Genomic DNA, 544,839 nt, shown 5'->3' with positions numbered 1-544,839 from the left:
CGTGACGTGTAAGTCTTGGAGAACAGCCACAATTCTGCGGATGATTAGGAAGTGCCTTCCTGTCACACTCACTGCTCCACACTGGAGAAGCTCATCACTGCACACCCCGCCTCACAGGGCAGTCTGGAGATTGCTGCTGTTGCGATTCATGGCCCTTGGGTTCCCCAGAAGCTCACTAGAGCCTGGACATCCCAGAGGAAGGCCTCAAGCTCCAGACAGGGTCTGAATTCCAGGAGACGAGGCAGAGAGAGCCCCTCATTTCTCTCCTTTAGCCCCCAGTGACTCCGTCCCATACTCACAGGGGAGCCCAGTTCTGCCCAAAAAGTCCCATTTCAATTCGAATGAATTCAACTCAATCTCAACGATACTAGCATTGTGCAAGCCAGAGCTGGGGAGCTGGGCACACAGACACATGAAATAGGCTGTTATCAAGGTACAGGGTAAGAAGTGTTCTTAGGGAATTACAGTGACCCCTACCCCAGCAAACACCAATTTCTCGTGCTTTCATCTCCTATGCCACTTTCTGTCCATAGGGTTCATTATGGAAGAGACTATGTACTGTTCACTATCACAAGTTCATTGTTCATGGGGGTGAGTGTGCATGTGTGTTTCTGTGTGTGTTTTCATGTATGCATACGTGTGTGTGTGTGTGTGTATGTGTGTGTGTGTTTAGGATTTAAGTTCCTGGAGGGCAAAGATCATATGGTGAGTTTCCCTGACTCTTCCACAGATCTTACACAAGGCTAGGCATAAAGCTGCTCTTCAATAAACACATCAATTAATGAACGAATGAACACTGAACCCTAAACTCCCCCGTTCAGGCTGAGATCTGGGAAGAGGGTGAGCCTGGGCGTCAGGGGTGGTGCATTTGAAATGTGGTGGGTCCTAGGGGACATGAGAAGGTCTTGCTCTCTCTCTCTCTGGTCCTCAGTGTCAATCACTGTGCAGCAAAGGAGTCGAATTAGATGATCTCTAGGGTTCGCTCAGGCTCTGGAAACACTCTGTCTCCCTCCCGAAACTTGGTCTGTTCCCAATTGCCCTCCCTACTCAGCCCCTCCAGATGCAGTGCTCATGAGACTCACAAAGGCCCCCAATCTAGCTGGGGGAGGACCTTTTGTTCCCCTGCCTCATGGGGCTCAGGGCTATTTTGTCAAAATTCTCCAGGAAAAGAGAAAAAGAGCCGAGGCTTTCGTTAAAGCCCAGTGGGCAGGTCTCTCTGAGGACAGGGATTAAGTTTGTCTCTGTTGATCTCCCCTCCAGTCAACGCTGCTGTCTGGGAACCAGCTTCGGATTTTCTAGGGTTTATCCTCCCTCATATGTTTCCATTACCTTTGCATTACCCTTGCACCATTTTTAGCATTCCCTTTGGAGTACCTTTGCAAAGTAGAATAGATCTCAAAAGAACAAAGCAAATTTTGGTCCAGGCTCGTTCTAAATGAATTCCTTCTTCCTTCAACAATCCCATCTTAGGAAAGAATAGAGACCCTCCTGACTCCCAGGCCTGGGCATTTCTGCCAGACCCTCCCACCAGACCTAAAAGACCATCGCTACTGGAGAGGAAGGGGGGACAGTCTTGAAGGGCCCCAGCTTCCCTTCATCACAGCCCAGGACAATTTCAGGCTCTGATGGAGCTGATGGTGATGGGTTTGTGGATTGACCTTTTAGAGGATTATCTGGATTTGGAAGGGTCACTTAAGGGTCAGTAAGTCTGGGAGGACCAAGCCTAATTCCAAAGACAAGAGGTGGGCAGAAGGGTCTCTGTCTCCCAGTGACCCTTTCTTTCTTGGAACTGTTTGTCTACCCAGGGAAAGAGGTCTATGCCTCAGAAGGTTCTTACTCCGCACCTCAAGCAATCTGCTTTGGGCTATGAGTTTTCATTTCTACTGGGAATATGAGGTTTTTGTAGACAGTAGATGATGCTTTTGAGTAATCTGTGTGGTTTTTAAAATGCAGGTTAAAATCCTAATGTTCTGAAATGGGAGAAACACTGATAAGTTAAAAATAACTCTTTGGAGGCCGGGCGCAGTGGCTCACACCTGTAATCCCAGCACTTCGGGACGCCAGGGCGGGCAGATCACGAGGTCAGGAGATCGAGAACATCCTGGCTAACACAGTGAAACCCCATCTCTACTAAAAATACAAAAACTTAGCTGGGCATGGTGGCGGGCACCTGTAGTCCCAGCTACTTGGGAGGCTGAGGCAGGAGAATGGCGTAAACCCGGGAGGTGGAGGTTGCGATGAGCTGAGATTGCTCCACTGTGCCCCAGCCTGGGCGACAGCGAGACTCCATCTCAAAAATAAATAAATAAAAATAAAAATAACTCTTTGGGGTTCATAACCAGTTAGAGATTTTAGGTTGTTGATTGATTAGGGGAATGTTGATAACAAGATTGGCCTATTGTATGAATCTCTTACAGTATTTGGCTGTATCTGCTTCTAACAGGGCAGAGTGTAGGATCAGAGATGATATTCCTAGATATTTGCATAAGTCTGTTACAACTCATAAGGAGAGAGCTGATGAATTCCCAAAGGTGTTGATTTTACTGTCACCAAGATTGAGGGCAGGACTTTGGACCCAGGAAATTCAAGTGCTTTAGAAAGTTGGCTAACTTTAACTTGAGAATTCTATTTATCCTTTCTGTTTTGTCTGAAGATGGGGAGGCGGTATAGACAGAGGAAATTTTGAGTAAACATGAATATCTTGCAGAGCTCTTTAATGACCATCTCAGTAAAATAAAGATACTTATCCCTGGATCAGTAGATTGGGACTTCCCTAGTAGGAAATACAAAGTTTAATGGCTTTGTTTTTTATGCTCTTCAACAAAGAAAGGCTTCAACACATTTGAAAATAAACAGGCAAACAAAAACAGAAACTAGAGAACATGTTCATATTTCATCACAGAGGATAATTGTATAAAATTCATTTGGAGGTTCCCAAATGGGCCTTGAGGTCTTGATTCTCATCCATGCCCCACCTTTACTGTTTTGCCAAAATTTTGTTGCTTGTAGGTGAGGTGCCCTAGACAGGGCTCAGAAAACTATAGGCCACAGGCCAATTCTGAGCCGTAGTGTTTTTCTGTAAATAAAGTTTTGTTGGAACGCAGCCATGCCCATCTGTTTATGTACCGTCTATTGCTGCTTTTACACCATAACGGCAGAGTTCAATAGTTTGCTACAGAGATCATATGCCGCCAAACGCCTAAAGTGTTGACTAAACTCGCCCTTTACAGAAAAGGTTTATCAACCTCGGGTATAAGATATCTCTAAGATGGACAATTTTGGTCATATTACAAGTTCCTTAATGTGGCCACTGTGATTCCCGACTGTTCTCAGGGGAGTTGTGCTGTTTTGTAGGATATGCTCGAGAATTTGTGTTACAATGAGACTCGTTCAATGTGGGCATCCAGACTGTGGAGGGGTGGACTTGGACTGAGATGACCCCATGCAAGTTGGTAACAGCCAAGTGTGTTTCTTCTGTACCTCCTGTCTTGGGCTCCCAACAAGAGAGGTTGGCTACCTTCACCTGCTGTTCTCAGCAAAATGAGTTTTTGGAGATTCTGTCTCCCAAATTAACTCTCAGGAAAACAAAGTCAGGATGAAGGGAAAATAGAGTTTGTAACATTTTCAGATGGTGACCCAAGGTAAAGCTCATCTTCTGAAGGCCACCAGCCTAGCAAGACCTGAAACTTGTCATCCTTGGGGCTGGTTTGGGCCATGGACTTATTGATACTCATCTGTTGACAATTCTGTGATAATTTCCCCCTGTAGACAAATGAAGTTCATGATAAAACAGAAGATATAAGTGAGGTTAGATGAATAACATGTAAATTGTGGAAAGCCCTTGCTCAAAGAAAGTTGTTAGGATAAAAGTGAAACTGACTTTTACTTATCTACTATAGCAAGGGAGAACACTAAACCGACGATTCTTCAATAGTATCTTCTTAGGAGAAATGAGTGCATTTCATTTTATTTCTATGTGTTGGGTTCAGAAGTTTTTAGGACAGGATATCAGAAGCAGGAAAAGAACTTAGACTGCTTAATTTCTCAAGGCAAGGGTCAATGTATGAGGGGCAAGTTTCTAAGCAAAAAAAGGAAGTTTTATGTGAGTCACTACATGCTGCTGTAATGCAAAACTGATAAGGCACTTGTTCTGGTTCTCACTCCCCAATCCTTCTACAGTAATAATACCTGTCATTTATTGGGCCATGCACTGTAGATGATTTATCTCTGTGTACCTCTGTCCCAGACAGTGTTCCCACCCCATATTTAAATCCCACAATGACCCTGTAAGTTGGCATTATTTTTTTTTTCCATTTGACAGAGGTGGAAATTGAGGCATTTTCCCAAAATGTGGCAGCTAATAAGTGCCAGAGCCAAAGACAGGTCTTCCCTCTCATCAGTATCTCATTGGCTCTCCTGCAGTGGGACCCATAACACTGCCACCCTCATTCCCAGGCATTGTCTGCTTCTGTGTGGTTTTCAAGTAGCAGAGGTGTGCCCTCCAAACGTACCTAGTGGTCACACATTTTCATTTTCAGAAGGCCTCTTCTCATTTCTCTCCTTCTGCATGGGTCAATATTAAGAGAGAAAGCCATGTAAATGACCAATGATCATTAAATAATCAGTAAATGGTGCTCAGTTTCGTTAGTAACACAAATGAAAACCAAACCATAATGAAATACCATTACATACCCACTGGATAGAATAGACAAAATTAAAAACACTGATAATATCAAGTGTTGGCAAGAATTTGGAACAACTGGGACTCTTACATATTGGTGGGAGTGTAAACTAATAGAACCACTTTGGAAACTGCTTGCCAGTTTCTACTAAAACTAAATATACACCTTCCCTGTTACCCAGTATTTCACTCCCAAATATATATCCAACAAAATGATGTCCATGTTTATAACGCTTATGGTAGCACTATTTATAATAGCTAAAAACTGAAAATTTTCCAAAATGCCCATCAACAGTAAAATGGATAAATAAATTACTGTATATTCACAAAATGGAATACTATTGATGAGAATGAATGAACCACAACTCACACAACAACATGGATGAATATCACAAACATAATTTTGTTTTTTGTGTGTTTGTTTGTTTTTGAGACTGGGTCTCACACTGTCACCCAGGCTGGAGTGCAGTGGTGGGATCTCGGCTCACTGCAACCTCTGCATCCCAGATTCAAGCGATTCTCCTGCCTCAGCCTCCTGAGTAACTGGGACTACAGGCAAGTGCCACCATGCCCAGCTAATTTTCATATTTTTAATAGAGACAGGATTTCACCATGTTGGCCAGGCTGGTCTCGAACTCCTGACCTCAAGTGATCTGCATACCTTGGCCTCTCAAAGTGCTGGGATTATAGGCGTAAGCCACCACGCCCAGCCCATAATTCTGAACAAAGAATTCACACACAAGAATATATGCTGTATGGTTCCGTTTATATAAAGTACCAAAACAGCCAAAATTGTTTTAATCAGGACAAGGGTTACCCCCAGCTAGGGGGATAGAAGGACTAGAAGGAGTCAAGAAAGGGGCTTCTAGGGTACTGGTAATGCTCTGTTTTTCAAGCTAGGTGCTGAACACAAGTGTGTTCCTATTATGAAAGTTAATTGAGCTGTACTCTTACAATTTGTGTACTATTTCTAAATGCATATTATACTTTATTAATACAAGTTTTACAAAGATAAAGGCAGATAGTCTCTCCTTTCCATCCTATTTCATCCCTACCCAATAGAGTCCATTTTCAAGACAAAGGAGTTACAAATCCAGAGGGCCTGTGTCTGAAACGCCAAGCTCAGCGGTCCCTACGATGGAGGTTCCTAGCGTCTGAACTGCCCTATCCAGCCCCGTATATGCTCTGCAGTGCACCCCTTTGTCCTGCACTGATTATTTGGGCTCTGGCTGGGTTGAATTTTAGCCTCTTGTTTTTGGGGTTTGTCAAGGGTTATTATTATTCTAGGTTAATAATAAGGTCAGAGGTGGTGGAGGAGAGGGGTTGTGGATTTTTACCATAGGAAGCTTCTGAAGGGAAATGATTGTGTTTGTCTATTGATTAGTTACTATGTCCTTCAAGCATGGATTAATTAACACCTTAGGGTAGTTATGTTAGGCTGGAATGTTAAATGTAGACCCGTATATGCTCTGCAGTGCACCCCTTTGTCCTGCACCATGAAGGTAATAGAAAGGAAGTAGCAGGGTTTTAGAGTCAGACAGAGCTCAGCTCTGCCACTGACCTACTGTAGGACATTGAGCAGACCACTCAGTCTCTCCAAGCTCCTATTCCCTGTCCTCAAACAAAATGATGGCATATGCTGTTTGTTGCCTACCCAAATACCCTTCCTTCCCTGCTCTTCACTTCCCACCAGGGCTGAGCACACCAGCTGTGTGACTTCCCAGCCTCCCCTGTCGCTACAGCATGTGCATGTGACCCTTCAAAACAATGGAGATGGGAGCGCAAAAGCATGGGAGGGCACTTGAGGTCTTGGTGACATTTTTTTGCTAGGCCTGGACCCCGACCTCTGGACAAGTACAGTTGGGGAGAGGCCTTGGGTGGCTTCTCTTAGGGGTCTTAGGGGTTTGGCTTCTCAATTCCTCCCACCAGGATAGAGAAGAGCTCTTTCCAAGCTGCAAGCCAAGTCCTGGGGCAAGATAAGGAATCAGGCATACTGGATCCAACTATTAGTGGTTCAGAAGTACCTTCTTATGTCAGTTTCAACAAGTATTTGTTCAGTGCCTATGAGTGCCAGCTACCATGCTATGTGTTGGGAACACAGTGTTAGACAAGGCAAATAGGATCCTTGCCTATCTGTTAATAACAGTCACAGCAGTTAAAGCAAACTTGAACATTGCCAGCTTTTCAAATCACTGCAAGCATATTCTCAAGTATGTATTTTGAAACCCATCAAATTCCAAGGACACTTCCAGAGCTCTTGGCTTGAGGTTGCCAGAGAAGAATTATTTTGAGTGAAAAGGTATTTATTGAGCCTCTACATGTAAGATGTGAGTATAGAAACAGAGGGGGTGGGTTTTCACCCTTCAAAAAACTTAAATCCTGAAGTGGTTGCTATATGACAAATAGTTGATCGGAGTAGCATAAGGTATGTTCCAGAAACCACAGGGAGGTCTAGGGCAGTAGAGTCATCTTTGGGGAGGAGGTGACCCTAAACGTGGTAGGATTCTGTCAGACAGGAAGGACAGGAGATGGCCCCTGAAACCAAGTGAAGGCACTGCCTAAGTGGGGCAGAACACAAGCTGAGGATGGGGCTACGAGGTGAATCAGGCCAGAGAGGTGGTTTGCAGCCTGATCCGGAAGAACCTTAAATACCAGGCCAAGGAAGCAGGACCACATCCTACGAGCAAAGGGAGATTTCAGGTAAAGAAGCAATATGACAGAGTGGGTGCTGTGGGAAGATTAGTCTGACATCTGTGAAAGAGATGATTTAGAGAAGAAGACGCTGGAGGCAGCAGCTAGAAGCCTGAGCAGCTTCGGAGCTTTCAGAGAGGGGATATTACCCTCTACTTTTCCTCCTGGCTCGGTTGCCCTGCTGAGTGTCTGTAGAAGTGCTGTGTGGAAGAACACTGACTGTCCCCCAATACGCATTTAACCCTCTCTTCTTTCTCACAAAATCCTGAATTTGTTTGGGGCAGCAAGCTTCTCTGTTAAAAATATTCACCTTTCAAGTTGAATTATGCAATTTAAAAAAATATTCACAGCCCCCAAATCTAGCTAGGATGCCATGTAACACATTTCTGGCCAATGAGGTGTATAAAGAATTTTACAGTGGGGCTTCTGGAAAGGTCTTGTTTTCTGTATAAAAAGACAGAACGGGCCGGCCCAGACTTCTTTCCTCACCTTCTTCCTCCAGCCTGGAACTCAGATATGATGCCTGAAAGTGATGCAGCCATTTGTAACCATGAGAACAAAAGCTATAAGTCAAGAATGGCAGAACAGGGAGATAGCAAGAGTCTTGATTTTTTTTTTTTTTAATTGAGATGGAGTTTCACTCTTGTTGCCCAGGCTGGAGTACAATGCTGCAATCTCGGCCCACAGCAACCTCCGCCTCCTAGGTTCCAGCGGCCCTCATGCCTCAGCCTCCCGAGTAGCTGGGATTGCAGGCACACGCCACCACACCCAGCTAATTTTGTACTTTTAGTAGAGACAGGGTTTCACCATGTTGGTCAGGCTGGTCTCGAACTCCCGACCTCAGGTGATCCACCTGCCTCGGCCTCCCAAAGTACTGGGATTACAGGCATGAGCCACTGCGCCTGGCTGAGTCTTGATTCTTAATGAGCATCTGCACCCAATTGGACTGCCTATACCCAGGCTTCCAACTATGGGACAAAAATAACCCCTTACTTGTTTAAGGTTTCTCTTAAGTAGCCAAATGTAACTCCTAACTGATTTACATGGAAACCTTGAACCCCTCAGTTTTCTTCTTCTTTCCATGAGCCCACAGCTGGTGCAGGAACAGGTTATGCACCTGCTATGTGCTTTTCAGAAGTTGCCCACAAGAACAGTGGAAGAGGCCCTCGGTTTGTTGTTCCCACCTTGGTCCCAACTCCCTCAGCCTTGCAGGGCCTCCCTGGCTTGTCTGGATCCTCCTGGGACCAGGGGACAATGCTAGCTGAGATAACCTAGCATATAAGATCCCAGGCTGTGAATCTAAGAGAAGGGTGCTGGGCCAGCAGTCAGGAATCCTGGGATCCCAACCCATCTCTGCCGTGAATCAGGGCATGACCTCAATCCAGTCATTCTCCATCCCCCTAGGTTTCAGTCACCCCGTCTTTGAAAAGAGGAGATTTAGCTAGGTCTGCAATTTTCAAACTATATAAATTAGTTTGCATTCGGCTAAAAATAGCAAAATCAAGCGGGCAGACAAAAATAAACAGCCAAAACCATAAAAGGACACACAGAGAGAAACAAAAACCAAAAATAGCATAATAGTTTAAACAACAAAGAAATGTGTCATTGGGGGTAACAAGAAGTCCAGAGACACTTCGGAAATGGTTTGGTAGCTGCTTCCCAAGGTCATCAGGCACTCTGCAGTTCTCCATGGATTCTAGCTTCCTTCATGGGCACAGGCTGGCTTCCACAGTGCCAGGCACAATAGCAGTCAAGGAAGAAGAGAATCCATCTTTCTTGTGTTCCTTTTTTCAGAAACAGGGTCTCACACCATTGCCCAAGCCAGAGTGGTATGAACACAGCTCACTGCAGCCTCAACCTCCTGGGCTCAAGTGATTCTCTCACCTCAGCTGCCTGAGTAGGTGGGACCACAGCTCCTCAGGGCTGAACCACCACACCTGGCTAATTTTTAAGATTTCTGTAGAGACAAGGTCTCACCATGTTGCCTAGGCTGGTCTTGAACTCCTGGGCTCAAGCCATCCTCCCACCTTGGCCTCCCAAAGTGCTGGGATTACAAGTGTAAGCCACCAAGCCTGGCCTGTGTGCCATTTTTAAGAGCAAGAAACCTTTCCCATGAGCCCCCAGCAGACTTCTCCTTACCTATACTGGCCAGAAGTGCCTATTCCTAAACCAATCACTGACCAGGAAAGTGAGATCACTGCCTGGTGTGAACATATGTTGGAGAGCCAACCAGGACCAGGACAGCAAAGGAGGCTTCCTTTCTAAAGAAATACCACACGCCCCCATGACAGAGAGCAGAGAAAAGCAGAGCCCTTTGGACTGAAGATGGGGAGGAGACTGGAGCCCACCCCTGGATTCCTCAAGGTCCCAGTCACAGAAGTTCCAAAACTGCTGGGCTTGATCTCTGAGACACCTCCCTGCTCTACTACCCTATGCTTCTAAGATTAGTGGCTCTGGCAGAATAGGGTCAATATGAAAAGGAAAACTAACCACATCTACTGAGGTTGCCCTGAAGATGGGGCCAATCAATAGGCCTGCTATAGGTAAGGGAACTGCATGGATTGTCTGTACTCTGCTCTTAATAATAACAACACGCACACGCACATATGTTTTCTGCTTTCCAGGATCTTGGACACATACAATCTCATCCAGTCTAAGAAGAAGTCCTATAAATAGTGTGAGGCCCATATGTCTTTATTTTAGAGATGGGGAAACCAAGGCACAAGACAAGGAGGTATTTGCTCCAGAAAACTAGGGCCTGGTAGAGCCTAGCCTGGACTATCAGCTGCCAATTTGGCCTAAGGACAAGTGACACTCCTGGGAAACTGGGGGTACCTTTATCCTAGGCATGATGGGGAAGCCCCTGGTCAGGGTTTATTGAGCCACGGGTTGCTGGCTGGGTGACTTGAGCTTCTCAATTTCTCTGAGCCTCACTCCCCTCCTCTGTAGTGAGGTTACTCAGAGGACATCCCTCTTGGGGCCAATGGGAGGACCGGGGAACACTTTGAAGGCCCCTGGGTTGTTTAAAAGACTTTGAGGTCATCTTGGCTGAGGTTCCAGACAGCTTAGGGAAGGCAAACTCTGTTCCTTTACCTCCAGACTGTACCCGAAGGAAGACTGAAACCAAAACACGGGCTGCTACCCCATGCCTGGCCACCGCCTCCTCCCTGGGGCAGCCGAGACTGTAGCCTGGCCAGGCACCTCCCCCACTCCCTCGAGGCAGGCGGCTGCTAATGGCTCTCCCCGCAAGCTGGTTCATTAAAGATTTGTTCTGTGGAGTTGCAATCAAAATAAACAGACAGGCCTGAAAGCCAGGGAACTAAAAACCAATTAAGAGGGAATGGAGATGGAAGGAGGGAGTGGTGGGGGCAGGAGGAGAAAAGAGGCCAGGGCTTTCCAAAGACTCAGTTCCCATGGCAGCCAGCTTCCAAAATAGTCTGGGAATGAAAAATAATGAAAACCACCTCGGAGAGAAAAGCGATCCTGGCAGGAGAGTCCCGACATTGGGATTGCCTAAATCCCCTTGCTCACAGCAACCAGAGGGCACCTGGGTGGGTCAGGGCACTGGTGACCTGCCCTCCACCCCCCAATCATTTCCTGGCCACATTCAAGGTAGTGAACGGGTAGCCCTTCTGCAGAACCTCTGCTCGGGCTTTGAGCCACATTCCAGCCCCGCCCCACAGGCACAGGAAGACCAGGGAAATGTAATGGGGGTGAGGGCAAGGGACTAAGGGATGCGGTGGGGACAAGGCTGAAAGGGAATGTTCAGGACACCCAGAGGTTTACATGGGGCCCAAGGTAGGATCCCTAGTCCAGTTGCAGAGGTCTTCCTGGAGGAAGTGACATTCAAACTGAGATCTGAAGAATGAGTAGGAGCTGGTCAGGAAATGAACAGAAGCAATGGGGCTTCAGGACGAGAGCACAGGCATTGCAAAGGCCCAGGGAGAAGGAGAGCAGGAGAGAGAGAAGCCAGAAGTTCAGCAGGGCTGGCAGTTATTGAGCTGGACATACTCTGTGCCAAGCTCAGTGCTCTCGTAGGTACTGAATCCTGAGAGGCAGAAACCCCTGGCAGGCTAAGGATCAAAGATCTCAAGGTCGGGGAGCCAGGATCCCAGCATGAATCTGTGGACCCTGCACCCACCTTCTTTCCCCTCTGCCTAGAGCTGGACTTTCCAGGGCACCCCAGTTCCCTGCCCCTTCCCTTGTCCTGGTGACCCAGAAGCCCAGCACGGCCGAGTTTCTAGCAGTCATTTCTGGTGCTATCTCGGAGGAGACCCTGCTGCCCACCAGGAGGCATCGCCGGTTAAACATCTCCAGACCCCCTTGTGGTCTGGTTTCTGTTTCATCGGTGAGGCAACAGGAAAACTGAGAGCCTATTAAGTTGACTTGCAGATGCCAAAATGGAATCACAGCCAAAATTACATTAACCCTTTCACACCCCGTCCTCCACCCGCCGTCCGGGGCCACAGAAATCAGAGCGTTGAACCACATGACCGCTTGGGAGAAGCGACCACCTTGGCCCCAGGGGATGGCCTCCTAGATCCAGAGCGGCACCTGGCCTACCCAGGCAGGGCTGATGGGTCAGGCGTCCATCCTGCGCAGGTGCAAGCCATGGTGCTGGTGACGGAGGAGCACCCACCCAGCAGCCCTGCTGAACGCAAGGACTCGTAGCTGGGAAAAAGGACTGTGCAAACCGGAGCCAGCTCTTCCAAACAGGGAAGAGGTCATGTGAAAGCCGTGGGGCTGAGCTGCACAGTGGGGGGTTCTCAGGGCACTGATCTTTCACTCTCATTCCAGGAAGTCAAGCCATAGCCAAGTGGGAGCGCACTGGAAATGGGGTGGCCCCGAGAAGGCAAAAGCACAGCCATCGTCTCTTAACTTAGTGTCCCCTGAAGGCTCCGCACAGAAAAGGGTAATATGGGTCAAGAAAAGAGCACTGGACTGGGAGTCCATCCAGAATGGAGCAGGGCATTTGTCCTGTCCTCGTGGTGGGGCAGAATGAGCACAGGCTTTGTAGTTAGATTCCATTGAGTATCAACCTTATTTCCCCATCTGGGAGCTGTGTGACCCTGGGTCAATTACTCCTCCCTGAGCCTCAGTTGCCTCAGCAATAAATGGATATAATATAGACTACCTCATAGGGTCTTATCAGGATGAAATAAGGTGCCACAGTGCCCAAAGCAAGCTGGGCATGTAAAGGGAACTCCCTTGCCTCCAGGCCGCAGCTTCAACTGTAAAATGGGCTGACAACCATCCTGGGTTAAGTGTGTCCAGCACTTGAGACACTACAGAGGGCTGCAGATACATTCAAGGGGTCTCTGGCTGGGGAAGACGCTGAGATGTTATTCCCTTTCCAGCCTCCTTTGCCCTTGGCCTTCTTCTCACCTACCATCAGACAGAGGCCTCCCTCACGCTGCACAGCCTCCTCCTGGGTGATTGTGAGGGCTCCGTGGCCACAGAGATGAAAGAACATTTCTTGTGCACCTACTCAAGGCAATTATCAGAAACTGGAATTATTATACCCCCTGCCCAACCAGCTTATAGTTGAAGGAAATGCGGTTCAGGCACAGAAGGTGACTCACCTGGAGTCACATGGTTTCTAAGCCCTTGCTTGGGTTTGGAATCCTAGGCCTGACTGACTCCAAGGCCCATGTTCCTGCCCCTGCCCCACTCCAAGCCCCCAGTTCACCAGCAGCATAATAGCCCGGGGAACCTGAGACCTGAACTGCCCAAATGCTGGGACTATCCTGGGGTGGCCTCCCCTCCTGTGGGTGCTGAGACAGTGGTCACCACTCCACCATCGGGAGAGACGGACACTCCAAACTACCACCAACTCCCTCGCTGGCCAAGGACCACCAGGAATGAGTGGATGGGATGGGAAACAGGCAGGAAGAGGTGATGCTCAGGCCTAAGTGTGAGTCTGGGCTCAGCCGTGTTGACTTGCCCAAGTTTCCTCACCCCCCTGGCTCTCCGTGACCTCATCTGTAGATCCTGGACAGGAAGAACACTGTCCTATCTCGCAGGCTGTCGGGAGATTTAAATGAGATGACTGATGGGTGTTGAAATGATCAAGGCTTGTTGTCACTGGTAATTAGCACACTCGTTATTTGTTTGTGTTTCTAAGCAGCAGATTCGCTAAGTGGGTTAAACCGCTTCTCAGTCCCAGCTGCTCAAGTGTCCTGTTGACACTGGTCCTGCTTTGTTCACAGACAGCAAAGGTGAATCCATGCCCTGCACAGTTGGAACAGCCCATACCCCAGGGGAGCCCCCATGGGGCGCAGACTGTTCAGCTTTTGTGCTGGTTTTCTTGGCCCTCAGGCCAACCAAGCGACGGGAGGCAAGCGTAGCAGGCATTCTTCCTCCCCTGGGTTCTCAGAAATGGATAAACCAACACATGAGACCCACAGCCACCCTGGCGTATTTGCAGGGAGTGCTTACTATGTGCCAGACAGTTTGCTCCTCTACAGATAAAACCCTGGGAGCTTCTCCCTGCAGCCCTGCGACAGGGGTGGCTTTCTAACTCCCACCCCTCCACTCCCTTCCTTCCTTCCCTTTCTGCTTCCTTCCTTCCTTCTCCCAGCTTTCCACCTTTGATTCCAAAAGTCAGTCCCAGGGCAGTGGCAGGGGGCAGCAGGATTGCTGGCCCTCAGGGTACCTGTCTAGGGCAGGAGGGAAGGGCCCTGGGAAGTTAGGATCATGGCCCGGCTGTCTAGGAGGACCCAGGGGACCTGACTCAGGCAGAGCAGCAAAGGGAACAAGGCAAGTGCAGAGATACTGGACCCAGGGAAGGGCATTGACTCATGTGGGGCACTGGCCTGAGCAGGGAAGCCCTTCTGGCTGGGATTCCAAGAAGGAATATTTCTCAGCCAGTCCCCAGTTTGACACCTCCAAAAATTAATGCCAGAGGCCCCCTCAGCAAAGCCTGGGGCACGATAGGCGCACCATCAAGGAGCATCAAATCAAACTGACCAGGAACTCGAGGAACGTCGCTTCCTCCAACACCTGAGAAAACAGGAGGCAAAGCCGGGCCAGGTCTTATGGAAAGACTGGGAGAACCAGGGAGCCCAGAACATCTGAAAGAAGGACTTCAGGACCTAGCCCTGAAGGAGCTAGGTTCAGGTGCTGAAAAGAAGCCGCCAGTGCTGGGAGGTGGGGCTCTACTGGAGTAATATCTCCTGAGCTGCAAGTAGCTGCACTCCCATGTTCCTGTGTGTCCACAGAGCCACTAGGCTCAGGCGGATACTCTGCTTCTCACAGGTCAGCCATTCAACCCTCCTGGCCACCATGAGGCAGGAATCAGCACCCCCAGGTAAATCTAAAGAACCTTAAGGGTTTGTTGTTGTTGTTGTTGTTGTTTTTAATAGAGACAGGGTCTCCCTCTGTCACCCAGGCTGGAGTGCAGTGATACAATCAGAGCTTATTGCAGCCTCAAACTCCTGGACTCAAGTGATCCTCCTGCCTCAGCCTCCTGAGTAGCTGGGACTACAGGCAGTTCCCATCACACCCAGCTAATTCTTTTTTTTTTTTTTTTCCTTAGTATTTATTTATTTTTGAGATGGAGTTTTGGGCCAGGCTGGAGTGCAGTGGCACGATCTCGGCTCACCGCAAACTCCGCCTCCCACGTTCAAGCATTTCTCCTGCTTCAGTGTCCCAAGTAGCAGGGATTACAGGCATGAGCCACCACACCCAGCTAATTTTGTATTTTTAGTAGAGACAGGGTTTCTCCATGTTGGTCAGGCTGGTCTCAAACTCCCGACTGCAGGTGATCCACCTGCCTCAGCTTCCCAAAGTGCTGGGATTACAGGCGTGAGCCAACGCGCCCAGCCCACACCCAGCTGATGTTGTTGTTGTTGTTGTTGTTGTTGTTGTTGTTTTTGAGATGGAATCTCGCACTTTCACCCAGGCTGGAGTGCAGTGGCGTGATCTCGGCTCACTGCAAGCTCCGCCTCCCAGGTTCACGCCATTCTCCTGCCTCAGCCTCCCAAGTAGCTGAGGCTACAGGCGCCCGCCACCACACCTGGCTAATTTTTTGTATTTTTAGTAGAGACGGGGTTTCACCGTGTTAACCAGGATGGTCTTGCTCTCCTGACCTCGTGATCTGTCCACCTCGGCCTCCCAAAGTGCTGGGATTACAGGCATGAGCCACCGTGCCCAGCCCGCACCCAGCTGATTTTTTTAAACAATTTTGGTAGAGATGGGTTCTCACTATGTTGTCCAGGCTTAGGAACCTGAAGTTTAGAGATGAGTACCAAACCCATCTCATGGTACTCAACTCCAGACTTGCTCAAAAATACTTGAGGAATAACCAGCTCTGGGTCACATAGTGTCCTTGACAGGGCCATAAGGCTACAAAGAACTTAAGTGCTTATTGTTTAACAGGACAAAAATTGTTAACCAGAGATTGCCCCAAGCCTTTCTCTCCTTTCCTGCTAAGGGAGCTCTGACTGGCCCACATCTTCCCTTCACTCCTCACCCTTGAAGAGGGCCTGTCTTGCAAAGTGGTTCTTTGGAACAGAAACACAAACTTGGAAGCAAAAGGGAAAGGGGAGGAAGATCAGAGAGGTGCTGGGCTAGTGCTGGGGGTAGCTCTGAGGTTGGAGGAGAAAGAATTGTGCCCAGGGAGGCACAGAGGCTGATAGAGAAATGGGGGGTGGGCTAAGAGGTCTCCATGTGGTCCGCTATCCCCCTTTGGGACTGCAAAATACAAGGAAAGAACTGAAGTTATAATGACCTAAGATTTGGTTTCTCAGCTCTGTTCTTTTGAAGCAACACCACTGAGAGAAGGGACCCTGTGAGTCACAGCTTTCTAGGCATTCCGTTTGTAAGGATGTGTGTGGCGAGGAATGGAAACTGGAACTGAGGCAAAGCAGAGACCAGCCTCTTCCTCACAGCATCTTTGCCTTGCTTTGTGTGCTTGATCTTGGATTTCCAGCCTCCAGAACTGTGAGAAGTACATGTCTGTTGTTTCTAAGCCACTGCGTCTATGGTATTCTGTTCCAGCAGTCCAAACTAAGACAGGAGCCCCAGTCTTGCCCAGAGTGAGAGAGGTACTCTCCCCTTCCTTCTGCCAACTCTCAGATCACACAGGGGTGAACTGAAATTCCTGCTCAGGTCATGCAAGGGTGGACTGGAAATTCCATCCTCCTATTTTGTAAGTACCTTCAAACTATAAAAAGCATTTTGCAAGCACCTTCAAAAGGTTTTTAAAACTTTCCAAAAAGAAATGTAAATGTGGGCGAATGTTTTTTTGATCCAGGAAACATGCATAATGGGACTTTTAAGAAAGGGTCACTTGGTGTCCCCTCCTTTGATTTTAAGGAAGAGAAAGGGCTCTTTCCCCCCTGCCCATTGGATGGGAAGACAAGGCTTTCCTCTGTATGAGAGCTGCACACTCCCCCAAACACCACCAACTCTTAGCTCTCTCCAGTCTTCTTATATTGACCAGGAAGGTGGGACTTCCATCCACAGGCCCCAGCAACAGTGAGCAGTGCCACGTGTACCCAAGGTGAACATGTTGCATGCAGGGGATGGTGCCTGAGTCAGGGCTGCCAACTGAGTGTGCAGGGCAGATGTATCTGTCCAAGGAGGTATGCACTGAACTCTGCTGTCATTTTAAGCTGGTAGGCCAATGGTTTCTTCCCGTCTGGACAGAATGTGCCTTCATGAGGGGCTGTGGATAACTGTGATCACATGAAACTGTTGGACGAGCTGATCTGGACAACCTAGGGGCAGATGAGAGTGAATTATTGTGCTTTACAGTACTTTTGAAGAAAGGCAGTTTTACGACTTTCAAATAGATATGGTAAATGGGAACCATGTGTGACCAGCAGAGGCCCTTGGGGAACTGCTTCAAGGACCAGCTAAGAATCAGCTATAACCAGCAAAGCACTTGTTTATATGTGAATGAGCGAGCTTCACATGTGTTTTAAAATGTCTTGTTTGAATGTCTCTCCTGACACCATTTTCTTACTACCTTTTTTGTACTTCCACGAAGAAAGGGTTGGTTCAACAAAGGCTAACATCCCCCCAGCCATATCCAAATTATTACAAACCTCAAATGCCCACTTCCCCACAATCAAAGATGTTTGCCTGAGTTGGCAGCTCATGAGGAAGCTTGCATTTCACAGCAGGAAGAAGGGTTTAGCCAAAATTTCCACATGGAGACAACCTTGATCCCAACCCAAACCCATCTCATGATACTCATCTCCAGACTTGCTCAAAAATATTTGAGGAACTTAGCTGAGTTTAAATACTCAAGGGAGAAAGATGGAAAGTTGAAGCCTCCCTGGTGAACTTCGACCTGGTACAGGTTTTTAAACAGTGATACTTATCCAGTGACTACTGTGTATGTGCCCCCATGGGGGATGCTCTAATGAACATGTCCTCCAGGAAAATTGAATCTTGTGGATTTCAGTTGGTGAGAGGGGACATGCATACAAACCATGGCACAAGGCAAAGTGAAGGTAATGCAACGGAATAGAAATAAACAGCACTCCACAGTGGGGCAAGAGAATATTACTTCCAGCCAGAGAACCACAAGAGACTCTATGAGGGAGATCACCTGTGGTTGTAGATGTGCATTCTACCATCCAGCAGTTACACTTCTATATGGTAGAAACTTTTGCAGGTGAACTCAAGGAAATATGCACAAAGACAGTGCAGCTTTCTAGGTAGTGTCAAAAAATTAGAAATAATCCAAATATCCACTAATAGATGAAAGGATGAATAAATTGAGATATTTTCATACAATGAAACATTATACCTAGGTTGAAGTGAACGTACTAGAGCTCGATGTATCTACATGGAAAAACCTAGATAACCATTTTGGTCAACAATTAAAAAAATGCAGAAGAATATTTACAAAGATGGCATTATGTAAATTTTAAACTCATGAATTGACATACTCCTTATGTGGAAAATGCATCCGTACATAGGGGAAAAAGATACCCACTCATTTCAGAATATTGATCACCTTTGGAGACAGAAGGAGGGGTATGAGATAAGGAAGGGGCATAAAGGGGACCTCAGATATACCATTACTTCCTTTCAATTTTTTAAATTAAATGTGATTAAATGTAAACATTCTTAAAGCTAAGAAGTAGGCAGATGGGCTTTTGTTACATGATTCTTTATTTCTCTGTATGTTTGAAATAAATTCATTCATTAAGAAAATGAGGTCTTTCATTCTTCTAGAAATACTGAGTAAAATATTACATCTTTTTAAATGCGAAGCTGAGCTTTCAAGAAAGTAAACAGAATTAATCTGGAGGAAAAAACAAAGAAGTAACTAAAAATCAAAATTTTAACTGTGGTGAGTGATGTTGTAGAGACTGGTGGGGGCAGGGAGTTACTGGCCCTGATAACCAGAGAGCAAATGGCTAAAGTTAAGATATTCACATAAAGGCAGGACTATACTCCAGGTGGACGGCAGAGTCGGGGCCTGGGGGGACCTACCTCTGGTACACGGACAACCTGTAAGCTTACTGGTCTTATAGTCCAGGTACCGAGGAAAAAAATCCTATCCTCAGGGTATTTGTAGAAAACAATAAGCAGCAACTATTTAGCATCACAGATGCCTGAGATAGTGACAACAGATGGGGCAAACAAGAGACTGGTGAAAAACTTATAAGGATGATGGTGCAGGAAGTAAGATATCCCCAGGGAAACCCTTGGCAAAGAGTGGAAGACTTGGCTGGGTGCGGTGGCTCACACCCGTAATCCTAGCACTTTGGGAGGCTGAGGTGGGCAGATCACTTGAGCCCAGAAGCTCGAGACCAGCCAGGGCAACATGGCGAAACCCCATCTCTATGAAAAATAGAAAAACTAGCCAGGCATGGTGACATGCACCTATAGTCCCAGCTACTCAGGAAGCTGAGGTGGGAGGATCACTTAAGCCTGGGAGGTGGATGTTGCAGCGAGCTGATGTTTTGCCATTGCACTACCGTTTGGGCAACAGAATAAGACCCTGTATCAAAGAGAGAGAGAGAGAGGAAGACTTACTGGTTCAAAACATTTAAGAAATGAGAAAATATTTAGAACTGAGCAATAATGAAAATAGCAACATTTCTAAATTTCTTGATGCAGTTCCAGAGATGTTAGAGGGAAAATTGCAGTCTTCATTTATGACACATGTAAGAAAACGAGTAGAGGGTTAAGTGTCCAGCTCAAGAATTTAGGGAGGAGGGAGCAACAAAGCAAACCTAAATAAAGTTGGATAAAAGAAATAATAAAGACAAGGACAGAGATCAATGAAATAGAAAATGGGCTTAGCGAGTACCAACAAAACCAAAACATGGCTCTTGAAAAGACTGATAAAATAGACAAATTGCTGGCAGTGCTGATTGATCTAGAAAGAGTAAAGGTACAAATGAGCATTCTGTGGAGCTGAGTTACTGCACCAGCCCGAATCCTACTACCTCTAGAACTGTCATGTGGGAAAGGAATAGCCTTCTCTCTTGTTTAAGTCACTGTCAAACTTCTTGCAGTCAAACCTAATCCTAACCCACATAGAGGGCTAAGCCAGGCCTGGGCTGGATCCAGGCACCCTAACTAGGCCAAGCAGGATGGAGGAGGGTGTCTGTACCATGGGTGATCAGGCAAAGTGTGGCTTGAGAAGCAGAGGTGACAGATCAGGCCACAATCAGGCTGGCAGAGCAGGCAGTTGTCCACAGACATGCCCTGATCAGCAGCAGCCATCAGGACAAGTGGTGACTGTTGCACCTGCTTTCAACAGTCTCCCGACTTCCCAGGTGAGTGCACTCCAGGGCTACCTCTTGTGGGCCAGACCTACTGGGCAGGTGTGGTTCCTCCAGGACAGGGGCTACAGTCTCTGATTCGTGTGTGGGTCTTTGACTTGCAAGTTTCAAAAGCCCAACTCAACCCAGCTCAAACAATCAAAGCAATGTATTCACTCATCTAGTTTAACTCAGTCCACCTGCCAAAACTATGTTTCCAAAGATTCATGATGTTGGCTTCACGTGGTCCCATGCTACCCCTCCCTGCAACAGCCCAGATGCTTCACCAGTGAAAGAAAAATGGCTTCAGCAGCTCCAAACCTACCATCCTCACATCACACCATCCAGGAAGATGTAGTTCCTTTTCCAACGTCTCCCTTACAGGACTTGTGATTTGTTCTCCCTCACTGGCCAAAATTAGGCCATCTGCCTGTCTCTAAGCCAATCAACATGCTGATTGACTTCAGCCAGTCAGGACCTAGCCCAGAAACTGCTGCTAAATTGAGTGACTCATGAATGACTAAGCTTCACTCTCCTGGTGTATTAGAGCAGGTTTTCATAATACCTAACTGGTAATGTTTTCAGGCAGTATAAATAAAATCAGCACTTAGTCACTTAGCAGAATGCCTGATACACTCTGCATTTGATCAATGGTAACCAGTAATAGCTATTAGCATGAACACTAAAAACTGGGGCCCTGCGCAGGCGTGGTGGCTCACGCCTATAATCCCAGTACTTTGGGAGGCCGAGGTAGGTGGATCACTTGAGGCCAGGAGTTCAAAACCAGCCTGGCCAACATGGTGAAACCCCGTCTCTACTAAAAATAAAAAAATTAGCCAGGCGTGGTGTTGCACGCCTGTAGTCCCAGCTACTCAGGAGGCGGAGGCTGGAGAATCTCTTGAACCCGGGAGGTGGAGGCTGCAGTGAGCCAGGATCGCAGTGAGTTGAGATTGTGCCACCGCACTCCAGCCTGGGTGACGGAGTGAGACTCTGTCTCCAAAAATAATTTAAAATAAATAAATAAATAAATAAATAAAACTGGGGCTCTATTCTTACCCTTGGGTTGAGAAAGTCAGGCTAGTGCACCAATGGTTTGAAATGAGTGTCAGTCTGGGGCTAGCTCCTGAGAAAGTGGTATCAACATTAAACTTGATCCCCAGCCCTAGGGGGTAAACTGAGGCAAGTGTCCATGATACAACGGAAAGCAGAGGGTCCCAGGGAAGTCTGCAGTTCCCTCTAATCACCCAGCAACCCCAAGAATAAAGAGGCAGAGGTGACTGCCGAAACACGACTTCCCTAGGGGATCCCCTCCACGCTTTGTGGTCTCTCCAGGGATCATGCCCAGGCTGCTGGCACAGGGCTGTCCCATTAAAAGGACACATTCAAAGTAAGAGGAACAGAAAGGCTGCAGAGCCCCCTCGGCTCAGCTCATGGCGGGTGATAGGGTCATATGCCCTGACAGGCCTTTACACAGGGAGAAAAATCTTTCTAATAGCCCAGAAGAATGCCCTAATCTGACATCTCGTTTAGCAGATGATTGGATCTGGCTTTGATCTCTATTGGGCATAATGAGTGCACCTCTTGGGCCAATCAGCAGTCATTAATTAGTAGCACGGCCAGCAGGTGGGCCTGCCCAGGAATGGGGCCCTTTGCTTGCGAATTGGGAGTTGAGAGTGGAGATGTTTATGAGCAAGTCAGACCCAGAGTGAAACTATGGGATACATCAGGGTCACCAGGACCAGCCCTGGGGTCTGTCTGGGAAAGTGCTCTAAGCTAGGCCTTCACATGACACATGTGACACACAATGCCACCCAGGGACTGGGCCGTGAAAGAAGGTTCCCCACTCCCTGCAACACATAACCCAAAGTGAGAATACAGCACCAACTCAGTACACAGCAAACAGTGTGGGACACCATGAATCACAGCACCGCGATGTGACGACACAGTTCTGTAACTGGCAATTGGCTCTTGGCTTCCATTTACCCTTCTTCTTGGGGTCCTGCATCCCTCCCTCCCCCATGTGGCCCTCTGGGTTCCTGGGAGCTGATGAGTGAGAGAGGGGTTATTGGGATCTATGGTTTCATCATCCCTAAGAGCAATGGAACACAGCCTCGTGGTCCTGCATTAGGTTTCAACAGGGATGCAGTCAGGGAGACAGATGAGCATAAACCACACTGGTGTCCCTGAGTCAGAAGGGCCAGGGGCAGTGTGGGAGGGGACACATCCTGTAGACTTAGCATAGGAAGAGCTGAATTCATACACCATCCTCTGCCACTCACTAAATAGCCATGTGGCTAGGCGTGTGGGCTCAACACCTGTAATCCTAGCACTTTGGGAAGCTGAGATGCAAGAATCACTTGAGCCCAGGAGTTTTAGACCAGCCTAGGCAACATAATGAGACCCCATCTCTAAAAATAAATAAATAAATAATAAAAATAGCCATGTGATCTTGGGGTAAATCCCCTTAACTTCTCTAAGCATAGCTTTGTCCTCTGTGTAAGGAGGGGGTTATGTTTTACATAGCCCTTGCAACATGGGCTGTACTTAGTTTTTGTATAACATCCAAACAGAATTAATACAGGTATTCTCTTTTTTTAATTTTGTAACCAGCAGCTTCTAAACCAGAATAGGCTCTGAGAGGCTCCTTGTATTTTAAGTGTTCAGAATTATTAATACATCTTTAAATCAGTGAAACTAAATATTTTAACTTCAAAAATTAATGAACCCATTATAAAACATTATGTAAAATATACATTCATAGAACTATAAATATTAAACATAATATCATATCAGAACAAATCATTAAAGGACAAAATTTTAAAAAATAAATCATCATTCAAAAGATAAGAATGTGTAATTAACTGTGAAATTAAAAAATTAAATGTCACTTCATCTTTTTTAGTACAATCCTAAAAAAAAGAAAAACAATTAAAGGTGTCATCATTAAATGAAGCACATTTTGTATGCAAATTTGCCCCACTGCCATAACAGCGGTCTCAGAACAGCAAGGAGAAAGTTACAAACTAACAACAGATACTAACACCATGATTGTGGAGGGGGGGACCTATCTTGTTTAATAACTTTGAGAAAATATTTTTTATTTTTTTTCTGGCAGGAGTGGGTAGAGACAGATATTTTTCCGATAGTAAGTGTGTATTTGGGGTTTTGTTTTTGTTTTAAGCCTTCTTTACTCTCATCGGGTATAGAGGTATAGAGGGAGATGTCCACACCATCAGTCTTATGTTCTTTGAACTAGAACTAGAGCTTCAGGAACTGTTTTGCTATTTTGCTATTCTGATTAGCATTTTTTTCTCCTCTTGAGAATTACGGAAATGTAAAAAATAAAAATTATTTTTAAAGCTATCTAAATGGTATATCTTTGGCGTTTTAATGTAGCATATAGCAACACTCTTGGTGGTTTTAAGACAAATTACTCTGATTTTAGGTTTATAAAAATACAAACTAATAGTATTGCAACTGGTATGTGATAATTTAAAATACACATAGAGAGACTAATGAAAACTGGTTTTATAATGTCTTATTCTAGATCAGTAGTTTCCAAATCTTTTCTTTCATAGGGAACTTCTTTTGTTTTTGTTTCTGTTTTTAGACAGGGTTTCGCTCTGTCACCCATGCTGGAGTGCAGTGGTGCAATCATGGCTCACTGCAGCCTCAACCTCCTGAGTTCAAGTGATCCTCCCACCTCAGCCTCCCTAGTAGCTGGTACCGCAGGCACATGTCACCACACCCAATTTTTTTTTTTTTTTTTTTTTTTTTACATTTTGTAGAGACAGGGTCTCATTATGTTGCCCAGGCTGGTCTCAAACTCCAGGGCTCAAGCAATCCTTGGCCTCCCAAAGTGCTAGGACTACAGGCGAGAGCCACCGAGACTGGCCTCTATTGTCTGCATCTTCTATTGAGGGAACCAAAATGTCAAAACACAGCAAAAGCAGGGGGACTTTGAACCAAGTAAGTGACAGGGCTCAGAGCCCTGTTTCCCTCCTTCCTTAACCCCCTCCCTGCAAATACTTACACACAGTTTGCACACATGAATGTGTGGGAACGTAGTGATGCCTGTGTTTATTTATTCAATTCATTTTGGGGGAGTGAAGGTTAACTAAGCACTACTCTGTGCCAGCCCCTGAGCTAGATTCTGGGGAGACGATGGAGTTCACAGTCTAGCAGGGGTGAAGGACATTCAGGAAATAATCACTGATAGAGATACTTGATGACAGTGGTGGTAAGAGCACCTCTCCTCTCTCTGTGGCCCTCCTGCCCTCACCAGAGACACACACATAAAGAGATCTAAGGGCCTGCAGGAGACCAGCTCACCCAGCCCCTACCTTCAGGAAGTTCTGACAGTCCACGGGAGCCTTGCAAAGGAGCCCAGTGGTTCCAGCAGGTCCTCCTGGGTCACTCAGAGGCCCCAGGGAACACAAGGACAGCAGGCAAGTCCCCTGGGCCACTCCCTAGCTCTGCCTCCCTGATGCAGGGCACCCTTGGGTGAGTCTCAAGGCACATTCATCTCCCTCACCCATCCCCACAGACAAATGTCAGCAGCACCAAGGTGGATCCAAGTTTTATAAAGCCTGGAACTTATACAACTTAGGGGATTCTCTTTAGGAAACAGAACACAAAATTATTAATACAAAACTAGGTTAAAAGTGAATATTCGGCCAGGCGCGTTGGCTCACGCCTGTAATCCCAGCACTTTGGGAGGCCGAGGTAGGCAGATCACCTGAGATCAGGAATTCGAGACCAGCCTGGCCAACACGGTGAAACCCTATCTCTACTAAAAACTACAAAAATTAGCCAGGCATGGTGGCGGGTGCCTGTAATCCCAGCTACTTGGGAGGCTGAGGCAGGAAAATCGTTTGAACCTGGGAGGCAGAGGTTGCAGTGAGCCAAGATCACGCCACCTTTAAAATGCCTCTCATTCTTTCCTAGAAGTCACATCAACCAATACATTTTTCAAAGCTGAGATATACACAAAAACCAGAAATATAATATTTTAATAAATCAACTTGCCAACACACCTTTATAATACTCTTTTCTCTATATTTTTGGCTTTGTGTTCTCTTTGATTGCCTCACCATATGTCAATGATTTCATAGTATATTTTTCTATAGAGAGATAGAATGGTGCTTCCTCTAACATCCTTATTCAAAATATATACTTTGTTACTGAGAGTTTAGAAAAGTTTATTTCAGCTTCACAACGAATGTGTGAATTTTCAGGATAGGTGTTGAATTAGTCAATACTCTCCAGAGAAACAAAACCAATACAATATATAGATCAGTCTGAGCCTGAAGGCCTGAGAATGAGGGTGGAGGAATGATGTTTAAGGGCAGAGGATACATGCCTCAGTTCAAACAGAGATATCAGAGGCATTTGAACCAGAGCAACTCCATCTTGAATAAGGGCTGGGTAAAATGAGGCTGAGACCTACTGGGCTGCATTCCCAGACGGTTAGGCATTCTAAGTCACAGGATAAGATAGGAGGTCGGCACAAGATACAGGTCACAAAGACTTTGCTGATAAAACAGGCTGCAGTAAAGAAGCTGACCAAATCCCACCAAAACCAAGATGGCAACGAGAGTGACCTCTGGTCGTCCTCACTGCTACACTCCCCCCAGCACCATGACATTTTATAAATGCCAGGCAACTTCAGGAAGTTACCCTATATAGTCTTAAAAGGGGAGGCATGAATAGTCCACCCCTCGTTTAGCATATAACCAAGAAATAACCATAAATATGGGCAACCAGCAGCCCTCGGGGCTGCTCTGTCTCTGGAGTAGCCATTCTTTATTCCTTTACTTTCCTAATAAACTTGCTTTCACTTGACGGGCTTGTCCTGAATTCTTTCTTGTGAGAGATCGAAGAACCCTCTCTTGGGGTCTGTATCTGGACCTCTTTCCAGTAACAGAGAGAGTGAATTCACACTTCCTTCACCTTTTCCTTTTTTTTTTGAGATGGAGTCTCGCTCTGTCGCCCAGACCGGAGTGCAGTGGCACGATCTCGGCTCACTGCAAGCTCCGCCTCCCGGGCTCATGCCATTCTCCTGCCTCAGCCTCCCGAGTAGCTGAAACTACAGGCACCCGTCACCACACCCAGCTAATTTTTTTGTATTTTTAGTAGAGATGGGGTTTCACCGTGTTCACCAGGATGGTCTCGATCTCCTGACCTCGTGATCCGCCTGCCTCGGCCTCCCAAAGTGCTGGAATTACAGGCGTGAGCCACCGCACCCAGCCTCACCTTTTCCTTCTATTCCACCCTCAACCAACTGGATGGTCCCTACCCCAGTGAAGGGGGATCTTCTTTACTCAGCCTACCCATTCAAATGCTAATCTCTTTTGGAAACATGCCTGGAAATAATCTTTTACCAGCCATCTGGGCATCCTTTAGCTCTGTCATATTGACACATAAAATTAACTATCCCAAGTCCACTCCTTGGCAACTTGGCACCCATACACATCTTCTTATACCACAGTTTATCACCAAATAAAGACAATAATGTAACCGCCGAAGGGGTTCACCTTGCCCACTTGCCTAGGCGGAGTCAATTCATCAAGGCAGGGAAATTGCAATAGAGAAAGAGTAATTCACACAGAGCTGGTTATGCAGCAGACCAGAGTTTCATTATTCCTCAAATCAGTCTCCCCAAGCATTCAAGCATTCAGGGAGCAGAGTTTTTAAGGACAACTGGGTGGGTGGGGGGAAGCCAGTGAGCCAGGAGGCTGATTGGTCAAAGATGAAATCGTAAGGAGTCGAAGCTGTCTTCTTGTGCTGAGTCAGTTCCTGGGTGGGGACCACAATATCAAATGAGCCAGTTTATTGATCTGGGTGATGCCAGCTGATTTATCAAGTGCAGGGTCTGCAAAATACCTCAAGCACTGATCTTAGGAGCAGCTTAGGGAGGGTCAGAATCTTGTAGAATCCAGCTGCACGACACCTAAACCATAATTTCTAATCTTGTGGCTAAGAGTAGCCCTACAAAGGCAATCTAGTCCCCAGGCAAGAAGGAGGTCTGCTTTGGGAAAGAGCTGTTATGGTCTTTTGTTTTAGACTATACACTATAAACTGAGTTTCTCCTACAGTTAGTTCAGCCTACGCCCAGGAATGAACAACGACAACTTGGAGGTTAGAAGCAAGATGGAGTCGGTTAAGTTCAACCTCTTTCACCATCTCAGTCATAATTTTGCAAAGGCAGTTTCAATAACAAGGTTATAATAAAGCTGCCTTTGCAAAAAATTATAACTATAAGAAAATTATGACAGTGGCAGAGAGCTGATCTAACCACCCCCCATTTTGCCTTTAACCTCCACACTGCCCTCAGGCATTCCTGGGTTTGGGCCAAGATAACTTTGGGAGAAATTCAGTTTATAGTTTAAATGATAGCAGCTCTTTAATCTGTGTTTGTAAAGCTAATGAAAGACCACCAGGTTAGGAGGATGAGGAGCCTGAATACGTGCTAAAGTGTAGACATAAATGATTACCAGCCATTACTCTGGAGGTTACAAGATTTGCAACTTCCCCAATTACTCCTGCAGATAACATCAGTATTTTAAAGCCTATGATTGGCCTTTTGAGACATCTTTTCTGATTTTTGCATTTCTGACAAATGATGGCTCCACCCAGCCCCATACCCCTACCCAGAAGCGGACTCAGCACATTTTCTCAGGACCATTTCTCACACCCCTGTGTTGGCATCTGCAACCAATCAGCAGCACTCATTCCCTGGCCTGACAAGCTATCCTTGAAAAACCCCAGCCTCCGAATTTTCAGAGAGATTGAATTGAGTAATAACTCTGTCTTTCATGTGGTATGGCTAGCTTCACATCAATTAAACTCTTTATTGCAATGCCATGGTCTCAGTGAATTGGTTTTGTCTTGAAGTGGGCAGGAAGAACCTATCGGGTGATTATAATAATTCTGCCTAATATGATACAACTATCCCCCATACAACTGAAAATGCAAGAATTCCTTTCCTAGAAGAGGAGGTAAAGTCCTTAAGTGATATCTACTCTTCTGATATCCCACAACTTAAATACTATGATATAAAATTAACAGCACTCAAATACTAATAAGGTATTAATAAGGCCAATACCTTATTAATGGCATGTCAATGACATAAGGGCAATACCCCATGTTACATGATAAGAGAGAAAAGAAAACAAAGATATTTGCTTAATATATGTATACGTACACACAAACATATTCATAACAAAATAAGCGTAAAATACTCATGACAATTTTACTTTTCATTTCTGTAACTGATCACATTGTCAGAGGCACTGGAACCAGAGCAACTCCATTGTGAATTAGGGGTTGGGTAAAATAAGGCTGAGACCTACTAAAATAATGCTGCATTCCCAGGAGGTTAGGCATTCTTAGTCACAGGATGAGATAGGAGGTCAACACAAGATACAGGTCACAAAGATTCCACTGATAAAACAGGATGCCCTAAAGAAGCCAGCCAAAATCTGCTGAATTCAAAATGGTGATGCAAGTGACCTCTGGTCCTTCTCATTGCTCATTTTACACTAATTATAATGCAATTAACATGCTAAAAGACACTTCTACCAGTGCCATGACAGTTTACAAATACCATGGCAACATCTGGAAGTTAACCTATTTGGTCTAAAAAAAAAGAGGAATCCTCAGTTCCAGGAATTCTTCGCCTCTTTCCCAGAAAACTCATGAATAATCCACCCCTTGTTTAGCATATGATCAAGAAATAACCATAAAAATAGCCAACCAGCAGCTCTCAGGGCTGCTCTGTCTACAGAGTAGCCATTCTTTTGTTTCTGTACCTCGTTAATAAACTTGTTTTCACTTTACTCTGTGGCCTTGCCCCAGATTCTTTCTTGTGGGAAAAGACTCTCTTGGGGTCTGGATCGGGACCCCTTCCCGGTAACAATGTGGTCATAACTGTTATTTGTAACTACCTCCTCTACTACCCATTATTCCATTATTCCAAGGCTGAGCAGGCACCTCAACTTCAGATGGCTGTGGTTCTTTACTTGGCTGGGTAACCCAAACCTTCATTCCTGAAGTGTCTGGGCCGTTAGTATTCATGCCCAGATTGGGTGTTATTGTTTTCCACTAATCTTTCTTTTTTTTTTTTTTTAGGGAGTCTAGCTCACTGCAACCTCCACCTCCTGGGTTCAAAGCAATTTTTCTGCCTCAGCCTCCCAAGCAGCTGGGATAACAGGCACCCACCACCTTGCCCAGCTAATTTTTATATTTTTAGTAGAGACGGTGTTTCACCATATTAGCCAGGCTGTTCTTGAACTCCTGGACTCAGGTGATCCTCCCACCTCAGCCTCCCAAAGATTACAGGCATGATTACACTGCGCCTGGCCATTTTCCATTGATCTTAGTCACTGGGCATGGTAATACTAAGAGACACCCTAAAGGATCTCCTGTATCCTAGATATACTCTTCTTACCTCTATTGCAGAGTAGTAGTCCAATTTCCCCAATGGCAGTCAGGTAAATCACCCGAGCCTATAGAGTAACTCCCTTTTTGCCTGTTGACTCAGCGTCATGAGGCACCCAAAGTGGCTGAGTGGTAGTTTTAACCTCCGGTTCAATGGAATCGTTGTTGTGTCTCCTCGTGGAAGCATTTCTTTCTCTGGAACTAAGACCTCTAGACCAGTAGAGCATAAAACTGTGGGAAAAGGAAGCAAAAGTTTTGCTAGTAGATGAGTAGGGGTAATGATGAGTGGTTCTGCTCCCATTTTCACCCCTTGATTCCTGAACCCGTGAATCCCGGCTCTGGAAGAAACAGCACCATATACAAGATGCTAATTCAGAACATATACAGCCTTCTGGAGAACCCTGTCTCAGCCTTGCAAAGTATTTCCACCACACTGGTGTTGTGAGTCTTTGAAAGGCCATTTTACTGTTCTATCAAGCCAACTTCTTCAGGATGGTGGAGTACATGGTAAGACCAGTGAATTCCACGAATATGGGCCACTTCTTTTGTTATGAAGTGACTGTGTGGAATATCATTATGTTGAATAAGGCATTCTGTAAATCACCATGTGGTAGTTTTGGCAGAAGTATCATGTGCAAAGAAGGTAACCATATCCAGGGTATCTATTCCAGTAAGGGCAAAACACTGCCCCTTCCACAGTGGAAGTGGTCCAGTCTAATCAACCTGCCACTAAGCAGCTGGCTGATCACCTTGGGGAATGGTGTCATATCAGGGGCTCAGCGTTGGTCTCCACTTTTTGCAGATTGGGCGCTCCATGGAGGCTGTAGCCAGGTCAGCCTTGGTGAAGGGAAATCCATGTTCCTGAGCCCCAGCATAACCTCCATCTCTGCCACCATGGCCACTTTGTTCATGAGCCCATTGATCAATGACAGGAGTGGCTAGGGAAAGAGCTTGACTGGCTGGTATCCAAAGAATGAGTCACCCTCAGCACTTGACGATTATTATTATTATTTTTTTAAGACAGAGTTTCACTCTTGTCGCCCAGGCTGGGGTGCAATTGCATGATCTCGGCTCACTGCAACCTCCACCTCCCGGGTTCAAATGAGTCTCCTGCCTTAGTCTCCTGAGTAGCTGGGATTACAGGCACCTGCCACCACGCCCAGCTAAATTTTTATTTTTAGTAGAGACAGGGTTTCACCACATTGGCCAGGCTGGTCTTGAACTCCTGACCTCAGGTGATCCGCCCACCTCGGCCTCCCAAAGTGCTGGGATTACAGGCATGAGCCACCGCGCCGGGCCACCACTTGACTATTACAATTGTCTTCTGCTGAGGTCATTCTTTGATGAACAATCACATGGGGCACAAATATCTTCACATTTTTTTACCCATTCGAAAAGGTCTATCAACATATTTCTTCCCCACATTTCTCTGTCATCAATTTTCCAATTGTGTTCCTTCCAAGTCCCTGACCATCCAGCCAAACCATAGGCTACAGCCCATGAGTCAGGATATAATTTTGTATCTGAGCATTTCTCCTTCTAAGCAAAGTACACAGGTGCACTACCCAAAGTTCTGCCCACTGGGAAGATTTCCCTTCACCACTGTCCTTCAGGGATGTCTCAGGGAGAGGCTGTAGTGCCCCAGCTGTCCAATTTCAGGTGATGCCTGGATATCATGCAGAACCATCTATAAACCAGGCTCAAGTCTTCTCTTCCTCTGTCAACTGATAGTAGGGGGCTCCCCATTAAGCCATAGGTGCAGCCTGAGGGAGAGAAAGTACTGTAGCAAGAGTCAAGACCATGGGTATTTGGGCCACTTCTTCATGTAACTTACTTGTGCCTTCAGGGCTCACTCAGGCCTGATCACATATATACCACTTCCATTGATAATGCAGTGTTACTGAACACTTTCAACTTTATGGCTAGATGGGTCAGATAACACCCAGTTCATGATGGGCAGCTCAGGTCTCGTGGTAAGTTGGTGGTCCATGGTCAAGTGTTTAGTTTCTACTGAGGCCCAGTAACAGTCCAAGAGTTGTCTCTCAAAAGGAGAGTAATTATCTGAAGATTATGTCAGGGCCTTCTTCCAAAATCCTAAAGCCTTGCCCTGCGATTCACCAATAGGGGCCTGCCACTGGCTCCAAGCAGCATCCTATCTGCCACTGCCACTTTAAGCACCATTGGATCTGCTGTATCACATGGCCCCAGTGGCAGGGCAGCTTGCACAGCAACCTGGACCTATTGCAGAGCCTTCTCCTGTTCGGAACCCCACTCAAAACTAGCAGCTTTTCAGGTCTCTCAGTAAATGAGCCAGAGTAGCATACCCAAAGGAGGAATGTGTTACTTCCAAAATCTAAAGAGATGTACTAGGCATGAGCCTCTTTCTGGGTTGTAGGACAGGCCAGATGCAACAATTCATCCTTCACCTTATAACAGATATCTCAACATGCCCCATACAACTGGACCTCTAGAAATTTCACTGAGGTCCCTGAATTTTTGTCAGATTTATTTCCCACCCTCTGACACACAAACGTCTTATCAATAAGTCTAGAGTAGTTGCTATTTCTTGCTCAGTAGGTCCAATCAGCATAATGTCATCAATGAAATGAATGAATGAGGTATCTTGTGAAAGCAAAGGTGATCAAGAGCTCTGCAAACTAAATTATGACATAGGCTGTAGAGTTGGGTTTTTTTCTTTTCTTTCTTTCTTTTTTTCTTTTTTAGACAGGGTCTCACTCTATCACCCAGGCTGGAGTGCAGTCGTGCAATCATGGCTCACTGCAGCCTTGGCCTCCTGGGCTCAGGTGATCCTCCCACCTCAGCCTCCCAAGTAGCTGGGACTACAGGTGCATACCACCATGGCCAGCTAATTTTTTGTATTTTTCGTAGAGACAGCGTTTCACCACGTTGCCCAGGCTTATCTTGAACTCCCGGGCTCGAGGAATTCTTGCCTTGGCCTCCCAAAATGCCGGGATTACAGGCATGAGCCATGGTGCCCAGCCAGGCTAAAGAGTTAATATGCCCTTACAGTAGGACAGTGAAGATACACTGCTGGTCTTGACAGCTGAAGGCAAGCTGCTTCTGGTGGGCCTTATGGACAGAGGTAGAGAAAAAGGCATTTGCCAGATCGATAGCTGCATACCAGGTACCAGGGCACATGTTAATTTGTGCAAGCAATGAAACCACATCTGGAGTCACCACCTGGTTAAGCTTACAATAATTCACTGTCATTTTCCAAGATTCACCTGTCTTCTGCCCAGGTCATATAGGACAACTGAATGGGGATGTAGTGGGAATCACCACCCCTGCATCTTCCAAGTCCTTAATGGTGGCACTAATCTCTGTAATCTCTCCAGGAATGCAGTATTGCTTTTGATTTGCTATTTTCCTGGGTAGAGGCAGCTCCACTGGCTCCCACTTGGCCTTTCCCACCATTAATAGCCCTCATTCCATAGGTGGCGATTCTTCCAGCTGCTAAGTATGTCAATTCCAAGAACACATTCCGGAATGGGAGGAATAACCCTGAGTGGGTTTGGGAACCCACAAGACCCATAGTGAGATGGACCTGAGCTAAAACTCCATTGATCACCTGACCTTTATAAGCTCCTGCTCTGACTAGAGGGCCACAGTGACATTCTGGTTCTCCTGGAATTAGTGTCAGTTCAGCCCCAGTGTCCAGTAGTCCCTGAAAATTTGATTATTTCCTCCTCCCTAATCCATAGTTACCCTGGTGAAGGCTGAAGGTCCCTTTGAAGAAGGCTGGGAGAAAGACTAATAGCATACATTTTGGATGTTGTAGGGGAGTCCTTCCTTGAAGAGACTCGGCCTCCCCTCCATTCAAGGGATTCTGGGTTTATAAATTGGTCAAGTCTGAAAACTGATCGAGGAGCTGTGACTCTGTTTTGGTGATTTGGGTTACACTTTTGTTCTCTTGACTTAAAACTTTTCTGCTTAGAAAAATCAACAAAGAACTTAGTAAGCTTCTTCTCTATTTCACTCCTAGGAACACCATGATTAACTAGCCAATGCCATACTAGTCTGCATGAGCCGGATTATTCTGATTGGTGCTTTGCCTCTGCTGTGCATTAAGGTAACTACACCCACCTTGCATTTGATGGCTGGGTGCCGCCACTTGGCCCTGTCACCTTGGAATCCAATTACCCCCTGTTGCATGTAGATTTCCAGTTGAGTGGCTATGGTTTCCAATGTGAAGTCTGGCCTATAGAAAAGAGTGACCACAGAGCTCTCCAGGGATGCTGGGGCTCCCCTCACAAATTTATTCCTCAAAATACTGGTAAAGGGTATGTCTTCTGGACCTTCTCAGTGTGGGTGAAGGGGTCTTAAATGACAGATTCACTTGGACATTCCAATCTCCTAAGTCTTTGAACCCCCTCCTCTGCGTTAAACCAAGGGAGCTCGGGCATTTCCAATTCACTCTTGGTGGCCTACCTTTTGATCCATATTTCAGCCAAACAAACTGTTAGAATCCTTTGTAACTCCCCCACCTGCAAAATTGAATGCAGAATTTCTGCTTAGTGGGTCTATAGCAATAAATTCAGCCTGATTCACCTTTATGTTCCTTCCACCATTACCCCACACTCTCAATATCCACTCCCATGCATGTTCCCCAGATTTCTGCTTGTATAAAGGAATTATTTTGGGGGCAGTACACCTCCTCATGGGTCACACTATGTACCTTACCTTTAGGGGGCTTCTGGGACTCGAGTCTAGATATAGGTCTACAAGCAAAGAATGCTGATGAGGTGGGTCCAGGGGTGAATCTGCCCTGTCTTATATAGCAACTGCTTCAGGGGTGGCCATTACTGTTTCATCAGGCAATGAAGATTTATCCCCACTACTGTGGGTGAGGAAGCCACTTTTGCTAAGGGTGGGTAGGCAACTTCACTGGGGGTAGGGATGCCACTTCCACTGGGCGTAGGCCAGTCTCTTCCATGGTAAAGAAGACTTATGAGAACTTAGAGGCTCAAGGTCTCCAGCTTCATCAAGGTCTTCCCATAGGTCACCCACCCAACTCACAGGATATCATTCTTTCCCAGTCAATGCCCTCACTGTAACAGTAGAGACCATGTGAGGCTGGGAAGTTGTCATTCAGTCAGTCACAGGATTTGTTTTGCATGTGATTTTCAGCAATTTCAGTCCTGAAATAAGGTTGCCCTTCAGGGCACAACTAGAAGATCTTTTATGCACTGTTTGAGCTAGGAATTTGAATCCATGATCTCATCCTTTTCTTTTACAAATCTGTCCAATGACATTAGAAACAAGTAACCAAGTAACCAATGTCATTATATTCCTCAATTTTCCAAAAATGTTTGAAATATCTTAAATGAAGTCACGTAGCTCCTTGCTTCTTATAAGTGGTTGATTAGAAGTATCCAATGCAGATATTTTGCATATCTCTATAAACAGCCAACACCATGAACAATCAGATTAGAGGGCCAGTCTCATAAACCTCAGAACCAATTCAGGAAACTCAACCTTAAAATTCTGTTCTCCTAGAACCACTATTGATACTAAAATCTGCATTAGTCAGAGTTCTCCTGAAAAAGAGAACCAATGGGATACACACACACACACACACACACACACACACACACACACACACACACATTGATTATAGGAGTTGGCTTATGTGATTACAGAGGCTCAGAGCTCCCTCAATCTGCCATCTGCAAGCTAGAGAACCAGGAAAGCTGGTGGTGTAATTCAGTCCAAGTCCAAAGCCCAACAACCAGGAGCACTACTGTCTAAGGGCAGGAGAAGATGGGTGTCTCAGCTCAAACAGAGACAGAGAACAAGTTTGTCTTCCTCTGCCTTTTTGTTTTATTTGGGCCCTCAACAGATTGGATAATCCCCACCCACATTGGTGAGGGCAGTCTTCTTAATCTACTAATTCAAATATAAATCTCTTCTGGAAACACTCTCACAGACACATCCCAAAATAATGGTTTATCAACTATCTGGGCATCGCTTAACCTAGTCCAGTTGACACACAGAATTAATCACCACAGTTGTCAATTAGGAGTAAACCTCTAACATGAGCTGTAAGACTACAGGGACTTTTCCACAGACCAGCTTCTGGCTGTGTGCATTTCAATCTTGTTTCATTTCCACTTCCTACATGCTTCCTGTACTAAGAGCCATAGGACACATTCATGCTGCATCACCCCAGGTGAGTCAACACCATGGGTGGTAGGAGTATTCCTGGAAACCAATCCTCCCCAATAATTGTCATGATACATGGAAGTGACTGAGAGTCACACTCATGAAATATTATATACATATATTGCATCCCACATAAATACATCCCATTTGTCCACATTAAATGCATCCCTCAATTCAAGCTTCCCTAAGCTGGATCCCCAAAATGCCACAGTTATTCCGATATCCCTTGACAGAAGGGAAATGTGACAGAGGGGAAGTCAGGGTGAAAAGAAACAGCAGCCTTGAATGATTGTGGTTGATACAATATACTTTTGCAAATTTTACAAAAATGTGAAAGCATTGCCAGGGCCCCTCCCGGGGCCTTGGAAGGAGCAAGTGGGGGCCCAGCAAAGCTCTGCATGAAGGCACAGCCCTTAGAGATGAAACAGATCAAGAGAAGGGTAATTACTGAGGCAGGGCCTCAGGGCTGCATCCTCTGGCACAATTATGTTAACAAGGTAAATTAGCCCCAGATAAACCTGTACCTAATAAACTTGGGCAGCTTGTGCCTGGAGCCCTCACTAGGAAGGACTTCAAAGTCCATAGCCCAGTCTTCAGAGTTAGTTGTCTCCTGCTGTGGACTCCAGGCCTGTCCATGGGCTGCAGGCCAAGGAAGGGCCTGAATATCGCCTCCCAGGACAACGTGGGTCACATATGAGCAGCCACACTGTCTCACATACACAGACACACCTTCCACCACTCCAAAGCTCATCCATAGCCAGTGCCTCGTCTTACAGAAAACACCACACACACATACATACACACACACACACACACACACACACACACCAACAGCAATTCCTAAACACAGAACCAGGCTCTCCAACAGGCCTGAACATGGGAGGATTCCTCTTTGTAGGGAGAGATGGGGCTGCTAAGGAATTGGAGAAAATTGTTTCCTCTTATTCCCCACCAACAGGATGGGAGTCACAAGGAGCAGGCACCGCTAGCCTCTTTCTAGCTCACACTGGTGCTGGGCTCCGTGGCTCTGCAGACCTGGGCTGCTCACTCACTCTCCCTCCACTTTCACGCAATATCTCTCTTCCATCCAAGTTGCAGGGAAAACCCTGGACCAGACAGTGGGGAAAGATGTTGCATTCACATCGAAAGACTCTGTGCTTCAGAGCAGCTATGGATGGAGCTCAGACTGTGCCAAGCCCACAGAATATCGGCTGGAAAGCTGGGATGATGTCGGCCACTGACCGTCCGTACCCTGCCTCCATCCCAGGACAATAGGAAACAATGTGGGGACAGGGATGGGGAGGTATAAGGACTCTCAATCTCCAGCAGCTGTAGGGTTGGCCAAAGTCCTTGTCCCACAGCCCTGACTTTTCAGTTCCAAACCGGCACAAACTCCAGGTTTGGCCGAGGATCAGCAAAGCGTATTCCAAGAATACCAAGCTGGGAGTCAAGGTCCTGGGTTCAAGACAGTCTGGGGAGAGCAAGGGGAGATAATGGCCACGAGTGTCCTTGGAAGGCCGGGTGGGTGGGTGAGGGGCCCATTGCCCTGAGGAACAAGAGCCCTGAGCGGGCTGACCGGTAGAGCTCTCTGGGCCCGGGCCAGGTCTTTGAGGCTCTTCCGCTCAGGAAAACCCGTTCTCTTTCCTGAGCCAGAGGGAGCAGGAAAACAGGAAACACATGTTCTTCGGGGGAGGCTGAGCACCCAGCCTTGAGAAGCCCCCAGGAGGACCTGCTCCCTGCATGAGAGTGTCCTGCCCCACCTGGGGACCTGCCCGGACCAGCCTTGAGGGAGAAACATGCTTATCAAGCTCATACAAAGAGCCCAGAACTGGTAGGCCAGATGTCTGCATTCCTACTTGCAACATTCCTGTGCAACCTTGGGCAGGGAGCTCCGCCTTTCTGGCCTCTGTCTCTTCCCCCGTCCAGTGGAGGTGACTGGCCCTGCCTTCCTGTCTGCCCTGCCTGCCTCACCAGCTTTGCAACCATAATGTCCCACGCACAGGGAAACACTGCTGGGAATCCTGAGGAGATTCTTTCCCTTCCCATCCTTTAAAACTCAGCCTCCAGGAAGCCTTCTCCGATTGTCCCAAAATGAAGATGGACTCACTTATGAGTGCCCCTCTGGCATTCACCACTTCCCCTCTTTGAGAGGCATGACACATTCTCTGCATCAGACAGAAGTCCTTGATGTCTGGCCATCTTGTCCACAAAATCATGAGCAACCTGAGGTTCAGTGGGTCTGGTTTTTCTTTGCGCCCCTCCCCAGCTGCCAGCAGGTGTGGAAGAAGCACTGGTTAAAAGCACCGCGCCTGTGTTGGATAATAAGTGAGACCTGCCCTCGACCCCACACACACCTCTCCCCTTTGATCCAGTCCTGGCCAGTAAGGACTTGGGATTTTGCCAGTGCAATAACCAGGGCACACCGGGAAAGTGGCTCAGCAGACCAAGAGGTCCCCCTGAGATCTCTCTAAGCTGTCTGTGGCCAGGACAGGGGAGCTCTAGGAAGACTTTGCTGGTCCCGCCTCCACCTGCCTGCATCCTCCTCAGAACAGCACTGCAGGCCTGGCTTGGCTCACTGAGCTCAATATCTCTCAAGGCCAGTGCCTGGGTATGGTTTGAGGGCTCTGAGAAGGAGGCCTTTGGAACCACTCAAGGATGCCTGAAGTGCTGAGACTATGGTGTGTGTGCTGTCTCTTTGAGTGTGCTTGTTGTGTCATTATTCCCTTAGAAGTGTTCATGATTTTTTCCCTCTATTTCCTTTCAGAAGCCTGGCCTGGGCATGGTGACTGGCAAATGCCTTAGGGAAGTTAGGGGGACTGGTGGGGAGGGAGGCCAGGCTGCTAGGTTGGCTCTCCCTACAGAGTGGGAGCTGGCAGAGATGCCCGCCAGAAACGAGTCTCTCTATTCTATCGTGTAGAGCCGGCAATTCCCAGCCACTCTTGGATCTAGGTGGGCCCATGAGACTAGTTGTCACAGATTGAACATAAAGTTAATGATACATGTTACATTCAGGCCAAGGTGGTTAGAAGAGGTTGTGTCTTCTCCACCCACTCTTTCCTGTCTGCTCTCTAGATGCAGAGGACTCAGGCCTAAGGGAGGGTAGAGTCATTTGGTACAAAGAGCTTGGATCCCTGACTCACCACGTGGAAGCCCTCCTACCGACCAGGAGCACCCATAGTGGACTGTTATGTGAGTGACAAGTAGCCTCTATTATGTTCAGCCACTGAAATTTTGGGATTCATTTGTTTCATCAACCCGCATTACCCTAATGCAGTTGCCTTACAGGGACAAGACTGCAAAGAGGAAATGGGTCCAACACTCCAGATCTGCCTACTTAGGCCCAATGTAGGACTTGGAATGTGATTGGGCCCACTTCCTCAGCCTTGGCCATTGGTTTGGCCCCAGTGAGGGGATGCTCTGAGTTCAGGTGACTAAGAGCAGAACTGTCTATTTCTCACTCATTTTCTGGCTTCCCAGAATCAATCCTAGCCCCACTCCAGACCCTCCTACCCTGGGCCTTCCAGCTTGACATTGTGACTGGGAACCTTTCCGAATCCTAACTTTTGACATTACATTTTACCTAGGATGGTCTTTCCAATCTGTCTTGGAGCCTCTCTGGGATCATGGTTCCCTCCCTTCCTCAGAGTCTGCTGAGCCCTGTGAAAGTCCAGGGGCCAGATCAGGCCCATGGCTGCCTACAGCAGAATGACTCCAGGCCAAGGGTGTTCTGTGCCTCATCTCATTCAATCCTCACAATAAGCCCATGAAGTAGAAACCTGGGTCACCATCCTGATTCTGTCCTTTGGATGTCATAATTCCCACGTTGCAGATGAGAAGACCAAGGCATGAAGAAGGCAAACTTGTTCAAGGACATATAGCTCATTTGGTAGGGCCAGGTCTAGAATCCAAGTCATGTGGTCTCTGGAGCCTGCACTCTGAAATCACTAAGTCATACTCCCTTGCAAATATAGGTGTTCAATAAACAGGTGTTAAATTAATTTTTTTTTAATTTTAAAAGGCAAGGCAGACAGATTACCATTGGCCAAATAAAAGCCTCTAGGTTGGTAGTATTAGGTGGCCACGGGATCTTCTGAGGAATGTTCCTAGAGAGTGTGACACTTGGGGTTAAGTCACATGATCTCACTGTGCCTGGTTTTCTTTCCAAGATCCTGTCAGTAGCTCAGGAGCATATGTTTGTATGGTGTGTGTGTGTGTGTGTGTATGTAAATACAACAAAGAGAGGCTTTAAGCAGAGCTATCCAACAGAAATAAGATGCCAGCCATAGGCCGGGTGCCGTGACTTACACCTGTAATCCCAGCTCTTTGGGAGGCCAAGGTGGGCAGATCACTTGAGGTCAGGAGTTCAAGACCAGCCTGGGCAACATGGCGAAACCCCATCTCTACAAAAAATACAAAAATTAGCCGAGTGTTGTGGTGCATGCCTGTAGTCCCAGCTACTCAGGAAGCTGAGGTGGGAGGATCCCTTGAGCCCAGGAGGTGGAGGTTGCAGTGAGCCGTGATCATGCCACTGCACTCCGGCCTAGGTGACAGAGCCAGATCCTGTCTCAAAAAAAGAAAAAAAAAATGCAAGTCATATATATAATTTTACATTTTCTAGTAGCTGCATTTAAAAAAGGAAAAAGAAACATGTAACACTAACTTTAGTAATGGATTTTACTTCATTATGTAAGAAATATTATTTCAACATGCAATGAATGTGAAAAATTAATGAAAGCTGGGTGCAGTGGCTCTCGCCTGTAATCCCAACACTCTGGGAGGCCAAGGTGGGTGGATCACCTGAGGTCAGGAGTTCAAGACCAGCCTGGCCAACATGGTCAAACCCTGTCTCTACTAAAAAAAAATACAAAAATATTAGCCAGGCATGGTGGTGCACACATGTAGTCTCAGCTACTCGGGAGGCTGAGGCAGGAGAATCACTTAAACCCAAGGAGGCAGAGGTTGCAGGGAGCCGAGATCACACCACTGCACTCCAGCCTGGACGACAGAGTGAGACTCTATCCCTGCCCCCCTCCCCTCCAAAAATTAATGAGATCCTTTACATTTCTTTTTTTGTACTAAGCCTTCAAAGTTCAGTATGTACTCTACATGAACAACATGTCTCAACTCGGACTAGCCACATTTCAAGTGCTCAAGAGACATAAGTGGCAAGTGGCCACACTGCATTGCACAGCACAGCTCTGGAGAGGCTCTGGCCTTGTGCGGTCAGGCTGACCCTGGAAATGAGGCTTTACAACTCTCCATATGGTGTGCCTCCCAGACGCTGGAGAGCCCAAATACTAAGGCCTCGCCTAGCAGAGAACTATGAAAGTCCCTAAGTAGCATGCAAGCTAATAAATGCTGCATAAACACAAACTGTTATGTGTTACGATCCAGGGAGCGCAGGAGATGGTTTTAATCTGCGGCAAAATCGGCATGTGTTTGTACTTTCCTATTTACAGTAGGCCTACGAGGAGGCTTGTAAAGAGCTTGAAGAGCGCCAAGTAGACCAGCACTCAATGCAGCTGTTCTGTGTTCCCAATTACTCCAGACCCCCGGGTTACAAGCAAGCGCAGATGAAACCCAGAATGTTTTCACAACCGGGAAGCACTGTCTCTAAACCATGAGGAGAAATCAAGTGAAGAACCAGGTTGGGAAATTGTTGCCAGTTGTGGTATATGGGAGCCAAGGATGGGGCTGGGACCCCAGAAGGAAGTCCTGAGTCCTGCCCTGAATCCTCTGGGGTCTGTGTCTAGGCCTGGAGGTGCCCCATGAGAGAGAAGCTGCAGAAACTCAGGCCTGGCCAGCAGAATAAGAGTGGTCCACTGGAGGCTGGGCCAGCTTCCTGGCATGCGACCTGGGCAGTCACACAAGGCCACTCACTTAAAAGGGGCTATGCTCAGAAGGATCCTGCACTTGAGTTGATGCCCTGGTGTCGCCGTCTTGAAACTCTTAATACTTTTTGAACCATGGGCTCACATTTTCATTTTGACTGGGCCCCACAAATTATGGAGCAGGACCTGAGTGGAGGTCACTGTAAGCAACAACAAGCCCTTTCTGTCTCAGGCCTTCTCCTGAGCTTTCTCCCGTGAGAGAAGCTGAGCAGCCCAAGGTTGGCCTTCCAGGGACCAGTACAGTCCTCTGTCCCCTTCAGTGGTGCAAGGAGAGACCATCCGGAGGAAAGACCGGAGCTGGCCCAACACGGAACTCAGGAGCTGGCCCTGGAGAACGGCACCAGGATGTTGTGTGTTTTCCGAAGTTTCAATCACAATGGTCTCTTTTCATTTAAAGGAAAATACTGCAACCATTTCCTAGCAAAGGTTAAGTCCTTACACTTATTTAAAAAAAAAAAAAAAGTTTTTTATCCTGCCAAGGAATGTGCTTTTTCGAGCTGGCTTCCAGTCCTTCCTGCGGCCAAAGTTCCCTCCCTCCGCTCACAGGGAGAGCCCTGAGGTCCTAGGAGAGTAGCGAGCGGCCCAGCAGCCACTGCTCACAAAGCGGCGCCGGGAGGAGGAGGGAGCTGGCACCTGGTGGCTGTCCCCTGATCTACCCCTAACCAGGCAACCAGGACAGGGGCTCCCTGATGGCAGAAATCCACAGAACCCCCCCGCCCCCCGGCAAAGCCCATTTCAGGCAAGGACCTCCACCTCCTCCCCAGCCATGCGTGCTTTGCCCAAAGGCCACAGACCTGGCCATGAGCTCCCACCTGACGGTTCCCGTCTACCTTTCAGGAAGCAGAGAATCCATTTAATCCCTGGCCTAGACTGGGAATGAGAGTATGCACACAGCACCCGGTGCTCATGGGAGAAGGCCTGAGCAACTAGAAAAGGAGGTGCCTATGCAAGCCCCCACTCCACGCCTCCCCTCCTGTCTGCTCTGCCCAGCACCTGGGGGCCCTGTCTCTAAGACCTGCCCTCCACTCTTGCACTACAGCCTAGGCCTTCATTCCTCATGAATATCACTCCAGCAGTTCTTGCCTCTCCCTTTGGCATCAGTTCTCCCCTCTTTATTGGATTATTCTCGTCGGCAACAAGCATATCCTCCCATCCTTAAAAAAAGTAATAATTGAAAAAAAATGCTCCTGATCATTCCCCCCTCCCTTCCCCCTGAGAGCACACTTTCCAGAAAGAGTTGTCTATATTTGCTGTTTTCAGTCATCCTTCTGTTAGTTCTCTCTTTTTTTTCAATGTACTCTTAATGAATTTCACAAAGTGGCTGCGCCATGTGACCAACACTCAGCTGAAGAAATGAAGCATGAGCAGTATCAGAACCCCTTGGATGCCCCTTTGCTGTCACCACCCCTTCCTCCTTCCCAGATGTAACCTCCACCCTGATCTTTAACACTATATTAGTTTTGTCTGTTTTTGAACATTATATAAATGGAATCATATAGTATGTACTTTTTGGGTTTAGTTTCTTCTCTCAATATTGTTTGTGAGTTTCATCCATGTTATTTGGTGTGTCATATTTATTAATTATCATTGCTGAATAGTAGACTATAGTATTGTCAGAGGCATTTGAACCAGAGCAACTCCATCTTGAATAGCTGGGTAAAATGAGGCTGAGACCTACTGGGCTGCAATCCCAAATGGTTAGGTGTTCTAAGTCATGGGATGAAACAGGAGGTCTGCACAAGATACAGGTCATAAAGACCTTGTTGATAAAATAGGTTGCAGTAAAGAAGCTGGAACCCACCAAAATGAAGATAGACACAAGAGTGACCGCTGGTCATCCATCCTCACTGCTACACGCCCACCAGTGCCATGACAGGTTACAAATGCCATGGCAACTTCAGGAAGTTACCCTATATGGCCTAAAAAGGGGAGGCATGAATAATCCACCCCTTGTTTAGCATATAATCAAGAAAGAATTATAAAATTGGGCAATCAGCAGCCTTCGGGGCTGCTCTGTCTATGGAGTAGCCATTGTTTTATTCCTTTACTTTCCTAATAAACTTGCTCTCACTTTACTCTGTGGACTCGCCCTGAATTCTTTCTTGCATGAGATCGAAGAACCCTCTCTTGGGGTCTGGATTGAGACCCCTTTCGGGTAACAGTAGGAGTAAACCAATATTTGTTTATCCAGCCTAGCAGTGATGGACATTGGGTTGTTTCTGGTTTGAGTAACTATATAATACTCCTAAGAACATTCTCATACATGACTTTTGGCATCAAATAAATGCATTTTAGGGGGTATATACCTGGAAGTAGAATTTCTGGGTCATAGGATGTGCATGTGTTCAAATAGTTTTCAACTTACACCATCAATATATAAGAGTCCTAACAGTTACATCACATCCTTACCAATTCTTAGCATTATCAATCACACACATCAGCTTTTCCCGGGGACCCCAGTCTGCCACCCTACCCTGCAGATCTGGGACTTGCCATCCTCCACAATCACATGAGCCAACATACATACAAACATACATAAATATTATTCATACACACATATATACATACTGGCCATCCATTCTGGTTCTATTTATCTGGAGAACCCTAACATAATTCTCTTTATCAGATTAAGAAAATCCTTTTCTATTCCCATTTTATTAAAAGTTTTTTCAAACTGTATGTTAAATTCAAAAACATACATTTTTCTAAATAAATTTTATCAAATAATGGTTTCTATACCAATTAGGATGGTCTTATGCTTTTTTCCTTTATTCCATAAAAGTGATGAACTAAACTGAGAGGGATTTTTTGTTTTTTTTTTTTATAGGACAACATGAACATTGTTGAGTCACTGAAGCTAAACCAAACTTGCTTTTCTGTAATAAACCCAATTTGGTCATGATTTAATATTTTTTGGATCGCTCTGGATTTGGTTTGCTAATATTTTATTCATCCAAGAAATATTCATTAGAGAAATTGGCATGGGATTTTTTTTCATTGTAATGTCCTTGTCAGGTATCAAGGCTTTTTCAGCCTGATAAAGCATATTAAGAAATGCTTCCTCTTTTCCTATTCTCTGGAAAAGATTGTGTAATATTGCTGTTACTACTTCCTGTAATGTTTGGTGAAATTCACAATTGAAGACATCTGGGCCTAGCGTGTTCTTTGTAGGAAGAATATTAAGAAAGGATTCCATTTCTTTAAAAGTTACGAGCACAGTTGGCCTTCCAGATCTATGGATCCCACATGAGTTCCAGATTCAACCAATTGTGTATTAAAAATATTTGGGAAAAAAAGCCACAAGAAATAATACAACTATACAAAATAATATAATTTTTAAAATACAATATAACAACGATTTACACAGAATGTACATTATGTTAGGTATTATAAGTAACTGAGAGGTTATTTAAAGTATGTGAGAGGGTATGGATAGGTTATATGCAAATACTTTGCCATTTTATATCAGGAACTTGAGCAATTATAAATTTTGGTATTGGGGGAGTGGTTCTGGAACCGATTCCCCCACAGATACTGAAGGACAACTGCATTCAGATTTTCTACCTGTGTCAAATTTAAGTTGTGGTTCTTCAAGGAATTTTTCCGTTTCATTTAAGTTTTCAAACATATCAGCATCTAAGTTTTCAAACATATTGCCATACAACTGTTCATAATATCCTTTCATTATCTTTTTAATGTTTGCAGAATCTGTATTAAAGTCTCCCTTTTTATTGCTGATATTGATTATGTCTGCCTTCCCTTTCTCTCTCTCTCTCTGTCTCTCTCTCTCTCTCTCTCTCTCTCTGCTTTTTCCTGGTTACTTTCACCAAGTCTTGTTAATTTTACTCTTTTCATAGGACCAGATTTGTGGACCTTTTCTATTGTTTTCTGTTTCATTAATTTATGCTCACAGCTTCATTGTATCTATCATCATCTATCATTCTACTTTCATTTGCTATTATTTTTCTAACTCTTTGAGTTGTGTGTGTGTGTGTGTGTATATATATATATATATATATATATATATTTTTTTTTTTTTTTTTTTTTTTTTTTTTTTTTCAGAGTCTCACTCTCACCCAGGCTGGAGTGCAGTGGCGTGATCTTGGCTCACTGCAACCTTTGCCTCTTAGGTGCAAGTGATTTTCTTGCCTCAGCCTCCTGAGTAGCTGGGATTACAGGCAAGTGACACCACACCCAACTAATTTTTGTGTTTTTAGTAGAGACAGGTTTTGCCATGTTGGCCAGGCTGGTCTTGAACTCCTGACCTCAAGTGATCTGCCCACCTCGGCCTCCAAAAGTGCTGGGATTATAGGCGTGAGCCACTGTGCCTGGCCTAAATTATTGATTGTTAAGCCTTTTCTCATTTCTAATATAAGCATTTAAGTCCATGAATTTCCTTTTGAGTCTGGTTTTAACTGCATCCTACATATTTCGCAATGTAGTATTTTTATTATCGGTTTAAAATATTTTCTAATTTCCATTGTGATTTCTTCTTTGACCATAAGTTATTTAGAAAAATATTGCTTAATTTCCAAACATTTGGGGATCTTTGATTGTCTTTTTATTGCTGATTTGAAGTTTAGTTTCAATGTAGTTAGTGATTATGTTATATTGGATTTCAGTCCTTTGAAACGTGTTGAGATTTTATTTATGTCCTCACATAGGACCAGTTTTTATGTTTCATTTGCACTTGCAAAGAATGTATGTTGGAAGTTGTTGAAAGCTGCGTTCGGTATATATCCATTAATTCAAAACTATTAGCCATGTTGTTCAAATCTCTTGTATTAGGCCAGATGCAGTGGCTCACGCCTATAATCCCAGCACTTTGGGAGGCCAAGGCGTAAGGATGACTGGAGCTCAGGAGTTCGAGACCAGCCGGGCAACTTAGTGAGACCCTATCTCTACTAAAAATTTAAAACGTTGGCCAGGCATGGTGGTGCACACCTATAGTCCCAGCTACGCAGGAGGCTGAGGTGGGAGGAGTGCTTGAGCCCAGGAGGATGAGGCTACACTGAGCCATGATCGCACCACTGCACTCCAGCCTGAGCAACAGAGCAAGACCCTGTGTCTATAAAAAAAATTAGAAACCTATATCCTTACTGGATCTATCAGTACTAATAAAAAAACCTCTATCCTTACTTGATCTATCAGTAATTGAGAGATGTATATAAAAATCCTTACTGGGTCTATCAGCAATAATAAAAAACCTACATCCTGACTTGAGCTATCAGTAATTGAGAGAGGTATATAAAAAAATCTCCCTTATATAGGATTATGGATTTTCCATTTCTCCTTTTAGTTCTGTCATTTTTGCTTCGTTTGTTTGTTTATTTATTTGTTTGTTTTTGAGACAGGGTCGCATTCTGTCACCCAGGCTGGCATAAAGTGGCATGATCTCGGCTCACTGCAACCTCCACCTCCTGGGTCCAAGCGATCCCCCCATCCCAGCCTCTCAAGTAGCTGGGACTACAGGCATGTGCCACCACACCCAGCAAATTTTTGTATTTTTTGTAGAGACAGGGTTTCGCCATGTTGCCCAGGCTTGCCTTATTTATTTTAAGGCAATATTATTAGGTTCTTACAACTTTAGAATTGTTTTATCTTCCTGATAAATTGAACTTGGTATCATTATGAAGGATCACCTACTCTAGTAATGGGTTTTTGCCCTAAAATCTATTTCATTTTTTAGAAATATAGCTATGCCAACTTTCTTCTCACAATATCTTTTATCATTTTTCTTCCAATCTTTCTGTTTACTTATATTTAAGTCATATGTCTTGTAAGCAGGATATAGTTGGGTTTGGTTTTGTTATTTGATCTGAAAATTATATATTTTAAGTAGAATGATAACCTGTCCTTCCCTTCCTTTCCCTCCCTCCCTTCCTTCCTTCCTTCCCTCCCTCCCTCCCTCCCTCCCTTCTTTCTTCCTTCCTTCCTTCCTTCCTTCCTTCTACAGGGTCTCACACTGTCACCCAGACTAGAGTGCAGTGGCATGACCATGGCTTGTTGCAGCTTCAACCTCCTGGGCTCAAGCAATCCTCTCACCTCAGCCTCCTGAATAGCTGGTACTACAGGTGCACACCGCCAGGCCTGGCTAATTTTTTCTATTTTTTGTAGAGACAGGATGTCACTATGTTGTCCAGGCTGGTCTCAAACTCCTGGGCTCAAGCAATCCTCCTGCTTTGGCCTCCCAAATTGCTGGGATTACAGGCATAAGCTACCACACTCAGCCAGCCCTTCGATATTTATTATAATTACTGTTATGTTGGGTTGTAATCCACCATCTTATTTGCTTTATTCTTGTTCTGCCTGTACTATTATCCTTTCTTGCCCCCTTTTGGATTGATTCAATGTTTTTACAGTGCCATTTTGACCCACTCTTTTTAAAGTAATACTCTGGTGTTTTTACTATTTTTTTAGTGGTTGCAACATATATCAACATATATCTTTGACTTATCAAGTCTGATACAAATAAGTGGTACTTCTACCACTTCCTGGATAATGCAAGAACCTTAGGCTGCTTTAATTCTATTTACCACCATCCTCTCCCATATGCTATTATTGTCAGATATTTTAATTCTCTACACATATTAAACCATACAAGATATTATCTTTGTTGTATATGCAATGAATTTAAATTTAAATTTACACACAAATTTATCCTTTCTATTGCTCTTCATTTCTTTCTGTGTCTTTCAGATTACATTTGAGTTCATTTTCCTTCTGCCTGAAGCATACCCTTTAGTATTTCCTTTGCTACAGGTCAGTTGGTGTGAGATTTATCACATTTTTTTTCTAGAAGTGTCTGTATTTTCCTTTTATTTTTCTTTCCACAGAATTCTAGTTGGCAGTTATTCTTTCAGAACTTTGAAGATATCATTTAACTGTCTTCTGGAGTCCATAGTTTCACTTGAGAAGTCAGTTGTCAGTCTGTTGTGTCTTTCTCTCTGCCTGCTTTTAAGATTCAACCTTCGTGTTTGCTTTTCAGCATGTAGTCAGTCTCCCTGGAAGCAGTGAGAAAAAATATGGGAGATGGGTAGGTAGGTATCGTCTATGACCTCAGATCCAAAGGTCTCTCCTTTATCAAGGCCAAGGAAGCCCTGAGAGATGGTCACTATATACCTGGGAGCCCTAGAGTGATGGCCACCAGAACTTGGGATCTTTCTTAAGAAGAGTCTTGGATCTGACCACTGAGAAACATGATAATAACTCCAGGGTTGTGTAAAGGAAAACAGAAAGAAGGAGGGAGTGAAGGGAAGATCCTACCTGAGCCATTTGCAACCAAGCACAATGATGAGGCTAGGATCTTGAAACCTAAATGAGGTTTCATAGTCAAACAAATGGAGCCACAACATAGCGCTGGGAATTCAGCCCCATGAGGACAGTAACTTTTGTCTGTTTTCTTCACCGTGGTATCCCCAGCCCCTAGAAGAGTGCTCGGCATGTAGCAAGTACTCAAAAAATATGTATCTAATTAATTGAATGAATGAATGAATCCAATATGTATCTAATTAATTGAATGAATGAATCCTGGGTTCTGCCTCAGTGGGTTTCTCCCTGTACCCAACCAGGTAATTGATGTGTTTGCCAGCCAGCCACTCTTCTCCCTCTCCTAATGATATGGTTTGGATATTCATTCCCTCCAAATCTGATGTTGAAATGTAATCCCCAGTGTTGGAGGCAGGCCCTGTGGATTGGACCATGGCCGTGGTCCCTCGGGAATGGTTTAGCACCATCCTCTTGGTGATAAGTGAGCTCTCACTAAGTGAGTTCACATGAGATCTGGTTTAAAAGTCTAGGATGTACCCTCACTAGCTGTCTTGCTCCCTCTCTGGCCATGTGATACATCAGCTTCCCCCTTCACCTTCTGCCATGATCGAAAGTTCCCTGAGACCTCACCAGAAGCTGAGCAGATGCTGGTGCCATGCTTGTACGGCCTGCAGAACCATGAGCCAAGGAAACCTCTTTTCTTTATAAATTACTCAGCCTTGGACAGCAACACAAAAACAGCCCAATACACCTAATGAATTCCCAGCCCTCCATGAAGATTCTCTAACTACAAGATCAGCTTTCCTGGATCCTCCCTGGTGGCCCTCTACCCAGCCCTTATAACACAGACTAAGAGAGGCGTCTGCAGCCTCCAGTTTTATCTCACACCTGGTCTTTGCATGAGCATGTTTCAGTAACACATGTGGGCACACACACAGGTAGTGAGTAGCCACGCAGTAGTTAGTTCAGAAAACGGTCTTATTGTAGAGGGAAATAGAGGGAAAATTCTTTGATATAATAATATTCATCTCAGAAGTTATGGCTCTCCTATCAAAATCCAAAGCTGCCAGCACAACTGAACCTACCACAGCGGTGGCAGAAAGAAGGCTCTTGGCACTGTAGACCTATTTGGCAGAATGTACACTGGCTGAAAGCCCCACCCTCTGTGTTTCAGTCTTCAGACAAGCCTGCGGTGTAGCAAAAGGCAAAGAAATAGAGCTGTGAAAACATGCCTGTGAACCCTGTATTCAAGTTTCACCTTGGGAAATTGCAACATAATAACCAAGAGTTCCTGGGCCAAGTGCCCTAAGAAGAAAGGGCGCAGATGGCAGGGAACCACACGGGACCCAAACGGTTTGGAACAAGAGGAGGCTCGGAAGAAAGGCAGAACCTGGCCACTGCCAGAGACCTAGGCTAGCACATGGACTGGAGCATCGCTTCCTCAGTCCCCTGGGGAGGAGGGATTATGACCACCAGACTCATATCAGACACTGACTGAGATTGCTGTGGATATGTTTGTGCCTGTTTAGGAAACTGTATACAGTCTGTTCTGTGATATAGGTTAGGTTCCTCTCAAGGAATCCTTTTTGCCACTGTTGTTAAATTCTGAGTATAAAGACGCCCCTCTCAGATACTGTTGAGGAGGCACGGATAAACAGTGAGCCCCCTGACCATCTCAAGTGAAGATCCTGAGTCCAGAGTGGAACCAGAACCCTCCTACTCCCATCCAGGGTCTCTCTGGTGTGCCACACAACAGACGCACTGTGGGTTTTGTTTCTTCTCTGAAACTGGTCTGTCTCTGTTCCTAGACAAAGATAAAAACGCCCTGAAAATTTATCTGCAGATCATTAGAAGGGAAAAAACAGACTCACAGGATTCTGAACTCCATTTTACAAATGGCCAGAAAAGTGTCAGTGGAAATGAATAATTATTTCTGGCGAAGAGGACAGGATGGATTTCTCTGGGCATGTCCAGAGCGATTCCCTGGTGTTCTTGAGCGATGATGGCCTGGCCTGACAGAGCAGGGCTCCTCTCCTCCCTGCCCCATCTCTGGAGGAAGATCGGGGTCCCACACCTCAGAGGATTACCACCGTGGCCTCTGCTCTTTGTGGCCAGCTGAACGGATGACAAACATCATCCAGGCCTCCCCTGGCAGCCCTTGCAGGGCAGCGAGGACTCTGGACGGCCCCACCTGAACCCAGGCCTCCAGCAACATCCTCCCCTCCTGGCCCCGGAGAGCAGAGAGGGCGCCAAGGGGAAGCAGAAGCAGGCTTTGGTTTTTCTGCAATAGCTTTGCCTTTTTGTTTCTCAAGAAGAAAATATTCAGCCCTGCTCCCATGGGGGAAAACAGGGAGGACAGGACTGAAGGCTATTTTTGAGATGCTGCCTCCCCCAAAGGAAGGGTGGGAATGGTGTGAAGAGAGTCCTGCCCTCATTTCCTGGAATAGAGCATGTGGGTCAATAGTTTGCAGTTTGCAACTATTTTTCAATCACATTATCTCACTTTTGGTCCCCACAATAACCCGGTTAGATAAGGGTAGAAAGGGGTTTGTCTTAGTCAGTTCTGGCTGCTATAACAAAAATACCATAGCCTGGGTGGCTTCAACAACAAACATTAATTTCTCCTGGTGCTGGAGGCCAGAAGTCCAGGATCAGGGTGCCAGCATGATGGTTCTGGTAAGAGCTCTCTTCCGGGTTGCAGGCCGCTGCCTTCTCCTTGTATCCTCCTGTGGCGGGAACTCTCTTGTGTCTGTGTCTTTTTATATGGCACTAATGTCATTCACGAGGGCTCCACCCTCAGCATGTGATTACCTCCTAAGGACCACACTTCCTAATATCATCACATTGGGTGTTAGAATTTCAACCTAGGAATTTGGGGCAGACACAAACTTTCAGCCCATAGGAGGATTATTATCCCGATTTTACTAATGAGGAAACTGAGGTTCAGTGGCAATAACCAATAAGGAGAAGGTGCTAAGGAGAGTGTCCTAAGGCAGGCCCTCTAATTCCATGTCTCCTGCCCTGTCCGCCACCTCCTAGGCCTTCTCTAGGCTTTGCCCTCTCTGCATGCCCCTGCCTAGGCTGAGTGTCCAATGTCTGTTCCAGCTCTGCCAACAGCTGGCTGCATGGCCTTAGCTACATCCCACGTTCTCTCTGGGCCTCAGTTTCTTCATTTGCAAATGGTGATATTAGGTTGATGCAAAAGTAATTGTGGTTTTTGCCCATTAAAGTAGGGGCAAAAACCGCAATTACTTTTGCATCAACCTATATATCTATATAGGTGCCTCTATCAACTGATGGAAGAATCAAATGGCTTTGCAGATTCTGACATGCTCTACCAATTCTGGGGCTGCCCAGTATTACCTTCACAATTGGAGAGAGCAGAAAGACTTCTTGCTTCAATTTATCTCCCTCTCCTCCCTGCCATTGTCAATTCAGCTTCTCGTGAGTCTTTATCTTCACTAAAGGGCAGACCCTGTTGGGCGATGTGGCTCATGCTTGTAATCCCAGCACTTTGCAAGTGGAGGCAGAAGGATTGCTTGAGGCCAGGAATTTGAGACCGGCCTGGACAACATGGGGAGATCCCCATCTCTACAGATAATTTTTAAATTAGCTGAGCATGGTGGTGTGCACCTGTGATTCCAGCTACTTGGGAGGCTGAGGCGGGAGGATGGCCTGAGCCTGAGAGGTCGAGGCTGCAGTGAACCAAGATTGTGCCACTGCTCTCCAGCTTGGGCAACAGAGCAAGACCTATCTCAAAAAAATAACAATAAATAAATAAATAAATAAATAGAGGGCAGAGCCCCCTGGGCTAGGACACATGTCTAAACATTATCAGTTATGAGCGCCTCTTAGTAAATGAGTTTATCAGCCCCCCAGGGCTCAGGAACGGGTGGGGGAAAGTTACAGCAGAAGGTGTCCAAGAGCCCGCCCCAATGTATCACACAAGACATGATCAAAATTGGTGTCTCCAGGCTCTGCGAGCTTTCCTTTCAGTTCTGCACTCTGAGGGTTCTGAGAATGGGGCAGACAGAAATGAAAAGAGCTGGGACTCATTAACCCCTAGGTCTTCATGGCTTTAATATGGGACCTTCCTGGGAGGAGCCTGGACACATCTTCAAGACTCAAAAGTCATAGAGTCCTCATGGTGGAATTTTAGACACCTTGAAAGGAGGGTGGCGTGACATTGTGGGGCTGAAGTGATAAGAAAAAAGGTCTTCCCAGTCCCCTTTGATGGCCACCTGTACCCGCTGTAAAATTGGCCCAGTCCCATAGCCCCAGGACCAGGGAACTCTGAAAGCAGGATAGCCTGTAAAGTAACAAAACGTAGAGGGGTGAGAATGTGCTTGCAGGGCTGGGGGAAGGTGCGCCCAGTTCCTTTAGATGTGGGAGCAAGGGCCAGGCACCTGGGCAGATGGCCCCCCCTTGATGAACCCACTGAGGCCCTAACCAAGCCCGACCCACCTGAATGGGGAAGAAATAAACGGTGACAAGTGTGAAAAAACCATTTTATGGTTCTTTAATAACTGTTTTTGCTAGGTTCTGTTTATTCCTTTCAAAGTATGTTATTTAAAATGTTCTGCAATTAAAAAAAAAAGAAACAGGATGGTCTTTTTAAAAACAGGTTTGAGATAAGGAAAAAATTGATTCTATCAGCTTGGCAAAAACACCTCCTGCAGCACAAAAACTCCACGAACGTCTGTGTGTGCCTTCACTGGGAACGAGGAGAGGGAGTCAGAGGGCAGCGAGGCCGGGCAGCGAGGGAGGCAGAGCCCCTCTGTTGGTGTGGGGTGGAGGCAGCCTTTTATCCTGCGCCTCCGGTGCTGTGGCTGGGAAGGCAAGGTACTCATGCCACCCTCCAAGGTGAAGAGAAGACCCACCTGCTTTTCTCTGCCATCACCAGATCCTCCCAGGCACTCTCCCCACAGTCGGTCCAGCCAGGCACACTCGGCCTGATCTAGTGATTCAAGCTGTCTTTCCAGGACTTGGCCTCTGCAGGTAAGTCCTTAGTCTTCTGGCCCCTACCCCACTTCTCGAGGTGTCTGGGGACTCAAGGAGAGCAAAGGGGGCTGATATGAGCCCACATTGGAGGAGGGCAGCCTAGCCCTGCGGTAGGTTCCATTCTTATTCTCACCGACTCTCTCGCCCTTCCTGAAAGTGGGTCATGCATCCCCACTCTAGCCATGCGACCTCCAATGACATCCGTGGAAGGCGCATCCTTCCCCACACGACTGAACTGGCCACATGCCCAGCCTCGGCCAATGGCAGGTGAGAGCATAGGACATAGGCCGTGTCCCAGCAGATGCACTAAAACACAAGGCTGGCCTCTGCCCACTCTCCTACTCTTTTCCCCTGCCCTGGGAAGGGCAGGACCCAGATGGGAACTGCTCCTTCAGTCATGGGGAGCAGAGCCCCCTCCCACTACAGCCACCAACATGTAAGATGAGTGAGAAATAAACTGCTATGTTTTAGGACATAGCAATACAGGGCCATTTGTGACTGCAGCCTCACCTAGCAAAAGCTGCATGACATGGGACCTTGTTCTCCTCCTAATCCTCCATCTCCAAAGCAGTGTCTCTTGTCTACTTGCCTGTGGTCCACAGCCAGAGAACCCCATCCTGCTTTCTCTGTCTTGGGCAGAGGCCTCACGTCACCTACAGGGGCCCTCAGGTCTGGCTGTGCCTCGCTTGTGATGCTCAGTGTAGGTAGGTGGTCAGTCCCGGGATGCTTAGGTATGGGTCCTGTGACCCTGCTGCTCCAGCCCCGAGAGGAAAGCTTCTCAGCCCAACTCGCAGCCAATTCCCAGCCTCCCGGGGGCTCACATGGACATTCCAGAGCCCATCCACATGCAGACACCCAGGGCAGCTGGAGAACGCGAACCTCAGGGCCCGCCTCGGCCCAACCCCACTGAGCTGCTGCCTACAATCTGAGTTGGCCACCGACAGTGGGTGCTGGAGGGCTGACCTCAGGGTGGCTTTCTCCAGGCCCCCCGTGAGATAGAACAAGTCCCCCCTGCCCTCAGTGGCCCCTCAACCAGACCAACACACCTCCTTCCTACCTGGGTTGTGGTGAACTCTGTTCTCTAAATGACCAGGCCTGGCCCTCAAGATGTTACAGGAAGATTTCTGTTAGCAAATCCCCTGCTCTTTCCACAAAGCCTGAGTTTCCCCACCAGTATCTCAATAGTGAGGTCAAGGAAGTCAGCTCTGAGCCTAAAGATGGCTACCTTCCTTTCCTTTCCTGTGGCAGTCAGTCTCATGGCTCAGCCTCTGAGGTGGAAGGCTGCAAGGAAACAGGATTTAGGAAACAGTAAAAAGAAATCCATTCAAATGGTTTAGATAAGCCAGGCGCAGTGGCTCATGACTGTAATCCCAGCACTTTGGGAGGCTGAGGAGGGAGGATTACTTGAGCCCGAGTTCAAGACCAGCCTAGGCAACATAGCGAGACCTCATCTGTACAAAAAAAAAAAAAAAGAACACAAAAATTAGCTGAGTGTGGTGACGCATGCCTGTAGTACCAGCTACTCGGGAGGCTGAGGTGGGAGGATCACCTGAACCTGGGAGGTGGAGGCTGCAGTGAGCCATGATCACACCATTGCACTCCAGCCTGGGTGACAGAACAAGACTCTGTCTCAAAAAAAAAAAAAAAAAAAGGTTAAAATGATACATGTTACTGATGCTAAGTGTTACTGTGTGTTTTTTCACCACAAGGGGTTTTGGGGGGTTTTTTTGGGCAGCGGGGGGTGGGGGAGATGGGGTATGAGAAAGAGCTTGTTCAAGTAATTAAATATAAGGATGAGGCTAGGCAGGGTGGGGGGTGGGGACACGACCCACAGAAAGCACAAGTCCCTTGGGACCCTCCTCCTCTGCCCGCATTTCAGAGGCTACAGCCAAATCTGGAACCAGGTCCCAGCGACCACTAGCTCCTGTGGGGAGGAGTGGGTACAGGTTTCTCCAGGGCCCTGGACCCAGGGACATAGAGGAGTTCTCGAACCCACAGCCCTACCTGCCCTGTCTGCAGACAGGCACCAACCAGGGCTGGGGCCAATCAAGAGAAATCTAGAGGAAAACACAAAGGAAAACTAAAAAAGACACAGCAGAATAGAACAAGGCATCTCACTAACACTGCCAGAGAGAGGAGAGTTCGAGGGCACAGATGAAGAAGACAGGGGCAGCCCTGCAGGGACATCCCAGGAGGCCAAGGGTAGGAGGCTGGACAGGGTAGACCCTCCAAGCCCAGGTCCAGAAGGGTATTCCCTGCCTCCCCAACCGAGGACTCCAGGCACCCATCCCTGGATCCTGCAAGGCCAAGGCAGGGTCCAGGTGCATGCTGCCAACCATAAGTTTTTAAAAATATTTTAATTTAAATTTTTTAGATTTTAAATTTTAATTTTTTAGTCAAATTTGTTGAAAAAAATAGAAAATTCAAATCCACATGTGTTGCCAATTAATTTTCCCCTTACTTCACCTTCTACAGAAGGGCTATGAAGTAGGGTGGGCTGGCACCACTCAGTGCCTACAACCCACTTCTCCTAATTTTGCTCCTTGTGATATTTCTGTTTTCTCCTTCTTCGGGATTCTTAGATCAGTTGCCGTCCTCGTCCTCCTAAGGAAGGAAGGATGTTTCACCACCACCCAACCTGCTGGAATGGGGCTTAAGAGTAGCCCCATCCTTCTCATGTGACCTTCTCGCCCCAGACCCCAATACAATCCTCTCACTTTCTTCCTGCCATAGGTACACAGAACTCAAGAGCCTTGATATATGCACGATATGTTCAATGGCATTCAGGAATTGGAATGACTGCATAGAACAGGAAACCCAGATCACAGAGGCATAAACAAAAGAGGAACTCATTTTTCTGTCACATGATGAAAAGGTCAAAGGCTGGAAATTCAGGGCAGCCCAGCATCTCCACGATGTTGTCCAGATCCTGGGCTCATCCTGGCCTTCTCTTCTGCTACTATAGGGTATGACTTTTGAACTCATGCTCACAAAATGGTTGCTGAAGTTACCACCATCACATCCATAGTCCAGGCAAGAGGAAAGGTTAATGGTGCTGGTGTGTGCACTAGCTGAATGTCCACCTTTTAAGGAACTTTGCTAGAAGCTCAACCCAACCACTCATGCTTCACCTCATTATCCAGAACTGAATTATGTGGCTATCCTTAGCTTCAAGATGAGACTAGAAAATGAAGTATTTTAGCTGGGCCAATTGCCAACCCTAACGAGTTGAGATTCTATATAGCAGAGGAGAGTTGAGAGTTGGTCAGGAATTGGCAGCCCTGTCACATATGCCTAATTCCAGTGCTGTTATTGGAAGTACCAAGGCTGGCAGCTTCCACACTGGGTCTTCAGTCGCTCATGTCTTCTGTGTCTGCCTTCATTCCTCTACTCAGATGGCAAACCTCTTTGTAAACAGAGAAAACATGTTCATCATTTTCATTACTCCCTCTTCCCAACCCCAACCTTCCAATCCTACTGTACCAGCTCAATAAATGCTTACTTTAGAAAGAAAAAGCAGTAACACTCACTATTAACCATATATGCCTTGGGACAAACTTTCCATTTCTTATTTGAATCACTGTTTTTATCGTGTATTGCATTGTCATTTTCCATTTCGTGAGCTTAAGTAGCAACTCCTCAAGTCAGCTATAAATTCCTAACAGTCTAGAAGTGCCCAATCCAGTGACTTTCACACGGTGAATGCTTTCATGACTTGTAGAGTTTATTTGGCCTGAGTTCTAGTCATTATCAGTAACCACAACAATAGTAATTTCATACCTTTATGATGCTTCGAAGTTTACACAACTTCCTTTATACACATTCTCTCACTTGGTCTTTTAAGTAACTCTTTTAAGTAAGGCTGCTGTAATTATCCCTTTTTCACAGACAATGAAATGGAGGCTAAGAGAAGGTATATTGCTTGCCCAGAGGCATGAAGTCAGTGTTTGAACTGGAACTTAAATACAGGTCTTTGACTTCAAATCCAGCAGTTTTCCATCAAACTTGAGGCCTCGATTCTCTCACTTTCAAAAATGAAGAAATTAATTTAGATTATTTCAATGCAGCACTGTCCATTAGAAATAGAATATGAGACACATATAATTTAAACTTTTCTAGTAGTCACATTTAAAAAGGAAAAAGAGACAGGCGAAATGAATTTTAATAAACTTTTATTTAACTCAACTCAAAATATTTCAACATGCAATCTTCATATTAATAAGACTTTTTTTGCTTTTGAAAGCTAATTTTTTTATTTATGTCTTTAAGTCATAGGAACTTCTAAAGAATGAAAGCCAATGTGTTTATGACACTTTCAGCACATCACAATTTAACCACTTTTCAGGTGCTCAAAAGCCACACATGGCTAGTGGTCACCATATTGGAAAGCTCAGCTGTAATGTTTGAAGGGTAAATTTAACTTTAAAACAAGCTCCTATATCTAAGATTTCGTGATCAAATTATTTTAGAAATTATCTAAAAGAGTTATTTTCTGTACATTCTTGCAATAAAGGAGAACTGCCTGTTCAACAACTATCCCCCTGTAGAAAACTGGCTTTGCCTAGATCCATCACAAAGCACCACTGCCATCTGGTGGTAGACTCTTGAATTGCCAGCAAATTCCCCAAGAGGAAATAATCAGGCTCTCGGAATGAGTTTATCAAAGCAGTAGAAACTGACTCCACATAATCCAGGAGAATTTGTTGAAGAATGCACAATGCTGGGCCCTGCTGAATCAAAATCTCCAGGACAAATCCCAAACACCCAGATTTTCAGTAAATGTCCCCAGTGGTCATTCACACTGAAACTTGAGAATGGTTGATCTAAAGGACATGCCTATATAATACAACCATAGAAAATTCAGTGACAGTAAATGTCAGAAGAGGACTCATTCTTTCCTGATACTGTTCTGATATTTGTCAGACTGCTAATTTCTTAGTTTCTACATAGAAAAAAAAACCCCACCCCCAATATATACACACACACACACACAGTTGGAAAGAATCCATAATCCCATCACTTTTTTCAAAACTTAAAGGAAGAAAGAAGTCTATGTGGCCACTCCATCTCCGACCCCCCCACCCCCAACACACACACACACCCCTAAGACACAACTCTGTAACAGTTACATATAGCTCAGGCCCTCACAGCCGTGTCCCCACTCCCAGCCTCTGCTCTCACCCTGCTCCCTCCACACCCAAGTTCCAGCCAGGCCAGTGCCTTCACAGCTCTCCCCCTTCACCTCACTCCCCTTCTGAGACTTTGCAGAGCTGTCCCCTCCATCTGGAACAGCAGTCACCATCCTACCCTCCAGCCCCCATGACTTGTCCCTCATAATGCAGCTCAGGCATCAGCTACTCAGGAAGCCCCTTGGGGAGCCCTCTAGACTGTGCTGGGTCCCCCTCCTTCCCCCCGAAGTGCCCCATATGGTAGCTGTATTGTCTGACTTCTCCACACAACTGTAAGCTCCTTATGGGGCAGGGCTGCGTCTCTTGTCTCTGTATCTCTGCCACCTAGAAAAAACTCTGCCACAAAGCAGGCATTGTTAAGAATTTGCTGAGTGAATAAATGTTTTCTTTTCCTTTCTTTTCTTTTCTTCTTTTTTGAGACAGGGTCTTGCTCGGTCTCTCAGGCTGGAGTGCAGTGGCACGATCATGGCTCACTGCAGCCCTGAACTCCTGGGCTCAAGCGATCCTCCCACCTCAGCCTCCTGATTAGCTGGGATTAGCATGCATCACCACACTCGGCTATTTCTTTTTTATTTTTCTTTATTACTTTTGTTTTATTTTATAGAGATGGGGCTCTCTGTGTTGTCCAGGCTGGTCTCGAACGTGTGGGCTCAAGCCATCTTCCTGCCTCCGCCTCCCAAACTGCTGGGATTGCAGGTGTGAGCCACCACGCCCAGCCATAAATAAATGTTTTCAAAAGCATCAAGTAGTCCCTCTGATTTTTAAATGATAATGCTAGTTCTGATGAGTTGACGACACTAAGCAGTGTGGACCTTTACTGGAGTCTCAGTAATGTCAGCTTCCAGCTCTGAGGACGGAGCTGCAGACGTTATGACGGCTGACCAGAAGCGTTTGTGTCGGGGACTAGGGAGGGCAGTGATTTGGGCACCATGAACACAGTGAGACACGGACGGGTGCAGGAAGAGGGCAGTAACAGAGTAACCCGGGAATGCCGTCCCCACCTCCCAGGAAGGGATCCATTTCCCCAGAGGACAGAGGCCTGCTGCATCTCGCCCAGCTAATCTGACAGAAGCCAGCTGCAGCACTAGGCCTGCCCCCGGGAAGGCATGCTGAGGCCGGGAACCACATGCCACTGTTTGCCCCTGGGGGACAGGGGCACAGGGAGAGGGTAATTGACTTGTCTCCCAAGTTTATTTATTAATTCCTAGCTGCACCATTTGATGTGGTTTCCAGGAGGCACGCCGTTGAAATGTGCCGCCCTTCCCCATCCTGGCTGCAGTGGCCCCAGGGAGATGGGTGAAGCTCAGAGCCAGCCCACAAGTCAGACCAGGTGCAGGCAGGGGACTAGGAAGGGTGCCCACCATGCAGGGAGGCTTGCCGGCCCCAGCGCAGGCAGCAGGCCATGGCATGGGGTAGGGTGCAAGGCAACAGTGGACGGTGTGCTGGGGAGCCTGAGACGATGCGCCTCGGGACAAGTGGCCGCAGCTCTCTGCTTCAGCTTCCCCAGCTGTGAAAAGGAAAAATGAGTGGCGGCAGCTGCCACTTCGTAGAGCTGAGTGAGAATACCAACGTGCTGAGGGTAGGAAGTGCTGTTACAAGTCAGGGGCACCCCGCAACTGTCGAATGTTCCAGACGGGCAAGTGTGTATCTCTAAGTGCCGGGTCTAGGCCTAACTTTGCTCCTCATTTTATGTTTTCCGAATTTCCCGTGCTTCCTACAATTAGCATGAATAAGCTGTATAACCAGGGAAACATTAGACTAAAGAGAATGGGAAGCGTGTGGCCCAGAGATGGAGCCACGTCTCAACAAGCAGGGTGGTTACAGGGTGGAGGGAGAAAGGGGGTGATCCCTCCAACCCAGGCTTGAGCGAGGAAGGACACCTCAGATGCAGGGAGAGGGTGGAGCCTGAAGGGTAAAGGGAGGGGGCGATGACTTGAATGAAGGTAGCCATAGACCCCAAACAGAGGAAATGGGAGCCAGGCCCCAAGATTCTCTATCCAAGGCAGTGGCTCTCCTGGCTTTCAGCCTTTGAAGGGTCAGCACAAGTCACCTTCATTTAGCTGGTGTGCTCCCCACTGTGTGGCTCCAATCCCCTGGACTCTCTCCAGAGACTCTATCCGCTTCCTAGGACGGATGATTGAGCAGGGCGTGACCGCCCAGGAGGTGGGAGGTGAGTGCAGAGGTCAGGGGTTCTCCATGCTCCGCCATACCCACCGTCCACGGGCCCCACAACTCTGTATGTGTGTGCAGACCCTGGTCCCAAGGAAGTGGCCATGGCTTCTTCCAAGAGGCACATGCCCGTCCAGGCCCCAGGCCAGCGTCCCCCTCCCCTCACCCCTCACCCTGTGGCTCCCCTGCTCACTCCCATCGACACTCTAGAGAAGAAGCTACTGACAAAAAAATGTTTAAAGATGTCACAAAGTTAGCAGCAAATCAAAGTCCTCGGAGCCCTGAAACTGACATGGTAGAGATGTAGGCCACCTGCCCTTTGAGATTCTGGGAGAATTGGCCGCACTCCGATCGCTTACACACTTTTCCGATATGTCTTTGCCTCGGAGCACCAGTTCCTACTGCATTTGTTCAGTGGGCAGAGAGTGTCCCGGCCCCACATTCACGGGCTAGAATAATCCACCCCTTTCCTTCACTCCTTTGCCACGAGACCACTCACACAAGGCCTGTGTGTGGCCAGGCCAGAGGGCTTTGCCACAGGCCTAACCAGTGTCTACCCACTGAGGAAGGCCAGGCAGCCCTCCCCAGTGGATGCGGGCCTTTGTGAGGACAGTTTCCGTGGGCCGGGCCACCAATCTGGAGGGCCCCGAGCTGTGTCCACATTCACATTTCTTCACTCAGGCCAGGCTGTGTGCGCACACACACCACACTGTCACACACCCAGGCTGGACAGGGTCCCCCACTCTCTTGCAAGAACTGGACAGAACTCACACTTGTGTTCACACCCAGCTGGGCCACACAGGCATTCACACGCTCACCTGGACTGGCTAAGTTCCTATTCAAGGGGTTTCTGCCTCTGCCCACCAGGATAATCCCCACACCAGGGAGAGATGCCACTTTTTGTGTCAGGGAATAAGATACCCCGAAGCCCACTGGAGAGGCCAGGGCCACTCTGGGTAGGGTGTGAATGGGGGCTGGGACCCAGGCTAGCATAGGGCCTGGCTTCTGTCCCCCAGGTCCATCTGGGCCAGTTGGCCTGTGGGCAGGGAGCTGTCTTAGGCTGACACGGTGCTCTTAGGTCAGGGGAACCCAAACACAGAAAGGAGGCCTCAAGAATGTCCCAAATGTGAAATGGATTCAGTTCTGCCTGCTTTACTCCCCAGGCCTCAGCCATTTCCCCACTCAAACCTTCTCCCCCGCGCCAAACACCCCTCCTCCAGCCTCTTCCACTCTCATGACCTCCGTCCCAGCTGCCATGATCCCACCAGATTATGTGGCCAGCCTCTCATCCTAAAACGCCTACTTCATCAGGTAACTCCCCTTTCAAGAACCTTCAAGAGCTCCCCTGCCCCCCACCCCACCACCCCCATTGTGTAAGGAGGACCTCTGGCTGGCACTCAAACCCCTCAGGATGAACCGGAGCTGACTTTCCTGCCTTAGCCGCCTCTTTTCCCCTCCTCTGGACCCGGGTCCACACTGTCATTCCATAGAGGCGTTGCTCTTTTCCAGCTCTGCATCTTTAGCAGAACCTCCTGTCCTCTTCCTTCTCCCGGAATGTCCTCTTTTCCTTCAGATCCTCCCCACCCTGTAGGGCCCAGCTAAACCTCCACCTCTTCCAAGAAGCCTTCCCTGATGACACAGCCCCCAGGGAACGCTCCTCGCTGCCTCCTCTCTGTACTCTGTGCTTTGCCTCCCATGGCACCTCATCTCCTGCCGGGGACTTTGCTCTCCACTGCCAGGACCGTCTCCTCTTCCCTGCTTGTCCTCCCCTGAGCACAGAGCTGGACACACAGGCCCCGGCTCCTGGAGGAAGGTGTTATGGGCCTCCCTCGCCCCTAGCCTACTCCAGCCACCCAGTTTGTGTGATTGTCTCTCCCTGGATGCTGTAGGTCCCCAGCTGGCCCAGCTCCCACCCCCACGCCGACCCGGTGCAGACGCAGCTGCTGCCCCAGGAGTGCTGAGGCTCCCAGTCAGGCTGGGGCCTGCTCCGCTGGGCGGGAACCTCGCACATTCCTTCAGAATTAAACAAGGGCCCGCTGGCTCCAGGCTCCCCAGGATGAGGATCATCCGGTTTGCTTTCTCCCTCTCCAGGCAGCAAGGCCCACTTGGTTCCAAAGGAAAGTTCTCTGGGCAATGACCTCAACAGCCGCAGGGAAGGGTGAAGGGTCACATCTGTGGCCATTTGGAAACCCGGGTCAAGGCCTGAGACTCTGCCCTGGGCCCCCTCATGCCTGGTGTTCATTCTACCATCCATCTCCCATACTCACACACATGTGCACAGGCACAACACACACACACGCAGACACATGTAAACACACATGCACAAATGTAAGCGTGTACCCCCACACATAAATGTGTGTATACACACAACATACACATGTAAACACACAAAGACATGCACACAAGTGTAAATACAGACACACGCAGACACACATGCAAAGCACACACATACATACACAAGCACACACTTGCAAACACACGCATGCACACACATACCCCACTGCTGCCCTTGACTGACCCTGAGGTGGGCTGGGTGGCCTGGCCACAATGACAGGGCTGAGTCTCTGGCAAAAAGCCCACCCCTCCTTTCCCCAGAGCAGTTCGGGAAGAGGGCAGAGCTGTGATTTGAAGCACGGCAGGTCATTTTTCACAGTTCACCTTCAAACAACCTCGGCCCAAGAGACAGAGTACTTTTTAGCAAAGACAAAAAAAAAAAGATTTCCCATCACACTGCCCCCAGCCCACGGCTGCACGTAGTGAGAGAAACGGCCAAGTGGAGTGGGAGGGAGGGTGCAAGGTCAGGCTGAGCTGCCACACACCCCTCGGCTTCTGGAATAGGCCATAGTTGCCATGTCTGCTGGGTGGAAGGCAATGTGGAAGGGCTTCAAAATGTATCCCCCAAAAATGTGCTCAGTGCTTGGCTCCAGTGGTACGCCCTAAACCTCTCCTTGCTCTGTGGATCCCTCTCACTCTGCCTCCACTTATCCTAACCTCCCTCGCACTAGCTGGCCCATGAGTTTGAGGATATCAGGGACCCAGGTGGTCCCGCGCACAGAGCAATGAGGAAAGCAACGAGATAGCGCTCTCCAGCAGACATAGATGGGGCCTCATGGGACAGTCTCAGGCAGTCACGCCATCTCTAGAGGTCCACAGAGTCCCCAGTTCCTGGGTGGTGGGAACAGAGATGGTTTAAGACCACTCCCATATTTCCTCCAGAGACTGGGCAGCCTTTGAGAGTAGATTCTAGCAATGTTTGAAGAAACAACAGAAGCCATAGTCCCATGCTCCAGCCCAGTCTACGAGGTTGTTGCAGTCACCTTCCTAAGACTTGGTCCATGAAACTAAGTCACATGATCCTGCTCAGATTCAGTGAGCGTGGCCAAATGTATCACATGGCCTACTCCACGCCAGCCTAAGCCCTGGACAGTCATGTGGCCTGGCCACTGCCAGTCCAATAACATGGCGCAGAAAAAGAGGTTGCCTTTCCAAGGTACTTGATTTCCATTGGTCGGAAAGTTAGAATATACTGACAGTGTTAGAATAAGTACTTCACTGCCACCTGCAGAAAATATGACATAAGAGATACAGAAACTGCCCACCTTTGGAGGCAATGAAATTATATAAAAAAATGAAGATTTCCAAATAATAAAGCGTCCATGATCCAAGCAGCGCCCCCTCGCCGTGCCCTTGTGCTCTCTGCGGCAGCCTTTCATGAGGCCTCCGTCGCCCCTGCTCTGGGCTGAACCGTGTCCCCTAAGAGCCATATTATTGAAGTCCTAATCCCAGCACATCAGAATGAAACTGTATTTGGAAATAGGGCCATTAAAAAGGTATTAAGTTAAAATGGGGCTGTTAGGGGCTGGGCGCGGTGACTCACACCTGTAATCCCAGCACTCTGGGAGGCCAAAGTAGGAGGATCACTTGAGCCCAGGAGTTCAAGACCAGCCTGGGCAACCTAGCAAGACCCCTGTCTCTACAAAAATAAATAAGTAGCCGGCTGTGGTGACACACACCTGTGGTCCCAGCTACTCGGGAAACTAACATGAATGGATCGCTCTAACCCAGGAGTTCAAAGCTGCAGTGAGCCATGCTTGTGCCACTGCACTCCAGCCTGGGCAACAGAATGAGACCCTGTCTCAAAAAAAAAAAGTGAGGGGGGGCTTGTTAGGGTGGACACTAATCCAGTCTGCTTGGTGTCCTTGTAAGGAGAGCAGCTCAGGACACACAGAGAGACAACAGGGACATGCCTGCACAAGCTGTGAAGAGGCAGTGAGAGGGTGGCTATCCGCAAGCCAAGGAGAGATGCCTCTGAGAAGACAGACCCCGCTGGCACCTTGATCTTGGAAGTCCAGACTCCAGGACTGTGAGAAAATAAATGTGTGTTGCACAAGCCTTTCAGTCTGCAGTACTCGCTCTGGCAGACCAAGCTGGCTAACACAGCCCTTCCCCAGCCAGCTACTGTCCTGGTCTAATGCCCCCATAGCCAGGACAGGCCTTGCCTCCCTCAAAATAAAACTCAGTGTCAGCTGGGCAGGGTGGCTCATTCCTGTAATCCCAGCACTTGGGGAGGGTGAGGCAGGTGGACAACCTGAGGTCAGGAGTTTGAGACCAGCCTGGCCAACATGGTGAAACTCTGTCTCTACTAAAAATACAAAAAAAATTAGCCGGGTGTGGTGGCATGTGCCTATAGTCCTAGCTACTCAGGAGGCTGAGGAAGGAGAATCGCTTGAACTTGGGAGGTGGAAGTTGCAGTGAGCCGAGATCACACCAGTGCACTCCAGCCTGGGTGACAGAGTGAGACTCCATCTAAAAAAAAACCCCAAAAACAGAAACAAAACAAAACTCCGTGCAATGGGGACTGTCAGATGGCCTTGAAAATGCAGACCAATGGTTCCTGCCCTGTACACACAAATGTCACCTCTTCAATTCCGGTGAGCACTAGGGCAGGGTTCAGCACCCCCAGGCCACAGTCCCCCAACACCCCTGACCCAGATCCCTCCTGGGCAATGCTGCACCCCCCACCCAACACCAGACAAAGCCCCATGAAGGAGCTATTCAGCTTGCAGATGGGCCGTGTGGAGAAATGCCAGCTGCCCTCTGCCTCCGCCAGGCAGGCCATGCACACCAAGCCCTCTGCATGAACCATCCAAGCCCCCCCAACAGGTAAGAGAGCCCTGGAGAGGCTGGGGCTAAGGGAAGCCATGTCCTCCCTCCCCTCCATTCAAACAGGGAAGACATCTCAGAGCAGAGAGGGGTCAGAGTTTCCATAAAGGGAGGGTGTTAGGGGCTCGGCAGGCACTGTCAGGGCTGACTTCTCCACTGGCCTAGCAGGTACAGCACCCAAGTCCATGAGTCTTTCAGGGGCCCATGACAATATTTTCATTTCTTTTAAAATCAGAAGAAAAAAAGAATATTACAATAATAAGGAATATATAATAAAGAATCCAGCCTGGCTTATACTCACCTTTATGCCAACACAGTCATGAAGTATAATTTTTCATGTTTTTCATGGATAGGGGGACAGGGGCAGAAGCGCTTGGGGCCAGGAAAGTCACAGTGTGCCCTGGGAGCTATGGGTGTTATGGGTATCAAGGGCTGGGCTGCCCTGGTATGGGAGCTCACTGCCTCTCTCCTTCTCAGGCTTCTAAAACCGAAGCCCCTCAAGATTGCCCCCAGCAACTCCCAGAACCTCACTCTTCCCTTCTCAAAGCTGCTACAACAACCACCTTACATCCATGTGGCAAACTCATCCTGGAGGCCACTGGATGAGCAACGGGCTCAGAGCAGAGAGTAAGGGGGACCCCTTGAGCCCGGATCAGTGCAGGGGCTGGGCCAGGGGCTGGAGCTGGGCAGAGTGTCCCCGCTTTGTGCTAGAGATGGGCTGAGCAGTGCCTCTTCCTCAGAGACCTGTGTCCATTCCCAGCTCACAAAGCCTTCCACCCAGGCCAGGTTCAAATTAGCCTGCCTGTCCTCACTCAGCTGGGTGCAATTGCAGTCCCTTGTGCTAAGGATTCACTTTCAATTTTGATTTATGGGAAACACAAGGTTGCCTGAAATCCACCTGAATTCCTCCTCAGTGAAGCAACGGTCCTGGGAGGGTGGGAAGGGCCCTGGCATCCCAAAGGGGATGAGGGAGGAGGACCGGGGCTCATCCACACAACTGGAGCTGTCTCCGCAGAAGGGAATGCGCCCAGTGACCTGAGCCACTCTCTGGTGGGCCACGAGGAGCTCTCCTTGGAGAAAGGTTATGTTCATGCGGTGGAATTCTACGCAACGTTGAAAATAAGTGAGCCAGACTTACACACGTCAACACACATGGATCTCACCAACATGTCGAAAGAAAAAAAAAGCTAATTGCAGAAGAATACATACTAGAACGCCACTATTTATACAGTTTCAAAGCATAGAAAACAGCCCTGTAAATACTTCAAGAAAACTTGCATATGTGGTTAAAAAAATTAAAGAAATTCATAAGAAATCCCAAATATAGGATAGTGGTTCCTTCTTTGGAGTGCAGGGTGCACAGTGGAAGGGAGGTGTATTAGGGAGCTGCACCCAGGGGTTCCACCTGGATTTGTTGGTTTTGTTTCTGAAACTAATTTGTGGTTTCATGGGTGTTCATTAGATCACTACATGTTTTGCTGTGCCTGCTTTTTATTTATTTTGTTTTTAATTATTTTGGCTTTGTCTTGTTTGGTTGGTTGTTTTTTGATTTTTGTTTTGTCGCATGTTAATCAGGGGCAGAGCTGGAACTGTCCTTCCATGCCACTGGGAGCCCCAGTGACCCTGGGACCTACGTGACCTGGGCCTGGTGATCACTGCCAGGCTGGCCTTGCAGAGCCAGACTGAGCCTTAGAACACCTTCTGGGGCACAGCTAGGGGAGCAGGCCCTGCACCCCCCTCCACCTGGAAGCTAGACATTGGAGAGAAGCTGAAGCCACAGTCGCAATGCCGAGTCTCAGGCCAAAGGCTGCGCTTCCCCCTCCACCCAACCTGGGAAAATGATGCAAAACTGGGGACTTCAAGATCATCCCCCACCAAACCCAATGACTTTCCAGTATTCCCTCTCACTGGGAGAGGCACCCCAGCCCTCCACTGGTTCATACCAGAACCCCTGAAGCCACCCTTGACACTCCCTCTCCTTCATCCACACATTCAATCCCATCACCCGCCTGAGAGAAGGCATCCAGGCTGGGCTGCCCACTGCCTCCCTTCCCTGCCCCTACATCCCAGAGGCCAAGCTCACAAGGGCCTTGATAGGACACGCCCAGTGAAAACACTGGGGTCTGTGTCCCTCCCTGGAGAAAAAGCAGGACAGTTGAGGCTAGACATCTGGTTCCTTAGGAAATGAAAACATTTTTCAACCTTTCACCATAGGGTGTGAGTCCTCACAGCACCTGACACGTGGATTCCAAAGTCAGTTCAGGGCTGAGGGCGCCGGAGGTCATAATACACATCTCCAAATATCAAGTATAACAGCTCGACCAGCAGTGGTGGCTCACGCCTATAATCCCAACGCTTTGGGAGGCCAAGGCAGGAGGATCGCTTGAGCCCAGGAGTTAGAGACCAGCCTGTGCAACATGGTGAAACCCTATCTCTACAAAAAATAAAATAATTAGCCAGATGTGGTGGTATGCGCCTGAAGTCCCAGCTACTCAAGGAGGCTGAGTGGGGAGGATCACATGAGCCCAGGAGGTTAAGCCTATAATCGCATCACTGCACTCTAGGCTGGGTGACAGAGCAGGACCCTCTCTCAAAAAAAAAAAAGAAAAAAAAGGGGAAAGAATGACAGCTATATCACCACTCCCAGCAGCAGAGGGACAAGCTAGCCACAGCTAGCCAACAGACATGTTTTGCTTGGCCCATGCCATGCTTGAAATTGGAATTTGCTGCCAACATGTAACATTAGGAGGGTTCACATAATTTGAAAACAGACAAACTGACTTCACCAGCTGGCATTCTCCCACTGCACCTCCCTTCCAGCGATGAAGGGAGACCCTCCCCAGGACTCCCTGCCCTGGGACTCAGTGCCATTTGGTGTCTTTCCTCAGTCCTGCCTCTCTTACTAAACTGCCACCCTGGTCCCTGTAGGCACTGAAGTTTGTGAGTCTTCATTTTATTTATTTATTTATTTATTTAGGGACAGGGTCTCAGTCTGTCCGCCAGGCTGGAGTACAGTGGTGCAATCACAGCTCACTGCAGCTTTGAACTCCCAGGCTCAAATGATCCTCCTGCCTCAGTCTCCCAAATAGTTGAGACTATAAGCTCATACCACCATGCCCAGCTAAATTTTTTACTTTTGTAGAGACAGGCTCTCGCCACATTGCCCAGGCTAGTCTCAAACTCCTGGACTCAAGCTATCTTCCTGCTTCGGCCTCCCAAAGTGATGGGATTATAGGTGTGAGCCACTATGCCTGGCCTGAATCCTCATTTTGGAACCTGAGGAACAGTTTTGCTAGTGGAAAATACGGTTCCATGCTCTGTATGTTCAGCAGCACCACCCTTTCCCAGCCTACAGTAGACGAGGTGGGAGGTGAGGGCCCAAGAATTAGGAAAGAGGGCTTGAGTGTGGCAGCAAACCAAGGCTGTGGCAGGAGCAGATGGCCACGTGCTGGGACTTACTGTCAGGTAGGCAGGAGAGGCCGGGTCAGCAGAATCACCCGAAAGCTGCGCTGATGAAGATGTGGAGGTGATAGCTGAGCCCGGTGAGGGTTGTGTGGGATTCAGTCCTTGCAGTGTGAGGGCTCAACTTGTTTCTCTTTAGATTCTAAAGTAAGCTGTTTCTCAGAGCACATGGTCACCCCCCATCAGTCCTTCTTCCCCCACCCACAGACACTGAGCTTTCTAAATGTCTGGGCCTCCCAACCCGCACCAGGGCCTGAGCCTGTCCCAAAGATTTCCAAGACAGAAGCGGCTGCGAGGCTCACTCACTGCAGGGAAGGCCACCGGCCTGAGGACAACTTCAATTGCAAGGAAGAGTTTAAAATCCCAGGGTGCCAGGAAAGAAGGAAGAAACTGGAAGCAGAAGGAAGGGAGGGTTCTGGAGGTGGGGGCCAAGGAAACACACACCCCTGGGGCCCTGAAGGCAGGGGCAGTGAGGCCTGTCTTACGGACCAGGCATTGATGGTTAGATCAAGAGGACAAATCCTGACTTTTCAGAGGCCTCCCGCCACTGCCCAGCTTGAATGTCCGTATCTGGAAACCAGAGCACAGAACTGATTGACATCCTTCAGCTCCCCCGGCCCCAAATACACACACCCAAGCCAGCAAATCAACAGTCCCCTAAGTCCAATTCACTCGGTCACAGGGAGACAGGAAGTTAACCATGAATGTCACCTGGTCAGAGAAACCAAGAGCCAGATGGATGGCCCTCCTCAGCCTCTCAGCCTCATAGCCAGGCTATGGATGTCTGACAAAATCACTGTTGCAACAGCCCAGGTCCATGAAAAAAACCTTTCGGATAAAACACAATTGTCTGTTTCTATATGTGTACACAAATATCGACATACTTATCATTTGGCAGCCACCAAAGATTTAATGAAATCTTACTGGAGAAAAACTCAAGATTGAGTAAGCTTAATATTTTCCTGCAAACTGGGACAAGGCAGCCATGATTTGGTCTGGGCTGTGAGATGACGCCACGTCTCAGTGAATAAGTGCCAAGTTCCCTCAGGCATGTGGCTGGGAACCACTGTCCTAAGATGCCATTACTCCTGCTGGGCCATTTAGGTGTGACAAGAAAGACATCTGCCTTGGGAGGCTGAGGTGGGTGGATCATGAGGTCAGGAGATCGAGACCATCCTGGCTAACATGGTGAAATCCCGTCTCTACTAAAAATACAAAAAAATTAGCTGGGCGTGGAGGTGGGCGCCTGTAGTCCCAGCTACTCGGGAGGCTGAGGCAGGAGAATGGTGTGAACCTGGGAGGCGGAGCTTGCAGTGAGCCGAGATCATGCCACTGCACTCCATCCTGGGCGAAAGAGCGAGACTCCCTGTCTCAAAAAAAAGAAAGAAAGAAAGAAAGACATCTGCCATCGGGGCTGGCGCCTCCACATCAGTTGGACTCGGGCATGCAGGAGCTGCTGTTCCCACAGTGGGAGGGGTCTGCATGGAGCCCGTGACCCTCCTGCCCAGCCCAGGTTGGGTCAGTGACTGGCCAGGGTCACAGTGACAATCTATGGGATGAGGTGGAGGCCCTTCCCCAGCTTAAGTGGGTGCCTTCTTTTCCTTCTGGCTGACCCCAAGCACCCAGCCTGACTCCTGATCCCCCCGACATTGCTGCCATCTCCCCACCTCACCCCACTTCTTGGTTCCTTTTCCCTGAAACCCGGGTCTGCAGGGGAAGATGACTTCTCAGGCTGCCTCCTTTCTCACTGCCCAAACAAGCCACAGTCCATCCTGTGCACAACAAAGATCCACTGCCAATGCTGGAAAAGGAAAACGAGTGAGAAGGAGAAAATTCACCAATGTGGGGAGGGCCTGGGATGTAGACAATCTGCCTCCAGTTTTATAGTTCTCATCCTTGGCCACCAGAGCTGATGCTCCTTTGGCCCTGAAGTCAAGCATCCTTCCTTTTCACCTTTACGCTCGCCCTCCTCCTCCCTGGATCCCTCTTCCAGACCCTTTCCTGCTGACAACCCCCTCTCCCAACTTTGATTTATCTCAACCAGAGGGACTGCAAAGTTAGATCTAGCCCCGCTTTCAACAACCTCTTAAAATATGAGCCACACACACCCCGGTGGATTCTTACATTCAGAGGCAAACACTCAAAGCCACACGGGCTAGGAAAGACTGATGGACACCCAAAGACACACATCCACACACTCAGAGACAACAGCAGACACGCTGCCAGACACCCCCTCAACACACGCTCTCACACTCCGAACAAAGGGACCCATGCCAGAAGCACAGGCAGGCACACATCCCAAAAGCCTGCCCTGTTCCGTGAGCTGTTTGGAGCTTCTTTTGAGGAAAAACACCCTGCCCCAAAGAGAAGGCCCCTGACAGGGCTGGTTTTTTTTTTTGTTTGTTTTGTTTTGTTTTTCAGCGCACTGGATAAATTGCTTTTGTGCAAAAATAAACACAAGTGAACTGCATTAGCTGAGCGAGTGACACATTAGTTACAGATGCAGGGCCTGTCAGAACATTGAGGAAACAGCTTTTATTGGGGAAGGGCTGAGAGACTCATAAATAACCGGTTGGCAATCTCACATAAACATTTGTGCATTCACATAAACACCGCCTACCACAAATGCTGGCCTGGCCGCCAGCATGGACTAGAAGAGCCCTTCCCGCCTGTCCTCAGAGAATAACAAGGCAGGCCAGGGTCACAAGCCCCTTTTCTCCCAGAGCTCCCAACTCCTTGGACTCACGCTCTGTGCTCGGTGGGGTGAAGGGAGAGATCCAAGTTCTAAATCCTAAACATCTGCCAGAGAAAGAGAGTCGATGCTAAGCCCCGATGGGACAACTGGTCCGTTTCTCCCCCACTACAGAGAACTCACATTCACCCGGCCCAGAGAGAAAGAAGAGGAAATGTCACTGCACTGGGGGCTGGGCTGTCAAATAAAGTCAAGAAAAGTTTTGCAAAGAACTTGGAAATGCCTCTTTGATGCAGCCCAGGGGTTCCCATCAGAATCATAGGAAAGTGGGGTGAGCACAGCATCACCCTCAGCACCCAGGACAAAAGCCATGAAAGGTGGTTCCAGCCCTGTCCACCCATTCAGGCACGAGGGGGCCTGGGCTTCCCATCAGCTCCTGAAGATGCCTTTGCCCTGAGTCCTGGAGTTCTCTCCTCTGAGTTGAACACTTCAGAGCCACATCCAGCTGATCTCTCAAAGAAGGGCAAAGCAGGCCGGGTGCGGTGGCTCACTCCTATAATCCCAGCACTTTCAGAGGCCGAGGTGGGAGGATCGCTTGAGCCCAGGAGGTGGAGGCTGCAGTGAGCCATGCACTGCACTCCAGCCTGGGTGACACTGCACAGCCTGGGTGACACTGAGAGCACTGCACTCCAGCCTGGGTGACAGCGAGACCCTATCTCAAAAAAAAAGTGGGGCATGCCCACAATTGTGTCCTTGCTACATTTTTTTCCTGGGGTGCCCGCCAACCCAACAAGTGCCCTGGCACCCTCACACTCCACCTCTCCCAAGCAAAGCCCACCCTTCAGAAAAGTTCCGATGTACTTGTTTGCCCTGAGGTCTGAGTAATAGAGAAACGGCCACACGTGTTTCATTCTCCCATGCCCTCCTCTATCACAAATGCATAATCCTAAAGGACAAGGTATGACATGGTAGGATTTAAAGCAAATGGCTAACACTCAAGAGTTCTGTGGGATTTTTGAACCAATCTTTTTAGGGAAGAGAGTGTAGAAAGGGGAATGTTCCCTGGCCCCAAGATCCCACTACAATGATTAGCTCCTGAACCAGCTCTGTCCACTTTCAGCTCAGTAACTGTCAGCTGATCCTCCCCTTTCCCCCATGAAAGACCCAAATCCCTAGACTGAATGGCTCTTTCTTTTACCCATTACATTCCCCAGCCCATCCCACCCATCCTCCAGCCTGATTTCCCTCACTGCTCCTCATGTACCTGAGGGTGCAGGAATTCCATGAATTCCATCCTCACCCATGTGTTACAATTTCATGCTTTCCCTTAATCAATCCCTTTTCTGAGAAGGCCTTTTCTTCCTCCAGGTCCAGATCCAAGCCACCCTTCCAAGTTCCATTCAAAAGCCACTTTCTCCAGCAAGACTCATCCTCCCTCTTTTGAACTTGGGGAGAACTTTTCAGTACCTAACTGATGACTTTCCTTCTTGTTCTAAGTTATCTGTATTTATTTGTTTATCTGGCCTATACCCCCCTTGAGATTCTAAACCCTCAGGTCTGTGGTCCTGTGACTCTTTCAGGTTTCCCTTCCTCCCAAACGCTTCTTCACGGCCTGGGCAATGGTAGGTACGTGGAATCAGCAGAGGATGTTGGTGGTGGTGTCTGGATCCATGCCTGTGGTCGTGGTGGGATGTGGCGGTGGGGTTGAACTGCAAGAAGGAAGATGGTGGTAGTAATGGAAACTGGCCAACAAATCTTCCCCTAGACAATCTCCCCCTGGCTACACTTTGCAGTTGAACAACTCTGCTTTGGAAAAGACATTAAGATGCCAGGCATGGACAGCCAGCCAAGCACCACAGCTCTACTGGATCAACCTCAGCCGTCTAGGCCCTTTCTTCCCATCCACAAATGGAATGCTTTCTGAGGAAACACACAACACAGTGCTAGATAGAAATATTGAAGGCTTGGGTGGGGGGAGCGGGGAGGGATAGCATTAGGAGATATACCTAATGTAAACGATGAGTTAATGGGTGCAGCACACCAACATGGCACATGTATACATATGTAACAAACCTACACGTTGTACACATGTACCCTAAAACTTAAAGTATAATTTAAAAAAAAAAGAGGAAAAAAAAAGAAAAAAGAAATATTGAAGGCTCTTTTGCCAGGGCGTCCCTCCGGAGAGAACACAGTGTAGCCATAATTTATTGCGTTCACTATGTTCACTTCCAATCTTACTTTTATGGACATTATTTCATGGGCTGCAGCTTAAACACAGATGGAAAAGATTCTGGCTTTGTAACAAGAGATGGTTTCTGGTGGGCCAGCCCACGGCTGTTTGTGTGAGCAAACACACATGATCATGTCCTTAGGTGGGGCTGGGAGATGCCTTTATTATGTGCTGGGACTTTGATCCAACAATTCTGGCTTCATCTTTTCCCAAGGCTGGGGCCCCAGATACTCCCAGGGGAGGAAGTGACAAACGCCATAGTGGGCGAGGAGGAGGAACAGGCCAGCCTTTGAAATGTATTTCTGCTTTGGGCTGGATCTGCCATCCTTGAGTCTTCAGAGGGCTTTGACCCAGGGACTTGGGCCTAGACCCCAAAGGGCAAAATTGAAAGGAAGAGGACACTATTATACATGTGAGATATATATATATATATATATATATATATATATATATTTTATGAATCTGTGTTGTATGATTTACATTGTCTTTTTTTGGGGAGCAGGGGCAAGAGCTAGTTAGAAAACTGAGCTCGCCCTGTCTCTAATGTCTGGTGAGCTGCTCTCCTCTCTCTACAATATATCACGGGTAGTTTCATGTCAACAAACATTCTTAAAAACATGATTGAGGCCAGGTGCGGTGGCTCACATCTATAATCCTAGCACTTTGGGAGGCCGAGGTATGAGGATCACTTGAGGCCAGGAGTTCAAGACCCCCATTGCTACAAAAAAATAAGAAATTAGCCAGGCATGGTGGTGTGTGCCTGTAGTCCCAGCTACTTAGGAGGTCAAGGCTGGAGGATTGCTTGAGCCAGCAAGTTCAAGGCTGCAGTGAGCTATGATCACACCACTGCACTCCAGCCTGGGTGACAGAGCAAGAACCTATCTTGAAAAAAAAAAAAAAAGGGAACATGATCAGACTTATGGTGTTCAGAGTCTGGTGTGTCAAGGTTTGTCTAACGGACCTCATTTAGGCTGGGGAGAAAGAGAGCACAGGAGGGAGAGAAGGGGAAAGACACATGGAGGGAAAGGGAGAGAGGGAGAGACAGAGGAGGTTGAGCCTCATAGGAAAGGCCCCAGCCCACCAGGTATATCATGGCCCCAGGTGTGACCCATACACATCTCTAGGCTCCAAGGACACTGGGTCAAGGCCAGCCTCATGCTGACAGACAGCAAGGCCTCCAGGACCTGCAGCCAGCAGCCTTCCCAGCCCCTCCTCTCTTTTCTCCCAGGGTTGGTTTCCAGCTGACTCTAAGAAGCCTTGGGAGGGTAGATTGGGAAACACGGGAGGACTCTGGGCTGCAAGGGGCAGCGGCCATCTTCAGCTAGGAGGGTCCGTGGAAAGTGAGTGGGGGGAGGGGAGCACCCAGGAGGGGACTCTGGGGGGCCTTGCGGAGGGTAATCTGTCCTGCATGCCCAGCTTCCAGGGATTCCACATGGAGGAGCTGCTGTGTGAAGTGAAATGTCTATGAGAGGCTGGACTCGGGGGTCTCCACCACTGTGAGCCTGGCAGCAGAGCTCCATGGGAGAAAGATGACACTCCCAGTTGCTTGGCAGAGATGGTTTCTTTGGTTTTTATTGTACAGGCATTTTTACTTTGCACTATTGCAGTGGTAATATTCCAGGGGAGCCATCCCTAGGGGGGTCCTTGAGGGTTTAAATAGACCCAAGGAAATGGTCTTCTATGCCCAGAAAGCCTTCTGTCCTCACCAGGCTTTACTGGTGAGATGTCACACTCAACGCTGGGGGCGCAGAGAGGGTTTGAGAGCTTTGAAACATGAGTGGGGGCCGGGGGGAATGGCTCCAGGCTGCAGATGCTTCAGGAAGATCGTGCCCAGCACCTGAGCTGCTTGAGAAATCTGGCACAGGCACCCGGCACAATAGACTCAAGAACTACATTTCAGAAAAGGTGATAACCAGGTCTGGAGGACACATTCTTGTCTGGCTGTCCCCGGTCCATGAGGGAACCACACACATCCCCACTGCCCCCCACTGCAGGAGTCCTGGTGGGGCCATCTGTTAATCCCAGGGCTCCCCAGCTCCCACCCCTGAAAACAAGTTTGAGCCCTGGATCTCCGCCCTAGGACTTCTCAGCAGTGGAAGCCAATATAGTCCTTTCTGCTCAAGCCTGTTTGATTTGGTCTTCTGTCACTTGCAACTGAAAATGTCCCATCTAACATACCAGACTAATAACTAACTATGAAATAGGCTCCAAACCAAAGAACAGAGTCAGAGTGAAAATGTGTTTTCCAAGGGTCAGAATCCCATAGTTCTCTGGAAGAGAAACATAAAAGACCTCTGCCAGATCTGGACAGGCCAGCTAGAAGCAGTACTGCCCTTAGACATAGGCAAGAGAGGCCCCTGCACACACACACACACACACACACACACACATTAAAGAATACATGGATATCTCTGCCCTTGTCCCTCGAGATCCAGCACTCAGCACTAGTACAGTGTGATCTCTAACCCCAAAACATCCACTCTCATGAGCAACACCATTCAGGCCCCAGGGAAACGCCTCACATCCTTTGTGTTATGTCCTTGAATCAAAAAAGACTGTGTCTACATACTGTGAAAATTTCTGGGCTATGCTGCTGTTCACACCAGAGACAGACACTGCCCTGGCTCTGGAGTGTAGCGAGGAGTGGATGGTGTGCACACTAAGGTAAGAGAAAAGGCATTGATCAAATCCTTCCTCTCACATAGCAAGAATGCAAGAGAAGTGGCAGATCCCAGCGGTGGCAAGATGCACTTTCTTGCTTTTCTTTGTGGTTGCAGAGGTACTCACACATTAGCACAATATTTGCTATAGTTGCACATGGCAGCTGAGGAGCATTTTCCAATATGAATAATTCATAATTTGCCTACATTTGCACACATGTAGGTCAAGATATAACATGCATGAAGCATGACACTGATGCTTTACATTGGCAACTAGACAGACATGGAACAATGCTACAATTGTAAATGAGTTTATTTTTGTAAAAATGTTTAGTAAGACTTCATTACATTTTCAAGACTTATATTTAAAATTTAGCTTCACTTAAACATCTTATTTAAATGTTGAATGTATTAGATAAAGTTGATCGGTTATACTATTAGTTATGTTTGCCTTTTAATTTTAATAGATAATTTTGAAGATTTTAAGAAAAAATAATTTTTAAAACTTACAAGAGAAGTAACTTTAAGCTTTGATCTTTTACAATTTACTTTAATTTACATTTTTATTAAAATAGGTGCAATTTTGTGCTGTTTTGGTTATCTCTGCTGCATAACAAACCCCAAAACTTAGTGCTTTAAAATCAATTGGCCAGGCATGGTGGCTCACTCCTATAATCCCAGCACTTTGGGAGGCCGAGGCAGGAGGATCACTTGAGGCCAAGAGTTCAAGACCAGCCTGGGCAACATAGAGAGACCCCCATCTCCACACAAAAGAAGCTTTTAATTAAAAACAATTATTTTTAATAAAAACAAAATATTTTTAGCTCTCAGGGTTACCTGGACTTAGTGGTCGCTTATGGGGACAGGTCTCTCATGTAGTCGCAGTCAAATGGCAGCAGGACCTAGAGCAAGCTTGTCCAACCTGCAGCCTATGGGCTGCATGAGACCCTGGATGGCTTTGAATGCAGGCCAACACAAATTCGTAAACTTTCTTTTTTTTTTTTTTTTTTTTTTTTTTGAGATGGAGCTTCGCTCTTGTTGCCCAGGCTGGAATGCAATGGCGTGATCTCGGCTTGCTGCAACCTCTGCCTCCCAGGTTCAAGTGATTCTCCTGTCTAAGCCTCCCAAGTAGCTGGGATTACAGGCACCCACCACCATGCCCAGCTAATTTTTGTATTTGTAGTAGAGACTGGGTTTCACCATGTTGGCCAGGTTGGTCTTGAACTCCTGACCTCAGGTGATCCACCCGCCTCAGCCTCCCACAGTGCTGGAGTTACAGGCATGAGCCACCATGCCCAGCCCATAAACTTTCTAAAAAATTATGAGTATTTTTTGTGTGCGTGATTTTTGTTTTTAGCTCATCAGCTATTGTTAGTGTATTTTATGTGTGGCCCAAGACAGTCCTTCTTCTTCCAATGTGGCCACAGAAGCCAAAAGATTGGACACCCTTGGTCTAGAGTCAAACGTTGGCTCAACTGGACTGCACATCCAAGATGGCAGCATCTTCTTTCACCTATCTTCTTTCATCCTCAGCTGGGATGGCTGGAACAAGTGGAATCTGGCTGAATCTATTGCTTTCTCCATGTGGCCTTTCCATGTGGCTATCTTGGCTTCCTTATAGTATGATGGCCTCAGAGGAATCAAATTTCTAAGATGATAGCTGACTTACCCCAGAGCAAGCTTTCTAACAGACCCAGCTGAAAGGCAAAAGGCTTCCCATGGCCTATCCTCAGAAGTCATGCAGCCTCACCATCACTGCTTTCTGTTGGTCAAAAGCGAGTCACGGAGACAACCCAGAGTTAAGAGAGGGGAATACACAAGGTTGGGCATACTAGGGGTGTGAACACGGGGGTGCTATCTTGGAAGACTAGCTGCCACAATGTCTGCCCTCTGCCTCCCATGAATCACATACCTCCCACGTGCAAAATACAGTCGCCTTCCAAGACCATTAAGGTATCAGCCATGAAGCCTTTAGGTTCAGGCTCCAAATCCAGGACCTCAACCTCTAACTCAGGTCCAGGTGCAAATAAGGCCCCTCAGGTGTGGTTCTTTAGAGAGGGTTTGTTTTGCCCTGAAGATCTGTGAGCTAAAGAGACAAGTTGTCTTCCCCCATGGCCAACGTACAGCAACAAAGTGGACACAGGATAATGGCAACAGACACTCTCATTCAAAAAGGAGAAGAAACTAGCACAGTGCAATTCCGAAAGCAAGCCAGGCACATGTCACCAGTGTCTTCATTAGACCTGGTCCTGCTCTCAGGGAGGGGCTGTCCCTAGCTGTTGGCTTCACACTCAATTATCCATCCTTCTCCATAAGAAATGACCAGGGCAGCTGGGCACAGTGGCTCACGCCTGTAATCCCAGCACTTTGGGAGGCCGAGGTGGGTGGATCACATGAGGTTGGGAGTTCGAGACCAGCCTGGCCAACATGGTGAAACCCCATCTCTACTAAAAATACAAAAATTAGCCAGGTGTGGTTGCATACATATGTAATCCCAGCTACTCAGGAGGCTGAGGCAAGAGAATCACTTGAATCCGGGGGATGGAGGTTGCAGTGAGCCAAAATTGTGCCACTGCACTCCAGCCTGGGCAACAGAGTGAGACTCCATCTCAAAAAAAAAAAGAAAGAAAGAAACTAATGACCAGGGTCTGCTGCATTTTGAACTGTCTCCGTCCCTTCCCACCCAACTTGATACAATTCTTTCAAAAACTTGTGGGTTTCTTAAATATCAAATGATAATTTACTACTTAAGACAATAGCCATACCCCCATTTCTCCCCTAGTAGGCCTTCTTCTACTTTAAGCCACTTGTGAGGTTGCTGTGGGATTCTTAGAAGTCCTATTGTCTAGCAGAGAGGATCTAAGATGTATACTCTGAAGATTCTTTACTGGGCGTGGCAGTGTGTGCTTGTGGTCCCAGCTGCTCAAGAGGGCTCTTTGTACCTAAGAGTTGGAGGCCAGCCTGGACAACATAGCAAGACCCTGTCTCAAGGGGGAAAAAAATATTCTCGGAAGCCCTTTTGTCTATCCAAAAGGTCTACAAAAATAATGCCCTTAAATTTTTCTGAGGTTTTAATAAAGGGTTTTACAGCCACATTCTTGATTTCACATTTACCCAAGGCCACAATTTACGGGCAGTGCCCTAAATTTTATCTTTGCTCTAAGACCATTTCTTATTTTGAAAGCCTTTTACTGGCTGGAACAACAGTCCTGGGCTCCTTGTATTTCCAAAATTCTGCTCAAAACCTAAATAGTTCCTTCTTTAGTTCATCTCTATCTCTTCCTATTTTATTTATTTTTTATTTATTTTTGAGATGGAGCCTCCTTCTGTCACCCAGGCTGGAGTGCAGTGGTGTGATCTCAGCTCACTGCAACCTCCGCCTCCTGGGTTCATGTGATTTTCCTGCCTCAGCCTCCTGAGTAGCTGGGATTACAGGCGTGTACCACCACACCCAGCTAATTTTTTATATTTTTGCTAGGGACGGGGTTTCACCATGTTGGCCAGGCTGGTCTCCAACTCCTGACCTCGAGTGATCCGCCCACCTCGGCCTCCCAGAGTGCTGGGATTACAGGCGTGAGCCACCACGCCCAGACTCTTCCTGTTTTATCAGAGTCGGGTGGAAGAAGCTAATTATTAAATATCACTTTCAAAAGATCCGCCTTGAAATCGCCCTAGCCAGATCCCCAAGTTCACTGGGTGCCCTTTTCTATGTCCACATCATTGCAGGTGAGGAACTCACTTAACTCTTCTGCCAGTGCCTCTCCCAGGCCTTTTGTTCTCCAGCCTCCAATACGTTTCCTCACTCTGTCTCAAGATTTCAGTACACCACAGGTTTTAGGTTTTTCTTACAACACACCACTTCTAGCACTGTGGTCCCAGCCTTCCAAAGAAAGCCCCAGTGAACAAGACCTCCTGGTATTTATACCTTGTGTGGTCCTCCCACGAAGAATCTGGGCTGGCCTGTGACTCATCTAACAAATACAATGCAGTGGAAGCAGTTGCATAACTTTTGGATGGACCCTTCAGGAGGACTGGCAGCTTCCTCTTCCTCCCTTTTAAATTACTCATTTCTGTGAGTCCTGAGCACCAGCCATGTAAGAAGTCCAGCTACCCCCTTGGAGTGACCAGCAACTCTATTGGAGAGAGAAGGCCAGAGATGACACACAGAGGGAGAAAGGAGCAGATGTCCCTGCCTCCCAGCTGAGCCTCCTAATGATCCCGGCCTCATCCACCACTCAACCACAGCCACATGAGAATTCCCAAGCACCAGCAGCAGCAAAGCTGCTCAGCTAAACCCAGCCAAGCCACAGAAACACGCAATAATCAAATGGTGGTGGTTCTCAGCCCCTAAGTTTTGGGACAGTTTGTTACGTAGCACAGATGACTGAAACAACTCTGACACAAGCTCCTTTTCTCTTTCATCCTGTAGATCAGCACTGTCATCGGAACACAAATGATGAGTTTGCTATTATAAAAACATGATTACTAATTTTGCTGAAGTTAAGGCAAAGAAGTGAATTCTAGAAAGTAAATATACACTAACTTATGAAATGTAATAAATGTCTTTATTCCTTGCCCAAACATCACTGGCTTATCCACAGAATTTAAGAGAGGGGACCACACATGGTTGGGCATACTAGAGGTGTGAACACGGGAGGCCTATCTTGAAAGACTAGCTGCCACAATGTCTGCCCTCTGCCTCCCATGAATCACATACCTCCCACGTGCAAAATACACTCACCTTCCAAGACCCTTAAGGTATCAGCCATGAAGCCTTCGGGCTCAGGCTCCAAATCCAGGACCTCAACCTCTAACTCAGGTCCAGGTGCAAATAAGGCCCCTCAGGTGTGGTTCTTTAGAGAGGGTTCGTTTTGCCCTGAAGATCTGTGAGCTAAAGAGACAAGTTATCTTCCCCCATAGCCAACGTACAGCAACAAAGTGGACACAGGATAATGGCAACAGACACTCTCATTCTATTGGGAATCCCCTGAGGGGCTTCATCATAACTAAATTCAGTTGTCTTCAATATTGTGCAGACTTGCAGTCATATAAAAATTATAATTCGGCCAGGCGCATTGGCTCACACCCATAATCCCAACACTTTGGGAGGCTGAGGTGGGCAGATCACGAGGTCAAGAGGTCAAGACCATCCTGGTCAACATGGTGAAACCCCATCTCTACTAAAAATACAAAAATTAGCTGGGCGTGGTGGTGCACGCCTGTAATCCCCAGCTACTCAGCAGGCTGAGGCAGGAGAATTGCTTGAACCTGGGAGGTGGAGGTTGCAGTGAGCCGAGATTGCACCACTGCACTCCAGCCTGAGCAACAGAGCGAGACCGCATCTCAAAAAAACAAACAAACCAACAAACAAAAAAATTGTAACTCATGTTCATGTGCATTTTCAATATTCTCATTTTGAAGGTGAATTTGTCGAGGTTGAAGGATACAACATATTTTATTTAAGTTTGTCAGCTTGATTTATAACTTTAACTCTCCATATATACAGCCTGTGGGCCTCCACTTAGACTCCTCTTTAGGGGTGGATGTCAGTAGAACTAATAAATGAGTGTCTGACCAAGACAAGGGCTGGAAGAACTGCAGCAGCCAGAAGAGAAGATGGGGACTTATCAGGGCCAGAAGGAACACCTGGGCAAGCACATGGGCGAAGCGCAGAGGAGCAGGGCTGGGGCAGGGTGCTGAGAGGCCCACCCATCATCTGCGGAGCAGCTACTCTAGCTTCTCCCTGTGCTCCCCTAAGCCTGGCCTCAGGTCAAAGCCCACATGCAGCCCAGTGTCCACTCACCCAGAGGCCATCGTAAGCCATCAAGGTGACCGCCCCCCCGGGCTGCAAGCTTTGGCTGCACCTCCTTGCCCTCCCCTTTGTGCACAGACCTGTCCCCCAGGCCCCAGGAAGCCCGGAGGACTTCCCAGGTGGGCCCAGCTCAAAGCCTCCAGCTAGGGACACCTGGCCCTGGGATTAAGGTGAGGAACAACAACTAGAATTGGAAACGCGCAAAGAAGTTAAGATGAACCATCCACAGGCACTGGGCACAGTGGCTCACACCAGTAACCCCAATACTTTAGGGAGCCGAGATAAGGGGATTACTTGAGCCTGAGAGTTCAAGACCAGCCTGGGCAACATAGTGAGACCCCCCGTCTCTATTTAAAAAAAAACAATTTTTTTTTTGAGAGAGTCTCACTCTGTCACCCAGGCTGGAGTGCAGTGGCACAATCTCCGCTCCCTGCAACCTCCGCCTCCACGTTCAAGCGATTCTCCTGCCTCAGCCTCCTAAATAGCTGGTATTACAGGCATGCACAATCACACCTGGCTAATTTTTGTATTTTTAGTAGAGTGGGGGTTTCACCATGTTGGTCAGGCTAGTCTCGAACTCCTGACTTTGTGATCCGCCCACCTCAGCCTCCCAAAGTGCTGGGATTACAGGCGTGAGCCACCATGCCCCACCAAAAAAAATTTTTTAAGCCTGTTGAGGTGGTGCGCATCTGTGGTTCCAGCTACTCGAGAGGTTGAGGCAGGAAGATGGCTTGAGCCCAGAAGATCCAGGCTGCAGTGACCAGTGATTATGCCACTGTAGTCCAGCCTGGGCGACAGAGCAAGACCTTTTCTCAAAATAATAATAATAAAAATAATAATAATAATTAAAATTTTAAAAATCCACCCACAGGCAATATCCAGCACTCACAGAAGACAAGCAGGTGGGGAAACGACCAGGGATCCTGAAACCCTCAGACAAGGCCAAAACTTGATTTAGCCACTAGAGGTAAAGACAGAACTGGCCTCCTCCCCAAGTCCCTCAAAAAAGTGGGGGCTATAAACCTAACACCTGGACAGGTGCAGAATCAGAGCTGTTTGGAAGCCCACTCACCAAGAAAATACACTATCACATTTGACCAGTTAATCTGAATGCTAGGAGTTTCTGCAAGGCTCAGACAGAGCCTCTGGCTCCGCACGTGTGTGCAAGGATCCCACGTCAGTTTTGTGACCATGGAAGTGCATCTACTTGTAGGTGGGAGATTTCTTTTTGCCTGGGTGAAGGTCTATGACTGAGACTGTGTGGAAGACAGTGGGTGTCTGTGAGCAGAATTGCCACTGGTTACATGTGCAGGCTCTGAGGCCGGACTACCTGGCCTTGAATCCCAAGTCTACCAATTACTGGCTTTGTGAGCTTGAGTTGACCTCTATGTGACTCAATTGACCTCTATGTGGGAGTAAATAACTATACCTGTCTCATGCAGTTGTTGCAAGGATGAAATTACATAATCCTTTCTATAGTGTTAGAACAATGCCTATGATATAGTAAATTACCAATAGGTGTTAGTTATAATTATGATGTGTGACTGTGTATATCCGCATCTGCAAATGTAAATTCAAGTGTATCTAGTAAAGGTATAGGGGTGTCTTTATGTCTTTGTTTATGAAGATATACTCATCTAAGTGTCTGTGTCTATGTTTCTGTGTGTCCAATGATAAGAACAACTGGCATCTATTGAGTGCCTTCTGTGTCAGGCATTAAGTTCTACAGGTATTCACATGGAAACATACACATACGTGGATGTAAATGGCAAGTACACATCCAGCCTGATTTACGATATCATAGGCATTGTTCTAACACTATAAATAGGATTAAGTTTGGGAGGCCGAGGTGGACATGTTTCTGGGGGGTCCTTGCTCCCAGAGCTCCCAAGATGGTGGCAGGTGGCTTCCAAAATGGCAGCCGGCTGCTTCCAAGATGGTGGCAAGCCTAATGTTCTCTGACCTGGGGTTCTTGGCCTCACGGATCCCAAGGAATGGAATCTTGGGCCATGAGGTGAGTGTTAAAGCTCTATTAGAAGCCATGGGTTATGGAAGAGAACCGTGGAAACCAGTGACTAGTGTTCAGCTCGATCAGGATGAACCCGGGCACTTAGCCATGAAGGAACAATGGCAAGCCTTTAGCCCCATCGGGAGTGGCAATGGGTGCCTCGCTGGATCAGGAGCACAGCGGACACCCTGTGTCTGGAGGGATGGAAGTCAGCGGCGGGTCTGCCATGGCGGCAAACAGCAGTGGTGGACGGCGAGCGAAAGCTCAGCTCCAGCCGTAACAAACACAGACCAGAAGAGAGTGCTGTTGCAAGATTTAATAGAGTGAAAACAGAGCTCCCATACAAAGGGAGGGGACCCAAAGAGGGTAGATGTTGACGGCTCGCATGCCTGGGTTTACATCCCGATCACTGTCCCTCCTGCTGTGCTCTCAGGAGACAGATGATTGGCTATTTCTTTACCTCTTGTTTTTGCCTAATTAGCTTTTTAGTGAGTTATCTTTACTACCTGATTGGTCAGTGTGAGCTAAGTTGCAAGCCCCGCGTTTAAAAGTGGACGCGGTCACCTTCCCAGCTAGGCTTAGGGAGTCTTAGTCGGCCTAGGAAATCCAGCTAGTCCTGTCTCTCAGACGGATCACTTGAGGTCAGGAGTTCGAGACCAGCCTGGCCAACACGGCGAAACCCTGTCTCTACTAAAAATACAAAAATTAGCCGGGCATGGTGGCAGGCATCTATAATCCTCGCTACTTGGGAAGCTAAGGCAGGAGAATTGCTTGAACCAGGGAGGCGGAGGTTGCAGTGAGCTGAGATCGTGCCACTGCACTCCAGCCTGGGTGACAGAGCCTGACTTCGTCTCAAAAAGAAAGGATTAAGTAATTTCATCCTTGCAACAACTACATGAGGTAGCTATGGTTATTTACCCCACCCCACCCCCACATCCAGCCACATGTGCCAGTGAGTACCTGTAAGTGTGGCCATCTGCCTCAGCCCTGCCCAGTAAGACCCCCTTCCTGAGGGAGTCACGTGAGGGAAAGCAGTGAATGAAACCCACCACCAGCCCCTTCCCCAGGTTCCCTATTGGCTTGAATTGCCCATGTCACATTTCCTCCAGTAGGAAAGGACAAATGAGGAGCCTGGACAAGAGCCCACCAATCACAGCCTTCCTTTCATCCTATGAATTGGTCTTGCCTTGGCCCCAGGCTAAGAGCCTCCTTTTGAGAGTCCTTGAGCTCTGCAGGGGTTCCAACTGGGCCACGCCATCTTTACATAGGGGTGTGATTTTTTTTTTCTTTTTTCTTTTTTTTTTGCTGAGTGGCATCTACTTCTGACTCATGGCGTATCCTCCCTGGAAGGACAGATCCTAACACCAGCAAGATAGTGAATTCTCCTTGTGGATAAACCCCCCATGTTTTATGTGTTATGTCTCCTCTGGTTGCATTCGCCAATGTTGGTAACATTTGAAGCTTAAAAGGATGATATTTGAAAAATTTTGGGCCAGGCACAATGGCTCACGCCTGTAATCCCCATACTTTGGGAAGCTGAGGCAAGGGGATTGCTTGAGCTCAGGAGTTCAAGACCAGCCTGGGCAGCACAGCAAGACCCCATCTATTGAAAAAAAAATAGAAAAATTAGCCAGGTGTGGTGGCACACACCCCTAGTCCCAGCTACCTAGAGGCTGAGGTAGGAGGAGCACTTGAGTCCACGTGTTCAAGATTACAGTGAGCTATGATCGCACGACTGTACTCCAGCCTGAGCAATAGAATGATATCCTATCTCTTAAAAAATAATAATAATAATTCTGTTGCCCGGGTTGGAGTGCAGTGCTTTTCTCTTTTGCCTTGATGGGTACATGATCTTCATCTTCATTGGCCTGAGGCATGCATCTCTGCTTAAAGAGAGACCAGGATTAATGTTTGATATAGACAGAATGCACAGAAGAAAAAATGTGGTAATGTTTGGTATTTGACATGCAAAATAGGATTATGCTGCAGATCAAAAGTCTTCTAAAGCAGGCTATTCTTTTGAGAGCATGTTTCCTGGATTCCCTCATCCCTCTCCTTGGGTGTGGCCCTGGAATTTTATGTAATGGATGACTGAGCAAGAAGAGGAAGAGTGTTGGTCCCCTCCTTCCTGCCCAGGGGATGGTACGAAGGGGATTAGAAGGATAACAAGCAGAGCCAAGCACTGGCCCACTCACCCCTCCCTGAGAGAAAGAAGCCCTTGTCCCCAACTCACATTGGAACTCTGGGAAGAAGTGGCATCCCAGGCAGCTGCAAACCAACTCGGCCTCTGCCTCCAGCACCAGGGCTCCCCGGTAAGGGAGAGGCACCACTAAAGTTCAGCTTTCAAAGCCAACTTCCATTCCTGTGAGCCAGCAGCCCTACTGGGGCCATGGTGGCACAGCTAGGAGACTTGGTGGGGAGGAGGGGCCCAGGTGCAGGAGGGCTGGCCAGCCAGGGGCGCCACATGGGCTCTAGTCAGATCAGGAGGGACTGGACCATGAGTTTCATAAACTCAGCTTCTAGTATGATCAGTGGCCAGGAGGGACAGGGGACCTTGCTGGGTCTAGAGGACACCACACCCCAGGATCCCAACTCATGCCTCCTACCAGATGCCACACAAGCTGCCCTTGACTGTCTACAAAACCCCAACAGCACCACAGTGGGAGAAGCTGGGCAAAGCAGTCTGAGAACTAAGCATTTTATCCAAGAGAAATTAATAAGATCACTTAACAAGACCGGCTAAACTCTCTGGCCCCAGGATGTTCAAATCAAGTTGAAAATTTCATTGTTTTTCTCGCTTATCATCAGGCAGGGGTTGGAAGAAAGGCCAGATTCATTATAGACTCATAAATAAGGAAATTACCTTTTTTTTGCACAAATAAATTATAGAGTGAATTAAGTTTTCAACTCTGTTGCACACACAAAAATAGAGGAATTCCTGCTGCCCCACTGCAATGCTGGCTGACTTTTCCAACCAAAGACAAGGACCCAAGCCTTCTGGATCCCCAGTTCCCTCCTCCAGGTGGTGGGGGACACCGTTGTGGCAGAGAGAGGTAAGGTCCCCCTTCAGCCTAAGTGGTCACATTAGCCCTCTTGGGCTCATGCACCAGATCCTGCTCTCCTGGCTTATCTGTGTTTCTTTGAGGGGAGGAATGAGATTTTCATTTTCTTTCCAGGCCCTTCCCATTCAGGGCATTTCAGATCCCTCCTTCCCATGACCCCTGAAATGAATTGGGTGAAGAATGGTCCCCTGCCCTACACGCTGCATGTCTGGGAGAGGCCAGAGGTGGAGCCGGCACATGCAAAGGCAATGCTGCCACCTGCTGGCGCCACGAAGAGACACAGCAAAGGTGGGCAACCAAACCCCATTAGCCCTGGGGGAACTGCACAAGGATGTCTTGCAGCTGAATGGTACCTTTTTCCAATGCAGCTTCTTACCTGTTCCCTCATTTAGTCATCCAGTATGCCGGCTGGAACAAGAACATCATCCCATTTTATGGACGAGACAACTGACACCCATGAAAGGGCAGAATGCTGACTGAGGTCACATGTGTGGGGATGGCTTGAAGGCAATGCTCAGTCTCCTGCTTCCCAGCCAAGAGTTGTGTCCCCTCGTCAGTGCTCAGATGAGGTGTCTCAGAAAACGAGGGACCCCTATGAACAAGGTTTACGGGGCCATCCTCAACATCCAGGGAGGAAGAGTGAGGGCGGAGGGCACCAAGCAGTAATGCCCACCCTGCAGCTGGCTCAGGGCCTGATACACGTGTACAGCAACTCTGTTTCCCAAGGGTTCACACACCTTCCACACAGATTTTGTGGGTTTTTTTGTAGAGAAGGGGGTTTGTCCTGTTGCCCAGGCTGGTCTCGAACCCCTGGGCACAAGTGTGATGTTACTTTTCGATAAAGATCTGGAAGAGCTGACTCCTGCCCTAGGCCCGTGAGTCCTAATCTAAAAAACAGACGGTGAAAGAGGCAAGAGTCATCTTCCCAAATGGCAGCTGCAGGCGAAGTAGGTGGGGGGAACTCGCAGACGATGTTGTGTGGTCAGCAGGTGTGAGATGACCGGGCTGCATCCTCTCCCGCTGGGTGCTCAGCACTCGACTCTCCTCTTTGTTCCTGGCTCTTCCAGCCCAGGTCTTCATTTGGCGGAAACAGCCTGGAGGACAGAAAAAGTGCCTCTTCTCTGCCCGAGACCCTTCCCACGCGCACACGCCATGGGGAAGCAGCTCTTCCCTTTTCCCGACGTGGGAGATGACTGGGCCGGTGGGAAATCCCATGATTCCCCGGCAGCGGTCCATGTCCCTCCTGACAGCGGTCAGCGGTCAGCCTCACTTCCAGGACTCTGCATTGTCCCAAGCCTCCTCCTCTCCAGACCTTCTTCGCACCTCTCCCCGCGATTCTTGTCCTGGTAGGGTCCAGGAAACGCTGAAAGCTACGGATAGGCCCCCACGTTGCCCCGCAGGGTGCGGATGAAATCGCTGTCGGAGGCTGGTCCTGTGGCCGGCCCTGCCTGTCTCCTGGACCGAGAGGAGCCTTCTATGGCAGAGCCGCAGCGCCACCGTGTGGTAGAAGTCCGTCTGCACGGCCAGAAACGGCGGCTCAGAGCGGGCCCACAGAAATCCTTGTAATAGTCCACTGTCAAGGCCGGTGCTAGCGACACGGGAGTGGCAAATGCACCCTCTTGCCGTTCCCGGTGTTTGGGCCTTGCCTGTGACGGTGGGAAAAGAAAATGGCCTTGCTGTGCTACAACCGGGGCTGCGGTCAGCGCTTCGATCCTGAGATCAATTCCGATGATGCTTGCATATGCCACCCAGGTGTTCCAGTCTTTCACGATGCATTAAGGATTGGTCTTGATATAAGAGAAGAACAATTGATTTTTCTGATTTCTTAAGCATTGTAGGCTGTACAAAAGGTAGACATAATAGTGAGAAGCCACATGAGCCAGTCAAACCTGAAGTAAAGACTACTGAGAAGAAAGAACTATCTGAATTGAAACCCAAATTTCAGGAACACATCATTCAAGCCCCGAAGCCAGTAGAAGCAATCAAAAGGCCAAGCCCAGATGCACCAATGACAAATTTGGAATTAAAAATATCTGCCTCACCTGATAAACTTAAACTGTCATCAGGGAATGAAGAAGATAAGAAAGAAGAAGAGGCCAAGCGTGGTGGCTCACGCCTGTAATCCCATCACTTTGGGAGGCCGAGGCGGGCGGATCACAAGGTCAGAAGATCAAGACCATCCTGGCCAACATGGTGAAACCCCGTCTCTATTAAAAATACAAAATATTAGCCGGGCGTGGTGGTGCACACCTGTAGTCCCAGCTACTTGGGAGGCTGAGGCATGGGAATTGCTTGAACCTGGGAGGCAGAGGTTGCAGTGAGCCAAGATTGCACCACTGCACTCCAGCCTGGCAACAGAGCAAGACTCCACCAGAAAAAAAAAAAAAAAACAAAAAGAGAGCAACAAGACTGATGAAATTAAGATTGGGACCTCATGTAAGAATGGAGGGTGTTCAAAGACATATCGGGGTCTAGAGAGTCTAGAAGAAGTCTGTGTGTATCATTCTGGAGTACCTATTTTCCATGAGGGGATGAAATACTGGAGCTGTTGTAGAAGAAAAACTTCTGATTTTAATACATTCTTAGCCCAAGAGGGCTGTTCAACAGGGAAACACATATGGGCTAAAAAGGATGCTGGGGAAAATGTTCCACGTAGAGAGGACTGGCATCAGACTGAAGGTGAAGTTACCATTTCAGTATATGCTAAAAATTCACTTCCAGAACTTAGCCGAGTAGAAGTAAATAGCACGTTGTTAAATGTGCACATTGGATTTGAAGGAGAGAAGGGATTTCATCAAAATGTGAAATTATGGGGTGTGACTGATGTAAAGTGAAGTTATGTAACTATGACTGCAACAAAGATTGAGATCACTATGAGAAAAGCTGAACCGATGCAGTGGGCAAGCCTTGAACTGCCTGCAGCCAAAAAGCAGGAAAAACAAAAAGACAACACAACAGATTGAGCGGGACATGGGAGGAAGGCTATTACGTATTTCAGAATTCTTAATACTGTGTGAAGTGGTGACTTGCTGCTGTCATCTTTTGTTTTGTTGTTGTGTTACTCAATCGGGCATTTCAGGGTTAACATTAGGTTCTTAAAAGCCAAAGTCAGTTTGTCTTTTTGTGCCTCTCACCTTTCTTTTGTGTTATGTAAGATTGATTATTCGTTTCTCCTTACTGGTAGGAACCATAGTTGTGTCCTGTACTTGAAGAAGCTAGAAAATCTCCCATAACCATAATTGCAGTATTTCTTCGTATTTCTCTGTTAAGCAGAGAAATATTAAGAACATGATATTTACTTCTTTCTATTATTCCATAATTAGTAAAGGAAGATGAAGTGTCCATTTTTAATCAGTTTTTACATGGATTTATGTTCTTACATTATTTGAAAATATTTAAGAAAGAGATGAAGCTCTGCAGTTTTTTCTATGTGGGATGATTACTTTTTTAAGGAAGATTAATTCTGAGGTAGTGTAGTAAGTAAAGAGGAATATATAAATTGTTTAACAAATTAGAATTTGTTTACAACTAATTGAATTTTTAAATTACGTCAAAACTTACATTACTTGCCAAGCAGTATGATGTAAGAGTATAGGAAACATAAAATAAGAATACAGAGGTATCAATTTGGTTAAAATTCACCATTTTAGGCTGGGCACGGTGGCTCACGCCTGTAATCCCAGCACTTTGGGAGGTCGAGGTGGGAGGATCACAAGGTCAGGAGTTCGAGACCAGCCTGGCCAATATGGTGAACCCTCGTCTCTACTAAAAATACAAAAAAATTAGCTGGGCATGGTGGCACATGCCTGTAATCCCAGCTACTTGGAAGGCTGAGGCAGGAGAATTGCTTGAATCTGGGAGGCAGAGGTTGCAGTGAGCCGAGATCACGCCACTGAACTCCAGCCTGGGTGACAGAGCAAGATTCTGTCTAAAAAAAAAAAAAAAAAATTCACCATTTTATAAGACTAAGCAATAATCTTAAAAATCTCTTTCCTGAATATTTAAATGTGTTTCTATGGTGTTATGACTAAACTGTTAATTATTTAGAGATTAAACCCTCTTAAAAACCTTTAATTAGTTACATATAGAAAGAAATTATAGGCCGGGCGCAGTGGCTCATGCCTGTAATCCCAGCACTTTGGGAGGCCAAGGAGGGCAGATCATGAGGTCAGGAGTTTGAGACCATCCTGACCAACATGGTGAAACGCCGTCTCTACTAAAAATATAAAAATTAGCCAGGCGTGGTGGCATGTGCCTGTAATTCCAGCTACTCGAGAGGCTGAGGCAGGAGAATTGCTTGAATCTGGGAGGAAGAGGTTGCAGTGAGCCGAGATCACGCCACTGCACTCCAGCCAGGGTGACAGATCGAGAATCCATCTCAAAAAAAAAAAAAAAAAAAGAAAGAAAGAAATTACATATATCTTGCCTCCCTGATGGAAAACTATATAAAATTGTAGACTTAAAAGGTTTGTGGAAATACATTAGGATATCAGAAAACTAAATATATGGACTTGTTTTATGACTATGACATGTTAAATAAAATAGTTTAATTCTTTTTTTAAAAAAATTAGTTCACTGTCTAGTCACTGGGGTGTTCCCTAGATCCCAGGAGAGAGCCCCATCCCCCTGGACTGAGGGACATCTGTCAAGATAAGGTCCCAGCCACATCTCTGCCCCCCGCCCCCAGCCTTAGCAAAACACCTAGAAAGGGCCAGGTTTCTGAGTCAGGTGGATTTTGTTGCTCCCATCTCCTCCGTTTTGCAGATGTCTGAGCTTGGGCAATTACAGAACCATTATCAAGCCTCAGTGTCTTGTCTCTAAAATGGGAGTCATGAAAGGCTTCTGAGGAATAAATTAGATAATAAAAAATGTAGAGTAGCAGACAGCTCATTGCAGGTGTCTAAGAAACAACGGTTTCCTTCCCCTTCTGTCTGGGCTTAGAGCCTGAGAAACCCAGACTGGCTCAAAGGCAAGGCCAGGAAGACAGCCAAAAACAAATGCCTAGGATGAGAAACGTTCCCCCTCAGCTCCTGCAGGAAACTATTCTTCACTACTTCATCAGCTACTCCTTGCCTCTCTGAACACCTTCCATTAGGGCAACAAACCAACCTGGTTTGCCAGGCATTGAGGAATGTTCTGAAAGTTGAGGCCTTCAGGACTAAAACTGGACAAAATGGTCACCCAGTCCTTGTGTTGCCTCAGTCTAGCTGCAGGACTTCATCAGTAGAGTTGATAGAATCTCTGGGGCCGTAGCCCAGGAACGTGCTTTGTAACAAGCTCCCCAGATGATTCTTATAAACATCAATGTCTGCGAGCCACGGCTCCAACACTCTCAGGCTGTGGTTTCTCATTGGCATGTAGTACGAGCGTTACTATTCAGCCAGTCAGGAGGCCACCTGAGGCAGGGCACGCACGTGCTTAGGGATGAGACCTTGGAAAGACTGAAAAGAACTCTCTAAACACCAGGCTTCAGCCCTGAATCTGCAAAGCACACCCGAAGCACCTGGACATATGCCCTCTTCTCTGCTTTAGAGTTTGTGCCCATGTGCTGCTTCTCCACCTTCTGCCATTCACTCATTAAATATTTGTTGAGTACCTACTAGCTTGGCACAGTAGGAACTGATATCCTAGTGATGCAAGATAAGCAATTAATGCTTGTATAAAAGTGTAATAAATTTAGATCATAGTAAATATAATAAGAAAGAGACAAACAGAATAATTTGATGGGGAGAGACTATGTTCAAAGGCATCTCTGAGAAGGTGATATTTGACTGAGTCCTGATGGTTGAGCAGCTAGCCATCCTAAGATGTGGGGGAAGCTGTTCCTGGGGAAGGAATGGCCATTGCAGAAGCCCCAAGGCAGAAACAAGAATTAGGAAGACAAGAGCAGGTGGAGCATAGCAAGCTGGGACAGAGCGACGGGAGCTGAGGCTGACAAGGTGGGCAGCAGCCAATGTGGACACGTGGGGGCCTTCTGGACCACTGTAGGCCTTTGCATTTTATTCTGCATGAAGTGGAAAACCATAGATGGTATTAAGCAAGGAAATGGCAGAGTCTGACTTGTGTCATTAAAGGTTAATTTGGGCTTCTGTATGGAGAAAGGATTGAAGAGGGACAAGAAGTGGAAGTTAGAAGCCAGTTAAGAGGCTCCTGCAATCGTCTAAGTGGGACATAACAGAAACTGCAGATGGGGAGAAGGGCAAGGATTCAGGAAACAGATTGGAGGAAGACACAGAGCTTGCTAATGGATTAGATGTAGGAGGAGTTAGAAGCGTACAACCAAAGCTGTCTGCCAAGTTTTTCAGGTAGAATCAGGTGAATGGATGAAAGGATCATTTTGTGGAATGGGAAGGACTAGGGGAAGAGCAGGTTTGGGAGAAGAAAAAAGCAAAAGTTGTGTTTTTGAATATGTTAACTTTGAGCTGCCTATGAGTCCTCCAAGTGGATATGGCAGGTGTGCTCATGGAGGGGCCAGGCTTTCTACAAAACCACAGGGAAGGACACCCTGACTTTATCCCTAGGCCAGTTTAACAGATTGAAAGATTACAATAATTTTTGGTTTAGCTTCTTCCTTCTAAAGAAAATTCTTATTAAGACATTTGAAAATTACCACAAAAAAATAAGAAGCAAGAAGCTAAATCATATCACCAGAGAAAATCACTTCACTAGAGGAAGATATGAATGAAAGAAAGAAGGAAGAGAAGACCACAAAACAACCAGAAAACAAATAACAAAATGGCAGAAAAAATTACCACAAAAAATAAAAAGCAAGAAACTAAACCACATCACCAGAGAAAATCACTTCACTAGAGGAGTATATGAATGAAAGAAAGAAGAAAGAGAAGACCACAAAACAACAAGAAAACAAATAACAAAATGGCAGAGGCAGGTCCTTATTTATCAAGAATAACATTGAATGTAAATAAACAAACTCTCCAGTCAAAAGACACAGACTGGCTGAATGGGTTAAAAAAAAAAAAAAACAAGACCCATTGATCTGTTGCCTACAAGAAACACGCTTCACCTGTAAAGACACATGTAGAATGAAAATAAAGGGATGGAAAAAGGTATTTACGCCAATGGAAACAAAAAAAGAGCAAGAGTCACTATAGTTATATCAGACAAAATAGATGTCAAGGCAAAAACTATAAGAAGAGGCAAAGAAGGTCATTATATAATGACAAAGGAGTCAATTCAGCAAAAAGATATAACAATTTTAAATATATAATGTATCCAACACTGGGGCACCCAGATATATACAGGAAATATTATTAGAGCTAAAAAGAGAGATAGGCCCCAATACAATAATAGCTGGAGACTTCAATACACAACTTTCAGCATTAAACAGATCTTCCATACAAAAACTCAACAAAGAAACATCAACTTTATCTGCACTATAGACCTAATGGCTCTAATAGATATTTACAGCACATTTCATCCAAGAGCCGCGGAATACACATTATCTTCCTTGGCACATGGATCATTATCAAGGATAGACTATATGCTAAGTCACAAAACAAGTCTTAAAACATTAAAAATATTGAAATAACATCAAGCATCTTCTCTGACCACAATGGAATAAAACTAGAAATTAATAACAAGAGGAATTTTGGAAACTATACAAATACATGGAAATTAAACAATATGCTCCTGAATGACCAGTGGGTCAATGAAGAAATTAAGAAGAAAATTGAAAAACTTCTTGAAACAAATGATAATGGAAACAGTATATCAAAGCCTATGGGATACAGCAAAAGTAGTACTAGCAGGGAAGTTTATAGCTGTAAGTGCCCACATCAAAAAAAAGGAAAAAATTCAAATAAACAATCTAACAATGCATCTTAAAGAACCAGGAAAGCAAGAGTAAACAAACCAAAAATTAATACATAGAAAGAAATAAGATCAGAGCAGAAATAAAATTGAAATTTTAAAAATACAAAAGATCAATGAAACAGAAAGTTTGTTTTTTGAAAAGTTAAACAAAATTGACAAACCTTTAGCCAGACTAAGTAAGAAAAAAAAGAGAGCAAGTTCAAATAAATAAAATCAGAAATTAAAAAGAGACATTACAATTGATATCACAAAAATTCAAAGGGTCATTAGCGGCTACTACGAGCAACTATATGCCAATAAATTGGAAAATCTAGAAGAAATAGACAAATTCCTAGATACATACAACCTACAAAGAGTGAACCAGGAAGAAATCTGAGACCTGAACAGACCAATAACAACCAACAAGATTGAAGCCATAATAAAAAGTCTCCCAGAAAAGAAAAACACAGGACTTGATGGCTTCACTGCTGAATTCTAACAAATATTTAAAAGACTAATACCAATCCTACCCAAAATATTCCAAAAAACAGAGGAGGAGGGAATACTTCCAAACTCATTCTATGAGGCAAGTATTACCCTGATACCAAACCCAGACAAAGACACATCAAAAAGAGAAAACTACAGGCCAGTATCTCTGATGAATATTGATGCAAAAATCCTCAACAAAATACTAGCAGACCGAATTCAACAATACATTAGAAAGATAATTCATGGCGACCAGTGGGATTTATCCCTGGGAAGCAAGGATGGTTCAACATACAAAAATCAATCAATGTGATACATCATATCAACAGAAGGAAAGATAAAAACCATATGATTATTTCAACTGATGCTGAGAAAGCATTTGATAAAATTCAACATCCTTTCATAATAAAAACCCTCAAAAAACTGGGGATAGAATGAACACACCTCAACATAATAAAAGCCATGTATGACAGACACATGGCTAGTATCACACTGAATGGGGGAAACCTGAAAGTCTTTTCTCTAAGATCTGGAACACAGCAAGGATGCCCACTATCACCACCGTTATTCAACTTATTACTGGAAGTCCTAGCTAGAGCAATCAGGCAAAAGAAAGAAATAAAGGGCATCCAAAATGGAAAGGAAGAAGTCAAATTATCCTTGTTTGCAGATGATATGATCTTACATTTAGGAAAACCTAAAGACTCCACAAGAAAACTATTAGAACTGATTAAAAAAATTCAGTAAAGTTGCAGAATACAAAATCAACATACAAAATTCAGTAGCATTTCTGTATGCCAACAGTGAACAATGTGAAAAAGAAATTTTTAAAGTAATCCCATTTACAATAGCCACACATAAAATTAAATACCTAGGAATTAACCAAAGGAGTGAAAGCTCTCTATAATGAAAACTATAAAAAACTAATGAAAGAAATTGAAGAGGACACTAAAAAATGGAAAAATATTCCACGTTCCTGGATTGGAAGGATTAATATTGTTAAATGTCCATACTACCCAAAGCAACCTCCCAGCCAATGCAAGACTCTCTTCTCCAATATCCCAGCTTCTGCTCCATCACTTTTTTCTTGATAGAGACGGGGTCTCACTATGTTGCCCAGGCTGGTCTTGAGCTCCTGGGCTGAAGTGATCCTTCAACTTCAGCCTCCCAAAGTGCTGGTACCACAGGCATCAGCCTCAGTCACTCAGCCTCAATCACTTTTAAATCTGGGAAATGCATTCCATCAGTCAACCCATCCCATTTCTCAACAGTGCTAATCACTTTAAAAATAAGTTTGCCTCCTTGTGGTCATCACCCACAGGCTCTAGTTCTAAGCTCATGTTCTTTTCTCTAGGGCAACACTGTCTACGACCATTTCTTCTTTCACAAATATTTGAAAGCAGCTCAGAAATCCATCCTCAGTCCTTTCTTCTCCAGGATCCATGTTCCTTGGAGTTTCAACCACAGTCACCATGGATGACCTATTGTTAGAAGAAATGGAGAGGCATCTAGTCCCCTAGATCACTAAGGTCAGAAGCTGTCGTGCCAAAGACTTTGTGGGGAAAGACTGAGAACCAAAATAAGGAAGCAAAGCTCCTTACCCCACCAGGCTTTCCCAGAGCTTAGCCTCTACACCAACTGCCGGCCTGTACCCCCAGGGTGGGGCACTCAACCAGCAGGGAGAATACAGGCAATTAAAGGTAATTCAGTTTTACAGTTCAAGTTAAAAGGAAGAAGAAAATAGATAAGATAAGATAAGATAAAAATAAATGTAGAGAAAAAATGAAGATTAAAAGGAAATGAGTGAAAAGACCTTAGTCTTAGACAGAGGGAAGGGCAGAATGAAACTTTCAAAGGGAAAGAATATACGCATTAACAAAAGAGTTTTTATCAGCACCATAGGAAAGGTAAAACTAAAATCTCAAAAAAATAAAAATAAATTGTAAAAAGAGGTTTTTGTTATTGTTTTGTTTTGAGAGTCTCACTCTGTCACCCACACTGGAGTGCAGTGGTGCACCTCCCAAGTGGCTGGGATTACAGGCGCCCACCACCATGCTCAGCTAATTTTTTTGTATTTTTAGTAGAGATGGGGTTTCACCATGTTGGCCAGGCTGGTCTCAAACTTCTGACCTCAAATGATCCACCCCCATCAGCCTCCCAAAGGGGCATAAGCCACCACACCCAGCCAAAAGCTAATTCTTTGAGAAGATAAATGAAAGTAAAAAACCCCTAACCAAACTGATTTTTTTAAAAAGAGAGAGTGAGAGAGAAAAGACACAAATTACCCATATCAGGAATTAGAGAAGGAACATCACTACAGATCTTACAGATAATTTAGAAAGATAAGGAGGGACTATTGTGAAAATTTTATGCCAATAAATTTAACAAATCAAATGAAATAGATTTTTGGAAAGACACAAAGTACTGAAGTATACTCAAGAATAAATAGATAACCTCAATAACTTTACACATTTTAAACACTTGAACTTATAGGATTTTAAAAACATAAAACCTTCTCACAAGGAAAACTGCAGGCCCACAGAGCTTCACTGTGAATTCACAAAATATTTAATAAAGAAATAGGGCCAGGCACAGTGGCTCACACCTGTAATCCCAGCACTTTGGGAGGCCAAGGAGGGAGGATCATTTGAGCCCAGGAGTTCAAGAACAGCCTGGGCAACATGGCAAAACCCTACCTCTGCAAAAATTACAAAAAAATAACCAGGCGTGGTGGCACGTGCCTGTAGTCCCAGCTACTTGGAAGGCTGACACGGGAGGATCACTTGAGCTCAGGAGGTTGAGGCTGCAGTGAACCATAATTGCACCACTGCACTACAGCCTGGACAACAGAGTGAGACCCTGTCTCAAAAAAAAAAAAAAAACTACAAAACATTGCTTAAAGAAATTGAAGGCCTAAATAAATTGAGAGGTATGCTGTGTTTATGGAATCAGAAGACACACTTTTAAGAAGGTAATTCTCAAATTGTTGAATGTATTGACCAATACATTGAACACATACATTTACATTTTTTGAGACCCTGTCTCAAAAAAAAAAAAAAACTATGAAACATTGCTTAAAGAAATGGAAGGCCTAAATAAATGGAGAGATATACTATGTTTATGGAATCAGAAGACTTTTTTTTTTTTTTTTTTTGGAGACACAGTCTCACTCTATCTCCCAGGCTGGAGTGCAGTGGTGTGATTTCAGCTCACTGCAACCTCTGCTGCCTCCCTGGTTCAAGCGATTCTCATGCTTCAGCCTTCCAAGTAGCTGGGATTATAAGCATCCACCACCACACTCAGCTAATGTTTGTATTTTTAGTAGAGATGGGGTTTCACCATGTTGCCAGGCTGGTCTCGAACTCCTGACCTCAGGTGATCTGCAGAAGACATATTTTGAAGAAGATAATTCTCCTCAAATTGTTGAACGTCTTGATCAATACATTTAACAGAATTTCTATCAAAATCCAAGCAGAACTTTTCATAGAAATTGGTAAACTGAACCTAAAATTTATATGAAAATGTAAAGGACCTGCAATGGCCAAAAGCATTTTGAAAGAGAAGAACAAAATTGGAGAACTTATAATACCTGGTTTCCAAACTTACTCTAAATCTACAGTAATCACCACAGTGTAGTGTTGGCATAACACCATACTGACAGGTCAATAGAATAGAACGATAGTACAGCAATAGAGCAACACATTTATGGACAGCTTGTTTTTGATAAGATGCCAAGGCAATTTGATCAGGAAAGAATAAGCTTTTCAACAAATGGTGCCATAATTTAGATACTCACATACCCCAACCCCCCTCAAAATGAGACCTTTACCTCACACCATACACAAAAATTAAGTCAACTCAAAATGGAGCATAAACCTAAATATAAGAACTAAATCATGGACTAAAATCTTGGTGACCTTGAGTTAAACAAAGGTTATTTAGATATAGCACCAAAAGTACAATCAATAATGGGTAAAGAAATCAATGAATTGAACTTCATCAAAATGTTAAGATTTTGCTCGTTAACAGATATTAGAAAATGAAAACCCAAGCCACAAACTGGAAGTAATTACAAATTATATATCCACAGGCCAAACACAGTGGTGCATGCCTGAAATCCCAGCACTTTGGGTGGCCGAGGTGGATGGATCACCTGAGGTCAGGAGTTCAAGACCAGTCTGGCCAACATGGTGAACCTTGTCTCTACTAAAAATACAAAAATTAGCTGGCCATGATGGTGTGCACCTGTAGTCCCAGCTACTTGGGGGGCTGAGGCAGGAGAATCGGTTTAACCTGGGAGGCGGAGATTGCAGTGAGCTGAGATTGCACCACTGCACTCCAGCCTGGGTGACAGAGCAAGACTCTGTCTCAAAAAATATACGTATTATATATCCAACAAGGGAACTACATCTAGATTATACAGAAAATCTCTACAACCCAATAATGAAAAGAGAAACAACTCAATAAAAAGCAGACAGAAGACCGGAGTGGTGGCTTGCACCTGTGGTCCCAGCTACTGGGGAGGCTGAGGCAGGAGGATTGCTTGAATCCAGGAGTTTGAGGCTGTGATATCATGCCACTGCACTCTAGGCTGGGGGGCAAAACAAGACCCCATCTCAAAAACAAAAAACAAAAAAATACTTCACCAAAGAGGATATATTAATGTCTAATAAGCATATGAAAAGCTACTCAACATTATTAATGCAATTCATTGTACATAAACTATAACTCAGAAAAGCTTTAAAATTTAAAACTTATTGGTTATCTTTAGAAATTATTAGGGAATCAAAGATTGGTGGAAAAAGAGAAAGAATCAAGAAATTATCCAGTCTTTCTTATGTGAATTGTGCTTCCATAGTCATAAATACAGAAGGAATAATAGAATTAGAAAAGCACCATTGGGGAATCCTCAATAAAAATAATAGATTTAGACCAAGATAATCAACGGCTGCTAAAACATTAGGTTAGAGGCTGGTGAAGGACTTTATAATGGATGGATTCAGCCAACCACGCTGATGAAGGATTAGAGGCTGATGAAGGATTTTATAATGGATGGATTCTGCTGACCATGCTGAAATCATCAATCAAAAGCCATATTTCTAAATGTGGGACAGCCAGACATTATGTACTTTCTTTTGTGGTGCAATAGCACACAGTACCATCTAGAATATATTTTGGGGGAAAAATAATCTGAATATTATAAAGCTTCTAGATATAATTGCCATGAGGGATTGAAGAACATGGGGCTGAAGAAAACCTTGAGCATGCAATTAGCCAAAATCTGTGGGAAATTCTAAAGGTCAACAAAGAAATGTCATAAAAGGGGGTGAAAAGAGAGGAAATTCGAATAGATTAAAAGAGATTTATCCTTTAAATATCTTAAAGGATACACCAATCAAATGCCAAGGACAGCCCATATTTGGATCTTGATTCAAACAAACCAATCTTCTGTAAAAATATTTTTCAGAGATATGGGTAGCAATTTGAAAGCAGATGAGGTATGAGATGAAGCTAAGTAATTATTATTACTCTTGTTGGGTGTAATAATGATACCATGGTTATGCTTTTTTAAAAAAGTGATTACCTGTTGGGTATATATGCTGAAGTTTTGACAGGTTAAATTAAACCATATCTAGGATTTCCTCTAAAATATTCCAGAGGTAAGGGGTGAATGTTGTGGGAAGGATATAGATAAAACAATGTTGACAATTCTTTAAAAGTGGAAACATGGGGGTTAACTATACTGTTCTCTCTACTTTTGTGTATGTTTGAAATTTTCCATAATAAAGAATTGGGCTTTGGTTTCGTTTTGTTGAATTTTAAATGAGCTTGTTTCTACAGATCACAGCCCTCTGGCTGTGTTCTGACCTACTGAGAGTTCAACAGGATTCCCTCCCTTTACCCATATGGAGGCCACACACTCAATATCTGTAGGGTACAAATGACTGAAATGAGCCTGGGATAAAGAAAACAGCAAAGCAAGCCAGTGAATCAAGGCAGCTGGCACCTACCTCTGTGTTGGAGAATAATGGAGAGTGACAGGGACCGTGGCAAACCGAAAGCCACATACACATCCAAGATGGGCAGTCAGTCTTGCCATATAGGAATAAGGGCCCCAGATGGCCCGGCTTTTTTTTTTTTAGACAAGGTCTCACTCTGTCTCCCAGGCTGGAATACAGTGGTGTGATCTTGGCTCACTGCAACCTCCGCCTCTCAGGTTCAAGAGATTCTCCTGCCTCAGCCCCCCGAGTAGCTGGGACTACAGGCATGGCGAATTTTTGTATTTTTAGTAGAGGTGGGATTTCGCCATGTTGGCCAGGCTGGTCTTGAACTCCTGACCTCAGGTGATCCACCCGCCTCAGCCTCCCAAAGTGCTGGGATTACAGGCGTGAGGCACCACACCCAGTCCTGACTTTTCATTAGAAACTGAAAATCTCGGCATTTCTGTGAAATCTCCCAATATGGAGGCAAATGATTTTTTTTTTTTAATGTCAGCACTTTGCAAGTTAGTGCTGGAAGGCCAAACAAAATCTGTCTGCAGGCTAGATTTGTTCCATAGATGGCTGGTTTGTGATCCCTGACACCACAGCATCTAATGCATTATATAGTAATGCATTAATAATCAGTTGACATTCTTAGCAGTTGGGTCACACTGCTGGCACAACCGAGGTTGCACACATCTGAAATCCCCAGATCTTTTACATGCAAACAGCTGTCAAGCCAGGCATCCTCACACATGGAACTTTGAACTGAACATAGACTTACAATTATCTCTATGAAAATTGCATCTTATCATTTGTCAGAAACATTTGCCTCCAGATTGGCTCCACTCTTCTTCTAAATTCTACTGAATCTGCACTCCTTTCAGGCTGTGTCACCCCTAGCTCTGATGAGCCCTTCTTCATCCAAGCATTCTACAAAGCCAAGGTCAGCCTGGGTTACATCAGGTTTCTCTCCTGCTGGGGCCTGGGGTTGTTCAGTTGTCACTTCAAGCTTCCTTCGCAGTTTGGTCACTTCATACTTACCCACTTCCTTCTTGAAGCCACTACACAGTATAGTCAGGCCTAAGCCAGTGGTCTGATGCTAATAAAAATGTCATAATACTTTGTGGTTTTTAAAGCATTTTCCCATATTCTGACTTGATTTTTTTTTTTTTAATTGAGACAGAGTCACTCAGGCTGGAGTGCAGTGGTGCAATCTCAGCTCACTGCTGCCTCGACCTCTTGGGCTCAGGTGAGCCTCCCACCTCAGCCTCCCAAGTAGCTGAGACTACAGGCGTGCCTCATCACACTGGGTTAATTTTTGTATTTTTTGTAGAGACAGGGTTTCACCATGTTGCCCAGGCTGGTCTGGAACTCCTGGGCTCAAACAATCCTTCTGCCTCAGCCTCCCAAAGTGTTGGAATTACGGTGTGAGCCACCATGCCCTGCCTCACTTGATTTTTATCACCCACCACAACCTTAAAAAATTCTATCAACATCACTTTAAGACACTGGGCCACAAATAGGCTCAGAGTATGTTTGTTGTTTATGGCCTAATCAATAATTTCGTAGCTGAAGATTTCTAAATTAAGGAAAGAAGAACTAGTTTAGCTTCCTTCCAACCCTACCATCTTATCAGGAAAACAGTTCCTAAAGCCACTGCCATTCCAGCAGTAACCAGTAGGGACAGAAACAATATTGAAGAATGTTCTAACCATAAGAGTTGTTGGAAAATGGAATAAGTTGCCTTGAGAGGAACTGAAATTCTGATGCTAGCAGTTTTCAAATAGGAGCTAGGGTTTTGTGGAAAGGATTTCTCTGTGGATAGGAGGTTGACAGAATGATCTCTCATTCATTTATTGTTGTCTGTTTGGGATCTTGCTTTGAGCTCAGCTCTCAGAAGTACCTAAGAGACTCCTGGTGGTCAGTGAGTTACCTGTGAAGATTAGAAACCTGCACTTTCTGAGTCTGATCACTTTTCTGTTTGTGCATTTTAAAATTAATCACCTCTTACAAAGCAGTTTTTGGCAAATTTCCTTTTGAAAATGCCAACCCTTTCTCCATTATTCAAAAATGGAAAGAATCCATACAATGGACTGTCATACAGTCATAAAAAGAAATGAAGCACTGATATATGGTACAATATGGATGAATATTGAAAACATTATAAAGTGAAAAAGCCAATTACAAAAGACCACATGCTGTATAATTCCATTCGTAGGAAAGTCCAGACTAGGGAAATCTACAGAGACAAAAAGTGGATTTGTGGTTGCTTAGGGCTGGTGGGGGAACAGGATGGGAAGATGAGAGGGTGAGAACTAGTCTTGAGGTGATGAAAATGTTTGAAAATTTACTGTGGTGATGATTGTACTTATCTGTGAATATACTAAAATCCATTGTACACTGTAAAATGGGCGAGTTGTATGGTATAGGAATTATATCCCATTAAAGCTGTTGGGTTTTTTGTTTTTTTTTTTATAGAAAGTAAGCATACTTTTTTTTTTTTTTTTTTTTTTTTTTTGAGACGGAGTCTCGCTGTGTCGCCCAGGCTGGAGTGCAGTGGCGCGATCTCGGCTCACTGCAATTTCCGCCTCCCAGGTTCAAGCAATTCTCCTGCCTCAGCCTCCCGAGTAGCTGGGATTACAGGCGCACGCCACCACAGCCGGCTAATTTTTTGTATTTTTAGTAGAGGCGGGGTTTCACAGTGCTAGCCAGGATGGTCTCCTGACCTCGTGATCCGCCCGCCTTGGCCTCCCAAAGTGCTGGGATTACAGGCGTGAGCCACCACGCTCAGCCGCAAGTTTTTTTTGTTTTGTTTTGTTTTGTTTTGTTTTTTTAGACAGGTCTGGCCCAGGCTGGAGCAGTGGTGCCATCTCAGCTCACTACAACCTCGGCCTCTCGAATCCAAGAGATCCTCTCACCTCAGCCTCCCGAGTAGCTGGGATTACAGGTATGCGCCACCACACCCGGCTAATTTTTGTATTTTTAGTAGATACGGGGTTTCGCCCTGATGGCCAGGCTGGTCTTAAACTCCTGGGTGATTAAAAAAAAAAAAAAATCCGCCGACCTTAGCCTCCCAAGCCGGGATTACAGGCGTGAGCCACCGCGCCTATTTTTTTATTATTATTATTATTCTTTTTTAATGGATAGAGATTTTATTTGTTTCTAAGCCTGGGCTGCATTTCTACAGGGGACCTATCCCATGCCTCTGAGGATGTCTGTGAGCCAGAGGCGACCTCCCCGGGGCTGGCGAGGAACCCGGCACCAGGACGAGGGGAAGTGGGCGGCCCTTCCCACATTCCAGTTGGCATAGGGTTCCTGTTCTGCATCGAGGGGCTGGATGGGTGAGAGCAACCGAAGCCTGGGCTAGCGCAGGAGATAGACAAGAGCTCCGCCCTCCATCCATTTCTCTGAACGTTCTAGGTCTTGATTTTCACCACTCGCGGGGTAATATTTCCACCCAAAATCTAGCAACGATCCCGTCCATGAAAACAGCTGAAAATCTCCCCTTTGAAAGAACACGTCCAGGAGGCTTTCCATCCCTTAACTAAGCTTGTGCCCGCTTTGCCTACCCCCCCTGGCGATGTGGGGCAGGGCGCATCCGCCGGCGACCACTTGGCCTGATTTCCCGGCCCCCGGGAGGACTTCTGAACCAGGATTTGTGACGTGCCGCTAGGAGAAGGGGCACATGATGGGGAGGGGAACTCTCCGAGCACATTCCCCAAACTGCAAATCTGCCCAGGGACGGCTGGGCGCCTGGGTTGAGGAGAAGGGCCCGCAGTCTTATTGGTCTCTGCAGACAGAAGCGAGGGGGAAGAACTCATCACGAGTTACAAGGGCGGAAAACAGCCGCCCCAGGTCTCCCCACAGCTCCCCGGACGCCCCGCGCTAGGCCTCGGGCCCCAACGCCTGGGAATGGTCGGCGGTGCTTGGGCCCCGCCCGGGGGCGAGGGGCAGCGGCCCGGCCCCAGGCCTCATCTCCGCACCGGGAGCTCGGGCTCACACTGTAGAATGAAGTGCCCTGTAGAATATTCGATCCCCACGGCCAGCTAGGGACCCCGCCACAGTGGAGCGCCTCGCCACCTCCATCCGCCCTCCTGTGGTCCGGGACTAGGTGCAGTTACAGGACCCGCCTAAGAAGAGCACTAGAAGGACGCAGTGGGTGGATGTCCGAGTTCGAGCGGCTGGATGTCGCGCGGTGGCAACAAGTAGCTCGGAAAAGGGGTATTGAGAGTCCACTGCGAGCTGCTTCCTGCTTGCGGCCAATGGGGACGTGCGGCAGAGCAGTTAGAAACAAGAAGGGAGAAGACTAAAGAGAGACTCCTTACTTCTGGCAACGAGATACACAAAAGGGGTTGCGAACATCCAAAAGGGTCTTGCTCCAGGTGAGGCTCGAACTCACAACCTCGGCATTGCTCTGCATGTACTGCTGTATAAGTACCGCGCGCTAACCGATTGCGCCACTGGAGCTCTGCTGAATGGGCCTCGTGATGGCTCTATCAGGGTGCGCTGGCGCCCGCGGCGGGCCTCGGCAGAGCATGCGCGTTCGCGGCGCGAGCCCAGGCCCGAGCCTTCTGCGACTTCGCGCCGAGCTCCCGGCTGTTCCGCAGCCGATCGAGCCGGGGAAGCCTGCGAGTGTCGCCCTCGGGGATGGAGGGGCCGCCTAGCCTGGCCGTGACGGGAGGGCCACGGGGGCCCTGCAAAGAGCGCAGCGCGCAGCCCCGGGCCTCGCCGTAGGAGGAGCGGCCCCAGCGCCTGCGGCCGGAAAACCCCCTCTATGGGCTTCGCGTCCCGGAGCCGGCCCGCGAGGGGCAGGGCCCAGGCCGGGGAAGCGGCAGGCGGGCCTCGCCGCGGTGGTGACGCGGTCCGGGGGTGGGGCTGGGGCTGGGGCTGGGGCTGAGCCGGGCGGCCTTGCTCCCGCGCCCCGGGGAGGCCCGATCCGACTGCCCGCGGGGCCCCCCGGAAGGAGAGCGTCCGGAGCCCCCCAGTGGCGGCTGGCGGGGGCGCCCCGGCCGGGCGAGGCCAGGGGCCGGTGGCGGCGCGCGGCTGTGGCTTGGCGCCTGGTCCGGCTCGCGAGGTTCCGGCAGCTCTTGGGCCCTCCAGGCAGGAGGCGGGGCCCCGAAACCCGGCCAGGCCACCCCAAGCGGAGGACGCGGAGATAGCCCCGGCTTTGGAGGAGTTGCAGCCCAAACCCTGCGTGTTTTGTTGGGCCACAAAATGTTTGATGTTAAAACTAATTTCCATTACTTAAAATCAGGCGATCTCATACAAATATCTAGATATCCATTTAAAAACAAAACAAAATCTAAACACTGCACCCAGGGCTGAATTATGACTGTTCTTGGCCGTAGGCACTTTTGTCTTCGTGAGCTCCTGTCCTCCATTTAAAAAAAAAAAGAAAAAGTTTTGGAAAATTATATTTTACCACTGTGATGATATAAAAATGAATGTATTTCAAGCTGAATTTATTGCTATATTCATATTACTATTTTTCATTTAATACTATATTCGTTTTCTTCTCATTTCAAAAGAAATTAACATTTAAATTTTTTCTGGTCTATGCACTGTGCCTGTTGTACCTAATTGATAAGCCTGCCAGGAAGCTGGTCCTCCAGGGAAGGTAGCAGCCACCTCCAGAGTGCCAGCCACCTCCCGAGTGCCCACCACCCCCGTCTCTTCCTTCAGGCTTGTCTCACACATCTTGATGGTCTCTGAGCACCTGTTGGCATGTTGGTCACCTGTTTGATGACGTCTGCTCTCCTGGGAGAGCCAGCCGAGCAAACAACAGAATGATTATGGCAATAATGGGGGAAACTGCATGAGCAAGCGATGGACAGAATGAAGGTCATTTGTGTAGTCACCTTGAGGGTGACTTGGCCACAGTAACAGATTGTGTTAGGGTGACAAATGTCAAGCAGTGGGATGGTCCTGGACTGTAGAAGGCCTTGAAACTCGAGCAGAAGAGTTAAAGTGATCAGGTAGACCATGAGGAGGTAGCAAAAGATTCTATGTAACGCAGGGGGCCTCCCGAAGGAGTTTTTAGGAAAGTCTCCTTAGAAAGAAGCCCGGGGAGGCTGTTTCCAGATGGTTTTGTAAGCTGAGAGACACATCTGGAGACTCAGGAACTCACAACAGGGATGGTCAACACCTCGCAAGATCCCACCCCGCACCAGGCAGGTGGTGGGATACAGGGCTCTTTACAGCATGCCAGGATTAGGGCTCCTTGGAGCACTTGTGGATGAGGCCAGGGTAAATCAAGGGCAACAGAGAGTGATCCGTTAAATAAGTTCTTCCCGGAAGCTGGAACAGGATGTAAAGGTAAATGCATGGTTTGTGCAGGGTGGGGATGATTTTTCCCCCCTAAATTGAAAGGGGTTAATTCCTGGTAACAAATAAATTGTGGACTCATGCACAGCGTCTTCTCAAATCCCGTAGCATTTGCAGAATCTGCCCTTCCTCTGGAGTCTCTCAGGCAGAGCCCACCTGGTGAACCACAAGCAGCAGAGTTGGCCCTCGGTGGTCCAGCGTCCCCTCCCACTAGCCCCATTCATGGATCTACTCCTTTATTGGTTCCACAGATACTGACTGATCCCCGACTGCATGTAAGGGGAAGTCAGCCCCTCATAAAGTGAACCTAAATTGCTTAGCCCCCAAGAATATTTGTTCTCTAATGAGCCTAGTGTGGGTAAGGCTGCACCTGGTGAAGGGGGCAGGGTCAGAAACTCCGCTGCTGGAGATCTTTTCCAGCAAGGAAAAGTCTCCTGGGACCTGAAAGGCACTTAACCTCACCCAGACTGCCGCTAAAGAACAATGAACTTAGGAGTCTTCGCTGTGGTCCTCTTAAGTTTGTAAGAGACTGTAATAAGTCTCTTACTCTCTCCGGGCCTCAGTTTCCTCATCTATAAATTGAAGAATCTAGACCAGATAAGAGGTCTCCAGCCTGGCTTGACTAGTGGAGGACCCCTTTTACCATGTATACTCTTGCCAACACCTTGGAAGTATTTTATCATGCAATAATTTGTGTATGATGTGTAATAGAGAAGGGATTGTTAAATAAAACTTATTTTAGATCCATGTATAACTTTAAAACAGTAATACCGGCTGGGCACTTTGGCTCACACCTGTAATCCCAGCACTTTGGGAGGCCAAGGCAGGTGAATCACTTGAGGCCAGGAGTTTGAGACCAGCCTGACCAACATGGCGAAACCTCCTGTGGGTTGCAGTGAGCTGAGATCACACTACTGCACTTCAGCCTGGGCGACAGAGAGAGACCCTGTCTCAGTAAATACATAAATACAGCAGTAATATCTATATTATTAAAAGACTAGTTTCAACCTTTTCACATTTTCCAAGTAATGCAAAATGTTTAATTATGTAAGGGGAAAGCATGCTTTGTTAACAAATATCTTTTAAAATAACATATATCTGGTATTGGGACAAATGTATATTAAAATGTATGAAACTTAATGACTCATTGTAGCATCAAAAATAGACAAAAACTGCTTTCCTAAATGAATGTTTGGAATTCATGCCTTTTGCATTTTTTTTAAAAAACTGGTTTATTTTTATTACTTTCATTTTTTGTGTCTAAATGATGAGATAAAACAGAAGGGTTCAGACTGCTGTATGCAAGTGACATTCTGCAAATAGCATGATGTGGGTATGGCTGGTCTTCATTTCTAATAATGAGAGGCCAAATCAGATCTAATGGTCACTATATTTTCTCTATGACTTTGGTTTCAGATATACAAGAGACACCGTGATGAGCCATATAAACAGTTTGATGGGCTGAATGCAATTTGTAGGTCTAGTGAATGAAAATCGTCTTGGTTCAAAATTGTAGAATTCTCATTTTATGGTCCTCATTTACTTTATTCCAGCAAATGTTTTATATTTTCTATTTTTAGCCAGCATTTCATTATGGGTATATATTAAGCAGCATATGACTTTTAAAAATATTGCTGTAGAGTAGGCAAAGCCCACATGAGAAGCCACCCAAGCAGCTGTCACATGAACGCATATCTGGTGTTCAAGGAATGAATGCTTCATGTACCGGTGAGCACGCATTCAGAGGCTTCCAAAGTGATTCCATTTTAATGGGTAGCGGGGGATCTTAAAGGATTATTTTAATTGTTATTTTTCCAAATGGAAATGTAAAAGATGCCACTGCCACGTGCAACACTGTGGACCTTCCTGAATGCCTTTCAGAACCCCCTCCATTTGTCAGTGTCTGAGGTCCCCTCCTGTCCTGATAGTCCATGATGCTCACCAGCATCCCCGGGGAAAATGACCCCTTATTTTCCCTTAGGAGGAGAAAGAGGTGTAGGTCTCAAGGCCCATGCTCTAGGGAGGTGTGCTGCAGATTTGAACCAATTACACAGAGAGTGGAACATATGATAATTTGAGGGATCCCATCAAATTGCCTGGATTGACACCGAAATGAAGAAGTGGTGAGAGCCTGTCAGATGAGAAAAATTTTAAAGATTGGTAATGTCCAGTGTTGATGAGAGTGTGGGGAAATGGATAGTCTTTAGTTGGTTTTGTTTTTAAGATAGTTTATCAGAATCTGTCAGTGTTTTAAATGCATGTATCTTTTGATCCAGCAGTTTCTATAAGATTCTCTCTTACAGATATACCCATACTTGTGGACAAATATACCATATTTCATCAAATCTAAAACACTCTAAATTGTAAAATGTGCTATTATTTTATGTACCATTAAGAAAACAAAACCTACCGTTTTAACTATGACACAGTCCTTTCATATCACTTAGAATTGCGTCTTATACTCATTAAGATCACTCCTAGCTGGGCGTGGTGAGTCACACCTGTAATTCCAGCACTTTGGGAGGCCGAGGTGGGCAGATCACGAGGTCAGGAGATCGAGACCATCCTGCCTAACATGGTGAAACCCCGTCTCTACTAAAAATACAAAAAATTAGCCAGGCGTGGTGGTGGGTGCCTATAATCCCAGCTACTTGGGAGGCTGAGGCAGGAGAATGGTGTGAACCCGGGAGGCGGAGGTTGCAGTGAGCCGAGATCACGCCACTGCACTCCAGCCTGGGCGACAGAGCGAGACTCCATCTCAAAAAAAAAAAAAAAAAAAAAAAAAAAAAAAAAAAAAAAAAAAAAACGATCCTATGGATGACTCGATGTATTTTTAATCATATGTTCCTCTGGAGAGCCATTGCTTTCTGCTCACCTTTTCAGCCTCATAGTTTCTGTCACTGACAAACACTTCAAGGAGGACAGCAGCTCAGGGTGCTGAGCCCCCCTGAATGCACTTCTCTTCTCCATGAAATTTTGGCCCCTTAGCCCTTAGGCTGCCTTGGTGGCTCATTGTTGCATTCAGACAGATTGGGGGTAGGGTGGGGTATTTACAGAATTTCTAGCTACTAGCAGTGGGAAGGTTAGTTTCATGGAAGCTGATGCATCTGTAGATAATGTGACCACATAATTTATCCTCCAAACAGGGACATTTCTGAGAGTCAAAAGGAGCACTGTTAATAATACTGGACCAACAAGCATGAATTGTGCCGTCCCGGACAATTTGGAACATATGGTCACCCTAATCCTAGCTCCCTTTTGTGTTACCATAAATATATAAACCATAATTAGGGAAAACTCCTTGTTAAACGTCTCTATAAGAACATGGATGGGGTGTGTACCAGTCCATTTCGTACTGCTCTACTCCAAATTCGCCCTTCTTGGCCCTGCTTTGTGATCTTGGAGCTGGACCCTGAAAGTATTTGTCTTGTCAGCTGGTGCCACTGTTAGGTCTTGTCAGTAGAAAGTGCTAGAAGAACACTAGAAGGGACTTCTCTTCCTAGCTCAGTGCTTTTCTTCTGGCTCCTACAGCACAGCTGCCAGTGGGCGGCTTCCCGGTGAGATTTTGCCAGCACCCGACAGAGTTTCCTGCTTGCCATCCTCAGCCTGCAGCACCTCAGCAAACTCCTCCACCATCCGCAGGCCCCGGAGCCACCCTCACCAGTGAACTCTGAATCTCAGCCTTGGAGGGGAGGGAGAGTTTGTTGCTTCCTTGGGTTCCCTATGTCAGCCCTAGAGGTAGTGGCTGCTCCCTTTGTTATTCCTGAATTATCTAGAGTTCCATTTACCCTTCTTCGTAATGAATCCTCCTTTACTAGTTAATAATTTTTTACATTAAATTTTCCCTATTCAAACTACTGGTGTGTCTGAATCCTGACTGATAGGATGCATTAATTATTTCTTTTCACTTGTTGGAGAACAACAGCCTTCAAAGAACATGGAGAACATGGTGGTTGGTGGGTAAAAATAATACACTTACATAGTACTTATCATGTGCTACGCACCAACTCCAAGAACTTGACACCCTATGAAGCAATTTCATCCTCACAGCAACCCCATGAAGCAAGTAGCATTCTCATTTCCTTTCACCAATGAGGAACGTGCAGCACAGTGAGGTCGTGCAGTTTACCAAAACAAGTGGTAAAGCTAAGATTCAAATACAGATTGTGCAACTGAAGATCCATGCCCTCAAACTGTATGGAGTAGATGGCTCATTTTGCAACTTGGAGAACAGTGAGCATGCCTGGCCTTGACAACTCTGTGCCTCTCAGGGTCACCCCCAAGAGAGGCTCTTGTCAGGCTCACAGAAGCCTGTGTATTGGTGGCCAAAGCATTCCAACTTGAAACATGGGAAAGAAAGACCAGTTAGAATTCTGACCCCTAGAGAGGTGAAAACCATGACCCAGGCATGCTGGGCGCCTCTGTGCCTAGATTCCCCTCTGCTGAGGAATGGGGAGGGTTCCTCTGTCAATCCTGGCAAGGGATGGACCCAAACCTATGGGACCAGATAGAGGTCTCGGAGGCCACAGCACAGATGATGACTTTCCTGTGAGAGGACAAAGGAAGAGTTTCAACAGAGCCCGCCAGGGAGCTCTAGGGTTTCAGTAACACTCAAGGTGTTCCTTAGGTCAAAATTTTTGGGTGAGTGGGAAAGCCCACCTTGTGGGGAAGAAGAAAGACAAGAAACTGGAGTAAAACAATCTACATCCATGTTTCTGCTCAACCAACTGGTTGAGTGACTTCAATAGTTGTCCATTGATCATATATACCACAGTTGGCTGAGCCATTCTCCTATTGATGGACATCCTAGGCTCTTTCCTATGTGGGGCTTTTACAAGCTTCTAGGAGCATATGTGTACAAGTATTTTTATTTTTATTTCTCTTGGATAAATACAGAAATGGAATTGCTGGGTTGTAAGGTATGTTTCTGTATAGTTTCTTTGTTTTTAGCATTTTTATTGTGGCAAATTACACATAACATAAAATTTACCATTTTAACTGTTTTTAAATTGTACAATCCAGTGGCATTTAGTACATTATGACGCCCGGCTAATTTTTTTATATCTCCTGACCTCAAGTGATTTGCCCGCTTCAGCCTCCTAAAGTGCTGGGATTACAGGCGTGAGCCACCACACCTGGCTATTTTTTTCTTTTTATAGTGGTAAAATATACAGAACATAAAATTTACCATTTTAACCCTTTTTAAGTGTGTGATTCAGTGGCATTAAATACATTTACGTTGTTGTACAACCATCTCCACTATTCATCTCCGCAACTTTTTTCTCATCTCAACTGAAACCCCATACCCATTAAACAATAACTCTCCATTACCTCCTCCCCCGAGCCCAGTAACCACTATTTTACCTTCTATCTCTACAAATTTGACTATTCTGAGTATTCATAAAAGTGGAATCATACAATATTTGTCCTTTGTGCATGGTTTGTTTCACTTAGCGTAATATTTTTAAGGCTTATTTATGTTGTAACATCTATCAAAACTTCATTTCTTCTTAAGGCTGAATAATATTTCATTATATGTGATACTACGTTTGGTTTATACATTCATCTGTCAATAGACGCTGGGTTGTTTTCATCTTTTAGTTATTGTGACTAATGTTACTACTAACATCGGTGTACAAATATCTGTTTGAGTCCCTGCTTTCAGTTCTCTTGGGTGTATCTCTAAAAGTGGAATTCCTGGAAGATACAGTTAATTCTATGTTCAATTTTTTTGATAAGCCACCATACAGTTTTCCACAGCAGCTGTGCCATTTTTACATTCTCACTAAAAATACACAAGAGTTCCACATCTTCACCAACACTTGCCATTTTATGTTTTGGTTTGTTGTGGTTGCTGTTGTTTTTATAATAGCCATCCTAATGAAATGAAGCACTATCTCACTGTAGTTTTGATTTGCGCATCCCTAATCATTAGTGATGTGAGCATCTTTTTATGGGTTTATCAGCCATTTATATATCTCCTTTGGAGGAATGTCTGTCAAGTCCTTTGCCTATTTTTTAAATTCTGTTGCTTGTTTTTTTTGTTGTTGAGTTTGGGGAGTTGTTTTATATTCTGGCTATTAACCCGTTATCAGATACATGGTTTGCAAATATTTTCTCCCATTTTGTAGCTTGCCTTTTCACTCTCTTGATAGTGTCCTTTGATGCACAAAAGTTTTTAATTTTGATAAAGGTCCTATGTTTGGTGGTTGTTTGGGGCTTTGTTTTTGAGACAGGGTCTATCTCTGTTGCCCAGATTGGAGTGCAATGATGCCATCATAGCCCACTGCAACCTCAGACTCCCGGGCTCATGCAATCCTCCTGCCTGAGCCTCCCCAGTAGATGGGACTATAGGCACACGCCACCACTGTCTGCGAACTTTTTTTTTTAAATTAGAAATGAGGTCTTGCCATGTTTCCCAGGCTTGTCGTGAACTACTGGCCTCAAGGGATTTTCCCACCTCAGCCTCCCAAAACACTGGGATTACGGACATGAGCCCCAGAACCCGACCCCTATGTTTAGTTTTATAAGAAACTATGGAACTCTTTTTTTTCAAATTAGTTGTGCCACCTTATACTCCCACCAGTAATGTTGAGAGTTCCAGTTGCTTGACATCCTCACCAATGCTTCATATTGTCAGTCTTTAATTTTAGCCATTCTACCGGGTGTGTAATAGTATCTCATTGTATATTTAATTTGCATGTTAATTTGCATTTATACAATGCAAATTAATTTGCATATATTTAATTTGAGCATGTCATTAATTGCTCAACTAATGATGTTAAGCAATATTTTGTGTGTGCTTATTGGTCATCTGTGTATCTTTATAAAATGGTTGCTCAAACCTTTTGCCCATTGTTTTGTTGTTTTTTGTTTGTCTTCTTTTTTGTTTTTGGGTTTTGGTCTTTTTTTTTAATTAAGTTGTAGGAGTGGCTAAATGCCTCGGGTAAGTCATTGATTTTCTGTTTCTTTATCTGTAGGTAGCAAGTATGAATTCCTCCATGACATCTGGGCTACAAGAAATGCCAAGCTTGGCCACTGCTCACAGTACCCGGGACTCATAAGAATCCATGCATGCCTTCTCCCATCTAAGACATGCGGGATCCATGCCAGGAAGAATGAGGCACATGCCAGAGGATATGGGGGCTGGGAGGAGGGCACTAACCCAGAGTGATTTGAAATGAGGTAGCATTCAATGGCCCCTGGCAAAAAAGAGAAAGAAGACGAGGGAGCTGAAAAATGTCTTCATGGAGAAAGGAGGGAGGGAAGACAGGGAGGGAGGGGTGGTCCAACTGGCCCTGGAGCAGGGGAAAATGGAAATGTAGCAGATATATAAGCTAAACTGAAATCTCAGCACAGAGCTGGCCTATGAATTTCTCCCAGAGGGACCTTCTGCCTGTGGGGTAAAAGGGAGCATAAACTTCCAGTTCTGTTTGCAGAGAGCCCTGAGGAACTGACACTGACCACAGCCAGATGAGAGGCCTTCTCCTCAGCTGCCAAATTCTGCTCTGCACTGCCCAACAGTGTCTTAGCTAGGGTAGCTGGCTCCATCCCAGGGCCAACAGCCAATTTCGATTACATTAAGGAGGCAGTGTATTGGGGGACCAACAAGTTTTATTGTTTGATACCCTGATCTTAGAACCTAACCCTCCCAGAGGTGCAAATCACAACCATAAACAAATGTATCGTAATAGAGAATTAAGCTTATAAAGATACATCAGTCAGGGGACAGAAACTATACCAATTATTTAACAGAGACAATGTAATACAGAGAACTGTTAACTAGGTTTATGGTTATTAACTAGATAACTGAAAAGTCAAAAAAACAAATCTGCAGTATCACTTAAGTTAGTAACTGCAAGAAGCAGCTACCCACTCGGGCTGAGAGAACAAAGGAAGAAGTTGAACCACTAAAGCTTAGAAGTTGGAGGAAGAGCCCTCTGCATAATTGAAACTCAGACTTCTGAGGAAAGGCTCCAGCATCTGCACTGGCATCTCTGCTGTGGTCACTTTAAAGCTGGTTCTGCAGGTATTGGGAAAACCACAGGGTGGGTTTGGAAACTGCTAAGGGAGCCAGGGCTTAGTGGCTCACGCCTGTAATCCCAACACTTTGAGAAGCCAAGGTGGGAAGATCGCTTGAGCCAAGGACTTTGAGAGCAGCTTGGGCAGCATATCGAGGACCTATCTCTACAAAAAATTTAAAAATGAATCCAGTGTGGTGATGCGCACCTGTAGTCCCAGCTGCTTGGGAGGCTGAGGCAGGAGGATCACTTGAGCTCAGGAGTTCAGGGTTGCAGTGAGCTGTCATCACACCACTGCACTCCAGCCTGGAGCAACAGAGTGAGACAGCTCCAGAGTGAGACCCCCGTCCCTACCACTACTACTGCTAATAATAATAATAGTGCCAAGCTTGTGAAACCGGGTCCAAATGGAAAGTGATAAGTACTCAACTATCTCCCTCAGTGGGTGTGAATAAGGACACTTCCAGCCTCATCCCTTGGCCACTCAAGGAACCAGCCTCGGGATGAAGCTAATGCTATGGGTAGCAGATGGGAGGGATGGAAAGAACCAGGGTCCATGATGGCGATGCTGAGTCACGGGCTCACTCTCCTCTGGGTATCCAGTTGTGTAAGCCTTCTGTCTTTCTGTTGATTACAGCATTGTTTAACTAAGGCCTCTGCTACTTTGCAGCCACAAGCATCTTGATAGATTAGGAAAGCAAAAAAGAGGATAAAAAAGAAACCAGGAAAAGGGATGTGTGGTAGATGAAATAATCCTTCTTGGTTCTTTTCAAAAATCTCCTGTCCTGATCCCCGGAATCTGAGTATGTCACCTTACAAAACAAAAGGGGATGTTGCAGATGTGATTAAGTAGTTCGATGAAGAGATTATCCTGGATTATCTGGGTAGGCCCAATGTAATCACAAGGATTAGTTACAGAGGAAATGTGACAACAAAAAAAGAGAATGAAATGATGTGTTTTAATGAAGAAGGAAGGCACCCTGTGAGCCAAGGAATGCAGGTGGCTTCTAGAAGGTGGAAAAGGCAAGAGAACAGATTTTCTTCTAGAGTTCTCAGAAATAATGCAGCTCTGACAATACCTTGATTTAGCCTATAAGACCCATTCAGACTTCTGACCTTCAAAACTATAAGACAATACATTTGTGTTGTTTTAAGGCACTAAGTTTGTGATTTTTTTCAATTTATTTTATTTTATTTTTTCGTAAAGACAGCATCTGGCTATATAGCCCAGGCTGGTCTCAAATTCCAGGCCTCAAGCCATCCTTCCTCCCTGGCCTCCCGAAGTGCTGGGATTATAGGTTTGAGCCACCATGCTGGGCCTGTGGTAATTTATTATAGCAGCTATAGGAAACTCACACAACATGGTAGTTACAAAACCAAAAGAAGATGCTACGAATAAGTACAAATGTAGCAATAATTAAATAGATATGAAAGAGTTGAATCCAATGACTACTAAACACGTAACTAACAGATTGGATTTTTTTTAAACTCCAGGTAGGTGCCCTTCATGAAAGATATATCTAAAACAAAATGATGCAGGGAAACCATATACCTGTTGTCTCAGTTATCTACTGCAGTATAACAAACCACCCTCAAAACTTAATGACTTAGTGCCGGGCACGTGGCTCATGCCTATAATCCCAGCACTTTGGGAGGCCGAGGCGGGTGGATCTCTTGAGGTCAGGCGTTCGAGACCAGCCTGGCCAACATGGTGACATCCTGTCTCTACTAAAAATACAAAGTTAGCCGGGCATGGTGTCACGCGCCTGTAATCCCAGTTACTTGGGAGGCTGAGGCAGTAGAATCATTTGAACCCGGGAGGTGGTGGTTGCAGTGAGCCAAGATTGTGCCACTGCACTTCAGCCTGGGCGACAGAGTGAGACTGTCTCAAAAAACAAAACCAAACCAAACCTTAATGACTTAGGAAGGTGGCTTTAGTGGCCGCATGAAGCACACCCTGATTGCCGAGGAACAAGAGTGCAAAGCTAAGAAACTGAGGCATTTTGAAGAGTTTGAAGACACTTGGCTTCCTTATCTGACCCCCAAAGATGAATTCTATCAGCCGTGGCAGCTGAAATATCCTAAATTAATTCTCCAAGAAGCCAGCAGTGTATCTGGGGAGCTCCATAAAGAGGCTCAAGAGGCCGGGCGCAGTGGCTCACGCCTGTAATCCCAGCACTTTGGGAGGCCGAGGCAGGAGGATCACGAGGTCAGGAGATCGAGACCATCCTGGCTAACACGGTGAAACCACATCTCTACTAAAAATATTTTTAAAAATTAGCCGGGCGTAGTGGTGGATGCCTGTAGTCCCAGCTACTCGGGAGGCTGAGGCAGGAGAATGGCGTGAACCTGGGAGGCAGAGCTTGCAGTGAGCTAAGATCGAGCCACTGCACTCTAGCCTGGGAGACAAAGTGAGACTCCGTCTCAAAAAAAAAAAAAAAAAAAAAAAGAGGCTCAAGAAGCTTTTCTCACACTGCACAAGCATGGCTGCTTATTTTGAGCCCTGGTTAGGATCCAAGGCAAAGATTTGCTCACTTCAGTATCTCCCATCCTCATTGGTAATCCAGGTTGCACCTACAAGTCCCTGAACACTAGGTTCTTTATGGTACCATGGCCAGTGAAAGGGTCTAATATAAAATACACCGAGGGTCAGGTGCAGTGACTCACGCCCTGTAATCCAGCAATTTGGGAGGCCGAGGTGGGCAGATCACTTGAGGCCAGGAGTTCCAGACCAGCCTGGCCAAAATGGTGAAACCCTGTCTCCACTAAAAAAAATACAAAAATTAGCATGATGGCATGGACGGACCTGCAATCCCAGCTACTCGGGAGGCTGAGGCAGGAGGATCGCTCAAACCCAGGAGGCAGAGGCTGCAGTGAGCCAAGATCGTGCCACTGCACTCCAGCCTGGGAAACAGAGTGAGACTCTGTCTCAAAAAATAAAATAAAATACACCAAGGCTGAAATAGCTGCTGCTTGTCAGACCTTCCTCAAGGTCAATGACTACCTGCAGATAGAAATAATCTAGGCTTTGGAAGAACTTGCTGCCAAAGAGAAAGCTAATGAGGATGCTGTGCCAGTGTGTTTGGCTGCAGATTTCCCCAGTGCTGGCATGGGGTCATCCGGTGATGGACAAGAAGATGAACTGGACATAAAGAGTAGAGCAGCATACAACGTAACTTTGCTGAATTCATGGATCCTCCGAAAATCCCACACCTGAAAGAGAAACCTTATTTTGGCATGCGGAAAATGGCAGTGCGCTGGCATCATGCTGAAAATCTGGTGGACAGGCCCCAAAGAGGAAAGTGAGGACGACTCTCATCTTGAAGGCAGAGATCTTGATACTTGGCATGTTGGTGTTAAGATCTCATGGGATGTAAAGACACCTGGTTTGGCAACACCCCAAGGAGACTGCTATTTCATGCTTGGTAATCTTTGGAGAACCAAAATTATATTGCTACTCTAGCATCTAAATTTAGATTATTGGGTATATATTTTGAATATGTCTTATAAAGTAAACTTCTGGAGCATTTGATATTAATAGTGAAACTTCTTTACAAGAACATGTAACTAGGTTTTTCTTTTTTGAGATACTACTAAATTTTAAAAAGTTGCTTTTCTTTTTATTCTAAGTAGTTGTGGAGTTCCTCAAATATGCTAAACAATTTTCAGAATTATTCATGAAAGCTATTAAAGCATCCAAGTCAACTTATTAGTATAACTTGAAAAAATGCTTCCCTGTCTATATGCGTTTTTAGTAGTGAGAGAGTTTTGTCTAGTTTTGAATTTAGTTCTTCTCAGGAACAGCTGACCTGACAATGGGGCCTTTCTCTCAACTTGTCATTTAGTTCTTTCGGAAGAAATATCTCAGCTGTGGTTAGGCTAACTTAAGCTGTAGAGTTTGTGGGGCTTTTTTTTTTTTTCTTCCTGCTGTAAGTTTTTATTTTGTTTTTGGACTTTCTACTTGTTTTCCAATACGCAATGTGCAAACAGTATCCTTTTTTACTCAAAGCTTCTCGGGGCTTATTCTTTACTTGGCTCTAGTTCCTGATTCTTGGGGGTTTACCTCACTCTTGTCTACCTGGAGAAATCTACTCATATGTTAGTTTTGGAGCCCGGAAGAACCAGGGCTGACACTCAGTGTTTATAATAAGAGTTAATTCCCAATTTGGTATTTGTAGAGAGTCCACTGTGTTCCAAGTACTGTGTAAGGTTCCGGAGGAGATATCGGAGGTGGATAAATATTGGTCCTTGCCTTTGGGGAATTCAGAGTACCGAATAGCTCTTTAGGCCATTCTCTCATTAAGTATTTTCCAAATTTCAGCTCTTTGCACATCAGCTTCAAGGTTTTCGTCATATCCATGTACTACTTGTATAATTATTTACATACTATTTCTGCCTAGATAAACTAACCTTTTTTATCTTAGAAAAAACTGAATGGCTTAAAGTAACAAGTAAGACAGCTGGGCAAGTCTCTGCATGTCTCCCCTGGGTTCACTCATGCAGCTACAGTCATCTCAGATGGTCTTACACAGCTGGTGCAGGCTGTTGGCCAGCCTCACCCTCCACATTGTCTCTCATCCTCCAGGACACTAACCCAGGCTTCTACACATGGTGGGAGCAGCGTTCCAGGTGATGAGATCAGCAGCTGGGAGACCTGGTGAGGACTAGACTCAGATGTCCCATAGCATTAGTTCTGCTGCCTTCTGTATTCACAAGTCACAATGCCAAACATGATTCAACGAATAAGGAAATGGACTTCACCTCTTATTAGAACAGAGGCAAAGTCACAAGGCGTATGGATTCAGGAAGGGAAGGAGTTATTGTGTCATCTTTTTGATCAACTTACCATATCTGGAAAACACTAGCACAAAGTGGGTGTAGGAATATTAATATCAAAGTTGAAGTCAAGGTGAAAAGAAACTAAGAGGAAATATTTCTTAGAGATAAAAGAAACACTACAAGAAGAAGATAAAATAGTCATGAGCATGTTTTCGTCTAATGACATACATTCAGAATATGTAAAGCAAAAGCTGTTAAAGAATAAGGAGAGGCTGGGCACACTGGCTCGCAGCTGTAATCCCAGCACTTTGTGATTACAGCACTTTGTGAGCCCAGGAGTTCAAGACCAGCCTGGACAACATGGGGAAACCCCATCTCTACAAAAAAAATACAAAAAGCCAGGCGTGGTGGTGTGAGCCTGTAGTCCCAGCTACAGTGAGGACAGGCAGGAGGATCACATGAGCCCGGAGAGATTGAGGCTAAGATCGCACCACTGCACTCCAGCCTAGGCACAGAGTGAGAACCGGTCTCAAAAAAAAAAAAAAAAAAAAAAAGGAAAAATTGACCCCAAAAATCACAGTGTTAGATTTTAACATATCTCTCTTGGAAAATAAAATATTAAGCACTTTAAAAAATAAAGATCAAGACTATTTGACTAACACAATAGCATGACCTAATAGAAATATTCTGAACTACGTTCTAAGCAGAGTATACACATTCACAAAAATTGACCATAAGCTAAACTGCAAAGGAAATCTTAACACATCTCCCCACCCAAAAATAATACAACACGGACCATCTTCTCTCACCACAATGCAATACAATTAGAAATGAAAAACAAAACGATAGCCAAACAAAAAACAAACCAGTGTATGTCTAGAAACTTTTAAACAGACTTGTAAATAACTCAAGTTAAAGGGGTAGCAGGACCAGAACCTAGACTTCCAAATAACCAGTGTAGTTCATGATCTAGTCCTTTTGTTCATATAAAGCTATTTGTTTTAAAATAGTTGCTGAATTACATGAAAGGGTGAGAAAGTGGGAGAGACAGAAAGGCAGAGACAAAACAAGGTGGGCTGGGAAAGGGATTCACTGGAGCAACGAGTTCAGTGTATGGAAGAATTGAAGGGTCAGATAGTTATTACCAGCCAGGTTCAGCAAAGCCTAGAAGGATCTGCTGGTCTCAGTGACCTGGGCAGGCAAACACCACCCAGCGGAGGCCAGGGGAAGACACCAGCAAGCAGGCCAGATCCTTTGAGCTTGGATCGTGGGGTAGATTCTATTTGCTTCTAATCCTTTAGTGCAGATGAGCTCCTGTGTGCAGAGGAGAGAGGTGGCTCCTAGAAGCGGGTAAATTCCAGAAACTACAAGGGGCCCAACAGTCAGTATCCAGAAGGATTCCAGATGGTTCCAACTCAACAATGCCAGAATACTCACAACATAGCAACTGTCCGTTTTCTGAACATTGGAGTCCAGTGGTGCCTGAGCCAGGAGGCTTGCCAATTCAGTAGACCAGACGTGGTATTTGCTCTACACAGCACAAATCAGAGGGCATATTTGATAGTGATAACATAGCAGTCATTTAGCTTGTGTAGAGGGTTACTCGGGATATTTCAGACCCCCAAAATTCTACTTGTGGCCTTAATTATTCACATTATTTGATCACATCAGTTAAAATACAGAGTACCTATCATTCTTTCCTTTGCACTATGGTAACGGAACATCTGTTGGGCTGAAATCAATTTTTTCTCCTTTTTGTGTGAATTCATTGATGCCTTCATCCACCCACTCACCCATCCCTCCATTTAACTAACACTCAAAGCAAACTTAACACATCTCAGATCCTCAGTGCTTCATGTGTCATTGTTTACGTCTCCTCTGATTACTTGTAGATGAGAAAAATAAAGAAGGTGGTGTGAGTTACTTGGGTGCAAAACGATATTCTAGTTTTGCACTAGAAGTGCTCAGCTAAAACTGTGCTAGATAAATAACTAAAAAAAAGGAGAGAGAAAAATGAAAAAAAAAAAAAGAGCGTCAGAGAGGAAACGGGAGGGTCTCAGTGGGGAATTCGGCTTCCTGTCGTCTGGGTTTTGATTTTGAGTTGTACTAGAGGAGTCTTTATGTCTGGAATGCTGAGAAAACCAGCCCAGGCCAGGCGGGCTGTGAGGGCAGGATTTAGAGGCGTTTAGTTTCTTAAACTCTATAGTCTGGATTCCGGTGTCAGGGGCCTGAGCCATTTTCCTCCTCCCCTACCCGTCAGCTCCCACTCCCTCCAAACTTCCTAAGAAAGTTCTGAGTCCTGCAGAAAGACAGGCTTCTCCATCTTCCACACCCGCGCAGATTTCTCTTTCCTCACACATGCACGCCCAGGCCCAGCGCCCCAGCCCCTCACCCCCAGGATAACTGTTAGAGTCTCTCACACGGGGCTGTCATCATTAACACCCCGAGATTCCCGAGGGCTAGGACACTGAGGCCGGTGTCCACATCTGCCAAATTCCTCCCATAGCTGCGTGCGAACTGAGTATGTTCCTAAGACGCCTAAGGAGTTCAGCACGGGGCTCGGGGTCCACTGCGACACTGCGCGGACAGCGGCCGCTCGGCTGGGCCTCAGGTGGGGAGGGCTCGCGGTCCTGCCCTGAGCCCGGGCTCCGCAGCTCGGCGCCTGCACCGCTCCCCTCGCCGAGCCCGCGGCGGAGTCTGCCGGCCGCACGCAGCAGGTCTGGGGCTCACCTTGAATCGGGACCTGCGGGGACCGCCGTGCGGCTTCCCGCTGGGTGAGCGCCGCAGCCCTGAGTGGCGGGGCAGTCATTCCCCTTTTCCAGATGGGAAAGCCAAATCTTGAGCCCAGCGCCAGCACCGTGTTCTCAGGTGCTGGGACTTCCAACCCGCGATCTCCTCACTGTAGTATTTCTGGGAACCTTCCCTGGGATTCCCCTCGGGGCGTAGAGGGAAGGAACGTCTGGGGACAAGCGTCCAGGAAGGGTCTGGATTCTTTGTCCTCCGCCGGGAGCAGGCCCCACCGCAGGCGCCAGTGTGTGGGGCGCCCCGGAGACGGTGGCGGGGACCGAGCCCCTGCCCCGCGGAGAAGCAGAGGGCGCGGGACGCCGTTCCCCAGCGCTGCCGCCGCCGCGCTCGCCAGGGCCTGGAGTGGCGCGGAGGGCGGCGGGCTCAGACCAAAGTCCACCAGGGGGCAAAGTCCGCGGGCCCCAAGCCCCCACCACGGGGTCGCGGGGGTTTGCTCCGCCTCGTGAGCTTGGGATTCTGGTTAAAAAGGCGGCTGGGCGGAGCTGCGGGCCTCCGACGGCGGGAGGACAGCGCTGCGAGGAGGCGCCCGGGACAGTCATGGAGCGCCGCCTGGGAGTGAGGGCCTGGGTGAAGGAGAACCGGGGCTCCTTCCAGCCCCCGGTCTGCAACAAGCTCATGTGAGTCCAGCACCCCCATGGCCGCCCCCTGCCCTCGCCTCCTCCCCCTCCTCCATCTGCGCCCTCACCTTCCAGCTCCGAGTTCCTGGACCCAGAAGCTTGCAGAAGGACCGCTTTAATCTCTTGGTTCTTGGGGGAAGATGGAGACAGGCTGTTCCGGTTCCACCACATCGGTCTGTTCCTCTTTCTTGTGACTGTGGCCTTGACTTCTGAAGAAGGCTGAGCTGGTTCTCAGGCTGTAGGAGATGACATGACAGGGTGCACCTCTCCTTCCAGGGCTGAGAAACAATTCTCCAACCCCAAGTGACACTGTGCATTTTGGGAAAACTCAAAAGTGTGGGGAGGGTGGTTTTCAAGGCAGAAATGCACTAGAATGTAGGCCTGGGGGCAGCCAAATCATACACCCCAACCCTGTCCCAGAAGCCACAGGCAAAGGGGGAGGCAGAGAATCCGCTCCTTTGGGAAGATCTTGATGTCTTGCTTTTTTCAGGGCCCCTCTATGCAGGTGTGCACGAACACACACACACACACACCACACCAGACCCTCCCTAGGCCACCTCTGCCAGTAGCCTCTGCCTGCAGCACCCAACAGGGTTGGCCATCCAGCTGCCATCTTTCTCAGGCAGACCTCTCAGGCCCTCCCCTGTGGTATGGTCACCTCCCTCATCCCCCCAGTTCCATGGCGGGGCCCCACATGCCAGCTAGATCAAGGTTTACATTCCCCATTTTTGCTGTGTCCACAGGACATGGTCAGTAGGGTGGCACCTCAAGGCAAACAGCAGGCCCAGGACTATGCCAAGTGTTTTTACATCATCTCATCTCATTCTCACAGTAGCACCGTGAGGGGGGATTTTCATAAGTAACTTTTCTAGTGTCACGGAGCGCCTGTGCGATAGGCTCCAGACTCAACCCACGGAGCAGTTCGACTCCAGAGTCCACGCACACTCTTGGTTACCATGCAATACCACATGGCCAACAGTCAATATCTCCCCAAAGATCTCTTCTATCACTGTTGTTGCCCACCCCCAATTAAAGATGTAGCATCATCTTTGCCTCCTTCCAACACTTCATCCCCATCTGCAGTCGCTCCTTCTCAGTCCTCCCTTCGCTCCCCCTGAGGTCTCGCGTCCATCTGCCCGGGCCTCTCCCTAGCATTTGGTGGTTTGCTGGCATCATTGGTATTCTTGCTTCTGCTGTACCACGCCCACCTCCACCTTCGTCTTCACAAGGCAGTCTCCTTGTGTGTGTGTCTGTGTCCAAATTTCCCTCTTTTAAAAGAACACCAGACATATTGGATCAGGGGCTCACCCTACTCCAGGATGACCTCATCCTAACCTAACTACATCTCAAGGACCCTATTCCAAATAAGGTCACATTCTGCAGTACTGGGCGTTAGGACTTCAACATATAAATTTTACAGGAGGGGTTACTATTCAGCAAGGTGAGAAGCTGCTGAAGCAAGCAAGGTGAGAAGCTGCTGAAGAGTTCTGGGCAGAGGAGGGGCAGGTCTGGTTTATGCATTCTGACTGATGGGTTGAAAGAATTCTTGAGTGGAGTTGTTTAAGAATTGTCTGTATGTACCTAAATTACATCTCAGTGAAGTTGATTTTAAAAAACAACTTTCAAGCCGGGCGCAGTGGCTCATGCCTGTAATCCCAGCACTTTGGGAGGCTGAGGTGGGTGGATCATTTGGGGTCAGGAGTTCAAGACCAGACTGGCCAACATGGTGAAACCCCGTCTCTGCTAAAAATACAAAAATTACCTGGGCGTGGTGGCACGCGCCTGTAGTCCCAGCTACTCAGGAGGCCGAGGCAGGAGAATTGCTTGAACCCGGGAGGTGGAGGCTGCACTGAGCCGAAGTTGTGCCACTGCATTCCAGCCTGGGTGGCAAGCAAGACTCTATCTGAAAAAAAAAAAAAAAAAACAAACTTTCCAGGTTCCCCAGCACCCCTTAGGCCAAGACCAGACTCCATGGCTGGTCCACCCTCCTGGACCAGCCTTCTCAATCGTTCCCCAAGCTCACCCCCAGTGCTTCTAATCTCAGAGCCTCTGCACCCAGCTCTCCTGTGCACACTCTTCCCCAGTCAAGTTCCTTGCGGCTTCCCTCCCCTCCTTGAAGCTCTATGCAGCTTTAAGTTCTTTAAGCATGGACTGTTCATGACAGCCTTCTCCTGCCCTGCAACCTCATCCACCTTTCCAAACATCAGGTCCACACGTGTGTTTCCGGTTTATTGGGCCCAGCCTCCCAAAAGGGAAGGAAAAGGAAAGAGACTGGCTCTTCCGTCTTGCCTCCATGCCTCCCAGCTGGGCTGGAAAGCAGCCCACAGGACAGGACACTCAGAAAGGACCTGCCAGTCTAGTTTGGGGGCTCAGACCTCCCCCATAGCCCCTCCCCTGCCATCCACACCATCGTCATCCATGCAGGCAGCCTCTAGGCTGCTGTGCCCTGTGTGTACAAATGGTCCCAGACCCAGCGCCTCCCCTTCCCAGAGGAAAGCCCTTGCCCCTGCCCTCTGTGGCAGGGCCACCTGAGAACACCCTGAAGCCCTACACAGACACATTCTGCTGCTTATTCACCCCAGTGTCTGCACCCTGAAAGGGGACCCTGCTGTGGGGATGGGGCAGGCTGTTCTCAGGAGGTGCTGAGGTATTTTTTGCATAAAAAGGTAACACCACACCAACAGCAGAAAGACTGAGGAGTTTGGGAACCCTTTTGTTCCAAACAGCTGACTAGATGCCCCACAGACCCAACGCCAGCGTGGGAGTCAAGGAGCCTGAGACCTGGCTCAGGTTCAGTCATTCCCTGGCTTTGTGACCCTCTCTTGGCTGGCTAAATCGGCTGTAAAATGAGAGGGTTGTATTGAGTTTATTTATTTATTTATTTATTTAAGACAGAGTCTCCCCCTGTTACCCAGGCTGGAGTGCAGTAGCGCAATCTCAGCTCACTGCAACCTCACCTCTCAGGTTCAAGCGATTCTCGTGCTTCAGCCTCCCAGGTAGCTGGGATTACAGGTGCCCACCACCAGGCCTGGCTAATTTTTGTATTTTTAGTAGAGACAGGGTTTCACCATGTTGGCCAGGCTAGTGGCCTCAAGCAATACATCCGCCTCTGCCTCTCAAAGTGCTGGGATTACAGGCATGAGCCACCACGCCCGGCCGGGTTTATTTATTTTATCAAATACTTAAATAGTGCTTACTATATGCTAGGCACCATTCTGAGAGCTTCCAAATATTAATTCATGTATTCTGTTTAAACTCTGTGAGGTAAGAACTGTTCCTCTATTTTACAGATAAGGTTAGTAACATGCCCCAGGGCCTGTGCTTATAAACACATGCCACACTGACTTGACACCGCCTGAGGCCCCTGCTAGATGTCACGGTCTCCTGCATCCACTGAGCCATGCCTCCAGCCAGGGGAGAGTGCAGGGTCCTATAGTCAGACAGCATGGGTGAGTGGCAGGTCAAGGTCGTTTTGCCCCTACACTGCCCCATCCTGGGAAGGGGTCTTCAATTTGCTACTCTCCTGTAATTCGAGATCTTGATCCTGTGATCCTGGTTGATGAAGCCATAGATTCACCACCACATCATTTCCCTTGTTGGGTCAGACGATGTGGGGGGACACACAAACAATGACAGACAGACACACAGACACGATCCCAGACACATAGACACTTAGATGCACGCAGGCATGAACCGGGGATGAGAGTTGGGGAACAGGGACAGTGAGGCCAAAACAGCCCTGCTCCTCTCCCAGGGGCCCTCAGGCTCCCTCCTGGCCCCCACGGGACCCGTGCTCTCTTCACTCCTAGGAGATGGTTTAGAACGTCTCCCCCACTTTGCGCATTGCAGGCACCAGGAGCAGCTCAAAGTCATGTTCATCGGAGGCCCCAACACCAGGAAGGACTATCACATCGAAGAGGGTGAAGAGGTAGGTTTGACTGGTCTCCCTGGATCTAGGCCTGCGGGCAAGGAGCCTGGCCCTAGCGGGAGGGGGCGCTTCCCACTCGAGGCCCAGAGATGATGGACTGGAGAGGGGTGGACATGTGGCTGATGAGTGGAGGGGGCACAGCTGAAATCACAGGGCACGACTGCTGCCTCCAAGCTGGTGGTCAGGCAGTGACGCCTCCACAGCTAGCACCTCTGCTGGGGGAGCCCCAGGAAACAACCCATGCCCTGCGGGTGAGAGGTTTTAGCCATGGGGCATCCTCCCCCTGGATATAGGGGCTGGCCATGTGAAGGGGGACGTCCTGGTCCCCTCCCCACAAACTTGACAGATTCAATTGGTCTCCAAAATGAGATCCTCCCCCGCAGACGGGGGCAAAGTGCAAAAACACCGTGGGTGAGGGCTGGGCTGAGTGGGTGGCAGAGGGAGTTCGAGGGGCTGAGGGAGGAGGAGCTAGTGGCTGAGGGGTAGGCATGGTAGGGAGGTGCCTGGAGCTGAAGGAGGAGTTGGGGCAGGGTGGCCCTTCCTTAACTAGAGGCTGCAAAACCCATTCGTGGCTTGTGGCTGGGGCAGGTGGGAGGGGGAATTTGCCTTGAATCACCTTTTGCACCTTGAAGTTTGGACTGTGCTTCTCTACTACCTACCCCAAAATAAATAAACAAAAGCAAAATTTAAAGAGAAAGGTGTGTCCCCTTAAGGAGAGACACAGAATCTCCTCTGGTGGAAAAGGATCAGTAGAGGGGCTCCCCATCCTCTCAGGGAGCCTCATTCTGGGGGTTCAGGATCCAGAGTCCAGCTTGATCAACAGCCTCTGTCCCCACTGAGGGCATCCAGGCCACAGCCAGGGACTGTGGTGAGCATGGGAGAATCACTTGTTCAATAAATATTTGCTGAGCACCTCATGTGTGCACTGGGACACCCAAGGCTGTGTGGAGGAACGATGGGCCCTGGGCCAGCAGAACCAGCCAACTCCTCACCTCTCACGCTCCAGGGGCCCTGCACCTCCCCTGGCCACCCCCTTCTCACAAACACACCTCACTGGAGACCGTTTCCTTGGTGGAAAAAGTCAATAGGAAAATCTAAAACTATACTGAGGAGGTGGGTAGACCTGGCATGGCTATGGCATGGGAGGCACAGCTGGCTGCGGAGTCTTCCAGAGGCTTCTGCCTTCTCTGTTGGCCCTGGTCTCAGCACCCGCCTCTCCTGTCTCCCTCTGTCTTTGCTTCCCTTCTCGCCCCCTGCTGCCTCTGCTCCATGCCCCATCCCATGGTTTCTCCAAGCTCAGGTGCCTGAGTGTCCCCTGAGGGGCCTGGCCAGCAGCTCACGTCCTGACTCAGATGGCAGCTGAGGGATTGAGTGATAAGGAGAGCTGGCCAGCACAGGTGTCCTCACTCTGGAGGGACGCCCAGGTGTCTGGGAGGAATCTGGCTGGAGGTGGGCTTGTGACAGGGCTTGGTCCCACCCTGCTGAGGTTTTGGTGGCGGGGTGGTGCAGCACTTGGGCAGCCTCAGGGCTGAGGGTCGGCCTCCTCTCTGTCCCTGCCTATCCTCACCCAGCTGGAGCCTGGGGAGACTCCAGGATGCGCTGTGGAAGTGGCGTAACTCAGGGTCCGGGCTCCTCCTGAATAGTGAGAAAAGGGGAGTTGCTCAGACCTGGGTTCAAATCACACCTCTTACCAAACCACACTTTCCTCCTCACTGAGCTCTGCCTCTGCAATAGCGGTCAGGGTACCTCCAGCTCCCTGGCCCGGCTCCCCACTCCCCAGCGCCACCTACCACCTATACTCCACCTACCTCACTCCTTTCTTGGAGCGTGCAGGTGCAGGGGGGCCAGAGGCAGATGAACTTGCATTGGGGGAATTCTCTGCCGCTTACTAACCCCGGGATCTTGGACAGGGCACATCATGTCACCTCTCCAAGCCTGTTTCCATAAGCACATGGGGACAACAGCCCCTGTCTGGTGGAAGAATTCAATGTGCATAGAGTATGTGCACACAGCCTGGTGCAGAGTTGGTGCTTGATATGCATTGTTCCTCTACACCTCTCGCCCTTTCTGCCTGGACTGCCTGAAAGGCCTTTCCAGGTCAGAAAGCCAGATTCTATTCATTATCTGCCTGAGCCAGTACAGTTAATCTTCTAGCCAGCCCCAGGCTCCCAAACATCATTTACTTCCAAACTGAGCATAATTCCTTTAGGATTGCCCACAGCTGTTCAGGATTTTCTGCTGTTCAGTGATCTGTACCTCTGCCCCAGGCCAGGCCTGCCCCTCATCACAGGGAAGACCTCTGAGCAGGGGACAAGAGCGAGAAAATAGAGACAATATCGTATAGCCTGCCCAGTAAGGCAGTAAGGGTTTAAATCTGGCCCAGAGGGTCACTCCGGACTCCCCTCTCCCAACTTTTCCTTTGTCCCTCCTCCCTTCCCTCACTGTGAAAGGTCCCTAGACACACACACACACACACACACACACACACACACACACACACACACACACACACACACACAGAGGCTTCCTCCCAGCTTGGAGAGTGGGGGAGGAGAGCATACTGAAATGCTCCCTATAAGAGAACCTGGTAGGTTTCTTATTATTTGTATTAAATAATGCTTATGGGGTTTTTGTTTGTTCATGTTTGTGTTTGTTTTTGTTTTTTAGAGATGGGGGTCTCACTCTGTCACCCAGGCTGGAGTACAGTGGTGCAATCATAGCTCAGTGCAGCCTCAACTTCTGGGGCTCAAGTGATCCTCCCACCTCAGGCTCCCAGATAGTTAGGACTACAGGCACACATCACCATACTCAGCTAATTTCTTCTAGTTTTTGTAGAGATGGGGTCTCACCATGTTGCCCAGAATGGTCTCCACTCCTGGCCTCAAGTGATCCTCCCATCTCCCAAAGTGCTAGGATTACAGGCATAAGCCTCCACATCCGGCCTATGGGTTTTTTTTTAATAAGGAAAGTAAACATTGTTCCTTGTAGAAAATATGAGAAATATAGAAAGAAAAATCCTTACCTCATTCATAATCCCACCACGCAGAGGGCCGCTGTGAACAGGCTGCCTCTGTTATATTTGTATTGCTACAAACTAAAGCCCTGCTGGGTATAGTTTTGAATCTTTAACGTAACTTTAGCATTTTCCATTTTCCCATTTTATTAACAGCTATTCAAAAACGTAGTTTTTAATGGCTGCATAATGTTCCATATTTTGAATCTACCATCAAATATTTACATTTCTCCTATAATTATATTAGCATTACTTTTGTCATTCTTACCATCATCAATACTAATAGCTAGAGGCTTACTGAGGGCTTACTATGCGCTGAGCACATATGTGTAAAGCATCCCTGGCATCTTCACAGCTACATTTTGAGTAGATAACTGTCATTATGTAGATGAGGAAACTGAGGTACAGAAAGGCTAACTGAATTGACCAAGGGCACACAGCACCCTGGCAGAGCTGAGGGCTTTTAACTATGCACTGCATTGAAAACAGCCTTGAATGTACACCACTAGGCAGGTATGTCTCTGATGAACTGAGGTCTCATTCCTGAGGTAGAATTACTGAGGTCAAGGTTGTGTGGTGACCAGCTATCTGGATTCACCTAGAACTTTCCCAGTTTTAGCACTAAGGGTCCTGCATCCCAATAAACCCCACAGTCCCTCCAGGGGTGTGAACTGCCAAGGCACTTCACGCCCATGGCCAAGTTGCCCTTCAGAAGGGTGGTGACTATTTGTGCCTAGTGGCAGACTGCAGAGCCACATCTCTCTAGGTCCCTCGAGGTCAGCTTGGTTTCTCTTAGTAGATGCTGTTGATAACATTCCTTCAAGTATTTGGCTGGGGCTTTTAACACCCAGGCAATGTGTGACTGGTGGAGAGAAAACCGGTCTGCCTCCTCCTCTTCCTCCCAGTTCCATGGGGTGATCTCAGTAAATTAGGGACTTAGGATGGAATCGGAAAAATGCAGTAGGAACCCCCCCCCCCGCCCCCCCCACCTCCCCCCACCCCCAGGAGAGCACAAGAGGCATATGCTCCCATCCCCCACAGCCCCTAACCCATCCCAGGCTGCCAGCAACCTCCACAGCCCCACCCCTTGCCAAGGTGTCACTCTGGCCAGTGGCTCCAGAGCCACATACGGCCTTGGATCCAAGCTGCGGCTCCAGCTGGAGACTAACCAGCTATGTGACCTTAGGCCAGCTGTTTTACCCTCTGAGCCTTGTTTTTCTTTCTTTGTTTTCTGCTGATTGGGGTTAATGATACCTTTGGAGGTTGCTGTGAAGGTTTCTGGTGGAAAAGTGCCTGGCACAGCCCCTGGCACCCAGTAAATGGGTGGGTTCCCTACCTGACTGCTGGGTCATTCAGTTCCCCAGTGAGCATTTCATCCAGTTCCTGCCCGCCAGCCAGGCAACCACTGTTGCATCCTGGGTACTCTGGTCATCACTTGCATGTCCAAGACATGATCCCATGTGTCCCCGGCACTCCATGGCATGCACCGGGGAGACAGGCCTCAGGACAGAAGTGACGGAGCTGCCCATCAACTCCAAGGCCTTCAGAAAGTTTCTCAGGTTTCCCGGTCAGAATTCAGGGCCTGGGCAGTGGCCAAGGACCTGGAAGAGAAAGTGCGGAGGGTCCAAGCCTCTCTCCTGTCCCACAGGTATTTTACCAGCTGGAGGGAGACATGGTTCTCCGAGTCCTGGAGCAAGGGAAACACCGGGATGTGGTCATTCGGCAGGGAGAGGTGAGGCCGGATCCCAGCAGGGTGGGGAAGAGAAAGGCGGCCACAGCTGGAATCCGCCCTGTCCACTCATCCTGGCCCTGGCTGAGGTCTTGTCCTCCCTACCTTTTCCTGCTCTCCCACACCTTCCCCTGCCAACCTGCCCCTTCCCCATCCTTCCTCTTCCAGGCTGCCCCATCCTCAGCACGGTCCAACATTCCCTCTGGTTCCCTGGTGTAGAGGCTGGGCAGAGAAGAGGGCCCAGGGTAGACAAGCAGTACCCCTTTGCTGCCCGGGGGTCAGCTGGGGATGCCCAGGATGTTGGGGGCGCTAAGGTCTCCATGAGGGATTGCAGCCTCACTGTGCACCTTATCTCTACCACTGCAGATATTCCTCCTGCCTGCCAGGGTGCCCCACTCACCACAGAGGTTTGCCAACACCGTGGGGCTGGTGGTTGAGCGAAGGCGGCTGGAGACCGAGCTAGATGGGCTCAGGTAAATTCTGTCTGGAGGGCTGGGGCAGAGAAAGGGCAAACAGCAGAGGAGCACAGCTCCAAACTGCAGCTGAAGGGATCCTAGATAGACTCAAGAAAGCACGTCCTGGCCACTGAGTGGGCAGGAGGGCCTCACAGCAGAGGCAGTGGAGATCCTGTCTTTGTTGGCTGATGGTGGAGGGGTAGAGTGGGGTGGATTCTGTTCTCTGTGACCCCCTGGAAGCTCACTCAGCCTGATGAACTTTGGCTGGAATCAGAATCTGTGCTTTCTGCGTGAGGTTGTGAACCTTGAAAATTCGAGACAGGTCTCAGTTAATTTAAAAGTTTGTTTTGCCAAGGTTGAGGACGTGTGCCCGTGACACAGCCTCAGGAGGTCCTGATGACATGTGCCCAAAGTCGTAAGAGCACAGCTCGGCTTTATACATTTTAGGGAGACATGAGACACCGATCAATATATGTAAGATAAACATTGGTTCTGTCTGGAAAGGTGAGACAACTCCAAGCAAAGGTGGGAAGACTCAAAGTGGGAAGGGGGCTTCCAGGTCACAGGTAGATAAGAGACAAATGGTTACATTCTTTTGAGTTTCTGATTAGCCTCTCCAAAGGAGGCAATCAGATATGCATTTATGCCAGTGAGCAGAGGGGTAACTTTGCATCGAATGGGGGGCAGGCTTGCCCTAAGCAGTTCCTACCTTGATTTTTCCCTTTAGCCTAGTGATTTTGGGGGCCCAAGATATTTTCCTTTCACATTTCCCCCTTTTCTTTTTTAAAATCTTTTGGAGAAAGCATTTTAGAAGAAATTGAGTCTCTGGTCCCAGGTTTTGTCTGATGTCTCATGGCTAGGATGGTTTATTCCTAGACGGGTAGATCCCAAGTTATTAGGGAAGTTCAGTTTTAGAAAGCTGTGAAGTCTCATGTCTCACAAAGAGAAAATAGGGGGAGGAAGGGAGAAAAACAACAACCAACAGAAGAGCAATCCTGGAAAATCGATATAGACCACATTACTCTGAAGTTCACACATCAGTAGGCAAGTATGAAAGTGGCTTAGGTACGTAAATTGGTTGCTGACATTTTCTTCTGAAGTTTAAGTTGTCAGGCTTCAGTTTTCAGGGCTTTAAGAAAGCACAGCTCAGCTTTCAGTGACTCCAAGTTAGGAAAAACAAACAAAAAAAGAAGTAAAAAAATTGAAAACATTATTTTGAAGACTTGTAGTCAAGAAAAATTAGAATTCAGTCCAAATCACAGAAAAATAATAAAAATTGAAAAACATTAGGCAAGACTAGAATCTAACATCAGGTATACTATAGTTTTCAAAACATAATTTTTCTCTCTCCAGTTTCCCCTTTTTACTAAAGACAAATCATGGTAAGACTGATTTGCTTTATTATACTTGGCCTAATTATTTGTATACAGTGCAGCAAGAATAATTTTTTTTTTTTTGAGACAAAGTTTCACTCTTGTTGCCCAGGCTGGAGTGCAATGGCACGATCTCGGCTCACTGCAACCTCCGCCCCCTGGGTTCAAGTGATTCTCCTGCCTTAACTTCTTGAGTAGTTGGGATTACAGGCACCCGCCACCACACCCGGCTAATTTTTTGAATTTTTAGTAGAAATTGGGTTTCACCATGTTGGCCAGGCTAGTCTCGAACTCCTGACCTCAGGTGACCCATCTGCCTCGGCCTTCCAAAGTGCTAGGATTACAGGCATGAGCCACCACACCTGGCCAAGAATAATTATTTTTTACATAGGCTTTTAAATTGGCTTTGATGGAACTTTGTTCCATAGAAGGAATCTCAGATAAGACCTTTTTTTAAAGCCAAGCCTAGCCATGGATATGTGCTATTGAATACCTATGAGTTGGGTGATCTTCTTGAGGTTCCAAGGTAAACTTGAGGCCTTTGGGCGTGTCAGAGACAGGGTCTTTACTTACCAAAGGTCAGAAACCCTATACAGGGAAGATATGAGGCCAGTTTCCCTAAAGGGTTTTTATTGGCTCCATAAACCAATAAAGGAAAGCACACCATTCCAGTCAAATCCTTGATAAAATAACCAGTTTCTCCAATTGTGTCCTGTTGCAAAATGAAAACAGATTCTTATTGCACTTATGCATATAACTGTATTGCCATAAGTTAAGAATACTCACAAATAGCTTCCAAATTCTGGAGAAATCAGGTAGAGAGAAAAAAATATGCTCCAAATTTTGTTCATGGGAGTATACTAAATTGTTGTGTTTTTTTTTGAGACAGAGTCTTGCTCTGTCGCCCAGGCTGGAGTGCAGTGGCATGATCTCGGCTCACTGCAAGCTCCGCCTCCCAGGTTCACACCATTCTCCTGCCTCAGCCTCCTGAGTAGCTGGGACTACAGGCGCCTGCCACCACGCCCAGCAAATTTTTTTTTTTTTTTTGTATTTTTAGTAGAGACAGGGTTTCACCATGTTAGCCAGGATGGTCTCGCTCTCCTGACCTCGTAATCCACCCGCCTTGGCCTCCCAAAGTGCTGGGATTATAGGCATGAGCCACCACGCCCGGCCGGGAGTATTAAATTGTTAAAAGCTGTCAATAGCACACACAAAAAAGTTTCCTTGACTCTGAAAAAAAACAAAATAAAACAAAGGATCAGCAACATTTAAAGCAAAAGTAAAAAAGATTACTTTAGTCTTCTATGAGTTCAGTTTACTTAGTTTACTCCTGTTCTGCTTGATACTCATGAACATTTCAGCTCTCCATGAGAGTCCTGAAAGTTTTTCTTCTCTATTCTAATGTCACAATCTCCAAAGTTATCAGAAACCTGCACTTAAGAACACCTGTGTTCGCCGGGCGCGGTGGCTCACGCCTGTAATCCCAGCACTTTGGGAAGCCGAGGCGGGTGGATCACGAGGTCAAGAGATCGAGACCATTCTGGCCAACATGTTGAAACCCCATCTCTACTAAAAGTACAAAAATTAGCTGGGCATGGTGGCATGTGCCTGTACTCTGAGCTACTCAGGAGGCTGAGGCAGGAGAATCACTTGAACCTGGGAGGCGGAGGTTGCAGTGAGCCGAGATTGCACCGCTGCACTCCAGCCTGGCAACAGAGCGAGACTCCATCTTAAAAAAAAAAAAAAATTAAAAAAAAAGAACACCTGTGTTCTAGAGCTGATTATAAAGCCACCTCCTAAAGAGAACCAAAACAGGACAATTTTCTGTGAATGACAAAAAGTTTTAAGGCAGCCATAGTCAAAGACGCAGTTGGCAAGGAAATTTGTTACCTCTGTGGCACACAATAATTTAATATAATTATGATTATTACTGATGATGTACACTAAGTTTTATCAGGATTATAGGAGTTTCCCATAATTTTGGAATACATACCAATAATATATTTATACAAATACAGCCTAAAGAAAACCAAACACCATTTCATATTTGGCAATGCTTCCTGTATAATTTTTATACCAAGTAAGCCAAACTATGTCATTTTGGGACTTTAGGGAACCCAATATCTTAACAGATTAATTAGGTCAGAAAAAGACATAATTTATCATTTGATTTTGGAAAGTTTGTCAAATATCAAAGGTTTAAAACTCTTGATATCACAATATAGGATCATTCATTTAACCAAAGTAATAACTCAAGGATTTCAAAAAAGGTGAAAACCTTCATTCTTTGAGAAGAGACTTAATGTTCCAAACAATAAGCTCTAATAAAAATAGCATGAAGCTGGGCGCGGTGGCTCACGCCTGAAATCCCAGCACTTTGGAAGGCCGAGGTGGGGGGATCACGAGGTCAAGAGTTCAAGACCAGCCTGACCAACATGGTGAAACCCCGCCTCTACCAAAAATACAAAAATTAGCTGGGTGTGGTGGTGTGCACCTGTAATCCCAGCTACTCAGGAGGCTGAGGCAGGAGAACTGCTTGAACCCGGGAGGCGGAGGTTGCAATGAGCCAAGATCGCACCACTGCACTCCAGACTCGGCAACAGTGAGACTCTGTCTCAAAAAAAAAAATAGCATGAACCCAATTAACTATAGTTTTCAAAATTATATCTTGACCATAAGATATAATTTCCATAAACCTTTCATAACCTATATTTAGGAGTCAGTTAATGCTTCAATAAAACCTTTTTAATCTGACACAGGGGCCCATATGCTGGTCTTGCATCAGTGTACCTTTGACATTAATGACTAATTTATAGAGAAACTGAACTTATTTATTTATTTATTTGAGATGGAATTTTGCTCTTGTTGCGCAGGCTGGAGTGCAATGGTGTGATCTCAGCTCACTGCAATCTCCACCTCCCGGGTCCAGGTGATTCTCCTGCCTCAGCCTCCCAAGTAGCTGGGATTACAGACATGTGCCACCATGCCTGGCTAATTTTGTATTTCTAGTAGAGACAAGGTTTCACCATGTTAGTCAAGCTGGTCTCGAACTCCTGACCTTACATGATCCACCCACCCCAGCCTCCCAAAGTGCTGGAATTAGAGGCGTGAGCCACCACCACACCCAGCGAGAAACTGAACTTATTTTATCTCTCAAAATTGGTCCTTACAGTCTCCCATGCCCATCTCTTACATGATAGTCCCTGGGCCTTGAGGAGCTTTAATTTCTGTCCCTGTGTTTCAGGAATGCAGTTTATTTTGATTGGCATCTTCTACTGGGCCTGAAGATGGGGCTTTAATTGCTGTCAGTGTTTAAAGTTTAGCAGGACTTGGTCAGGCACAGTGACTCACGCCTGTAATTCCAGCACTTTGGGAGGCCGAGACAGGCAAATCATGAGGTCAGAGTTTCAGACCAGCCTGGCCAACATGGTGAAACCTCATCTCTACTAAAAATACAAAAAATTAGCTGGGCATGGTGACAGGCACCTGTAATCCCAGCTACTCAGGAGGCTGAGGCAGAAGAATTGTTTGAACCTGGGAGGTGGAGGGTTGCAGTGAGCCAAGATCATGCCACTGTGCTCCAGCCCAGGCAACAGTGCAAGACTCCATGTCAAAAAAAAAAATTAGCAGGACCTGGTGTCCTTTTTAGACCCAGGAGTCAAAGCCCTGTAACTTAATGTCACAAGGACATTAAAAGCACATACAGAGAGATACACAGATGTAATAACCTTAACTTTTGAAAAAATTTAATCTCAGTTTTTTTCCTAAGCAACCGAAAACTTAATAATAATGTGATAACTTGATCATATAAAAGTTTTTGGGTTTTTTTTTTAAATAAATCCTCTTATTGTGACTTACACAGACCATTCATGCTATGCTTAGACTTTCTGGTTTGTCCTGAACATCCCTCCTTCTTCAACAACCAGTCATTTTACTCTACAACTAAATTTACCATACAAGAGTCTTTCTCATATGAAATTATGTCTCTTTAAGCTTTCTTACCACAAAAAACCTCTTTGTTTTTATGACTTTCTTTACATGTCTTTTATTTCCTGCTTCCTTTTACCTTGTTTTATACATGACCTTTAAATAAGCCTTAAATTAGATAAAATGGTTCACTTTTTTTAAAAGGACACACCTTTTTTTTTAGAAAGAATGTTTTCCTACAAATATATTTTTATTGGAAAGTACCCAAATAATGAAATATCTATTATTTAATTTAACTTTAGATTCTAAATTATGACAAGTTTGTCTACAAGTATTTATCCTATTGCATTTACATAATTATTTTAATCATTTACTTAGATTATTTCTAAAAATTGTGATTGTCATTATTTAAAGTTATGGAACCACCATTGCAAAATTATAACTGAGACAGTGAAAATGATTTGACCTAACTGATTCCATCTTGCTTCTAACCTCCAAGCTCTCCTTGTTCATAGGCTGAACTAACTTTGAGAGGCACTTAGTTTAGTTAATTAGAGCCCCTTTTTATATTTTCAGCAGTGAAACATTGTGTACACAACACATAGATAGACGTCTTAGGCATGCTAATAGAAGTGCATCTTATAGATTCATAGCAACTTTTTTTTCCTATCTTAGACTTTCACATTCTTTTTCTTCTTTTCTTTCTTCTTTTTTTTTTTTTTTTTTTTGCGATAAGAGTCTTGCTCTGTCACCTGAGCTGGAGTGCAGTGGCACAATCTTGGCTCACTGCGACTTCTGCCTCTCAGGTTCAAGCGATCCTCCTGCCTCAGCCTCCCAAGTAGCTGGGATTGCAGGCGCCCACAACCACACCCAGCTAATTTTTTGTATTTTTAGTAGAGACAGGATTTCACCATGTTGGCCAGGCTGGTCTCAAACCCCTGATCTCAGGTGATCAACCCACCTCGGCCTCCCAAAGTGCTGGGATTACAGGTGTGAGCCACCATGCCCGGTCAGACTTTCAGATTCTTGATAACCTGTTTTACAACCACAGGCAGTTGTCAGCTAAATAGCCTTAAAGTTGCATATTAAAGGAAACAACTCGCCGGACACGGTGGCTCAGGCCTGTAATCCCAGCACTTTGGGAGGCTGAGGTAGGCGGATCATGAGGTCAGGAGTTCAATAGCCACCTGGCCAAGATAGTGAAACCCCGTCTCTACTAAAAATACAAAAAAATTAGCTGGGCGTGGTGGCAGGCGCCTGCAATCCCAGCTATTCAGGAGGCTGAGGCAGAGAATTGCTTGAACCCAAGAGGCGGAAGTTGCAGTGAGCCAAGATCACGCCACTGCACTCCAGCCTGAGTGACAGAGTGAGACTCCATCTCAAAAAAAAAAAAAAAAAGGAAACAACTCAGGTGAAAAATCAAATAACAAAATTTCCATCATAAGGTACAGAGAGAAGTCGGATGGTGCTAGAGGGAGATTAAAGATGGATGCTGGCTGGGCATGGTGGCTCATGCCTATAATCCCAGCACTTTGGGAGGCAGAGGCAGGCGGATCATCTGAGGTCAGGAGTTTGAGACCAGCGTGACCAACGTGGAGAAACCCCATCTCTACTAAAAATGCAAAATTAGCCAGGTGTGGTGGCACATACCTGTAATCTCAGCTACTAGGGAAGCTGAGCAGGAGAATCTCTTGAACCCAGGAGGCAGAGGTTGCAGTGAGTCGAGATCATACCATTGCATTCCAGCCTGGGCAACAAGAGTGAAACTCTGTCTCAAAAAAAAAAAAAAAAAAAAAAAAAGATGGATGCCAAGTCAAACATAAAATTACAGAAATCTATCACAGGATTGTATAAGGATACCAATTTTATTTAGATAGGGACCACCTATCTTTTAACTAGATCTCTGAGCTCTGGGCAAAGTCCACACCGAATCCTGGGTCTCCAAAAAGGGAGAATTATTATGAGCTTAGACCACGTGATGCTTTTACAGTGCACTTTAAAAAAAGTTTTTTTTAAACAAAGACATTTCTAAGTATCTAAACCACACTCTTCCACATTTGATCTTAGCCAAAGGCCCAGAAGCGATAAAACCACACTCTTCCTTAAAAACTCAAGAGTAAGAGTAACCTCAGTTACAATAACTATTTTAGTAAAAAAAAAAAAAAAAAAAGGATAACACAATATAAAAGTAAGCAGTTTAACAGCTGAGACCATTTATCTTTTTACATTCTTGGGGTTCCACAAGGAAAAACAGATTTCTCCCCCAAAAGGAGTCTAGTGCCTTCTTCATTTTCTTTAAGAAACCCCAGGCTACTATAAACTATTTTAGGTCCCTCATGCAGCAGAGGGTGCAGGAGAAAGGAGAGACAGCAGAAGTAAATGAAGAAAACAGAATTCAGTCAACTGAGAAGAAAAAAACTTTTGCTCAAAAAAAAAAGACAAGGTCCTAGGAGAAAAACAAAAACAAAAACATGAAAGTTAAATACACACACACACACACACCCCTTGGATGTTAGCTTTTAATTAAGCTGACTTTTAACCATTGAGCTCCTTTAAAAAAATCTTTTTAAATCTCATTACCGTATTTCAGCTGGAAAAAAATGCTGCTGTTTCAGAAGTACAGCCATTGCTCTTTCAGTTTTGCCTGGCTAGCAAAAGTGGCCTTGTTTATGTAAATCAAGCCCCTTAGCAGTCAAAATACAAAATCTTTCATCTTTCTTTTCTCCTTTTACTGGCCTTTTTTCTCCCCCCACCAGACAACCTTTTTTTTTTTTTTTTTTTTTTTCCATGACAGTCTTACTCTGTCACCCAGGCTGAAGTGTAGTGGTGCAATCTCGGCTCACTGCAACCTCTGCCTCCTGGGTTCAAGCAATTCTCCTGCCTCAGCCTCCTGAATAGCTGGAATTACAGGTGCGCGCCACTGCGCCCAGCTAATTTTTGTATTTTTAGTAGAGACGGGGTTTCACCACGTTGGTCAGGCTAGTCTGGAACTCCTGACTTCATGATCTGCCCACCTCGGCCTCCCAAAGTGCTGGGATTACAGGTGTGAGCCACTGTGCCCGGCCCTTTTCGTGTGTGTGTGTGTTGGTGGGGAGGGACGGGAAATTTAGCCACTCTAGAGGCCTTGTTTCCCATAATTTGGAACTTCTTTAGGATTTTATCAAGTCAGGTAGAGCTGATCAAACCCAATGGGAAAAAGAATGAAACAACAACAAAACAGAAACAAACAGCAACAACAACAACAAACAGTGAAGCAAAACAAACAATCGCGCAGCTTCTATGATCACTGAGCGCTCTAATGGGAAGGAGAAATTAAGAGCACCTGATTGTTAACTTTAGCCAAAACAAACCCCCAGTTCAGCTACTTACCTAGGGATGGGTCTCAGGCTCAAGACAACTCTCTACCATCCTAGAAGCAGGAAAAAAACCTCCTTTTCCCTATTGGATGCAAGCTCAAATTCCATAAAGGAGTTACCTGCCTTCCATTGTCATGGAAGCAGGAAAACTTGCCTTCCTTGTTGGAAACAAGTAAAACTCCAAAAAAAAGGGAGTTGTACAGCAAAATAAACTTTAGATCTCAACCAAATTTGGGGAGATCAGGGATTCTCTAGAGGGGGTGCTCCCACACCTCAGCAAATTGTCCTATTGGTTTGAGCCATAAAGTTAGCTCACGCGGGTACCAAGCACCCTTAGGAGATTTGTCTAAGGTCAGGGGCACCTCCACTCAGAATGCCTCTGTGGTTATCAAAATGTCAACTCCAAAAATTTGAGACAGGTCTCAGTTAATTTAGCAAGTTTATTTTGCCAAGGTTGAGGATGCACGCTCGTGACACAGCCTCAGGAGGTCCTGTTGACGTGTGCCCAAGAGAGTCAGAGCACAGCTTGGTTTTATACATTTTAGGGGGACAAGAGACATCAATTAACATATGTAAGATGAACATTGGTTCAGTCTGGAAAGGCAGGACAACTCAAAGCAAAAGCAGGATGACTCAAAGCAGGGAGGGGGCTTCTAGGTCATAGGTAGAAAAGAGACAAATGGTTGCATTCTTTTGAGTTTCCGATTAGTCTCTCCAGAGGAGGCAATCAGATATGCATTTATCTCAGTGAGCAGAGGGGCACTTTGAATACAATGGGGGGCAGGTAGCCGGGCGCAGTGGCACACGCTTGTAATCCCAGCACTTCGGGAGGCCGAGGCGGGTGGATCACGAGGTCAGGAGATCGAGAGAGACCATCCTGGCTAACATGGTGAAACCCCATTTCTACTAAAAATACAAAAAATTAGTCGGGCGTGGTGGCGGGCGCCTGTATTCCCAGCTACTTGGGAGGCTGGGGCAGGAGAATGGCATGAACCCAGGAGACAGAGCTTGCAGTGAGCCAAGATCGCGCCAGTGCGCTCCAGCCTGGGTGACAGAGTGAGACTCCGTCTCAAAAAAAAAAAAAAAAAAAAATAGGGGGTAGGTTTGCCCTAAGCAGTTCTCAGCTTGACATTTCCCTTAATTTAGTGATTTCGGGGCCCAAGATATTTTCCTTTCACAAGGTCTTCTGGGAGGGGTGAGATGTGGAAAGCGGGCCAGAGGGGTTCCAAAGTCACACCCACCTCCCCCAGTGCAGCCAGAACTGCTGCTTCCCCCCAGAATTTAGAATCACGGCCAGTGCCTCCCTCGGCTTGTTTCTCTACCCCAGCTCATTCCACAACACACACTGACATCTGGATGGCACTTGCTATGTGCCAGATGCCTGGCTAAGGTCTTTGCATGTATTTATTCATTGAATCTTCCCAGCGATCCTATGGGGGAGGTGCTGTTATCATTACAAAGAAGTTAAAGTTGCTAAAGTGTTACTTGCTAGATCTGGCATTATAGAGAAATATGGAGTTAGGGCCAGGACAGTATAGAGAGGAGTGGGAGTCAACACCAAAGAGGGGAAGAAAATAGGCCCCGCTGTCAGCATTCTGATTCCATGGCCGGGGTTCTCATTTGGTTCTGATCAGTCACCCAATTCTTTTCCTCTGAAAGGAGGAAGCAACCTATTGCTCAGGGAAATAGATTTTCCAAAAGCTCAACAGTGTTTGGTTGGGTTTTTTTTTTTTTTTTTTTTTGATATGGGGGCTCACTCTATCTATCACCCACGCTGGAATGCAGTGGCGTGATCATTATTTGTTGTATTTTTTAACTAAAAAAAATTCAAGTTTCCCATCAGGTCACCAGGAACAGGATACTTTGGCCTACATCTTTTGTTATAATAGGCATTTTTAAAATACGTGTTGTTTTTCTGATTATCAAAGTCATACACATTCATTCTCAAAATCTGGAAAAGTACAGGAATGCAAAGTGAACAAAATTAAAATTACTTGTTACTAAAAGGATAAATTTGATGGTATGTGAATTATATCTCAAGAAAACAAAATAATAAAAAAGGGAAAACAAAAAAAATTGTCCTGTCACCAATGAAACCTAATGAAACCTAAACTTCCATCTTGTCTTATTTCTATGCTTACCTATATCTTTTTTTACTTAAAAGAAACTCATGAGTATTCTTTTTTTTTTTTTTTGAGATGGAGTCTTGCTCTGTCACCCAGGCTGGAGTGCAGTGGTACAATCTCGGCTCACTGCAACCTCTGCCTCCCGGGTTCAAGCAATCCTCCTGCCTCAGCCTCCTGAGTAGCTGGGATTACAGACATGCACCACCATGTCTGGCTAATTTTTGTATTTTTAGTAGAGACGAGGTTTCACCATGTTGGCCAGGCTGGTCTCGAACTGCCAACCTCAGGTGATCCACCCACCTCGGCCTCCCAAAGTGCTGGGATTACAGTTGTGAGCCACCACATTCGGCCGAGTATTTCTTACACTATTAAATCTTTTCAAAAAACACAATGGCTGCATAATCATTTACTGTGTAACAGTCTGTTGTAGAGACAGACACGTGGTCTTATCTTCTAGAAAAAATTTGTCACAAGGGACTTTAATATAGTGAGTCTGATGGAGAGGATGGTGTCCTCAATATCATTTTACAGCAAATTCAATAACACATTTCATCTGGCTGCTTTTGACCTTTAATAAAAGCCAGGGACTCAACATTAAAATGCCACTCCAAAGGCAGTTCCCGGAGGGCACTGCCATCCAGTTATGAAGCTTTCTGGTGGCCAGCTCCATCCCAGGATAGGATTTAGGCTGCCAAGTGGGTGGATGCACTGTGTGTCTGTAAAGCATCTCCCACCAGCGGGACCACATCTCTTTTAAGAGCAGACAGAGCTGGCCTGGGCCCAGGAGCTGGGCTTGGGCATTAGGCATTCAGTTAACAGGCGTTCCTGGCACCCACCATGTGCAGCACCCACAGGGGCCTGGGGCCCATCCCAGCCTGCCAGGTGCTCCTCAGGCCGGGGGAGGAGCTCACTGAGCCAGGCTGGGGGCTGGGGTGGGCTTTAGGGGTCTACTGAAGGCTATATGTACATGTACATGGGCCTTACCCCAGAAAAGAGGTCCAAAACTTTGCTCCAACTCTCAAAGGCAATCATGACCCTGAAAGAAGAAGAACCCCTAAACTGGGGGACATCTTCTGCGTGTTGGCTTCTTTTTTTTTTTTTTTTTACTTATTTATTTACTTTTGAGACAGAGTCTTGTTCTGTCACCCAGGCTGGAATGCGGCGGTGCAATCTTGGCTCACTGCAACCTCCGCTTCCCGGTTCAAGCAATTCTCCTGCCTCGGCCTCCCAAGTAGCTGGGATTACAGTCCCCTGCCAGCATGCCTGGCTATTTTTTTTCTATCTTTTGTTATGCCTGGCTATTTTTTGTATTTATTTATTATTATTATTATTTTTAGTAGAGACAGGGTTTCACCATGTTGGCCAGGCTGGTCTTGAACTCCTGACCTCAAGTAATCTACCCGTCTCAGCCTCCCAAAGTGCTGGGATTACAGGCGTGAGCCACTGCGCCCGGCCATGTTGGTTTCTTAAGTGTCCGTGCACTCAGGCCTAGAGCACTGCAGGCCAGCAGAGCGTCCAGCCACTGGCCCTGGTTTCAGGCTCAGCCTCAGCTTCCTCTTTGCGAAAAACAAAAGAACTGCGATTAGATGCTCTCTAAGTTTTTAAGATTGTCTTGAGACTGGCCTGCTTCCGCCACTTACAGGCTGTGTAATCCTTGGCAAATTGCTCAGCTTCTGTGAGTCTCAGAGTTCTATCTGCTTTGTCTAGTTTTGGGAACCAGTTTGGGTCTAGTTTTGGGAACCGGAGAGAGCCGTGTGAATTCTCGGGATAGTAGCCCTCTCAGGGGGCGCACGTGTGCTTCTGAAGAGCAAGGTGTTAAGTGACCAGTGACCACTAGGGTGTGTAACAGGGGTGAGCAGACAGCAGGGCTCTGCAGGGACTTCTACAAGCAGAGCCAGGCCTGAGTGGGGCTGCCCTGAAGCCACCCAGATGGGGACAGCAGGGTTGCCTGTCCTCTGCTCTGGCAGGTACTATGTGGGCGACACCATGGACGTTCTGTTTGAGAAGTGGTTCTACTGCAAGGACCTCGGCACGCAGTTGGCCCCCATCATCCAGGAGTGAGCCCCCAGCCCAGCCCCTGCCTCTTGCTTTCCTGGGGCTCTGCATCAGCACCTGATGCCCTGGGAGAAAGTCTCCCCTCCCAGGGTGGAGATCCTGGCCCAGAGAGCCCACTGCCAGGCCGGGGGGAGGGGGGAGCAGCAGCCCCGCTGGGAGGGAAAGGATGGCAGACACACAGCTGTGTGAGAGCCCCATGAGTGTGTGTGGGCACCTGCACCTGACCGTGAGTGTGGTGTATGTGTGTGTCGCTGGCCACTCCGATGGGAGTGCTCGCCACTCCTGCTCCTCCCTGTTCGTCCTTGCAGGTTCTTCAGCTCTGAGCAGTACAGAACAGGAAAGCCCATCCCTGGTGAGGCCGCTGGGAACTGCCCTTCTCCTTCCCTCCCTCCCCTTCCAAAATAGGATGGGTTTTGGTCCAGGGGACCGGGGAGTCTCTTTTTGAATACTCTGCCCAGTCCTCAAGGTACTAAGAAGATGGCAGCCAATGGTACCTCCCACATGGCTGCTTGATCATTGAGCTGGATACAGAGCCTGTTCTGGCAATTGAGACCTGGGGCCCCTGGGAACTGGGCCCACTGGGGCTGGGTGGGCTGGGTCCTGAGGACACCGACTATAGTCATGCTGTGGGTGCAGACCAGCTGCTCAAGGAGCCACCATTCCCTCTGAGCACACGATCCATCATGGAGCCCATGTCCCTGGATGCCTGGCTGGACAGCCACCACAGGGAGCTGCAGGCAGGCACACCACTCAGCCTGTTTGGGGACACCTATGAGACCCAGGTAATGTAGTCCTGGGGCATCCGGGGCATCCTCCCACAGCAGCCCTGGAAAATGGGAACCAGTCTCTCTCTCACTGCCTCTCTCTCTCTCTCTTTCACACACACACTCACACACACACACACACACACACACACACACACACATTTCAGAGGTTGTAGACATGAGCATAGGCCTTTGTGCTCCCTCCCTGACGCAGAAGGCGATGGCTCTGCTCCGAGTGAAGTCTGTGGAGGCTACATGGTCCCAAGCAATTTTATGATCTGAATTCACTTTCAGAGTTGGAGGTTCCCCCACTCACTGGCAGCTTCCTGAGGGTCTGCAGTTTTCCCCTCGCTAGGAATTCCTGAACCTTCAGCCAGTCACACCCTTGGAAGCCAAAAGGGAGAGAGTTGTTTGGGAGTGAGGGTTGGGTGGAGAGAGGGATTCAAACAAGGCTGACTTTCTTTCATTCCACATTTATTAAATGCCTGTTATGTTTCAGGCTTTAGTGGGAGAGTAGGATAGAGTTGCTACCTTAAAGAATGTATAGTTTGTTAAAGAGATGGACAAGTTAATCAACAATTGCCACAATCATGTGATAAAGTATCAGATAGAAAAGCTATAGGAAGCTATAGAAGGATAAAGGAGGAACCCACTCTGAAAGGGAAGTCAAGGAAGGCTTCCTGGAGGAGGTGACATGCACATTGCATTTTAAAGCTAGTGTAGGAGTTTGTAAAAGAAAGAAAGGGAGGTGGAGAGAGCATTCTAGGTGAGGGAGAAGCATGAGCATGAGCTGTTTCAGGCTTGAAACAGCCTGGCACTGGGAGCAGCCGAAGTTGGCCAGAGGCGGGGCTTGGGGGTGGGGGTACAAGTGTGACTGGTGGACTGTGGAGCAGCAGGCAGGGCCCAGGTCCTGGTAGGTCTGCTGGGCTAGGCAAGGTGGGAGGACTTGTCCTAAAGACAACAGCCCTCCACCAAAGTATTGAAGCAGGGGAGTGACAGGCCAGAGTGGTGTTTCTGTACCACGTGTGGGAACAAGGCTGGGAGGGCAAGAGTGGTGCAGGGAGACCTGTGTTCACTTGTGCTTTACGGCTTGCCACTGGCACATCCCATGGGCTTTGAATGAGTCAATCTGTGCAGGGATGCTCATGGCCACAGGCTTCCCGTAGAGGCCTGGCCTGCTGCTCTTGGGTACCAGGGACGTCCTGAGCTTACACAGGGCTGCGAGAACATGCGCACATGTCACAGCAGTACCACTCAGCCCTGCACCCCACCTCTGCAATACCCTGCTCTTACCTGCTTCAGTTTACATTAATGAATATGCACCCTCTCCAGGGCATCAGCAGCACGGCCCTGCACAGTAGCTGTGTGCTTCCAGGCTGGTGCATGTCAGAGAGCCCTCAGCCTCACCTTCCTTGTCCCCTCCTCCTCCTGAGGCCAGACTCATAACCTCTCTCAGAGAAAGGGAGGTGGCACCCTCTGGGAAGCTGATGGAAATGCGTCCCTCATGTGCCCTGGTGAGCATGCCTTCGCATGAGCACACATCAGAGGGACCACGGGTGCACTGCACGTGAAAGGCAGGCATGTGTGATCCCAAATACCTGTTGCAGCGGCGGGCACAGGGAGGCCTGCAGCCCAGGCAGCCCTCCTCTCCAAGTCCTGGTCTCTGCTCAGCACATGGTGATGGGGCTGTTTCATGGGCCCCAACCCTGCTCCAAGCAGGCCTGGTGTCTGGGGGCCAGGTTCAAGACCATCTCCCATGTGGGGCAAGAAGCACCAGAAGTTTCTGTTTCACCTCCCACCAGGTGATCGCCTATGGGCAAGGCAGCAGCGAAGGCCTGAGACAGAATGTGGACGTGTGGCTGTGGCAGCTGGCAAGTGGGGCCCAGGGACAGGGTTGCAGAACCCCCTGCCAGAGGGCATCAGCCCGCTCCTCGGCCCTGGGCTCCCACACGGGGCCCACTCTTGGGGCCTTGGGGCCCAGGCAGACTCAGACATTCACCCAGGTGATGAGGCCCAACAGTCTCCATTTGATTCTCCTGCTCCTCTTCTCCAGGAGGGCTCCTCGGTGGTGACAATGGGGGGACGGCGCCTGAGCCTGGCCCCTGATGACAGCCTCCTGGTGCTAGCTGGGACCTCGTGAGTACGCAGGGAGGGCTTTCCCTGGGATCCTCAGGGTCCAACTCTGTGTGATCCCTGCTCATCTGTGTGTCCACAGGTATGCCTGGGAGCGAACACAAGGCTCTGTGGCCCTGTCTGTGACCCAGGACCCTGCCTGCAAGAAGCCCCTGGGGTGACCCTCTTGCCATGGCCTGAAGCAGCCACAGGTGTGCCAAGCACCCTCGAGTGCCATCCCTGCCAAACAACTCTCCCAGCCCCCACTACCTCTCTGTGTACTGCCGCTGTGTCCCCCACAGACCTGCACATTGTTGTCACCCACCCTCCTGCCCTTCTCAGCCCAGATGCCATGCCCCTGGGCGGGCAGCAGCTCCCCATCTTCTCTGGCAGACTCAGCCCACTGCCTTGCCAGTCTTGCCAGGTGGTCTACCCCCGGCCCCGCTCCTGCCCATTCCTCTGTCCCTGCAGACTCAGTGCAGCACTTCCACACCAAGAAGGCCCTCAATAAAGGCTTCCTGAGGAACGCACACCTGGGGGTCTGCCGCAGGCAGTCATCACTGGCCTTCCCATGTGCCCCCCAGGACCATGTGGTGTGTCTGGGGCATCAGGGCACCAGGTGACCATGGACGTGTTGGAGGGTCTGTTATTGGGCATCCCTGTTTGTGGATGGGCATTCTTCACTGTGTGTGTGACTTGATCCACGCATGCTCCATGCCTGGTCCTGGGAGCACGGCTAATGTCATCTCTCCACTTCCTTCTCTGTTCTCATTTATTCTTTTTACTTTTTTTTTTTTTTTGAAACAGGATCTCACTGTCACCAAGGCTGGAGTGCAGTGGTGTGATCAGAGCTCACTGCAGCCTTGACCCTCCTGGCTCAAGTGATTCTCCCACCTCAGCCTTCTGAGTAGCTGGGACTACAGGCATGCACCACCACACCCTGTTAATTTTTTTTTTCTTTTTTGTAGAGATGGGGATTTCACCATGTTGCCCAGTCTGTCTTTTTACATAACTTTAAAACACTAGCATCTGTTGAGTTTTTTTCCAATAACAGAAGTCATCTGTGCTAACTATAGAAAACCCAGAAATACACAAAATCCCCCACCCAGAGCTAACCACTGTTAATACCTAAAGACTATGATCAGCCTGGAGAGGGGCATGAAGTTGTACCAGGAGCTCAGCAGTGTTGGTGGGGGTGTCTGGCCTTGTGTCCCCTTCCCTCCCCTGTCATGCACAGGTGCCCTGTTCAAAGACTCCAGAGGGACCCCTGAGCCTGCTATGGGTGTCTAGGGATGCTGGAGGCCTCAGAGGCACCAGTGGGAAGAGACAAGAATGTGGAACCTGCAGCGGGCGCAGCTCAGTTTCCTGGGACTTCCGTGAGAAGTCAATGAGGGCATGCACATGAGAGTGACAGATCTGGACAGAACAGGTCCCTGCGTGGACTCAAAGCTTCCTCTAGAAAAGAACACTTGACCCCTGTCTCCCTCATCCCCAGCCCAGTGGCTCACTGCCTTCCTACACTCCACTGGGAGCAGAGAAAGACCTGCCTTTGCTGAAAAGGCTACTGGCCCTAAGAGACATCGGGACCTTCAACCTCCTCGTCACCCCTAAGGGCTTTCCTCTCCTGCAAGCAAAGAAAAAACACCATCAGGCTCCTTCAAACACAAATGGTCCAGGATAGGCACAGGCAGAGGCTCCACGCGGCTCGTTCCTGGCCTGTAGCAATGCACTGCTCCGTGCAGGACCTGAGAAGAAGACATAGAATGTTCCAGGGAGGACCCAGGTCAGAATACCGATGGCCGTGAAGAGAAGAGTTTACTCTCATATGCAGGGCAAGCTTAATCCAGAGAGAAAGTCATGAAAATTAGATCTGTTTTTGTGAACACTCGCTCTGTCCCAAGGAATCCCCTAGAAGTTTGTTTTTTTTTTTTTTTTTTTTTTTGAGACGGAGTCTCACTCTGTTGCCCAGGCTGGAGTGCAGTGGCGCGATCTCAGCTCACTGCAAGCTCCGCCTCCCAGGTTCACGCCATTCTCCTGCCTCAGCCTCCCGAGTAGCTGGGACTACAGGCACCTGCCACCACGCCCGGCTACTTTTTTTGTATTTTTAGTAGAGACGGGGTTTCACCGTGTTAGCCAGGATGGTCTCGATCTCCTGACCTCGTGATCTGCCCGCCTCGGCCTCCCAAAGTGCTGGGATTACAGGCTTAAGCCACTGTGCCTGGCCTATAAGTTTTTACATAAATTATCTCATTTTATCCTCACAACTCTCCAAGAAGGTGGTAGTGCCTGATTTTACAGATCAGGCTCAGAGAGGTTTGGAAATAGGGCAGCTCTGTTTCCAACCCAGGCCTGTCTGCATATGGAGCTTAGGCTGGGCCTCACCACCCTGCTTCTCCCAGGGATGTTTGCCCTCAGCCTTGACCAAATGGGAGCCCAGGGCAGCCAAGAGAGGCCAGGGGCCACTGTGCCTGGGACACAGAGGCCAGGCCACACATGGCAGACTGCTGACCCCAGCCAGTTGGCAGTGATGGGGTCAGGCCCTGGAGCCTGGAACCAGCACCTCCCTTGGCCCTGCTGTCCCGGGTTATCAGGAGCCTGAAGCCCTCATCTCCACCCACAGGACCAGCCCATGGGCTCATGAGAATACCTCACCATGGGACAGCTGGACTTGTACCTTGTCTGGAGCTAGCCCCAGCCTCCCACTCCCTATTCCGCAGTGAATGCTAATGGGGGCAAGGAGTGGAGTGGACAAGGAGCCATGGGGAGACACAGACAGGGAAAAATCAGGATTGTTCTATTTGCGGGAGAAGCCCCCAGCTCCCCGTGCCATGGCAGTAGAAATTTGGCAGGGGCGTCCCCGTCCATGGGGCCTACTTCACCGTGTACCCGGACTTGGGACCATCACAGACTTCGGAACCATCAGGAACCTGGGAGCAACTGAAAGCTGAACTACAGTGGGCTTTCAGACACACAGCAGGCTGGCGGAGCACAAATAGGACTGGTTCCCTCCAGGCCACCAGCAGGGCGGTGGAGGTCTTCACTGACTCCCTGCCTACCTCTCAGGACAATGTCCTTTTGGCTCCACAGTCCCTGAAGCCAGAGCTGGTGGGGGCAGGGAGGCAGCCACCAGCCTCTATATGTAGTGGAGGAGGGGGTGTCCAGGGAGGGCTGCATGATCCTGAGAGCCCCCACCTCACCCGGCTGGACTATCCTCCCACTTCAGGGTTTCTCTGGGCTTCCATCTTGCCCCTGCTGAGCCCTGCTTCCTCCTCTACCAGCAGCACAACCCCCAGGCTGGGCTCAGAGACCTCATGTGGTGGGATCACTCAGTACCCCGAGGCGGAGGGAAGGAGGGAGGGCTGCAGGGTTCCCCTTGGCCTGCAAACAGGAACACAGGGTGTTTCTCAGTGGCTGCGAGAATGCTGATGAAAACCCCAGGATGTTGTGTCACCGTGGTGGCCAGCTGATAGTGCCAATCATCCCACTTTGCCCTGAGCACTCCTGCAGGGGTAGAAGACTCCAGAACCTTCTCTCAGGCCCATGGCCCAAGCAGCCCATGGAACTTCATAACCTGAGCTCTCCATCTCCCTCTCTCTCCTCCTCTGTTCTCCCTCCCTCCTTCTCTCCCTCACCCTCCTCTGCTCCCTCTGCCTTTACCACTGTGGGGGGGTCCTCTGGAGGGCCCTGCCACCCCACCTCTTCCTCGCTGGTGTCTGCCTTCCTGGCACCAATCCTGGCCCTGGAGTTTGTCCTGGGCCTGGTGGGGAACAGTTTGGCCCTCTTCATCTTCTGCATCCACACGCGGCCCTGGACCTCCAACACGGTGTTCCTGGTCAGCCTGGTGGCCGCTGACTTCCTCCTGATCAGCAACCTGCCCCTCCGCGTGGACTACTACCTCCTCCATGAGACCTGGCGCTTTGGGGCTGCTGCCTGCAAAGTCAACCTCTTCATGCTGTCCACCAACCGCACGGCCAGCGTTGTCTTCCTCACAGCCATCGCACTCAACCGCTACCTGAAGGTGGTGCAGCCCCACCACGTGCTGAGCCGTGCTTCCGTGGGGGCAGCTGCCCGGGTGGCCGGGGGACTCTGGGTGGGCATCCTGCTCCTCAACGGGCACCTGCTCCTGAGCACCTTCTCCGGCCCCTCCTGCCTCAGCTACAGGGTGGGCACGAAGCCCTCGGCCTCGCTCCGCTGGCACCAGGCACTGTACCTGCTGGAGTTCTTCCTGCCACTGGCGCTCATCCTCTTTGCTATTGTGAGCATTGGGCTCACCATCCGGAACCGTGGTCTGGGCGGGCAGGCAGGCCCGCAGAGGGCCATGCGTGTGCTGGCCATGGTGGTGGCCGTCTACACCATCTGCTTCTTGCCCAGCATCATCTTTGGCATGGCTTCCATGGTGGCTTTCTGGCTGTCCGCCTGCCGATCCCTGGACCTCTGCACACAGCTCTTCCATGGCTCCCTGGCCTTCACCTACCTCAACAGTGTCCTGGACCCCGTGCTCTACTGCTTCTCTAGCCCCAACTTCCTCCACCAGAGCCGGGCCTTGCTGGGCCTCACGCGGGGCCGGCAGGGCCCAGTGAGCGACGAGAGCTCCTACCAACCCTCCAGGCAGTGGCGCTACCGGGAGGCCTCTAGGAAGGCGGAGGCCATAGGGAAGCTGAAAGTGCAGGGCGAGGTCTCTCTGGAAAAGGAAGGCTCCTCCCAGGGCTGAGGGCCAGCTGCAGGGCTGCAGCGCTGTGGGGGTAAGGGCTGCCGCGCTCTGGCCTGGAGGGACAAGGCCAGCACACGGTGCCTCAACCAACTGGACAAGGGATGGCGGCAGACCAGGGGCCAGGCCAAAGCACTGGCAGGACTCAGGTGGGTGGCAGGGAGAGAAACCCACCTAGGCCTCTCAGTGTGTCCAGGATGGCATTCCCAGAATGCAGGGGAGAGCAGGATGCCGGGTGGAGGAGACAGGCAAGGTGCCGTTGGCACACCAGCTCAGACAGGGGCCTGCGCAGCTGCAGGGGACAGACGCCAATCACTGTCACAGCAGAGTCACCTTAGAAATTGGACAGCTGCATGTTCTGTGCTCTCCAGTTTGTCCCTTCCAATATTAATAAACTTCCCTTTTAAATATATTTATTTGCAAGACCAAATATCTGTCTTTAATTCTAACCTGGGACTGTCAGTAGGCGTCAAAGTGAGCGCCCCAAGGTGAAGGGAAACTTGGGAGAGAGTGGGGAAGCCATCCCACAGCCCCATCCCAGGGGGCACTGTCCTTCCCAGAACTTCTGGGAAGCCCCGGCATGTCCTGAAAGGCAGAACTGCTTTCTTGGGTGAGGCCTCAGGCAGGCCACCAGGGCTCCAGGCCCTCGGGTACAGAGTTTGATGCTGGGGACCTAACATCCCTCCCCAGTTCCCTCAATCCACTTAGCCCAGCCCTCTCATATCATGGACAGGACGCACCCCAGCTACTAAAGTCGTCAGGAATAGAAGTGAAAGCCCAGAAGTGTCACACACAGACCAGGAGGGTGGCATCAAGGGTCCATGTGGATGCTGGGGAGGGAGCGAGAGAAAAAGTATCAGGCAGAGGGAGGTGGGCCCGGGAAGGATGAGCGGGTGAGTACCAGACCCCGCCTCCACCGTGTATCTCCAGCCCACTTCCCTGTTCTGAAAATCTACCTGCTGCACTCAGAAACCTACCAAGGTACTGGGGTGCCACCTGGGCCCCCCCCAGGGTTGCTCTTCTGTCTCTCGGCTCCCCATGGGCCCCTCTTGCCCCCTCAACTCCTACTGCTCCCTTTTACTCCCTGGAGCCACGCCTAGGGGGTCCCTGCTTCTCCACGCCCTCTGTCACCACAGGGAAGGGAGTCCAACCCTGGGCGGGGCCACCTCAGCCTGAGTCAGGTCTTTTAGGAAAGGCCTGCACACTCCTGGAGGATGGGGACTGAGCAGCTCCTTCGGGTGGATCCCCACCTGGGGCGCCAACACTTACCGCCAGCTCAACACCAGGCACCTTTCCTCTGGTACCATCTCTGCCCCTGAATGCGCCCACCTGGGCTCAGGGCAGCTCCACGGGCCATTTCCTCAATCTCCTCTTCCCTGGACCCTTCTCCTACCAACTCCTCCCTCAAGTCCTCGCACCTCTCCCAGCACCTGCCCTCACTCCTTCATGACCTGATGGAAGGGAAATGGACAGATACTCCCATGGTTTGCAGGCATGTCTGCAGTCCTGTCTTTTCCCATCAAGGGAGAGAGCAGAGGCTGCCCTTGAGGAGTTCCTGGGTAGATGCTGGTCACAGGGTTCAGGCCCGCACTCCTAACCTGCCCTGGATTCTCCTTGCTCCCCATCTTGACCCTGAGGACTGCTTCCTCACTGACAGTCTGGGTCACACCACCCTTCCCCGCCTTTCCATCATTTGCAAGGCCTTCTCTAAACGGGGTTGGGTGCTCCCTCGCGAAGCAGGCTTCAGGCTGCCGCCACATGGAGGTAGGACTGACTCCCTGGTCCGAACTATGGCCCCAGCCCACTGTACCCTTCTCTGGACTTAGTTCTCCATCTGTGAATAGGAATAGTAATCCTGGCCCTTGCCCAGCTCCAGGGGCTGGGGATGGGAGTAACTATATGCCCAGAGCACTTGGTGAGGAAGGCAGTTATTATGTGGAGCAGGGAAGGGAGAAGGAAGAGGAGTGGGAAGAGAAAGAAAACTGTGTTTAAGTGTAGGGTTTCCTAGAGATGGAGTAGTACCCCGTGGTGGTATAATGGGAGCTGGGGGCAGGCGGAGACCCCATTTCCTACATTTGGGTTCTAAATGGCATTTTGGTCCCGGGGACAGGCTGCACTATCCAGTGTGAATTTTGGGCAGCATCTTCCACCCTTTTTTCTCTTCTTTCTCCTAACATAATCTGCTGCCCCCCTGAGAGAGGATCAGATGGCATGCATTACCTTCCTCCAGGGACTCCTGAGCAGGGGGCAAGCAGGCAGGGCTGGGTGACAGGCCAGCAGTCATTAACTTGCCAGTGCTTACTGGGCACCTGCCGTGGGCCAGACACTGAGCTACAAAGGCAGACAACTGTACTCTCACTTTGAGCTCCCCCCGGCCAAGCCGGGGAGAGACGGACCTGCAAATGGAACCAGCGCAATGCAACCCAGTGCAGGCCAGGGTCTTTTAGGTGGTGATGCACCCTGAGAGCAGAGGCTTGAAGAGCTGACTCTGCCTGGGCTGTCAGGTAAGTCATGCACATAAGCTGGATCTCAGAGGATGAGGAAGGAGAGAAAAGAATGGCATCCCTGGCACTGGAAGGGCATGGCCAGCGCATGCAGCTGTGAGAAGACTCAGTGTGCAGGGGTGTGGGGAGGAGACCACTGAGGCAAGAGAGGAGGAGGCCTACCACAGAGCTAGGGGACAGGCAGGAAAGGCAGGAAGGACCAGATCCAGAAGGGCCCTGGTGCCAAGCCCAGGAGTCTGGGTTGATCCTGCAGACAGTATGGCAGGAGACGGGTGTGTGCACGAGGTTGTTAAGTGGAAGATGATGATTGGTTTGCATTTTCATCAGTTACTCTGGCAAGAGCATGAGGGTAGGGGACGTGGGAGATGACCTATGTCTGTATTCCAAGCAAAGGCCTGAAGAAAGGCAGCAGCAGAGACCACGGAGGGTCCAAATGGGGAGGCTGTGTGGGGGACACACTGAGGATGCAGGTGGTGGAGCAGGTTTGGAGGTAAAACAAGTTGTAGGGGCTTGGAAGACACCCAGGCAAACATGTACAGTAGCACACTTCGGACTGGAGATAGAAGCAAGGGTCTTCCACTCACCAGGGCTATGGGAAAGAATGTGGTCATCTGGTGAGAATGAAGAGAATCAAGAAACATCCTTTAAAAAAATCCCTGCAAGTAAGGGACACATGTAGGAAAACCCAGTGAAATGCTCAGAAAAAAAAAAAAAATCTTTAGGAAAAAAGCAGGACTGCAGAAGAAAAGAAGTCAAGGCAATCTTCACCCAAGTAAGAGATTGCCCATTAAAAAGGACAGAATCAAGCCATCTTTTATGAAGGTAAAAGCCAAACATAAAATACCCAGACAGTCTGCAAAGTGCCTCCTGCAAGAACAGAGCATTTTCAAAAGTGTTTCCTAATTACATATTGAAGAGAGTTGATCTGAAAACCAGTGTCCATGTCTGACACTGTCTGGTCAATGAACACCCTGGATGGACAACCTGGATTAACAATGCACTGTCTGGGTCTATTTTTTAAAAGCTTTTCAAAAAGTGATAGGTTGTCATTGTATGAAATTTAATAATATGCAAAACATGCTATCATTTATGGATTCATACATACGCATTAATTGTATAAAATCATGTATGGGATGATAAACACTAAATTAAAGAGAGTACTTACTGCTGAGATGGAGGAAAAATGGGAAGTGGCACACAGGTGATTTACTACTAGATCTGAAATTATCTTTGTAAAAAAAATCTGAAAAAACGACTATGAATGACATCTGCATGTTACTTAGCATTGCTTTGGGTAGAGAATAAAGGGATTAGTGTAACGAATGAAGAAAATTCATATGGCTACAACATCTTCAAATGCTCAAGAAAGCTCAAAGAGGATGACTTAAGAATAGCATTGGATTTAACAATTAGAAGGTCATTAAATGTGACTTTATTGACAGCAATTTCAGTGAGTGGATGGGGGTGGGGGCAGAATGGAAGCCATAAAGTGCTATAATGGGTTGAGGAATTAATGAGATTTGAAGTAATGGAGACAACTCTTCCCCTTTCAACAAATGTGCCAGTAAAAGGAGAGAAGATAATAGCTTTAGATGAAACTAAGCAGAGGACAGATGTTTTGGTGGTTTGACTGTTCTGTTATTTGGTGGATTAGATGAAGAGATTTTTAAATACAGGAGGAGAAGGGAGAAAAGAAAAATACTGGGGAGGAGGGGAATGATGATGGGGACTGGAATGTACCAGACCTTATTCTAAGCATTTTACACATATTAATTTTTTTAGTCCTGATGAGGGAGATTCCATTATTATCCCATTTTACAGATGGAAACACTGAGGCACACAGAGGTTGAATAATTTGCCCAAGGTCATCCAGCTAGTAAGTGGCAGTCTGGCCTGAGTCAAGACACTATTGCAAGGCCCTAAGGGAGTGGAAGGATGAATGCAGCTCATGGGTGGCAGGAGGGTCTGTCCCCAGAAGATAGAAGGATGCCTCTTTGAGCTGGAGCAATGGCACTATTTCAGTAGGTCTTGGGACAAGGGGAATAAAGCTGAAGGGATTCTTAGAAGCCGCAGCTCTCAGGGGATAAGGACTTAAAAAGTGGCAAAGGATTGGAACAGCTGGTTCTGGAAATAAGAAAATCAAGCTCCCAAAGAAGAACATAGAAAAGGGTCACTAAGCAAGTGGCTCAAAGGGGCCTGGTGAGTTAAGCACCCTGATGAGTTAAGCTGTGGGGTCGTGAGTAGGTGGTGTGGTTCCTCCAGCAATCTCTGCACCCAGGAGCAGAATCAGAATAAACAGAGGGTAAAACCTACCCAGGGAGGGGCAGAAGAAACCTCCTAGGAAGTCCGATGATAAAAACCCAGTCCTGGTATGGAGCTTAAGGTCGGCCCCCTTGAGAGGTATGGCATGCAACACTCTAAGCTACAGAGGAGCTTCCAGAAAGAGGGAGGTGATATTTGAGTTCGCATTAAAAGCCTTAATTTAAAACAAAAAACAAAAAAACAAACAATAAAAACACTAAGAAGGCTGGGTGCAGTGGCTCATGCCTGTAATCCCAGCACTTTGGGAGGCCAAGGAGGGCAAATCACCTGAGGTCAGGAGTTCGAGACCAGCCTGGCCAACATGGTGAAACCCCGTCTCCACTAAAAATACAAAAATTAGCCGGGCATGGTGGCGTGCGCCTATAGCCCCAGCTACTTGGGAGGCTGAGACACGAGAATCGCTTAAACCCAGAAGGTGGAGGTTGCAGTGAGTCGAGATCGCGCCATTGCACTCCAGTCTGGGTGACAGAGCAAGACCATGTCTGAGAAAAAGGAAAAGAAAAAAATAAGCTTAGTGACTCCTTTTAAGAAAATCTTTCAGAAAGCCCAGCAAACAAGAGTCACAAACATGTGTACTTCACAAACACAGGCTGGAGGGGTCCCAAGGGAGCCAAGCTTCACTTTCCCCTATAATGACCTTGGCACAGCAGCTGAGACAGAGTCCACACAAACAGCCAGCCAAACAGCAAACCCCATGTTGGGGCACAGCAGCCTTCCTCAGTGCACCACCTGAATACCCCAGCACCCATCCCCACAACCCAGCACTGGCCACAGCAGGGCACAAGTCACACTGCAGGGTAGTTCACGGGAAAAAGGCTGCCTATTACACCTCATACCTCCAGGCCTGGGGGCACAGGGTCAAAGGCCTCCTACTGGGGTGACCTCGCCTCGTGAAACTTCCATGTCCCCAGGATGTGGCTTATGAGACAGCAGAAGAAGATGCAGACCCTGGGGAAAGGCCTCTGAGAGTCTCAGTGCAGCTGGGGCACAGCAGACCAACTGGCCTGGCCTATTACCTCCCCGGGGCCCTCGGAGCTCAAGGTTCTGAAACAAGGACCACCTGAGGCTGGGCCTAGGGGTGCGTGCACAGTCTTACACCTGAGCCATCATCCTAGTAAAGAACAGCATAAAACCAGGCAAAATTTCCAGGAATTTATTGGAAACACAATACAAATTGGTTAGTAGATGGCATCTCCTTACAGACAGACAATCCACACTGTGGTATCATGCTCAGAACGAATTATCCTGCGGAAACACTCATGAGCACAGGTGCGTGCTCTGGGTTAGCTTCCCTGGCAGGGAAAATCAGAGACATAGTGCAGAGGAACAGGAGGGGTGGACAGAAAACTGGGACATGGCCTTCCTGGGGGGAATGGTGAGGAGGGGCTGCTAACTGAGTAAATTCCCCCAAAGGAAAACAGGGACAACAGTAAAGAATAAAGGCTTCCCCCTCCCTCCCCAAAGCCGTTTCCTCTCTAGGCAGAGTAAAACAGAATCTCCAAACACCCACGGGGCAGCTCCTCCACCTCCCCTCGCCAGGGACTTAGGACAGCAGTGGGGCATAAACACCAGGCTCAGACATGACACCGAGTGCACTGAGGCCACGCACAGCCCCACCTGCTTGCCCTCAGCCCCCTGCTCTGCTCTGAGTGGCAGGGGACTGACCCGGTGGGTCGCCTGTCCCAGGCTCCCAGGGCAGCTGCTTCCAACTGGGTTTCACTACTGTGAGGCACCTGCAGGACTCTGGAGGCCAAGAGGAGGGGAGAGGCTGGGGCCCCCTCTCTCTGCCTGGGGAAATGTTTCTGACAAGAATCATGGCTTCTCGAGGCTCCAGCCCCCACCAGACAGGTCCACAGTGTGGCAGGTCCCCCAGTGGCCTTGGCCCCAGGCTCTGGTGACGCGTCCTCCCCTGGTGCCCAGCCAGTCTCAGGATGGGGGCGGCTTGCTGTTGTTGTTCCCCACCTCTGGGTTGCCCCTCACTCCCCTGTTTTGCCTCTCAGCTTTTCTTGTTTTGTGTTAAACAAATCTCTGGATGAAAACCCCCACTTGAAATCCATTTTCCTGGGTGGGCCCTGAGAGATGGAAACTGGGCTGTGCACAAGGGGAATTGTGAAGGGCAGGCTGAAACCTTCCGGCGACACCCTCCAGTCGGCCCTCCTCTCTTGCGCACCTTTAAGAAGTGAAGGGTGGGCAGGCGATGACTGAGCCAGAGGGGGAGATAGCCTGCAGAGCCTGTGTCCTCACCCCAGGGGCATGTCTGCTGGGGGCTGCGCAGACAGTCTCTGCACGTCCACCCATGTGCTCACTGAACCACAGTGACATGCCACTGACACACAGCAGGGACACCATGGCCCCAGAAAGGGAGCGGGTGGCTGGGAAACCCTCTCAGCACCAAATGCTTCCAACGGCAAAGGCACAGACTAGAGGCGCCTCGGCACCCTTCCTCCATTGCCTGGGGGATTCTGTCAGAACGAGGGGGCAGTTTCCAGAGACAAAGGGAGAGCGTGAAGTCTCAGTCAACATCACCCTCCTAGGATGACTGGACTACAGAACCACGAGCTTTACTTACAAGAGGAAGGAAAAGCCTGCTTGGCACACGTGGCTCGAACAAGCTGCGCTTTTCCCAAAGCCAAATGTCAACTGGGTAGATAGGAGGGGCCTCCCTTCTCCTGCTTCAGACCTGGCCTGACTCCTGTCTCCAAATCTCTTGGGCCTGGGTGAGAGGGCCTCTCCCAAAAGGCAGAGAAAATGAAGCTGGCAGCTGAGTCACGGGCAGCTAATTGTTTCCAGAATCTGCAGTCACCACTTAGTAGGGGTTCAGAGAGAAAGTGAAAGGGTGAGGGAATCATTTCCCCTTCTGGGTCCAAGTACGACAATAAATCCAGAGCAGGGTACAGACAGACAGCTTTCCTGTGTCTTTTTCTTTAGGGAAGAAACATCCACGTGATGCGGCACCTCCTCCCAGGTCTTTGCTGAAGGGACCCCTCAGTGGGAACCCTGAGGAGAACCCCTGCCTGCCACCTCCACCCCTCTCACCAAATGCTTCTGACACAGGCCCCACCCTCAGCGCCCCAAGCCAAGACCCAGCACAGCTCCAAGAGTGGGTGGTGGTGGAGACATCCCATGCTCGCCCTTGCAGAAGCCTAAGATGAGAACCAACTCCTCCTCAGAAAAGAAGCTGAGATGTCTGCAAAACCGCCCTCCACCTCACACAGCACGCTCTCTCTGCCAAGCGGAGCTCAGCCTCCGAGGACACAGACATCTACAGCATCATTATCCTTACCAAGTTACCTCGTGCTTCCCAGGGTGTCAATTCAATTGTAGCCACTCTGTCTTGCAACAGCTTGGCTATTTGGGCCTCTCGTATCTGCCATCCAGCTGCCTCCTAGTAACCCCAGAGATGGCTGGGAGATCAGACTCCAGTTGTCTTTCTTGGGACTGTGACCCTGTGCCTGCAAACAGAGGGCAGGGGAGTTGCCAGCCTCACATCTGCTCAGGGAGCTCATCGGGCGCTGAGCTATTCCTATCCTTGCAGCTGCCAGCACAAGTAGCACAGCTACTCAGCACAGCTGAGTGGCCAACTGTGATGCCACCAAGGGCTCGTGCCGAGGGCAGGTGGGAAACACGAAGAGCCCAAGCCAAAGGAGCAGGCAGGTCCCCCGGGGCCTAGGTCACATGTGCTCACAAGATGTTGGGCTGGAGGGGTGGGGGTCATGGGGTTGGCCACACAGACTCATACCCACAAACACAGTTCTCTCACTCCACACCTCTAGGCCAAACAGAGTCTGTCTGCTTAAAATGAAACTAGGTCATTTGTGACCTGCTGTAGGACCCACCTGGCAGCAGTTCTTCATCAGCTGGTTTGGCTGCAAGGGAACAGGGCAGTAAGCAAACGGCTTGTCACAGTGATACACACGCTTGGCACTTTTAACAACTGCTCTTGCTGGAGCTGTCTGTGACCAAGCAGAGCCGGGCAGAACACCAGTTTCTCTCCAACCACAAAACACAGATGATGAGTTTACAGGCTTATCTTTTGTCAGAACCTCGGTAATTCTGTTCCTTGGAGGAGTAGGAGGGAGGGTCACATATAGGAATGCAGAGGGTAAACAGCAAATTCCCCCATTTCAAAAAAACAAGGATGAAGCCTATCGAGAAAAAGCTGAGTGACGGTAACAGCAAGGACAGGGAAATACCTTGAACCTCATAAACACTGGCGCATTTCTTAAGAAAAATCCATTCAGAAAGATGCCATGGCCCTCCTGTACATATTTAGTAACTATACAGCATAAGACCGAGCTGAGCGGACACATGCAGGGTGGCAGCGGCTCTGAGCTTGCAGCAGCCCCACTGCCAAGTGGCCGCTGTTGCTGGGTGGGGCGCAGGGCGCTGCAGAAGGGAGGAGGTGGAGGGGTTCCCTCAGCCCCTCAATTCTCAGCAGGTCTCGCTCCGTAACAGCGAGGTCTCTGACAAGAAAGCGAGGTGCTGCTGATCCACACGTGGAGACACAGGATTTGGAACGTGCACTCCCACAGTTCCTTCCCCGCCCCATTGCGTCTCCATGGATGCACGCAGAGGTCTCCCACTGAAATGTACTGGGAGTGGGGCTGCCTTCTTCCCAGGCACGGCTGTGAACATCAGCAGGACAGTGCAGCAAGTCTTGGATTGTAGAATGAATCAGGGAAAGCTCAGTCTGACACACAGCACGTGAGTTCTAGAAAAGGGAAGTAACAGTGTGAAGGTTAAACAAGTCCCGATGGTGGAGGCAAGATGAAAGGGAGGATGGACTCACCCCTCCCAACATCACAACCTTCAGGGAAAGGAGGCTCAGCAGTAGGTCAAAGAAAATCTCATGACTAGGCCAGGTGTGGTGGCTCATGCCCATAATCCCAGCACTTTGAGAGGCCAAGGCCGGTGGATGGCTTGAGGCCAGAAGTTCAAGACAGTCTGGACGACATAGCATCACTCTGTCTCTACCAAAATAAAAATAAAAAGTTAGCCAGGTGTGGTGGTGCATGCCTGTAGTCCCAGCTACTTCAGGAGGCTGAGGGGGGAGGACTGCTTGAGCTCACAAAGCCAAGGCTGCAGTGAGCTGTGGTCGCACCACGGCACTCCAGCCCAGGCGACAGAGCAAGACCCTGTCTGAAAAAAAAAAAAAGGGCTCACAATGTAGTTTAACACTGGATCAAAGGGAAAGTTTAATTAGGGCCAATAAAATATATAATTGATACTGAAGGACGGAAAGATCTTAAAAGCTGGGTTTTGAATAGGCGGGTTTAGTGGTCACTGGAGAGGTGCTACAGTACACCAGGCAAGAGAAGAGACTCATGGAACTTTTCTGACGGATACTAAGGAATAGGGAACACAGTTGGCTGGGAGGAGGCACGATCTCATCTGAGCTCATCATAATTAATCATAATGATGTGGGCACCCAGAGGCTATGAACACATTTCTTGTAGGAGGGGAGTGAACTTCACTCTCCCACAGTGTCAGGAACTATTCCTATGCCCCTCACTCCCACCCCCTCCACTTCCCCAAAAACCTTCAACTCTGACCATCTGGAGACTACAGCAGAGACAAGTAAATGAAAAAGCAGAAGTGGCCTGCAAACCACATCACCACCGTGTTGTATTAGAAAGTTGTGAAAGCTTTTTACTTAGTTATTAGGAAAGTGGCTAGGAGGGAAGTGGGGTTGTTTGCTGAGAAGGGATAAGATGCTCAGATATTCTCTGCCCCAGGCACATCACCCTGCTGCCAGGAAAGGACCCAGCAATGCTCACCTTCACAGCCTCAGAGCATGCCAAGGAAGGGCTGCAGGATGGAGCAGAGCTGTGTCTTCACTTCATGAGCTTTTCTAGGATAGGGAAGATACCTGTACCCAGCTTGGTATTTGATATGAGCTCAGCAAGTATGTGTTAAATAAAGGCCCAGATAAATTCAGTTTAGGAATCATGCTAACCTTGCTTTATTGAACATACTGTAGGTTATGTAACTACCTTATTTAACCTTCAGCAGAATCTTGGGAGTGTCAGAAAGGTTAAGAACTTGCTCAAGGTCACAGTAAGTAAGCTGAGGAGTCAAGATTTGAATGTAGACCTTAATTTGTGTCAAGTTTTTCCTACTACACCAAGCTGCTCATTCTCCATCCAGCCCAGTGTTCTGCTAACAGCCCAGTAAGAGCATCCTGACCTCCTCAGTGTCTAAATGGAAGGTTATGTAAGTGTCAGCGTCTCCTAGGAGCCACTCTCTCTTTTTGTATTTAGTGGAGCAGGAGCTCTGTCATTCATCTGTCTAAACCCTTATGGAATTAAACCACCTATCAAAAGAGCTGCTTTTAATAGTTTCCCAAGTTTCTAGCCTGCCATGGTAAATTGTGCTTTTATTTGTGCCAAACTTGCCTGCTGCGGTTTCAGAAACAACCCTCTCCTCCTAGCATCTCAGGTTCTGGTGCCCAGGCTCCACTCTGCCTTCTCCACCCTGGCCACGGTTTTCAATTGAGACAGGCCACCTCTCTGTATTCTGGGCTGAAGAATCCCAGTACTTACCACCTGCCCTTACAAGGTTATCACTTCACTCTCCTCTGCTCAGAGCTTCCCCAGATCCTCTGCATTTCCTTGGAGCAGGAACAAGAGCCAGATACAGAGACTCAGCACAGTAGCACAGGCAGAGAGCCCCAGGAAAATGTCTACATCAATTCTCAGTCTCCTTCCTAGACCATGATGTAGCCCAAATCATTTCTCTTTTTGTTTATTTATTCTCAAATGTATTAACCTATATTTGCCACTTTGGTACGTACTCGCCCTGACTGACAGGCACTTATTTTTTTGTTTGTTTGTTTTTTGCAAAATTTTCCCTAATGGTTTGACTACTCAGAAGTACTTGAAGTCCATGGACTTGGAGATTCTGCACTTAAATCAACCAATCCAATGAAAGCAATCCAGCCAGCTAGCTGGTGGCTTCTGAGTTAGTTTCCTTTCCTTCTGAAAATCAGAGAAGAAACCACAGAATTTTAGAAGCTGGAAAGCAGATAAATGAGTGATAACAGACTATGCACTCAAGACAGACAGACTTGAAGGTTCAGTGTGGAAAGCTGAGTACCCAATTTGTCTAGAGAACCCCAAAGGCTCATGAAATGACACCAGGTACCTCTGGAAGTAGGGGAGGGGACTGAAGCAAGGAAGAGGAGTTAAAGGCTCTTTGAGAAGCAGCTGGATCCCAAGAAGCTCTCCCAACTCCATACCACCAGGCAACTGTCTACGTCCCACCAGTCGAGATATTTATTCTCTGACGAGGACAAAACCGTTTCAGGCCTAGGGGACACGAGGCACCATGCACAGCTAAGGACAAGGCTACAATTATAACAGAGAGAGATCAAGTGAACCTATGTCTACTGAATGGTGAGCCCCCAGCCTTCTTCCCATGAAGCTCTCAGAATGCAGGTAACAAACATTTATCCTCTGGGGAACAGATAGGAAGAAACTTCTCTGGGGAATCTGACAAGCCCATGAGAAAATATCGAAAGAAACTGGCATTTATCGTCCAAACACCAGGCCAACCTGATCACCCTACAGTGAACTGCACTACAGGTTCTGCCAAGAACAAGCACAGAGCTTTCACTCTGATTTTTAGTCTCCTACTTTTAAACATTGTTTGACAACAAAGGTCACCAGGGAAAAAAAAAACAAAGACCCTCTAACAGCAGGTGTTAGAGACCAAATAACACATAATCAACAGAAGAGTACAAATTGGAAGAAACAGAGAGAAGAAACAGAGAAGAATACTTAAACAACAAAAAACATGGCCAGGCGTGGTGGCTCACACCTGTAATTCCAGCACTTTGGGAGGCAAAGGCAGGTGGATCACAAGTTCAAGAGATCAAGACCAGCCTGGCCAACAGAGTGAAACCCCGTCTCTACTAAAAATACAAAAATTAGCCAGGTGTTATGGGGCGCACCTGTATCCCAGCTACTCAGGAGGCTGAGGCAGGAGAATCGCTTGAACCCAGGAGGCGGAGGTTGCAGTGAGCCGAGATTGTGCCACTGCACTCCAGCCTGGCGACAGAGTGAGACTCCGTCTCAAAAAAATAAATAAATAAAATAAAAATAAAAAGCCACTATCATTAATATCCTCAGGGAAGAAAAAATACAGTATCTATGAAACATACATAGTATGTTGTTTTTTCTTAACTGAGAGAAACAGGAGGGGAAGCACATAGAAGGACTGAGGAGCTCTGCTTCCTATCGTGGTAGGCTAATTTGACTAACCCTCCAGCCAGTAACAGTGATAAACTCTGGACGAAATATAAAGAACAACTGTTTGAGGCCAGGTGTGGTGACTCACGCCTGTAATCCCAGCACTTTGGGAGGCTGAGGTGGGAGGATCACTTGAGGTCAGGAGTTCAAGACCAGCCTGGCCAACACGACAAAACCCTGTCTCTCCTAAAACTACAAAAATTAGCCAGGCATGGTGGTGGCCACCCGAAATTCCAGCTACTTGGGAGGCTGAGGCAGGAGAACTGCTTGAACCCAGGAGGCGGAGGTTGCAGTGAGCCGAGATCATGCCACTGCACTCCAGCACGGGTGACAGAGCAAGACTCTGTCTCAAAAATACAATAAAATAATTTTTTTAAAAAAGAACAACTGTTTGAAAGTACTAGAGAGCAACCAAAATCAGGTAAAAATTGGAGGGGTTATGAACCTAGAAAAAAGAGAGACAAAGTAAGAAAAAGTGAGACAAAGTGAGAGCCACTCTTAAGTGTCTTTCCCCATGAGCACATTCATGCAGTATGAGATGAATATAGCTCAGGCAGAAAGCTACAGTCTACTAGGCTGAGGAACCAGAGGTCAGAGCTTGAGGCAGCCAATGCAGCTGGAAACTGAGGGAGGAGATCCTGCAGAGGAAGGAGACACAGAAGGGGGAGCCCTCAAATCTACATACAAACTCCCCTCACATTACTTGCTTATTTCTGAACTATGCAAGTACAGGGTGAGATTCCCAGGAGCCCGATGGAAAACATCAGCTAGAAGGCTCAAGGAGCCGAGCAGTGACTTCAAGAGCTGTCCAGTGCTGAGAAGACAGAATTTGGAGTTCAAGTTCTGTGAAGTTAAAGGGGCCTGGTAAACAACTTGGTCTTTCCATTGAAATCCCATCGGACTAAGGGCAAAATTGAAATATGTGAGGCTTAATAAAGCTTCAAACCAAGCCTCCACAGAATCGAAGTGATCCACCAATGTAACTCCTTGCTAGAACAAAACTTACCACTCTGCAAAGGAAAATAACAGAATCCTGAGTCTTTATAACTCATCATTCACACTGACCCAGTATGCATTTAAATATGATTGGACTGGCTGGGCGCAGTGAGAAACAAGAAAATGCAACCCGTAATCAAAAGAAAAAACAGTCCCTAGATTAATGGATAATTCAGATGTTAGAATTAGCAGGTATGGACTTAAAATATTTACTATAAATACGCTAAAGAATCTATAGAAAAAGACGAATATAATGGGTGACAAGGTGGGCAATTTTAGAAGTATAACTAATTGGAAATCTGAAAACTGAAAAATACAAAATCTAAAATGAAAAATGTGTTGGATGGGACTAATAGTAGATTTGATACTGTAGAAGAAATAATCAGCGAACTTGATGATAGAACTCTAAAAATCATCCAAAATGACAAATAGAGTACACACTGTATGACTCCATTTATATATAATTCTAGAAAATAGGCCGGGCACAGTGGCTCACGCCTGTAATCCCAACACTTTGGGAGGCTGAGGCAGGCGGATCATGAGGTCAGGAGATGGAAACCATCCTGGCCAACACGGTGAAACCCCGTCTCTACTAAAACACACACACACACACACACACACACACACACACACACACAAACACATTAGCTGGATGTGATGGCACATGCCTGTAGTCCCAGCTACTCAGGAGGCTGAGGCAGGGGAATCGCTTGAACCCAGGAGGCAGAGGTTGCAGAGAGCTGAGATCGCGCCACTGCACTCCCACCTGGCGACAGAGGGAGACTCCCTTTCAAAAAAAACAAAAAACTAATTCTAGAAAATATAAATGAATCTATAGTGGCAAAAAACAAATCAGTGGTCACCTGGGGGTGAGGTGGGGGAGATGGGGAGGGCAGGTGGGAGGATTATAATGGGGTGCAAGAAAACTGTTGGGGGTGATGATTAAGTTTATTATTTTGATTGTGGTGATGGTTTCCTGGTGTACATATTTCAAAACTTATTAAATTGTATATTTTAATAATATATAGTTTACCAAATGACAATGATATCTTAATAAAGCTATTAAAAATAGTAATGAAAAATGTCTTTATAGGTGTGATATAAACAAGCTCTGTGGGAGTTACATAATAACTGGTTATATTGGTCAAAGAGAGAGATTCTGTTTTCTGAGGCCTGCTCTTGAGGCTTTAAGTGCCCCAACAGTGTAACAAGCACTATGGGCGTTATCAGCCAGGAACTTCCATTGCGCTTGTTATACTGTTGGGGCACCTTAAAGCTTCAAGAGCAGGCCTCAGAAAACAGAGTCTCTCTCCTTGACCTTCTCCTGCCCCCCTTTCACCTGCTCCTCTTTCTCCCCAAGGCAGACCTTAGAAACCAAAAACATATGCTAGTATTCTGCACCCCCACCCCGGTGCCTTTCTGTCTTGGAGCTCTGACCTACCTTGTCTTATGTTGGCCAAAAGACCCTCATTTCAGAAAGGATCCTGCCCCCAGGAGGAATGAATGCTGCACAGAGAGGTCAAGAAGAATCTGAACAGGGGGCCAGGCGCAGTGGCTCACACCTGTAATCCCAGCACTTTCGGGGGCTGAGGTGGGCGGATAACCTGAGGTCAGGAGTTCAAGACCAGCCTGGCCAACATGGCGAGACCCCGTCTCTACTAAAAATACAAAAATTAGCTGGGAATGGTGGCATGTGACTGTGGTCCCAGCTACTCGGGAGGCTGACAGGAGAATCGCTCGAACCCGGGAGACAGAGGTTGCAGTCAGCTGAGATCACACCACCGCACTCCAGCCTGGGTGACAGAGTGAGACTCCATCTCAAAAAAAAAAAAACAAAATTAGAACCTGAACAGACAAGACTTGCTGGGTTTCCCCCCTCAGTCTATTCATATTAGATCATACCCTTTTTGTCCAATCACATTTCTACATGGTTGTTAATCACGCCTACCCAATTAAGTCTCCATAAAAGGCCCAAGCGGGCAGAGTTTGGAGAGCTTCTGGAGAGCTGAACGTGTAAGGTTCCTGGAGGGTGGTGTGCCCAGGGAGGGCATGGAAGGTGCATACCCCTTCTCACATGCCTCGCCCTATGCATCTCTGCATCTGTATTTGGCATAATATCCTTCATAATAGACAGGTAAACATGTTTCTCCTATTCTAGGATCTACTCTAGCATATTAATTGAACCCAAGGAGGGGGTTGTGGAATTCCTGATTTATAGCCAGCAGGTCAGAATCACAGGAAAAACAGCCTGGGGCTTGTGAATGCCACTGGAAGTCGGGTGGCAGTCTTGTGGGACTGGGAGAGCCCTCAATCTATAGGTTCTGACACTCTCCAGGTAGACATGGTCAGAATTGAATTGGAGGATACTCAGCTTATGTCTGCTGCAAAACTGATTGCTTGCTTGGTGTGTGGGGAAAAGTCCCCACACATTTGGTCACAGAAGTCTTCTGTGTCGATTGTTGTTCAGTGAGAGAACAGAAAAATAAGCAACTGCTCTGAGTGTGTTTTTTCCCCTTAATAGGGCTTTTAAAATCTGTGCTCGAACAACATCTGCTGGCTTTACAGATGCTGTAAGAATCATTCTATTTCAAGTTTAATAAAACCAGAAAAAAAGTTTGTTAAAAATCCTAAAAACCAGGGAAAAATAAAGAAAACTGGTGTCACCGTATTAAAATCAGACAAAGATTTCAAGACAAGGAGTATTAACAGAGATAAAGAGGACCATTTTGGCAGGGCGCAGTGGCTCACGCCTGTAATCCCAGCACTTTAGGAGGCCAAGGCGGGTGGATCACAATGTCAGGAGATCGAGACCATCCTGGCTAACATGGTGAAACCCCGTCTCTACTAAAAATACAAAAATTAGCTGGGCGTGGTGGCGCATGGCTGTAATCCCAGCTACTCAGGAAGCTAAGGCAGGAGAATCGCTTGAACCAGGGAGTCAGAGGTTGCAGCGAGCTAAGATTGAGCCACTGCATTCCCATCTGGTGACAGAGCGAGACTCTGTCTCAAAAAAAAGAGGACTATTTCAAAAGGACATAAAAATCCTAAATACAAATATACCCAATAACAGAATTTTTTAATATATGAAGCAAAGTTGACAAACTAAAGGGAGAAACAGATACATCTGGTTGGCATATAAAGTTGAGAAAGTCTCAGCTGGGTGCAGTGGCTCATATCTGTAATCCCAGTACTTTGGGAGGCCAAGGCAGGAGAATGGCTTAAGGCTGGGAAATCGAGACCAGCTTGAGCAACATAGCAAGACCCCCTGCCCCCATCTCTGTAAAAATAAATTTTAAAAACTATTTTTTAAAAAGGTTGAGAAAGTCTCCCAGAAAGTAGAATAAAAAGACAGAGATGATAAGCTATAGAGAAACAATAAGAAAATCAGAGGGCCAGTCCAGGAGGTCCAAACAATATCCTACTCATTTTTTCCTGCTGAATGTTCAGTCCCAGATACTTAAATGTGGTCAGCCCTATTTTCCCAAACACTTACTCTTGGTCTTGCTCACTGGCTGTCCTAGAGGGGCTCAATCAGTTAAGCTGGAATCAGAACATTACGGAAAGGGTCTTCTTAGGTCTCTTCTTTGGGAATCTCCATCTAACAAAGTTAACTTCAAGTCTGCACCTTGGTTTCACATTAATCACTTTTCATATTCATTTATATGTCATCACTTTTCATGTTCATTTATATGTAAATAGTTGCTGATAAAAATAAATATCTGGCTGATAGAGGAAAATGCATAGATTATAACTCAGATGTTTTCTGAGCTTAAAGAGTGCTCAGTCATTTGGAAGGGAAAACAGAAAACAGTGAAATAAACAGTGAGCAGGGCTGAGAAGCTTCAAATGAACCCAGTGGAGGTTTCCAAATCAACTAGACTGTGACAAATTCTTCCATTTCCATTGCCCTGGGGGCCCTGCAGATTCAGAAGGCTTCTCCTCACTTCTTCATGAGGACGTGAACAGATTGCTCAGGGGGATGCCTAAATCAATTGGTTTCTGGGGTTGTTCTTTACTTCCCTGGGCTGTCAAGATATATTACCGTACTGATATCCCAATGGCTTTTTCAGACAGTTATGACTGCTCTTTTGATGGATGAGTCAAACCTCTTCTAAGTCAAATCCTCTTCTTAGATACCTAATCCGCTCCCTCTGCTGTCTCCTTCCCTTTCCTTTTGCAAACCTCTACTCCTCCTCCCAAAACATGTGAGAGACCTAGCTCTCAGACCTAGCTCTCAAGTCAGAGCTACACTTTCCTTCTCAGAGGTCACCTTCTATGGGTCACTGAGAATGGGGGAAAGGGGAACAGAGGGTCAGGTTAATTTAAAAAGATCGTTTACCTGCAGGTAAACAGAGACACTTATTAAGGAGGCAGTGAACCATGGACTGCTGTCACTCTTCTAGGACCTCCATACTGCTGAGAGGGTCTCAAGTCTAGGCCTCTGAGGGGCTCACACACTAGTGCTTCCCTCAGAGACATGATAGAAGTACTCTCTGGGAGAAGCTGTGATATTAGTAAACCCAGGAATGGTCCCAGGGGTGGCTAATTTGGCATCCTTCTAGAATATTCTAAAACACTAAGTTGTTGACTACTTATGCCGAATGCAATTGGATCTGTCTTCTTCATGGCTTCAGAGGTGGAGACCATCTGCTGCCCTCAGACAATGCTTCAATAGGCCTGAAACCCTCTCAATACATAAGGTACTCCGCTATATTGCTTCCCATTCAGTAACCCTGGGGGCATAATAGTCCTTTAGAAAATATTTTTTTGAATCTCAAAGGTTTTAAAAATATATTTAACCAGGTTATGACACTACCCTTTGAGACAAGGAGAGCAGAGGTGAGTCTAGGGACACTCAAGTTCTTCCAGAGACAATGTTTTAAAAGTTTTTTTTAAAACTGCAGTCTTTTGAAATGGCATGAGTTTTTGACAGAAGGCAGCCTGGGCCTAAGCATGCCTAGGAGTGCCATCAGCTGTCCCTGGCAGTCTATTTTTTTTGGAATTCGTGAAGAGAGCAGATGCATTCCCAGAGCTCACTCACTGGTACAATGGCTTTCACCACCACCCATTTCCCAGGGTTGGGATGCCAACAGTTAGAACTGTTGAATCACTGATTTCAGACTCAAGCCATCAGAAGGACAATCTTCACACTCCAGATCATAATATTGTACTTACAGAGTCATCTACATTAGATACCCTCTTCATAGGAGTCTCAAAAATTGTATTACTCAATGCAGAAAATAAATAAGAAAAATAAACAGATCCACAGTGTACTCACATGCCCTAGGGGAAATAAGCCAGAGGAGAGCAGATTCAAAAGGGCTTTATTGTACAATTCATCACTTTCCCTGGCTCAGATGCCCTGACTCTGTCCCACTGAAAACTCATCTCTCTTCTGAGCCTGTTGCTGACATGCTGAGTCCTGCTTCAGTACCCCTGAGACAAAAAGCCATGTCATTTTGGAAAAAGGTTAAGAGCACCTCCAAACGATGGTCTGTATCACTTCACAAGAAGTCTTTCTCAAGGCCCCCTTCTGATAAAGACTGAGATAGCAGGCAATCGCCTTGTCCCTGCTCATTGGAATGGAAGATCTGCAGACTGAACAAAGCTCAAGTAGTTGTCACTGTGGAAAGAACCAAGGGCATCTTCTTAAGGGTCAGGACAGGATGAGAGGCCTGTACAGCCCATCTGCCTTTCTTCTCTCCAGGATTCTTTCTGATTCAGACTTCACTCTGAATAAGATTCTACTGTCTCAAGGTCAGGATGTTCTATCTCCTCTACTGTAGGGTCTCTGATAGAGGAGCCCACAGGGAGCTAAGTGAGTCCTTCCTATAAACCTAAATTCCTGCCTTCAATGCTCCTCAAAATAACTTAATCCAAGGGTAGTTCCTCTTTATAGATACAGGGGCCCTGTAATGTACAAACATCCATTGGAATATAACCATCTACCTTCAAGCAAATCCATAAGTCATATTTTAAAAATCATATTTTTAGGTAAGAAATAAATATAGTTATAAGGAAGGTACTGAAATATTATTTATGTACAGTTCTCAGGACTATAAAAATGGTTGATATCTTAGAAATTTTCCAAATAAAACTTTAATAGAAGCTATTCTTTAAGTCAGAGGTAGAATCTTAACACTTGATAAATACCTACTATGAGTCAGAGACTATGCTGGGAAGAGGATATAATTCAATTTAAATACATTTCATCTTTAGGTGATTCTGTGAATTTTCTCTTCTTCCTTTTTTTCCCTTCTCTCTCCAACACTAATAATATAGCTCCTATGCCCCAACTTCCAGAAAAATATAGTTCCTATACCCCAACTTTTATATTTGGTATATCGGCAGATGAGCTTTACACAGGCAAAAAATGATGGTGAAGGGGTTTTATTAAAAAGTGATGGCTTCAGTGACTCACGCCTGTAAACCTAGCACTTTGGGAGGCTGAGGCAGGCGGATCACCTAAGGTCAGGCACTTGAGACACACCTGGCCAACATGGTGAAAGGCTGTCTCTACTAAAAATACAAAAATTAGCTGGGTGTGGTGACGGATGCCTGTAATCCCAGCTACTCTGGAAGCTAAGGCAGGAGAATTACTTGAACACAGGAGGCAGAGGTTGCAGTGAGCTGAGATCATGCCACTGCACTTCAGCCTGGGCAACAGGGCGAGTCTGCTTCTCAAAAAAAAAAAAAAGAAAGAAAGAAAGAAAGTGATGGCTTTATGGTCTGAGCAAAGAAAAATACCCCACTATATTGCTCTATGCATTCGCAAACATATACCCATTTCCTATACAAAGAAAATATGAACATCTCCCATGTGCAGGAATATGTAGTTTTATTAAGCTTTGCTCTGTTGAGCTTTACAGATACTGTGCTTTTTTAAAAATTGAAGCTTTGTTGGCAACTCTGCATTAAACAAGTCTATTGACACCATTTTTCCAGCAGCACGTGCTCACCTAATGTCTCTGCGTCACATTTTGGTAATTCTTACAATACTTCAAGCTTTTTCTTTATTATATCTGTTATGTTGATCTGTAATTGGTGATCTTTGATGTTACTATTGTAATTGTTTTGGGCCACAAGCCATGCCCATATAAGATGGGAAACTTAATAGATAAATGTGTGTGTTCTTTCTTGAGTGGAGCTCTGAAAAAAAAAATTAATAAAAAAAATGCTATGTGTCCTCTGACTGCTCCAGTGACTGTCCTTTCCCTGTCTTTTCCCCTCTCCTTGAGCATCTCTATTCTCAGAGACACAACAATATCAAAATTAGGCCAATTAATAACCTTACAATGGCTTTTAAGTGTTGAAGCGAAAAGAAGGGTATCTCTCACTTTAAATCAAAAGCCAGAAATGATGAGCCTTCATGAGGAAGGCGTATTGAAAGCCAAGAGAGGTTGCAAGTCAGGCCTCTTGCACCAAACAGTTAACCAAGTGGTGAATGCAACTTGGAAAAGTTCTTGAAGGAAATTAAGAGTGCCACTCCAGTGAACATATGAATGATACGAAAGTGAAACAATCTTACTGCTGATAAGGAGAAAGTGGCCTGAATACAAGATCAAACCAGCAACAACATTCCCTTAACCCAAAGCCTAATCCAGAGCAGGGCCCTAACTCTCTTCAATTCTATGAAGACTGAGAGAGGTGAGGAAGCTGGAGAAGAAAAGTTTGAAGCTAGTAGAGGTTGATTCATGGGGTTTAAGGAAAAAAGCCATCACCATAAACATAAAAGTGCAAGTAAAGCAGCAAGCGCTGATGTAGAAGCTGTAGCAAGTTATCTAGATCTAGCTAAGATCACTGATGAAGGCAGCTACGCTAAACAACAGATTTTCAATGTAGACAAAACAGCCTTATACTGGAAGAAGATGCCATCTAGGACTTTCATAGCTAGAGAGAAGCCAATGCCTTCAAAGCTTCAAAGGACAGGCTGACTCTCTTGTTAGAGGCTAATGCAGCTGGTGACTTTTTAAGTTGAAGCCAGTGTTCATTTACTATTCCAAAAAGCCACACAGCCCTTAAGAATTATGCTTAATCTATTCTGCCTATGCTTTATAAATAGAACAACAAAGCCTAAATGATAGCACCTCTGTTTACAGCATGGTTTACGGAATATCTTAAGCTTGCTGTTGAGACCTACTGCTTAGGAAAAAAAATCAAAATATGACTGCTCATTAACAATGCACTTGGTCACCCAAGAGCTCTGACGGAGATGTACAAGGAGATGAATGCTGTTTTCATGTGCGCTAGCACAACTTCTATTATCCATTCTAGGATGGATGAACGGATGGATGAATGAATGGATTCATTCACTGATTCATTCATTCATTCATTGGAGACAGGGTCCTGCTTTGTCACCCAGGCTGGAGTGCAGTGACATGGCTCACTGGGCCTCGACCTCCTGGGCTCAAGTGATCTTCCCACCTCAGCCTCCTGAGTAGCTGGGACTACAGGCCATGTGCTACTATGACTGGCAAGTTTTTGTATTTTTTATAGAGACAGGGTTTCGCTATGTTGTCCCGGCTGGTCTTGAACTTCTGGACTCAAGCAATCCACCTGTCTTGGCCTCCCAAAGTGCTGGGACTACAGGTGTAAACCACCACGCCCAGCCAAGGAATAAGTTTAACTTTCAAGTCTTATTCAGGAAATACATTTTGTAAGGCTATGCCTGCCATAGATAATGATTCCTCTGATGGATCTGGGCAAAGTCAACTGAAAACCTGCTAGAGAGGACTCACCTTTATAGATGCCATTAGAACATCAGAAATTCATGGGAGGAGGCCAAAATATCAATACTAACAGGAGTTCAGAAGAAATTGATTCCAACCCTCATGGATAACTTTGAAAGGTTCAGGACTTCAGTGGAGGATGTAACTGCAGATATGGTGGACATAGCAGGAGAATTAGAATGAGAAGTGGAACCTGAAGATGTGGCTAAATTGCTACAATCTCATGATAAAACTTGAACAGATGAGTAGTTGCTTCTTACGGATGAACAATGAAAGTTGTTTCTTAAGATGGAAACTACTCCTGAACACGCTGTGAACATGTTGAGATGAAAATAAAGGACTTAGAATATTACATAAACTTAGTTGGTAAAGCAGCAGCAGAGTTTGAGAGGATTGACTCTAATTTTGAAAGAAGTTCTAATGTGGGTAAAATACTATCAAAGAGCATCACACGCCACAAAGAAATCTTTCGTGAAAGGAAGAGTCCACTGATGTAGCAAATGTCAATGTGGTCTTACTTTAAGAAACTGTCACAGCTACCCTAAGCTTCAGCAACCACCATCCTGATCAACAGTGGCCATCAACATTGAGGCAAGACCTTCCAGCAGCAAAAAGATTATGACTCATAGAAGGCTCAGATGATCATTAGCTTTTTTTTTTTTTTTAGCAATAAAGTATTTTTAAAATTAAGGTATATACATTGTTATTTTATACATAATGCTATTGCACACTTAATAGACTACAGTATAGTGTAAACATAATTATTGTCTGTTTGTTTTTGAGACAAGGTCTCACTCTTACTGGGGGACCTGCCCCGATAATCACGTAGGTTCTTTTCTATTTTCCTAAGTGTCGGCTGGCTTGAGAAATAAAGGGACAGTGTACAAAAGAGAGAAATTTTAAAGCTGGGCATCTGGGGGAGACATCACACGTTGGTAGGATCTGTGATGCCCCACAAGCCACAAAAACCAGCAAGTTTTTATTAGGGATTTTCAAAAGGGGAGGGAGTGTGCAAATAGGTGTGGGTGACAGACATCAAGTACTTAACAGGGTAATAGAATATCACAAGGCAAGTGGAGGCAGGGCGAGATCACAGGACCACAGGACCCAGGCGAAATTAAAATTGCTAATGAAGTTTCGGGCACCATTGTCATTGATAACATCTTATCAGGAGACAGGGTTTTGAGATCAACCGGTCTGACCAAAATTTATTAAGCAGGAATTTCCTCTTCCTAATAAGCCTTGGAGCGCTATGGGAGACTGGAGTTTATTTCACCCCTGCAGTCTCAACCATAAGAAACAGGTACGCCCTGGGGGGCCAGTTCAGAGAGCTACCCCTACGTGCGCATTCTCTTTCTCAGGGACGTTCCATGCTGAGAAAAAGAATTCAGCAATATTTCTCCCATTTGCTTTTGAAACAAGAGAAATATGGCTCTGTTCTGCCTGGCTCACCAGCAGTCAGAGTTTAAGGTTATCTCTCTTACTCCCTGAACAATTGCTGTTATCCTGTTTTTCAAGGTGCTCAGATTTCATATTGCACAAACACACATGCTGTACAATTTGTGCAGTTAATGCAATTATCACATAGTCCTGAGGCAACATACATCCTCCTCGGCTGACAGGATTAAGAGATTGAAGTAAAGACGGGCATAGGAAATCACAAGGGTATTGACTGGGGAAGTGGTAAGTGTCCATGAAATCTTTACAATTTATGTTTAGAGACTGCAGTAAAGACAGGCATAAGAAATTACAAAAGTATTCATTTGGGGAACTAATAAATGCCCATAAAATCTTCACAATCCACGTTCTTCTGCCATGGTTTCAGCCGGTCTCTCTGTTTGGGGTCCCTGACTTCCTGCAACACACTCTGTTGCCCAGCCTTGTCCAGTGGTGCAATCTTGGCTCACTGCAGCTCCGACCTCCCAGTCTCAATCCACCCTCCCACCTCAGCCTCCCGAGTAGCTGGGACTACAGGCACATGCCACCATGATCAGCTAATTTTTGTATTTTTTGTAGGGACAAGGTTTCAGCATGTTGCCAATGCTGATCTCAAACTCCTAGGCTCAAGCAATCTGCCTGCCTTGGCCTCCCAAAGTGTTGGGATTACAGATATGTGCCATCACTCCCAGCCAACATAACTTTATATGCACTGGGAAACCAGAAAACTCATGTGACTTGCTTTATTGTGATATTAGCTTTATTGCAGTGGTGTTGAACTGAACTCAATAGTATCTCTGAGGTATGCCTGTAAATGCTGTATTCAATATACAAATCTGGGCCTGTATTCATTCGGTGGAAAAAACACTAGATTTGGAGTTTAGATCCCATCTCTGCTACTTTCTAGCAATGCGACTTTGGGCAAATTCTTCAACCTTCTTGAGCTTCTATTTTTTCCATTCCTAAAATGTAGGTTATAACATTTACCTCATAAAGTATTTGGAAAACCAAGTGATATAAAGTACATGAAAAGAGGGAGGCAGAGCAAGATGATCAAATAGAAGCCTTCAGCAATTGTCCCTGCTGAAGGAACACCAAATTGAAGAACTAGCTACACAAAAAAGCACCTTCATAAGAACCAAAAATCAGGTAAGCGATCACAGTACCTGATTTTAACATCATATTAAGAAAACAGGCACTGAAGAGGGAAGGGAAGAGGGAGGGAGAACACAGTGATTGTGAAACTTTGCATTGGAACCCAGTGCTGCCCTGACACAGTGGAAAGCAATACGAGGCAGAACTCAGCCGGTGCCCACAGAAGGAGCATTTAGGCCAGCCTTAGCCAGAGGGGAATAGCTCATCCCAGCAGTTGGAACCTGAGTTCTGGCAAGCCCTTCCACTGTGGGTTAAAGTGCTCTGGGTTCCTAAATAAACTTGAAAGGCAGTCTAGGCCACAAGGACTGCAATTCCTAGGCAAATCCTGGTGCTGTGCTGGTCTTGGAGCCAATGGACTTGGGGAGCATATCACCTAGTGAGATACCAGCCAGGGCTGCTAAGGGAATGCTTACACCACACTTCCCCCAGTCTCAGGCAGCACAGCTCACAGCCCTTGCAGAGACTCCTTCCTCCTGCTTAGGAGAGAAAAGGATAGAGTAAAGAGGACTTTCTCTTGCAACTTTGATACTGGCTCAGCCACAGTAGGATGGGGCACCAGACACAGCTGTGAGGCCCCCATTCCAGGCCCTAACTCCCAGATGACATTTGAAAACACACTTCAAGCAGGAAGAAAGCCCACTGCCTTGAAGGGAAGGATCCAGTCCTGGCAGGATTCACCAGCTGCTGACTAAAAAGCCCTTGGGCCCTGAATAATCAGCAGTGGTATCCAGGCAGTACTTGTTGTGTGCCTTGGATGAGACTCAGAGACATGCTGGCTTCAGATGTGACCCAGCACATTCCCAGGTGGGTGGCTATGAGGAGAGACTCTTTCTGCTTGAGGAAAGGAGAGAGAAGAGTAAGAAGACTTTGTCTTACAACTTGGGTACCAGATTGGCCACTCTAGGGTAGAACACCAGGTAGATTCCTAAGGTTCCTGACTCCAGGCCCTGGCTCCCAGTTGGCATCTCTGGACCTACTTGGGGTCACAGTGAACTCACTGCCCTGAAGGGAAGATGCCTGGCTGGATATGCCACCTGCTGATTGGAGAGTCCTTGGACCTTGAGTGAACACAGGTGGTAGCCAGGCAGTGATCATCATAGGCCTTGGGTGAGCCCCAGTGCTGTGTTGGCTTCAGGTCTGACACAGAGCTGTCCCAGTGGTAGTCGCCACAGGGGTGCTTGTGTCATCATCCCTTCTCCAGCTCCAGGCAGCTCAGCACAGAGACATAGTGTCCATTTGTTTGAGTGAAAGTAAAAGAAGAGAACAAGAGTCTCCACCTAGTAATCCAGGGAATTCTCCCAGATCTTACCCAAGACAACCAAGGCAAGAGACACAGCATTACTGGGCTGGAGGTGCCCCCTAATGCAGGTATGGCTGCAGTGAACAAAGACTTAGATCACAACACCCAAATCCCTTCTAATAGTTGGAAAGCCTTCCCAAGAAGGATGCGGACAAACAAGCCCAAACTGTGAAGACTACAACAAATACCTAACTCTTCAATGCCCAGACACTGAAGAATATCCACAAACTTCAAGACCATCCATGAAAACATGACCTCACCAAACAAGCTAAATAAGACACCAGTGACCAATCCCAGAGAGATGGAGATATGTGTCCTTTCAGACAGAGAATTCAAAATAAGTGTTTTGAGGAAGCACAACAGAATTCAATAATAGAATAAAATTAAGAAAGATGCTGAAATAATTTAAAAGACCCAAGCAGAAATTCTGGAGCGAAAAATGCAATTGACATACTGAAAAATACATCAGAGTCTCTTAATGAATTGATCAAGCACAAGAAAGAATTAGTCAGCTTGAAGACAGGCTATTTGAAATACACAGTCAGAGGAGACAAGAGAATAAAGAATAAAAAGCAATGAAGCACACTTAAAAGATCTAGAAAATAGCTTCAAAGGGGCAAATCTAAAAGTTATTGTTCTTAAAGAGGAAGTAGAGGGACAGATTGTAGAAAGATTATTCAAAGGGATAACAGAAAACTTCTCAAACCTAGAGAAAGATATCAATATTTAAGTACAAGAAGGTTATAGGATATCAAGCACATTTAACCCAAAGAAGATTACCTCAAGACATTTAATAATCAAACTCCCAAAAGTCAAGGATTTTAAAAAGATCCTAAAAGTAGCAAGAGAAAAGGAACAAATATCATACAAAGGAGATCCAATATGTCTGGCAGCAGACTTCTTAGTGGAAACCTTACAGGCCAGAATAGAGTGTCACGATATATTTAAAGTGCTAAAGGAAAAAAACTTTTATCTTAGAATAGTATATCCAGCAAAAATATCCTTCAAGCATGAAGGAGTAATAAAGATTTTCCCAGACAAACAAAAGCTAAAAAATGTCATCAACACTATACCTGTCCTACAAGAAATGCTAAAGGGAGTTCTTCAATCTGAAAGAAAAAGACATTAATGAGCAATAAGAAATGATCTGAAGGTACAAAACTTACTGGTAATAGTAAGCACACAGAAAAACACAGAATATTATAACAGTGTAATTGTCTGTAAACTACTCATATCTTGACTAGAAAGACTAAAATATGAAGCTATCAAAAATAATAACTACAACAACTTTGCAAGAGATAAGCAGTATAAGATATAAATATAAACAACAAAAAGTTAAAAAGCGGGGGATGAAGTTAAAGTGTAGAGAGTTTCCACTAGTTTTCTCTTTGCCTATTTGTTTGTCTGTTTATGCAATCAGTGTCAACTTGGCATCAGTTTAAAATAACAGGTTATAAGATATTTTTTGCAAGCCTTATGGTAACCAGAAATCAAAAAACATACAACAGATACACAAAAAATAAAAGGCAGGAAATTAAAACATAACACCAGAGAAAATCAATTTCACTAAAAGGAAGACAGGAAGGAAGAAGGAAGAGAAGACCACAAAATAACGAGAAAACAAATTTTAAAAATGGCAGGATTAAGTCATTACTTATCAACAATAACACTGAATGTAAATGGACCAAACTCTCCAACCAAAAGACATAAAGTGGTTGAATGGATTAAAAAAAAAAAAAAAAAAAAAAGGCCCCGTGATCTGTTGCCTACAAGAAACACGCTTTACCTATAAAGACACACAGAGAAACAAAGTAAAGGGATGGAAAAAAAAAAAAATTCCATGCAAATGGAAACCAAAAAAGAGCAGGAGTAGCTATACTTATATCAGACAAAAAAGATTTAAAGACAAAAACTATAAAAAGAGACAAAGAAGGTCATTTTTATAATGATAAAGGGGTCAATTCAGTAAGAGGCAGTAACAATTACAAATATATATGCACCAAGCACTGGAGCACCCAGATACATAAAGCAAATATTATTTGCACTACAGAGAGAGAGAGAGACCACAAAACAATAATAGCTAGAGACTTCAACACCTCACTTTCAGCAATGAACACATCGTCCAGACAGAAAGTCAGTAAAGAAACCTAGGACTTAATCTGCACTGTAGACCAAACAAACCCAATAAATATTTACAGAACATTTTATCTGAAGGCTAAAGAATACATATTCTTCTCCTTAGCATGTGGATCATAGGACAGACCATATGTTAGGCCACAAAAACAGTCTTTAAAAATTTATATAAAATAAATTTATATCAAGTATCTTTTCTGATCACAGTAAAATAAAAGTAGAAATCAATAACAACAGGAATATTGGAAACTACACAAACACATGGAAATTAAACAATATGCTCCTGGGCCAGGTGCAGTGGCTCATACCTGTAATCCCAGCACTTTGGGAAACCTGAGTCAGGAGGATTGCTTCAGTCCAGGAGTTCAAGAGCAGCCTGGGCAACACAGTGAGACCCTGTCTCTACAAAACAACAACAATAACAAAAACAAACAAGCAAAAACACAATATGCTCCTGAATGACCAGTGGGTCGATGAAAACATTAAGAAGGAAATTTAAAAATGTATTGAAACAAATGATAAGGGAAATACAACATACCAAAACCTATGGGATATAGCAAAAGCAAACTAAGAGGAAAGTTTATAGCAAAAAGAGCCTTGATATGGTTTGGCTGTGTCGCCACCCAAATCTCAACTTGAATTGTACCTCCCGGAATTCCCACATGTTGTGGTAGGGACCCAGAGGGAGGTAATTGAGTCATGGCGGCCAGTCTTTCCTGTGCTATTCTCATGATAGTGAAAAAGTCTCACAAGATCTGATGAGTTTATCAGGGGTTTCTGCATTTGTTTCTTCATTTTCTCTTGCTGTCACCATGTAAGATGTGCCTTTCACCTCCTGCCATGATTCTGAGGCCTCCCCAGCCATATGGAACTGTAAGTCCAATTAAACCTCTTTTTCTTCCCATTCTCGGGTATGTCTTTATCAGCAGTGTGAAAACAGACTAATACAGTACATTGGTACCAGCAGAGTGGGGTGTTGCTGAAAAGATACCCGAAAATGTGGAAGCGACTTTGTAACTGGATGACAGGCACAGGTTGGAACAGTTTGGAGAGCTCAGAAGAAGTCAGGAAAATGTGGGAAAGTTTGGAACTTCCTACAGACTTGCTGAATGGCTTTGCCCAAAATGCTGATAGTGATATGGACAAAAAGGTCCAGGCTGAGGTGGTCTCAGGTGGGGATGAGGAACTCGGGAACTGGAGCAAAGGTGACTCTTGTTATGTTTCAGCAAAGAGACTAGTGGCATTTTGCCCCTGCCCTAGAGATTTGTGGAACTTTGAACTTGAGAAAGATGATTTAGCATATCTGGCAGAAAAAATTTCTAAGCAGCAAAGCATTCAAGAGGTCACTTGGGTACTGCATTCAGTTTTAAAAGGGAAACAGCATAAAAGTTCAGAATATTTGCAGCCTGACTATGCGATAGAAAAGAAAAACCCATTTTCTGGGGAGAAATTAATGCTGGCTGTAGAAATTTGCATAAGTAGCAAGAAGCCTAATGTTAATCCCCAAGACCATGGGGAAAATGTCTCTAGGCCATGTCAGAGGTCTTCACAGCAGTCCCTTCCATAACAGGCCTGGAGGCTCAGGAAGAAAAAGTGGTTTCATAGGCCAGGCCCAGGGTCCCTGTGCTGTGTGCAGCCTAGGGACTTGGTACCCTGTGTCTCAGCTGCTCCAGCTGTGGCTGAAAGGGGCAAATGTAGAGCTTAGGCCGTGGCTTCAGAGTGTGGAAACCCCAAGCCTTGGCAGCTTCCACATGGTGTTGAGCCTGTGGGTGCACAGAAGTCAAGAATTGAGGTTTGGGGGCCTCCATCTAGATTTCAGAAGATGTATGGAAATGCCTGGATGCCCAGGCAAAAGTTTGCTGCAGGGGCAGGGCCCTCATGGAGAACCTCTGCTAGGGAAGTGTGGAAGTGAAATGTGGGGCCAGAGTCCCCACACAGAGTCCCTACTGGGGCACTGCCTAGTGCAGCCGTGAGAAGAGGGCCACCGTCCTCCACACCCCAGAATGGCAGATCCACCAACAGTTTACACTGTGTACCAGGTCATTTTGTCAGCATGACCTGGATATGAGACCCGGAGTCAAAGGAGATCATTTTGGAGCTTTAAAATTTGACTGCCCAACTGGATTTCAGACTTGAATGGGCTCTATAACCCCTTTGTTTTGGCCAATTTCTCCCATTTGGAACGGCTGTATTTACCCAATACCTGTACCCCCACTGTATCTAGGAAGTAATTAGCTTGCTTTTGATTTTACAGACTCATAGGGAGAAGGGACTTGCCTTGACTCAAATGAGACTGGACTGTGGACTTTTGGGTTAATGCTAAAATGAGTTAAGACTTTGGGGGACTGTTGGGAAGGCATGATTGGTTTTGAAATGTGAGGATATGAGATTTGGAGGGGCCAGGGGTGGAATGATATGGTTTGGCTGTGTCGCCACCCAAATCTCAACTTGAATTGTATCTCCCAGAATTCCCATGTGTTGTGGGAGGGGGAAGTAATTCAATCATGGGGGTCGGTCTTTCCCACGCTATTCTTGTCATAGTGAGTAAGTCTCACGAGATCTGATGGGTTTATTAGAAGTTTCTGCTTTTGCTTCTTCCTCATTTTCTCTTGCTGCCACCATGTAAAAAGTGCCTTTGGCCTCCCACCAGATTCTGAGACTTCCCCAGGCATATGGAACTGTAAGTCCAATTAAACCTCTTTTTCTTCCCAGTCTCAGATATGTCTTTATCAGCAGTGTGAAAACAGACTAATACAAGCCTACATCAAAAAATTAGAAATACTTCATATAACCTAATCAGTGCATATTAAAGAACTAGGAAAGCAAAAGCAAACTAAATCCAAAATAGTAAAAGAAAAGAAATAATAAAGATCGGAGCAGAAATAAGTTGAATCAAAATGAAGGAAGCAATACAAAAGGTCAATGGAACAAAAAGGTGATTTTTTGAAATTATAAACAAAATCAATAAACCTTTAGCCAGACTAAAGAGAAAAAGAGAGAAGACACAAATAAAATCAGAGATGAAAAAGGAGACGTTACAACTGATATCACAGAAATTCAGAGGATCATTAGAGACTATCATAAGCAATTAAATGCCAACAAACTGGAAAAGCTAGAAGAAATGGATACATTCCTAGACACATACAACCTACCAAGATTGAATCATCAAGAAATCCAAAACCTAAACAGACCAATAACAAGTAATGAGATCAAGGCCATAATAAAAAGTCTCCTAGCAAAGAAAAAAAGCCCAGGACCCTATGGCTTCACTGCTGAATTTTATAAAACATTTAAAGAAGAACTAAAACCTATCCTACTGAAACTACTCCAAAAAATAAAGGAGAAAGAAATATTTCCAAATTCATTCTGCAAGGCCAGTATTACTCTGATAGCAAAACCAGAAAAAGACATATCAGAAAAAGCTACAAGTCAATGTCCTGATGAACACTGACGAAAAAACCTCAACAAAATACTAGCAAATTGAATTCAACAATTCATTTAACAAGATTATCTCATGACCAAGTGGGATTTATCCCAGGAATGCAAGCATGCAAGTCAATCACAAATCAATCAGTGTAATATATCACATCAACTGAAAGACAAAAACCATCTGATTATTTTAATTGAGGCTGAAAAGCATTTGATAAAATTCAACATCCCCTCATGATAAAAATCCTTAAAAAACCAGGAATACAAGGAACACACTTCAACACAATAAAAGCCATATATAACAGATCCATAGCTAGTATCATACTGAACAGGGAAAAGCTGAAAGCCTTTCCTCTAAGATTTAAAACAAGACAAGGATGCCCAGTTTCACCACTGTTATTTAACAGAGTACTGGAAGTTCTAGCTACAGCAATAAAACAAGAAAAAAAAAGTCATCAAATTGGAAAATAAGGAGTCAAATTATCCTTGTTTGCAGATGATATGATCTTATATTTGGAAAAACCTAAAGACTCCACAAGAAAGCTATTAGAACTGACAAACAAATTGAGTAAAGTTGCAGGATACAAAATCAACATACAAAAATCAGTAGTATTTCTATATGACAACACTAAACAATCTGAAAAAGAAGTGAAAGATCTCTACAATGAAAACTATAAACCACTGATGCAAGAAATTGAAGAGGACACCAAAAAATGCAAAGATATCCCATATTCATGGATTGGAAGAATCGATACTGTTAAAATGTCCATACTAACTCAAAGCAATCTATGGATTCAATGCAATGCCTATCAAAATACCAATGATGTTCTTCGCAGAGATAGAAATAATAGTCCTAAAATTTATATGGAATCACAAAAGACCCAGTATAGCCAAAGCTATTCTGAACAAAAGGAACAAAACTGGAAAAATCACTTCATCTGACTTCAAATTATACTACAGAGCTATGGTAAGCAAAACAGCATGGTACTGGCATAAAAACAGACATACAGACCAATGGAACAGAATGGAGAACCCAGAAACAAATCTATACATCTACAGTATAAACTCATTTTAAACTCATTTAAAACAATGGTGCCAAGAACATACATTGGAGAAAATATAGTCTCTTCAATAAATGGCACTGGGAAAACTGGATAGCCATATGCAGAATAATAAAACTAGACCCCTCTTTCTTGCCATATACAAAAATCAAATCAAAATAAATTAAATACTTCAATCTAAGACCTCAAACTCTGGGCTGGGCGCAGTGGCTCACGCCTGTAATCCCAGCACTTTGGGAGACCGAGGCAGGTGGATCACAAGGTCAGGGGATCGAGATCATCCTGGCTAACACGGTGAAACCCCGTCTCTACTAAAAAAAAAATACAAAAAATTAGCCGGGCGTGGTGGTGGGCGCCTGTAGTCCCAGCTACTGGGTAGGCTGAGGCAGGAGAATTGCATGAACCCCCCGGAAGGTAGAGCTTGCAGTGAGCCGAGATTGTGCCACTGCACTCCAGCCTGAGCAACAGAGCATGACTCTGTGAAAAAAAAAAAAAAAAAAAAAAAAAAACTCAAACTGTGAAACTAATAAAAGAAAACACTGGAGAAACTTTCTAGGACATTGTTCTGGGCAAATATTTCTTGAGTAATATCCACAGGCACAGGCAACCAAAGCAAAAATAGACAAATTAGATCATATCAAGTTAAAAAGCTTTTGCACAGCAAAAGAAACAGTCAACAAAGTGAAGAGACAATGCACAGAATGGGAGAAAATATCTGCTATCCATCTGACAAGGGATTAATAGCTAGAATATATACGGAGCTCAAACAACTCAATAGGAAAACAATCTAATAATCTGATTAAAAATGGGCAAAAGGTGTGAAAAGACATTTCTCAAAAGAAGACATACAAATGGCAAACAGGCATATGGAAAGGTGTTCAACACCAATGATCATCAGAGAAATGCAAATCAAAACTACAATGAGGTATCATTTAGCCCCAGTTAAAATAGCTCTTATCCAAAAGGCAGGCAATAAGGAATGCTGGCAAAGATATGGAGAAAAGGGAACCCTCATACACTGTTGGTGGGAACCCTATACACTGTTGGTGGGAATGTAAATTAGTACAACCACTATGAGAACAGTTTGGAGGATCCTCAAAAAACTAAAAATAGAACTACCATATGATCCAGCAATCCTGCTGTTATATACCCAAAAGAAAAGAAATCAGCGTATTGAAGAGATATCTGCACTCCCATGTTTACTGCAGTACTATTCACAGTAGCCAAGATTTGGAAGCAACCTAAGTGTCCATCAACAGACAAGTTGATAAAGAAAATGTGGTACATATACACAATGGAGTACTATTCAGACAAAAAAGAATGAAATCCTGTCATTTGCAACAACATGGATAAAGCTGGAGGACATTATGTTAAGTGAAATAAGCCATGAACAGAAAGACAAACTGCACATTCTCACTTACTTGTACTAAAAATTTAAAAAAATTGAACTCATGGAGATAGAGAGTAGAATGGTGGTTATCAGAAGGTAGGAAGGATAGTGGTAGGAGGTATGATTAATGGGTACAAAAATATAGTTAGATAGAATGAATAAGATCTAGTATTTGATAGCTAACAGGGTGACTACAGCAACAATAATTTATCGTACATGTTAAAATAACTAAAAGAGTAAAATTGCACTGTCTGTGACCAAAGAAAGAATAAATGCTTTAGGTAATGGATAACCCATTTACCCTCATGTGATTATTAAGCATTATATGCCTGTATCAAAACATCTCATGTATCCCATAAATACATACATCTACTATGTATCCACAAAAAATTAAAAATTAAAAAATAAAGCACATGAAAATTTTCAATCGTAAGATCAATTCTGTAAGGCAAATGTCATCTGTATTCTACAGATTTATAGAGGAGAAAACTCATCCAAAAAAAAAACCATGTGATTCACCCAAGGTCACACAAGAAGCAATCAGAGGAGTAAGCAATTAATCCTAACTGATTCCAAACACTCAGATACCCCTTTTTCCCCCCATGGCACAGACAAGTTCCATCTCCCCCTGCTGCCTTCTCTTCAGGGCTTTCTGACATGGAAATGTTTTCCAGTAATGGCTCTTCTATCCCTGCTGGCCTAAGCCCTCACCTACTCACAGCCACTTGGAGTTAACCAAGTAGGGCAAACATAGTAGGTGATACCTGGTTTGCTAGCAGTAAAAATGTCCACAGTGGAGGAGATGGGACTGGAAACCACAATGACAGCATACGGCACACTGCTGGACCGACATCCTAGGGAGAAAGACTGAAGTATAGGGAGACTGGCAAGGCACTGTGCAGATCTCTAATTTTGAACCTTTATTCTTTTTATCATTACTGACTCCTTGCACTGAGTACTGAGGCTTCTTGCGTATGCAGATTTCTTTCTTTCTTTCTTTCTTTTTAAGAGACAGGATCTCACTCTGTAACCCAGGCTAGAGTACAGTGATACAATCATAGCTCACTGCAGTCTCAACCTCCTGGGCTCAAGCAATGCTTCTGCCTCAGCCCCCGCCAAGTAGCTAGAACTGTGGGTGCATGCCACTACATCCAGCTAATTTAAAACAAAAACTTTTTTAGAGTTGGGGTCTCACTGTGTTGCCTAGGCTGGTCTCAAATTCTGGGCTCAAGTGAGCCTCCCGCTTTGGCCTCCAGAGTTGCTGGGATTACCAGTGCAAGCCACCACTCCCCCTATGTATACATCTTTCATCTTCACCTTTGGAGTTTAGATTCTATTAGATTGGTCACAGGGCCTGTGTGTGGCCCTGGAGTTTCCTTAATAGAGCATACAGAGTTCTGACTATCTGCACCCAGTCCATACCAAGGCCTTTCTTTAAAAGGCCTTCATCAGGGCCAGGAAAGACCGTGATTTTCAGGGAGGAAATAAGAAGCTGTCCATCTTTTTTTTCTAATGCCAAGCAAAATCCTTTCTGCTAGCCCAAATTCACAGACTCCTTTCCCATCATCAAGAACCTGCAATGCAAGGACAAAAAAACAAACACCGCATGTTCTCACTCATAGGTGGGAATTGAACAATGAGAACACATGGACACAGGAAGGGGAACATCACACTCTGGGGACTGTTGTGGGTTGGGGGGAGTGGGGAGGGATAGCATTAGGAGGTATACCTAATGCTAAATGACGAGTTAATGGGTGCAGCACACCAGCATGGCACATGTATACATATGTAACTAACCTGCACATTGTGCACATGTACCCTAAAACTTGAAGTACAATAATAATAAAATTAAAAAAAAAAAAAGAACCTGCAATGCAAAGGTAGAGGGTGAGTGGAGGAGGCAAGCCACTGAAGGGGGCAGGCTGCCCTAAAGCTAAGAGGCCTAAACATCTCAGCAGCCCCGGGTGTTGTTTCCAATTCAGTTTCTTCTGCCCATCAACACTCTGTTTGGTATGCTCATCTGTCTGACATGCTGATAATTAAGTAGCAGTGCTAATTGATTTTATTATTGGATCACACAGAACAAGGCTTTCCCATGAGTTTGTATCTATTTCAGTATATGATGGTAATAACTAGCTCATGAAAAGTATTAACAGAACATTTTTTCCAGTACTTTGAGTTCATCTTGGAAACTCTGGTTAATCAGGATCCTATACCCTGTGGACATAGGAAACAGGCCCATTATCCCAATGAAAAGGTCCATTCGTAACACAAGAATGTGGGCACTTTCTAACATGTGTGCCTCCATTACACTCTTGTTTCTCAGCTCCATGATGCTGGGGGTGGGTGGGACTCTACAAGCACACTTCCCCTTTGCTGTCTGGCTCTGTGTCACACCAGCAGGGCGCTAGAAGGATTCTGCAGTGCTGGAGCAGGGAGGTAGGAACTGCTCGGTCCTGTCCCTGTCAGTGTCCCCCCAGGTAGGTGCAGAAGCTTGTACCAGAACCAGCCTCATCACACCTCCTGAGAGGTGCCTGCACCGGCAGGGCAGTGCCCTCTCCTCTGGGTTGCGTTCTGGCTCTGAGGCCCTCCTTGAGCTTCTGGGTTGTGATAAGCCCAGCTTCTTCCTTGTGCTCTCCCAACCCTGAGAATGGTGGCTGTTTCCTGTGCCCCTGCCCCATGTTCTCTGTTGATTTATTCTGTCCTCCAATATCCATCATACTGATTTCTTTTATGAAATTAGCTGTTGAAATAACTTATATAGTTTCTACTTTGCTGATAGAACCTAATACAGTGCATTTGAGAGCCACGATTTCATTCATAACAGTGGTTAAACGAGAAGATTCTGAAATCAGTCACATCTGAGTGGGAATCTCAATTCATCTCTGTAGTGCCTGGTAACTTTGGAAAATTTAATTCACTTCTCTAGGTCTCATTTTTCTCAATCACCTTCATTTATACAACTAATATATATTGAGTACCTACTACATGCCAAGTACTGTGCTAAGCACAGAGATACAATGATATGCAAAACAAATTCCCTGACCTCCCAGAACCTCCTGTCATGTGAATTAAATGAGAGAACTCAGTAAAGGAGTTAGCACAAGTGCCGAGCACATGTCATCAGCCTTCCTCTCCATCCCATGACAGCAGAGCAAACACAAATGGGTCTTAAAGAAGGAAGTGTTTCAGCAGCTAAGTCTCTTCAGAAAATAAGATGGGTCTTTCCCCCAAAAAGGCTGAAGGTCTCTGTCTACAGAAAACCAAGGATTCATTGTGTGCCCCGTCCATTCCTTCTGTTCAGAGCAGAGAAGCAATGACCGTGTGGCAGCATTCATTCAGAGGGAAATGAAACAAACAGCCCTAGAGAGGGAACACTACAAGGTGACATTTTAAATAAATTCCAGAAAAACAGGTACCTGTGATACTGAGGAAAGAGCAACAGAAGAGGTATTGCAGGCCAGGACTGGGATCCAGAATGACCACAGGGTGTGAGTGAAAGAAGATACCAGAAAGCTGCTATGCTAACATCAGTCACAGTAACAGTCGTGTGTGTGTGTGTGTGTGTGATGGGGTCTCTGTCATCCTCGCTGGAGTGCAGTGGCATGATCAGAGCTCACTGCAGCCTCGACCTCCTGGGCTCAATCGATCCTCCCACCTCAGCCTCCTGAGTAGCTGGGACTACAGACATGCGCCACTAGATAATTTGTAAACTTTTTGTAGAGACAGGGTCTCTCTGTGTTGCCCAGGCTGGTCTCGAATTCCTGCGCTCAAGTGATCCTCCTGCTTCAGCCTCCCAAAGTGTTGGGATTACAAGCATAAGCCACTGGACCTGGCCCACAACGACAGTCTTTTTACCGAAAAGAATATATACGTGTGTGTGTGTGTGTGTGTGTGTGTGTGTGTGTGTGTGTGTGTGTGTGTGTGTTTTTCAGGACTTACTTTATACCTTCTACAGCAATATTATATGCCTAGAAAGGCCAGGGAGGTGGTATAATGGAAAAGAGAGATTCTAGATTACATTCAAGCCTGAATCCAAAGGTTGTGGGCAAGAAAAGGCTGAAAGAAATACATCCAATCTTCACACTTTGATACACTCCTTCTGCTGTCTAGACATCAGGTATATTGTGTCAAGGATGGCCAACGTTCTCATTAGAAAGGAAGTGTTTCTGTAAGACTTCTGGGTAGCTAAATTCTTGACAACCATATCTTAACACATTGATAACCTATAAATGCAAACTCAATTCCTCACCCTCACTGTTTTACACATTTTTGACATTATTATGAACATCAAAAGTCATAATGGAGGAAAACAACCATAGGAAATTATTATTAGAAGGTCTACTCCACATCCTTGCTCTGGGGCCTCATTATAAATAATTTACTGTCACATAAGTAATTTAGAGTTCCAGAAGGCATGAAAAGCCTGGAGAGAGTTTTATTCATAAATAAATGCCAACATTTAAACAATAAAGACAGTTTCAAAGTCCAGAACTACTGAAATGAAGAACATATACTGCCTGGATGATTTATTATGGTTGTGTTTATAGTCCAAATGAGAAGATAATTCAGTTCCACCTGGAGAGTCATTACATGGCCAAGCCCAAGAGAAGTACTTTGGATAAGAGGTGATATTTCTATTTTTCCATTTCAAGCAAATTATTATTTCTGTATTTAGGACATCACCCAGGCAATTCCTTTCATGACATGTAGCACTCTTGAGCAATTAAAAACATTTATAAGGTAAAAGAAGGGACAAATGCCAAATTTAGAATGACCCATGGAACACTGAAGAACCCCCAGAGAACACTGATGTCTTAGACATAAGGCAAAATAATCCCTTCTGCTCAAGAAAACTTAAATGAACAGTGAGCGCGCATCACAGCAAGAACATTATTACCCAGCAGAAGCAATCTGCTAAATACAGATTTCATCTCCAAAAACGCCTCCTAACAGGAGATGGGAGCAAATAAGTACCTCCTGATGGGATGGAGAACTATCCCTTGGCAAAATGTGGCATATGGCTGTATTCCCCCTTATTCCTCAACCACATACTTCAATCATGGAATACAAGAACATGCTTATAATATATTTTTGGATGTGGCAGACACATGCCTGAGTGTGAAGGCACTCTATCAGAACAGCCTCCAGAATTCCTGGGCTTACATACCATCCAGACCATTGTGATGACTGTAGTTTCTTTTCCCCAGAATGCTCAGAGATGTGTGATTTGGAGTTGTTAGCATCCGCTTGGTAGTTGGGGTTTGCAGGCTTGGTGTAGATCGAATTACATTAGGTTTCTTTGCAGGATGGATCTCTGATGGGGGAAAAAAGGTTTCTCAATTCAGAACATGATATTAAAAATCTGTGTGCATTTACATTGGCTAATAGGCACACATCTTATTTCTTAATGAGCTGAGAGTCAGTTCCTCCTGAGCCAGCCAAGGACTTGCATAATGAGTCAGCTTCAAGTGTTGTTGCCATGGCTTTGCTTATCAAGTAAGCTGGTTTTTTCCCTGCTGGCTGGAGCTCTGAGCCTCGGGTTGTGAATACAAGCAAAAACAAAACAAAAAGCCACTTCAGAAGGTCACATACAACATGTGATTTACTAAGGGAATAAGGCATCTGACTCCTCAAGATATTAGACATCAAAAGGCTATCTGGAGAGGTAGCCTTGGGGTGAGGGGGGTAAAACACTTCTGTGCTCTGTCAAACCAGGCACCATGTCACGTATGCGAACTTTCTGAAAAACGGGATTCCTCCTCTGGCTCTGCAACCAGACAGAGTATGGGACCAGGATCAATTACTCGCAGCCTAGAACATTTTGATATAGATGAAACCTGAAACCAAAGTCCAAATACAATAGTCAAGAGGTAGATGAAATGCTTTATCCAAGGATATATCACAAAACCATAATGTGCCTGTGGTATATGCATGTTTAACAAAGGTATATTGTTGTTAGCCATACAGCCCAGAACTACGTGCTCTTATTGTAGATGGACAGAAACTGTAACACTGTAGGAACTGGATTTAAGAACTTCAGTTTACTACTAAAGCTGGGCAGCCTTTTTCTAAAGCTTAGCAGCTCACTGATTCTCAGAGTCATCATGCAGCTGGCCAACTACACACAAGCCACCCTGCCTTCTCACCCTTTCACTGAAGGTAAGGGCTGAGATATCACCCTTATTTACTGGAATTTAGGAAAAGCCATTGGAATTGTTAGAATTACTACAGCTCTGGTCAAAGTCCCACACTTGCCAAAATTTAGAAATGGCTTAAATACTACCACCGAAAAAAGTGATTTTTTTTTCTCCAACATGACATGACAAGTTTGCCAGCCTTGCATTTCATTTAACCTCCACAGTCTATGCTCCATCTAGACCAAACAAGCTGCTTTCAAGTCCTTGGACTCACTGAAGCCTTTGTTCATCTGGTTGTCTTGGCCTTATGAGGGAAGAGAATACGCTTTTCCTATTTTTCTACCTATTCGAATCCTAAATATCTTTTAAGGCTGAAATTAACTATTACTTTCTTCAGGTAGGCTGCCCTAACGCTCATTAGAAAAAATTCCCTCATTGGCCAGGTGCAGTGGCTCACATCCGTAATCCCAGTACTTTGGGAGGCCAAGGTGGGCAGACTGCATGAGTCCAGGAGTTCGAGACCAGCCTGAGCAACATGGTGAAACCCTGTCTCTACAAAAATTTTTAAAAATTAGCCAAGTGTGGTGGTGCACACCTGTAGTCCCAGCCATTCAGGAGGCTTAAGTGGGAGGATCACCTGAGCCTGGGAAGTGGAGGTTGCAGTGAGCCAAGATGGAGACATTGTATTCCAGCCTGGGTGACAGAGTGAGACTCTATCTCAAAAAAAAAAAAAAAGAAAAAGAAAAAGAAAAAGAACAGTCCTTCCTCCAAGTGCCCAACGCATATTACCTGTAATTATTTTACAGGATCTAATCCTTTGTTTTATTGTTCTTACCTGCTTGCTTTCCCCACTACACTAAGAATTTTGAGGGCAAGGTCTTACCCATCTTGGTGTTCCCCAAATCACTTAGTACAGTGTTTTCAACATATAAATACTCATAAATATATTGTGTAGGGATGTGGTTCAGCTGGTAAGAACAGCACAGTCTGGGCCTATCTGGTAGATATAGAGACCAATTTGCCCACAGTAGGAGCACACAATTATTCTTGGAAAGGCTAATAATGTTATATTCTTTTTTTCTTTTCTTTTCTTTTTTTTTTTTTTTTTTTTTTTGAGACAGGGTCTCAATTGGTCACTTGGACTGGAGTGTGGTGGCACAATCTTGGCTCACTGCAACCTCTGCCTCCTGGGCTCAAGCGGTCAATCCTCCCACCTCAGTCTCCTGAGTAGTTGGGACCACAGGCACGCACCACCACACCTGCCTAATATTTGTATTTTTGGTAGAGACAGGGTTTTGCTATGTTACCCAGGCTCAAACTCCTGGACTCAAGCAATCCGCCTGCCTCTCAAAGTACTGGGATTACAGGCATGAGCCACCATGCCCGGCCTATTCTATTTTTTGTGATCAGAAACTTTCCCATGCAAGGTGGGAAGGGGCATCTGGAGACAGTTCTGCAAGGGAATACAGACCGCACTCTTCAAGGACATTACCACCATTACGTAGGTCATGTGTACAATAACCATGTGACATTTTCAGGGGATATCAAAACAACTCTTTAACCCCTGAGAAATAAAGCAAGAAATGGCCGGACGCAGTGGCTCATGCCTGTAATCCCAGCACTCTGGGAGGCCGAGGTGGGCGGATCATGAGGTCAGGAGATTGAGACCCTCCTGGCTAACAAGGTGAAACCCCGTCTCTACTAAAAATACAAAAATTAGCTGGACGTGGTGGCGGATGCCTGTAGTCCCACCTACTCAGGAGGCTGAGGCAGGAGAATGGCGTGAACCTGGGAGGCGGAGCTTGCAGTGAGCCGAGATTGCGCCACTGCACTCCAGCTTGGACAGAAGAGTGAGATTCCGTCTCAAAAAAAATAAATAAATAAAATAAATAAATAAATAAATAAATAAAGCAAGGAATAAGGTAGTACAGTAACATCAAAGAAGAAGCTTTGAGCCTCTGAATCCTGGAACATTCTTTTGGGTAAGGACTAGATAATATACCAAATTCAAGACTACACTTTGATTTTTAAAAGAGTTGATGTCTGCAGTCTGAACATTTCATAATTATAAATCTTTCTGTCAAAGCAACTCTGAGTACATATTTCACTTTACTGAAAAAGAACTATGAGAAGCACAAAAACATGCCATTCTTGCTTCTAGGTATGTGAAAAACCATTATTTTGTAAGTTATTTCTCTTAAAACTTTGTTTAAACAAAGAGATTATTGCATAGTAATTTTGTATACTATTCTTAATTGTGATATTTCAACATAAAAATGGAGCTATCATCTTTGGAGATTTCCAAGTCAGATGGCATGATAAAAATAAGAAAGCAATACAAATGCCTCCCCTTCAAAGTCACCTAAAGCACACCAAAACTATAAATATTTAAGGCTTGAAGCAGTGGCTCACATCTGTAATCCCAGCACTTTGGGAAGTCAAGGCAGGAAGATCGCTTGAGGCCAGGAGTTTGAGACCAGCCTGGGCAACAAAGCGAGACCCTGTCTCTACAAAAAACAAATAAAATAAAAAATTAAAACCTATAATTATTTTAAGATAAGTTATAAACCAGTTTGATCTCATTTTAATAAGTAAATAAATCTTCTATTTAAAAAGAGGTGAGGTGAGTTAGAAACAGGGAAGGGATCTGAAGAAGAATATTAAGACTATTCATCCTAAGTACTAACTGAATGCTTTTCATTTTCTTTTTTGCTTAATCTGTATTTATTTCCATGAATATATATTACATTTTTATTCGATGGCTTTTTGGAAAAAGTAGACATATATCATAAATCTGTGTGTGTATGTGTGTGTGTTGTGTGTGCTGGTAATAAAAGTTTCTGAAACAAAATAAACTGACTATATAAAGGTATCCAATTTCGGCTATTTGAAGGGCCTGAATTAGTTTAGGTATGTCCATTTAGAATTGCCAAATATCTATACTATTCAGAAATTGCTCTTTGAGTTTTTCCTCTATTAGAAAATACCCACCTAAATACCCAATGATACATGCCAAAGGCTTCCTAGTGCTTTTGCTTTTCAGTGGACTTCCAGATAGTTCAGCATGTCTGTCTGCATCTGAGGAGAGAAAGAAACATGGAGATAACCAATGAAATGGATTTCTCTAGCCAGACTACATGCACCACAGAAATAAAGGTACAAGTGGAAAACAGTACAAAATAGCCACCAGATTCCCGCATAATTTCCTTTTGGGTTTGAGAAAATGGTTTCTAGTTCTGGTTCCCAATTTCTAAATGGGATTTACATAAAATAACATGTAATTATTAGTAGTAGTATTATTTTGAGACGGAGGCTCACTCTGTCACCCAGGCTGAAGTACAATAGCGTGCTCTCAGCTCACTGCAACCTCCACCTCCTGGGTTCAAGCAATTCTCCTGCCTCAGCCTCCTGAGTATCTGGGATTACAGGTGCACACCACCATGCTGGGCTAATTTTTGTGTTTTTAGTAGAGATGGGGTTTCACCATGTTGGTCAGGCTGGTCTCGAACTCCTAATCTTGTGTTCTGCCCACCTGCTCATGCCTGTAATCCCAGCACTTTGGGAGGCCAAGGAGGGTAGATCACCTGAGGCCAGGAGTTCAAGACCAGCCTGTCCAACATGGAGAAACCCCATCTCTACTAAAACACAAAATTAGCTGGGCATGGTGGCACATGCCTGTAATCCCAGCTACTCGGGAGGCTGAGGCAGGAGAATTGCTTGAACCCAGGAGGTGGACATTGCGGTGAGCCAAGATCACGCCATTGCACTCCAGCCTGGGCAACAAGAGCGAAACTCCATCTCAATAATAATAATAACAATAATAATTTACATGCAAGAGAATACAGACAGCACTCTTCAAGGACATTACCACCATTATCTAGGTCATGCCTACAATAACCATGTGATGTTTTCATGGGCTATCAAAAGAACTCGTTAACCCCTAGAAATAAAGCGAAAAAAAAAAAAAAAAAGGTACCAGAGTAATATGGAAAACACTCACTTTAAAGCCCCATATGGGTATAGCTAATACACATCCAACACACTCATGCTTTTTTATTGCGTGTGCCCATCTCAGAAATATGCTTCATTTCTAGCCATGGCATTTCTACATTATAGCAGAAATAATCGCCGTAAAGCACAAGGTGGAATCAGTCTTAACGTAAGATTGAAATGACATGGAAGATAAATGACAGCTGCTAAAGGCAACAAACTTCGCCATCTCTGACCTAGATGGGCCATACTTGGCCATCCCTTCCCCACTGTGAAGGCTTAACCTATCTTGGCAAAACTCAATTGTTAGGCTAGGGATTTGCAAGAGTAATAATGGGCCATTTGGTTTTATCACTGGTTTTCTAACCCTGATCAAGCTATGTCATTCATTGGTGCTGAGATTTAAAAGGCTACCTGTGTGCAAACAGAGTATTTCATCCAACAGTCAGAACAGTAAGAAACAGTGAGGATGGGTATTAGCTAATCAGTTTTCATGATGCTCATTATACCCTATTGTAAGACATTTTCAGACAAAAATAAAGCATACAATACAAACATTCTGTGTTTTAATTAGCTGTCATTTGGAAGAGTAGATGTGCAAGACAAAGGGACAAAACAAAACGTGTATTGAAACACTTTAATACTGTCATAAATATTAACAGAATCACTTTAACCTGTATGATTCTACTATGTTTATGCCTTTTTCCCACCTTCAAATATTTGACAAAAATGTCCTACAGGTTTTCTGATTTACTGAAGAATTTTTCCTTTTGCAAACTGAGACATTTCTGGGCATACACACAGGGAATTTCCTTTGATACCCACAGGAATTATTTGCTCTACTAGAGTTAAAATGTGCAAGTCTGGAACTTCAAATAATTTTAAATAAAAGTTAGGTTTTTATGAGTTCTAGCCCTTTCACCAAAAAAAAAAAAAAAAAAAAAAAAACTCTTTTCTGAAAATTATTAAACCGAAGATGGCAAAAGAGCATTTTTTAAAAATTCTCATTGTGGTTAAAAAAAACACAATGAGATACTATTTCACACTAGTCAGAATTGCTATCATTAAGTCAAAAAATAACAGATGCTGGCAGAGAAAACAGGTTGAAGAGAAAAAGAAATGCTATACACGGTTGATGGGAATACAAATTAGTTCAACCATGTGGAAAACAGTGTGGTGATTCCTCAAAGAGCTAGAAACAGAACTATCACCCAACAATCCCACTACTGGATATATACCCAAAGGAATATAAATCATTCTATCATAAAGACACATGCATGTATATGTTCATTGCAACACTATTCACAATAGTAAAGACATGGAATCAACCTAAATATCCACCAATGATAGACTGAATAAAGAAAATGTGGTACATGTACACCATGAAACACTATGCAGCCAGAAGAAAAGAACGATATCATGTCCTTTGCAGGAACATGGATGGAGCTGGAGGCCACTATCCTTAGCAAACTAATACAGTAACAGAAAACCAAATACTGCATGTTCTCACTTATGAGTCGGAGCTAAATGATGAGAACTCATGGATGCACAGAGGGGAGCAACAGACACTGGGGCCTATTGGAGGGTGGAGGGTGAGAGGAGGGACAGTATCAGGAAGAATAACTAATGGGTACTAGGCTTAATAATTGGATGATGAAATAATCTGTACAACAAACCCCCTTGACACAAGTTTACCTATATAACAAACCTGCACATGTACCCCTGAACTTTTTTAAAAGTTAAAAAATAAGTTTAAAAACATTAAAATAGACAAAGCACATACTGCAGAGAGCCTAAAACAATCAGGAATCTGAAAATATAGCACCCAGATATTGGCTAATTATTATGCAACCACTGACAAGTATAAATGATCCAATTTCTTTTCTTCCTATTCAGGTGATTCCCAGGAGAAAAAATAAATTACTAAGCTATGAAGCTTTTCACCTATTGTTGAATAATAGTGAAGATACAGGCAGAAATATAATAAACATCTTGTGGAAGAGTAATCTAAATAAACACTAGGAAGCAACCCAAAGCCTGTAAGGATCAAACGCCTGCCAAACCATTGAGTTAACACTACATAATTTCTTGCTAATATTACTGATTCACCTGAAATTCAAGTTATATTTGGGATAAGGACAAGATAAATTTTTCTTTCTTCTCTATTAATAAAGCTGGAATGAGTCATCTTGGTTATTTCCTCAATGTCTTGACAAAGGCAATCACCATATTACTAGTAATAAGATTTGCCTTTTATTCCAGTCTAGATGACCCAAAGGAAAACTGCCAATATGGCAGCAATTGATAGACATTGATGGCTATCATCAACAAATCCATCAAAGAGGTCACCAACACAATACCCAAAGATACTTCATTTTAAACTATATTTGCTTCTAATTTCTCATTAAAAATAGGAGGATTAATTATATGATGTTCTAAGTGACAATTTGCATTACAGAGTACCTCTGAATGGGAGATCAAAGCTTTTTAGAAAGAAGCATATTTCACTAATCCTCATAATATTTTATAGAAAGTTCCAGCTACTCAGGAGGAGGAGGAGGGAGGATCCCTTGAGTTAGAGGCTATAGTGAGCCATGATCACGCTACTGCACTCCAGGCTGGGTGACAGAGCAAGACCCTGTCTCAAAAAAAAAAAAAAAAAAAAAAAAGTAGTTGGTGGCAAGAATTATGTCTCAACTGTGAAAAAATTAGAGTGAAAAGATTCTAGGACTGCCTTAGTCACTCTTTAACATAAGAAAAGTTGTTGCCATTCAGTAGGAAAAATACAGTTGGCCCTGAGGAAATAGCCATAGGTGGGATTGTCTGGCCCACACTTGAGTTGGTTAGAAGGAATGCTGGGCTGCACTCAATGCCAGGCCAACAATGCTGCCACTTGTCAGACAGTCCTTGCTCCCAAATTACTCACCTAACTCCACTTCAACAGGGAGATATGCATTTGAAGTCACAGATAATGAAAGCAATCTGAGAAATCCCCAAAGAACCCAGAAGGAATCAAAACCTGTCCAGAGAGAACATCTATATCTCACTCAAGTCACTTGACTGGTCACAAGGAACATGTCTTTAGTTTCCTAGAGCAGGGGTCCCCAAGCCCCAGGCCTCAGACCAGTACTAGTGGTAGCAAGTTAGGAACTGGGCCGGACAGCAGGTGAGCATTACCGCCTGAGCTCCGCCTCCTGTCAGGTCAGTGGCAGCATTAGATTCTCATAGGAGCGCTAACCCTATTGTGAACCGCTATGCGAGGGATCTAGATTGCCTGCTCCTTATGAGCCTCTAACTAATGCCTGATGATCTGAGGTGGAACAGTTTCATCCCAAAACCATCACGGCCCACACCACCCAGTTCATGAAAAAATTGTCTTCCATGAAACCTGTCCCTGGTACCAAAAAGGTTGGGGACCACTGTCCTAGAGGATGATCTATATTTCCTTGGGGTTAACCTAGAAATACACTATTACTTTTGTTGAAACTCATGGTTATTTTTCTACAGTGTTTTGGAAATACTGGGGGCAGTGAGATGGAAACCCTGCAATATACACACAGAATTCACAAAAACATCCCACATGTGCATTCAAGAACCCTGTCAAGATAAAACTATCAGTAGAGTTTGCTTCTAGAACTGGAAAGGTATTTTTAAAGAAGCCACAAAACTCATGATTTTTTTTTTATAAATTCAACTATTAATATGTCTTTTTTTAAAAAAAAATCTGCTTGGCAAATACACCATAAAGTCAAAGAGAAAACGGGGGAACTATTTGTATCACATATCACAGATTAAGAGATAACTTTGTTAAAATATAAAAAGTTCCCACAAGTCAGTAAGACTGCCAATAGAAAACAGGCCACGGGCAAAAACAGTTGACAGAAAAGGAGATAAATGGTTTTCAAATATAGGCAAAGATTTCTATCTCATTCAAAATGAGAAATGCAAGCTAATATAACTTGTCATCTGTCAATTAGTCACGGGTTTCAAAGATGGGTAACACTGCCAGCAAAGTTCTAGAGAAATAGGAATTGTCTAGATGTTGTGAGTGGGACTGTGAATTGCAGTTTTTCTACGGGCAATAAAACTACACCAAAATTCAAAATGTATGCTCCTTGGCCCCAACTTTAACTTTTAGGGATCTATCTTGTAAGGAACATTCCCATTTTATACATCAGTATGAAATGATATCTGCATAAGGATATTTGTTGCAACATTATTTATGATAGAAAATGACTGAAAATAACTTAAAAGCTTTTAATAGGAAACTAGTTATGGTACAACAAAATAGATTATGCAGCTGACACAAAAAGGAGGCAGTTTTCAATACAGTGGCACGGTATGTTAAGTAAAAAGCAGCAAGGGACAGAGCAATATAGACAGTATGTTAATATCATATAGAAACAAACAATAAGCCTACTTAGACTCTTATAGATGCACAGAATATTTTTTGGATACTTAAGGCAACGATGATAATGGTTATCATTGAATGGGGTAAATCAGGAATGAGGAACGTGATGAGATTTGTAACCACTTTTGTACCTTTAGAAAAATTTTTCAGTATCCATTCAAAACCAAATTTTTATTAAACTCCCTCGGCTTATACCACAAGGCACATACTAAAAAAAAAATTTAAACTCTCTACCAAAAATACCAAAAGAAGCAAACCAACTATTCTCTCATGATTCAAGCTTAAAATTTCAGAAAAGCTTATACTCATTAACTTTAGCTGAGAAATCTCTAGAAAAATCTCATAAAACACATTTTTCATCAAGTGGGGTCTTGAGATACTTCCAAAGCCAAATTAGCTTCTTCAAACAGAAAAATAGCTTCAGGTTCCTCCCAAATAACCTCATACAGGGGAATACTGTGGCCCATTCAAGTCTGGTATGTTATCAGCCCAAACCACTTCACTCTCTCTGCAAGCCACCAAGGTGCCAGGCAAATCATCCGGATTTACTTTTCCAGGCACTTTAGCTTCATCTTTGGAATGTTGCTAGTAAACCTACTTCTATTTAACCTCAGTCTGTGAGGATCCTGAGTCTCAAGTGCTGATAATCCTGTGTGCATCAGGTGTTTGGATGATTCTGTAGATCTTTGGTGAAGTCTCTGAAATAACGTCTGATGACAATAACAGAGGAACGTCATTCTCCCATACATAGCTTTTTTACTAGGGGGAGGGACCTCAGGGGGGAAAAAAGAAAAGACGGCTAACTTTTTTTTTTTAATAAAATATGGAACACTTCACTAATTTGTGTTGTCATCCTTGCTCAGGGCCATGATTATCTTCCCCATATCATTCCAATTTTTAGTATATGTGCTGCTGAAGTGAGCACGATGTCCAAACTTGGTATTTTATAACCTTGCTGTTGGGCCACAAATCTTAAGAAAACAGTACGTTTCTTTATGCAATGAAGAATTTTGGTCTACCAATCCATTTTTAATAAGTACTGTCTACGTGGTAGAACTGGCTCAGGCATTTTACCAATGTTAGTAACTTTTGGCATGGATTTATACATTCACATATAAAGATTATTAAAATAATATTTAGGTATTTGGGGAAATTGGTTTAAAAAATAAATTTTTCATAGTGAGGCCCCATCTCTAAAAAAAATAAATTAACCGGTGTGGTGGGCCACACCCATAGTCCCACCTACTCAGAAGCCAAGAGGATCACTTGGGCCCCAGAGTTCAAGGCTGCACTGAGCTATGATGGTACCACTGCACTCCAGAGCATGGGCAACAGAGCAAGACCGTCTCTTAAAAAAAAAAATTCCTATATATGGATGAAGAGTGGTAAATCTTCCCACCCCTTTCCCTCACCCTCCCAGGTTCCCTTACCTCAGATGTCATTACTCTTTACATATTCTTTGAGATATTTTATGAATCTGCAAAGACCTTTTTTGTTTTTACTATTTGCTTTAATACAGGTTTAAAAAGCTCCCATTTCTTCACTTTCATGCAGTGTCATCCCATAAACTGACTATGACACTGGTTGTGATGGTGCTGCCGTGGCCAGAGGCAATTGAAGAGGTCACCTTCTACAGTGCTTGGAAGAGTCTCAAGCTCACAGGGAAGAACTAATAAATTATTCTAAAATGCATTAATTAGAACTCTAGATCCATCAATATTTTGAGAATAACACACTTCAGCCTTATCTGAAAGTACATTCACATTGCATCACAGCGATTCTTAACTTTCTGCAGGGTGGAGGAGGGCCTAACACTGCCTTTGAGAAACTAAGGAAAACTTACTGGAAAACACACACACACACACACACACACACACACACTCTCTCTCTCTCCTATACACTCCCAGTAGATCACAGACATGGTTGCCTATGGACATCAGGTTATTAATACCTAATCTCCCTAACAAGCCAAGATCAAGACATCTGCTGAAGAGGTTGTAACAAGGTAAGTATAAGAACAGAAGAGATGATAGCATAATCAATTAGATGTTAGGAAAAGTTCATTGCTTGTCTGAAAAATAAAAAAGAGTAGACGGCTGCTGAAACACTGTCATTTTAAATCTCAAGGTAAAATTATTTAAGAATCTGATTATGTACAACTCAATGACCAGTGAAGCTAAATACAAAACAAAATAATACATGCTCTCTGAATTTCATCCAGATAGACGACTGCTCTTTTATGATTACTATAATCTATATGCTTATAGAAATAAAATACAGGTAACTTAATTATGATCCCTTTTAGCAGCATGGCCCGTCAATTGAGAAAAAAATTAGAACGAGATAAAAGAAAAATATACTTCATTGAAGAATAATCAAAACAAAGATAATGTGCAAATTAACTGAAAATTAACACACAAGCCCTGGGGAAACAGAGTTTCCTCAGCAGCCAACTGAGTTGCTGATGGTTTCTCTTCTAGTCCTAGGACAAAGATGATACTGGATCCCCACCAATCTTAATGGAAAAGTCTCATTCATTTTCATTCTTAAATGTTTTACTTTTTAATTTTTATTTATTTATTTATTTTTTAATGCGGAGTCTGTGTTGCCCAGGCTGGAGTGCGGTGGCATGATCTCAGCTCACTGCAACCTCTGCCTCCCAGGTTCAAGTGATTCTCTTGCCTCAGCCTTCCAAGCAGCTGGGATTACAGGCGTGTGCCACCATGCCTGGCTAATTTTTGAATTTTTAGTAGAGATGAGGCTTCACCATGTTGGCCAGGCTAGTCTCTAACTCCTGACCTCAGGTGATCTGCCCACTTCGGCCTCCCAAAGTGCTAGGATTACAGGCGTAAGCCACCGTGACTGGTCTTCACCATTTTATTTAAAAAATTACATGAAAATGTGTTTTAAATGAGCTGAACAATTTAGACTATAAATATTTCTAATTCCCAAAATGGGAAAGTGGTAACGTAAGTCCATGAGGTCTCAAATGCTAGCACAAAACCTAAATATAAGCCTAAACTCTCAAATATACATGAATCTAATATAGTAATCCCCCTTCTGTGGGACTCTGACATTGCTACCACTTTCTTTTTTTTTTTTTTTTTTTTTTTTTGAGATGAAGTTTCGCTCATTGCCCAGGCTGGAGCGCAATGGCGCAATCTCAGCTCACTGCAACCTCTGCCTCCCGGTTTAAAGCAATTCTCCTGCCTTGGCCTCCTGAGTAGCTGGGATTACAGGCGCCTGCCACCACGCCTGGCTAATTTTTGTATATTTAGTAGAGACAGTTTCACCATGTTGACCAGGCTGGTCTCGAACTCCTGACCTCAGGTGATCCACCCACCTCGGCCTCCCAAAGTACTGGGATTACAAGCATGAGCCACCGCGCCCAGCCCTCAACTCCCTTTACAAAGCATTTTTCTTCTTATAGAGCTGCTACTTAAGTTTTAAAGCCTTTCAACTATTCTGCTAAAAATTATCTTTAGGAACAAAAAATGTTTTTTTCAGTCATCATTCCTTTTATTGATATCCTCTTTAAATCAAAGGGGAACATTTCATAGTAAGAGATTTCTTAGAATGGCTTTAGGATTTCCTATCTGTTAGGCCAGACAGCAAGTTTTGTCACCCCTTAAGGAACAAAAGCTGCACGGCTCTAACATGCTAGCCTGGAATGTGACTCCAGAGCTAACATATTAATTATACACATATTGTCAGAGACATGGTAATGACAAAACGATCCACAATTCATGGACACATATGATCTCTGTGCTAACAAAAATAAAAATAAAAAAGATAAGCAAGACCAAATGTGTTGAAAATAAGAGTAGTAAGTCATGTAAATGTTATGTGGTGATATATATGATACATGATCATGAAATGGAAACCAAACTGGACAAACAGGCTGCTCAACCATATGTTTAGATGCTAGCTTATGAAAATGCAATGTGTAATTTCAGAAAACTCACCCAAAAATGAGTTTAAAATTTACTTGTAATTTGCTAGACCTTCTAATAAATATAGTATTTGTTATGAATCAAGGGTGAATTTCCATAATGTTGTATGACAATTGTAAAAGGTTCATGAGAAAAACGAGAGGTTTACAAAGACATACAGTCTCTAATTAGTGTAAATTGGCAAATTTTATTTAAACCTAATGAATCCATGTAAGACTGGACTGTACTGTCTCGATTATGGAGTCTCATTATAACAGCATCCTTAGGGGTTACATTGTGGCACTACCTAAAAGGTAAAAGTGCTTCAATAAGGGCTCTGCAGGCAATTCCATCACAAAACCCCATGGAATAGGATCACCTCCCACCAATCTTTTGCTAAGCACTACTCTCTGGTAAAGAGTACAGAAGTTTCAATGTTTTGATTTTTTTTTTCCAGGTTGGCATGATACAAATGGCAGCACACAAAAACAATGTTAAAAAATAAACCAAATAAAAGGCTGTACACAAGAACTTATGTTTATTGCAAACAAACAAACAAAAAAAAAAGGAAAGAGAGGAAAAGAGAAAATGGTCAGAAGCACAACATATAAGGTTAAGAATTTAAAAGCATCTTACATTCTGCCCTAATGGCAGCATAATTAATAGCAACAAACGGCCGTCTTGCTGCCTGCCGCAGCCGGAGGGTATTTTTGCAGACCTGACGAGCAAATTTTGTGAAATATGTAGTATGAAGGAAGAAAGCTTGGCGGGTCTTCACTGCAGACTTTGGACTCCCAGTGTTTCGGACTGGCATTCCCTGCATGGCCTGGCGGGACACGTGACTTCTAACACGAGGGTCCTGCAAAATCAGAAAACAACAAACACTCAAGGAAGTGAACTTGCCCAAACACGTTACTGTTTGCATCATGCTCAAAAGAAAAGTGCAACTTTTAAATCTTTCATGAAGCATCTATAACGTCACTTGGTGCACTACCTCTAAAAGAGAGAATTAAAGTGTGCACTTTTGGGAAAGAGGTGGGGAGTAGAGAAGGGAACTGTGGAGAATACTGTACTGCTATACAGGAATCCAAAATCACATTCACAGTAAGTGGTATGAAACTGCCAAGGGGGTTAACTACACTTTTTTTTAAATTAAGGAGTCCTGAAAGCCCGTCAGCACTGAAAAAGGGTAGTCGCCCACTGGTAAACACAGGCGTTTGGCATCTTCAGCCTATGAGGATTTTACCAAAATCACATTTAAACTGTTGTTCACCTCAAGATTAAGTCCATACTTCTTGTCCCTCCAAAACAGCCACGGGGAGAAAAAATGCTTAATTTGCATTTATGACTTTATGTAGTAAGACACGCCTTCAACAGAATGTAAAGGTTACGAACTGTTTTCAAAAGCAATTAAACATTTAATTTGTAAGCTCTCTACTTATGCTAACATCTCCCACACTCATTGTTTTTTTGTCTGAGACCATTATTCTGAATACCTGATAAAATTTAATTTCTCTCTGCTTCTCTCCACACCTACCCTGAATATTGTAGTGCTACGTTTAGCTATAAAGGTAGCTTTCTTCATTTTTTAATTATCCTATACTGTACTTCTGTTTCCAAGGAATAATCAACCCATTTAAAAACATGCCATTTTTCAACACTAAAAAGACTACTGTACCTCTGTAGTTGGGCTAGGAGATAACTTCTCTTCTTCTGACTGGGTGGGCATTTTCAAGCCTCCATATTTTTTCCAATAAAGCCAACAAATTGCACATAATCTACACTGCATATTAGGTGGGCCCCAAGAATACCACTGGTGAGACTGTGTAGCTAAAGCAGAAGAAAAATAAGAAAAAACGAAAAATGCTATTTAATTTGTAACATCAACACAAAATAATCAAACATTTTAAAAATACTTGTCATGCTTAGTTTACAATGTTATTGTTCCCAGCTTACAAGCCAAACATAATAGTATATTTGTTTTTTTAATACTCAGAATTCATTAAACCAACTTATTTCCATTATTATATAAAGTGCTTGTGGCCCTGTTAAAGCTATTCAGTGAAGCATCCTGTATTATGCATTGTGCTGCTGAGGGAGTTTTTGTTTTGTTGATTAAAAATACTCTATTGTGTATGTTTCTGGAAATAGGTTCTCAAAAAGATGGTAGTATTTAAAAAATCTGGGGCCGGACATGGTGGCTCACGCCTGTAATCCCAGCACTTTGGGAGGTTGAGGCAGGCGGACCATGAGGTCAGGAGATCAAGACCATCCTGGCTAACACGGTGAAACCCCGTCTCTACTGAAAACACACAAAAAAAATTAGCCAGGCATGGTGGCACGCACCTGTAGTCCTAGCTACTCGGTAGGCTGAGGCAGTAGAATTGCTTGAATGTGGGAGGCAGAGGTTACAGTGAGCTGAGATCACGCCACTGCACTCCAGCCTGGGCGACAGAGTGAGGCTCCATCTCAAAAGAAAAAAAAAAAAAATCTAAATCCACGTTTCCAAACCCAGGGTTCAGACACCACTCCAAGGATTATTTAAGGTACTCAGGGAGGTCTCATTGATAAAGTCAGGAATCTAATAAAAACAGGTATCTGTCAGCCAGGTGTGGTGGTGAACCCCTGTAGTCCCAGCGACTACAGAGACTGAGGCAGCAGGACTGCTTGAGCCTGGGAGGTTGAGGCCACTGTGATTGCACCACTGCATTCCAGCCTGGGTTACAGAGGGAAGCGGGGAGGAGGAGGGGGCTGGGGAGGGGAAGAGGGAGGGAGTAGGGGAGGAGAGAAGAAACAAACAGGTATCTGTTTTGCACTCCTTTATTTTAATCAATAAGTAAAATCCTTATTTTAAAATCTCCATTTACAGACAGAATCCCTTTCAAGACTCTAAATCCATATGAAGTGAGCATGGGCAGCTGACATCACAGCATGCTTGAGGCCTAAAACTCAGATGATTTAACAGCTAGCTGAACACTGTAAGCTTGTGTTAGTTTTTGTTTTGTAGTTTAAATTACTGACATGTGACATTTAAAATACATGTGTGATAGATCTGAAGTTTAAGAGAAAACATTGAGGTTGAGACATAAGTTAATTGGGTGCATAAAAAATTGTAATTCTGTAAGTTTGCCTTAAAATATTATTTCTCTGACCTGTAAGTTACCTTCAAATGTTCAAACAGCACATGAAGATATCAACTAACACTTCACAAACCAATGTGAAAAAGAGAAAATACAGAGACCATTATATTCATGTTTATCGGGAATAACACTGTACACCCATCATGTATTATTTTTGGAGGATTATTATTTTAGGCTTTTATTTGTGTAAATATTTTAGGCCTATTTTAGGCTTTCATTTATACAAATAACTATTTTATACAAATGAAAGCCTAAAAGCCTTTCCTCCTATAATTTAGAACTAATAAGTCATTTTTTAAATTTTTTATTTTATTATTATTATACCTTAAGTTTTAGGGTACATGTGCACAATGTGCAGGTTAGTTACATATGTATACATGTGCCATGCTGGGGTGCTGCACCCATTAACTCGTCATTTAGCATTAGGTATATCTCCTAAAGCTATCCCTCCCTGCTCCCCCCACCCCACAGCAGTCCCCAGATGTGATGTTCCCCTTCAAAATCTTAAACATTAAGCTATGAATCTATTTTGAATTCTAAATATAAAATTTCACTTAAAACATACATTTTACGTAAACTAATCATGCAAATCATTTTAATAATTGTCAATAAATGCCTTTCTCCTTAAATAACTCAAATTCAATTGGAAAGTAGGTATCATTTAATAAATAGAAAACATCAAGTTCTATCTCTCTGTAAGGATAAATCTTATATTAAGATAACATTTTATCATGGAGATTAGTAATACATGAGTCTAAAGTAAATATTATAAAATAAAAATAGCTTATTCATCATGCACACATAAAAATAACAGAATAATCATTTAAGGGGATATACGTGAGTGTGAAAGGGGTTTGCAAGTTAATTTTTTTTTTGGGGGCGGGGGGGAGACGATGTTTCACTCTGTCACCCAGGTTGGAGTGCAATGGTGCAATCTCAGCTCACTGCAACCTCTGCCTCCTGGGTTCAAGCTATTCTCCTGCCTCAGCCTCCTGAGTAGCTGGGATTACAGGTGCATGCCACCATGCCTGGCTAATTTTTGGTATTTTTAGTAGAGACGGGGTTTCACCATGTTGGCCAGGCTGGTCTCGAACTCCTGACCTCAGGTGATTCACCCGCCTCAGCCTCCCAAAGTGCTGGGATTACAGGCATGAGCCACAGCACCCTGCCTGCAAGTTAAAATCAAGACAGGTTAAGCCACTACCACTTGTCTGCAGGATTCTTTTCATTTTCATTTGAATATACATGAACTACAAAATCCAAGAATTCCCAATTCAAGGTATTTATGATGCTATCCATGTAAAAGCCTGACCTAAAAAATCTTAATTTTCCACAAATTGTTTCCCTTTGTGCTCCCATGCTGCAAAAAAATGGTTAAACACATCCCCATGTACCATTTCTACAAATTCAGCAACTTGGCTCACACCTTCCTTGGGATCAATCGACGTAATCGTACTCACAGCCGTCCCTCATTCCTATATCCTTCCTGAAGGCAGTAGGCTACATGTACTCTCAAAGAGCTACTAAGAACCCAAAATGGGGCACCAAGTAGGTTTTCAATAAACATTCGTTTCCTTCCCTCTCCCATCCCAGGCTACCTTAACTGGAAGGAAACATAGATGATAATATCACCAATGCCCCATTAAGATATTGTATCCTTGCTTGAGATTTAAAATAAACACACAAAGTCTATCAACTACCTAACGGTTCACTTCACCGACCCCATTTAACACCCTGGGCAAATAAAATACTGCCACCATAGATAAATACAGTGGGATCCTGAGGCCAAAAGCAAGTATCATAGAAGAGCATTTCCCAAACTGGTGCACTGAGGGAACATGGTCTGAGGATTATATACAGCAGCTTATCCACACAGAGGCCTTTCCTACAGAATTACTTGGAGCTTTAATTTGTCAAAGTATACTGAGAAACTCCAAAGGGGAATTTGGTATGCATCATGGGAACACAGTTTCTGCAAAGCTAATATGACTCTAAACACAACTCAGCAAACACTGCTATGAAATAATCAACAAACCACAAGAGTACATCAAGGGAAATCCAATGCCTAACTTGAGTGTGTGGTACGTAATAAGGATTCAATAAACAGTCCCTCTGTTCCAGGCAGAAGGTAAGGAGGGGCATCTACTCATTTAGAGGAGACATGCTTGTGCCTTCCAAGGTGCACCGTACTGACCTCAGGCACTTCCCAGACGCTCACACCCCATGAGCCAGAACAGTTCCCGATGCTTAACTGACCTGCTAGAGAAAACTTACCATAGCAGCTCTCACAGGCTCTCCCTAAGAGAGGATTCTGAGGCTGGAACGTGGTCCCCACAGCTCCATTCACAGCACCAGGCTTCCCATTACTAGTGGATATTTGGTTGGGATTTGGTTTGCTGCTTTCAATGAAATTAAAATAAGGTGATAAAATGATTTGTACAATAAGGCAAAAAGCTCTATATCATTACTGATTTACCGTCACTATTTAATAAACATAAACAAACATTTTAAAATGTGTGAAGAAGAAATAAACTGGTAAAACCAAGGTGTTAAATGAACTCACACTACTCATCTTTATAAAACGAGTCTATGAAAAAAGGAATTGCTTATGCCTGACATTCACGAAGTAAATACTGTCCCATCTCTTTTCTGGTCCGAATACAATTTCCTTAGAACATCCTCTGACACTTTTTTTTTTTTTTGGAGACGGAGTCTCGCTCTGTTGCCCAGGCTGGAGTGCAGTGGCGCGATCTCGGCTCACTGCAACATCCGTGTCCCGGGTTCAAGCAATTCTCCTGTCTCAGCCTCCCTAGTAGCTGGGATTACAGGCGCCCGCCGCCACGCCCGGCTAACTTTTTGCATTTTTAGTAGAGACGGGGTTTCACCGTGTTAGCCAAGATGGTCTTGATCTCCTGACCTCGTGATCCGCCTGCCTCGGCCTCCCAAAGTGCTGGAATTACAGGCGTCAGCCACCGTGCCCGGCCCCTCTGACACTTTTGAAAGAGACAAGTTATCGTTTATAAATTCTCCCGAGAAAATAATTATTTGGATCAAACAAATTAAGTGAAAGGCAACATGGTTGTGTTTCGAGAAAGCCACTCTTCAGTTCCTGCTGCTGGTGTGGGGGCTGTGGCTACTGCACTCCAGCTCTCCAGGGAGCTGCACAAAAGCCACACGCTTAGCAGATGCTGCGGGGTCAACAGGGCCCATCTCTAGGTCACTTAGGACTTCAGGAGCTTCTGGCCACTCATGATGACCACTCCGATTACATCTGAAATTTTATCAGAAATATTACATAGCATTTGAAATTTTAAAAACCAGTAAAGGTATTTGGAGGTTTTCCTTTTTAAGACAGTATTTTTTAAGAGGAGAAAAGAGAGGCAGGAGGATGACTTGAAGCCAGGAGTTCGGAGACCAGCCTGGGCAACACAGTGAGACTCTGTCTCTACAAAAACAAAAATAAAAATTACCCAGGCATAGGTGCCTGCGCCTGTAGTCCCAGCTACTCAGAAGGCTAGGGTGGGAGGATCACTTGAGCCCAGGAGTTAGAGGCTGCAGTGAGCCATGATCATGCCACTGTACTCCACTCCAGCCTGGGCAACAGAGGGAGACCCTTTCTTTTGGGGAGCAGGGAGGGGAAGAGACATCTACCAGAAGTGTATATGCAAATTTCCCAAAGACCAAGTCAACAGAGCCATTAATTCCTTAGAAACGTGCAGCCCAGATTATCTTGGTATTTCCCAGGCAAACAAGGCTAACTTTTCCCCATGTACGGTAGGCTAACTCCCCCGCTGCTTATAAACCGTGCCCCAGAACACTGCACAGGTACACATAGTACGTTCTCAATAAATTCATAATTCATTTAACATGTATTTGTTCAGTGCCTAATAAATAAGTCTCTGACCTCAAGGAGCTTTCATTCTCGATACTTTTTGTGTTTATTTGCTAAACAGAAAATAAGCAAAATAAATCAGTAAATAATTTATCGGAAATGAATGCTGAATGGCTAAATGCAGATTATATGCTGTCTTCCCATATCTACTGATGCAATGAGACCTCACAACTATCAAGACAGCTGAAGTCAGAGTTGACTCAAGGTCTTCCACTTTCCACAATTCCATTCACCTGTTAAAGCCTGGTTTGTAAAGTTGGTCTGGCCTGACAGCAAAGACCCTACTTAAGATTTCCTTTTGGTATTGTTATTACAACTATCAGGTGACACTCCCACCACTGCTACCAGAAGAAATCATTTAACCACTGTGTGCACTGAGATCTCTACTCTATAAAATAGGACTATTATTTACACTTCTAACCTGTGTCAGCAATGTATGTTAAGGACAAATTGGTTTTTATTTTTATTTTATTTATTTATTTACTTTTTGAGACAAAGTCTCGCTCTTGTGACCCAGGCTGGAGTGCAATGGCACGATCTTGGCTCACTGCAACCTCCACCTCCCAGGTTCAAGCGATTCTCCTGCCTCAGCCTCCTGAGGAGCTGGGATTACAGGTGCCTGCCACCACGCCTGCCTAATTTTTACATTTTTAGTAGAGACGGAGTTTCACCATGTTGGCCAGGCTGGTCTCAAACTCCTGGCCTCAGGTGATCTGCCCACCTCAGCCTCCCAAAGTGCTGGGATTACAGGCGTGAGCCACCATGCCCAGCCTATTTATTTTTTTTGAGATGGAGTTTCACTCTTTCGCCCAGGCTGGAGTGCAGTGGCGTGATCTCGGCTCACTGCAACCTCTGCCCCCGGCAGGTTCAAGCGATTCTCCTGCCTCAGCCTCCCAAGTAGCTGGTACAGGCTCCCGCCACCATACCCAGCTAATTTTTGTATTTTTAGTAGAGACGGGGTTTCACCATGTTGGCCAGGCTTGTCTCAAATTCCTGACCTCAGGTGATCCACCCACCTCGGCCTCCCAAAGTGCTGGGATTACAGGCGTAAGTCACTGTGCCCAGCCAACAAATTGGTTTTTAAAAGACATTTTTCTTTTTTTTGAGAGAGGGTCTCACTCTGTCACCCAGGCTGGTGTGTAGTGGTGTGATCACCACTCACTGCAGTCTTGACCTCCTGGGCTCAGGTGATACTCCCACCTCAGCCTCTCAAGTAGCTGGGACTGCAGGTGTGTGCCACCATGCCTGGCTCTTTATTTACTTTTTTTTTTTTTTTTTGATAGATACAGGGACTCTATGTTACCCAGGCTGGTCTTGAGTTCCTGGGCTCAAGGGATCATTCCACCTCAACTTCTCAACAGGTGTGAGCCACCATGCCTGGCCTTTAATTTTTTTTTTTTTTTTTTTTTGAGGCAGGGTCACCCAGGCTGGAGTGCAGTGGCATGACCATGGCCCATTGCAGCCTCAACCTCTCAGGCTCAGGTGATCCTCCCACCTCAGCCTCCTGAGTAGCTGGGACTACAGTCACACGCCACCATGCCTGGTTATAAAATAGATAATTATAAAAATGTATTATTTATTATCTATCTACTTAATTTTTTTAGAGACAGGGTCTCACTCTGTTGCCCAGACTAGAGTGCGGTGGCATGATCACAACTCACTGCAGCATCAAACCCCCAGGTTCAAGCAATCCTCCTACCTCAGCCTCCCAAGTAACTGGGCCTACAGGCATTTGCCTCCATGTCTGGATAATTTTTAAATTTTTTTGTAGAGGCGAGGTCCATTTTGTGCAGACTGATCTCAAACTCGTGGCTTCAAGCAGTCTTCCTGCCTCAGCTTCCCAAGTTGCTGGGATTACAGGCATGAGCCACTGCACCTGGCCCTAAAACATATTTTAAATCAGATGGAAGGTGTTTCTCTTCTTACGGTTTTCAGCTGACACTATACTAAGTGAAAAGTGGCGATTTAGAATGACCAGCATTTTCAATAATATACAATATTCCTTTTTTTAAAAATCTACTATATATAGATAGAACTGATTTCCCCTTGGGGTCAAATGACTGGCCAGAGGTTTACCAGAAATATGAAAATTTCTGATATTTAACCCAGGGCTAAATATGTGTGTTGAAAAAGAGCTAATACAAATGTACAGTTGAGCTGCCTTAAAAAAGAATGAGAGCAAAGTTCATTGCTCAACTGAATCTAGAACGTTATTTGATTGAATACATCACTTGTCTTAATGATAATAATCACAAAAGGAAAACAAGTGTGCCAAGACTGCATATAGACATGTGAATCACATAAAATATGTTCTGCAAAACCAGGTACCTATAGATTAATTCCCAGGGGACAAATGATTGATGTCATTGTGACAATCTGTGACTGTAAGCAAACATTTTTAATGTTTTAAAAGACACATTATATGAAATTGCCCTTCCTTTTATCTAACGCTCAAACCTTCCCTCACTCTCCTCATCAGTGCTCCAGATTCCAGCCCTCCTGCCCTCTAGAGAACATTATACACTCCCTCTCTCATCTGCTTGTACCTCCTTGGCTCATATGCAGCAGTGCTCACCATGCCAATAAGATCACCAATGATCTCCATGTTATTAAATTACTTGGCTATTTCCCACCAGCATCCAACACTGTTAAATCTCTCTCCCCCTCCCTGAAACACACTCCTCTCTTAGCTTCTGTGATACCATACTCGCCTAGCTATCATTTTAGCTATCATATTCTATCTGATCTATAAATACTGGATTTATTCAAGGCTAAGTCAAGGCCCTTTTCTTATTGCTATCCCTCAGAAATCTTATCTATGGCTTCAAATATAATTATTGTATGCTGATGAAGCTCAAATATGTATCTCTAGTCCAGACCTTCCCACACTGAGTTTAAGACCAATACATCCAGTATTTGGTGACAGCATATTGAACAACTCTTTTCTGATAAACTCAAAATGACCTAACCTGATTCTCTGCCACAGTTTCTGAGCTTAACAAATAGCATGACAACCCACTTCACTGTGCCAGAAACCTAGGATTCACACTTGACACCCCCGCCCGCCATAAAAGTCAGTCACCTCCAAATATCACGCCATTTCCAGAGCTACTACTCTAGGTCAAGCTAGTGTTATCTTTCCTCTCCAAGAACTTCATAACTGGTCCCTCTGCATCTACTCTTAGTCCTCTTTCTCAAACCATTTCCCAACATATAGCAGGTGATCTTAAAGTGCTAATCTGACCATGACTCTTCATTGTTTAAAATCAACTTCCACTGTTCATGAGAACTCCTGGGTAACATAGGGAGACACTGTCTCTATAAAAAATAAATTAGTCGGGTGTGGTGGTGCGTGCCTATAGTCCCAGCTACCTGGGGGGCTGAGGTGGGAGGATCGCTTGAGCCCAGGAGGTTGAGGCTGCAGTGAGCCATGACTGCACCACTGCACTTAAACCACGGTGACAGAGCAAGACCTCATCTCACAAAACAAAAACAAAAATCAAGCAAAATTTTATTCACAAAACAAGCAGTAGGTCAGATTTGGCTTGCGACTATAGTTTGTTGATCCCTGACTTAGATTACATTGACTCCAAAGTCAGCGTAAAGCCAAATGGAAACAATTATCTGGGTTACTTGGTCAAAACTAGCCAAATGTATTATTTCATGGTGGCAGCACTTTGAAGTATAAGAAAGCTGGTATGCTTGCTTTTGAAAATCTAAGACACATGAGTTGCAACAGTATTTTATTTGAGAAGTGGCTCTTTTATAAATTCATCATATAAAACATATAATTTAGAAGGAATTAGAAACCACTCTGCAGATGGGCTATTACAGTTCTTAATAAAAATTACAGACTCTGTAAAAATTACATGTTCTTAAAATTAAACCAGAGTTATCTGTCTTGTGGTAAAAGATCAATATGAAAGATCAGAACTCATTGTCTATGAGGCCTCCTCTATGTATATAAAAACATGTATTATACAAAATATCAAAATTCCAGAAACAAAAGGCTAGTTATTAAACAACTGTAAATAGGTTGAAGAGGGAGAAAAGGCTTAGAGCAGCACACAGAACTCTGCAATAAATTTCATTTTAATCCTAAAAGAAACTAGGATAGAACAATATACACGTGGTGCTTAATAAACCAATTCTTCCTGAACAAATGAATAAGCAAACTCTGAAAATCTCAACAAAAGGATATAGTACCTTATATTTCTTTTAAATTTTTTGCAGAAACGAGGTTCCCCAAAGTGCTGGGATTATAGGCGTGAACTACCATGCTCAGCCTCATTTAAAACAAAGCAAATGGAAAAAAAAAAAAAATTGGCATTCATTTTGAGATGACAATGATTTCTGAATTCAAAGGATAATAATGATAGAACACTAGACAAACAAAATAATCAAAACCTCTCCATTATTTATCACACATTTACCAAATATGGTTCTAATTGCCATTGGAACCAAGAAAACAATGTAAAATCCTCAACCAAATAAACAACAAACCTCCAAAGAGCAGTATGCATTACCCAAACAAAATCTATAGTTTGAAAAGCTGCTAGCTTTCTGAAACACATTTGCTTCAAATAATACAGCATTTCATAGGTTTTCTGACGCTTTCCCTGCAGCTTTGATTTAATAAAAGTATAGTACATAGTACATTTCTTCCTCTAGTCTTCAGGTTAGTCTATTTGAGGTTTCTCTCACTGGCTCCTTTTTATTGTAGTGGTATAATAGTAAGTCTCATGCTTTGTAGAAGAAGAAAGATACACAAAAGTTCAAATTTTGCTGAAACTGAACAAAATGACATATTCTGCAATGATAAAATTAAGACCAAAACAAATATTTTAAAAGATTTCAATTACTTACTAGGTTGGGATATATACTTGTTTCAGTTTACTCTCAGCTTCTGCTGCTTTTAGACGTTTCTAATTCAAAAGATGAATAAAACATTTTACATGCAATGCCTAATTATTACTACTGTTCATTGTCTTAAAAATTCACAAGAAAATACGTATTAAAGTGTAATTCAAAAATTACCATCTTAAGCTTTTCTTTCATATGCATATTCTTAAACTGCAATAATGTCTAAGAAAAGTCACTAGATTCTGTGGTACACAACTTTAAGTATTAATACAATTTTAGGCATAGGTTTAAAAAAATAAAGCAATGAGCAACTCCATTTTCCATTCCTCTATGACTGAATAAACAGGACCTTTAAAAAGTAACCATTTTTACTTTCCAAATTTAGTTTCTACTTTATTACTTATTTGCCTCTCTAGAAGAAAACACACACACTCTCACTCTCTCTCTCTCTCTCTGCTTTTAGAAAAATATTCAGAGATTATTTATTTCCAAAATCCAGGCAAGAGGAGTGACTGTGGCTATTCTAAGTAGAACTAAATAAGCATTTATTCTCAAATGTTGGGAGATATGCATTAAACTTTAAACCTCAGCTGAATTCACATAATATTCTACTGGAACCAATTAGGAGCCATATGTAGGGAAAGGAAGGGGAAGGAGATTATATAATCAAATCCAGACACTGACCAACATGATAATGCAGGCAAATAGAGAAGTAAAATAACATATGGTTGATGTCCAAAAATAAGACAAACCAGAATATAAGGCTATCTTCTATTTTCCCAATGAGGAGAAAACAGAAATACTTAGGGGGACAACTTGAAACTTTTAGAACAGGGTTGAAGTTTTTGGAAAGAATATTATCTACTTTTCAACCATCCTTGATACCATCATCTCCATCTTTAGAGACTCTTTTTTAATAAAATAGGTTCCCAGACTACATGGTCTTGATCTATACCTAAGTTGTTTATAATAAGCACTTTTTGAATTATATTAATATTGACACTGGAAATTTTTCAACAAGCCATGAGTATCTATTCACTATTTGTGACCTCAGCAATTCACCATGGTACTTTTTGTTTTCAATTTTTATTTATTTTTAGAGACAGGGTCTTGTTATGTTGCCCAGGCTGGACATGAACTCCTGGGCTGAGCAATCCTCCTGCCTCGGCCTCCCAAAATGCTGGGAATATAGGTGCACACCACCATACCCAGCTCACTATGATACTTTAAAAAGTGATTCATAAAATTTTTTTATAGCATCTAATACTTGCCACTGTATAACCTACATATATAGGAAAAATAATGTCTGTGTTAAATATATTTGCCTTTTTATCAGTTCTAATATGTGCCTATACAAACATAACACAAGTATTGACCGATGTCATTTCAGGAAAATGTGCCTTTCCCCAGAGGTAATATTATTCAAAAAATAAGTAATTGAGAGTTACCTGAATTTAGGATATTTGAGAAGGACTCAAAAATTACATTTAAGAAAAAGCTTATGTACAGTACAAAAACACCATACTAGTAAGACTACTACATTTAAGGTCAAGGATTTCGGGGGTATAGCCACACAAATGTCATGTAAAGAGGTTTCAGAAGATCTTTAAAAACATATCAAATTATATGGCTGATGACATTGGTCTAAATACTCAATTCTTCATAAAAATAACTTGTTCAAGAGGTTTGTGTTAGCATCACATCTTTGATCATTGCCATGAACTACAAAGAGATGAAGGATCAGTCAAATGCAAGGAAAATAATGCCTCTCTAGTGGTATCTCTCCAAAATATTTATCATAATTCATGCGAAGTCAAGGAAATATTAAGATTAAAATCTTAAATAATATCCTAAAGATATGAAATCATGTAGTTTAAAGTAGTCTGGAAAAAGTAAGGTAAACAAATTTAAAAGTAGTACATCGCCAAAAAATATTAAAATATAAACAGAAAGTTCACTTAAATGCAACCATATTGGTAGCAATATGAAAAAAATTACCTGTTGCACATATCTGTCAGTAGTTTTCCACATGTAATAATATTCAATGATGCTAGTCAATGATTTCCAAGGAAGCTGAAAAAAAAAAAAATCAACCTATCATCTATGTTAACATATAATAAAATGAGATGAAAATAAGCTACTATAGAAAGTACTTTCCTTAAAAACCACCACTTTCTTTTTTTTTTTTTTTTTTTTTTTTTTTGAGATAGACTGTCACTTTGTTGCCCAGGCTGAAGTGCAGTGGCGCGATGTCAGCTCACAGCAACCTCCGCTTCCTGGGTTCAGGCAATTCTTCTGCCTAGCCTCCCAAGCAGCTGGGATTAGAAGCACATGCCACCATGCCCAGCTAATTTTTTGTATTTTTAGTAGAGACAAGGTTTCACCATGTTGGTTAGGCTGGTCTCGAACTCCTAACCTCAGGTGATCTGCCCGCCTCGGCCTCCCAAAGTGCTGAGATTACAGGTGCGAGCCGTCACACCTGGCCCTTAAAAACCACTTCTTTATTAAAATAATGAAGCAAATATCCACATGGAAGATTCATTCTAGAATATTTGAGAAATTTAAAATTAATCCTTAGCAAACGGTACCCCAAACAAGTCATATTCAGTATGGAATGTGAATACAACACATTCCATTTCTCATTCCGTTTATACATTTTACTAAAAATTATAAACATCATAACTGATAACATTTCTTTCTCTTTTTATTTAAGAGACAGGGTCACCCAGGCTGCAGTGCAGTGGCATGATCACAGCTCACTGCAGTCTCAACCTCCCAGGCTCTAGTGATCCTCCTGCCTCAGCCTCCTCAGCTGGGACTATAGGTGTGACACCATGCCCGGCTAATTCTTTTTTATTTTTTGTAGAGTTGGGGTCTCCCTATGTTGCCCAGGCTGGTCTTGAACAACTAGGTTCAAGGAATCCTTCCACCTCAGCCTCCCAAAGTCCTAGGATCACAGATGAGCCACCGTGACCAGCCCTGATAACATTTCATGACTTACTTGGGAAAGTTCTCAAGCTACAGGTGGGGCTGCAGCACTATTTTAGAAACGGCATTTAAACAGCTCTAGCCTGAGTTATTTCAGCTTCCAAAGATGGCAGCTATGACTGTGTGTCATCTGGTCTCTGCAAATCCTTGAAAGAGGCATTGAGGAAGACAGGAGAGACAGTCTCGTCTTGAATCGCTGATGCCACCCCTCTCCCATCCCCTGGCAGAGGCCTTGCAGTGCCAGAGTCTGTGCATATGGAGGAAGAACATCACAGTGACCAGGGGACTTTACATTGAACTTAGTGCTGCCCTGTGACAGCAGAGAATAAATCCATGCTGGGGTCAGCCAGTACCTGTGTAGGGAGGGAGAATCTGTACCAGACCTAGCCAGAGGGTAATCACCTATCCTATCGGTTGGAACTTGAGTTTCTCAACAAGCCTCATGACCATGGGCTGAAGTGCTCTGAGGACCTACGTAAACTTAGAAGACAGCCTAGGTACACAAGGACTTCAACTCCTAAACAACTCCTAGTGCTGGGCTGGACTCAGAGCCAGAGGACTTCGGGTGGCATGTGACCTAGGGAGACACCCAGGGTGGCTAAAGGAGTGATTGCACCACCCCTCTCCCAAACCTAGGCAGTACAGCTCAGGGGCAAAAATGTCTCCTTCCTTCTGCTTAAGGGATGGAAAGTGAAGAGTAAAGAGGACTTTGTCTTGCATCTTGGATACCTGCTCAGCCACAGTAGGACAGGGCACCAGGCAGAGTCGTGAGGCCCCCATTCCAGGCCCTAGCTCCTATACACATTTCTAGACACCATCTGGACAAAACAGAACCTGCTGCCTTAAAGGAAGGACCCAGTCCCTGCAAGATTCATCAGCTGCTGACTAAAGAGCCCATGGGCCCCGAGTAACCAGCAGCAATGCCTGGGTAGTAGTACACCATGGGCCTTGGGCTCTGAGATGTGCTGACTACAGTGTGACCCAGCACATTCCCAAGCACATTCCCAGCTATAGGTGGCTATGGTGAAAGGCTTCTTCTGTTTAAAAAGATGGAAAAGTAAAGGGATGTTGTTGTTTTGCACCTTAGTTACTGCTCAGCCACAGTGGGGTGGAGGAATAAGCAGGCTTTTGGGGTCCCCAGGTTCAGGCCTCAGTTCCTGAACAGAATTTCTGGACCTGCCTTGGGCCAGAGGGGAGCCCAGTGCCCTGAAGGGTGATCCCAGGCCGGACAGCATTCCCCACCAGCTGACTAAAATGAAGAGCCCATGGGCTTTAAGTGTACATTGGAGGTGGCCTGGCAGAACTACCCCCACCCCCAATAGTGGCTGGGTGTTGGTGTCCACAGGGAGGCCCCTCTGCCTGTGGAAAGGGGAAGGAAAAGCAGGAAGGATTTTATATTGTGGTTTGAGTCTCAGCTTAGTCACAGCAGAATAGAACATCAGGCAAATTTCTAAGGTTTTTGACTCCAATCCCTGGTTCTCAGACAGCATCTCTGGACTCACCAGGGCCTGGAGGAACTCACTACCCTGAAGGGAAGGACACAAACCTGTCTCACTTTGCCACCTGCTGATTGTGGAGCCCTAGGGCCTTGAGTGAGCATAGGTGGTAGCAAGTGAGCAGTTACGACAGGCATGACCCAGCACAGCCCCAGTGGTGGTAGCCACAAGAGTGCTTGTGTCACCACACCCCAGTTCCAGGTAGCTCAAGGGACGGGGTGTGGGGAGAGAAGGAAGGAGGGGGAGGGGAAGAGGGAGAGGGAGAGGGAGAGACACTGTTTCTTTGAGAGAAAGGGAAAAGAACAAGAGTCTGTCTGGTAATCCAGAGAATTCCAGATCTAATCTGAGACTACCAAGGGAGTACTTTGAGTCTGCAAAAACCACAGTGATATTGGGCTTGAGGCCCAAGTCCTTTAGAAAGCCTTTTCAAGAAGGACGGACACAAACAAGCCCAGACTGTGAAGACTACAGTAAATACCTAACTCTTCAATGCTCAGACACTAACGAACATCTACAAGCATCATCCAGGAAAATATGACCTCACCAAACAAAGTAAGTAAGTCAGGAGGGACCAATGCTGGACAAACAGAGACATGTGACCTTTCAGACAGAGAATTCAAAATAGCTGGCTGGGCACAGTGGCTCATGCCTGTAATCCCAGCGCTTTGGGAGGCTGTGGCAGGAGGATCACGTAAGGCCAGGAGTTCGAGACTAGCCTGGCCAACGTGGTGAAACCCTGTATCTACTAAAAATACTAAAAAATTAGCCAGGCATAGTGATGCATGTCTGTAATTGCAGCTACTTGGGAGGCTGAGGCACGAGAATTGCTTGAACCCGGGAGGTGGAGGTTACAGTGAGCCGAGATCACGCCATTGCACTCCAGCCTGGGTGACGGAACAAGACTCTGTCTCAAAAGAAAAAAAAAAAAAAAAAGAATTCAAGATAGCTGTTTTGAGGAAACTCAAAGAAATTCAAGATGACAGACAGAAGGAATTCAGAATTCTGTCAGATAAATTTAACAGAGACTGAAATAAAAAGAATCAAGCAGAAATTCTAGAGTTGAAAATGCAATTAACATGCTGAAAAAATGCATCAGAGTCACTTAATAGTGGAACTAATTAAGCAGAAGGAAGAATTATTGAGCCTGAAGACAGGCTATTTGAAAAACACCCAGTCAGAGGAGAGAAAAAAGCAAAGAATAAAACCAATGAAGCCTGCTTATAGGATCTAGAAAATAGCCTTGAAAGAGCAAATCTAAGAGTTATTGGCCTTAAAGAAGAGGTAGAGAAAGAGGGGCAGGAAGATTATTCAAAGGGATAATATTAGGGAATTTCCCAAACCTGGAGAAAAATATTAACATCGATATTCAATAAGGTTATAATCAAACTCCCAAAGGTCAAAGATAAAGAAAGAACCTCAAAAGCAACGAGAGCAAAAACAAATAACTTATAATGGAGTTCCAATACGTTTGGCAGCAGACTTCTCAATGGAAACCTTACAGGCCAGGAGAGAGTGGCACGACATATTTAAAGTGCTGAAGGAAAAGACCTTTACCCAAGAATAGTATATCCAGTGAAAATGTCCTTCAAACGTGATGGAGAAATAAAGACTTGCTGACAAACAAAAGCTGAAGGATTTCATCAACACTAGACCTGTCCAATAAGAAGTGCTAAAGGGAGTTCTTTAATCAGAAAAAAATAGATGTTGGTGAGCAAGAGGAAATCATCTGAAGGTACAAAACCTGCTGGTAATAGTAAGTACACAGAAGAACACATTGAGTATTATAACACTGTAATTGTGGTATGTAAACTACACTTGTCTTAAGCACAAAGCCTAAATGATGAACTAATAAAAAAAAATAACTACAACTTTCCAAAACATAGTACAATAAGACACAGAATCAACAAAAAGTTAAAAAGGGGAATGAAGTTAAAATGCAGTTTTCTAATTATTAAGTTTTAGGGGGGGATGTGTGTGTGTGTGTGTACGATGTTCTAAGAGGTGATTACTACATATTGCATGCCTGTATCAAAGTATTTCATAGGCCGCGGTGTGGTGGCTCACGCCTGTAATCCTAGCACTTTGGGAGGCTGAGGCAGGCAGATCACAAGGTCAGGAGATTGAGCCCATCCTGGCCAACATGGTGAAACCCCGTCTCTATTAAAAATACAAAAATTAGCTGGGGCTGGTGGCATGCGCCTGTAATCTCAACACTTTGGGAGGCCGAGGCGGGCGGATTGCTTGAGGCCAGGAGTTCAAGACCAGCCTGGCCAACATAGTGAAACCCCATTTCTACTGAAAATAAGAAAATTAGCTGGGCATGGTGGTGTGTACCTGTAGTCCCAGCTACTTGGGAGGCTGAGGCAGGAGAATCACTTGAACCTGGGAGGTGGAGGTTGCAGTAAGCAGAGATCGCGCCACTGCACTCTAGCTTGGGCAACAGAGTGAGACTTTGTCTCAATAAATAAATAAATAAATAAATAAATAAATAAATAAAATAAAAATACAAAAATTAGCTGGGGTTGGTGGCGTGTGCCTGTAGTCCCAGCTACTCGGGAGGCTGAGGCAGAAGTATCACTTGAACCTGGCAGGCGGAAGCTACAGTGAGCCAAGATTGCGCCACTGCACTCCAGCCTGGTGATAGAGACTCTGTCTCCAAAAAAAAAAAAAAAATTAAATTAAAAAATTTCATGTACCCCATAATTATATACACCTACTATGAACCTGAAAAATCTAAAAATAAAAATTAAAAAAAGAAAAAAATGTTTAAAAAGAAAATGGCTAAGAATTACTCAAAATTAATGGAAAACAAAAAAACAGCTCTAGGATGCTCAGAGAATTACAAATAGAATAATTACAAAGAAGAACATACTCAGTCACACTGTGGAAGTAAAAATGCTAAAAACCAAAAGTAGACAGAAAATTTTGAAAACAAAGAAAAAGAAACATCACATCATAGGAACTTCTCATCAGAAACTAGGTACATCAGATAAAGAGACAGCTTTACAGTACTGAAAAAGAAAAGGATAAAAGTGAATTACATAAAAAATGAAATATGTTTTAAGTAATAGCAGAGTTTTTCAAGCAAAGCTGAATTCATCGTTGTACTGCCATTAAGTGCTTATATTGGAAGAAAGATTTCAAATTAATGATGCACGCTTCAATCTTTTTGTTTGTTTGGTTAACTGAGATAGTGTAATGCTATGCTGCCCAGGCTGGAGTGCAGTAGCTATTCATTCACAGGCATGGTCATAGCATGCTGCAGCCTCAAAATCCCAGGCTCAAGTGATCCTCTCGCTTCAGTTTCCCAAGCTCCCAAGTAGCTGGGACTACAGGGTGTGTTACCACATCTGTAGCCCTAAGCTTCAATCAATAAGAAGATACTAGGAAAAAAAAAAAGCAATTAAGTCCAAAGCAATGTAAAGGAAAGAAGTAATAAAGACACAAGCAGAAATCACTGAAACAGAAAATAGAGCAAAGTCAATCAAACCAAAAGCTGGATTTTTTTTTTTTTTGCAAAGTTCAACAACACTGATAAACTCCTAGCCAGACTGATCAAGAAAAAAGAAAAAAAAAAAAAGACACAAATTATCAGTATCAGGAACGAGAGAGTAGATGTAAATACAGATCCATGCTACAGACCATAAAAGGATAACATGAGAAAATTCTAAACTCCTATTATAAACATCTTTATAATAGTAAACTAGACAACTTAAGATAAAAGGGACAAATCCTTTGGAAGACAAACTACCAAACTCACTCAAGAAGAAAGAGGTAACAATAAAAGACCTGTATCTATTAAACAAAATGACTTCACAGTTTTAAAACCTTCCAAAAAGAGATGACTTCACTAGTGAACTCAACCAAACATGTAAGGAATAAGTCTACACAAACAGTTCCAGAAAACAGAAAAGAGAATACTTCCCAACTCATTCTAAGTAGCCATCATTAGCCTGAAATAAAACCAAAAATATTACAAGGAAATCAAAAGATCTGTATTAATCATTAACATAGATTCAAAACAACATGTTCCACACAATAAATGTATATTAAGTCTTAGTTTATCAATTTAAAAAGATAAATTTCAAAAACACAGATGCAAACATCCTTAACAAAATACTGGGAAATCAAATTCAGCACTGTATTAAAACAAACCTCATGACCAAGTGGAATTGATAGCCAGGTACACTGGTTGTTTTCAACAATCATAAATTAATCAATGTTATTCACCATATCAAAAGACAAAGAGATAAACATTCCATAATCACAACTGATGCATAAAACACATCTTACAAAATTCAACATCATTCATGATTTTTTTAAAAACTCTCAAAAAATAAGAATAGAGAGGAACTTGCTCGTCATTAAAAGATACATACAAAAACAAAACAAATTACAGTTGATCTCACATGTAATAGTAAAAAAATGAATGAATTTCCCCTAAGAACAGGAACAAGAAAAGGATGTTGCTCTTATCACTTCTTTTGAACACTGTATTGGAAATACTAGCCAGTGCAATAAGGCAAAAATAAATAAATAAATAAAAATAAAAGGCATTCAGATGGGAAATAAAAACAAAAACTGCCCTTTATGTGCAGACAGCATGACTGTCTATGTAGAAAGAATCTACCAAAAAAACCGACTATAACTACTGCAAGAGATTCACAAGGCTGCAGAGTACAAGGAGGATATATAAAAGCTGCAGATTAGGAGAGAATGTTACAAAAAAAAAAAAAAAACACTTGAATGCAAAATACATAACAAACTCTCAAAATCAACAAACAAAAGAAGCCCACTTTTAAAATAGGCAGAAGATTTTGAAAAACATTTCACATCAAGGACATATGATGGGCAATGAAACACATGAAAAGAGGCTTATCATTAGTCTTCAGGGAAAATGCAAATTAAAACCGAAATGAAATGCTACTACAAACCTATTATAATGGCTTTTTTAAAAAATGACAATAATGTGTCAGGTGCAGTGGCTCACGCCTATAATCCCAGCAACTTGGGAGGTCAAGGCAAGAGCATCATTTGAGCCCAGGAGTTGGAGACCAGCCTGGGTAGCATGGTGAGACTGCATCTATACAAAAAATAATAATTAAAAGAAAGTTAGCCAGACATGGTGGCACAACATGCCTGTAGTCCCAGTTATGTGCAAGGCTGAAGCCAGGAGGATCACCTGGGCCCAGGAGTTTGAGGCTGCAGTGAGCTATGATCATGCCACACCTGTTTTAGTGGTCCTGTTTTTCTAACTGAATCCTGACTGATAAGCGAACTGTTTTCCCAAGTGGCTGTATCAATTTGCATTCAAACTAGCAAAATACGACAGCATGAGCTGGAGCCTACAAGGATGGGAAAAACCCTTGTCAGTAGCGACTGCCTTTGACCCTGATGGTATGCATGTTCTGCAGAAACTAAGGCTTTCTTCATGGTGCTAAACACACAAACACACACCTTGCCCTGGAGTCAGAGATGAAGAAGGGGGATCCTAGGGAAAATAGAGCAACTGCAGTCCCAGCATTGCCTCATGCCAACAAACTGGGCCAGCAGATAAATGAGAACACATATGAGCTACAAAAATGGCTGGTGCTTCATTTCTGCTCTCCAAATCCTGCACTAGAATTTCTCATGGCCCACCCTAAAGGGCAACATACCGGGAAGGGAATTCTGGAAAATGTGGTTCAGTCTGGCTACACTGATATGTTATAAAGCTAACAAAGGTAGTTTCTTATAAAGTTAAACATATAGTTATCATGTAAGACCCAGCAACCCCACGGCTCATATTTCCCAAGAGAAACAAAAACTTAAGTTCACTAAAACTAGCATGCAAAATGTTTATAGCAACTTTATCCATAATCATCAAAAATCAGAAACAATTCAAATTCCCTTCAACAGGTGAATGAATAAACTGATTGTGGTACATTCACACAATGGAATAGTACTACTAGGCAGTGAAAATGAACGACTGATATATGCAGCAACACTGATGAATACCAGATGCATTATGTTAAGTAAAAGAAACCAAAATTAAAAAGTTACATACTACTAAACGATTCTACTTACACAGTGTTCAGAAAAAGGCAAAACTATAGGGATGGAGCATAAATCAGTGGTTGCCAGGATTAGGGCTAGGGTATTGTTGACTATAAAAGGGGAGACTTGACGGGAGAGGTGATGAAACTGTACTGTGTCTTGATTGTGGTGATGAGTTTTGTTTGTTTGTGGAGACAGAGTCTCATTCTAACACCTAGGCTAGAGTGCAGTGGCGCGATCTCAGCTCACTGCAACCTCTGCCTCCTGGGTTCAAGCAATTCTCATGCCTCAGCCTCCTGAGTAGCTGGTATTATAGGCATGTGCCACCAGGCCCAGCTAATTTTTGTATTTTTTTTTTTTTTGTAGAGATGGGGTTTCACCATATTGGCCAGCCTGGTCTCAAACTCCTGGCCTCAAGTGATCTGCCCATCTCAGCCTCCCTAAGTGCTTGGATTACAAGTGTGAGCCACAATGCCCAGCCCTTTTTTTTTGAGATGAAGTCTTGCTCCATCACCCAGGCTGGAGTGCAGTGGCGTGATCTCAGCTCACTGCAACCTTCACTTCCTGGGTTCCAGCGATTCTCCTGCCTCAGTCTATCGAGTAACTGGCATTACAGGCCTGCACTAGCATGCCCAGCTAATTGTTTTGTATTTTTAGTAGACACAGGGTTTCACCATGTTGGCCAGGCTGGTATCGAACTCATGACCTCAAGTGATCCGCCCGCCTCGGCCTCCCAAAGTGTTGGGATTACAGGCATGAGCCACCATGCCCAGACTGTTCTTTCTTTTTTTTTTTTAAGAGGCAGAGTCTACTATGTTGCCCAGGCTGGTCTTAAACTCCTGGGCTCAAGTGATCCTCCTGCCTCGGACTCCCAAAGTGCTGAGATTTCAGGTGTGACCCACCACACCCAGCCTGTGGTGATGATTATGGGAGTATGCATTTATAAAAACTCACAGAACTTTAACTGTAAAAAACTGTAAAGGAGTGAATTTTACTGTGTATAAATTTTGAAATAAGTTAAATTAAGCTTCGGAATAAAGCTATCGCTAACCACTAAATATAAAAATATCTATACCCAAATATGTGCCTTCTACACAATTTGTTCTTAAATGTACAAACACACAATAATATATGCATTCACTTGGGAAAACTAAGACACTGGAAGCAGAAAATAATCAATGATCACTTTTGGGTAGTGGGATGAAACCACTTTAAAAAACTCACCATTATGACACAGTTGCTCAGTGCTCAGGTAAAGGTCTAGTATTTAAGCAGAGGAGGCCCAGGAGACTTTTTGTTGCATACACTACCTGACAGTTTCTAAAAGGACACTTCTTAAAACTTCATGTCATAAGAAATACATTGCCCCAACAACATCATGTACCTGTGATGGCATTATAGGAAATAACATTATTTGCATTTTATTTTCTACTAGGTTTATACATTACTTTTATAAGTATGGAGGGAAAGAGGGGATGATAATTTAAAAACAACAACTACCACAAAAAACACAAAACCCTTTGAGCAGTTAACACTCTGACATTCTATCCTGTTTATTTTAAGGGTTTGACACAAGTAGCCAATTCCAGTCTCCAAAATACAACAAATCTAATATGGACTGGCCCTTCAAGACTGGCCCTTCAACAACCATGACCTAAGGGGCAGTCTGCAGGGTTAAGATCCACATTTCCCAGACTCCCTTGCATCTAAGATTCTGGGTATAATTTAGGTTGCATCATAGATGCACTGGCAAGAGAGATGGATTTCGTACTAAAGGCACCCTGCCGGTGGGGTTCAAGGGAGAGACAGCACGTTGGAGCCACAGGTAGAGTGTTAGCTTCCTACTTCAGCAGTTAGGTTTCTAATCACAGCAGGGACGGCAGTATCCTTAGCTGGCCCATTCTGAAGTGTGACTTTCAAAGTCACAATCTTGGAGGCCCGATCTGATGTCTATTTCTTCATCTTCCCTAGTACTTAATGTTTCAATAAGCTCTCTATTGAAACAAGCTAGGGTAAAACAAAAGAAAAACTAATATATACCATGCTACAAATCTGTAATTTTGTTAGACCACAAAGACAACAAAAAAATCATCTAACAGTATTATTACTGTTATACTCATTTTCATAGTTAATTTTATCTGATACTGATGCCAGCCTCTATGTCCAAGTATATTGCACTAACCTACAGTTCACAGAGTTATCTTCTAGTCCTGTGTTAAGTGCCTAGGAGTGCTGTAAGTTTCACACCTCAGTGTTTACCTTGCTATCTGCTCTTTTCTCTCTTTACCTATTAGAGACCCAGCTAAAATGCCAGTTAACTCCATGAAGCCTCTTCCACTTTGGCACAAGGAATCCTTTTTAATATTCCTATACACTTGTTCATGTACTGACAGAAGTAATTAATTATATTTTACTTGGGTGTATATTTCAATCTCTTGATTTTAACTGTGAACTAATTCCTTGAAGTAAGGACCACATTCAATTTTTGTTGCATGCCTAGTGCCTTTTTGCAAGCCTGGCATGTTACAGGTACTCAGTAAATACCACCAGAGCACAGAATGAGGTATTACATTTGGTGCAGGGAAAAGTATTTTCACTTTAGTGTTTCTCAACTCCTACTCCTTTATCAGATCTGCAGGTTTTATTTATCTTTTTTGAATTTTCATTGAGCCTCACAGTGTAGATTTGATTTGTTAGGTTTCATTCTTTGCAATTTCTATGTAGCTGTAGCTCTATTATTTTAATAACTGTTATATTAATAACACTGCTCTATTGTTATTCTGACCATCTGAAGCTAAATACCAATGCACTTTAAATTTTCAGCTGCGCATCCTACAAATTTAAATCATGGCATGTAACAATTTAAGTATGAGTGAAGTTTTGCCAGAAGAACAAATTATCAGTGACACTAACAGTTTTAATTACTATGTCTGGGATTTAATTTATCAGCCCATATTGGTAAGTAATAACTTTGTGTCAAACAATTCAGTAAAGATGCAGCAACATAAAAGGCAGGCTATTGGCTCACATCAAATACGTAATGGTCTATAAAGATTCTATTTTCATAATTTAAAATAAAGGATGACTTCATAGAAAGCTATTTATGAAAATCTCAAATGGAAATTTCACCATTTCAAAGGAACTATAAGTTTAACTAAAGACAGTAAGTCCATAAACACAAAGACAAAACAAAGTACATACTATAGTTAGACAAGATGACCTGGTATTTACCCCACTGCATGGGGTAAGTAAGTGAGGTGATGAATGTGTTAATTGTGGTAATCATTTCACAATGTATATGTATATCAAATCATCATATTGTATACCTTGAAAATATGTATTTTCTACTTGTCAATTATACCTCAGTAAAGCTGAGGAAAAAAAAATTTTTAATAATAAAAAATATACATAGGATACTCAGGGGTCCCCAACCCCCAGGTCATGGACTGGTTAGGAACTGGGCTGCACAGCAGGTGTTGAATGGACAAGCGAGCGAAGCTTCATCTGTATTTACAGCCACTCCCCATTACTCCCACTGCCCCCTGAGGTCTGCCCCGTCAGATCAGCAGCGGCATTAGATTCTCACGGGAGCATGAACCCTATTGTGAACTGTGCATGCGAGGGATCTAGGTAGCGTACTTCTTATGAGAATCTAATGCCTAATGATCTATCACTATCTCCCATTACCCCCAGATGGGACTGTCTAGTTGCAGAAAAACAAGCTCAGAGGTCTCACTGATTCTCCATTATGGTGAGTCGTATAATTATTATATATGACAATGTAATCATAATAGAAATGAAGTGCACAATAAACGTAATGCACCTGAATCATCCTGAAACCTCCTTCCACCCCCAGTCCATGGAAAAACTGTCTTCCACAAAACTGGTCCTTGGTGCCAAAAAGGTTGGGGACCACTCCTCTACATCATTAAGAAGAATCAAAGATCAAAAGCCCATAAAACAAATTCTCCTACTGTGCTTAGCAGAGGTCATTTCATTAAGGGTCCAGATCAAATTCAGGCTCAACAATTAGTAAGACAACTAGAAAAATACAGAAAGCTTAAAGCAGAGCAACTAGTCTAAAAGCAGAGATCAGACTGTTTAGCGCAAATGGTGAGAAAAGCTGACCAGATTTTAACTTGGAACTCAGAGAGAAGTAAATAGGATAAATTAATATTGCCAAGGTTTACACCAAAAACACAGGACTTCCTGATAGTGTAGGGGTTTTTTTGTTTTGTTTTGTTTTTGACACCAAGTCTTGCTCTGTTGCCCAGGCTGCAGTGCAGTGGTGCCATCTCGGCTCACTGAAACCTCCACCTCCGGGTTCAAGAGATTCTCCTTTCTCAGCCTCTTCAGTAGCTCGGGCTACAGGCACGTGCCACCACGCCCAGCGAGTTTTTTATATTTTCAGTAGAGATGGGGTTTCACCACATTGGCCAGGCTGGTCTCGAACTCCTGACCTTGTGATTCACCCACCTCGGCCTCCCAAAGTCCTGGAATTACAGACGTGAGCCACCGTACCCGGCCTGATAGCGTGGGTCTTACTACAACTACTCCTCCAAACAATTATCAGTTTCTCCCTTTACAAGACTAACCTTCATTTTACTTTGAGCAGATAAAAACTATTAACTCACAAACTTGCTAAATGAATACTGTAAGGTTTACCAGATTTCTAAAACAGAATATTCCCATCTCAACATTTTATTTTACTCATAATTTTCTACTTACAAAATCTTGCCGTATGTCATTGAAGTCTTTGCCATATTTTTCCAGTGCCTCTTCAAATAAGCTAGCTTCAGAGGCTGACCATTCCTCCATTTCATCTCTGCATAAAACAGGTCCTCCGAGTGGTACTAAGACACTAATGGCACTGCTCAAATCATAGCTGTGTCTATACAATGTATCCATAGCGTGAAACTAAAGAAACAAAATGAACAGAAAATATCAACCAGAAATGCAAACATGCTACATTATGTAAGAATATAAACACTAAAATATATGATGTACTTAATTAACAATATACTTATTTATTTTTTAACAAAATTTTAAACAGATTACTAAATAATTATTTAAGATATCATTTATTGCTTTAGAAAATGCTGACTTGTACCCTTATTTGGGGGGAGGGGAGCACAGGGTATCCCTCTATTCCCAGGCTAGAGTGCAGCAGCAGCCTCAACCTTCTGGGCTCAAGCAATCCTCCTGCCTCAGCCTCCTGAGTAACTAGGACCACAGGTATACGCCACTATGACTGACTAGTTTTTTTATTTTATGTAGAGATGGGGGTCTCGCTATGTTGCCCAGGCTGGTCTCGAACTCCTGGGCTCAACTGATCCTCCCACTATAGCCTCCCAAAGCACTAGGATTAGGTCTCCTTTATTTTTATTTTTTTTTATTTATTTACCTTTTTTTTTTCTTTCTTTTTTTGAGATAGGCTCTTGCTCTGTTACCCATGCTGGAGTGCTGTGGCATGGTCATAGCTCACTGTAACCCTGAAAGTCTAGCCAGGCCACACATCGTGGCTCATGCCTGTAATCCCAGCGCTTTGAGAAGCCAAGGTGGGAGGAACACTTGAGCCCAGGAGTTTTAAGACCAGTGTGGGCAACATAGTGAGACCTGTCTCTGCAAAAATAAAAAATTAGCTGGGCCTGGTTGTGCATGCCTACAGTCCCAACTACTTGGGAGGCTGGGGTGGGAGGAATGCTTGAGCCCAGGAGGTTGAGGCTGCAGTCAGCTGTGACTGTGCCACTGCACTCCAGCCTGGATAACAGAGTGACAGCCTATCTCAAAAAATAAAAATTAAAATAATAAAAATATCAAAGTCACTTCAGCTCTTGTGCAAGATACACAGCACAGCCATTCTTGACCAGGGAAAAATATACAGATTATGTATCAGAGAGTGAGAAAAAAATCTTCTCAGATTGGGTTGAGGAATCATGTACTAAGACAGAAAGAAAACAATGGAGCAGAGTATGATATTTAAGACAAAATTATAAACATGCTGCACAGAAAAAGCAAAACAAAACAAAATTACATATTCATCTTAATATGGTAACTTGGTTGAGATTGTAGAAGACAAAGAATAGATGGCCAGGTTTGCTTGGAACAGCAAGGCCACTGTGGTTTTCTTATATATTTCAAGGGAAAGTGATTTGAAGCACAATTTGAAAGGAGAAAAGATAGATTAGAACACACAAGCACCATAACGTTGAACTCCTGGGCCCGAGGTTACTTCTGCAAAAGTTACTTAGGTCTAGCTTACTTAAAAAGCATTTTCTGGCCAGACACAGTGGCTCACACCTATAATCACACTTTGGAAGGCCAAGGTGGGCAGAATGCTGGTGCCCAGGACTTCGAGACCAGCCTGGGCCAACACAGTGAAACCCCGTCTCTACAAAAAAACAGGCATGGTGGCATATTGCCTGTAATCCCAGCTACTCAGGAGTCTGAGATGAGAAAATCACTTCAGCCCAGGGAGGTCGAGGCTGCAGTGAGCTGAGATCATGCCACTGCACCCCAGCCTGGGCAACAGAGTGATGCCCTATTTTTTAAAAAAGAAGGCATTTTCCTCCAATCAGAACAATGAATAACTAGGTTCCAAAACTTCGAGGTTTGAAAAACCTTTGATTTAAAGAGAGTCATCCATAGCATGTACATACATGTGTATGTGTAACAGGAAAACTGAAAAGCAACAAAATCATCTCTGCCTATGTCGCGGATTAGCACATGGGTGCTGCAAAGTGATCTAATTCTTGCCCAAGTGAGAACTAGTTCTGTTTTTCTCCCCACCTCTCACCCCCACCCAGACTTTCTAACACATAAACTTAAAGTCTTGCACCTTTTACGCAAAGTATCTCCTGCTACTTATTAAAAATTTCACAAATGGGGATAGCTTCACTTCTACGCAACAATAGAACTCTTAAAAATTTAGCTTTTGGCTTAAGTCGTGCATCTCCAAGCCCGCCACCAGTCAAGGTCTCAGTGCCAGCTATGCCACTGCAGCTGTCACTATGGCCCATTAGAACACTGCTAACTCGAAGATCAAGCAATTCTGGAGGTGCTTAGGGCTCTGGGGTGCTGAACGAAGGTGCTGGTAGCCTTAGAAAAGAACCAGAGAAACCTAATACTGCTTTGGTTTTTTTAAAGCATCACTTAGGAGTTGCTATCCCAGAAAATCCAGAAATAGAAGTGCTTCCCCTAGAATTGACAGAAATGAAAGATAAATATGAACGACCTCAGGTGAAGTGTGCCAGATAGGATTCTTCTCAGTGGAAAAGACACTAAAAAATGGTTTTGTATAACTTGAATAGTTTGTATATTATATAATCTTTTCTAGATAGATGCTACAGAATTCTTTTAATCTGTTACATTCACCTACCACACTTTATTATAAACACACTTAGAATCATCTATAAATACTCAATGTAAATTGTTTTGAGTCTTAAAGAAAAGAATCCAAAGTGGGGAAAAAAAAAAACAACACACAGCCATCTAATTCATTACCTTAAAAGATATTCTGTTTGTCTGATGAGGAACTATGGTGCTGGTTGTATTTTTGCCAATGAAGTTTAGCATGGAGGTAATCCTTGGTGTAGCTTAAAAAACGAGTACAGCCATTCTTTAAAATGAAGAAGGCACTGTTGTTTATATTTCCTGTAGGCAGCTGGAGAGATCTGTGTGACACAAGATGCTTCTGCATGGGTTCCCATGAATCTTCTGTTCTTGTTTATATAATGTGGAACAAATAACTCTTCTTTGCCACCACTGTGCCTTAGGTAACTGTGTGTGCCAGTCAGAAGTCTGACACCACGTTTTCCTTCTAGGCTATCATGCCCTATCTGATCATCTTTCCTTGCTTCACTCTGTGCTTTAGTGAAGCCTAGTTGCACATTGGCCTTTCTGTGCGGTTTTCAATTTGCTTAATGATAGCGGTTACCCCAATTGTAACTTATATAACTTTAAACAGAATCACACTATTCCCCGCCTTAGTTGAGCACAGAACAAAGGCAATATAAAATCTGGGGTTCACGCACAAGTTGGGATGAGAAGGGGAGTGAGCCATAATATCATGGAAAATTATACTTTCTAAGTATAATCGCAGTGATGTTTCTCTCAAAGTATTTTTCTAGCCTAGAATTCATTTTACCTTCATTATTCCTGTGAAGTAGGTAGGGCAAGTATGAGGGGAAGTTGGGTGCTGAATTTTTAGGTCAAAGACTGATAATAATACAAGGTATTTGCTCATTGTAGAACCTGGGGCACCAGATCAGTTAACTGCTCTGAGACTCACTTTCCTTGTTTGTTAAATGAGAAGAATATCCATGCTGCCTACCTCACAGGCTTGTGAGGGTCAAATGAGAATGTATGTGAAAGATCATTTCTTATTTGTATTTTTTTAAAATAGCTTTTAAGTGATCCCTCACTATCTGGTAGGAGACTGTAGGAGAGCTCAAATGTCAACTAACATCTATTAAAGTGAAAACATTATTAGCAAAAGTATGCATTAATATGTATGTATATGTATGTATACACACACACACAGTGATGCATTAACTAAGATAATGATAAGGGTATAGATTATGAATTTGTTCACCGAGTAACGGCAGTATTTAGAACATGTAAACATGTTTAGGTACAGTAAATAACTGCTTTAACAAGGGTTGACATCTCACTTAAAATCAATCATTGGGGCCAGGTGCGGTGGTTCACACCTGTAATCCCAGCACTTTGGGAGGCCAATGCAGGCGGATCACTTGAGGTCAGGAGTTTGAGACCAGCCTGGCCAATATGGTGAAACTCTGTCTCTACAAAAATTAGCTGGGTGTGGTGGCAGTCACCTGTAATCCCAGCTACTCAAGAGGCTGAGGCAGGAGAATCACTTGAACCCAGGAGGTGGAAGTAGCAGTGAGCCGAGATCACGCCACTGCACTCCAGCCTGGGCGGCAGAGTGAGGATCTGTCAAAAAAAATAAATAAATAAAAATAAAAATAAATCATTGGCTTTCACAAAACAGAAGTAGGGATTTCATGAACAATTTCCGAGTTATAATCATAACAAAGGCCACTGGCCATGTGTAGTCTTCTGTTGTATGTGTCACAACCATGGAACAATGACTTCCAACTTTGAAGTGAATTTCCTCTCACTCTTCTGCAGCAGAGGTTGAAAAAAAAAAACAAAACACAAGAATTGATCTTGGTTCTTCAGCTTTTGCTCTGCAAATTTCAGAATCAGCTAAATTCTGCAGCTAAGCTAACTAGACAGACTGTGTAGTTTAGCTGTAGTATGTACTTTTACACACTTCTACATCAACTCCATTGTACATACAATGTAGTATGTACCCCATTATTCATGATTTTACTTTCCAAGGTTTCAGTTACCCGTAGCCAACTGTGGTCTGAAAATAGATGAATATAGTACAGTAAGATATTTGTGTGTGTGAGAGAGACAGGGAGGGAGCGCACTGTATTAGTCTGTTTTCACACTGCTGATCAAGACAAACCTGAGACTGGGAAATTTACAAAAGAAAGAAGTTTATTGGACTTACAGTTCCACATGGCTGGGGAGGCCTCATAATCATGGTGGAAGGCAAGGAGGAGCAAGTCACGTCTTACATAGATGGCAGCAGGCAAAAAGCAAGAGGTTGTGCAGGGAACTCCCATTTTTAAAACCATCAGGACGAGGTACGGTGGCTCATACCCGTAATCTCAGTACTTTGGGAGGCTGAGGCAGGCGGACTGCCTGAGCTCAGGAGTTTGAGACCACCCCTGGACAACACGGCGAAAACCCATCTCTACTAAAATACAAAAAATCAGCCAGGCATGGTGGCACATGCCTGTAATCCCAGCTACTCAGTAGGCTGAGGCAGGAGAATCACTTGAACCCAGGAGGCGGAAGTTGCAGTGAGCCAAGATTGCGCCACTGCACTCCAGCCTGGGTGACAGAGCGAGACTCCATCTCAAAAAATAAAAAATAAAAAAAAAATAAATCAGATCTCATGAGACTTATTCACTATCACGAGAACAGCACAGGAAAGACCTGCCCCCATGATTCAATTATCTCCCCCGGTGGTCCCTCCCACAACACGTGGGAATTATTGAGTTACAGGATGAGATTTGGGTGGGGACACAGAGCCAAACCATATGAAGCACAGTCACATATCTTTTATAATGGTATATTCTTATAATTGTTCTATGATTATTCTTGTTGATCTCTTACTGTGCCTAATTTATAAATTAAACCTTATGTTAGGTATAGTGTAGAGAAAAAAAAGTCTGATTCAGTGCCATCCTCAGCTTCAGGCATCCACTGAGGGTGCTGAAATATATCTTCTCTTGGAAAAGAAAGACTACTGTAATTATTGTTTCTTAATAACTAACCTCATGAAAATGAAAAGAAAGATCAATAGCATTTAGGGACCTTTTCAGTTAATAATCCCATAAACAATTATTTTTTAAACCTTCTAAATTTACAATAAATGAAAAAACTAAAAGATTAAAAGATACTCAAAAATGCTAAAATTCCTCAAAATAAAAATAATTTATCTTTTTCTTTGGAGACAGGGTCTCACTCTGTTGCCCAGGTTGGAGTGCAGTGGCATGATCTCAGCTCACTGCAACATCTGCCTCCTGGGCTCAGATGATCCTCCCACCTCAGCCTCCCAAGTAACTGGGACTACAGGTGCATGCCACAATGCCCAGCTAATTTTTGTATTTTCAGTAGAGACAGGGTTTTGCCATGTTGCCCGGGCTGGTCTCCAACTCCTGGGCTCAAGCGATCTGCCTGTCTTGGCCTCCCAAAGTGCTGGGATTACAAGCATGAGCCACTGCATCTAGCCAAAAGAAATTTTTATAATTAACAGGGGCTCTGAAACCAGTCACAGAATTAAGTGCATTTTTCTCAGCTGATGCTACACCAACCACTCAAATCATGAATGGATTTTCAGTTTTGTGTTCATGTTAAATGAGTGAAACTGCTTTTCTTATGGATACTTTTTTAAATGATGATGGGCTGTTACCTAAAGGGCTTCAAAGAACTGAAGTAGTATCTTAGCCTTCATCAAGTGATTATGACAAAAAATGATTATATTCATTGTTTCAAAGGTTCTACTCTTTAGTGTTTAGTTTGTGTTCCTGAACACTGAAGGAACCATTTGCTTTCAGAGGAGGAGCTCCTGTACTGTCTCAAATCAAATGAGAAAGAATACATTGGAATTACTGTTCACCAGGAGATATGAAACCTCCAAAGCGCACATTTATACCAAAGACCAAAGGAGAGGAGAGTAAAGCTCAGAATGTGTAGAAAGTAAACACTCATCAGGTGTGTACACTGTGGAGTTACTAGGAAATAATTCCTTTGAAACTGACCAACTTCATAAAGGAAACCAGAGAATCATATTATGTGCCAGAAGTCCATATAAACCCCATCTTTCTGATACACACAGAAGTTTCTTTTGAATGGACTTTACGTAGTCTAATCTTACCCTTAAGAGCTTTACATGAATACAGTTTCTATAACAGAAGAGACAAAATCCAGTAGAGAAAATGTAGGGTAAATAAAGAAAATAAGCTAGGAAAAGACACAGTAACATAACACAGGACCAACGACTTGCGGTTTATCAGTAAGATAACACAAATTTGAAATGCCAGAGAAGTTTGAAAAAATGAACAACTAATTGATTGTTAGAGAAGGCAGAATAGTGATTTCCTAACTGGAGAGGAGCAGAAGGGAAGCTGTTGAGATACTGGTAATGTTCTTTACCATCTAGTGGTGGTTACACGAATATATACACAGGTAAAAATGTTTAAGCTGTGTAACAAACTGTAGGGCACTCTATATATGTTACCATATGTATACCTCAATTTAAAATAAGAAAAAGAATTTTGAGGCTGGGTGCGGTGGCTCACACCTGTTAATCCCTGCACTTTAGGAGGCCAACGCAGGCGGACCACGAGGTCAGGAGTTTAAGACCAGCCTGGCCAACAGAGTGAAAGCCCATCTCTACTAAAAATACAAAAATTAGCTGGGTGTGGTGGCATGCGCCTGTAGTCCCAGCTGCTCAGGAGGCTAAGGTAGGAGAATCGCTTGAACTCAGGAGGCGGCTGTTGCAGTGAGCAGAGACGTCACCATTGCACTCCAGCTGGGTGACAGAGTGAGACCTCGTCTCAAAAAAAAGAAAAAAGAAAAGAAATAGAAAAGGAATTTTGAAACTAAGCATTAAAAAGCTAAAAGTTGGCCAGGTACATTGGCTCAGGCATGTAATCCCAGAGCTTTTGAGAGGCCCTGGGAGGCCAAGGCAGGAGTTCGAGACCAGCCTCAGCATTAATTTTTTAATTTTAAAATTTAATTAATTAAAAAATTTTAATTAGCTGGGCACAGTGTTGAGTGCCTATATTAAAAAAAAAAGAAAGAAAGAAAACTAGGCCAGGCGCAGTAGCTCACGCCTCTAATCCCAGCACTTTGGGAGGCCGAGGCGGGCAGATCATCACGAGGTCAAGAGATCAAGACCATCCTGGCCAACATGGTGAAACCTCGCCTCTACTAAAAACACAAAAATTAGCCGGGCATGGTGGCACGCGCCTGTAGTCCCAGCTACTCGGGAGGCTGAGGCAGGAGAATCCCTTGAACTCAGGAAGTGTCAGTTGCAGTGAGCTGAGATCGGGCCACTGCACTCCAGCCTAGTGATGGAGTGAGACTCCGTCTCAAAAAAAAAAAAAAAAAAAAAGAAGAAGAAAACTAAACTAAAAGTCTTCCCTCCAGATTAAATACTTTGCAAAGATACCATGTTTTCAATAGAGATACCAATACACATTGCACGATCCATTCAAATCTAAATTGTAAAAATCTTAAGAACCCAGCACAAGCTGTTCTCTCTGCCAAAAAGCAGTGAAGGTGTTGTCACATTTCATCTCATTCATAACAGATGGAGATGACAAAAAGAAGTATTTTAGGAGAAAGACTGACAAGTAAATCTTGGCAATGGAATTCTCATCTTTTGTTAAGCAGAACCACACTATGGGTAGATTGGACTATTGTTCAGCAAATATTCATTCCCTCCCCCACACCTCCACAGGAGAGTATTCTTCCACTCCACTGATGTTGGGCTTGGCCATGTGACTTGCTTGGCAAATAGGATGTTAGGATATGTGACATAACTGAGCCTTGACAAGTGTTTGCACATTTGGCCTTGCCCTCTTGTGCTACTGAGTTTTGTCCATGGAGGATGAGAAATACATGGAGCAGATCTGGACCCAACCTATAGCTTGGCACCTACATCAGAGCCCAGTCTAGCTCAGCAGAATCCTAGACAATCTGCAGATGAGTGTATCAGAAATCAATGCTTGTTGTTATAAGCCACTGAAATTTGGGCAGTGTAATAGATGTGTTTTCCTCTTTGAGACTAAAGAACTTAATTCACCTAGTTGCCAGAAGTGTTGTGAATAAGACAGTCCTCAGCTGCTGATCTTTTTCGGAATTATTTCAATTCAAGAACAATTCATCGTGAAAGTCCACACACTCTTCCTGGAGCAACCTGCATCCAATAATGCAGGGCTGTAAAGGCCCAGCTTTTCACCCTGATTTGGGATGCCACAAATCAGCTGGAGTCAGCTGAGGCCTTCATTCGATTGTATCCACCTCCTCCCACTAGTCAATCCTGCCTCCTTGCCTTTTATTCCACAAGTGCTGATCCCAAGGGGAATCCCTAATAAATTTCCCACATAAAAACTGCTATCAGAATCTGCTTCCAGGGAACCCAACCTGTAAAATGCAGTATTATGACAACAGCTAACTGATACACATATACTATATTCAATACTAACTGCAAATGCTCTGCAACTGATGGCTACGTCCCAAAAAACTCATCATAGGTTGAAAATATCATAAGTCAAAAGTGCATTTAATACCCTGATAAACCCATTGTAAAAAACAAAACAAAGCAAAAATTGTTAAGTTGAACATCCTAAGTCGAGGGCCATCTGTACTGATTTGTTCAGTTACAATTTCACAAAAACTTCACATATATACCTCCTACAGGAATTACAGCATTCAGAATATCACATCTATTTAAAAATTAATAACCACATTCTTTTTTTCCAAGCAGAGGAAGATTATAATAAACTCTCATGAGTAAACCTCAAACTGATATGGACAAAGTTTTTCATATGCTGGTCTGGTGTGGTGGCTCACACCTGTAATCCCAGCACTTTGGGAGGTCAGAGGGGGGCGGGGGTGGATCACTTGAGGTCAGGAGTTCAAGCCCAGCCTGGTCAACATGGCAAAACACCATCTCTACTAAAAATACAAAAATTAGCTGGACATGATGGCGCGCACCTGTAATCCCAGCCACTTGGGAGGCTGAGGCAGGAGAATCGCGTGAACCCAGGAGGCAGAGGTAGCAGTGAGCTGAGATTGCACCATTGCACTCCAGCCTGGGTGACAGAGGCAGACTCCGTCTCAAAAAAAAAAAAAAAAAAGCTTTTTATACGTAAAAAAGTTTGCCATCTACTTTCAATTTTTGCTTTAATGCATAGATATAACAAAACCCCTCATCCAACAAACTTGCTAAGGCTTAGCTGGCATCCACTCAAATCAACCTAAAAGACACCCTGAGTCATGTTCTTGTGTGTACTCACACCTTTTGATTACTTTTTTTTTTTTTTTTTTTTTTTTTTTTTGGAGATGGAATCTTGCTCTGTGACCCGGGCTAGAGTTCAGTGGCACGATCTCGGCTCACCGCAATCTCCACCTCCCAGGCTCAAGAGATTCTCGTGCCTCAGCCTCCCAAGTAGCTGGGATTACAGGCGCCCACCACTACACTCAGCTAATTTTTTTGTATTTTTAGTAGAGATAGGGTTTCACCATGTTAGCCAGGCTGGTTTTGAACTCCTAGCCTCAAGTGATCCACCCGCCTCGGCCTCCCAGAGTGCTAGGATTACAGGCGTGAGCCACTGCACCTGGCCTATTTTTTTTTTTTTTTAATAGAGAGGAGGACTTACTATGTTGACTCAGGCTGGTCTCAAACTCCTGGTCTCAAGCTTTTAAGTGATCTTCCCACCTCAGCCTCCCATGTACCTGTGATTACAGGTGTACACCAACATACCTGGCTCTTTTTTATTATTATCACAAGAAAGCTACAGGGGACAATAGGTCACAGTGACCCCATGTCCCCAGATGTCATTTCCAAACTTACTATGAGCGTAATTAAAAGTTATTGCCACCTGGCTGTGATTCTTGGCACAAACCAGACAAATATGTGAAAACAACTGTGTGAAGACACTGGAGAACCAATACAGGCAAGGAGAGGTGATGATCCCTCTGAAAAGTGTAATAGTTGAGTTTCCACACTGATCTTGGCCTTTATCATGAGGGTATTTTCTAGACTGCTATAAGGTGAAATCGAGCCAAACAGCAAGTTTCCTTTTTTACTAGTCTGATGTGACAAGCATCAGACCTTGATGTTGCCAGAGTCAGTAAGGCCCAGGGAGCAAAATACTGGGGAGGATCCTATTCCAGGCCCTAACAGAAATCTCAAGACATGGAAACAATTGGTAGCACACATGTTCTCTGACCACATTCTCAAAGGCAATTAAAATAGGTAGATGAGCCACACTTCCTTCTAAATTAACTCACAAGTTAAATTAAAAATTATAAGGCAAATTAGTGAATATTTAGAACCAAATGATAATAAAAATACTACATACTAAAAGATATGTGCTACAGCCAAGGTGATAATTAGAGGGACATTCACAATCTTGTATGTTTATCATGAAAAGTAATTTTAAAAAGGTCTTAAAAAGGCTAGCAAAAGAATATTAGAGTAAACCTAAAGAAAAGCAGAAGAAAATAAGAGTAAAAATAAACAGAATATGTACCACTTTTTTTTAATTACCAAAATTAAGTTCCCATTCTTTTAGATAACTAATAAAGAAACCTCAGGCAAAACAATCAAGAAAAAAAGGTTATGTGATACATATAAACAATAACAAGAATGAAAATCTATTTGTAACTACAAATACGGCAAACTGTTTAAAAATACTGTAAAAATGTTAAATTTGAAAATTTTAGGGGGAAATATATAATCTCCTAGATGGACATAACTGACCAAAATGGACTTAAGTAGAACAAAAATTTATTCTAATTATAAATCAGATTATAACCATAACCCACACTGAAGGACATTCTACAAAATAAGTGGCCTGCACTCTTCAAAATACCATGGTCATAAAACACAAAGAAAGACTAACGAATCGTTCAGGAATGAAAGAGACTATGAAGATACAACAACTAAATGTCACAAGTGATTCACAAGGAAATCTTGGGCCAGAATTTTTTTTTTCTTTTGCCATAAAGAACATTACTGGGACAACTAACAAATCTGAATAAAGTCTCTAGATTAGACAACAGTACTGTAACAAGGTTAATTTCCTGAGTCCGATTATTATACTGAACTAATATATGAGAATATCCTTGGTTTTTATTTTTAGGAAATACTCTTTCAAATATTTAGCAGTAGAGGGACATTTATTCTGAAATTTTACTTTCAAACTGTTAAGAACTATATATATATATATATATAGTGTTAGAGTTTATGGAAGGCCATTATTTTGGACTGAGCTCTCGCACTAGGCCCCAGCAGATCAGACTAGAAAGCAGTCACTTGTGCTTAGTGCCAAGATTCACAGCAACCAATCAGAAGGGGCCAGTTTACCTGAGTAGGCATAAGGAAGTCCTCTCTATTTTAAGGAAAGCAACTTTGAAACAACCAATCTGCTTCTTGTTCCCTGTTTCTGCTTTTCTTCAGCCCTTTCCTGTCTATAAAGCCAATCACCTCTGCTCAGCTCATCAGAATGCTTATTCTACTTTATAGATAGAATAAATGAAAGCCAATTAGATGCTTAAACTAAATTCTCTAATTTGTGTCATTTGACAATAATAATAATAAAGCAAATGTGGTAAAGATGGTAACAACTGGGGAATCTGGATGAAGTGAATACAGGAAGTCTTTGCACTATTTTTGTATTACCACAAAATACAAAGTTTTAAGATTTTTTTTTTTTTTTTGACACGGAGTTAAGCTCTTGTTGCCCAGGCTGGCGTGCAATGGCGCAATCTCAGCTCACTGCAACCTGCACCTCCTGGGTTCAAGCGATTCTTCTGCCTCAGCCTCCCAAGTCGCTGGGATTACAGGCATGTGCCACCACGCCCAGCTAATTCTTTGTATTTAGTAGAGATGGGGTTTCACCATGTTGGTCAGGCTGGTCTCGAACTCCTGACCTCAGATGATCTACCTGCCTTGGCCTCACGCCTGGATTACAGGCATGAGCCACCATGCCCAGCTAGTTTTAAGAAATTATAACCACAAGCCTTCCACTAACTCATACTTGTAAATACAAATCTTTCCACCAATTATCCTAGACAAAGTTGCTAAAACAATTCTCTTTCTATTTCTCCCAAGTTCAAATCTACAGTGCCTTTCTGATGTTTCTATATTCATGTGAAATTTGTAGGAGAAAAAGTAAAAGGCTGTATTTACCCCAAAAAAGAAAAAATCTCATTAAAGCTTAAATTTAAAAGGAAAAGATGGATTAATAGACCATAAAACACACAAACAATTCTCCTAGGATAGTCTGCAGCGTCTCCACACTCATCTGTAATAGATCATCAACAAAAAGACGTGTGTGTAATGTAGAATATTATTGCTTTAATGATGTATTTAGCAGGAAGAAAAATTTCGTGTTTCCTATTTTTTACTGCAGTGCTAGTCCATTAGTACTAATTCTAATTTTATAGCCTTGGAAACATGAACAGTACCCGTGATAAGTTTTTCATGGGTTTTTAAGTTATACGAATCCCCATCAATTTTATGTCCATTTTGAAGTCTAGATTTCTGACATAAGTTGATATCTAAAATGCTAATCAAAAGATTAATATTTTCTGGCCAGGCGCAGTGGCTCACGCTTGTAATCCCAGCACTTTGGGAGGCTAAGGTGGGCAGATCACTTTGAGGTCAGGAGTTTGAGACCAGCCTGGCAAACATGGTGAAAAGCCCATCTCTGCTAAAAACACAAAAATTAGCCAGGGGGGCAGGGGTGCTTGTAATTCCAGATATTCAGGAGGCTGAGGCAGGAGAATCGCTTGAACCCAGAAGGTGGAGGTTGCAGTGAGCCAAGAACTAACCACTGCACTCCAGCCTGGGTGACAGAGCGAGACTACCTCCCAAAAAAAAAAAAAAAAAAATCTGTATTTTCTGTTGTGCCTTCTAAACTATCCTCAATTCCCAGTACCCACAAGGCCCTAAATGAAACAAGACTCACAAACAAACAGAATGAAGTACGTGATTGATGGCTAGCATTTTTATAAAGCGTTAGTATCTGAAGAATAATAATACTGTTAGGTCAACTTTCCCTCATCCAAAAAATAAATTGTCTTTTCTAAGTTATTCTTGATGGGAAATTTTTTTTTGAAAAAATTATAGCTTGTTTTAAGAGGAAGATTATATGAAAGATTATATTAACAGCCTTTGTTCACCACTTTTAACTCTTACAGTGACTTCTTGTAACAATTATATTAAATGGTATGGTTAATCATAGCCTAATGACCATATTTAAACTTGATAATCTACTAAAATAATAAACACGGCATGACAAAATACCTATCAGACAATCAATAAGGCTATAAAATCAGAAGTAAATGAGGCTCAACAAAGATTATGGGTGAAAAAGACAAATGCACCATTGTCGTCTTCTCAACAATAACAACTAATATTTATTGAGCTCTGACACTGTGCCAGATACTGCTCTGAACACTTTACAAGTAATTATCTCAATTCATCCTCAAGTTGATGTCATGTGGGAACTCAGCGGCAGCCTTTTTCCGAGGCTGGAAGGTCGCAGGGGTCTTGTTCAGGACCCTGAGGCATTGCCTGCTCTCTCCCAGTAAGGACAGGGCCTCTATGGGGCCTTAAGAGCCAGAAGGGCCCAATGTTTGCAAACATTACCTAAAATGAAGGTACATAAACTGCTGAATAAATCAGTCAGTTGTCTTCCAGCCAACCTGAGCAGCTAATGTTGCAAACAGCTCTAAGCCCTCCACAGAATCCAAGGCCCCCAGAAAAGGAGCCCCCAACTGCCTCTACTTTGAGGAGCCACTGCAGTTCCACTGAGTTCTGAATCCTTGGTTACACGTATCAGCAACTCATAGTGTGGCTGCACTCCCTCTTCCTGCCCATCCATAACCTTCCTGAAGCAGAGCAAGTAGGTTTTATTATTACTACCACTGCTGATGAGGAAACTCAGACAAAGGTAGGTTAAGTAACTTGCGCCGGGCTACACGGATCATACATGAGCTACAGATTGATGGGGGAAAAGAAAGAATCATAAAAATGTCTCCATTTGTACACCTTTGTTCATAGCAGGGTTATTCACAACAGTCAAAAGATAGAGGCAACTCAAGTGGCCACTGATAAAGTAACATAATGTGGTATATACACACAATGTATTATTACTTAGCATTAATAGCTGGGAGTGGTAGCACATGACTGTAGTTCTAGCTATTAATACTTGGTAGGCTCAAGTAGGAGGATCACTTGAGCCCAGGAGTTTGAGGCTGCAGTGAGCTATGATCACGCCACTGCATTCCAGGCTGAGGGACAGAGCAAGACTGACTCTCTCTCTCTCTCTCTCTCTCTCTCTCTCTCTCTTTCTCTCTCTATACACACACACACACACACACACACACACACACACACACAATTTTTAAATGATGGAAATTCTGACACATGGTACAACATTAATGAACCTTGAAAACATGCTAAGTGAAAATAAGCCAGTAACGAAAAACTTATGAGATACTGAGAGCCGTCAAATTCATAGAGACAAAAGTAGAAGGGTAGTGGCTAGAGGGCAGAGGGGATGGAGAGTTAGAGTTTAATGGGGATGAGGTTTCTGTTTGGGAAAATGAAAATGTTCCAGAGATGGATGGTGGTAATAGTTACCAACAATGTGAATGTATGTAATGCCAGAGTGAATCTACTTAATACATTTAAAAATGGTGAAAAGGAGTTTTGAAATTATAATAAAATATATATAACACAAAATTTAAGTGCATCACAGCTGGGCATGCTGGCATACACCTATAATCCTAGCTACTCCTCGGGAGGCTGATGCAAGAGGATTGCTTGATCCCAGAAGTTCAAATCTGGCCTGGGCAACACAGCATGACCCCATCTCTTAAAAAGGATGAGGGGTATGTGGCAGCATGCATGGTATGCTTAAAACTTCCTACAGTTCATAGTGTTCAGACTGTGTGTGTACAGCTCTGGGGATATAATAAAATTAGAATTCAAATACACATATACACATCACTCTTAGTGATGAGACGCTCTCTATAAAACATTAAAATGCTTAAACAAAGGAACAGAAAACAATATATTGCAATGACCTATTTCAATAAGAACCTATGTCCCAGAGAAAGAAGCTAATTTACTCATTCTCAAATATTTAGTGAACACCTATATATATATGCCAGGCACTATGCTTGGTGCTGGGAATTCAATGGTGAGGAAAAACAGATGCAGTAACTACACTAAGGGATATAACAAGCTGGTATGCAGGGAATGGGAAGGAGAGAAAGAGACACAAAATAATCACAAAAATGAGTTTTTAATTATAGACCTGGCTCTCTACATAAGCACATCACAAAGCAACCTGCCCTAAAGTGATGGATTAGCCAAGATGTGGTTTTAAACAGAGTTAACTATGTGGGGCTATGAGAGCATCAGGGAAAGGGACCTGAACATGCAAGTCCTGTGGCAAGACACAAAACCAAAGGAAGGGTACAGCCTGGCTGGAGTCCAGAGGACGGAGGACTGTTTGGGCAAAGGGGCTATAGACAGAGGCCAGGCAAAACTCAATAGTTTTGTTGACTACAGTACCAGTAATGATCTAAGTTTTAACCCTACATGCAATTAAAAGCCACTAAAAGGATATAAGGTAGGAGGTAGCAAAATAAAATAACAGTTACGCTTTGTTTTGTTTTGTTTTTTTCAGATGGAGTCTCGCTCTGTCACCCAGGCTGGAGTGCAGTGGCACGATCTCGGCTCACTGCAACCTCCGCCTCCCGGGTTCAAGTGATTCTCCTGCCTCAGCCTCCCGAGTAGCTGGGACTACAGGTGCGTGCCACCACACCCAGCTAATTTTTTGTATTTTTAGTAGAGACGGGGTTTCACCGTGTTAGCCAGGATGGTCTCAATCTCCTGATCTCGTGATCCACCCACCTCAGCCTCCCAAAGTGCTGGGATTACAGGCGTGAGCCACGGCACCTGGCCAACAGTTACACTTTTAAAAGATCAGATATAACATAGAAATCAGAGGTGTTCCAGGACACAATTTCCTCCCTCCTAAATCAACACAGCTTGGCCTTTCTCAGAACCAGACCTGGCATTAGGCAACCTAAATTTCTAGTCCTGATTATGTCACCAATTAAATGTCAGTCCTTATACAATGTATTGTTTTGTCCCTTCGGCTCATCACCTGTAAAACAGTCTTCTCTAGAAGGCGCATCAGGCTCCAAACTAACTCAAAAACTTCTTTCTCTTTTATTCTTACCCCTCCTCCCCAAATTATTTAGTCTTCAAAGTCCAGGCAAAAGTGTAAGCCAGTACCTTCACTTTGGCAGGTCTAAGGCTTCGATCCAGCTCCCTCACAATGCTCATGACATTCTGTTCTTCAAGCCAGGGGAGTGCAGACCTTGCTCTGGCCAACACCACCAAACAGGGAGTCAGAAGCTGTAACTTCCATCAACTAACTCACTGCCACTTACTAACTAATGCAGGATTTCCTTGGTTCTAAGGAATTTTGTTCCCATGGGGGTAATGGTAGAAAGGATCAATGTAAGTACTGTAAACCTACTTTTTCTTTCTTTCTTTTTTTTGAGAGGAAACTTGCTCTGTCACCCAGGCTGAAGTGCAGTGGCACAATCTCGGATCACTGCAACCTCCACCTCCCTGATTCAAGCGATTCTCCTGCCTCAGCCTCCCGAGTAGCTGGGACTACAGGCACGTGCCACCACATCCAGCTAACTTTTGTATTTTTAGTAGAGATGGGGTTTCACTATGTTGCCCAGGCTGGTCTCGAACTCCTTTGACCCACCTGCCTTGGCCTCCCAAAGTGCTAGGATTACAGGCGTGAGCCACACTGCCCAGCCCTATATTCTTCTTTGTATATTGTATAAAACAGATCTTATATTTTAACAAAACGAGTGAAACCTATAAAGCCCCCATGGCTTCAATGTTTTTTAACAATTATGAATCTTATATATTTTAGATTAGCAGTGTTTGAAATTCACAGCTCAACTATATTCATAACAGATTTCAAAATGAGGATGTGAGAACTACTGATGTGCAAACAGTTTAATTACCTGCTCCCAATACATTATTGGTGATTTGACAAGTAGCATAAATTGTCTCGGATAAATCGATGTCAGATTAGGAATGCTGACAGCCCATTGAAGTCCTCAGAATAAAAGTCACAAAGAAAATCACTTAGGAAGGGCTATCAGGTTTCAGCAGTTCCACAACCCTGCCCTCTCTGCAGGCCTCTCAAAGAGGTCTTCAGATCCAAGGTTTGATCACCTAATAGAAAAAGGTGCTAAAGCGATCAGAATAGGACCGTAATTAGTCGGCAGTGGTGGCGGACGCCTGTAATCTCAGCTACTGGCTGAGGCAGGAGACTGAAGCAGGAGAAACACTTGAACCCAGGAAGCAGAGGTTGCAGTGAGCCAAGATCACGCCACTGCACTCCAGCCTGGGCAACAGAGCAAACTGTCTCAAAAAAAAAAAAAAAAAAAAAAAAAAAAGGTAAGCGGGGTGAGGGGGTAGTAGGACCATAAATACTCAAAGAAAAGAATGTGACTCCCCAAATTCAACTGAATGATGAATCCATTTTCATTTAATGGTACAAAACAACCAATGAACCTTTCATATGTTCTTTTTGGGAAACAATCTGCAAAGCTCATTATCAACATACTAATAATTAATTTTTAACCATACTACTCAATTTTATAAATGCCTCAGGATCTAAGAGTCTAAGTAAAGCTGAACCTAAAGCAGTATGAGAAGGAAACCATGGTATTTAAATGTTGCAAGCAAAAAAACACATCTTCTTCAGTGCTGCCTCAAAGAAAGACAATAATGACGCTTAAATCCAAGTCATTCTAACAAAAATGAGGTGGAAGGGTAGATAGAAGAGGTAATCTGACAGAGGAGAGATAACTACTCAGGAGGAATCAAGTGCAGATCCAAACCCTATCTCTGAAACCAGCTATACAAACATGACAAAACACCACTTCCTGAGCCTCTGAGCCTACTTCTGCTTTAGAAAATAATTACGGTAATAAATAACTAGAAAGAATATATGTGATACAAAAGTAATCGGACCTCAAAATTACTAAGCTTCAGAATGGAAACAAAACAGGAGAGATAAAAAACACTGAAGGGTGTGAAGGTAACTTCCTAGAAGGAGCATAAGAGGCAAGTATTACAGAAACTACACAGAAAATGATTATTTATGAAACAGAGTCTTACTCTGTTGCCTACATTGGGATGATCATAGCTCACTGCAGCCTCGAACTTCTTGGCTCAAGGGATCCCTCCACCTCAGCCTCACGAATAGTTGGAACTACAAGCACTCACCACCATGCCTGGCTAATTTGTTTTGTTTTGTTTTGTAGAGACAGAGTCTTGTTATGTTGCCTAGGCCTGTCTCAGACTCCTGGCCTCAAGTGATCATCCTGCCTCAGCCTCCCAAAGTTTTGAGACTACAGGCATAAGCCAGTGTACTTGGCCATAAAATGATGTTTAAAGGAATTAAGGTATATAGGTAGAATCCTCTTTAAAATGCTTCTTTAAAATATCACCTTCACTGACAACAAATACCAAACCTCTAAAACTGCCCTCTCCCAAAAGAAATTCACCTGCTGTCCTGCACATTCACCAGCAGTGGGAAGCAGTGAGCTGCTGCAGCTGTGAACCAAGAGCCCACACAGGCCCTCTCTACCTCAGGCAAGTCAGCCCAGCTGCCACGAGAACTCTCCACCATCTCAGGAACAAGCTTTTCCACTTGCACTCAAGCAGGGACCACATCCCCAGTTATAATCTGAGAAGCAGTATCTCATAAGAATAGTGTTAAACTACAAGGGACTGGTTACATAAATAATAGTTTACCTATATAAGATCATGCAACATTAGGGTAAAACTAAGTTCTTGCAGTGATTTTTAAAAAGGTATTTTTATCCGGCCAGGCACAGTGGCTCACACCTGTAATCCCAGCAACTCTGGGAGGCCGAAGTGGGCAGATCACGAGGTCAGGAATTCGAGACCAGCCTGACCAACACGGTGAAACCCGTCTCTACTAAAAATACAAAAATTAGCTAGGTGTGGTGACGTGCGCCTGTAATCCCAGCTACTCGGGAGGCTGAGGCAGAAGAATCACTTGAACCCGGGAAGCGGAGATTGCAGTGAGCCGAGATCGCACCACTGCACTCCAGCCTGGGCGACAGGGCGAGACTCTGTCTCAAAAAAAAAAAAAAAAAGTATTTATATAATATAGTTAGGGAAAACATAGGGGCGGTGGAGGTCATTTAAAACAGTTAAAAAGAAAGTTCACATAAGACTTAGTTATCAAAATGTACTAAAATGTGGTGCTTGCACAGGGAAAAATAGATCTACAAAACAAAAGAGAATAGATTAAAAGTCTATAAACAGGCCTAAGTATATCTAGGAACCTAAAATATGATAAAGGGGCATTACAAATCATGAAGAAACAAATTCAATAAATGGTACTGGGACAATTAATTTAATATATGAGAAAAATTAGATCCCTACCTCACTCTATTCACAAAATTAAACTCTATATAGATTTACAGTCCTAAATATGAAGAAAACTTTAAAACCATTAGAAAAAACAAGACACAAGAAATATATAAATTTATATATATAAATATAACTCTAGTTATAGCCTAAAAACTCACACACATGCTCACAAAGGGATATGTGTGAAATTTTCAACATAGCATTATGAGTAACACAGCAAAAGAAAAACGTTTTGAAAGCACTCCAGATGTTCCCTGGTAACAGAATACATAAATAATGTTGTGTAGTATTATATACAAGAATATTGGAAATAATAGAAAGCAGTTAAAATGAATGAACTGTGTTTATATTTATTAACACGGCTAGATCTCAATAATGGGCAAATGGCAAGTGTTACACAATAAATTTAAGCATATGCAAAAGAATATTTATGTTGTTTTGGAATAATAAATAATACAACTATAAAAACACAGACTACATACATAGCAGATCTGTTACAGTGGCTGGCTCTTGAAAGGAGGCAGAGGTAAAGGGAAGTAGGACTCAGAAGGGAATATTAGAGACTTCAACATTAACTATAATGGTTGAAAAAAAAGTTTTTTAACCTGAAGAACTAAAATATTAACATTTGCTTTAGGTGCCCTTATATGGAGTTTTATTACATTATCCTCTATACTATTCTGTAATTTGCTATTATTATGTATAATGCATAAAAAAGGGCTTAAAGAAAACAAAACAGTAAGAACATTCTACTCTGGGTAATGAGAACAAAGCTTTTTTTGGCTGCTGCTGTACTATTTTTTAATTTTTCATAACAGATATACATTAATTTTTAAATTGAGCAAAAATCACTTTGACCAGGAAAAATATATACAGGTAGTTATTAGATTCCACATAGTTCTGGTTCACATAAATATCTTTTTCTTTTTTTTTTTTTTTTTTTTTTGAGACAGGGTCTCACTCTGTTACCCAGGCTAGAGGGCAAGTGGCATGAGCATGATCTCAGCTCACTGCAACCTCTCCTCCCAGGCTCAAGCAATCTCCCCATCTCAGCCTCCCAAGTATCTGGGAAGACAGGCGCATGCCACCACACCCAGCTAATTTTTGTATTTTTTTGTAGAGACAGGGGTTTCACTATGTTGCCCACCTTGGTATCAAACTCCTGAGCTCAAGCAATCCACTGGCCTCAGCCCCCCAAAGTGAAATATCTGATTTTTAAAGTTCTTGCAAACATGACATCTGTACTCTTGCTTCTCTGATAAAATATTCTCGAAGCTCTAAACAACTGAAATACAAACCCATTTTGGAGATCCTAAAATTTGGGGTAAAATATTAATGTCCCAATGGAGAAAACAAAACTTTCTTCTATGAACAATTCTAGTCTTTGAGAAAGGAAAAGGCAAGGAGTTCCACAGCTTTAGTCACAATCTATAATTGTACAGAAGTACACAAAATGCATAAGAAACAAGGCTGGGAGCAGTGGCTCACAACAGTAATCCCAGCACTTTGGGAAGTCAAGGCAAGAGGACTGCTTTAAAGCCAGGAGGAGTTCAAGACCAGCCTGGGCAATCACATAGTAAGACCCTGTCTTTATTTTTATTATCTGATGTGTATTCCTCTATGAGTTCTTACATTATCAAAATAAATATTTTATGAAAAGCATGTCAAATTGGCATTATGATAAGAAAGTTAAAAACCCATATTGTATTCCATTTCATTAGAAAACAATATTGAAACTTTTGTTACATGTAATGAATACTGGTCAAATAACCTCACCAAACTCAGTTTTCTCGTGTGTAAAATGAGCATCCTACCGTGCCTATCACAAGGGGTAACAGGAATCAAATACAGTAAGTAACTTCAATCAGCAAAAAACTCACAGGTCCACTTTTCTGGAGTGCAGAGAAAGCAGTAAGTGCCAGGTCCTATGCCTGACCACGGCAGCCATTAGTGGTAAAATTAAACTGAATATAGGAAGCTTCATTTGATCACCGAAAGAAAAAAGTAAATAGATTTAAAAGATATCAACTATAATGTAATAAAATTATATAGAAAATAGCCCCTCTGGCCGGGTGTGGTGGCTCATGCCTGTAATCCCAGCACTTCGGAAGGCCGAGGCGGGTGGATCACAAGGTCAGAAGTTTGAGACCAACCTGGCCAACATGGTGAAACCCCGTCTCTACCAAAAATACAAAAATTAGCTGGGTGTGGTGGCACGTGCCTGTAATCCCAACTACTCAGGAGGCTGAGGCACGAGAATCACTTGAACCCAGGAGGCGGAGGTTGCAGTGAGCTGAGATCATGCCACTGCACTCCAGCCTGGTGACAGAGCAAGACTCCATCTCCAAATATAAAAAGAAAGAAAAAAAAAAAAACAGCCCCTCTTTCTAATGAACAGACACAAAAAACTCTCAACTCACAGACGAGTGTTATCATAACCCAGTCAACCAAGTAACCAAGCCAAATCAACCTAGCAGTCAGGAAGGCTAAGAGCCCAAAAGCTCCCGGTCTACAGTATTGCCACAATGGCTTTAAAATTAAACAAGTAACAGAAGGATAAATACCCACAAAATTTCAAACCATGTCTTACCAAGGTGATGTCTCGGGAAGCTGCAGCAGCACTCATATGCAAACTAGGCTGCCTCACAGAACTGCTGCAATCCAGGGCTCTGGCGAATGTCCCAACAGCACTGAATAAACCACAAACACAATAAGGAAGAATTAAGTATCTGTTTTGGTTTGTTTTTTTAACGTTTTAAAAAACACATTTGGATAGTAAATAAAAAACTGTAAAAGAAGAGGCAAAAACAAGTTTCTGAATGAGAATCAAACATCAAATAAAAAGAATTTTCACTCTATAAGATATAATAATTGACAAGCCAATTTACTATAAACAGGTCGTTATCATGAAATCAAGAAAAAAAATAGCCTGTGCAGGGGGTAAAAAAGAAGGAAAGGGAAGCTCTGTTATAACATGTCATGGAGTAAAACATTTATTCAAATTGGCTCAAAAAATAAAAAGTCAGCTGCAGAGTTTGACTATTACAGCAAAGCAAGTTTTGACTACTTTTTAAGCCCAAATTGTAAAACTCAGTTACATTTTTCCCCCAATATATCATTAACTGTAGCAACCCCTTCCTGTGAGGATTCAACATGAAACAGATTTCTACTAAAATCTCATTTAAAAAGAAATTACCATAATGCTGATTTTAATGATTTGGAAGTCCTTCCAATATGTAAGAAACCCTAACCTTAACACATACAGCATAAAATGAAGACTCACTGCTTTTCCTGCCTGTATTTTAAACATGTTTGCTATGGAAGAGATTTTTTATTTTTATTATTTTTATTTTTTGAGACAGGGTCTCACTCTGTCACCCAGGCTGGAGCGCAATAGTATGATCATAGCTCACTGCAGCCTCAACTTCCTGGGCTCAAACAATCTTCCCACCTCAGCTTCCCAAGTAGCTGTAACTATAGGCATGCACCACCACGCCCAGCTATTTTTTTTTTTTTTTTTTGGCTAATTAAAAAAAATTTTCTGTAGACAAGGCCTCCCTATGTTGCCCAGGCTGGTCTGAAACTCCTGGGCTCAAGTGATCCTCCCGCCTCGGCCTCCCAAAGTTTTGGGATTATAGGCATGAGCCATTGTGGTTGACCCCTAAGGAAGAAATTTTATAAATATTTTAATTAAAATACAACAAACATGTTGAAAAGTACACAGTAAACAGATAGTTACTGTAAAGTGAACACATGCATGCCACCAACATACAGTTCAAGAAAGAACATGACCACAACCCAGAGGCTCCTCAAGCTCCTTTCCACAGGGAACCACCACCCTGGATTATAGCACCACAGATTAGTTTTGCTCAAATAGAATCACACAGCTGGATATTACGTCCAGCTTCTTTTGATTAAAATTACGTTTGTGGGTTCATCCATGTTGTTAGCTACAGCTGTATTCACTCATTTTCCCTGTTACGCGACATTCCGTTGTACGACGTCTCATCCCCACCTCCACTCTACTGCTGACAGACATTCCATGTGTTTCCAGTTTGGGGTTACTATGAATAGTGCCATAAATCCATTTGTATACGTATCTTTTGGTGCAAAGGTATATGCATTTCTGCTGCATAGATATTTAGGAGTGAAACTTAAGAGATACTTGTGTTAGATGACAGCAAACAGTATTCCAAAGGAGCTGTACCAATTTACACACTCACCAGCAGGATATGAGAGTATTGGTTCTAAATCTTGATCAATGCTTAGCACTGTCAGTCTTTAAAATTTTAACCATTCTGGTGGATTGGCAGTGGTATTTGACTGTGGTCTTAATTTGCATTTAGAAGATCTTTTTTTTTTTTTTTTTTTTTTTTTTTTTGAGACAGAGTCTTCCTCTGTCGCCCAGGCTGGAGTGCAATGGTGCGATCTCGGCTTACTGCAACCTCCGTCTCGCAAGTTCAAGCAATTTTCCCGCCTCAGTCTCCCAAGTAGCTGGGATTACAGGCACCCACCATCATGCCCAGCTAATTTTTTTTGTATTTTTGTAGAGACGGGGTTTCACCATGTTGGCCAGGCTAGTCTTGACCTCCTGACCTAAGGTGATCTGCCTGCCTTGGCCTCCCAAAGCACTGGGATTACAGGCGGCGTGAGCCACTGTGCCGGGCCCTTTTTTTTTTTTTTTTTTTTAAGAGATGAGGTCTTACTATATTGCCCAGGTTTGTCTTGAACTCCTGGACTCAAACAATCCTCCTGCCTTGGCCTCCCAAAGTGCTGGGGTTACATGCATAAGCCACCATTCCCAGCCTACAAGATTATTTTTTAAAACAAATATTGAAAACAAAAACATACTAGGAACCAACTCCTTGGTGTCCTTCATGCTGGCTTTGAGGGGAAACATACAGCCCTTGGCAATCAGAAAAATGAAAATACAGAATACAAATCTAATTTGAAAATGGCAATGTCTCCTAACCAATCCCCAATCTAGACAGCCTGTCTGGAGACTCTAGACCAATATTCTGTACTCAACAAGGGGCCACAAGATTGGCCCCTTTACAATGCTCATCAAGTGTCTCCATCCAGTCACTTAGTAGTTAGGTGATGGGCTCTGGACTCCAAATGCCTGGCCACCAATAAAAAGTGGGATCGTCCATGGTGACTGGCTCTATGAACAGTGATATCTAAGGATGAGCCAAGACTATTTTTTCCTCTGCATTGTGAAATAAGTTCAACACAAAATCAGACAATAACATAATGAAGACCCTTGCATCCACTGTCCAGATCTAACTCATAGTAATATTTTGCCATGTTTGGTTCATTCTTTTAAAAAATAAATATTATAAATTTGTTAGAGTTCCCTATATATACTCCTAGATCATATATACTATATATACCCATTTAATGTATTTAAAAATCCACTAATAAAATAGTTTTGTACACAGCAAACATTTTATAATTACTCTGTATACACATAAATGATCACATGGTATATACCCTCAACACTATTTGTGATGTTTATCTCTTTGCTACATATAGCTTTAATTCATTCAATTGCCATAAAATAATATTTCACTATATGAGTATACCTCAGTTCATTCATCAATTGCTTGCTGATGTACTTTTACTGTTATCATTTTTTAAATAAAAATAAAATTCTGTCCCATTCATTCTCTTAAGAAAAGGGGAGGAAGGAAGGAAGCCAGCCAGGTAGCCAGGTTGAAAGCTCTCAAGGCAAAGTGCTATGCTTAGCAACAGGCCTTACCCACACATGGATGCGGTGAGCGAATTCCAGGTGCACATTCTTATTGATACCTGAATAATCCATGTCTAGAGTAAAGCTATGTCAAGTAAAAAGGATGACTCTTTTTATTAAGGATGTGGGACTTCAGGTATTTTCTTCAGGTATAAAGAATTTCTTCTTTATACTTTTCTGTTTTCTTAATCAGTAAAAATTAATACAACTATTTTCATTTAAAACAGAAATTAATAAAATTAGGAAGCAGCATAACGTATTAAGCTTTCTTACCTAACTAAAAAAATAATACAATCAGTGGGAGAAAAGCAGAATACAAAGAAATAAAAATACATATACCTATAAATTCTTTTATATAAAGAAATTTATTGACTCAATAATGCCATACTCATACTCACCGTGCTACAACTAAAAACTGGTCAATCTGTCGATCCGTAAGTGGGCTATTTGGATCCCAAACTTTAACTTCCAATTTTGATTGTTCCCTCTCATCTGATTCTCCTGTCCAAAAATAAATAAAATGGAGTCTTGTTACTGACAAGGCATACTGTCTCATACCACTGATGACAACTGTCACCATAGCATTAGAAATGTTTATGTGTAAGGTAAGTGCCCACAGTTTTGGCATATTCTTTCAGACGTAGATGTACAACACCTCGTTAAAGTGAACACTGATGATAATGACACCAAACTAACCGAAAGGTATCTTCATTTAGTCCTTAATGTTTATTTCTGGAGTAGCTGTATGTGAGAGGCAGTAAGTGCCATGCTAAGAGACATAAAGATGAAAATGCAACAGGCTGGGTGCGGTGGCCTGCACCTGTAATCTCGGCACTTTGGGAGGCCGAGGCAGACAGATCACTTGAGGCCAGAAGTTTGAAACAAGCCTGGTCAATATGGAGAAATCCTGTCTCTACTAAAAATACAAAAATTAGCCGGGTGTGGTAGCAGGCGCCTGTAATCCCAGCTACTCGGGAGGTTGAGGCACGAGAATCGCTTGAACCCGGAAGGTAGAGGTTGCAGTGAGCTGAGATTGCGCCACTGTACTCCAACCTGGGCGACAGAGTAAGACTTTGTCTCAGAAAAAAAGAAAGAAAGCATCACTTCCACAAGATGTTTAAACTATGCATAAATACATATGATATAAACCAAATAAATAGAATAAGAGACACATATTAACAGTTATAGCATAAGAATCTGAAGAGTAGAGAAATCATTTCAAGCTAGGTAAGAAACAATATCATGAAGGAGATGGCACTTCTGCTAAGAACTAAAGGGTACGAATGCACCAGCAGGGGAAGATTTTTTAAAAAAGAAATGAGAACATGAACAAAGTCATGGGGCATTAAAATGTCATAGAAAAGTAGCTCATAATGTCTGGAGTACTTTATGGAATGAGAGAAGATAGCTAAGAGAAGTGGGTTATGAACACATTACTGAAGATCCTACATAGATGTTTTTCGAAGAGACTTTATTTGGAGGTAATGAGAAGCCCTTGATTTTTCTGGTAAGGGAGTGACAAGAGCAGAACTAAACTTCAACTTTCAAAGCTAGTCATGGTTTATAATTTCCTCTGCAGAGATACCTGATAAGGAGAGAGAGAGACATAGCAGCCTCCTTTAAGAGTTCCTTCACAAGTAATGAGGGGCTGAAACATGGTTATGAGATTGGTAATAGAACACAAAGAAAGGAGATTTGGGAATGTCAGTGACAGACTGGATGTAGAGTGTAGATTTCAAGTTTTGTGAGCTGTACTCACAGCGTTGGCATTAGTAGAAAGAAGGAGGCTGGGTGTGGTGGCTCACACCTATAATCCCAGCACTTTGGGAAGCTGGGGCAGGAGGATTACTTGAGACCAGAAGTTCAAGACCAACCTGGGCAACACAGTGAGACTCCAACTCTACAAAAAATAAATAAAATTAGCCATGTGTTGTGGCATATGCCTGTAGTTATAACTACTCAGGAAGCTGAGGTGGAAAGGCTGCTTCAGCCCAGGAGGTTGAAGCTGTAGTGAGCCATAATCATACCACGGCATTCCAGCCTGGGTGTCACAAAACAAAACAAAAAAGATACACAAACAGGAAGTAAGGGCCAAGAGAAGACTGACAATAATGCTGAATGCTTTGCTTTAGAATGTCTCACAAAGGGATAACTATTGAACAAGAGTCAATGTTAGGACAAATGATTGTAATGAAAAGTTGGGAGCCAATGGAATTTTGATTTATAGCTATAGATTCTTACTAGAATAAAAGCTCTTTAATGATAGGGACTGCTTTGGCTTTGTTTTGCTTTTGATCACTGCATCTGTAACATTAGGCTTGCAACGGCTGACATAATACTCTGAAGCCAACCATTCCCCAGTGACTGACAAACCCAGGCTATGGGCCGCCTAGTATAGGAGCAAGCAGGTATCAATGGAAAGGAGAGGACAGAAGCAGGCATTCCATCTGCAGCCTCTTAAGTCAGGCCACTGTTGTTAGGTTAAAGACCTGCCCATTCTGTCCCTGGTTCAAAGGCAGGTAACCAGAGAGCCAACTGCCAACCCCAATATAAAATGACATAAACAGAGTAGAGCAGAGCTAGTACTAGGCCAAAAAGATCTAAGGTTTGAAAGGACTTCATTCTTTGTTTTGTTTACAATTCTTAGCATGCCAAGACAAGACACTCAACATTAGGTTCATTTTTAAAGACCAGTTAAAAATCAAACAGTTGCAAGCCACATGAAACCTGAGAATGGAGAATGACACAATTAACCTGCCTGTGTCTTTTTAAAAATAATTTAAATAAGGATAGATAGTAGTGGTAAAACATTTGAAATCTACATTTTAAATAACACACAAGAAATGATGTTGCTATTCAGTCTTAAGCCCCTTCTGTTGTATACTCCTGAACGTAAGACTACAATTGATGTTTATTTTTCAAATTCAAGTCAGTTAAATTGACAAATTTTAATTCCACCCATACAGTCTGCAGCATATAGCAGAAGTAAGACTTAGAAGAATTCTAAATAAATTCACTGTAAACAATAATAAAACACTCTTGAAAGCATTTAAACTAACACCAAAAACACAGACAACCATAGGCTGAGAAGAAAAATAGCAAGAACAAAAAATAAATATAGAAATTCTCTATATCAAACGATCATTTCAAACTAAGAGGAGATTCCCATTTTGAACAGACCAAATAATTACATTCATATCAGTTTGATCACTTCTTCACATGGAAAAAACTTTTAAAAAGCTCTTGAATTAACTTATTTAGAATTTTTATAATTAAGTTTTTTTCAGCTACGCTAGCAGCAATCTTTGGAATGGCCCTGGTAACAAAGGAATGAGCCAAAAACTGAACAAAGATTAATTCCATGTTAATGTTCATTCCAGTCTTTATAATAATCTCCCCTTCCTCCTCCACGTATGATAATCTGGGCAATTCCAATCTGCTCAAGTGCCGTATCATCAAAAAACACAGACCATGACGATCTCCCCTAACCTCTAAATTCCTACAAATGTATTTCCCAACTAAATGTGTGATTGTATACAGCTTCCTATTTTTGCTTCGTTTAATTGTGAAGAAATGTAGACCCAGCAACTATTTTAAATGTTAGCCCTAACCCTCCAGTTATATTTTTAAATCTCTACAAAATACTGACAAAGTACTTCTTAAGAATTTTGAGCACAGTGTTGTTCAAATACTCTGAAGAACTAAGGATTCCTAAAGGCCCTTTCCTAGGCAATTTGAAACATTCTTTGTTCCAAATACAATAACGTTTTCTTTGCACCAGTCATCAGAGTACTATACTTTTTATATTATATGTAATTCAGGAACACACAAGGATGTCTTTTATCACCATTTTTGCTCAATATTGTCCTGAAAGTTCTGGCCAACATATTAAGTTATGAATCAAAAGAATAACAAGTTACTATAATTTTTTAAAGTCACATTCATTTTGACAATAAAAATATAAAACACTAGGAAATAAAATTGGAGATTTTATATAAAGAAATTTCAAAATTTTCAAAAGAAGATCAGATGATTTGAGTAAATAAAAAAGCAAGGCCAGGGTGCAGTGGCTCACATCTGTAACCCCAGCACTTTGGGAAGCCAAGGTAGGAGGATCATTTGAGGCCAGGAGTTTAAGAGCAGCCTGGTCAACACAGGGAGACCCACTCTCTACTTCTAAAATAAAAATCAAGAAGTGAGGTAAAACCAGAATATTTCACCTCAAAATATACTTCTTCGGTATATTTCCAGATGGCTATTCTGAGATCAATAAACACAACAAGATTACCCAGCCCTGAAAGGCTGTCTTTTACGTGGGGGGATGGGGGGAGATCTGCATATGTAGAGGAAATCTACGTTAGTGAAGTAAACCGCAAATGCAAACAGGATTTCTCTGAGGCCCCTTTAAATGAATCTAAGAAAGACTAACTTACAGGAAAAAGAGACCAAAGATCTGACATAGACACTTCATCCCAAGCTACACCTTTCTGAAGGCAGCTTGGAGATTACCTCGAAGGTTCATCCACGTAACAAGGCAGCCATGCAACCTTTGCTAACCCTGCTCTCCTGTAACCTGTGTCACTAACTCCCTTCACCCTACTCTTTTTTTTCTTTTTTTTCTTGTTGCCCACCCTGGAGTGCAATGCCGTGATCTTGGCTCACTGCAACTTCCACCTCCCGGGTTCAAGTCATTCTCCTGCCTCAGCCTCCCGAAGTAGCTGGGATTACAGGTGCCCACCACCATGACCAGCTAATTTTTTTGTATTTTTAGTTGAGACGGGGTTTCACCATGTTGGCCAGGCTAGTCTTGAACTCCTGACCTCAGGCGATCCACCCAACTCGGCCTCCCAAAGTGCTGGGATTACGAGTGAGCCACCATGCCCAGCCTCTTTTTTTTTTTTGAGACAAGGTCTCGCTCTGTCACCCAGGCTGGAGTACAGTGGCGGACAACCACAGCTCACTGCAGCTTCAATCTCCTGGGCTTATGTGATTCTCCGGCCTCAGCCTCCCAAAATAGCTGGGCCTACAGGCACGCACCACCATGCCCAGCTAATTTTTTGTATTTTTAGTAGAGATGGAGTTTCACCATGTTGGCCAGGCTGGTCTCGAATTCCTGACCTCAAGTCATCCGCCAGCCTCAGCCTTCCAATTCCTAAGCACTGGGATTACAAGCATGAGCCACCATGCCCAGCACCAATTGCCTATTCTTTTGGTAACCTCAGGATGGCAGTATTAAAAACTTCCATCATCTGGCTCTTCTTTGAGTCTCACAGTGTTTATATTTAAGTGTTTTTATAGAAGAGTCAAAAAGTTAAAAAAATAAATAAAGTTGAGCAAGCTAATTTATTACTGAAGATAATTTTTAAATAAAATTAGTATAGCCTAAGTGTACAGTGTTTATAAAGTCTACAGTAATGTCCTAGTCCTTCACATCCACGTACCACTCACTCACTGACTCACCCAAAGCAACTTCCAGTGCTGCAAGCTCCATTCACAGTAAGTGCCCTACACAGTGGGTGCACCACTTATTATCTTTTTACTGTATTTTTACAATACCTTTTCTATACTTAGATATGTTTAGATACACAATACTTACTATTGTGTTATAATTCCCTACAGTATTCAGTATAGTAACATGCTGTACAGGTTTGTAGCCTGGGAGCAATAGACTATACCATATAGCCTGGGTGTTTAGTAAGCTGCACCTATCTAGGTTTGTGGAATTACGCTCTATGATGTTGGCACAGCAATGAAATCACCTAAGGACACATTTATCAGAATGTATTGCTGTCATTAGGTGATGCATGGCCACAAAAGAATTAGTTCTGGAAGTAGATATAAAATGTTTTGAATATCTACAAATTAAATAGTTCTAAAATAAGGGAAAGGATTAACTCAACTGGATAAGATTACAATATATGGCAACAGTAATCAAAACAATGTTGTATGTACTACCATAAAAACAAACACAATCAAGGGTGCGGTGGCTCATGCCTGTAATCCCAGCACTTTGGGAGGCTGAGGCGGGCAGATCACGACGTCAGGAGATTGAGACCATCCTTGAAACCCCGTCTCTACTAAAAATACAAAAAAATTAGCCGGGCTTGGTGGTGGGCACCTGTAGTCCCAGCTACTCAGGAGGCTGAGGCAGGAAAATGGCGTGAACCCGGGAGGCGGAGCTTGCAGTGAACCGAGATCGTGCCACTGCACTCCAGCCTGGGTGACAGAGTAAGACTCCGTCTCAAAAAAAACCAAAAAAACAAAAAAACCCCAAACAAACACAATCAAATGTACAGAAATAGACCAGACCATATAATCATTTATATTTGAAAATGTACATAGTATTATAATTATGTAAATATTAGCTAACATTTATTGAAAAGTTACTATGTTCCTATAAATTTTTCATACCTGGCCTCTCTCTCCACTAGGTGCCCCTTCCCACCTCTACCCCCTCTACCAGACGTGACAACTAAAATGTCTACATATTGTCTAATTCTCCTGGAGGACAAAATTGCCCTATGGCTGAAAATTCCTATTTTATATGATGGCAATCAATACCTGCTTAAACAATTCTTACGGGTCAGTGTTTCTAAGTTAACGACTATCCACTACATTGTTAAGAAGTTCATATTCTGCAAAACTACCAATTGAAGGTAATAGAGTTTATGAAAAAATAGGATAAAACTCTCAAAACCTAGGAGAGTTGGTAACCAGAGCATTCCAAAAAAAAGTAACAATCATAATAAAACAGTTAAATCTCTATTGCCATTTGCGCCAAGCATAAAGGTCCGCTGATCTTTTATCTCCTTAAACCCTGGACTCATGCTTCTTCCACTGAGCTGTAGGTCCCTTTTTACAGCTTCAAATAAATTAAAAATCGAATGCAGAATGTAATTTTTCCCCCAAACACTGAAGGAAATATCTTCAGAGTCTCTTCATCTGTAACTCAAAGCTTCCCATAAAGTTGTAACACAGTGGAAAGTGCCTCAGATTTTCAGACCACAAAATCAGCCACTGCTTAAATCAAAGGAAGGCACTTTTGTAAAAATTTCCACTTGCTCTTTCTTAAACTCTCCTTATCTGTGAGAACACTTGTTTCCCTTATTGCTGGGGAAAGCCACATATGAACTGACACAATTTTCACTCTATACTAACATTTTCCTATTTGCCAACAGAACATGAGTTAATACAAGTTTTAAGTGCATACAATATAACAAAAGATATACTATTTTAATTCTTTAACACTCAAAGAGTGTGACTGGTGATAACAGCTTTTTTTTTTTTGGAGAGGGAGTCACACTCTGTCACCCATGCTGGAGTGCAGTGGTACGATCTTGGCTCACTGCAACCTCTGCTCACTGCAACCTCTGCCTCCTGGGTTCAAGCAATTCTCCTGCCTCAGCCTCCCGAGTAGCTGAGATTACAGGCACCCGCCACCACACTCGGCTAATTTTTGTATTTTTTAGTAGAGATGGGGTTTCACCGTGGTTGGTCAAACTGGTCTCGAACTCCTGACCTCAAATGATCTGCCGGCCTCAGCCTCCCAAAGTGCTGGGATTACAGGAGTGAGCCACCACACCCGGCCGATAACAGCTATTAAATGAGTGGTACTAGAGGCCAGGGGGAGAAGACTGTAACAGCTGGGCGCTGTGCTAACTGCATGACAAGAATTACCTCATTTGCTCATCGCAACGATATAATGTATTACATACACTATCATTCCCTGTTTAAAGAGAAAGAAACAGGAACTTGGAGGGGTTAATCATTTCCCCAAGGTTACTCAATTAAAACATAGTATAGTCAGGATTACCCAAACTTGTGAACCTAGAGTCATTTTCGTTTAATAATTTAAGGTTTTCATAACATACTTTAACAGTTAAAATTTAAATTTAATATGTAGAACAAATTTTTCTTAAAATTCCAATGTTATAATAATACATTTAAACAATGACTCAAAACTTCTCTTTTATGGAAAATTTTCTAGGTGGTTTATTCAAACTCAGTGAAAGATGTAAAATCTAAAAGACGCCTTTACTTTCATTTGTAAACTACATACTCTTTTCAGATCTCTAGAGTTTGTTAGGTGATGGGTAGCCATAAATGAATTTAAAAATCGAAAAGCCACAAAAAGATTTATTCCCTAGCAAGACAAATGCTGCAACAATCTCTCAGTATCCTATCCATCAAGACATGTTCACAAAGAAAGCAAGCCTGTAACATATCCTGGCAGAGTGCTGCTGCTGCCACCTACCCAAGATATTAATTCCAGTTCTACATTCCATGCCAATGCAAATTAGAATCTGGCCACTGGTGGAAATGTACCCACTCAGGAGTACTAAAAGGGTTAGGAAGAATGGATTCCAGCAAATCCTAAACATCTGTTCTTGAATATGATATGTCCTACTATTTAACTTCCCTGCAATCAGGTACTAGCTACATATGGGAGTTTCTGTGATGGCAATGACCATGTTTTTCAAGTGTGGTTAATTACTGGTATACCTACTGGTATCCCCACTCCTTCCCCCCTAAAAAAATAGTCATTAGAAAAAAGAAGGGTGGCTGGGTGCAGAGGCTCATGCCTGTAATCCCAGCACCTTGGGAGGCCAAGGCAGGTGGATCACCTGAGGTCAGGAGTTCAAGACCAGCCTGGCCAACACGGCGAAACCCTGTCCCTGCTAAAAATACAAAAGTTAGCTGGGTGTGGTGGCAGGCACCTGTAATCCCAGCCACTTGGGAGGCTGATGCAGGAGAAAATTGCTTGAACTTGGGAGGCGGAGGTTGCAATGAGCCGAGATCACGCCACCGCACTCCAGCCTGGGCAACAAGAGCGAAACTCCATTTCAAAAAAAAGAAGAGTTCTTTAAACCTTGCATCTACTCAGTTGCCTGATTACAAGTGAAAAGAAACATTCTGCATATGCTTTAATGCTTCAGGCTGAAATAAGAGTTCAAAATGGCTTCTACATTTATGATGAAAAATACAGTATTTTTCAATAAAATCGATAAATCTGTTGTTTTTGTTAGAGATGAATACTTAACAAAGAAAACTACCAAGTTATAAAATGTAAAAATAAATACCCAGAAGTAGCCTTGAAGAAAGGAAAGGCATTCCTTGTTTCTGGTTAAAACATTCCAAGACTGCTGGCAGTGGGAGGCGGGGTGGGAGGCAGGTGGGGTGGGGGGATGGCACACACCTGTAATCCCAGCACTTTGGGAGGCCAAGGTGGACAGATCGCTTGAAGTCAGGACTTCAAGACCAGCCTGGCCAACATGGCAAAACCCCATCTCTAATAAAAATACAAAAAAAATTAGCTGGGCATGGTGGCACATGCCTGTAATCCCAGCTACTCGAGAGGTCGAGGCACAGGAATCGTTTGAACCCAGGAGGCGGAAGCTGCAGTGAGCCAAGATTGTGCCACTGCACTTCAGCCTGGGCAACAGAGCGAGACTCTGTCTCTAAAAAAAAGTTTTTCTCTGTAGCATGTGATGCTCAATAGCATTTTACCTATGGTAGACTTCCTTTCTTTTTTGTTTTTTTTTTTTAGACAGAGTCTCACTCTGTCACCCAGGCTGGAGTGCAGTGGCGCGATCTCGGCTCACTGCAACCTCCGCCTCCTGGGTTCCACGCCATTCTCCTGCCTCAGCCTCCCGAGTAGCTGGGACTATAGGCGCCCGCCACCACGCCCGGCTAATTTTTTGTATTTTTAGTAGAGACGAGGTTTCACCATGTTAGCCAGGATGGTCTCGATCGCCTGACCTCGTGATCCGCCTGCCTCGACCTCCCAAAGTGCTGGGATTACAGGCGTGTGCCACCGTGCTCAGCCAGTAGACTTCTTTCAAAAACAGAGACAACCCTCTCAAACCCTGCCACTGCTTTGCCAACTAAGTTTATATAATATTCCAAATCCTTCGTTGCCATTTCAACAGTGTTCACAGCATCTTCACCAGGAGTAGATTCCATCTCAAGAAACCACTTTCTTTGCTCATCCATAAGAATCGACTACTCACTCATCCAAGTTTTACCACAAGATTGCAGCAATTCAGTCAGTCACATCCTCAGGGCCCACGCTCACTGTAGTTTTCTTGCATATTATATCCACCATAACTACAGTTACTTCCACCACTGAAGTCGTAAACCCTTCAAAGTTATCCACGAGTGTTGGAATCAACTTCTTCTAAACTCCTCTTAATGTTAATATTTTGACCTCCTCCTATCAATTACAGTTGTTGTTACTGGCATCTAGAACGGAGAATTCTTTCCAGAAGGTTTTCGATTGACTACTCAGATCCATCAGAGGAATCATTATCTATGGCAAGTATAGCCTTAGGTGATGTTATTTCTTAATAATAAAATGTGAAAGTCAAAATTTCTCCTTGATCCATAGACTCCAGAATGGATGTTGTCTCAGCAGTCATGCAAACAACATTCACCTCCTTGTACATCCCCATCAGAGCTCTTGGGTGAAGGGGAGCATTATCAATGAGCAGTTTTTGAAAAGAATTTTTAAAGGAATCCTTTTTCCTAAGCAGTAGGTCTCAACAGTGAGCTTAAAATATTCAGTAAACCATACTGTAAATAGAGGTGCTGTCATTTAGGCTTTGTTGTTCTATTTACAGGACACAGGCAGAGCAGATTTAGTGTAATTCTTAAGAGGTCTGGGATTTTTGGAATGGTAAACGAGGATTGGCTTCAAGTCACCAGCTACATTAGTCACTAATCAGAGAGTCAGGCTGTCCTTTGAAGCTTCTAGCTATGAAAGTCCTAGATGGCATCTTCTTCCAATAGAAAGCTGTTTTATCTACATTGAAACTCTGTTGTTCAGAGTAGCAGCCTTCATCAGTGACCTTAGCTAGTTTTGGATAACGTGCTGCAGCTTCTACATCAGCACTTGCTGCTTTACTTGCATTTTTATGTTATGATGAAGAATTTTTTCCTTAAACCCCATGACCCAACCTCTGCTGGCTTCAAATTCTTCTTCTCCAGCTTCCTCACCTCTCAGTCTTCACAGAATTGAAGAGACTTAGGGCCCTGCTCTGGATTAGGCTTTGGTTTAAAGGAATGTTCTTGGTGGTTTGATATTCTATCTACGCCACTAAGACTTTCTCCATGGTATCAGCAGTAAAGCAGTAAGGCTGTTTTGTTTGTTTGTTTGTTTGTTTGTTTGTTTGTTTTTTAGACAAAGTCTCACTCTGTTGCCCAAGCTGGAGTGCAGTGGCACAATCTTGGCTCACTCCAACCTCTGCCTCCGAGGTTCAAAGGATTCTCTTGCCTCAGCCTCCCGAGTAGTTGGGAATACAGGCACACACCATCACACTTGGCTAGTTTTTGTATTTTTAGTAGAGATGGCATTTCACCATGTTGGCCAGGCTGGTCTCGAACTCCTGGTCTCAAGTAATCCACCTGCTGCGGCCCCTCAAAGTGCTGGGATTAAAGGCATGAGCCACTGCACCCAGCCTGTTTTGCTTTTTTTTATCATTCATGTGTGTTCACTGGTGTAGCTTTTTTTTTTTTTTTTTTTTTTTGAGACAGAGTCTCACTCTGTCACCCAGGCTGGAGTGTGGAGTAGCACTTTTAATTTCCTTCAAGAACTTTTCCTTTGCATTCACAACTTGGCTAACTGGGGAAAGAGGCGTGGCTTTTAGCCTATCTTGGCTTCTGACACGCCTTCCTCACTAGCTTCATTTCTTGCTTATGATTTAAAGTGAGAGACATGCTACTTTTCCTTTCACTTGAACACTTACCGGCCACTGCAGGGTTATTAACTGGCTTAAGTTCAATATTGTTGTGTCTCATAAAATAGGGAGACCCCAGGAGAGAGAAAGAGGCAGGGAAGGGACAGTCAGTGGAGCACTCAGAACACACAGCATTTATCAATTCAGTTTATCCTTTCATATGGGTACGGTTCGTGGCCCCAAAAACAATTACAATAGTTACCTCTAAGATCACTGATCACAGATCACTATAACAGATATTATAATAATGAAAAGGTTTGAAATGTTTCAAGAATTACCAAAATTTGACACAGAGACACTGTCCTGTTGGAAAAATGGCACCAAATGACTTACTCAACAGGGTTGCCACAAACCTTCAAATTTTTAAAAAACTAGATATATATGAAGTGCAGTAAAAACAAAGTACATTAAAATGAGGCAATTTTGTAATTCTAAAATTGGAAGTGCTGGCCAGGCCACACCTATAATAGCATCACTTTTGGGAGTCCGAGGTGGGAGGATTGTTTGAGGCCAGGAGATCAAGACCAGCCTTGGCAACATAGCGAGGCCTCATCTCTATTTATTTATTTATTTTTTATTTTTTACAAAGAACAGTAAAATGGCAAGTGCTTATAACTTTTAGACTTTGCCCTGAACATTGCCTCTTCTACATGAGGACATGTATATTTGAGTTTCAAGATATATTTGTTTCACAAAACTGCAAACACGCAGAAAAACGTACCTTCTAACAGCATTTCTGGAATGTCTGCTTGATATCTAGGTCCCACTCTGATTTCACCTTTGTCAGCTAATAGTGTTTTCAATGAGGGGTCATAGACCAATGAGTAGAAGAAGGTATCCTGAAAAATATGACAAAATACATAGGTATACTTAATTCCTTCTACTTCTTATAAAGCATTAAAATCAATGTTGCTACAATGAACATATAAACCCCAGAGAGTATATAAAATTTCATTTTGGTGAATAAACTCATAAATCTTTAAGGAGAGCATGGTGTTACCGTCATCATGTAAAACAGTACAAAATTAAATCAAGCCAAAAGAAACAGCTTGAAACAAAGTAGATTATAAAGTTCTATTATTTGTTTTAGTCTAAAAGAAAACCATTTGCTCTCTAAAGCAGAGTTTCAAGAGCTAGCAAAATTAAACCATAACTCCAAGGTAAGACACCTAAAGTCAAATCATCTTATAAACTTCTGAAGTCCACACCAAACAGAAGGGAAGACTTCACAGATACCAGGTACTCTTACTTTTGTAATGTCCATCCCAGCTTTTAGTCAAAAGATTAAAAAGTATACATATCTCACATTAAACTGCATGAGTTGAACTTACATGTGGTTTACTGTTATAATAATACCACTTTGTAAATATTTAATTAAACATGTATTAACTATAATTCTGCAGTTAAGTACTGAGGCATACATATATATACATATAGACAGATATACAAACATAGCTATATACATGCTCACCAACAGCATACACACCAAAATTTCCAGTCCTCCCTTACAAAGCTCCTATGTCCTTGTTTCTGAGCCTAATGGACAAAATGACCTGGCACCAGTCCTTTGCTGAATTCCGTATAACCACTAGAGATTATCTGAACCAGAAGCAGAAGTCCCATCTTCTGCTTTCCACTACGATCCCAAAGGTTATCGGCTGCCCAGTTCTCTGTATTATATCCTGGAAGGACCTGTCCCTACTACCAGAACTTTACCAAGCCCCAGCAAAGGAAACTGCAAATAAAAGATAATCTGTCAGACAGTAAAAATCTCTCCTATGGGAGTTCTTACATACTGTGATAAGGGGAAAGGGAAAAAAAACAGAGTTATTCCAACCACTGAGAAATTCTGTGCTGTATTTTATTCATTGTTCACTGTCAGGAAAAAAGTTTAAACAAAAAAACTGTTAAAAAAAAAAGGGGGGGGGGGGAGACACCAATATGTGACAGTTTATGCATACTGTTAAAGTGCTATCTAAGGAAAGAAAAAATCTGCAGGAATAGATAAAACAACCAGCTTAGGCCAGGTGCAGTGGCTCATGCCTATAATCCCAGCACTTTGGGAGGCCGAGGCAGGCGGATCACCTGAGGTCAGGACTTCGAGACTAGCCTCGCCAACATGGTGAAATCCCGTCTCTACTAAAAATAGAAAAATCAGCCGGGTGTGGTGGCAGGCACCTGTAATCCCAGCTGCTCAGGAGGCTGAGGCAGGAGAATCACTTGAACACAGGAGGCAGAGGTTGCAGTGAGCCAAGATTGCACCATTGCACTCCAGCCTGGGGGACAAGAGTGAGACTTCATCTCAAAAAAAAAAAAAAAAACCAACTTAACAAAGCTACAGGGGATGATCATTATGTAATCAGAATTGTTTGATTTTTTTGTTTTGCTTTACAGACATGAGTAATAAATATTACTCAGTAACTGAAGTTATTGCCACTGGCTCAACATCAGATTTTGTTTTTCTTTTTTTTTAATAGAGACGACGTCTCACTATGTTGCCTGGGCTGGTCTCAAACTCCTGGGCTCAAGCAATCCTCCTGCCTCAACCTCCCAAAGTGCTGGGATCACAGACATGAGCCCCCACATGAAGCCACCATCAGATTTAAATGCAGAGATACTTCAGTTCACTTTTTATCTGTAAAACCTATTAGCATGGTACTCCAATAAAAACAGGAGCTTGCCATACTCTACAATATAATAAGATGAAATGATTATTTGGGTCATATAAGTTGCTTAAAATCCTTAGATTTCTATGTCCTGATATGGGAAAATATTCAAAATATGTTTGGTTTATAATAGAAGTTGTAAAAAAGAAGAAGAAAAGGTTCCAGATAGGCCAATTTCAAGAACACAGAGTTAAAAGTAAAGGATGATAATTAAAAAGTTATTCTTTGGGTTACCGTCTTTATGCCAATCTCAATATTTTATTTTTAAATTTTTTATATATTTAGGGGGTACAAGTGCAGAGTTCTTATATGCATACATTGTGTCATGGTAAAGTCTGGGCTTTTAGTGTACCCATCACCTGAATAGTGAACAGTGTACCCAATAGGTAATTTTTCAATCCTCATCCCTCTCCAATGTCTATTTTTTTTTTTTAAGACAAGGTCTCACTCTGTCACCCAGACTAGAGGTATAGTAGCGCGATCTCGGCTCACTGCAACCTCCGCCTCCCAGATCCAAGGTATTCTCCTGCCTCAGCCTCCCAAGTAGCTGGGATTACAGGCATGCGCCACCACGCCCGGTTAATTTTTGCATGGCCCAGCTAATTTTTGTATTTTTAGCAGATACAGGCTTTCACCACGTTGGTCAGGCTGGTCTCGAACTCCTGACCTCGTGATCCGCCCACCTCGGCCTCCCAAAGCGCTGGGATCACATGTGTGAGCCACCACGTTCGGCCGAAAAAAAAAAATTTAATACAATGAAATGCATGGAATGTTTTGCCTTTTTCTTTCTGCTTCCGTGAAATAATGCTAATTTCTGGGCATTATCATTATCCATATTATAATCCATCATTCTGTGGGACAGACTAATGACAAAAGCCTATCTAAATTTTACAAAGGTAAGTTATAAAGTCTATTAGCCTTTTTTCTGCTTTGAATATGACTTTTCCTGTTGGTTTTCTTATTTCCTATTAGGTTTTCTAATGTATAGTGGGTTCTGCATGATTGTATCAAACTTTTTCTGTTATATTTTCTTCATTTGAGATAAATGGGCAACACTTGAGTATAAGATTTAAAAAAAAAAAAAAAAAAAACCGGCCAGGCACAGTGGCTCATGCCTCTGATCCCAGCACTTTGGGAGGCTGAGGAAGGCAGATCACCTGAGGCCAGGAGTTGAAGACCAGCCTAGCAAACATGGCAAAACCCCATCTCTACCAAAAACACAAAAATTAGCCGGGTATGGTGGCAGGCACCTATGATCCCAGCTACTCAGGAGGCTGAAGCATGAGAATTGCTTGAACCCGGGAGGCGGAGGTTGCAGTGGGTCAAGATCACGTCACTGCGTTCCAGAATGGGGGACAGAGCAAGACTTTGTCTCCAAAAACTAAAACATACGTATATGTAATAAAGCTTTTGGGGGAGAAGAAAAAAATCATAAAGATTAAATACTGAAGCATCACTGATACTAAAATATGTTTCCCACCATACAAATGATGTTGCTTTAAATGTCACCTAAAACTATGCATACCATGGAATATTCTGCTTATAAAAATTTCCTCCTTTCCATGAAGCGTATGCTCTATCTCAACTTGTTAACTACATTTCTTGTTGAGGTTTAGTGAAAAATATTTTTAACTGACAAAATTTATTAGGATTCCAGAAAGCAGACCACCAAAGGTAAAATCTCATCTGGAAACAGTCTAAAAGAAAAACCATTTATTCAAGAAATAAAAACAAAAACAAAACAGAAAGGGGAGCCAAGCACACTAAAGCATTAATTTCATAAAGTCAAAAATATTCATCTACTATCAACTAAATCCATGTACCATTCTCTATAATGCCATTCATTACCAACTGAAAAACAGACACAGTTTTTGCTCTTATCTCAGATAACCAGAAAAATCAAATTTACCCGAATGCATTCTAGTCACTATACTTTTACTATAATACTGCTATTAATATAATGGTGGAATAATACTTTTGTACAAAAAGAAATAAATTCCAAGGAAAGAGCTTCATGTGAAATAAAGGGAGAAAAAAACAAAACAACTATGATTGTGAATTACCTCCTTATCAAGATATGACAATACTGATTCTGTCTCATTCAGAAGGGCAACACTGCACTTTCCCCTGTTGAAAAAGAAAAAAAGAATAAATGTAACAAAGGCCACCTCACCTTCTCAGTGATGAGAAATACAAAGTTAAGAATGTGAGACTGGTATTAAGAAACTACATGGCAGTTAGGAATATATATTTTTTCAAACCATTTAGACCCACTTTACAATCCTAATGTCAGGTAACTTATAAAATAAGGCTGTCTTTATAGGCATTTCTTGAGAGGCTAGCCTGTTGGAGTAATTGTGTTAGGCAATAAATCCTAATATGCAATACTTTATAGGTAGTTTCTACTTATTCAAGAAAAAAAAAGAGTACAATGAGAACTTCAGACTAAGAGTCAGTTTCTGAACCTATAAATAGATATTATGAGGTAATTTTATAAAAGGGATGTTCAGACAAAGACACCACCACACAAACCAATGGCTAAATAATATTCAGATTTTTATGAGCAGCCACTAACTACATTTAAGAACCTAAAAATAATACACATTCATATCAGGATATAACTAATTCATCTATATTGAAATTACTCTAAAAACTAGTTAAAATTTAAACACAAGGAGCCTTCTATAGAGCAAGGGGCAAAATAAACATCGACAGATCCACGGACCTTGAGGTCTGACAGCACTTACATTTGATCTGAGCTTGGAAACTAACGTCTGTTTTTATAAGGCTTGTCTAGACTCTGAGAAAAACTGAGGTTATGTAGGTAGAGGCATTTATTACGAGCACTTTCAAAATGACCCTAACTAGCCTAAAAAAATCCGTATAACTAATAGAAATCTGACAGGAGCATTTTGAAGATTATTCAAGTTACAAATACTGGTCAGGGCTCACACAATGTTTCTTTAAAATGTCGTAAGATCATTTGATTTTCTAAACAAAAATTAAGACATCTCCAAAAGCCAACATGCAAAAACAAATATATCACATATATATTAAATAAGAAGCTAGAAATTCGTGGGGTATGGTAGCACATGCCTGTAATCCCAGCTACTCAGGGGGCTGAGGCAGGAGAATCGCTTGAACCCCAGAGGCAGAGGTTGCAGTGAGCCGAGATCGTGCCACTGCACTCCAGCCCGGGCGACAGAGCAAGACTCCGCCTCAAAAAAAAAAAAAAAGAAAGAAAGAAAGCAAGCTAGAAAAGCTTGCTGTTGGATCACCAGAGTGAAATACAATTCAAAGAAAAAAATTACCAAGAGCAAAATAAAATACTAAAAGTGCTAACACATTGGTCAAAACAGCTTGCTAAACATTTTGCAACTATATACTCTTTAAATTAAAAAAAAAAAAAACCCCTTATAAAAATGTCTTTTTCTGGTGATCACTGTAGGTTAGAAAGCTTTCTTTGAGAGCATGTGGTATTTCCACACTATCCTGTCAAATCTCTAACGTGGTTACTGGAAGTGTTTATAAAGGTTTTCTTTTTTTCTAACATATTTTATTCAAGTAGATTAGTGAAGCAAAAAAAAAAAAAAATTAACATCACTTTAGCACACATAACAACACTGAAAAGACAACAATTGTGCCCAGCTCACACCTGTAATCTCAGCACTTTGGGAGGCCGAGGTAGAAGAATCGCTTGAGCCCAGGAGTTTGAGACCAGGCTACACAGCAAGATCTCAACTCTACTGAAAATTAAAAAAAATAAAATAAGCAGGGCATAGTCCCAGCTACTCGCGGTTGGGGGACTGCTTGAGCCCAGGAGGTCTAGGGTGCACTGAGCTGTATTTGCACCACTGAACTCCAGCCTGGGCAAAAGAGCAAGACCCTGTCTCAAAAAAAAAAAAGAAAAGGTAACAATTATCTGACATGTTCTCATAACGGACAGAATTGCAACTAGGGAAATTGCTCTGCTGCCGTTAGCACATCGACAGCTGCCACAGAATATCTATGACCTGTGAATATGTGCTCACACATGCAATATGCTTAATAAATGAGGTTTCTAAAAATAGTTTTCACTTACTTTTTCCCCTCATTAACAGCTGACAAAGCAATATTTCTAACATTTGATACTCAATCACCTAGAAAAAAAAATCCCCCTTTTTAAAAAAATAAGTTCTCTAAAGTCAGATTTGCTTGTTTTAATGGGGAGGAGTAAAACCTGCTAAATTTTATTTTAATAGGTACTTTTTTTTAAGGCTAGTCAACTGAAACAGTGATAGTGGAGAAGAAAAAAAGAAATCTGTAACTGGTTATAAACACTACTGCACTATGCCCAGCCAATACCACTGTCTTTAATAGTCCCTTGACTTTTAAGGGTTAACGGACACTGAAAATTCAAACAAACAATATAGCATACTTTAAAAGTCTCTTCCATATGGTCTGAAATAAAAGATTTTAAATTATAAAACCTTTATTTTCATAATTATATTAGGAAATAAGGAAACACAGGTTATAATGAAGTACAAATTGTTTTTGGAAATGCAGTTTTTATACAAAGATGAAAGGATAATAAGTGATCTAAGTTTTAAATTTTTCTTTAATATAGCTATATTGTACATCTCCCCAAATTAAAAATGAAAATCTAACATTTACAATTTTCATGTACATACATTAACAGCTAAGAGGTTGAGTCAGAATTATTTTATGAAGTAAATATGAATATGTAATTAACACATATATTACCATGCCAAGAGTTGTTGATAAAAGTGGTTTAAAAAGAGATTTAAAGCGTTAGTTTCCTTTATGCCAAACAAATCTTGGCTCATAGATAAAAACATGGTAAATTTTAAGCTAACCCCAACCTAAAGGAACTATTATCAAATTCCGTATACAGATACCATAGGCAATTTATACTGAGTCTCAAGCAATGAACCTAATCATGTGTCATGTACGATATTTTAATCCTTAAATAATAAAGATGCCCAAGCATGATATGAAGTGTATCAAAGACCACAACACAAAGATCACTCCAGGCCCATATAATCACTCGTACTACTTTTCTACACAGAACCACAAAGGAGTACAGAATTGCTATAAAGAAAACCTACTTTCCCACAGGTCACTGAAAAGGTTTTCAAAGTATAATCTGTTTCAGAGACTGCGCAGGGTGCTGGGACACAAAGACATGTGAATAAATAATTACGACAAAACAAAGTCACACGTTCAACAGCAGGCGCTGATCAGCCTGGAATCTGCTACTTGCTTAATGGTATGTCCCATATAATCCTACAGACTGAAAAACGTAAAAATGTGCATACAGGTTATATATTTCTTTTATCTAAAGCTAGTACATATTTGTATAAATGAAAGAGGAGGGCCAGGCGCAGTGGCTCATGCCTATGATCCCAGCACTTTGGGAGGCCGATGCGGGCGGGTCACGAGGTCAGGAGTTCGAGACCAGCCTGGCCAATACGGTGAAGCCCTGTCTCTACTAAAAACACAAAAATTAGCTGGGAGTGGTAGCACACGCCTGTAGTCCCAGCTACTCTGGAGGCTGAGGCAGGAGAATGGCTTGAACCTGGGAGCCGGAGGTTGCAGTGAGCCGAGATCGCACCACTGCACTCCAGCCTGGTGACAGGGCGAAACCCCGTCTCAAAAAAAAAAAAAAAAAAAGAAAGAAAGAGAAAGAAGTTTAAATTAGTGATCATTTACCCCCTGCCTGTAGACTTTCTTCTTTTGTTTTGTTTTGTTTTGTTTTGAGAAAGGGTCTAGCTCTGTCACCCAGGCTGGAGTGCAGCGGCATAATCACAGTTCACTGCAGCCTCAACCTCCTGGACTCAATCAATCCTCCCACCTCAGCCTCCCCAGTAGCTGGGACTACAGGTGTGTGCCACACGCAGAGCTAATTTTTTTTAAATTCTTTGTAGAGATAGAGTTTTGCTATGTTTCCCAGGCTGCTCTCAAACTCCCTGGCTCAAGCGATCCTCCCACCTTGGCCTCCCAAAGGCTGGGATTATAGACATGAGCCACCACACTTGGCCCAAACTTTCTTTTACCTTGATACAACTTGAAGCGGGGACTACCCACTTAGAAAAGTGCAGATATCTTAGTGCTGTACCAGACTTACTGAATTTCAATGTCTTGGGATGGGTCCAGGAATCTACATGATTAACAAACATCACCAAGTTTAGTGAACTTTTTTAAGTTCACTAAACTTAAAAAACCATTCCTGGCCCGGCGCCGTGGCTCACGCCTGTAATCCTAGCATTCTATAAGGCTGAGGCGGGCAGATTGCCTGAGCTCAGGTATAGTTCAAGACCAGCCTGGGCAACATGGTGAAACTCCATCTCTACTAAAATATAAAAAATTAGCTGGGTGTGGTGGTGCACGCCTGTAATCCCAGCTACTGCGGAGGCTGTGGCACAAGAACTGCTTGAACCTGGGAGAAGGAGGTGCAGTGAGCCAAGATCATGCCACTGCACTCGAGCCTGGGTGACAGAGTGAAATTCTGTCTTGGGAAAAAAAAACAGAAAAATTCCTATAGATGCAGAGTTTGACATTAAACTTGCCTTGTTCAACAAACAGTATTATTGCTTCATTAAAGAAAGACATTTTTTTATTGACTTTACAAGTCTTACATTTGCCACAAACTCTAGATTCTTTTTTTTTTGAGATAGAGTCTCGCTCTGTTGCCCAGGCTGGAGTGCAAGTGGTGTGATCTTATCCTTACTGCAGCCTCCATCTCCTGGGTTCAAGTGATTCTGCTGACTCAGCCTCTCAACTAGCTGGGATTACAGATGCCCACCATCACACCCAGCTCATTTTTGTATTTTTAGTAAAGACGGGGTTTCACCATGTTGGTCAGGCTGGTCTCGAACTCCTAATTTCAGGTGATCCACCCGCCTCGGCCTCCCAAAATGCTGGGATTACAGACATGAGCCACTTTGCCCGGCCCAAGTTACAGATTCTTAATATTTCTTTGTATAAAGAACAGTGTCAAAATATTAGGTTCTGGGATTGGTAAATCAGTGAGTAGACAGTTTTGACAGCATTTAACACAATGAACACAATGAACAATCAAATAAAAAAATAAAGATCAGAGATGCAAAATGCTTTCAGAAGACTAGATTTCTCAACAGCAACCGCATAAAACAGAATAGCACAGATTCAAAATTCTGAGAGAAGTGATTTCCAAACCAAAATTCTATGTCTAAACAAATCATTGGCCAAGTGTGAGAAATATTTTTAGATATATGAGAATAAAAACTTTTACATTTTTAGAAGACTTAATCAAAAGGCAAAGGTAAAACAATGATAAACTCCATGGAAAACAAAAGTTTATACAAGAAAGAATACATAATACTGACATGTTCATAAAACACAAAGACTGTTTACTAAGTTAAATAAAAGTTGTGATAATATTAGAAACAGATGGCAAAGGGAATAGGGAAGAGAGAAGTAAAGGTAAATTCCTAAAACTGAAAAATTAATAGTAGGAATATAAGAACAGTATAAATGCCAGAAGCCACCATCGAGAGGAGTTGAAAATGACTACAGAGTTGGAACCAAGCAAATGACTGCCTTGGATATTATTAGACAGCCATATCCATACACTTTTAAAAAAATAACAAAATTTAAATTTAAAATGAAAGGGGGTGATATGGTTTGGCTCTGTGTCCCCACCCAAATCTCATCTTGAATTGTGATCCCCATAATCCTCACGTGTCGAGGGAGGGACCTAGTGGGTGGTGATTGGATCACGGGGGCAGTTTCATGATAGTGAGTTCTCACATGATCTGACGGTTTTATACATGTTTGACAGTTCCTCCTTCTCCTTCTCTCGCCTGCTGCCAAGTAAGACATGCCTGCTTCCCCTTCCACCATGATTGTAAGTTGCCTGAGTCTTCCCCAGCCATGCAGAACTGTGAATCAATTAAAAGTCTTTTCCTTACAAATTACCCAGTCTCGGGTAGTTCTATAGCAGTGTGAGAATAGACTAATAAAGAGAAATCCTAATTAAAATACCTAATTAAAATACATAAATTTCCATGACTACCACACCAAGGGAGCAAGGATTATGTACAATGACTCTATATATCAGGTTTTCTCAACCTCGGCACCACTGGTGGACATTTTGGGCCAGATAATTTTTTGTTGTGGAGGCTGTCTCATGCACTACAGGATGTTGAGCAGCATCCCTGGCCTCTCTGCAGTGGATGACAGTAGCACCCCCTCATCCATTTGTTAGAGCCAAACTGTCCAAATTGTCAAAGGTCCCTGGGATACAATATCACTCCCGGTTGAGAATCACTGTTCTACATTAAGAAAACTATGGTTTTCTTAATTATATCTTGGTAACAAACATTTAAGATTGCATATATTAAGTGAAAGAATATGTTTTTTTTTTTTTTGAGACAGAGTCTCGCTCTGTCGCCCAGGTTGGAGTGCAGTGGCGCGGTCTCGGCTCACTGCAAGCTCCGCCTCCCGGGTACACGCCATTCTCCTGCCTCAGCCTCCAGCTGGGACTACAGGCGCCCGCCACCACGGCCGGCTAACTTTTTTTTGTATTTTTAGTAGAGACGGGGTTTCACTGTGTTAGCCAGGATGGTCTCGATCTCCTGACCTTGTGATCCGCCCGCCTCGGCCTCCCAAAGTGCTGGGATTACAGGCATGAGCCACCGCGCCCAGCCAAGAATATGATTTTTAATGGACTTCTTTTTTGAGACAGGATCTCGCTCTGTCACCCAGGTCAGAGTGCAGTGGCGTGATCTCAGCTCACTGCAGCCTCCACCTCCTAGGCTCAAGTGATCCTCCCACCTCAGTTTCCTGAGTAATTGGGACCACAGGCATGAACCACCAGGCCCCGCTAACTTTTGTATTCTTTGTAGAGACAGGGTTTCACCATGTTGCCCAGACTGGTCTAAAACTCCTAGGATCAAGCGATCCTCCTTGGCCCCCCAATTGCTGGGATTACAGGCATGAGCCATCAAACCCGACCCTGGACCTCTGCTTTTTTTTTTTTGAGACAGACTTTCACTCGGTCACCATGCTGGAATACAGTGGTGCGATCTCGGCTCACTGCAACCTCGGCTCACTGCAACCTCTGCCTTCCAGGTTCAAACGATTCTCCTGCCTCAGCCTCCCGAGTAGCTAGGACTACAGGCATGCACCCCCATACCCAGCTAATTTTTGTATTTTTACTAGAGACAGGATTTCACCATGTTGGCCAGGATGGTCTCGAGCTCTTGACCTCATGATCCGCCCACCTCAGCCTCCCAAAGTGCTGGGATTACAGGTGTAAGCCACCATGCCCGACTGTATTTTTTTTTTTTTAAAAAGGAGTACAAAGAGAATTAAATCTGGAAATCTTTAAATATTTCTATTCAAAGATAGATCTTTGAATAGAAGATCTGTTACTAATACTGCTTTAACAGATGCTCACAAATAAAACTTAAAAGAAGCCACACACACACCACCCTGAAACATCTGTTTGTGTGTACACAAAGTAGAGGAATGAAAAGCCAAAAAGAGAAGTTTGGGCTTAATAAAATCGATTAATCTATTTCTGAAGAAAAATGACTGACAAATTATGTTTTGAGATGCCCATTCCATCCATGGGATGTGGAGCATAGCAAAGACACCATAATTCTGAATATTTGATAACAAATATGAAAGAAACTGTCAAGGAGGAATCAAGTAGGAAAAATATCCTTCTCTTGATACCACTCTTCCCTCTTACAGGAGAAAGTGAAATGTTCCAAAAAGTCAATACCTATTGGAAAGATCCTCCTCTCCTGGACAAGATGGCAAATGAATCACTCTGACCACCAGGAAAATCTCTCAGAGGTTCCACAACATATGGAGTACAGTACTTGTGGGGATGGTTAATAAGTACAAAACAGCAGCTGGGGGCTGGGCGCGGTGGCTCAAGCCTGTAATCCCAGCACTTTGGGAGGCCGAGGTGGGCGGATCATGAGGTCAGGAGATCAAGACCATCCTGGCTAACACGGTGAAACCCTGTCTCTACTAAAAATACAAAAAATTAGCCGGGCATGGTGGCGGCCGCCTGTAGAACCCAGCTACTTGGGAGGCTGAGGCAGGAGAATGGCGTGAACCTGGGAGGCAGAGCTTGCAGTGAGCCGAGACTATACCACTGCACTCCAGCCTGGGCGATGAGCAAGACTCCATCTCAAAAAAAAAAAAAAAAACCCAGCAGCTGGGAAGAATGAGTAAGACCTGATATTTGATGGTATCATAGGGTGAATACAGTCAATAATAACTTAATTGTACATTTTTAAATAACTAAAAGAGGCCAGGCCTGGTGGCTCATGCCTGTAATCCCAGCACTTTGGGAGGCCAAGGTGGGTGGGTCACCTGAGGTCAGGAGCTCAAGACCAGCCTGGCCAACATGGTGCTACCCCATCGCTATGACAAATAAAAAAACTAGGCAGGCATGGTGGTGAGCACCTGTAAGCCCAGCTACTTGGGAGGCTGAGGCAGGAGAATCACTTGAACTCAGGAGGTGGAGGTTGCAATGAGCCAAGACTGGATCACTGCACTCCAGCCTGGGTCACTAAGGGAGACTCCGTCTCAAAAAATAATAATAAAATAATAATACAAAATAACTAAAAGAGTATAACTGGATTGTTTGTAACACAAAGTATGAATGCTTGAGGGGACAGATAGCCCATATTTCATGATGTGATTACTATGCATCACATGCCTCTGTCAAAATATATCTTGTACCACATGAATATATACACCTATGTAGCCACAAAAATTGAAAATCAAAAAAAAACACACACACAAGTACTTGAGACAATACATAGGACATACTTTGCATCTAACCCAAATGCTCTTGTGCACTGTGATTCTGGTTGAAGAAAACTACTTCAGCCCTTAAAGGGGTTAAGCAGTTAATTCAAAGGAAAGGTTATATAGTATAAACACACATCTTCCAAAAAGAGCATGCTAAACATGTACACTATAAAATGTTAAGCTGTGACAGGATTTTTCTCCACTTACTGTATTTTTCCTCTAGTTTTCCTCCTACTAGCAATCTTAAGAGGCTAAGCATACTAACTAACTTTCTCATGTTAACTTCATTTATTAAGGAGCACTACTTATAGGTATCAACAGTACCCTTTTGGCTAATTCAAATTTTATGTATAGATTACCAAAAAAATTACAAAAGCCTAACACTTTAACATACTGTCATAATTAAATGAGCAGGAAGAAAACCAATTATTTTAAAGATTCCAAGTAAGTTTTTAACATTCACAGCCAAACTGAAGAGAGACTAATAATCCACAGTGGAGTTCTATTTTATTACTTATATAAAGTTAGCACTACTATTTATTTTTCAATAAACATATCCATAAAAACTTGTTTTTCTCTGAAAGTAGCAAAAAAGGTCTCAATAGACATAAATTAAATTTACAAATCCTTTCAGCTGAACCTCCCTGCTTTGACCAATGGAGAAATATGAAGAAATAAATACAAAATAAAAATTAAGATACTTTCAACTATTTTACTTGGTATAATTTTGCAGCTACACTCACAATCACACAACTAAAATGTCCTAGGCACAAGTTTATTCATTATAGTATTATTTTTAACAGCAAAAGACTAAAAAAACCAAAAATCCATTAGTTAGGATTAAACAAATTAGATATACAACACAGCCATAAAAAAGAATGAGGCAGATCTTTATGATCCAATATGGACCTATCACCAAGATACTTCATTTCAAAAGCACAACATAAAAGCATCATAATTTACTCCACAATTTACTTAGACATACAAACATACATACCTCATTGCTTCTATACGCATGGAATATTTCTGGAAGTACACCTAAGACTAAAACACTGAAGACCTGGGGGGACTGTGCAGGAGACAGACATTTTATTGTATACTTCATGTTTGTATATTTTGATTTCTGAATCATATATTACAAATCCCCCTCCACTGAAACTGTCCCCACAAGGTTGACAAGAATTGCATGCAGGTTATGGCCAGAAATGTAGTTACAATTAAGTATTAATCAGGCTGCACTTTGGCTCACTTCTCTGCTATTGAAAGTAATGTAGCACAAGATACTGACGAAAGCCTTGATTCTAGTATCAGAGATCAAGTGTATGGGGAGCCCACTGTTCCCATAGACAGGATCTCTGACATTAGAATCATAAGGCTTTTATTTAAGGATCGCTTAAATTGTTTTTTGCCGGGTGTGTTAGCTCATGCCTGTAATCCTAGCACTTGGGGAGGCCAAGGCAAGCAGATCACTTGAGGTCAGGAGACCACCCTGGCCAACATGGTGAAACCCCATGTCTACTAAAAATACAAAAAAAGTTAGCCGGGTGTGGTGACAGGCCGCTGTAATCCCAGCTACTCAGGAGGCTGAGGCACAAGAATTGCTTGAACCTGGGAGGCAGAGGTTGCAGAGAGCCGAGATCATGCCACTGAACTCCAGCCTGGGAGACAGAGCAAGACTACACCTCAAAAAAAAAAATTGTTTTTCAGGCCCCATGAATTCCAGCAACCAGTTTAAAGGCCCCCACAGAGGAACGAGATCAGAAGAATTCAGCTTCTTTATCCCTCACTTCATGACTTCACCGTACAACTCTTGGAGCAATCAAAGATCTCCAAACTTCGGCTCACTCCAAAAGCCTTAAAAACCCCAACTGCAAATTCCCTGAGGAGATAGATTAGAGGTTTCCTCCCACCTCCTTGTTCAAGGACCTTACAATTAAACCTCCTTCTTTGCTGCAACCTGGTGTCTCAGAGTACTGACTGGCTGTGCTCAGTGGGCAGCTAACCTATCACAATTACACTACCAAAAAAAATTTAAATTTTAAAAGCAAGAGGGCATGTCATAAGTTTTCTGTGGTCCTGAAAACAAAAAAAGACTGCTCTATCCGCTGGGCACGGTGGATCACGCCTGTAATCCCAGCACTTTGGGAGGCCGAGGCAGGTGAATCACAAGGTCAGGAGTTCGAGATCAGCCTGGCCAACACGGTGAAACCCTGTCTCTACTAAAGATACAAAAAAGTACCCGGGCATAGTGGCGTGCACCTGTAATCCCAGCTACTCAGGAGGCTGTGGCAGGAGAATTGCTTGAACCTGGGAGACAGAGATTGCAGGGAGCTGAGATCACATTACTGCACTCCAGCGTGGGCCACAGAGCAAGACTCCGTCTCAAAAAATATATATATATATTGCTCTATCATCCACTGCTTTTGGATCCCAGGTTGCACTGAGCATTTAACCAAACTGGATATACCATCCCTAAACACAGCAATATATAAATTCACTCTGGCAATCTATTCCAATCTACTCCCATCTACCGACTATTTCTTTGCCCAGTATTTGAAATATTTTTTGTTTAAAAAGAAAATTCTGCTTACACATAAAATATTTTTAGTTCATTTATTTGTTTCTGACACATAGGACAACCCGAGGAAAAATTTCCCTTCAAACACTAATTGCTCTAGGTAAAACATAAACCAAAAAAAAAAAAAAAAAGGGTGGAAATGTTTTGTCAATACTCAATAACTCAGTTTTAAAAAGAGACAAGAAGAGATAAATCCCAGAATTGTATGGTATTTTTATTCAGTGAGCTAACTGAAAGAAGTTTTACAGCATCTCAATGCAGGGAGGAGAATGGAATAATATTTTCAGTCTCAACAGAATAATGAATTAAATGACAGGCAAAGCCAATGTGTTTATCTCCTCTTTTCTGAGATGCCTTTTAAATAAGAAGGTGGCTGGGTTGGTGGCTCACGCCTGTAATCCCACCACTTTGGGAGGCTGAGGCAGGCGTATTACCTGAAGTCAGCAGTTTGAGACCAGCCTAGCCAGCATGGCAAAACCCCATCTCTACTAAAAATACCAAAAAATTTAGTCAAGCATGCTGGTGGGCGCCTGTAATCCCAGCTACTCGGGAGGCTGAGGCAAGAGAATCACTTGAACCCAGGAGGTGGAGGTTGCAGTGAGCCAAGATCACGCCATTGCACTCCAGTCTGGGTGACAAGAGCAAAACTCCATCTCAAAAATAAATAAATAAATAAATAAATAAATAAATAAATAAAACGATAAGAAGAAAATTAAAAGAACCGCCGGGCACGGTGGCTCAAGCATGTAATCCCAACACTTTGGAAGGCCAAGGCGGGTGGATCACAAAGTCAGGCGTTCAAGACCAGCCTGGCCAACATGGTGAAACCTGGTCTAACCAAAAATACAAAAATTAGCTGGGCGTGGTGGTGCTCACCTGTAATCCCACCTACTTAGGAGGCTGAGGCGGGAGAATCACTTGAACCCGGGAGTCGGAGATTGCAGTAAGCCAAGATGGCGCCGCTGCACTCCAGCCTGGGCAACAGAGTGAGGCTCTGTCTCAAAACAAAACAAAACAAAAGAACCTGGCAGGGAATGGTGGCTCATGCCTGTAATCCCAGCACTTTGGAAGGCCCAGGTGGGCAGATCATTAGAGGTCAGGAGTTTGAGACCAGTCTGACCAACATGGCGAAACTATGTCTCTACCAAAAATACAAAAAAAAAAAAAAAAAAAAAAAATTTAGCCAGGCTTGGTGGCACATACTCCCAGCTACTTGGGAGGCTGAGGCAGGAGGATCACTTGAACTCCTGAGGTGGAGGTTGCAGTGAGCCAAGATGACACCACTGCACTCCAACCTGAGAGACAGAGCGAGACTCCGTTTCAAATTTAAAAAAAAGAAAAAAAGAATCTAAACCATAATAAAGAGAATGTGAGGGGGCCATTAGAAGAATAAAGATTTTCAGAAAATTTTGGAAGACCAAAGGGAAAGACTAAGAAGAAAAGACTAAGAAGAGCACATCTGGCCACTATCTAAAATACTACTAAACATAGCATTGCTGGTTTTCCCTAATATAATTAGGACAAGAAAAACAATTAAGAAACAAAGCTCAGGCCTGGCAGTGGTTTGGAAGGCCAAGGCAGAAGGATCACTTGAGGCCAGGAGTTAGAGACCACCCTGGACAACATAGGGAGACCAGTCGCTACAAAAAAAAGTTTAAGTTAGCTGGGCATGGTGGCCAGCACCTGCAGTCCCAGCTACTCAGGAGGCTGAGGTGAGAGGATCGCTTGAGCCCAGGAGTTCAAGGCTGCAATGAGCCACGAATCGTGCCACTGCACTCCAGCCTAGAAAACAGAGAGAAATCCTGTGCTAAAGGAAAAAAAAAGAAAAAAGAAACAAAGCCCAAAATATGTATAAAGGGAGATGGCTGGGTGCAGTGGCTCATGCCTGTAATCCCAGCACTTTGGGAGGCCAAGACAGGCAGATCACCTGAGGTCAGGAGTTTGAAGCCAGCCTGGCCAACATGGTGAAACCCAATCTCTACTACAAATACAAAAATTAGCTGGGTGTGGTGGGGTAGGCCTGTAATCCCAACTACTTGGGAGGCTGAGGCACAAGAATTGCTTGAACCTGGGAGACAGAGGTTACAGTGAGCTGAGGTGGCACCATTATACTACATCCTGGGCGACAAAGCAAGACTCTGTCTAAAAAAAAATTAAATTTAAAAAAAAGGAGCTAATACTAGGAAAAATGGAACTGACCTATCCAGGATAGTCCTGAAGAATTTTCTAGTCTAAGAGGGTAAGACTTAGAAAAGTCAACTTCACAACTGCCTGAAGACAAAGTCAGCCCATAAAACTGAAGCTCCTAGGCCAGGTGCGGTGGCCCACGCCTGTAATCCCAGCACTTTGGGGGGCCGAGGCAGGCGGATCACGAGGTCAGGAGTTCGAGACCAGCCTGGCCAACATGGTGAAACCCCATCTCTACTAAAAATGCAAAAATTAGCTGGGCATGGTGGTGGGTGCCTTTAATGCCAGCTACCCTGGAGGCGGAGGCAGGAGAATCGCTTGAGCCCAAGAAGCAGAGGTTGCAGTGAGCCGAGATTACACCACTGCACTCCAGCCTGGGTGACAGAGTGAGACTCCGAATCAAAAAAAATTTTAAAAAAATGGAGCTCCTGTTCAGCCTTACTACCTTGGTTTTGAATAAGAATAGAAAACTATGGCCGGGCACGGTGGTTCACGCCTGTAATCCCAGCACTTTGGGAGGCCGAGGCGGGCAGATCACGAGGTCAGGAGATCGAGACCATCCTGGCTAACACTGTGAAACCCCATCTCTACTAAAAATACAAAAAAATTAGCTGAGAGTGGTGGCAGGCGCCTGTAGTCCCAGCTACTCGGGAGGCTGAGGCAGGAGAATGGCATGAAGCCGGGAGGTAGAGCTTGCAGTGAGCCGAGATTGCGCCACTGCACTCCAGCCTGGGCGACAAAGCAGGACTCCGACTCAAAAAAAAAAAAAAGAAAAAAAAAAGGATAACTGAATCATCTAATACTTGAGAACAGACTACAGCATAAAAGATAAATATAAAAAATCAACAACTGAACTTGAAGAAACAATTTAGGCAACAACACAGAACTGTGCATGCAGATAATAGATTTATTAAAATGACTGGTGAGGATACTGTGTTCAGAAAACAAATTTTTTTTTTTTTTTTTTTTTGAGATGGAGTCTCGCTCTGTTACCCAGGCTAGAGTGCAGTGGCGTGATCTCGGTTCACTGCAACCTCCGCCTCCCGGGTTCACGACATTCTCCTACCTCAGCCTCCTTAGTAGCTGGGACTACAGGCGCCTGCCACCACGCCCAGCTAATTTTTTTGTATTTTTAGTAGAGACGGGGTTTCACCGTGTTAGCCAGGATGGTCTCAATCTCCTGACCTCATGATCCGCCCACCTCGGCCTCCCAAAGTGCTGGGATTAAAGGCATAAGCCACTGTGCCCGGCCCATAAAACAAATTTTAAAACATGATTGGCAAAATTAAAATATCACTAGACGTGCTAGAAAAATCAAAGATTTAGCTCAGGGACCTCCACCTCCAAAAAAGGGAAAAAAAGAAAAATGGAAAATATGAGAAAACGGCCAGGCACGGTGGCTCACGCCTGTAATCCCAACACTTTGAGAAGCCGAGGTGGGTGGATCACCTGAGGTCAGGAGTTCAAGACCAGCCTGGCCAACATGGTGAAACCCCATCTCTACTAAAAATACAAAAATTAGACAGGCATGGTGGCGGGCGCCTGTAATCCCACCTACTCAGGAGGCTGAGGCAGGAGAATCGCTTGAATCTAGGAAGCAAAGGTTGCAGTGAGCCGAGATGGCGCCACTGCACTCCAGCCTGGGTGACAAAGCAAGACTCCATCTCAAAAAAATAAAAAAGTAAATAAAGGAAAACAGATCTTCAAATTACAATGGTGTATCAAATATCCTTACCATTGATGCATCACTGTAAAATTTTAGTATGCAACAAATAAGAAAATTCTAAAAAGATTTCAGAGAGGAAATAGATAACATGCGAAGAATGGAGAACCGATGTGGTATAAAACTCATGTTCAATGACAATGGATGTCTGATGACAATGGGGTAAACATCTTCAAAGTTTTGAGGAAAAATCATTTTCAACCCAAAATTCAATGCAAAGAAAGATCATGTATCAAGTGTCTACTATTAAATTATGAATTTCATACCAGAATAGTATAGGAAGTTACAAAATATTTAAAAGAGTGATTGAGTCTGACAAAGTTGAGAAGCTCTGCTATAAGTTAATACACATTAAAAACAAAAAAAGAGGCTGGGCACAGTGGCTCACACCTGTAATCCCAGCAATTTGGGAGGCCGAGGCAGGTGGATCACAACGTCAGCAGTTCAAGACCAGCCTGGCCAAAATGCAAAATGGTGAAACCCTGTCTCTACTGAAAATACAAAAATTAGCTGGGTGTGGTGGCAGGCACCTGTAATCCCAGCTACTTAGGAGGCTGAGGCAGAGAACTGCTTGAACCCAGGAGGTGGAGGTTGCAGTGAGCCAAGATCACACCACTGCACTCCAGCCTGGGCAACAAGAGCAAGATTCCATCTCAAAAAATAAAAAATTAAAAAATTAAAAATTAAAGTTAATATACATTAAGATACAAAATGAAAATTAATAAAAATCCAAAAATAATATTAAAAATTATTGTATTTTATTATAAAAGTAATTCAGTTTTATTGAAATAAAAATAAAATCAAATACTAAACAAAGAAAAGTCTGAATTATGGATCACTAGGCAATAATTGACTTCCAGTAACATCCTAAAAAGCAACAACCAAACTATACACTTCTCGTTAGATATCACCATCTTTCTGTCTCTTGCGTTTGTTCCTCCCTTTTACCCCTCCAACCATACCTTTAAATCTGAACTACCAGACCGGGCGAAGTGGCTCAGCCTATAATCCCAGCACTTTGGGAGGCCGAGGTGGGTGGATCACACCTAAGGTCGGTGGATCACACCTAAGGTCAGGAGTTCGAGACCAGCTGGCCACCATGGTGAAACCCCGTCTCTACTTAAAATACAAAAAAATTAGCCGGGTGTAGTGGCGCACACCTGTAGTCCCAGGTACTTGGGAGGCTGAGCCAGGACAATGGCTTGAACCTGGAAGGCGGAGTTTGCCGTGAGCAGAGATTGTGCCACTGCTCCTGCCTGGGCGACAGACTCTGTCTCAAAAAAAAAAAAAAAAAAATCTGAACTACCAAGATGAAAACTCAAGGGGCATGGTAAAATACCATGGGGATACAATCAGCAAAATCCAAACAGTGAAAAGGAAACAAAATCCCAGTTTCTTCAACAAAAACTAGCCAAGGAAAAAGAAAGAGAAGGAAAAGGGAAGTCCTAACATTTCCCCTGCTGTGGCCACCTGTTGTGCTGGATTCCCAAGCTTGCAAGCTAGGAGAGCACTGCCTCTAGAGGACTGAAGAAAAGACCCAAAGACAGCGGCGTGACATAAGCTTTATTCAGGGAACTTATGTCCAGGGAGTCCAGGAGGGGAAGGCTGGACAGGAAAAACCATTCCCTTTTATAAAAAGCATGCAGGTTTTACAGCAAGTACCCTTCGCATAGCAACCACCACTTAGCAGCCTCCACCTAGCTGAAAACAATGGGCCTCAGTTCCTTGGACCACCTGCATTCCAAGGCACACGCCAGGATCCAGGTGTCCTTCACAGGTATGGCATAAACATCAGGGTTGGCCATTACTGGAACACTAAACAAACATTCATCAAGGAACACAGGATCATTCTCAAGGTATGCTTGAGTTATTGCTGTCTGGCAAGACACGCCCACCATATACCACCCAACTGACTTGGTACCATTTACTAAAACAACTACCTTTTCCTCATTACATTACCATGGAGACTTTGTCATAAACAAAGTTGTATTATACTTGTGAATCTCTTCTGGCTTTTGTATTGTTTCATTGGTTTATTTTTCAATTCACTTACTAATATACCGTATCTTAATTATTCTAACTTTACAAGTGTCTTCCAATCTAATGATATAAGCAACGTAAGTCCTCCAGCACTTTTGTTTGTCAAGACTGACTTTGTCAACGCTTCTCAAAACTTTTGTTCTCAAGATTCTCTTACATGGAGGCCAGGTGTGGTAGCTCACACCTATAATCCCAGCACTTTGAGAGACTAAGGTGGGAAGATTACTTGAGGCCAGGAGTTGAAGATCAGCCTGGGCAACAAAACAAGATCCCATTTCAAAAAAAAAAAAATAGGCAAAAATTTTTTTAAAAAGATTCCTTTACGTTTATACCTATTGAGGTACTCAAAGAACTTACGTTGGATACATATGTATCAACATTTACCATGTTGAAATTAAAACTGAGAAGAAACTTAACATTTACTAATTTAAAATAAAAACATATTACAAATTAGCAAGTATTTGTTATGAATAATTACTATTTCCCGAAACAAATATAAAACTCTAATAAGATCCCTCTCCCTCCCCCTCCCCCTCTACCTCCCCCTACCCCTCTCCCCACGGTCTCCCTCTCATGCCGAGCCGAAGCTGGACGGTACTGCTGCCATCTCCGCTCACTGCAACCTCCCTGTCTGATTCTCCTGCCTCAGCCTGCTGAGTGCCTGCGATTGCAGGCGCGCGCCGCCAAGCCTGACTGGTTTTCGTATTTTTTTTGGTGGAGACGGGGTTTCGCTGTGTTGGCCGGGCTGGTCTCCAGCTCCTAACCGCGAGTGATCTGCCAGCCTCGGCCTCCCGAGGTGCCGGGATTGCAGACGGACTCTGGTTCACTCAGTGCTCAATGTTGCCCAGGCTGGAGTGCAGTGGCGTGATCTCGGCTCGCTACAACCTCCACCTCCCAGCCGCCTGCCTTGGCCTCCCAAAGTGCCGAGACTGCAGCCTCTGCCCGGCCGCCACCCCGTCTGGGAAGTGAGGAGCGTCTCTGCCTGGCCGCCCATCGTCTGGGATGTGAGGAGCCCCTCTGCCCGGCTGCCCAGTCTGAGAAGTGAGGAGCGCCTCTTCCCGTCTAGGAAGTGAGGAGCATCTCTGCCTGGCCGCCCATCGTCTGAGATGTGGGGAGCGCCTCTGCCCGGCCACGACCCCGTCTGGGAGGTGAGGAGCGTCTCTGCCCAGCCGCCCCGTCTGAGAAGTGAAGAGCCCCTCCGCCCGGCAGCCGCCCCGTCTGAGAAGTGAGGAGCCCCTCCACCTGGCAGCCGCCCGTCTGGGAAGTGAGGAGCCCCTCTGCCCGGCTGCCACCCCGTCTGGGAGGTGTACCCAACAGCTCATTGAGAACGGGCCATGATGACGATGGCGGTTTTGTCGAATAGAAAAGGGGGAAATGTGGGGAAAAGATAGAGAAGTCAGATTGTTGCTGTGTCTGTGTAGAAAGAAGTAGACATAGGAGACTCCATTTTGTTCTGTACTAAGAAGAATTGTTCTGCCTTGGGATGCTGTTGATCTATGACCTTACTCCCAACCCGGTGCTCTCTGAAACATGTGCTGTGTCCACTCAGGGTTAAATGGATTAATGGCGGTGCAAGATGTGCTTTGTTAAACAGATGCTTGAAGGCAGCATGCTCGTTAAGAGTCATCACCACTCCCTAATCTCAAGTACCCAGGGACACAAACACTGCAGAAGGCTGCAGGGTCCTCTGCCTAGGAAAACCAGAGACCTTTGTTCACTTGTTTATCTGCTGACCTTCCCTCCACTATTGTCCTATGACCCTGCCAAATCCCCCTCTGCGAGAAACACCCAAGAATGATCAATTAAAAAAAAAAAAAAAAACTCTAATAAGAGTAACATTGTTTCACATTTTTGCAAATTGCTTCAATGTCTACCTTAATAGCTTTACTGAGGTATAACTGACAAATAAAAATTGTATATTTACAGTGTACAACATGATGTTTTGATGTATGTCTACATTGTGAATGGCTGACAACTAGAGTTTCACATGAATATCTATGAAATAACCATGACTTTTCAAAAAAAGCTGATAAAATACCCATGTCTAAATAAACATAGTTTAGCTTTCAGTGATTATCTTGAAGTAAAAATGGTATTCCAAGAAAAAGGCAGCTAGTTCAGCTCACGATTCAAACAATCCCATGTTTTCTCGAGTTAACCAGCTGGGCCCAGTGGCTCATCCCCGTAATCCCAACACTTCGAGAGGCCAAGATGGGAGGACTGTTTGAACCCAGAAGTTTAAGAAACAACCTGGGCAACATAGCTAGACTCTATCCCTACAAAAAGTTTAAAAACTAGCCAGGCATGGTACCGTGCACCTGTGGTCCAAGCTAATTGGGAGGCTGAGGTGGCAGGATTGCTTGAGCTAAGAAGGTCAAGGCTGCAGTGAGCCGTGATGACACCACTGTACTCTAGCCTGAGCAACAGAGCGAGACCCTATCTCTCAAAAAGAAAAGAAAACCATCACACATCAATATGCAACAGAAGTGGGTTTAGGTGTACTTCTGAGTTCACAGGTCAAGATGTGTGATGTCGGCAGGGCACGGTAGCTCATTCCTGTAATTCCAGCACTTTGGGAGGCCAAGGCAGGTGGAATCACCTGAGGCCAGGAGTTTGATATCAGCCTGGCCAACATGGTAAAACACCGTCTCTATTAAAAATACAAAAATAAGCCAGGCGTGGCAGTGCACATCTGTAATTCCAGCTACTCGGGAGGCTGAGGCAGGAGAATCACTTGAACGTGGGTGGCAGAGGTTGCAGTGAGCCAAGATCACGCCATTGCACTCCAGCCTGGGCGACAGAGCAAGACTCTTTAAAAAAAAAAAAAAAAAAAAGATGTGTGATGTCTTGAAACAATACAGAGGTGATGGTTGCAAACACTGTCAACGTGCTAAATGCCACTGTATATGGTTAATGGTTAATCTGATGTTATATGAATTTCACCTCAATTATAAAGAAGGGCCAAAATTTATTAAAGCTAATAAATTATACTACTTTGCCAAGAACATTCTTAAGTAGAACTTGCCTTTGTTTTTTTCTTAAACTGTGAATGCACAGCGTTCTAGAACACAACTACTAACTAGCTCGGCCTGGTACCACGGATTTGTGCTACGGCACCAGGAGAGCAAAATCAACACAGAAAAAAGGTAAGTAACATCTTACTGTTATGAAAATAGTCTTGATTTCATAAACCCTCGGAAAAAGTCTTGGGGGACATCTGGGCATAAAGAAATAATAATTTGAAAAATCCTTATTTTCATTGTTGTTAGTCCTTCCCTTTTTTTGAATCAACTTCTCAATTTATACATACACACACAATCCTGCTGAGATTTTATTTGGAACTACATTGAATCACTGGGTCAATGTGGGGGAAACTCAAATATTGTAATGATATATCCCACATTTATTTAACTTTTCTTTAATTCTTTCAGCAATATTTTACTTTGTATGTAGAGGTTTTACAGATCTTTCTTTAGATTCATTTGATGTTTCTGGATAATATAAATATCATTTTAAATTGAGTTTCCTAACTGACCTGGCCTCACACCACATACACACTGAGTAAAACTGACTAAGATACAAAAAGTGGAACAGTAAAGCATCTAGATGAATATACTTGAGAATATCTTCACAATCTTAAGAAATCTTTGTCTATTCCAAAACAGTGACACTGGGTTAGTTTTTTCATGAGTGCTCTTTCTGAGTCACCACTCTGCTTACTCAACTTCCATTCTGCTCCTTTATCTGTATCAAACTTATCAGTCACATCTATCAACTACTGAACAATGGAATTTTCCCAGCCTTTAACTGTTCTCTCTCCTCTTGCTGTTCCGTTGTTCATTTTGCAATCATTATTTCTCACGTATTTAAAAACCAACCAACCAAGCTAGAACAAGCAAAAATGACAACAGGTGCACTGAAGAATAAGCATTACTTAACATGAGAGGCAGCTACCAATGCAAGTAATGAGGCTCCTCTGTCAGTCAGATGTTGCCAAAATCCAGCAGTGAGCACACATACAATTATTACAGAAAAGAAAAATGGGCCAGGCTCACTGGCTCACACCTGTAATCCCAATACTTTGGGAGGCCGAGGCAAGAGGATCACTTTAGGACAGGAGTTTGAGGCCAGCCTGGACAATAATATGAGACCCGAACTCTACCAAAAAAATTATTTTAATAAGCCAGGCATAGTGGTACATGCCTGTAGTCCCAGATACTCAAGAGGATGAGGCAGGAGGATCACTTGAGCCCATGAGGTGGAGGCCACAGTGAGCTATGTTCACGCCACTGCACTCTAGCCTGGGCAACAGAGCGAGACTCTGTTTCAAAAAATAGAAAAAAAATGCATTAATGATATACCAAAATGTCAGTAGTACTTCTGCGCAATGCAATTACAGATAAGGAGAGAAGTAGTGTCTTTTTCTATATTTTCTACATGTCAACAATAAATTATATTGTTTTTATGACCAGAAAATACACATAAGTTTATTTAAAATTTTTAACATACAGCTAATGCTGAAGTAACAGCAAAATGAACATATTCATAATACATTACCGGGAGGAAATTGACAGAATTCTTGAAGGATTAGCATTCTGTAACAAAAATATTTGAAATATGTTCCCCTAAGTTAGAAAAAGGTCTGTTCTCAAATGATAATGACACTTAACGTGACTACGTTTTTACTACTAGGAAAGGGAAGATTAAGAGTTGTTTTCGGGCAGAGCATGGTGGTTCACTCACGGTGGGAGGCCAGGGTGGAAGGATTACATGAGGCCAAGTGTTCAAGACCAGCCTGGGCAACATAGTGAGACCTTCTCTCCAACAAAACTTTTTTTTACATTACCCAGGTATGGTAGTGTGCACTTGCAGTCCCAGCTACTTGGAAGGCTGAGGTGGGAGGATCACTTGAGCCCAGAAGTTTGAGGCTACAGTGAGCTATGATCACTCCATTGCCCATCAGCCTGGGCAACAGAGCAAAACCACATCTCTATTTAAATTTTTTTTTTTTTAAAAAAAGAGTTGTTTTCAGCAGATTTCTATCAATGCTCCCTTCATCAGAACCAGCCATACTGTCAAGCGAGGAGGGGAATAAAAATAGATGTAAAGTGGCATTTTCTCTATCTGATGTCCAAATGTGCAAATTTTATTTTACGCATTTTTTTTTTTATTTTTTAGAGGCAGAGTTGCACTGTTGTTGCCCAGGCTGGAGTGAAATGGTACAATCTCAGCTCACTGCAACGTCCGCCTCCCGGGTTCAAGTGATTCTCCTGTCTCAGCCTCCCTAGTAGCTGAGATTACAGGCATGCGCCACCAGGCCCGGCTAATTTTGTATTTTTAGTAGAGATGGGGTTTCACCATGTTGGTCAGGCTGGTGACCTCCCAAAGTGCTGGGATTACACGTTTGAGCCACCATGCCCGGCCTCAAACATGCAAATTTTAAAATAATACCTTTTCCCATTATATATCTATCTACTCATTTCAGGAAAACTATAAGTATAAAGATAACATTTGCTTGCTTTTTTTATATCAAAACATTTTTTGATATTAAAACAATTGTTTCCTAGCAAGAAAACTCAGAGAAAAAATAAAACAAATCTACAATGAACACATCAGTATGTATATTTCTACAAACTTGTGTGAGAAGTTCTGTAAGATCAAGTCCTAAAAGCAGAATTGCTGGCTCAAAGGGTATGTACACATTGCAATTTGACTGATCTTTCTGGTTATACTAATACTCTGACAAGAAGAGTATCTATTTCTCCATCCAATACTGGATATTAAGATAAGAACTACAGTATTCTCTCTCCTAAATAATTCTTATAGGCTAGAACCTTTCCTATTTATCCCTTTCTCATGGTTGCTGCAAATTGCTCTTAAATTGGTTTTGTTTCACAACAAATAATGAGTATACAAAAAAGCTTTCCTATTCTCTGTCTAGTATTCCATTTAAAAGTCCGAGGTTGACTCAGAACAAGCCACCCTTGCTCAGAGTGTGAGCAAAAAAAAGAAAAAGCACGAAATCTAAAATTACATTTAAAGTCAATTGCAATTAAGAAGATATTACTCAGCTAGGCACGATGGCTCACGCCTGTAATCCCAACACTTTGGGAGGCCAAGGCAGGAGGATCGCTTGAGACCAGCAGCGATCGTTTGCGAACAGCCTGGCCAACACAACGAAACCCCGTCTCTACAAAAAATACAAAAATTAGCCAGGCATAGTGGCGTGAGCTTGTAATCCTAGCTATGCAGGAGGCTAAGGTGGGAGCATCATCTCAGCCAGGGAGGACGAGGCTGCAGTGAGCCATGATTGTGCCACTACATTCCAGCCTGGGTGACAGAGTGAGACCCTGTCTCAAAAAAAAAAAAAAAAAAAAAAAAGAAGAAGAAGAAGAGATTAATCAAATTTCTGTGAATGGCTTATTTCCTTAAAGAATAAAAGCAAAATTAAATGTAAACCCCATACAAGGTTCAAATCCTGAATGGCTGTAGGATACAATGTTCCGCAATAAACATTAAAAAAAAAAAAAAAGACAAGAGATCTTCAAGAATCTTATAATCTAAAATGAACTCTAAATAGAACCACCTAGGCCAGGCGTGCAATGGCTCACGCCTGTAATCCCAACACTTTGGGAGGCCAAAGCAGGCAGATCACCTGAAGTCAGGAGTTCGAGGCCAGCCTGGCCAACATGGTGAAACCCCGTCTCAACTAAAAATACAAAAATATTAGCCAGGCGTGGTGGCACATGCCTGTAAATCCCAGCTATTCGGGAGGCTGAGGTGGGAGAATCGCTTGAAACCGGGAGGCGGAGTTGCAGTGAGCCGAGATCACACCACTGCACTCTAGCCTGGGTGATGAGAGTGAAACTATGTCTCAAAAACAAAAACAAAGAAGAGATTATTAGCGGCCAGTCTCGGTGGCTCACGCCTGTACGGCCGGGCACGGTGGCTCATGCCTGTAATCCCAGCACTTTGGGAGGCTGAGGTGGGCAGATCACGAGGTCAGGAGATCAAGAACATCCTGGAGAACATGGGGAAACCCTGTCTCTACTAAAAATACAAAAAATTAGCCGGGCATGGTGGCAGGCGCCTGTAGTCCCAGCTACTCTGGAGATTCAGGCAGGAGAATGGCGTGAACCCGGGAGGCAGAGCTTGCAGTGAGCCAAGATCAGGCCACCACACTCCAGCCTGGGCGACAGAGCGAGACTCCGTCTCAAAAAAAAAAAAAAAAAAAAAAAAAAAGAAGAGATTATTCAAGTATCTGTGGTGACTTATTTCCTTAAAGAATAAAAGTAAAATTGGCCAGGCGCAGTGGCTCAAGCCTGTAATTCCAGCACTTTGGGACGCCGAGGTGGGCGGATCACAAGGTCATGAGATCAAGACCATCTTGGCCAACATGGTGAAACCCTGTCTCTACTAAAAATACAAAAATTAGCTGAGCACGCTGGCGCATGCCTGTAGTCCCAGCTATTAGGGAGGCAGAGACAAGAGAATCGCTTGAACCTGGGAGGCAGAGGTTGCAGTGAATCGAGATCGCAGCACTAGGCCCAGATCCAGCCTAGGTGACAGAGCGAGAATCCATCAAAAAAAATAAAAAATAAAAGTAAAATTAAATGTAAACACTATACAAGGTTCAAATCCTGAATGGCTATTGGATACAGTGTTCCATAGTAAACATTAAAAAAAAAAAAAAGAAAAAAACAGACAATAGATCTTCAAGAACCTTATAATCTAAGATGAAGTCAAGCAATTCTCCTGCCTCAGCCTCCAGAGGAGCTGGGATTACAGGCACGTGCCACCATGACCAGCTAATTTTTGTATTTTTAGGAGAGATGGGGTTTCGCCACGTTGGCCAGGCTGGCCTTCAACTCCTGACCTCAGTTGATCCACCTGCCTCGGCCTCCAGAAGTGCCGGGATTACAGTCATGAGTCACCGTGCCCAGCCTAGGTTTTCTGCTTTTTGTTTTTTTTTTTTTTAAGACAGAGTCTTGCTCTGTCACCCAGGCTAAAGTACAGTGTCACAATCATGGCTCACTATAGCCTTGAACTCCTGGGCTCAAGCAATCCTCCTACCTCAACTTCCCAAATACTTCTGGGAATACAGGCATACGCTGCCATGCCATGCTAATTTTTTTATTATTTATAGAGACAGGGTGTCCCAATGTTGCCCAGGCTGGTCTTTAACTACAAGGTTCATGTAATCCTCCCACCCCGGCCTCTCAAAGTCCTAGGATTACAGGCATGAGCCACTGCACCCAGCTGAATATTAGAATATTTTAAAGCCGAATTCACTATATTACACGAGTTATATATAAGACTGGGTTATATATTAATATAATGAGTACAACAGCCCGAGCATCACAAAGCAGATAATGGAAGGGTAGGTTTAGAGATGAGATAAAAGAAATAGCTACATAATTGTGAGGAGTTGTGTTGCCCATCTCAAATTTACAAATTTTCAGTCTACTTATGAATGAATGCACAATGAAAAGATATTTGTAAGTCAGATGATACAAATTTAAAAGTTATTGAATATTTGTAGTAAGAAAATCTATCAGGCTGGGCGCAGTGGCTCACGCCTGTAATCCCAGCACTTTGGGAGACTGAGGCGGGTAGATCACCTGAGCTCGGGAGTTTCAGACTAGCCTGACCAACATGGAGAAACCCCGTCTGTACTAAAAATACAAAATTAGCCGGGTGTGCTGGCACTTGCCTGTAATCCCAGCTACTCGGGAGGCTGAGGCAAGAGAATCACCTACCACCGGGAAGCAGAGGTTTCGGTGAGCCAAGATCGTGCCACTGCACTCCAGTCTGGGCAGCAAGAGCAAAACTCCGTCTCAGAAAAAAAGAAAATCTATTAATGAAGATATTAAGTCATACACACATATTGGAACTGAATATAGTAAAATAAATACATATGATATCTAGCAGCTGACATAACAAGGCTTATAGTGCTTAATAATGTTTGCAACATATAATCTATTATTCAGCGACCTCAATCACTGTGCATAAATGAAGCATGCTGCCTCTCACTTCCCCTCAAAAAAATGTCCCAAAGGGATACTCACTACTCAAGCCCCATCTATCTCACAAACAAGAGATGAATCACTAACTCTACTCCGAAAAGTCCTGGGTCCTGTCCACTCTCTCTTCCGGTGGAATCAGAAGAAACAAAGAGTTTCCTCCCTGCCACTTTGGGAAGTGTTAAGCGTCTCATGAATATTATAGTTCACAGACTAAAAAGCAACTCAAGAATGCCTCAGTCAGGTTTTCTTCTATGTTCCAAAGAGCACCAAGGAAATTCTGGGCACTTGATAGTGTCCCTGAGAGTAAAACATCAGTATTCACCAAATTACCCTCTTTGCTGCCAAAGAACGATGGGGCTTTGATAATTTTCTCCTTTTAAAGCCAAAAAGATAAGGCATGACTTCAACATTAGCAAAATGTCAAGACCACTCCAATGTGCACTTGTTCTACATCAGCATGTGGGCTGGTTAGCACAGCTCCATGCCTTGGCCAGGGACTGCCCCTAACCCCATTCAGCTGTTTAAAAATGATGGCTAAACAAAGCTAAAATGAGAAAACTCGGCTCTGCCCTATTCCTCCTCAATTTGGAAAAAAACAAAAAGCCCCAAATGTCTATGTCTCTTCATCATAATTCAAAGGAATTACCACCCGGTAAACTCACTGAATTTATAAGCTAGGTCCCTTGTCTCAATTATCAAGCACTTATTAAGCTCCCTAAGCTAGAATATACTCAGGAAATGTGTTCAACAGTAACTAAACGATCATGTAGACTATGTAATTTCTATGTTCAACAAAGAAGTGTCTTGATAATTATATTTTAATATACTCTCTCAGTCCTTATGGAAGACAAAAAACACATCACTAGTTTTTCCATTCCAGGCAATCTGTTAAAAGAAACCAACGTTACTTATAAACAGATTTCAAGCTATCAGGAGAGTAAATTAAAAATATACTTGTGTCTTTTAGATACATTTTTAAAACCATTTGTCAGATTCTTGTTCTGGCAAGAGTCTTAAGACTGGCCACGTAACTTCTTTTTCATTATTTATTTATTTATTTATTTTTTGAGACAAGAGTCTCTCTTGTTGCCCAGGCTGGAGTACAGTAGTGCGATCTTGGCTCACTGCAACCTTCACCTCCCAGGTTTAAATGATTCTTCTGCCTCAGCCTCCAGAGTAGCTGGGATTACAGGCATGTGCCACCATGCTCAGCTAATTTTTGTGTTTTTAGTAGAGAGGAGGTTTCACCATGTTGGCTAGGCTGGTCTCAGAATCCTGACCTAAAGGGATCCACCTGCCTTGGCTCACAAAGTGCTGGGATTACAGGTGTGAGCCACCACACCCAGCCCCACATAACTTCTTAAACTTAAAATTAATCTTTATATTCTAGTGTCTTCCAATTAAATAAATGGAGGCCATGCTCATGACTCACACCTGTAATCCCAGCACTTTGGGAGGCCAAGGTGGGCAGATCACTTTAGGTCAAGAGTTCAAGACCAGTCTGGCCACCATGGCAAGACACCATCTCTACAAAAAATATAAAAAATTAGCCAGGCATGGTGGCACAAGCCTGTAGTCCCAGCTACTCGGGAGGCTGAGGTGGGAGGATCGCTTGAGCCCAGGAGTTTAAGGCTGCAGTGAGCTATGATCATGCCACTACTTTCCAGCCTAGGCAACAAAGCAGGATCCCGCACAGTCAATCGATAAAAAGTGCATATGGCTCTTTAGCATCATTAGTTACACACAACTTTAAGAAAATGTCACGTTTTTATGTTCCATCTCTTTGAACAAAAATTAATCACCTACTATTTTTCTTTCTTGAAAAAGCATTATTGGTCGATAAAAAGACTATTCCCATATTACCCGGCCTAACTGTCTTTTCCAGCAAATGACTTAAGTTATACAGAATATACTTACCCTAGCAAATCTAACCATAGTGCCCCCTAATAAAAATCCTAAATAGCAGGCCATAGCAGAAAGCACTTGTAGTCCCAGCCATTCAGGAGACTGAGGCAAGAAGATTGCTGGAGCTCATGACCAATCTGGGCAACACAGCCAGCTCCATATCTCTCTATCTATCTATTTATCTATCTCACCTATTTATTATTTATTTCACATAGGGTCTCACTCTGTCCCCCAGGCTAGGGTGTGGTGGTATAACTGTGGCTCACAGCAGCCTCAAACTTCTGGCTTAAGCAATCCTCCCACCTCAGCCCCCCAATTAGCTGGGACCACAGGCACACACCACCACGCTCAGCTAATTTTTATATTTTTGGTAGAGACAAGGTCTTGCTCTACTGACCAGGCTGGGCTCAAACTACTGGCATCATGCAATCCTCCTCCCACCTAGGCCTCCCAAAGACTGCATCTCAATTTAGAAAACAAAAACAAACAAAACCAAATAAAAACAATGACATGAGGTTTTCTATGGGGGTGAGGGCTCACATTATTTCTGACAAGATTTGGAGACAAAGAAATTCCAGTATCTTTATCACATACTTCCTGCCATGGAAGATCTCTGGGTCCATTTCTATAAAAAAGGAGTTGTGCACAAAGGTATCAGGAATTGGAGCATGTGTGTGAGGGGGTGTGTGTGTGTGTGTGTATGTGTTAAGTACCAGAGCTTTAGAAAGTCTACAAACCTCAGCTGGGCACAGTGGCTCACACCTATAATCCCAGCACTTTGGAAGGCTGAGGCGGGTGGATCACGAGGTCAGGAGTTCGAGACCAGCCTGGCCAACATGGCGAAACCCTGTCTCTACTAAAAAAATACAAAAAATTAGCTGGGCATGGTGGCATGTGCCTGTAATCCCAGCTACTCGGAAGGCTGAGGCAGGAGAACTGCGTGAACCCGGGAGGCAGAGGTTGCAGTGAGCCAAGATCGCGCCACTGCACTCCAGCCTGGGTGACAGAGCAAGACTCCGTCTCAAAAAAAAAAAAAAAAAGAAAAGAAAAGAAATAATGCATTTTATGTCTATATATATAGTTTTTAAGGACCATTATGACCAGCAGAGGTGGACAAAAGAAATAGAAATACAGATTATGAACAAAAGTTGAAGGCATTTCTTTAACCTAAGAGGAGTGAAACACTGCACTTGCTCACACATCCTTACCCTGGTCACAAGCTGCTGCTTTCATACACCCTATGCTCACCTGTGCCCTCTATTTGTGCCTCATACTCTCTGGAAGGCTGAGTAAGTAGCAATTCCTCTTGAAGCTTTCCTGACCGAGGGTAAGAATCTTTTGAGCTCAAACATTTTGTAATACCTCTAAGATGCACTGATTATACACTACAATGAAAAAAAGCTCAACAATATCTTAAATTTGATCACCACCAGTAGATCATAGAAAACCACCGTTTTTCCTCAACAACTGCCAAAACGACAAACAAGGGGCTAGGTTTTTTCACTTTTTGTTTTTTCTGCAGTAGAAAAAGAATTTAATTAATGGAAGGGTGGTCCATGTTAGAGAACCAGAGATATCGCCCAAATCAGTCACCTTTTTTCTGCACATTTGTATGCTATCAATGCATACATCAGGTGTTATTAAGGAATAGTAAAGAATATAAAGTTTTCATCCCAGTGATCCTCAAAAGAAAACAAAAAGCCATATATCCTATAAGGTCAAGAGTCACCTGCCTGGGAAGCAGATTTTAGGTTCTAACCTTTGGCTTCTAATGGCTATATAATTTTCTTAGAACCTGGAAGACCAGCATTTCCCAAAATGATGTCTGCTAGACCCTCTTCTGTACCATTCTGAAAAGATATTCAAATCAATCGGGAAAGGCCCGATTTTTATTGTCTTATTGTTTTTTTTCGTTTGTTTTTAAAGACAGAGTGTCACTCTGTCATCCAGGCTGGAGTGCAGTGGCACGATGTCAGCACACTGCAACCTCTGCTTCCTAGATTCAAGCAATTCTCCTGCCTCAGCCTCCTGAGTGGCTAGGATTACAGGTGCATACCACCACGCCCAGCTAATTTTTTGTATTTTTAGTAGAGATGGGGTTTCACCGTGTTGGCCAGGCTGGTCTCGAATTCCTGACCTCAAATGATACGCCCGCCTCAGCCTCCCAAAGTGCTGGAATTACAGGCGTGAGCCACTGCGCCTGGCCAGGAAAGTCTGTTATTAAAACAAAGTTAAAATGGTTACTTTACTGGAGAACTTTTGTGGGGCTTTAATATGGTAATACACATTATAAATTTCCAACCTAAAATTCCATTATGAAGCCTTTAGCAAAGTAGTTTAAGCAAGATCCTGAGAAGAGTCTGGAAAACGCTTCAAAGAAGTCTTTTGTTTTTTGGTCACCGTAGTACTGAGTACCTTAGTTCCTAAAAAGTTCTTACCTGATATGTGTTGCGGGCAGAGATTCATACTGGCGTGACAAAAAGAGTTCCCTATGTTTCAACTGATGTTTCTGCTTATCGGTCAAGTCAGCCTCAACTGTTGTTTCAGATTCTTCCTCAATTTCTTCTACACAAATAAAATTCAAAGAATTTATTAGTACAAAGCACATTATCTGTTTGGATATTGAAACAGATCAAATCAACATTTTATTCAATATTTTCTTCAAACTAATCAATTTTAAATTTAAACATTTGCCAGGTGCAGTGGCTCATGCTTGTAATCCTAAGCATTTTGGGAAGCTGAGGCAGGTGGATCACCTGAGGTCAGGTGTTTGAGACCAGCCTGGCCAACATGGCGAAACCCCATCTCTACTAAAAATACAAAAAGTAGCCTGGCATGGTGGTGGGCGCCTGTAATCCCAGCTACTCGGGAGGCTGAGGCAGGAGAACTGCTTGAATCCAGGGGGTGGAGTTTGCAGTCAGCCAAGATCGTACACTTCACACCAGCCTGAGTGAAAGAGCAAGAATCTGTCTCAAAAAAAAAAAAAAAAATTAAACATTTATCTTGTCAGTTCAACTATAACCATAAAATTATCAGGGCCTCAAAAGAAGAAAAATTCCAACTTAAAAATGGCAGATGGTACCCCAAAAATATACACAAATATTACATATCAATTTAAAAATTAATTCACTTTTTTTTCGGAGATAGAGTTTGCTCTGTCGCCCAGGCTGGAGTGCAGTGGTGTAATCTCAGCTCACTGCAAACACCACCACCTAGGTTCAAGCAATTCTTGTGCCTTAGCCTCCAGAGTAGCTGTGATTACAGGCGTACATCACCACACCTGGCTAACTTTATGTATTTTTAGTAGAGACAGCGTTACACCATGTTGCCCAGGCTGGTCTCGAACTCCTGGGCTCAAGTGATCTGCCTGCTTTGGCCTCCCAAAGTGCTGGGATTACAGGCATGAGCCACCACACCCAACCTCACAGAAGGGATTTTATCAAATATAATGCTCTTGTTGAAGTAGTTCTTTATGAATAGCATGAGGGTAATGAATGGAGTAAGTATCAGATCTTTTCTACTTTCAAACTTTTAAAACTGAATTGAAAATGAACCTTAAACAGTAACTTAGAAAAAGATGCACCTAGCTCAAAGCAAGAATAAAGCAATTTAAAATTCTTTGGATATTCTTTTTAATGAACTACTCAAAGAGAAATATAGCACTAAAAGGGCCATTTACTTGCAGGTCTAATAACATTTCACCAGTGAAGATTGATAAAGTTGCTGCTGCATTGGCACTATTAGCACTAGAAAATATCACATACAAAATTACACTCTTTACCTAATTAGGATTTGACAAATTGTTGTTGTATAAGACACAGCTAACTGAATTCTAATGCATACCCTACAGAGCTAAAACAGCAACCAGCTCTACAACAGCAACAGTAAATCTTACGTTCTTATACGATCCCTTGGTTCACCATAAAAAGGACCAAAATCACTGAAATCCAACCTAACCAAAGACAAAAATCACAACGGCATCTCTCATGATGCAGATCACTAATGAAAACCACTTTTTAAAATTTACCAGTTAAATTTCAAATTTCATTTATGTATTTGTATAACTTTTTTTTAGACGGAGTCTCGCTCTGTCACCCAGGCTAGAGTGCAGTAGCACAATCTCGGCTCACTGCAACCTCCATCTCCCGGGTTCAAGTGATTCTCCTGCCTCAGCCTCCTGAGTAGCTGGGATTACAGGCGTGTGCCACCACACCTGGCTAATTTTTGTATTTTTAGTAGAGACAGGGTTTCATCATGTTGCCCAGGCTGATCTCGAACTCCTGAGCTCAAGCAATCTGTCCACCTCGGTGTGAGATAAATCAATTATTAGAGTGGATGAAGAGTAAAGAGAATTCAAAAGATAAATTTAAAGTTAGACAGGCCAGGTGTGATGGCTCATGCCTGCAATTCCAGCACTTTGGGAGGCTGAGGCAAGCAGATCGCTTGAGCCCAGGAGTTCAAGACCAAACATCTCTACAAAAAATACAAAAATTAGCCAAGCCCATGGTCCCAGCTACTCAGAGACTGATGTAGGAGGATCGCTTGAGCCCAGGAGGTGGAAGGTGCTGTGAGCTGAGATCGCACCACTGCACTCCAGCCTGGGCGATACAGCAAGACCCTATGTCGAAATAAATAAATAAATAAAGTTGAACAATGCCTCTGAGCCAGAGTCTGATCCATGAGACTCTCACCAATCTCCAGCGGGAGACTCCTCTTTGCTACAAAGCAGCACCCACATACGCTTAAGGTACTTCACAGTATGCTTTGCTCTACTCTACAGTTAACTGATTTCACTGCATCCCTTGAGAACAATGACAGGTCACTTATCTTTGTATCCACCCTATTTTACTTGCGGGGTAAAAGTGAACCTCAAGAAACATTCAGAGCTCTACCCTCTACCTCTACCTACCTCTACCTCTACCTCTACCCCTACCCCTACCCCTACCCCTACCCCTACCTCTACCTCCGGTCTCCCTCTCATGCGGAGCCGAAGCTGGACTGTACTGCTGCCATCTCGGCTCACTGCAACCTCCCTGCCTGATTCTCCTGCCTCAGTCTGCCGAATGCCTGCGATTGCAGGCACGCGCCGCCACGCCTGACTGGTTTTGGTGGAGACGGGGTTTCGCTGTGTTGGCCAGGCCGGTCTCCAGCCCCTAACCGCGAGTGATCCGCCAACCTCGGCCTCCCGAGGTGCCGGGATTGCAGACGGAGTCTCGTTCACTCAGTGCTCAATGGTGCCCAGGCTGGGGTGCAGTGGCGTGATCTCGGCTCACTACAACCTACACCTCCCAGCCGCCTGCCTTGGCCTCCCAAAGTGCCGAGATTGCAGCCTCTGCCCAGCCGCCACCCCGTCTGGGAAGTGAGGAGTGTCTCTGCCTGGCCGCCCATCGTCTGGGATGTGAGGAGCCCCTCTGCCTGGCTGCCCAGTCTGGAAAGTGAGGAGCGTCTCCGCCCGGCCGCCATCCCATCTAGGAAGTGAGGAGCGCCTCTTCCCAGCCGCCATCACATCTAGGAAGTGAGGGGCGTCTCTGCCCGGCCGCACATCATCTGGGATGTGAGGAGATCGTCTGAGATGTGGGGAGCGCCTCTGCCCCGCCGCCCCGTCTGGGAGGTGAGGAGCGTCTCTGCCCGGCCGCCCCGTCTGAGAAGTGAGGAGCCCCTCCGCCCGGCAGCTGCCCCGTCTGAGAGGTGAGGAGCCTCTCCGCCCGGCAGCCACCCGATCTGGGAAGTGAGGAGCGTCTCCGCCCGGCAGCCACCCCATCTGGGAAGTGAGGAGAGTCTCCGCCCGGCAGCCACCCCGTCCGGGAGGGAGGTGGGGGGGGGTCAGCCCCCCGCCCGGCCAGCCGCCCCGTCCGGGAGGTGAGGGGCGCCTCTGCCCGGCCGCCCCTACTGGGAAGTGAGGAGCCCCTCAGCCCGGCCAGCCACCCCGTCCGGGAGGGAGAGGGGGGGTCAGCCCCCCCACCCGGCCAGCCGCCCCGTCCGGGAGGGAGGTGGGGGGGTCAGCCCCCCACCTGGCCAGCCGCCCCCGTCCGGGAAGGGAGGTGGGGGGGTCAGCCCTTCCGCCCGGCCAGCCGCCCCGTCGGGGAGGTGAGGGGCGCCTCTGCCCGGCCGCCCCTACTGGGAAGTGAGGAGCCCCTCTGCCCGGCCAACCGCCCCGTCCAGGAGGGAGGTGGGGGGGTCAGCCCTCCACCCGGCCAGCCGCCCCGTCTGGGAGCTGAGGGGCGCCTCTGCCCGGCCGCCCCTTCTGGGAAGTGAGGAGCCCCTCTGCCCGGCCAGCCGCCCCATCCAGGAGGGAGGTGGGGGGGTCGGCCCCCCGCCCGGCCAGCCGCCCCATCCGGGAGGGAGGTGGGGGGGTCAGCCCCCCGCCCGGCCAGCCGCCCCGTCCGGGAGGGAGGTGGGGGTGTCAGCCCCCCGCCCGGCCAGTCGCCCCGTCCGGGAGGGAGGTTGGGGGGTCAGCCCCCCGCCCGCCAGCCGCCCCGTCCGGGAGGGAGGTGGGGGGGTCAGCCCCCCTGCCCGCCAGCCGCCCCGTCCGGGAGGTGAGGGGGCGCCTCTGCCCGGCCGCCCCTACTGGGAAGTGAGGAGCCCCTCTGCCCAGCCAGCCGCCCCGTCCGGGAGGGAGGTGGGGGGGTCAGCCCCCCGCCCGGCCAGCCGCCCCGTCCGGGAGGTGAGGGGCGCCTCTGCCCGGCCGCCCCTACTGGGAAGTGAGGAGCCCCTCTGCCCGGCCAGCCGCCCCGTCCGGGAGGGAGGTGGGGGTGTCAGCCCCCCGCCCGGCCAGCCGCCCCGTCCGGGAGGGAGGTGGGGGGGGTCAGCCCCCCCGCCCGGCCAGCCGCCCCGTCCGGGAGGTGAGGGGCGCCTCTGCCCGGCCGCCCCTACTGGGAAGTGAGGAGCCCCTCTGCCCGGCCACCACCCCATCTGGGAGGTGTACCCAACAGCTCATTGAGAACGGGCCAGGATGACAATGGCAGCTTTGTGGAATAGAAAGGCGGGAAAGGTGGGGAAAAGATTGAGAAATCGGATGGTTGCCGTGTCTGTGTGGAAAGAAGTAGACATGGGAGACTTTTCATTTTGTTCTACACTAAGAAAAATTCCTCTGCCTTGGGATCCTGTTGATCTGTGACCTTACCCCCAACCCTGTGCTCTCTGAAACATGTGCTGTGTCCACTCAGGGTTAAATGGATTAAGGGCGGTGCAATATGTGCTTTGTTAAACAGATGCTTGAAGGCAGCATGCTCGTTAAGAGTCATCACCAATCCCTAATCTCAAGTAATCAGGGACACAAACACTGCGGAAGGCCGCAGGGTCCTCTGCCTAGGAAAACCAGAGACCTTTGTTCACTTGCTTATCTGCTGACCTTCCCTCCACTATTGTCCCATGACCCTGCCAAATACCCCTCTGTGAGAAACACCCAAGAATTATCAATAAAAAAATAAATTAAAAAAAAAAAAAAAGAAAAGAAACATTCAGAGCAGACCAAGTAAGAATTATCGAGCAACACTAAATTCAGCAGCAGCAAGGATAGACTCACAAAGTTACAGCATAAAACACTGCAGAACATAAACATCAATAAGTTACTGTAAAAGGGGCTTTATTTTTCACATTTCATTCCAGTGCTTTTCAAAATTCTTCTTTCAAGATTTAACACAAAGTGGATGGGAGACTAAACTTAAGAGTTACACTGGACGCCGGGCGCAGTGGCTCATGCCTGTAATCCCAGCACTTTGGGAGGCCGAGGCGGGTGGATCACCTGAGGTCAGGAGTTTGAGACCAACCTGGCCAATATGGTGAAACCCCATCTCTACTAAAAGTACAAAATATTAGCTGGGCATAGTGGCGGGAGCCTGTAATCCCAGCTACTCTGGAGACTCAGGCAGGAGAATCGCTTGAACCCAGGAGACGGAGGTTATAGTAAGCCAAGATCACGCCATTGCACTCCAGCCTGGGCGACAAGAGCAAAACTCTGTTTCAAAAACAAAGAGCTGGGTGCGGTGGCTCACGCCTGTAATCCCAGCACGTTGGGAGACCGAGGCAGGCGGATCACAAGGTCAGGAGATCGAGACCATCCTGGCTAACACAATGAAGCTCCGTATCTACTAAAAATAGAAAAATTAGCCAGGTGAGATGGTGGGCGCCTGTAGTCCCAGGTAGTGGGGAGGCTGAGGCAGGAGAATGGCGTGAAGCCGGGAGGCGGGGCTTGCAGTGAGCCATCACTGCACACCAGCCTGGGTGACAGAGCCAGACTCCGTCTCAAAAGAAAATAAAAAGGAAAGAAAGAAAATTGTGTTGACCTCATAGACCCCCTGGAAAGGATTTCAGGAACTGCTGAACTAAATGCAAAAGAAATCTTACCTTAAAGTACATATTAAATGAAAACCAAAAATTGGCTAAGTATGAGTTTTTTACTTTACTGACTTTAAGAAATTTACCACAGAAATTTTATTTCCACAGTGTGAGATACAAGGACTCATCAGTTATTCTATAGCAAATCAGGATCCCATCAGAAATTTAAGCTATTTCTGCTTTATATTTATTCAAAGAACACTGCATCGGGCAAAAGCTGCCCAATACTGTAATAAATTCCAAGTCCATATGGAATTTTATATAGTCTCAACATGCTACTGTACTATTTTTCACTTGCTATCAATTTTAAAACAAAGAATCAGAACCAAATTATCTAGCACCAACAGAGCACCATCCATCCTCTAATTCATTAACACCCCAGCAAGCAGCTTCCTAAAACACAATTTCTATTTCTCCCGTTTTGATAAAAAGGCCTCAATAACTTCCAACCAACCACCATTAGGGTAAAAACTAAACTTTCACGGCTTATACATCTAACAATCTGCCTTGCCACATGTTTTAACAAGGACCTGTGTTCTCCCTTCCACCCTACCCCCAGCAAAAAAAAAAAAAAAAAAGTAAATTTATTGATGTGCCTACCAACGTGTTCTGAGGCTATGAGGAAGCCATAAAAGTCCTACCCTGAATTACAGTCCATCCTGGATTCCAGGCAAGAATATATACCTTCAGATTTGGTGAGTACTATAAAATTACACAGCATACTCTGGAAGCATGACAGAGGAAATTCATGTCATGTAGCTTGATGAGCCAGCAGAGGCTTCTCTGAAGAAATCAGTCTGAACGGACACCAGAAGGGAAAGGGGGTGGATGGCTGGGCCCCTGTCTTTGGTAATTAGAGAACACTCCTCTGGATAAGGATAGCCCAGGTATCTGTACTTGGGCTTGGTCTGACTGAGGGAATTTACTGCTTTTCCCTTCACATCCTGCTAACTCAGCTAAAAACCTCATTAGGGAGTGTCTCCCAGTTTTAAAGCTCAAAATCCCTCATTTAGAGAACCCCTCAGTCCCCAGCAAATGAGGACAATTTGATCACCCTAGCCCTCATATTACCCAAATGAAGCATTAAACTTATGGTACCATAATAGCTAAAAATTTAAAAGACTGAAAGAACATAGACCAACTGGAGTTCTCATACATTAACAGAGGAAGTGAAAAATTGGTCCAACCACTTTGGGAATCTGTGTGGCAAAATCTACTGAAGTAAAATTTCTGTGACAAGTTTCTTCCACCACATGAACCAACAATGTTTCTCCTAGGTAATTACCCAAGAGAAATGAGAGCATAAGTACACCAAAAGACCTGTACATGAATGTTCATAGGAGCTTTATTTGCAGTAGCCAAAAACTGGAAATAAGCCAAATGTTCAGTAATAGGAGAACAACAACTAAGGCTGGGTATGGTGGCTCACGCCTGTAATCCCAGCACTTCAGGAGGCCGAGGCAGGTGGACAGCTTGAGCCCAGGAGATCCAGACCAGCCTAGGCAACAGGATGAAACCCCATCTCTACAAAAAAATACAAAAATTAGGACTGGGCAGTGGTTCACGCCTGTAATCCCAACACTTTGGGGGGCCAAGATGGGTGGATCACCTGAGGTCAGGAGTTCGAGACCAGCCTGGCCAACATGGCAAGACCCCCGCCTCTACTAAAAATACAAAAATTAGCCGGGCAAGGTGGTGGGTGACTGTAATCCCAGCTACTCAGGGGGCTGAGGTGGGAGAATTCCTTGAATCCGAGAGGTGGAGGTTGCAGTGAGCCAAGATCATCCCACTGCACTCCAACCTGGACAACAGAGCAAGACTCCATGGGATCAGACAAAAACAGCTGGCAGTGGTGGTGCACACCTGAAATCCTAGCTACTCCAGAGGCTGATGCAGGAGAATTACTTGAACCTGAAAGGTGGAGGTTGCAGTGAGCTGAGATCGCAACCCTGCACTCCAGCCTGGGCAGCACTGCAAGACTCTGTCTCAAAAAAAATTAGGTGGGCTTCGTGGCGTGAACCTGGAATCCCAGCTACTCAGGAGGCCGAGGTGGGAGAATCCCTTGAGCCTGGAAGTTCAAGACTGGCCTGAGCAATATAGTAACACCTCATGTCTACAAAACAAAACTTAGAAAGTTAGTCGTGTGGCGGCACGCACCAGCGAGAGGGTCACTTGACGGAGACCCTGCCTCAAAACAACAACAACAAAACAGACAAGGCAGTGCTCAGTGCTTACACAGTGTTGTGAGCAGTATTTATTTACAAACAGCCACACTGGAAAAACTTAATAGTTCATAGCGTATTGGATAGACTACACAAAAAGGTCTTGCCTCTGTAAGAGGGAATAATTAAGCCCCAGGCTGAGCACTGCTCCACACTCACTTAACAAATCACAGATGCAACAACCAAACATCAGGCTGTTTCCAAGTAACTTAAATGCATCCCAGAACAAAGTTCAAGTTGATTTATAATAATAAAAAATGGGTCAGGGATGGTGACTCACACCTTAATCCCAGCACTTTGGGAGGCCAAGGCGGGTAGATCGTGAGATCAAGAGATGGAGACCATCCTGGACAACATGGTGAAACCCTGTCTCTACTAAAAATACAAAAATTAGCCGGACGTGGAGGCGCATGCCTATAGTCCCAGCTACTCGGGAGGCTGAGGCAGGAGAATTACCTGAACCCGGGAGGCGGAGGTTGCAGTGAGCCAAGAACACGCTACTGCACTCAAGCCTAAGCGACAGAACATGACTCCATCTCAAAAAGAGAAAAAAAGAAAAAAGAAAAAAATCCAGAGACAAACTCTACTCAGCAAATAAAAGATGTAAAAGAAATGAACCATTGAGCTAATCACAGTGGCTTACGTCTGTAATCCCAGAACTTTGCGAGGCCAAGGCAGGCAGATCAGCTGAGGTCCGGAGTTCAAGACCACCCTGGCCAACATGGCGAAACCCCATCTCTATTAAAAATACAAAAATCAGCCAGGTGTGGTGGCGCATCCCTGTAATCCTAGCTACTAGGAGACTGAGGCACAAGAATCGCTTGAACCCAGGAGGCAGAGGTTGCAGTGAGCGGAGATCACACCACTGCACTCCAGCCTGGGTGACAGAGCAAGACTCGGTCTCAAAACAAAACAAAGAAACATGGGCCTGAATGGGAAAGGGGATGCAAAAAAAAAAAAAATTAATAAAAAGAAACATGGGCCATATATACTATAGGATGTAACCTTTTTCAAACCTTTAACCAGTTTGGAAACCAAAAGTCAGAAAATTAATAGTCTACCATGGACAAAATGGAAATAAGAATCAGTTGGAGGGTAAAGGATTATAACTTCACTTCCTGCAACCATCTGCTATAGTACATTTCATTCTGGGAGCCCTTCACTAACAAATTTCTTCTAATCCTGTTGCCCTTTCCCCTTTACAGCTGTTCATATGAAAAGACAGACAACCACAAGCAAGTTTTTTTGTTTTGTTTTGTTTTTTTTGAGACAGAGTCTCGCTCTGTTGCCCAGGCTGGAGTGCAGTGGCGCGACCTTGGCTCACTACAACCTCTGCCTCCTGGGTTCAAGCGATTCTCCTGCCTCAGCCTCCTGAGTAGCTGGGACTACAGGAATGTGCCGCCACACCCAGCTAATTTTTTTTGTATTTTTAGTACAGACAGGGTTTCACTGTGTTAGCCAGGATGGTCTCAATCTCCTGACCTCGTGATCCGCCCGCCTCGGCCTCCCAAAGTGCTGGGATTACAAGCGTGAGCCACCATGCCTGGCCCATAAGCAAGTTTTTTAAAAAGTCTTGAAATGGAAAACATTTCCCTAACTGTATAGAGAACAGAGTAGTCTGAAAACCACCTAAACAAAAGAAGAAATGAAACTCCTTAAGCTACAAAAACCCACCAAATGAGTCAACCATATTATACCTTAATGACAAAAAGAATTAAACAAAAACAGGAAATAAAATATTTTATTTTGTTATCTTTAGGGATATCTTTACAACATCTTAACCTTGAATAATTTTCTACCATGATGAAATTAATTCCTGTCAGGAACTGCAGTTTCACCCACATGAATTACCACTACTCTTTTCTTTTTTTTTGGAGATGGAGTCTCACACTGTCGCCCGGGCTGGAGTGCAGTGGCGCAATCTCGGCTCACTGCAACCTCCACCTCCCAGCTTCACGCCATTCTCCTACCTCACCCTCCTGAGTAGCTGGAGGCGCCCGCCACCACACCCGGCTAATTTTTGTATTTTTTTTAGTAGAGACGGGGTTTCACTGTGTTAGCTAGGATGGTCTCGATCTCCTGACCTTGTGATCCACCCGCCTCGGCCTCCCAAAGTGCTGGGATTGGGATTACAGGCATAAGCCGCCGCGCCCGGTACCACTACTATTAAATGTAAAGCAAGTTTGGCTAGCCAACTATTTTTATAATGTTGCTAGAAAGATGCACAAATCCCCATAATATGAAAACATGTGCAGCTTTAAAGACTCATAGAAGTCTTATAAACATGGACACGATGCAACACTGGCTCAGGAAAAACTTGCGGAAAGGAACTGGCATGAGGTACACTGAAAGGATATGGGACATTAGCCACCGTCCTGAGCCCTGAGCTGTCACCACTAGCAAACGAAGTTAAAAAGGAGAGCAGCCACAACCATTCTCCACATTCCTAGGTGTCAAGAAAGGGGCAGAGTGAACTAAGGCTTCAGATGACCATTTTCCAACTTCCTGGCTGGAAGGGACAACTGAAAATGCATGCCACTAGCACAACTCTAGAAAAGCCTCCAGTGGTACCCACTTCCCATGTATGTCAAGGCTTCTGTGTTAATGTGAAAGTCCTCCAGGGGGCCCAGTCAAAGCTACTGTTTTCTGCATGTCTTATGATTTGTAGGGGCTTTTATTCATTTAATCGCTACAAAAACCCTCAACACAGGAAGGGTAATAAGGTAGAAAGTATTAATGAGTCCCTTGTAAAGATGAATTAAGGCTCAACAACGTTAATTTATCTGCCCCATAATGCCAAATTATACAAACATATAACAAAATGCAGTATATTTATCTTATCCAAAATAAATTTTAAGGAGATAAATAAAACATACAAAAGAAGCATTTAGAGGACAGGATACTAATCCAGTTAGGTGACCTTAGACCTAACCAAGGACTCAACCAAAAAATACAGAGGGTTTAAACAGATTATGTATAAGGTCCTTACAGGTCTAAAATTCCGTGATTTGGAATGCTAAATGAAAAATACTTTGGACTACCTAAATATAGAGGCACTATATTAAGGTAAAAGCACTATTTAGAAATAGAAGTAGTGAAGGCCAGGCGCGGTGGCTCACGCCTGTAATCCCAGCACTTTGGGAGGCCGAGGCGGGTGGATCACGAGGTCAGGAGATACAGACCATCCTGACTAACACAGTGAAACCCCATCTCTACTAAAAATACAAAAAATTAGCTGGGTGTGGTGGCAATAGTCCCAGCTACTCAGGAGGCTGAGGCAGGAGAATCACTTGAACCCAGAAGGTGGAGGTTGCAGTGAGCCAAGATCATGCCACTGCACTCCGGCCTGGGCAACAGAGCAAGATTCTGTCTCAAAAAAACAAAAAGAAAAGAAAAGAAATAAAAATAGTAGCAAAAAGATCCGGAATTCAGTGAATGTACACTATACTTCAATAAAAAGATTTGTTTTAAAAAGATAACTTGGCCAGGCGCAGTGGCTCATGCCTGTAATCCTAACACTTTGGGAGGCTAAAGTGGGCAGATCGCTTCACCCCAGGAGTTCAAGACCAGCCTGGGCAACGTGGCAAAACCCTGTCTCTACAAAAGGATACAAAAATTAACCAGACACGATGACACACAACTGTAGTCCCAGCTACTCAGGAGGCTGAAGCAGGAGGATCAGTTGAGCCTGGGAGGCAGAGGTTGCAGTAAGCTGAGATGGTGCCACTGCACTCCAGCCTGGGCAACAGAGCAAGACCCCATCTCAAAAAAAAAAAAAACAGGTGGGTGAGGTGGCTCACACCTGTAATCCCAGCACTTTGGGAGGCTGAGGCGGGCAGATCACAAGGTCAGGAGTTTGAGACCAGCCTGGCCAACATGGTGAAACCCCATCTCTACTAAAAATACAAAAATTAGCTGGGCGTGGTAGTGCACGCCTGTAATCCCAGTAACTCAGGAGGCTGAGGCAGGAGAATTGCTTGAACCCAGGAGGTGGGGGTTGCAGTGAGCCGAGATCATGCCACTGCACTCCAGCCTGGCCAACACAGCAAGACTCCATCTCAAAAACAGAAAAAAAAAAAAAAAAAAAAGATAACTTGTCGGCCAGGTGCAGTGGCTCACTCCTGTAATCCCAACACCTTGGGAGGATTAGGCAGTAGGATCACATGAAACCAGTACTTTGAGACCAGCCTGGGCAACACGGTGAGACCCCATTTCTACAAAAATAATAATAATAATAATTTTTTAAAAAGATGGCCAGGTGTAGTGGCTCATGCCTCTAATCCCAATTCTTTGGTAGGCCGAGGTGGGCGGATTGCCTGAGCTCAGGATTTCGAAACCCGCCTGGACAACAAGGTGAAACCCCGTCTCTACTAAAATACAAAAAAAAAATTATTCACCGGGCAATGCAGTTTGCTCCTGTTGTCCCAGCTACTCAGGAGGCTGAGGGAGGAGAATTGCTTGAACCCGGGAGGCAGAGGTTGCAGTGAGCCAAGATCGCACCACTGCACTCCAGCCTGGGCGACAGAGCGAGACTCTGTCTCCAAAAAAAAAAGATAACTTGTGGAAAATTTTAGATTAGCTACTTCAAGTATAAAAATGATTTTCATTCTGTAAGTCCACAGACAGCAAAAAAAAAATTAAGGATTTTCAATCAACTAGTCACATGAAAATATACAACATGAGCCTGTATTCTTCCAGACCACAAATTAAGCCACACAATGACAGAAGTAAAGCTAACACAAGGCTTTCTAAAAAGCTTAAGAATATCTAATTGCTGGAATGCCTCATTTAATGATCAATAAGCAATGTGACATCAATTTTAAAGTATTAATACAGTACTTGCTTTGTTCACAAAAAATATAAACCATTAACATTCAGAAGACCAGATCAATAAGAAAATGTATATCATAAAACATAATTAACTTGTCAAATAATAAACCTTTATAATATTTACAGTTGATAATAATCTGGTTAATGAGACACAAACTTGCCATAACTGCCAATTACAAAATGTCACTTACAAAAATAAAAACTCCATAAAATAGCAAGAGAAAAATGTCCTTTTAAATGAAAGTTGATTACTTTAATGCTGTGATAAAAAATAGATTTTATGCCAACTCCAATCAAGGGGTAACAGCTGGCTAGAAAGGACCAAGTGGGCCCAAGGGCAGAGTAAGGACTCAGTATCTTGGTTGGGCCCTGGCTGCAAAAGGAGAGTAGCAGGCTGACTGAGGTCTATGTGCCTACACACTTCATAGACTAAGAAACAAAAAGCCATGGGCTATGTTCTCAAAATGTAAAATGTTATAAGAAAATACAACACACATCTTAAAAATCAACTATGTTTAGCTTTATTCCTAATAAACTTTGTGACTGAAGTACAAAATTAGAAATAAGAAAAAGTTTTTCAAATGCCAGGATGACCTTTTATTGTTCTTTTATTTTCCCTTCTCTCTTTAGTATTTCTCTCGGAAGTATTAAGATTTCAAAAACTGGGCAGAATGAATCACAGACAAATGCTTTCAGAAACTTAGATGGGGACATATATAATGTAAGATGGACTTAACTTACATGTAGAATAAAATGGACTTACATGTAAAAGCATTTAGAGTGTCTGGTATTATGTGTTAGCTCCTACTATTATTGTTAAATCATTATTGTAACTTATTACTAAGTCATAAGTTACTAAGTAAAAAGTTACAATAATAATTTTTAAAATTTTTTCCAGTCCTATGTGATCTGAAAAAATATATATATACCCAAATACCGTTTACTTAAACATGGGAAGGTAGAGGACAAGGAAAGAAGAAAAGCTAAGTAAAATGTATTTCCTTGTTCTAATAGGAGAAGAAGTCACGGAAAAATGTAAGGTTAAACACGTCAGTTTACAATTAGGAATATCTGCTTTACTTCCTTTATTGGAGTAACTAAAGGTTTCTTTTATTATTTTCCCCCTACAAATTAATTTAGCAAAAGTTAAACTCAAAATAGGCAAAGAATATAAACAGTTCACAGAAAAGGACACACATGTGGCCTTTTAAAAATATAAAAACATGCCGGGCACAGTGGCTCACGTCTGTAATCCCAGCACTTTGGGAGGCCGAGGCAGGCAGATCACGAGGTCAGGAGATTGAGACCATCCTGGCTAACACGGTGAAACCCCATCTCTACTAAAAACACAAAAAAATTAGCCGGGCATGGTGGCAGGCACCTGTAGTCCCAGCTACTCGGGAGGCTGAGGCAGGAGAATGGCGTGAACCTGGGAAGTGGAGCTTGCAGTGAGCTGAGATCGCGTCACTGGACTCCAGCCTGGGTGACAGAGCGGGACTCTGTCTCAAAAAAAAAAAAAAAAAAAAATGAAGCTCCTGTTTAGCCTTACTACCTTGGTTTTGAATAAGAATAGATAACTATGGCCCAGTGTGGTGGCTCACACCTGTAATCCCAGCACTTTGGGAGGCCGAGGCAGGCAGATCATGAGGTCAGGAGATCAAGACCATCCTGGTTAACACGGTGAAACCCCATCTCTACTAAAAAATAAATAAATGAATAAATAAATAAATAAATAAATAATTAGCCAGGCGTAGTGGCAGGCTCTTGTAGTCCCAGCTACTTGGGAGGCTGAGGCGGGAGAATGGCGTGAACCCAGGAGGTGTAGCTTACAGTGAGCTGAGATCGCGCCACTGGACTCCAGCCTGGGCAACAGAGTGAGACTCTGTCTCAAAAAAAAAAAAAAAATATATATATATATATATATATATGTATATTTATATATGTATATATGTATATTTATATATGTGTGTATATATATATTTATATATATATATAAAAAGATGTTCCACTTCAGTCATAAGAAATTTAAGATACAATCCCACCAAGGCACCATTTTTAATCTGTAAGATTAGTAAAGATTAAAAAATTTAATCCTAGGCCTGGTGCAGTGGCTCCCACCTGTAATCCCGGCACTTTGGGAGTCCGAGTTGGGTGGATCACCTGAGGTCAGGAGTTTGAGACCAGCCTGGCCAACATGGTGAAACCCTGTCTCTACTAAAAACACAAAAAATTAGCCGGGCATGGTGGTGCACACCTGTAATTCCAGCTACTCAGAAGGCTGAGGCATAAGAATTGCTTGAGCCCGGGAGGCAGAGGTTGCTATGAGCTCAGATCATGCCACTGCACTCCAGCCTAGGGACTGTCTTTTAAAAAAAAAAAAAAAAAAAAAGGGGCCTGGCGCATGGCTCCCTCCTAGCACTTTGGGAGGCCAAGGCAGGTGGATCATCTGAAGTCAGGAGTTCAAGACCAGCCTGGCCAACATAGTGAAATCCCACCTCTACTAAAAATACAAAAATTAGCCAGGCATGGTGGTGTGCGCCTGTAATCCCAGCTACTTGTGAGGCTGAGGCAGAAGAATCGCTTGAACCTGACAGGGGGAAGTTGCAGTGAGCTGAGATCACACCACTGCACTCTAGCCTGGGTGACAAAAGAAGACGTCTCAAAAAAAAAAAAAAAAAAAAACTTAATCCTATACTGGTAAAAATGGAAGGGAATGGGCACTCATTCATTGCTGGTAGGTGTAAATTGGAAGAATATCTGAAGCAATTAATTTGGTAATATCTGTCAAAATCACAATGCATATAACCATTTATTTTTTATAGAGATGGGGTCTTGCTATGTTGCCCAGGCTGCTGAAATGCAGTGGCTATTCACAGGTTCCATTGTAGTGTACAGAGCAAAACTCCGTCTCAGTAAATAAATAAAGACTCCATATCAATAAATAAATAAAGATAGATGCCATAGTCCTCCGAGTACTAAATGACATATATAGTCACACACCACATAACATTTAAGTCAACAGCAAACCACACATATGAACAACGGTCCCTTAAGGTTATAATGAAGCTGAAAAACTCCAACTGCCCAGTGACACTATAGCGGTAATATCATGGCACAAAGCATTACTCACATGTCTGTGATGATACTGGTATAAACAAACCTACTGTACTGCCCATCAAATAAATGTATAGCACATAGAATTATGTACAGTACTAACACTTGACATAGATAATGACTATGTTACTGATTTATGTATTTATTATACTATACTTTTTTTTGTTTTGACACAGAGTCTCGCTCTGTCACCCAGGCTGGAGTGCAGTAGCACGATGTTGGTCAGGCTGGTCTCAATGTCCTAACCTCAAGTGATCCGCCCACCTCGGCCTCCCAAAGGGCTGAGATTACAGGTGTGAGCCACTGCACCTGGCCAATATACTATATGTTTTATTGTTGTTTTAATTCTATTTAATTTTTTTTTTTTGAGACAGAGCCTTGCTCTGTTGCCAAGGCTGGAGTGCAGTGACATGATCTCGGCTCACTGCAACCACCACCTCCTGGGTTCAAGCGATTCTCCTGCCTCAGTCTCCCAAGTAGCTGCGATTACAGGCCCATGCCACCACACCCAGCTAACTTTTGTTATTTTTTAGTAGAGACAGTGTTTCACCATATTGGTCAGGCTGGTCTCGAACTCCTGACCTCAACTGATCCCCCCACCTCAGCCTCCCCAAGTGGTGGGATTACAGGCGTGAGCCACCGCACCTGGCCTATTGTTGTCTTAGAGTGTATTCTTTCTACTCATTAAGGAAAAAAGGTTAACTGTAAAACAGCCCCAGACAGGTCCTTCGGAAGGTATTCCAAAAGAAGGAATTGTTATCAAAGATGATAGCTCCGTGTGTGTTACTGTTCCTGAAGACCTTCCAGTGGGACAAGATGTGGACTGAGAAGACAGTGATATTGATGATCCTGACCCTGTGTAGGCCTAAGCTAATATATATGTTTATGTTTTCATTGTTAATAAAAAAAGTTTAAAAAGTGAAAATGAATTTTTTTGAGACAGGGTCTCCATCTGTACACCAGGCTTGTGTGCACTGGTGCAAACACAGCTCACTGCAGCCTCAATCTCCCAGGCTCAAGCAATACTCCTGTCTAAACCTCCCGAGTAGCTGGGACCACACGTGCATGCCACCACACCCGGCTAATTTTTAAATATTTTGTAGAGACGGAGTCTTGTTATGTTGCTCAAGCTGGTCTTAAACTCCTGAGCTCAAGTGATCCTCCCATCTCAGCCTCCCAAAGTGCTGGGATTACAGGTATGATCTACTATGCCCAGCCATAAATGAATTGGTTTTTTGTTTTGTTTTGTTTTGTTTTTGAGATAGAGTCTCACTCTGTCTCCCAGGCTAGAGTGCAGAGGCATGATCTCAGCTCACTGCAACCTCTGCCTACTGGGCTCAACCAATCCTCCTGCCTCAGCCTCCCTTAGCTGGGACTACAGGTGTTTACCACCAAACCCGGCTAATTTTTATATTTTTTGTAGAAACGGAGTTTCACCATGTTGCCCAGACTGGTCTCCAACTCCTGGGCTCAAGCAATCTGCCAGCCTCAGCCCCCCAAAGTGCTGGGATTACAGGCGTGAGCCACTACACCTGGCCAAATGAATTTTTCTTAATAGGAAAAAAGCTTAAGGCCAGGCACGGTGGCTCACGCCTGTAATCCCAACACTTTGGGAGGTCAAGGTGGGCAGATCCCGAAGTCAGGAGATAGAGACCATCCTGGCCAACATGGTGAAACTCCGTCTCTACTAAAAATACAAAAATTAGCTGGGCGTGGTGGTGTGCACCTGTCATCTCAGCTACTCGGGAGGCTGAGGCAGGAGAATTGCTTGAACCTGGAAGGCGGAGATTGCAGTGAGCTGAGATCGCACCACTGCACTCCAGCCTGGGCCACTGAGCGAAACTCCGTTTCAAAAAAATAAAAATAAAAAATAAATAAAATAAAAAGAAAAAAAGCTTATAGAATAAGGATATATGATGAAAGAAAATATTTTTGTATAGCCATTCAATGTGTTTGTGTTTTAAGTTGTTATTACAAGAGTCAAAAAGCTAAACAAAATTAAAAGGTTTATGAAGTTAAAAAGTTATAATAAATTGGGTTAATTCATTATTGAAGGAAAACGTTTCCATAAATTTAGTGTTGCCTAAGTGTACAGTGTTTAGTAAGTCTACAGTGGTGTACAGTATGTACTAGGCCTTCACATTCTACCACCACTCACTCACTGACTCACTTCAAGGCCTGGAATCTCCATTCATGGTAAGTGCCCTACACAGGTGTATCACTTTTTATCCTTTCTACTGCATTTTTACTGTACTTGTTCTATGTTTAAATATGTTTAGATAAACAAATACCCAAAATTGGGTAACACCTGCATACAGTATTCAATACAATAACATGTGTACAGATTTGTACCCTAAGTACAAATAGGCTATACCACATAGCCTAGGTGTGTAATAGGCTATACCATCTAGGTTTGTGTAAGTACACTCTATGATGTCCACACAAAGACAAAATCACCTAATGACGCATCTCTCAGAACATATCCTTGTCACAAAGCAATCATGGCTATGTTCTGCAGACTGCTCAGTAGCAAACGATGAAAAATACCCTAATCCTCTACCAGTACACAGTGGTCAAATTACAGTACCTCAAAGTGTGGAATAACACACAGTCATGAAAACTGGAACACAGTTTTAAAAAAAGCAAACAGGCGGGCAGATCACTTGAGGTCAGGAATTCGAGAGCAGTCGGGCCAATGTGGTGAAACCCTGCCTCTACTAAGAATACAAAAATTAGCCAGGCATGGTGGTGCACACCTGTAGTCCCAGCTACTCAGGAGGCTGAGGTGGGAGAAGTGCTTCAACTCAGGAGGCGGAGGTTGCAGTGAGCCGAGATCGCACCATTGCACTCCAGCCTGGGTGACAGAGCGAGCGAGACTCCACCTCACAAAAAAAAAAAAAAAAAAAGCAAACATGAAAAAAAGCAAGCCCAGTTTCTCAGTCCATTTTGGGTTGCTATAAAAGAATACTTGAGGCTGGGTAATCTACAAAGCAAAAAGGTTTATTTGGCTCACAATTCTAATGGCTGTAAAGTTTATGACTGGGCATCTGCATCTGATGAAGGAATCAGGCTGCTTTCAGTCATGGCAGAAGGTGAAGGGGAACCAGTATGCAGCGATCACATGGCAAGAAAGGAAGCAAGGTTGGAGGTGTGCTGGTTCTTTTTAAAAACCAGCTCTCTAGGGAACTAACAAAGTGAGAAGTCACGTCTACTCCAGGGAGGGCATTAATTTAATCCATTCAAGAGGAATCTACTCCCATGACCCAACCATCTCCCATTATGCCCCACCTCCAACACCAGGGATCAAATCTCAACATGAGTTTGGAGGGCACAACATCCAAACCACAGCACGCAGGAAAAGGGCTATAGTGTACCCAAAGTCTCCAAAAGAAGAACCTGTCTCTTGGGTGTATAAGAAGACATTCTAAGGGGTACACAGAAACATAGGTTTAAGATCAACACCCACATGCTCCTACTGATCTGCCTGAGAACTAGCACAAGCTCAAGGCATCAGACTGATCTCTCCTCATCTCCACTTCTCACAACTGCCCTTGTCTTATATACAGGCATCTCCTCTCAACCACCCTAAATCTTACTGCAGAACTTGGGTGAAACATGGGGAGTAAAAACCTCCAGGATACCAAACAAAGGGACCATTGGTGACAAAAGAGAAATACAATACAGGTCTCTGAGAAGCCTCTAACCCAGATATCAAAAAGTTTCACAGTAGGGTTTTGTGTCCTATACATACTTCAGCCTGGGCAACATGGTGAAACTTGTCTCTACTGAAAATACAAAAATTAGCCGGGCATGGTGGCACATATCTGTAATCCCAACTACTCCAGAAGCTGAGGCAGGAGAATCGCTTGAACCTGGAAGGCAGAGGTTGCAGTAAGCCGAGATGGCACCACTGCACGCCAGCCTGGGTGAAAGAGCAAAACTCTCTCTCAAAAAAACAAAAATCCAAAAAGAGGTGGTTACCTTACAGATGTACAGTACTCATTTATTAAAATTGGAAAAAAGGAGTCAGACTTTCTGGCAGAAAATCAGTGTTATTTATTTAGCTGCCTGGTTTGTCAGGGAAGACTGGCTTTGCCATTAAGGTTACTGGTGATAATTTTCCACAACTGAACAAATTAAATCCACAGTTCCAAGAATTAGATGAAAATATATTTAAATAGTTTATAATTATATTAAAATTTGCATCATGTATTTAAATACATATTTAAGTATGTACATGATCTAAGAGTTAAACATTTACCGGACATAAATTTAAAACACAAACGTATATTTTAATGAACATTACTTCATTACTTCAACTTTCCCAAACCTTTGAGTATACTGGTTGAAATAAGGTGCCGATGATGGTTTTATGTGTCAAACTATCTAAACTATAGTACCTAGTCATTCAATCAAAATCTAATTTAGATATTGTTATGAAAATATTTTGTAGATATGAGTAACATCAGCTGACTCGAAGTTAAGAAGATTGGCCTCCACAATCAGGGTGGGCCTCATCCAATCAGTAAAAGGCCCTAAGTGCAAAACTAAGGCTTCCCTGAAGAAGAAATGTCCACCTAACAGACAGCCTCCCTGTGGATTTCAGACTTGCCTAGCCAGCCCCAGCAATTATGTAAACCAGTTCCTTGCAAAAAAAATCTCTTTATATGTATATAAACCTGTTGAAAATTTTATATAGCATATATATATATGTATAATACATACATGTGTATACATGCATACATATGTGTCTGTATATTTATACACATACATAATCTCCATCTGGTTCTCTTTCTCGGGTAAAACACTAATTGATACACCTATAGGGATAGGTGAATAGTAAGAAGTATAATTAATAATCTTTTGTTAGGTCTCAGTAAAACCTTTTTACTTTGCTTCTCAGAAAATGAGAATGCAAAGGGCCCTAATGACTTGTTAAAAAACCTAAATCTCTTCCATGTCTGCTGGTTTCAAATTATCTGCTTCTAGCAAAACTGAAAGAAGACCTAATTGAATTGTCAGCTGCTAAATCATTAAAAATCCTTTATTGTCAATGACTGCTATATGCTTTTTCAAACACAGTTGAGAAGAACAAAGAACTGACACCTTTATAAGCTCTAAGGGCAGAGATTTCGGTAGCTTTGTTCACCACTCATCACCAGTACTTAGTAGAATGTCCAGTACACAGCAGGAGCTCAAAATACATTTGGTAAATGAATACATAGTAAAACTCCACCATTCTGATCTACTTACTTACATGTAAAAATTTTGTTAGAATCTACATGTATATAAATCAAACATGAGGAACAGAATGAAAGCTAAACCTGTCTCATTCTAGCAATGAGGTATATTATTTCAAGGATTCATTAAGCTAATTGGAGTGAGAGGAAGCCCCACTAAGCTTAAGATTTCCTATGAAAATGTCACACTTTTAGTTTTACTAATTATCAAAAATTTTACAATGTATACTATTATTATAAAAATCCAAGGAAAAATGTTAAGACTCTGAGCCTTATGAACTCAGAAAATGTAAATAGTTTTACATTTTAATTTACATAGGCATTTCTGTTGCAGTGATTCATAAGATAATTAATATAATTTGCAAGCATAAAAAACATTAGGTTAGTACACCAGGGACACCTGGAACCCCAGCACCTTAGGAGGCCAAGGTGGGCAGATCACTTGAGGCCAGGAGTTCAAGACCAATCTGGCCAACACAGCAAAAACCCATCTCTACAAAAAATGCAAAAATTAGCTGGGTGTGGTGGGGCACGCCTGTGATCCCAGCTACTCGGGTGGCTGAAGCAGGAGAATCACTTGAATCCCTACCTCAAGGCAGCGGTTTCAGTGAGCTGAGACTGTGCCACTACACTCCAGCCTGGGTGACAAGAGTCAGACTGTCTCAAAAAAACAAACAAATAAATGAATAAATAAAAGAAGGGAAAATCGAGAGAAAAAAACAGAAAACATTCTGCTACCATTTTTGAAAAAAAATATTGCAAAGGAAAGAACGTGTGTATACATTTTTGTATGTATTTTATTTCATACACAAGAATTCTCACTGGAAAAGACACCAGAAGCTAGTAATAATAATGACTTGTCGGGGAGAACTGGGTTTTGGGGGGTCCTGATATAGGGAGTTTTTACACTGAATACATTTTTGTATCTTTTAAATGTTTGCTCATTCAAATGTCAACTTATATTTTGGGAGGCAGGGTCTTGTTCTGTCACACGGGCTGGAGTGCAGTGGCGCAATCATGGCTTACTGCAGCCTCAACCTCCAGCGATCTGTACTAACGTTTTATTTTTTATTTTACTTTTTTTTTTGAGACAGAGTCTCACTGTGTCACCCAGGCTGGAGTGCAGTGACACGATCTTGGCTCACTGCAACCTCCGCCTCCTGGGTTCAAGGTATTCTCCTGCCTCAGCCTCCTGAGTAGCTAGGATTACAGGTGCCTGCCACCACACCTGACTAATTTTTGCATTTTTATTTTTTTTGAGATGGAGTCTCACTCTGTCACCAGGCTGGAGTGCAGTGGCACGATCTCAGCTCACTGCAACCTCCACCTCCCGGGTTCAAGCGATTCTCTTGCCTCAGCCTCCTGAGTAGCTGGGACTATAGGCACATGCCACCATACCCAGCTAATTTTTGTATTTTTAGTAGATACGGGGTTTCACCATGTTGGCCAGGATGGTCTCGATCTTCTGACCTCATGATCCACCCACCTCAGCCTCCCAAAGTGCTGGGATTACAGGCGTTAGCCACCATGCCCAGCCAATTTTTGTATTTTTCCTAGAGATGGGTTTTTGCCATGCTGGTCCTGGCCTCAAGTGATCTACCCGTCTCGGGCCCCCAAAGTGCTGGAAGCCAAAGCGCTGGGAGCCACAGTGCCCAGCCAACGATGTGTGTGTGTGTGTGTGTGTGTGTGTGTGTGTGTGTGTGTGTGTGTGTGTGTGTGTGTTTTCCTTCCTTGTGTGTGTGTGTTTTTCCTTCCTTTGTGTGTTTGTGTGTGTGTGTGTGTGTGTGTGTGTGTGTGTGTGTTTTCCTTCCTTCTTTGTACCGGTTTCTTGAAATTTCCTTTTTTTTTTTTTTCACTTTTAGATATGAGGTCTCGCTGTGTTGCCCAGGCTAGTCTCCAACTCCTGGACTCAAGTGGTCCTCCTACCTTGGCCTCCAAAAGTGCTTGGATTACAGGCGTAAGCCACTGCCCCTGGCCTAAATTTTCTTTTTTTTTTTTTTCTTTTGAGATGGAGTTTCACTCCTGTTGTCCGGGCTGGAGTGCAATGGTACAGTCTCAGCTCACTACAACCTCCACCTTCCGGGTTCAAGCAATTCTGCCTCAGCCTCCCAAGCAGCTGGAATTACAGGCATGTGCTGCCATGCCCAGTTAATTTTGCATTCTTAGTAGACAAAGGGTTTCACCACGTTGGTCAGGCCGAACTCCTGACCTCCAGTGATCCATCCACCTCGGCCTCCCAAAGTGCTGGGATTAGAGGCATGAGCCACTGCGCCTGGCCCTAAATTTTCTTTTTATTTGTCAGGAAGTTATTCATCTTGTTTATAATTTATTTTTTTTTAAAGAGACACAGGTGTCACTCTATTGCCCAGGCTGGAATGCAATTGCTCAATCATAGCTCATTCCAACCCTGAAATACTGGACTCAAGTGATTCTCCTATCTCACCCTCCTTTGTAGGTAAAACTGTAATTATACATAACCAAATAAATAAAATAAAATACAGGATGGGGCCACGCAAAGTGGCTCATGCCTCTAATCCGAGCACTTTGGGAGGCCAAGGCAGGTGGATCACTTGAGGTTGGAAGTTCAAGACCATCCTGGCCAACACGGTGAAACCCGGTCTCTATAAAAATACAAAAATTAACCAGGCGTGGTGGCACACATCTGTAGTTCCAGCTACTCAGAAGGCTGAGGCAGGCGAATCACTTGAACCCACGAGGCGGAGGTTGCAGTGAGCTGAGATTGCACCACTGCACTCCGGCCTGGGCGACAGAGTGAGACTGTCTCAAAAAAAAAAAAAAAAAAGAAAAGAAAGAAAAAAGAATCATTTGGTCTTTCATATTGTTACTGAACTCAACTTACAATGTTTTTCTTTTTAATAATTTCCACTTTTCAGCCAGGCGCGGTGGCTCATGCCTGTAATCCCAGCACTTTGGGAGGCCGAGGTGGGCAGATCACCTGAGGTTGGGAGTTCGAGACCACCCTGACCAACATGGAGAAACCCCGTCTCTACTAAAAATACAAAATTAGCCAGGTGTGGTAGCACATGCCTGTAATCCCAGCTGCTCGGGAGGCTGAGGCAGGGAATTGCCTGAACCCAGGAGGTGGAGGTTGCAGTGAGCCGGAGATCGCGCCATTGCACTCCAGCCTAGGCAACAAGAGCGAAACTCTGTCTCAAAAAATTATTATTATTATTATTTGATTATTATGTAATCAAAGTTACTTGGGAGGCTGAGACAGGAGAATTGCTTGAACCCAGGAGGTGGAGGTTGCAGTGAGCCGAGATTGTGCCACTGCACTCAAGCCTAGGTGACAGAGCGAGACTCTGTCTCAAAAAAAAAAAAAATCTTATGGCTTCTGGACTTACTTTCTAGGTCTCTTAATCCATTTTTTTCCCCCAAGAGAAAGGGTCTCCCTTTGTCACCCAGGGTGGAGTGCAAACACACCCAGGGTGTGGCACGAACACAGCTCACTGCAGCCTCAATCTCCTGGGCTCAAGCAATCCTCCTGCCTCAGTCTCCTGAGTAACTGGGACCAGAGCTGTGTGCCACCACACCCAGCTAATCTTTTCTTTTTGTTGTTGTTAAAATGGGGTATTCCTGTGCTGTCCAGGCTGGTATCTAATTCCTGGGCTCATGTAATCATCCTGCCTCAGCCTCCCAAAGTGCTGGGTTTCTGTAATTTTTTTATTCAACTATGGGCAACAGAGCTAGACTCCATCCCAAAAAAAAAAAAATACACTGAAGTCTCCAACTTACCATTAAATGGTTCAGAAAATAATATATGTATATTTGCATTATATATAGAATGATAAAGCCAATAGGGCAAAATGTTAGCAACTCTTGAATCTGAGTAAATGGCATGGAGAGTTCCTTATACACTTGGACACTTTAAGTTTGAAAGATGTTATGACCTTTTAGAAGTAAGTACTGAAATATTTACAGATAAAAAGGTAAGGCTTCTTTGACGTGCTTCAAAATAATGGGCTAGCGAGTAGAGGTCTAGATGAATCACAGTTGATCATGTGTAGATTACTGTTAATACACAGTGATGGAAACACCAGGCATACTGTATTCTTCTCTGCTTGTACATGATGAAAGTTTTCTGTAATAAAAAGTTTGTTTTTTTTAAGAGTTCGTAAGGTGGGCACAGTGGCTCACACCTGTAATCCAGCACTTTGGGAGGCAGAGGTGGGCGTATCACCTGAGGTAGGGAGTTCGAGACCAGCCTGACCAATACAGAGAAACCCCGTCTCTACTAAAAATATAAAATTAGTCAGGCATGGTGGCGCATGCCTGTACTCCCAACTACTCAGGGGGCTGAGACAGGAGAATCGCTTGAACCTGGGAGGTGGAGGTTACGTTGAGCTGAGATCACGCGCCACTGCACTCCAGCCTGGGCAACAAAAGCGAAACTCCAACTCAAAACAAAACAAAAAAAGAGTCCATAATGGCCAGGCACAGTGGCTCACACCTGCAATCATGGCACTTTGGGAGGCCAAGGCAAGAGGATCACTTGAGAGCCCAGGAGTTGGAGACCAGCCTGGCCAACATGGCAAAACCCCATCTCTACTAAAAATACAAAAATTAGCCAGGCATGGTGGCATGCGCGTGTACTCTCAGCTATTCGGGAGGCTGAGGCATGAGAATTGCTTGAACCAGGGAAGGCTGCAGTGAGACAAGATTGTGCCACTGCACTCCAGCCTGAGCGATAGAGCAAGACTCTATCTCAAAAAATAAAAAAAAGTCCATAATGAGAAGAGTTTTTTAAATGGAAAAACTAAAGTTCAGGAAAATTAAGTGGCATCCACACTCAGGACTCCAGTTTTGAACTCATTCTAATAACACTTTCTCCATTAATCCTCCCTAAAAAACTCCTCATAAAACATGAATTCTTCAGACAACTTTATGTGCTGTCTGCACCTGATGTTTTAGTCAATACCAACAGAAATACAGTAAGATACATCTAACTCCACCATTCCCGGATATATAGTTGCCTTTGAAAGTAAAATCAACAAATAATGTACATAGAAGTAATCCTTCTAAACAGATAAATATACATAGAAGTAATCCACCCATAGGGATAATCAACAAATTGCTGGGTAGGTAGAAAACAAACCATCTGACATTTACTACACACCCATTATGAGTTGTTCCTTATGTCATAATCCTCACATCAACATGGGTGTCTTTTTTCTCCCCGTTTTTTGGTGGTAAAATATATCTATAACACAAAATGAAGTAATTTCTCTACTCTCTATTTTACAGATGAGAAAAAAAGGAAATCACTAAGAAGTTATGAAATTTTCCTATGTCAAGCAGTAAAACAGCCAACCAGAATCTGAACCCAGGTCTTTCTTTAAAATGTGTGGTGAGAGTGGCAAGCAGTAGGGGAAAAAAATGAAAGAAAAAATGCATGATGGCTACTACATCATTTGCTTGATGCTAAGTTCCTTAAAATTTATTTTCTACGAGTTAATACCAACAGGCTAATCAATTATGAATAAATTAATTTTCTACATACCCAATCCTAAAATAGACAAGACCAAGATGCTGTCATGCTGAGACTCTCCAGTCAGCAGATGCTCTACCAACAGTGAGCAGACCCCCTAAAAATCATTTCCTCTCACTATTTTTGCAGCAATAATTTTTTTAAAAATAGAGTCAGGGTCTTGCTAAGTTGGCCAGGCTGATCTCGAACTCCTACCCTCAAGCAATCCTCCCAACTTGGCCTACCTAAATGGTGAGATTACAAGCATGAGCCACCACTCCTGGCCAAGATATTGCTTTTTAGAATGACATACTAATCAGGTATTTTGGTTATAGCAAAAATCTATAAATTTAATGTATTAAAGTATATATGCAAACTTGTTTGGATTTTATTCACCATTTACAACATAAACTTAAAAAAGGTAAAATATCTCGGGCTGGGCGCAGTGGCTCACGCCTGTAATCCCAGCACTTTGGGAGGCCAAGGCAGGCAGATCACGAGGTCAGGAGATCGAGACCATCCTGGCTAACGCGGTGAAACCCCGTCTCTACTGAAAAGACAAAAAAATTAGCCGGGCGTGGTGGCAGGCGCCTGTAGTCCCAGCTTCTCGGGAGGCTGAGGCAGGAGAATGGCCTGAACCTGGGAGGCGGAGCTTGCAGTGAGCCAAGATCGCGCCACTACACTCCAGCCTGGGCGACACAGCAAGACTCCGTCTCAAAAAAAAAGATAAAATATCTCATATTGCCGGCCACGGTGGCTCATGCCTGTAATACCAGCATTTTGAAAGGCAGAGGCGGGCAGATCACCTGAGGTTGGGAGTTTGAGACCAGCCTACCCCGTCTCTACTAAAAATACAAAATTAGCCAGGCATAGTGGCACATGCCTGTAATCCCAGCTACTCAGGAGGCTGAGGCAGGAGAATCACTTGATTTGGGAGGTGGAGGTTGCAGTGAGCCGAGATCGTGCCATTGCACTCCAGCCTGGGCAACAAGAGCGAAACTCCGTCTCTAAATAAATAAAAATAAAATAAAATACTTTTTAAAATCTGATTTATGTTCATATACTTTGGATTTAATCATGCTTGTAATCTAGCTTCTAAGGTTGTTGCTAGTTGGGTGTGGTGCCTCACACCTGTAATCCCAACATTTTGGGAGGCCGAGGTCGGAGGACTGCTTGAGGCCAATAGTTTGAGACCCACCCTGGCAACATAACAAGACCCCATTTCTACCAAAAAAAAAAAAAAGTTTTTTAATTAGCTAGGCACGGTGAGATGCGCCTGTACTCCCAGCTTCTCTAAAGACTGAGGCAGGAAGATCCTTTGAGCCAAGGCTTGATTCAAGGCTGCAGTGAGCTATGATCCTGCCACTGCACTCCAGCCTGGGCAAGAGAGCAAGACCCTGTCTCCGAAAAAAAAAAAAAAAAAAAAAAAAAGCAATTTGGGACCAGGCATGGTGACTCACACCTGTAATCCGAACACTTTGTGAGGATCCCTTGAGGCTAGGAGTTCAATACCAGCCTGGTGCTTTTAAAGCAATATTTTGTTCTCATTATCAGTAGCAAATGTGAAGCCTTGATATGCTGAATATATAATTTGTAAACGTGACAGAACTCATATCATAATGAACACTTTTTTGTTTTACATGTCAGCAATTAATTGAAATAATGAACACTTTCTATACAGAAACAGAAAAACACAATGAACTACAGGAGAAAATACAGTAAGAATTTAACTTATGAGACAACTAACTTGCCTGGCTAAACGGATGACACAGTGGGCAACGACTCTCAAGCAAACTCAGAACAAACCTATGCAAACAGCAGCCTTCCTTACACCCATACCAGAACATTTCAAAAGCTTCAGGGTCCTCAAGACCATAGTGATTATAAATCAAAGTATCAAACTGGCCGGGTGGGGTGGTTCACACCTGTAATCCCAGCACTCCCAAGCTGGGCGGATCACTTGAGGTCAGGAGTTCAACACCAGCCTGGCCAACATGGTGAAACCCTGTCTCTACTAAAAATACAAAAATTAGCTGGGCATGGTGGTGCATGCCTGTAATCCCAGCTACTCGGGAGGCGGAGGCAGGAGAATCGCTTGAAGCTGGGAAGCAGAGGTTACAGTGAGCTGAGATCATGTCATTGCACTGTAATCCCAGCACTTTGGGAGGCTGAAGTCAGCAGATCATGAGGTCAGGAGTTCCAGACCAGCCTGACCAACATGGTGAAACCCTGTCTCTGCTAAAAATACAAAAATTAGCTGGGTGTGGTGGCACCCACCTGTAATCCCAGCTACCCAGGAGGCTGAGGCAGGAGAGTCGCCTGAACCCAGAAGGCGGAGGTTGCAGTGAGCCAAGATGGCACCACTGCACTCCAGTCTGGGTGACAGAGCAAGACTCAATCTCAAAATAAATAAATAAATAAATAAATAAATAAAATTAATTAAATAAAATAATAAAACCTGCACATCCTGCACAGGTACCCCTGAACTGAAAAGAAGGGGGGGAAAAATGTGGCTGGGCATGGTGGCTCACACCAATAATCCCAGCACTTTGGAAAGCTGAGGCAGGAGGATCACTTGAGCCTTTGGAAAGCCAAGGTAGGAGGATCACTTGAGCCCAAGAGTTCCAGACCAGCCTGAGAAACATAGGGAGACTCTATCTCTGTAACACGCTTTTTTAAAATTAGCCTGGTGTCGTGGTGCACACCTGTGGACCCAGCTACTCTGGAGGCTGAGGTGGGGGTATTGCTTCAGCCCGGGACATCGAGGCTGCAGTGAGCCATGATTGTGCCACTGCACTCTCCAGCCTGGGCAACAGAGCAAGACCTAGTCCCCTCACCAAAAAAACTAAGTATTATTCAGTTGTTTTAGCAGGGAGAAAACATCCTCCGAAACAGTGAAGTATAAATTTCCTCCTATCTGTATCCTCACAAAACCACCAATAGGCCAGGCCCAGTAGCTCATGCATGTAATCCTAGCTCTTTGAGAGGCCAAGGTGGGAGATTACTTGAGGCCTAGGGTTCAAGACCAGCCTGGGCAACATAGCAAGACTCCATCTCTATTCAAAAGAAAAATCCACCACTGAAAACAGGAGATGGCAAGACACTGCCCAGATCCTTTGCTAAAGCCTATTTACAAAGGCTTCTATGTCAACATTTTCACCAATTAATGAATGTGATACAACCTAAAAAACCATATACTAGGCCAGGCCTGGTAGCTCACACCTGTAATCCCAGCACTTTGCAAGGATGAGGCAGGAGGCTCACTTGAGCCTGTGATTTTGAGGCTGCAGTGAGCCATGATCACACCACTGCACTCCAGCCTGGGTGACAGAGCAAACTTTGTCTCCGGAAAAAAAAAAAAATATATATATATATAGATATAAAATTACATACACACATATATACACATATACACTGAAACCAAACACCAGTGTTTGGTTTCAGTTAGTATCACTTATTTTACTCCCATCAAAACTACAAAGAAGATAAATGGACAAGCAAAAGACTTCAGGTAAGAAAAAGCATGTTTCCACCTCATCACAAAAAACACAAGACTTAAAACGTTTTTTTAATCAGAGAAAAACAACTTACTAGCATGCTTATCTGCGAGCATTATAAGTGTGTTGGAAATATCACGTCGTCTATAAAAGCATACTACTTTTGCTTCCACGTTGCCACTTGCAGTCTAAGAGATAAGAAAAATAAAAGTCATTTGCACTGAATATTAGAGTCAAATAATTTATACAACGAAACTAGATACAGCACAATTATATGATCATGCTCATTAACACTGGTGCCAACCACAACTGCAGGATAACCACAGAGCTAAAAAATTCAAATAAGGATGAGCAACATTTGTTCTGCTTCCAAGCACAACTGGAATGTCAAACATATAATAACACTGGCATTAATTAAACTAAACTGATTAGACTGCTTTAATGATTAAAGCCAGACATAGTTAACACTGATTAGCTTTAAGAAACTAATCCCCCAACTGCTTCAATTAACTAGCCTTAAAAAAAACAAAAGAGAAAGAAACTAATCCCACCAATTTTTAAAGCCACAACTGACGGAAATAATTTATTTCAGTCATTTAAACACACCTCGTCCAAACCCATTCCCAGAAAGCACTAGCTAAGTGTAAAATCACCAAGCCCTCCCCTAAGTATCCCATGTTCCATGGACAGTGAAGCTCTGCAGGTGGGAAGCAGCCATCATGCAGAATAGACCAGGTGACCTGGAAAAGCATTCTCTACACCAAGGAAGTCTATGAATCTCTAAGAGTCAATATTCTAAGCAGTACTTAGTTTACCTTCACATCTAAAAATATTAAAAACCTTGAGTTATGAACACTGAAACTCTCATTTCTTTTTGGCTACAATCTACAATGCAAACAATATTCAGTTAGGTTCTTCCAAAGTATGATGGCTTCAAAAAAAAATTCAGTTATGCTGTCATTTACTGCAGCTGGGGCCCAGGCTCCTGCTCTCCTATTCTCTAGAATTCTGAGAGCTCTCAAGAAGGTCAATCATTCATTACAAAGTTCCCTGTAAAAACACACAGATTATAATAAAATGCTATTGTGATTTCCATTTTCAAACAAGTGTGAGAACAAATTTTCAGAAATTTCTCTGGTCTTACAGATATACTCAAATACAAAGAAGAATATAAGTGCTGCAGTAAATTTGTCAATTTTATGAAGTCCAGCAGCCGTATTTTAGATTAAGAAATAGTCCTGTGGAAACAGTGCCCCTTAAAACTGAAATCATATTAAATTTCTAACCAAAGTGCTTCTATATTTCATAATATTGTGATCAAATACATTCTCCAGAAGTAATGATCCAGCAATCTGCTAAATGAACAGGCCAAAATTTCCATGTAAATAAAATAAAATCTATCAATGACTTCAAATATAAGCTCTTAGTCATTTCTGTCTTCTTGAGATATGCCTTGAAACTGCTGCTTTGGATTTTCAATGTGATTTTTGTCTCTTCTTGAGACATTAAAAATCCAGGCCGGGTGCGGTGGCTCACACCTGTAATCCCAACACTTTGGGAGTCCAAGGTGGGCAGATCACGAGGTCAGGAGTTCTAGACCAGCCTGGCCAACATAGTAAAACCCCATCTCTACCAAAAATACAAAAATTAGCTGGGTGTGGTGGCACACACCTGTAGTCCCAGCTACTCGGGAGGCTGAGGCAGGAGAATCGCTTGAACCTGGGAGGTGGAGGTTGCAGTGAGCCAAGACCACACCACTGCACTCCAGCCTGGGTGACACAGTGACAATCCGTCTCAAAAAAAAAAAAAAATCCAAATCAACAGTTTCAAGGCATATTTTTTTCTGCCTCACTAGTGAGTTCCTCCAATAGGGATGCTATACAAAGCTAATTAAATTCTTATTTAAACCTGCTTAGGGGGCGGGGAGCATAGTTCAAAATAAATAGTCTCTTCTTGACCATGCACTCACTTAGCTACTAGGTAGCTTACAGCTACCATATTCCTCTTCCCCTCTACAAACACACCCTCTCCAGCATTCTTCTGAAGCATGGTTACTCATGGGTCTACAGCCCAGTGCCAGTCTGCAACTGTTAATGGCATTTAATGAAATGAGTACAGGGTTTGAGACTAAGTGCATTACAGCAATTAAGAGTTCATTTTTATATATATATATATATATATATATATATTTTTTTTTTTTTTTAGATGGAGTACCATTCTGTTGCCAGGCTTGAGTGCAGTGGCACAATCTCGGCTCACTGCAACCTCCAACTCCCTGGTTCAAGCGATCCTCCTGCCTCAGCCTCCCAAGTAGCCTTTTTTCCCTAGCTTATCTATCAGAACAAAGTAAGTATTTTCAGTTTAGAGGTGGTTTTGTTTTGGTTTTTTTGTTTGTTTGTTGAGATGGAGTTTCACTGTTGCCCAGGCTGGAGTGCAATGGCACGATCTCAGCTCACTGCAACTTCCGCCTCATGGGTTCAAGCGATTCTCCTGCCTCAGCCTCCCGAGTAGCTGGGATTACAGGCATGCGCCACCATGCCCGGCTAATTTTGCACTTTTAGTAGAGACAGGGTTTCACCACATTGGCCAGGCTAGTCTCAGACTCCTCTCAGGTGATCCACCCACCTCGGCCTCCCGAAGTCCTGGGATTACAGGCGTGAGCCACCATATCTGGCCTTGTTTTGGTTTTTTTCAGAGATGGGGGGTCTTATTATGTTGCACAGGCTGGTCTCAAACCCCCAGGCTCAAGCAATCCTCCTGCCTCAGCCTCTCGAGCAGCTGGGACTACAGGCCTGAGCCACCATGCCTGTCTTCAAGTATTTTTAAATCATTATTTGGATTTTCCCATCATGTTAACAACTTTCCCTACCTAGCCAATTTCACCTCTGATCTTCCCAGGGCCTTTATCTAGAACACTCCTGCGTCCTCTCTTCCCATGGTTCCCTCTTCCTCATCCTTTAGGCCTCAACTTCAATGTCCTGTTCCACCCTACCTAAAGGAAATGACCTGTCATTCTCTATGTCAAGGTTCTTGCCTTCTTAGAAGTTAATACAATTCATTACTATTACTATTTTCTTTATGCCCATCAACTTGTCTTTCCGGGTGTCTCCCTCATTAGAATGTGGACCCTGTATGGGTAGAGACCATGTACATCTTGTTCACATTCTATCTCTGAGCCTAGCATAGTGCCTGGTACAAAACAGGTACTCAATAATATTTGCTTAATGAATTATCTAAAATAAGATGTCTTTTTCACATCCCTTCAGAAATAAAGACCCTATGTAAATATTTCAATTAGCCATTCAAACTACCATTTTGTGAAATTACAAAGAATCCCATCTCTCACAACACAACCCCAGTCCCAGAAACTCGCTATTACATGGATGACTCTGTGCTGACAACAGGTAGGCGGAGGGAGGAGGTGAGGATGGATGAGGGGGGCATTTCAGAAATGAATGGCCATGAAATGATAAAGGAGTGTGAAATAAGCTATGTTCACCTAGATGTGCAACCCAATAATTTAGCTACTATGTGCCTCAAGAAAACAATGCATGATTTAGCTACCTTAAGGTGTAAGGTTCTGTGAGGCTCAAAAGGGTAACAAACGTGAATCCTGGGTTAGGTTTCCAGAGCACCATGCTGTGACATTTCTAAACTTAGCACAGCTACAATTTTACTTTCACTTGTGGGACTATATGGTTGATGTCTGTCTCCACTAGACCTGTTTTTTTTTTATCACCCTTGCATTCTCACTGTCTAAAAGTACCTGGCTGGTAGAAGGTCCTCAATTTTATTTGTAAAATGAATGAATCAAAGCAGTTTGTAAATAGTAAAGCTATGTACACATAAGCATTAACATCAGACATTTCAGAAATTAATTAATTCAACAAGTATTTAGTGAATGCCTTTAACTATGTGCCAGCCACTATTCTAAGGCACTCAGAATGCATAACTGGACAAAACAGAAAAGATCACTGCAGCTGACACTCTAGGAAGACAGGTAATGAAAATAAACACAGTAAGTATATTTGGAGGTGATAAATGATATGGAAAAAAGAGCAAGGGGTGAGGGGTAGGACGGACACAAATAAACGGTCCTCCTAAGGTGGTTGCAGGGAGAAACAGCCAAAAGCCCATTGTGCTTTGTGCCAAGTAAGCAAGGCAGAGCTCCCACCTGCTTTCAGCGAAAGTGGAGGTCAGAGAGGGGCAGTGACAGCCAAAGAATATAGGGTCTCATAGGTCAAGATTTCTATTTCGATGTAATTAACTTTCTAATTAAACTGATATGGTAAATAGTTTAGAGTTGCCTCAATTCTTATACCTTACATCAATAACATAAAAGATCAGAATCACATGCCAACAGTTCCCATCCACGGACTGATCTACACTTGAGGCCATTCTCTTCACTTGGTGGTCTCAAAGACTAAATAATTTTTTTTTAATGCAAAGGCAGTCAGCCTGTAATCCCAGTGCTTTGAGAGACCAAGATGGGGGACTGCTTGAGGCCAGGAGTTCTAGATCAGCCTGGGCAACACAGTAAGACCACGTCTACAAAAAATTTAAACATTAGGCGGGGTGCAGTGGTTCACGCCTGTAATCCCAGCACTTTGGGAGGCCAAGGCGGGTGGATCACTTGATGACCAGCCTGGCCAACATGGTGAAACCCTGTCTTCACTAAAAATACAAAAAAATTAGCTGGGTGTGGTGGCAGGTGCCTGTAATCCCAGCTAATTGGGAGGCTGAGGGAGGAGAATCACTTGAACCTGGGAGGAGGAGGTTGCAGTGAGCCAGGATCTATGCTACTGCACTCCAGCCTGGGTGACAACTAACATAGGCAAATGCAGTAGCACAGTTATTTTGAGAAAAGGAGGCCGGGCATGGTGGCTCACGCCTGTAATCCCAGCACTTTGGGAGGCCGAGGTGGTAGATCACCTGAGGTCGGGAGTTCGAGACCAGCCTGACCAACATGGAGAAACCCCATCTCTGCTAAAAATTAGCCGGGCATGGTGGTGCATGCCTATAATCCCAGCTGCTCAGGAGGCTGAGGCAGGAGAATCGCTTGAACCCAGGAGGCAGAGGTTGTGGTGAGAGGAGGTTGCACCATTGTACTCCAGCCTGGGCAAGAACAGCAAAACTCCGCCTCAGAAAAAAAAAAAAAAAGCCGGGCGCGGTGGCTCACACCTGTAATCCTAGCACTTTGGGAGGCCGAGGCAGGCGGATCACAAGGTCAGGAGATCGAGACCATCCTGGCTAACACGGTGAAACCCCATCTCTACTAATAAATAATAAATAAATAAATAAATAAATAAATAGCCAGGCGTAGTGGCAGGCTCCTGTAGTCCCAGCTACTCGGGAGGCTGAGGCAGGAGAATGGTGTGAACCCAGGAGGCGGAGCTTGCAGTGAGCTGAGATTGCGCCACTGCACTCTAGCCTGGTCGACGGAGCGAGACTCCATCTCAAAAAAGAAAGAAAGAAAGAAAGAAAATGCTGGGGCAGTGGCTCACGCCTGTAATCTCAGCACTTTGGGAGGCCAAGGCGGGTGGATCACCTGAGGTCAGGAGTTTGAGACCAGCCTGGCCAACATGGTGAAACCCTGTCTCTACTAAAAATACAAAAATTAGCCAGGCATGGTGTTGGGCGCCTGTAATCCCAGCTATTCGGGAGGCTGAGGCAGAAGAATTGCTTGAACCCAGGAGACAGAGGTTGCAGTGACCGGAGATCATGCCATTGTACTCCAGCCTGGGCAACAGAGCAAGAATCCATAGCAACAACAACAAAAAATTAGCCAGGTATGGTGGTACATGCCTGTAGTCTCAGCTACTTGGAAAGCTGAGGCAGGAGGACTGCTTTGAGTCCAGGAGTTCAAGGTTACAGTGAGCTATCATCATACCAATGAACTCCAGCCTGGGTGACAGAGTGAGACCCTGTCTCCCTGTCTCTGGAATAAAATAAAAATAATGCAAATTCCCTGGGATATTCCCAAAACAAACCAAGGTCTCAAGGCTCTTCAAACTAAGAATGTCCTAGGTCAGGCTTGCCTTCTCAAGACAAAACTGAACAAGTTACCAGATGGCATTTTGAGGGAAAGGTATTAGCTAGACAGACTCAAAGATTTTAACACTATGAAGTCTCATAAACCACACAACCCTCAGAGAAGTCTGGAGGAAAACAAAGCATCATTAGAAAATCGGAGGAAAACAAAACATCATTAGAAAATCCATGGTCCATGCAGCTTGACTGCTTTCTGGTACCTCCATTATAAATCCTGGCCAGGCGCAGTGGCCCACACCTGTAATCCCAGCACTTTGGGAGGCTGGGGCGGGTGGATCACCTGAGGTCAGGAGTTCAAGGCCAGCCCAACCAACATGGTGAAACTCTGTCTCTAATAAACACACAAAAAACAGCCAGGCATGGTGGCGCATGCCTGTAATCCCAGCTACTTGGGAGGATGAGACAGTAGAATCGCTTGAACCTGGGAGGAAGAGGTTGCAGTGAGCCAAGATTGCGCCATTGCACTCCAGTCTGGGCAACAAGAGTGAAAACTTCATCTCAAAAAACAAAAAACAAAACAAAACAAAAGTTTCTTCTCCTGCAATCATAAGGCTTCTTTTGTCCTAATAAACGACCATCTCGGACAAATCTTAATGTGAAAATTTTAATTGGGCCAAAGGTACAAAGCTACTTTATATTTATTACACCAAAACCATAATTTTTTTTTTTAATTTCGAGACAGTCTGTGTTACCCAGGCTGGAGTGCAGTGATGCAATCACAGCTCACGGCAGCCTTGACCTCCTGGGCCCAAGCAATCTTCCTCAGCCTCCCAAGTAACTGGGACTACAGGCATGTGCCATCATGCCCGGCTATTTTTTTTTGGTAGAGGCAGGGTTTCCCTATGTTACCCAGGCTAGTCTGGAACTCCTGGACTCAAAGGATCCTGAGGCCTCAGCTTCCCAAAATGTTAGGATTACAGGTGTGAGCTACCACAGACAATTTAGCCTAGTCCAGAATTTTTTTTTTGAGACAGTCTCACTCTGTCACCCAGGCTGGAGGGCAGTGGCGCGATCTCGGCTCACTGCAAGCTCCACCCCCCAGGTTCACCCCATTCTCCTGCCCCAGCCTCCCAAGTAGCTGAGACTACAGGTGCACACCACCATGCCCGGCTAATTTTTTTTGTATTTTTAGTAGAGACGGGGTTTCACTATGTTAGCCAGGATGGTCTCGATCTCCTGACCCCGTGATCCGCCTGCCTTGGCCTCCCAAAGTGCTAGGATTACAGGCGTGAGCCACCGTGCCCAGCCAGCCTAGTCCAGAATTTTACAAATTCCCTTCAATTTTTTTTTTTTTTTGAGACGGAGTTTCACTCTTGTTGCCCAGGCTGGAGTGCAATGGCGTGATCTTGGCTCACTGCCACCTATGCCTCCCAGGTTCAAGCAATTCTCCTGCCTCAGCCTCCCAAGTGGCTGGGATTACAGGCATGCACCAACACACTCAGCTAATTTTGTATTTTTAGTAGAGATGGGGTTTCTCCATGTTGGTCAGGCTGGTCTCAAACTCCCAACCTCAGGTGATCCGCCCGCCTCGACCTCCCAAAGTGCTGGGATTACAGGCGTGAGCCACCGCACCCGCCCAGCCAATTCCTTTCAATATTATGTTCCCTAGCTTCCTCCTTCTAAACCTGGAAGAGGAAAATATTAATTCACTAAAAAGGGAAAAATACACATTATGACTCTAAACATAAAAAGGGTCTGAGTTACATAAGTGAACTGCTCTTTCAGAGGCTCTAAGCAATTTGAAAATATCTGCACACTTTTAAATATTCAGTAACAAAAAAGCAAAAGAATATTCGGAATTCAGAATCGTGCATAACTCTCTAAAATCTCAACTTTTTTTTTTTTTTTTTTTTTTTTGAGACAGTGTTTTGCTCTGTCACCCAGGCTAGAGTGCAATGGCGTGATCTCAGCTCACTGCAACCTCCACCTGGATTCTCCTGCCTCAGCCTCCTGAGTAGCTGGGATTACAGGTGCATGCCACCATGCCTAGCTAATTTTTTTGTACTTTTTTAGTAGAAACAGGGTTTCACCATGTTGGCCAGGCTGGTCTTGAACTCCTGACCTCAAGTGATCCACCCCCTCCTTGGCCTCCCAAATTGCTGGGATTACAGGGGTGAGCCGCCATGCCCAGCCTAAAATCTCATCTTTCAAAGAGTCTGGGACTGAAAGTAAAATCATCTCTTATGCCCCTTTACCCAGCTTATTTTTATTTTTTTATTTTTATTTTTTTTTGAGACGGAGTTTATCTCATTGCCCAGGCTAGGGTGCAATTGCACAATCTTGGCTCACCGCAACCTCCGCCTCCCGGGTTCAAGCGATTCTCCTTCCTCAGCCTCTCGAGTAGCTGGGATTACAGGCATGTGCCACCATGCCCGACTATTTTTTTTGTATTTTTAGTACAGACGGGGTTTCTCCATGTTGGTCAGGCTGGTCTCGAACTCCCGACCTCAGGTGATCCGCCCGCCTCAGCCTCCCAGAGTGCTGAGATTACAGGCATGAGCCACCGCACCCAGCCATATTTTTACTTTTTATATTAATTAAAAAAAAATAAGAGATAGGGTCTCACTATGTTGCACAGGCTGGTCTCCAACTCCTGGGCTCAAGCTATCCACTCGCCAGGCCTCCCAATTTACTGGGATTGCAGGCATGAGCCCCCACACCAGGCCACCCTTTACCCAATTACCCATCAAGGGAAAATAAATATTTTTAATATTAAAATTAAGAACACTCAGTGTATACCTTGTTGAGTTCTTCTATCCTTCTTATTAGGTATGGGTTGCTGGAGGAATTCTCAAAGTAGACATAATCTGTAATTAAAGGAAGTACAGAACTTAATCTTTTTAACAGAAAGTTCAGATTTGTCAATCCAAGACTTTTTATGTTAGGCATTTCACGTTTGAAATTAAGCTCATAATTCATTCACTGGTAAAAGCAAACATAATAATGCAGCCTTAATATATCCTCTCACGTGCCTACTATTCACAGACCTTTATTTTCTTGGCATTTTCATTTCAATTAATGTTTTATCAGTTTCTCCTAGACTTCTGTCCCAATACGTCATTTCTTTAATAATAAACAAAAAAGACACCTCTTATCACTGTGTAGTCAGGGCACGCTAAACATGTGTCCTCTGTACTATAACTACTTCCACATCTTTTTCCTCCAATACAATTTGCCCTGCAGGCTGCTTCTCACATAAAACTATTGACCTAAGACACATTCAGAGCAGGGAGAAAGGCTTCACAGTCCAACCTACATTTCAATCACTACTTAAAAAAAAAAAAAAAAATCAGATGAGCAGAACAGGTTAAGAGGAAGAACGCTGACAAACTTTTCCACAGTTTTACCTGGGAAGATGAGGAAAAAAGGGGGCCGGGGGATCACTTCTAAGAGGCAAAGTGTTCTGGGGGTGATATCAGCATCTTTTTTACCCTTTTACCATATTTAATCCAGATCCATTTAATGTCTTGTGATTAAGAAATTGCTGCAGGCTTTCAACTAAAAGGATAAAATTTTTCAAGTGTGGCTTTTCCTCTCATCTAATAGGCTTGCTGGAAACTTCCCACTGTGTGTTTATCCGAAAGGCAGCTGCATTGTTATTGTCTATCTTAGTGGCTCTTTCGCCGCTCTCTTCTGCAAAGTGGCCTCATTTAGCCAGGCCATTCCCACCACCATCCATCAGAAGCTCGGCTAATGAGCAGAGAAGGAAGAGCCAGTCTCTCATACAAACACGCCACTTATCTGAATTATTATTTTACCAGGAAAGAGGGAGGAGGGCGTCGTGAGTAGGGAGAAAGTTTGTTTGACCTTATTTCTCTCTTCCGCAGAAGACTGGGAAGGAGGCAGGCAGCAGAGCAAACGTCCAGGCAGAGCTCAACTCCCCACCTCCGGCTGAGGTTCCCAGCTCCCACGAAGCCCCATTCGTGGGGGACTGGACCAGAAACGAAAAGGAGGGGGGCCGAGGAAGGGGAGGTGCAGGGCCCCGGCACGCAAACAGGCCCGTCCAGCTGGGCCCCTGGCTGGGCCCCCACCGCCCCCACCCCCACCCCCACCCCAGGCTCCCACTGAGTGGGGAAGAAGCAGGAGAGGGGATGTCCCCTCATCCTCTCCAGCGCCTAGAAGCCACGCAAGAAGGCCACCTTCTCAGGGGGCTCGACGGGCCCTACCCCGATGAGGGTTTCGTGGAGGGGGGTGTCTGGTAATTCGTACCCCCAAGTAGAGGCCTGGCCCTAAACACTGGGCGGGGTGCGAGGGTGAAGGTGGCCCCGGGCCCTCGCGAGCCCGCGTGGGGGGAGGGGAAGGGATGGGTGGGGGTGGGGAGTCCCGGCCCCTCTGCGGGCCCCGGCGCCCCAGCCCACTGCGACCTCAGCCCCGGCGCCCTTGGCTCCCGGCAGTTGGCGTGCACTCGCCCCGGCCCCCCGCTCCCGGAACCCGCTCCCACACGGGCCGGGTCGGGCCGAGCCTGCCTACCTCCGACCCGGTACATGTTGGCCGCCATGTCCGCCCGCCCGCCCGCGGAGCCCGAGCCGAGCCCCGCCCGCCGCCGCCGCCTCCTCCTCAGCCTCAGCCGCGACCGCCGCTGCCGCCGCCGCCGTCGCTGCTGCCTCGCCACGGGGGGGAAGGGAGGGAAGGGAGGGGACAGGGGGTGGGGGAAGTAAAGGGGATGGTACGCCGAGGGGTGGGGGCTGGTGCCCGCCCCCAGCGCCAGGCTAGCAAGGCCGAGTGGGCCGGGCCGGGGGAGGCCCGGGGAGGCTGGAGCGCTGCGGGGCCAGCGGGAATTGGGGGGGAGGGGGAGGGGAAAGGGAGTGGGAGTGGGAGGGAGGGTGGGGGGCCTTGCTGGAAGTGGAGGGCCCTGGGGTCAGGGTCCTGGCTGAGGCAGAGGCCTGCACTCAAATGCGGACCAGGGGCTGTTAGAGAATTAGAGTGGGGGCTGGGGCTTAGCCTCTCCCCAGCACCTCTTCCCCCACCCAGGGTACCCCGTCACCTGTCCACCCCAAGACAGGTCCTCCTTCCCTACCTCTGTCCCTGGGGAACCCCCCTGTGGCTGCCCTAGTAGGCAAGCGCCAGTCTCAATGCAAACTCTTGGATGCAAATAAGTGCAGGCAGCAGGGTGCCTTCCTCGCGGTGAGATTCAAGGGGCCGGCCTGGAGCCTGCAGGCTCTAGGGCCAGGAAGATTCCGGGTGCTTCCCGCCTCGCCAGAGACCCAGCTGGGGACAGAGGTAGAAAAACTCCCTTCCTAGGCCACCCTAACTGCGTCATCGTTTACCCCAAAACTGGGCTGAGCAGAACCAACTGTCCAACACCCAGATGGAGGCCCTGGCTCTAGACGGGCACTGTATATGCAGGGCCTGTTCTGCTGGGAAAAGGGACCTTTAGGAGTGAGGGGCTTCCTTTGTCCATGGGGGAACAGGGCCCTACAGTTCACAATCACCACCACCCCCAAACAGAGGAGATTGTATTCAATCAGTTTCATGTCGATGGACACTTAACTGGTTACGTGCCTAAAGCTTCTAAATGGTTATTGTCCCAGGCCAATTCTCTAAACAACCTCTGTTTTCACGGCCTTCCTACTCTCACAGATACAAAAAAAAAAAAACAACGTTGAATCTTAGCTGGCGATCCCCCAAATGAACACAAATAACTTTCTTTAGAGAAGCCAGTCCATTCCAAAGTACTCCCAGACATTGCTGCATAATAAACACGAAGAAGATTTCTTGGTGTGGTGGCTTGTTTGGAATGTGTGGTGATACACAGCTGTGTGCTGTCGACTCTGGGTTTAAGGTCTGTGCGGGGCTAAGAGGTGCCCCCAGAAAAGAAGGTTGTGTTTTGGTGGTTTGGTGATGACATTTGTGATGGTCACTTATCACAAAGTATTGAGATGAAAAAACTGTGCATAGCTGAGGCAAAATATAAAAATAAAAAATAAAGCACTATTGAATTACATTGACTCTATGACCTGTTTCCTCGTCTATAAAATGGGGACGTGAGTTCCCCCTTCACAGGTGTGGTAAGGATCAGTTGCGATGATATCTGAAAATGCTTTGTAAACCAGGGAACACAGAGCACCATGCAAATAACAGGTGTCTCTTGCTTTCTTTTTAACCCCAGAAAACCACAGATTCCCAAGGGTTCTCTGCTGTGTGTCAAATTCTGAGCCATGTGTCAAATTCTGACCCAAAGAAGAAAGCAAAAGTGTTCTGTTCCACACATTGCATAGCTGTCATTCAACATTTACCAGAGATCCCACCAAAAACATTCTGACAAAACTGACATCACTCCATTTCTGAGCTGACACATAAATAGGGTTGAATAATTCACCTGGAATCACACAGTAAACTGGCAGCAATTTTGGGATTATGAATCAGCCCTTTCCTCTGGCCTAGAATGTTCTGAACCACAGTGTTTCTCCAAGTACAAAAGCCACCTAGAAACCATAAAGTGCAAAGAAGTGGATCACAAGCTTTAGGATGTTTTCCCATTAATTTTTCATAAGCAATTTCTCCTCCTTCGAAATCTTTCCCTGTTTTTGTTAATTCATTGTGTGCCTGTCTCATTTCCCAAGCTTAGTGCTCTTGCCAGGTGTTTATGATGACTGTGCTAACCACAATAAATGGTGAAAGATGCCGAGAAAACTCCTCCCTATGTCCCCTTAGGAACAGCCTCATCCAGAAGCCCCCCATGAAAGGCCTCAAAGACTTGAAGGGGACTAGCAGGAGGTAATGATGGTGGCAGGCCTTAGAACCGTTTTTTGCTCTAGATTCTATATATTAGTCTCTTCCATGTCCAGCTCCTAGGCCAATGTCCTCTACATTTCTGAGCTGACACAGTAGATGCTCAGTATCTGAAGAATAAATACCAACAAATCGTGGACTCAAAGAATCAGAAGAGCTGAATACAAGGACTTTGTGAAACTTTTATATGTCCTAATTCCAGAGAGGTTCACACATAAAGGAGTTCAGCAAATGTTTGTAGATTGAAAGAAACCTTTCAACCAAAGACGGGTGGAAAGCCTGCACCTTTAAAAAAGCAAAGGCGCCTCTCCCTTCTTAGCTACATGGTTTAGACCACAAACTTGTCATCAACCAGCCCTAACTTCACTCCTAGTTTGGCAGTTTAACTATAAAGACCTTGAGCAAGTTACTTAACCCCTCTGAGCCTCAAGAGGGGTTACAAAATATGACTACTGGTTGATACCTACCTCAAAGGCTTATGGTAGAAAAAAAAATTTTTTTTGAGACGGAGTTTCGCTCTCGCTGCCCAGGCTGGAGTGCAATGGCACGATTCGGATTCGGCTCACTGCAAGCTCCACCTCCGAGGCTCAAGCAATTCTCCTGCCTCAGCCTCCCAAGCAGCTGGGACTACAGGTGCCCATCACCACGTCTGGCTAATTTTTGTATTTTTAGTAGAGACAGGGTTTCACCATGTTGGCCACACTGGTCTGGAACTCCTGACCTCAAGTGATCTGCCTGCCCAGCCTCCCAAAATGCTGGGATTACAGGCATGAGCCACCATGCCCAGCCTGGTAAAATTTAAATATAGAAGGTGTTTGGCACTTGTTGGGCGCTTCATATGCGTTAGGTCCCTTCTCTCTATTCCAGTTATTCTCATCACTAAGGAAGAAGTGTCTCTCAGGCCATGCCAGAAATCCCAGGGCAAATCCAGCCCTTCCATGGATGAAATTTCCTTGCACAGTTGTTGCAATTAAAGAACCACATACAAGGTAGTTCTTTACCATTTAGTTGAAGAGAAGTGGATGCAGCAAGAAAGCTATAGGTGGCTAGGCATGGTGGCTCACGCCTGTAATCCCAGCATTTTGGGAGGCCAAGGCAGGAGGATCATTTGAGCCTAGGCAACATGGCAAGACCCCACCTCTACCAAAAAAAAAAAAAAAAAGTTAGCCAGTTGGTGCGCACCTATGGTCCTGGCTACTCTGGAAGAGACTGAGGCAGGCAAATCGCTTGAGCCCAGGAGGTAGAGGCTGTGAGCCATGTTTATGCCCCTGCACTCTAGCCTGGGTAATAGAGCAAGACTCTGTCTCAAAATAAATAAACAAAAGAAAAAAAAGAAAGCTTTAGGTGAATAGGTAAAATGGAGAGTTGGTTTTTGTCTCAACGTAGGGATGGAGTTTTTATATGTGCGAAAAAATAAAAAGAGATTGGTGCCGGTTGGCTGAGCGCGGTGGCTCACACCTGTAATCCCAGCACTTTGGGAGGCCGAGGCCGGCGGATCATGAGGTCAGGAGTTCGAGACCAGCCTGGTCAATATGGTGAAAACCCATCTCTACTAAAAATACAAAAAATTAGCCGGGCATGGTGGCAAGCGCCTGTAGTCCCAGCTACTCAGGAGGCTGAGGCAGAAGAATCGCTTGAACCCAGGAGGCAGAGATTGCAGTGAGCCAAGATCACACCACTGTGTTCCAGTCTGGGCAACAGAACGAGACTTCATCTCAAAAAAAATAAATTAAAAGAGATTGGTGCTGGCCACAGTCTGGGAGTTCTGTCATACTGAACCCAGGACAGGAGCCTGGAGGTCTAAAATGTAATTAATCTGAAACCAGAGGCCAGGCTTTGGAAAAGGGACTTTATCTTGTTGGTTCGTGTTTTCCATGATTTATTTCTCTCTTCTTTTTCCTTTCATTAACTTCTTCTCTTATTTAGTAAAATTCTTTCAGAAAAGGCCAGTCTGTCTCATATTCTAAGGAGGGCCTGGGTTTTAAAGGCAGAGGAACATAACCCAAGAGAAGTGTAGGCATATGATGGCAAGAATCAAAGCAGAAGAGCCCCAAGGAGAAAGGAAACAGAATTGGGAGTTCTGTAGCTTCTCTAGTCATAGAGATGGTTCTTCCATAGATCTCCTGTGCAAAAAACATGAAATCCCTAAAGGTCTTGGTTTCGGGCAGTATGTGTTTTCGGATCCCATAGTTCCCTCATGCCCTCACAGGGGAGCTAGCTCAGCCATTTGGCTGCTTCCACAAGAAGGTTCCTTCTCTAGTAACATTACCTTTAGGTAGTAGAAAAGGGACTAAGTCATAATGGGGACAGAAATGAGCCTCTGGGTGGTTAACCTAACTGACCCTACTATTTCTCTTTTTTAACTACTGTAGATTTGAATAAGAAATGGTTGGCCAGGCACAGTGGCACACACCTGTAATCCCAGCACTTTGGGAGGCAAAGGCGGATCACCTGAGGTCAGGAGTTCAAGACCAGCCTGGCCAACATAGTGAAACGCCATCTCTACTAAAAATACAAAAAATTAACTGGGCGTGGTGGCACACGCCTGTAATTCCAGCTACTCTGGAGGCTGAGGCGGGAGAATGGCTTAAACCTGGGAGGCGGAGGTTGCAGTGAGCCGAGATCGCGCCATTGCACTCCAGCCTGGGCAACAAGAGCGAAACTCCATCAAAAAAGAAAGGAAGGAAGGAAGGAAGGAAGGAAGGAAGGAAGGAAGGAAGGAAGGAAGGAAGGAATGTTTGGTCCAGGCCGGGCATGGTGGCTGACACCTGTAATCCCAGCACTTTGGGAGGCCGAGGTGGGCAGATCATGACGTCAGGAGATCGAGACCGTCCTGGCTAACATGGCGAAATCCCATATCCACTAAAAATACAAAACATTAGCTGGGTGTGGTGGCGGGCACCTGTAGTCCCAGCTACTCAGGAGGCTGAGGCAGGATAATGGCATGAACCCGGGAGGTGGAGCTTGCAGTGAGCTGAGATGGCACCACCACACTCCAGCCTGGGCGAAAAGTGAGACTTCGTCTCAAAAAAATAAATAAAAATAAATGGTTGGTCCGTGCAGTGGCTCACGCTCAGCACTTTGGGAAGCTAAGGCAGGCGAATCACCTGAAGTCAGTAGTTTGAGACCAGCCTGGCCAGCATGGCAAAACCCCGTCTCTATTAAAAATACAAAAATTAGCCAGGCATGGTGGCGCGCGCCTGTAATCCCAGCTACTTGGGAGGCTGAGACAGGAGAATCGCTTAAACCTGGGAGGTGGAGGTTGTAGGGTCAAGAAAAAGAATCAATGGGAAGTGTTGAAGGAATGTTACAGGGAGTAAGGTGTTTGTATAGATGATTCAGACTGCAGTACAGAGAGTGGATTAGAAAGGGTGGAGATTCCAGACCAGATCAGTTGGGAGGTTGGTGAGAAGGGGTGGTGGTCTGGCCTAGGGTAGAGGCAGTGGGTTATGATAAGTAGATGGTTTTAGAGAGATGTAGGAGGCAAGATCCGATCTGGTGACTCTAGGGAGGCACGAGGTGAAAGGGTGGTGACAAGGCTTATGGGGAGCTGTAAGTAGAGATCAGTGAGTAAAGCATACAGGAGGAAAGGCAAGTTGGGGAAGAGGATAGTGGACAGGTTCTGTGCTGGAAGGGTTGTGTTCGAGGTGCCTTTGGAAATATCCAGGTAGATGTCTTCTCTTTGGGAAACAGTTGGATGAAAAGGCCTGGTGTTTAGGAGGGAGCTCTGAGCTGGAAATAGCCACTTCTGGTGTTACCATCACCCCAGAGCCCAGCCAATCTAAGGAATAAGCCAAACCCTGGCCCCAGGGAAAGAAGCAGGTTCCCTGAGTCCTTCAGGTTGGGTGGAAACAGGTTTGGCAGGTCAGGTTCAGGAGATCAGAGTCCAGGTGCAAATGTGCAAATAGGCAGAGTGTGGGCAGAGCCACATAAGCCACTGCCCAAGGCAGACCGGGAAACCAAGGGGGAATGGCCTGTGCTGACCATCTCACTAGGACTAGCTAGAAAAATTGTCAGCAAGCATCCACAGAAGGTTCTGCCTCAACCCTCACTCCTTCTTCCCAGCCCTGAAAAGCAGCTGGGGTGGGGAGGGGGAGGGAAGATGGAAAGAACAGAAGGAGACGGAAAGGGACACAGCCTGAAAAAGCAAATCTGACTCATTCCTACCTCACCCTCTTGCCTCTAAGATGATGTAGTGGGTTGAATGGTGGCCCCCCAAAAGACATGCCCACCCAGAACCTGCGAATATGACCTTATTTGGAAAAAGTGTGTTTGCAGATATAATTAAGCTGAAGATCTCAAGATGAGATTATCCTGAGATTAGGATGGACCCTAAGTCTAATGACATGTGTCCTTATAAGAGACAGAAGAAGAAAGACACAGAGAAAAGGGGGCAGCCCTGTGAAGGGAGACGCAGAGATGGGACTTATGCAGCTACAAACCAAGGAGTGCCAGGGGTTGCCAGCAACCACTGGCATGGGATGGATTGTCCCCCAGAGACTCCAGGACTAACCCTACTGACACCTTGCTTTCAAGCTTCTGGCCTGTAGAACTGTGAGAGAATGAATTGTTTGAAGCTACCCAATTTGTTGTAATTTGTTACAGGAGCCTTAGGAAACTCCTACAGATGGTATCCACCTTTCAATTTTAAGTAAACATAGAGTCACCCAGAAAACACTTAGAGCAGTATACAGTATACACAGATTAAGGGACACAGAAACAGAATAATAGAATAAAGAGAAATACACAGAGAAAGAAGGGGACCCCCTCACCACTTTATCTAAGTCCTACTCAATCCCTTGAAACAGTCAACATGTTTAACTCACCTTGGTTTGTCTCTCCTCCTAGCTGACATGGTTGGCTTAGTGCTAAGAGAAAAGGACACCTGGGGCCGGGCTCGGTGGCTCACGCCTGTAATCCCAGCACTTTGGGAGGCAGAGGTGGGTAGATCACCTGATGTCAGGAGTTTGAGACCAGCCTGGCCAACATGGTGAAACCCCGTCTCTACTAAAAATACAAAAATTAGTCAGGCGTGGTGGCAGGCACCTGTAATCCCAACTACTCAGAAGGCTGAGGCAGGAGAATCGCTTGAACCCGGGAGATGGAGGTTGCAGTGAGCCAAGATTGTGCCACTGCACTCCAGCCTGGGCAACAGAGCGAGATTCCATCTAAAAAAAAAAAAAGAAATAAATAAATAAACAGATATGCTAGTATAGAATGATGAATGTTACAAGGAGAGTAAATCAAGATCAGAGAACAAAAAGTGATGATGGTGGTAAGGGAAGGCCTTTTGTATATGCTAAGAACTGAAAAGAAACTAAAATAATGAAATAGAGTGAACACTTGGGACATCTGGAGAGCAACATTCCAGACAGAGGGAAAAAGTGCAAGTTCCCCACATCAGGAAGCAGCCTGACCTGATCATGACATGGAAAGGCCAGTGTGGAGAGCAGATGGGGTCAGGGAGGTGAATAGGGTCAGGATCCCATAGGGACCGGTGGGCCATGGTAAAAAGTTTGGATTTTATTCTAAATATAGTGGGAAGCCTTTAGAAGTTTTTAAACATGGAATAATGGAGACTTAATTTGGTTTTTGTTTTGTTTTTGAGATGGAGTCTCGCTCTGTCACCCAGGCTGAAGTACAGTGGCTAGATCTCAGCTCACTGCAACCTCCACCTCCCAGGTTCAGATGATTCTCCTCCCTCAGCCTCCTGAGTAGCTGGGATTACAGGCATGCGCCACCATATCCCCGCTAATTTTTTTTTTTTCCAGTAGAGATGGAGTTTTACTATGTTGGCCAGGCTGGTATCAAACTCCTGACCTCAGGTGATCCGCCCACCTCAGCCTCCCAAAGTGCTGTGATTACAGGTGTGAGCCACCGTGCCACGCCCTGGGGTTTTGAGTGTGTGTGTGTGTGTGTTTTGTTTGTTTTTTGTTTTGTTGTTTTTTGTTTTTTTTTTTAAGATGGAGTCTCACTCTGTTGCCCAGGCTGGAGTGCAGTGGCACCATCTCACCTCACTGCAACCTCTGCCTCTCGGGTTCAAGCCTTTCGCATTGTTGGCCAGGCTGGTCTTGAACTCCTGACCTCAAGTGATCCACTCGCTCACTCCCAGAGTGCTGAGATTATAGGCGTCCACCACCAACCACAGCTTGATTTGTTTTTAAAAGCTCACTTGCCAGTGACGCAGTTTTAAAAAAAAAATCAGCCGGGCACAGTGCCTCACGCACTTTGGGAGGCCGACGCAGGCAGATCACCTCAGGTCAGGAGTTCAAGACCAGCCTGGCCAAAATGGTGAAACCCCATCTCTACTAAAAATACAAAATTAGCCGGGCGTGGTGGCGTGCACCTGTAATCCCAGCTGCTCAGAAGGCTGAGGCGGGAGAATCGCTTGCACCTGGGAGGCGGAGGTTACAGAGCAAAACTCCATCTCAAAAAATAAAAATTAAAATTAAAAATAAAAAAAATCACTTGGACTGCTGTGCAGAGTATGAACCCTCAGGAAGAGAAACAAGAAGACTTGATAGGAGATTGACATATTTCAAGGAAGAGAGAAGTAACAAAGACTTGGAGTAGAATGGTAGCTGTCACGGCCAATGGAGTTTTTTTTTTTTTTGAGATGGAGTTTCGCTCTTGTTGCCCAGGCTGGAGTGCAGCGGCTCAATCTCGGCTTACTGCAACCTCCACCGCACCCCCCTGCCCGCCCCCCGCCCCGGGTTCAAGTGATTCTTCTGCCTCAGCCTCCAGAGTAGCTGGGATTACAGGCATGCGCTACCACGCCTGGCTAATTTTGTGTTTAGTAGAGATGGGGTTTCTCCATGTTGGTCAGGCTGGTCTCGAACTCCCGACCTCAGGTGATCCACCTGCCTTAGCCTCCCAAAGTGCTGGGATTACAGGCGTGAGCCACTGCGCCTGGCCAGAGATATATTTTTTAAGGCAGAGCCAGCAGCTCTTACTGAAGGATTGAATATAAGAGATGAAATGGGAAAACAAAATTTTTTTTTTTTTTTTTTGAGACAAGGTCTCGCTCTGTTGCCTAGGCTGGAGTGTTGTGGCATGATCTCGGCTTACTGCGGCCTCCGCCTCCCAGGTTCAAGCAATTCTCCCATCTCAGCCTCCAGAGTAGCTGGGATTACAGGCGCACACCACCACGCCTGGCTAATTTTTGTATTTTTAGTAGAGACAGGGTTTCACCATGTTGGCCAGGCTGGTCTCCAACTCCTGACCTCATGTGATCCACCCTCCTTGACCTCCCAAAGTGCTGGGATTACAGGCGTGAGCCACTGCGCCCAGCCCAAAACAAACTTGTTGGGACTCCCAGGTGCTTATAGACATGTGTTTGGAAATATTAGATAGACAACTGGATCTGGGCTCTGGAACTTAGCAGAGAGGCCTAGACTAGAGATACAAATCTGGGAGTCACCACCACATAGACAGTGGAGGAAGCTGGAGACTGGTGAGATTACCTGCCAGGAGAGGGAGTGTGGGTGGAGAGGAGGGCAGAGGCCTGAGCCCTGGGGCAAGCCAACATTGAGAGCAAAGGTTGGTTCTCTACTCTAGCTGCTCCAGGGGAACTACTGAGACAAGGCTGAGCTCCACCCCAAGAAATCCTGATTTAATTAGTTTGGAGTAGTCCATGGGTTTTAGTTAAAAAAAAAAAGGCCGGGCACGGTGGCTCACGCCTGTAATCCTAGCACTTTGGGAGGCTGAGGCAGGCGGATTGCATGAGCTCAGGAGTTTGAGACCAGCCTGGGCAATATGGTGAAACCCCGTCTCTACTAAAATATGGAAAAAAAAAAAATAGCGGGGCGTGGCAGCGTGTGCATGTAGTCCCAGCTACTTGGGAGGAAGGAGAATTGCTTGAACCCAGGAGGCGGAGGTGCAGTGACCTGAGATGATGCCACTGCACTCCAGCCTGGTGAGAGAGTGAGACTCTGTCTCAAAAAAAAAAAAAATTTTTTTAAAGGCTGGGTGTGGTGCCTCATGCCTGTAATCCTAGCATTTTGGGAGGCCGAGGTGGGCAGATGGCCTGAGGTCGGGAGTTCAAGACCAGCCTGACCAACATGGAGAAACCCCATCTCTACTAAAAATACAAAATTAGCCAGGCGTGGTGGCACATGCCTTTAGTCCCAGTTAGTCCCAGCTACTTGGGAGGCTGAGAGGAAGAATCGCTTGAACCCAGAAGGCAAAGGTTGCAGTGAGCCGAGATCATGCCATTGCACTCCAGCCTGGGTACCAAGAGCGAAACTCCAACTCAAAAAAAAAAAAAAAAAAAAGTCCTCAGGTGATTCCACAGTGTAGCCAAGAATTGAGAACTATGCAGGTAGTGATCAGGAGGAGAGCCATAAAGAGAGACTAGGGAGCATTGAGGGAGGTGTGAAAAATGTCAGGGAAGTACCGGTCCCAAAAGCCAAGTGAAAAAGGGAGTGGTCCAACCGACAAACTGGAGCAAGAGTAATAATAAATCAACACTGGATTTGGCAAAGTGGTGGCCAATGAATACCAACTCCCCTGCCATCTTTCCTTGGTGGTTCTTGATTCTTCAGGTGCTAGGCAGCTCAAAATAAATTGGTAGGGTTGGCCTGAGATACCCAATGGTGTAGACGACTCCAAGGACACAGAGAGGGGACTCATGAACCCCCCACATCCCCTGCCAGACTGAGGAATAGAGACTAGAATTTGCTCTTTTTATCAGTTCCTTTTATCTTTATCTGTAGGTTTGTAGCTACTGCCCTTTCTATAAGAGACAGAGGGAAGTTTATTTGCACTCTTGATTTCAAAAAGGACTGAAAATGTTGGAGAGCTCAAGCTAAACTTCGAAGTCCTAGATAAATAAATCATTGTTTATGTCTCCTTTTATCTCTGTAAATTTTTGGAGGAAAAAAGCATGAGTATTACAGAGACACTTCAAGGAGCTGCTTTTACAAAGCCAGGTCAGGACTATATTATTAGTGGCAACTAATGCAATGTTTCACGTTTAATTGCACAGATCAGAGCACTGAGCAGGACACCTGGAGGCAGTTTGACCTTTTCGAGGCTTTGGTAAAGGACACCCAGAATCCGTCCAGCCAAAACCTGTCATTGGTTCCTTTCTGTAAGAGGAGACATAATGTACGTCTTCTGGAAGCCCTGACTCCCCCACCCTACCCCACCCCCTCCAGGCTTCTAGAACAATGAAGAAAAATCTGGACTGTGTTTTTTTTTTCTTAATTTTTAAATTTTTATTTATTTATATTGAGACAAAGTCTCTCTCTGTTGCCCAGGCTGGAGTGCAGTGGCGCGATCTCGGCTCCTCCCAGGCTGAAGTGCAGTGGTGCGATATCTGCTCACTGCAACCTCCGCCTCCTGTGTTCAAGCAATTCTCCTGCCTCAGCCTCCCGAGTAGCTGGGATTACAGGCGTGAGCCACCTCACCTGGTCTTTTCTTTTAAATTTTGTGGGCACAAAGTAGGTATATATATTTTGGACTGTGTTCTTGAAGGGTGGAGTCCATGTTAGAAGCTAGAATTCTGGAGGCAGAAGGAGGAGAGAAGTTTCCAGCGTTTCGTAGGGCCTCCTTCCTCTGCCCTTGATCTTGGCTGGCTCCTGAAATCTGGAAATCGGGTGCCCTTGTCCTCTGCTCTATACTCACACAGAGCCTAAGTCAGACCTTTTCTAACGGGCCCTGAAGTCTCCCCATGAGGTCAGAGCAATGCTGAAGGTAGAGTTGAACACTCTGTGGCCTTGGTGCTTCTACCTCTTCCCATTCCCCCCACCAATACAGCCCCTCAAAGGCCCCTCAGATCTGGGCTGGCATGGGGACCACTTGCTTGTCATACTGACTCCCTCCAGGAGTGGCTTTCTGGCTGAAGGTTGCAGGGCTCAAGACTGACTTCTCCATCTTGGTCGAGCTTTACCCAAAGCATCTGCAGCATCGGGCAGGCTGGGAGACTTGAGGGAGGGAGTGACTCCCGGCCAGTGGCATGTTGCTGGGATCGGATGCATTATTTATGATGCTGGTGTCAGCATGGCTCCCAGGCACTGGGGGAAATGGAAAAGGCACTTGGGCCAGTGCTGATTAAACTAAATATTTAAACAGGACTGAGGAATTGAGGCAAAACCCATTTTTCTTCAGTAAGGCAGAGAGCGTCACAAATGACTTCAAGGCTGGGCACTTGGTAAACACTTTCCAGAGCATAAGAGAAAGCTGGGGGCCCTGGTCTAGGGCTCTCCTCCAGAATCAGCTCCCAGCTTCCTCTCTGGAGCAGATCTATAGGCTTTCGGGAGACTCTGGAGTAGGAGTACAGGAGGGGAGATAGAGAAGCAGAAGAATGAGACTGGGAGACACCCAAACAGTCAGGCTGGCTGCATGCCTCAGGCTGCTTTTTTTTTCCCCAGGGAGCTCCATCTCCTTTTCTCTCTTTTTTTGTTTGTTTTTTTTTTTGTTTGTTTGCTTTTGTTTTTTGAGACAGAGTCTCGCTCTGTCGCCCAGGCTGGAATGCAGCGGCACTGTGTCGGCTCACTGCAACTTCCATCTCCTGGGTTCTAGCAATTCTCCTGCCTCAGCCTCCTGAGTAGCTGGGATTACAGGCGCCCACCACCATGTCTGGCTACTTTTTATATTTTTAGTAGAGGCAGGGTTCCACCATGTTGGCCAGGCTGATCTCGAACTCCTGACCTCAGGTGATCCACCCTCCTTGGCCTCCCAAAGTGCTGGGATTACAGGCGTGAGCCACCGTGCCTGGCCTTTTCTTTCTTTCTTTCTTTTTGAGACGGAGTCTCGCTCTGTTGCGCAGGCTGGAATGCAGTAGCACCCTGTTGGCTCACTGCAAGCTCCGCCTCCCAGGTTCATGCCATTCTCCTGCCTCAGCCTCCCAAGTAGCTGGGACTACAGGCGCCTGCCACCACACCTGGCTAATTTTTTTTTTTTTTGTATTTTTAGTAGAGATGGGGTTTCACTGTGGTAGCCAGGATGGTCTCGATCTCCTGACCTCGTGATCTGCCCACCTCGGCCTCCCAAAGTGCTAAGATTACAGGTGTGAGCCACTGCGCCCGGCTCTTTTTTTTTTTTTTTTTTTTTTGAGATGGAGTTTCGCTCTTGTTGCCCAGGCTGGAGTGCAATGGTGCAATCTCAGCTTACCACAACCTCCGCCTCCTGGGTTCAAGCAATTCTCCTGCCTCAGCCTCCCGAGTAGCTGGGATTACAGGCATGCACCACCATGCCCGGCTAATTTTTAGCAGAGATGGGGTTTCTCCATGTTGGTCAGGCTGGTCTCGAACTCCCGACCTCAGTTAATCCACCGCCTAGGCCTCCCAAATTGCTGGGATTACAGGCATGAGCCACAATGTCCGGCCTCCTTTTCTCAAAATAACTGTGCTACTGCATTTTCCTATGTTAGTTGTCACCCAGGCTGGAGTGCGGTAGCATAGATCCCGGCTCACTGCAACCTCCTCCTCCTGGGTTCCAGCGACTCTCCTGCCTCAGCCTACCGAGTAGCTAGGATTACAGGTGCCTGCCACCATGCCCAGCTAATTTTTTTGTATTTTTAGTGAAGACGGGGTTTCACCAGGTTGGCCAAGCTGGTCTCAAACTCCTGACATCAAGTGATCCTCAAGCCTCAGCCTCCCAAACCATTATCCTTTTAATCAGCTGGAAGAAGGGTAGTAGGGTGTCAGGCAGCCATGAACCCATCCTCTGGTAGTGATTCTTCCCATCCCACCTGATACAGGTTCCAATCAGGAAGCTGACCTCCACCTGCTGCACACAAACACTGGGGAGACCCTTCTCAGAGAGGCTGTGAGGGAGCATGTCCCTCTATTTAGAATATCCACCACCCTCCAGATTTGAGGAAAGAGGAGATCTCAAAAGGAGATTTTCATGTAGAAAGAAACAGCTGTCATTCGGGCTGGCTTTCCCTGCTGTTTTTTTTCCCTCCCTGTGGGGTCCCTCACTTGCATCTCAACAGCAGTCACTATCCCTGGCCCCCAGGGATGTGCTTTTTCTCAGTCTCTGCATGAACAAGTGCCCTTTTCCTTCTTTCCTCTAAGAACAGCTGAGACAGGCTGACATTTTCCAAATTAACTTTTATCAGAATTTAGGAAAGAAAAGGAAATAACTGCAGAAAATACAAATGCATCAGTTCAACTCAGTTCAACACTTATTGTGATTCTTACATCGAGCACCATAGTCTAGGTTACCTTGATAAATGAAACGGAGTTCTGGGACTCAAGGAGTTCACCATCCAATGGAAGAGGAGAGGTAGGCATGAATAGATAACTAGTTTATTTTACTTTATTTTTTTTGAGACGGAGTCTTGCTCTGTCGCCCAGGCTGGAGTGCAATGACGTGATCTCGGCTCACTGCAAACTCCATCTCCTGCATTCAAGCGATTCCCGTACCTCAGCTTCCCGAGTAGCTGGGATTACAGGCATGCACCACAGCATCTGGCTAATTTTTGTATTTTTGGTAGAGACGGAGTTTCTCCATGTTGGTCAGGCTGGTCTCAAACTCCTGACCTCAGGTGATCCACCCGCCTCGGCCTCCCAAAGTGCTGGGATTACACGCGTGAGCCACCATGCCCGCTGATAACTAGTTTTTTGTTTTGTTTTTTTTTTCTTCTTCCTTCTTTCTTTCTTTCGTTTTTTTTTCTTTTTTTTTTTTTTTTTGAGATGGAGTCTTGCTCTGTCGCCCAGGCTGGACTGCAGTGGCACAATCTCAGCTCATTTCAGGTACTCATTTCAAAGAAGTCTCAAGTATGCATGATGCTTTTCAAGAAATTAGAGTCAATCTTTTTTTTTTTTGAGATGGAGTTTCGCTCTTGTTGCCCAGGCTGGAGGGCAATGGCGTGATCTCGGCTCACTGCAACCTCTACCTCCTGGGTTCAAGCCATTCTCCTGCCTCAGCCTCTCGAGTAGCTGGGATTACAGGCATGCGCCACCATACTCGGTTAATTTTGTATTTTTAGTAGAGACGGGGTTTCTCCATGTTGGCCAGGCTGGTTTCGAACTCCTGACCTCAGGTGATATGCCCGCCTCGGCCTCCCAAAGTGCTAGGATTACAGGTATGAGCCACCGTGTCTGGCCCAACACCCAGCCTAATTTTTTTTTTTTTTTGAGATGGAGTCTCGCTCTCTCGCCCAGGCTGGAGTGCAGTGGCGCAATCTCGGCTCACTGCAAGCTCCGCTTCCAGGGTTCACGCCATTCTCCTGCCTCAGCCTCCAGAGTAGCTGGGACTACAGGCACCCGCCACCATGCCCGGCGAATTTTTTGTATTTTTAGTGGAGACGGGTTTCACCGCGTTAGCCAGGATTGTCTCGATCTCCTGACCTCGTGATCTGCCCACCTTGGCCTCCCAAAGTGCTGGGATTACAGGCTTGAGCCACTGCGCCCGGCCCACCCAGCCTAATTTTTTAAAAATTTTTTTGTAGAGACAGGGTCTCCCTATGTTGCCCAGGCTGATCTCAAACTCCTGGCCTCAAGCAATCCTCTTGCCTCGGCCTTCCAAAGTGCTGGGATTATAGGTGTGAGCCATCATACTCAGCCTCGGAGTAGAACTTTCTTTGATTTTTTTTTTTTTTTTAATTTTTTGAGATGGAGTCTTGCGGTGTCGCCCAGGCTGGAGGGGAGTGGCGCGATCTCGGCTCAATGCAGCTTCCACCTCCTGGGTTCAAGCAATTCTCCTGCCTCAGCCTCCCGAGTAGCTGGGACTACAGGCATGTGCCGCCACACCTGGCTAATTTTTGTATTTTTAGTAGAGACGGGGCTTCACCATGTTGGCCAGGATGGCCTCTATCTCTTGACCTCATGATCCGCCCACCTCGGCCTCACAAAATGCTGGAATTACAGGCATGAGCCACCACGCCTGGCCCTTTCTTTTTTCTTTTTCTTCTTCTTCTTCTTTTTTTTTTTTTTTTGGACAAGGAGTCTCTTCCATCACCCAGGTGGTAGTGCAGTGGTGCCATCTGGGCGTTTATTGCAGCCTCAAACTCCTGGGCTCAAGGGATCCTCTCACCTCACTTCCCAAAGTGTTGGGATTACTTACAGGCTTTAGCCACCACCCCCTGGGGCTAGGAGTCTAGTTTTAAAAAGCCTTTTCAATAGTCCAAGTGAGAGAAAGTTTTAAGACAAGCATCTTCATAGTCTGCTCTAAATTTGCTGATGAGCTCAGATTCACTTGTATTATTCATTAATTTATCTAAGAAAGGGCAGGAAGGAATAACCAAATCCCATCTGATTCATACCTCTCCCCTTACTTCTCGGCTGTGGCCTTTATCTCTTTACCAGCTCACTGCTGCTCAGCCACACTGGTCTGATTATTCCCTAGACATGCCAGGCACACACCAGTCTCAGGGCCTTTGCAATTCTGCTTCACCCCAAACTTCCCTCACCGGCTTGACAGCTCAAATACATCTCCCACTTTGGGAGGCAGAGGTGGGAGGACTGCTTGAGCCCAGGAATTTGATACCAGCCTGGGCAATATAGGGAGACCTCATCTCTATTAAAAAACAAACAGGCCAGGCACGGTGGCTCACACTTGTAATCCCAGCACTTTGGGAGGCCGAGGTGGGTGGATCAAGAGGTCAAGAGATCGAGACCATCTTGGCCAACATGGTGAAACCCCGTCTCTACTAAAAATACAAAAAATTAGCCAGGCGTGGTGGCGGGTGCCTGTAATCCCAGCTACTCTGGAGACTGAGGCAGAGAATTGCTTCAACCCAGGAGGCGGAGGTTGCAGTGAGCCGAGATCGCACCACTGCACTCCAGAGCGAAACTCCATCTCAAAAAGAAAAAAAAAATTACCTCCTCAGTGCAGTCTTCCCTTCCCATCCTATTTAACATTGTAATATCTGCTCAACTCCCCAGCACTCTGTGTCACTCTCTCCCGCTTTATTCCTCTCCATAACACACCTGACATACCATATATTGTACTTACAATATGTTTTTCCCACTAAAATGTAAGCTCTTTGAGAAGAGGCATGTCTGTCTGTTTTATGTACTGCAGTCTCCTCAAGGGCACACCTGGCAGATAGAAGATACTTGAGAAATAAAGCCAGCGTGGTGACTCAGGCCTGTAATCCCAGCACTTTGGGAGGCTGAGGCAGGTGGTTTACCTCAGGTCAGGAGTTCGAGAACAGGGTGGCCAACGTGGTGAAACCCCATTTCTACTAAAAATATAAAACTTAGCCAGGCATGGTGGTGTGCATCTGTAATCCCAGCTATTCGGGAGGCTGAAACAGGAGAATTGTTTGAACCTAGAAGACAGAGGTTGCAGTGAGCCAAGATTGCACCAGTGCACTACAGCCTGGGCGACAGAGCAAGACTTCGTCTCAAAAAACAAACAAACAAACAAAAAAAAAAAAGAAATATTCACTGATCAAATGAATGACCCGAGCTCAAAGCTGTTTTGGAGAGAAAGTCTTCTTCATCTACTATTCTATCATAAATTTTAATTTATTTATTTATTTATTTATTTATTTATTTATTTATTTAGTCAGAGTCTGGTTCTGTCACCCAGGCTGGCGTGCAATGGTGCGATCTCTGCTCACTGCAACCTCCCCTCCTGGATTCAAGCTATTCTCCTGTCTCAGCCTCTCAAGTAGTTGGGGTAGCTGGGACTACAGGTGTGCACCACCATGCCCGGCTAATTTTTGTATTTTTAGTAGAGATGGGGTTTCGCCATGTTGGCCAGGCTGGTCTTGAACTCCTGACCTCAGTTGATCCACCCACCTTGGCCTCCCAAAGTGCTGGGATTACAGGCATGAGCCACTGTGCCTGGCCCTCTATCATGAATTTTAATATCTTCATTGCTCCACCAGTACTTCCACCATCAAGTCCACATTCCTTAGCACAATATTCAAGGATAGCCCTTTACAATCTGTCCCCCAGTTCCCCTTCCCAGTCTCTTGTCCCAGCGCCTTTCTCCCCATGTACTCTGCCAAATCTGAGCCACCCTTAGCTCCTTGAGCAGGACGTGAGCTTTCCTTGGCCTAAGCCTTGCACCCACATTTCCACAACCTGACCTCCTTCCTTCTGCTGCTCCATTGGGTGAACCCCTCAGCATATACAAAACCTCCTCCCCAGAGCACTAACACCTCCATTACACTACTGTATTGTACAGTAATCCCACCTTATCTTCGGAGATGCTTTCCAAGACCCCCAGTGGATGCTGAAACCAAGGATAGTACTGAACTTGATTGCTAGCAGTCAGAACACATTTCTGTTAATGTCTTCCACCCACAAATTTAATGCTTTTTCCATCTTAACTAAGCAATTATCATGCACTGTGGCCATAATTTTTGCAGGTTGAGGTGTGACAGCAAAACCAGCATGAATTTATTTTTCCTTCTTAACAATTTCATAGCTATAAGATTTGTTCTTATGGTAGATCTTAGCAACCTCAGCTTGCAGTTTTTTTCTTTCCTTAGTAAGCTGAGAACTTTCACCTTTTCACTTAAAGGAAATACTTTATGGCTGCTCTTTGGCATATCTGAATTGCCAGCACCATTATTCTTGTGCTTTGGAGCCAATATTAGGTAAAATAAGTGTTCCTTGAACACAAGTGCTGTGATACAGCAACAATCAATCTGATCAGCAAGAAGGCTACTAAGTGACTAATGAGCAGGTACAGCCTGGATACACTGGAGGAAGGGAGGATGCATGTGCCAGGTGGGACGGAGTTGGGTGGCACAGGATTTCATCTTACAGTGGGACGGAGTTGGGTGGCCCAAGATTTCATGTTACTCAGAGCTACACACAATTTAAAACTTCTGAATTATTTGTTTCTGGAATTTTCCATTATATACATATATAATATATAATTTAAATATATAATATATAATATGTATATATAATATATTATATATTATATATGTATATGTATATAATATATTATATATTATATATGTATATGTATATAATATATTATATATTATATATGTATATGTATATAATATATTATATATTATATATGTATATGTATATAATATATATTATGTAATATATGTATATTATATATTATATCATATATATTATATATGATATAATATATAATTTAAATATATAATATATAATATGTATATATAATATATTATATGTATACGTATATATTATATATTATATAATATATATTATATACGTATATATAATATATACATATATTTTATATACGTATATACGTATATATGTAATATATAATGTATACGTATACGTATATAATATATTATATATTATATACGTGTACATATACATTATATATTACATATATACGTACACGTATATAATATATAATATATTATATACGTATACATATATAATATATACAAATATAATATATTATATACATATATATATTATATATATATTTTAAGATGGAGTTTTGCTCTTGTTGCCCAGGCTGGAGTGCAATGGCACGATCTCGGCTCACTGCAAGCTCCGCCTCCCAGGTTCAAGCAATTCTCCTGTCTCAGCCTCCGAGTAGCTGGGATTACAGGCATGCACGACCACGCCCAGCTAATTTTGTATTTTTAGTAGAAATGGGGTTTCTCCATGTTGGTCACGCTGGTCTTGATCTCCTGACCTCAGGTGATCTGCCTGCCTCAGCCTCCCAAAGTGCTGGGATTACAGGCGTGAGCCACCGTGCCCGCTGATATATATATATATATTATATATATATATATATTATATATATATATTATATATATATATATATTATATATATATATATATATTTTTTTTTGAGACAGGGTCTCACTCTGTCACCCAGGCTGCAGTGCCATGGGGCAATCACAGCTCACTGCAGCCTCAACCTCCCCAGCTCAGGTGATCCTCCCATCTCAGCCTCCTGGGTAGCTGGAACCCCAGGTGTGTGCCACCACACCTGGCTTAATTTTTGTGGAGATAGAGTTTTCTGTAGAGATGGCGTTTTTGCCATGTTGCCCAGGCTGGTCTTGAACTCCCGGGCTCAAGCAATCCTCTCGCCTCAGCCTTCCAAAGTGCTGGAATTACAGGCGTGAGCCACCATGCCCAGCCCATTTAATATTTGCATTTTAATTTTATGTATATACGTATATTTTGAGACGGAGTCTTGCTTTGCTGCCCAGGCTGGGGTGCAGTGGAGCAATTTCGGCTCACTGCAACCTCTGCCTCCCAGGCTCAAGCAATTCTTGTGCCTCAGCCTCCTGAGTAGCTGGGATCGCAGGTGAGTACCACCAAGCTCCGCTAATTTTTTGTATTTTTTGTAGAGACAGGGTTTTGCCATGTTGGCCTGGCTGGTCTCGAATTCCTGACCTCAAGCAATCTGCCCCTCTCAGCCTCCCAAAGTGCTGGGATTCCAGGCATGAGCCAGCGCGCCCGGCCCCCTTTAATATTTTTAGACCTCAGGTTAACTAAAACCTCAGAAAACAAAACCACGGATAAGAGGGGATGATTGTAATGTCACGGGTTATTTGGGGTTGCCTCTCTACTGTATGGGTGGCCTCCAAACTGGGCTGACCATCAGGACCACAGGGCAGCTTATCTTATTTTTCATAGTAGCTTTAAAGCTAACTAAATATGGCCTTAGAAGGACTCCGTACTTCTTTATTTGAGTCCTCGTGGACGAACTGCAACCTAGCTTAATAGATAGACAAGATTGAAAACCTAATTTAGGAGTATGCACCTGTAACAATAGCTAAGTCAGGACCACAGGGCAGTTTATCTTATTTTTCTTAGTCGCGTTAAAGCGAACTAAATATGGCCTTAGAAAGACTCTGTACTTCTTTATTTGAGTCCTCGTGGACGAACTGCAACCTAGCTTAATAGACAAGATTGAAAACCTAATTTAGGAGTATGCGCCTGTAACAATAGCTAAGTCTTGGCCAGTCCCAGAAGCCATACTTCAACTGCTGAGTGTTCAAATAAGACAAATGCCTCCAGGCGCGGGGGTTGACGCCTGTAATCCCAGCGCTTTGAGAGGCCTTGGCGGGCGGATCACTTGAGGTCAGGAGTTCAAGACTAGCCTGGCCAACATGGTGAAACCCTGACTCTACTAAAAATACAAAAATTAGCCGGGCGCGTTGGCGCGTGCCTGTAATCCCAGCTACTACTTACGAGGCTGAGGCACGAGAATCGCTTGAACCCAGGAGGTGGAGGTTGCAGTGAGCAGAGATTGCGCCACTGCACTCCGGCCTGGGCGACAGAGCAAGATTCAGTCTCAGAAATAATAATAAGGCAAACGCAGAGCTGTAACCAAGCCAGCTGTTCTGTACCTCACGTCCTATTTCTGTTCATCACTTCCTTTTTTTGTCTGTAAATCTTACACCACGTGGCTGGAGTCTCTGAATCTGCTGTGATTCTGCCGGCTGCCCGATTGGCGAATTGTTCATTTAATTCAGCTGAGATTTTTATCAGTAGACTTCCAGACTCCACCCTAGACCTACAAAATCTGTCTCTGGGGGAGGGGCCAGGGAATCTGTATTTTATAAAGTTCCTCCATAGACTGTAGTCATCAGAGAGTAGTGGGGGGAACCTCTGCAGTTTAAAGTCCACATCCTCGTGAAGCCTGGCAGATTAGCCCCTGCTAGCTCCCTACGCAGTTTCTTACCACCTCTGTAAAGCTCTAGCAATAAGATCCCTGTGACAAGTGTCTCATTCTGCCACATTGTATCGTTATTTGCCTGCATGTCCCACCCTGATCACATTCATCCTCCTGTCTGCCCACATGTCCTATTTCCTACCAAAATGTGAGACATTGAGAATAGAGACCCCTTCTGTTACCGCCACAGATTATATGAACACGGATGCTGGGTGCAGTCTTGCAACATGCGTAAGGAATAAAACCAGGAAATGCCTCTAAATAGAGTGCATGTAGGAAACTCTAAGTAATTTTTTTCAGTTCTTTTTTGTTTGACCAGGAAAAAAGATGACCAACTAGGAATGACCAACCTAGAAACGCCTCTAGTTTGACTAGAAAAAAGTGACCAACTAGAAATGCCTCTAGATGGAGTGCACATAGGAAACTGCAAGTAATTTTTTTCAGTTCTTTTTGGTTTGATTAGAAAAAGGATGACCAAAGTTGCCAGGTTAGATGGCAGGGGATGACCACCCCTGGATTTGATTATACACATTTTACTGAAAGAAACAGGTCCAGGGACACTCAGGGTCAGAAAACCAAGTAGAGCAGACAAGGACATCCTAATTCTGGAACCGAGATTGCCAGCATCCTACACAGGCTTCTTCCTCAGTGTGGGGCCAGGCCACACCCTCCACTAATTTCTCCTGGGGCCTTTGTTTGAGTGGAGCCACTTCATTAGCATGTAACAATGGAGAAATCCGAGGTGCCCTGTGTTTTCCATTTATATTTTAAGTGCCAGCAGTCACCAGGCGCCTCCATTGTTATTGCTGTTAGCTGAAGTTAATGGTTTCTTATTAAAAATCTAAGGTCCTCCCTCCCTCCTTCCCTTCCCTACCAGGTTATCTAAAGAGTGAATTCCCGGATCAGCCAATTGCCCTTTCAGGAGTGGCTTAGGGAAGCTGCTTTTAAATAGTACCATTATCATTGCGATTAGTGTTAACGCGGAGCCTGTCTTTCATTTCTTGAAATCTTTCTGGGAAGGCACGTTCCAGATACCCATCTTAAGAGAATTTCAATAACCAGAATTTCCAGTCTGAAGGCCTTCCAACTGCAGCGTGGCACAGTAGGAAGTATGGAGATCTCAGGTCAGGGCTTAATCAGGAATCTTAACCTGAACCTCAGTCTGAAATCCATGAGCCTCAATGTCCATCCATGTATGTAAGCTATCTGCTTTTGTATCCCAAGCTTCTTTAAGGTACACATCATGCAATCTATTGAAAACGATGTGTCAACTTTAAACCCTCTTGAAAACCTGCCATGTGCCAGGCACTAAACTAGAAGCTTTACACATTTTATCTAATGAGGTAGGCCTTATACCCTTATTTTACACATAAGAAACCAGATTCCTCTGCTGTCCCACCCCCGAAACACTCACACATTTTTAACTCCAACTCATTGATTCTATCTGGGAACCTCCCACTCTCCCTTCCATCCCTCAAACATAGCCTTCCTTGCCCTAGTTCTTACCTAGAGCATTTCTCTCCCGAGTTACTGACAATGCCTTGTGTTTTCTTAGGTTCCTTTTTTTTTCTTCTTCTAATTTTATTTTTGAGACAAGGTTTCTCTCTGTCGCTCAGGCTGGAATGCAGTGGTATGATCACGGCTCACTGCAGCCTCAGCCTCCCAGGCTCAAGTGATCCTCTCACCCCAGCCTCCCAAGTAGCTGCGAGTACAGGCGTGTGCCACCATACCCAGCTAATTTTTGTACTTTTGGTAGAGACAGGGTCTCACTATGTTGCCCAGGCTGGCCTCAAACTCCTGGGCTCAAGTGATCCTCCTGCCTTGGCCTCCCAAAGTGCTGAGATTACAAGCATGAGCAACCACGCCTGGTTGGGATTCAAAATCTTAATGGTCTCATGACTGAGCTGTTTTCTGCAGCTCTCATCACCTGGACTTGGAATGCTGGAGGCCACTAAACTTTGTGAGTCCTAAACAAACAATTATGTTGTTCAAAGAATGGGCTGTTTAAGGTCAGATATTAGCTGGTTGTCAAAATGCCAGCTGTGAAGTTGTCCTTACAGGGTTAACAAAAATTCTAGACAGAAATATAGTTAAAATTAAGCATTAATCAGGCTGTACTTGACCCACTTCCTTGTAACTGAAAGCCATATAGCACGAGATACTGACCATTTGCATCCTCCTCATTCTTCCTATAGATAGAATTTCTGATGTCAGAATCATAAGGTTTTGTTTAATAATTGCTTAAAGTAGCAAGGAATATCACTGTTTTTTTTAAAAAAATGCTGGGCAAAGTGGCTCACGACTGTAATCCCAGCACTTTGGGAGGCCGAGGTGGCAATCACCTGAGGTCAGGAGTTTGAGACCAGCCTGGCCAACACTTGCTCTGAGTGACAGAGCAAGATCCTGTCTCAAAGAAAAAAAAAAAAAAAGTTATTTTTGGTATTTTAGTGCCTAAGTACATCAAAGCATGACTATAACTATGTTTTTTTTTTTGTTTTTGTTTTTGTTTTTTTTTGAGATGGAGTCTTGCTCTGTTGCCCAAGCTGGCAACAGAGTACAGTGGCGCAATCTTGGCTCACCACAACCTCTGCCTCCTGGGTTCGAGCGATTCTCCTGCCTCAGCCTCCTGAGTAGCTGGGACTATAGGCACGTGCCACCATGCCTAGCTAATTTTTGTATTTTTAGTAGAGACGAGGTTTCACTGTGTTGGTCAGGCTGGTCTCAAACTCCTGACCTTGTGATCTGCCTGCTTTGGCCTCCCAAACTGCTGGGATTACAGGCGTGAGCCACCGTGCCAGGCCAGACTGTAACTATCTTAGAAGCATATACTGTTATGTGATAGCAGGAGACATCTGGACATTCTGCTGTCATAGGAGTTTGTCCTTGCAGGCGAACTAAACTGCTTCCTTAGTCATAAACATCTTATGACCATGGGGAGGACTGGCAAGGAATGTGTCTTTCTAGTTTAAAGATGGAGTTGATTTTAAAATGGTGTCACCTTGGCTCGGCTATCTTCCTGTTTCTCTAACAGGAGGACCACTTGAGCCCAAGAGTTTGAGACAAGCCTAGGCAATATAGTGAGACCCCTGTCTCTAATTAAAAACAAATGAACAAAATATATATATATATTTTTTAATGTATGTATATGTTAGATACATAATTTTTTAAAATGTTGCTTAAAGACCAGGCATAGCGGCTCATGCCTGTAATCCCAGCACTTTAGGAGGCCAAGGAGGGAGGACTGCTTGAGGCCAGATGTTTGAAACCAGCCTGGGCAACAGAGTAAGACCCTGTCTGTACAAAAAAAAAAAAAAAAAAATCAGTAACCTCCCAAGTGAGTATAGTCCCAGTCCCTTGGGAGGATGAGGTGGGAGGATTGCTTGAGTCCAGGAGTTCCAGGCTGTTGCAATGAGCTATAATTGCCACTGCTCTCCAGCCTGGGTGACACAGTGAGACCCCGTCTCAAACAAACAAACATAAAAAGAACTGTTGGCTGGGAGCAGTGGCTCACGCCTGTAAACCCACCACTTTGGGAGGCCGAGGTAGGTGGATCACGAGGTCAGGAGTTCGAGACCAGCCTGACCAACATAGTGAAACCCCACCTCTACTAAAAATACAAAAATTAGCTGGGCATGGTGGTGTGCACCTGTAATCCCAGCTACTCAGGAGGCTGAAGCAGGAGAATCGCTTGAACCAGGGAGGCAGAGTTTGCAGTGAGCTGAGATTGCGCCACTGCTCTCCAGCCTGGGCGACAGAGGGAGACTCTGTCTCAAAAAACAAAAAAAATTGTTTAAGATGTTTTTCAGATCCTGAATTCCAGCAAACAGTTGATGCCACCCAGTTTAAAGACTCCCACAGAGAAATGGAATCAGCATGAGAATACAGTTTCTTCATCTCCCTGTCCTAAGAATTTGTCCTGAGCTCTTGGACCAATCAACACTCTCCACACTTCTTGCCTACCCCAAAACTCTTAAAAACCCCAGCCCCAAACTCCTCGGGGAGACTTAATAGTTTGGGTTGGGGATTGATGTGTTTCTGGTTGTATGAAGGATAGTTGTATTATGTTAGGCGTAAATATGACCTTATTATTGTCTTTATTTGAAGATTATGGGCTGGGTGCAGTGGGTCACGCCTGTAATCCCAGCACTTTGGGAGGCTGAGGTGGACAGGTCACTTAAGGTCAGGTGTTTGAGACCAGCCTGGCCAACATGGTGAAGCCCTGTCTCTACTAAAAATACAAAAAAAAAATTAGCTGGGTGAGGTGGCAGGCACCTGTAATCCCAGCTACTCAGGAGGCTGAGGTGGGAGGATTGCTTGAACCCGGGAGGTGGAGGTTGCAGTGAGCTAAGGTCATGCCACTACACTCTTGCCTGGGCAACAGAGTGAGACTCCGTCTCAAAATAAATAAATAAATAAATAAAATAAAAGATTATGTATGATTTCAGGAGATGTGTAAGGGTTTAAGCTAACAAGGGGTGTACGTGTGACGGTTAATATTGAGTGTCAACTTGATTGAATATATATATTCCATTGGTTCTGTCCCTCTAAAGAACCCTGACTAATATATCCTTGGTATTCAGTACCAGTCTTTTCTTCACATATGGGTATCTATAACAAGAAGTTCTCCATAGGATTATAACGTAACAGAAAGCCCACGACTTGCATTGTCTGATAACTCACCCACATTCCCATCCCCTTCGCAGAGATGGGCTCAGGGCCATGTGTATTATTTGGGACCCCGCTCCCCTGTCCCTAGCTGACTGGCGTACGGGAAGACCCCTGACTCCTATGGGTCAGTTACTCAAGAGTCTGGGAATGGAGTGGAGACTTGTGAGTCTATACTTGATCTAGGCATAGAGCAAACCCATTTGCAAAGAAAGCAGAATAAAGCAGGGATTATCAGTGTAGTTCCAGAAAGGAGACAGCACACACACTGAAAAGCCCAGAAAACTGCTGCCTTGGCTCCTCACAACCCTCTAGTTCTAGATTTCAATCCCTCCTGAGGCTGGTTTTTGGGCCCATGGGTTCAGTATTCCTGGCCTGAGCAGGCTTCCATTGTTCACAGCCACAGAGCCCTCTCTAATTGACAGTAGCCATCTGGACAAGAGACTGAAGGGAAGAAGTGGTTTGAATAGGTATTACTGAGAAGACTTGGGAAATAACCTAAATCCCAGCAAGAGGCTGGAGCATATCCTTAGGACTGGAAGGGATATACTGACAGCTATAACCTAATCAATTGCTACTGTGACTGAAACAAGGTTACTGAATGGCACAGGACTCTACAGATGCCCCTCAACTGATGATGGGGTTACCACTGGGTAAATCCATGGTAAGTCAAAAACACACTTAATACACCTCATCTACCCAGTGTCACAGCTAAGCCTAGCCTACCTTAAACACACTCAGAACACATAGTAGTCTACAGTTGGGCAAAATCATCTGACACAAAGCCTGTTTTATAATAAAGTGATGACTATCTCATGGAATGTATTGAGAACAGTACACTGTAGAGTACATTACAGGTTGTGTATCCTCATGATTGTGTGGCTGACCAGGAGCTACAGCTTCCTGCCACTGCCCATCATCACAAAAGAATATCACAATAAGCCTGGGAAAAGACCAAAATTCAAAATTTGGGCTGGGCGCAGTGGCTCACGCCTGTAATCCCAGCACTCTGGGAGGCCGAGGCGGGTGGATCACCTGAGGTCGGGAGTTCGAGACCAGCCTGACCAACACGGAGAAACCCCATCTCTACTAAAAATACAAAATTAGCCGGGCATGGTGGTGCATGCCTGTAATCCCAGCTACTAGAAAGGCTGAGGCAGGAGAATCACTTGAACCTGGGAGGCGGAGGTTGCGGTGAGCTGAGATTGCACCACTGCACTCCAGCCTGGGCAACAAGAGCAAAACTCCATCTCAAAAAAAAAAAAAAAAATTTGAAGTAAGGTTTCCACTGAATGTGTATGGCTTTTGTACCATCATGAAGTCGAAAAATCTTAAGTTGAACCATCATAAGTCAGGGACCATGTGTAGTACAAAATTCGTGCATTGAATTGTTTACTGAATGGCTAACATTAAAAGGCAAATTATCAATTTGGGAAAAAACTTTTTTTTTTTAATTTTTTTTTTTTTGAGACAGGGTCTTGCTCTGCCACCCAGGCTGGAGTGCAATAGCACGATCACAGCTCACTGCAACCACAAACTCTTGGGATCAAGTGATTCTTCTACCTCAGCCTTCCAAGTAGGTAGGACTACAGGCATGCACCACCATGCCTGGCTAATTTTTAAATTTTTTGTAGAGACAAGGTCTTACTATGTTGCCCAGGCTGGTCTTGAACGCCTGGCCTCAAGCGATCCTCCTGCCTCGGCCTTCCAAAGGCCTGGGATTAGAGGTGTGAGCTACTGTGCCCAGCTGGGGAAAGAATATTAATGACAAAGGGAAAATACTTTTTCAAAATATAGACAGATCATTTTCCCCTGTCAAGGGTATTTACAGCCTGGGTATTGTGGCTTATGTCTAATCCCAACTCTTTGGGAGGCCAAGGCAGGAGGATTGCTTGAGACCAGGAGTTCAAGACCAGCTTGGGCAACATAGAAGACCCCATCTCTACAAAAAATGTTTTAAATTAGCTGGGTGTGGTGGCATGTGCCTGTAGTTCTACCTACTCAGGAGGCTAAGGCAGGAGAGTCACTTGAGCTTAAGAGTTTGAGGCTGCAGTGAGCTATGATCCTGCCATTGCACCACACCCTGAGTGACAGAGTGAGACCCTGTCTACAAAAAAAAAAAAAAAAAAAATCTACAAAGTTAATGCCCACTATTGGCTGTAATGGGCCCCCACCTCCTTCACCTGACTCAACTCCTGGTGATTGGACAGGGCCTGTGATGCACTGGATCCATCAGATCCCTCCCCCGTTATTTAAAAATTTCCAGCCAGAGAGAGGGAGGAAGGTGCAGCTTCTTTCTGGTGGCAGAGGAGTTTCTAGCTGAGCAGAAGAAGCCATTCTACAGCAGGAAGAGAGATATGTTCTCAGGAAACCACAGGCCATTTCCTTAAGGAATTTAGAGTGTAGCTTATCAAGAGCTTTAAAATGCTATCCAGGAGTGGTGGCTCATGCCTATAACCCTAGCACCTTGTGAGGTCAAGGAGGCAGAAACTCTTGAGTCCAGGAGTTCAAGACCAGCCTGGGCAACATAGTGAGACCTCGTCTCTATAAAAATTAGCTGGGCATGGTGGCACATGACTGTAGTCCCAGCTACTCAGGAGGCTGAGGTGGGAGGATCACTTGAGTCCAGGCAGTTGAGGCTGCAGTGAGCTGAGATCACACCACTGCATTCTAGCCCGGGAGACAAAGCAAGACCCTGTCTCAAAAAAAAAAAAAAAAAAAAAAGCTTTACAATTGATAATGGTTTTGCTGTGTCCCCACCCAAATCTCATCTTGAATTGTAGGTCCCATAATCCCCGCATGTGGTGAGAGGGACCTGGTGGGAGGTGATTTAATCGTGGGGGCAGTTTCCCCCATGCTATTCTCGTGATAGTAAGTTCTCACGAGATCTGATGATTTTATAAGGGGCTTCCCCCTTTGCTCAGCTCTCATTCTTCTCTCTCCTGCTGCCCTGTGAAGAAGGACTTGTTTTTTTCCCCTTCCATGACTGTAAGTTTCCTGAAGCCTCCCCAGCCCTGCGGAACTGTAAGTCAATTAAACCTCTTTCCTTTATAAATTATCCAGTCTCGGGTATGTCCTTATAGCAGTATGAGAATGGACTAATACACAATATTCTTTTACCCCGTAATTCTACTCCTGACAAACTAAGGAACTAACCTAAAGAAATAATTTTAGGCACAGAGAGGGAAAAAAGCTTCATACATTGAAACACTTATAACATTTTTTTCAGGCCGGGAGCGGTGGCTCACGCCTGTAATCCCAGCACTTTGGGAGGCCGAGGCGGGTGGATCATGAGGTCAGGAGATCGAGACCATCCTGGCTAACAAGGTGAAACCCCGTCTCTACTAAAAATACAAAAAATTAGCCGGGCACGGTGGCGGGCGCCTGTAGTCCCAGCTACTCGGGAGGCTGAGGCAGGAGAATGGCGTGAACCCGGGAAGCGGAGCTTGCAGTGAGCCGAGATTGCGCCACTGCAGTCCGCAGTCCGACCTGGGCGACAAGGCGAGACTCCGTCTCAAAAAAAACAAAAAAAAACAAAAAAAACATTTTTTTCTTTTTCTTTTCTTTTCTTTTTCTTTTTTTTTTTTTTTTTAGAAAGAGTCATCATATTCTGTCGCCCAGGCTGGAATGCAGTGGCACGATCTGGGCTCACTGCAATCTCCATCTCCCAGGTTCAAGTGAGTCTCCTGCATCAGCCTCCTGAGTAGCAGGAGTTACAGGTGCCCACTACCACGCCCAGCTAATTTTTGTAGTTTTAGTAGAGATGGCATTTCACCATGTTGGCCAGGCTGGTCTCGAACTCCTCACCTCAGGTGATCTGCTTGCCTTGGCCTCCCAAAGTGCTGGGATTACAGGCATGAGCCACCGCACCCGGCCTAACATTTATCATATTTTTGCCAAACTTTTTATCCTAAAAAAGCTCAAATCTACAGAAAAGTTACAAGAACAAGATAATGAACACCCATATAGCTATCACCCATACTTACCGATTGGCCAATATGCTCATCTTTCCATTTATTGATATCTACACATTTATTATTGTCAAAATTATTTTATTTATTTATTTTTCGAGACAGAGTCTCGCTGTGTCGCCCAGGCTGGAGTCCAGTGGCGTGATCTCAGCTCACTGCAAGCTCCACCTCCCGGGTTCACGCCATTCTCCTGCCTCAGCCTCCTGAGTAGCTGGGACTACAGGTGCCCGCCACCATACCTGTCTGATTTTTTGTATTTTTTAGTAGAGACGGGGTTTCACCGTGTTAGCCAGGATGGTCTCAATCTCCTGACCTCGTGATCTGCCTGCCTCGGCCACCCAAAGTGCTGGGATTACAGGCATGAGCCACTGTGCCTGGCCTATTGTCAAAATTATCATTGTTATTTGCTGAACTACCCGGAAGTCAGGTACAGATATCATGATACTCCACCCCCTATCACCTCAACATATATCTCCTAAGAAGAAAGACACTTTCCTACAAACTCTAAAAAGAATGACCACATCCAGGAATTTCAACATTCCATAGTTTCATCCAACATATAGCCCCCATTAAAATGCTCCAATTTCCTGAATAATGTCCCTGATAGGTGATATTCTTTTTGATTTATGATCAATAAATGATTACGCAATGCATTTCGTTGTCATAGCTCCTCAGCCTCTTCTAATCCAGAACCATTTCCCAGCACTTCCCTGTCTTTAACATTGATACTATTTTATTTTATTTTGTTTATTTATTTATTTTTTTGAGATGGAGTTTCACTCTTGTCTTCCAGGCTGGAGTGCAATGGCTTGATCTCAGCTCACTGCAACCTCCGCTTCCCGGGTTCAAGCGATTCTCCTGTCTCAGCCTCCCGAGTAGTGGGGATTACAGGCACCCACCACTATGCCCAGCTAATTTTTGTATTTTTAGTAGAGATGAAGTTTTACCATGTTTGGCCAGGCTGGTCTCGAACCCCTGACCTCAGGTGATCTGCCCGCCTTGGCCTCCCAAAGTGCTGGGATTACAGGTGTGAGCCACTGCACCTGGCCAACATTGATAACTTTTAAAGAGTTCAGGTAGCTTGTTCCCCAACTTGGACTTGACTGGTTGTTTTTTAGTGACCACATTCAGGCCAATATCTTTAGAAGGAACACGACAGAGGTGTGTCTATGCTGGGATGAGTTTACAGAGTCCTAACAGGTGTAGAATGTGGAGGAGGTCAGCTGTACAGGGATGGGCATAACCTGGGGCTTACACTAAGGGTTAAGGCTGTATCACTGTGACAATGTTCTAGCCACATGCTACAATATATTGAAGACCTTGGATGTGTTCTACAGAGATTTTGGGATCCACTGTATTCCCTTTTAGAAAACCTTTTTTCCTTACACCCAGGTGATCCGGGATACCTGTGTTGGGGTCAAACATGGGACATGAGGGACCACTATATACTCCCTTTTTTTTTTTTTTTTTTTGAGATGGGGTCTCACTCTGTTGCCCAGGCTGGAGTGCAGTGGCACAATCTTGGCTCACTGCAAGCTCTGCCTCCCGGGTTCACGCCATTCTCCTGCCTCAGCCTCCTGAGTAGCTGGGACTACAGGCGCCTGCTACCACGCCCGGCTAATTTTTTGTATTTTTAGTAGAGACGGGGTTTCACCGTGTTAGCCAGGATGGCCTGCATCTCCTGACCTCGTGATCCGCCTGCCTCAGCCTCCCAAAGTGCTGGGATTACAGGCGTGAGCCACCACGCCCAGCCTCCACTATATACTCCTAATCACTCAATTATCACTGAAGCAGGATTGCCTCGGAAAGGGTCTCTAACACCTCCATTTTCTTTTTTTCTTTTTCCTTTATTTTTGAGATGGAGTTTCGATCTTGTTGCCCAGGCTGGAGTGCAATGGCGAGATCTCAGCTCACTGCAACCTCCGCCTCCCAGGTTCAAGCAATTCTCCTGCCTCAGTCTCCCAAGTAGCTAGAATTACAGGCATGTGCCACCAGGCCCAGCTAATTTTTTGTATTCTTATTAGAGACGGGGTTTCTTCATATTGGCCAGGCTGGTCTCAAACTCCCGACCTCAGGTGATCCACCCATCTCAGCCTCCCAAAGTGCTGGGATTACAGGTGTGAGCAACTGCGCCCAGCCTAACCCCTCGATTTTCATATGGCCCGGGGGAGACCGTTGTGGGGTAAATGCTCTATGGCTTTTTTTTTTTTTGAGAGAGAGAGTCTCACTGTTGCCCAGGCTGGAGGGCACTGGCATGAACATAGCTTACTGCAGCCTCGAACTCCCAGACTCAAGCAATCTTCCTGCCTCAACTTCCTGAGTAGCTGTGACAACAGATCTGCCTCACCACATCTGGGTAATTTTTTAATATTTTTGTAGAGACGGGATCTCACTATAATGCCCAGGCTGGTCTCAAACTCCTGGGCTCATGGGATCCTCCTGGCTTGACCTCCCAAAGTGCTAGGATTACAGGCATGAGCCACTGTGCCCAGCCAGTGGCTCCATTTTTATCTCCAAGCTCATGCTGGAAGCTGTAGGACCACCCCCAGGATCCTTTCAGAGTGACAGGTCAACACTTACCCAAGGGTTATTATGCATGTGTTGCTTACTCCAACATTCATTCTCCTCTTCCTTCTTAACAACATAACCCTGATTTTATTTAAGGCAGCTATTTAACTAGCTAAAAGGCACTTCCCACCCTCTCTAGAAGCTAGATATACCATCTGACCAACTTCTAGCCAATGAAATGCAAGTAGAAGTATTACATGGTATTTCTGGGTAGTCTCCTTAAAAGGAAGGAAGGGAGTTGGGTGCAGTGGCTCAGGCCTGTGATTCCAACACTTTGGGAGGCCAAGAGTTCAAGATCAGCCTGTGCAACATGGTGAGATCCCATCTCCACACACAAAAAAATTTTTAATAAAAAAAAAGTTTGTCTGTTTTTTTTTTGACAAAGTCTTGCTCTGTTGCCCAGGCTGGAGTGCAATGGCACCATCTTGGCTCACTGCAATCTCCGCCTCCCAGGTTCAAGTGATCCTCCTGCCTCAGCCTCCCGAGTAGCTGGGATTACAGGCATGTGCCACCATGCCTGGCTAATTTTTGTATTTTTAGTAGAGACGGGGTTTTACCATGTTGGCCAGGCTGGTCTCGAACTCCTGACCTCAGGTGATTCACCTGCCTCTGCCTCCCAAAGTGCTGGGATTACAGGCGTGAGCCACCGCGCCCAGCCTGTACTGGGTCTTATTCCTTGCCCTTTCTCCTTTCTACTGCTTGAAATATGGGATTCTAATAGATAACAAGCCAATGACAGCTCCATTGTCATCCAGGATCTAGATTCCTTCAATCTTGTTTGTCTGCTTTCATTCATTCATTGTCTCAGGTCCAAGAAGGCTGTTAGAAATCCATGCAACAGGCCAGGTGCAGTGGCTCACGCCAGTAAAACCAGCACTTTGGGAGGCCAAGGCTAGCGGATCACTTGAGCTCAGGATTCAAGACCAGCCTAGGCAACACAGTGAGACCCCATTTCTAAAAAAAGGAATCCACACAACGCTAATAGTTAGGTTCAGTGGCATATAATAGATGAAGTCCAAAATAACAGTAGAATAAACAAGACAGAAGTTTATTTCCCTCAAAACTATTTTTTTCCTTAGGAGAGAAATAAAGTTCTGAGTTGTTTATGCCAGTGTTATTTTGGGGTTTGTCCATTTTATACAATTTTTCTTTTTCTTTTTCTTCTTTTTTTTAGAGTTTCACTCATCGCCCAGGCTGGAGTGCGGTGGCTCGATCTTGGCTCACTGCAACCTCTGCCTCCCGGGTTCAAGCGATTCTCCTCCCTCAGCCTCCCGAATAGCTGGAACTACAGGTGCTCACCACCACTCCTGGCTAATTTTTTGTATTTTTAGTAGAGACGGGGTTTTGCCGTGTTGGCCAGGCTGGTCTTGAACTCCTGACCTCAGGTGATCCACCCACCTCGGCCTCCCAAGTGCTGGGATTATAGGCTTGAGCCACGGCACCCAGCCTCATTTTATACAATTAAAGCTAATCTTCCATCAAACAACCTAGGGTGGGCACTGAAGTGTATTGGAGAAATCAGTGATGGGGCCAGTTCCAGGCAGGCTGTAGTGAAGATTCCTGCTCTATGCAAATCTGCTCCCTACCTTCAGAATCCTACCGAACATGTTAGGATCTTCCACCAAGAAAAGTGGTTAGAGAGACTCCATTTCAGCTGCTTCTGAGTGGGTGTTTTTAACCTCTGCCTCATCCAAAGGGAAGGTTTCAGGTTTTCTAAGAAAAAGTCCCTCCTTCTTGATTTTCCAGCCTCAGGAGATCTCGCTAGGGCCCAGAGTCTAAACCACCATGCCCAATAATGTGAACGAGATGCAACTTAAACTTGTCTGGTAGCCACAACAGAAAAAGTAAAAAGAAAGAGAGAAAATCGGCTGCTCTGTCTATGGAATAGCCATTCTTTCGTTTCTTTATTTTCCTTTTTTTTTTTTTTTTTTGAGACGGAGTCTCGCTCTGTCACCCAGGCTGGAGTGCAGTGGCACGATCTCAGCTCACTGCACCCTCGGCCTCTTGGGTTCAAGCGATTCTCCTGCCTCAGCCTCCCGAGTATCTGGGACTACAGGCGCCCGCCACTACGCCCTGCTAATTTTTGTATTTTTAGTAGAGACGGGGTTTCACTGTGTTAGCCAGGATGGTCTCGATCTCCTAACCTCGTGATCCGCCCACCTCGGCCTCCCAAAGTGCTGGGATTACAGGCGTGAGCCACTGCGCCAGGCCTTTTCTTTATTTTCCTAAAAAAAAAAAAAAAGAAAAGAAAAGAAAGAAAGAAAGGAAAAGAAACAGAATCTTCCTTTCGGCTGGAACCGCCATCTTCCAGTAACTCGCCAAAATGACGAGCACCCAAAATGTGTTCTCTAGGCCTTTTAGAAAACATGGAGTTGGCCAGGCGCTGTTGCTCACACCTGTAATCCCAGCACTTTGGGAGGCCAAGGCGGGCGGATCTCCTGAGGTCAGGAGTTCGAGACTAGCCTGACCAACATGGTAAAACCCCATCTCTACTAAAAATAGAAAAATTAGCCGGGCATGGTGGCGGGCGCAGTGGCAGGCACCTGTAATCCCAGCAACTCAGGAGGCTGAGGGAGGAGAATCACTTGAACCCAGGAGGTGGAGGTTGCAGTGAGCCATTGCACTCCAGCCTGGGCGACAAGAGCAAGACTCCATCTCAAAAAAAAAAAAAAAAAAAAAGAATGCCCCACAAGTGTTACCATGGCAAAAGTGGAAGTCTGCAATGCCACCCAGCATGCTGTTGGCATTGCTGTAAACAAACAAGGGCAAGGTTCTTGCTAAGAGAATTAATGTGCATATTGAGCACATTAAGCACTCTCTGAGCTGAGAGAGCTTCCTGAAGCGCGTGAAGGAAAATGGTCAGGAAAAAAAGAAGCCAAAGAGAAAGGTGCCTGGGTTCAACTGAAGTGCCAGCCAGCTCCACCCAGAGAAGCACACTGTGAGAGAACCAATGGGAAGGAGCCCGAGCTGCTGGAACCCATTCCCTATGAGTTCATGCATAATAGGTGTTTAAAAAAAAAAAAACCTCTGGATTGTAAAAATGTTTCTCTTCATTGAGTAGAAGTGTGGTGTCCTCTCCCCCAAAGAAATATTTAAACCAAATTTTAATTGTGTACTAATTTATTGTGTAATGTCTTTACTATTCAAATTTAGTTTATGTCTTGCTGAAAGATGTGAGGTGGCTTATTGTGCAACAAATTACTGAATTGGTTAGAAAACAGCCAGATATACTTTTTTTCTTTTTTTGTTTTTTGAGATGGCGTCTCACTGTGTCGCCCAGGCTGGAGTGCAGAGGCGCAGTCTTGGCTCACTGCAACCTCTGCCTTCCGGGTAGAAGGGCTTCTCCTGCCTCAGCCTCCCAGGTAGTTGGGATTACAGTCACCCGCCATGACACCTGGCTAATTTTTGTGTTTTTAGTAGAGATGGGGTTCACCATGTTGATCAGGCTAGTCTTGAACTACTGACCTCAAGTGATCCACCCATCTCAACCTCTCAAAGTGCTGCAATTACAGGTATGAGCCACTGCACACGGCCTAGGCCAGATATTATGTACGAAATATTTGTACTTGTTTGAAGATAGTCCTTCTAAATCATCATGGAAGAAATAAAATAATTTACAAAAATAAGTGGAACGTTATCTATTGGATTATGGCTAAGCTCAGGGAAAGTTTAATACTCATAATTGTAGCATTAAAAAGCTGGATTTTGGTCGGGCGTGGTGGCTCACACCTATAATCCCAACACTTTGGGAGGCCGAGGTGGGCAGATCATGAGGTCAGGAGATCGAGACCATCCTAGCTAACACAGTGAAATACCATCTCTACTAAAAATACAAAAAATTAGCTGGGTGTGGTGGCAGGCACCTGTAGTCCCAGCTACTCGGGAGGCTGAGGCGGGAGAATGGCGTGAACCCAGGAGGCGGAGCTTGCAGTGAGCCGAGATTGTGCCACTGCACTCCAGCCTGGGTGACAGAGCGAGACTCCGTCTCAAAAAAAACAAAAAGCTGGATTTTGGCCGGGCCCAGTGGCTCACTTCTGTAATGCCAGCACTTTGGGAGGCTGATGTGGACAGATCACAAGGTCAGGAGTTTGAGACCAGCCTGGCCAATATGGTGAAACCTCATCTCTACTAAAAATACCAAAATTAGCTGGGTGTGGTGGCACACGCCTGTAGTCCCACCTACTCGGGAGGCTGAGGCAGGAGAATTGCTTGAACCCGGGAGGCAGAGGTTGCGGTGAGCCAAGATTGGGCCACTGCACTCTAGCCTGGGCGATAGAGCAAGAGTCCTTCTCAAAAAAAAAAAAAAAAAAAAAAAAAGAGTTTGCTTCTGAATCCTACTAAAAAAATAGATTGTTTAAAGCATCCACTCTTTGTGTGTTACATAGTTACATACTAGTTTGGAATTGCTTTGACCATGCATGAAAAAGGGCTCAGAAAATAATAGTGGTTATAGCATTTGTCTTAGGCCATTGTCTGGCAATAACAATATACCACAGACCCGGGTAAACAGTAGAAGCTTATGTGGGGTTCTGGAGGCTGTGAGGTCCCAAGGTAAAGGTGCTGGCAGGTTTGCTGTCTTATGAAAGTCCGGCTTACTTACCAACAGGCTCCACCTCTTAATACTGCCACATGGGGCCGGGCATGGTAGCTCACACATGTAATCCCAACACTTTTGGAGGCCCAGGTGAGCAGATCACCTGAGGTCAGGAGTTCAGGACCAGCCTGGCCAACATGGCGAGACGCCATCTCTACTAAAAATACAAAAATTAGCCAGCTGTGGTGTCGCGCACCTGTGGTCCCAGATACTCGGGGAGCTGAGGCAGGAGAATTGCTTAAACCTGGGAGGTGGAGGTTGTAGTGAGCTGAGATTGCGCCATTGCACTCTAGCCTGGGTGATGAAGTGAGACTCTGTCTCAAAAAAACAAACAAACAAAAAATACTACCACAATGGGGATTAAGTTTCTTTTTTCTTTTTTTCAGACAGAGTTTCACTCTTGTCGCCCAGGCTGGAGTGCAACGGTGTGATCTCGGCTCACCGCAACCTCCGCCTCCCAGGTTCAAGCGATTCTCCTGCCTCAGCCTCCCGAGTAGCTGGGATTATAGGCATGCGCCACTACGCCCAGCTAATTTTTTGTATTTTTAGTAGAGAGGGGGTTTCTCCATGTTGGTCAGACTGGTCTCAAACTCCCGACCTCAGGTGATCTGCCCGCCTCGGCCTCCCAAATTGTTGGATTACAGGCATGAGCCACCGCTCCCAGCCCTTTTTTTTTTCCTTTGAGACGGAGTCTCGCTCTGTCGCCCAGGCTGGAGTGCAGTGGCGCCATCTCGGCTCACTGCAAGCTCCGCCTCCTGGGTTCACGCCATTCTCCAGCCTCAGCCTCCCAAGTAGCTGGGACTACATGCGCCCGCCACCAAGCCTGGCTAATTTTTTGTATTTTTAGTAGAGACGGTTTCACCATGTTAGCCAGGACGGTCTCAATCTCCTGACCTCATGATCCGCCTGTCTTGGCCTCCCAAAGTGCTGGGATTACAGGCAGGAGCCACCATGCCGGCAATGGTTGTAATCTTTTTTTTTTTTGAGATGGAGTTTTGCTCTTTTGCCCAAGCTGGAGTGCAGTGGTATGATCTTGGCTCACTGCAACCTCTGCCCTCCGGTTTCAAGCTATTCTCCTGCCTCAGCCTCCCGAGTAGCTGGGATTACAGGCGCCCACCACCACGCCCGGCTAATTTTTGTATTTTCAGTAGAGACTGGTTTCACCATGTTGGCCAGGCTGGTCTCGAACTCCTGACCTCGTGATCCTCCTGCCTTGGCCTCCCAAAGTGCTGGGATTACAGGCGTGAGCCACCGCGCCTGTCCGATTGTAATCTTAATGAGAAGTTTTTGCCTCTCTGACCGACTCATCTGGATTGATGCATTTTTATGGAGTGCCGTTAAACCTTTTAGATTTTCTTTGCCTCCTGGTCCTTATGGTTAAGAACCTGCCCTACACCATTCTGTGCCCAGCATTAACAACTTCAGTTGTAGGGCAGGGAAATTCAGATGGATGAAGTTCATCAGATGCTCCTCAAATACCTCACTGCTGGTCACATTGCCTGTCTCACACCGCTGCTACCCAAATGCCAAGAGTTAGGGCCTTGCAAAGGAAACAGAAAACACGTGGGAGGCACAATCACCTGAGGAGTGAGGTTATGCTTGGTGCCAATCACTGAAGAAACAGTAAGTCCTTAGATTGGAAATAAAAACGAGGGTACAGGACAAGGTGAGGTGCAGAAGGTCTTTCTCTCTTGGCTCTCAGTTGCTTAAACAGTAGGTGGTTGTCTTATGGCCCTTGGCACCTAAGGACAGGTGAGGACCTGGAGCATGATGGACCAAGACCAGGGGCTGGTGAAGCTGTGCCAATTCCTTTGGTCTAGAACAGTGGTCTTCAAACACTGCCCTGCGAAGCTCCCAGATTATAGAGATCCTCTGGGGACTGCTTAGAATAGGATAGTAAAAGAGAGTAAAGAGGCCTAGCTGGTCTTGCCCTTTACTCTCTAAGCTCCCCCTAACCCAAGAGAGTTCCTTTTTATCTATTTATACATCAAGATTTTGCAAGCCATATTGTTTTTTTAAATGGCTCCACTGCTTAAAACAAACAAACAAAAAAACCCAGTAAATTAAGTTTAGCCTAAAGCTGCCTCCTACATATTTTAAGTTCTGCCTAAAGGTTTCTTTTTCACATGGTAAACTGTAACTTAACGGGATGTGTAAACAGGCTACAAACTACTCCAGTACCAATCTCCAAGTTTTGCCAAACAAAGGTAACCAAATGTTTGAACCCTATTCAAATAAGGCAAACGCTGCAGGGTAACCAATCCAGCTGTTTCTGTGTGTCACTTTCTTTTTCTGTCCATAAATTCTCTGACCACACAGCAGCATGGAGTTGCTCTGTACCTCTTCTTGTTCTGGGGGTTGACCAAGTCACAAGTCGTTCTTTGCTCAATTAAACTCTGTTAAATTTAATTTGTCTAAAGTCTTTCTTTTAACAAAATGAACAAACAAAACTGAAAGTGGCTGAAATCAATGAAGAAACTGATGCTCAGAAAGGGCAGGCAATTTTCCGAAGATCACACATCTCTTCAGTAGTAAAGCCAAGATTCAAATGACCAGGTCTGTCTCTAAAAACTGTGCTCCTTTACAAAAGAAACAAGTAATTTCCCTGGCTCTCCGCAAAGACACATGCCATTTAGAAATTATGAGACCGTCCAGGCGCGGTGGCTCATGCCTGTAATCCCAGCACTTTGGGAGGCCGAGGCGGGTGGATCACTTGAGGCCAGGGGTTCGAGACCAACCTGGCCAACATGACGAAACTCCATCTCTACTAAAAATACAAAAATTAGCCGGGTGTGGTGGCAGGTGCCTGTAATCCCAGCTACTTGGGAGGCTGAGGCAGGAGAATAGCTTGGACCTGGGAGGCGGAGGCTGCAGGAGCCGAGATCACGCCACCGCACTCCACCCTGGGCAACAGAGCAAGACTCTATTTCCAAAAAAAAAAGGGGGCCGGGCACGGTGGCTCACATCTGTAATCCCAGCACTTAGGGAGGCCGAGGCGGGCAGATCCCGAGGTCAGGAGATTGAGATCATCCTGGGTAACACGGTGAAACCCTGTCTCTACTAAAAATACAAAAAAATTAGCTGGGCATGGTGGCACGTGCCTGTAGTCCCAGCTATTCGGGAGGCTGAGGCAAGAGAATCACTTGAACCCGGGAGGTGGAGACTGCAGTGAACTGAGATTGCACCACTGTACTGGTCCAGTCTGGGTGACAGAGTGAGATTCCGTCTCAAAAAAGAAAAGAAAAAGAAGTCATAAGACCAAGGAGAGATCTCATGCTATCTCATGGAGGACAAAACCCTTACTATGTTCGAGAAATAGCACTTGTTTTTGTTTTTTTTTTTTTAAAGACATGATCCTATTATATTGACCAGGCTGGCCTCACCCTTCTGGGCTCAAGTGACCCTCCTACCTCAGTGTCTTGAGTAGCTGAAACATATGCAAATGCCATCATGCCTGATACTCCTGCTTTTTCTTGATGCCATTCATCAGCACCTAATATATATTTAATTAAAAAAATTATTAAACTTTATTTAACACTTTTGAGGAGTACTGGTCAGGTATTCTGTAGATAATGTAGATAAATGTCTGTATTTGCTTTTTAAAGTTATCATCTCCCTCCACCCCTAGAATATAAGGGCCAAAGCTACAGATTTTGTTGATTTTGTTCATTGCTATTGTGAACAAAAGTTCTCTGAAAAGGAATCTAGAGGAAAAAAGAGTATTGCAGTGGACAGTTTGCAAACCTCAGAGATGCGGCCTTCACTATAAAAGAAGGTGTGGTCCAAAGAACAAAGGGAGGAGTTGGGTTTTATAACAAAAGTTTGGGCCCCATTTCCTGATCAGGTCCATTTATGCAAATGAAGGATTCAAACTTGCTTAGTTCCAATTGGGTGATGCAGCTGAGTGTTGATTGGTCAACACAGCTGAGCCTTGATTTGTTGATACAGCTGAGGCCTGATTGGTTGGTTCAGTTGAGCTTTGATTGATTGGTTCAGGTGAGCTCCAAAAGTCCCAAAGTTAAAGAAGTAGGGGTTTTCTGGAAACTCGGAGTACATTTGTAACCTCTAGTCCGCAAATGGCTGCTTGGCTCTTTTTTTTTTTTTTTTTTTTTTTTTGAGACAGAGTCTTGCTTTGTTATCAGGCTGGAGTGCAGTGGCGGGATCTCAGCTCACTGCAACCTCTCCCTCCTGGGTTCAAGTGATTCTCCTGCCTCAGCTTCTCGAGTAGCTGGGACTACAGGCAAGCATCACCACACTCAGCTAATTTTTGTTATTTTAGTAGAGACGGGGTTTCACCATGTTGGTCAGAATGGTCTCGATCTCTTGACCTCATGATCTGCCCGCCTTGGCCTCCTAAAGTGCTGGGATTACAGGCGTGAGCCACTGTACCCAGCCTGGCTCTATTTGAAATTTATGTCATTAGCCCATTGAATCCATCTTGAAGGGTAGCCTCTTTCAGGTTCACTTTTATTCACCCTGTTGTTTCAGATACTAGAACGGTGCCTAACCACATACCAATTTCTCAGTAAATGTTGTTGAATAGAAGGAAGGACAAATAAATCATGGTCCCAAAATAGGGGATCATAGAGGTAAATAATGTCACAAGCCGTCTGCCAGGGTGCCCAGAGATGACGGTGGATGTTGACATCCGAGTGCCTGTGATGTATCTGGGTTCACACTGAGTGTTGGTAGGGCCAATAGACATTCCAAGGAATGTACTGATCATCTTGGCAGGACCCTGGGGGCTTCTGGAGAAGTGTGGGACACAGGGAGAGCCAGGAATCTTGGCCTCACCCAGAAGGCCAATCGGCCTCGGTGGCATGCGCCTGTAATCCCAGTTACCCAGGAGGCTGAGATGGGAGTCTTGCTTGAGCACAGGAGTTTGAGACCAGCTTGGGCAACGTAGTGAGACCCTGTCTCAAAAACAAAAACTAAACAAAACCCAGCAGGGCAAACAACCAGCTATAAGGGAAGGCAGCCACCCCTGTACCGGCCTTTCTCTGGGGCTTTATCTGGGTGATGGGACTCTTGGGATTAGAGCATTGTTACTGTTGGTTCTGGGCAATTATTTCTAGGTCAAGGTGGGGTTACCTGGCTGTGGGTTTCTTCAGGTGGCATTTGAAATTCCTGGGTACTCTGGATTCCAAGGAAGGCATTAACGAGGGGGTTCTTTCTCTCTGGCAAAGGATAGGTTGAAACTGAAGTGCTAGGGCAGGCGCGGTGGCTCATGCCTGTAATCCTAGCACTTGGGGAGGCTGAGGCAGGTGGATTGCCTGAGCTCAGGAGTTTGAGACCAGCTTGGGCAACGAGGTGAAACCCCGTCTCTACCGAAAAATACAAAAAATTAGCCAGGCATGGTGGCGTGCACCTGTGGTCCCAGCTTCTTGAGAGGCTGAGGTGGGAGGATCATTTGAGCCTCGGAGGCAGAGGTTACAGTGAGCCGAGATTGTGCCACTGTGCTCCTGCCTGGATGAGGGAGCGAGACCTCATCTACGAAAGAAAGAAAGAAAGAAGGAAAAAAAGAAAGAAAGAAAGAAAGAAAGTAGGAAGGAAGGAAGGAAGGAAAGGAAGGAAGGAAAGGAAGGAAGGGGAAGGAAGGAAAGGAAGGAAGTAAGGGGAAGGAATGAAGGAAGGGGAAGGAAGGAAGGGAAGAAAGGAAGGGGAAGGAAGGAAGGAAGGAAGGAAGGAAGGAATTGATCCTAGCACTTTGGGAGGCTGAGACGGGCAGATTGCCTGAGCTCAGGAGTGCAAGACCAACCTGGGCAACACGGTGAAATCCCATCTCTACTAAAATACAAAAAATCAGCCAGGCATGGTGGTAAGTGCCTGTAATCCCAGCTACTCAGGAGGCTGAGGCACGAGAATTGCTTGAACCTGAGAGGTGGAGGTTGCAGGGAGCTGAGATCGTGCCACTGCACCCCAGCCTGGGCAACAAAGCAAAACCCCAAACTCAAAATTCAAAAAAAAAAAAGAAGAAGAAGAAAAAGAAATTGAAGTGCTGAAAAACAAACTTGCTGTACCTACCACATCTCAACTCTCAAGAGACCCACAGGTGGGGGAGGGGGGAGGGATAGCATTAGGAGATATACCTAACGCTAAAGGATGAGTTAATGGGTGCAGCACACCAACATGGCACATGTATACATATGTAACAAACCAGCACGTTGTGCACATGTACCCTAAAACTTAAAGTATAAAAAAAAAAAAAAAAGAGACCCACAGGCGCTTCACCTTCGGTAATTCAACTGTGTGGTCATGGAGTATTCGGTCCCCGCCAGGATGCCTTCAGGCCTGGAAGGTGGCCTTACTGCAGGTGTCTCTTTTTTTCTTTTTTTTTTTTTGGATGCTAGATAGGTTTTTGTTCTCTTCCACCAGTGTCAAAATACAAAGTTTTAGGGCCCTAGTGTTTTCAGGTTCTGAGACAAAGAAGCATCACCCCAAGATTGGGAGCATCTGTCTTTGGCATGAATCTTGGGCCAGGGTATGTGAAGAGCAATACAGGGATGAAGATGGTCTTGCACTTCCCCCAAATAATGGTTGCAGCTGGCGGGGCGCGGTGGCTCACACCTGTAATCCCAGCACTTTGGGAGGCCGAGATGGGCAGATCACGAGGTCAGGAGATTGAGACCATCCTGGCTAACATGGTGAAACCCCATCTCTACTAAAAAATACAAAAAAAAAAAAAAAAAAAAAAAACACAACTAGCCAGGCGTGGTGGCGGGCAATTGTAGTCCCAGCTACTCGAGAGGCTGAGGCAGGAGAATGGCGTGAACCCAGGAGGCGGAGCTTGCAGCAAGCCCAGATCAGGCCACGGCCCTTCAGCCCAGGCAACAGGGTGAGACTCCATTTAAAAAAAAAAAAAAATAATAATAATGGTTGCAACCATTGAAGCTGAACATATGCTCTTTTTCAGGAGGTCAATCAAAGGGAGTGGTGTGGGAAAGACAGGAATTTTACCAGGGGAAGAGTGTACAAAGCCCAGGAACTACTTTGTGTCTCCAATGGCTTGAGGAGTTTCCAATCTAGAACCATGGTTCCCTTTGTTAGGGTCAGCATAGCCTGGCTGAAGATGTTTCTTAGGATGGCCCCCCCAGGTCATGGCAACACATTGTCTCTGTTTCTGGAGAGGCAATCATATTAGTTGTTGGGGAGAGAGGGTTTGTTAAGTTACTGGTTTTTTTTCTTTTTAAAAAATATTCTATTCCAGTCCGTGGCTTGCCTTTTTTATTTATTTATTTACTTATTTATTTTAGAAACAGGGTCTGGCTCTTTCACCCAGGTTGGAGTGCAATGGTGCGATCATGGCTCACTGCAGCCTTGACTTCCCGGCTCAAGTGATCCTCCCACCTCAGCATCCCAAGTAGCTGGGGCTACAGGCATGCACCACCACACCCAGCTATTTGTTTTGTTTTTGTTTTGTTAGAGAAGAGGTTTCGCCACATTGCCCAAACTGGTCTGAAACTCCTGGGCTCAAGTGATCCTACTGCCTCGGCCTCTCAAAGTGCTGGGGTTACAAGCATGCGCCACTGCACCCAGCCATAAGTTACTGTTTCAAAGAGAATTTCAGAATGCGGTGGCTTAAAGAACAAACGCTGATTTCCGTCTCACACAGCAACTGAGATGAGCGTCTAGGTCGGCAGGCAGCTCTGCTCTTGAAGTCACTGAGGGGTCAGGTTTCTTCCTCTTGTAGCTCTTTCTTCTTCATCTTCCTGGTTGAGGCTGGATCGTTGCCTTATTCAGGCTCCAGCAGCAGGGAAGAGACCCTGACGAGAACACGCCGTTCAATTAAGGGCCTGGTCTCACTGCCGCTCTCTTGCCAATCATGAGGACTTAGTACTTGGCCATACCTTACCCAAAGATTGCCCAGGACATGCAGCCTTGCTATAACTGCTTCCTTACTCAGGAAGAAAGGGAGAGTGGATTTGGGGGGCATCTAGCTATCCAACCCCATGGTGGCAGGGAAGTCAACTGACATTCAGAACTATGAGGCCAAGTTCAAGGAATATACATTGAACTAAAAGCCCCTTTAGGATAAACACTGATGAAAAGTTCATCTTTGGGCTGGGTGTGATGGCCCACGCCTGTATTCTAGCACTCTGGGAGGCCTGAGATGGGAGGATCTCTTGAGCCCAGGAGTTCAAGACCAAACTGGGCAACACAGTGAGACCCTGTTTCTACAAAGAAAAAAAAAATTAGCTGGGTGTGGTGACGAGTGCCTGTGGTCCCAGCTACTTGGGAGGCTGAGACAGGAAGATCACTAGAGCCCAGGAGGTTGCAGCTGCAATGGAGCTGTGATCCTGCCACTGCACTCTAGCCTACCTGACAAAGTAAGACCCTGTCTCAAAAAAAAAAAAAAAAAAAAGACCACATGTTGATCTCCCTTCTTCCTTCCCTCCCTCCTTCCTTCCTTCCTTTTTTTCCCATCTTTCTGAGACAGGGTCTCTCTCTCCCAAGCTGGATCCTCCTGTCTCAGCCTCTGGAATAGCTGGGACTACAGGTACACACCACCATACTCAACTAATTTTTATTTTTTTGTGTAGAGATGGGGTCTCCCTGTGATGCCCAGGATGGTCTAGAATTCCTGGGCTCAAGCAATTCTCCCGTTTTAGCCTCCCAAAGTGCTGAGATTATAGGCGTGAGCCACCGCACTGGGTCCCTCCAGCCTTTCCCTAAGCCAGAAGCGTGTGTCCCCCAATTCTGTCAAGCAGTTTGCCTAGAGATATCATTCCAGAGGTGCTGATCATATTCCTTCCTGAAAGTGGGTGCAAGGAACGAAATTATTCCCAAGCAAGCCTCATAGCAAGAGCCACAGTTCACCTGCCCCTACCCTCCCAGGGATGCCACAGTGCTCTGATTGTACCCTTGACACAGGTCCTAGACACAGATAGCTCACATTCTACAGCAAGTAACCCCTGAGGATCCTCTTTGCATATCAAAGTCAGGGACGGAGGGTGGTTGTAACTACCTCACTCTCCAAGTCTCCCCAGTTTGCTTTAGGACTAGGAAGACTACTGAGGCTGCCTCTATCACACAACTGGAAAGGTTAGGAAATTATGTATTTATTTGGACTTGGACTTGTACAGCTTGGCTTGCTGCCTTAGAAAGATTCAGGTGTGGCCAGGCACAGTGGCTCATGCCTATAATCCCAGCACTTTGGGAGGCCGAGGCAGGTGGATCACCTGAGGTCAGGAGTTCAAGACCACCCTGGCCAACATGGTGAAACCCCATCTCTACAAAAATACAAAAATTAGCTGGACATGATGGCAGGTGCCTGTAATCCCGGCTACTCAGGAGTCTGAGGCAGAAGAATCACTTGAACCGGGGAGGCGGAAGCTGCAGTGAGCTAAGACTGTGCCATTGCACTCCAGCCTGGGCAACAGAGTGAGACTCTGTCTCAAAAAAAAAAAAAAAAAAAAAGAGAGAAAGATTCAGGGGCAGTTATCTGGACACTATCCAGCCTAGATTAGCCAGTCTGACAAAGGGCTTCTCAAACTGGCTTGAATTAATGAGAGGAAAGGGCTCTGCCTATTTTGAGAGCCACCCTTCCTTTCTGTGTGCCCCGGGTCCATGGCCCTGTGTAATAATATGGAAATCCATGTGTAACATTGTACTACAACTAGTTTGAGTTGCCCATGAAGGTGGTACAAGGGTTTAGGAGGTATTAGTTATCTATTGTTATGTGATAAATTACCCCAAAACTTAATGACTTAAGACAACAATTACTGTCTTAGTTTCTATGGTTAGGAATCTGGGTGCAGCTTAGCTGTTTGCCCCTGGCTCAGGGTCTCTCACAAGGCTGCAATCATCACTAGGCCGATGGGGTGGGGTCTGCTTCCAAGTTCACTCACGTGGCTGTTGGCAGGCCTCAGGTCCACTCTGATTGCTGGCCAGAGATGTCAGTTCCTTTCTGCGTAGGCCTCTCTAAAAAGCAGCTCACAACATGGCAGCTGGCTCCCCTCAGAGTGAGCCAAGAAGAGAGCAACAGATATGTCCAAGAAAGAGGCCACAGGCTTTTGTAACCAAATCTTGGAAGTGACATCCCATCCCTTTTGCTGTATTTTATTCATTAGAAGTGAGCCACTAGGTCCAATCCCCACTCAAGGGGAGGTGATTACACAAGAAGTCACCTTACAGGCTGCCTACCACAGGAAGCCCCAGAGATGTGATGCCAACAAGGAGTTTGCCATTTGTTAGTTCTAAGAGATGCCGGGAGAGAGGAAAGAGATATTTATCAAAGTCGAGAACTTGAGGTCAGCAGTAGGGAGCTCCACTGGGGTGGAGAGGCTAGGTGGAAGAGGAACCAGGCTGGGCGTGGTGGCTCACACCTGTAATCCCAGCACTTTGGGAAGACAAGGCAGGAGAATCGCTTGAGGCTAGGAGTTCGAGACCAGCCCGGGCAACATAGGGAGACCCTGTCTCTACAAAAAATACAAAAATTAGCCCGGTGTGGTGGTGCACACCTGTAGTCCTAGCTACTTGGGACGTTGAGGTGGGAGGATCACCTGAACCCAGCAGGTTCATGATCAGGCCACTGGACTCCAGCCTGGACAACATAGTGAGACCCTATCTCAAAAAGAAAAAAAAAAGGAGGAACAAAAGAATGAGTGAGAGCCAATGATGGATGACCTGAGATGGGAAAAGGTATAAATGATTCATAAGGGTCACGAAGGAAGCAATCCTGGGAAGCCTGCTCATTACACCCCACTGCTCTCTTATGCTTATGGGGGCAGCATCTTGAAGCATGAAGCTGGGCACAACTGAAGCAGGTGGATGGTGGTACAGTTCAACAAGACAGGAAATAAAGAGGGTCATTGGTTTGCTCTGGGACAAGTTGATTTTGTGGTGCCTGTGGAATGTTCAGGTGGAGAGGTCCTCTGGACAATTGGAAAAGAACGGGAGATCTAAAGAGGGCCTACAGGTGCAGGGTTTGGAACACAAACACTTAGACTGTAGCACAGAGGCTGGAGCAGAGCATTAAGGGAGACTGAGGCACACTCAGTTCCATAGGGCAACTACTGCTGAAAATGGCTCTAGGACATTTACCATTCTTAAGACTTGTCATGACCCTGCTACCCTAAATTGTGTTTAAGTTTTCCTTGAACTCAATCACTTTATTTATTTTTTTTGAGACAAGGTCTGGCTCTTATCACCCAGGCTGGAGTACAGCAGCGTGATCTCAACTCACTGCAACCTCCACCTCCTATGCGCAAGCCATCCTCCCACCTCAGTCTCCTGAGTAGCTGGGATTACAGGCATTCAACACCATGCCTGGCAAATTGTTTACGTGAGACAGGGTTTCACCATGTTGCCCAGGATGGTCTTGAACTCCTGACCTCAGGAGTTCACCTGCCTCGGCCTCCCAAAGTGCTGGGATTACAAGTGTGAGCCACCGTAACCGGCCCTGGTTAATTTTTAAAAGAATTTTTATTTGTACAGATGAAGGTATCGTTATGTTGCCCAGGCTGGTCTCAAATTCCTGGGCTCAAGTGATCCTCAGCCTCTGAGTAGCTGGGACTAAGATGCGTTCCACCATGTCTGGCTCTTTCCTTGTTTTTTTTTTTTTGAGACAGAGTCTCACTCTGTCACCCAGGCTGGAGTGCAGTGGTGCCATCTGGGCTCAATGCAACCTCTGCCTCCCAGGTTCAAGGGATTCTCCTGCTTCAGTTTCCCAAGTAGTTGGGACTACAGGCATGTGCCATCACACCCGGCTACTTTTTGTATTTTTGGTAGAGAGGGGGTTTCACCATGTTGGCCAGGCTGGTCTTGAACTCCTGACCTCAGGTGATCTGCCCGCCTAAGCCTCTCAAAGTGCTGGGATCACAGTTGTGAGCCACTGCGCCTGGCTCTTTCCTTGTTTTTTTAATAACCTTGACAGTTTTGAGGAGTACTGATCAAGTATTTTGTAGAATGTCCCTCTATTGGGATTTGTCTGATGTTTTTCTCATAATCAGATTGGGTTGTGAGATTTTAGGGGGAAGACCACAGAGGCAAAGTGCCATTCTCATCACATCATATCAAGGGGTACATGTGATCAACATGACTGATTATTGGTGATGGTGACCTTGATCAACTGGCTGGGGTAGTTTCCCAGGTTTCTCCACTGTAGTTACTCTTCCCCCACCTTTCCATACTATATTCGTGTGTGTGTGTGTGTGTGTGTGTGTGTGTGTGTGTGTGTGTGTGTGTGTGTGTGTGTGTGTTTTGAGAAAGGGTCTCACTCTGTCACTTAGGCTAGAGTGCAGTGACTCAGTCATGGCTCACTGTAGCTTCAACCTCGAAGGCTCAGGTGATCCTCCCACCTCAGCCTCCCAAGTAGCTGGGGCGACAGGCTCGCCCCACCATGCCTGGCTAATTTTTAAATTATTTGTAGGGATGAGGTCTCCCTATGTTGCCCAGGTTGGTCTTGAACTCCTGGGCTCCTGCCTCAGCCTCCCAAAGTGTTGGGATTACAGGAGTAAGCCACCACACCTGGCCTATACTATATTCTTTGGAAGGAAGTCATTATGAGCAATCTACACTTCAGGAGTATGGAGTTATGATCAACCTCCTTCAGGGTGGAATAGCTACATCAATGATTTGGAATTATTCTGCATGGAGATTTGTCTTTTCTTCCCATTTATTTATTTAGTCTTTTTCTATAAGTATAGACTCCTGGATATTTATTTTATACTTTGGCTTACAACGCAATACTACTTTGTTATTCAAATTGCTCTAGCTTTGGCCATGGGAAGCTCTTTCGGTTGGTTCTTCTGTGGCTTTGACATTTCCCAATCATTGTTTTATTTGTTTGTCTGTTTGAGCATTTCCTTACTTTCAGGCACTATAAGACACTCTAAGTTCATCTTGTATATTTCCTATTCTAGTCCTAGACTTAGTTTATTTTTCCAAGGAGCCCTAGTTCCTTTTATTGGAGAATTGTATTAAAGCCAAGATATGGGTGCTTAGTGCATGCAACTCAACTGTATTTTCTTTTATTTTCTTTTTTTTTGAGACCGAGTTTCACTCTGTCACCCAGGCTGGAGTGCAATGGTGCGATCTCGGCTCATTGCAACCTCTGCCTCCCGGGTTCAAGCGATTCTCCTGCCTCAGCCTCCCGAGTAGCTGGGAGGTGCCTGCCACCACATCTTGCTAATTTTTTGTATTTTAGTAGAGGAGGGGTTTCACCGTGTTGGTCAGGCTGGTCTTGAACTCCTGACCTCAGGTGATCTGCCCACTTTGGCCTCCCAAAGTGCTCGGATTACAGGCGTGAGCCACCACGCCCAGCCTCTACTGTATTTTCTTTTCTTCTTTTTTTTTTTTTTTTTGAGACAGAGTCTCACTGGAGTGCAGTGGCATGATCTCAGCTCACTGCAACCTCTGACTCCTGGGTTCAAGCAATTCTCCTGCCTCAGTCTCCCGGAGTAGCTGGGATTACAGGCTCCCGCCACCACACCTGGCTAATTTGTGTATTTTTAGTAGAGACAGGGTTTCCCCATGTTGGCCAAGCTGGTCTCGAACTCTTGACCTCAGGTGATCACCTTCCTTCGCCTCCCAAAGCGTTAGGATATTACAGGCATGAGCCACCATGCCTGGCCTAATTTTTTTTTTTTTTTTTTGAGATGGAATTTTGCTCTTGTCCCCAAGGCTGGAGTGCAATGGCATGATCTCAGCTCACTGCAACCTCCACCTCCCGGATTGAAGCAATTCTCCTGCCTCAGCCTCCTGAGTAGCTGGGATTACAGGCATGTGCCACCACATCCAGCTAACTTTTTGTATTTTTAGTAGAGATGAGGTTTCACCATGTTGGCCATGCCGGTCTTGACCTCCTGACCTCAGGTGATGCACCTGCCTCGGCCTCCCAAAGTGCTGGGATTAGGGGTGTGAGCCACTGCACCCAGCCTAATTATTTATTATTTATTTTTATTTTTTGAGGTGGAATTTCACTCTTGTCCCCAAGGCTGGAGTGCAGTGGCATGATGTCGGCTCACTGCAACCGCCGCCTCCCGTGTTCAAGCGATTCTCCTGCCTTAGCCTCCTGAGTAGCTGGAATTACAGGCATGCACCACCACACCCGGTTTATTTTTGTATTTTTAGTAGAGATGGGGTTTCCCCATGTTGGTCAGGCTGGTCTCAAACTCCTCACCTCAGGTGATCTGCCCGCCTCGGCCTCCCAAAGTGCTGGGTTTACAGGCGTGAGCCACCACACCGGGCCAAATTTTTTATTTTTTATAGAGACAGGGTCTCGCTATGTTGCCCAGGCTGGTCTTGAACTCCTGGGCTCAAGTATTCCTCCCTTCATGGCCTCTCAAAGTGCTGTGACGACAGGCATGAGCAGCCACAGCTGGCAGATACTGCATTTTCATGCTTCATTATTTCCTGACCTAAGGTAAAGTGCACTATACTTTTGCACACGCCTACATTTGTTTCTATTTTGGTTTCCTAATTTCTTTGCATACTTTAATATTCATTGACTTCTTTGTTTTCTCTATATATCTAAAGCTGCTTAAACAGGCTTTGGCTGAACTGTGTGCAGGGCTTGTCACCACTACATTCCTCAATAGTTCCAAGTCTAGACCTAAGTTCCCGCCGGTGAGCCATTTCCTTCTTTCCTAGTGCAGGATATTGCCATTTTGTACAATAAAACTATAACAGTTGCCTTGGGTTTATAAGCCTGTGAACATTAGAATTCTGTAAAACCATTGTTGGGGAAGGAGAAAAGGAGTAACCTGGACACCTATGGAAGTGAGATGGGTTGGGACCTTTAGCAGAAAAGCTTTGAGTTTCATAAAGATGTATCCATTTTCTGCGCTTAATAAAAAGCCTAGATCCAAGGAAAACGTTGCAGTATTTCTGGTATTTTTTATAATTTATCTCTACTCTTCCCAACCTAAAATCCAAGTGCGGTCAAAAATCCCTTTCCCTTTACTTTAATATTGACTGAGCTTTTACAGAAACAGCTTTTAAAATAAACACTGCGCCAGGAGCGGTGGCTCATGCCTGATCCCAGCACTTTGGGAGGCTGAGGCGGGCAGATCATGAGGTCAGGAAATCAAGACCATCCTGGAGCTAACACGGTGAAACCCTGTCTCTACTAAAAATACAAAAAAATCAGCTGGGCGTGGTGGCGGGTGCCTGTAATCCCAGCTACTTGGGAGGCTGAGGCAGGAGAAAAATATAAAAAATTAGCCGGGCATGGTGGCAGGCGCCTGTAGTCCAAGCTACTCAGGAGGCTGAAGCAGGAGAATGGCGTGAACCCGGGAGGCAGAGCTGGCAGTGAGCCGAGATCGCACCACTGCACTCCAGCCTGGGAATGACAGAGCGAGACTCTTGTCTCAAAAAAAAAAAAAATACATAAAATAAAACAAAATAAAATAAAATAAACACTGAAACGACTGGGCACGGTGGTTCACGCCTGTAATCCAGCACTTTGGGAGGCCGAGGTGGGCGAATCACGAGGTCGGGAGTTCGAGACCAGCCTGACCAACATGGTGAAACCCTGTCTCTACTAAAAATACAAAAATTAGCCGAGCGAGGTGGTGCACACCTGTAATCCCAGCTACTCAGAAGGCTGAGGCAGGAGAATCGCTTGAACCTAGGAGGCAGAGGTTGTAGTGAGCCAAGATCATACCACTGCACTCTAGCCTGGGAGAGAGAGCGAGAATCCATCTCAAAAAAATAAAAAATAAAATAAAATAAAATACACAGAAGCTGCATGCAGCAGCACATGCCTATAATCTCAGCTACTCGGGAAGTTGAGGTGGGAGGATTGTTTGAGTCCAGGAGTTCAAGACTAGCTTGGACAACATAGATGCCATCTCAAAAAATAAAATAGGCTGGGCACACTGGCTCACACCTGTATTCCCAGCACTTTGGGAGGCTGAGGTGGGCAGATCACCTGATGTCAGGAGTTTGAGACCAGCCTGGCCAACAGGGTGAAACCCTGTCTCTACTAAAAATACAAAAATTAGCCAGGTGTGGTGGTGGGCACCTGTAATCCCAGCTACTCAGGAGGCTGAGGCAGGAGAATTGCTTGAACCCGGGAGGCAGAGCTGGCAGTGAGCCGAGATCGCACCACTGCACTCCAGCCTGGGCACAACAGAGCGAGACTCTGTCTCAAAAAATTAAAATAAAATAAGATAAAATAAAATAAAATAAAATAAACACAGGCATACATATCCAAAGAAAAATATAAAAGTTTAGGCCGGTCATAGTGGGTCACGCCTGTAATCCCAGCGCTTTGGGAGGTCAAGGCAGGACAATCGCTTGAGGCTAGGAGTTTGATACAAGCCTGGGCAACACAGTGGCAACCTCATCTCTATAAAAAATAAAAACAAATTAACCAGGCATGGTGGTGCATGCCTGTAGTCCCAGCTACTCTGGAGGCTGAGGCGGGAGGATCATTTGATCCCATAAGTATGAGGATGCAGTGATTTAAAATTGCACTGCTGTACTCCAGCCTGGACAACAGTGAGACCCTGTCTCAAAAAAAAAAAAAAAAAAAAAAAAAGGGGCTGGGCGCTCATGCCTGTAATCCCAGCACTTTGGGAGGAGCCCGAGGTGGGCAGATCGCTTGAGGTCAAGAGTTTGAGAGCAGCTTGGCCAACATGGTGAAACCCCATCTGTATTAAAAATACAAAAATTAGCTGGATGTGGTGGTGGGCGCCTGTAATCCCAGCCACTCAGGAGGCTGAGGCAGGATAATTGCTTGAATCCTGGAGGTGGAGGTTGTAGTGAGCCTCAAGACAGTGCCCCTGCACTCCAGCCTGGGTGATGAAGTGAGACTCTATCTCAAAACAAACAAACAAAAAACCACATACACACAAAAAGAAAGAAAAATATTTTAAAAGCATATGTATTTTTTACAAGCATCATATAAATAGTGAGCTAACAAAGCACAATTTTCTTCTCCTTAGATAACTCTTATTTGACCAGTTTTCATATTGCAGACTTGGGATTCTTTTCTCGTTGTTTTTTTTTGAGACGGAGTCTCATTCCGTCGCCCAGCTTGGAGTGCAGTGGCGCGATCTCGACTCACTCCAACTTCTGCCTCCCAGGTTCAAGTGATTCTCCTGCCTCAGCCTCCCAAGTAGGTGGGACCACAGGCACGCACCAGCATGCTCAGCTAATTTTACATTTTTAGTAAAGATGGGGTTTCACTATGTTGGCCAGGCTGGTCTTGAACTCCTGACCTCAGGTGATCCATTCACCTTGGCCTCCCAGAGTGCTAGGATTACAGGCATGAGCCACCGTGCCTGGCCTAGACTTGGGATTCTTTGAGCTCTCATGTCTGTCTCAATTTGAGGTAGTGGAGGGAGGCCAGCATTGCTGGATTTCATGGGAGTCTGAAATCCTTCCAGGGCTTTCCTAGGTGTAAGCCCGTTTGCCCCTCAGGCCAGCCTGGGAGGCGTGGCAGTCCTGCACTTCCCTGTCCCTTTAAGTTCTCCCTCATTCCCGGCTCACTGAGTCCAGCACTCTGGGCTTCAGGACAAGTGGGTCTAGTTTTCCAAATGTCCCTCCTGGTGTTTGTCTCTCTCTGTCCTGGAAGTTCTACCCTTTTCTCTGTCCTATGTGGCTGGCCAAATACTACTTCTGAGGGTCTTGATAAGCCTGGTTATACCATTCCATGGAGCTGGGTCTCTCGCTAGGTTTAGATGTGGCCTCACTATTGGCCAGGAGGCTTTAACACGGAGTCTGTTCCTTCTTCACTTGGAGTCTATCCCTTTTCCTGGGTGAAGTCATTGCCCTTTCTTCCCAGCACCTCCTAGTGGTCCTCTCTGGAAGTGTTTTGTTTTGTTTAAGTTCCAAGGATATTTGTCAAACTGAAAAGACTGACCTACCCACCCCAGTGATTGCTGAATCCTTTCTCAGTCCCAACCTGAACAGGGACCAGTATCCCAAGTAATGCTCATTTCATTCCCCTCACACTCCCTCCAACCACAATAGGTTTTGCAGAATAAATCACTATAGTTTAATATCCAAAAAGTAACTTAAACATGTAACAAAGGGCTTGCCAACACAAAGATGAAATGGGGTTTCCCCTGCATGGGTAACCAGAAACACTAGCCTCTCGTATGCCCAGTTGGTTATTTAGCAAGTTAGCAAGTAAAGGCAGAGTGAACATTTTTATAGGGGATGCCATGGGGACTGATTTAAATTAAGTGGCAAAATTATCTGTAGACCTTGCATTTTCACAGTCTGGGAGAATTGATGGATGGTTTGATTGGTGCCATTAAAATTGGAGTTTTCTTAAGGGTCCTGTAAGTAGAGGATGTCTCAGAATGTTTATATAGAATATAAATGTCATTCTTGAGTTGGTGACTAGGGTGAAAGCACAAAGAACTATAAATTGAAAGTCTTAACTAATGCCGAGTCAATGGAAGTTATATACAATTTCTCCCTTTCCATAAGTATCTGTTGTTACTGAGGTAGACCACTGGTACAGTGGTTGAGTGTTTTCTAATCCCTTGACATGGTCTAAATTAAATACACACTGTTATCTAGAGGAGAAAATGTCTTCTTGGCATCATCAAAGGAAACTTGGTAAGCTTATTTTCTTCTTTCTTTGGAGATTTACGCTGACATTTGTTCTAATTGTCCTTTCAGTTTCATCCCTCACAACAGAAGCTAGTGAAAGGGGATAAAAAGCTTCTCAGTGTCCTTTGCTATAAAGATTTTTGTTTGTGATTACTTTCCTCTGGAAAGGAAAAATCCTACTTGGAAGACATAGAGTACTAGCAAATGTTAAGCAGAGGGCAACACTCCTGCAGTCAGAGGAAGGTTCTCTTCTGGGGAGAGGACCTGCTGTTGCTTGGCCACATGGCAGCATGGAGTTACAGCACTGGAAGTGGAATCCCGAAAAACTAGGAAAGCTCCAGTGGGCACTCATCTCTCATCATTTTTGGCTGAGCCATAGGCTCTTTTTTCAAACTCAGGCCTGAGACAGGCTTACACACCAACCTAAATGCATCTTCTCCAAATCCCTTTCAAAAACTGCCAGTCATCAAGTTGAGGTTGATCTCTAGTATAAAAACAAAAACAAAAACAAAAAAAAAAGGAAAAAGAAAAAGAAAAAAACCCTCCCAGTCTTCCAGATTGCTATACTTCTCAGGTTTCCACAGAAAATATTATTATAATTATTTTTTATTTTATTTTATTTATTTATTTATTTTTTTTGAGATGGAGTCTCGCTCTGTCGCCCAGGCTGGAGTGCAGTGGTGCAATCTCGGCTCACTGCAAGCTCCGCCTCCCGGGTTCACGCCATTCTCCTGCTTCAGACTCCCCAGCAGCTGGGACTACAGGCACACGCCACGACGCCGGGCTAATTTTTGTATTTTTAGTAGAGATGGGGTTTCACTGTGTTAGCTAGGATGGTCTCAATCTCCTGACGTTGTGATCCGCCCGCCTTAGCCTCCCAAAGTGCTGGGATTACAGGCGTGAGCCACCGCGCCTGGCCTATTTTATTTTATTTTATTTTGAGACAGAGTTTCACTCTTGTTGCCCAGGCTGGAGTACAACGGGCGATCTTGGCTCACTGCAACCTCTGCCTCCTGGGTTCAAGCGATTCTCCTGCCTCAGCCTCCCAAGTAGCTGGGATTACAGGCATGCACCACCATGCCCAGCTAATTTTGTATTTTTAGTAGAGACAGGGTGTCACCATGTTGGTCCAGCTGGTCTTGAACTCCTGACCTCAAGTGATCCACCCACCTTGGCCTCTCAAAGTGTTGGGGTTACAGGCATAAGCCACTGTGCCCGGCAAAAATATTATTTTTTGCAACCTGTGAGAACATGTATCTCAGAGTAAACTGAGGCAAATGCCTGAGGTTTTTTTTTTTTTTTGACGTAGAAAGGTAATGAGATCACACACACCAGAATTGAATCATTTTATCTCCAGTTAAGAACCAGAGAAAAAAAAAGTATTTTAAATCCTGCACTTTGGAGAAAAATGCAATTACTGTTGAAGAGTATATCAATTATTAAGTGTGGAGTCAATGCTATTTTGGTTGCATCTACAATGAGAAGATCATTTCCAGGAATGCCATACACTTCACTTCAGTCAAACCCAGTCCCAGTCTTTCCTCTAAGGCAGAAATAGCAGCACTGAACATAGTGGGAGGAGGGCTAGGATTGTGGGGTTGGGAAATAGATTGTTAGAGGGACAGAAGGGTAAGAACAGCAGGTGTTTTTGAAAGCTAACTCCTAAACTAGTTAATTTTGGTTCATTAATGTTGGTAAAGGGAGCTCTCCTCTTTGCAGAATGGATAGGACACAGTGGGGAACTTCCATTCAGTTTGAAAGTGTCTTTGATTTTTCTTCCGAACAGAATCCTTGCCCAGCTGTTTGAATATGTCCTGTGATGTGATAAGGGTCAGAGTGGGGGCATCCCCCTCTCTCTGCCTGGCTCTCCCACTTCCTTCCTGTCTGGGCTCAAGGCTTGCTTTGCTGGAACGCTTCTTCCCCTGATCTCCAGCACCCAAACAGTTGGATATCAGGGATGTCAATCTACCCCCAGGGCAACAGCCCTCTACATTTTTTTCCCCATATTTTCTATAGTTTCTAAGCCAAGATACTACAGGAAAGAAGCAGTTCTTTTGTTTCATGACAGTGTCATTAAGATATAATTCACAATTTGCCCATTTGAAGTGTTCAATTCAATAGTGAACAGTTCCCTCCTTGTAGGTCCTGGTCTGCTTTCACATTTTCTCCTTCCTCCAGGGACAGAAGGGGTGAAGGCGGGGACCCAGACATGATGGGAGCTGATCTCAAGAACTTTTCTGACTAAAGCATCTGCTGAGTAAGGAATAACAGGGGTACTCATTGACCCAGGATTGGGGCCAGCTAAACGAGGATTTCTGCTGTGCTTTTTTTTTTTTTTTTTTTTCTGAGTCGCCCAGGCTGGAGAGCAGTGGTGCAATCTCAGCTCACTGCAACCTCCGCCTCCTGGGTTCAAGCGATTCTCCTGCCTCACCCTCCCGAGTAGCTGGGATTACAGGCCTGTGCCACCATGCCCAGCTAATTTTTGTATTTTTAGTAGAGATGGAGTTTCACCATATTGGCCAGGCTGGTCTTGAACTCCTGACCTCAAGTGATCCATCCACCTTGGCCCCCCAAAGTGCTGGGATTACAGGCATGAGCCACTGTGCCCAGCTCTGCAGTGCTTTTAAACACGGGAAGCTGGCAGACACGGCAGGTATGGGGGGAAAGCAGTGCCAAGACCTTCTCTACCAGAATGCTAACCATTTAAGAAAACAGAAGTGGTTTTTCAGAAAAAGCCTAGATTTCCTAAGTTGGTCAATTCCAGCCTCACTATATAATGTATACATTAATATAGCCAGTTCAGCACTCAGAGAACAGCATTTAAATCAACAGTAATATTTATTTATTCCTTTATTTTACTTTTTTTTGTTTTGTTTTTGTTTTTTGCGACAGGGTCTCACTGTGTCGCCCAGACTAAAGTGCAGTGGTATGATCATGGCTCACTGCAGCCTCAACCCCCCAGGCTTAATTGAACCTCCCACCTCAGCCTCCCAAGTAGCCGGGATTACAGGCTCATGCCACCACGCCTGGCTAATTTTTGCATTTTTTAGTAGGAACAGAGTTTTGCCATGTTGCCCATACTGGTCTCAAACACCTGGGTTCAAGCAAGCCACCCACCTTGGTCTCCCAAAGTGCTGAGATTACAGGTGTGAGCCACCATACCCGGCCAACAAATAGGTATTGAGCTTCTACAAGGAGCCAAGCACCGTTCTAGGAACTGGGAGTATTGGTGTGAACTGACCCCAGAGTCCTTGCTCTCAAAGGAAGTGAACAGCATCTTGTGGGAGACAGACGGTAAATAAGTAACAGGTGAGGCCAGGCGCAGTGGCTCTAACCTGTAATCCCGGCACTCTGGGAGGCCGAGGCAAGCGGATCACTTGAGGTCAGGAGTTCAAGACCAGCCTGGTCAACATGGTGAAACCCCGTTTCTACTACAAATACAAAAATTAGCTGGGCATGGTGGTGGACACCTGTAGTCCCAGCTACTTGGGAGGCTGAGGCAAGGGAATCGCTTGAACCTGGGAGGTGGAGGTTGCAGTGAGCCAAGATCACGCCACTGCACTCCAGCCTGGGCGACAGAGCAAGACTCCGTCACAAAAACAACAACAACAACAAAAACAAGTAACAGGTGAATAAGTAAAGTGATTTTTAAAAAATAGACTTTATTTTTTAGAGCAGTTTTAGGTTCACAGTGAAATCAAAAGGAAGGTACAGAGATGTATAACCCCTTTCCCCCAACATATATACTATATGTTGTATAGTATATATGTTGTATATATAATATATTATATAATATATTTAATAATTTAATATATTTAATATTATATATCATATATATCATATATAATTTACAATATATTTAATCTATGATATATTAAATATATTATATAATACTATATAATATATAATATTATAAATATATACAACATATTCCCCCCTTAACTAATATCCCTCACCAGAGTTGTATATTTGTTACAGTCAATGAAACTACGTTATTGGCACATCATAATCATTCAAAGTCTAGGCTGGGTGCAGTGGCTCACACCTGTAATCCCAGGACTTTGGGAGCCTGAGGCGGGAGGACTGCTTGAGGCCAAGAGTTTGAGACCAGCCTGGGTAACATAGTGAGACCCCATCTCTACACAAGATAAAAAAAATTAGCAGGGCATAGTGTCACACGCCTGTAGTCCCAGATGCTCAGGGGGCTGAGGTGGGAGGATCGCTTGAGCCCAGGAGGTTGAGGCTGCAATGAGTGGAGATGGTGCCACTGCACTCCAGCCTGGGTGGCAAAGCAAGACTGTCTCAAAGAAAAAGAAAAAAATAAGTCTATAGTTCATATATAGGGTTCACTTTTGGTGCTGGAGATTCTATGGGTTTGGACAAGTTAGATTTTTAAAAATAGGGTAAGGGAAAGAAAAAAATAGGTTTATATGCTAGAATGTGTGGCTGGGGAAAGATTTCTCTCTGAGGAAGTGACATTTGAACTGAGACTTGACTGACAAGAAGGAATGACCCACCTAATGCTCTGGGACAATGTGTTCGTGCTCTAGGCAGAGGGAACAGCAGGTGCCCAGCCTGGCCCAGGTGTAACTCAGAAGATGGGGATGCAGAAACCAGCAAGAATGGGCCTCAGGAAAAAGAGGTAATCTGGTAGAATGCTACATGCTCAGATTTTTTTTAACTAGGTTTCTTTCTTTCTTTTTTTTTTTTTTGAGACAGACTCACGCCGTTGCTCAGGCTGGAATGCAGCATCGAGATCTTGACTCACTGCAACCTCTGTCACTGCAATCTCTGCCTCCCGGGCTCAAGCCATCATCCCACCTCAGCCTCTGGAGTAGGTGGGACTACAGGTGTGCGCCCCCGTGCTTGGCTAATTTTTTAACGTTTCTGTAGAAATGGGGGTCTCACTATATTGCTCAGGCTGGTCTTGAACTCCTGGGCTCAAGTGATCCTCCCACCTCAGTCTCCCGAAGTGTTGGGATTACAGGTGTGAGCCACGGCACCTGACCTAGTTTTCCTTTTTTTTTTTCATTAAAAACATAATCTTTTCACACAGTTAAAAAAAAAGATGAAAGGTTTATAATAACCAACAAAAGATAGGTCTCATGTCTAACCTCATATTCCTAGTCCCTCGACCAAGAAATAACCACTCATAACTATTTTATGTATCTTTTTCAGAAATCTTATTCTCAGCCAGGCACAGTGGCTCATGCCTGTAATCCCAACACTTTGGGAGGCTGAGGTGGGAGGACTGCATGAGTTTGAGACCAGCTTAGGCAACATAGTGAGACCCCCATCTCTATATAAAAAAATGACATTAGCTGGGTGTGGTCATGCATGCCCATAGTCCCAGCTACTTAGGAGCCTGAGGAGGGAGGATTGCTTGAGCTTAGGAGGTCAAGGCCACAGTGAGCTGTGATTGTGCCACTCTACTACAGCCTGGGAGACAAAGCAAGACCATCACCAGTGGCTCACGCCTGCAATCCCAGCACTTTTGGAAGCCGAGGTGGGAAGATTGCTTGAGCCCAGGAGCTGGGAACCAACCTCAGAAACACAGTGAGACCTTCTCTCTACAAAAAATTAAAAAATTAGCCAAGCGTGATCACGCATGCTACTCCAGCTACTCGGGAGGCTGAAGAGAGAAGAAGCCACTTGAGCCTAGGAGTTCGAGGTAACAGTGACCTATAATTGCACCACTGTACTCCAGTTCAGGAGATGGAGTGAGACTCTGTCTCAAAAAAATAAAACAGGCCAGGCGCGGTGGCTCACACCTGTAATCCCAGCACTTTGGGAGGCCAAGACGGCCGGATCACCTGAGGTCAGGAGTTTGAGACCAGCCTGGCCAACATGGTGAAACCCGTCTCTACTAAATTTACAAAAATTAGCTGGGTGTGGTGGTCTGTGCCTGTAGTCCCAGCTACTTGGGACAGAGGTTGCAGTGAGCCGAGATCATGCCACTGTACTCCAGCCTGGAAAACAGACAGAGACTCCATATCAAAAAAGAATAATAAATAAATAAATAAATAAATAATAATAATAAGTAAATTATCTCCAATCCGTTACCCCCCGCCTACACCTCTCTATTTTCAGATCCAATCTGAAGGAATTAAGGAATCACAATCGGCATTCAAAAATAAGCTTAAATGAAGTCCAAGGTGTTAACATTTTATTTTTACTCAAAAAATATATATATATAATATTTGAGACAAGGTCTCACTCTGTTGCCCAGGCTGGAGTGCAGTGGCATGATCATGGCTCACTGCAGCCTTGACCTCCTGGGCTCAAGTGATCCTCCCACCTCAGCATTCTGAGTGGCTGGGATCACAGGCATAGAGTACCACCACATGCAGATAATTTCTAAAAAATTATTTTTAGTAGAGACAGGGTCTCACTATGTTGCCCAGGCTGGTCTTGAACTCCTGGGCTCAAACAATTCTTCTGCCTCAGCCTCCCAAAGATCTGGGATTATAGGCATGAGCCACCGTACTGGGCTTTACTTTTTTATTATGGATAATTTCAAATACATATAAAAGTGGAGAGATTAATAAAATGAACCCCATTATCCAGCTTCAATAATTATCAATTTGAGGGGGCTGGGTGTGGTAGCTCATGCCTGTAATCCTAGCACTTTGGGAGGCCGGGGCGGGCAGATCATTTGAGGTCAGGAGTTCGAGACCAGCCTGGCTGACACGGTGAAACGCTCTATTAAAATTTCAAAAATTAGCCAGGCGTGGTGGCAGGCACCTGTAATCCCAGCTACTCGGGAGGCTGAGACAGGAGAATCACTTGAACCTGGGAGATGGAGGCTGCAGTGAGCTGAGATCACGCCATTGCACTCCAGCCTGGGTGACAGAGCGAGACTCCATCTCAAAAAAAAAAAAAAAATTATCAATTTGTGGCCCATCTCGTTTCATCTATATTCCCACCCACTTGCCCTTGCTCTTGGTTGTTCTGAAGTACATATCAGACATTATATGATCTTCTCCTTAAATATTTCATGATATGAAAGTGGCTTTTGGAAGACTATCTTGTATAATGATCCGCATTCTAGATTCATCTGATTGCTTCCTCTGGCATCACCTAACTGGTTCCTCCCTCCAGGGGGGTGCTTAGTGCTTGGTAGAGAGGAGAGGTGGTGCTGAGCCAGCATGGGAGGCAAGACAGCCTGCATAGTCTGTGGGTTTCAGTATTGGTTCTGGCACTTACTAGTTAGCTTTGGAACCTTAGGTGAGTCAGTCATCTCATCTCCTTTTTTTTTGTTTTTGAGATGAAGTCTCACTCTGTCACCTAGGCTGGAGTGCAGTGGCACGATCTCGGCTCACTGCAACCTCCGCCTACCAGGTTCAAGCGATTCTCCTGCTTCAGCCTCCTGAGTAGCTGGGACTACAGGTGCATGCCACCACGCCGGGCTAATTTTTTGTATTTTTAGTAGAGATAGAGTTTCACTGTGTTAGCCAGGATGCCTCAATCTCCTGACCTCGTGATCCACCCACCTCAGCCTCCCAAAGTGATGGGATTACAGTCATGAGTCACCACGTCCCACCCCATCTCATCTCTTAAAGCCTCATTTCTTCATCTGCAAAATGGGAGTAATAATAACAGTGTTTTTGTGGGCAGCAGAGTGCATGGTGCCTCCTAGAAGGGCTTAGCCATCGTACAGAGCAAGGTCCACAGAGTGGTGATGGGGAGAAGGGTCATCCCAGTCCAACAGGGCAGCATGACTGGAGTGAGGCTGGGGTGAAGATTACAAAGAGGGGCTGTTCCTATAATGGCACCTGTTAATGATTATACAGTGAGCTTTGCAAAGCTGGAAATTTAAGGAAGAGAGTGTTTCTTTTGCTTGAATAAGAGCAAAAAGGGGCCAACTGTGGTAGCTCACGCCTGTAATCCCAGCACTTTGGGAAGATGAGGTGGGAGAACTGCTTGAACCCGGGAGTTCAAGACCAGCCTGGGCAACACAGGGAGACCACATCTCTACAAAAAAAAAAAAGCAAGCTTAAAGGGTCCTAGAGCAGAAGAAAAAGCAAGGACATTGATGTGAGATGGTGTCATAAGTATGACACAGGAGCGACATGTCCCTCTGGTGGCTTCTCATCTTTAAGAATGTGGTTCATGGGGCTTGGTGTGGTGGCTCACCCTGTGATCCCAGCACTTTGGGAGGCCGAGGCAGCTGGATCACCTGAGGTCAGGAGTTTGAGACCAGCATGGTCAACATGGCGAAACGCCATCTCTACTAAAAATACAAAATATTAGCCAGGCATGGTGGTGCATGCCTGTAATCCCAGCTACTCGGGAGGCTGAGACAGGAGAATCACGTGAACCTGGGAGGTGGAAGTTGTAGTGAGCCAAGATCACGCCACTAGACTCCAGCTTGGATGACAGAGCGAAGTCTTTTGATAGACTCAAAAAAAAATAATGTGGTTCATGGCTGGGTGTGGTAGCTCACGCCTGTAAACCCAGCACTTTGGGAGGCCAAGGCGGATGGATCACCTGAGGTTAGGAGTTCAAGACCAGACTGTCCAACACAGCGAAACCCCATCTCTACTAAAAATACAATAAGTTAGCTGGGCTGGGCGTGGTGACAGCTGCCTGTAATCCCAGCTACTCAGAAGGCTGAGGCAGGAGAATCGCTTGAACCCGGGAGGTGGAGGTTGCAGTGAGCCGAGATCATGCCACTGCACACCAGCCTGGGTGACAAGAGGGAAACTCCATCTCAAAAAAAAAAAAAAAAAAAGAATGTGGTTCATGGGGTTGGATGGGTCTGAGGGCAGTTTGTTTATTTATTTGTTTTCCTTTCTTTCATTTTGTTTAAATGATGGGGGCTTGCTATGTTGTCCAGGCTGGTCTCGAACTCCTGGGCCAAAGGGATGCTCTTGCATCTGCCTCCTGAGCAGCTGAGACTACAGGTACACACTACCACACCTGGCTTTGAGGCCATGAGAAGGAACAGGAGCCCCTCTTAGGGGCCTGCTGGGCACCCTCCACCTCAAAGCATAGAAATAAAAGGAAATTCTTGAGCTCCTTCAAGGTAAATTCCAGGCACCTAGCTAGTCCTGAGAAGTAAATAAACAACCTGACAAGCAAGAAGGTAACAGTAGTTTAAAATTTCAGAGGTGTTTGAACCAGAGCAACTCCATCTTGAATAAATAGGAGCTGGGTAAAACAAGGCTGAGATCTAGTGGGCTGCATTCCCAGACGGTTAGGCATTCTTAGTCACAGGTTGAGATAGGAGGTTGGCACAAGATACAGGTCATAAAGACCTTGCTGATAAAACAGCTTGCAGTAAAGAAGCTGGCCAAATCCCACCAAAACTAAGATGGTGACAAGGTGACCTCTGGTCGTCCTCAGTGCTACACTCCCACCAGCACAATGACAGTTTGCAAATGCCATGGCAATGTCAGAAAGTTACCCTATATGGTCTAAAAAGAGGAGTCATGAATAATTCACCCCTTGTTCAGCGTATCATCAAGAAATAACCATAAAAATGGGCAACCAGCAGCCCTTGGGAGCACCTGCTCTGTCTATGGAGTAGCCATTCTTTAATCCATTACTTCTCTAACAAACTTGCTTTCACATTACTGTACGGACTTGCCTCCAATTCTTTCTTGTGTGAGATCCAATAACCCTCTCTTGGGGTCTGGATCAGGACCCCTTTCCTTTTTTTTTAATGTTTTATTTATTTGCTTTTTTTTTTGAGACAGAGTCTTGCCCTGTCTCCCAGGCTGGACTGCAGTGGTGCGATCTCAGCTCACTGCAACCTCTGTCTCCCGGTTTAAGTGATTCTCCTGCCTCAGCCTCCTGAATAGCTGGGATTACAGGCGGCTGCCACCATGCCCGGCTAATTTTTTTTTTTTTTTTGAGACAGAGTTTTGTTCTTGTTGCCCAGGCTGGAGTGCAATGATGTGATCTCAGCTCACCACAACCTCCGCCTCTAGGGTTCAAGTGATTCTCCTGCCTCAGCCTCCTGAGTGACTGGGATTACAGGCATGCGCCACTACACCGGCTAATTTTGTATTTTTAGTAGAGACGAGGTTTCACCATGTTGGCCAGGCTGGTCTCAAACTCCTGACCTCAGGTGATTCAGCTGCCTTGGCCTCCCAAAGTGCTGGGAGTACAGGCATGAGCCGCCGCACCCGGCTGGATTGGGACCCCTTTCCAATAACAATAATAGCTAAGGAAATTAGAATCATGGCATGTTATTTCCCTATAGAAAGTAAAGATAACATCTGCACATATGTCCCTGAGTTGTTTTTCAGAAACCCGTACCTCCACCAAACACATCCACTGGCACACAGACCTCAGATGGCGGACTAACAACTGAACTCAGACTGCCATTCTTTGTTCTAAAATTCTTCCTGAGGGTCCTGGAGGAGGTCACACTTGCAGGCCAGAGCCAACGTTCTTTTTTGCTGATCCCAAATTTTTAGACAAAGCTTCAACTCCTTAATCAATTGCAAATCAGGAAATCTTTGAATCCATTTATGACCTGTTGGCCACCCCCAACACCCCCACTTTGAGATGTCCCCCCTTTTCAGGTCAAACCAATGTATGGCCTCCATGTATTGATTTATGACTTTGCCTGTAACCTCTGCCTTCCTGACTTTAAAAACCCTTACCTGTAAGCCATCAGGGAATTTGGGTCTTTTTTAAATTTAAATTTTAATTTTAATTTTTGAGATAGATAGAGTCTCACTCTATTGCCCAGGCTGGAGTGCAGTGGCACGATCTCGGCTCACCTCAACCTCTGTCTACCAGGTTCAAGTGATTCTCCTGCCTTAGCCTCCCCAGCAGCTGGGATTACAAGCATGCGCCACCAGGCCCATCTAATTTTTGTACTTTTAGGAGAGACAGGGTTTCACCATGTTGCCCAGGCTGGTCTCAAACTCCTGACCGCAAGTGATCCACACGCCTCGGCCTCCCAAAGTGCTGGAATTACAGGCATGAGCCACCGTGACCAGCTGGGAATTCAGGTCTTAAGCATGGGCTGTCCGATTCTCCTTGCTTGGCACTCTGTAATAAATGCCTCACTTTGTCTCGCTGCAATCCTGATGCCAGTGTTTGACTTTACTGCATTGGGTAGTGGACTCAAGTTCAGTTAGGTAACTTTAATGTTACCTAAATGTTAAGTTTAATGAAGCTACAGTGTTAGGAGTGGGTTGGCTGACAATACAATAATGGCCTCCATGCCATATGCAGGGAATCAGAATATGCCTCCCAAAATATGCCATTTTGAGGTAAGGATTATTTTGAGCTAAAGGCAATTGAGAAGAATCAGACATAAGAAAAAAATTATGCCCTCCTCTTCTCTACTAGGAAAGGAAGAAAGATTCTTAACCACTGGAGACCCTAGCCTCTTATCAGCCTAGAGATAGGACCAGAGGAATCTATGTAATGCATAATGCATCTTATAAAACAACACTTACCTTCTGTTAGTTTCCTGACATGTTTACTTTCCCATAGTTTGCCACCCCTAAAAGCCTAAACTCCTTTTCCTTTAGCTGGTTACTTCGTAGCAAATTTATTATTCTTTATTAAGATGCTATACAGGTCACGCGCGGTGGCTCATGCCTGTAATCCCAGCACTTTGGGAGGCGGAGGTGGGCAGGTCATGAGGTCAGGAGATGGAGATCATCCTGGCTAACACGGTGAAACCCCGTCTCTACTAAAAATACAGAAAATTAGCCGGGCGTAGTGGCAGGCACCTGCAGTCCCAGCTACTCGGGAGGCTGAGGCAGGAGAATGGCGTGAACCCGGGAGGCAGAGCTTGCAGTGAGCCGAGATCACGCCACCACACTCCAGCCTGGGCGAGAGTGTGAGACTCCGTCTCAAAAAAAAAAAAAAAAAGCTTCATAAAGCCTCTTGATTTTGATACTAACAACCCTTTGATTTTCTCGGTGTAATGTACTATGCTGTACTTGTTAATAAAGTGTTTCTAATAAACTGTGTTTCTCTTGTTAATTTATCTTTTGTCAGTCTAATTTGTAGGAGCATAGGCCAAGAACCTAGGAAGGTAGAGGAAAAAATTTTTCCCCTCCCTTACACATATTTCTTGCCTCAGCCTTAGATATCTGAGAACTTTTACGTTTTTTCTTGTATCTCTCATTTCTGTTTCTCTGTTTATTTTTGAGAGAGCCTCTGTCACCCAGGCTGGAGTGCACTGGCATCCACCTCCCAGGTTTAAGCGATTCTCCTGCCTCAGTCTCCTGAGTAGCAGGGACTACAGGCACGTGCCACCACACCCAGCTAATTTTTTTTTTGAGATGGAATCTCACTCTGTCACCCAAGTTGGAGTACAGTGGCGTGATCTCGGCTCACTGTAACCTCCGCCTCCCAGGTCCAAGAGATTCTCCCGCCTTAGCCTCCCGAGTAGCTGGTATTACAGGCGCCCACCACCACGTCCAGCTAATTTTTGTATTTTGAGTACAGATGGGGTTTCACTATGTTGGCCAGGCTGGTCTCGAACTCCTGACCTCAGGTGATCTACCTGCCTCAGCCTCACAAAGTGCTGAGATTATAGGCGTGAGCCACCGGCCAAATTTTTGTATTTTTAGTAGAGACAGAGTTTCACCATGTTGCCCAGGCTGGTCTCAAACTCCTGACCTCAAATGATCCACCTGCCTCTGCCTCCCAAAGTGCTGGGATTACAGGCATGAGCTACCATGCCCAGCCATCTCTCTCTCTCTTTTTTTTTTTTCAAAAAAGAAAACACTTTATTGAGGTATGATTAACATACAAAAAACTGTACATATTTCATGTATACAACTTCTTGGGTTTGGAGATGAGTATACACTTTTGAAACTGTCATCACAATCTATGCCATAAACATATCCATCACTTCTGAAAGTTTCTTTCTGTCTTTTTATTATTCCTTTTTTTTTTTCCCTCTGTTGCCTAGGCTGTAGTGCATTGCCTTGATCTCAGCTCACCGCAACCTCCGCCTCCCAGGTTCAAGCGATTCTCCTGCTCAGCCTCCCCAAGTAGCTGGGATTACAGGCATGCATCACCACCCCGGCTAATTTTGTATTTTTAGTAGAGACGGGGTTTCTCCATGTTGGTCAGGCTGGTCTTGAACTCCTGATCTCGTGATCTGCCTGACTCGGCCTCCGAAAGTGCTGGGATTACAGGCATGAGCCATCATGTCCCACTATTCCTTTTTTTGAAATGATAAGAACACCTATAAGATCTACCCTCGCCGGGCGTGGTGGCTCACGCCTGTAATCCCAGCATTTTGGGAGGCCGAGGCGGGTGGATCACCTGAGGTTGGGAGTTCAAGACCAGCCTGACCAACATGGAGAAACCCTGTCTCTACTAAAAATACAATATTAGCCGGGGTGATGGTGCATGCCTGTAATCCCAGCTGCTCAGGAGGCTGAGGCAGGAGAATCGCTTGAACCTGGGAGGCGGAGGTTGCGGTGAGCTGAGATCGCACCATTGCACTCCAGCCTAGGCAAAAAGAGTGAAACTCCGTCTCAAAAAAAAAAAAAGATCTACCCTCTTAGCAAATGCTTAAGTATGCATTATAGTACTATTGAATATAGGTACTATGCCACATCGTAGATCTCTAGGACTTATTCATCCTATATAACTGAAACTTCATACCCTTTGACTTATACCTCCCTGTATTAGAGCTCTGTAAACAAGACCACTCTGAATCTTGGGATAACCTCATAGTGCTATTGAGTTACAGCTCTACCTTTGTAATCTGAGAGACGAAAATAGATGCCCCTTAATAAACTAAGACAGACCCTAAGATAAGGAAACCAAGTTACTGATGGGTCAAGGGCTCAGGGCTTGGCTGGCAAATTTCTAAATTACTGTGGCTAAACTCCCTAAAAATAGGAGTTTTCAATTCTGTTATACAACCCAGATGACAACAACTCTGTCTGGATAGACAGCCATTACAAACATTCTTTTCTGATGAGCTGCTGCAGACCCCAGGTCAGTTTCAGCCAGCTTACAGAGGCAGCACACAAGCTGTCTTTGTGGCCTGTAGTTCACCTGTTGACATAAAGAGCCAAATTCCACCTCATTTTAATGCTAAAGCCCCATCACAAAGTGAACACGATGTATGTTACATATATGTGTACCAATTATGCATGTGTGCGCCTCCCCCGTAAGTATGTATAGCTTTTCCCCCAAGCCTGCTGACTATGTATGATACAGGCCCTGTGAGGCCTAAAACCCAACCTGTTATTTCCCTCTTTGAAGAGAGAGCACCTTCAGTCCACACCGGAGACTTTCTCTTCCTGGCTTGCAAACTGATAACAACAATAAAGCTCTCCTTTCTACCATTCAGCCATCCTGGTGGTCTTCTGAACACCTTCTACAGGGGTCATTCTGCACACTGGGCTAAGTCATTAGCCTTTTATATTTTAAAATGAGAGAAGTTTCCATTTGAATTTCCATTCGAAAAGCTGTCTTTAAAAGTACCAACTGATTCGGCAGAGGCTGAGAAATAAACTGATGTAAATGCAAACATTGAAAAATATGAATTAACAGCAGGGCAAGGGCTTTTTAAAGCAGACAGAGTTGATAAGTAAGCTGCATGGAACAGTAGTGCCCACAGGGTATTTCAATTTCTAAAGCTTTGGGGGAAACGGTGTTTGGAGTCCTCGAACACATCCAGTTATGCAATGCAAAGTGATGGAGGAATCTGTGTTCAAGCCAGAGTCAGCAGTAAAAGGGTCACAACTTTTTACTGAATTTTTTGTTTCAGGTTACTCTGTTGTTGGTCACATGTTTAGACAAATCAATTCACTTATCCAATCTGTGTTTATTTAGAACCCAGGAATGAGAAATGAGCATGGCTGATTTGGGCTAAAGGAAGCATACATGAAGTGAGATGTTTCTAGTGTCATGCACTGAGCTATATACCACCTTCACATCAGCTTGTGATCTTTTCATTACCCCTTTGGATGTAGGTATTATTATCTTCATTCTACGGAGGAGAAAAACTGAAGATCAATGAGGTTTAAGGAACTGGCTCCAGGTGGCTTAGCAAATGAGTTATACAGCCAGGGTTTGAGCCTAGAGAGAGCCCTATAGACAATCTGGACTTTTTTTTTTTTTTTGAGATGGAGTCTCGCTCCATCACCCAGGCTCAAGGGCAGTGGAGCGATCTCGGCTCACTGCAACTTCTGCCTCCCGGGTTCAAGCGATTCTCGTGCCTCAGCTTCCTGAGTAGCTGGGATTACAGGGGCGCACCACCACGCCCAGCTAATTTTTGTATTTTTAGTAGGGACGGGGTTTCACCATCTTGGCCAGGCTGCTCTCGAACTCCTGACCTCATGATCCACCTGCCTCGGCCTCCCAAAGTGCTGGGATTACAGGCATGAGCCACCGCGCCTGGCCAATTTGGACTTTATTGTATGGACAATTTCTAATTATCTACTTTTATATACTCCTTTTAGGTTTTGTTTGTTTTGTTTTTTTTTGAAAACCTCTAGTTTCAAGAGGAGTTTTGCTCTTGTAGCCCAGGCTGGAGTCCAATGGCACAATCTCAGCTCACTGCAACCTCTGCCTCCCAGGTTCAAGCGATTCTCCTGCCTCAGCCTCCCCAGTAGCTGGGATTACAGGTGTGCACCACCATGCCTGGCTAATTTTTTGAATTTTTAGTAGAAACGGGTTTCACCATGTTGGCCAAGCTGGTCTCGAACTCCTGAACTTGGGTGATCTGCCTGCCTCGGCCTTCCAAAGTGCTGAGATTACAGGCGTGAGCCACCACACCCAGCCACCTTTCAGGTTTTTGAATTTGGGAATGCCCTGATGAAAATGGATGGAAGGAAGAGCTCTGTGGTGGCCTTATTCAGAATTCATAGAGATAGGAAAGAACTGGAGTGCAAAGAGATGAGGTAGAAGGTTGTGGCAGCAATCCAGGCCCTGGAAACAGAGTGAGCAGAGTTTGACATGAGAAAACCTGATTCTAGCCTCTGCCAGGATGCTGCTGCTGGGAATGCTCGGGCTAGTTACAGCCACATCTCTGAAGCTTTGTAACTTCGGAGGGGAGGAAAAAATGGGAGTAATTTGCTTTTTTTTTTTTTTTTTTTTCCTAGGTTCTGAAACTAGAAAACCTCTAGGTTCTTTCAAACTCTAAAATTCTACCTTTAAATTGTAATGCATTCTAAAGATTTAGATATGAAGACCCTAAATACCATCCCGAGTCTAGGAGAGAATCTGGATGTAATACTTCTCAACATTATCTTCTCAAAGTACAAAGAATAGAATTGGCTTTAAGAATGCTCTCTAAACCAGATTATATTGAGACAAGCCTATCATTTCTGCATCACTGTTTTCTTTGTTTAAGAAAACGATTTGGGTATTGCTGCTGCAGCAGTGGTTGATGATATTAAAATCAAATAAAAATATTACTCTTGAAACAAATGAAATGATTTAAGCCTATCTCTCTAAGAAATCGCATGAAAATATACCTAGGAGGCACACATTGTATTGTCATCAAATTAATTTGTTTTCTAAGCTCAAATGTAATTTAAAATGAGATATTTCTTCAACTGGTTCAATCAACAGACAGTAGAAGGATTCTACGGAGAGAACACAGGAAATAAACCCTACAATAATGTTAGAGCAAACAATCGGCACTATAGTTCTGTCTTCTATTGCTTGTGATGCTTCTAGAAAGTATTTTTTAACGGCTTCCTGATGAATTGGCTCTTGGTATCAAGCCAGGCTCATCTCTGGCTCACATCTGCAAACTTTTCCCCATCCTCACGTCCTACAACAAATCCATCTTCAAGACCTGCAAAGTTCTTGGTCTCAGCGTTTCTCAGAACAGACCCTTCTTCATCTTCACAGACACGGGGTTGGGGATCCCATTCCTGGGTTGCGAAATGACCTTCTCCTTAGAATGACCCAAAGTGCAAAGGCATCTTCCTGAAATAAAGCTTTCATCAAGCCATTTCTGCTATGGAAACCTCCAGGGATTCCATTGCTTATGGGATCCAATTTAAATGCTGCAGTTGAGATCCCCATTGTTTCAGTGGGCAAGTGCATTATACTTCTTCACAGACTTTAAACCTCCACATTCGAGATTTTGCTACTAGGAATGTTTTGCCCTTTCTCTGTGCCAACTCATGGCCATCAGCACCTCCAATTCTGTCTTGAAACTCACTTTCTTACAGATATTTTTCTTGTTTAATATCTACTTAGTAGATACTAAACAGCAAAGTAGCAGTATCTACCCAGTAGACACTAAATAGCAAAATAGATACTGAATAGCAAACTATTTAGTAGATACTAAAGTAGCAAATAACTCCTGTTTTTGAGCTTTTAATCACATTTAGTGCTCTTAAGATAAATTATCCAAGTCTGGGGATAAACAACTCACAGAGATTTTCATTCTTTAAGAAGCCACCGAGAGTGATTTTACTTAAAAGACAGCACTCACATTTTCAGTTGTCTGCCTTTTCACTAGGAATCCACTTAAGAACCAGCGCAAAAGGACTCCGTTTGGCGACCTCTAGCGGGCACCGGACAATCCTACAAAATTACGAAAAGTAGAGGGCAATGAAAAACTCTTCCCTTTAACCAGCCAGGTTACCCTGTGGTCAGATGACCGCATCTCACCCTACCCCACCCTTATTTTTTTCTTCTAGTATTTGTTTTGCATCTAACACGGTTCGCCTTACAACTCACCTGTCTCGCCTCCGGCGGGCTGGGCTGCCGGTGTCGGGTGTCAGGTGAATGAATTGCTGGTAGCAGTTTAAAATAATCCCTGCCAAGTGGAACCCGCTTTCTGGGCACGGACAAGAGCGCGGGGTAGATCGCTCTGCGGAGCCTTCACGGGGCTCTTCCCGCTCGGAGGGCCGGTGCTGCAGCCGGGTCAGGGGTGCGCGGGGGAAATCAAGATATTTTGAAAAGGAGGATGCAGACGAAGACCAAGAGAAAGGCTGTTTTTGCCGGTGACAAGGCGTTCCTCCCCAGACTTTCATCCCACTCTAAGGGCAGCATCTCGAGAGGGTCCAGGCGCGCTACACGTTAGGCGCCTTCTCAGGACTCGCGCCCCAGAACGTGGGGGCCGGGGCCGGGTCGGGGACCGCTTCCCTCCGCGGGCTGGCAGGCGGCACCGAGGCTGGGGGATGGGGCGTGTAGCCGCCCTCTGAGCACGCGGTACGTGGGTCGCCCCGCGCGGCGGTAGGAAGAGCAAAGTCGGCAGGAAAAGCCGTGGCTGGGATGCCTTCCCTGAGAAATCCTTAGGGGCGATGTCAGAACCCGAGCTGGGCTCCGGACAGTTTCTGGAAAAAGCTCTCCAAACGCCGTCTGTCCCCGCACCCGAGTCCACACTGGGCTTTGAACCAGGGCTGTTAAAAGGGGCCCTGGGGACTGCCCAATTCATCCCGATGGCCCAGGGCAGGACGCGGGAGCAGGCATCCCGGCGCTGGGCTCCCCGCTCCCCCGCCCTGCGGACCCCTCCCCGCCACTACGGGCCGGAGCGGAGGGGGAGGACGGCGTCACGAGGCGGGGAGCCCGAGGTCCAGGGCGGGGCGCCCGGGAATCCCAGCCCGAGCAAGCCGGGGAGGTGCGGGCGCGGGCGGGAAGCGGAGGGCGGCGCGGAGGGAGGTGAGCGGCGCGCGCGGAGCCGGCGGGCGAGGAGGAGGACTGCACAGAGGCCCCGCCCCCGCCGCCGCGAGCCGGCTCTTCGCCGCCTCCGAACCCGCTCACTTTGCCTCTCGCCTCTGGACGGCGGCGGGGCGGCCGCCGGATTCGCGGCCGCAGGGAGCGCCGGAGACGGGGAGCTATTCCGCCCCGGCGGCTCCATTCGGCGCCCGCAGCCCTCAGGGGGTCGGCCCCGCGGCTTGGGAGAGGGCACCGCGGCCTCGGTGTGCGCAGCCCTCGGGCGCGAGGGTCGGCGGCGCGGACACAGCCGCGTTCCCAGCCGGTGGGGCTCAGCGCTGGCGCCGGCGAGGACTCCCCGGCCACCCGCAGGTACCGCCGGGCGGAGGGCGCGCTACTAGCAGCGCCGGAGATACTCGAGCCCAGGGACCCCCGGGCCAGCGGAGGGCAGGAGCGGAGCCCCGAGGGAGCGCGGGCCCCGACGGCGCGCTCCCCCGTCAGCCACGGGCAGGCAGGCCCCGCGTGGCGGCTTGGGGTGGGGGGCTGCAGCGGGGCCCTCGGGCCGAAAGTCCCCCGGGCGGCCAGCCATGACCTTCGGGCGCAGCGGGGCGGCCTCGGTGGTGCTGAACGTGGGCGGCGCCCGGTATTCGCTGTCCCGGGAGCTGCTGAAGGACTTCCCGCTGCGCCGCGTGAGCCGGCTGCACGGCTGCCGCTCCGAGCGCGACGTGCTCGAGGTGTGCGACGACTACGACCGCGAGCGCAACGAGTACTTCTTCGACCGGCACTCGGAGGCCTTCGGCTTCATCCTGCTCTACGTGCGCGGCCACGGCAAGCTGCGCTTCGCGCCGCGGATGTGCGAGCTCTCCTTCTACAACGAGATGATCTACTGGGGCCTGGAGGGCGCGCACCTCGAGTACTGCTGCCAGCGCCGCCTCGACGACCGCATGTCCGACACCTACACCTTCTACTCGGCCGACGAGCCGGGCGTGCTGGGCCGCGACGAGGCGCGCCCCGGCGGGGCCGAGGCGGCTCCCTCCAGGCGCTGGCTGGAGCGCATGCGGCGGACCTTCGAGGAGCCCACGTCGTCGCTGGCCGCGCAGATCCTGGCTAGCGTGTCGGTGGTGTTCGTGATCGTGTCCATGGTGGTGCTGTGCGCCAGCACGTTGCCCGACTGGCGCAACGCAGCCGCCGACAACCGCAGCCTGGATGACCGGAGCAGGTACTCCGCCGGCCCTGGGAGGGAGCCCTCCGGGTAGGACGCACTGCTTCTCTACCCGTCCCGTCCGTCCTGTCGCGTCTGTCCGTCCCGTCCATACGTCCCGTCTCCGTCCTGTCCGCCTCCGGGCGACCGAGCCAGCGGGGTGCGCGCCCAGCGAGGCCCAGGCGCGGCCAACTACGGGACCGGTCGGTCCCCACTCCTACCCCGTTGTCCGGGGCACCAGCGGGGTCTGGCCCTTACACTAGACGCACCTCTTGAGGGCGAAATCCTCAGGCATGGGGAGGGGCGTGTAGAGATAGACAAATGTCCCCTCTTTGTAGTTTACTTTTGCGCAGAGAGCAACCTGCTAATTACATTTTTCTGAACTTTTATTGTTAGGGTTCAACAATTAAGCCTTGAACTAAGCGCAGTTTGAATTATTTGCCAATTTTTGGTAGTGTTTGGAAAGATGGATTCTTGTTATGGTGAAATGTGCACTCTCCACACATTCTATACACTCTGCCCCCGGCATACTATGTGCTGTAATGGAATCGTTATATTATAAAGCAGGTTAATTTATCGATAGACTCTAAATAATGGATGTCTGTGCCCTTTTCTTCCCCCTTTTCCTACAAAGTATGGAGTTAGCAAACCTCTTGTCCACCGTTTGGTAGCAAAGATTCACACTGCGACTTTCAGAGGGTCTATGATATGGGAAGGGAAAAAACCATTACCTTGAGAACAAAGAAAAATCTAAACTGTCCTAAATCCAGAAAACAGTATTTGGGTAAATTTTTTTTTCTACTTTACTAGGATGAATGGGAAAATATTGCAGTCTTTTCTTAGACTGTCTTACCTTGAAGTGGTGATAGCACTTTCCTGTTTTTAGTACAAGTGAGCATATTCAGTGGGAGGAATAAGCAGACTAAGGATGGACTTTCAAAGAAGACAGCCTTTTGGGGCACAAAACCCAAACTGCATATTATAGTTTATCTGTTTGACACTGTCTTAAGATCCTCCTTCCATTCATTTTTTAAATTTAAGGTTGTGCCCTGTCATGTTTTACTGATAGGCATGTACATGTTCGGAACGGCGGCCTTGCTATTGCAGTGGATTACTTCTACATAATATTCTTCCTGTAGGGAGTAAGGATTTTTATATAAATCTAAGAAGTAAATAAAATTGTCTAGTGCCACGGAGTCTATTATTTCTTCTTGGCTTGAAATCGAAGATACATGCTTTGAAAGGAAATTCATTAGGAAACTCATTTTGTTTAGTGAATTAGGTTCTAACAGTTTTGAATTTACAGATAAGAGTTACTTATTTGGTTCTCCAACAATACAATGAAATTAATTTATTTACCTAAATACATAAATGCCTTTTTTTTTTAAGGAGGGCTTTAGGAAAATGGACTTGGAATTTTGATTCTCCAGTAACTGTAGAATTCTAAGGTTAGTGAAGGTTTGAGCTACATTAGCAAAGGAAACAGGAGAATTGAATTATTATTAGTGCAGATAATGAGGGAGTTGACTGAACCAGTATATGAGCAAAACCAGTAAAATACCTCAAATATAATCTTAGGGGGAGGGAGGGTGTTTTGGGAGAGGGAAAGGGCCATATGGAGATCATTAATGTAAAGCATTTGTAAAGAAATGAGAGAAATGCATAGTAATTTTAGGGAGAGAAACACAAGAAACAAAAAAGGGAAGACAGAGATGGAAAAGAGGGAGACTGCAAAAGAAGTGAAGGGAGAAAAGTAATGCTTATTTGTGTATATGTATTTTATGTATGTGTATAATTATTCAAGTCAGAGCTGTTTCCTAGATACTTAGATATTTCAGGCAAAAGCATGTTTTTCTTAGCTTAATGGCCCAGTTTTAGCTTCACTGTCTGAGTGTAGGTATATGAAAACCAATATCTGCAATCCCAAACAGATAAACTGCAGGATGGCCGAATGAGGATGCTGCTCATTACAGAGGAAGCTCCCCTCTGCCCTTCAACAGAGAGGGCCCTTAACCTGTCACTTTAAGTATAGTCGTTAAAACCCTGCTTGCTTGTGGTTGCTGAAATTAGTCTTTCTAAAACATCATTCTCATTATTTGACCATATTTTGCATCTGCCAAATAAAGCCAAAACTTCTTTCTTGGCCTTCAAGGCTCTTTACAGTTTGATGACAACCTGCCGATCTTGACTTACTCCATCATAGTTTGCAAACATCTTTTGAATATCTGTTATGTTCAAGGCACTGCTGGTGTTCCAAATATTGTAACTTTCTGTTGTAAAGAAAAGTTGGTGTCAAGTTGGTGGTGTAGGAATCAGAGGCACAATTGATCTCTGAGAGTTCCGTTGTTCAGAGAAGGCCTTCAGGGTGGTGGAGGATGGAAACAAACCATGGTTGGAAGGTTGCAGAGGTTGTGCACTGCCCAAACTAGCAGGGAGTGTCATTTATTTTATTTTATTTTATTTTTTGCATTTTTAGTAGAGATGGGGTTTCTCCATGTTGGTCAGACTGGTCTCGAACTCCTGACCTCAGGTGATCCACCCGTGTCGGCCTTCCAAAGTGCTAGGACTACAGGCGTGAGCCACCGCGCCTGGCCAGGGAGTGTCATTTATATAAATTCTAGTTAATGCAACCTGTACAACCATATGTGCCCTGCCTGGGAACAAAATAAAAGAGATTTTTTAAGATAAAAGGAACATCGTGGGCAAGAAACTTGTATATGAAGTTTATGGAAGCGTGAGTCCAGTGATGGAGTGAGAGGTGGATAGAGAGCAGATGACAGAAGGCCTTGAATTCCAGGGAGAATAATTTTATTTTGCAGGCAGTGGCTAGCCATTAGCCAGTTTTGTGTTTAGGGTAAATGGGTTATGCATATAAAGTAGTACATGTGGTACATGTGTTCTGTGATTTGGAGAGAGGGAAGATTGTACACAGGAAGATGAGTTGGAGATCTTCCCAGAGGGAGGGGATGAGAGCTTGGATGGCTTTGTGGTGGTGGAGAAATGGAGGAGAAATGACAACTCTGGAAAATACCAGGAAGAGTCAAAATTAATCCAGGGCATTGGAAGGGCACAGGCATCAGGGACTGATGAAGTGGACTTTCCAGGAGTTAACAGTATCCTCTGCCACTTGCAGTCTTCATTTGTCCAGCCTGGCCTGCTTACTTCTTCCTGAGCCACTCAAATGTCCCTTACTGTGCAATGCCTAGCCTGCTGAAATTGGATTATTCATCAAGCCCAATTCAGATTCTATTCCTCTCTTGAAGCATTTACTGATCACCCTAGTGGATGTGATGTTTCCTCCTGAACTCCTTAAGGAATTGCTTATTTGTACTATTTATTTGGCATCTATGATATCCTTCTTAGCGTGATGGTTATATTTTCATATAAACATATCCTGGCTCCTAAGTTGGATTAGATAAAAAGTCCTAGAAGGCAGGTAAATTCTCTTATACTATTTGTTATTAAAACATCTTTTATTTTGTATTTTTGTTGATTGATTGAGAAGAGATCTCACTCTGTCACCCAGGCCGGAGTGCAGTGGTGCGATCAAGCCCACTGCAGCCTGGAACTCCTGGAGTCAGGTGATTTTCCCACCTCAGCCTGTGGAGTAGCTGGGACCACAGGCATGAGCTACCACGCCCAGTGAATTAAGAACATTTTTTGTAGACATGGGGTCTCACAGGCCAGGCGTGGTGGCTCACGCCTGTAATCCCAGCACTTTGGGAGGCCGAGGTGGGCAGATCACAAGGTCAGGAGTTCGATATGGGGTCTTACTATGTTGCCCAGGCCTGTTGTGAACTCCTGGCTTCAAGCAATCCTACCACCTTGGCCTCCCAAAGTATTGGGATTACAGGTGTGAGCCACTGTGCCCAGCTGAAATACTAGGAAATAATTCTTAGTACTTGCCAGAGTTGTCATTTCTCCACTACCGCAAAAATTGCTATTCAGGCACCATAAATATCTATTGTTTATATAACATTTCAAAATATAACCTTCCAGAACTATATCTTCTATTGTATAATTTAAAATGCTGTTTGGGGCCAGGCGTGGTGGCTCACGCCTGTAATTCCAGCACTTTGGGAGGCCGAGGCAGGCGGATCACCTGAGGTCAGGAGTTCGAGACCAGCCAGACCAACATGGTGAAACCCCGTCTCTACTAAAAATACAAAAATTAGCTGAGCGTGGTGGTGGGTGACTGCAATCCCAGCTACTCAGGAGGCTGAGGCAGGAGAATCACTTGAACCTGGGAGGCGGAGGTTGCAGTAAGCCGATATCACGCTACTGCACTCCAGCCTGGGCGATAAAGTGAGACTGAGTCTCAAAAAAAAAAAAAAAGAAAAGAAAATGAATAAGGTCTATCAGGAAACAGCCTGTTGTCCCAGCTACTCCAGAGGCTGAGGTGGGAGGATCACCTGAGCCCAGGAGTTGAAGGCTGCAGTGAACTATGATTCAGCAACTGCACTCCAGCCTAGGCAGCAGGGAGACCCTGTCTCAAAACAAAACAACAAAAAAATCAAGGAACAATTATTTATCAAGTACTTAATGGTACGAAAGGAATAAAGATAAGAGTATGGTTTACTTTTATGAACCTCCGAAATTTTGGCACAGTGCACAATCTAAAGTTTGGAAGAAATCTTAGGTCTTCCAAAGCAATATTTTAGAACTTTTTATGTATGAGGATAATCCTTTTAAATTGATTTGTTTTAGATGGTTAATAATCATATAAAAACGGTTCAAAATCTAAAAGCTACAAAACTAAGCCTTTCTCCATTCTTCCAGCCATTCAGTTCTTTTCCCTAGATGTAACCAAAGTTACTAGTTTTTGGTTTGTCATTTCAGAGACATTTTATATATTTGTAAGTACATTATATATATTTACAAAAGCCAGAAATACAGTGTAATACACAGTCCTGAAACTTGCTTTTTAACTAACAGTGTGTCATGTAGATCATTCCATGTGAGTCCAAGAGCTCCCTGATTCTGCAGCTTCGTAGTATTCTACTGTAGAGATGGCCCATAGTCACTATACATTTATGTCGTTTCTTGTCTGTAGTAAACGCTGCAGTGATTATCCTGTTCATATATATTTTACTTCTTTTATGCAGGTATATCCATAGGATACATTCCTGAGAGTTAAATCATTGGGTCAAAGGAGATATGCACTTGTAATTTTCACAGATAATTCCAAACTACTCTCCAAAAAGATTGTACTGTATCAATTTATGCTTCCACCAGCAATATAGGAGAGAGCGTGTTTCTGCATACTCTGCAAAGTATTTGATCTTTACTATGCTGAAAAGTGAAAAATGGTATCCAGTAGTTTTGTTTTATTTTGAGCAAGATTTTGCATCTTTACATATATTGAGGAGTCATTCATCTTGCTTTTAAAAATGAGATATTTATACCTTTTTCTGGTTTTGTCAATGACTTTCTTAGTTTGAAGATTAAAAATAATATTAAGGTTGCAGTGAGCTGAGCTCACGCCACTGCATTCCAGCCTGAGTGACAGAGCAAGACTCCATCTCAAAAAAAAAAAAAAAGAAAGAAAAAAAAAAGAAATTAGCTCTTTTTATGATATTAGTTGCAAATACTTTGTTTTCTAATTTAGGACCCCATTAAAAGACAACTACAATTGCCTAAAACATAGTAGCTGCACTTTCACTATCTATTTGTTGAGCAAAAATGCATAATGATTAAAAAAAATTGTGAATTCTTTTTTTTTTTTTTTTTTGAGACAGAGTCTTGCTCTGTCACCCAGGCTGGAGTGCAGTGGCACGATCTCAGCTCACTGCAACCTCTGCCTCCTGGGTTCAAGCGATTCTTCTGTCTCAGCCTCCCAACTAGCTGGGATTACAGGTATCCGCCACCATGCCCGGCTAATTTTTGTATTTTTAGTAGAGATGGGGTTTAACCATATTGGCCAGGCTGGTCTCAAACTCCTGACCTTGTGATCCACCTGCCTCTGCCTCCCAAAGTGCTGGGATTACGGGAGTGAGCCACCGTGCCAGACCAATAATTGTGAATTCTAACCATTCATCAACTCTTGAGCTCCTGTGATTGTGCCAGGCGCTGTGCCAGACAGTATGGGCACAGAGGTTCCTACAAAGGGTTCCTGCTGTCATGGAGCTGGGCAGTTAGTGGTGATAGAAGCAGACAGCACAGTAAGCAAATCATTTCAGATTGTGAAAGGTGACGTGAGTTGAGTGAGAAGAGTGTTCTGGGTAGAGGGAGCAGCTAATGCAAAGATGCCACTGAGATGGCAATGGGCTGGGCTTGTCTACAGGACAGAAGGAAGGCCCATGTGGGCTATAGTTTTGTCCAAGGGTAGATGAGGTTGGAGGGCAATGGGACCTATCAGGCAGGGCCTGTGTGCCATGGGAAGGAGTTTGGATTTTCTTCCAAATGTGACAGGGAGGTCTTTGGAAGGTTTTAAGCAGATGAAAGCTATGATATGTGTTTTAAAAACACCACTGGGTAGAGAATGAAGGGAGGGTCAACAGCAGATGTGGAGAGACCTGGCAGCTGAGAGCATATGGACCTTGATCTTAGGGAATAGCAGTGGAGACGGTGAGACGTGACTGGATTCAGGTGAATTATGTGGGTGTTATTATGTCATTAATGACAGCTCACCTACCAGGACTAGGAGAGTGTATGAGATATTTATTGTGTGAAGCTGTGCTAGGGCCCACAGGCACTGGGGACCCTCTCGCTTGACTACTTTGGCTCACACACAGTAAGCCTGAATCCAGTTCTTTTTCTACAGGATCTGCTTCCCATTTGGGGATATTGTGGGGAGCAGACTCTGGAAGAGGGATCTCCAGCATGTTGGTGGGAGAAGGATCATAGATGTCTTTCCTTACTTTACAACTGAGTTTAGTCCTCATTGAGAGGACTGTCTCACCTGTTAAAGATAATAGTGAGCACATTCACAATCTCCCTTGATAAACAGTTCTAGTAATGAATTAATCTTAGAATGGTGATGTTCTTAATGTTTTATCTGATTATTAAGATAAACTAGATTTTTCAGGCAGTTTGCCTTCTAGTAACATCTGAGTATTATTCTGACACTTCCAAGGAGATTAATGTTCTGTTTCTCATTTTAACATATAGACAAGTTGTTTTTTAAAATGACTAAGCATTTGCCGGGCACGGTGGCTCATGCCTGTAATCCCAGCACTTTGGGAGGCCGAGGCGGGTGGATCACGAGGTCAGGAGATCGAGACCATCCTGGCTAACACGGTGAGACCCCGTCTCTGCTAAAAATACAAAAACAAAATTAGCTAGGCATGGTGGCGGGCGCCTGTAGTCCGAGCTACTCGGGAGGCTGAGGTGGGAGAATGGCGTGAACCCAGGAGGCAGAGCTTGCGGTGAGCCGAGATAACACTACTGCACTCCAGCCTGGGTGACAGAGTGAGACTCCGTCTTAAAAAAAAAAAAATGCTCTTTGCTGGCAGCATTTGAGAAGTTGTGACTTCTGAAAGGTCAGACATAAAGTAGTGTCCCCTTTTGTTTTTTGGTCCCTTTTGCCTATAGACTTTGTCCCCTTAGTCAATCTCAGCTTAAGTGTTCTTGTTTGAGTTTTAAATCTCTTTAGCAGGCAAAGTCTTGCTATAATTTTGATCTGCTCTTTAGAAATTTTTTTCTAAAAGTTGCTTCATGTTGGAATTTTGATCTTTAATTGGTATTGCTTTGTGTTGTGGTGGTGAGAATTTGAGATTTTTAAAATGTTAAAATTTCTTGTGTTATTTTAATCCTCAATTAAAAAAATTAAATGATCAAAATGAAACACCAGGTGATGGAAATTTAAATTTCAATTATATTATTTCGATTGCCTTTCAGTTCAATACTGCATAAATCCAATAGGTTTTAAGTACTTTAAAAATAAAAAGCAGTATTTGAAACTGAAGATGAAAGTCTTAGTGCTTTTACTGTGCAGATAAGGTGGATATTTTCAGAAGTCAGTAATTACTAGATCTCTGATAGGATTGTACATAACCCAGAACCTCAGTTAAATTCTGTTCTTTCACAGTAGACTGTTTCTTTTAATGTGTACAGGCTGCTGCCAATTTTAGAATTCAGTGGAAACTTTCTTTTGTCAATGCCCTTTCTGTAACCAGAGTGCTTCTTTTTTCCCTACCTTTTGGTAAGCAAGTTATTTTCAACATTATTCTTTTTATATTTGTAAAATTAGAACTTTCTTCATCGGAAAAAAAGTGTTAAAATGTGAAAAGTTAACTTGCCCTATCTCTTCAATCCCACCACCCAGTTTCTGGGTATTCTTCGAGAAACTTTCCATGCACATATGAACATATATACACATGTGCGTGTACACACACACACAAACACATACATGCAAGTGTATACAATTACATATATATACACACATACAGATTTTCTCTTTTATTATTTATTTATTTATTTTTTCTTCAGACGGAGTCTCGCTCTGTTGCCAGGCTGGAGTGCAGTGGCACGATCTCGGCTCACTGCAATCTCCGCCTCCCTGGTTCAAGCAATTCTCCTGCCTCAGCCCCCCGAGTAGCTGGGACTACAGGTGTGCACCACCATGTCCAGCTAATTTTTGTATTTTTAATAGAGATGGAGTTTCACCATGTTGGCCAGGCTGGTCTCGAACTCCTGACCTCAGGTGATCCACCCTCCTCGGCCTCCCAAAATGCTAGGATTACAGGTGTGAGCCACAGCACCCGGTCAGATTTTCTCTTTTAAATACATAATTGGGATTGTTCTATGATCTTGTTCAGCAATTGGCCTTTTTTACTTAATGATACATTTTGAAACTCTTTTCATGCCAGGAGCAGGGGCTTAGGCCTGTAGTCCTAGCACTTTAGGAGGCCTGAGGCGAGAGGATCGCTTGAGCTCAGGAGTTCGAGACCAGCCTGGGCAACATGGCGAAATCCCGTCTCTACAAAATTTAGCCGGGTGTGGTGACGTGCTCCTGTAATCCCAGGTACTCAGGAGTCTGAGGTAGGAGGATCACTTGAACCTAGAAGTTAGAGGCTGCAATGAGCCGTGATTGTGGCACTGCACTCCAGCTTGGGTGACAGAGCAAGACCCTGTCTCGAAAAGAAAGAAAGAAAAGAAACTCTTTTCATATTAGTTCTTATAAATCTCCCCCATTCTTTAAATATTTGTATAGCATTCCACTGCATGGATGTGCCATAATTCATTTAATAAATGTCTCATCTGATGATAATAGTAATGATTGTAACAGTTAATATTTATTGAATACTGACATGTGTTTTGTCGTCTAAGTCTCATTACAGTCCTATGAAGTAGTGCTGTTACCCAGTTTTATGCCTGAGATTTAGGTACTTTATCCAATATGTCCAGACTCACACAGTGGGTCAGTGGCGCCCTGGGCTCTGATTCCCATGCTCCCACTCTACTCTGCTGAGAAATGCTTAGTTTGATACTAGTTTTTCAAAAGTGCAAACAGTGGCACAGAACACGATCATTTCCACATATCCTTGCAAATTGGTGTGAGTATATATTTAGGCTAAATTCCAAAGTGGAAAATAGCTGAGTTAAAAGGATTGTGCTTTAAACATTTTTTGATAGATACTGCTAAATTTCCGTCTAAAATATGCAAGTCAGAACTATTCTTTATTGATGATAACCATCATCATATGCAGTTAGTAATGAATAGGATCCTATATTAATAACACATTTAATAGCACATTTAATAGCAAACATCTGGAAACAACGTAATTAAAAAAATAGAACAGCTGTTTTTTTATTTTTATTTTTTTGAGACAGGGTCTTGATCTGTCACCCAGGCTGGATTGCAGTGGTACAGTCTCCTTTCACTGCAACCTCTGCCTCCCTGGCTCTGGCGATCCTCCCACTGTAGCCTCCCAAGTAGCTGGGACTACAGGCACACACCACCGTGCCTGGCTAATTTTTATATTTTTTGTAGAGATGGGATCTTGCTATATTGTCCGGGCTGGTCTTGAACTCCTGGACTTGAGTGATCCATGTATCTCGGTCTCCCAAAGTGTTGGGATTATAGGCATGAGCCACTGTGCCTGGCCTAGAATAGCTTTATTGAGATATAATTCACATACCATAAAATGCAGTGGTTTTTGGGATATTTACAAGATTGTGCAACCGTCACCATCTAGAGTGTTTTTGTTTTTGTTTTGAGGTGGAGTCTTGCTCTGTTTGCCAGGCTGGAGTGCAGTGGTGCAATCTCAGCTCACTGCAACCTCAGCCTCCCGGGTTCAAGCGATTCTTGTGCCTCAGCCCCCTGAGTAGCTGGGATTACAGGGGTGTGCCACCATGCCCAGGCCCGGCTAATTTTTGTATTTTTAGTAGAGACGGAGTTTCACCGTGTTGGCTAGGCTGGTCTTGAACTCCTGACCTTGTGATCCACCCACCTTGGCCTCCCAAAGTGCTGGGATTACAGGTGTGAGCCACTGCGTCTGGCCTACTGCCTGGCTAATTTTTAAATTTTTTGTAGAGACAGAGTCTCTCTGTGTTTCCATTCTGGTCTTGAACTTCTGGCCTCAAGCAATTCTCCTGCCTTGGCCTCCCAAAGTGTTGGGATTATAGGCATGAGCCACTATGCCCGATCTGTAGGTTATATTTTTAAAAATCAATTGCAAGTTGGTTTTATGGCTCCCCATTCATGTATTCGTTAAATTCAACAAACATTTATTGAGCACCGACTATGTATTTAGGACTGTTTTAGGTGTTGGGGATATAGCAGTGAATAAAACAAAGTCCTTGCTTTCAATGACCACCTATTCTATTAAATAAATACATAACACTGTAGTCCCAGCTGTTTGGGAGGCTGAGGCAGGCAGTTTGTTTGAGCCCAGGAGTTTGAAGCCAGCCTGGGCAACATAGTGAGATCCCATCTCAAAAGAAAAAACACAATGTAAGTTATCTTTCATGGGATTAGAGAAAAACAACAACAAGAAAAACCCAGAGGGCGATAAGTGTTATGAAGTAATAAGTCAGAATAAGGGGTGTGCAGAGTGTAAGTGTGCGCCATGATTAGTACAGGCCTCTGTGATAGGTGATGCCTGAATAGGGTCCTGGAGGGATGCAGGAGGCACCTGGGAAGATAGCTGGGTGAAAGAGTTTTAAGCATAGAGAAGAGGAAGCACAAACCAATCCCTGAGGCGGATATGTCTTTGGTCAATTGGAGCAACAGGAAGGAAACCGAGAGAGGTGAGAGTGGTGGGGAATGCGGGGGAAGGCAGGGGACGTGTAGCCCAGGAAGCGCCTTATAGATGCACCAACTAAAAGGATTTAGGTTTGATTGTTTTCTTTTTACCATTTGTTAAGGATTTTGGATTTATATCTGAATGTGGGTTTTGAGGAGAATAGAGAATTTGGCTTAATTTTAAAAGGTCGCTTTGGTCTGCATGTGGAGTATAGACTCCAGGGTCCTGCAAGGGTGGAGCCAGTGAAGCCAGTTAGAACCTCAGTAAGAGATGCAGGGTGGGTTTCTTGGCTAGCTCACAGAAGCCTTTGGTACTGGTATTTGGTTTCTCCTGGATGGTCAAGGACTTCCTTGAGTCCTGGGTTCAGGCAGCTAAAGGTCCTGTTGATCCAGGCTGTGGTGTCAGGGTTTCCCTTTTTCTGGGTAAAGATATTCTTATAATCAGCCAAGTGAGCCTCTGGCCTCATGGTATGACAAGGGTCTCTACTCATCCCCCACACACTTTGTTGCAGGACCAATGGGAGTCTGGAGCTGGGGTGGGCAGACTATAACCCGCAGACGAACTCAGGCCCACTGCCTGGTTTTTGTGTAGCCCCTGAACTAAGTAAGAATGGATTTTGGCCAGGCGCAGTGGCTCATGCCTGAAATCCCAGCACTTTGGGAGGGTGAGGCGGGCAAATCACCTGAGGTCAGGAGTTCGAGACCAGCTTGGCCAACATGGCGAAACCCTGTCTCTACTAAAAATAGAAAAATTAGCCAGGTGTGATGGTGCATGCCTGTAATCCCAGCTACTAGGGAGACTGAGGCACAAAAATTGCTTGAACCCAGGTGGAGGTTGCAGTGAGCCAAGATCACGCCACTGCACTCTAGCCTGGGCAACAGAGCAAGACTCCATCTCAAAGAAAAAAAAAGGATTTTACTTTTTTTTTTTTTTTTTTTTTAAGATGGGGTTTCAATATGCTGCCTAGGCTGGTCTTGAACTCGAGCTGAAAGGCTCTTCCTATCTCAGCCTTATGAGTAGTTATGGTTTTTACATTTTGTAAATGTTGAAAAAAAATTGAAAGAAGAATATTTTGTGACTCGTGAACACTACATGACATTCACATTTTAGTGTCCATAAATAAAGTTTTATTGGAACACAGCCACACTCATTCTTTTACATATTGTTTATGGCAGCTTTCCTACTACTTTGGCAGAGGTGGGTAGTTGCAATAGAAACTGTATGGCCTGAAAAGCCTAAAATATTTACTATCTGGCCCTTTATAGGAAACATTTGCCAACCCCTGATTTAGAATGGTGGTGCCACCCAGGCCTGGACTTAACACTTTACCAGTGTCTAGCTACAGGACCTCAGGCACGTTCTTTCCCTAAGGCTGAGTTTGCTTGTCTGTAAGATGGGGATAATGAGAGTACCTGTGATATTTGGTGGCTTCCAGGATCAGGAAGTGATGCCTGATTCTAGTCTTCTAACCAGCCATGCTAAGCGCCCTTGGATCCAACTGAGGACCACCCTGACTTACAGAGTGTTCTATTTCCCCAAAGTACTAAACAATAATTAGAACTTATTGAATCATGATAGTTCTGGTAGAACAGGGGCTTTTATGGTTGGTGTGGGATATCAAGTATTTAGAAGTTAAGTACTATCTGTGTGTGTTTTTGTTTGTTTGTTTTTGTTTTCTAATTTGAGACAGAGTCTTGCTCTGTCACCCAGGCTGGAGTGCAATGGTGCATGCAATCTCAGCTCACTGCAACCTCCACCTCCTGGGTTCAAGCAATTCTTGTGCCTCAGCCTCCTGAGTAGGTGGGGTTACAGACATGTACCAACACGCCTGGCTAATTTTTGTTATTTTTAGTAGAGACAGGGTTTCACCATGTTGCCCAGGCAGGTCTTGAACTCCTGGCCTCAAGTGATTTGCCCGCCTTGGCCTCCCAAAGTGCTGGGATTACAGGCGTGAGTCACCCCGCCTGCCTGATTTGTGTTAATTTCAGAGATGCTTAAGCCTCATTTATGCCACTCTTTTTTTCTTTATTTTTCTTTCTTTTTTTTTTTTTTTGAGACAGGGTCTTATTTTGTCACCCAGACTGAAGTGCAGTGGTGCTATCTTGGCTCACTGCAGCCTCGACCTACTGAGCTCAAGCGACCCTCCTGCCTCAGCCCCCCAAGTGGCTGGGACTACAAGCATGCACCACCATGCCCAGCTAATTTTGTTGAATTTTTGTAGAGATGGGGTTTTGCTCAGTTGCCCAGAACTGGTCTCAAACTCCCTAGCTCAAGGGATTTGCCCACCTTGGCCTCCCAAAGTGTTGGGATTATAGGTGTGAGTGACTAAGCCTGGCTATTCCACTTTTATATGACGATATTCATGCTTGAGCTCCACCTTGGAAAATACCAGGATTCACTACTTGGAGCTGATTGTGAGATGGCAAGTTACTTCTGGGTTCTAGTAAGTGCTTTATTCTTTGTATCTATCCTAGAGAAAGAAAGTTTAGCTATTCTTGAGTCTGACTTCGTAAATCTGGTGGCTGGGGAGGCAATGTGTGATCAAAACTGGGATTCAGGAGATAGGTGCTACAGATTGAGCGTCCCAAATCTGAAAATCCAAAACGTGCCAAAATCTGAAACTTTTTTAGTGCTGACATGATGCTCAAAGGAAATGCTCATTGGAGTATTTTGGATTTCGAATTTGGGATACTCAAGTGGTATTATGCAAATACTCCAAAATCCAAAAAAAAAAAAAAAAAATTCAAACTCTGAAATACTTCTAGTCCCAACCATATTAGAAGAGATACTCAACCTGTATTAAATCAGGGACAGCTGTTTTAGTAATGTATTAAAAGTTTATGATTTTATATGAAATAAACTGGGATGCACACTTTAAGAAAGGAAGTGAGTTATATGTGTTAATATTACCCAGTAACTCTTGAGGCATAACCAAGACGGGACCCTTGCCCTCAAGTAGCCATAGAGCCATCTATGAGAGAAGGTGAGATGGTGCCGCTGTGGAAGGCAGTGCAGGTGGGGGACAGAACTAACACAGCCTGGGGTGTCCCAGAAGGGCTTCTGAGGTTATGTCATTTGAGTGACACCAAACTGTGTTAGTTTTTATATCCTCCACTACCATGTACTCAATTTTTTTTTTTTAAGCTTTACCTAAGAATGTCTTTGACAGGCCAGGTGTGGTGACTCAGACCTGTAATCCTAGCACTTTGGGAGGCCTAGGTGGGAGGATCACTTGAGCCCAGGAGTTCAAGACCAGCCTGGGCAATATCATGAGACCTCTTCTCTACAAATTAAGAAAATTAGCTAGGCATGGTGACGTGCACTACTCCCAGCTACTCAGGAGGCTGAAGTGGGAGAATTGCTTGAGCCCAGGAGGTCGGGGCTGCAGTGAGCCATGAAGGTGCCATTGCACTCCAACCTGGGCAACATAGTGAGACCCTATCTCAAAAAAAATTCTAGTTTAATATATAATATGATAAATATAGATAGATGTAATTTACATAAAACAAAAGCTCCTTTAGATCCTCAGGAGTTGAGTGTAAAGGGGTCCTGAGCCGCAAAAGTTTGAGAACCATGGTTTTAAAGGCAACCAGTTTCCAAGTCCTCAACTTCAATGTGGACACCTATAACAAGTAGGCCTGAGAACGTGCCTGTGGTAAAGGCTCCAGGCTCTCCTTTCACAATTCCAACTCCCACTTTACAAACGAAAAACACTCCTCTCACTCATCCAGAACCTTACTAAGGTGCGTTGTGTCAGGGTATAAAACCCTGTGGGATGCCCGTGAAAGAGGTGACTCAAAAAAATATATATATATTTTTTGAGACGGGGTCTTGCTTTGTCACCCAGGCTGGAGTGCAGTGGCACGATCTTGGCTCACTGCAACTTCTGTCTCCTGGGTTCAAACGATTCTCTGGCCTCAGCCTCCCTAGTAGCTGGGATTACAGACATGCACTACCATGCTTGGCTAATTTTTATATTTTTAATAGAGACGGATTTTCGCTATGCTGGCCAGGCTAGTCTCGAACTCCTGACCTCAGGTGATCCACCCACCTCGGCCTCCCAAAGTGCTAGGATTGCAGGTCTGAGCCACCATGTCCGACCCCGACACAAATATCTAATAAAAATTTTGTATTGACCAGCTACTTGGGAGGCTGGGGCAGGAGAACGGCGTGAACCCGGGAGGTGGAGGTTGCAGTGAGCCGAGATTGCGCCACTGCACTCCAGCCTGGGCGACAGAGCAAGACTCCGTCTCAAAAAAAAAAAAAAAAAATATATGTGTGTGTGTGTGTGTGTGTGTGTGTGTGTGTGTATATATATGTGTGTGTATATATATGTATATACACACACATATATATAGTATTGAAAAATTTGTCTTGAAATATTTTAATGTATCGTCCCTTTCTGCCTTTAAGCATAAGAGTAACTAGTGTATTTAGCAGTCACTGGAAACCTTTTGATCTAAGTATTTTTTTTTAATCAGTACTTTTTTTTTTCTTTTTTTTTTTTGAAACAGAGTCTTGCTCTGTCGCTCAGGCTGGAGTGCAGTGGCGTAATCTCAGCTCCCTGCAACCTCCGCCTCCCGGGTTCACACCATTCTCCTGCCTCAGCCTCCTGAGCAGCTGGGACTACAGGTGCCTGCCACCACGCCCGGCTAATTTTTTTTTTTTATATTTTTTAGTAGAGACGGGGTTTCACCGTGTTAGCCAGGATGGTCTCGATCTCCGGACCTCGTGATCTCGCCGTCTCAGCCTCCCAAAGTGCTGGGATTACAGGTGTGAGCCACCACGCCCGGCCTTAAGCAGTACTTTTGAAGAAGTGAGAAAGTGAATGACTCTAATCATGGGCAACAAATTCTTTTGCAAAGTTATATGATTATCAGTTCTTTGCTTTTTACAAATGTTTTATTTTGTCCGGGCATGGTGGCTCACACCTGTAATCCCAGCACTTTGGGAGGCTGAGGCTGGCAGATCACTTGAGGCCAGGAGTTCGAGACCAGCCTGGCCAACATGGTGAAACCCCGTCTCTACTAAAAATACAAAAAACATTAGCCAGGCATGGTGGTGTGCGCCTATAACCCCAGCTACTTGGGAGGCTTAGGCATGAGAATCTCTTGAACCCGGGAGGTAGAGGTTGCAGTGAGCTGAGATCGTGCCACTGCACTCCAGCTGGGGTGACAGAGCAAGATTCTGTCTCAAAAATTTTTTTTTTTTTAAATTTTTATTGAGAAGGATCTCACTCTGTTGTCCAGGCTGGATTACAGTGGCATGATCTCAGCCCACTGCAGCCTTAACCTCCTGGGCTCAGGCAATCCTCCCACTTCAGCCTCTCAAGTAGCTGAGATTCCAGGCCTGTGCCACTGTACCTGGCTAATTTTTTGTATTTTTTTTTTGTAGAGACTGGGTTTCTCTATGTTGCCCAGGCTGGTCTCGAACTCCTGAGTTCAAGCAATCCTCCCACCTCGGCTTCCCAAAGTGCTGGGATAACAGGTTTGAGTCACTGCGCCCGGCCTGGTTGTAAAATTTGTAACAGATAAAGAGACATGAATAATTGAAAAAATTTTAAAAAACTGTACTTACTTTATTTAAAAAGTTTCAATAGAATTTTAATGTTTTATTAATTATTATTATTATATGAGACGGAGTTCACTCTTGTTGCCCAGGCTGGGGTGCAATGGCACGATCTTGGCTCACTGCAACCTCTGTCTCCCGGGTTCAAGTGATTCTCCTGCCTCAGCCTCCCGAGTAGCTGGGATTACAGGCATGTGCCACCACTCCTGGCTAATTTTGTATTTTTAGTAGATACGGGGTTTCACCATGTTGGTCAGGCTAGTCTCAGAAACTCCTGACTTCAGGTGATCCACCCACCTTGGCTTCCTTAAGTGCTGGGATTACAGGCTGAGCCACTGTGCTTGGCCCGATTTTATTAATTTTATACTGAATTTTGTAATATTCATGTTTTGATCAATTGCATCCTATTAATACTTGGAGTGGTAACTTGATGAAAAAATTTGACACAATTTACAGTCACAGGAATTTTTTTTTTTTTTTTTTTAAAGAGACAGAGTCTCAGACCGGGCGCAGCAGCTCATGCCTGTAATCACAGAACTTTGGGAGGCTGAGGTGGGCAGATCAGTTGAGGCCAGGAGTTCGAGACCAGCTTGGCCAACATGGCGAAATCCCGTGTCTACAAAAAAATAAAAGAATTAGCCAGGTGTAATGATGTGCACCTCTTATCCCAGCTATCCGGGAGGCTGAGGCACGAGAATCACTTGAACCTGGGAGAAAGAGGTTGCAGTGAGCCAAGATCGCACCACTGTACTCCTCCAGCCTGGGCGACAGAGCGAGACTCTATCTCAAAAAAAAAAAAAAAAAAAAGAGACAGAGGCTTGTTCTGTCACTCAGGCTGGAGTACAGTGGTGTGATCATAACTCACTGAAGCACCAAATTCCTGGCTCAGGCTATCCTCCTGCCTCAGCCTCTCAAGTAGCTGGGACTACACTGCACCCAGTAGCACAGGAAATTTTAAACAGTTAAATTGTAAGCCTATTTTTTGTTGTTGCAGAGAAAGGTAATGGGTGTTTACAAAATTTCAAGTATCAAAATATATTACAGTAGGTCCTTTTAAACCTTTGTTATAGAAGTTTGTTCAGCAAATATACTGAACACCTGTGTACTGTGTGCTAAGGACACAATGATGAGAAGACAGGAAATAAGGTAGCTTCCTTGCCCTTGTGTAGCCTGGTCTAATTATGATTAGTTTGCAGAAGTCGTGTACATTGGGTCAGCTGCCACTGGAGTAAGGCAGGCTGGCTCCTCCCAAACCTATTGCTTTCAAAGGATTCATCAGAACAAAAGAATTCCCCTTTATGTGTTCTCTTTAATTTGTCCATATGTAATTTTCTTTTTGTTTTACAACAAAAATTTTAAGTGAAAATTACAATGTAGTGCATAAAACTTAAGTGTAAGATTTGATAAAATTTGACAAATGTTTAAAAAATATATCAGGGCAAAATTAAGTGGGAGAAGCAGAATAGAAATATATGAGAAGAAGTAGCAATGTAAATTTTCTGTTAAAGATTAGTATATATTTTTTAAAATGAGAGTTGGTAGGTATATCAAAACATAATATTTAGATTCATAACCGTTTTTAAAATATATTTATTTTTTCTTTTGAGATGGAGTCTTGCTCTGTCACCAGGCTAGAGTGCAGTAGTGCCATCTTGGCTCACTGCAACCTGCGCCTCCTGGGTTCAAGCGATTCTCGTGCCTCAGCCTCCCGAGTAGCTGGGATTATAGGCATGCGTCACCATGCCCAGCTAATTTTTGTATTTTTAGTAGAGACAGGGTTTCACCACGTTGGCCAGGCTGGTCTCGAACTCCTGAACTCAGGTGATCCGCCCACCTTGGCCTCCCAAAGTGCTGGGATTACAGGTATGAGCCACCATGCCTGGCCGAACAGTGTTTTTTTTTCTCTCCGAGATGAACTCTTGCTCTGTCGCCCAGAGCAAGGGTTGTGGGATCCCACTGCTCTAGGTCACTAAGTCAAAATAGCATCACCAAGAGTCAGAAGATAAGGATGGTCAGCAAGGGGTGATCTCGGCTCACTGCAACCTCTGCCTCCTGGGTTCAAGCGATTCTCCTGCCTCAGCCTCCCAAGTAGCTGGGACTGCAGGTGTGTACCACCACACCCAGCTAATTTTTGTATTTTTAGTAGAGACGGGGTTTCACCATGTTGGCCAGGCTGGTCTCGAACTCCTGGCCTCAAGTGATCCAGCTGCCTCTGCTTCCCAAAGTGGTGGGATTACAGGCGTGAGCCACCGCGCCTGGCCTAACCTGAATAATTTATTTAAATGTTGGTGCTAAGTCATTACAGCAAATGCTTTGAAGATTTTTTTTTTCTAATATAAGTGTTGAAAATAAAGCAAAATTTAAGCATTTAAAAACCGAATTCCTTATGCCAATCAAAATGTGTTTTTCTTGACTACATCTATCAAAAACCTAAGAAGCAGAACAAATCAATCTGTGAAATAAAAGAAACACATGCTTTACAGCCAGCTATGGTGGCTTACTCCTGTAATCCCAGCACTTTGGGAGGCTGAGGCAGGCAGATCACTTGAGGTCAGGAGTTCGAGACCAGCCTGGCCAACATGGTGAAAACATATCTCTACTAAAAATACAAAAATTAGTCAGGCATGGTGGTGTGTGCCTGTAGTCCCAGCTACTCAGGAGGCTGAGGCAGGAGAATCCCTTGAACCTGGGAGGCGGAGGTTGCAGTGAGCTGAGATCGGGCCACTGAACTCCACCATGGGAGACAGAGTGAGACTGTCTCAAAAAAACAAACAAAAAAAAAAGAAACATGCTTTACAATGGTAGAAGAGGAAATTATGCATAAAAGTCATTATAAAGTCTTTCAGGCATATAAAAAACAATAGATGATAACACAATTAATACCTGTTTACCCACTACCCAATTAAAGAAATAAAACATTAAAAATATTGTTGAGGGCCGGACGCGGTGGCTCACACCTGTAATCTCAGCACTTTGGGAGGCCGAGGCAGGTGGATCATGAGGTCAGGAGATGGAGACCATCTGGGCTAACACGGTGAAACCCCGTCTCTACTAAAAATAGATTAGCCGGGCGTGGTGGCGGGTGCCTGTAGTCCCAGCTACTTGGGAGGCTGAGGCAGGAGAATAGCGTGAACCTGGGAGGCGGAGCTTGCAGTGAGCCGAGATTGCGCCACTGCACTCCAGCCTGGGCAACAGAGCGAGACTCTGTTTCAAAAAAAAAAAAAAAATATATATATATATCTATCGATAGATCTATATATATATATTTATAGATTATATATTTACATAGATATCTATATATAGATATCTAGATATATCGATATATGTATAGATCTATAGATATATCGTTGAGCCTGTAATCCCAGCACTTTGGGAGGCCGAGGCGGGTATATCACCTGAGGCCAATAGTTTGAGACCAGCCTGTGCAACGTGGTGAAACCCTGTCTTTACCAAAAAATACAAAAATTAGCCGGGTATGTTGGCATATGCCTGTAGTCCCAGCTACTGGGGAGGCTGAGGTGGAGAATCGCTGGAACCCAGGAGAGAGAGGTTGCAGTGAGCCGAGATCGTGCCAGTGCACTCCAGCCTGGGTAACAGCGTGAGTCCTTGTCTCAAAAAAAAAAAAAATGCAGTCGAAGTTTACTGAGTGCCTCTTTCCCATTGAAATCCCTTCATTTTCCACAGAAAGTGGCACTCTCCTGACTTTGATGTTATTCCCATGTACTTAAAAATACATTTAATATATGATTATGTACACGAAATATAGCATTGTTTTGCATACACTGTTTTTATAATGGTATAATCAATGGAGTCCAGAGCTTGCCTTTTTAGTTCAACTTCATGTCACGTTTGATTTCTATGGCTGTAGCCCTTGCATTTTAACTGTAATGTAGTAGGAATTGATTTATTTGTTCTTTTGTTCACAGAAATTTTGCTATTACTGTAGTGCTGCAATGAATAGTTTTGTTCATGTCTCAGTGCACATGTAGGAGACCTTCTTTAATGCATCTACCTAGGATTGGAGTTGCTGTATTGAAAAGTATGCACATCTCTCCTCGATGTTGCTAAATAGCTCTCCAGAGTAGTTCTACTGATTTATATTCTTAACAGTAGTGAATAGAAGTCCTGTTGTTCAATATCCTTGCCATTTCTACATGTTGTCAGACTTTAACACTTTGCTAATCTGGTAGATATGAAATATATTTTGCTTTTTTTCTTTTTTCTTTCTTTTTTTTTTTTTTTTTTGAGATACAGGGTCTCGCTGTGTCACTTAGGCTGGAGTGCAGTGGTGCAGTCATGGCTCACTACAGCCTCAACCTCCTGGGCTAGAGCAGTTCTCCTGCCTCTGCCTCCCAAAGTGCTGGGATTACAGGCATGAGCCACTGTACCCAGCCTCATGTCTGGCTTCTTTTGATGAGCATAATGTTTAAAAACATTTATCTGCATGTTGTTTGTATTGCTCATTCCTTTTTTAAAAATTGAGATATAATCCATGTAACAAAATTTACCATTTCAAGTATACAATTTGGTGGTTTTTATGATACGCACTACATTGTACAACTATCATCACTATTCCAGAACATTTTCATCACCCCAAAAAGAAACCTACTTGTTAGGTAGTCACACCCTGTTCCCCCTCCTCGCATACCCTGACAACCATCTGCTATCTATCTCCATGGATTTGCCTATTCTGGACATTTCATATGAATACAGTTATACAACATGGAGCCTTTTGTGTCTGGCTGCTTTCACTTAGTTTATTATCAAGATTCATCCATGTGGTATTTTATTCCTTTTATGATTGGATAATAATCTATTGTATGGTTATGCAACATGTTGTTTACCCATTCATCAGTTGAACATTTGTATTGTTTTTACTTTTTGATTATTATGACTGCTATAAACATTTGTGTCCAAATTTTTGTGTGAATATATATATATATATACACACACACACACACACACACACACACACTTTTTTGAGACAGTCTCACTCTGTTGCCCAGGCTGGAGTTCAGTGGCACGATCATAGCTCACTGCAGCCTTGAAGCCCTAGGCTCAAGTGATCCTCTACCCTCAGCTTTCCAAGTAGCTGGTGCTACAGGCATTTACCACCACGCCTGGCTAATTTAAACATTTTTTGTAGAGTTAGGATCTCACTGTGTTGCCCAGGCTGGTCTCGATCCTCAAGTGATCCTTCCACTTTTGCCTCCCAAAGTGCTGGGATTACAGGTGTGAGAGCCACGCCACCTGGCCCCCCACTTCTTTTTTTTTGAGACAAGGTCTTGCTCTGTTGTCCAGGCTGGAGTGCAGTGATGTGACCATGGCTCACTGCAGCCTCAGCCTCCCATGTCAGCCTCCTGAGTACCTGGGACTACAGACATATGCCACCACGTCTGGCTAATTTTTGTACTTTTTTGTAGAGACAGGTTCCCACTGTGTTGCCCAGGCCAGTTTCAAACTCCTGGGCTCAAGCTATCTGCCTGCCTCAGCCTCCCAAAGTGCTGGGATTACAGTTGTGAGCCACCGTGCTTGATCCTGACTTTTCTTTTTCTAAATGGTTGATTATACATCCTAGGTACTGATTGTGTATTGCAAATATCTTGTCTTATTTATTTATTTTAAAATATTTGTAGAAACAGGGTCTTACTATGTTGCACAGGCTGGTCTTGAACTCCTGCATTCCTCCTGTACGGACCTCGAAGTGTCTGGAGTACAGGCGTGAGCTACAATGCCTGACTGCAAATATCTTTCTGACTGTGGCTGGTATTTTTACTTTGTTTATGGTGTTTTGGGGCTTATAGAATCTGTACATTTTTTTAAAATTTAAACAATTATTTTATTGCGTGAGTACATAGACAAATTTATGCGACCAGGACAGAGGCTGTAGATGACTCATATTTCCAATTGGGAGGGAGGACTCGCTTTGTCTTATAATATCAAGCCAAATGGTGAATCTGACGCTCTATCAGAATCAGACAGAATTTAGCATCCTTATCCTTTCTATTCCTCTCAAGATGCTTTTGAACAGCAACTGCTTTCTTAATTAAATGGTAGAGATCTTCAGGGAGATCAGGAGCAAGTCCTTTGGACTTAAGAATTCTTAAGATTTTATTGCCTGTCACAAAACGTACTTGTGCAACACCATGTGTCTCTCTGTATCACACCGGTTTGTGAAGGAGTCAGGCCTTGTTGGCCAGTTTGTAAATCTCCTTCATTTCATCAGATGTCAACTTCAGCCAAGTGGTGATGCTGCACTGTTAGGGTAGAGCCAACCAGGACAGGCCCTTCCTGGGAGCATGCATGCAACCCATGATGGCAGCAGTCAGGCAGCGAAAGGAAGAAGCTGTACATTTTAACAGACAAATTTATCAAATTTTTCTTTATGATTAGTGTGATTTTTAACTTGTCTGAGAAAATATCCAATATCGTCTCCAAGATCATAAAGATTCTTTTATATTTTCTTTAAAGTTTTAAATATATTTATAAATAATTTACTTAACTTTTACATTTCAAATTGAGTCTTTAGTCCACCTATTATTATTTATGTGAGGAATTTAATTTTATTCACGTGGATAACACTTTCCTTAGCACTACAGAATAGTCCAGTATGTACTTCACTAATCTGAAGAGCCTCATTTGCCATTTATCTTGTTTCTGTGGGTATGTGGATCTACTTCTAGGTTCACTATCCTATTTTTTTTTTTTTTTTTTGAGACAGAGTCTTGCTCTGTCACCCGGGCTCGTGTGCAATGGCCTGATCTTGGCTCTCTGCAACCTCCGCCTCTTGGGTTCAAGCGATTCTTCTGCCTCGGCCTCCTGAGTAGCTGGGATTACAGGCATGCACCACCACACCTGGCTAATTTTTGTATTTTTAGTAGAGATGGGGTTTCCCCATGTTGGCCAGGCTGGTCTCCACCTTCTGACCTCGTGATCCAGCTGCCTCGGCCTCCCAAAGTGCTGGGATTACAAGTGTGAGCCACTGCGCCCGGCCTGCCATCCTATTAATTCCAGCATTCACACTATACTGTCTTAATTACTGAAATAATATAATCAGCTTATTAATTACCATGAAAACCCTTCTTGGGAATTTTGATCACATTACACTAAAATTTTTTGCATTAAATTTATGGATTTAGGGAGTTGGCATTTTTTTTTTTTTTTTTTTTTTTTTTTGGAGACGGAGTCTTGCTGTGTCGCCCAGGCTGTAGTGCAGTGGCATGATCTCGACTCACTGAAACCTCCGCCTCCCAGGTTCAAGCAATTCTCTGCCTCAGCCTCTGGAGTAGTTGAGATTACAGGTGCCTGCCACCAAGCCCAGCTAATTTTTTTGTATTTTTAGTAGAGACGGGGTTTCACCATCTTGGCCAGGTTGGTCTTGAACTCCTGACTTCGTGATCCACTTGCCTCATCCTCCCAAAGTGCTGAGATTACAGGCGTGAGACACTGCGCCCAGCCTGAGAGTGGGCATTTTTACATTATTTAGTTTTATTATCCATGAACATAGTATATAATTCCACTTACTCCACTATTCTTTAATGTCTTTCAATAAAGTTTTATGATTTTCATCTAAAAATTATTTTATATCTTTTGTTAGATTTATATCTAGGTACCTTATAACTTGTGTTGCTATTGCTGATTATATCCTTTTTAAAAATTATAATTTCTGCCTTTTGCTGATATAGCTGTACAGTTGATTTTGTACCTTCATCTTACTTGTAGCAGTATAGACTGTCCCTAATTTATGATGGTTCAATTTAAGATTTTTTGATTTTATGATGAGTTTATTGGAATTTAACTTCATTGTATGTCAAAGAGCACCTGTACTTTTCATTTATTCTAATAATTCAAAGGGTCTATTTTTGTTGTAATGTAGACAGTGATACTGTCTGGAAATAAAGACAGTCTTTGCAACCTTTATAATACCTTTGTCTTGCTGCAGTGACTAAACCCTCTAGAGTTGTACTGATGAGAAATGGTGACAGCCGGCATTCTTGTCTTTTTATTTTTATTTTTAAATGCATTTTTGGATCACATTTGCTAATTTATGTAGAATTTTTGCATCTGTGTTTCTAAGTAAGATTGGCCTACAGTTTTTCTCTCTTGTACTGTCTGTCTGGGTTTGGTATCAACATTTCAGTAACTTTTTTTTTTTTTTTTGAGACAGGGTCTCATTCTGTCACCCAGGCTGATGTGCAGTGGCATGATAATGGCTCACTGCAGCCTCAATCTCTCCAGGCTCGGGTGATCCTCCCACCTCAGCTCCCCAGTAGCTAGGACTATAGGGGCATGCTACCATGCCTGGCTAATTTTTGTATTTTTTGTAGAGACAAGAGTTTCGCCATGTTGTCCAGGCTGGTCTTGAACTCCTGGGCTCAAGCAGTCTGCCTGCCTTGGCCTCCCAAAGCGCTAGGATTACTGTTGTGAGCCATCACACATGGTTCTAATTTTTTTTTTTTTTTTGAAACAGAGTCTCACTCTGTCACCCAGGCTGGAGTGCAGTGGCATGATCTCAGTTCACTGCAACCTCCACCTCCTGGGTTCAAGTGATTCTCCTGCCTCAGCCTCCTGAGTAGCTGGGATTACAGGCATGTGCCACCATGCCTGGCTCATTTTTGTATTTTTAGTAGAGATGGGTTTTCACCATGTTGGCCAGGCTGGTCTTGCACTCCTGACCTCAGATGATCCACCCGCCTTGGCCTCCCAAAGTGCTGGGATTACAGGCGTGAGTTGCTGCGACTGGCCTTTCACTGACTTTTTAAAATGAGTTGGTGACTGCTTTTTTAATTATTTGGGACAGTGTTATATAAAATAGGAATTATTCATGCTTGGTATATGATAGAACTTGCCTGTAAAATCATCTGGACCCGGTATGCATCTTTTGGTGAATAGATGTCAAAGTGTAGATTCAATTTTTTTCATGATTGTAGGACCGTTCAGTTTTTCCAGTTATTCTAAAACTGAAAATTTTGGTCTGATTCATTTTTCTGGGAAATTGTCCATTTCACCTAAATTTTCACATTTATCTTCATGGAGTGGTTTAATATATTTTTATGTTTTTATAAAAGATCTGTTTTTGGCCGGGCGCAGTGGCTCCTGCCTATAATCCCAGCACTTTGGGAGGCCGAGGCGGGCGGATCACCTGAGGTCAAGAGTTGGAGACCAGCCCGGCCAACATGGTGAAACCCCATCTCTACTTAAAATACAAAAATTAGCCAGACGTGGTGGCAAGTGCCTGTAATCCCAGCTACTAGGGAGGCTGAGGCAGGAGAATCGCTTGAACCCGGGTGGCAGAGGTTGCAGTGAGCCGAGATCGCACCACTGCACTCCAGCCTGGATGACAGAGCGAGACTCCATCTCAAAAAAAAAAAAAAAAAGGAAGAGTATTTGCAGTTTTTGCCACTAATTCCTATGGCAAAAACCACAATTAACTTTTGTACCAGTCTACCATTCTGTACTCCCACCAACAGTACACAGTCGTGTGTCGCATAACGACCGGAGATGCTTGGGAGATTTCTTTGCTCTGTGAACGTCATAGAGAGTCCTCACACAAACCTAGATGGTACTGCCTGCTACATACTTCACCACTTAGGCTGTATAGTATAGCCTATTGCTCCTAGGCCACAAGCTTATGCAGAATCTACTGAATACTGTAGGCAGTTACAACACAGTGGTAAATACTTGTGTATTGTATTTCGTTTTTGTTTTTGTTTTTGTTTGTTTGAGACAGAGTCTCTCTCTGTTGCTGAGGCTGGAGTGCAGTGGCACATGATCTTGGCTCACTGCAACCTCCGCCTCCTGGTTTCAAGCGATTCTCCTGCCTCAGCCTCCCGAGTAGCTAGGATTACAGGCAGGCACCACCACGCCTGACTAATTTTTGTATTTTTGTTAGAGACAGGGTTTCACCATGTTGACCAGGCTGGTCTCGAACTCCTGACCTTAGGTGATCCGCCTATCTTGGCCTCTCAAGGTGTTGGGATTACAGATGTGAGCCATTGTGCCTAGCCTATTTGTGTATTTAAACATACCTAAACAGAGAAAAGGTATAGTAAAAATGCAGTATTATAATCTTATGGAACTACTGTCATATATACGATCCATTGTTGACAGAAATGTCATTATGTGGTGTATGACTGTATACGGTTTCAGTTACTTCACAAACTTGGTGTTATTGGTTTTACAAATTTTTGTTATTCTGTCTCAAGTGTAGTAATGTCTCATTGTGGTGTTAATTTCTCTGATGACAGAGTTGATCATCATTTTCATTAGCTTATTGGCTTTTTACATAATTTATTATGTGAAATGTTTGTCCACATAGCCTATTTTTTAAAAAATGGGTTATTTTTGCTATTGAGTTTCAGGAGTTCTTTGTACAATCTGGATACTAGTCCTTTGTCAGATAAATGTGTTGTGAATATTTTCCTCTAGTTTTTTGGTTTGCCAATTTATTTTCTTAGTGGTGTCTTTTACTATACTAAAGTTTTAAATTTTGGTGAAGTCTAATTTATCAGTATTTTCTTTCATGATTACTACTTTTTGTGCCCTATGTAAGAAAGTTTGCCTACTTGCTCAGTCACAAACATTACTCCTGTGTTTTCTTCTAAAATCTTTATAGGCTGAGGACAATGGCTCACTCCTGTAATACTAGCACTTTGGGAGGCTGAGGTGGGTGGATCACTTGAGCCCAGGAGTTCAAGACCAGCCTGGGCAACATGGTGAAATCCCGTCTCTGCTAAAAATACAAAAACTAGTTGGGCGTGGTGGTGCACACCTGTAGTCCGAGCTACTTGGGAGGCTGAGGTGGGAGGATCACCTGAGCCTGGGAGGTAGAGGTTGCAGTGAGCCATGATCGTGCCACTGCACTCCAGGCTGAGCGACAGAGCCAAACCCTGTTTCAAAAAAAAAAAAAGAAAGAAAGAAAGAAATTAAATACTCTTAAAAAAATAAAATCTTAAAGTTTTCACTTTTAAATTTAGTACTACACTCATTCTCATTAATTTTTGTGTGTGGTATGAAGTAAGGATAGTAATGCATTATCTCTAATTGTTAAAATCAACACACCAAATATATCATTTTGTCCTAAATATTCCATTAGACTGATAAAACAGTTGAACTCTCTAATGATTAAATTTTTTGTACCATTAATTTAGTCAAGCAACGTATTTTCTGGGTACCTATTAAGTGCCATGATTAGGCAATATAGTGTTTTTTGTTTGTTTTTTTTAAAGACACACAGCCCTACTTGCTTCCTAGCTGGAGAGACAGACGGCTGAATTTACAACCACTACACGTTGTGCTATGTGCACTGCTAGAGATAAGCACTGACTGCTGTAGGAACATCAGGGAGAAGCTCAGCCATGCTAGTGGACCTAAGATAAGGATTCCCTGGGGTGGTGATCCTTGAGCTCAGACTTGAAGGCCTGGTTGATGCTGGCCAAGAAGGGAGGGTAGATGTGCAAAGGCAAGAGGCGTGAGAAGACTGGGGACTGTGTTACTTTCCATTAGTTGGAGCAGATGGTACAAGGCGGAGAGTGGCAGATCTGAAGCTTTGGATGATAACTCATGCATTTTAGCTGTTATCTGTGGAGAGTTAGGAGTCAGCAATACCTCAGTACTCAGAGTATTCGAGTATTGCTGCTTTTAGTACTGCGAATGTTTTTGTATTCATGACTATAGACTAAAACACTTAGCTTATTGTTTCAGGAAGACCTTATAGTCTAGATACTTTGAAATATCCCTACCTTTGTTTAAATCTTTTGTTTTGGCCAGGCTCAGTGGCTCATGGTCTGTAATCTGAGCACTTTGGGAGGCCAAGGCAGGTGGATCACTTGAGGCCAGCAGTTCTAGACCAACCTGGGCAACTTGTTTTAATGTACATTTGGAAACTTTGTGTGCGTAGAAGTATCATTGTCCTAATGTTTGCAGTGAGTACCTAGTACACAGTAGTTAAGTAAGAATAATCTGAGTTGAGCACTGGACACATTAGTTACCTGTTGTTAGGAAATAGCAAATAATGATATCAGAATGAACTACCTCGCTTTTCAAAATGTCATTTGTTGAGGCAGCCCCCGCTGCAGCCACCACCGAGCCTGCCACCACCACTGAGCCCACTGCCACCGCCTCTAAGCAGAAGATGGTTAAGCCTCCCACGTACGCTGATCTTGGCAAATCTGCCAGGGATGTGTTCACCAAGGGCTGTGGATTAGGCTTAATAAAACTTGATTTGAAAACAAAATCTGAGAAGGGATTAGAATTTACAAACTAGGCTCAGCCAACACTGAGGCCACCAAAGTGACTGGCAGCCTGCGAACCAAGTACAGATGGACCAGATATGGCCTGACAGTTATGGAGAAATGAAACACTGACCGCACACCAGGCACCGAGATTGCGTGGAGGATCAGCTTGCATGTGGACTGAAGCTGACCTTTGATTCATCGCTTGTCACCTAATGCTGGGGGGAAAAAATGCTAAAATCAAAACTGCTATAGGCAGGAGCATATCAACCTGGGTTGCACCGTGGATTGTTGAGGCTTCAATCTGGGGTGCCCTGGTGCTGGGTTATGAGGGCTGGCTGGATGGCTACCGGATGAATTTTGAGACCACAGAGTTTTAAGAGAAGCAGAGGGACTTTACTCTTGGCTACAAGATTGATGAATTCCAGCTTCACACTTATGTGAATGACGGGGCAGAGTTTGGCACCTTTGTTTCCCAGAGGTGAATAAGAAGTTGGACACTGCTGTTAAGCTTGCCTGGATATCAGGAAACAGTAACACTCACTTCATCAGGAAACAATAACACTCACTACAGCAGGCAAGTATCAGATGGACCCTGATGCCTGCTTCTTGGCTAAAGTGTACAACCCTAGCCTGATAGGTTTAGGGTACACTCAGACCGTAAAGCCAAGTATCAAGCTGATGCTGTCAGCTCAGCTGGATGGCAAGAACGTCGATGCTGGTGGCCATGAGCTTGGTCTAGGATTAGAATTTCAAGCACAAATGAATACTGTACAGTTGTTTAATTTTAAACTATTTTGCAGTGTAGCTACCTTCAGAATTTAATGTATCTTTTAACATATATTTGAGATGCAAGTATTGCTACATTTCATGCTAGACCTCCAGGTTAAAGATGATTCAAAGAGTGCTACCTTTTCAGACATACAGAAGAAACCCAATTCCAAAAAAGGTCCTTTTAGCTGTAGACTTGGGGGGAATTTGGTAGCCCTTCTAGAGATGCCAGGTTTTAAAAAAATCTTGCAGTGGCTGCAAGTGGAAGATGATTATGTATAGGCACTTTGTAAATTTGTATTGAATAAATGAATGAAACTGTGACTTCCTGATAATTGAACCTTGGTTTCCTAACCCCAGTTGATCAGAGGCTCATTGCTTCGTGGTGTGTACAAATTCACCTGACAAAGACTTTTTAATTTTTATTATTTATTTATTTATTTTTGAGACAGAGTCTCACTCTGTCGCCCAGGCTGGAGTGCAGTGCTGTAGTCTCAGCCCACTGTAACGTCTGCCTCGTGGGTTCAAGTGATTCTCGTGCCTCAGCCTCTCCAGTAGCTAGGATTACAGGCACGTGCCACCACGCCCGGCTAATTTTTGTATTTTTAGTAGAGACGGGGTTTAACCATGTTGACCAGGCTGGTCTCCAACTCCTGACCTCAAGTAATCCAAAGTGCTGGGATTACAGGCATGAGCCACTGCACCCGGCTAAGGGATCTTTTTAGACAGATCTTCATGACCTGTTCCCATCCCAGTCCTTCATCACCTGTCTTATACCAAAAGGTCTGCAGGGTGTGATAGCTGCTTCTTTTCTACCATTTTGGGGTGGAGAGGGTGGATCTGATGAAGCTGATAATTCAGGACTGAATTCCTTCTCTTGTTGTGCTTTTTTGCCCTTGCACTAGAGTATGAAATAGCTTCCAGGAGCTCCAGCTATAAGCTGGGGAGAGGTTGTGTGATTGTAATCACATGGTGACAACACTTAAAATCTAAATTGGACTTCTGTTGCATTCTCACCACTCAATTTATTTTTTAGCAGTTTAATGGGTACATTTTAGAGTCTTTCATTTTGTGTGGAATTAGATCCTCCCCTTCAAGTGCTGTAATTAACATCACTTAAAATAAAACTTGAATAAAATATTGAAACCTCAAAAAATTAAAAATATCATTTGTTGAAATTCATCTTCCCAAGTTGTTCTGTAGATAAAAACTATCTTGAAGCCAAAATGGTAATATACTATTAAAGAAAAGAATTGTTATCACTTTTTGTAAGGTGATCTTGTTTGAAGAGGTAGATCTTGATATCCTTTCTAGTCTCATAATTCTTTTACTAATGAACTGCCAGTTAAATAAAAAGGGAATAGAACCCATGTGGTAGTCATGTATGGAATAGGAACAGATTATTGAGATTGATCTTCTTGTATTATTTAGGCAAATATATGTACATTGGGGTGGTGGTGAAGGTGCAGAAAGGGATTGTGGCACCTGAAGATTAAGGGGGCCCACCCGGAGTGGAGAGTGTGGGGCCGGGGACCACAGGTGCTGTCAGGCCTGGGTTTCTGCTGCTGTCATCTCTGGAAAGTTTTTAGCAGTGAGAGTCAGAACCACAGATTTTTGATCTCTTCGCCTGTATGCATATGTCCTCTACAGCATGGTAGTCTTCTGAAAACACACTCCCTGGCTCTGGTGAAGAGAAGTGCACCCTGATTTCTGGGTCAGTCAGAAATCTTGAGAGTTTCTGACTCTCAAGAGCCTCAGGCAAGGCGCACACAGAAACACCTCTGGTTTGTCCATGGAGCCAGTTCAGAGCTAAGGAAAAAGCAACCCAAGTCCTCTGTTAGAGCGTAATGAACACGAACACTGATGCATGGGATGGATGAAATTCTTTATGTAAATTAGCTCCTAGAAGATGATGTCTACCTTTTTTTTTTTTTTTTTTTTTTTGTTTTGTTTTGTTTTGTTTTTGGAGACAGAGTCTTGCTGTGTCACCCAGGCTGGAGTGCAGTGGCGTGATCTCGGCTCACTGCAAGCTCCACCTCCTGAGTTCACGCCATCCTCCTGCCTCAGCCTCCCGAGTAGCTGGGACTACAGACGCATGCTGCCACGCCTGGCTAATTTTTTGTATTTTTAGTAGAGACGGGGTTTCACCACGTTAGCCAGGGTGGTCTTAATCTCCTGACCTTGTGATCTGCCCACCTCGGCCTCCCAAAGTGCTGGGATTACAGATATGAGCCACCGCGCCTGGCCTACCTTTTTATCAGTTAAGAAAATCAAAGGAATAGTCAGAGTAGCCATTTTTTTGTAAGATGTTTTGGGGTGCCTTTTGTTTTCTTCACTTGCCTTTCCATTTAGGGGAAGCCTAAACACTGGTCAGTGGCCCAGTGTCGTGTACCTGTTTAATCTATGTAGGGCATCTGCTCACATCTGTGTTTTGTTTTGTTAACTTTTTAAATGTAATTGCTTTTACTTCATCAGGTATCTGGCACTTTCCTGATTTTGTTTTTGCCAAATTAAATCGCCACTTTCTCAAAGAAGCTTTCCGTGGTCTCCCAGATGAAGAAAAACTTATCTTCTTCTGAACTTAATGCACATCAATTATAGCATTTATTACTTTCTACATTCTATTTTTGAGTTCTTAAGGATTGGATTGTTGTTAGGGAGGGTATATCTTACCCTTTGCTAGGTCGCAAACTTTCAGTCTGTTTTATCTTCTTTTAAAAATCTTTTTATTTTGAAATGATTTAATTATTAATTAATTAGTTAATTGATTTATATTTAGAGAGAGTGTTGCTTTGTTGCCCAGGCTGGAGTGCAGTGGTATAATCATGACTCACTGCAGCCTCAAACTCCTGGGTACAGGCAATTCTCCCACCTTCTGAGTAGCTAGGGCTACAGGCGTGCACCATCATGCCTGCTATTTTTTTTGTAGAGATAAGGGTCTTGCTATGTTGTCCATGCTGGTCTCATACTCCTGGCTTCAAGAAGTCCTCCCACCTCAACCTCTCAAAGTGCTGGGATTACAGATGTAAGCCACCTTGCCTGGCTTAAAATAGTTTTATACTTGCAAGAAGTTGCAAAAACAGCACAGAGAGTTCTGTTTTACCCTTCATCTGGTTTCCCCAATGATAACATCTTTTTTTTTTTTCTTTTTGAGATGGAGTCTCTCTCTATTGCCCAGGCTGGAGTGCAGTGGTGCAATCTCGGCTCCCTGCAAGCTCCACCTCCCGGGTTCACACCATTCTCCTGCCTCAGCCTCCCGAGTAGCTAGGACTACAGGTGTCCGCCACCATGCCCAGCTAATTTTTTGTATTTTTAGTAGAGACAGCGTTTCACCATGTTAGCCAGCATGGTCTCGATCTCCTGACCTCATGATCCACCCGCCTTGACCTCCCAAAGAGCTGGGATTACAGGCGTGAGCCACCACGCCCGGCCGATAACATCTTACATAACTGTGCTTAAGTTCTATCTTTAGTTTATCTTTATGCACCTCTCTGTGGCTCTGTAGAGCCTGACATACATTAGGCAGTCACTCATGAGCTTTGTTGCATGGTGAATGAATTAATGGGCTCCATGGGCTTACAGCCACATCCAGGTTAATATGTTGTCATCCCATCCTGACTTGAGGACATTGCATCATCCTGGCTACAAGTGACCTGTCTCAACAGACTCAGACTGAAGCCATGCACATTTCGTGCCTCCTTTGTGCACATTAGTTGACTTGCCAGGCAGGGAGGGTGAGAAAGGACTCTGGGATAAATGCCCACACTCTGAGATTTATTTCAAAATAAGACATGAGGGAGGTAGATGAGGATGTGGAGCGGGTCAGAACTGGCTTTGGGCTGATGGTGAATGGGGCTGGGTATCTGGGGGGTCATAAAACCATAATACCATTCTGTCTTCTCACTCTCTCTATTTTTTTTTTTTTTTGAGACGATGGAGTTTCGCTCTTGTTGCCCAGTCTGGAGTGCAGTGGTGCGATCTTGGCTCACTGCAACCTCCACATCCCGGGTTCAAGCGATTCTCCTGCCTAAGCCTCCCGAGTATCTGGGATTACAGGCGTGTGCCACCACGCCCAGCTAATTTTGTATTTTTAGTAGAGATGGGGTTTCACCATGTTGGTCGGACTCGTCTTGAACTCCTGACCTCAGGTAATCCACCCACCTTGGCCTCAAAAAGTGCTGGGATTTCAGGCGTCTGGCCATTCTGTCTTCTCTTGTATGTTGAATGGTCTCAGTTCTTCATCTCTAAAAGTTTAAGAAACAAAAGCCTACCCCACACTGACATAATATCAAAACTGTTTCTTCCTGAGGTTCCTTTTTTTTTTCTTTTTTAAGTAATGGGGTCTCCTATGTTGCTTCTTTCTGAGGTTTTAAAGTCTGTCTCTACAAGCTCACACTAGCAGGACAGAACTCCTTGCAAGACACTACCTCGGGCTACACTGCAGACACTCCAATGCACTTAGGTCATATATTTGGGTTGAATATTGAATTATGCCAAAAGGAGTCAGAAAAGATAAGGGTTATTTGTAGTAATTGCCTGTAATTTTTCACAGAAACACACTTTGATGGAGATTTATATGTGATGGATAGCCCCTGTCTTAGCAGGACAGGTATTGTTGCCTTTGCATTTGCAGTCAGGAACTTGGTTGTTTCTTTGTAGGGGGTCATCAGTCCCTGTTTCCCAATAAAGAGAGAATGTGAATCTGGTACCTCTGTTGCCAAAACAGAGGACAGAGGAACCACAGAGGGTAAACTGTGTTTAGGAGGCAGAGGCCAGATTCCTCAGGCAAGGGCGCATGTTCCTGTCTGCTAAGGGAAAGTGAGAAAAGCAAAGGTGGAGGTGATTGCAGGAAAAGAGATCCGACGGAATAATAGCAGCCCCTTAAAAACTGTGGGAGGAGCCCAGTTCTCTGTGGCCAATCCCAATGACTTTGAGAGAGTGAACTTTTCATTCATCATTATCGTTGTCCTGCCACATATCCTAATGAAATGGCCGTCCAAATGTGAGCATGAGGAAACAAAATAGTATCAAGTGAGGAATGTAAAAATTAACACATACATTGACTGTAGCTATATAGGGACATCCATGAATCCCAGGCGTGATTCAAGGTATGACTTAGTCAGTGAGTACATATATTTTGTTTGTTTAAAATTTACTTATTTATATATTGAGATGAGGGGTTTCACTATATTGCTCAGGCTAGTTTTGAAGCCTGAGCTCAAGTGATCTTCCTTCCTCAGCTTCCCAAGTAGCTAGGAGACTACAGGTGCGTGACACCACACCTGGCTTTGTACATTTCTTTTTTTTTTTAGAGATAGGGTCTTACTCTGTTACCCAGGCTGGAGTGCAGTGGTGTGATCATAGCTCACTGCAGCCTCGAACTCCTGGGCCCAAGTGATCCTTCTGCCTTGCCCTCCCAGTGTTGGGATCAGAGGTGTGAGCCACTGCGCCCAGCCTTGTGTGTGTGTGTGTGTGTGTGTGTGTGTGTGTGTGTGTGTGAGATCTGCCTGCCTCGGCCTCCCAAAGTGCTAGGATTACAGGCATGAGCCACCGTGCCTGGCCAGCCTTGTAAATATTATTAACCTGCCATTTATTATCTGTGTGACATGATCTAGTTACTTCTCTCTTTTTTTTTGAAACAAAGTCTCTCTGTCGCCCAGCTGGAGTGCGGTGGCACAATCACAGCTCACTTCAGCTTCAACCTCCCCAGGCTCAAGGAACCCTTTTACCTCAGCCTCCCAGGTTGCTGGGAGTACAGGCGCGTGCCCCCATGCTTGGCTAATTTTTTTTTTTTTTCTGTATTTTGCAGAGATGGAGTTTCGTCACGTTGCCCAAACTGGTCTTGAACTCCTGGGCTCAAGCAGTCTGCCTTTCTTGGCCTCCCAAAGTGTTGGGATTACGGGCATGAGCTACCGCACTTGGCCACTAGTCAATTCTCTTTGGCTTAGTCTCCTCATTTGTAGGTGGGGATCATAACAAAACCTATTGCATACAGTTGTGAGAATTAAGTGAATTAGTATGTAAATGTATAGAAAGATGTTTGGAACTTGAATAAGTGTTCAATTATGTGTTTTAATTTATTATTGATCTAGGTTGGAAGATAAAGAGGTATGAATGGTATATATTTTTTCTCTGTAAGATAATTAAAGTGTGTAAGAAAAAAATCATGTTTTTTTCCTCTCAAAAAAACCCTACTTTTTTCCTATTTAACCAATTGTTGTGGAGAAAACTCTTATAAGGACATGAAAGACTCTAGGTAATGAAGTGGCTGTTGATGTGCAGTTTGCTGGAAATTTTTATTGTGCCTTGTGTTGTTACATTGTACATGCCTGTTAGAAATGTGATTGGAAATGCTTTGTACATTTAAATCTGAAGGCTTGGAGTAAGAAGGTAACTTTTCCTTTTGTGGCACTCCTGGGGTTGTTAAGGCTGATTTAAGCTGCTGATGACTTGATTATGGTGATTGCTCTTCTAGTTGGGCATACTGTTTACTTTCTTTTAAAATGTTTTTAAGTTGGGCTTGAACTGAACTCCTTTTGTAAATAGAAGGCTCTGAGCTCAGAGATGGTTTGCAGTAATAATAATGGTCACAAATCTTTTTTTGTTTGTTTTTTGAGGCTGGTCTCACTCTTGCTTAGGCTGGAATATATGGTGCGATCATGGCCCACTGCAGCCCTGGGCTCAGGTGCTCCTCCTCAGCCTCCTCAGTAACTGGGACTGCAGGCATGCACCATCATGCCTGGCTAATTTTTGTATTTTTTGTAGAGACAGGGTTTTGACATGTTGCCCAGACTGGACTCGAACTACTAAGAAGATGACTCAAGTAATCCTCCTGCGTTGGCCTCCTGAAGTGCTGGGATTACAGGTGTGAGCCACTGCACCTAGCCATATTATTTTTGGAGAGGCTAAAAAATGATTGCAGTCTATGCCTTTCATCTTATACTGATGATTCAATATTTATGGCTTCAAAGAAGTTATAAATAAATTTCATTTTTCCCTGCCAAAACTGTTAAGTTTTATCTTAAAATTCTATTTCAGTGTAAATATGATTAGTAAGTAACAAAGTTATTGGAGTTTGGATTCATATAACATTTCCTTATTTTATATTCTTACACATTATGATATTGTACTATATTTAAAATATACTATATATTATTTTAAATGTAATATAATTATATATGCACATATTATAGGTATATAATAACTATATGTATATAATTATTATTTTAGGTGGTTTTCTGTGTTGGCCTATTGCTTGTGTAATTCATTTAGCTTTTTCAAGTCAGCTATTCAGATTCAGCTTTCAGCTGTACATACATATATATAATTTTTTAATTTTTAATTTTTATTTTTTTTAAGAGACAGGATTTTGGTCTGTTGCCTAGTCTGGAGTGTAATGGAGCAGTCATAGTTCACTGCAGCCCCAAGCTCCTGGGCCCAAGTGATCCTCCCACTTCAGCCTCCCAAGTAACTGGGACTACAGGCACATGCCCCACACTGGCTAATTTTTTGAAAATTTTTAGTAAAGATGAGATCTGACTATATTGTGAGATCTCTCTGTATTCCAAGATCTCCTGGGCTCAAGCAGTTCTCCTGCCTTGGCCTCCCTAAGTGTTGGGATTACAGACATGAACTATTGGGGCCAGCCACAGCTGTTTTTTATATTAATTTTCATAGTTGTCCTTGTAATATTAAATTTTAATCAGGTTCTGTTTGGTGTTAATGACAGGAACAATCTCGTTCAATTCTTCTGAGGTAAAGCAGAATGTAAGTCAAAAATTAATTAATGTCAAAGTCAGTACTGTTTTTGTTTTTGTTTTTCCATTGACCCCACGGGTAGTGTGGCTGAGCAGTCCAACTTGCTGGGCGTGGTGGCTCACACCTGTAGCCTCTAGTACTTTGGGAGGCCAGGAGTTTGAGACCAGCCTGAGCAACATAGCGAGATCTCAGCTCTACAAAATATAAAGAACATAAAAGATAAAAAAGTTCTGTATTAAGGCTCTAGCCTTCTTGGGGGCATAGATTTGTATTCCATCACTGCTCATATGTTTGCTCTTTAAAATTGTAGTAAAATATACATAATATAAAATTTACCATCTTAACAATTTTTAAGTATACCATTTAGTAGTGTTAAGTATAATATATTCATATTGTTATGAAACAGATCTTCAGAGCTTTTTCATCTCATCTTGCCAATCTGAAGCCCTGTACCCATCAAACAACTCTTCTCTTTCACCTTTTCCCAGCTGCCTGTAACTACCATCTTTTTGTTTCTGTGAATTTGACTAGTTTAGATACCTCATGTAAGTGGAATCACAGTGTATTTGTCTTTTTGTGACTGGCTTATTTCACTTAACGTAATGTCTTCAAGGTTCATCCACGTAACAGGATTTCCTTTCTTTCTTTTTTTTTTTCTTTTTTTGAGGCAGAGTCTTGCTCTGTCGCCCAGTACAATGGCACGATCTTGGCTCACTGCAACCTCTGCCTCCCTGGTTCAAGTGATTCTCCTGCCTCAGCCTCCCGAGTAGCTGGGATTACAGGCACCCACTACCACGCCTGGCTAATTTTCGTACTTTTAGTAGAGACGAGGTTTTGCCATGTTGGCCAGGCTGGTCTTTAACTCCTTACCTCAGGTGATCTGCCCGCCTCGGCCTCCCAAAGTGCTGGGATTACAGGAGTGAGCCACCATGCCCAGCTATATTCCAATTTTAAATTCAATATTAAATTCCAAATAGATTCTTTATTTATTCTTTTGTCAGTGGACATTAAGGTTGCTTCGACATCTTAACTATTGTCAGTAATGCTTCATTTGTATTTGTGAAAGTGGGTGTGCAAATATTTCTTTAAGACCCTGCTTTCAATTTTTTTGGATATATACCCAGAAGCGTGATTACTTCAGCATGTGATATTTCTATTTTTAATTTTTCGAGGAACCTCCATACTGTTATGCATAGTGGATGTACCCTTTTACAATCCTACCAACAGTGCTCAAGACACTTGTGATTTTCTGGTGTGATTTTTTTTTTTTTTTTTGGTATAGTAGCCATCCTCATTGTGGTTCTGATTTGCATTTTTCTGATGATTAATAATGTTGGGCATCTTTTCATATGCTCATTGGCCTTATTAACTTTGGAGAAATATCTATTCAAATCCTTTGTCCAGGACAGTCTCTTCAATAAATGGTGCTGGGAAAACTGGACATCCATATGCAAAAGAAACTAGACCCTTTATCTCACTATATTAAAAAAATCAAATCAAACTGGATTAATGACATAAATCTAAGACCTCAAACTATGAAACTACTACACGAAAACATTGGGGAAAATCTCCAGGACATTCAAGTAGGCAAAGATTTCTTGAGCAGTACCCCACCAGCATAGGCAACCAAAGCAAAAATGAACAAATGGGATCACACCCAATTAAGAAGCTTCTGCACAGCAAAGGAAAGAATCAACAAAGTGAAGAGACAACCCACAGAATGGGAGAAAATATTTGCAAACTACCTATCTGACAAGGGATTAAAAACCAGAATGTATAAGGAGCTCAAACAACTCTATAGGAAAAAAAATCTAATAATTTGATTTAAAAATGGGCAAAAAATCTGAATAGATATTTCTCAAAAGAAGACATACGAATGGCAAACAGGTATATGGAAAAGGTGCGTGCTCAGCCTCATTGATGATCACAGAAGTGCAAATCAAAACTACAATGAAATATCATCTCACTCCAGTTAAAATGGCTTTCATCCAAAAGACAGACAATAACAAATGCTGGCGAGGATGTGGAGAAAAGGGATCCCTCATACACTGTTAGTGGAAATGTAAATTAGCACAACCACTATGGAGAACAGTTTGGAGGTTCCTTAAAAAACTGAAAATAGAGCTACCATATGATCCAGCAATCCCACTGTTGAGTGGGTGTATACCCAACAGAAAGGAAATCAGCATATCAGAAAGATACGTGCACTCACTCCCATGTTTGTTACAGCACTATTCATGTTAGCCAAGATTTGGAAGCAACCTAAGTGTCATCAACAAATGAATGTGGCCAGGCACAGTGGCCCACGCCTGTAATCTCAGCACTTTGGGAGGCTGAGGCAGGCAGATTGCCTGAGGTCAGGAGTTCGAGACCAGCTTGGCCAACATGGTGAAACCCCATCTCTACTAAAAATACAAAAATTACCCCGGCATGGTAGCATGCACCTGTAGTCCCAGCTGCTCAAGATGCTGAGGCAGGAGAATCTCTTGAACCCTGGAGGCGCAGGTTGCAGTGAGTCTAGATCACACCACTGCACCCCAGCCTGGGTGACAGAGTGAGACTTCATCTCAAAACACACACACACACACACACACACACCCAGTTGAATGTATAAAGGAAATGTGGTACTTACACACAATGGAGTACTATTCAGCCATAAAAAAGAATGAGGTCCTGCCATTTGCAACAACATGGAACTGGAGGTCATTTTTTTCAGTGAAATAAATCAGGCACAGAAAGACATACTTCTTGTGTTCTCACTTATTTGTGGGAGCTAAAAATTAAAACAAGTGAACTCATGAATATAGAGAGTAGAAGGATGGTTACCAGAGGCTTAGAAGGGTAGCGGGGGTGGTGGGGAAGTGGGTATGGTTAATGGTTAAAAAAAAAATAGTTAGAAAGAATGAGTGAGACCTAGTATTTGCTAGCACAACAGGGTGACTATAGTAAAAAAATAATTTAATCTTACATTTTAAAGTAACTAAAAAAGTATAATTGGATTGTTTGTAACACAAAGGATAAATGCTTTAGGTGAATTTGAGGCTGCAGTGAGCTATGACTGCTCCATTATGCTCTAGCCTGGGTGACAGAGCAAAATTCTGTTTCCTTTAAAAAAAAAAAAAAAATATATATATATATATATATATATTTACCACCCCATTTACCCTGATGTGATTATTATGCATTGCATGCCTGTATCAAAATATCTTATGTAACCCATAAATATATACACCTACTACGTACCCATGAAAATTAAAAATAAAAAATTAATCTAAAAAATCCTTTGTCCATTTTTTAGTTGGGTTGATTTTTTTTGTTGTTGTTACTGAGTTGCAGGAGTTCTTTGTATGTCCTGTAAATTAATTCTTACTCAGATAAATGACTTGCAAATATCATCTCCCATTCTGTAGGTTGCCCTTTCACTCTTGATTGTATCTTTGTTGTTGTTGTTGTTGTTGTTTTTGTTTTTGAGGTAGGGTCTCACTCTGTTGCCCAGGCTGGAGTGTAGTGGCAAGATCATGGCTCCCTGCAGCCTTGAACTCCTGGGCTCAGGGGATCCTCCCACCTCAGCTTCCCAAGTAGCTAGGACTACAGGCACACACCACCACTCCCTGCTAATTTTAATTAATTAATTAATTTTTTTGAGACAAAGTCTTGCTCTGTCGCCCAGGTTGGAGTGCAGTGGCACGATCTCAGCTCACTACAACCTCCACCTCCTGGGTTCAAGCAGATTCTCCTATTTCAGCCTCCTGAGTAGCTGGGATTACAGGCGTGCACCACCACGCCCAGCTAATTTTCGTATTTTTAGTAGAGACGGGGTTTCACCATGTTGGCCAGGCTGGTCTCGAGCTCCTGACCTCAAGTGATCCACCCACCTCAGCCTCCCAAAGTGCTGGGATTACAGGCGTGAGCCACTGTGCCCGGCCCCCTGCTAATTTTAAAACATTATTTGTAGTAGAGATGGGGTCTTGCTTTGTTGCCCAGGCTGGTCTTGTACTCCTGGGCTCAAGCAGTCCTCCCACTTCAGCCTCCCAAAGTGCTGAGATTACAGGTGTGTGTCACTGCCCCTGGCACACACAAAAAAATGCTATTCTAATGTAAACCCTGGAGACCAAATGGTTGACATATACCATTTAATCTTTTTTTTTTTTTTTTTTTTTTTTTGAGTTGGAGTCTTGCTCTGTCACCCAGGCTGGAGTGCAGTGGTACTATCTCAGCTCACTGCGACCTCTGCCTTTCAGGTTCAAGCAGTTCTCCTGCCTCAGTCTCCCGAGTAGCTGGGATTACAGGCGCCTGCCACCATGCCCAGCTAATTTTTGTATTTTTGGGAGAGACAGGGTTTCACCATGTTGGCCAGGCTGGTCTCGAACTCCTGACCTCAGGTGATCCACCTGCCTTGGCCTCCCAAAGTGCTAGGATTATGGGCATGAGCCACTGCTTCTGGCCCCATTTAATCTTAACAATGGACATTGTCATAAAATCATTTGCATTTCCAAATGCTCCTTTTAGCTTTAAAATCTTGTAGATCTGGGTTTCATTACCTGTGTAATTGCAGCTTCTTAGTTGTGTGACCTTGGAAAAGTGCTTAACCTTTCAGCCTCAATTTTGTCATCTGTAAAGCGGAGATACTAGGGGAAATACATATTTCATAGACTTCTTGAAAGGGATCAGACGAGATGATGTCTGTAAATTGCTTAGCACAGTGCCCAACTGAAAGGCATCAGTCAGTGGTGAATATTTTTATTAGGCATACATTCATGAACATCTATATGTTTGGAACTCAGAAGAAATCAGAATCGGCTTCAAAGGAATGTGATGTATCTTTAGTTTCTTTTTTCCTGTTTAATTTTACAGAAGTAACCTCCGGGAATACCCAATTGTTTGCTCTTGTGCTCAGTGAACAGTACTCAGTTTTTCAGCAGTTGTCAGTGGTGGCATTGGTGAGAGTGCCATTTGGAAACATGAGGAATTTTGGCAGGCTTGGTGGTGTTTGTTGCTAGAGACTGCCTTGGCATAATTGAAGGTGAAAATGATGCCTGGGGTTTCTCACTGATTCATCCCTTTGGTGTGCAATTCTGAATAAACTGCATCTGACCTAAGGTGTGGGCAAGCAGAACCCTGAGGACCTCATTACAGACGAGCTTACTTCTTTGAAATTCCCTTATTGAGAGATTATTCCACACCATTTGGATTTCCTCCTTCTTAGTCATAACAACTTTGGCTGCTGCTGGAAATAATTAGACAGAAAATGTTCTGGTATTTTTGGCACAATTGACATTTTTACTCTTCTGAAATTAATAGAATCTTAGGATTTTAGAGCTGGGAAGGTCCTTATAAGATCCATGTAAATCTGCCACTTGATGGTGAGGCTTGTCCTTCAGAATGGAAAGAGCACAGAGCCTCTGATGTCAAGTTCAGTGCCCTTGCTTGTGTCTGGCTAGATAAGAGACAGAGTATGTTAGCTGGAGAACTGGTACATCTTACCCACAAGCCAATCTAAGGAAACTATTATTATCACTGCTGCGTGCTCCTGCAATCCCTTTTAAGTGCACATCTTACTACTACCTACCATATTTACCAGTTTACTACCTAAGATAGCAACCAATTTAGAAATCCCAGGCTGGGTGCGGTGGCTCATGCCTTTAATTCCAGCACTCTGGGAGGCCAAGGCGGGTGGATCACTTGAGGCCAGGTGTGGTGGTGCGCGCCTGTAATCCCAGCTACTCAGGAAGCTGAGGCAGGAGAATTGCTTGAGTCCGGGAGGTGGAGGTTGCAGTGAGCCAACATCGTACCACTGTGCTCCAGCCTGGGTGACAGAGTGAGACCCTGTCTCAAAAAAAAAAAAAAAAAAAAAGAAATCTCAGTGGCTTAACACAACAGCAGACTTTTTTTTTTTTCAATGATAGTAGGTACTTTAGGTTTTGCAGAGCTATATGGTTTCTGTCATGACCACTCAACTTTGCTGTGAAAACAGCCATAGACAATGTGTAAATGAGTGAGCATGGCTGTGTTCCAATAAAACTTTATTTATGGCCACTGAAATTCAAATTTTACATAATTTGTACATGTCATAAAATATAATTCTTTAGATTTTGTTTTTTCCCCCAATCATTAAGAAAAATAAAAAAATAAAATTTATGTTGGAGGAGCAAGTGCTTACGAATAACCAGGACAGTCTTGAAAAGGAAGAACACAATTGAGTGATACATTCAACTAGACATCAAAACAAAGTACACTCATTTCTCGGTACATGTAGGATGTTGGTTCCAGGACCCCCCACATATACCAAAATCTGAACATACTCAAGTCCCTCAGTGGGCCCTGGGAAACCCAAGTATATGAAAAGTTGGCTGTCTGTATAAGCATGTTTTTTTGTTTTGTTTTTTTTTTTGAGACGGAGTCTCGCTCTGTCACCCAGGCTGGAGTGCAGTGGCGCGATCTCAGCTCACTGCAAGCTCCACCTCCCAGGTTCATGCCATTCTCCTGCCTCAGCCTCCCAAGTAGCTGGGACTACAGGCACCCGCCACTGCGCCCGGCTAATTTCTTGTATTTTTAGTAGAGAACGGGGTTTCACTGTGGTCTCGATCTCTTGACCTCATGATCCGCCCGCTTCGGCCTCCCAAAGTGCTGGGATTACAGGCATGAGCCACCGCTCCCGGCCATAAGCGTGTTTTACTTCCTGCGAATACTGTATTTTTGATCACATTTGGTTGAAAAACAAACTGCCTATAAGTGGATCCTTGTGATCAAACCCATGTTATTCAGGGGTCAACTGTAATGAAAATTGAGAGTAGCATAGTATAAGATAGAATGGATCGATCAGATATACCTGAGTGAAGTTCTGAACTTTCCACTCTGGAAAGTGGAAAATCAAGAATTTTACTTAGGTGTGATTGGTAATTTAATGTATGATAAAAGCCACCATTTCAAACCAGTGGGGGAAAAAAATTAGGAACCATTCTTAGGTTGCATGCCATACAAAAAATAAATAAATAAATAAATAAATAAATAAATAAATAAATAAGTGGGAAGTGGGCAGGATTTAGACCCCGGGCTATAGTTTGTCAAACTCTGTTACTAAGAAATTTACAGGCAAAGGCTCTGGAATCATTTTGCAAAACTGGTATTTCAAGGAACAGTAGTCCTGGCCTGATACTCTGAAGGATATTCCTACTGTTTCTGAGCAGATTAAAGCCTTTGTGAGCAAGTGATACAGACAGGTCACAGAGCAGGCCGTTAAACATGTGCAAAGATGCTCAACATTGCTCAAAATAAGCTAGCACTTTTCATCTCTCAGAGTGGCAGAGACCTCCAAGTTCAACAATACTTTACATTAGTGAGGCCGTGGGGAATAGACACTCCTATGCATTGCCTGTGGGTGGGTAATTTGGTACAACCTCTGTAGGGGTAGCTTGGCAAGATCTATCAAAATTACAAATACATATGTATCTTCTCTGATCCAGTAATTCCAAGTCTCAGATTTATTCTACAGATATATCTGCTCATGTGGGAAATGATATACAAACGTATTCATTGCATTGGCTGGGCTCATGCCTGTAATTCCAGTGCTTTGGAAGGCCAAGGTGGGCAGATTGCTTGAGCCCAGGAGTTCGAGGCCATTCCAGGCAACATAGCAAGACCCCATCTTTATAAAAAGTATAAAAAAAAGAAAAAAAAAGAAAAAAAATTAACCAAGTGTGGTGGTACGTGCCTTAGTCCCAGCTACTTGGGAGCCTGAGGTGGGAGGATCGCTTGAGCCTGGGCATTTGAGGCTGCAGTGAGCTGTGATGGTGCCACTGCACTCCAGCATGGTTGACGGGAGTAAGACCCTGTTTCAAAAAAAAAAAAAGAATATTCATTGCATCAGTGTTAATGTTCATCTGGTGGACTGGTTAAATAAATCACAGTACATTCAGTGGAACACTGTGTCACCATGTTTAAGAAATGAGGGAGCTCTCTATTTACTGATTTGGAATGACCTCCAAGATATATTAACCAAATGAGGCAGGGCAATTAGTGTAACATGCTACTATTTGTGTAAAAGGAGATACATACATATATATGTGTGTATGTATGTATCTGTATGTATATATATATACATGTATGTACATATATATACACATGTAAGTAAAAATTTTTGTTTGTTTGTACATACATCAAATAGCTCTGGAAGGATGCATAAGAAAGTGATTATATTTGTTGACTCCAGGGAGGGGAATTGGGTGGCTGGAATAGTGTGAGAGGTGAGACTTTTCCCTTCCCCTTCCTCATCCCTTTTTTTTTTTGAGGCAGGTTTGCTGTCTGTCACACAGGTGAGAGTGCAGTGGTGTGATCATGGCTCACTGCAGCCTCAATCTCCTGGGCTCAAGCAATCCTCCTGCCTCATTTTTTGTAGAGAGGAGGCCTCACTATGTTTCCCAGGCTGGTCTTGAATTCCTGGGCTCAAGCTATACTCCCACCTTGGCCTCCCAAAGTGCTGGGATTACAAGTATAAGCCACCATGCCTGGCCTGAGACCTTTCTTTCTATATTCTTTTTTTAAAATCATGTGATTTAAGCCATGTGAATGTGAATACCTATTCAGAAAATAAAAGTTAATAAAGTTAATCTTTACAGCCCTGTAAAGCCCTACAATAGGGAAACATGGTTAATTGTATTTATTCATTTTTATGAGTAACATCAAGTACCACTTGTGTTCTGTGGAATGCACTTTGAGTAATTCTTTTCAAAATGTTGCCCCACCTACTCTCCTCCCACTTACTCCAGTTTCTTCTCTCTCCATTGTACTTCTGATGTTTGGGTTTAAGTTAGTGGTGAGAAAGAATTATGTGGAGAAAAACAAGTGATGGTATAATAATTATAAATTTTAATTTCGAATGTTAAAAATTTTGGGCTGGGCATGGTGGCTCATGCCTGTAATCCCAGCACTTTGGGAGGTCGAGGTGGGCGGATCACTTGAGGTCAGAAGTCTGAGACCAGCCTGGCCAACATGGTGAAACCCCGTCTCTACTCAAAATATAAAAAAATTAGCCAGGCGTGATCGCGCGCGCCTGTAGTCCCAGCTACTTGGGAGGGTGAGGCACGAGAATTGCTTGAACCCAGGCGGCAGAGGTTGCAGTGAGCCGAGATTGTGCCACTGCACTCCAGCCTGGGTGACAGAACGACACTCCATCTCAATTAAAAAAAAATAAAAAATGTTAATTAAATTTAAAATTACCTTCAAATTACAGCTCACAGGGCCAGAGGTGTTGAAATTTGATTTTCTCAGCTTTGGGGTTTATGGGCTGAGGGCTGGGGGCCTAGAGCTCCCAGGATGCAGGCTTCTTCAAGAATCCTACCCGTTGGCTGGGTGTGGTGGCTCATGGCTGTAATCCCGACACTTCGGGAGGCTGAGGTGGGCAGAACAACTGACGTAAGGAGTTCGAGACCAGCCTGGCCAAAATGGTGAAACTCCATCTCTACTAAAAATACAAAAATTAGTCACGCATGGTGGCAGACGCCTGTAGTCCCAGCTACTGGAGAGGCTGAGGCAGGAGAATTGCTTAAACCCGGGAGGCAGAGGTTGCAGTGAGCTGAGATCGTGCCACTGCACTCCAGCCTGGGCGATAGCGTGAAACTTCATCTCAAAAAAAAAAAGGAATCCTATCCCTTGACTGCAGTGTGCTGTATAAATGCGATTATTTTCAGTGCATGCAGTAATGCAGAAAGGGTGGTAAATATTGCTCTAGGTAAAATGTGGTCTTTTAAAAATATGTGCTGTGTAAAAATGATGATGGAATACAAAGTATTTGTGGTCTTTGGGAAAATCCTAGCGGCCATTTTGCTCCAATGTGGGAGTCCTCGGCCTCGTTTCTGCTGGGACCTTTTTAGGATAGTTGTGACCTGGTGAGTTTCTGGTGAGGGCACTCACCCAGTTCCCCATAAACTTGCTCGGTGCCAGTATCTCCCATACAAGCCTATTGGGAAGGAAGGACGATTCACGTTTTAGGAAATGATCTTGCATTGACTGTAAGTTACCAAGAAATAGCCCATCAAAAAACTTAGATAGGTCCACATTCTATAGGAATAATGCCCTTCCAATCCACCTCAGAACTCGTATCACAGCTGAGAACCACTGTCCTGCAAGAGTAAGTTAAATTTCATGTTGTGGCCAACTGAAGATAAGTTAATTTCAAACTACCAAATAAGAGAGATATTTTTTAAAAGTATTAGTGACAAGTAAAAAACAAAATTTAATAGTATTGTAGCATAGAAGTAAGAACTTTATCAAGTTCAATTTTTTTTTTTTTTTTTTTTAATTTTTGAGACAGGGTCTCTTTCTGTCATCCTGGCTGGAGTGCAGTGGCACAGTCATGGCTCACTCTGGCCTTGACCTTCCCAGGCTCAGGTGATCCTCCCACCTTAGCCTCCCAGGTAGGTGGTACTACAGGTGTGTGTCACCAAGCCCAGCTGATTTTTGTATTTTTTTTTTGTGGAGACGGGGTTTTGCTGTGGTGCCCAGGTTGGTCTCGAACTCCTGGGCTCAAGCGATTCACCCACCTCAGCCTTCCAAAGACCTGGGATTACATGCATGAGCCACTGCACCTGGTCTCAATTTTCATCTGAATTGATTTGTTGTTCTGTTGCGTGCATCCTGGTGGTCTGATGATGTTGCTAATGTTGTCTGTTCTTTATGTTTTCTGGAAAAGTAACTGAATTAGTATGTCAGTGTAGTACTATCTGAAGAAATCTAAGAGCTATTAAAATGCTTAAAAATAAAATGATCAATTCTTCTTTTGTTCTCTTGACAGGATAATTGAAGCTATCTGCATAGGTTGGTTCACTGCCGAGTGCATCGTGAGGTTCATTGTCTCCAAAAACAAGTGTGAGTTTGTCAAGAGACCCCTGAACATCATTGATTTACTGGCAATCACGCCGTATTACATCTCTGTGTTGATGACAGTGTTTACAGGCGAGAACTCTCAACTCCAGAGGGCTGGAGTCACCTTGAGGGTACTTAGAATGATGAGGATTTTTTGGGTGATTAAGCTTGCCCGTCACTTCATTGGTCTTCAGACACTCGGTTTGACTCTCAAACGTTGCTACCGAGAGATGGTTATGTTACTTGTCTTCATTTGTGTTGCCATGGCAATCTTTAGTGCACTTTCTCAGCTTCTTGAACATGGGCTGGACCTGGAAACATCCAACAAGGACTTTACCAGCATTCCTGCTGCCTGCTGGTGGGTGATTATCTCTATGACTACAGTTGGCTATGGAGATATGTATCCTATCACAGTGCCTGGAAGAATTCTTGGAGGAGTTTGTGTTGTCAGTGGAATTGTTCTATTGGCATTACCTATCACTTTTATCTACCATAGCTTTGTGCAGTGTTATCATGAGCTCAAGTTTAGATCTGCTAGGTATAGTAGGAGCCTCTCCACTGAATTCCTGAATTAATGCATTGCAAATCAATTCTTGCATACACTTCATAGAAAGACTTTGATGCTGCTTCATATTTATGTGTTTCTTGCTGGGTGAGCACTGCAGTGGCATTGTCATCATCTTGGTAGGGTAAAAATTATCCTTCCCAGCCGAAGGGATAAAACAGTTTACTTGTTATGGAGTAAATAGAATTGAGACTGCAAAGGAAGAATAATGACTCCTAGAGTAAACTTTAGGACCCGGTTTTATTTAGACTTGTTTTCCCGTTTCCTTGAATGATTACACATTTTTAAAAAATACATTATTTGAACATTTTAAAACAGAAAGGTACTATTTTCCAAATGTTTTTCCATCTTATGAATTCAGAAGAAGCTTGGAACTTATAGTGTTTTTTGTTTGAGAGTAACATTTTCATTTCTAAATGTTTTATAATTTCTCATATCAATGTCAGAAGTATCCTGGAAACATATGTCACATGCGGGAACTGTTTAACAAATACTTTAAAAATTTGGCCAAAATTTAAACTGTATAATGGAGCTAGATACAAGCAAGAATAGTATTTGAAAGACTTTTCCAGCATACTTCTCAATTCTTTGCTTTATTTTTGTGCCAATTATTCACCTTATCGTGCCGCTTCATGGAAGCTTGAGTATGTTCTCCCTTTTCCATTTTGGATTTATCTCTTTACTGTAATGACTCAAAAGGTATTTAAGAATTGACGAGAGCTTGTGTTGTTTAGCATCTTACTGGATAATATTTGAATTCATTGCTGTTCCTAGGTGATAACTGTCCTAATATTTAGATGTCCAAACAAGAATACTTCCAACATAAAAATTATAATAGGAATAATTTGAGATGACTCAATATTACAACCTCTTCTTCTCTTAACCTCCTCCCCCAAACACTAGAGGTTTAATAAGACTTATCAGATGAAAGGATATTTATATAGCCTTTTAGTAGCAAAGTCATACTTACGTGTTGTCACTGGATTATCATAAAAGGGAGAAATTAAATATTACTGTACTCTTAGTTGCTGTGTAGCTAAGTCAATTTTAAGCCAGTAAAAGCGATGGATACATAATGATTTGATCTGATCTTTAACTATTGTGAATCACAGCTACACCAAAACTCTTCTTGTAAGAATACTGACTAATATGCCATGTTAATCTGGCTAGATTATTAGGACTAGATAATGTAAAAGTGATGATTGTTTAGTAACTAAATTTTAGCAACAGAAATTAGAATTTTGCTTTTTCAACCAGTTACCATAAAGAAGTTAGTGTATATATAAACACAAATAATTAGTGACAGATTCATAAAAAATTGAATGTTGTACACAGTAATTTTGTCAGAGGTAGAGAAGACAGGGATTGGGAAGTGGTGGGTGATGGAGGACCTGGATATATTTATCAAATAAAGGGTTACCAGAAGTGTTCATTAAAGGAATTTTAGCCATCATCTAGTTCAAACCTCAACTATTACAGGTAGAAAATCAGGGCAGGAGAGAATATAATTGTGAAGGAGTCAGGGCTAACACCTGGATCTCCAGAAACCTAGCCCAGCAGGTTAATCTTCACACATCTCTGGGTTCTGAGAAAAGCCTGGAAAAATCACACTTCTTTGTCATTGTCATGCTGAGGTAATAATAGCAAAACTGTTTTCTTTCCCTTAATTTCCTTTCCTAAGCTTATGTAATAGTTTGGCCATTAAATATCTTGCCCTATTTTCCCTATTACTGCTAGTATGCTACTTCTTACATACCCAAAAGAAATTCAGTTATTTATTGTATATTTATTGTATTCTAATATAATTGAAATAAATGGCATGGATTTATTTTTTCTTAACTATTTGGATTAAAGCTTTGTGGTTCATGCAAACAATGTGCAGATGATAGCACCTCCATATTACTAATAAAAATATGATAACCATCAATTTTACTGGTACTGGGACCGCTTTATGTGAATATGTCCTATCTTCCCAAGTAAATTATAACTGTCTTGAGAGCTGGGATCCTCTCTCATGCATACACCTTTGTATCCCCGACAGTGTCTGTTACAGACTTGGGCACAAACAGTTGACTGATTTGAGGGGAGAAACTTCTGTGTGAAGAGACGAGGAGAAGCATATACCTATAGGTATATATATACACACACACCTATATATATATATTTTATACATACATATAGGTATATATATGTGTATATATTTTATATATAGGGATATGTGTGTGTGTATATATATATATAATGTACATGTGCAAATATACACACAGACTTCATGCTACCCTTAGGTAACAAGTGTGAAATCTCTTGTTGGTGATTCCAGACTTTCCATAGGACCGATTTTCATAAAGAAGCATGTTGGGTAAATACTAGTGGCAGTTAAGCTACCCATTTATAAGGAGACGATGAGACGTGATAGAGTAGTTCATTCATAAATGAAAAAATATGTATTAGGGTTTTGTCTTCATGGATGTTGTGTTTTTTTAGGAACAGCATTTTATTGTAACGTTCCCTGAGCGTTGCTACTTTTATCATTATTTATCTATTTATTTTTTTCTAGAGATAGAGTTTTGCTTGGTTGCCTAGGCTGGAGTGCAGTGGTGTGATCATAGCTCACTGCAGTTTTGAACTCCTGGGCTCAAGCAGTCCTCCCACCCCAGCCTCCCAAGTTGCTAGGACTATAGGTGTGCATCACCATGCTGGTTAATTTTTTAATTTTTATTTTTTTGTAGAGATAGGGGTCTCACTGTGTTGCCCAGGCTTGCCTCAAACTCCTGGCCTCAAGCAGTCCTCCCACCTCAGCCTCTCAAAGCTCTGGGATTATGGGCATGAGACACTGTGCCTGGCCTGTTGCTGCTTTTTTAAAAAACCATTAAGTATCACTTCTTTCTTAGCTATACTTACAGACATCTCTTATAACTCAGTCTTTTCATGGCAGAAATGTTTTCATTAATATCTGTATTGGTACCAGTAAGTCAGACATTATCCTAAATTAAAATACCCAAAGAGGAAAAAAGCCCTAATCTCCTAATCTTTAATCTGATTTTACCACACCTGAATTTACATGACTTGATCTAATATGTAACTTGTTTTGTATTCTCTAAAATGGGAGTTTTAGGATTACAAACACAAAATTAGGGAATATATTTGAAAGTGAACAAACTAACAATTCAAGGCTTTCATTACTGTATTGTCCTTGTTGCTAATTGAAACAGTTGCATTTGTTCTTGGGTTTGGTCATTACCTATAAGTACCCATTTGTAAGTTCATACTTTCTGAAAAGTTATTTCCACAATGGCTGTCAATAAGTCAAAATTATTTGTCTTTTTAAACCTTTGTCCAGATGTCCTGTGATCTGGAAGAGGTGGAGATGGGGTTAATTTGGATGTTGGTGTTGGGAGAATTTTCCCTGTTGGCTTGGTATTTGCTAATAGCAGTTTATTTTCCTTTTTTTTTTTTTTTTTTAAAGAAAACAGACAAAAAGATGCAAAACAATATTTGAAATATTAAAGCCTCAGGATAGAATTTCAGACATCCCTTCTGTCCACTTCACCTCTTTTCCATAGAAATGAAAAATAAAACATTGAAAGCTCCTAGCTCTGTATTACTATTCAGCTGTGTAACTCCAAACTTAATGCATAGTGTCATAGAATATTTCGAGTCCTCTGACCCTTCATAAATGTGCATTCCCTTATGGTGTGTAATATACAATTCAATCAGACATAGTCTAATCATTTTATAGGGTCATAGGAAGTTGGAACTAGGGGTTGTGGAAACCTTCTGGTCTATTTTGGCCCAATTGTATGCCTTTTGTCCGATCCAAATATTAGCAACCAGGGAACTCTGCTCCCAGTGGGTTGTAATTTAGCCATGGTCACTCTAGTGTCAGGTTAGGTCCCAGAAGCTTGATTTCCAGACTTTTGGCTTAGTACTCTGGATATACTTCCTTTAAGAATCTTGTAACTTCGGAAGCCATGAAGGATTTCTTTTAAAAATATTTTCTTGGCCAGGCATGGTGACTCACGCCTGTAATCCGAGCACTTTGGGAGGCCGAGGCGGGTGGATCACCTGAAATCAGGAGTTCGAGACCAGCCTGGCCAACATGGTGAAAACCCATCTCTACTGAAAATATAAAAACTAGCTGGGCATCGTGGTGCCTGTAATCCCAGCTACTTGGGAGGCTGAGGCAGGAGAATCACTTGAACCAGGGAGGCAGAGGTTGCAGTGAGCCGAGATCGCGCCTTTGCACTCCACCCTGGGTGACAAAAGTGAAACTCCGTCTCAAAAAAAAAAATTTTTTTTTATTTAGGGCTTTGGTGTTCCCCGTATTTTTCCTTTTTCTTTTTCTTTTTTTTTTTTAACGTTTGAATTAAAAAGCAATTATTGCCGGGCATGGTGGCTCACGCCTGTAATCCCAGCACTTTGGGAGGCCAAGGTGGGCAGATCACTTGAGGTCAGGAGTTCGAAACCAGCCTGGCCAACATAGCGAAACCCTGTCTCTACTAAAAATACAAAAAATTAGCCAGGCTTGATGACACGTGAATGTAATCCCAGCTACGCAGAAGGCTGAGGCATGAGAATTACTTAAACCTGGCAGGTGGAGGTTCCAGTGAGCTGAGATCGTGCCACTGTACTCTAGCATGGGTGACAGAGGGAAACTCTCTCTCTCTCAAAAAAATCATATATATATATATACAATAATATATAATTGACAGTTTATTTTTATAATAAAAATAATATTGCTTTTAGAAGCCTTAGATGTCAAGAAGGAGGGCTTGAGACAAATGCATAAGTAACTCAGATTTTCTCTAGAATTTTAAAAATTACTGTACAGTTGTGCACTCATCCACATGTATCCAAATAAGTACAGGTATTTGATAGTTGTCACTGCATTATTCAGGACATTCTCAGAACCAGGCTGAGAAATGTCAAGTAACATGGGTTGAAGCTTTGATGGAATGTTCTGGAAAGTTCCATTTTGGTCAGGAAAGGTTGCATCCATTTACTTCTGTGTCTGTTCAGTGTTCTTTCCTATGGTGTTTCACTTCCTGATTTTCCAGAGCCCATCTGCACTCAGAAACCTGGGCATATCAGTTCTGCTTCTGAAAGTAGACTAATGATTTACTGCCTCATTTGCAGTGAAGCCTTCCATAGATTTGTGAAATGTCATCCAGAAGCATGATTATATTGTCCCATTCTGTGGTTAACTTATGCCCAAACTTTCAGATTTTTCTAGATCTTCCAAATATTTTCAGTAAGTACTGGAGCTTTTGACTGTTAGCATAAGCTCAATTGTCAGTTTACTACTATTTGCTTAGAAAATTGAACTTGATAATCTGCATTTATGCTGTAATTTAAACAAATACATTTTAAGTAGCTTTGGTGGGAATTCTTTGGTTTATCGTTTAAAATATCAACAAGACTATACCAAATATAACATTTAGTACATGAAAGTGAAGGGAGAATATTATTTGGCTTTCACCTACCAGGAGTAAGTGATTCTATGTTATTTATATCTGAAGGAGTGCTTTGATGTACTTATTTATGCAGCATTATATTAAAACTAAAACTAAAATTTCCCGTAATTTTATATTAGATAGGATCACTATTTCTGTTATTTGGAAATAATTCTATAGTTCTGCCCATGACAGAGTGGAGGCAGTTTGTAGTGTGTATTGGTTTGTTTTTGTTTTGTAGTAGAGACAGGGTCTCCCTATGTTACACAGGCTGGTCTCAAACTCCTGGGCTCAAGCAGTGACATCTGCTGTAGTAATATACGATGATTTGTTCAACTTAGGTATTATTTTTCAACTGCATATTACAACCTCGATCTTATAACTCTGATGGAATTCCATGCTTTCTTTCTCTACAATATAGAGGGCAAGATAATTTTACTTTCTTAGTAGAGAGTAATATTTATAGTTACAAATTCTGAGCTGTGATAAAAATGGAACGTTTATTATGTGATTGTAGTGACAGAAAATTTTTTTTTTTTTTTTTTTTTTTTGGAGACAGAGTTTCACTCTTGTTGCCCAGGCTGGAGTGCAATGGCACAATCTCAGCTCACTACAATCTCCACCTCCTGGGTTCAAGCAATTCTCCGGCCTCAGCCTCCCAAGTATCTGGGATTACAGGCGCCCACCAACATGCCCTGCTAATTTCTGTATTTTTAGTAGAGATGGGGTTTTGCCATGTTGGCCGGGCTGGTCTCGATCTCCTGACTTTATGTGGTCTGCCCACCTCAGCCTCCCAAAGTGCTGGGATTACAGGAGTGAGTCAACACACCCAGCCCACATATTTATTTTTTAAAACCATACCTATGTCAGTGCTGTTTGGCAAAATAAAAAAAAATTAAACCATATCCACGCTTTTATACTATACACTCTGAAGTAAAATGCAAATCATAAAATCTGTGTAAGGCTTAACTTTCAGATCTATGTGAAGGTTGTTTATTTTTGTTCCTAGGACAGAGGTAGAAACTTTAGATGTTTTGCTTTGAGATAAACTGCTTAATCTCTTACCTATATTTTTTATTCAGTAATTCTTACCATTTGGAAGGCTCTTAAAAACAAAGAATAATACAAATCACATAAATATTCTAGTTTTAAAGTTAGAATCGTGGGTCATGGTTGCTTTCTTTCTAAGATTCGACTTATATTAATTTAATCAAAACCACTTATTAGATTCCCAGTTAACCCTGTTTAAAAAGATCAGAAACTGGGCACACACATGTTTGTGTGTCTTTTTCTTAAATATATATTTTTTATGTATGCATCTTTTTGTGCTGTGGTACAAGGTGGAGATAGGAACACTATAGCATGTAAGAAATAATTAGGTGCACCCCACTTCATGTAATAGATAGGTTTCCAGACATTCGTATGGGAAAAAAGGGTTGTAAATGTCTTCATATTTTACCTAATGGTAGATATGTACAGGAACTCAATTAGGGAATCTAACCTGTGGGTCACCCTTCTGTTGTGTTACCTATCATCCCCTAAAGGAGATTTTAAAAAAAATTTCATTTTTCATGCATGTATGAAAGAACAAGTTCTTTTGAGAAGGGCATTCTTGTATAAGGGTCAAAACAGAATCAGATTTTATTAAAAAGCCAGCGTGTGTAAAATCAGATTTGAGGAATTACAATGTTTGACCTAAGGATGAGGAATTTTGTCAACCAAGAAAGTGTGGTTTTTATGGTCCTCACAAAAGTTTTCTAAGGGGTAGCTGGGATGATAGATGGATACCTTCTTTTTATTCCCTGTTCTAGCTGTTTTCTGCTTTGCCCTCACTGTATTTGCGACTCACACTGTATTCTGTTTAATCCCACACAAGTGAGTGTTAAGCATGTCTTCACCATGCCAAGAGGCAATTGAGTGGCCAGAGAAGGAAATAAGGGTAGTTCCTGGGTACATGACTACCTTGACCAGTCAGTGTTATTGGCAGTGTGGCTCTGTAGACAAGCTTTAGTCTATCTAGCAAGAGTTTTTAGGGAAGTTTAAAAATGGAACTAAATAAATATGGGGTGGTCCTAACAATGCCTTTTTTAAAAAAGATGAGACATAATTCGTATGCCATACAATTTGTTATCTTAAAATGTACAGTTCTGTGGTTTTTAATATATTTATAGAGCTGTATAACCATCACCACTATCTAACTCCAGAACATTTTCATGTACCCTGTGCCCATTAGCAGTCACTACCCATTTCCACTCCACTCATCCCCTGGCAACCACTAATCTACTTTCTGTCTCTGTGGATTTGCCTATTCTGGACATTTCATATAAATGGAATCATATGATATGTGGCTGGCCTTTTGTGTCTGGCTTCTTTCACCTAGTGTCATGTTTTCAAAGTTCATCCATGTTGTAGCATGTATCAGTACATCATTCCTTTTTACGACTGAATAATATTTCCTTGTATGGGTAGATTGCATTTTATTTATCCATGCATCAGTTGATGGACACTTGTTTCTACTTTTTGACTGTTATGTATAATGCTGCTATGACATTCATGTACAAATTATCATGTGGACATAGGGTTTCTTTTTCTGTTGGATATAAACCTAGGAATGGAATTGCCAGGTTAGATGCTAATGTTTAACTTTTTGAGGAGCTGCCAAACTGTTTTCCAAAGCAGCTGAGCAATTTGATTCCCACCAGCAATGTGTGAAGGTTCCGGTTTCTCCACATCCTCCCCAACTCTTGTCATTTTCCTTTTTAAAAATAATAGCCGTCACAGTGGGTATGAAATGGTTATCTCCCTGTGATTATGACTTGCATTTCCCTAATGACAATGCTGTTGGTCATCTTTTCATCTATTCTTTGGAGAAATGTCTACTTAAACCCCTGCCCTTAAAAAAATAGGTTTTTTAAAAAAGTTGTTGGATTTTAAGAGTTGTTTATTCTGGATACAGATCCTTTTCAAATATATGATTTGTAAATATTTTCTCTTATTCTGAGGGTTGTCTTTTCACTTTCTTAGTGGTATGTATCATTTGCAGCACACATTTTAAATTTTGATGTTTCCCAATTTATCTGTTTTTTCTCTTGTCTCTTTTGCTTCTGGTGTCATATCTAATAAAGTGAAGGTCATGAAGATTTACTCCTATGTGTTTTCTTAAGAATTTTATTTTATTTTTTGAGATGGAGTTTTGCTCTTGTTGCCCAGCCTGGAGTGAAGTGCAATGGGGCGATCTCGGCTCACTGCAACCTCCGCCTCCCTGGTTCAAGCGATTCTCCTGCCTCAGCCTCCTGAGTAGCTGGGATTACAGGCATGCGCCACCATGCCTGGCTAATTTTTGCATTTTTAGTAGAGACAGGGTTTCCCCATGTTGACTAGGCTGGTCTTGAACTCCTGACCTCAGGTGATCCACCCGCCTTGGCCTCCCAAAGTACTAGGATTGCAGGCATGAGCCACTGCGCCCAGCCCTGTTTTCTCTTAAGAGTTTTATAGTGTTAATGCCTGTCTTTAGGTCTCTGATCCATTTTTAGTTAATTTTTGCATCTGTTATGAAGTAGGAGTCCAATTTTATTTGTTTATTTTTTGCATGTAGATATCCAGTTGTTGAAAAGATCAGTCTTTCCCCATGTAATGGTATTGGCACTTTTGACAAAAATCAATTGACCATAGATGTGTGGGTTTATTTCTAGATTCTCAATTCTATTCTAGTGATCTATGTGTTGATTTTTATGCCAGAACAAAAGATTGTATCTTTGTAGTAAGTTTGGAAATCAGGAAGTGTGAGTCTCTCTTACCTTTTTTTTTTTTTTTTTTTTTTTTTTGAGATGGAGTTTCACTCTTGTTGCTTAGGCTGGAGTGAAGCGGTGCGATCTCGGCTCACTGCAACCTCTGTCTCCCGGGTTCAAGCAATTCCCTTTTTTAAAAATTATTTTGGCTATTCTGGGTCCCTTGTATTTCTTTGTTTATTTTTTATTATTTTTTTCTCTTTCCCTCTCTCTCTCTTTTTTTTTTTTTTTTTTTTTTTTTTTTGAGACAGTGTCTCACTCTGTTGCCCAGGCTGGAGTGCAGTGCTCTGATCACTCCTCATTGCAACCTCAACCTCCTCCTGGGCTCAAAGGATCTTCCTGTCTCAGCCTCCTGAGCAGCTGGAAGCACAAGTGTGTACCACCATGCCTGGCTAATTAAAAAAAATTTTCTTTGTAGAGATAGGGTCTCCCTGTGTTGCTCGGGCTGGTTTTGAACTCCTGGGCTCAAGCAATCCTCACACCTTAGCATCCCAAAGTATTGGGATTACAGGTGTAGGCTACAGTGCCTGGCCATTCCTTGTATTACTATATGAATTTTAGGTTTGGTGTGTCCATTTCTGCAAAAAAATTTAGTTGGAATTTTGACAGTGAATACATTGAATCTGTAGATAAATTAGGGGGTAGCATCTTATTCATATTAAGTCTTCTAATCTATGAATATGAGGTGCCTTTCGATTCACTTATGTCTTCTTTAATTTCTTTCAACAATGTTTTATAGTTTTCAGTGTACAAGTCTTGCATTTGTTTGGTTTAACTTATTCCCAAAGTAGTTTATTTTTGTTACTGCAGTCCAAAGGCCAGAGAGCCTGGAATACTGATGTCCCAGGGTAGGAGAAGAGTGTCCCCAGCTTTAAGGAAAAGAGAAGAAATTACCTTTTCTCTGTCTTTTTTGTTGCGTCTGGTCCTTCAGCCAATTGTTTTTTTGTTTTGTTTTGTTTTGTTTTGAGACAGAGTTTTGTTCTGTCACCCAGGCTGGAGTGCAGTGGCACCATCACAGCTCACTGCACCCCCACCTCTCGGGTTCAAGCAATTCTCCTGCCTCAGCCTCTCAAGTAGCTGGGATTACAGGGGTGCGCTACCACGCCTGGCTAATTTTTGTATTTTTAGTAGAGACGGGATTTCACCATTTTGTCCAGGCTGGTCTTGAACTCCTGACCTCAAGTGATATGCCCCCCTCAGCCTCCCAAAATGCTGAAATTACAGGCATGAGCCACCACCCCTGGCCCTTCAGCCAACTGGTTGGTGCCTGCCCACATTGATGGTAGATCTTCCCCGACTCAGCCCACCGACTCACACACCAGTTTCTGGAAACACCCTCACAGACACACCCAGCAGTAATAATTTACCTGTTCTCTAGCTATTCCTTAATCCAGTCAAGTTGACACCTAAAATTAACCATCATACTTGTTGAATGCTTTATTAGCTATAATAGGATTCTTTAGGTTTTCTATATATAAGATCATGCCATCTGCAACTGGAGATAATTTTACTTCTTTCTTTTCAATCTGGGTATCTTACGTCTTTCTCTTATCTAATTGCCCCAGTTAGAACTTACAGTACAATGTCAAATAGAAGTGGACATCCTGGCCTTATTCCTGATCTTGGGGGAAAAATTGCAGTCCTTCATTGCTAAGTATGATGTTAGTTGTGGGTTTTTCCATAGATTCCCTTTACTTGGTTGAGGAACTATCCTTCTATTCTGGTTTGTTGAGTGTTTTTTTTTTGTTTTTTTGTTTTTTTTTTTTTTATCATAAAAGCATATTGACTCTGTGTTTTAATGAAGAAATGGACAGACTTCGTGAGTTAAGTTGTTGTACTGTCTATATCAGGAAATACATTTTGTTGAAGTTTTAAAATCTCTGCAAGAAATTTACCAAGTCGAAGCCATAGAAGTACTTGTTGATGGTTTTTAAACAGTTCTTCAATTGGTATATATTTAATGGTTTCTAAGTTCATTAAACTGATTCTCTTCATTAACCCAAGTTAATTTGAGTTTATGTTCACTTGCCTAAAGATATAGAGACACACAGACATGAGAGATAAAAGATTACTTGCTTCTGTTGGTTGGTTTATTGTAATACCTCTTTTTTACCTGACCTCATGCTTCTCAAACTCAGTTATTTCAGGTTCCTGGGAGAATGCTGGAGGTTGTAGATACAAGGTGCCTCTGTGTCCTTGAATCGTCAATGTTAGAGCTCTTTCAGTTCTCTTCCTTTACCTATCTTGGGGATATTTTGGCAGAAGAGCTGAGAAACAGCTCTGAATTTCCGGGAACTGGATTTCCCAACAGTGTTTAATCCTATCTTTCCATAGTACTTACAGTGAGCACAAGTACCACTGAATTACTGGGGTGGAGGAGGTATTCCAAAAACAGGACTTGATGGTTAATTAACCTTCAGCATTGCCCTAGGAAAAGTTTTGGGTTTTCTTGTTGTTGTTGTTGAATTTTAATCCTTTGTGTGCACAAAACAGGAGCATTTGCCTAACAAGTGTCACTTCTGTGCTGGGCACTGTGGGGTATACAGAGATGACCATCAACGGGCCTTGCCCTGACACCCTGAGAGATCCTTGTACCTGCAAAAAGCCCTTGAAGACCCATTCTGGGGTCCTTTACAGTAAGCCCAGATTTTTTTTTTTTTTTTTTTGATAGAGTCTTGCTCTGTCACCCAGGCTGGAGTGCAGTGGCATTATCTTGGCTCACTGCAACCTCTGCCTCCTGGGTTCAAGCGATTCTCCTGCCTCAGCCTCCCGAGTAGCTGGGATTACAGGCATGCACCACCATGCCTGGCTCATTTTTTGTATTTTTATTAGTGATGGGGTTTCGCCATGTTGGCCAGGCTGGTCTCGAACTCCTGACCTCAGGTGATCCGCCCACGTCGGCCTCCCGAAGTGTTGGGGTTAAAGGCAGAAGCCACTATGCCCTGCCCTAAGCCCAGATTTTTTAATGTAATTCATCATCATGAGTGTAATCATTGTGAAATTCCTTTAGGGAATTATGTTACTAAGATCAGTGGAGGAAAAGCTTAATATTATCTGCAAGCAACATTTCCTCAAATGGTTGGAAGCTCACTTGCGAGTTTCCCGGTTTTGACTAACTTTTCTTAGATAGAGCACCACTAGCATTTTCTCATGAGTAATATTTCTAATGTTGTTTTTGAGTGAATACTTACAGTTCTCTAATTTTGTACATATGCCCCAAAGGCCTTTGGTTAATGGCTACATTTTAAATAAATCTTGTGAATGTTCTAGGCAAATATTAATCTTCAATGCAAATGTGTATATCAAACCTAACGGAGTTATGATTCAAGATTTTGGGCACACTACATTTTTAATGTTACATATTTATTTAAAATGCTCAGGGAAAAAAAAAAGCTTTCAAAGAGAGATGTACTTTGCCATAACTGTAAAATAAATGTATTCAGTACTATTCATAACAGCTATTCTTAGGAATAGCAGGATCCCCAATTATTAGTCATTGGCTGCTTGAATAATGGCTACAACTCCTAGTAATGAAAATTATAGCAACTTTTTCATAAAAAATGTATAAATGTTTTATAATTTTTTTTTTTTTTTTGGAGACAGGGTCTCGCTTTGTCTGCCCAGGCTGGAGTGCAGTGGCATGATCTTGGCTCACTGCAACCTCTGCCTCCTGGGTTCAAGTGATTTTCATGTCTTAGCCTCCTGAGCAGTTAGGATTACAGGTGCGTGTACACCCAGCTAATTTTTGTAATTTTAGTAGAGACAGGGTTTCACCATGTTGGTCAGGCTGGTCTCAAACTCCTGGCCTCAAGCGATCTGCCCACCTCAGCCTCCCAAAGTTCTGGGATTACATGTGTGAGCCACCACTCCTGGCCTAAAAATCGGTCTTTTATTTTTGCTTAATACTTTCTTTGGTTTGTTTTTTTGTTTGTTTGTTTTGTTTTGTTTTGAAACAGAATTTCATAAGGTGGCCCAGGCTAGAGTGCAGCAGCATGATGTCTCATTGTAGCCTCGACCATCTGGGCTCAAGTGATCCTCCCACTCCCACCTCAGCTTCCCAGGTAGCTGGGACTACAGGTGTGTGCCACCACACCTAGCTAATTTTTAACATTTTTGTACAGACAAGGGCTAACTATGTTGCCCAGGCTGGTCTCAAACCTCCCGGGCCCAAGTGATCTTCCTGCCTTGGCATCTCAAAGTGCTGGGATTACGGGCATGAGCCACCTTACCTGGCCTGCTTAATATTTTTAAGTATTTTGAAAATAAACCTCTGATCCTAGTTGGTTAGCGTATTTATTTATTTATTTATTTATTTATTTATTTATTTATTTATTTATTTTTAAGACAGTCTGTGTTGCCCAGGCCTGGGTGCAGTGGCACAATCACAGCTGACTGTAGTGTCAACCTCCTGGGCTCAAGCAATCCTCCCACTTCAGCCTCCCAAGCAGCTAGGACTGCAGGCGTGCACCATGATGCTCAGCTAATTTTATTTATTTTTTGTAGAGATGAGGTCTCACTGTGTTGCCCAGGCTGGTCTTGAACTCCTGAGCTCAAGTGATCTGCCTGCCTTGGCCACCCAAATTGCTGGAATTACAGGCATGAGCTACCATGTCCGCCCCCCTAGTTGGTTACCTTAATAAAATTTGCTTAGAGAAAAAAATTGTAGCCAGCAGTCTCTCAAAAATATATCTTTCTCTCTGTATTTATAGACTCATTAGTTACAGGAAAACACAGGTCACTGGAGGTAATGGGGTGATTATTGTAAGGACACAACAGCAGCTGCCTGGCTGAGTCTGGTGGCTCTGTTCTCTTTCCTCCTGCCTCTCAGGGTCTGGCATCACTCTCACCCGCATTGTTTCTCTTCTTCTTTTCCCGTATCTTCTCTACTCGAGGTCCACTGGTTGATTCTCTTCATACTTTCCAGCTTCAGATTCCAGAGTAGCATTAGCTGAGTCTTACCATCACCTGGGTTGGGGAGAGGTTTTAAAAGCTAGGCTCCCTGCCCTGGGGGAAGCAGCCTTTTTGGGTGAGGTGATTGATGTGGGCATGGCAGTTTCTTTTAGAAGGAAGTGTTGGAAGTGCCATCCTATGGTCCACAGAGACTTTGTGCAGTGTCACACCCTGGCCCACCATGTTAATGACATTTTGCTGATTCGACATGATGAGAAAGAAGTAGCAAGTACTTAGATGTCGCAGTGATTGACCTGTCTGGTATACTCAAGAGTAGAAAATGAATTTTACTCTAAGCTCAAATTGCTGTTGGGATTAGCCACAGTTATAACAAAAATAAATCATTCTGTGGGCAGAGGCCATGGCTGATTTGTGGCAGTCTCTAGAAGGGTGAGTGTTTGAATTGAAGTCATTGGCATGTTCAGCTAATTACTAAATAAGCAGATTTCTAGATCTCTTCAAATAAAGGAGCATCTACCTTGGTATCTACACTTAAAGTTCCTCTCCCCTTGTACCACATTCTTTCCCCAACTGTTAGGACATTTTTGCAAAGGAGCAACTCTGTGAGATTGGCACTTGAGGGTGCTTCTTGCCTGTTTTTTTTTTGTTTGTTTGTTTTTGTTTTTTTGTTTTTGAGATGGAGTCTTGCTCTGTCACCCAGGCTGGAGTGCAGTGGCATGATCTTGGCTCACCGCAACCTCCCCCTCCTGGGTTCAAGTGATCCTCCTCCCTCAGCCTCCCAAGTAGCTGGGATTACAAGAGTGCACCACTACACCTGGTTGATTTTTGTATTTTTAGTAGAGATGGGGCTTCACCATGTTGACCAGGCTGGTCTCAAACTCCTGACCTCAAGTGATCTGCCCACCTCAGCTTCCCAAAGTGCTGGGATTACAGGCACAAGCCACTACACTCAGCGTCGTGCCTGTTTCTGTAGGAATCAGCAGGAGGCCCCACAACCAGGTGACACCTGACATCACTGTGGAAGTGGTATTTGAGTTGTGGATCTTTCTGATTACTTAGTATGCAGCTGTTTTAATGTTTATTGTTATTATTTATTAAGCTAGCTAGTCTTTTTGAATCCCCCTTTTTTCCCTTCTTTTGATCTAATTTGGAAATATAGTAAGAAATTCCTACCAAACTTCCCATTAGAAGAACATTTTTCTAGAGTGCTTGATTAAATTATTAGGTGAAAATAATTAGAGTTTTTTTCTCTTAATGTCACTGAGAGTTTGGTAGAGGAAATGAGTGCAGTAATTGTCAAACTTTTTCTTTTCTTTTTTTTTTTTTTTTTTTCCCGAGACCGGGTCTCTCTCACCCCAACTGGAGTGCAGTGGCACAATCTTGGCTCACCGCAACCTCTGCCTCCCAGGCTCAGGGGATTCTCCTGCCTCAGCCTCCTGAGTAGCTGGGATAATAGGCGTGCACCACTATTGTCTGGCTAATTTTTGTATTTTTAATGGAGATGGGGTTTCACCATGTTGGCCAGGCTGGTCTCGAAGTCCTGACCTCAAATGATCCACCTGCCTCGGCCTCCCAAAGTGCTGGGATTACAGATGTGAGCCAACATGCCCAGGCTAAACTTAAAAAAAAAAAAATCTACCTTGTTATTAGTTTATATTTGGGATGATGAATACTTTCTATTTTAAGGAAAATATTTTGAACATGAATTCAGTTAGCACTGAATGTCATTGCATCAGACTATTTAATAATTAAAAATACATAGACACTATAAGTCTTTGGACTAGAGCATAAATCTGGAGTACATTATTTTCCACTTTTTGTAGTAGTTAATTATTTTTTGCTTTTAGGGCCCCAAACTGATGGCTTACATGTTAATGTACCAAATGACCTATGACTTAGATTTGTATTATCCTTCATTTTAGAAAGCCATTGACTTGAAATCTCCAAAGATAAACTTTTAGGCCGTTTTTAACTTGAAAGTAAAGAACAGATTTACTTTTGTAAAGGTAACAGAATGTAGATTTTTAAAATATATTATGAATACCAAGTTATGGATTATATTCTATTTAAATTATTTATGTAAAGATAAATGTATGTCTGTTTTGCACTAAAAAATATCTTATGCATTCAACCATTTTTATACAATGATAGTTCAGTTTTATGTTGAAATAATTTTTTTTTTTTTTTGAGACAGGGTCTCACTCTGATGCCAGGCTTGAGTCCAGTGGCGAGATAATGGCTCACTGCAGCCTCAACCTCCTGGGCTCAAGTGATGCTCCCACCTCAGCCTCCCAAGTAGCTGGGACTACAGGCACATGCCATGACACCCAGCTAATTTTTGCATTTTTTAATAGAGATGGGGTTTTGCCATGTTGCCCAGGGTGGTCTCAAACTCCTGGGCTCAAGCAAATCCACCTGCCTCAGCCTCCCAAAGTGCTGGGATTACAGGCATGAGCCACCACTCCCTGTCAGGAAACATTTTTATTTTGTGCATTTTAAATTTGATTTTTAGCTTAAGTTTGATCAATAAACTAACCACCTCACTATCCCTCGCAAGACCAAGACCTCTTTCTTTAGTTTCAGAATACCTTGAATTTTGGTGCACATTTTTGCTATTTTCAGAAAATACATCGAAGTAGCCTTATATCAAAGGTAGCCTTATATATGGAGAGCCTTATGCAAAGATATTAGAGTATTTAATTTCTAGTTATTTTTTCTAGAATTGAGAATCTCGGGTATTTCTGAGCATATAAGAACTTTGAGAAGAGTTCTCTAGTTATGGGTAAAATATATTAAGTACATTGAGAATGTCTTTACATTTTCTGACATTTGTACTTACATTGAGTAAAGTTATACCTCACTTTCTTGGTTGATACTGTCATTTGATAAAATTCATCAGTGGATAAATTGCTATGTATGTGTGTGATAAAGATACTTGCCTTAAAATAGAACACTTCTGTCTTGCAAACAGTTTATGGTCAAATTGCCTTTTCAGTTACTGTTCTTTCCATGCACCTAGTGAATTTAAGTCTGATAAAGTCCCTGGATGTAAGAAAGAAGATGAAATGTCTTTTCATTGTTAATTATCTGCACCTGGATTAAAAAGTATTTTCAACATGTGAAGACTTTATGGAAAAAAATAATATGTGTGTGTTGTTTGACTTTTACTGCTAAAGACAGCAAGTGATTGAACAGATAAAATTATGTATTGGTTTTAACCATTATTTTTATTGACCCTATCCTCAATGAGAGTATTCAATTGTGTGTGTGGTCAGTTGTACTATTTTCACTGTATATACATAACTACTGTTAACTGTCATCCTTAATGGCCATTGTATATGTCATGGAAGGATCAGATGTACTGTATCAACCAATGGGGAAGATAATGTGGATAGAAAAGATTGTATTATCATTTGGGATTTAAGGTAATAATTATGTTGTTTGGTAGGCGTTTTAGGAATGATGGTTTAAATGGACATAGCTTTTATTTTCTAATAAAAATATTTCAAATCAGCTCAATTTGTGTGACATTTTCTATTTTAATATGGGATTATTAAAGTATGCAGTCATTTGGGTCATAACTTTCCTCATTCAGGTGTGTTATTTAGTATTTGTCAGATCTTTAATAGTATCTTTAAATGGGCATCAAATATTTGATTAATTTATGGTTGGAGCTTTTTAGCATCTTCAGTTCTTAAGGAAATAATATTTTATAAAAATTAACTTTGTTATAAGTATGTTGTATGCACATCTGAAAAAAGTCTCTACAGCTTGAACATTTGAATAGTTAATGAATTTTGACTTTGAGAACCACCTACAGCTGATACTAAATACATGCTACTATCTATTGCGTCAACTTCAGCAATTTGTGTACAGTAGTTCATTCTTAGTGGACTTACTTCCCTTTTGTTCTGAACCAAAACTTCACTTTGCAATAAACTACTGGTGAATGAAGCACAAAGGTGTCTCCTGGCTGTGACAATGTCTCTGTTGGTCAGGTAGCCTTGAATCAGTCATTTGATCTTTGACCCGCTTTCATATTCTGTTTTTCTCCCTTTTAATTACTCTTCTTCTCCGTGGTAAGAATATCATTAATCAACACGAGGCAAGTTTCCAGGTCATGATGATGGGTACCTATAGGCACGTAGTACATGTTGAGTTGAATCAAAAATCTTGGAAATTATACCTTCTAAATGCTGCTGTTTGTTTATAGTATGTTCTCTGTTTCAAAGATGCCTGCCAGCCGCTTTCAGTTCTCCTAGTAAAAAGACCACATGATCCTCCTCCCACTCCCCATCATCCCTCTATTTCTCTTCTGCCCACACTCTACACCCCGCATCCCCACTTCCTGGAGGAAATAATTCCTGATTTGATTTTTTTTTTTTTTTTTTTTGAGACGGAGTCTTGCTCTGTCGCCCAGGCTGGAGTGCAGTGGCGGGACCTTAGTTCACTGCAGCCTCTGTCTCCCGGGTTCAAGCGATTCTCGTGCCTCAGCCTCTCCAATAGCTTGGACTACAGGCGCGCCACCACGCCCCGCTAATTTTTTTTTTTTTTTTAGTAGAGTCGGGTTTTTGCCATGCTGGCCGGGCTGGCTGATTTGATATTCTTGCGTTGACAGTGGCCCACCGGTGGAGCAGCTGCCCCCAGACCCCTTGACCCGGTGGTGCTTCCACCCTGCCGGAAGCACCTTGTGTGGCCCCGCCAACAGCATGGCGGTTGCATCCCCAGGAAGCAGGCCCGCAGCGCCAGGAGGGGGTTTCCTGAGGACAGAGGCCCTTGTCCTGATTGTCGCAGCAGGCCCTGTCGATGGACTTAACTGTGAAAATCACCCTTTCAGGGGTGGATGCAAGGACTTCTGAGGGCGGAGAAGTAGATACCTTCCTGGATAGCTGTGGAGCCGGGGTCCTGCATTTCCCTCTGGCGTCTCTGCTGACTGAGATGTGAAGCAGTCGGCCCATGTCCCGAGAAGAGGTTTCCTTTGATTTATTGCTATTAAAGTTGTTGCTTTGAGAGCTGGGCATAAACCATAAAAACAGTGGGGAATCACAAGAAATTTGTGATAATTGCATTTAAGACAGGAACCCATTCGTCAGGTAACACTTATGTGCTATTAATCAGAGCAATGGTTTCTAAGCCACAGGGTTTGCTTCTCATTTGAGTTCTTCTTTATATTTTATTTTTGGAACTAATCAGGTTTTTGTTTTCTCTTGGGGAAAAATAATAGCAAATGTCAGACTGAACATTATGTGTTTGGATTATTTTCACAAATTTAAAAGAATTAAGAGCCAGTGTGCATGGTTGAACTTTTGGATACCTGAGAAGATAATTAATGTTTTGGGTTTTTTTTTTTTTTTTAAAGGGACGGAGGGGGAATTTTCATAGTCTATCCCGAACCCCCATCTTTCATTGATGTCTTAAGCTGACAAGGTGATGGATATACCAGTCAGAAGTCCCATCATCTCTGTCCCCTGTAAATCTGTGGCAAGGTTGTCAGAGCACCTCATTTTTTTGTGTTCAGGCTGTGAATACAGTGAGGTTCTGACGAATGTTTGGACAAAAATGAGTTTTGGCACTCAGCTACAAGAGCAATGTAACCTTTTCAAGGCCAAGGAATTTTTTGGTGTGTGGGTGGTCCTTCTGTCTGCTGAAAATGTTGAAATAAGCCGTTTTACTTTGCAGAAAGTAGAATCCTGAAGGATTTGTGGAAAGTAGAATCCTGGATTTGCAAAGCTGGAGGTGGGGGTCTTGAGCCTAAAGGCTCTGGGGAAAGAGGATCTTGAAGTTGACTTTACTTGGGCAGTAAGTTATTTTACAGGAGCTAGCTTGGAGAGATTGGACATATCTTCAAAATGAATTGATTTTTAAAATGTATCAAAATAGTATAATCCACATACTAGACAATGTGGAAAATGGGGAGGAAAAAATAAGCACATACTTCCCTGTCATTGTAATAAGTTACTGTCATCATCTGCTTTTTTTTTTTTTTTCCTTTCACCTCATTTCCGACTGTGCGAGGCTCTAGCCACATATGTGGAAGGTACACTCCCCATTCATAAAGAGCTCTTGGGGGAAAGTGACCAGTAATAAAACATTGAAGACGTTTACAGGTAGGGTAAAGATTATGAAATAGATGCTGTGAGATCGCAGAAGACAGTTCAGGAGTCAAGGAAGGCTTCCTAGAAGAGTGATTCTTAAATTCAGTTCAGGGAGACAGACCCTTGACGATCTGTGACACTTATAGGGTTCAGCATGTACCAAAGCAAGAGAAAGTGGCATGTTTTGGCAGTTGCACTTGGTTGGGTAAGTGCAGAGAGAAGAGAGTGTGTGAGGAGTGCTGTTGGGTGGGCAGAGGTCAGATTAGGAAAAATCTCATGTGCCAGCCAAGAAGGTGGGCTTCACCCTGCAGGCAGAGAGCCACTGAAGGACCTAAGTCAGGAAAAACAGGGTTTGTGCTTAAGGAGGATTACTCTGTCAACTGTGTCAAGGGTGGAGAGAGACTGGGGACAGTGGGACCCATTAGGGAATTACTGTGGTCATCATTCAAGTAAGAGGAAGCAATGGGAGTGGTTTCCGTAGCAATAATGAGAGAGAGATAGAAAGAGAGCAGCTTTTGGTGGGAAAGAGTTCCATTGTAGATTTAATGATTGGAGGAGCCTGGGAAGTATCCAAATGGAAATATCAAGCCGACTGTTGGCTCTGTGCACTGGGGAGAGGTTCTGTCTAGAGTGGTCCAAATGGTCAGGATTTTGGAATCCTTGGCTTGTAAGATGGAAGTGGAAGCTAGTTTGGAAAAAGATGTGAAAAGTCCCTCTGTAAGAGTGTTGAGGGAGTGGAGGAAGTAACCTAGGCTTGGTCCCTGGAGACCACCAAACTGGATAAGAGGAGGAAAGGGGGTTGAAGGGCCCAACAAGGAGGTGGGGTGTTAAATGGCTCCTCACAGTCAGATGTTCACTGGTTTCAGCAACTAGGCGCTTATGGGGGCTTTGCAGAAAGCCATTCTGGTGGCTTAGGGTGCAGATGCAGGTTACAGGCTTCTTCATAACTATGGCTATAAATATGGTGGAAATATAAACATCATCCATATTAAACCCTGAGCTCTTCCCTCCTACTATGGAGTCCTCATAGCCATTACTTCTAATTGTCTGCCTTTAGGTATACCAGAAGTTATCTATTTCTTTAGATAACAGAGTCTAAAGAAATGGACCAAAGAGTCCTATCATTTTTATGGCTTTTGAAATACATTACCACACTGATTTTAAGTTGGGATGTACTGATTAGGAGTATTGTCAGTGTCTTAGTTCATTCTTTCTTGCTATAACAGAATACCACGGACAGGGTAATCTGTGAACAATAGAAGCTTATTTGCCTCACCACTCTGGAAGCTGGGAAGTCCAAGATTGAAGGCCCTCTGGTGAGGGCCTTCTAGCTGTATCATAACATGGCAGAAGGCATGGGCAAGAGAGAGAGAGGGAAGAGAAGCCAAGCTCATCCTTTTATTAGAAAACTACTCTCAAGATAACAGCATTAATCCATGCATGAGGGCAGATCCCTCATGTCCTAATCACCCCTTAAAGGTCCCACCTCTCAACACTGTTACACTGAGGATTAACTTTCCAACACATAAACTTTGGGGGACAAATTCAAACCGTAGCAATTGGTAATGTTTGATACTGTCGGTTTTACCACACCCTCATAAACATTGGCTTTTACCTCATTAAATTGTTTTCTGGTTTTACCACACCCTCATAAACTCTGGCTTTTACTTCATTACATTATTTTCTTAATGCAACAGATTAACAATGGCTTCTCACTGTGTCTCTTGTAATAACATCTTGGTTACCAATGACTATATGTTACAATCACTTTTAGTTACTAACCAACCAGATTAAAAAAACGCATATTGGATTGGTAGTTTAAAGAGGAAACAGAAAACAAACTTGTTAAAGCATTTGTCCACTGTGTGGGGCTGACTGCTCTTCTGCTGTGGTCCTGGATAAAATGCTTCATCTCTCTGGGTCTGTTTCTTGACTAAGATAATTTGTTGATGTTTTCTCTGGGTTTTTTCCCCAATTCTAAGATTCTGAGGTATTTTGCTCTGTTCTCCATTTGCAACTCCTAGTGACTAGGAGGGTATGGGGCCCACAGCTGGCCCCAAATAAACACTGAGAAATTGACTGAAAATTTTGATATGATCAGAAAAACATATTAGGCCTTAGAGTAGGAAGATATTACCAACAGAACAATAAGAACTCTTGTTCATTAAGAAAAAATAAATAAATTATAGATAATAAAAAAGAAGAAAATAAAAGTAATCTGTCATGCTATTTCCACGATCCTGCTCTGCTGTTTGACTCACTCCTGATTATCCTTTAGGTCTTAGTTTAAACGTTCCTTTCTTGGGGACTTGTTGACTGAACCCTATAATAGATTAGGTTCATCTTCTCTCATCCTGTTGATCTTTCTTTATTATTGTCACTTCTGAATTATAAATGCTTTACCAGAACAGCAGCCTTATATGTGTGATTAATTACTGTATCCCCAACACTTAGCACAGAGGCCAGCACATAATTGTTGCTCAGTAAATGTCGAATGAACACATAAATTCAAGTAATCATTTTTAACATTTTGGCATATTTCCTTTTGTGCTTTTTCCCTGTGAATATGTCTGTATATCAAGATAAAACATCTCAAAAATGAGATCAGTTTATACTATTGTTTCATGATTTGTGTTCTACTCTCATTGAGTCATTTTTGTGTGGTAGCGTTTTATGGTGAGTCATTCTTACTCATAAAGCTGCCCTTTTTGTTTCTAACAACATACAGTTGAGCAATGGGTGGTCTGGGCTAAGGATACAACCTGGAACTTAGATTGAAGAAATTGGTCAATTCAATTTTTTTAAATGGTCAATATGTCTAAACTGATAGGTTGTTGGAGAGGTCAGAATGATTTGTCACTGAGAGTGCTGGCCCTGTTGGTTTCTTTTTTCTTTTTTTTTCTTTTGAGACAGAGTTTTGCTCTTGTTACCCAGTCTGGAGTGCAATGGCATGATCTCGGCTCACTGCAACCTCCGCCTCCTGAGTTCAAGTGATTCTCCCTGCCTCAGCCTCCCGAGTAGCTGGGATTACAGGCATGTGCCACCACGTCCGGCTAATTATGTATTTTTAGTAGAGATGGGGTTTCATCGTGTTGGTCAGGCTGGTCTGAAACTCCTGACTTCAGGTGATCCACCTGCCTCGGCCTCCCAAAGTGCTGGGATTACAGACATGAGCCATCTCACCCGGCCCCCTGTTGGAATCTGAATCAAGTGCCAAGGAGGTTGAGGAAGGGCAATGATGACTAGCCTTTCTAGTGCACTTCCACTCATGTGATACTGCATAGTCTTTGCATTAATTCTGTAAGGTAGTTATTATTAACCCCCTCTTACAGATGAAGAAACTGTCTCAGGGTAGTTAAGTAACTTGTCCAAAAGCACACTAGCTCTTTGTAGCACAGCTGCAATTCAAACATAGATGTTCTAACACTGAGTCCTCTTTTATTTTATTTTTATTTTTTATTTTTTGAGACGGAGTTTCGCTCTTTTCACTCGTCACCCAGACTGGAGTTCAATGGTGTGATCTCAGCTCATTGCAACCTCTGCTTCCCGGGTTCAAGCGATTCTCCTGCCTCAGCCTCCTGAGTAGTTGGGATTATAGGGGCCCGCCACCATGCCCGGCTAATTTTTGTATTTTTAGTAGAGATAGGGTTTTCACCATGTTGGCCAGGCTGGCCTCGAGCTCCTGACCTCAGGTGATCTGCCCGCCTCAGCCTCCCAAAGTGCTGGGATTACAGGCATGAGCCACCGTGCCCAGCTGGGTCCTCATTTTATGTAGATTATGCAGATAGTAGTGTGGAAATCTCTGGTTACAGACTGACCGGCAGTCTCTGCTCTCTTGCTAGTAGTGCTGGCCTTGAAATCAGTTCTGCGATTTAACCCTGATGCACATGACCTGTTGTCTCCTCATTGCTGCTGTTTGTTAGTTTTGGATAGTTATTTTATTCTGTTGAAGTTATGTCTACAGAGCCAGAACATGAAATAAGTAGATGATCTTACTTTTAATCAGAAGGCTGAAAGTTCAAGCTGTATTGAGTAGCTGAGTGCTAAGGTTGGGCTTTCCAGTTCTGGTTTAGCAAACCTTTGATTCAGTTTCCACTTCCTTAAGTCCAGCCTTTTGCAAGGATATTAAGAAATACCATCTGAGGGCTGGGCGTGGTGGATTACAGGTGGGATACGCCTGTAATCCCAGCACTTTGGGAGGCCGAGGCGGGGAGATCACCTGGGGTCAGGAGTTCGAGACCAGCCTGACCAACATGGCGAAACCCCATCTCTTTAACTAAAAATACAAAAAATTGGCCGGGCATGGTGGCAGGTGCCTGTAATCCCAGCTACTTGGGAGGCTGAGGCAGGAGAATCGCTTGAACCCAGGAGGCAGAGGTTGCAGTGAGCCAAGATTGCACCACTGCACTCCAGCCTGGGTGCCACAGAGTGAGACTCTATCTCAAAAAAAAAAAAAAAAAAAAAAAAAAAAAAAAAAGAGATACCATCTGAGCTTTATTGTGACCACCTGGGAAATAGCAGCACATGCGAATTTCCACAGGCCTGTCAGGAACATTACACGGTCTGAACAGCTAAAACGCACAGTAGCATTTTTCAGTTAAAAACCAAGAGCAGTTACACAAGGGTAGCATTTTACTACTGAAATGAGGCTGAATTTGAGTACATTCTTAATCATATTTAGACTCAGAGAATGCAGTGCTGGGATAAGCTTCAGCTTTGTTCAAAAAGGACTGTTATTACTAATAATCATTAATCACTATGAGCCATAAAATCTGATACAGAAGACTAAGGTAATTAAAGGAAGAAAAAAGTGAATATTATGTGCAAGATTCTCATTTGGTCATATACAGCTTCCTGTGGTGTGATTTTAATTTTTAATAACTACTCTTCATTTATGGTGATTCTATGGCTGGCTGGCTACCAGTGGAGCCTCCCTAGGTTTTTCCTAATAATTTTAAAAATCACATTTGTGTGCATACTTCAAAATAGTTAAGATGGTAAAATTTATGATACATGTTTTTAACCACAAAAAACCCTAAACCCACACATTTGCAATGATTCATTATCTCTCTTGAGCATCTCTCTTCTGATCAAAAAGAAGCATTTATTTTAAAAACTCTTTACTAGTTTTAAAAATTACATAGAAATTGTTGCAACAAATTTAAATAATAAAGAAATATACAAAATGAAGAGTAAAAGTTTTCCTCATTCCAGATTGAACTCAACAGGCATCCACTGGTTGTGGTTTATTTGCGGTATTTTTTCTCTAATAGTATGTTTTTGGGTACTTCTAGATCAAGAAAGCACAGTGACAGTAGCTGAAATGTGGAAAACAACCCAGCTGTCCATAAACAGATGAATGGATAAACAAAATGTGGTCTATATATGCAATGGAATATTAACCTTAAAATGGAATGAAATTCTACATGCTACAACATGGGTGAACCTTGAAAACATAGTAATATGTGAAATAAGACATGTAAAAGGACAAACATTGTATGATTCCACTTATGAGGAGTTATTATTGTATGATGGCTATAGAGTTTCTGTTTGGAATAATTAAAGAGTTATGGAAATAGATAGTGGTGATGGTTAAACAACATTGTGAATATACTTAATGCCACTTAATTGTTCACTTAAAAACAGTTAAAATGGTGATTTTGTGTCAGTATATATATATTTTATTTATTTATTTATTTATTTTTATTTTTTATTTTTATTTTTTGAGATGGAGTCTCACTCTGTCACCCAGGCTGGAGTGCAGTGGCGCGATCTCAGCTCACTGCAACCCGCACCTCCTGGATTCAAGCAATTCTCCTGCCTCAGCCTCCCAAGTAGCTGGGACTACAGGCGCACGCCACCAAGCCCGGTTAATTTTTGAATTTTTTAGCAGAGACAGGGTTTCACCATGCTGGCCAGGCTGGTCTCAAACTCCTGACCTCATGATCTGCCTGCCTTGGCCTCCCAAAGTGCTAGGATTACAGGTGTGAGCCACCACGCCTGACTTTGTGTCAGTATAGTTTACTACACAAAATAAGAAAAACAATGAGCACGTAATTTTCTATACTATTCTGTAAACACAAATGGTGGCTCACGCCTGTAGTCCCAGCACTTTAGGAGGCTGAGATCGGCAGATCACTTGAGCCCAGGATTTCAAGACCAGCCTGGGCAACATAGTGAAACCCCTGTCTCTAGAAAAAATACAAAAATTAGCCAAGTGTGTTAGTGCGTGCCTGTGGTGCCAGCAACTTGGGAGGCTGAGGCAGGAGGATCACTTGAGCCTGGGAGGTCAAGGCCCCAGTAAGCCATAATTGTGCAGCTGCACTCCAACCCAGGTGACAGAATGAGACCCTGTCTCCAAATCTTCCTCCCACCACACACCTACAAATGATAAATACTATGATAAAAATGCAAATATTTTTTAAATGCAAAAAAAATTATTTTTTTATTTTTTGAGATGGAGTCTTGCTCTGTTGCCCAGGCCGGAGAGCAGTGGTGCAACCTCAGCTCACTGCAACCTCCACTGCCCAGGTTCAAGCGATTCTCTTGCCTCAGCCTCCCAGGCAGCTGGGATTACAGGCACCCACCATCACACCTGGTTAATTTTTGTATTTTTAGTAGGGTTTCACCATGTTGGCCAGGCTGGTCTCCAACTCTTGACCACAAGTGATCCACCCACCTCAGCCTCCCAAAGTGCTGGGATTACAGGCATGAGCCACCGTGCCAGGACGAATTTATGTTTTTATATAATTAATATATTTGTGGGGTATGACATGATGTTTTGATTCATGTATGCATTGTATAGTGATCAAATCAGAGCAGTTAACATATCTGTCACCTTAAACATCTATCATTTCTTTTTTCTTTTTTTTTTTTTTGAGACAGGGGACTCACTCTGTCACCCAGGCTGGAGTGCAGTGGCGCAATCTCGGCTCGCTGCAACGTCTGCCTACTGGGTTCAAGCAATTCTCCCACTTTGGCCTCCTGAGTAGCTGGGATTACAGGCATGAGCCAATGCACCCAGCTAATTTTTTTGTATTTTTAGTAGAGATGGTGACCAGGCTGGTTTTGAACTCCTGGCCTCAAGCGATCCACCTGCCTCGGCCTCCCAAAGTGCTGGGATTACAGGCGTGAGCCACCGTGCCCAGCCTAAATGTCTATTATTTCTCTGTGATGTGCACATTCAAAATCTGGTTATTTTGTCTTTGCCATTGTGTTTTTCATGATCTTTAGGTTGTGTTTTGTTTGTTTTAGACCGCATCTTGTTGTGTTGCTCAGGCTGACCTTGAACTTCTGGGCACAAGCAATCTTCCTGCCCAGCCTCCCAAGTAGCTGGAACTACAGGCATGCACCACTGTACCTAGTTTCTAGTTATTTTGAAATATACAATATATTATTGTTAACTCTAGTCATCTTGCTATGCAGTAGAACACCAGAACATATTTCTCCTATCTGTAGCTTTGTACTCATTTATTAACCTCTCACTATTCCTCCTGCCTTCCTTTGTCTCCAGGCTGGAGGGCAGTGGCATGATCTCAGCTCACTGCAACCTTCACCTCCCAGGTTCTAGTGACTCTCGTGCCTCAGCCTCCCAATCCCAGCTGATCCCAATCAGCTGGGATTACAGATGCACGCCACCACACCCAGCTAATTTTTGTACTTTTAGTGGAGATGGAGTTTCACCATGTTGGCCAGCCTAGCCTCGAACTCCTGACCTCAAACGATCCACCCACATCGGCCTCCCAAAGTACTCAGATTACAGCCATGAGCCACTGCGCCCGGCCTCTACTCTCTACTTCTATGAGGATAGTGTTATAGATTCCACATATGAGTAAGATCATGCAATATTTGCCTTTCCATGCCTGGCTTATTTCACTTAACATAATGTCTTTCAGGTTTATCCATGTTGCTGCAAATTTTTTATGGCCAAGTAGGGTTTTTTGTTTTGTTTTGTTTTGTTTTGTTTTGAGACAGAGTCTACTCTGTCACCCAGGCTGGAGTGCCTAAACCGTATTTTTATATAGATGGCTTAAAGTTTATGTCAGACTTTGGACTAAGTTATGCAGTAGTAGCTAACAACTTCCAAGTCTTAATGCCTTACAACTACAAAAGTCTATTTCTTGTTCATGTTACATGTCTTTTACAGGTTGGCCACAACTCTGTGCCACATCCTCTTCATTTTAGAATCCAGGATGAAGGATATGCCCTTATCTGGTATGTTGCCATTCTGGGTCAGAGGAAAAAATCATGGAAGCATGAGACTCTTAAAGCTAGTCATATAACCTAGCCTGACCTTATTGGGATGGGAAAATACAGTCCTCCTATAGGAAGGGGCAGTGATTATTTGGGAGCAATAATACAGTTACTATAGGGTTATAACCAGAAATAAGATGCTTGTCTTGGCCATGGAGGAAGGGAAACATCTGTACATATGAGACCTCACTATAAGGTAGTGCATGATCTGGAATCATGCTATCTGAATGGGGCAACACCTCTGAGCCCTAATGTGGGGCCCAGCTCAGATCCCTGTACCTGCTTAGGATGGAACACAGCACCACAGAAATCACTTAATAAGAAAGGGCACAAGGAAAAAACTCCCAAGATAAGCTCTCAAACATAAATTACAAAGTGTTTGAGGAGGTTCAGCCCTATCAAGGAAAATCTACAAATCCAACAAACAGGAGAATTTATATCAAGAAATATAAACAGTAGGCCCATCTAAAAGACATTAAAATAAAAAGTATGCTTAAAATGCTTAAAGATATAACAGATGAACTGGTATCAGTGAAGTAAGATCAGGAGGCAGTGAAACAAGAACAGGTAGATGTGAAAAAGATAGTCATTGAAATTTAAAACTTCTAGGCTGGACATATTTGAAGAGAGAATTTGTAAATTGGAAGATGGAACTGAAGACAACTCTTAGAGTATGGAACAAAAAGGTAATCAGTTGATGTCATGGAGGATAGACTGAGATATTTTAGCCTACACAAATGAGGGTTTCCTAGAAGGAAATAATAGAGTGAAGACAGCAATATTTGAAGATAGAATAGCTAAGAATTTTTCAGCATTTAAAAAGGGCACAAATTGTCAGGTTGAAACCACTAAATGCTGAGACAGACTGCACAAATATAAAAAAAAAAAAAGAAAAGAAAGTACATTTAGAAGATTGCAGTGAAATGACAAAATATTGGAAATAAAGAGAATCCTCTTAAAAGCTACCAGGAGGTAAAGACAGATTATCTACAAAGGAATGACAATCAGAATAACAGTATGCTTATTTTTAGCACAAATCATTGCCAAAAAAACAATGAAATAACAACTTCAGAATACTGAGGGAAAATAATTTGAACTTTGAATTTCATACCCAGCTAAACTGTCAGTAGAGTGTGCATAATAGAGATATTTTAACACACACAAGGACCAAAAGAACTTACTACCAACAGACCTTCACTGAAAGGACAACTAAAAACTGCTTTGGCTAGAAGAAAAATGAATCCAAAAGGAAAGAGCATGATGCCACAAGAAAAGGTGAAAAAGAGAAATTGGTAAAACATGTTGACAAACTTTAAATAAAATAATAATTATAATAACAACAACAACAGTTTTTGTGTGTGTATTTAAAGGCAAGCTGATAATTACATTCTAGGCCAAAAACAAGTAGGTATTTCAGAAGAAAGCTAAAGAATGTTAAGATCATTGTTTTGTTCAGAAATACTGGTTAGCTTTAGACTTTGCTGGAAAAATACTGATATGGTTTGGCTGTGTCCCCCGCCAACATTCATCTTGAATTATAGTTCCCATAATCCCCATGTGTCATGAGAGGGACCCAGTGGGAGGTAATTTAATCATGGGGATGGTTACCCTCATGCTGTTTTCGCAATAGTGAGTTCTCACGAGATCTGATGGTTTTATAAGGGGCTTTCCCCACTTTTGCAGGGCACTTCTCCTTGCTGCTGCCATGTGAAGAAGGACATGTTTGCTTCCCCTTCTGCATAATTGTAAGTTTCCTGAGGCCTCCCTCCTGTGGAACTGTGAGTCAATTAAGCCTCTTTCCTTTATAAATCACCCAGTCTTGGGTAGTTCTTTATAGCAGTGTGAGAACGGACTAATAAAAATACAAAATAAAAGGTTTAAAATGTAAGTGATATGACTAGAAGACTAGAAATAGAATATATAACTTCTTAATCATTAGAAGAAGAAAAATGGAATAAAGAAAATTTTATCAGTCTGGTAGAATGCAAGAGAGAAAGAAAAATGTGATAAAAAAGAACAGTAAATAGAAAAAAACAAGATGGCCAATCTATATCCAGGTATGTCTGTGATCACTATTAGTATATTGCTATTAAATTCCTCTATTAAAAGCAGAGACTCTGACTGGATTTTAAAAATACTATTTATGAGGGACACTCCTTGGCTATAATCTCAGCTACTCAGGATGCTGAGGAGGGAGGATTGCTTGAGCCCAGGAGTTTGAGACCAGCCTGGGCAATGTAGTGAGACCCTGTCTCTAAAAATTAAAATAGAAATAAATTACCCAGGCATGGTGGCACACACCTGTAGTCTTAGCTATTTGGGAGGTTAAGGTGGGAGCCCAGGAGTTAAAGGCCACTGTAAACTATGCAGGAGTTGAGCCCTGGGGATAAAAGCTGCAGTGAACTATGATTGCACCACTGCACTCCAGCCTGGGTGCATTCTAGCCTGCCTGCACTCTAGCATGGGTGACAGAGTGAGACTTCATCTCTAAAATAAATAAAAATAAATAAAAAAGAAAGAAACATTTCTAAAAAATGTGACGTAGTAATTAAAAATAAAGGAATGGAAAAAGGTATTTCAGACGCCAGCAGGGAAGAAAACTGAGTAGCTGGGGGTGAGGTGTGGGAAGAAAACATCACTGAATGCCCTTTTAAATTTTGAACCATGTGAATGTATTTCTTTCTCAACAAACAAAATTCTCAATTACTAGTATAAGGAAAGTTGGTGTAACAATATAGTATAATATAAATGATAAAATAATGTTATCAGGCCAAATAACATTTAAGCAGAAATATGCACAAAGGTTATTTTATCTCACAGAAAGAAACAGTCTACCAAGAAATAAGAATCATGCATTTCTTTACATCCAATAAAAGCGTTAAAATATATAAAACAAACCTAATAGAATTTGACAAATTTACAATCATAATGGGAGATTTTAACACACTATCTAAAAAATCGATGTCTGTTTTTACACATACAAACATAAGGTATAATGACAGAAGGTGAACCTAGTACTATAATAGTCACACTAAAGAACCTTGAATCAGTTTAGGAAACCAAAGTCACTCCAAGAATTTCAAGTACAAAAGAAGATGGGGAATTAGCTGCTTCCAAAATAATTAGGCCTTCACATATATAATTTTGAAAAATTGCTTGTAACAGTTTCTGGCAGCTAGTATGTATTAAATGAGTGTTAGATAAAATTTTAGAAGATACATAAAGTTGAGGACTGTCGTGGGAGTAATGATTTCAAAGTCATATCATCATAGCTGTAATTCAGATGTCAGGAAGCTGTCACTGCTGCTGCCACCACAATCTTCTCATGTCCACAAAGGTAGTGACTAGACACTGGAATATTGAGTCCAGGGGTAGTCAGTTCAACCTGGCTTGCCAGCCACCACAGCAGGAGGACAAGGGGCTCCACGTCTTTTCCATCTTCCTGCTCTTGTATGTATGTATGTATTTGATTCATCAAAGCTAAATCATATCTAGAATTTGCTGTCACATAGTCTTGGAAATGTGATTTATTTATTTAGCCTTTCAGCCCTTGTATTTCAGTAGGAAACAGAGAAGTAGATGAGAATGAAGGTCAAGTACCAATTGATGGTAGCAAGTACAAATAACTAGGAATCAGTTTAATGAAAAATGTATGAGACCTGGTTGGGCGCAGTAGCTCATGCCTGTAATTCCAGCACTTTGGGAGACCGAGGCAGGCAGATCACTTGATGCCAGGAGTTCGAGACCAGCCTAGCCAACATGGCAAAACCCTGTCTCTACTAAATATACAAAAATTAGCTGGGAGTGGTGGTGCACACCTGTAAGCCCAGCTACTAGGGAGGCTGAGGCATGAGAATTGCCTGAACCCAAGAGGTGGAGGTTGCAATGAGCTGAGATCACGCTACTGCACTCCAGCCTGGGTGACAGAGTAAGGCTCTCTCTCTCAAACAAAAAAAAATATAAGACATGTATGAAGAAAACTTTAAAAATAGCACTGAGGGACACTAAAGGAGACCTGAACAAATGGAAAAACTTTGCGTGTGCTTGGATCAGAAGACTAAGCCTCATAAAGACTTCAGTTCTCTAACTTAATTTATAAATGTAATGTAGGAGCAATAAAAATGCTGACACTTGTTTAAAACTAGATATGCTGATTCTAATATTCCTATGGAAAAATAAACAAGAATGGCAAGAATAAAATTGAAAAAAGTAAATCAATGAAGGGGAACTGGACATACCAGATCTTAAAACACTTAGCCCTCAAAAATGAAAACAGTTGAGCATTGATGAATGAATAGACATATCAATAAAACAGAACAGAAAATCAAAAAGATTAAAATGCATGAGAAAATATCTATATATGTTAAGAGAACTATCTCAAATCAGTGAATAAAGGATAGACTACTCAATAAATTGTATTGAAACAGTCAGAAAGTTATCTGGAAAAAGCAATTGGCACCCGCAAAGCATACACCAGAAAAACTCCCAGTGGTTAAAGGTTAAAGATAAATGTACAACATAAAGCCATAAAAGTACTAGAAGGAAACATAGGAGAATTCCTTCTTAACTGTGGCATAACGAAGTAGTCTTTCCAACCTTGACTGTACAGTTTTGCATTGCAGAAAGAAAGAAAGAAGCAAAGTCAAAAGACAAATGAAAAGCTTAGGAAAAAGAAAAACAACTTGGAACTACATCCTAAAGGACCAGGCCCCCTAATTTATATAAAAGCTTAAAAAAATGTTTTTTAAAAACTAAAAGAGCTTATGATCAATAATCAATAAAACAAGAATCAACAACCAAATAGGAAAATGAGCAAAGCATATGAACAGTTTTACATAGAAAATATAAAGTCTCTAGAAAATATAAAGTCCCCTACTTGCATGAAAATATACTCAACATCTTTCAGAATAAGAGAAAAGCAATTTCAATCTAGACTAAGGTGCCATTTTTCACCTATCAAGTTGTCAAAAATTCAAAAGTTTAATAATATACTCCATAGGTAAAGCTTTGGGGAAAACAGTGGATGGGATTATAAATTGTTTCAACCTCTCTAGAATTCAATTTGACAATTTTTGTCAGAATTGCAAATGCGTGTATCCCTTGATCAAGCAGTACCACTTCTGATAATGTATACCACAGATATACCCACACATGTATGAACTGACATACATATAAGGTTATTCATTGTGCATTGTATATAATAGAAAAGATTGTAAATAATCCGATTGCCCCCAAAATATGACCAAGTGAATAACATCTGAGACATCCAACAATGGAATACTAGGTAACAACAATAAAGAAGTAGGAAGCTCTTATCCACCTATGGCAAGATCTCCAGGAATTATTATTGAATGGAGAAAGCTACGTACACATCAGTATATATAGTATGCCACCTTTTGTGTGGGAAGGGGGTGGGAAAATAAACATAGATTCATATTTGATTATGAAACCCAAAAGTTCTAAGTGGGGCCCAAAAATTGAGTGGTGTAAATTATGTGATCACATTACTGTAAGCTTCATGAAATGACTGCAATGAGTGTAGTAGGCAGCTGGCTGGCTAGGAGACCTGGAGGTCCAAAAGTCAATTGTCAATCACGTTATAGCCAAATAAGTATTATTGGGGAAGAATAGAGGTTACCTGGGAGTGGGATGCATTGGGTTTAAGGAGACAGGGTGGGAGCGCGAGCTTTTTCACTGTATAATTTAAAAAAAAATTTTTTTTTTTTTTTTTTTTTTTTTTTTTTGAGACAGGCACTCTGTCACCCAGGCTGAAGTGCAGTGGCACAATCATGGCTCACTGCAAACTCTGCCTCCTGGACTCAAACAATCCTTCCACCTCAGCCTCCCGAGTAGCTGGGACTACAGGTGCACACCACCATGCCTGGCTAATTTTTGTACCTTTTTGTAGAGACAGGTTTCACCGTGTTGCCTGTGCTGGTCTCAAACTCCTGAGCTCAAGCAATCCTCATGCCTCAGCCTCCCAAAGTGCTGGGAATACAGGTGTGAGCCAACTCGCCCAGCCTTAAAAAAATGCTTTGAATGGATTATCTATTAAAAATATTTGAAAAATAATTTTTAATTAAAAGATCACCAGGCATGGTGGCTCATGCCTGTATTTCCAGCACAGAGGGAGGCTGATTTGGGTGGCAGCAATTATAGGATATTTGGGGTGTCGTTTTTCTGGCAGGAAACCTCTGTGGCCAGTGGTACCTTTCCCCAAGTTTTGCTCGGGCCCGCTGGAGTCATTTCACTCACTTGGCCTGGCAGGCTGCATTTGGTTCTTGCTGCCAGCCTGGATCCCACACCACCAAGGGCAAGTCAGACATGGAATGGCAAGGGGTGTGTGAGTGAGTGTGGGGTCTGGCCACTGCACACAGTCAGACATGCTGGCTGCTGCAGTGGGGTGGGCAGCTCCAGGTGCCAGCACAGGCACTGGCTCTCTGTGAGGCTGCGGCCGGACCAGGTACCACCACAAGCAGATTCCATGGCTTGCATCGGGGAACAAGCATTCAGAAACTTGGAGACACCAGGAACAGCAGGGCCCCAAAGAGGGAATCACAGCCCTGCCTCAGGGAGCTCCCAGTTTTGGGCTCCGCAAAGGACTGCAGCTCTTCTCTACTTCTCTTCACCAGCAACGTGGTGAGCAAGGGGCATGTTTCAGCCCTGTTTGTGTTACAGCTCTTTTAACCTCATCATTCCATGGTCCCGAGTTCTTGTGCTGCAACCAGGAAGAATAAGGTATGCAGACAAGCAGAGGGTGAGCAGGAGGGTGAGCAAGATGAAGAGGAGCTTTATTGAGCACTAGAACAGCTCAGTCTACCACAGGGGGCAGCTCCTTTCTGCTTCCAGGGTGTCCCAACAAGTGTTCAGCTCCTAGCAAAGAGGAGACCCTGGGGTGGGAAGCTCCTCTTTGCAGGTAGGTTGTCCCAAAATCTCTGCAGCTCTCAGCAGAGAGGAGGCCCTGGAGTGGGTAGCTCCTCTCTGCAGCTGGTCATCCTGAGGTCTGCCCAGCTCTAGCTGAACCTGGGCTTTTATGGGCCTCTGAGGGGAGGAAGTGCACACCAATTGCTCCATTAGCGGCCATGAGCGGGCCCAGAAAAGGCACCACAAGTTCCCATTCTGGTCTGCGGGACAGGCAGCCCAGCCCCTAGCCTTCAGGCCCTATGTGGCCTGAAGGTGGGGCCTCACCGGGGACTCGCCCTCTTACGCCCAGGAGCCTGTCTTGCCTCCCGCTGCTGTTCATGGCGCCCAGGCTGTTCCTGCCAAGGGGCTTCTGCAAGCCAGTGCTGAGCTGCCCTCAGCCCCCACTTGGCTTCCCACCCATGCTCATAGGCACCCAAAGTCCAGAGGGGGCCAAGGTGGCAGGGGGCTAGCATGTCAGCACTGCCCTGAGCCTGTGCACACCTGGCTGTCTTCACCCCAGCTTTGTTCTGAGATCGGCGTGGGCACCAACAGCAGGGAGAAGTCAGGCAGTGGGAGCAGGCATTTCCGAGCCTGCAAGGTCAGGTGGGGCTTTCTGGGCCCCCAAGAGTGTAGGGATGCCTTGGTCCACAGCCACGGTTTGGGTGGCTGCAGCTGCCCCAGAGTTGGCGGGGATGGGGTTCCTGCCTGCTGCATGGAGGCCCGGGTCTGAAGCTGCACCAGGGAGGGCAGGGCTCCTGCTTGCTTTTGGCACCTGCAAGAGCACAGGGAGGCCCGGGTCTGAAGCTGCACCAGGGAGGGCAGGGCTCCTGCTTGCTCTTGGCACCTGCAAGAGCACAGGGAGGCCCGGGTCTGCAGCTGTGATTTGGGCAGCTGCAGCTGCCCCCCAAGCGGGGCTCCCTGGAGGAGCAGGAGGCCTGGGTCCACAGCCATGACTTGGATGGCTGTGGCTGCACCTGGGGAGCTCCCACCCCACCAATTCAGAAGAGGTGGGGCTCCCACTTGTTGTTGGCTCCACAGGGTGTGCAGCCCTGGCCGCCCCTCCCTCCTGCAGCCAGTGTGATGGCAGCATCCGCTCCAGACAGGCTGCTGTTGCCATCACCAAGGTGGGAGGAACATTTGAGTCCAAGAGTTCGAGACCAGCCTGGGCAACATGGTAAAGCCCCCGCCTCTAAAAATATTAGCTGGGTGTGGTGGCGCACGCCTGTAGTTCAAGTTACTCAGGAGGCTGAGGTGGGAGGATTGCTTGAGCTCAAGAGGTTGAAGCTGCTGTGAGCCATGAGCACCACTGCACTCCAGCCTGGGCGATGGAGCAAGACTCCGTCTCAAAAAAAAAAAAAAAAAAGATCAAGCAGATAAAAACAATGATATTAATGACTTGAAAAGACAACTGACAAATGTATTCTGGTAGATTTGTATAGAAGCATGTACCCAACAAATAGAGAATATGAATTCTTATCAAGCATGATGTGAAGTGTTTTGTGTTTTGTTTTTTTTTAACAGTGGACCACTCTCTGATGCAAGTTAGATAATTCTTTTTTTAAAAAGCGTTGGCTACAAATATTAAAGAAATTTTATCATATAGAATGTTTCTTATCACAATGCCATAAAATTAGGAACCAACAATAAAATGAAAGCCCAGAAATCACACTATATTTGTAAACCAAAAGCCTCCTTCTTTTTTTTTTTTTTTTTTGAGAAGGAGTCTCACCCTGTCACCCAGGCTGGAGTGCAGTGGTGCGATCTCAGCTCACTGCCACCTCTGCCTCATATGTTCAAGCAATTCTCCTGCCTCAGCCCCCCAAGTATCTGGGATTACAGGCATGTGCCACCATACCTGGCTTATTTTTTTAAATTTTTAGTAGAGATGGGGTTTCACCATATTGGTCAGGCTGGTCTCGAACTCCTGACCTTGTGATCCACCCACCTCAGCCTCCCAAAGTGCTGGGATTACAGGCGTGAGCCACTGTGCCCAGCCTGCCTCACCTCTTAATAATGCATTAGGCCTGGTGCGGTGGCTTTATGCCTGTAATCCCAGCACTTTGGGAGGCCGAGGTGGGTGGATCACCTGAGGTCAGGAGTTCAAGACCAGCCTGACCAATATGGAAAAACCTCATCTCTACTAAAAATACGAAATTAGCCAGGTGTGGTGGCACATGCCTGTAATTCTAGCTACTCCAGAGGCTGAGACAGGAGAATTGCTTGAACCCAGGAGGCAGAGGTTGCAGTGACCCAAGATGACTTCATTGCACTCCAGACTGGGCAACAAGAGTGAAACTCCATCTTAAAAAAAAAAAATTAATGTGTTAAAAAAGGACAGGGAAAGGTACCAAATATCTGGAACTGAATGACAATGAAACCCTGTAAAATACACTAGCGAAGTATCAAACATTGTGGGATGCAGATAAAGCAGTGTTGTTACTAGTAAACAACAATATTGAAAACATGTCATTTAGTGCTCAACTTAAGTCTAGAGAATGGGCTGGGCATGGTGGCTCACGCCTGTAATCCCAGCACTTTGGGAGGCTGAGGCAGGTGGATCACCTGAGGTCAGGAGTTCAAGACCAGCCTGGCCAACATGACGAAACCCTGTCTCTACTAAAAAATACAAAAATTAGGCCAGGTGCGGTGGCTCACACCTGTAATCCCAGCACTTTGGGAGGCCGAGGCGGGCAGGTCACGAGGTCAGGAGATCGAGACCATCCTGGCTAACATGGTGAAACGCCATCACTACTAAAAATAAAAAAATTAGCCGGGCTTGGTGACGGGTGCCTGTAGTCCCAGCTACTTGGGAGGCTGAGGCAGGAGGATGGCGTGAACCCGGGAGGCGGAGCTTTCAGTGAGCTGAGATTGCGCCACTGCACTCCAGCCTGGGCGACAGAGTGAGACTCTGTCTCAAAAAGAGAAAAAAAAAAAATTAGTCACATGTGGTGGCAGACGCCTGTAATCTTAGCTATTCAGGAGGCTGAGGCAGGAGAATAGATTGAAACTGGGAGGCAGAGGCTGCAGTGAGCTGAGATCACGCCACTGCATTCCAGCCTGGGAAACAGAGTGAGACGCCGTCTCAAAAAAAAAAAAAATGCTGCAGAATGAACAAAAAGCTGAACCCAATGAATGCAGAAGGGGTGAAAGAATAAAGATAAAACCACAAATTGATGAAACAGAAAACAAACACAAAGGAGAAATCAACAAAACCAAAAGCAATTCTTTTGAAAAGACAAAATAGACATCTGCCAAAAGTGAGAAAAAGAGAGGAAGAAAAGGTAAATAATATTAGGTCAAGAGAGTGCACATAACTGCATGTATAGTAGAGAGCTATAAAACGTGATTCCAGACGTATTAGATATAGTTGATTGGCACTGGATAGTTATTTCCATCTCCTTCGAGGGCATTTGCCTAACTACAGAGATTACAAAGCTGAAAACTGCATTTCAATTAGGTTTCTAGATGAGAATCAGATTTTGCTAGTTAGCTGCAGTTGTGTGAGATTTGGTTGGAAGAAGGGAAGCAATGGCCATAATTCTAAAACTTTGGACTGACTTTTTTTGCTGCCAAACTCAGAGTCCAGGATCCGGCTTTGGGGGTCTGGGGAGTTGTTTGTAGCAGCAGCAACAGCAGCTGGAATCAGCAGTGCCATATCTAGTTACAGCTCTTAAGAGTCAGTGGTGGTTTTAACCATGGCTTTGTGACCCGGGATTGCAATCATTGCCGTGTATACTTGAACTCAGTTGTATACACTGAGTATACTCCCCCAGTGGCAGCATCTGGTTCCCTACTTTCCATTGTTTTTTTGGTGAGATGGGGTCTTCCTCCGTTGCCCAGGCTGGAGTGCAGTGGCACAATCTCAGCTCACTGAAACCTCCGCCTCCCGGGCTGAAGCAATCCTCCCACTTCAGCCTCCCAAGTAGCTGGGACTAAGGTGTGTGCCACGACGCCCGGCTAATTTTTGTATTTTTAGTAGAGATGGGGTTTCGCCATGTTGCCCAGGCTGGTCTCAAACCCTTGAGCTCACACAAATCTGCCTGCCTCGGCCTCCCAAAGTGCTGGGATTACAGGTGTGAGCCATCGCGCCTGGCTCCACTTTACTAATGGTGCCATACTTGGCAGCTCTTCTCGACAGCTCTAGACTGTTCTGGGAGTCATTTCTAGAGCTCACTTCTCTAGCCTTGTCAACAATTTTGTAAGCTCCCAGTTCCCTTCATTGAAACAGGGGTTCTTCTTCCTTGTATCAGGCACAACTGATGAAAAGAATACTATCAACAATTCTGTGCCAAGAAATTTGAAAACTTAGGGGAATGGATAATTTCCTAGAAAATGTAAATTACCAAAATTGTCCCAGCTAACACTGAAAACCAGAATAGACTAATAAAATTAACTGACTAGGTATTCAAAACTGCCTCCCAAATGCCCATGCAAAGGTTACTAGGCCTGGACCGTTTTATGGGCCGGTTTTCCCAGAAAAAAAGGTAACCTTTATATCATGCAAATTGTTCCAGAGAAAAGAAAAATAGAAACAGTTACTTAGCTTATTTTGTGAAGATAGTATAACTTTAATATCAAAACTGGATAAAGAGAGTAAAACAGAAGAAAGTTAAAGTACAATCTTAAGAACATAAATGCAGCTAGGGCCAGGGTAGCTCATGCCCGTAATCCCAGCACTTTGGGAGGCCTAGATGGGGGGATCACTTGAGGTCAGGAGTTCAAGACCAGCCTGGGCAATATAGTGAGACCTCATCTCTACAAAAAACTAAAAAATTAGGCCAGGCACGGTGGCTCTCGCCTGTAATCTTAGCACTTTGGGAGGCCGAGGCAGGTAGATCACTTGAGATCAGGAGTTCAAAACCAGCCTGGCCAACGTGGTGAAACCCCGTCTCTACTAAAAATACAAAAAAAAAAAAAAAGAAAAAAAAGTCACGTAGAGAGACTGAGGCAGGAGAATCACTTGAACCCAGGAGGCAGAGGTTGCAGTGAGCTGAGATTGTGCCACTGCACTCCAGCCTGGGTGACAGAGTGAGACTCTGTCTCAAAAAAAAAAAAAAAAAAAACAGAAAAGAAATAGCCAATTAGAACAGAAACAATAAGCCAGGTATGGTGGCTCATGCCTGTAATCCTAGAACTTTGGGAGGCCAAGGTGGGAGGAACCCTTGAGTCCAGGAGTTCGAGACCAGCATGGACAACATGGCGAAATCTCGTCTCCAGAAAAAAATACAAAAATTAGCCAGGTGTAGTGATGTGTGCCTGTAGTCCCAGCTACTCGGAAGGCTGAGGTGGGAGGATCGCCTGAGCCTGGGACGGTTGAGGCTGCAGTGAGCCATGATCGTGCCACTGCACTCCAGCCTAGGTGGCAGAGTGAGACCCTGTCTCAAAAAGGAAAAGGCACATAAACAATAAGAGAGAGACCATTCACATTAACAAGACAAAGAAAATACTTAGAAATAAAAGGCAAACTCCCATTTTAAAACCTATAAAAATACATTTAAAGTCACATAAGAAGAACCAAATCATGTTTATGAAAGGGAAGATTCAGTAGTCTCAAAATGGCGATTCTGCCCAAATTGATCTATAAATTCAATGTGATCCTAACAAAAATTCCCAATAAATTTTTTTGGTAGCCCTTTGACAAACATTTTTTACATTCATATAGAAGATGAACAGCTGTGACAATTCAAACGTAATTCTGAAAAGGAAGAATTAGTACCAGAAATCAAGGCAGCATAAGTCTAGAGTAATTTAAATGGTAGATATTGATACAGAATAAACAAATAGATCAGTGGAACAGAACAAAGAGCCCCAAAACAGAGCCCAAATATTGTGAGATCTTGTTATATGATAGATGTGCTCTGTCAGATCAGTGGGAAAGGGTGGATGTTCAATAAATGGTAATAGGAAAATTGACTTTCTATAAAAAGATAAAATCTCTATCCCATACCATACACAAAACGAATTCCAGCTGAATTAAACATCTGTGCGTGAAAAAACAAAACTTTAAAACTTTTATTTTTAGAGATGGGTTCTCACTATGTTGCCCAGGCTGGTCTTGAACTAGTGGGCTCAAGCAATCCTCCCACCTTGGCCTCCCAAAGTGCTGGGATTACTGGCATGAGCCACCACACCTGGCCCAAAACTAAAACCATTAAAAGGAAAGTATTTGTATTATTCAGAGTTCTCCAGAAAAACAGGCCAATAGGATTGATTTACTTATTTAGGGAACTGGCTCATATGATATTGGAGTCCAAAAAGCCCCACGATATGCTGTCTGCAAACTGGAGAACCTAGAAACCCAGTGGTGTAATTCAGTCTGGACCGAAGGTCTGAGAAGCAGGGGTTCTGATGTCCAAGGGCAGGTAGATGTCCCAGCTCACAGAGAGACAGCAAATTTACCCTTCCTCTGCTTTTGTGTTCTATTCAGTTTCTCAGCAGATTAGATGATGCCCATCCCCATGAATGAGGATGATCTTTACTCAGTGTGCTGATTCAGATACGAATACCTCCATAAACACCCCCATAAACACCCTCAAAAATAATGTTTTACCAGCTATCTGGGCATCCCGTAGCCCAGCCATGTTGACACAGAAAATTAACCATCACAGTATTTCTCTGGTTTTTTGTTTGTTTGTTTGTTTTTTGTTTTTGTTTTTTGAGACGGATTCTCGCTGTGTCACCCAGGCTGGAGTACAGTGGCGCAAGCTTGGCTCACTGAAACCTCCACCTTCTGGGTTCAAGCAGTCGTCCTGCCTCAGCCTCCCAGGTGTCACAGTATTTCTTTTAAAATATTTTTAAAAGGAGGCTGGGCATAGTGGCTCACGTCCGTAATCCCAGCACTTTGGGAGGCAGGAGGATTGTTTGAGCCCAGGACTTCAAGACTAGCCTGGGCAACATAGTGAGACCCTGTCACTACAAAAAATTTAAAAATATTAGTTAGGCGCAGTTGTGTGCACTTGTGGCCCCAGCTACTGAGAAGGCTGAGGTAGGAGTATCGCTTGAGCCCAGGAGGTTGAGGCTGCAGTGAGCTGTGATTGCACCGCTGCACTCCAGCCTGGGAGACAGAGCAAGAACCTGTCTCCAAAAATACATATATGTATATATATTTATATAAATATATTTTTCTCTATATAATTCATCTATTATAAATATTTCAGCTCCTTTCTCCTAGTCTATTGTCTTTTAATTTATGGACAGTGGCTTTTGTTAGAACAAGCTTTATATTTTGATATTAAATGTATTGTTTTCTTCTTTTTAAAATGTGTGTGGATGTATACACATATTATACATATATACATACCTGTATTTTCATATGTGTATATATTATATATACATATATTTTTCTGTGTGTGTATACATATAAACATGTATACACCAGAGGAAAAAAATATGTATATATAATATATACGCATACATTTATATATACATATAGACAAGTGTATAATATATACATATACATTTTAAATGTAAATATATGTATGAATATTTATATACACACATGTGTTTTTAAAATGAGAAAACAATACATTTAATATTAAAATATAGAGCTTATTTTGACAAAAGTCACCATTCATAAATTAAAAGACGACAGACTGAGAGAAGAGAGATGAAATATTTATAATAGATGAATTTTAGTATATTGGACAAGCATCACTGGTGAATAACCAAAAACAACTTCTTTTTTTGTTTCCAACTTCCTTTAAAAATTTCAGTGGGTTGGTTGCTGTAACAAAAATACCATAGGGGAAAAAAAAAACCCATTTTTTCCAGTGGGATAATCTTTTTTTGCTCCTGGATAAAAACTCCGGCAGGTCCAAGACTTTTCTGTTCATTCTTAGATAATAAATCTTAGAGTCACTTAGTCACAAGACATAAGCCTAGTCTCAATTTATATATTGAATTATCCATCCAAGATCTTAATAAAAACTATGAACTTCATTTACTGTCTAAATTTCTTTCCTCCTCCAACTTAGGTCTGCTTCAGGTGGGTGACAAGGAGGGGGTGTTTGGTGTTTTTCTTTAGTTCATTCTTGTGGGTTCTCTCAACTCCTCCAACTTTAAGCCTGCTGCCCAGTTTTTATCTTTCCAAGGTCCAGATGTAGGAACAGAGGGATGGCAAATGGGATAGAAAAGTCCTCTCATAACCTGGCTTTGAATTCTGAGCTTGGTAGAGTTTAAAGCATGTTTTGTTGTCTCATGGGCACTGTCATGGTCTCTTAGGAAATTCTCTTCCTAGGGACCTCCATCCTGCAGGTCCCTTGACCTTGACAGATGGGTTTTATTGTGAGTGGTTGCTTGTGTTTCCTTCCAATTGGGCTTCATCTCTAGCTTCTTTCTACTGGGTTCCCTTTGCTCCTTGAAGTGGACCTATTGGACAGGACTAAGACCACCCATGCCAGCCCTCTCCCACACTGCCCATATTTTTATTTTTTGAGACAGGGTCCCGTTCTGTTGCCCACACTTGAGTGCAGTGGTGTGATCATGGCTCACTGCAGCCGCGACCTTCCAGGCTCAAGCGATCCTCTCTTCTCAGCCTCCTGAATAGCTGGGACCACAGACACTGCACCCAGCCTGCTCACATGTTGTCCATAGAAACACTGATGCATCCTTTGTCCTGAAGAACTCAAAGAGTGGAAGGTTGCTGGTACTTGAGTTTCTAAGGCAGGAGTCAGACCCTGGTCCATGGTGACCCCCAACTGTAGGGAGAGACGTATCAAGCTTCCTGAGTAGTGTCATAGAAGCCCATTCTCCCTAGGATTCCGGCAAAGGAGAAAGCAACCCTGTGCACCTAAGCTGAGAGGGGATGGGAACTGCTCACAGTGCAGCAACAAGTTTCTCTCCATCAAAATCTCTTCAGAAATTTCTCTTCTGTCTCCACACTCTTACCCTTTAATTATTCTTGATGTGACTGAGGAGTCTAAGAATTATTGAACTAGTTTGTTTCTGAAATTTTCTTTGTAAATTCTGCATGTGTTTCCTGGTCAAAAGGCTAAATAAATAAATAAATAAATGCTGCATGGGAGAGCCAGCCTCACTCTCACTTTGGTATTTGCTATATAACATGTCAGTAGCTCTGACTGAAGATTAGAATTGAAGCTGAAAGAGCCCTATTTTAACATCACGTTACTCAGAGGAATAGTATCTACAATAGAGAACTTCCACAAATAAAAAAGAAAAGGACAGGCCGGGCGCGGTGGCTCACGCCTGTAATCCCAGCACTTCGAGAGGCTGAGGCAGGGCAGATCACTTGAGTCCAGGAGTTCAAGACCAGCCTGGGCCAACGGGGCAAGATCCTGTCCCTATAAAAGGCACAAAAATTAGCCAGGTGTGGTGACATATGCCTATGGTCCCAGCTACTCGGAAACCTGAAGTGGGAGGATCACTTGAGCCCAGGAGGTCAAGGCTGCAGTGAGCTGTGATGCAGTCACTGCACTCCAGCCTGGGTGACAGAGTGAGACCCTGTCTCAAAAAAAAAAAAAAAAAAGAAAAGAAAAAAAAAGAAAAGAAAAAAAGAACAACCCAATATTAAAAAACGGGCCAGGGATATGAACAGGCAGTTCACAAAAGATGAGCCTTACAAGGCAATGAACATTGAAAAGATGCTGAGGGTGAGGCGATTCCTGCCCAGGCAGAGCTCCCAGTGGTTGAGGCACCCTTGGTGTCTCTCTTCGAGTCAGTAATGTTCACAGTGCTGACATGTCAAAAATTCCTTTTCCATTTCTCCCTGGAGCTCTGGGACCCTACTGTAAGCAAGATTTGTGAAGGTCTGTCCTCTTATCCCTGAGTTCCCAAAATGAGCCCGGCTCCTGTCCCTTGGATACGTGAGAACATTTCCCCTTGCCTCTCGCATCTTTGTGTGCATGTTCACAGCTTGTTGACATCTTGTGGATCCCATCACTTGCAGAGTAAAAGGAATGAACCTTCTACTGTTGCAAGTTGTATTTGCTCCTGGGCCGTTTCAGAATTAATAACAAAAGATTGGTTTCTGTTGGAAGACGGTTTATTTAATCTGGAAGGTTACAATGCTTATCAAAGCCATTCTGAGTCTTCCATAATGCGTATGTCTCAAAACTCACCTGCTTAGATTTTTCATGGGATTCCCAGGGCTCTTCCTGGGACACTGTCATCTTACCTCTGGCCAGAGGAAGAGACTGGATGCTCAGAAGTTGAGCAAAACAAGGGCCACCAAAATGATGGAAGCAACCATGGCAAAAAGCACTGATCTCAGGGTCCAATTCTCAAGTATTATTCTTTCTTCTTGATTTTATTTTATTTTATTTATTTATTTATTTATTTATTTATTTATTTATTTATTTTTGAGACAGAGTCTCGCTCTGTCACCCAAGCTGGAGTGCAGTGGCGCGGTCTCGGCTCACTGCAAGCTCCGCCTCCTGGGATCACGCCATTCTTCCGCCTCAGCCTTCCGAGTAGCTGGAACTACAGGCGCCCGCCACCATGCCCGGCTAATTTTTTGTATTTCTAGTAGAGACAGGGTTTCACTGTGTTAGCCAGGATGGTCTCGATCTCCTGACCTCGTGCTCTGCCTGCCTCGGCCTCCCAAAATGCTGGGATTACAGGCGTGAGCCACCGTGCCCAGCCCGTCTTCTTGATTTTAAAGACAATGTCTGCCTGTTAGAGTTGTGAGAATTAAGTGGCTAGCTACATATGAGAGTGAACAGACTCTAAAAGGGCCATACAAATGCCAGATTTTCTCATGCATAACACAAACATGTCTTCTTAAAAACACATTCTTATTTTTCACCATTATTAAGTGAACTCAGACTCATGAAAGATAATTTTGAAAATATAAGCAAGTAGAAAGAAGAGGAAAACACCCAGTCCCATTCTTCAAAGCAACCACAGAGCATTGTAATGTACCTCCTCCCAGTCAGTATCCCATGCAAAGGCTTGAACATAAGATGTGTGTCACCTTTATACCTAATATCACAATACTTTCTTACATGATTTCAGTCCTTATAAGCCTCTTTTTTCTTTTCATTTAATTTTTGAATATGTAAACCATAATTCCAAAGTTGAAACTATAATATATAATAGGCATATGTATAGGTAAGCTTCAATCTCTTTCCTCTGTCAGTCTCTTTCTCCTCCTGTAAGTAATCGTGCTTATTTGTCTATGGTGTGTCTTTCAGGTACTTACATATATTACCCCTTCCTTCCCACATGAAAAGTAACATATACTATACCTTGCTTTTTTCTGCCAGTATATCCTAGAAACCATCCCATTTCCGTGATTAGAGTTTTTTCTCATTGCTTTTTTTTTCTCTTTTTTTTTTTTGAGATGGAGTTTTGCTCCTGTTGCCCAGGCTGGAGTGCAATGGTGCGATCTTGGCTCGCTGTAACCTCCACCTCCGGGTTTAAGCGATTTTCCTGCCTCAGCCTCCTGAGTAGCTGGAATTACAGGTGTCTGCCACCACGCCTGGCTAAGTTTTGTATTTTTAGTAGAGACAGGTTTTCGCCATGTTGGCCAAGCTGGTCTCAAAATGCTGACCCACTTTGGCCTCCCAAAGTGCTGGGATTACAGGTGTGAGCCACCGTGCCCAGCCTCTCATTGCTTTTTATGGCCACCCATTACTCCATTGTGTGGCTTTATTTTAGTTTATTCAACTAGTTCCCTAAACAACTAACATTCTTTTAATTTTTTTTACTATAACAAATCATGCCCCAACGAGTGACTTGTGTAAACATAATTTTTAGTGGTTACAGCATGTGCCTGACCTCTCCTACCCATCCATCAGTTTTCAAAGCAATTTCCTGAAACTCCATCCTTGGCTTTGAATTCTCACTGCCAAGCTCTGAACCATGCTCTGTGACCCCCAACTTCAATCTGTCCTGCCCTGAACTTGAAGTTTGGGCGTGAACTTTCCAGGATTAGAATCTTGACTTTCCCAGGGGTCTTGAACTGGTTCTCCCCAGCTCTCACTGGCCCTTGTGGACTCAGGTAGAAATGACTGCAGGAGCCACCAAACTGACCTCTTCTTGCCTACTTTTCTTCTGGTGGAATTTGGAGAAGTTCCGTCACAGTTTATTTTGTCATTCCCTGACTGTTTTTGGTTGGTTGGACTTTTTATTATGAAAAGGAAAAACTAGAAAAGAAAAAACAGAAGAAATAGGACAATGAAATCCCAATACTTCCCCACACCTAGATTAAGAAATTCTTAACATTTTGGCATATCTGATGCATCTATTTTTCCTGAGATTTTTAGAAAAATGGACAAAATTTTAAAGAAATTTATGGACATTAGATGCTTCACGTATAAATACAGATGGTCCCTGGCTTATATGGTTCAACTTAATGATTTTTTTGAATTTGCAATGATGCAAAACTGATATACATGCAGTAGAAACTATACTTGGAGTACCCATGTCACTATTCCATTTTTACTTTCAGTATGGTATTTGATAAATTACATGAGACATTCAATGCTTTATTATAAAATAGGCTTTGTATAAGATGGTTTTGCCCAACTGTTGGCTAATGCAAGTGTTCTGAGCATGTTTAAAGTAGGCTAAGCTAAGCTGTGACGTTCTGTGAGTCAGGGGTATTAAGTGCATATTCTTTTTTTTTTGAAACAAGGTTTTGCTCAACATGTTGCCCAGGCTGGAGTGCAGTGGCTTGATCACAGCTCACTTCAGCCTCAACCTCCTGGGCTCAAGTGTCCCACCTCAGCTTCCCAAGTAGCTGGGACTACAGGTGTGTGCCACCACACCTGGCTAATTTTAAAATTTTTTATAAAGATGGGGCCTTGCTGTGTTGCTCAGGCTGGTCTTGAACTCCTGGCCTCAAAGAATCCTCCAACCTCAGTCTCCCAAGTATTGGGGTTACAGGCGTGAGTCAACATGGCTGGCTTAAATGTATTTTCAATTTACAACATTTTCAATTTATGATGGGTTTACTGAAACGTAATCCTGTTTTAAGTCAAGGAGCACCAGTGCTTATGCATACAATCCAATAAATAAGGACATTGTCCAACACAGACATCATTATTACATCTACCAAAGTAAACAATACAGTAAAAATGCACACCTGTAGTCCCAGCTCCTCCTGCGCACCTGTAGTCCCAAAGTGCTGGGATTACAGGTGTGAGCCACCGCGCCTGGCCCCAACTCCTTCTTAAACAGCCTTTCCACCAGTCTTCCTGTTTCTGGCTCCCCACTCACTGCTACTACCCAATCCTGGCCTTTGTGAGTGTGCTGTAAAAGGGAGTGCTGTGTGTTTTTTTTCCACCTGCTGGCTTATCACTCAACTTTCTTGGAACTGCCTAAATCATGGACCACTTCTCCATGTGCTTTCCAGTTTCCAGAACATTGCTGTTGTCTCCTCTCCAGTTCATTGTTTGTCCCCATGGGCTTGTATCCTTTATAAATCTATAACCGATGAATTAGAGGAGTTGGAGAGGGGGCAGGAGTAAATACCTGTATTCAGTCCACCAGCTTCAGTTATTCTTTGATTTAGAAAAATGCTTTGGTTGCTCTGATGAGCATTTTGGTTGAGAAAGATTTGTCCCAGCCATCGCAGGGCCCCTTGGCATTCAGATACAGGTGAGGGCAGTGTCAAGAGGAAGATGAATTGCTCAGTACTACACCAAGGAGAATTTGGAGTTTCTGGAGTGGTCTGAGACTAGAAAGTGTGAACCCCAGATATCTGAGACAGGTCTCAATTAATTTAGAAAGTTTATGTTGCCAAGGTTGAGGACGTGTGCCGGTGACAGGAGGTCGTGACAACATGTGCCAAAGGTGGTCAGAGTACAGCTTGGTTTTATACATTTTAGGGAGACATGAGACATCAATCATCATATGTAAGATGAATGTTGGTTCAGTTTGGAAAGGCGGGACAACTCAAATCAGGGAGGGGCTTCCAGGTCATAGGTAGCCTCTCCAAAGGAGGCAGTCAGATATGCATTTATCTCAGTGAGCAGTGGGCTGACTTTGAATAGAATGGGAGCAGTTCCCAGCTTGACTTTTCCCTTTAGCTTAGTGATTTGGGGACCCCAAGATTTATTTTCCTTTCACAGAAAAAAAGAGGAAGATGTGAGAAGGGTGTAGGTGTGACAAGGGTCTAGAGAAGGCCTGAGCTAAGTAATACAGGTAAGTTAGAGCAGAAGGAGAGAATGGTAGCTGATGAAAACTCCCCTGTGGGAGGGAATGGCTGAGGAGCTTTGGAAAAGAGAAGCCTGATATCCACCCTTAGGCTGTTTGCTGTGCCGTGGTGTCGGCAGACTGTGTCTCCCTATGTCTACTCTTCCCTGCCTTTTTAGCAGTTTTTGTTGGGCCCCTTATCACTTGGAATAAAGAGCTTCCAAGCTTCCCCTGCAGCATGTCATGGTCATGTGACCCAGTTCTGGTCAATAAAATTTAAGAAGTGTGTTCAAGTTCTGGGCAATAAATGTAAGCAGAAGTGTTATGTCAGAATCCCAGGAAGACTAATTAAAGGGAGTTTATGGCCTGGCATAGTGGCTCACACCTGTAATCCCAGCACTTTGGGAGGCTGAGACAGGTGGATCACCTGAGGTCAGGAGTTCAAGACCAGTCTGGCCAACATGATGAAATCCCATCTCTACTAAAAGTACAAAAATTAGTTGGGCATGGTGTCGGGCACCTGTAATCTCAGCTACTTGGGAGGCTGAGGCAGGAGAATTGCTTGAACCTGGGAGGTGGAGGTTGCAGTGAGCTGAGATTGCACCATTGCACTCCAGCCTGGGCGACAGACCGAGACTCTGTCTCGAGAAAAAAAAAGGGGGAAGTTTACTCAGTCAAGATAACCTCTTTTGGCCCATCTGCCTTTCCTCCTCCTTCTAGACTGCAATTTGGATGCAATGACTGGAGCTCCAGCACTTACCTTGTGTTATGAGGTAATCTTGAAGAAGCAACAGAAAGATAGGAGTCTAAGTCTAACAGTACTATGAAGCTGCTGTACCAGCTCTGAACTTCTTATGTTTGGACAGTTTGTTTGTTTGTTTTTGAGACAGAGTCTCACTCTATTGCCCAGGCTGGAGTGCAGTGGTGCAATCTCAGCTCACTGTAACCTCTGCCTCCTGGGTTTAATCAGTTCTCCTGCCTCAGCCTCCAGAATAGCTGGGATTACAGGTGCCCGCCACCACGCCCGGCTCATTTTTGTATTTTTAGCAGAGACAGGGTTTCACCATGTTGGCCAGGCTGGTCTCAAACTCCTGACCTCAAGTGATCTGCCCACCTTGGCCTCTCAAAGTTCTGGGATTACAGGCCTGAACCACCGTGCCTGGGCATTTTTTTTTTTTTTAATGTAAGAGATAAATAAAATTCTTTGTTTTTTTTTGTTTTCCTGTTTTATCATAATAATCACTTATTGCATGTCAAGTACTGTTTTAAATGCTTGGATTATGTACTAAGTTAATTCTCTTACTACCAACTCTATGAAGCAGGTACTATTATTATCCCTATTTTACAGATAAGAAATGAGGCACAGAGAGATTAGCTATTTTGCCCAAAGTTAATTAATTTGGGCTTAATATAATAACAATTTGTGTTTGTAAACTTTGTGCTAGACTGACTGACTTAAACTGCATCAACATAGCTGAACCCAATCCTAACTGATACGGCTGTGAAATCAACCCAATACTCCCATAGACAGTTTTGTTTTGTTTTGATACACATAGAAATTGACGCTTCTGGTCTTAAAGCTTGAAACTCACGTTGTTGTATCTGAGTTCTTTCCTCAGGAAAGGATCCCCAGGACTCTCAAAAGTATCAAAGAACTGAAGCTTACTAGATCATTGCGTCCAGACGATGAGATGCCAGGACCCTCATTCATCGAGATTACTTCCTTACCCCTCCTGAGTTCCTATTTTCCCATATATATTTACATTTCTTCCCTGCTTTATAAAGCCCTAATTTTAGTCAGTCAGGGAGATGGATTTGAGACCGAGCTCCCATCTCTTTGGCTGTAGCACCCAACTAAAGCCTTCTCTTTGGCCATAATTGTTGTCTCAGTGATTGGCTTTCTATGCTGCCAGCAGTAGGACCTAGACTGAACCCTGGTGTTTCAGTAACAGCTGTGCACTACCACCCCTGAATCTGCTACCACCACAGTGTTGTATTAGAGAATCAGCAGGTGGGGGACACCCATCCTCCCCTGGCATTACCCACTCCCTGACACCCAGGATGTGAAGGAAGGAGATCCCAAAGTTTCAGGTTGTAACTAGTAGTGCAACAAGCAAAGGGCCAAGGAGAAGCAGAGACTAGAGGAAGGGACCAGGTGACCTGGCAGGGCAGGGAGATGTGGGCTGCAGCATGGACTAAGAGCAGACGGGAGACAAACTCCCTTTCCCTGAATGCATTAGAGGAAGGTGGCAGGGAGAGCCTCCTGAGTTCATGCCTATAAGGCATTTCTGACATTTAGCATCATTTTCTTAGGCATAGGCTTTGGTACATCTTGACTTTATTTGAATTAAACTGATGAAATAATTATTTAGCGAATTTCAGATGCTCTAATTGTTATGAATAAAGAGATCCCTAAGATTTTGCTGTATCTTTGGTAGGAAAAATAGGGGGCCAAATTTTAAGATACTGATATGAGTGCCTGGCACCGTAAAAACATCTTTATTGATGGAATTCATCAAAGACAAGAGATATAAAATGTTTAGGCCGGGCGCGGTGGCTCACGCCTGTAATCCCAGCACTTTGGGAGGCCGAGGCGGGCGGATCACGAGGTCAGGAGATCGAGACCATCCCGGCTAAAACGGTGAAACCCCATCTCTACTAAAAATACAAAAAATTAGCCGGGCGTAGTGGCGGGCGCCTGTAGTCCCAGCTACTTGGGAGGCTGAGGCAGGAGAATGGCGTGAACCCGGGAGGCGGAGCTTGCAGTGAGCCGAGATCCCGCCACTGCACTCCAGCCTGGGCGACAGAGCGAGACTCCGTCTCAAAAAAAAAAAAAAAAAAAAAAAAAGAGATATAAAATGTTTAAAAGAGAGACAAGTGTATGCTAGACATCTACTCTTGATTATTGAGAAGGCTGGGAAGGACAGCTTTCTCAGGAAGCTGTAGAGAGAAATTTGGTCTGTTTCTGTTGCCACTTTGTTTCAATCCTTGGTCCCCAAACTGGCTGTAAATAAGCCAATCTTAAGGATGCTGTTGCAAGCTAGAAGGTGCTGGAAGCAGAGTTTGAGCTCATGCTAGTGAGCTGTGAGTTATGGGTGTTGAACCAGGTAGGTCACTTTGCCCTGGGTCTTTAGGCAACCATTAGGGGCTTGTCTTCTGGTCATAGAAGTGAGGACAATGTGGAGCGCTCCATGAGTAGGAGATGGCTTGCTGGGGGATTTCAATAGCACCATGTTAGAAATGTTCTTCTGCTCTAATTTCCCCTCATTCTTAATAAAGACACAAGACATAATGAGGCAAATGGGCCCTGTATTTGGAATGCAAATCTGGCCTGCAGAGCCACATCCTGGCAGAGCTGTCTGGGAGGAAAATAGTCACAGCAGCGCTCTCCAGAAGAGTCCTTCCTGAAGATTCCCCAGCTGAACCTGGGAGCTCAGCCTACAGCACTTTCCTCCGGAATGAGAGTTGGTGACTCTGGGGGAAATCCTAAGGCAAAACTGGACTGCCCAGAGAAACAAATAGGTGTCCCCAATGAACCTTGCTGAAAAGAGTCCAAATTGGACTCTCGGAGAAAATGAGGGGAAATGAAAATATAAGTGAATCAATCATGGTTTCAGACAGATTTGGAGCTAGGAAGATAACAGCCTGTGAATGCTGGTGGGAGAGCTGTTCTAATAGCTCACTGATTATTTGTTAAGTTTTCGAGTCATCTAAGAGAAACAGGCCTCTCTAAGGAAAGAACAAAGACTTTTTCAGTTTGACAGTTCTGAGAAAGGTGAGGAATAAGTCCACATGATCAAAATGGCCTTATTCAGAGGAGTCTGATAAACAACACAGCAGCCTTGTTTCCCTGGGTTTTAAAATTTTTGTCTTCCTCCTGATCATTCACGTATATCATTTCTCACTCCTTCGTTCACTTTTGCCCCTGGGGATTGGGTCATGCAGCAATCAGGAATACATCCAGGAACAAAATATTAAAGGCACCATCCTTGTTCTGCATTAGAGAGTGAACATTGTAGAGCTACGGAAAATGAAGCCAATCTTTCACCCAGGATGGCTCAGAATAGATCATTCCCTGGGATCTGCATCCACCATTCATAAATGAATCCAGAGCTTTTCTAAAGGAGCTTAAAAGATTTTATTCCTAATCCATTTTTTTTCTTAGAGCTTTGGAAATATGGCTCTGTAATTTAATGATTACAGGAGATGAGCAAAAGAATGAACTAAATAAGATAGCATCAGCTTGCTTTGTAATGAAGGGCCAAATTTTTCCAAATATAGAGCAAAATCCAATTTTGGTGCTGTTGTTTATAAATGTTTCCTGCATGACATTCACATGGGAGATGCAGTAGGAACACACATATGTCCTTTCCCACATAGAGAGCCTTCCCCTTGGCTCTTTACAAAGTTAGGGTGGGGGCAGTAAGCCACCATGGTCACTTTCTCTAAATCTCTGGCACTGCCCTATACAACAGTAAACTTTGCTGATGAAACAAATATAGGCAGAAACAAGACATACCCCAAAACAATGAATAACCACTAGTTAGCATCACAGACAGCAAGCCCCCAAAGCACCAGGGACTTTCTTGCAGTTGATAACAAATAAGATTTAAAAAGTGATGCCACACAAAATATGGTGTGGTGTCCTGGACTGGATACTGGAACAGTAAAAGAACCTTAGTGGAAAAAACTGGTGAAATGTGAGTAAAGTCTGCAGTTTAGTTAATTATGACATACCAATTTAAATTTCTTAGTTTTGACAAATGCACAATGGTCAGGTAATATATCAACATTAGGATAAACTGGGTGAGGTGTTTTCAGAAACTCCTCATGCTATAATTACAACTTTTCTGTAGATACAAATATATTCCAAAATAAAAAGTTTATTCTTGAAAAAGTGAAGTCACATTTTTATTTGTTACTACTGGGAGCATAAATGGGTCCAAATGTTCTGACACTGCTCATTAAAATCTTTAGAAATGTATGTGCCCACTGACCCATCATTTCATTCCCAGGAAATAGTCAAGGGCCTTTCTTTCAGCACTCTGAGTAAAGTTGGTAAGAAACCAGAAGTCCAAATTTAGGGACCATAGGAACAATAGTATAGCCATGCCAAAGAATTTACAAAGTTACTAACAGCGATGTTGGGGAAATGTTTGATGATGTGGAAAGACTATGATCATACACTGTTAAGTGATAAAAGCAGGTTACAAAGTAATCTACATGGGGCCGGCAAGGTGGCTCATGACTATAATCCTAGCACTTTGGGAGGCTGAAGGGGGAGGATCACTTGAGGTCAGGGGTTTGAGACCAGCCTGGCCAACATGGTGAAACCTTGTCTCTACTAAAAATACAAAAATTAGCTGGGTGTGGTGGCAGGTGCCTGTAATCCCAGCTACTCGGGAGGCTGAGACAGGAGAATCGCGTGAACCTGGGAGATAGGGGTTACAGTAAGCCGAGATCCTGCCACTGCATTCCAGCCTGGGTGACAGGGCGAGACTCCCTCTCAAATAAAATACAAACAAAAACCAAAACAAAGTAATCTACATAGTATGATCTCATTCAAAAAAAAAATTATGTGCTTAGAAGAAGGAGACAAGATATATCAAGGTATAAATAGTGGTTTTCTCTAGGCGGGTGAGACTATTGGGTGCCATAGACTGAATTGTGCCCCCTACCTCCAAATTCATATGTTGAACCCCTAACTCCTGGTGTGACTGTATTTGAGGATAGGGCTCTTAGGAAGTAATTAAGGTTAAATGCAATCATAGGATTCTACTCTAATAGGACTGGTGGCCTCACAAGAAGAGACAAGAAGAAAGCTGTCTCTGTGCACACACACCGAGGAAAAGCCATGTGAGCACACAGCGAAAAGGCAGCCGAGCCCACAAGCCAGGAAGAGAGCCCTGCACCCCAGAACTCAACTGTGAGAACATACATTCCTGTTGTTTAAGCCACCAGTCTGTGGTATTTTATGGCAGCCCAAGCTAAGACAGTGAGTATGTACATTTTCTTGTTTTTGCTCTCTGTTATTTTCTGTAGTGAATATCAATTGCTTTATTATTTAAAGAACAATAAATGTGAAACGTTTATTCTTAGGGCTCACTTCATTATCGACAGAAAGGAACACAGCTCTCTGGGTCTCTTTCGGGAATAGTATTGAGTGGGAACGGTGAGATCACCCAAAGATCATTTCCTCGCGGTGTCCACCTGCTGTCAGGCTCCTTATGCCAGGTGCTCAGGGAGGGGGCATGGACCCCCACATCCCTGGCATTGCCAATAATTTCTAGCTGAGCTTGCACAGTGATTTAGAGTTTAAAACACACATCTGTATATGTTAACTTAGTTGACTGCCACAAGCAGTAAGCAAGGCAGGCACGAGCAAGGCTTAGGGAGGTTAGGTGGCTTGCCCAATGTCACATGGCTAGTGGCAGTGGACCCAGGTCCAGGAACTGGGTTTCTTGGCTCCAAGAACAGTGCCCGACTCTGCTACTAGTTACTGCCTATCTAGTTCTTTCTTTTGCATCAGTCCTGGTTAATCTTGTGAGTAAGATTTGGAGAGCAGTCTCAATCCTCCAGAGTCCCACTCCAGGTATAAATTTCATATTGGAAATAGAAAGGTGTTACATTCTCCTACTTCCTTGCCAACCATGAGCTATTTCTGGGCCATGTGTTTTCCAGTACCCCAGAGGGTGTGCAGGCTGTGATAGAGGCTCCAGCAGCCAGTCTTGATTTATTCCTGTGCATCCACCTGGTGGCAAGGTGAAGCCTGGATGCTGGGCCCCAGAAAGAAGGTGGTGCTTGTGACAATGGCTTTGCTGCAAAAGCTAGAATCTGTCAATGTTGAAATCCAGCTTCAGACTTATCTATTTATGAATTTGTTCTGCATTGACAAGTATGAGCTTGGATAAACATCTTTAAATCCTCTTAGGGATTTTGCTGTTTTTGCATTAGCGAATAAGAACTGTTGCAGACATCGGCACTCTTTGCTAGATTTCTTAGTGTTCTAGGAGTTAAGTAAAATTTAAGGTGACTGAGTGGAAGAACTGGGAAGAGTTTGTATTGGCATGAGGATTGCTACTGCTCTCTTTGACTATGGAACTTAAAAATAATATTTACATATAAGGTAGAAAAATAAAGAGTATTGTTGGCCGGACGTGGTGGCTCACGCCTGTAATCATAGCACTTTGGGAGGCCGAGACGGGTGGATCACCTGAAGTCAGGAGTTCAAGACCAGCCTGACAAACATGGCGAAACCCCATCTCTACTAAAAATACAAAAATTAGCCATGCATGGTGGCGAGCGCCTGTAATCCCAGCTACTCCGGAGGCTGAGGCTGGAGAATCACTTGAACTCAGGAGGTTGAGGTTGCTGTGAGCCAAGATTGCGCCATTGCACTCCAGACTGGGCGACAAGAGCAAAACTCCATCTCAAAAAAAAAAAAGTATTGTAATATGTGCACTCAACAGATGTATGTCAGTGCTCAAACTGTGCAAGGCATCGTGCTAAACTTGAAGACATGCAAAGCTGAAGACCAAAATAACACCTGCTGTTAAGGCAAGGACTGTCCACTAGGGGAGATAGACATGCACACACATTATCATTACCCAAAGAGGGTGGAAATGTGGAGGATTCTTTTAATTGTTATAATCTCTAGGGGCCATCTCTGGCATTTGACCAGAGGAGAACTGACCTGGTGTCACAAAGCGGGGCAGTGTGATCAGAATCAGGACCGACCCAGATGTACAAACCCTCAGCCCCAATTCCCTTGAACTTCAACTCCATAGAAGAGAGTGCTGGAGGCTGGGCTGGCACCTCTTCCTCTCTACTTCACCCCTTACACCTGGAAGGCAAGAAGGCCCACAGCAAGAATGGGAGGGAGGCTTCTGTCAGAGGAAGAGAAGTGATCTGATAGAGGCCTTCCCTACTCCATAACTTCCAATCACTGTCTGATGAGGCAGAGTCAGGGCCAGACTCTTCAACATGGTCTCCAAGACCCTCCCTAAGTGGCCCAGCCTGTGGACATCAAGGATCAAGGAGCCCATCTCTCCTTGATCCTTTCCACCATCCTTGCTGACTTTCCTTGGAAGACCAGAATATGCTGCCCCCAAATTTGAAGGATTGATGAGCTGAAGATAAGAAGAAGCAGATGCAGGAAAGCTCTCTGCCCTTCCTGTATTTGCCTAAAAGCATGACACAGATTTACAGGGACAAAAGGTTTCCTGGCCCCCTCTTCTTCTTCTTTTTTTTTTTTTTTTTGTTTTTGTTTTTTGAGACCAAGTTTCGCTCTTGTTGCCCAGGCTGGAGTTCAGTTGTGCAATCTCGACTCACTGCAACCTCCGCCTCCCAGGTTCAAGTGATTCTCCTGCCTCAGCCTCCCTAGTAGCTGGGATTACAGGCAACTGCCATCACACCTGGCTAATTTTTGTATATTTAGTAGAGACGGGGTTTCACCATGTTGACCAGGCTGGTCTTGAGCGTCTGACCTCAGGTGATCCACCCACCTCGGCCTCCCAAAGTGCTGGGATTACAGGCGTGAGCCACCACACCTGGCCCCGGCTCCCTCTTCTACTAGGGAGGACAAAGTTTAACTGCTGAAGACAACTTTGGACCCTTATCGGCATGGAGATGGTACCAGAAGAATCTACATTAACGAGCCTTGGTAATTTGCCTTTATCTGCATGTATTTGCTCCCCCCCAGAGTGCTCCCCCTAGAGACCCAAAGTCCTTTTCTCTTGTCTTGTCACTTATCTAAAAATTTACTGTTCTTTGTTGAGAATAAGCTGGAATTCAAGGCTGCCTCTTTGAGAACTCTCATTGCCCGGGTGTCTCCCATGCACATGTGAACTCTACATGTTAATAAGCTTCTGTTCGTTTTTCTCTTGTGAATCTGTCTTTTGTTACAGGGGTCTGATGGGGGTTATTCTTTCCTGACACCTTGAAACCCTCCTGCATTTTGCTGACACTGTGACTTCCTGCATCATGTTCTCGTGTCACCTTCTTTCTCCTGAAATCTTAGGCACCATAGTCCAGCTCAGATGCTTCTGCCTCCCTCTTTCCACAGTCCCTGCCTTTGGAAGGGCTCCCTCTGCTGCTCCCAGTGCTTGGCTCGGCCTGCTGTCACAGCAGGTTGGTGGTGTCCTCCCATGAGTCTCTGAGGCTGTGTGTTCCTTGAGGGTAAGGACTTGGTCTTCCATCGGCGTCTCAAAGGCAGCGCTGGCAACATTCATTTTGGCATTTTTAGGGCCAGCCTCAGCCTTCCACATCCTCAGTGATGATAAATTTTTTATTTCTTCACTGGGATTGCATTTTCTCTCTGTCACTGTTTGACGCTTAGTAACTGGCCAACAAATCTTTGTTGAATTGATTTGAGGAAGGCATGAAGTGAGACTAGCACTGGGGAGAGGCACTTGTTCCCCAGTTATTTACAAGAAATAGTAGAAGCCTGAGGTTTTAAATGACAACTGGCAGCCCAGCTGATGGCCTGTGTGTCCCAGCTTCCTTGCAGCAGCAACAGCCTTGCTGACGACCACAGTCCAGAAACTGGCAAGGCTGGCACCTTGCAGAGCTGGGGGAAGGCAGGTGGGCAGGAGAGGGAAAAGGAGGCTTGGAGAGGCACCCAGCTGCTGTATATTTGGAAGGGAAGCGAGCATTTCAGCTTGAATGTTACAGTGTACTTCTCTTCGAACATTTCCTCTCACAAAGCCAGTAATAGAATCATTAATGATGTTTTTTAAATGTAGACAATCCATTCACCTGAGCAATTGTGAGGTTTAATGACCAGTAAGCTGATGGCTTAGGAGGCTGCTCTAATAACTTTATTTTTGCAAAATGAAAGAAAACTGCCCCAAAGAACTAGGTAGTTTTTAGAGAACTGCACAGTAAATTTAGTCACACCAGGACTGGAGATCCAATGGACTCCCAGTTAAAGTAAACCCACACAGCTGCTCCAGTCTGGAGAGCTAAAAGTTGTTGTTCATATATTCGAGCGCTAAGAAGTGCTGCAGTGTGCATTGTGCCAAATTCTCAGGCCTTTGCCCCTCACTGGGGCTATCCCCAGAGAGTCCCTGAGGAGGAAAGGGGCTAGGAGGATGGCTTACTGACCTGCAGTGGAACACTGTGTGTGGTCCTTACACCCAGGTGTCAGGCCTGCAAACACTCGGGTGGCTTTTCCATCTGTGTGGAAGCATTGTCCATTCACAGCCCTAAGACCCCTTAGACCACTAGCATGGCCAGTCGGGGATTCTGGGTTTATGAAACCAAAGGAAGCTAACCAAGGATGAGCGGTTTCAGGCTCTATTTATCTGACCGATTGGCTCCACACTGGTGGTAGAGGAGGTTTAGGCCACCAGGAACTGGTTTATATCACCAAGAGGCGACCAGAGACCAAGGGAAGAAGGGGATTGAGGCTGGGCCGGAGACTTGGGGTGTGATTGCTACTCTTCCTTCTCTAAGGACAGACGCAGTCACATGCTCATCGAAGTTGGCCTTTAAACGCCAGCACTTGATTTCTGGGCCAAACTGGCCTCTTCCCCTAGCAAAGCATGCCATGTGCTGCAGCTGCTTACCTCAAAGCTGTTGAAAAAGTTATTTGTTCTAAAAGAAAAATCATTTTTTTAAAAGACTACAGTGTGTCCCACCACCCAGGGTGTATGTCATGGAACAAATACGAGCCTGACATTGTTTGGGTTCTGTTTCAGGCCATTAACTTAATGGCTTTGGTTCTTAGAAACTCTGCTGCAGACAAGAGTTACCCTCTTACATAAACATATTCATCTGGCTGAAAAATGTATTATTGTTTTCTGAGTAATGGTCATTTAAAGTAATGTGTGTGTTTTGCCCCTTCTGATCATTGTGAATATTTAGGCCCTTTGGGAAAATGGTAACAGCCCCAAGAAGCTCAAAGAACTGCAGAATTTCCTTTTCCTCTCAATCAGATTGGGTATTATAATCATTTTGCACAAGTTGAAGACTGGTACCAGGCCGTCACTGCTGAGAAGATAATTAGGAGATAATGTCAGTGGCAGAGAAAGTTGTCAGAGCAGAGTGGTCTCCTGCCGCTCTCAGAGTGCTCAGAGTGGATGTGGGAAGGGTGGGGGGAGTGAATTCTTTAGTGGAGATGAATGTGGAGAAGAGCCAGCTATTCTTTTGCCGCTAAGGAGATGATCATCTTGCAGCTATATTCTGCCAACAGCATATCCTACCTAATACCCATCTCGCTCTGCCTCCAACTTCCTTACCTAGAGATCAGGCGGAGGTGCTGCTGATTATTACAGGCACAGCTAAGATAAGGAGGCAGCTCACTGAATTTAATTCACTGAGGCAGCAATCAATTTTGTGCCAAAGCTTAACTTCCATTTGGTTAATATTTTGCACTTGGGCGGGGCGCGTGGCTCACGCCTGTAATCCCAGCACTTTGGGAGGCCAAGGTGGGTGGATCACGAGGTCAAGAGATCAAGACCATCTTGGCCAACATAGTGAAACTCTGTCTCTACTAAAAATACAAAAAAATTAGCTGGGCATGGTGGCGTGCACCAGTAGTCCCAGCTACTCGGGAGGCTGAGGCAGGAGAATTGCTTGAACCGGGGAGGCAGAGGTTGCAGTGAGCCGAGATCGGGCCACTGCACTCCAGCCTGGGAACAGAGTGAGACTCCATCTAAAAAAAAAAAAAAATTGCACTTGGTGCTCATCCCCTGAAAACTGAACACCAACTGTTGATGCAAGACAGGTTGTACAGTTGAAGGGCAGAATGGTGGGCAGTCAGAGAACAGCTGGCAGGGGACCCGAGACCTGAGGTCTGGCCCACCTTAGTGGGCTGGCCTCCCCCCACTCCGCCCCTGCTGCATTAGGGACATACGCGTGACAGGGCCCAGTGTCTGCGAGGCAGGCCTTGTGATGAGATTCTAGATTCAAATTTAGATTTTCCAAAGTAAACAAAAATCCACTGTATGTGGTAAGCTAGCAGAGCATTCCGGACTGTGAGTGTGTGTGATGCTTGCTTATGGAAACACTGTGTTCCTGAAGGTTTTTGATGGAACGAGATGCCATGTGCTTCCAACTTTGTCAGTCACCACTGGTCAGCCAGCTGGCTATGGGCTGTGGCCCCAGTGTTTGTCGTGGGTGGGGATTATTTGCTCCCTCTTCCCTTTTCTCTCTGTTTCCTCTTCACCTCTTACTTGTTCCATTTCTGGGCTGACCAGATAGCATCGCAGGCATCATGCATTTTATTCCTTTGGGGGAAAATAATTCACATTTAATCTCTGATTGGGCACTTAGCACAGTGCCTGCCCATAATAGACCCTTAACAAGAATCCGTGGGGTGAATGAGTGAAGAGAAAATTTCCATATTCTTTCTCTTTCGCATCAAGAAACTAGACAGGTGACTCCAGTGCCTCTGAGTTGCAGACTTTCTGGTTTAATCCACCAACCCATATCCACCCAAACTGGGATGTCTTGGGAGGACTGCTATCCTGGATTTGCACCTGGGAGCAGCCCTAGGGATGGCTGGCAGGGACCAGCGATCTTGTCATCATGGACCCCACAGTGAAGCCTGGCAGCCCGCTTGAGCTCTTCACACTCAGAAAGGTCTTGTCACCTATGATAGCTTTCTATGGCCCTTTTTCCCTTCATGATCCCAACTCAAAGACCAAAGAATGAACGCAGATATGGTATACACATGGTCTGTAAACAGCCAAAGAACACAAAATTCATTGAAACAAGAACATAAAGGGAAACAAAAGTTCATCCTAACAGAATGAACTTGATGAATTTATAATGACTGGGATTTATATTCTTTTGAGAGGAAACCATTAATGATCAGAGATGGACCCTGATGTACTGTGACTGGAAACTGATAACTGGTTAAAGATCATGACAAGCAGGCAGGCGCGGTGGCTTACGCCTGTAATTCCGGCACTTTGGGAGGCCAAGGCGGTCAGATTACCTGAGGTCAGGAGTTCAAGACCAGCCTGGCCAACATGGTGAAACTCTGTCTCTACTAAAAATACAAAAATTAGCCGGGTGTGGTGACACACGCCTGTAAACTCAGCAACTTAGGAGGCTGAGGCAGGAGAGTTGCTTGAGCCCGGGAGACAGAGGTTGCAGGGAGCTGAGATCATGCCACTACACTCCAACCTGGCCGACAGAGCGAGACTCTGTCTCAAAAAGAAAAGAAAAGAAAAAAAGACCATGACAAGGAAAGGGGTGGGGAAAGAGGATAATTTTAGTGAACCCAAATCAGAAATGCCAACGGGTGTTTTCTGTACATGTATCAGATTAGGAGAGTCAAAGGTGGCAGCTGTCTTGGAGGTTGAAAAGCAATCTTTCTTGAGAAGCCTAGCCACAGCATTGGACTTTGAATGGTGAGGCATGAATATTTCCTACAATTACCTATATATATATATTTTTACAAAATGGAAGTATTCTTAATTGCAAAATTTAAAAATGTTACAAAATAAAGTTAAGGTATACATCATTGCATTTCACCTCCTAGTAATAACCATGTTGAGCAGATAATGTTGGTGTCCCACTATATCCCCCTGGCTCCCCACTCCAGTCACCTGTAAACAGGTCTGCTCCCTCACTGAGCTACCTGGGATACTCTCTCAAAATGCCTACACCCAGATCCTTGCCTCGGGGTGTGCTACTTTCATAACCACCTCCTAAATGTACCGTGTCTGCACCTAGGACCCAGGGAGGGGTCACAGTTTGGGGTGCTCATCTCCTTCTGCCTCATTCTTTTCTCTCCTACCTGAGCCTCTCTGATCACGGTGTTCCATTTGCTGCTCAGCTCTCTGGTCCTGACCCCATCTCTCTTCCCAAGTCCACATTCCCACCCAATACACTCTCTCTTGTTCACTTCCATAATATAAATACATGGTTAGAGGTACACCCTAATCTGCAATTTAATATTAATTCAATCATCATTGGCTCAGGTGCCTACTGTGTGCCAAGCACAGGGCAGCCTGGGATAAATGAGTCAGGAGACAGAGACAGAGGGATGTAAAATAGTCACAATAGAATATGCCAAGTGCTATTATGCAGATAGAGGAAGAAAGTTGGTTTTGGAGTTTAGAACTCAGAATGTTTTTTGCAGTAGAAGCAATATAATGTGTGAAGGTTACCAGGCAGGTGTAGTAGGCTGAATAATGGTCCCCTAAAAATGTCTGTGTCCTAATCTTCAGAACCTGTGAATAGACTTTACATGGTAAAAGGGACTTCGGACTGGGCGTGGTGGCTCACGCCTGTAATTCCAGCACTTTGGGAAGCAGAGGTGGGCGGGTAACTTGAAGTCAGAAGTTTGAGACCAGCCTGGCCAACATGGTGAAATCCCATCTCTACTAAAATACAAAAATTAGCCAGGCGTGGTGGTGCGCACTTGTAATCCCAGCTACTCGGAAGGCTGAGGCAGGAGAATGGCTTGAACCCAGGAGGTGGAGGTTGCAGTGAGCCGAGATCGTGCCACTGCACTCCAGCCTGGGTGACAAAGCGAGACTACATCTCAAAAAAATAAAATAAAATAAAATAAAATAAAAATAAAAAGGGACTTTGCAGGTGCAATTAAGGATCATGAGATGGGGACAGTCTCCTGGATTATCTGGGTGGGCTCAGTGTAATCACAGGGGCCCTCATGAGAGGGAGGCAGAAATGTCAGAGTCAGAGAGGGATAGAGAGAGATCTGAAGATGCAACACTGCTAGTTTTGAAGATCGAAGAAGGAGCCATAAGCCAAGGAATAAAGGCATCCTCTAAAATCTGGAAAAGACAAGGAAACAGATTCTCCCTTGGAGCCTCCAGAAAGAACTAGCCATGGCTTCATGTTGACTTTAGTTCAGTGCGACTGATTTGGGACTTCTGGCCTCCAGAACTGTAAGAGAGTAAGTCTGTACTGTTTCAAGTCGCTATATTTGGGTAATCTGTTACAGCAGCAATAGAGAACTAATACAGCAGATTAATAAAAAACCTAAAGTAGCTGGTAACTAGGGCTACCAGATAAAATACAGCACACCCACTTAAATTTGAATTCAGATAATGAATAGTTTTAAAATAATTTCTTTAGTATAAGTATATCCCATCTAATATTGCTATCCTTGTTTAACTGATTTCAATTTCTTATTTTTTTAGAGATGAGTGGGGAGGAGGTCTCACTATGTTGCCCCAGTTCAAGCAATCCCCCCACCTCAGCCTCCCAAGTAGCTGGGACTACAGGGTGTGTCACTATGCCTGACTCTGAACTTCAAATTTAACAGAGTATCCTGTATTACTGTTTGCTAAGCCTGGCAACTCTACCATAGGTGACTTGAGCAGTGGTCCCATCAAGGGTAGGCGTGAGTCTCTAGGCCTCCTGAGACCCTCCCTCAGGTTCCCAGTGTCTTGGAAAACTAAGCCTCTCTGATCTCTACTACCTGAGGTATCCCTGCCCCTTTTTTCTCTTTTTTTTGAGATGGAGTTTCACTCAGTCATCAGGTTGGAGTGCAGTGGTGCGATCTCAGCTCACTGCAACCTCTGCCTCCCGGGTTCAAGTGATTCTCCTGCCTCAGCCTCCTGAGTAGCTGGGACTACAGGTGCACACCACCACACCCAGCTAATTTTCGTATTTTTAGTGGAGATGGGGTTTCACCATGTTGGTCAGGATGGTCTCGATCTCTTGACTTCGTGATCCGCCCGCCTTGGCCTCCCAGAGTGCTGGGATTACAGGCGTGAGCCACTGCGCCTGGCCGCATCCCTGCCCTTTAAAGTCCAGTCACAGTGTGGCCTTGAAGGTGAAGGAGAGGGGATCTGGACAGTGAGGCAGGCCCCCTGGGGGTGCAGCTGTGGCTAATAGGGGTCTATTCTGGGTCAGTCTGGGGCACAGGCCTGTATGATGAGGCTCTGCAGAGCACTGTAATGAGATTGGCGTATTGGCCAAATACATAATACATCGTGGGGAAGCCAGCAACACTCTCAGGAGAAGTTGCCATAATCATTTTAGTGATTCCAGAAATGCAAATTAAAACAACAATAAAATATGACTTTTTTGCTTATCAGATTAGCTAAAATTTAAAAGATAATAATGGCAGCTGACTTTGTGAGGTGAGTACTACATCCTGGGCACTGTGGTAACATCTTTGAGATGTGGATCCTTCTATGTCCTACTCACAGCAACTTTTGCTGTAGGTTCTGGCCTCCTCATTACTGACTGGGAAATAAGGCTTAGGCTAAGCTGATGGCATAGACACGGGGATGGTACTGGGGACTGGGACTCCTCACTGCAGCCTACAGCCTGCCCACATAGCCTAAGGGGGGCTGGGAAAATGGCTGTAGCCTTTTTGGAGGATAACTTGACAGTATCTAATAAAATTCAAAATTTAAATGCATATCTTTACCAACCCAGCAATCTCACTTCTAGTATGAGAATGTAAAGGCATATGTGCAAAGGCATATGTATACACACACACACACACACACACATTTTTTTAGAGATAGTGTCTCAGTTGGTTGTCCAGGCTGGAGTTCAGTGGTGCTATCATAGCTCACTGCATCCTTGAACTCCTGAGCTCAAGCAGTTCTCCTGTCTCAGCCTCCTCAGTAGCTAGGATTACAGGTGCTCACCATGCCCAGCTAACTTAAAACAAATCTGTAGAGATGAAGTCTCACTATGTTGCCCAGGCTGATCTCAAACTCCTGGTCTCAAGCGATCCCCCTGCCTTAGCCTCCCAAAGCACTGCGATTACAGGCATGAGCCACCATGCCTGGCCCAAAGGTATTTATTATAACACTGGTTATAGTGATGGAGTGGAAAACAATTGTTGATAAGTAGGAACCTGTTTAAAATAAATTATGTCACATACAAATGGGATATATTGATAAGGCGAGTGTGCTCATGCACATGTGCATTAGAGTGTGTGTGTGTGTGTGTAAAGAGAGCAAGACCTTGATGACATACAAATATCATTGAGAAAATGGAAAATTGTAGAACAGCATAACAACATTTTATTTTGGAAAAAATAGTACTTAATATGTCCATATCTATATAGACATAGATACTATATGGATGCTACAGATATGAATATGGAAAGATATTACATTTAGTATAACTATAGAAACAAATCTCTCCATGTTTGTGCCAAATCATTTACTCACAGAGTTTAGCTCTGGGATAGTGGGAGGATCTCTCCTATTCCTATTTTACTTTACATGTTTTACTTTACATGAGAAGGGAGGATAAGGGGGTGGAAGGATAGGTGTTTTGCTTTTATTTTTGTATTTTTCTGTATTTTTCAATATTCCTATACTGTGTTGCTGTTGTAAAAAAAAAAGATATTTTTTAAAAGCAACCTCGGTAACATTTGTAACTATGTTTAACTTTATAGGTTAATAGGTTCAAGGAACACAGACCAAGAGATGTAACCCATAAGTAGTTGAACTGAAACCCTTCTACTGTTCCATTGCATCGTCTTTGACAAAGGCAAGCCAGAAATAACAGTCTGTGGCCCCGCCTCTCTGTTCAGGGTCAGCTGGGGAGCCAGTGGGAAGATCACAGCAGTGTAATGTAGCCACCTGCCTTCCAGGCACTTCCAGTCTTGGGGCTTACATAAGGCACCGTGGTAGGGGGTGGAAGTGGACTGCAGAGGGCTTAACAAAGGTACGAAACTGCGTATGTGGATGTGATGTGGTTAATTTTTTTTTTTTTTTTTGAGACGGAATTTTGCCCTTGTTGCCCAGGCTGGAGTGCAATGGCGCGATCTCGGCTCACCACAAGCTCTGCTTCCTGGGTTCAAGTGATTCTCCTGCCTCAGCCTCCTGAGTAGCTGGGATTACAGGCATACGCCACCATGCCTGGCTAATTTTGTATTTTTAGTAGAGACAGAGTTTCTGCATGTTGGTCAGGCTGGTCTCAAACTCCCGACCTCAGGTCATCTGCTCGCCTCGGCCTCCCAAAGCTGGGATTACAGGCGTGAGCCACTGCACCTGGCTGATGTGGTTACTTTTGAGACAAGACTGCCCAGAGCCTGTGACAGTTGGGGAACTTCTCCTGGAGAAGCAGGAGTGCAGGTGGATGGATCTTGAACTGATCTTGAAGGAGGAGAACTGAATGGGGATGCTGGGGGAGGGGGTCAGGCAGCACTCGGGGCCCTAGGGACAGCATGATTAAAAGACTCTGAGGCCAAATGAGCCAGGGCTGTGCCAGCACTGCAAAGACCCTGGCGTGGCAGGAAATGAAGCAGAAGTTCAGGGAGACTGGAATAATTAGAGAGGAAATATGGTAACGTTTTTTGCCTTGACTTCAAAGGTAGTACATGTTCATTAGAGTATTTGTACAGAAAAGCAAAAACCAAACAGAAAAATCACCATTTAGAGATGATCACTGCTGAAAATTTTTGGCATATGTCATACTGTACATGCGCCGTTTGCTGTCTGCTGTGGGAGAGGCTGCTTGTTATTCTCCAGGCCACTCAACCTGAGTCCTTTTGTAATCAAAGATCTTTACTCTCACTGGGCATAGCATCCATTTTCTCATCTCCCTTGCAGCGAGGCATGGCTGTGTGATTAATTTCTGGCTAATGGATGTGAGCAGAAGGGATGTGTAGGAATTCTGGCTCATGCCCTTAAAGGATGGGGGCTTGCCCCCTATGCCCACTTCTCTCCTCCCCTGACGGCTGTGATGACAGGAGCTGTAGCAGCCATTGGAGATCATGAGGCAGATGACAGAGGGACAGGAGGGGAGGAGCCTGGGTCCCTGACCCTGTGGACCCTCATCAGCCCTACAGTCCATTAACTTCTATCTTGTTTAAACTACTATCATTTTGACTTTTGATTTAGCATTTGAAACTGTATCTTAACTAATACTCCTCTTTAGATAAAAATGTATCAGTGTGTTAATAAAGTTTTCCAATAGCAAGAATTCTACTACAGCATAACTTTGTAATGGGTTCAAAGTACTCATTTTGCAAATGTATCATAATTTATTTATCAATTGCCTATTTTTGATCAGATAGTTTATTTGTACCTTTTTAAATTTTTACCACAATGCATATCCTTGAAGATACATCTTTGGATATAATTATGATTACTTCTTTGCACAAAGTCATGGAATTTCTGGGTGAAAAGGTTTATACTTTTTTTTTTTTTTTTGAGATGGAGTTTTGCTCTGTTGCCAGGCTGGAGTGCAGTGGGGCGATCTCGGCTCACTGCAACCGCTGCCTCCTGGGTTCAAGCGATTTTCCTGTCTCAGCCTCCTGAGTAGCTGGGACTACAGGCATGTGCCACCACGCCCAGCTAATTGTTGTTGTATTTTTAGTAGAGACGGGGTTTCACCATGTTGGCCAGGATGGTTTCAATCTCTTGACCTCGTGATCCGCCCACCTCGGCCTCCCAAAGTGCTGGGATTACACTTTGGTGAGCCACCGCACCCGGCCAGATTTACACATTTTTAAGGTTTTAAATTCCAGAATGAATACCAGAACTATATAAAGTGAGTATAGATTCCTCCGGACCCTCAATAAATTTGAGTGTCAAGAGTTAATATTTAAAAAACCCTGTAAATCTACATTTTTTTAGGACTTAGAAAATTAGACCAAAAAAAAAATTCAGACTTGATAGGCATCGGGCAGCAGATTCTTTTATTTATTTTTTGTTTTTCTTGACATAGGGTCTCACTCTGTCTCCCAGGCTGGAGTGCAGTGGCTCAATCATAGCTCACTGCAGCCTCGACCTCCAGGGCTCAAGCAATCTTTCCACCTCAGCCTCCTGAGTAGCTGGGACCACCGGCATGTGTCATCATGCCTGGCTAATTAAAAAAAAATTTTTGTAGAGACAGGGTCTCACTGTGCTGCCCAGGCTGGACTCAAACTCTGGGGTTCAAGGGATCCTCCCACGTTGGCCTCCCAAAGTGTTGGGATTATAGGCATGACAAACCACGCCCAGTGGGGAGCAGATTCTTAATGGGGGAAAATGTGGGGAAAGAGGACTTGATGAAAAAGGTTTGGGGGTAAATTGGAGGGGAAGGGACTACAGTCTTGGGCACAGGTGGAGTAGCCCAGGGCTAAGGGCCAGCCAGGGAAAAGAAGAAGGTTAGGAGAGACACTTCTGTGAAAAAAGTAGGAAACAGACAGGATAAAGGTAGAGAAGAGAGAGAAGTCAGAGGTGGAGTCTGGACCTATGTCTGAGAGAAAACATGTGGAGGAAGAACTAAGCCCTTCAAGTGGAAATGCAGAGATGCAATTCATCCATTTGCTTCACAAATATTTACTGAGCTCCTGCTCTGTACCAGGCAAGAGAGACACAGTCCCTCCTTTCATGAGCTAACCCTCCAGAGGAGGAGACAAACATTTAAAAGGTAAGCATGCCAGGTGCAGTGGCTCGTGCCTATAGTCCCAACACTTTGAGAGGCCAAGGTGGGAGGATCACCTGAACCCAGGAGTTCAGTACCAGCCTGGGCAACATGGTGAATCCCTGTCTCTACAGAAAATACAAAAATTAGCCCGGCCTGGTGGTGGATGCCTGTAGTCCTTGCTGCTCGGGAGGCTGAGGCAGGCAGGGGAATTGCTTGAACCAGGGAGGTGGAGGTTGCAGTGAGCCGAGATTGCACCACTGCACTCCAGCCTGGGCAACAGAGTGAGACTCCGTCTCAACAACAACAACAAATCCTAAGTATTAAATTCATAGATACAGAAAGTAAAATGGTGGTTGCCAGGGGCTGGGAGGAGGGGGAAATAAAGAATTGGTGTTTATGAGTACAGAGTTTCAGTTGGGGAAGATAAAAAAGTTCTGGAAATGGATAGTGGTGATGGTTGTACGATAATATTCTTAAGGCCACTGACCTGTGTACTTAAAAATGGCTAAAATGGTTATATGTATTTTCATACACACACACACACACACACACACACACACACACACAAAGCTTTGTCTTTTTGGAGAAGTCAAGGGTAGATAAGCCAAGCGTGGTGGCTCACACCTGTAATCCAAAAAATACAAAAATTAGCTGGGCGTGGTGGCACACGCCTGTAATCCTAGCTACTCAGGAGGCTGAGGCATGAGAATCACTTGAACCTGGGAGGTGGAGGTTGTGGTGAGCAGAGATCATGCCACAGCACTCCAGCCTGGGCAACAGAGCAAGACTGCCTCAAAAAAAAAAAAACCAAAAAACCCAGAAAAAAAAAAAGTCAAGGGTGGTGTTCTGTTCCACAAAGAAGTGCAGCTCTTCTAGTAATAAAGTCTATCATTTTTGAGTCTTCAATATGTGTCAGGTAAGCAATTTATTAATATATTATTTTATTTTCTCAATAACCCTGAGGTAGGTACTGTCATCTGCATTGTACACAGAAGGCAACTGAGGCCTAAAAAGGTTAAGTTCCTTGTTCAAAGTCTCGAGCTGATAAGGTGCAGTCAGGGATGGAATCTGGCTGGTTGGCTTCAGAGTCTAACCTTTAGCCCTCTTGCTGCATCCTCTTTCTAGTAAAAGACAGACAGATTAGCTGAGTAGGCAGCAGCTCTTGGAAAGGAGCTAAATGCAGGTTCTGGGAAATGTGAGCACCAGCAGTCTTGCATTCATGGGACTTGAATAAGTCAAAAGCATTTTGCTGAGTTCTGGATTTCTGCACCCTCCACAGGGATTCTTCCGAGCAGGGATGGTGGTTCCCTGCACTTTCCACATCACACTATAACACACTGTCAC

At 44.2% G+C, this 544,839-nt stretch overlaps 4 protein-coding genes, 2 long non-coding RNA genes, 2 other non-coding genes and 5 pseudogenes across 20 annotated transcripts in view, besides 39 other annotated features; 8 read left to right on the top strand and 5 right to left on the bottom strand.

The window, feature by feature from the left end:
• Positions 1-786, top strand: part of LOC105374568 (uncharacterized) — a 6,331-nt gene extending 5,545 nt beyond the window's left edge. The window contains exon 3 of the long non-coding RNA XR_940014.3: positions 1-786. This exon is cut by the window's left edge and continues 3,598 nt beyond it. This is a non-coding gene — a long non-coding RNA (uncharacterized LOC105374568).
• Positions 10,056-10,663: an enhancer, noted in NCBI's record as "H3K4me1 hESC enhancer chr2:43134103-43134710 (GRCh37/hg19 assembly coordinates)". NCBI's record gives its function as "activates a minimal SCP1, AML or CMV promoter by ChIP-STARR-seq in naive H9 embryonic stem cells {active_cell/tissue: H9 hESC(naive)}" and the evidence as "EXISTENCE:reporter gene assay evidence [ECO:0000049][PMID:30033119]".
• Positions 10,664-11,273: an enhancer, noted in NCBI's record as "H3K4me1 hESC enhancer chr2:43133493-43134102 (GRCh37/hg19 assembly coordinates)". NCBI's record gives its function as "activates a minimal SCP1, AML or CMV promoter by ChIP-STARR-seq in naive and primed H9 embryonic stem cells {active_cell/tissue: H9 hESC(naive and primed)}" and the evidence as "EXISTENCE:reporter gene assay evidence [ECO:0000049][PMID:30033119]".
• Positions 59,804-60,391: an enhancer, noted in NCBI's record as "H3K4me1 hESC enhancer chr2:43084375-43084962 (GRCh37/hg19 assembly coordinates)". NCBI's record gives its function as "activates a minimal SCP1, AML or CMV promoter by ChIP-STARR-seq in naive H9 embryonic stem cells {active_cell/tissue: H9 hESC(naive)}" and the evidence as "EXISTENCE:reporter gene assay evidence [ECO:0000049][PMID:30033119]".
• Positions 62,709-63,541: an enhancer, noted in NCBI's record as "H3K4me1 hESC enhancer chr2:43081225-43082057 (GRCh37/hg19 assembly coordinates)". NCBI's record gives its function as "activates a minimal SCP1, AML or CMV promoter by ChIP-STARR-seq in primed H9 embryonic stem cells {active_cell/tissue: H9 hESC(primed)}" and the evidence as "EXISTENCE:reporter gene assay evidence [ECO:0000049][PMID:30033119]".
• On the top strand, positions 89,921-92,898 carry CHORDC1P1 (CHORDC1 pseudogene 1; annotated as a pseudogene).
• Positions 106,147-106,226: an enhancer, noted in NCBI's record as "active region_15655". NCBI's record gives its function as "activates an Ori minimal core promoter by ATAC-STARR-seq in GM12878 lymphoblastoid cells {active_cell/tissue: GM12878}" and the evidence as "EXISTENCE:reporter gene assay evidence [ECO:0000049][PMID:35858748]".
• Positions 106,257-106,356: an enhancer, noted in NCBI's record as "active region_15654". NCBI's record gives its function as "activates an Ori minimal core promoter by ATAC-STARR-seq in GM12878 lymphoblastoid cells {active_cell/tissue: GM12878}" and the evidence as "EXISTENCE:reporter gene assay evidence [ECO:0000049][PMID:35858748]".
• Positions 106,437-106,726: a silencer, noted in NCBI's record as "silent region_11415". NCBI's record gives its function as "represses an Ori minimal core promoter by ATAC-STARR-seq in GM12878 lymphoblastoid cells {active_cell/tissue: GM12878}" and the evidence as "EXISTENCE:reporter gene assay evidence [ECO:0000049][PMID:35858748]".
• On the bottom strand, positions 106,998-107,090 carry TRI-TAT2-1 (tRNA-Ile (anticodon TAT) 2-1). The gene is given in 2 exon segments: positions 106,998-107,033; positions 107,053-107,090. It is a non-coding gene; the product is annotated as a tRNA-Ile (tRNA).
• Positions 107,017-107,786: a silencer, noted in NCBI's record as "silent region_11414". NCBI's record gives its function as "represses an Ori minimal core promoter by ATAC-STARR-seq in GM12878 lymphoblastoid cells {active_cell/tissue: GM12878}" and the evidence as "EXISTENCE:reporter gene assay evidence [ECO:0000049][PMID:35858748]".
• FTOP1 (FTO pseudogene 1) lies at positions 118,893-120,400 on the top strand (annotated as a pseudogene).
• Positions 121,165-121,534: an enhancer, noted in NCBI's record as "active region_15653". NCBI's record gives its function as "activates an Ori minimal core promoter by ATAC-STARR-seq in GM12878 lymphoblastoid cells {active_cell/tissue: GM12878}" and the evidence as "EXISTENCE:reporter gene assay evidence [ECO:0000049][PMID:35858748]".
• Positions 122,049-122,098: an enhancer, noted in NCBI's record as "active region_15652". NCBI's record gives its function as "activates an Ori minimal core promoter by ATAC-STARR-seq in GM12878 lymphoblastoid cells {active_cell/tissue: GM12878}" and the evidence as "EXISTENCE:reporter gene assay evidence [ECO:0000049][PMID:35858748]".
• Positions 124,307-124,396: a silencer, noted in NCBI's record as "silent region_11413". NCBI's record gives its function as "represses an Ori minimal core promoter by ATAC-STARR-seq in GM12878 lymphoblastoid cells {active_cell/tissue: GM12878}" and the evidence as "EXISTENCE:reporter gene assay evidence [ECO:0000049][PMID:35858748]".
• Positions 124,477-124,576: a silencer, noted in NCBI's record as "silent region_11412". NCBI's record gives its function as "represses an Ori minimal core promoter by ATAC-STARR-seq in GM12878 lymphoblastoid cells {active_cell/tissue: GM12878}" and the evidence as "EXISTENCE:reporter gene assay evidence [ECO:0000049][PMID:35858748]".
• Positions 124,757-125,196: a silencer, noted in NCBI's record as "silent region_11411". NCBI's record gives its function as "represses an Ori minimal core promoter by ATAC-STARR-seq in GM12878 lymphoblastoid cells {active_cell/tissue: GM12878}" and the evidence as "EXISTENCE:reporter gene assay evidence [ECO:0000049][PMID:35858748]".
• HAAO (3-hydroxyanthranilate 3,4-dioxygenase) lies at positions 125,043-150,537 on the top strand. Of its 3 annotated transcripts, XM_011532730.4 has the most exons (11): positions 125,043-125,169; positions 128,460-128,618; positions 129,019-129,097; positions 133,759-133,842; positions 134,206-134,312; positions 147,044-147,133; positions 147,440-147,483; positions 147,768-147,913; positions 149,698-149,766; positions 149,949-150,031; positions 150,111-150,537. In XM_011532730.4, the coding sequence occupies exons 3-11, from the start codon at positions 129,041-129,043 to the stop codon at positions 150,187-150,189; spliced, it is 759 nt and encodes a 252-aa protein (XP_011531032.1). In that variant the 5' UTR covers positions 125,043-125,169; positions 128,460-128,618; positions 129,019-129,040; the 3' UTR covers positions 150,190-150,537. The 3 variants fall into 3 exon arrangements, with proteins under 3 accessions (XP_011531032.1, NP_036337.2, XP_011531031.1); NM_012205.3 differs by lacking the exon at positions 128,460-128,618; XM_011532729.4 differs by lacking the exons at positions 128,460-128,618; positions 147,044-147,133.
• Positions 149,303-150,208: an enhancer, noted in NCBI's record as "H3K4me1 hESC enhancer chr2:42994558-42995463 (GRCh37/hg19 assembly coordinates)". NCBI's record gives its function as "activates a minimal SCP1, AML or CMV promoter by ChIP-STARR-seq in naive H9 embryonic stem cells {active_cell/tissue: H9 hESC(naive)}" and the evidence as "EXISTENCE:reporter gene assay evidence [ECO:0000049][PMID:30033119]".
• Positions 150,538-153,490: 2,953 nt separating the features above from the next.
• OXER1 (oxoeicosanoid receptor 1) lies at positions 153,491-155,127 on the top strand. Its single transcript, NM_148962.5, has one exon. It carries the CDS (start codon positions 153,564-153,566, stop codon positions 154,716-154,718), a length of 1,155 nt encoding a protein of 384 aa, NP_683765.2. The 5' UTR covers positions 153,491-153,563; the 3' UTR covers positions 154,719-155,127.
• Positions 160,440-161,011: an enhancer, noted in NCBI's record as "H3K4me1 hESC enhancer chr2:42983755-42984326 (GRCh37/hg19 assembly coordinates)". NCBI's record gives its function as "activates a minimal SCP1, AML or CMV promoter by ChIP-STARR-seq in naive H9 embryonic stem cells {active_cell/tissue: H9 hESC(naive)}" and the evidence as "EXISTENCE:reporter gene assay evidence [ECO:0000049][PMID:30033119]".
• MTA3 (metastasis associated 1 family member 3) lies at positions 160,680-423,516 on the bottom strand. 6 transcript variants are annotated; one of them, NM_001282755.2, is made up of 18 exons: positions 422,620-423,516; positions 422,372-422,463; positions 347,122-347,189; positions 338,426-338,519; positions 308,042-308,168; positions 277,390-277,453; positions 273,382-273,499; positions 261,324-261,426; positions 257,764-257,863; positions 235,037-235,225; positions 221,787-221,861; positions 219,792-219,850; positions 213,308-213,429; positions 209,572-209,723; positions 208,530-208,752; positions 198,552-198,638; positions 194,591-194,737; positions 160,680-164,252 (listed from the first exon to the last, which is right to left on the bottom strand). In NM_001282755.2, exons 4-18 carry the CDS (start codon positions 338,445-338,447, stop codon positions 164,227-164,229), a joined length of 1,614 nt encoding a protein of 537 aa, NP_001269684.1. In that variant the 5' UTR covers positions 338,448-338,519; positions 347,122-347,189; positions 422,372-422,463; positions 422,620-423,516; the 3' UTR covers positions 160,680-164,226. The 6 variants fall into 6 exon arrangements, with proteins under 6 accessions (NP_001269684.1, NP_001269685.1, NP_001317371.1 ...); NM_001282756.2 differs by lacking the exons at positions 422,372-422,463; positions 422,620-423,516 and adding an exon at positions 349,400-349,581; NM_001330442.2 differs by lacking the exons at positions 422,372-422,463; positions 422,620-423,516 and adding an exon at positions 348,853-348,994 and having other exon boundaries at positions 213,308-213,432.
• Positions 161,012-161,582: an enhancer, noted in NCBI's record as "H3K4me1 hESC enhancer chr2:42983184-42983754 (GRCh37/hg19 assembly coordinates)". NCBI's record gives its function as "activates a minimal SCP1, AML or CMV promoter by ChIP-STARR-seq in naive H9 embryonic stem cells {active_cell/tissue: H9 hESC(naive)}" and the evidence as "EXISTENCE:reporter gene assay evidence [ECO:0000049][PMID:30033119]".
• Positions 204,779-204,886, bottom strand: RNU6-137P (RNA, U6 small nuclear 137, pseudogene; annotated as a pseudogene).
• Positions 243,283-243,577: a silencer, noted in NCBI's record as "tiled region #10188; K562 Repressive non-DNase unmatched - State 23:Low". NCBI's record gives its function as "represses a minimal TATA promoter and a strong SV40 promoter by Sharpr-MPRA in K562 cells {active_cell/tissue: K562}" and the evidence as "EXISTENCE:reporter gene assay evidence [ECO:0000049][PMID:27701403]".
• Positions 243,283-243,577: an enhancer, noted in NCBI's record as "tiled region #10188; HepG2 Activating DNase matched - State 5:Enh". NCBI's record gives its function as "activates a minimal TATA promoter and a strong SV40 promoter by Sharpr-MPRA in HepG2 cells {active_cell/tissue: HepG2}" and the evidence as "EXISTENCE:reporter gene assay evidence [ECO:0000049][PMID:27701403]".
• Positions 253,997-254,046: an enhancer, noted in NCBI's record as "active region_15651". NCBI's record gives its function as "activates an Ori minimal core promoter by ATAC-STARR-seq in GM12878 lymphoblastoid cells {active_cell/tissue: GM12878}" and the evidence as "EXISTENCE:reporter gene assay evidence [ECO:0000049][PMID:35858748]".
• Positions 263,128-263,629: an enhancer, noted in NCBI's record as "NANOG hESC enhancer chr2:42881137-42881638 (GRCh37/hg19 assembly coordinates)". NCBI's record gives its function as "activates a minimal SCP1, AML or CMV promoter by ChIP-STARR-seq in naive H9 embryonic stem cells {active_cell/tissue: H9 hESC(naive)}" and the evidence as "EXISTENCE:reporter gene assay evidence [ECO:0000049][PMID:30033119]".
• Positions 274,220-274,420: a silencer, noted in NCBI's record as "peak3682 fragment used in MPRA reporter construct". NCBI's record gives its function as "represses an SCP1 promoter by STARR-seq MPRAs in K562 erythroleukemia cells {active_cell/tissue: K562}" and the evidence as "EXISTENCE:reporter gene assay evidence [ECO:0000049][PMID:32103011]".
• LOC105374555 (uncharacterized) lies at positions 297,743-334,692 on the top strand. Of its 4 annotated transcripts, XR_001739431.2 has the most exons (4): positions 297,743-297,818; positions 300,240-300,363; positions 314,500-314,635; positions 321,623-321,702. It is a non-coding gene; the product is annotated as an uncharacterized LOC105374555 (long non-coding RNA). The 4 variants fall into 4 exon arrangements; XR_001739432.2 differs by lacking the exons at positions 314,500-314,635; positions 321,623-321,702 and adding an exon at positions 334,612-334,692; XR_001739429.3 differs by lacking the exons at positions 314,500-314,635; positions 321,623-321,702 and adding an exon at positions 328,560-328,633.
• Positions 310,766-311,517: an enhancer, noted in NCBI's record as "H3K27ac-H3K4me1 hESC enhancer chr2:42833249-42834000 (GRCh37/hg19 assembly coordinates)". NCBI's record gives its function as "activates a minimal SCP1, AML or CMV promoter by ChIP-STARR-seq in naive H9 embryonic stem cells {active_cell/tissue: H9 hESC(naive)}" and the evidence as "EXISTENCE:reporter gene assay evidence [ECO:0000049][PMID:30033119]".
• Positions 345,416-345,942: an enhancer, noted in NCBI's record as "H3K27ac-H3K4me1 hESC enhancer chr2:42798824-42799350 (GRCh37/hg19 assembly coordinates)". NCBI's record gives its function as "activates a minimal SCP1, AML or CMV promoter by ChIP-STARR-seq in primed H9 embryonic stem cells {active_cell/tissue: H9 hESC(primed)}" and the evidence as "EXISTENCE:reporter gene assay evidence [ECO:0000049][PMID:30033119]".
• Positions 348,637-348,716: a silencer, noted in NCBI's record as "silent region_11410". NCBI's record gives its function as "represses an Ori minimal core promoter by ATAC-STARR-seq in GM12878 lymphoblastoid cells {active_cell/tissue: GM12878}" and the evidence as "EXISTENCE:reporter gene assay evidence [ECO:0000049][PMID:35858748]".
• Positions 348,777-348,936: a silencer, noted in NCBI's record as "silent region_11409". NCBI's record gives its function as "represses an Ori minimal core promoter by ATAC-STARR-seq in GM12878 lymphoblastoid cells {active_cell/tissue: GM12878}" and the evidence as "EXISTENCE:reporter gene assay evidence [ECO:0000049][PMID:35858748]".
• Positions 349,207-349,256: a silencer, noted in NCBI's record as "silent region_11408". NCBI's record gives its function as "represses an Ori minimal core promoter by ATAC-STARR-seq in GM12878 lymphoblastoid cells {active_cell/tissue: GM12878}" and the evidence as "EXISTENCE:reporter gene assay evidence [ECO:0000049][PMID:35858748]".
• Positions 349,317-349,366: a silencer, noted in NCBI's record as "silent region_11407". NCBI's record gives its function as "represses an Ori minimal core promoter by ATAC-STARR-seq in GM12878 lymphoblastoid cells {active_cell/tissue: GM12878}" and the evidence as "EXISTENCE:reporter gene assay evidence [ECO:0000049][PMID:35858748]".
• Positions 349,607-349,746: an enhancer, noted in NCBI's record as "active region_15650". NCBI's record gives its function as "activates an Ori minimal core promoter by ATAC-STARR-seq in GM12878 lymphoblastoid cells {active_cell/tissue: GM12878}" and the evidence as "EXISTENCE:reporter gene assay evidence [ECO:0000049][PMID:35858748]".
• Positions 357,391-357,440: an enhancer, noted in NCBI's record as "active region_15649". NCBI's record gives its function as "activates an Ori minimal core promoter by ATAC-STARR-seq in GM12878 lymphoblastoid cells {active_cell/tissue: GM12878}" and the evidence as "EXISTENCE:reporter gene assay evidence [ECO:0000049][PMID:35858748]".
• Positions 369,742-370,247: an enhancer, noted in NCBI's record as "H3K27ac-H3K4me1 hESC enhancer chr2:42774519-42775024 (GRCh37/hg19 assembly coordinates)". NCBI's record gives its function as "activates a minimal SCP1, AML or CMV promoter by ChIP-STARR-seq in naive H9 embryonic stem cells {active_cell/tissue: H9 hESC(naive)}" and the evidence as "EXISTENCE:reporter gene assay evidence [ECO:0000049][PMID:30033119]".
• Positions 371,143-372,029: an enhancer, noted in NCBI's record as "OCT4-NANOG-H3K27ac hESC enhancer chr2:42772737-42773623 (GRCh37/hg19 assembly coordinates)". NCBI's record gives its function as "activates a minimal SCP1, AML or CMV promoter by ChIP-STARR-seq in naive H9 embryonic stem cells {active_cell/tissue: H9 hESC(naive)}" and the evidence as "EXISTENCE:reporter gene assay evidence [ECO:0000049][PMID:30033119]".
• Positions 391,597-392,097: an enhancer, noted in NCBI's record as "H3K27ac-H3K4me1 hESC enhancer chr2:42752669-42753169 (GRCh37/hg19 assembly coordinates)". NCBI's record gives its function as "activates a minimal SCP1, AML or CMV promoter by ChIP-STARR-seq in naive H9 embryonic stem cells {active_cell/tissue: H9 hESC(naive)}" and the evidence as "EXISTENCE:reporter gene assay evidence [ECO:0000049][PMID:30033119]".
• Positions 392,098-392,598: an enhancer, noted in NCBI's record as "H3K27ac-H3K4me1 hESC enhancer chr2:42752168-42752668 (GRCh37/hg19 assembly coordinates)". NCBI's record gives its function as "activates a minimal SCP1, AML or CMV promoter by ChIP-STARR-seq in naive H9 embryonic stem cells {active_cell/tissue: H9 hESC(naive)}" and the evidence as "EXISTENCE:reporter gene assay evidence [ECO:0000049][PMID:30033119]".
• Positions 422,323-422,617: an enhancer, noted in NCBI's record as "tiled region #13941; K562 Activating DNase unmatched - State 4:PromP". NCBI's record gives its function as "activates a minimal TATA promoter and a strong SV40 promoter by Sharpr-MPRA in K562 cells {active_cell/tissue: K562}" and the evidence as "EXISTENCE:reporter gene assay evidence [ECO:0000049][PMID:27701403]".
• Positions 423,372-423,451: a silencer, noted in NCBI's record as "silent region_11406". NCBI's record gives its function as "represses an Ori minimal core promoter by ATAC-STARR-seq in GM12878 lymphoblastoid cells {active_cell/tissue: GM12878}" and the evidence as "EXISTENCE:reporter gene assay evidence [ECO:0000049][PMID:35858748]".
• Positions 423,542-423,591: a silencer, noted in NCBI's record as "silent region_11405". NCBI's record gives its function as "represses an Ori minimal core promoter by ATAC-STARR-seq in GM12878 lymphoblastoid cells {active_cell/tissue: GM12878}" and the evidence as "EXISTENCE:reporter gene assay evidence [ECO:0000049][PMID:35858748]".
• KCNG3 (potassium voltage-gated channel modifier subfamily G member 3) lies at positions 423,644-529,274 on the top strand. 3 transcript variants are annotated; one of them, XR_007069666.1, is made up of 5 exons: positions 423,644-424,756; positions 473,047-473,120; positions 502,076-502,143; positions 503,866-503,927; positions 528,970-529,274. XR_007069666.1 is itself a non-coding variant. In NM_172344.3 (2 exons), the coding sequence occupies exons 1-2, from the start codon at positions 424,125-424,127 to the stop codon at positions 473,690-473,692; spliced, it is 1,278 nt and encodes a 425-aa protein (NP_758847.1). In that variant the 5' UTR covers positions 423,644-424,124; the 3' UTR covers positions 473,693-475,609. The 3 variants fall into 3 exon arrangements, 2 of the variants coding, with proteins under 2 accessions (NP_758847.1, NP_579875.1); NM_172344.3 differs by lacking the exons at positions 502,076-502,143; positions 503,866-503,927; positions 528,970-529,274 and having other exon boundaries at positions 473,047-475,609; NM_133329.6 differs by lacking the exons at positions 502,076-502,143; positions 503,866-503,927; positions 528,970-529,274 and having other exon boundaries at positions 423,644-424,789; positions 473,047-475,609.
• Positions 423,772-423,861: a silencer, noted in NCBI's record as "silent region_11404". NCBI's record gives its function as "represses an Ori minimal core promoter by ATAC-STARR-seq in GM12878 lymphoblastoid cells {active_cell/tissue: GM12878}" and the evidence as "EXISTENCE:reporter gene assay evidence [ECO:0000049][PMID:35858748]".
• Positions 423,942-424,699: an enhancer, noted in NCBI's record as "H3K27ac-H3K4me1 hESC enhancer chr2:42720067-42720824 (GRCh37/hg19 assembly coordinates)". NCBI's record gives its function as "activates a minimal SCP1, AML or CMV promoter by ChIP-STARR-seq in naive H9 embryonic stem cells {active_cell/tissue: H9 hESC(naive)}" and the evidence as "EXISTENCE:reporter gene assay evidence [ECO:0000049][PMID:30033119]".
• Positions 424,700-425,457: an enhancer, noted in NCBI's record as "H3K27ac-H3K4me1 hESC enhancer chr2:42719309-42720066 (GRCh37/hg19 assembly coordinates)". NCBI's record gives its function as "activates a minimal SCP1, AML or CMV promoter by ChIP-STARR-seq in naive H9 embryonic stem cells {active_cell/tissue: H9 hESC(naive)}" and the evidence as "EXISTENCE:reporter gene assay evidence [ECO:0000049][PMID:30033119]".
• On the bottom strand, positions 447,313-447,835 carry RPS13P3 (ribosomal protein S13 pseudogene 3; annotated as a pseudogene).
• Positions 453,629-454,487, top strand: VDAC1P13 (voltage dependent anion channel 1 pseudogene 13; annotated as a pseudogene).
• On the bottom strand, positions 477,190-477,249 carry LOC124900542 (small nucleolar RNA SNORD75). Its single transcript, XR_007088733.1, has one exon. It is a non-coding gene; the product is annotated as a small nucleolar RNA SNORD75 (small nucleolar RNA).
• Positions 529,275-544,839: the final 15,565 nt, after the last annotated feature.

Source organism: Homo sapiens, chromosome 2 (genome assembly GCF_000001405.40).
Source record: "Homo sapiens chromosome 2, GRCh38.p14 Primary Assembly".
Taxonomy (NCBI): Eukaryota; Metazoa; Chordata; class Mammalia; order Primates; family Hominidae; genus Homo; species Homo sapiens.
This window is presented reverse-complemented; position numbering and strand designations above follow the sequence as displayed.

Coding starts and splice junctions, on each gene's coding strand:
- HAAO (NM_012205.3), top strand. CDS start 125,090: ATGGAGCGCCGCCTGGGAGTGAGGGCCTGGGTGAAGGAGAACCGGGGC. Junction 133,843..134,205: donor TGGTCATTCGGCAGGGAGAG/GTGAGGCCGGAT, acceptor CTACCACTGCAG/ATATTCCTCCTGCCTGCCAG. Junction 149,767..149,948: donor ACGTGTGGCTGTGGCAGCTG/GCAAGTGGGGCC, acceptor CCTCTTCTCCAG/GAGGGCTCCTCGGTGGTGAC.
- KCNG3 (NM_133329.6), top strand. CDS start 424,125: ATGACCTTCGGGCGCAGCGGGGCGGCCTCGGTGGTGCTGAACGTGGGC. Junction 424,790..473,046: donor CCTGGGAGGGAGCCCTCCGG/GTAGGACGCACT, acceptor TTCTCTTGACAG/GATAATTGAAGCTATCTGCA.
- MTA3 (NM_001330442.2), bottom strand. CDS start 348,880: ATGGCGGCCAACATGTACCGGGTCGGAG. Junction 219,851..221,786: donor CTGACAGATATGTGCAACAG/GTAATTTTTTTC, acceptor CTTTTGAATTAG/AAACGTCTAAAAGCAGCAGA. Junction 198,639..208,529: donor TGCTGCCATTAGGGCAGAAT/GTAAGATGCTTT, acceptor TTCTCTCCTCAG/ATGCAGACAGACATGCTGAA.
- OXER1 (NM_148962.5), top strand. CDS start 153,564: ATGGAACTTCATAACCTGAGCTCTCCATCTCCCTCTCTCTCCTCCTCT.